Source organism: Plectropomus leopardus, chromosome 9, assembly GCF_026936395.1.
Source record: "Plectropomus leopardus strain MGB_pleo_1.0 chromosome 9, ASM2693639v1, whole genome shotgun sequence".
NCBI classification, from domain to species: domain Eukaryota; kingdom Metazoa; phylum Chordata; class Actinopteri; order Perciformes; family Serranidae; genus Plectropomus; species Plectropomus leopardus.
Window position 1 is genome coordinate 26,408,429 of NC_142184.1, and position 576,716 is coordinate 26,985,144.

Consider the following 576,716-nt stretch of genomic DNA (forward strand, 5'->3'; position numbering starts at 1 on the left):
TTTTTGGGACATGTCATATTTTGACATTTTTCCATACTATAGCCTTGCCTTTTCGGTCATTTTTTCCACATCCTATTTTATGGTGTTTTTGACCATTTTTGAAAGATTCTCTGCTATAGCGTGTTTCGGCACGCTCTTTTATGCTGTTTTAAGGTGTTTCCAGCTGTTTTTGGGACATGTCATATTTTGACATTTTTCCATACTATAGCCTTGCCTTTTCGGTCATTTTTCCACTTCCTATTTTTTGGTGTTTTTGACCATTTTTGAAAGATTCTCTGCTATAGCGTGTTTCTGCACGCTCTTTTATGCTGTTTCAAGGTGTTTTCAGCTGTTTTTGGGACATGACATATTTTGACATTTTTCCATACTATAGCCTTGCCTTTTCGGTCATTTTTTCCACATCCTATTTTACGGTGTTTTTGACCATTTTTGAAAGATTCTCTGCTATAGCGTGTTTCGGCACGCTCTTTTATGCTGTTTTAAGGTGTTTCCAGCTGTTTTTGGGACATGTCATATTTTGACATTTTTCCATACTATAGCCTTGCCTTTTCGGGTCATTTTTCCACATCCTATTTTACGGTGTTTTTGACCATTTTTGAAAGATTCTCTGCTATAGCGTGTTTCGGCACGCTCTTTTATGCTGTTTTAAGGTGTTTCCAGCTGTTTTTGGGACATGTCATATTTTGACATTTTTCCATACTATAGCCTTGCCTTTTCGGTCATTTTTTCCACATCCTATTTTACGGTGTTTTTGACCATTTTTGAATGATTCTCTGCTATAGCGTGTTTCGGCACGCTCTTTTATGCTGTTTTAAGGTGTTTCCAGCTGTTTTTGGGACATGTCATATTTTGACATTTTTCCATACTATAGCCTTGCCTTTTCGGTCATTTTTTCAACATCCCATTTTATGGTGTTTTTGACCATTTTTGAATGATTCTCTGCTATAGTGTGTTTCGGCACGCTCTTTCATGCTGTTTTAAGGTGTTTCCAGCTGTTTTTGGGACATGACATATTTTGACATTTTTCCATACTATAGCCTTGCCTTTTCGGTCATTTTTTCCACATCCTATTTTATGGTGTTTTTGACCATTTTTGAAAGATTCTCTGCTATAGCGTGTTTCCGCACGCTCTTTTATGCTGTTTCAAGGTGTTTTCAGCTGTTTTTGGGACATGTCATATTTTGACATTTTTCCATACTATAGCCTTGCCTTTTCGGTCATTTTTTCCACATCCTATTTTATGGTGTTTTTGACCATTTTTGAAAGATTCTCTGCTATAGCGTGTTTCCGCACGCTCTTTTATGCTGTTTTAAGGTGTTTCCAGCTGTTTTTGGGACATGTCATATTTTGACATTTTTCCATACTATAGCCTTGCCTTTTCGGTCATTTTTTCCACATCCTATTTTACGGTGTTTGTGACCGTTTTTGAAAGATTCTCTGCTATAGCGTGTTTCCGCACGCTCTTTTATGCTGTTTTAAGGTGTTTCCAGCTGTTTTTGGGACATGTCATATTTTGACATTTTTCCATACTATAGCCTTGCCTTTTCGGTCATTTTTTCCACATCCTATTTTACGGTGTTTTTGGCCGTTTTTGAAAGATTCTCTGCTATAGCGTGTTTCGGCACGCTCTTTTATGCTGTTTCAAGGTGTTTTCAGCTGTTTTTGGGACATGTCATATTTTGACATTTTTCCATACTATAGCCTTGCCTTTTCGGTCATTTTTTCCACATCCTATTTTATGGTGTTTTTGACCGTTTTTGAAAGATTCTCTGCTATAGCGTGTTTCCGCACGCTCTTTTATGCTATTTCAAGGTGTTTTCAGCTGTTTTTGGGACATGTCATATTTTGACATTTTTCCATACTATAGCCTTGCCTTTTCGGTCATTTTTTCCACATCCTATTTTATGGTGTTTTTGACCGTTTTTGAAAGATTCTCTGCTATAGCGTGTTTCCGCACGCTCTTTTATGCTATTTCAAGGTGTTTTCAGCTGTTTTTGGGACATGACATATTTTGACATTTTTCCATACTATAGCCTTGCCTTTTCGGTCATTTTTTCCACATCCTATTTTATGGTGTTTTTGACCATTTTTGAAAGATTCTCTGCTATAGCGTGTTTCGGCACGCTCTTTTATGCTGTTTTGAGGTGTTTTCAGCTGTTTTTGGGAGAAGTTATTTTTTGACATTTTTCCATACTATAGCCTTGCCTTTTCAGTCATTTTTACAACATCCTATTTTATGGTGTTTTGACTGTTTTTGAAAGTTTCTTTGCTATAGCGTGTTTCGCACGCTCTTTTATGCTGTTTTAAGGTGTTTCCAGCTGTTTTTGGGACATGACATATTTTGACATTTTTCCATACTATAGCCTTGCCTTTTCGGTCATTTTTTCCACATCCTATTTTACGGTGTTTTTGACCGTTTTTGAAAGATTCTCTGCTATAGCGTGTTTCGGCACGCTCTTTTATGCTGTTTTAAGGTGTTTCTAGCTGTTTTTGGGACATGACATATTTTGACATTTTTCCATACTATAGCCTTGCCTTTTCGGTCATTTTTTCCACATCCTATTTTATGGTGTTTTTGGCCGTTTTTGAAAGATTCTCTGCTATAGCGTGTTTCGGCACGCTCTTTTATGCTGTTTCAAGTTGTTTTCAGCTGTTTTTGGGACATGACATATTTTGACATTTTTCCATACTATAGCCTTGCCTTTTCGGTCATTTTTTCCACATCCTATTTTATGGTGTTTTTGACCATTTTTGAAAGATTCTCTGCTATAGCGTGTTTCGGCACACTCTTTTATGCTGTTTTAAGGTGTTTCCAGCTGTTTTTGGGACATGTCATATTTTGACATTTTTCCATACTATAGCCTTGCCTTTTCGGTCATTTTTTCCACATCCTATTTTACGGTGTTTTTGACCGTTTTTGAAAGATTCTCTGCTATAGCGTGTTTCGGCACGCTCTTTTATGCTGTTTTAAGGTGTTTCCAGCTGTTTTTGGGACATGTCATATTTTGACATTTTTCCATACTATAGCCTTGCCTTTTCGGTCATTTTTTCCACATCCTATTTTACGGTGTTTTTGGCCGTTTTTGAAAGATTCTCTGCTATAGCGTGTTTCGGCATGCTCTTTTATGCTGTTTTGAGGTGTTTTCAGCTGTTTTTGGGACATGACATATTTTGACATTTTTCCATACTATAGCCTTGCCTTTTCGGTCATTTTTTCAACATCCTATTTTATGGTGTTTTTGACCATTTTTGAAAGATTCTCTGCTATAGCGTGTTTCGGCACACTCTTTTATGCTGTTTTAAGGTGTTTCCAGCTGTTTTTGGGACATGACATATTTTGACATTTTTCCATACTATAGCCTTGCCTTTTCGGTCATTTTTTCCACATCCTATTTTACGGTGTTTTTAACCGTTTTTGAAAGATTCTCTGCTATAGCGTGTTTCGGCACGCTCTTTTATGCTGTTTTGAGGTGTTTCCAGCTGTTTTTGGGACATGACATATTTTGACATTTTTCCATACTATAGCCTTGCCTTTTCGGTCATTTTTTCCACATCCTATTTTATGGTGTTTTTGACCATTTTTGAAAGATTCTCTGCTATAGCGTGTTTCGGCACACTCTTTTATGCTGTTTTAAGGTGTTTCCAGCTGTTTTTGGGACATGTCATATTTTGACATTTTTCCATACTATAGCCTTGCCTTTTCGGTCATTTTTTCAATATGCATTATTATGGTTTTTTGGGGTCTTTTTGCAACATTCTATGCTATGGCTTGTCTTTTAACCCTATTTTAAGTTGTTTTGAGTTTTTTTTCAGCTATCTTTTGGACATGTTACATTTTGACATTTTTAGCCATTCTCAGAAGGATGAAAAGGCGAAGACCCAGGGATGGTAGACAAAGGTTAAAACTGCTCGAGGCAGGCTTCATTCAAAGATAAAAATGTCAAAAGCATATATCAAAAGCAACAGTTACCTCACTCCCTTTTACTGGAGTTACATGCATCCTCTTACACAGATTCCAAGCAAGACAGGGCAAAAGCTCAAAAATCGTATACAGTGATCTGTTCCTCTTTATCTGGAAGTCCTTCCTGTCATCACTCTTTACACTCTCAGTCTCTCCTCATTGGCTGACCTTGGAATGGTTTCTTCGAGTCGAAACTTCCTCCTTCTGCTTGGGGTGTCATGTTTGGTAGAGGCTTCCTCCTGATGCTGCTGGCGAGTTTCCAACCCTCTGCATGTAATTTCCTATCAATGGTTGCTTAAACAGCTTCTGCTGGTGATTCATGAACATGATAAACATGCTCATGAGTCAGGGTGTGGCATTTTGCATGTTCATGAAGGGGTTCATCTCCCTCGGGGGGAATGAGCAGCTTGGTTTCGTTTTGATAAATTTTAGACTAGACTATGGCATTTTGATAAGTTTATGGACCTTATGCTATACTATAGCGTTTTTATCGATTTTCGAAACATACACCTGTAGTATATTATGTGGTCCAAAATACCTTAAAAAAGTCATACCATAGTATCTTGTCCAAAATTGCATGAAAAAGTCATACTACAGTGTGTCATGAAAAATAGCTTTAAAAAGTCATCCTATAGTGTCATCAAAAATAGCATAAAAAAGTCATACTATAATATTTTGTCCAAAATAGCATAAAGGTCATACTATACTTATTGCTTAAAAAATGTAAACTTTCCACCCAGCCATCCATCCATCCATTTTCTACCGCTTATCCGGAGTCAGGTCGCGGGGGCAGCTGCCTAAGCAGGGAAGCCCAGACTTCCCTCTCCTCGGCCACTTCGTCCAGCTCTTCCCAGGGGATCCCGAGGCGTTCCCAGCAGCGGCTCTACTCCATGCTCCTCCCGGATGAGCAAGCTTCTCACCCTATCTCTAAGGGAGAGACAAGCCACCCTACGGAGGAAGCTCATTTCGGCCGCTTGTACCTGCCATCTTGTTCTTTTGGTCACTACCCAAAGCTCATGACCAGAGGTGAGGGAAGGAACGAAGACTGACCGGTAAATCGAGAGCTTTGCCTTTCGGCTCAGCTCCCTCCTCATCATGCATTACTGCAGACTCTGCACCGATCCGCCTGTCGATCTCCAGCTCCATCCTTCCCTCACTTGTGAACAAGACCCAGAGGTACTTAAACTCCTCCATTTGGGGCAGGATCTCATCCCCGATCTGGAAAGGGCACGCCACCCTTTTCCAGCTGAGAACCATGGCCTCGGATTTGGAGGTGGTGATTCTTATCCCAGCCGCTTCACACTCAGCTGCGAACTGATCTAGTGTGAGCTGGAGGTCACAGCCTGATGAAGCCAACAGGACCACATCATCTGTAAAAAGCAGGGACCACAATCCTGAGGTCACCAAACCGGACCCCCCTCAACTCCCTGGCTGCGCCTAGAAATTCTCTCCATAAAAGTTATGAACAGAATCTGTGACAAAGGGCAGCCCTGGCGGAGTCCAACTCTCACCAGAAACGAGTCCGACTTATTGCCGGCAATGTAGACTAAGCTCTGGCACCAGTCGTACAGGGAATGGACGGCCCGTATCAGGGGGTCCGATACCCCATATTCCCGGAGAACCCCCCACAGGACTCCCCGAGGGACACGGTAGAATGCCTTCTCCAAGTCCACAAAGCACATGGACTGGTTGGGCAAACTCCCATGCATCCTCAAGGATCCTGCCAATGGTCCAGAGCTGGTCCACAGTTCCACGACCAGGGCGAAAACCGCATTGCTCCTCCTGAATCCGAGGTTTGACTGTTCTGAACCCTCCTCTCTAGTACCCCTGAATAGACCTTACCAGGGAGGCTGAGGAGTATGATCCCCCTATAGTTGGAACACACCCTCCGGTCCCCCTTCTTAAAAAGCCAGTTCAGAGGCACTGCCCCCAATGTCCACGCAATGTTACAGAGTCGTGTCAATCATGACAGCCCCACAACATCCAGTGCCCTAAAGAACTCCGGGCGGACCTCATCCACCCTCAGGGCCCTGCCACCGTGGAGCTTTTTGACAACCTCAGCAACCTCAGCCCCGGTGATGGAAGAGCCATCCCTGAGTCCCCAGGCCCTGCTTCCTCACCAGAAGTCATGTCAGTGGGATTGAGGAGGTCTTCGAAGTATTCCTTCCACTGATCCACAACGTCCTGAGTCAAAGTCAGCAGCGCCCCGTCCCCACCATACACAGTGTCGACAGAGCACTGCTTCCCCCTACTGAGACGCCCAATGGTGGTCAAGAACCTCTTCGAAGCCGTCCGGAAGTCGTTCTCCATGGCCTCACCGAACTCCTCCCACACCTGGGTTTTCGCCGCGGCGACCGCCATAGCTGCACTCCGCTTGGCCTGCCGGTACCTGTCTGCTGCCTCTGGAGTCCCACAGGCCAAGAAGGCCCGATAGGACTCCTTCTTCAGTTTGATGGCATCCCTCACCAGCGGTGTCCACCAACAGGTTCGGGTGTTGCCGCCCCGACAGGCACCGACCACCTTATGGCCACAGTACCAGTCGGCCACCTCAGCAACGGAGGCACGGAACATGGCCCACTCAGACTCAATGTCCTCCACCTCCCCCAGGACATGGTCGAAGCTCTCCCAGAGGTGGGAGTTGAAGCTCCTTCTGACAGGTCATACTGCCAGACATTCCCAGCAGACCCTCACAATGCGTTTGGGTCTGCCAGGTCTGACTGGCGTCCTCCCCCACCATCGGAGCCAACTCACCACCAGGTGGTGATCGGTTGACAGCTCCGCCCCTCTCTTCACCCAAGTGTCCAAGACATGCGGCCGCAAGTCCGACGATACGACTACAAAGTCGATCATCGAACTGTGGCCTAGGGTGTCCTGATGCCAAGTGCGCATATGGACACCCTTATGCTTGTACATGGTGTTTGTTATGGACAATCTGTGGCAAGCACAGAAGTCCAATAACAAAACACCACTCGGGTTCAGATCAAGGGGGCCATTCCTCCTGATCATGCCCCTCCAGGTCTCACTGTCGTTGCCAACGTGAGTGTTGAAGTCCCCCAGCAGAACGAGGGAGTCCCCAGAAGGAGCACTCTCCAGCACCCCCTCTAAGGACTCCACAAAGGGTGGATACTCTGAACTGCTGTTTGGACCGTAGGCACAAACAACAGTCAGGATCTGTCCCCCACCCGAAGGCGGAGCGAGGCTACCCTCCCGTTCACCAGGGTAAACTTCAACATGCAGGCACTGAGCTGGGTGGGCAATAAGGATTTCCATCCCTGCCCGGCGCCTCTCACCAGTGGCAACTCTAGAGCGGAAGAGAGTCCAACCCCTCTCGAGAAGACTGGTTCTGGAGCCCATGATATGTGTTGAGGTGAGGCCGACTATATCTAGTCAGAAATTCTCAACCTCGCGCACCAGCTCAGGCTCCTTCCCCACCAGAGAGGTGACATTCCACATCCCCATAGCTAGCTTCTGCAGCCGAGGATCGGACCGCCAAGGTCCCCCCATTCGGCTGCCGCCCAACTCACACGGCACCCGACCCTTTTGGCCCCTCCTATGGGTGGTGAGCCCACGGGAAGGAGATCCCACGTCATATCTTCAGGCTGTGCCCAGCCAGGCCCCATGGGTAAAGGCCCAGCCACCAGGCGTTGCCATCAAGTCCCACCACAAGGCCTGGGAACCGGAGGGGACCGGTGACCCGCGTCTGGGCGAGGGAAACTTTGAACCATTTTTTGTTTTCATCAGAAGGGGTCCGGTGAGCTACACTTTGTCTGGTCCCTCCCCTAGGACCTGTTTGCCATGGGTGACCCTACCAGGGGCGTAAAGCCCCCGACAACTGAGCTCCTAGGATCACTGGGACACACAAACCCCTCCACCACGATAAGGTGGTAGCTCAGGGAGGGGTAAACTTTAGTATGCCGTCCAAAAAAAGTCATACTATAATAGGTCGTCCAAAATAGCATAAAAAAAGGTCATACTTTTCAGTCAACATGGAAAAAGGGATGGACTTTGAGCTGGATGGTTATGAACTGAAGTGCAGTCATAGACAAAATACGGGTGTGCAGATATGAATACTGACCTAATTAAATTCTAATATGCACAAACTTACAGATTCATTTATTTATTAGGGCTGGGGCGACACATCGACAGAATTGACGTAATCAATTACATAATTACGCCAATTCACGTAAAATGCGTCGATGCTTTGCACCGTTACACACAGCGTGCGCCATGAGAGCATGAGCAGGGCCGATCGTGTTGTTTTTGTCCTGGCGCTCATGTCTCAAGTTAGAGTGTGCACACTGCCTGCCTGAGCAGCACCTATCAGGCGGTCTCCACTCTGTGTAAGCTGCAACACATCTAGAGAAACTGTGGCTAGCCATTTTTTTTAGGCGTGATGCTCGCATTTGTCAGCAGGAATCGAATGCTGACAAACTAAATGATTATATTGACTCTATACCACTTTATACTGCAGTTTCTCCAATCTCATTATACACTGTATAATGACAATAAAGAGCATTCTATTCTATTCTATTAAAGTCTCTCTCTGACACAGAGATGAGGAAATACAAAGATGTTTGTTTTACCTCAACTTCCTTGCTTCCCTTTCAAAACAAAAGCTATCTGTCTGTGTCTCTGTGGACAGAATGCCAACAGTTGCTGATACAGTCACACCTAAGGGCAATTTAGAGTCACCAATCAACCTGACCGGCATGTCTTTGGACTGTGGGAGGAAGCCGGAGACCCCTGGGAACCCACGCAGACACAGGGAGAAAATGCAAACTCTGCACAGAAGGGCCCCTGCCCATGGACCAAACCCCACTCCAACTGGGTTTTGAACCAGGGACCCTCTTGCTGTGAGGCAACAGTGCTAACCACGACGCCACCGTGCTGCCCTATAATCATTGATGTTAAAGAAAAATTATAGTGTTACTCAAACTGCACGAATTTTACTGTAAGATGTTGGACTTCTCGATTTGAGGTTTCTTACTGCAACAAAGAGTAACTGTTTTGTTACTCCTCCTAAAAGTGACTTTAATTTTACATTGTTTTATCTATTTTGCTGTTGGATTGCTAAATGTAGATTGCACTTCATGCCTTTTACTTGAGTGGAACAAGCTCTTGCATTAATTTTATTTTGGAGAGACTTTACATCAGACTGTAAAACAGATTACCAGTAAGACTGGTTATTTTTGGTAAATTTGTTGTTATATTAATTGAGTAATAAAAACTAATAGTTAGATCAATGAAAGAAATAATCGATAGATAAATCGATTAATTGAAAAAATAATCTTAATTGATAAAAAAAATAATTGTTAGGTGCAACCCTATTATTAATACAATATATGGGCCTATTTCTAAAAATCACCTGAACCAGCAGAATTACATCCCATTGTGCCACCCTAATTGATTATATATCCACCAGTGACATGGAAAACAAAACAGTAAGTCAATTATTAATCAACAATATCAGTGACCACCTGCCAGTTCTTAAAGTCTATAATAGCAATTACACGTATAATAAATCAAAGAAGCAAACAGAATACAGACATGTGAGGTCAGAGGAATCCATCAATGCACTGAAAACTTACTAGCACAGAATTGGAAAATGACATACCTTGAAAAAGGCCTGAACTGTGCTCATGAAACAGTCTTAAGAATATTCAGGTTGTTATGTGATAAAAAAAAAAAAACCATTGCCCATTTAAAGAGTATAGCAGAAAACTAAAATAAACTAATTGTCAGTGGATCACAAAGGGATTGAAAAATGCCTGCAAAAAGAAAAAAAAACACTTTGCAGAGTTTTCATAAGACATAAATAAATATGAAAAATAGAAAAATGAGTTAACTCAAATGATAAGGAAAAATAAGAAAGGATATTATAAATAATTACTAGATGATAAAAAAAACAATATTAAAGGAATATGGAATACACTAAAATGTATTATAAAAAATACCTCTAGAAAAATAAGTATTTTATTGATAAAGATAATGAAAATTATAATATGGATGTTGTGGCTAATAGCATCAATCAGTTTTTTAATATTGGACCTGACTTGGCAGGAAAACTCCCTAATCCTGGGACATCAGAGGAAACTCCAGGAAAGTTTTTTGAGAGAAATCCCAACTCAGTATTTCGTAAAGCAGCAACTGAGTAAGAGATATTGGATATTGTCAAAAAATGGAAAAACAAAAAGTCTACTGACTTTAATAATGTTGATATGACATTACTGTCATAAAAAGTAATTGAAGGGATTTTGAAAGCATTAACATACATCTGTAATTTTTTTCATTCCAAACAAAATGTAAATAGTTATACCTAAAAAAAAGTTAAAAAGTTATACCTTTGTAAAAAAAATACAGAAAACAAACACCTTTTCACAGTGGTGAACTTGCAAATAAAAATAAATCTTGTGAAAAACAAATCTTTTAAGACTTTAAGGTTACAAAAAAATGGCAGTGTTATATAATAAAAATCTGAAAATACAATTCGCTCAATAAAATGAACAAAAATACAAGTAAATACATATACAAAAACAACACAAATATATGGTATAAAAAATAGTACAGTATAATAAAAATAGAACTGAACAGCATTACAGCATAATCAAAATAATAAAAAGCATTGTATATAAACATTTGTATAAAATTAAATTGGATTTTGCCAAGTTTTTAGTGAAGCAATTTGATTGCAAAAAAATGTCTACCGTGCAGTTGCAATGCCTGTTAAGGGGTTAAACATGTCATCATTTACCTTGGTTTCCCATAGGGTGGCAGGAGATTTATCATGGTCTTGTGCTCTACTGTATCTTGTGACATCTACAAAGTGAAGATACCACACAAGACAGTAAGACAGATATAAGAAGACAATAAGAAGGTAATCATTAGACATATAATGTAATGACTGACTGATCTGTCCTCTCTCTCTCTGTGCTTTTGTCTTAACCTCTCCTTTCTGTCCATGCTTGTCTCAATCTCTCCTCTCAAATTCAAATCAGCTCTATTGGCATGAATGTTTGTCACATCGTTGCCAAGGCAAAATCACAGATTAAATAATTACATACATTAAAGAAATATATTTTAAACACATATTACATACATACTGTTTTAGTTACATGGAAACATTTCGTTTTTAGTCAATCTCTCCCCTCTCTCTGTGCTTGTCTTCATATCTCCTATCTCTTTCTGTTTTCATCTCTCCTCTCTCTGCTGGTTTTCATATCCTCTGTGTGCGTTTGTCTGAATTTCTTCTCCCTCTGTGCTTTTGTCTTTATCTCTCCTCTCTGTGTTTGTTTTCATATCTCCTATCTCTCTCTCCATTTTGGCATCTAAAAATTGACTTTGCAAGCCTTGGGTTCAGCAAATCTTGCTGTCACATCTTTCTTTTTTTTGTTATGTTACTAAGAGCGAGCGGCGTGGGCTGTTGACAAGGAAGTGTGCGCAGCCTGTTAAAGCTGAATAGCCTAGTATTCACGGCTTCAGCTACTCTCACATGGATCAAACAGTCGTAGCATGTAAATACACATAACTTTATGTCTGCGGTAAGGGCACAGGTGTTTGTGAAATTAAATGTTTCTTAAAAACCTAATTATTTAGATAAAGAGGGCTGAGTCGGCTACACTCAGTCAAATTTAATCACTGTGAATTAAATCTACTCAGCCTTTCAGTGGCAAGATAACAGCTGCAATTCCTTTGTGGCAAGTTGAAAATTACATTTTATGCATTGCACTGGCCCCTTTAAAGGTAATTACACAGATAAAAAAGAAATGACTGGAGTGATAACAATTAAATACAACCTCCAAGAATAGAAACTAGACATTTTTAAGCCAAAACAAGATAACGGCTGCAATCACTTTTTGGCAAGTTAAAATTGCATTTTATTTGTTGCATTCGTATTTCAAAGGAATTTGCACAGATAAAGGGGACTGGGTAAGTTACAATCTGTCAAATAAAATCACTATGAATGAAATCAAGTCATTTTGAGGCAGAAACACCCTTTCAGTGGCAAAAAAAGGAGCTGTAATCATTTTTTGGCAAGTAAGAAATTACATTTCATGCATTGCATTGGCCCTTTAAATGTATTTACACAGGTAAAAAAGAACAGGGTGAGCTATAATCTGTCAAATATATCACTATGACTGAAATCGAGTCATTTTAAGACAGTAATAACCTTTCAGTGACAAGATAAGAGCTGCAATCACTTTTTGGCAAGTTTTATGTGTTGTATTGGCTCTTCAAAGATATTTCAACAGGAAAAAGGAGGTTAAAAAAAATAAATAAAAATATTTTTACATTACCCGTCACAAATGTAAACGAGATTTTAGACATATTAAACACATACAAAGAATGGGAACAACAATACTGTTTATAATTGCGTAAATGTCATGCCTGATCAAACTATAACACTGAACACTGAGCTTTAACAGGCTGAATCACTTTCTGGCAGACGATCACTTTTTAGCACGACACTGGCTTTGCTTTGAAAAGGTAGATACCTTTAGCAGGTTTGTTGAAAACTCCAGTTTTTCCTCGTTTTTCTGTGAACCGCTCTCGTAGCTTCGCTTTGAGGTTTATCTCGATTAGCCTCTCTGTCTCTCTGTCGGAGTGTGTTTACATGAATTGAATCTCAGCGCGCTGGAATCATTTCCGCATAAGCGCTGCGCAGTATGGTGATGCGCATTATGGAATAGTCCATGCAGTGCCAACAGAAGGGGGGGGTTGGGGGGGGGGGTGGACAAACTCCGACAAGACATAAATCATTGATGGATTAGGCATTCCGATGCTATTTTGGGGAAGGGATTTTTTTGAAAAGCATTATGCATGAGCAAAAAAAAAAAAGAAAAAAAGGGAAGGCATTTTATTGGGCCCCAATGGGCTTTGTGTGGGGCCCGGGGACACAAATATTTTCTGTTCTGGGGTGAATTTAAAACAACCATTGGAGGGTGTTAGTAAAGAAATAAGCAAATTATAAGTATGGTTTCATTGAAACAAATTATCATTAAACTTAAACTTAACAAAAGTGATTATTTGGAAACGGTAAAATTAAGTCGTCCAAAATAGCATAAAAAAGTCATACTATAGTATGTCGTCCAAAATAGCTTTAAAAAGTCATACAATAGTATGTTCACCAAAATAGCTTTAAAGAGTTATAGTATAGTATGACATCCAAAATAGGATAAAGAAGTCATACTGTAGTGTATCATCAAAAATGGCACAAAAAGTCACACTATAATATCTCATCCAAAACTGCCGTTTATGAGGCTTATCAAGGTTATGAACATATTCAGGTTACTGTGTTAAGATGAGTACAGAGAAACTGGGTTATTCATATTCCACGTATACACCACAGTGTCTGTCAGAGTTCTCCATCTTGCAAATTTAGGTTTCTCATAAACAGAATATGCTCAACACATAAATGGAATACTCCAAAAACCCCATCATTAACAGGTTATTCATGTCCATGTAAACACACAGGTCGCCTCTATTGTTATGAAGCCCTGAGTTCATAGCTTCGTGAGCAACCACCAACAGGTTTTTGTAGACATAGTGAGATGCAGGTGGAGATGATACAGACAGGCTTTGATGTGGAAATCAGAGTGCTTTGAGAAGCTACAAACACATGAAATATATTAAACTGTCATGTTAGGACATGTTTGAAGTGAGATCTGTCAAAATATAAGTGGAACAGAGATAAATGGCTAATTGCCAAGAGAAAGACAAAGACGATCAGGGCTGAAATCAGGGATCAAGGATATACAGAAATGCTTTCAACTGCAGCCTGAGACTTTTGTGTTCCTTGGTTCAAGTAATGAATGCTATCAAAAGCCAGAGGAACGAAGTCAAAACAAATAATAAAGCAATAACATATTTCGAATGCCTTTCCAGCAAAAAATATATTGAATGTCTAAATAATTCCTGGCTGAAAAGTGCAACAGTAATGAAAAACAGTAGCTAAAGAACTCAATGCTGAGTGCAGAGTTTTTTCGCTGTGGTTGGAGCTGCAGTGTTGTAATCAGTATGTGGGTCAACATCCTGGTTACAGTCCAGGATCACATTCCACTGCTGTAATAGTCAGCTGTGATTAGGGGTGGGGGTGAACCTGCAGAGTGCTTCTATGTGTACACCTGCCCATCAGCCTCTGTGTGTTAATGTGTGTGCATACTGACCTTTTAATTCTATATCATTCAGTGACTTTGTGATGAGCATACACATCTGGAAACAGCAAAATGAAATGAATAAATGGTAGCAAAATCTGTCCATGAAAGAGCCAAAATCCAATTCCAACTTCAGATTTCTGGAAATTATAATCTCCCAGGACCCAAAGTGGGACTGCAACGCAACATCCATCTTAAACTAAATATACCACTACATTGTTGTATGCCTCCACTGGTCAACCCATTCACTGTGACACGCATCATTTAATAACGTTTAAATAAATGTAGGCTCGTGTGTTACAGAAACGGCTGTTCCTCAGACAAACTGATGAAGTGGTCCTTTCACTCTTCTACGTCCAAATTTGGCAGAACAACCGCAGATTGCTCGTTAGCTGTCTATATTGCTATTTTTCCACCATGCTGCCATGTTTCACCACTTACAGAGAATGAGGAATAACGTGACAGTAATATAGACTGTCAGCGTCTGTCAGCGTGTCCGCTGTTTTGGTGTCTATTTATTTAGAAAGAACAATGGCCAATAGGGAAACAGCTGCATCAGATCTCAGTCACACTGATCAATGGTACCAACTCTATTACTCAGTTACTCACTTACTTACAGAAAATCCCATGTACCCCCCCAAAAAATAGAGTAAGCCATTCTGCCAGGGAAGGAACATCAATCAGAATGACCTACTGCCCTTGTGACTATAGACTATATATATAGACTATGTACTACCTCTATTAATGTAGTAAAAAGTAGAATAGCTCATTCTGTCAGGTAGGAAATGTCTTCAGAATGAAATGTGAATCTATAAATGTAGTTGAAAAATAGAGTAGGTCTTTCTGTCAGGTAGGGAATATGACCATCTACTTCTATAAATGTAGTTAAAAATAGCATAGGTCATTCTGAAAGGCATGGTTTATCCATCAGAATGACCTACTACTCTCATTCTGCTAGTTAGGAAATGTCATCACAGTGACCCAATAATTCTATAAAAGCAGTTAAAGAGTGTAGTTGATCTGTCTTGCAGATGAGAAATATCTATCAGAATGACCTACTACCTCTATAATTGTAATGAAAAGCAGACTACATCATTTTGTCAGATAAGAAATATCTATCAGAATGACCCTAAAATGTTTCCAGACATAGTAAATCTGTCCTGACATACGTCACAATACGTATGAGCACACTTTTGGGTGAACGTCTGCAGTTTGTTTGACCCATTCAGCCTATGCTAACTATCTCACTCTTTTTAGTAGGGTAGTTAAAAAATGCTGCTATGTTTCATACAGCCACTAAGAGGTTGCTTTGGTGTTTCCAAGTCCAACGGCAACAGCCTTTTACTAAACCAGGTTGAATGGGCATAACCACCATGACATCACCCACTGGTTCGTGGCTCCCATTTTAAGACTCGAGTCTGGTATTGTGGTAGTCACCATCTTGGACTTTTGGAGCCATAAGTGACTAAATTCACACATCGCATATGTAAAATACATTCATTACAATACAAACAAGATATATTGTATACTGTAAATACCTCAGTTTTTACACATAAAATCACCTCTGTGACTTTGATTAATTTGTATGGTGAGATTCATGCAGGTTGATATAGTCAGGTAAAGAAATTAGTGTCTGAGTATGCGTACGTGTCCACCATTCTTCCTGTGTGCGTGTGTGTTTATGTGAGAGCCCACCTGTCTTGTGTGTGTATCAGGTGTGTATCAAATTCAGCCTTGGCTAAGGGTGCTGGTTTTAAGTTTTTGTGGATGTGGGTTAGAGGATTACCTGCATGACCTTGTTCTGATTCTTATCACCTGCATCAGTTATCCAACACCCTACGTAATCTCTGCCAGTGACAGGATGAAAGATGCACCGTCTGATGCTCTGTAGCACATTATCTGCATACCACAGCAACACCCAGGGGCTCTGTTGGAGGAAACATAAAAAAAACTTTTTAAGAGTCTACAAATTGAAGGGTGCCCTTCAATTTACTCTCTTGCTCTTGTTTTCATAATATTGGTCATTACTCCTGATTACCCAGATTGAAAAAAAGCTCAACAACATTAACAACAACATTAGCAACTTTTTTTAGCAACTCTTTTTTAAAAGAAAAAAGATTTGGAAGTGCACAGCTCTGTCTGAACTCCTTTCCTGGCTGTGATAAAACTATATAGGAAAATTGTGAAATTTTGATTCACAATTATCATACTATAGATTCAACGCTTATCATCTGCATAGAAAGGTCATGGGGAGTTAGTAGAGGGTGAATTGTGGGGCAGGCTACAGTGTGGGACGAAGGCGGTCAAAGGGAGAAAGCAAAGCAAGAGGGGCACAAGAGCTACATCGGCTAAATTAAATTGACAGGGAGAGTATATCACGAGAGTACAAGACATGGAAGGGGGAACAAAGAAACTGTCACCTAAATCACCAGGCTTTTAAATAATGAGCCGAGAGGCAAATGGAGAAAATGAAGAGTGGAGAGTTTTCACTTCGCCCGTCAGTTAATCTGTCCTCACATGGAAAATGCAGCCTCTTCCGTCATTCAGTCCCTCCACAGCTCCAGGCCTTTCACTCCAACATCATCCTCTTTCTGTCGATCAGTTACCCTCTTTCTCTTTCTTTTCTCGCCCATTCATCCAAGGGGCCTCCTTCCACCTCTGACCAACGTCCACTGGGATGTGATAGAGGGCAGGTTCAGACGGGCTGTCTCACCTTCAGGCCTCTGTCCAAATACTTACATGTTATATGAGAGTTGTTGTCACCTCATTAAGGTTTTGCACTTGTGTCACAAATCAACTACATCTGGCACCACCATTGGAGCCAAAAGGAGGATTTGCTTTGCGCAAAGAAATAAATAAAAAAAGAAAGAAAGCTGTGTGAGCAAAACCATCAATTTTGTGTAAGTGAGCTACAATTATACAAAATGTTTTAGGCTTTTTCTTACAGTATGCCTCTCTGTAACACCTTTCATAGCCTTCAACTAACTGCTTAAAAAAAGCTCCATCAAAGAAAAGAAGCACAGGTCCAGCTTAAATTTAAGGATGATGACAAAAGGAGGACATTCTTTGCAGTATACCCAGGAAAGATGATTGTACTTACTTTTTAAGACAGAACAAGCAACCCTGTTTAGACCTGGCATCAACATGTATCTCGGGCGATCTGATATTATAGTGCTGAATACAGAATAATATACAGCCACCAAGACGCATTTCCACTCCAAACACTTAAACCATTTGCTGAGGTGGTCTTGGATGTAATTGACCACATATGTTTTGTAGTTTAAATACTAACACCGTCCTGATAGGACTTGGTGGTTGTTTTGGTGACTGTTTTCTGATGCTCTGTAACTTACTCATTTCATTTAAAGTAGGACCAAGTGTTAGTCCCCCCCCACATCCCTGACCTGCTCCACCCGTACAATCCTTCCCATAACCTCCTCTCTTCCGATGCCAGCTTTCTCTCCACACCTCTCAGGACCAAGCACCAGACCTGGGGGTACAGAGCCTTCTGCAACGCTGTCCCCACCCTCTGGAATTCACTCCCCAAACCCCTCAGATACGGCACTCACCTCAACACTTTCAAATCCCACCTTTTGAAAGCTGCTTTTAATGTTTGATAAGTCCACTGCAAAGCTGCAATATGTGATGACTTGGGATGACAACATGTTGGCATTTTCCCCCACACATCCAAAAAAAACCTCCATTCACACAAACACACACGCAGGCATATGAGGTACTTGCACTAGGTAACTCACAAAACTGTATAGAGCAATACAAACACACACGAAACAGTGAAAAACACTCACACAGCTGTGTTATTCAGCTGTTTGCCCCATAGCTTCTCAGAGAGCATGTCCTTTAGAAACTGACCTCACAGAGCTGTAATGCACTTTAGGGTAATAACTGTCACCTCTGTTAGGGCTGTGAATGGATAAATGACCTGGTAAGAGGAGTGCCATTACGTTTTCATAGAGGTATGAACATACCTATCTAGAGAGGGAGAGAGAGAAAAGTTCTTCTCTTTGACTACTGAAACATAATTTTTCTTCATCTCAATTTTTCTTCCATGCCACAAATCTTGCTGTTACACATGACATCAGTTAATGGTTGCCACACACCTGGCAATTCATAAATCATACCCTTCATGGTTGCAAAATTATTTTCTCAAGCATTAGCATTTTAAATACATTTTCATTGCCATGTTTTCTGTTTTAGCTACTGTAGGTGGCAGAATGCAATTTTTTTCATTATTATTCGCTTATTCATCAGATTATTGGGTTATTTTTCAGTTCAGTTTGTTTGTCAGCAGGATTAAAGAAAAATCACCGGGGCAATTTTTTATGTAACTTGGTGGAAGAGTGTAGCATTAGCCGAGGAGCAACCCATAAAATTTTGGAGTGGATCAGACAGGCAGATATACAATTATTCTTTACTTTCATCATCATGGCTTGGACATTTGGTCTTGGCAGTATTCTGTCCTTCTAGTTAGCTCATTAATTTGGAATACTAAGACCAGGGTAATTACATAAACAGCTTATGTGTCGTATGATTGAATGATCTGTGTTGAATGATCATATGTCTTGCATATTAAGTTGTATTATGGTGCAAATGCCAAAGCCACCCCCCTACTCTGATAAATGTAGTACAGTTCATTTTCAAAACAGTGTGTTTATTCTATGAGGTCCTTGAAAACTTTTGGAATTGCTTCTCCACGGATGGGGGGTTAAATAGCGGGGCCACTTTGGAAAATTTTGTTCCCCAGGCCCAAAATCTGTATGGCTGGCCTGGTTTTAAGTGTGGATGGTTACCTATCCGCAGGTGCCTACTTTAGACTAAATTAGCTATATTGCCTTACATGTTTAACTAGAAAATGCATATGCTTGTGGAAAATGCGTGTGGATGTTTAAATCTGAAAGGAACTCAAAACCATGTCTTAAATGCAGAAATATACTAACTGCCAGAAACATCTGAAAAACTGGCAGAAATGAAAGCTGAACTGCTTTAAAATGATGGCACTATGAGTTGAACTGGAAGAGTGCCAAAAGAAGAAGCTGATTTTAACTGAAAAGGTTAAAAGAGGAAATGTTTGCTACTAAGCATAAAACGTAGGAAAAATTGAGAGGCATAAATTTCCTTAATGAGCGTATTGTATTGACATTTGGTTTCTGTAACTGAAAGTATGCAGAAGTAGTAGTCAATCAAAAAAAGTACAGAAGAAGTACTACTAATAGTATAAGTAGCAGTAGTAGTAGTTGTAGTAGAAGCAGTGGAAGTAGAAGAAGTGGCAGTGGCCTACTTCTTTTACTAAAATGAGTAGTAATAGTAGCAGAAGTAGTAGTAGTCATAGCAGTCGCAGGAGCAGAATTAGTTGTTGTAGTGCTAGTACTAGGAGTAATAGTACTAATAGTAACTGTAGTAGAAATAGTTGTAGTCGTACTACTGTTAGTAGTAGCAGCAATAGTAGAAGAAGTAGTTGTAGTAGTACTACTACTAGTAGTAGTAGCGATGGCAATAGAAGTTGTTGTAGAAGAACTACTCGTACTAGTAGTTTACAAGTAGCAGTGGTAGTAGTAGAAGTAGTAATTGTAGTAGAAGTAAAAGTACTAATAGCAGTTGTGGTAGCAATGATATTACAGAAACAGTCAGGAGCTGATGGAGAATAAAGAAACGAATAACAACAGTAGGACTGCTGAAAGCATCCACACTGATAAAGCTATTATTAGCATTCTACTACTTCTACAATTAGTACCCTTATTTAGTGCTACTATAGAGTCATATACAATTTAAAAATTCTTATATAGAGAAGACAAGTAGCAGAGCAGGCAGGTCCTGTGGATATAAATGTGCTGTACACAGCGTTCATGTTTGTAAGCTGTAAATCTCTCAACAGCTCGCTTAACTGACAGAGGAAGGAAAGGTGTGATGGATGGAGCAAGGACCAGGAGAGAAGAAGATGGGAGGATACGGTTGTGTGTCCCATAAACACCAGCTGGGGAAAAAAAAACGCTGACTTGGGGGCAAAATGGTAAAGCAGAGTATTTTGTTTATGATAGGAGAACAGGATCAGGAATGCAATTTGTAAATGCACAGTGTTGACAGAAAAATGTAACTTGCTGCAGAAACACGCAGGTCGTATCGGATGACACATTGCATGGTCAGTGTTTGGAAGGGTTAATGGTTCAGGGTCTTGAGGATGTTATTGTGGTTCCATATTTGATCCAAACTATTTAAATCATTTTAGAAAAACATTTTACCCAAAATATTTATGTAGGGAAAAATCTGCGAGAGTGAACAAAGGAAAGAAAACATTAGGAATGAGTCAGAAGCATCTGCAATAAAAATATATTTGAGGAATCTGTTTGTGTTTCTATTTTGATGAATATAACGAGCTGGAAGAGTCTACAGCAGATGTTTTAAAACTCTGAGGAGGTACAGGACAGTTAAGAAGACATGAGGCAAAGATACTGTGTGAGGTTAGAGGGACAGGTCCATGCAGATGTTTTAGAGCAATGAGAAGTTAGTTATCGTTGTTTGGCCTGTTGATTTGGCCCCTCATCAACAATCGTGGCTAATGGACACAATTTATTTCCATTCCTTTTTTCCCCTTATGTCCTCCTTTTTGGAGTCATAATTCCATCCTTATCTGAACATGAGAAACATATTTTTAGATTGACTGTGACTTCCATTTTTACAGTATGTCATTATCTCTGCTGTTCATCGTGAACAAATTTCAGAAATCCACAAAAAATGACCAAAAAAACATAGCCCTTATAATTGAATCAAAGTGCTCCAGTCTTAGTTGTTCATACAGCCATGGGAAAATCATAAACAAGAACTGCAAATAGCTAATTTGCCTGAATTCACAAACAAATATAGGTTAAAAAAGAGAGAGAAAGAGCAAAGGAGCTATTGGGGAGCGCAGGTGTCAAATTGTTACGTTTAAGCTACGTTTTCAAAAATAAACCACCGTTATTCAAAACAGACAAAAGAAACAATATCGAACTCAAGAGCCTGAAATTCCAGCGGAATCATAAAAAATTATTCTTAATTGAACTTCAATCTAAAATTACAACACAAGAGACAAATTACATGACTGTTGAACACAAACTCACAACCTCCACTTAAGTAGCCTTGTCTCCTAGACATTTTTATATAAATAATGTGAAAACAGCAAATACATTTTGAGGAAAACTTAATGCTGACCAAAGTATGTTTTCTACTAACATGAAGAGGAAATGCTGCTCATTAATGTACCTGGCAGGTTGCAAAAATGTTAATACTGAACATAACAGCAAACTGTTCACTGAGATCGTATTTCAGTCGTTTAAAAATAAGCAATCTAGCAACACCATATCTACTCATAGAGACAATCAATCATTTATTTGTCACATGGAATTATACAGGGCACAACTCCAGTGAAATGTGATTTTAACCTATGCACTGTAATTTAGTCTTTTTTGGCATCTTCTTACATTGTTAGCTGCTGCTTTATAATTGTCCATGGATGGTTCTGGTAATTCATCCACACATCCTAACTTCAACAAGACAGCTGTATGATCCCTTCTCCCGATCGTGGGCAGGGCAACACTGCATCTGCCTCTAAATGCCATGTTGAAGTTATCCACAGCAGAACTGGGAAAGCACCTCATTTTCTCATTGTCATACCAATCAGTATTCATCATAAAGCACATGCCTCCCCTCCTTCTCTCGCCAAGTCCTCAGCTCTATCAGATCAGCAAATGGAAAAAGAGTCACCTGGTTGAATGGTCCAGGATTTGACCAAGGTTTGTAAATCAAAGCATTTGATAGTTTCTGATATCCAGTTTATTATTCAATGCCTGTACAATAGCTAACAAGATGCTATTAAGCTGGTGCCAGCTGATGGTTTTCCTCCATGTTTACTAATACTTGCATTTGAAAACCCTGAGCCTGGCTCATTAGCAGCTAACTAGCTAGTAGTCGATCGAGGGAGAGTTTACAGAGTGGTGAGTTGATTTCCATATCCAAGTGGATCATTGCCACATGCCACCATCGTCCAAAGCAAACTACACATAGCACCACCAACAGTTAAAATAAGAGCCTGGTAGATCCACCATCCTCCCAAACATCGATTTCTAAAGCCTAAGCAGAAAATGTAGGTTTTCCATTACCAGAAAGAAATGTTGTCTTTGAACATAAAATTCAGGCAGTGATATAAATGTTCAGATGAGGCTTCACGCTCTAGTTTAAATATTTGTAAATGTTTAGAACTTGTCATTTTGCGTTTTTTTTTAAAATCTGCAACAATCACATGTACCCTTTAAAAGCAGATGAATATAAACACACCCTCTAACTTAAAAACCACAAAGACAGAACTACAAAGACAAGCTGGAGCAGCTGATTGAAACACAACATCATGTCATGTGAAACAAGCATCTGTCTGAGATTATATTAAACAAGCTGCAGGAGAGGCTGCTTCAGGGGCTATTATCCCTCTTTATGTGTACTTTTTGTCTCTCTCTTTTTCCCTTTCAAACACACACACACAAACTGGATACATTAATAAACACAGACAAACTGGAGGATTTCACTTGCAGGACCTAGAGTCTGTGCAGCAGCTGAGGACAGATTTCGCTCTGGGCCTGATGACGGTTCAAAGGTACGGGCCAGTGCTCCAGAAGAATGCGACAGCAATAGAAAAAAAAGTAATCTCTGTAATAATATCATCATCCCTAAATGCCCCTCTGTACACCAGGCTTGTTTAACTTTATAACTCTGGACTGTTTTAGGAGAAAATATTTTTTGTGGGGCTTGTTTCCATCAAGTCTTTCTTATAAAGATATTCCAGGGACAACTGTACTATTATAACTGTAATACTCAATATTTTCAGGTTATTATAAATGAGCCTCGCCATTTTGAACTTGCTCTTCTTACTGTTGGCTGCTTATAGTTATATGTAAAAAAATACTATCCCTGGAATCTAAATATTAAACCCCCCACACCTAGCTCAGTAAAAGATTGAGAAGGGTCTAGCTGCAGAGCTCCAGACTCAGGCCCACCTCCTTTATCGGACCATTTCCAGTGCCAAGGTTGGAGTGGAAAATCTGCAATTGTGTACATCCACAAGAGACAATCATTAGGACACAATAGCATGTGTGCCATTAGTTGGAGCTTATAATAAGCCTATTTGTACAGTGGCATGGATGTGAAACAATGGATTAAATCAGGCTCTTTTCACTGACTGTTTGTATGTTATGCGACGTAATCATGACGCAGTGATTAATGCATAACCCGTAATTTTTGATAGGCTGCAATCACGTGACAAAGGCACTGACAGGAGTAAGGACGCAGGTTGGGGTGGTGAATGTGTCACAAATCCACATATTTTTCCTCTGAACATTCCCATGGAGACGCATGTTCCAAACCATAATAATTTTGAGTCTGTTTTCAGGTATGTCCTCACAGTATTTTTTTTCCAGAACCTTTGTTTGCCTAAACTGAATTCTGGAACTTTACGTTAACTCAGTAAAATAACGTCAGGGAAATAATGTCAGTGGGGTGCTATTTTATAAAGTATCATAGGAACCATTGTGAGGATACATTAATTTAACATTGTGAAATACAATACAGTGGTATGTACATGTTATTTATTGATAAGGAATTGCAACAAACATGATTTTCCACCATAGGTTCTAGCGATGAAGATGGGTCCCTAAAGGTGGGCCCGAGCCTGGAGCTCTGCAGCACGATCCTATTGAAAAGACCCCATGCTGATTATTTTATTAAGAAAAGTACTTCTGAGGAAGAAGGCACAGGTAAGCAGATGTGCCACCAGGATTTAAAATCACAATCACAGATTTACCCTGCAACTGTAGGTGAGACAACCATTTAAACGGGACAAATGGGACATTGAAAGGGACAAAGAAACTTGAGCAGACTGATAATTCTCCATTCTACTTCCTAATAGTGTGATACTGCATTAATCTGTCCTGTACCAACATTTATTTCTCAGTGGAGCTGACAGCCTGAGTGGAGCTGCCAAGTGGAACCAGTGAGGAGAAATGAGAGACCATCCATCCGTCCATCCATCCATCCATCCATCCATCCATCCATCCATCTGCGACACAAATGAGCATCAAACACAACCACATGTTCTCTGGAAGGATTTTTTATAGACAGTTTAGTCCCATTTCCGTGCATCACATTCATTCAGAAACATGCTGCAGCTGCTGTTATCTGCAAAATAATTGATTTTAGATACAAACATGGAAAGTTACACACACACACACACACACACACACACACACACACACACACACACACACACACACACACACACACACACACACACACACACACACACACACACACACACACACACACGCCCCATTCCAAAGGCTGAACCCTCAGGTGTTTGGCAAAGAGAAATCTGTTCTAATATCTTCATGCTGACTCAGAGCGATGGGAGGTGCACAGGAGAAAAATAAACACATTCAAAAGACTCAAAAGAAGGCTCAGCACTCTCAAAACATGACTAAAAACATTAGAGTTACTCTGCAGTGACAACTTTTACAGTGTATGAGGATGTTCTGCTCGTGGACGGGCAATCTCACTCTGCCTACTTTGCTCCACAGTCATGTATGTCATCCATGCTGTAAGCTTAGGGGCTGAAAAATGAAGCCAATTTAGGAAGTGCTAATAACTGCAGATCCTTCAATGACCACTTGAGGGTGTCTCTAACAGCAAGTCAGTCCCTATATACTCTTATCTTACTCATCTACTCATCTATATCTATACTCAATCTTTAAAAAAAAAAAAAAGGGGGGGGGGCATATTTACAGCCCGGTACAAAAATTTGTTTTGCTCTCTATAGCTAATTTCAACAATCATGACAACTGCACATGGGGGTTTCAATATAACATTGCACTGTTTTAATGTTATTAAGGCTTAAAGTTACACATAATTGAGGGCGTTTGCTTTGAGTGACAGGCTGTCTGCCGATAGTGTCCTCAGGCTCTCAGTCAGATTCATCCCTCGCTCTTCAACAGCTCCACCCTCTTGTTCAAATATGCTCAACTCTGGCTCCAAAACTCCAATATACCTTTTGCCAAAATGCTGAACTTAAAGCTTCAAAACTGGAGTCCATAAACTAACTGGTGATGTATAAATGCTAGCATAAATATTTATGGTTTCAAACCGTTTTCATCCCAGTTCACTACATGTTGCCGCTTTTTCAGTGGACTTTTGCATCTATTATACACTCTAGGTATCCTTCTGCATCTGCTGTTTACACTCAAGGAAGGCGCTGCCTTGGTGTCAACAAATGCATATGGTAGGATGACAACGCATGTGGTCATGTTTCGACAACAGGGGCACATTGTAACCAATGCGGGCAGTCAACAAACATGGATGGATGGTTGGGTTTAGGTAACAAGGGCATAAATAGGTAGGTTAAGGGGAAGAGGCAGCCTTGTGCTCCTTATATTTCATCATCACCAGCAGCATTTAAACCTGACGCCATCCTGTTGTGTTTCATGCATATGGGACAGGTCCCGTCCTGCCGCTTTCACAAGTGATACCACCAGTGCACATATCAGTTGGCTGCAGCAGGAGCCATCCAGCCATCCACCGGCGTATAACAACAACGCAATCACTTCTGTCAAGCCACGTTCTCACCTGTCGCCCTCTCCTCGTGCCAGTGTGTTGCTGGCAGCTTGATTATACATATAATATGCTACTGGCCTATCTCATGGAATTTGTTTTCTAGGAGTAGGCCAGTTGATACACACTTGCTCTTTCATTCACACACACACACAGACACACACAGCTCTCTTTATCCCTACTCAGCACCTCAATCAGTAAAACCAATTAACTCAGAGATCTGTCTATACCCCCAAACTATGCTATCCATCATGTCACCAGTCTGGTCTTTCTTTACTACACGTCAAAAGCACACATAGGTGTCGTCAACATCAGTGAGTGCTTTCCTTGCTCCTGGGTCAAGGCCATTAGCTCGGACCACCCTGCTGACTGGACTACCATTCAAGCTTTCACTGACACAAAATCCAGCAAAGGCCACAACACAGAAACACACAAGCACATGTCATTACTGTCTTTTTTAAAGGCCACTAGCATGGCTAAAAAATATTTAAATAAAATCTAACTGGCAACACCGACACAGATGACAGTCATGTGCTTACATTAGAGAGGGGTTTCAACAGGAAATCTATTTAACTGTGAATGTGAAGTGTTCCCGGATTGCACTGTCAATGGCAAAACCCAAGGTGTTTGTGTGCAGGTAAGGATACAAGCCCCAGGATACCTAGACATCATTACACCACCAAAAACAAGAAGAAGAAGCGAAACAGAGAGAGAGTTGTAATAATAGCACAAAGAAAAAATACGTAACTCCCAATTCTACTTTCTGAACCCTGGTACTTAGAGTTGAGGATACAGTAGGTTAAATATTCAGTTTGGAGTGGTTTGGCTTTATCACAAGTCAGCAACTTTAGCAGGTGTGTGTGTGTGTGTGTGTGTGTGTGTGTGTATGCGTGCGTGCGTGCGTGCGCTTAAATTTGTAATAAATCAATATTTGTGTTTATGCACTACATGCTATATTACATCGACATACCTGTCTGTGCAGTACCTTGTTAACATGTCTGTGCCTGTGTGTGTGTGTGTGTGTGTGTGTATGAATTTTAAGTGCCTTTGCCATGTGCTGTCAGTATATTCGTACCAACTTAGTGTGTCCATGCTCAGCAGTGTGTTTGTGTGTGTGTCCTTAGTTTTTCTCCTGACTCAGCTGTTTGAGCAATCCAGAGATCAAAGTGCGGAGAGTTAGACGAACACTGCAGTGAAGTTTCAACAGCTGATGAATAAACATGAGGAGGGACATTTATGCAACGCACACGTACACACATTCCTTTTAAGAACAGCGGACAATATATAAACACTGCTGCTGCATGTGTGCCTCCCGCTGAATCTTAACACAGGTACAGTAAGACACACATAAAAGCACACATGCACCATACAGCCTTAATATACATTAAGTTAGCACACAGTTTTTTGATAAAAAGTTGAACAAATAAAGACCAGTGTGTGTGCGTGCGTGCGTGTGTGCGTGTGTGTGCGTTTCATTAAGTTGTGTTTGTCTTTGTGCAAAAAAGGGGGGCAGGGTAATCCTACATTTATGAAACACATGCACACAATATCCTCACACACCCTCATTGCCTGAAACCCTCCAACTGAATATATCAACATACACTAGGCAAAATGTAGATACACAAACACACACACACACACACACACACACACACACAAAGCCGCCAAATGCACAAGCACCTATGAAAGCGCATAAGAGAGCAAACACATATTCATACACTCCTCTTTCTCTCTCTCTCTCCACAGTCCACTGATGGATAAAGTTTTACGGACTTCAGAAGCTAATAGCAGGTTAATCTCCAGACAGACCAAACAATAGACATGTTATGCTACAGGAGAGTAAGAGTAAGAAGAAAAAGTTGAGAAAAATAAAAGCCATAAAGACACAAGCAAACTGATTTCCTTAAAACCTGAAATTTGAAACTCTGCATTTTTAAAATAAAGCAAAGGTGACTAACATCTAGTGTTGTATTGGTTAAGTTCTGCACAATTTTGGCCAAAATGACAATCACAATTATTTTTGATCAATATTGAGATCACAGTTATTTGTCACGATTATTTATTGTTTTTAGGAGCAAAATTTTTTTTAATGTGCTTTCACATTTAAATAAACAGTGAGCTGCTTTTACTTCCATGTTGTGTCACATCCCTGTTGATTAACAAATTGTGTTTTTTCAGGTTGTTTAACAAGTTAGTTGTGTTGCTTTGTGGCACAGACATGCCTCCCACGCATTGGTTGCAACAACAGATAATGACAGCTGATGATGAAAAAAATTTAGCTTTACCCGCTTGCAGTCGCAACATTCAGGAAGGTTTTTCATAGGATGCAGCTGCAGGGTGAACACAGTTGGTGAACTCACTTTGCTATGCAGCTATGTTTTTTTTTTCATGAGTAGAGCACAACTTATCATTATTGGCATTAATTTATCAACATACAGAAACATTTTTGTTCAGGATTCCTTGAATTTGTATATTATGAGGGATGCACGATATAGGATTTTTTGTTAATATCCAATATGCTGAACAAGCATTGCCTTCAAATCTGTCCTTGGGATGGCAGCCACGATTGATAACTTTTATGTATAGAATTTCAGGTCACTACTGAGATCCATTAACACCTATGGTTTATTATTTAGATTTACATTTACACTTTTTTGTGCAATAAATGTGCTTAAATTGTGACATTAAAAAGACACTGTGTTAATGGCACCACATACATGTTCACTGTCTTAAATCAGCAGTGTGTGTCTGGATTTTAAAGGACTGCTCAAAGCATTGACCTAGCATAAAATCTGGATTACTGGCATCACTGTACACTTAATTTAGACAGAAGTCATAAAAAACATTTTAAATAGGCAGCTGCATAGTCGGCAACACTGCAGAAAACACATCACTTATATTTACTTTATTTTTTACTTTATATTTTACTTCTAATATTCATTGCATAGTTAAACACAAAACTATGTACCTGATGTACTCACAATGGCACACACATACACACACGCCATATGAATCACTGAGCAGTGTAATGGCAGGTGTGTCCAGGGCAGCATCCCTATTGGTTTGACTAATGAAAGAGCATCCCATCTCTTATCAATGAATTATGTATCACACGTATTACAAAACGCTCCACTGCATAGATTATTAATACAAACACACACACACTCTGCATATAAGTAGACACAGACACACAGACATGCTGACACAAACATAAAAAAATGCTGAAATTAACAAAAATAACTCTGAAGGTAAAAAGAAAACATGCACAAACACCAAAAATGTGCCTTATAAAGGTTTTGATATTAAATACTTGCAGCTTGCTTGTGTTGCATCTATTCAGCCAGGATAGTTGCTTTTTGTGTGATTTAGCTAAAAAGCAATAAAAGACACATTAGAGTGTAACAGGCTGTATATTTTGGATTGAAAGTTGTGCATCAAAATGAAAGATAATATGTCTGCAACAACATTTTTACTTTGAAGACACTGACTTTCAAAGCATCTATCATGATGGATGAGATGACTAAAAAGCTATATTTAACTGAATCTAAGAGTATGAACACACAGTCCTAGGTGTCAGATATATGCACTGTACAGTACTGTATAAAGATTTTTTATTATTACTAATAGTAGCCTAATCATTGTTCTTAGTCCCAATATTAATGAATTATTCAGTACATGGTTGAAGGAAGCAAGGGGTTTAGTTTTCTCTTATGTCATATAAGGCCTGAAGATGAGTGTTTTGAGTCTGACCTGTGGTGAGTCCCAGCATGCTGTACAAATGTCCATTGGGCAGGAGGTTAATGGTGAGGCTGTTAACTGCTGACAGAACAGGAGTTCAATCAGAGCAGAGAGAAAATACCAGAAATCATTTGTGTGAAAAGAGAGGATGTTTTAAGCACTCACATTTTACAGCAGGAGGCCCTCCCGCTTTGAACATCAGATTGAGGTTTTAAGATAAAATCAGACAGATAGCCTAAACTGCATGTCAGTATGCTGGTAATGTTAAAGGCACTTGTAAGGAGGGAAAAAAGCAGCCCATTTATGGAGTTTGTCTTCAATACCAGCCAAAATTAGGCAAGATGTAACGACAGTAAAATACTGTAGCCAAATACTAAAAAAGGCAAGCTCGGCAGCAGGGCTAAGCTATCTGTAGATGTCGATGTTTTGGAAGCATTTATTTTTGTTGGCTATCTTTCCAGTGTGGAATTCGTAACAACGAGTTTTGGCTCAGTGTAGCACAGATGCATAAGACAGTCACAATGGGCCACAGTGCATGCTCTTATGACGGGCCCAACACAAGCTATCATGCACGTGCTGTCTTGTCACATGATCAAACAGAGACTCAACATTGGACAAAGTCAATTAACCAAGCAATCTTCATTGCATATCTGATGAAAATATCAATGAAAATATTAAAGTAAAGTAAGAAATGAATCATTAATCTGACTCTACAGGTACCCCCACTTCATGGGCCTCACTGCAACAGCACTGCCTGCATTTGTATTTACATCCCAGATACAGCTCTTTCATTTTAATGCAGATATACCATTATTTTTTATAGCATGGCACATTTGAATATTTTTATTGCAGTTTTCCACCATTTTATAATTATATTTCTTGATTATTGCAATAGTTAAGTTTGTTTTTATTTCTTTAGTCTCTTATGCACCAAAACATCAAAGTAAGGTAAAACCTTGGCAATAAAATAGATTCTGATCAATTGAGACAGTAGAATCTATGTTAGGTAACAGATAAGTGAAAACTGTTGCTGCTTTGCAGAGGAGAGCAAAGGGAGATAACGCCAGACTAGCAGATAATATTTAATCTGCAGGACTTCCTTTAACTGTCTATGAGATGAAAAGAAAAACTGTTTGAAGCATCAGTGATGTGCATCATGTATGACAGTTAAAATTCTACAATAAAGTGCAGCTTCATCTGCACATCTGCACTGAAGTATTTTTACGAGTGTTTGGGGACAAGTTTATTAGCCTTCAGTAGTTTTAGCAGATGGCCAATGTGGGTTGAGTTTAAGAAAAGGCAGCAAACGTATGTTGAGACACTATTGATATAAAAAGACTGAGCAAAGAAAATGCATAGGCTAACTAAGTTATGTACATGAAGTGAATGCTTTCACTTTGTGATCATCCAAAAGGTCCAAATGAGTGCTGTAGGGAATATTATGGGTGAACACTTTCAACGGATAATAACAAGAATTTAAGGGAATTCAGGGGAAATAATGTGGAGAAGTTCAAATATACAGGTTATCTACTCAGGCCTTCATCTGGGTGTTCGTGATTTTGTGTGCTTTTCGTACACTTTTTCACCGAAATTTGCCAAAACATCTAGTATAGCGTTTTATAAAGGCATATTGCACAAGTTCACTATAAAGAAGTACGATTTTTGTATTCATATTGTGCAAAATTTCCAAAATTCCAAAGTTTAACTTCCCTTGAAAATGTTCCGACCCTCTGCAACCCCAGTCACAACAGTGGGAAACTATAGTGTTAAAACAAGGCCAGGTGTTTCTATGTGTTTACACTTTTTGGAGAAAGTGAAGGTTTTTAAGTACTGGCATAACATCTGACCGCAACATCAAAGGGTCGAAGTCGACTGACTTTGAGATCAGAAAGTTTATTAACATTTGAGAGATGGTGAAGCTGAAAAACGCTTATTCTAGTCATTATTCTCTACACTTTTCAGGCGCATAGATTTTGATATTTTAACTTGGCAGGGTCAGGTTAGACTTCACCACAGATGAGTTTGCAGTGAACTGAGGTTAAAACAGCATGTTTGAGTGATTTTGAAAAGGTGACGATTTTATAATAGAGAAGGTTACGAGTGGAAAAACAACTGTCAGAAAGCACAATGATACATGATTTAAAGATCTTTAAAGATGTCTTTTATATCTGTAAAGTTTGTGCAGTCCTTTCACTGCTCTGGGAGTCTCAATAACTCCAGAAGTCCTGAAAAACACTCACGGCTGTTATTCTGAATTCTTGTCATTCCTGAGTCCTGACGTTGACGTTTTGGAGATGACAGCAGAATCGTGGCAGAAGTGTTTGGGAGCATAATACAGTGAATGGACTTACTGACAGCTGGACAGAGAAGCTGCAACACAACAGAAAAATGAATGACAGTATAAGGACAACTATACTTTTAGTGACATCAGATAAAATGCCAAGTGGAATTTATTACATTAAAGAAAGATTTGGTAAATTTGTTGTTTTACAGCATCTATTCTAAAATATTTTGTCCCTTAAATGTTGATTCGTGTAGAGGTTTTTTTTTATTACATCCCCAATTTCATACCCAACAAATCTAATATCAGTGAAGTTGGATTAAAGATTGTATTGATTCCAGCTCATTCATTCCTTTATTTAGGCTTATTGTATTCTGGTTACAATTCTTGAAACAGTGTTTACTTTACCTTTTCTCTCTAAAAGATTATCATACAAGTTTTGTTTTTTTTTTAAATCTGCATCATCGGTTGAGCATCAAGGCAAAGTGCCACATCTAGTGAGAAAAAGTTCAAGTTCAAGTTGCTTTATTGTCATAATAGGCAATAAAATAATGAAATTCAGGTAGCACTTCCTGAGGCATAAAAATGTTTAAAAGAAATAAAAACAATATAAGACTAACAAAAACATTAATTGTCACATTTTATGACTTTTAGTGTCAAGCTACAAAAAAACAGCATCCTGCAATTCTTATAATGTATTAGAGTCTTTCATTAGATCCTCTCTGCCTGATAAATGCCAATGTCTTTCAAACTCCACCCCCTCAATTTGTAACATAAGCCTGCTATTATGAATTTGAAGTCCTCAAGCCAAGATAATTATTGCAGACATAATTGTTTTTCCAAACAGTTCAGTGCAGAGCCACAGGCAAGTAAAGCGATCCTTACGTGCACATTCAGCGGAGGGACCCTTTAATTCTAAGGATAACTCATGAACTCATCTTGCAAATATAGGCAAATGGAGGTGACATAATACTGCACATAAACAAACGTAGCTCACAAATTTTCTAAACCAACAGGTCATTTACACTTGCATTATCATCTAGTAATCACAACAACACCAGTAAGGTCAACAGATATCACTGTTTCACTTGTCTTTCTTTCAGTGCAAGTTGTTCTCCGGATAAGAGTGCCATGCCAAAAGCCTAAACAGTAACCTGGAGCCAAGAAATCCCCTCTCTACATTATCCTGTATGGCAACGGTACAAAAGTGGCTTAGGACGCAGCATGGGAATAGCGAGATAGATAAACGTGACAAAAGAAAGATGGAGGCAAGCCAAACGGATGGAGGAGGAGAGATTAAAGAGGTTTGTGTGTGTGACAGAGTTCAGATGGCTCCCACAGCTAAAGAAGAGCAGAGGGGAAATATTTCCATGAACTGTGGACTTAAGATAGTAAAGTAGATAGTACAGTACAGGCATTACTATGCCAAACATACAGAATTCTATTGCAAATTCAATGGAAAACTATAATGCTTAATCGATAAGCTTTCCAACATGCCTTAAGAACTAAGGTTACACAAGCAATCACCACTCTCCATTCAAGGTATTTTATCTTTTATAAGCCAGTTTAACATTTAAATTTAATGCAATTGTCAACCAAATTTGGAGAAAACCTGCATATTTTCATCTGCTTCTGTTATGCAAATATTAGAAGTTTATCAGGGTAAAACAAAAAGTGATTGAAATATTCATTTTTGTTTTGTGTATGAAATTGAGGAACATTTCTGTTTCCTTATTGTGCTACACATCTGCAGTGTTGTATTCAAGACCATCTAAGCTGAGATCAAGTTGTGGCCAAGACCAGAGTGTATCGAGGCCACAACAAGACAAAGACTTTGAGGTGTGGGGACCAAGTCATGACCAAGACCAGTGCAATGACACACTTGTGATAAAATGTGAAACTTGCAAAGCATATTCTCCCTAAAGTGATCTGAAAGATCCACATTTTCATGAAAAAACACCCACAGAAAACAAATATCTATTTTTGTTTGAGACCAAGAATATGCAAAAATGCAATTGAGTCCAAAACAATACCAGGACCTTCAAAAAGCAATCTTGAGCAAGACTTATCGATGCACCATCGATTCTACCTTAGCATGAAACCATTTTTGTATCGTTACACTCGGGCTTTTTTAAGCACAAATCGAAAAACGCACATAAAAATAAGTGGATGATGACAGCGCGATTGAGTCCTAACAATCTCATCCTCTGAAAAAATGATTGAACATGAAAACAAAAGTACTCAGAAGACATATTTTTTTTTCCCCAATGTTTACCCATCAACATGTAGCTATCTCACGTTTCTACTGAACCTGAAGCAAACACAAACCAGACCCCAAAGCCTTTAAAGCATCCTCATAACCACCAACACACTCCACCTCCCTCACTACAGAGACAATGGTTCCACCTGCGAAAGACAACAAACCAGTCTCGTCTCCCAACCGGCTGCGTTGTAAAACCACAGACAAACCAGCAGTTCAGTTGTGAATCGTCAGCATTTAACAAAGCACTGACCTAAAGTTAACCCAAAAATAAGAAAGATAGCAGGAGAGAAAGTGAGAGAAGGACAGAAAGGAATGGATGAGAGAGAAAGAATGAGAATTAAAAAAGTGAAAGGTCACACCACACGTAGCACTGACGTAACAGAACGTCCCGGCCTTCCCTGAGCGGGGCCCTCGCTGTTCAAACAACCTTTAACAGTCAGAGGGCGAATCAAAGGGGAGATGGTAAAATGCTGCTTCCCCCTGTTAAGACCTGTGTTCACAGGCTTGTGAATGAACCCTGTGTACACACACAAATGCTGCATCGTGGTAAAAAAAACAAACAAAGGCAGGAAGAGAGTTCAGAGGATGGGGGCGAGAGGGAAACATAACGGGGAACGAATCGTGTGAAGTCAGACAGTTAAAAAATCATTTTGTGTACCGCCTCTTTTCGAAACCACACGCTCATGAACATGTAAATAATAACCCAGACTATTATTTGCTTGAATCACTGAACTCAACAGGCTTATATTTGGGACAGATGTCTATGGGACAGGCTTTTATTTCCTTTTACACAAAACTGTTGCCCAGCAAAGATGGAAGTATGATCAAATTACTTATTTAACCATTTGAAACCTAGGCAAAAGGGCTTCTTTAAAAAAAAAAAAATGGGAAGAAGGTAATGAGCGACAAAAGAAATGACCCAGAAGTTAGCAAGAATTCTATTAAAAATACAAAAAATTACCTGAAATTTGCCCTCAAAAAATGGAGAAAGTAAAATAAAAAATATGAAGCTGGAAATTACCCAAAAAAGTTTAAAAATTCTAATAATTTTGTAATATAATTCTAAATATATGATTATGAATACAGTTCACTGGACTTTTTTTTTTTTTTTTTAAACAGACTTCTTTTGCTTTTCTCTCGTTTACTATACCGATAATACATCTTCTTTGGTGCTGACAGTTTCAGTAAAAATTAACTCAATGATTAAATTGTAGATAATATTACCAAGCTATCATTGTAAGCTGTGTTTATATTGACAAAAGTTCAAACATTCATGCATATTGTACGCATGATCTAAGCAGCTAACTTACATTATCTCCAGAGGTTAGCCAACAACCGGCATTTTATACATCCAAAGAACGTCTATAAAAATAAACTGCATGGTAACCAGGCCAGGCCTCTAACAGAGGCGGGCCTTTATTTGTCAAAATGTGCAGCCAGGCCGGGCAAGTGGACTGGGCATAAAGGGACTGGGCGTCTAATTGGAACTAAGCTTATATTTGAAGTTTTTGCCCAAAGACAGAACATTTTCCATTTGTGTGTTTTATGAGCTTCCCTCTAGCACCATCCACAGGCCAAAATATCTGTGATAATCATGGAACCCTTGACATTTGCTGAGTACATTCATGCTGTCTTGGGAATGAAGCCTTCACTCACTGATGTCTGCTTGCAGGACAATGTAACCTAAACTCTCTCTCTCTTCTTATATTGTATTCAGCTCTTTTCTGTCCTCCTCTGTTGTGCTGTTCAGCTTTTCTCCGTCTTTCTTTGCAGCCGGCTGGAGAGGGGAAGCACCAGAACAAACCAACTCCAAAAGACTCTTTGTCCCCCAGCATCAGAAAACACGCTTGCACTCTTTCCTCCCTTTGTCTGTCTACCTCCTACATACACCCAGCATGAGCATGAGTCTTTCCCCTGTCTTCAGCTCTCAACAATGCTCCATCTCTGTGCCCCCGGCCCACACAGCAGAATACCACAACGGGGCGCCGTGAACTTCTCCCTCTATCTGGCACACTCATTGTCTCGAACACCCAGTCGCCGCTGTCTCACTCCTCTTTTCTTTATCAGTCGCTTTCTCATCGACGGTCTCTCTTGCAATCTCCATCCTTCACTCCCTCCGTCTCTCAAAAGTGGTGACCTCACCCCACACCCACATTACAGTGACTTCATCGGGCAGCAGCTGCAGTCAAGGCCGCAGAGCAAAGTGTTGGTGGAGGGGACAATTAACACCGCCGCCGTGTCTGGGACGCCAGGGTGAGACTGCTAAAAGGAAACTTCTGGAAGATATCAACCACCTCCGTTTCTCATATCGAGGCACTTACTTTTTTAAATCTGCATCTGTGAATTTCATTTGTCGCCAGTATCAAGTATCAAGTGTTGTCTGGGAAATGAGAGTAGGGGTACTGTTCAAGGCCGCGATCGAGTCTCAACAAGGCCACCAACTTCACATTTCGTGCTTTCAACAAGAAAAGTAGGACAGGGTTTGTTTGTAAAAAACAAACCTCTGAGATCTAAGCTACAGTTTGCATGGGAGGTCCGTTTGCTGAGTGGCAGACAATTCAAGTCTGTAATGTTGACCCCAGAATTTGTGGGTAGTCCATGACTGAAAAAAAAAATCCAGAAATGTGGGAAAGAGCTGCCCAGAGCCACATGGATAACAAATAAGCCAAACAAGTGTCTGGTGAGGAGACGTAAATATCTGTCAGGCAACAGAGTCAGGTATTTTTTTCAAGAGTTGAGCTCCACGACAAGAAATCCAGAAGTGAGGGAACAAGACGTGAACAGTCGGATCTTGTCTATAAATGTTAACTTGGCTGCGGGGTTACAGTAGGTTATTTTTTCGGGCAGCCCCGTGAGGAAGGTGGTCAAGAGTCTCAATTAAAGGCTCCAGATCAGATTTCGAGTGGTTTGGGTGTTTTACAGCTCTGCAGTGGGTCTCTGTGGTTACAAAGCTTCAGATGTCACATTTTAAAGTTTGACTGTTAAAGTTACATTTCAGCACTTTATTTTTAACACTTTAAGCTCTGGGTGTCTAGTTTTTGTTTTTTCTTTACTTCACTTTTTTCGTAAGAGTTATGATATGGCCACTAAGAGGGTCTCACTATACAAAACAAAGCTACTCATTTTAACCCTTTAAAACCTGGCTCGACATCAGTCTTCTTGTGCTGCATTCCTTTGCCTTTAACAAGCATTTAAACCTTTGAAACATGAGCAAATAAAAAAATACACTGGAGAAAAAGCTATCAGCAACTAGACCCAAATTGTCCTGGAAAATTTGAAAAAAAAAATTGAGATGTGACAAGAAAATGACCTGAAAATTAGCTTTAAAAACAAGGAGGATAATCATAAAAAATAATAATAACTAGGGAAAAATATCAAGGAAAGTTTATTTACAAGTAATATAATTATGTATTAAAATTAGGATATAGAAAAAAAATCTCTAAAATTATAAGGGTTTTTTTATTCTATTCAGTTTTATCACTTTTTCAGGTTGTTTCCTGGTCTTGTTCTTTTATTTCTTTTTTTATAATTTTAGGTAATTTTCTTGTAAATTTTTACTTATTCCTTGCACATTTTTGTGTCATGTCTTTCTATGGTTACTCATCACCATTTTTCCATGTTTTTGTGAGATATTATGCCAATTTGCTCAGGTTTCATAGGGTTAATTTGCAATATGTGTGCATCCAGTGTGATTTATCCTTGTACATTACATATACATTACATATTTTCTTGAAGATTTCTAAAACAGCCATATACATAACCTAAAGCTAGTACAATAAAAGGTCAAATTATTTCAGGAATAAATGTTCAGAGAGTCGAGCTGTTAGAACAGGCAGAGACTGCCATCTGCTGGACATTGTACTAATTACATTGTACTGTATAAGAAAATAACACTTTGCCAGCCTGCTTCATTATATTCACTCCAAACATGACTCATTTTCATCAGGCATTCAGTTTAAGTATTGGTTTTGGCAGATAAGTGAGGAGTAGTAACTAGGGTTTTCAGTCCTTGTAAGGGGAAAATAAATAAATGCGATGGTTATAGTTTGGGACACTTTTTATAAGTAGCACTGAGTAACCACACATGTCAAATATGTGTATTAATACAGGTTTGTAAGATTTGTTTTATTGCATGCTTTGGTTTGGAAAGTTTTTTACAAACTTGGATATATTGTGACATACAGTGTGTTTTTGTTGTTAAAACAGCAGAGGTGTGTCCAAGATTGTCAACTGCTGTTATGTTAAACTGGTTTATACTTTTTTTAAGAATGTTCATCAGCAGCAGAACTCCTTCAGCAAAGTTTCATCACAGTTTGCCTGCATGAGTATGTGTTTGTTTGTGTGTGAGTGTGTGTGTGTGTGTGTGTGTGTGTGTGTGTGTGTGTGTGTGTCAGAGATGCTGGTGCAGCCACAGCGCTGTGTTGAGGAAGCAGTCGGCCTGTGTGTCCACTCTGGACAGAGAATGTCCGTCTTCTGGAAACCACAATAATCTAGATGGGCAAACAGAATGATGGGCAGAGCTAAAAATCTGTCGTAATTATCAGTATTATTAGTCTTTATGAGGGTGTGAATAAAATAACCAGGGAGCTGGCACTGAGTTAAAACCTCTGTTGCAGGCTGTTTTGTTTAGGTTTGTTTATTGGGTGTACTGGGTACCTGACAGGTGAAGCTCTGCTCTTCAGTGCTTTATAGAGCTCCAGACCCTGGTGAGGAGACACTCGCCTGTCTCTGCCCCCCAGCATCAGTAACACTGGAGCTTTGATCTGCAAACACACACAGGTAGACACACTGGCATGAAACCAACTCTGTGTTAGCCCAAGATAAGATTTAGACAGATAATGGCTGGATTTCCAAGTAATTTGCTATGAATTTTCTTGGTCCATTCTGAGTAAATACATCAGTTCTGCAATTAGGTCAAAATGTCCACTTAAACAAAATAAATACAGAAATCGGATGGACAGATTGCCATAGAATGCTAAAACCATTTTTTTTTTATGCATCGCCATCGGCCTTTCCTCTTTTACGATCTGCAAGGCAAACTATATTTTTTAAAAAATCATTACTGATAAGCTTTGAGACAAGCAAACCCATCGCTCTAACTGGGGTGTCTATAGGTATAGCCGCTTAAATTTAATGCTTTTTAAGGGCCTTTTCAAGATCATTTTTAACCATATTTACGCTGATTTTTGGTCAAATCATCTTTTTATTATTCAAGCACTGCAGGTAAGTATCAGGGTAAGACGTATATGTTGTCCTGTACAGGTAGGTTCTTATGTATGAATATGGTTATTAGAGTGATTTAGGTTCATCTACATTTTGCCAAGAGAAACTGTAAGTGCAAATATAAAGTAAAAAGACAGTATTAGGTTCAGCATTAGATCGGGAATGTGGACTTTCACGCAGAAGAGTTTGACTCATTTTGATATTAAGAAGTTAAAAGATGGATAGAAGTCTATGTGGGTTGTTTTCACATTCAGATTAAAGTTCTGTATTTAAAAGTGTGTGTGTGTGTGTGTGTGTGTGTGTGTGTGTGTGTGTGTGTGTGTGTGTGTGTGTCTGACCTGAGCAGCATGTGTGATGGGTGACCTCTCTAACATAGCAGCCAGGGCCTCAGCAGTGGGTATCTGGTCATAGGAGTACTGCAGTCCCACACTGGTGTAACGCCTGCAGACACAGAGACGACAGGAACAGTCATTTGGTTTGAATGTGATTCAGTGAGGGTAAAACTTATATGCGGATGAGCTGTTTGTGTTCATGTGTGTGTCTCACCAGTCTACTATGTCACTGGTGCCCAGTAAAGTAGCAGCGTTGATGACAGGGTTCCTGGCCGCACACGCTTTGTAGAACTCTGGGTACTGACCAACCAGATGACAAGACAGGAAACCCCCGTGAGAACCACCAAACACAGCCAACCTTTCGGGGTCAAGGGTGCTGTCCCTCTGCAGTGCCGTAAGCACGGCTGTCTGGGTAAGGACAAATTATTTTTAGCTCCAGAGTAATACTGAGCTCTTAAAAAGTATGCCAACCTCACTCTACCCAGGACTCTGTGTCAGCAGATACCTGCACATCTTTTACATCCTGGCTTCCTATCTGACCGATAAGGGACAAAATGCTGTCCTGCCCGAACCCAGTGGAACCACGGTAATTTACTGGATAGAGAGACACAAAGAGAGAGAAAGAAGGAAGACAGTTAAATCAAAAGACGAATGGGAAAGCCGTTGATCATGTGAACTTGGGATTTACTGCCTTAGTTTTCTTACTGGGCTTCACCAAAGAAACTAAACCAATCTGCTTCTTCAGAGTTTTTTTTTTTAAACAGCTTTTATATACCCTGACACAAAAAAGACACAGATCACTTTTACAAAAAACCCTGTTCTCTTGTGACGTTTGAAGAATGCAAACGAGCCTTCATTTCGATTAAAGCGGTGGTTCAGCATTTTTTGATTTGTTTGTTTGTGCATGTTGCATGTGTTGTGCATGACAGAAGTGATGGCATGTCACCCATGAGCACAGCAAAGCCAAGTTCAGTCAGTCCAGCTGTGGTGCAGTTCCACTCTGCTGGGAACTGAGAGTGGGGGCCACCTGGGGGAGCAAACAAATAAACACAGCAAAACCATTATGGTAAGTAAAGCCATGTCTTACCATGGAGACAAAAACAGCAACCACACAGATAAGTAAACACAGACCATGGATGAAGACAACCAGAGGCATCTTGGTTTCTTGGAGAGGACGAGACGGTTTAACCAGAACAGCCCCGAAGTCTAACCCAGCTGATGAGAGGAAGACACGGACAACAAGAAAGACAGAGAGAGGGAGAGAAAGAAAGAGAGCTTGACATCACAGCAAGATTCAAATTAACAGAGTGATGGATCTTCCTCATTTCTGACCCACTGTCAGTGTGTTCATTGATGTGTGTGTGTCTCATGCTCACAGTAGTGTGTGTTGTCCTCCTCTGGCGGAGGTGTAACATCTAGAACTGTCCAGTGAGAGTCGAAGGTCATGATGGGCTGCTGCAGGGTTCGCCAGGTTACAGCCTCACCTGCTGATGGGAGGAAACCCACTCTCTGCACACACACACACACACACACACACACACACAGACAAACACAAACACATGTGGTCCATAAAACAAAGAAATTACATGGGTTTTTTGACTAATCCTGTTTAACAGTGCCGTACACTGCATTTTTACATAATGCTCATTGTTGTATCTTTTATGCCTCTCTGTGTGTGTGTGTGTGTGTGTGTGTGTGTGTGTGTGTGTGTGTGTGTGTGTGCTAACCAGCGTGGGAGGTGTGTTAGGGCTGGAGCAGCAGACAACCATCAGGTCTTTCTGGACTGTCAGCAGCTTCCAGCTGCCATAAACTTTGGAAAGATCAGAGAGACCTGCAGAGGTGAGAAGGCAACAACAAAGACAGGAATTAAGAGAGAGAGAGAAAAGAAAAGTGATTGACGGAAAGGCAGAACACAGAAGAGACAAACAAATGCTAAGATGAAGCTCTGCTAAACAATTTAAAAGGGATTTTGAAATGATGTCCCCATATTCAATTGTGCAGCTGTTGATTATTTTGTGTTCAGTACTTGTGTATTAAAATGATGCATTTGAAATAAATTATATATATGTAATATTATATAATATGTTATATGTAATTAATATGTAATTATATATATATGTTATATAAATAATTTTACTTTGAATAGTTAAATTATCTTAATTATAAATGCACATTGCTGGCAACTTTCAGCCCTTGCAATATGTTTTTTTTCTCCTGAGGACTTTCTGAAATATAAGTACCAACAAAATAAATTAAATTTAAATTTTGTTAAATTTTAGTTAAATTTTGTGATGAAATGTGGGAATCTATAAATTGTGTTTCACTTGAATTTTGTGTCATCCTTTGTGCTCAGTGCATGCTCCTATGGCATTTCTGTAACTTCTGACTTTTATTTTGAAATTCCCAGACAGGATGTTGATGGAAAGACTGCACCTGTAGGTCTTGTCGTACCTTCCTGTTTTCTCTTGTGCTCCTGATGATGAAGATGAGAAGGTGAAGGAGGAGGGAGGGAAGGGGGATCAGGAAGAGAGGGAGGGTGAGAGTCAGAAGGAGGGGAAGGAACTGGAAGTGAAAGAGAGGGAGAAGGGGGAGGTGGAGGAAGAGGGGAGAGGGGAGTTGGAGGAAGAGGAGATAACAGAGGTGAAAGAGTAACAGCAGGAGGAGGGGGAGTAAGAGGAGGACAAGAGGGAAAAGCAGGAGATATAGGCGGATGGGGAGGCCAACAGGGGGAAGGAGGAGGAGGAAGCAGAGGGGAGAGGGGGGGATGAAGGAAAGGAGATGGAGGAGGAGGGAAAGGGAAAGGGAGAGATGGAGACGAGGACAGAGGAGAGAGAGAAGGCGGCGGAGAGGATGGACTCTTACTATCAGAGAGGGAGGTGACTTTGTTTGATCTTCTGTCGACCATATAGAGATCCTGAGAGAGAATAAATGAGTCGTGTTTAAACATAATCGTGATGAGCACAAAATGATACAATTTCGAAAATGCAGGAAAACAGTGTACTGTAAGCGTTCTTTATTTAATTGAATAATTCAACATTTTTGTGAAATACACTTAGCTAAAATTTAGACGAGAAGATCTATACCATTCCCATGTGTGTGTATTGACTGTGAGGCTCGAGCCAGAGCTGGAATAAACTAGAATCACTGCCACACGGTTATATGCCTCCACGCACCAGTCAAGTTGCACAGTTTACATCCACGTCTGTGAAAACATGAACGCTTCACACACATCTTCCCCCAGCAGATCAGCAACAGTTTTGAGATTACAGTCTCCATTTCAGTATCTGACCAAATATCTCCCTTTTTGTTCCTGAGATAAGACGTTGAGTAATGGCCAAAAAAGGGCAAACTCCAACTCTTTTACTATAATGAGTATTTTTAGTCTCAATTACTTTTTTTAACTTCTGTACTTTGAGAATATAATTTTTTATCTTTCTGGATGAACGTATTTCCCTTTTAATTGAGTATTTTCTAAAATGTGGTGTGGCCTCTTTTACTTAGTTAAGGGATCTGATCTGATCTGTTTTAAAGAACATTATTTTGCAACAATTGACCTTTGACTTTAGCGTTATATCCAGTGAGACATTTGTGTGAAATCTGAGCATTTGAATTCTTAAATGATGGCCAAAAGTGGATATTATTGCAGAATTTGAGAAAACTCCCTCAAGCCCGTCTTTAGATATTGCTTTCACAAAACTAAGACATGTGCAAGGTCACAGTGACCTTGACCTTTGACCACCAAATTTTAATCAGCTCATTGCTGAGTCTAAGAAGTGAATGTTTGTGTGAAATTTGAAGAAATTCCCTCAGGGCATTCTCGAGAGATCACATTCACAGGAATGTGGATGCCTAAAAAGAAAGTGCTAGCCTGGCTCTGCCTAAATGTAACAAAATCCACCTAACAGAAAACTTACTGGTAAAGGCAAGTTGTGATTTTTACATTTTGGCTAGTGTGCTTACTACACACATGAGATAAGACACTTAATAGGTGGTTATTACCTTCCAGTTTCTGCGGGCGCTGCTGAACACCACTCTCTGACTGTCTGCAGACCAGCAGCAGGATGGCAGAGCCTCATACACACCTGCAAACTCACCTGAAACAGACAGACATGGACAGAACTGATGTTGTAATTTTATTTTTTAAAATAATCCTGTATCAGATCTTTTATTCTTACATTTTACTCAGACTTGTTGCACCTGCCAATTTCAGCGTAAGCAAGAGTTACCAGCTTTATAAACAAACATGGACATTCAGTGCTAAACTGGACATTAAAAAGCCAAATAAGGATTGTATTTATAGTTGTGAATAATGAGCAAGTTGCTCTGGACAAAGATAATTATATAAATTTAGCCTAATATATTGTACAGATGTTGACTTTCTGATGCCAACCAGCAGTATATTCAAGTCAATTAATGCAGATGACATAACAAAAAGGTGCCAGTTTGGAGGTGTCTGGATTGAAGTGCAAAGTTTTAATCATCATCTGTATTGATGATAACTCTGAGATTAGTGTTCTTCCATAAAAAAAAAAAAAAACATGGAGAAAAATATCCAAAAACTATGCACAAAAGTTTTATTTCTGGACATTGGACAATCAATCAAATCCTCTTTCACCTTGTCCAAGACAAACTGTAGAGAAAATAGATGTTAGATGTTCCCCCAGACCTATGTTCCCTAAGATTAGTACCTCCGCCAATGAGGTAATGTTTTAGCCCCCGTAATAACACGGGCAACCTTAACCCCTAACCCAGTTTTGGAAGTGCCAGCTTTGATACTGAGGACTGAGGGAACAAAGGGCAGACCCCGAAAAATACTCTATTAAACTAAAGAGATCTGCAGGCTTGCTGCTCTTTGAGGCCGTACTTGGGCAAAGCGTTTCTTTGAGCGAAATTCTAGTGTCAGCACGCTAACGTGCTCACAATGAAAATGTTAGCATGTTCATGTTTAGCAAGTATTCACCATATTCACTAATTTAACATGTACACAAGCTGACATTAGCACGAAACATAAAGGTTAGCTGAGGCTGATGGGAATGCCATTAGTCTTGCAGGTAATTGAACATAAACCAACTAATTAGCAAATCAATTTTTTTTGACCTGTTGATGGCACAAGATGAAAAGTCAGAAGATAACCAAAGTAACCACAATTCATCCTGAGGGGGGCAAACACGTGTGTGCCAAATTTCACAGCAATCCAACCAATAGTTGCCAAGACTTTTTACTCAAAACCATAAAGGTTAACCTCATAGACACCAGTGACACCAGATGAAAAGTCAGTGGATTACCAAAGTCATTAGGATTAAACCTCTGGTGATAATGAATAAAAAAGCAGACCTTACCATCTCTAGAGCCACATCACTACTGTAACAGTATGTAACTTACCACTCTGTGGTCTGTTGACAACATCCAGCAGTGTCGATGTATTCCTGCTCTTCAGGTCCAACTGTGGGGGATTAACAGTCACTTTATTAAAAGAAATACAAAATACAACCATTTAAAGTTGTGTGTCCCTCACCAAAGCCAAAATAAAAAACAGTTCCCTCCCCAGTGCTTTTTTTTTTTTAAATGCCTTTCCTGTTTTGTACTACCCCTTTTCCCCCTCATAAATAGCTAACAGTCCCTAACCACTGAGGGAGGCGTCAGCGGCTACAGGAGCGTGCGCAGAATGCCTTGGCCAGTTTACGTGTTTTTTAAGAAGTCCACTTTTAGTCAGACTGACACAATAATTTCACTTTTTCAAAACATCTTGTAAATGTACTGACTGTACAGAAGGAAAACACAGATACACCTGCAAAAAGACGCACGCACGCGCACACATACACACACACACACACACACAGTGTACCTGCTGCAGACTGAGGCACTGGTTGTGAGGACCGAACACTCGACCCTGCAGGTAGATCAGTGTGGACCCGTCTGGGCTCAGCCTGGGACAGGACACCGACAGGTTGTCCCCAGACAAACACTCTGTTTTGAAGTGATAAGGATGGACAGGCGTCAGATAGGCAGAGCAGAGAGAGTGTGTGAGTGTGATTTATTAACAGTCAAAGACAAAGTGCTCACCACAGTTTCCATCCAGGTCGAGCTTGAATAACGATGATCTGAAACAGGATTTTACGGGAAAGAGAAACAAAAAGAAACTGCAGACGGTTATTTCCACTGTTTGGTTTGAACCTGTACAAATTAACTGTATTTTTACATGACTCACTAAACTAAAGGTTTCATTTTTTTCTGCTTTGTTGCTGCTGTTTTTTCATTTTCCTTTTCGGTTTTGATTCAGCACATGCACAAAGAAATTCCTCCCTGCCACCAACGTACCATAACAACAATTAATCACTTTTATGACGTGAAAAAAATCATAATTAGTGCTTTCATTATGTGTTTAAAAATAAGGTTTTGTTTAAAAACAGATCAATAATGATCAAATTACACTTCAACCCCCAAATGATCATTTGGTTATCAAAACAATGTTTTCTTCACTAATTCAATATAACACGGGGGAGTAATTAATAAACAAATGGTAATTTGGGAAGTAAAGTATCCTTCAAAGGAGTCGGTTAAGAGGGAGAATTAGAAGAAATAACAGTTTCTTCTTTTTTTTTTTATTTTTATTTTTTTTACACTTACCCAAATGAAAACTTGTAATTTTCAAATATATAAATAACATTCACTTGACATTAGTTTCGTCTATTTCAGTGCTGAAGAAAAGGCTAAAACTGAAAAGAAACAAAACTCTCTGACCTGCGGTTGGAGCAGAACTTCAGTCCGAGTCTGAATGGTTCATGGTACCAACCAACGAAAAACACTGATTGACTCCCAGGAGCCCATAAAGCCTGGAGAACAGCGTGTGCGTGCACACAAACACACGCACACACACACACACACACACACACACACACACACACAGACAGATGTGTTTAAAATAGTAATAAAAGAAAAAAAACATTCAGAAGCCAAGAGGACATCCTTCTGTTGGTATCATTGGGACACTTAACTCCACACAATTACACTCCAAAATCACAAACACCCTGTAGTGTCAGATGAAGTATCTGAAAGTTTCTCTGTCTGTCCTCACCTGTCCCGGTGAGACGTCAGGCGGGACGTCCTGCAGCATGCTGACGGAGCCGCTCTGCAGATTCACCACACAAATCACTGGAACGCTCTTATTGGTCAGAGCCTCGCCCCAGTCTTCGCAGTACACACTCCTGTCCTGTTTGGGCACAAAACACACACAAGCAAAACATCATATACATCAGCACTTTTCAATGACATTAATGTCATTTTTCAAAAGAATTGATTGTACAATTGGATTAACGTTCTGCTTGTTAATCATCTTAATGCACCTCGATCATGTGTGCATATTATACCTTTCTGCATGCAGATTCCCCCTCGTGTGTTCCTATTGATGCATTCTTCATCTTCTCAGCAACATAGAGCAGTTTGTTCTCACACTCTGACCACGACAGACAGCCAAATTGGGCTGGAGACACACAAACACACACTGTTTAATCTTTGCATATATAACCTGGCTCAGTGATGATTAGCTATTTCTTTCTTGTTTGGGGAAACGAAATGTGTGGAAACACAAAAACGTCATCTCACCGTCGTCGTAAACTCTGCCGTGTTTGTTGAGAGCAGTCAGGTTGAGACATTTCCTGAGGCCATGGTGGTCCCAAATCTGAACAGCAACAAGCATAAACAACAACAGTCTGTCAAAATGTTCTTACGTTGATCTCAGAGGAAACTGTGTCCTGTTTTTCTCTCACCTCGAGGAGCTGGTGGCCACTTGTTTCCCTGACAACAGCCCTCTGGCCTCGAACGGGAGAGAGTTCACTCAGTAACCTGGAGAGCAGATTTCGCTTCAGTTAAAGAAATTAAATGCTTCACTGCACTCTTAACAGCTGGTTCTGTTGCATCTGTAACCACACACACTGTGGTCTCGTGCTGATACATCACTGCAGCAATGTGAGAAGTTCAAGCAAAACAAAGACATGATTTTTTAGCTGTTGTTACATTGTTTTAAATCCCACCATAGCCAGCAGATTTAAAATAAATGGTGAGAAGTATCTGCATATCCTAAACTGCTCGGATTAAATATTCAGGCTACAAAAACACAGTGATTTATTTGAATGCAAAGTTGTAATGAAAAAAAAAATTAAAAATTGCAAGAAATTAGTAAAACTTACAAGAAAAATACCTGACAATACTTTTTTTTAAAGAAAGAAAAGTTAACCAAAAAAAAGTTTTAAAAAGACGTTTTTATCTTTTTTGTGACATAATTTTAAATATAGTTTCCTTGATATTTTTCCCATGTTCTTTTGATCATATCATATGATTCCCCCGCCCAGCTAAATTTTTAGATAATTGCCTTGTCACTCTTTACTTACTTTTTTGCTGTTTGCGGGATATTTCTTGTCATGTTGCTCATTCGTTTTTGTTTTCCTTAAGAAATCTAACTAATGTTCTCAGGTTTAAGTGTCAGTGAAAGGTGTCTGAATGAAGCACAGAAAAACTGATGTAATTCCAGCTATTAAAGGGTTAAAGCGAGGGTCATTCAGGGAAAATTCTCACAGTATTTTTCGTCTGTGTGTGTGTGTGTGTGTGTGTGTGTGTGTGTGTGTGTGTGTACTCACTCTCCAGACACAGGTACACAGGGCCCTGGTGGGAGGACAGTCCTGATGTTCTTGCGGTCGTTGCTGTCGGTGATCAGAGTCCACTGCTGCGAGTAGCGAAGTCTGGAGCCGCGGACGAGGTCGCTCTGACTCCACTCTGGACATAAACACGGTGACACGTTTCACAAATTGAATCAAATTATTTAAATCCTTACCTGAGTGTTACAAGCATGCAGACTGCAGAAATTGCATGCAGAAATTCCAGTAACATTTACTGATTAAAATGTAATATTACATTTACTTCATTTTATTAGGAATGGGAATCAATCCAAAAAAAAAAGAAAAAAAATTGGGAATCAAGAAATAATAAGCAGAATTGATAATGATATTTGTATCAAAAAAAACAATAAACACACATAAAAACCATCCTTAATTTACTGTTACTCTGATCTTTGATTGTGTTTATTGTTCAGCTTTAAAATATCTTGCCTTATAACTTTACGGCAACTTGAGGTTGCATAAAGAAAATCTTATATGTCATGACATTATGTAATGTTTTATGTTATTTATGTTGTGTCAAGGCCTTTTGAACAGCTGTTGTGTTTGAATCAGAGGTAACCGGTAGTGCAATAACAACGACATGAGTGTCCTTTTACCGAACCTACAATCTGTACATTATCCAATAAACAACAGACAGGTTGAATGGTTTTTGTCCAGGGGAACAGATGGATTCACTCTGTTAACCTTTTTAAACCCTTGAGACGAGATCACTGTTGTCAGTAGCAGAGCATTTGAACGGCAGGTTGTCACGAAATCAAAGGAAATACTTGAGGTCATAGTCTTTCACATGGGGTTTTTTATTCCTGCTGGAGGGATGGATTCTATAAACTATTATAGCTTATAGAGAGCAAGATATCCAAACTACTGACCAGACTGTCATACATTTTGATCTGGTAATGCATCATCCCCACAGAAGGATTTCAAGCGTGCCCGACAAAAAAACAAAAAACAAGTGATTTTTTAAAAATGAATGCAATGTACAAGGTCTGCTGCTTTACCGTGGTTTGTGAAATCATCAGCAACAATTATTGCTTTCTGCTACACAGGTGCACAAATGTGTGTGTGTGTGTTTGTGTGTGTGTGTGTGTGTTTTCTTGACAAAAATGACATGTAAATTTTTATAAACTCCCTGAACAGGTTCAAAAGCAACATCTACTTGGAAAAAATAGTGTCAGTGCTACAGAGGCAGCAATTACTGATTTTGAATTAACATATTGTAATATTGAAATAACATATTGTTACCTGCAGGGGTTGACAGATTATCAGCCTGGCCAATTATCGGGGCCTGGAAGGAACTTTTACTTTGTAAAACTTCAGAGAGCCATTTTAACTTTAACTTTTTATTTAAATTTTCACTTAAAAAAAGTTGTTAGCTGTTAATATCTAATAGACTATCAATAAGTACTTCCATATAACCCCACTTTAAAAATCTGAACTATACCTTAATTATTCTGAATGTCTTCAACACTGACAAACTGTATATAATGTTGAAAGTCTCCGTTTTGATTAAACATCAACCAACGCTATTTAAACAAAGTTTGGCACTGAAAATTGTCATATTCCAAATTCTAAATATTGGCGGAAAGATTTTGATTGCAATTTTAAATGCATATCGGTATTGGTTATCGTCTCAATAATAACAGATATCAGTAGTGACCCTGAAAAACCAATATCAGTACATGTAAATTAGATATATGTATTTTATGAATTAATGTTTGTAAAATGTGTAAATTTATTTATTTAGTGAACTGCTTTTGGCAGGAACATATTTTTGTTCATGTTTTGGCAACAATGTGACGAACATTCATGCCAATAAAGCTGACTTGAACTGAAATTTGGGAGACAGAGAGAGAGCCAGCAGCTCACCTGTAGTGACGGTGTATATCCGGACCTCCGGCTGCTGCTCCTCACTCACGCGGGCAGAAACAGGCGCGGGGACGCAGCTGACCTCTGCGTAAACCCCGGTCACCTGTCCGGAGTCCATCTGCGTCCACTGCCGACCCACAGACCCACAAACCCACAGACACACAGACCCACAGACCCACAGAAACACAGAAACACAGCTCACGTCAACTCACCAACCTGCCACACTTACAACGTCAGGAGCTCAGACAAGTTACATGCAAACTCACGCACAGCGTTTTACCGTCCGCAGCTGCTCAGACGCTTAAACAAGTCGCGAGGCTCCCGGTTCCTGCGGCTCCGTTCATAAATTTATCCACAAAACTCTGTCAATGGTTTCTCGCCTCCCTGAGACCTGAATCAACATTTCACAGCGATGATTTTCACCCCGGCAGCGCCTCCATGTTGAATTCATGAATGGACGATACCACTTGGGCTCAGTTTGGAGGGGTGTAATAGAGAAAAAAGACCGCACAGAGGCAGCAGAAGATCACAAAAACAGTCCGTTTCGATCGTAATGATTTTAGTTTCAAACATTTTTATTTCTACTAATTAATATTAGTAATGCTAACACTCAATTATAATATCATCAAAGTGTTTGAGTATTTAACTACCATCAATTCAGCTATTTAATGTACGTCGCCAGCGCTCATTCTTTTCTTTATTTATTTTATTTTATTTTATTTTATTTATTTATTTATTTATTTATTTATTTATTTATTTATTTATTTATTTATTTATTTTACAATTCTATAAGTCTGTTATTTCTTCTGTGGGTTAATCCACATATAAGAGAGTTTTGGTTCTAAACATTTTTTTAACAAATTATGGCAAAGCAGAATCCGCAAACTGTGACTGGGGAAAAAAGTGTGTTCAATATGTGTTCAAGGGATTATTTTCTCTGAAAATAAATATGACGGTCCCATTTTTATCTTTCCTTGTCTGCCTGAAAAACTGTAAACATCATGGCCTCATAGTATCCTTTCACCTAGATTTAACATTTTAGATGTTTATTACTCACAACCGTTTTCGAATTTTTCAAACTTAAACTGCTTTGTTACAAAATCTTTGCCACAAAAATTTTGAAAATGTGGAAGACTGAAAAACAGTTCGATATTGCTCCCATGAACATATGATTTCATAGCAACCAAGTCAAATAAATATACTGTGTGTGCATTATCTAGTGTGCAGACTCTTTTTTCACCACTTTCACTTGTTCTTCTGTCCAGCACCCAGCATTTATCATCTGGAAGTGTGTGTTTTGTAAACCCTATTAAAGGCAAAGTGGAAAATACTATAGTTTGCCACATCTGTGCCTTAGGCTAACCCTTTCTTAATGTTAATATAGTGGTAAAATCTCATCACTTTCTTAAATAACAATCTAAGTAAGATCACAATGTGTACATATAACACTTATTTTAACCCGTAATTATCTGTTGTTCTTGCCAGGGAAGACAGAAATTACATCTCCTTTCAGAAGTGTTTGAAATTACAAAGAACACCAAGAACATGCTTAAATAGTCTTTATTTCATTTGATCCATCTTCTGTCCATGTGCAGTAACACCAGAGCCACTGATGAGACAGTTTGGTGAAGCTGTTATTTGAGAGGCCTGTTGTTGCTTTTCACCCAGGGTGTCAAACCTGATTCAGCAATTCAAAGCTGATGACTTTTACACCAGGTATAGAAATTCCCAGGCAACTTTAAAGTCTGTTTTTAAATTTAATATAATTCAAAACACTTGACCACAATTACAAACACCATCGAACTTCTGATCAGCAGCTCTGGTCAGTGGCCTGTTTGTATTTACAGCTCAAGAGAAGGAAAATCATTCAAATGCAATGATTCAAGTACTCTTTACCATAAATCCCTATGTACACTCTGCGATGCATGCACATGGATAAACTGCATGAACCACCAACCTGCATTAAAAATATACATGAAAAAAAAACTAGAAATTCTTTCTTGTCATCCCATTATTGTTTCTGTAAACAGTTCTTAGCATTTTTAAGTTTCTTAAAAATCACACAGTACTGCTCTTTTAATAAATTAGTAGGTGAAATACATTATCCACCAGAAATGGTTAAAACGCATTTTTCCTCTAATAAAGAATATTAATACAAAGATGACAATCACTGATTTTTTTTTAATTAGGCATCTTCATGTTTATGTGTCTTTATGTGTTTTATTTCATGATGTTAAATAAAATGTCATTTAAAACACACTCTCACACAAACACCACACACATTTTCTCTTAGGGTTGCATTGTTTGTGAAGTCAGTTTCTGGTTTGGCAGCTGAAGACAGACGACGACTGAGGAATAACGAGGAATATTTAGTCCACAGTAGAGCGGAGGATGAATATTTCCATGGCTCTTTTTGCTTTGTGTCACAGAAGTTGATGGTTGGACATTACACTTCAGAGATTAACCAGGACTGATTATATCCAAGAAAAGCAGCTTTATGTGGAAAGTGAAGTCAATAATTAGGATTAAAAAGACTCGACTGACCTGTCAAGGCACCAGGCAGCAGCTCAAGCTGAGTATCAGAAGTAATACTCATCAGCACCAAAGAGAGTTGCAGTGATTGTAACACAGACGGCTTCCACAGATGTCAAGTGTCCCAAAAAGCTTCAAAATGTTTGAGTCTTACAATGGAACTCAATACTTTTTTTGTATTTTTAATGATAAACTTTATAAAATACACTTTGATATCTTTTACTCTGCTGTGTAATGTAGTTGTTTCATTCCCACGTGAGGTTTAGCATTGTTTTACGGTTGATATCCACTTTGAAGCATCAGAACTTATATTTGGGAAATACTGTGAGCAACTTTTGCAGCTCAGAAAAGCATTTGTCTGTGGCAGCCAGGAATAACTGGCCATCTGTAATCTGGAGTATTAGTTTGCAGGTGAAGAGCACAAGTGAAAAAGCCCTGTAGATTTTGTGTGTCTGACAGCTGAAGTGTTGAAGGCATCATTTTGCATTCATTTCAAAATAGCCAGAGGAGTTCCTCACACGCTCGTCCATTCACTCCATCCTCGTCCTTTTCTCACATGACGTCCGCCCGTTTGTCCCTGACTTTGTTCCTCTGTTTAGTCCTGGCCTTGAAGGCAGCCGAGTTGAAAAGATGCTGTTGAAGAGAGAGATGAAGAGATGAGTGCAACTGTATTTTTTCTCCTCTATCTCTAAATACACTGGATACCTTTCTTTGTATTTTATGGCTGGCACTTGTAACTGGACAAGGATGCATCGTGAATGCAAGACGAGGAAGGAAAATCCTGACACATGCAATCACACACTCCAAAGTCAGCTTGTTCCAGCATGCCGGTTGAGATTCAAGGACAGAAGAGAAGCTGTTACCTTCTCAAATCGAGAGATCTTGTTGCCTTTGACGGTAGCGTCCAGGATGAGGGGAGGGCCGAGGCCAAAGATGTCCCTCAGTAGTGGGTTGAACTGCAAAAAAAAAAAAAAAAACACACTCTAAAATGACCAAACATGGGGTGTGGACATAAATGTACAACTGTGAAAATGCTGATTTTTGTGTTTATTTTATGGCAAGACCTTTACAAGTCAACAAAACTGAAAAATAGAAATGAATGGATCAGTCTAAATGTGAAATATATAAATATATACTTATGACAGCTTTGAAAACTTTTCACCTTTAAAATCTGCTAAAATATGATGAATTTAATTAAATCAACTGAAGCGTAAACTCGTTTTGCTTATCAAGGACCTAAATGATCATTTCCTTTCTAAGGTGTCATTAACTGTAACGTTTTGGCGCATAAAGTTGCCCTTTTGCTAAAAATCGTATTTAGAGCACATTACCTTACAAATCTCATTTTGAGGTGGTGCGATTCAGCCACACACACGTGTCATTGTGTTTGTGTGTCACCAGCATCACACACCACACAAAACTACATTTTCTTTGCTCACAGCCTGCTGCTGAAACTGGCTCTGGAGACAAATATAGCGTTCTTACTCAACTTATGGGGTTTGTGTAATGGTGTCCATGCTAGATGTAATCACAGTCATTGCCTTAAGATATAATATGTATGCAGATAATTCGGCTTTCAGTAAAATCCTCCGGAATAATCAGCACTGAAGAAATCCAAACTGGGAGAAACTGCAATGATGGCCATGCTCCGTCTCATGTTACTGTTGTGATTGGGAGCGCCCCAGCGGCAGAAAATTACACACAGTTAAAAACTAAAACTAGTATCCCTCTATCGAAGTAAACCCCAAAAATGTCAAACAACAGCAATCATGTGACGCTGCAGTGCTGACCAGTTGTAAGTGATGGAAAATGAGCGGACGGTGAAGATTCACACTTTTGGAGAACACTGCTGGCTTCAGTGTGTTTTCTGACCTGTAGATGGTGGCTGACTCCAGACTCCAGGATCTCTTTGAAGGCATCGTAGATTCTTCTCCTCATCCAGCTGTCGATATAAACGCTCTCCACTCCAAACCTGATCCTCTCCTCGCTGAAGTCGTCGTTCTGCAGGGAAAAGAGAGAGGTCAGTACAATGTCAAAGTCAGAGCACATGTGCACAACTCAAAAATGAGAAAAAAAAAAAAAACATAGTTCAAGAACCGATTTAGTCACACAAATAAAATTGAATTTGAAATATCATAGTTGCAGCTATAAAACATACCTCTATGTAATGCAGCACCTCTCTGAAGATGGAGCGCTGTTTCCGCCTGTCGTTCTTGGCTCGATGCTTGTTGCCATCTGTGGCTAAACTCTTCAGACATTCACACAGACTTTCGCTGTCTTCCACCTCAAATTCCTACACACACACACGAGATATAACTGTAGCACATAAACACATTGAACCCCCCCGAAAAACCCCTCAAGGCCAAGATATGGGTATAATGGTAAAGTGAGTTTCAGCAGTAAACATGCACCTGCTCCCAAAGGTACAAAATTGTCCGTGTGTGTTTACCTCGTCTATGTCCCGTCCCAGCTCCACCAGCAGGGCGATGGTCTCTCCCACTGCTATCCTGTAGTTGACGTCACTGCTCTGCAGACACGCCTGTAGTTTCGGGAGGTGGCTACAAGGAAGACAACAGAGGGAGAGAGTCACTGTTACTCACCACTGATGACTCTTTACTTACTGCAACATACTTTTTAAATGTCACATCCATGAAGCTTAAAAGAACTAAACTGTTGGATTATCATGAAGAATATATTATTTATTATTTATTTCACTCACAGGTCAAGCAGCACAGTCAGTTTAGATGCAGGACAGAGGGTGACCAGAAGAGACCAGGCCTGCAGTGCGGCGCTGTGAAGGCCTGGACTGCCGGGTTTTGGTGTGGGCAGCGTTCCCTCTCTGTTGGGGTAGGAAGACTTGAACACGCTCTCCAGAAGGGCCAATGACTTGATCAAGTCCTGAGGGGGGGTTCAGGCGTGATGTTGAGGAGAAAAGAGAGAAAATGTTTTGAGCGATGGGAAACACTGTTGATGAATAACAGCACAATCATTAGTAAACGCAACTAATCTTAAGCTGCTGCAGACACATGCAACAGATACTAGACCCACATAACATTTGATAAGATGCTTTTGTTGCTTGTTATATTGTGGTTTATATATTAATAACAATTGGCAAACTGAAAACACCGCCCCCCACCCCCAAACAATTATCAGCATCATGATGGACTCAAAGCAAATTGTTCTTACCTCTCCCTCTTCAGCGGTAGAGACATAACAGCACATCCCCAAAGCTCTGGCACACTGATGGAGACACACGCAGTCCAAGTCAAATAACAGTTAAGACATTTAATTAAACAGAGTGAACCGGAGATCCCCCTGATGCAAACTTGAGGTTTGCTAACATCAAAACATGTATGACTATTGTAATAGAGTTGCTGCCATGATCCTAAAACCTTAATATTCTGATCTTGTCCTGGGCTGTTAATGAAAATAATCTGGGAAATTATAGCATATGTCACTCAGACTTGTTGAATTATATTTGTTGCTCCTGAGTTTCCATCTCTGACAGTCCAAATGGCTGCTGTTAATGTCAAACTGTGGAAGCGGTCCTCAAGAGTCCCCTAAATGCCGATGTGTGTTGTGTTTTTTTGTCTTCAGTTAGTTTCCAAAATTGACACAGTGAGCACAAAATAGTGTTTGATGAGGGCCGTATGACACAAAGCTACAGCCTTGACAGGCCTGGAGATCCTCATTAAGTGGACAGTCCATCTAACACTGAATTTCTGAGTTTTGACTCACTAAACTTATTGCACAACAACGGAGGTGAAAATGAGGTCGGCTGGGTGGAAGAAATCCATTATGAAGAAGTTGAACTCAGGGAACCGTTGGCTGAACCAGATGTTTTTGGATTTGTTGTTGTTACATTGTTGCCCTTTAAACTGCATTCTACATGACTTATTCTTGTCACCAGTATTTACACGTGCATGCATTCATTTTCTGCTCTTTTTTTGGGAGTTGCTGTAAATGACAGACAAGTCCATGTCCAAAGTTCTGCACAGTATCAAAAAAGGTTTATGTGATTACTCACACTCTGGCGGGCTGCTATACTGGCGCTGTTGTCCATCAGAATTGCAGTGAGGATGGGGCGAAGCATCTTGAAACCCTCCTCTGCCTCATCTCCACCACCCAGTTGGATGCACAGCAGGGTGAAGACCGTGGCCGCCGCTGCCTGCTCTTCCACGCTGCCTGGAGAGGAGGAACAGTTTTGATGTGGTTAATTGCAGTTGTTATTGACTGCGTTTCTTTGCCAACTTGAGAAACTGAAGATGAATGTTTTCTGCACTAGCAGGTCTGATATGTCTTATCTTGCCCTTTTTAAGGCTCCTTTCCAGGCAGTCGCTGATGGTGAGGCGTCTCTCTGTCAGAAAGTCGTACAGCACTCTGGAGGAGAAGGCCAGTCGTAATGACTCCAGACCTGCTAGACGTGTCTTGGTGCTGAGAGATGCACAAATAGAGCCAAGGAGATAGAGATAACCAAGGTTGGTGTCAACTGGAAGATCTTTTATTAACTTTTACATGTCTTTTTGTGTATTTCTGACTTGTCCTCACCTCTTATCCATCAGGTTGTCTATGCACTGCTTGAGTTTGTCTTCTGTTTCCTCCTGGGCAGTCTGCTCATCCACCTGCTCCCCTCCTGTGTTTGGCCAGTCAACATGTACATGATTTTGTTAACTGTATGCAACGCTAATGCTTCAGTTTAGGTTAAATTTGACAGTCACCCCACAAAAAGGGTGCTAACTGGAATTAAAATGCATATAAACTGTTTGCTGCATTAATTTCCTTTGGTGTATGTAAGCAGTTGTTTTTTTTAACTTTATTAAAAATAGACACAATTTTAAAAAGCGTTGTGTATAATCTGCGTTTTTGCACAAACCTGTGCCATCTTCCAGCACAGAGGTGCTTTCACTGACACTGCTGCAGTGACTGAGAACATCAGATGTCAGCTCATCATCGCTGGCACCCGACTCACCCTTCACCCCATTTCTCATCCCTAGAGAAAAAATACAGACAGATTGGGAAATAGTGAGGAAAGGGAATAATGAATGAAGGAAAGAGTGAGGATAAGAAGATAGAGGTGGTTGTATTATATTTAGATGATGAAGGACGAGAAAAAATATTAACTCCGCAATTTCAAAACTCAAACTTGGAGTCTTGGTCAATGCAAAAGCTCAGATTTTTTGGTTCACTCAACGGAGCAAATGTGGATGAATCATCGCTGAAAACAAACAAGTATGAGTGCAGGATGTTTTCACTCTGGGTGAAAAGCGACTTGCAATCAGCTGATCTGGACAATGCTGAGCATCTCTATCTCATCTCTCATGACAGGCATGAAGAGGACAGCCAGCTTATAACCAGAAGTTGTTAAGTTAGGGACAGAATACAAAAAAAGCTTGTAGAAATGGGAAATGATGAGCAGCACTATGGGGATATATATATATATATATATATATATATATATATATATATATATATATATATATATATATATATATATATATATATATATATATTAAAGTTTCCAAAGAAGAAGCCACAATGTTGATGGGCATTTTCTCCCTTTATTGTCCAAAATGTTGCCTAGCTTGCTTTGTACTGTCTTTTCCTCAGACTACGGCATGAGGGAGTGGACCAAATAGCAGAAACTCGTAATAATACTTTTGCAAAAACAGAATTAAGTTTCACGTTCACTGCAACTGGCGTTCTGCTTCTCCCTCTGTGCCCAGAGTATGCTCTGCGCTCCAAGAGTGAATATCCAAACTGTATATTCAGAAAACTCTTTTTTAACAGTTCTCTATAAAAAGGTTTAAAAAAAGAGCCTCGAAAATGGTAAATAATAAAAGGACGCATCCCAAAATTAACCAGAATTTAGCTGCAGGATATTTTCCAGCAGTGACTAATAGCAGGTTTAAGCAAGCTGACTGTAGGCTTACTCTGCTCAGCTGTCTTTCTTTGTCAGTAACTGTACACCAGTACAGCCCGCATGCTAACACACTCAGGCCTCTCAAGGATGAACAGCAAACACAAATCTGTCATCCACAAACCTCAACTTACAGTCTTCTTCTATAAGGCATCAAACCACCTCCTGTCAATTTTACAACTACCCTGCAACAGGCCACTGTCATGTTTTATCATCACTCTCGCCCACACACGCGAGCTGATGTTCCCTTTGTTAATAAGCAGGACACGATAACAGGAAATGGCAGATATCAAAGGGAGTTTCCATTTTTCCATTTGGCAATTCTCCATCATCTTATATGATTTTATTGGTACAAGGCATTTATTAATGTTTTCTACTGTTCCATCACAGCTCTGCCCTGTCTTTATGAAGAGTGTGTTAGTTTGTTACACAGAGTCTGAACACAACAGGGGGTAAGAGCCAGGCAGGCTAAGCTAAGCTAACCCTCAGGTTCCTGCTGGCTCAGGACTTTCTACTGTTGCTGGGATTACTGGAGACCAGAGTGGCCATTCATTTATTCATTCATTCTTTCGGTGTGTACGATCCAGAATGCTCAGACTGTGTGTGTGTGTGTGTGTGTGTGTGTGTGTGTGTGTGTGTGTGTGTGTGTGTGTTCAGGTCAACCAGGACAGCCGAGGTAAGCTAGAGGTCACACTCACTGTTGCAACAATGCAACTTGAAAGTTGTAGTGGGAAGTTACTGAACACAAATGAGAGACACAAAAAGATTCAGAGAATTATCTTTAGTCCAGCTCAATATATGCAGGGGTCCCTGCCCCGTCTCTCCTTCAGCGAAGGGGTCCTTGCCCTGAAAAACTTTACAGACCCCTGGACTAGACTATCATTTAAGGGCTTGGAAAACGCCATTGCCTAACAAATCGTAACAATAGCAGTATAATTAGTGGAACCTGTTTGGGCACTGTAGTTTTAACACGTCTAACTGCTGGCTGCTTATGAAATATTTTACAGTTGAGCTGACAGGATAATAGCTGGATATCTGCTCAATGCCAAAACTGTACTGTAACACAATGATACAATAGCTGAATGTTGAGTTTCTATTAATAGTTACCTTTTCACTCACATCAGTATATTACACAGTCTGTTGTAAAACTGGGTGTGTAAGAGCCTATAGATCTGACCAAGCAACACAACGTAACGCCTGCCTGACTTGGAAATCATAAAAGATTTTTTTCTGCTGTTCTTTTACTGGTTGATAACCTTGTGAAAAAAAATCCAGTTTTTCATTGTTACAAGAAAAACCTGGCTGCAGCACTCAAGCCTTGACAACCGTGCTTTCCTTATGCAATATTCAGATTTCTTTGGAAAACAGCCGGCAGCCTCTCTCATTCACAAAGCTATCGTTCACCACTGAGATAACACCCCTGCCTGCGAGCCTGTATCAGTCAGCAATTTCCCAGTCATCATCCATGAACCCCAGGCCACTGAACCTGTTACTCCCTCAAAGCCACACACACACACATCGTGTTACATATGCACACACAGCTACACACCTTCCCACGCCGACCTGCCCACACACATTTCAGTTATGGTAAGTGTGGGCTCCCTGCTACGACTCACGTGTTGTCTCCACTTGGCTACTTTATGCTTACATAGCAATCAGTCAAACAGCTCCAGCAGTCAGAGAGAGTATCTGATGGTGGACAAACCAGAAGTCTAAGCGAAACAGGGTGGGAGCTTGTTTAAGTTACTGGACCATAGCCTTGTAGTACAAACTTAAACATAAAAACCTAAATATACTTGTGTTCTCTCTACAAGCTGTTGCCTCTCTACAACTTCACAAATGTAACATTAGATTCTGTCATAATTGCTGTGCGTTTCACATTTTAACAGGTATTAATAAACACATGGCAGCAGTTAGACATGTGGGTCGGGTAAGCCACAAAGAGTAATGATGACACAATTACAAATTAAACCAATTCCTCAGTATACCATGCAGCCAAGATTAGTACACAGGGTCGAGAAGAGAGACTCCAGGGAGCAATGACTGCCTGAATTCCATATTTTTCTGGGGCTAGCGCAGGTAAGAGAAAGAGGTTGAATGGTTGGAGAGATTTCAACCAAATTATTGCCCATTGGGGGCACACTCAGGTGTAGGCAAGGTTGGCAGTGATGAAGCAAGACTGGATGTTAGCAGCCAGTTGTAGGTGAACAGCTTGTGTGTATGAGAGGGTCAGATGTGGATAAACCTCCCTTACAGTCCTGTGCTGTTCATCTTTTCAACGGCCATCACACTCAGCATGATGGTGAGGTGTTTGCTCATGGTGTGACATGCATCATGACTGAAGACAACAAAGTGATTTTAATGCCCCTGTGCAGCAAAACTACAAAAGCTGCTGTGTTAAAGTCAACCAGCAGTCAGCCTGGGCAGGTAATATTTGTGAGGGAGGGAGAAGTTACATTTTTTCAGAGCTGCTGGGAAAAAAAACGCAGTGAGTATAGCATGAGAGAGGCTGGTGGGCTGCAGTGAGGTCCAAGAGCTTCTGGACAAGCCTCCAAAGCTGGGGTCAGGGGTCAAGGGTCAGAAGAGTTACCTTTCAGCGAGGCTTTAGACGACAGCTGCAGCTGAAGAACCTCCTGACGAAGAGAGCCTGGAGATGACGTGTGGACGGAGGGATGAATGGATGGATGAAATAAAGGGGGTGTAGATTGGAGAAGGAATGATGGGCGGGATTGTGAATGAATGAAAAAATGCAGTAATGACCATGATGGAGAAGAAAACATCAGAGGTGAGCTCTATTTTTCCATTCATGAAACTCTGCATTGTAAAATATTGACGCATGATTAACAGAACTGCATAACTAATAAGTTAGTATATTTTTAATAGGGATGTCCAGATCGGATCGGAAGGATCGGCATCAGGTTCAATCACCCATTTTTTAATTGATCGGGATCAGTTATTTTGAGCATGCACCCCTCCAAAATCTTTGTTTAAGTTCGCTGTCACAAAGGTTTCCTAAACAGAGAGCACAATTTACAGCCAATACTCAGGTTTATTGTAATGCTGCTACTACTATATGTATAAACTGTTTTTCTTTCATGATCAACTTAAGCTGCTACATCACTCTAGGTGGAATTGAAGTTTCGGTTTTCATTTTTAGTTAACTAGTTTAACTAAAATGCTGTAATACGTGGAATTGTGACCAAGTTTTATTTGTTGTGACTGGTAGAATTTGTGGAATTATATTACTCATTTATAGTGTTCTGTACTTTTATTACAATGCTACACTAAGTGGATTTCAGAGCAATTTCTAAAGACATTTTAGTTTGTGTACTTAGTTATTTTATTTTGTTATTTAAATGCTGCACCAAGTGGAATTGTAATGAACTGTATCATATAAAAATATTTTTTGTTTGTTTACTTATTTATTTTGTAAAAATTAACCTTAAGGAGTGGTTTAGATGCAAAAATGTTGTCTTGTATTGCATTGCAGAGCAACTAAACTGTCAAGAATACGTACTGGATTGATTTTAAGAACTTTAAAGTACAGAGTTTGCACTGTGCAGTTGTATTACCGAGCTAAATACAAGTCTTGGTTTTGGACTCCGTATCGGCAGATACTCAATACTATATGATATGTGATCAGGGAGGAAAAAAAACTTGATCGGGACATCCCTAGTTCAGCACAATCTATATCTATAAAAATGAAGTGTGTGTGTGTGAGTGCGCGTGTGCGTTTAGGAGCTGGCACGTGTGTTCTTTCCGGGCGACGTCACTCCATGAAACGTGAGGGGGCTGAAACGCCCTTGCTGGCACATGCATGGTCCGCACCACTACTGTATAATCATAAAAACGTGTAGCTGTGATGCAGGAACTTCACAGCACCCAAAGATCGTGTGTAAATGCACTGAAAAACCATGTTGCACTTGTTGCACGGGACATTCCTCTTCACAGTTTTTTCCACCTACCTGTTTTAAATAGCATGTATGTCATTCCGGCTAAAAATAACGTGGTTAACCTTAGCACTATATCTGCAGCTTTAGCAAATCAGGGTCCTCCTGAGCACTAGCAGGTGTCATAAAATGAATCACACTTTTTTGGACAATTCTTCAATGATTTACACTAATTTATATACTCATTAAAGTGAGTGGCCTCGGCATACATGTCAGACTCATGCAGACTGCACTACTAAGCTGCAGCACTATTTATAAGCCACATGGCTGTACATGGCAAGCTGGAAATCCATATACAAGTCAAGTAGCTGAAGTTAAAGGAGCAACAAGCTGACTCATAGTTTTATCATAAAAGCCATATGGCAAACTACTACCGCTACTGATCTTTTTCAATTGGAAAGGTGTGGCGATCGTGATTTACAGCGTCTATCACTTTCATAACTACCATATTCAGTCATTTACACTCCTGCTGGTTATTTGCCAGACGCTGAATGTTGCGTGAGCACGGCCGCTATTGCTGCACTTACCCGGCTTGCCGGAGCCACGTTTCCCCTTTTTACTCCGTGGCATTTCGAGTGTCGCTTTGATCCACAGTTCACAACACAGCTAGCTGTTGTTTGCTAGCTAAAGTTAGCCTGCTTTCAGTCAAACTGTCAACTCCGCTCCTCACAGATTTGACAGTTGATGTGGAGGAGGCAGCAGCAGACAGCTGGAGAGTCTCCGCGGTTTTTCCTGACAGCTGGGTAAAAAGCTCCCAAAATTACACCTCCTCTCGCACTTTTGTTGACACTTTGGCTAACGTTGGCTAGCGTCGTTTCCGAGGAGCCACCGCCAACACGCTCAGCAACTCTCTGCTTTCTTCACTTGTGGAATAAATAGTTGTCCGTCGGCGAAAAAGTCACTTTGCTCAGCTGTTTTGACAATGTATTATCTGTGATTGTCCCCCGGTAATCTGTATCTAATACCAGGTTGAGATGGTAAGTATTTTCCAAAGTGTTTGGGACGGAGTTTTGAGCACGCTGCTGTCGCCAAGTCCACCATCTTCCTCTCAGTAACAGTACTGAACGACCCGGCAGCCGGGGTTGCCAGGTTAGTGGTGTTAGCATCCCCCGTTTCCGGTTTAGAAAATCAACCGCAGACATGCTGCATGAAGCCCGTTATGATTTTTTTTTCTCATTCAAAGGGAATGTCAGATTTGGGTGAAAAAAAAGTGAACGAAAAATCAATATAGTATAAACACATTTAGATTAGTGTTGAAATATTTAAAGAAACAGCGAATTATTAAAGAAACATTATTTTCTTTTTTTTTCTTTTTTACTATTCCATAAATCACAATACTGACATTAAAGGTAGAATTTTGAGCATTTCTTAAAAGAACCTTCAGACATTGCTCTATCTCTTTTGATCACAGAGATGTTAAGAGGAATATATTGTATAAACATTTCTGCAGTCATGTTTTCACAGCAGTGTTCAATTGACAAAAAAAATGAGTCAATAATGGGAAAATGGAAATGTCTTTAATAAAGAGACAATATTTTCTAATCAAAGAAACAGTGTTATTAAAAAATGTTTACTTTAAAATTCAGAAAAATATTAAAACCCACAGTGACTCAATAAGTGCAACCCATCAATCAGTAGTATTACTTTTACATTAAGTATGTTATTATTTTTGACAAAACAATACATTCAGAGCTCAGCAGAAAGTACAAAGAAAATTAAATTGTATTTCATTAGTTGCAAGACACAACACACATATGACAATTATCATATTTTCAAGTTAGGTTACCATTTTACCACATGTGTTAACTTCTCTTTCAGGTTCATCAGAATTATGATATTATAAACAGTTTGGTCAGGCTATATCTGATGTGGAGATGAAGTTTTTGACTATATCAACAGAGCAAACTAGAACTGCCTTAAAAACAAAAAATCTTGGAGAAAACTTGCTAATTAACACAAATGGCATGTTTGTGTTATTACCATATTTCAGATAGGGTTTTGTGGTGGAAAGATTAGCTGTGCCCCATTTGACCTCCTATGATCAAGCTGTTTACAACATGACTAGAAATTTAGCTCAGCGGCATTGAAAGACCTTGAAAAAAGCAAATGTAGTTATTTGACATCAGAATAACCATTTGGAATCTATTTGTTTTGGTCAAGCTGTGACAAAGTAAATCATGTAATTTTTCATTAGCAAAGCAATGCTCAAAAAAAAGTTAATTCAATCTGTGTTTAAAGGATCCACATAGCCTCGCTGTTTCTGTTCTTACTGAAAGTGCAGTAGGTTGATTAAGTTTAATCTGCTATCTATTTATATATATAAAAAAAATAACAGTATGTGGTCTACTAACCATATTAACAGAGCATCTAAGCCAGTACCATAATACATACATTCTCTGACACGATTCTCATACATACTCAACAATACTGCTTGTAATTGTAATTCCTGCACACCTATCCATAGGAGAAGCCTTGTTACTGAACACTTTTTCTCTTAAAAACACTCAGGCAGCATATTAAGTGTTTGAAAAGTCTTTGTATTACATGTGAGGTACTGTTGTCATCAAACCACCTCTCAGTTTAAACTGTATATTGTGTCGCTGCTTTGCAAATACAAACTTGAATGCATTTAATGCACTTCACAGGAAATGTGCTTGATCATATTAGACCAGCACACATATTTTAGTGCATAACAGTTTAATGCTTTTTATTATTTTTCTCTCAGAGAACTCACCAACGAAGATTTTCGGTCTTGCATTAGTGTTGTCTTACTGGAGGTAAACAGAGGGGGGCAGCACTGGTGAATAGGGACAGAGTGGGGGAATGCTTCCAGTGTGAGTGCATGTACTGTGTATGTGTGCATGTCCTGTGTGTGTACTGTATGTGTGTGTCCCTCCTATCCAGAGTAGTAGTTGGTGGGGACAAAGGGCATCTTGCTGACAGTAGCGGGCACTGCTTTTTTCCTGACCTCGACCTGGATGGCTGTACCGTTCTTTGCAAATGCCGAATCCACGTAACCCATGGCAATGTTCTTTTTGAGGCAGGGAGATGGGCAGCCGCTGGTGACCTCACCTAAATAAAACAGTTAAGATTAAGTCATACCTTGGAAACCACCGTCTGATGCCCTTTCTGGCTTCATCTTTAGAGACAAAAAACAGATAGCGAGCCAGAATAAAAATATTTGGTTTTGACAAAATTTTAAATTGGTGCCAATCTGTGGTTAAGATTTACTTCCTGAGCAGTGCACAGACTTGCTAATCTTTTCATCTTTGGCTGCTTACACATTACACTCAGTCATTCATTAATTCACTCAACCACTACATTCTGGCACCGGCAGTACACTTGGAACTTAAGGATTTCTTTTTTTTTCAGTTTTATTATAGATAACAATTTGGCCTCTGCATGCAAAATGACGTGAACATTACAAAAAATAGAATTGATAGAACTGATATTCATCACACTGACATGATATGTATGCCAGAATATGAATGATGTCAAGCTAAATGGAACATTTCAAATTAAGTTTGATATGGTAAAGCCACAATGTTTATGATTTAAAAACATCTGACTTTGTTGACCTCCAGTGGTTGTACCATACAGACATAGAAATGCATGTAAAAACTCTACACGCCGTGGCCTTAACCCTTTGAAACCTGGGCAAATTGGCTTGATTCCTTTCAAAAACATGGTATTAAGGCAATGAGAAACCCACAAAGACATGACCCAGAAATGAGCAAGAAATTTGTAAAACGTACAAGAAAACTACTAGAAATTTAGCACAAAACAAAAAATGAAGAAAGTTAAAAACAGAATGGCCTGAAAAAATCTTAAAATTATAATAATTATTTAAACTAATTTTTAGTAAATAATTGTGATAATTATGAATATATATTTCTCTGTACATTTTTCTGTGGCTTTTTTTTTACAAATATTTTCCTACATCTACTATTCAATTAGTTCATTCATTAATTTGCAGGACATTTCTTACCAAGTTGCTCTTTGCCTTTTTCCCCATGTTTTTAAAAGAAATCTTACCAATTTGTTTCGGGTAAACATGTAAATACTTGTGGAAGGCGTCTGAATGCAGCACAAGAAAAGTGATATCCATCCAGGTTTCAAAGGGTTAACATTAACTCCTCTGTGTGTTAGCGGTGATGCTTTCTGACCTATGACTTTTCCATCAGGGCTGAGTATGGGTGTGTGTTGTCTGACGGGGGGGCCCGTGGACACCAGACCAACTCTCTTCCTGGCTGTCTTGGCCTTGATTTGAGGTACAATGATGTCAGCGCCGGGGAAATCCTTGGTCTGACGCCGACGCTTTCCTGGCGTGCGAGAAGACAAATAAATGGAGTTAACACACAGGCTGCACTAGCTGTCTAAATGCTGTGTGCTAGATGCTTCTTTGTGATCACCAGCTAGTTGCTAATTGCGTCTGTCTGCTGTTTGGTGATGAGCACATAGTGTAATGTTGATTTTTAGAGCTTATTCACTGAAGCTGCTTGCTGAGGCTTAAACTCGCTAAGCTGAAGCTCTGGTTAAGGGGGTGTCCAGCTTCGGTGATAATTCTCTGTAGGTTCATCACAAGGTGAGACGCCTTTCATGTTACACACTGTCAACTGATACATTGTTATAATTTAAAAACAAAAACAAACATGAATTATCGCTTCTTTAATACATGTTCATAATCATTTCAGAATTTCAAACATTTTTTTAATTTTTACAAAAACGTGAGTAAAAACAACAATTGGCCGTTTTACCGTGAGCTATGTGCCAGACTATTTCTTGGCTGGTCTCCGCTGATTGCCTAGCAACTGGTCCCAGACAAAAACAGTCTGGCAGACAGCTCCTCAAAAGTAGCGAATTGTCTTTTCTGTAACGTGTTCATTGGTGAACTCTGTCAGTGCTGGTGGACAGATTTTGTTCCCTATGAACAGAGCCAGGCTAGCTGTTTCCCCTGCTTCCAGTATTTATGCTAAGCTAAGCTAATCGACTGCGATCAACAGGTTTTTAAATCAGCCGTTCCAACATAGCCTTCTTCAAAAACAACATGGTTAGCAAAAAAACAAATTTAAATGTTTTGTAACACACACTAAAATCTTACCTATGGTCCAGACTAGAGTGCCCTCCACAGGTGTGGTGGTCTCATCAATGTCGTTGCCATAGAGACAAAGCCCCGCCTCCAGCCGCAGACTGTCTCTGGCGCCCAGACCAGCCAGTTTCACTTCACTGTTAGCCAGCAGCTTCTCCGTCAGCTCCACCACTCTGGACTGAGGGACGGAGATCTGGGACACAGAGACACAGATTGTAGACCTGGGTCTCCATCCAAGGAGTTTTACAGAATTACGAACTGGTAACAACATTTTAAATCAACAATACTGAAATAAAAATACAAGTCTACTGCTGTGGCAAAGTATTTTTTCAATAAAGATATATTAGTATTGATCCAATAATGAATACAAGTAATGACATGGTGTACGATCATTTTGTTTTTAGATGTTTGCAGAAGTCTAGATGTTTGTGGAATAAAAACAAAGGAAGTCGAGTAAGCCTCTGCAGCACTGAAGGAAAGACGAGATTATGTGAAAGGAAATGTTGGATAAAGAAAAACAAGCTCCCACATTCCCTCTGTGAGACAGAGAAAGACCCGCCCACATCCGTCCTGATATCTGCAGAGGACCAGCAGAGTGAGCCAACGGAGAGAAACAGAACAAAAAAAGAGAAAAACCGTGGAGTAAACCATTAACGACTAAACAGAATTTAACCAAAACTGAACACAGCACTGTGAAAAGAAGTCTGTGTGCATCAAATGCTGAAAGAAACTATCCTTAGTTTCAGTTTGCGTTTTCACAAAAATAGAGGGATTCCTCTTCTGTTAACATTGGCACACAGGAGAGGGTGTAGGTCTGGTGGTCTGACAGGTGGTCTGTTGGTCCAGGCTCAAATTACTAAAAAGTCAATTCATTTATATAATTTAACTAATAGAAATAAAATGATATAATATATATATTTTTGTTTGTTTGTTTGTTTGTTTGTTTCAATATCAGCCCGTTATGTAGTCATGTTGATAAACAAGCATACATCCATGATTAGCTTCCAGTTAAACAGTGATGGCGAGATAGTCAGCAGAGTTAGAGTGAATTGTATAAAACACTAAAATCGTGACTCCAAACGGGAACTGTTAGGAAGAGAAGTCAAGATCAGGCAGAGAATATTTCAAGCAGCCGTGTTGAAACTGAAGTGGACTGCAATAAACCGAGCGCGAGCGCTTGTGGTTACTTAAGCAGCTCCAGTGAAGTCTCCAAAGCACCTGACGAGAGGATGTCTCTCGCTGTGTATGAGTTGTGTGGGAAATTTTAAGTGCCAATTTCTAGCAAAGAGAGCAAGACAGAGAGAGCTTCTGACCTCCACCCCGTCCTCTCCAGTGTATCCACAGCGGGTGACCCTGCAGCCAGGAATACCAAACACTGTGGCCAATGTGGAGGTCATGAAGGTCAGCTTACTGAGGTCCTCCTTCAACCCTACCTGGAGCACCTGAGACATGGATGGACCTGGCAACACAAAACACATCTGATTTGCCTAAACCAAGACATGGAAAGTCCAACACGAGTATGTCAAATAGTAAATGAAATAAGGATTTAATGATGATGAAACAAAAACTGGAACAAGAGATAAATTAGAGAGACATATGGGAGGAAATAGAGGTAAGAACAATGAAAGGAATGAAGTAAGAAAAACAGTTTTACCTTGCAAAGCAATCAGCGCTTCATCGAGGAACTCCAGATCCACATCAAAACCTGCAGCTTTGAACTCTGCCAGTCTGGCCTATAAGCAAAACAAACACGTCAGTCTACCATACTCCCAACCCATCCATCTACACACACTCTCTGTCTGCATTTACCTTCATATGAGCCGAGTCCTTGTCAGCGCAGCCAGCGTTGGAGACGACGTAGAGGTAGCCCTGGTCTGTCTTTGTCACAATGAGGTCATCAATAATCCCTCCTTTCTCAGTGGTGAAGAGGGACAGTGTACCCTGAGGAGTGAGGGAGGGGAGGAGAGAAGATGAGTGGGTGAACATGTTTAGAATAAGTGGTTCTCAGATGATCTGATCACAGGGCTCATTATTTCTTGTAGTTTTGTTATCACCTTCTGCTCTCTGAAGCATTCTGTGCCACAAAAGGACGCTGTTTACTCATTTCTTCTTGTAGCAGAGAACCCGACAACCTTTCAATGCCTTTTTGCATCCGTTTTATCCAAAATCAGTTGAAACCATGCTACTCTTTTACAAAAAAAAAAAGATTTTTTTTTGTGTTTGAAAATTTGAAATGATTCAAAAGTGGACAACTCTTAATACAGGTGTGAATGTATCTCAGATCCTCTGAGGATGAATCAGGATATAAAATATAATTTGGCACACTGAACTACAGTGCGTTGATGTTCTTAATGGGTACGTTGGTGTCTACCCCAATTTCGAATTATGTCCCATTTCAGAGGCTTTGGCGGTGGTGACTTTTGAGAACAGTCTATAAAGGAGTCACAAAGGACAAAACAGAGCTGCAGTCAGACAGAGGTCACATTCCTCAGCTTTGTTTGGGGGTTAAAGTGAAACAGGCCTTTCTGATCCGTTATAATGTTTTATCTTGAAATGTGGACTTAGATGGACTTGGTCACTAAATGCCACAAACCATTGTTTTTTTATTTTAACACAAGTATATTCAGTTTTATTTGAACTATGATCACCTGATTGCAGTTCCTCTCCACTCAAATGCGCATTTTTTAAAGACTTTAAGCGTTTTATTTTGGTGTTCAGGCAGTTGTAATCATTTTTTAAAGATTTTTTTCCATCTAATGTTTATCATTTCAAATAATGTCCCTATGTCAAATGTTGACTAAGACATAACATCATAAGTGCAACATTCTGAGGAGTTTGAGGCTGAGAGGTGACAGATCACAGATGGTTTTTAATCAAACGTTCTCACAGTGTTACATGAGAACAAGGGAAGAACATTTTCAGAGCAATATTCAGAGCATGTTATTGAGGACTGAGAACACAGACCATTTTTTATGAAAATGTAATGTAATTTGATATGTTAACAATTAAAAAAAACATTTTTGATATTTTTTTATGTTTATAGAGAACATTACCCGAACTTTAAGAAAAACATTCTGGAAAGTAAAAGACAACTTTACGTAAACATTGTATTGGTTGCATTGTACCATTCTCTGAGTGTTTTAAGAATCAATACTTGCTGGCTGGGTTAACTGTTTCTGTTTCACTGTCACTGGTTTTGTCTTTTCTTTGTTTCAAGAAGCAGCAGGCAGCTGCTTCCAGGTTTGAAATATAGCTTCAAAGAGCCACTGCATGATTCGACACATCTCTACTCAAATCCACTATCTCTTTTTTGGTTTTTGATCAGCAAATGTTGAGGACAGTAATTTTGGTATTTTTTTTGGTACCACTTCAGACCACTGATTAGTCAGAGAGCAGCACAGGACATCCCGCATAAGCAGGACGTTTTTTTAAACACCACACTACTGCAACAAACACAATTTTTTTTTTCCCACTCAACCCAGTTTTTTAAAAATGGCAGCCTGCAATTCTACACTATATGCTAAGCTGTACAATTCACAAAGTGCAGACGTACACGGAGGCCGTGCTATCTGCAGTGGAAAAAGAGAAAATGTCCTAGAGAAAAGGACCTGGTATCAAAACTGAACTGAGCTGAGTAGAGCCAAACCAAACAGTGGAAATGAAATATTAGCAGCTAGAAACACTTCCCCATATCAACTTAAAGGTGATAATACATCTATTCAAGTAGACAAAAACATTGGTCATTAAAGATTCGATATGCAACATCTCACCTGGTTGTCTTTGAGTTCTGCAATATCTGCAACTACTAGAGACTCCATGAACTTCACCCTGTCTTTGCCGTGGACTTTGGTCTGACAGAAAAAGCAAAAGGATTTATCAAAACAAAGCATTTTTTTGTGGATTGTGTTGTGGATGAAAAAGTGCTTTATTTTACCATAATGTGCATCTGTGAGCGTGGTATGTGAGCTCGTGTATCTGTTTACCTGTGTTTAGGAGTGTGCTGTATTTGTATATGTGCGCGTCCATTTACACTGCTCTCACCTGCAGCATGTGGCTGACATCGAAGATGGAGCAGTGCTCTCTGGTGTGCATGTGTGAGGCGATGTGACTGTCTTTGTACTGGACGGGCATACTCCAGCCTGCAAACTCCACCATCTTCCCCCCATGCTCCCTGTGGAAGTCAAACAGCGGAGTCTTCTTCAAGGCAGCCTGCGGGAGATAAAACACTGTACTGAGTGTACAAATATTAGAAACACAGGGAATACAGTGAGTAAATTCTGATATATATATTAATTATAATTCTATATGCTTAAAACTGTGTATCTTAAATGTGCTAGAGTTGGGATTTTCAAATATAATGTTTTAATATTGCATGTCCATGATGTTTGTACAAGTGTTTCTAAGGTCTTTTTATTATTTTAGTATTTAATTTTTATGACTTTAAAATTTGCTATTATATTCATTGTTTTCATTTTTTATTTTTATACTTTTATTTTGTCGCACTTTGAGATCGGTTTAAAATGTGAAGAGCATTGCAAATAAAAATCTATTATCATTATTATTATTATAAGGTATTTTTCAATGTAAAATCAACAATCCAACCTGAAAAAATAAGGTAACATTTTTCATTATTTTAAAGATGATGCATATACAGTTCTAGTCAAATGGCAGAATGACAGTGACTTCCTGCGCTCCTGTGATCTGTTGTTTCTGCCCTCCGATCTGACCTATGAACCTGCTGCTGAGGGGGGCTTATCAGTGCAGTGGCAGAAGTGCATTATGGGGCAGAGTGTGTGTCTGCGCTTTACATAACACTCAATTGTTTTTTTGTTTTTTTTACAAAACTGTTCAAGTTCAAAGTCAGCTATTAATTAGAATGAACAAAGGAGTGGTGGCTGTAATAGACACACTCACACGTAATGAACCACCACAGATTGCAGGACGTCACATGGTGGGGACTTTACTCTTTTTGCCCTTCTGCTTTATGCAACACTCAAAGATAAACCTTAGCTGACATATTGTGTTTGACTGATAATTTAGGATTCTTTGTTCATTCATGTTAAAAGCTGGCTTTGGACTTTTCTGTTTATAAAAGTTTACAAAAATATGAACGTTATCTAAGCAGCAGAAAAATGCAAAAACTCTTCTCTCTGCATCATGCTACTGATGTCCGCTTTATCATTTAATTCATAAGCTCTGTTGCAGACAAATCAGTGAAAGCCAAGGAAGGAAATGCATGAGTAAATTGCTGAATGAATGAAGCTGGGTAAGGTCACACTTCAAAGCTTTCCATTGAGCAGAGATAGCGCTGACAGAACTGTAGTCAGTCACTCGTGGTTTTAATAAAATCATGTTGTGCAGCTCAGTGAAGTGAAGCAGGCAGAGGACAGTCTGCTGGGACAGATGTACATTATGTCTGCATGAGCTGACGGCTCCTGTGACACACTTTGATGTTATTATAATATGCAATAAAAAGAGCCAGCCACTGAGGATTTTTTGGGGTGGCGTTCAAATGTGATGGCCAAAAAGAAGCGCCTTAAACACCCTCTGTATAATAAAACTTGACTTTTTACAACCTATATTTCAATTATGATCAAGTAAATTTAATAATCTGACATAAAGGATTCGTTTTATTTATTTCAAACCTACCACTTAGGACAGTGGCAACGTTATATGTCTAAAATCTTTATTTAAAGTGAATGTTCTAGAAGTATAACCCTTTGAAACCTGGACTGACATCACTTTCCGTGTGCTGCATTTAGACGCCTTTCACAGGTTGGCTAGAAATGTCCCAAAAATTGCAAGAAATTAGTAGATTTAGATTATATATATATTTATAGATAGATAGATAGATAGATATAGCTATATAGATATATAAGATAGAGAAAACTTTCCTGAAAATTCCATTTCTAATTATCATAATTATATTTTTAAAATCATATTATAGTATAATTAAAATGTTTAAGCAGCTTTAAGCAGTGGTTAATTTTCCACAGATTTTTAGGTGACTTTCTCGTACTTCCTCTTAATAATTTTTTTTGCAAATTTCTGGGTGATTTTTTTCCGTAAATTGCTCATTGCCTTCTCATGTTTTTGAATGAAATTAGGCGAATTTGTCCCGGTTTCAAAGTCATATCTTACACTGGAGAGCCACGGACATCGTAAAATAATCAGCATTACTATAATATTGTACTGAAAACATAAGACATGGAAACTTGGAGTAATATTTAAAAAATGATCAAACACTATGTATCACAAATACAATGGCTTCCACGGAATACTAGTTTATTTCATTATCTTTCAGTCAGAAAACTGTGATTAAGCTGCTTTCACTGGCGCACATGCTGTGTTGCTAAGTTTACCGTGCAGACACTCTTCACGGTGCACTCACCTCTGCAGTTGAAGCTCGTCTCCTCCCCGCACATCCCGCTCCAGCGACCCGCAGCAAACCGTCCCTGGAAGCCCGCAGTCCGGTGCCCGAAACCCGGACACCAACCAGCAAACTGGCCCACATCATGCTGCCTGAGTCCCCACTGAAATCTCACACACACTCACACACACACACTCCTGACGGGTAACACTTCCGCTGCGTTACTAAACTCTTTGGACTCCACACTCAGGAATTTCTGCTCTTCTGGCAAAAACACATGAAGCGACAGCAATTGAGGAAGGAGCAAAGACTTCTGGGATATGTAGTTGATGAGTCTATTTGCGCTGTGGGAGTTCACAGTTTGGTAACTCCTGCTTTATCGTGTTAAACAACCGACATAGTAAAGAAATAATAGTCTTGGAGCCACAGTATAAAGCAGACTGACTGACAACAGATCTAACTAGTGAGCTACACACACAAAGAGCTTTAGTAGTAGGCCTGTTAGTGTAGTATTTGTTCAGGAAGCATATTGCTACCACAGCAGAAAAAAGTCACAATCTTATATCAAGACGTTTCTGGTTATAACAAGATGTACACATCTTGTGTACATGTTATGAAAACAAACTTTTCTTGTAATAAGAATATATATATTAGGGTTCTAAAAAGAAACATGTCTTGTTCTAACATAAAAATGTTCCCCTTTCTGATAAGAAACTTATCTTGTTCTGACAAGATAGAGTTGTTTTTTGTTGTTGTTTTTCTGGTAAGGCAGCAATATGTTTACATATATTTTTTCTGGAAGCTGAACTTAAATTATTTTTTTGAAACTTGTTGCATTGTGTGTTGGTTTGGTGCAGCTTGTGTAACAGATGGTCATGTGGTTTATTATGGTAAATCTTGGTCAACTTCAGCCAAAAAATCCATCAGGTTTGTACAGCGGTCCAAAGTTAACCTGGGCTTGTGCATATAGAAGAACTTAAAGGAGCAGTGTGTAGGATTAAAGGGGGGTGGGGGGGGTCTACTGACAGAAATCGAATATGATATTCACAAAAATGTTTTCATTAGTGTTTAACAAGACATGGCCTAAAGATAAGTGACAAAGTTACAATAAAATTATCTGAAAATAAGCACCAAAAAAGAAAGAAAGAATATTGCCTAAAAAAGTGCTGACAATAAATTTTAAAAATGAATATGTATTTATTGTATCATATTTCCTCTGTAACATAATATTAAATATAAACATATTGTTATCTGGACATTTTTCCCAATTTTTTGGATGATTTTGTAATAATTGCTCCCATTTTTGGAATATTTTTTGTCACCTTTTACTGATTTGTTTTGACATTTCTTTTCATGTTGGTCATTGCTTTTTTTCCCCCATGAAAACGGATGTCCGTCCAGGTTTCAAAGGGTTAGCGAGTTGTTTTTTATAGTCATATAAAGTGCCCCCCTGACTGTATACCCAATGATATTTGTCCATGGGAGTATTTGTGTGTGTGTTTATCCCTATGTACCCCATCATGCCCTCCACCCAGATCATTGAGTCATCCTTTGGCCTGAGAAACTAATAATACCCCCATGTCTCTGCGGCTATTTTAGGCCTTGAGGGCCTGCAGGGTTGGGTGTGTGCGTGAGCATGTTTGGAGGGGGTAACAGGGCTGCTCTCTCTCCGCATGTCTCTAGCTCGCTCTGCCTCTCTCACAGGGCAGTTAGGGTGGGCTAAATCGGAGTATGGACACACACAAACATACTTATTTGAAGGGGGTGGTTCTGAGGCGTCCTGCAGTTCCTCAGTGACACACATATGCTCATGTGGCAAAACCTGGAGGTTCACTTTTTATTTCATACGTCAAGGATTTCACTGGAGACATTTATTTGTTATTGGGAGTTTTGCTGGAGATCAGTTGGATTACTTTAGACACTGTGTGGTTCCTGGATATCCTGTGTGGATCTTAAATTTGTCTCATCGCTGCTCCTTTGGGACACGTTTTGGTAATTGGGTGTCTGAGTGTGAGGAGACCGGGTCAACAAGAAGAACAGCAGATTGACAAGAACAAACAGGCAGACAAACATAAAGCGCAACACAGCTTGTGTTTGTGGTGACTGACGGTACGTTGGAAAAGAGGAGCGGTTTTCTTTTAGAACTATTTGATCCAGTAAAACAGATGTGGTTTGGCTACACAGTGCATTGAGTACAGTTAGATAGCCTGTCTATCAGGTAGTCAGGCAGTTAATCATCCATTTAGTCGTTAGATAGGAGTCTATCCTGTCCTTTGGTCCTTGAGTCAAATTCCAGCAACATTGTGCCTTTGATCAGCAGTCAACTCTATTATTAGCTCTGATAAATCAGCTATTGTCATTACCTGTTTGTCTTCAAGTGGAAATCAAGTTGATCTGTTTTCTCTCACATGATAGACCCTGACATGCCAACCTACTGCTCTGTTTTTACATTAACTACAGAATGTCTTCTAATACTTTCCCTCCTTTCTTTTCAACTTTCAGAACCAACCCATCATATCCACAGCTCTGCCAATTACCAACATGATTTTTGGGATTTAAACTGAAGAAAAACAGATTCAACTAGAACAAATAATTCTATTTATTAATGTAAGGTGACTCTTCTGAAGCAAGAGATAAGTATTTAGACATAATGTGCTTTTTACAGATCTGACTGTGCACTATCAACACACCACAAAAAGCTGCCAGCTCTTAAAGAATTTACTCAATCTCTCTCTTTACTTTTTTTTGGTCTTATCCAAAATGTATTTTGTGTACCTTACATTCCAATTACAAACTAGCCAATCATAGTCAAAAGCTAGAGCCCAATTCCCTCATATACCATCTCAGTGGATCAGCAGAGTTTCAAAAGCCGCAAAGTTCTTTGTAGAAGTTGCCTTTCGTGACCTTTGGAAGTTAATACAGTGGAAAGCTACATGGCACGGCTTTAAAGATTAATCAGCTTCCAGATATATTCACTGAGATATATTCACATCGTCTGTCCATCGCTCAAGAGGAGACGAGATGTCGAGGCCTCCGTCCTCCCAGACCACCCCTCAGTCCTACAGGGTCAGCGACAGGGATCTCACCGAGATCGAGCTACACTCTGTGGACTCTATCAACGATCTCCACAGAACACACCCTGAACACAGCCACAAAGGTACACACACATACACACACCCAATGCAACCAAACACCCTCTGGACACAGCCAAAAGGTATACAAACTAACCCCGAACACATTCACAAAGCTGCACAGACACCCTCCAACACACACACACACACACACACGCACACGCACACGCACACGCACACGCACACACACACACACACACACACACACACACACACACACACTATACCCCAAACCCAGCCATAATTTTATAGACACACACCCCAAATACATAAATACATTGACACATGCCACTAACACAGCCACAAAGGTACATCCCCCACAAAACAAAAACAAAAACATCACTATGAAGGTACACACACACACATACCCCATACACAGCCATAAATATATAAACACACATGCCAGACATGTAAATACACATTAACACAAGCACAAAGGTACCCACTCACTAACCTCAATCACAGTCATAAATGTATTAACACACACTCTGGTCAAGTAAATACTAACAGCCATAATACTAACACACAAGGTATATATATATATGTATATATGTATATATATATATATATATACATACACACACACACACACACACACACACACACACACAAAATCAAAAGTACACCAGCCCACCCAAAAAAAAAAAACCTACAAAGGGGCGCACAAAAAACATACATACCTACATACCCCAAAGACAGCCAGCACAAGCACACACCTCAGACATGTAATGTCAGTCATTCACAGGCCCACCCACAGCTACACACACAGGTATACACACACACACGCACACGCGCACACACACACACACACTGACACTAACTGACTCCCCTGTGTGTGGTTTCAGGGCTGAGGCCTCCTCGTCCTGCTTACTCGCCCTCCTCCAATGGGAATCTTTACTCAAGTGACATGACAGCTGTCAATCAAAGAGGCCGTCCAGTCAGCAGTAAATGGCAGAGTCGTCTACAGGACATGTTGACGCCCAGTTCATCACGAGCCTATGCCATGGGCTGTGCTATCATCACGCTGCTTCTGCTAACAGTGTTACTCATCTTCTACTTTTTGGGTGAGATCTTATTTGTTTATTTTTATTTGATTATTCCACTAATATTTCTTCAATATTTTCTATTTTTCCAGATCTATGAATTACACTTCATTTCAATTTACTTGCAGTCTCTCAGCTAAATGTCTATGTCAAGCGTGTCATGTAATCTCTAGAATATTACAAAAATATGTTTGTGAATCAAGGAAGATTTTGCTAAAATCAACGACAAACTGACAGTTTGCCTTCGTGTCTGTTGCTCCTCCAGTCCAGCAGGGCGGCGCAGTCCGGATGCTGACTGAAGCCGTGAGGGAGAAAGAGGAGGCAGCCATAGAGCTGTCTCTGCTGATCCAAGAACTGCAGGCTCTGAGACACAATCTGACAGCCATGAGAGGAGGGACATAATATGCAGAACACCCAACATGTTTACACAAGCACACTGGACATGAGATACTTTAAAGTAAAACTGTGTTTTACACTGGATTTTTCCTTGAAGAGGAAACACATGTTAAAATGTTTTCATATGTTGTCTGTGTCTCAAGAATAAATGTAACTGTTGAACTATGTGGTTAAGAAGCAGTAGGTTGCTCTGTCTCCTGCTCTGGTTACTGTGTGAAAAGAACTTTTGAATGAGCTTAATTATTCTTTTTTTTGTGATGACACTGCCATTAAAGCACTATGGCTGGTTGGATTAAATGAATGAATGAATATCTCTCTCTCTCAATTTTAAAAACAAATTTTCAGGTTCACTTTTCCCAATTTGGGGCATCTTTTTACCAAGTTGTTCCTTGCCTTTAAAGCTGTGTTTTCATAGGAAATTGAACATTTTGCTTGAGTTTTAAAGGTTTTAAAGCATGTGAAAGACATCTGAACAAAGCCCAAGAAAACCCTCGATCTACTTTTCACAGGGTAAACAAAGTGTTGATTCGCTATCATTGCTCAAAATAATAAGTGACTATAAATTGCACACTATTTTTTAAAAATCTACCAGCTGTTTGTGCTGTCAGTCACTTTGTCTGGGTGGGTGTCAGTGTCATCTATCTCATAAAGTAACATGAAACATAGAACATTAAATGTGACAACATGACTTGAACATGACTTCAACCACCAATTTTAGCATATGTTACTAAATATACAATTATCAGTTACTTAACAGTTCATAAACTGTACAGAATTATTTCATTTTTTTGTTTGCTGATACAGCTTCTAAAAGGAGCAGATGCATTTTCAGCAGATTTCATATCTGCAAGCCCATTCATTACACTTTGATATTTATGCTTTGACACTGTGCACTGCAGTTAAAACAAGATCCTAATATCCAGTCACAAAACATTCAGAATTAATTAAACAAAACATAAATGAGTTGATGGCTGAGAATGTCTAAGAATGTCTAAGTAATAAATACATTTAAAAGTAGTTAAACTCTGAAGGATTTGCATTTAGAGGGGAAATTAAATCTTTCTTGAAAATATGCAAAACAAATATGATTATTGTGTTTATTTCCTTTAAATTATTTTGACATCACTGCTTTCTTTACTTGACAGTAGAGTTTGTGTTACTTGCTCTTCTCTTTGGTTTCCTCCTCCTTCTTCTTCTGTTGACACTCCTGGCCGGTCCAGCCCGGGTAACACTGACACATGAAGTGGTTGTGGAAAGGTTTGCCACTGGAGAAGGGATTGCTGTCATTGGGGTCAGAGGTCATAGCTGGACCTGAGGAGAACGTGTGACTGGAGCTGGGGTGTCGCCTGACACAGCGTCCTTTGCTGTGGCAAAGTTGGAGGCTGCAGGTCTTCGTGTCCGACCTCAGCGACTGCACAAAGGGACCCAACACAGTGTGGACGTAGTCTCTGAGAAGGATGCACTGATGCTGGGGAGTGGGAGAAGGGGAGAGGGTTACACACAAACAAATACACACACAAATAACTTTCTCACAAACATTACACACCTTGGACTTGGCGAATTTCAGCTCTCCCCACAGCACCACTCCAGCAGCTCCCAGTGCTGCACTCTCCCCCAGTGTGTGCACCAGGTCTGTCTGCACACACACAGATACTCACTATTGGTGTGTGTTTGTGTGGGTGTATATGCGTTTATAAGATGCAACAAATCATACCTTATTGAGAAAAGTGAGAGTGTGTGTGAATGCTAGCCTGGCGTAGGGAAGGACCGGTGTGGCCTGATTGGTATTGTTGCCATGGCGCCAAACTGATGCCACCCTCAAAGCCTCCAGCAGTCTGTGTCTGAGTGAAGAACAATCATCAGCATCTCCTTTAACAGGGACATGTTATGTTTTTTTACTTATTTTCTGTCATATATATATATATATATATATATATATATATATATATATATATATATATATATATATATATATATACATAATGCTTTAATGTTGGATGCTGCAAAATCCTCAGGATTCAGACCATTCTGCATACTCTGTTTCCAACATTTTTTGTCTACTTTCTTCTCATTGTTATTTACTCCAGGAACGCTACTGCCAATTGTTTACATGACATACACTGCTACATGTAGCTACATGCTAACGTGGGGAAACATGTTGGTTGCTGGTGTTAATTTTTACCTACAATTTTGGATCATATTCCTGCTAGAACATGTCTGGTGGCAGAGATCTCTCTTTAGAAGCTTTTATAGGTGATTTTTCATTGTAGAAAGCACCACAATACTCTGTCAGGGCCCTGACACACCAAGCCAATGATTGGCTCTAGTTTTGCTGGCGCTAGTCAGCTATTGTTGCCTGTTATTTATTTTATTTTTTTTTTTTTTTGCCAATTAAGCATGAAATTCTTTGTGGTGTGTTCAGGTGCAACTTTCTTACCAAAGACACAGGCAACTTGAGGTGACTCAACAGTTGGCCTTTGTCGCGACTAGTTCTTTGATGTTGGTTTGGTGTGTCTGGGCCTTTACAATCATTCCCTTGGCTACAATGACAGTGCAGAGACGACGAGATAGATGACCCAGAATCGTTGTCCCATCAGAGCAGACTGGGCTTTTTCAGGACTAAAGCAGACAGGCGCTAAAATGAAGCATCTTACACAGACGATGAATACAGGTGTTTCCAGCAAAGACACTTTGAAGAAAATTAAGTGTTTTTTGACCAACAAAGCATGTAAATATGTTCTAGTAGAAACCCTAAATACAAGAATTAACCTGAAAATGAGCATAATGGGTCCCCTCTAATCTCTTTTAAAAGCATTTAGCTTAACTGTAGATACATAATAGACAAATAACAGTCATTCTTATAGAGGTGTAATAGGCTGTGTTAATAGTTTGACGTGTGTGAACATTTATTGAGGTCTCTCAGTTCTCCGTACCTGACCATCAGAGCTGCATCTGTGGATCCTGCCAGCCTTTGTGGCAGGTAGATGCTGGGATAGACAGCAGTGGACTGACGCCAGAGCCAGGACAGTCGGTCATTCTGGTTTTTGGTCCCCTTGTGGCAGCGTCCTGTGTAGCTTTTATCTTATCGCACACGTGGAACAAGAAAAGACACAAGTCATTTTTTTGGCATCAGTTATAAAAGATGTCTTAAAAGAGATCACCATATGCAGACATAACAGAGGTCACAAGCCATCAACCAAACTGCTCAACACACAGCTAGTGCTTGTCCTACCTGTTGTCCTCTTCTGCTTATTTAAGCAGGCTGGAAAACCATAAAACCCCCACAGCCCCTTGGGGCGATCTCTGACCATCGACCGCAGTGTCTCCTCCATGAACTTCCGAGCGCACTCCTCAAACTTTTGCCTCGCCAATGACGCCATGGCCCTCTCTGACAAATCCGGTCTCTCCTGTCGCACCAGCAGCTTGGACTGCCTTTGGTACTCCCTCTTGGTTCCAAAGTTGCTCTCCCACAACGGCTGCCACTCCTCCCAGTCAATAACGGCTAAACCGGTGAAGTTTGGCTGCAGCAAGCTTGAAATCTGCGTCGACGCAAGAGAAAGGTGAGCTAAGAGGTCGCTGAGCTGCGGTATCCCTCCGTTGACCTTTGTGCCGCCTCGGGAGAGGTATGGATATTTCCCCAGTCGGTCATGGTAGAAGATTGTCATTTTCTGTCAAATTAAAACATTTAGAAATTACAACCAAGCTCTGCAGCTCTACGATTATTTTTAGCCTCTTAGCTTGTTGTTTTGGTTTTATGGTTTATTTCAGTTTTTGCACTGTCACTACGGTTTGATCCTGGAAAATGTTTTTTCCTGAAAATACACATCGAACTTTTCCCATTTCCCAGAAAATACAATGACGGGGAAACAGGAAAGAGTAGTTACATCCTATGTGTGAACCAAAATGGCTGATTCATACAAAATGTACGTGTTGCTCCAGAAATGTAAATCTGTACGTCATCCTGCGTGGATGCAATTCTCGGAGTCAGCAGGGATGTAAAACTCAGCAGTAACTTCCTGGTGGCCCATCAGATTCAGCTACTGTGAGCTCTACCATCTAAATTAGGAGCAGATGTTCTTTTAAGTAGTTTGTGGAGCCAAACCAAAGATAAAAGGAGAGTGAATGATGACATATTAGTGGACACAGACTTAATACTTAAGTCATATCACATTTATAAGATTGATAACTTACTTACAGCATTACTCTGTGCATCTGTCTGTTAAGTTCTTCTAAATTTTGACAAAAAATAATGATCATTTTTCCCAAAATATGCTGTCAGTTCATTTCAAAAGCATTGGCCACTTCATACACATGAAATTATTAATTTTTTTTAATCGATGTTAGAATGAATATATTAAATATATTCTCATTCTTTATGCGGATCCAATGAAGCATCACATCCCACTGGTGACATTGTACTTCACCCACGGAAAACAGTCACCTGTCCCTGGAAGCGCTGCTGTCGGTTCTCCACGATATCAAAGCTGCCCAGGTCCAGGTGGATGCTGAAGCGTCTGTGACACTGTTCGGTGGGCATGTTCCACACCACAACAAAGGGCCGCTCCTGCAGGACCGGACCTGCTGCAGCCACAGCGGGCAGCGGGGCGTCAGGGAGGACAGATCCATGGGAGGAGGTTGGTGACAGAGAGGTGCAGGGGAGGGGAGAGAGGAAGAGGAGGAGGAGGAGTAGAAATGGGAGAGGGAGGAGAGACAGCACCATGGCTGCTCACCCACTGACGAGTCCTTCCTGACAGGAGAGAGAAATGGGCCGTGAGATTTATTGATGAGGAGCTTTTCTACATTGGGATAGACTTCTAAATGAATGCATTTACAAGAGTTAAATTAACAGTTAATAGCTTATTGACCATTTTAAGCTTCTATTTTAGGACTAAAAAACCCTATAGATCAGCATAGAACAAGACAAGAGAAATATGTTGAGAAATGTATTTATTTCCAGATTTTTTCATTCATGATTTTTTCATTCAGATTTTTTCATTCATGAAAAAATCACAAGAACTTAAAGGACTTTAAGAAGGCTTTAGTTCTCCAGCAGTTCAACAAGGCACATTTAAACCTCAACTTCAACATTACAGCGTGTCACATGATTTCACAGTAACAGATTAAGACAGCTGCTCAAGGAGCAAAAATAATGTCACTGGGTTGGGTTGTTTGAAAGAAACCAAAATATGTTTTTTTTTTCCTAAATTATCTTCCCTTGGCTTTCACAGTCGACCTCTACATTCAAACAATCCTTGTCACAATCCACCCTCATTCAAAAGATTCCCTCAAAACAAAAGAGTTCATTTCTGTCGTCCCCTCCCCTCGTTGAAAAAGTCAGACTGCATATATTGCTCATTTCAAAATAGTTACTGCTGGCACAAGACACAAAGTTAATCCATTTTTCTGTCTTTGTGACCTGGAGGCTGCAAGTTTCAACATCACACTTGTATAAAATGCCCTTCAGACTGGCTGTCACAGAATCACTGCATACATGAACACCTTATACTGAGATTTAAGGTGACCACAGAGAAACTTCCCCCTGCAGCAGATGAATATGAACATGAGTATGAATAACAGTTTTCTGGTGTCAAACTCTGCACATATGCACCATTCTGCACAGAAGGACTGCAACAGTATGAGATTTTCATGGTACGATAACCGTCTCAGAAACGTGTTCTTACAGTTATGATTATGATTATTAGCAGTTACAATGACATTTAGATAAATTACCAGAGGGTTTTATTGGTTGTACAAATGCTTTAGTATAACTGAAACTTTTTTTTTAAATGGAAGTTTGTGTAAAAAGTCTCCTTACTGCTAATAAATTAAATAAAATGAGTTTTTTACATCTGGTTACTTTATTTTTTTGATATTGTGGATAAGAAAATGAGAAAATGTACATGGTATGAGACCTGTCAGTGTTCATACCAAGCTATACCTTGAGGCTGGTATACTGCTGCAAAGCTACTGCACACTCAAACGTCCAAATGAAGTAACAATAAGCAAAACACCTTTCTGAACTGTGAGGGACAATTTACAATTTGCTAAAGTATTTAATAAAAGGTTAATCTCTTTTAAGAACCCTGTTTTGATTTTTTCATAGTGTTGGTCACCATTTCTATTTGACCCACTGCTTCATTGCAGGAATACACTGGGCCCACTGCACGACCAGTGCACATTAATGTGCAGTTTTGTGCAACAAATTGAAATCAGTTGTTTTAAAGTGAAAGTGAAGGTCAGCACCTCCATCGTCTTTACTTTAAAAAATGTGATTAAAATTAAAGTTATTTAAATCTTGTGCTTTTTGAAAATGTGTGTTTGCTTCTGTGTTTGTCTTGATTGTTTTTATCCCATCAAACAGACTGAGTGTGTCTAAAGGTGTAACAGCAGTGAAAGAATGAGTAAGTGTAGGAGTGTTTTCTGTATTTCTTTGGTTTATGAAAACATTTCAGCTTGTCTAAAGCTTTTTACACTCTGTGTTTTACCACTGCTCATTTTCTGTGTGTCTGACAGACCGATGATGGTGTGTGTGCTTCATAGGTTTTGTATGTGTGTTTCTGTCTTTTAATATTTTTAAAAACATAAAAGTATGTGCATGAGGTCTCAGGTGTTTCTGACTGTGTGTTCTTCAAATGTCTTTGTGCATCCAATAGATGGAAACTCCTCTGGCGTCTCTGTACGGCGTTTCAGTCAGAGTCTGAACTACAAGCTGCCCTGCTGACTGAGGAGGAGGAGCAGGAGGGATGGAGGAAGGTGGTGGTGGAGGAGGGATGTAGGGAGGAGGAGGTGGAGGAGGGATGTAGGCAGGAGGAGATGGTTGAGGAGGAGGGATGGAGGGAGGAGGAGGTGGAGGAGGGATGTAGGCAGGAGGAGATGGTTGAGGAGGAGGGATGGAGGGAGGAGGTGGTGGAGGAGGGATGTAGGGAGGAGGAGGTGGAGGAGGGATGTAGGCAGGAGGAGGTGGTTGAGGAGGAGGGATGGAGGGAGGAGGTGGGATGTAGGGAGGAGGAGGTGGAGGTAAACTAGAAGCTGGAGGTGACCCTACAACACCAGCACCTCCTGGTGGTACTTGAGCATCCATCTTTGTTTGTTTCTGTGTGTTTGTCTCTTTGCTCGGCATTCTGGAGAACCTCAACAGCATCTCCATGGGAACAAACGCCGTCATGGCGCCTGCGTTCTGCACCGGCGTCGACAGCACGTAGCCAAGGTGGGCGTAGAAGTGCTGCTTATCATGAGTTGTCAGGCACAGGCGCTTGAACCCTCTGCTTTTAGCGTAGCGCTCAGTCTCCTCCATGAGAGTCCGGCCGTAGCCCTTCCCTCGCTCCGCCTTGGACACCACCACCGACTCAACGAAAAGGCTGCTGCTGTGACCTACGACCCGGGACAACCTGGCGTGGCCGAGCAACCGCTCTGTCGCTTTGTGGCCCTGCAGGAGAACCAGGCAGACGGGGAACTCTGGACAGGACTTCTGGAGGGAGTGAACTCGTGCAGCCTGGCTCCTCTGCCACTCAGAGTTGATCAGGTCTGCGCAGGGAGCCATGAGGTCCGGACGCCGGTGGATCGGAACCGCACGGATCTTCTCTGGTAGTTCAGAGTCAGCCTGCAGCTTCTCTTTAACTCCATCCAGCGTTGAGATCTCACACACTTTCCTAACACATTGTGTCTGACAGTCTGATGTTGAAACGGGGCGCAGGTTCAGCTCACCTCCGCTCTTTGGGTTGGAATTCGTTGACGTTAATGGTTCAGACCTGTGGTGATCAGGGTTTAACTAAAGTCAGTCGTCATTCAACGCCTGCGGCTAAGTGTAAAAAACATAAATGTTAGAAAATGCTCTGAACATGCAGTTCCTCAGTTCTGCGGTTAGTCTGATCACATCACGGTCTGTGTTACACTACAGGTAGTCGGAGCCAGGAAGAGGTCTGACTGATCAAATATGCAGTCAAACATGACGTCGTTATCTTACAGATGGACTAAACTCTCATAATCTCGAAGGCAGCACACGTGGAGCATCAGATGTGTAGCGTCCTGACAGCTCCTTAGCTTACAGGAGGATAAAACTAGAGTGTTGATCTCACTCTAATCTCTGTCTCTGCGCTCGGTTTCCACTGCGAGCTACTCTGTGCTCCTGCCTCTGTAACAGACTGTCACAGTGTTAGGAAGTGTGTTCCTCGCTCATGGGCACTTATATGATGGATACAGAGGAGGTGGTCAGAGTTAAAAAGTGAGTCATTCATCGCCGTGCAGGTCTGGTGCGACTACAAAGCGACCATCAGTAATAAAACGGCATCTCTAACCTTCAGGTCACCATGTAATAGAGTTCTAAAGTCGGCTTGCAGCTATTTATTCATTTCATTGTTCATCATTTTAATGGTTATTTTCTCCAGTTATGGCTTGGAATGTAAAATTTCAAAAATTGTACCAAATCTCAATTTTTAAACTGCTTGTTCTGTCAGAAAAACAGTTAAAGGTCCAGTGTGTAGGATTTAGCGCCATCCAGTGGTGAGGAAATTTCTACAATGTAGGAGAACAATAGCGTGGTGAAGGGATGACGGATTTTTGTGGGCAGGAAGTAAGCAGCACTGGTTCCCTCGTCAAAAATTTTTTGAATGGGATTCACAATTATCACCAAAAATCAGCTCTGTGACGTTTGTGATACTTACATGTTTTGTTCAGCATGATAACCTCCACAGATGAACACCACTTTAGTGTTTAATGAACCATAAATGAAGTCACCAGAAGTAAAAAGCTATTGTAAGGCTATAAATGAACGACATCGTGGTCACACGACGTTAACATCACCACCACGAATCATTCAACTTCACTGTAAAAACGTGTTAAAACAGTAAACAGTAACAGTAAAATCTATAAGCTGGAGCGTGACTGTTGCTGTAAAGCTGTAAAGCTATAAAGGCGGGCGAGTAGGTTTAATGAGCGTCTGTATCCGGAGTAATGACGTCTAATGTCCCCGACAAACACTGGAGTCCCATTTAGCCACTTTTTTAGCAACGTCCTTTCTTAAGATGCCTTAAAAGTTCAAAATTTGTGTTTGTACGGACATATTTTATGTTGCAGAGAAAAATGTCGAAATATCTCAAGCCTATGTAAACCACAGACCTTATTTAAGGCATTTTCATGAAAACACATTCAAAAAACCCATAGACTTTAAGACGAGGGAACCGGAAGTGCTAAATGGCTAACGGACTTACGCATTTTAGGACTCACTACTTCACCACTCCATGTTGACCATCCACGATGGCCAACGCAACATGTGAAAATGCATCATGGGAGAGAACCTGCTCCCTATGAAGATATAAAAGAAAAAAACTTATTCTAAGGTAACAAAACAACTATTTTTATTTTCAGGTGATTATACACTGATCAAAAATCTTTCATGAATATTATATACCATTTCTGCCAATAGATGCCCCTAAATCCTACAAACTGGACCTTTAAGAACCCAAAGATATTCTGTGTATCTTAGATGACTGAGAAAACCAGCAAATATTAACTTGGGAAAACTGAGCACCACACAGTGGTGATCACAGATATGATGTGCAGAGTTTGTTTGTAGCTTTTAATCAGCCCACATGTAGAACAAACCAGGCATCCACCCTTTACTTCACACTGTTTTAGATGCCTTTCACAAGTATTTAGACCTTTTAAACCTGACTTAGGTGTTGATTTCCTTAAAAAACATGACAAAAAAATAAAATGAGCAACTTGGTGAGAAATATTCAACAAATTAAAAGAAAAAAAAGTAGATTTAGAAAATTATTTTTGAAAAAGTTAGCGGAAATGTAATCTGTAATAAAATAGTAATTCTCATAAATAGATTACATATAACTACATTTTTAAATTATGTCACAGAATTATATTTCTAAGCACCTTTTCCATGTCTTGTTTGGCTCTTTCTTACTTAAACTTCCTTTTTCTTATTCTTTTGTTCATACCCTTTTTTTCTTTTACAATTTTCAGATAATTTTCGTGGATTTTTTTTTTTTTTACCACTTTACTACTGGAAGTTTTTATCCATTTCTTTTTTCATGGCTTATTGCTTTCTTCCCATGTTTTTGAACAAATCAAGCCATTTTGGACAGGTCTCAAAGAGTTAACATAAATCCTAATTTTACACGTATGTTAGTTGTAAGAATGTTGTTTGACTGATTTCTGCTGCAGATCTTTTTGTGCATTTACTCTTTCAGCGCTGTCATCCTGCTGTCTCATCAGTCTAAATGGGGAAGTCTAATCTAACACATCTCACCACAGCTTTTTGAGAATGCAATGAAGATATAAAGTATTCTGGTTTCTGTTGCATTTTTTCTTTTTTTGCAACTTATTCCGCCTACTCTGTGCTCTATTAATACTCATTTTCTTGATTTAAGTGCATAAAAATGTTCATGAGAAGCGTAAACTCTGATGGATTCATACTGTTCCCTCATAATATATTATGTTACTACATTATGATGTCAAAAATTGGCATTTTAAAGCACAAATTGAGCCATTAGGTTAAGAGGTTACAGCTGTGTTGTGACGGTTAATGTTACCATCGTCACTAAGGCATCAATAACTCTGTTCACGTGTCTAATTCGTGCATTATTTTTTCTGGAGTTATAACCCTGAAAATACGGTTAAAGATGCAGAAGCACAAAGCTGAGTTCACGTTAAAGCTCTCAAGACACTGAGGCGTTTCTCTATTTCCACTCAGTCCGTTGATGCAAATCATCAATGTTTTCAAAATTGCTGCAGTCCAAATAGTCTGGTATTAAGTTCAGTATTGCAGAAATAAAAAACACACAATAAAAAAAAACCACCATCAAGTAAAAAACATGAACTCACCAAAAGAGAAAGCCAAAACGCCTGACTGTTAAACTATGGACTTGTTCCTGCGTGCTCAACGCAATTTCACACTCTCACAACATGCACAAAAAAAAAGGGATGTTAGAAAGATGCAACAGGAAACATGCAGTTGACTGATAATCACAAAGGGGATAACGATGGGGCAAAACGCCTGCTGTGATAAAAACATTTTGACCTTCCACTGTACTTAAGGGCTCATGAGCAAGGCACTGACTCCCTCGCCTTCTCTGCAGCAAAACCTATTTTCCCTAAAAGACATAAGAAAGTGTTTTTATAATGTTATTTATCTAAATATTCCAAATGTAATGTGTTTTCTGTTTTTGTCATTCCCCTTCAGGTAGCCTTGTGTTGGGATAGCATTTAACTCTACGGTCACATTTGGCAAGATCATAGAGGACAATCTAGTATTTCAATGAAACTTCGTATTTTTAGGCTTCACTGGTTTCAAATAAAAAGTAGAATTAAAATAATATATAGTCACAACTGTGAATTGCAATGTGACATTAATTTATTTTTTTTATTAAATCCTCAGTTTAAAAATGGTAATTCACGTGTATGTAATTGAGTTGCTCCATTCCAAATATTACAGTATTATATGTATACTTTGGAATTAATAATACACCAACAGCTCATGCGACCGTATTTGGAAATAGGTAACAACCAATGTATAATGTGGAGACAACATCTTGTTAGATTATCTATGATCTCAGATATTTCAAATGTCATTTTATTATACATATCAGAAAAGCCCCGCGGAACAGCAGGGCATCAAAAAATTAAATCTAACTCTTGTTATTCCTCTCCACGGAAATCTTTAGTAAAAGGCGAAAGATTTATACGATCTGAAGAGAAACAAGAATGTATGTTATAATATTGACTGATACCGGAACACACTCGCCGTCTTAGCTTCCTCTGTTAGGTTTCATAAATCAAATTTTTAAGCACAAATCAAGTCAGTTATGTCAGACAAAAAAAAGTGTTAACATTGTATGGATAATCGCAGCGCAACGTTTTGAGTGAAATATAAGCAGAAATAGTTACGCGTATACAGTAACTGCTGTAAGCACGCTATGCATCATGGGAAGTCAGCAACCGTTGCCGCGCCTCTACTTTCTAAAACATGTCTTATTCTGCTTTTTATTTGTTTGTTTGTTTTAATACTATTTCTTGTCGATACATATACTAATCGGGTGGTGTTTGTACCAAAGCATGGACGTGAAGTGTTTAAATCGTAATATTAACGGTGCATTTTCCAGTTGCACCCTAAAACTGCACGCAGGCGCATTAAACACTCCAAAGATTACATGTATCAAGAGAGCAATCTCCTTCACTTCCGCCTTTGCGACAATACATAATACATAATACAGCCATGATTTCAGCTTAGAGTGTTTAATTGACACATAAGAATATTTTTTTCCTTGGAACTTTGTGTGTTTTCAGTTCGACGCAGTGACAAAAATATTCTAAAATAATTACATTTTATTCGGTTTAGAAAATAGTTTTGTAGGCTACCCTTTTCTTCAGACGGGAGATATTTTTTTATGTATTCTCTTGCTCAAGTAAATCTTTGTTACCTCCCTCTAACAAACAGTGGGCAGTAACGTTAAAATAGAGGCATATGGTACAGCTAAAGTAAAATACCAAATTCCCCAACTACATCAACTACCCCAAGGTTAAATAACTTGTAGCTTCACCCAACAGGAAACAGCCCTGTGTTTGTGTGCCCTAAAATAAAAACGAGTTCTAAAAGCCTGGCAACATTTTTGTACAGGAAATAATGAGCAAAACCTCTCACTTGAGACATATAACGACTTGGCATTGTTAGGGGCCAAACCACTGTATTATGGACACACTTTATAAACCACTAGCCCTCCTCCCTTCTTGGCATCCGCTTCCATGTAAGGTAAGACTACAAACTGACAGCTGGAAGTCCACAGACTGACTGTGGAAGTGAGTCCAGCATGCTAGCTAACTCACTAGCTTACTTTCAGCTTCAGAAGTGCATGCAGCGCAGTGACATTTGCAAGGTTTTAGGAGGAGCCACAAGTTTACTGTTCATTAGCGAACAAAATGATACATTCTTGTTTCTCACCACACTATAACGTTACCTACATCTTTGGTCTCGCGGCTCGTCGCCGGTACTCGTCCTCGTCCGAATGCGCATGTGTTTGATTTGCAGCTGGTCTGCGGTCGGTTTTCGTTCTTGCGAGTCGGCACAACCGCGAATGATCGTCAATGCTAGCTGCTCCAAGATCAGTTTCCAGCAGTCGTGAATGCTGTCTCTTCTGCAACAGGAGGAAATGTTTCTGATCCTCTCACTGATCTAAGCAGTCATGACTGCCACCCCGCGGATGGGAGTGGTATCACATAATATGAGAATATGAGGCTACAAACCTGTTAACTGGTACTGTGGAATAAATTTGAACTGTCCTGCAGAATATAATACAATATATTACATTGCGGTATGTTATATTTACACAATATTTGAATTAAAGGACTTATGTTGACGCTGAAACATAACTTGGTATTTAACTGGAAATGACCCACCTGTGTAGCTTCTTTAAAACAATAATCTACAGTAACTGCTGCCTGAGCTGCTCATCTAGAAGTTGCAAAACCTGCAAAATCTTGAATTTCCTACCTAGAGAAAGTCTGAAAAATGAGAAAGATATACGCAAACAAAAGAACGCCGCATTAAAAAAAACAGTGTAGATGTCTTCAATAGATGTCCATAAACACAGTGAAACACAATTAACAGGATATTTGATTTATTACATCACAAACTGTTGCATTTCAATCATCATTGGGTTCAGTCATCATCTCTGACAGTTAATACAGAATGTTTTGTGCTTAACTATTTCTGTTTACCTCAAGGTCTGATGCATTTCAAGCAGAGGTGTCTATTCAAGTCACGTAACTTGGACCCGAGGCAGCCTCCAGTCACAAATTTAATTATTTTAGACTCAAATTGACAAAATTAAAATATTCTTGAAACTCAACTTGGATTTAAGACCAGTAACTTGTGACTTCACATGGTCTTGAGCCTTTTGGCCGGACAATACTTGATACCTTTCTCTAAACCCAAAGATTAAAAAGTATGTTGCAGTGTCATATGCAACATCAAAGTGCCCTATTTACTATTCACAACAGTCACATTATTCAGCATGACAGGACAAAAACATACAAAGTTCATTCTGTTGTGATACTTTTTAGTAGCGCTATATGCTGACAGCACGTCAGCAGTACGTTTCTATGATAAAGTTCAGTTGCACTTGTTTTAACGAAGTTGTTAAATAAATATAAAATTGCATTGCATTTGGTGAAGAGTGCATTATGACTTGTTTACGACTCAAAAATCAAAGTTTAGGACTTGAGCACAAAGATTTGAGATTTACTTGTGACTGATTAAAACACTAACTTGGTCCCACCTCTGGTTTCTAGTAGTTATTTGTGTTTGCATAAACAGTTGAAGGATGCATGAGAAATTTCTTTTTTTTTCTAATAAAGTGAAATCTTAACCTTAAGGCTTTTATACTGCAAGGTTATGCATTTGTTATTTTTGTCCATCCTGAGCATGTGTGTAGTAGTACTACATGGTACATGGCTGAATCAGCCAAATAATAGTTAAACCACATTCTGCACTTGTTATCAGAGTTTGAGTAGAAATTCAGAAAGGAGGCAAGATTTTTAACAAAATGTTTGCTTTATTTTTATTTTTTTTTCAATTTTTTTATCCAGGACAACTCATTCGAGAATAATCAATGAGAAATAAGCACTAATGTTTTTCTTAGAACTTTTTTTTGTTTTTACATTTTGTCAGAGATGGATGATGAATTTTTATCAGAATTGGTCAAAGTAAAACAAACAAAAAAAATGAATATATAATAACAATACATTAATAATTAATTCAATACAATGAAGTGTGGCGTCGATGATAGAATAACAATGGCCCAGAAAACGTAGGGTTTTTATTGTTTTCACTGCTTCTTCTGTGGTACTGCAATAATCACCAGCACTAACTCAACTCAATCAACAACAGTAGAGGAAGAAATGGAGCGCGCTCACAAAGTTCTGCACCCCGGCCTCCCAAAGAGGAAACACTTTTTTTTATTTAAATAATATTTTATCAAAGCTTCTGTTTTTTTTATCTTCATAAAACGTTTCTAAAACTTATGTCTTCCTTAAACTTTTCTCTCTTTTTTTTGCATTTTTGATTAATTTTTCCTTTTCAGAGATTTTAAAATTTTTTGTCTCCATTTTACCACAATGTGTCCGTTTTGCAGGTGTGGTTGCCTATGTGTTTTTGAGTGTATGTATCTGTACCCCTGTGTGTGTATTTGCATGTCCATGTGCCCTTTGCTGAGGCTTGGTGGAACAACAATGAGTTGTTTAGGTGCTCATGTGAATGCAAAGCCTGCACATATGGAGCATGATGATGTGTTTTAAAACGTGTATGGAGTCTGTGCGTGTATTCTATGTCCTTACACTGCGGACACTCAGGTCATTGCAGAAAGGACATTCATACTGAGAGGGTGAAGCTGGCTCAAGCAACGGGATGTGTGGCCTTTAGTTTTCTCTGTGTGTGTGTGTGTGTGTGTTTGTCTGTGAGCTTATCAAGGAGTGTGGTGAAGTATTATGTGCACGAGGATGAGCAGACTAAGTGAAGTGGGTGTCTCTCAGTGCCTGCATGTGTGTCAATGTAAGTGTGTGAGTGTGTTCATACTGTGTAGGCATTCATGTATTGTTTTGCAGGTGAGCCAAGTACAATTTCTCATGTGTTTGCACACTCTGTGTAAAGCTTGTTATGAGTCTGTATAGCCACTGCATGATGTGAGAGGGGAAACATGTCTGCTTGTGTGTGTGTGTGTGTGTGTGTGTGTGTGTGTGTGTGTGTGTGTGTGTGTGTGTGTGTGGTAGTAGTAGTAGTAGTAGAAGGCACGGAGGGTGGTGTGGGAGGCTCAGTCTCTCAGGTCCATGCTGGAGCCGAACAGGGCCACCAGCTGCTCCTCATAGTGGGCGATGTTCCTCTTCATGATCTCCTTACAAGAGCCAAGGAGCCGCTCAAATGCCTGCACGTCTATTACTGCACGGAGGGAGACAGACAGAGAGAGAGGGAGACAGAGAGAGATGTTAGGTGTGTCCGTGGAGTTTTTCCCAATCCTCACAGAGCATGCACTGACAAAACACTACAAAATAAATCTAAATAAACCATGAGTGTTTCTCAGTTTGGCCGGTCGTAATCGGGACGCTTGCTGGGGACCTGCTAATTTGTGCTCACCTTTTTCTCTGGTAAATGAGTATACACTATATGAGGGTATTTGTGTGCGGTGTTACCGTAACATGATGTTTTTTCGCCATGTTTTACCAGTGCAGACTGACCTCTGGAGGCACACGATGTACACTACATGCAACACGTCCTCAATACAGCGTACGTTTGTACTTTTGACAGTGTCGAAAATCATCATCCTGATTTCTAAAAACCCTGGTAGACCCCAAGTCTACTTAAAATCCAGACATTCTGGAGGCTTTTACTGGAAGCTGAATTATCCGCAGAGGTCTCTTTCTCTCTACAACACACAAACCATTGATTTAAAGTGGAAAAAAAACGCTAAATAAAGCGGTTTCATGTTAAAAAATAGTGTTTTTCTGATGCTGTTTGGCTTGTTGTGAAGGCAGATGCTAATTACAGTGACTGACACGAAAAACACAATTCTAGAGTCAGTGTTTGGTTTGTCCGTTCATGGCCACAGTAGAAACACTGGAGATGAAACGAAGCAGACTCTACTGCTGAGGACCTGCTATAAAAGCAGCTCATTCTAAGGTAACTATTACACAACAGTTCTTATTTTCAGGTCACTTTACACAAAGTAATAAATGCTTATTATATAATATTCCATTCTTGCAAAGATATCCCCCTAAATACTACAAACTGGACCTTTTTCTGTCCTTACAGGGCCCCACAGGACCCTTGAAGTCCTGCTCGTCCTTTACAGTCGTGACAGAACAGGGTGAATGATACGAGTACAACAGACAGCATATGTTGCTGCAGTTCTGCTGAGTGACATTTTTCTCTGCTTCAAAGCCGAGCAGCTGTTCGAAACAGGCTGTTGCACTGTTAGTACAGTAAACAGAGAGTACACCGAACACCATGACAGACAGGTGAGCGAGTGGTACTGACAGTGTGTGCGTGGTTAATATGGAACAGGAATAAAATATTGGAGCACAAAGATTGAGAGACACAAACTACATCTGCGATGATAAAGTAACCTGTGTGAATGTACAATACAAACAAACAAAAAAAAGCGATGCAATTAGCATTAACAACAGAGTGGAGAGAAAAACATGACATCCTGTTTAAAAATCCTGCGGTCATTCTCAAATGTGAAGAGCTGCTCATTTACTGTAGAGCCTGAATTAGTGCACCCACTTTAAAGTGGAAATAATAGTGGAACTAAAAAAAAAAAAAAATACAAGGTGATGACAGATGAGATGATGAGCTGAGCGCTAATCGAGATTTAATCTAAACTCAAAAGCCTCTTGATATCTGATGACAGACTGCTTGTTATAATGTAATTAGTGGGAAATGAATACCACAGACACTGCTCTAAGGTCGAGTGAACTGATTTACCTGTAACCTATTAACAATTTTAAATTTTAGCTTCATAAAAAACTCAAACTGTGCAAACTGGGGTCAAAGCCACACATAAAAGAGAAACTTGTGTCAGAACTATATGATTACAATCACAAAGATGTTCACATGGGTGCTTTAGATGCAGGGTCCCCAATGTGGGTGGAAATCAATTGTCAAACAAAAGCTGCTTTATGCACACCTCTGACTTCATTATCGTTTTTCTTGTGAGCAGCGTTAGCATTGATGCTGACAAAGGCCTTAAACGAGTGTGTCGGAGTGTATTTCGTCTTACCCACACACTTGACATTGCCCACTGCGTAGGCTGAGGCGGCCCGGGGCTTGTTAGTGACCAAGGCCAGCTCCCCAAAGTACTGACCCCTGCTACAGCGCGTTATCTCCACCTCCGCATTGTCTGCATGGTCCGCCTTCGTCTGCAGGGAGGATAGGAGAGGATGAAAGGTTAGGAACCACTGAGCGCCTTTTTTTCTTTCCCCCCAGCGAGAAGCACTCAGCGGCAAAGCAGGCAATTGTGATTCCCGCTGTTGCTAGGCGAGACCAGGAAGCACTTTTGTACTCTGGTGGTCTTTACTGGGGAGCGTGGGCTGTCATTGTCAGAATGTTTGGCACGGAAACTACCTGGTAGGAGAATTTCATCAGCTTTTTCCTGAACCAATAAACGTTTTTGAAATATTTATCAGTCTCAGAGTATCTGAATCTTTTCTTCTTTTCACATATGTGACCTGGCCTTTTTTAACCACATAATTACAGCTAAACCCGTCCTGCTAGAAATATGTAGAGCAGAATAAGAGGGAAAATGTATTCACCTACATGGTCTCTTTGGGATGCACAGTGAAATACATTTACCCTCACAGTAAAATCCTTGAAGGGGACCGTATTTGCATTTTCAGCTTCATCCTTTCTAATAGAACATTTTTATATGCAAGTTTCAAAAACACTGTTCCCCTCATACTGTCTGTGCTGTATTCACTCTGTCTGAAAAACTCTGTTTTAGCATCGGATTTTTTGAGCCCTCTTCCCAAAAAATCCCAATCTGCTCTAAACAGTCAGCGTTTCCAAGTCTTCTGCATCTTTGAAATCTGTTCACTATCACCGCTGACTGTAATGGAGAATAGCGGCACTTTCTACCATAAAGAAAAATCAACAAAATAACCTTCTAAACCAAACCAAAATCTTCTAAAAACCTACAGATCACAGCAGGAGTACAGTCCTAATCAGGAAGAAATTAACAACATCAGCAAGCAAGTTTACATGTTTCCCTGGCATCAGCATGTAGCTACATGTAGCAGTTTACTTGCAGCGGGGTAATGGCTCTAAGTTTCTAAACCAAACTTTTCACAACTGGGCCTGTTCCTACAGGAATATCTTCTGAAATTAGGGAGAAATTAACAATGTCAGCATCCACGATTATATTTTCCTGACATTAGCACATAGCTACATGTAGAAGTGTAGGCTATGTAATGTAAACACTTGTGTGCCTGGAGCAGATGACTATATAAAGATATCTGTCACGAGCTGACATCAGCTAGTCATGAGAGTAGAGAAAAAACATTGGAAACAGAGCATTCAGAACAGTCTACAGCCTGAGGTTTATGCTCACAGCGATTACTTTTACATATGTTTACCTCATTATTTGAAACTTTGAACATGTTTGATATGAACATCCGACTTTGTAACATTAAATATATGTGACAGAAAATTATAATGATTCATAAGACACTACAGGTCTCCTTGAAATTCAAATGCAGTGTGGTAAAACAGATTTTAGGAGGGTGAGGAGGAGTATCTTACTTTACTCTTCATCATGATCTTGACCTCCCCAGATTCTACGATATAGAAGCAGTCAGCCTTGTCTCCCTGAGGAGAAAGAGAACAGACAACTGATAAATACGTTTAAAAGTTGTTATGTACTGTATTTGTACGTTGAAATTAACATTTCATAGATAAGATATATTCATGTCTTACCTGTGTTATGATGCGCTCACCCTCGGGGAACTGCTTGGCTCCTAATACATCCACTATCTTCATCCTCTCTGTTGCCTAAACAGAAAAAGAGGGGAGAGGAACAGGAGGTTGAGAGAAGAGAAATAATGGGAGATACTGTGGGAGCGGAGAGAATTGTTTCAATGGCTACGCAGGCCGATTACAGGCAAGTAAATGTCCTTTACATCAGACTTCCCTCTTTCAGTCCTTTCATCATCTCTACCATGCTCTTGTTTGTCTAAATCATTCAACCAACCTCCGGGTTATGTACATTTTAAGCTTGGTGGTGTAAGGAAAGGATGGGTGACTGTTGAGTAAAAACAGTGCTGTGGGGGAGTGTTTAAGAAGTGGCATGTAGGTTTAAGAAAGTACAGTTTTAGATAACATCTAAAAAATATAGAGAACCCAGTAATGAGTCTAAAAACGAGGAAATCTGTGAGCATTTTATCACTTCCGGTTCCCTCATCTCAAAGTCATTTGGTTTGGGTTAACACGAGCTGAAGAGACTTTTACGTTTTGTTTTATGACATAAAATACATAAGTAAATACCCCACTATGAATTTTGAAGCTTTTATGTGTCTGAAAAAACGTAGTTACTAACAAGAGGCTAAGTGAGACTATAGAACGTCATCACACCGAACCGAGCTGAACACGGTTTTACAGCATCGTAGCGGCAGTGATGTGACCAAGGTGTAGTTCGTTTTAGCCTAATGTTAGCTTTTAAATTCTAGCAATTGCATTTAGGCTTCAAAAATCCAGAGAGTGGTGTTCATTTGTGGAGATTACCTTGCTGAACAAAACATTTAAGTATCATAAATGTTTGATTACCACAGAGCTTATTTTCTACAGGGATTCAAAAGCCAATGGAAAAATCCCATAGGCCTTTTGAAGAGGCAACCAGGGTGACGTTAGCTTCTCGGTTTGTCTACAAAAGGAACATCATTCCTGGGGAATTCTATATACACAGTTTGTAAGTGAAGATTTGTCATCTCCATCATAAACAGGCTAGCGTTTTGATGTTAGCTGTACAGCTAGCTTCAGACATAATGCTGTTGCATCGACTTCGTAGTGGAACTAGAGCAGGGCAATCACAATATTTTTTATCAAAGACCTCGAAAATGATATTGCAATAATACTGTTGGGTTTAGTGGTGCATTCACGAAATATTTACACAGTGAGATTTCTGATAAATAATCATCAGTAACGTGGATATAATAACAACTTGGGTAAGGGCAAAAAACAGAACAGCTAGAACAATTCGTTAAGTTAAGAAAATTATCTCGACTGTAATGAAGCCTTTAAAACCAGAAAAAGACAAAACCAGGGAGGAGGAGCCAGTGAGAGGATTCTCAACCTGTAACCACTAAACTCACCTCCAATGATTTGAGTAAGGGCACCGACTCAATGAAAGATTCATACATCCTCCTCTTCTTTGCATTGTTCTTCACAATGAGTCTACGAAACGTGGCACGGTCCTGGGAAATACAAACACGGGTAAACAAACAACCTAAAGGCAGATTGTCTCAGATGGTATGGTATGATGACTGCTGCTGCTCCTGTGCTGGACCACAGGGAGGAGCTGCAGCAGCATGAATCGTCAGAGCAGCGCTCAGCTCCATTCATAGATAACAGGACTCCATTCTTAACATGTCTGAGCATCACAGCTCTATGTACTCTAACAGAAACTGTACCTAATCTGCTCACAAGACAGTCCTACAGAGACAATTAGAGGGAAAAACTGTTAGAAACTGAGCTGTGCAAGGCGACAGGCAATTAGGCAACTGTCTCCAGAGCAATTTACCTTGAGGTATTTTGCTTACAGTATTTCCTACATCTTTATCAGTTAGAGTATCCACCCCATCAAAATCTACAAACACTGTGTGTTAGACTATTTTTCTGGTCTTACCAGTCCCCATAGTGCCCCCTCCTGAGTGGCGACTATGGTGGCAGCGCGTGGCGTGTTGTACATGAGTGCCAGCTCCCCGAAGCTGCCCTTATTGTTATACTGACCCACCGTTGTTCCCGATACCATAATGTCATACACCCCTCTGGAGAGAGACACAGAAGAGAGGGAGAGAGAGTTAGAGAAAATGACAAAAAATAAAAAAACAGCAAACAAGGAAAGAAAGAAAACTACAGAAATCCAAAAGGAAACACAAAAAATAAATCAGGGTGACTTTGATTTATTTAATTGAGCTATAAGAGGTGAACAGCAATTTGTTTATTGACGTTCTGACTGGTTTAAATAGACATCTAATTACAGATTATCTGAAGCCTTGGGGCAGGACCCTGTGTTAGTTTGGCACACTGGGTGACCCAGTCATTAGCTGTGCTTGTGTGTGTGTGTGTCTAATTGTATTGATATTTCTATCACAGAAGATGTTTTCATACATTTGCAAGTGCTGAACTGTGATAATACGCAAAGGTGAGAGAAATTCAGAAAATCTGTGAACATTGTTGTATATTATCTGCATGTACAGCATCAAAACATGTTTGCCATGGTTGTATATGTTTCTGATAGACAGTAATACTCCAGCAGAGCAGCACTGTCTCCCCCCCCATCCCTCTCTCTCTCTCTCTGTATGAGGATTAAACCTGGGGAAGGTAATTTGCAGCGTTGTTGCTCGGCAGGATTAACCAGTCATTTTGTAAGATAGCCTGTCCTCCCATTGGCTGCGTAGCGGGGCTTAAACCCTTGTCGCTGGTGTATTAGTATTAACTCAGTTTGACTGGATTACCATGAGGATGGGGACGATGATCACTTGTGTCGTCGCCTACCTGAGTACAGTTAGGGCAAGATGACCTAAACACTGTTTAAAGTACTGTGCTGCTAGTAAGTGTGAAAAATGGTAGCACTGATAAATACAAGATTTAAACAATAAATCTTTTTGGGTTTAGGAGAGATGTGGAAGACAAAGTCAAGATTCTTTTAAAACAGACAACTCATCCCCGACAAAGTTTAGTTTATTATATTCAATACATTCTGAAATGTACCACGGTCTCTGAAAGAAAAACAATCCAGCCAATCAGATCTGAGAACCACAATGATCCTTTCCCATTATATATTCATTCCTTTCCCCTCACGGCGTCTGAGTGACTTCCTGTTACTTCCTCTCTTCAAGGCTTCATAACAGAATTGTTTCTTCTCACCAGATAGTAGCCGACAGGCCAGCTCGATGCTAGGAGGGTACAGTTATACTTTCAGTCTCCTTGTATTCCTCATAAAGTCGTCAAGATGCACCATTTTTGAGTTGTCTGACACTCCAAGCCTGTTTACATTAACGGCTAACATGTTTCGCTAAGAGGAATGCAGAGGAAATGTATACATATGGTTGAATTACGAAACACTTTTTTTAAACAATGTGTTTCTCTGTACTGTTTTCTTTCCTGCTTTTCTTTTCTGTTTCTGTTTATCCCTCCATCTCCGTGTGTGTCCATGCTCACACCCCACCCTGCTGGTGACATTAGTTACAACCTATGCCTTTTACAGGCCCGGGAAAATCCCAGGATAGTGTATGACCAGGCAAGCGTGCTGCTTTTAAAGGTCATCGCAGATCTCTTGAACAGGGAACCCGCTGTTAGAAAGCATGTATGCAGATTGAATGATAGCGCACAACAAGTGGAACTAAACCACTGTGCTGAACTGATATGTGTTACGCCAAGAATGTGTAGAGGCCATACTGGGATAAACAATAACCAGGCACCAGCCAAACATTGGTCATTGTCTCTTTGGTAGCAGAGGTTAATTTTTTTTCTATGTTAAGTAATCACTTGAGCTGGTAAAGTAATGCAAATGAATGTAGCTGGTGGACAAAGAAATGTAAATTCCTCTCCATGCAGAGAAGTCTCAGGGATTATTGTGGAAGTTTGTCAAAGTTGCCTCCATTATTTAAATATAATATATTCAACTTTTAAACCTCTGTTTTACACAAAAAGGACCTGAGATATTGTTGTAATTTACAGAACCGCCTGCAGGTTGATGCATAATTTGAGTTTTCAGACCATAAGGTATTATTCATTACATTCAGTAATGATAAGAATAAGACAAGATACTTATTTCAATGGTACTGTAACTTTTAAAGAAAATTCGCCAACTTTTATGTGGCTGTCCAATGAGTGTTTATGGTAACTGTAGTCAATGAAAGCAAAAAATTCCTCAGCACGTGCTATATTGACAAAAGAAAGCAGAGTTATCCTGCTCATGGAGCCAGGCACGCAGTGGCTACATGTACCAAAATGCACAGGGCAGGCTCTCTCGGGGTCAGCGTCAGCAACCACATCCAACAAAAACCGCCCACCCTGGAATTCATTGCAGCAGAATGATTCAGTTTTTGTTGGCATCGGAGGGCAAATTGAGCAAAGGCACCACCAGTCAGTGTTTTCTCTCGGCAGTTCAGGTTCTGAAGGATCCCTGCCGGCCATATCCTCCTCCACGGATAATGCCGCCGCAGCCTCTCTCTGCTGCATCAGATTGATCGGACACTATGGCTTTAATAAACTTAGCTGAATATCCAAGTCAGAAAAATCACTGTGAAAATGTATCCTTGTCTTTAACATCCTCATATTTTGGCATGCCATTACGCTGTTGGGAATGCAGCTAGTTTGGAATGGAAGTGAAGAAAATAAAAGAAATCTGTTTTTGAGTGTCCCTGAGTTGAAGCTTAAATAGCCTGTAGCTCTTCCTTGCCTCCATCTACATCACTTTACCGTCAAATGACGAGCCTGGATGCAGGAAGAACAATCGATTTTGTACCTGCAAACTGTTGATATAGCTTGGACTGAGGAATTTATTGCTTCTATTTACTGATACTAAATTTATCATCAACACTAATTGCACATCCACATAAAAGGTGGTGAATTTTCCCTTTAACACTGTATTCCAGCCTGGGCAAAAAAACAGTCCTATAAAGGCCTGTGTGTATGCAGTCACAGTTTACATTAGCAATATGGCAGGAAAATTACATACAGCCTGCAACGGTGACATACATACCATAAACAGTGCAATGTAAACACAAGCACAACTGTTAAGATGAGCAAAATGGCTGCACTGCTGTAAAAGATTTTTAGAGGACCACGCCATAATTCTACTGTTATTTATTGCATTAAAAACAAAGTCTTGTAATCAAAACTGCCTTTTAGAGACATACTTTAAAAAATTATTTACACTGTTAGATTTGATGATACAACATTTTTTGAGTCTGTAAACTGATGGTGTTGTGTTTGTTTAAGGTGTGTCTAATATTTTAACTCCTCTCCAGCTTTGCTTTTGTCAGTTTTTTCGTAGCAACTGTTTAGCCTCTCTTTCTTCCAAACTTGCAAAAACAAACAGACAGAATAATCAAATTGTGTCAGCTTTCATGACCCAATACAAGTATCAGCCTCCTACCTCTCTATGACGTAAAAGTTGTCTCCATCGTCTCCCTGGTCGATGACGTGCTCCTGGGGCTGAACCCGTAACTCAAACATGGCGTCCAGCACCTCAGAGAACTGCTCCTGGTTGGAGGACAACAGGGACGGATGTCAGACCCAACAATGGAAACGTGTAAGTGGAGCTCAATCAGCAGCTCAAAATGGCATCTAGCGCCTGTGAGCGCTGCTCCCACATGAGAAGAAAGTTAATTATCCCAGTAGGGAAACTGTGGGAGAAAGTAAATGAGAGGCAGAAGAATGGACATTTTCTTCATATCGTGACACTTTCTGAATGTTTAACAAGGGTATGCAATTTCAGGAAAAAATGTTGTCTCTGGGGTTTGAGTCCCTCACAATGTCACAGATGTATCACGGTAGATGCCAGGTGCTACATGGTTCACAAGAGAAATTGAAAAAGTTTTTTTTTAAAAATCACATGAATTTCAGCCAAAACGAACACGGATAAAACAAGTATAGCAACAACACACAGGTATGATTTTTAAAATTGCGTTTCAGAAAAAAGGCAAGACAATCATCTCATTCCTAGATATAGGAAGGTTTAAGTTGAGTAGTTTTACGATGCCAACAAAAATAAAGCACATTACAGGGACATCATCACATGGGCTTCTATGAATTTAAGTTTCTAGGCAATAAGATAAGCAAATGAGAAGGGATGGTACTGGTTCGTGATACATTGTACACGTGCAAATATGAACATGTTCAGAAGCACTTGTTTCCTCTCTTATTCGCTTCTAAGCGAGCTTCTAAGTGTGGTTGCTGAGGAGAGTAAAGTGATGTTATACATCAAATGACCAGACGAGAAAGCGCCTGTAAATTTTAAGTAAATCCAATGCAACAGTTCTTCTATTAATATAACTCTTATGAAACGTATAATGTTTCCTTGCTGTTGCAGCTGTAGTTCATGATTATGTTGTAATAGATTACATTATTTTATTTTTTGTTTTAAATATTTTTGCTCCATCATATGTAGATGAAGTGACAAATTACTGGAAGCACAGTCTGTGTAATGTAGCCCATTAAACCGCTGCCTCAAAGGAACACTCAAAGCATGTAGTATATAATGAAGGGTAGGGCTGGGCAATTAACCTAAAAATAACCCTAACCAACCTCATGACTCTAATTTCCGAACTTAATTTTGTCGATGGCTGCATTCCTTCACATTAGCTTGAAACCTACTCCATAATATATTGGAAAGTGCAACAATGAGATCCTGTATGCATGAAAACACAACCCATCAGAGTTAGACTGGTTGTTCTTTTTTTAAATGTCAAGTTGACATTGTCAGATCTAGCTGTTTTTAGCTGATGGAATAATGCGTGTCCAGTCTAACTCTGACAGCAAAGACAACCTCAACACAGGAGAAAATGCAGACGTGCAGTTGCAGATGAGAACAAAAGGTATAGAAACAGATGTCTCTCATGACTTCAGTATGCATGATACAAGACAAAATAAAGCTAAATACTGTAAAAAAAAGAAAAGCAGAGTAGTGCAGTGCACTAAGCGCTCAAGTGTGTGTCTGTGTATGTGGTGAGTGTGCGGGAGAGAGCAGGGAACCAAGAATGCTAATCGGTTTAGCAGTAAACCATGAATATAACAGTGAAAGTTCAGTATGAGCTACAGGTTGTTGCAAAAATAAATGCCGCAGCCCTCTAAGAACTAAGCAGAATTCATGAGTTTTGTTTACCAGCAGCTCATAGTGACAGGGTTAACTCCAAAGACCAGTCTGGAGGATGAAGCAAGTTCTGTCAGGCTAAAAGCAGTTTATTTCCATTTTCATTAAATACACCTAAACATGCAACTGAAGGAATGATATCACAGACGCTTTAATGAGTCATTTAAATATGATACTTCATTGTTTTCATAGTCACACGAAATGGAAAATAAAGACTATTTCAGTTAGATTTTCCTGATTGAGCAAACATATACTTCAAAGTGTTCATAAATGTTACTGTCATTATGTAGGATTTTCTGTTTATTCCTCATAACAAATAATTAATAAGAGCTCCACTGTGATAACAGAGAATATTGTGTATTTACTGTAGGGTTGCTATACTCCTTTGTATTCCATTAACTTGTACAGGTGTTTTCATTTTCCTGTCTACTGAGTAAAGGTTATTAAAGGTCATGTGACTTCAGTTTTTGGGTCTACATACAGGTGTCTAATTAAAGGCTGAAAGCTAAATGGAAAAGCATAATAAATGCAGATGCTTTCATACACGGCACTAGGAGTTACTGACGCTGTAAGTTAGTAATGTGTCAGTGTGTGTCACTTCCAGTGTATGTAACTTTTACCTGATCTAGTGTTTTGAAGAGTAGGATGTCTCGGCAGGCCTCCTGGAGTCTGCAGCGCTGTTCATCTGTTTTTGGGTGAACCACTCTGGGCTCCGAGTCTTCGTCGTCCTCGTCTGGATTGAACGCCTCCGCACACACTGGAGGGAAGACATGTAAGTCCACTTTACACACTGCATTAATATGCCGTGAGTGATTACATTGTAATGAGACTGAGCAAACAATCCAGGTGAGAAAGTAATGTATAGACATGTTCAGAAACTCATAAGCCACAGTAACAACTAAGTTTAAATGTGATAAGCTTCAAACAAAAACTTGACAAGCGGGAATTAAAAAAAAAAAACAAAAACAGATAACAACAAACTGGCAGCTTGCAGGAAATTCAAGTGGTGACAAACTTGTCAAAAATCCACTTTAACTATACTTGTGGATAGGGAACAAGTCCTGCAAAATGTTTAGTGTTGATCTTGAAGGACAGACTGACATTAATTTCCTGTGCTATCATAACAAATCATAACTGGTATAGCTGAAGTTTGGCAGTTTGTTTTTTTTTCTCGAACCTGCACATTAGGCACACATGGCTGTGGGATCAGTAATGACTTCAGAACGAACATTAGCTACCAGTTTACAATCTATTTTTGTCATCACAAACTAGTTTGTAAATAATCGCTGATTTTATCATTTTATCTTCTTACTAAATTGCTATAAATGCTGAGCATTTTAGCAGAGGTGCAAAGTAATTTATGCATATTTTAATTCTACATTGATCACAATACAATGCTCGAAGACTCCACACGACAGATATTCATCATAGTAACAAAACAGCTTGGAGTTTTGAGTTGGGCAATGGATGAATGCATTAGCTCTCTGCAAGTGGCTGGATAAATCTTTGTTTCTTATTTTGAAGTGATTTTTGTCATTTTATTTTGCCAATTTAAATTTTGCTTCTGAAGAACACCTGAGAGCCCCGTTCAGCAGGTAGCTGAAGGCAGAGAGAGACAGCAGGAATAAACAGTGTGTAAAATCAGCATATTTTCAAATCTAACTGTGAATTAAGGGTTTAGTTTGACCAAACCAGAGCTGGTGACTATTGGAACAGTGGAAGGACTAACTAGACGGTTTTAGTGAGTTTTTATTTCTCTCTGTTTGTTTGCATGAAGTGTGTTTTAAGATAAGTTAGCAAGGCAATTAAGATAGTGTTATCCCATTTTTTGGCAGAAAGTAGTGTGTGTACGCATTTTTTTAAAACACTATAGACCACTTTCCCTTTGCCAGAAGACCAGAGCTAGTCCGCTTTGTTATTTTTCTTACTGGTGTGTCACGTTTACTGTCACAGACAGCCCTGAAAACAGGTTAGTTAACAACAGAAAGCAGCATGGAGGCCAGTGAAAGTATCTTTTTTTTCCATTTCTCTTACTTATTCAGTCTCTCTCTTAGACTCTTGAGTAATTTGAAGTGATGTTCAACTTCTTTTTAGGCAGAGTGGGCAGAATTTTTGGCAGCCCATCATTGTATCTCGCAGAAAAAGGGGCTAAAAGTAGTTCATACACCTGGATGTTGTATTGCCATCAGTGCCTATCGGAGCTGATCAGAGCAGGAGCCGATAAATACCTGTGACTGCTGCAGAGTCTTTTGACCTGGGGGTGAACACTGATTGCTACCTTTACCATTAAGTAAAAAACAGATGTTAGCAGTTGCTTGTTTTTTTTATGCACTGGGAAAAGGGCTTTAGATCTGTAAAAGCAAGAAACTTGAATTCAGATGGTGCAAAGTTGTATTTTTCTATTTCTGTCAGTGTTTTTGATATTTTGCGGGGCTTTTTTTAATTTATTGAACTAAAAACAAGAGCTTGTGGAACATAGAAAACTTGCTGCTCATCAGCCAATTGATAGAGAGGAATGCACACACACCTGCACAAACAAAATCGCCTGTTGTTAGGCTGATTGTGGCATGTTAAAAAATCTTAACACATTGCCAAACCCTACTAGTGAAGAAAAACAAATGTTACAGTTAATTTTTATCTGGACACAATCTAGACATAAGAATGTATTTTAATGTTTACACACTAACAAATAAATACACACAAGATGAGCAAAGAAAACCACAAAGATGTTTTAACAGACACTGTACTGAATAAAACTGAAATGCGCGCGCGCGCGCGCACACACACACACACACACACACACACACACACACACACACACACACACACACACACACACACACTCTCTCTCTCTCTCTCTCACACATACACACTGAAGAGTACAGGGAAAGGTAAGCTGTTACACAAGCACACACACATGCAGAGAGGAGGATATTGTATAACACAAAATGAGGCGACAGCCTGCAGGAGAAGGGAAGAGAGGACATCATTACTGCAGGACACAGAAGGAGCCCAGAAGTGAGGAAATGACACATGCACAGCGACATGTTTTACCACACTGGATGACAAACACTGACAAGGTCATTTTCAAATTGTCACTATGTATCTGTGTTTCCTCCAACTCTGATACTCACTCCACTTCTCACATGACATTTACCTCAAAACACATAGAAGTCTGCAGGAGTGTTTGTGCAGTCACAAGTGCTAATGTCTTATCTCTTAGCGTTCATACCAGTCATGTTTGGAGCAGTGTGACCACTGGAGTGTCGGCGTGTTAACTCCCTTAGTTCAGCTTAATCGGGCAGGTAAATATAATGAACCAAATAAAAAGCAGTTAAAATGTGAGCCTCGGTGCTCTGCTGACTAGAATGTGATGTAGCTAATTACGCGTGGGAACATAATCTGAGCCAGCAACAAGATACGATCCCAAAACACATGGGTTTTATGAGTACGAAGACACAGATGTTAGTATAAATAATCTGCTCTGTTTGTTCTTCATGAAAGTCATAAAAAATAAGATATGGCAGAGAGTGCAGGCAGGCTCATCATGGTTAGATGAAGGAATCAAATGCGTTTTGTTTCCCCAAAGCTGCCAAAGCCTCCATCTATCCCTGGCAAGATGACAGGATACCAAAACACCGGCCAATAAACACGCTACTTGTGAGTCTATGTGTGTTTTGTTTACAAGTTCACTTGTCACAGGGCAGTGTGATCGAATCTAATGCAAATATGTATTTAATTCATCATGTCCAACCTGTTTTCGGGCCAAAATAAATAAATTGTAGATGTGATTGTGGCCTTATGTTTCTTATGTGAGAAAAACAAGATTCCTAAGCTTGCTGCTTCTCTGTGTACCTTCAGATGATTGTAAAACAGATTCCTTTTCTTCATCTAGGGAATAATTCATTAGTCCTGTGTTACCTTCTTAAGTTGTATCACATTTTACTTCTTAGTACAGTCTCCTCAACATAGTGAAACCACCATCCAGTGTAATGTTGACAACACCTTAAGCTGAATTGATTCCAACTCCTGGTCAGTATCTCAACTGCGCCACTGGGTCACAGCATTACAAGAGCAGGAATATACTAATGTTTTAAGACACCATAAACATGTGAATTTAAATGTTTTTCAGTAGCTATTCGTAGTTGTTATTACCACCTGTTTTATTGGAAGCAATCATGTCCCCTTAACATTTCTTATGTAAAATTTAGTGACTGCTTTTCAACATTTCTTAAAATGCTTATAGAGAGGTGCAAACATATTTTATTAACTGTAACCAAAAATGTGTTTGTGCTGGGATGAAAATTATTCTGTGAATACACGTACCTATACAGTGAATGACTGCCAAAGTAACCAAGTAAAGAATATTACTGATTGTATTTTTGATCACTGTAAAATAAATAACTTTAATATTGAATTTATGTGGTATTAGAGGCAATATTTCTATATTGAAATCTATAGTTCAGCAAGCTGATTAACTGATCGTTTTCTTAATAGAAAATGTAATCTCTAAAACCTAAGAAGTACTTTGGAAGATCCAAATATATTTACTGTGTTTGTTGGTTTTAAAAGTTACTGAATATTTGGCTGAATGTTTGTTCCCTCTGCCTCCATTACAAGACAGAAACAACTGGACGAATTAATTCAAAACACTGAAGCTCAGTATTAAGTACTAACCCACTGTAAAGAGCCCTAAAAATCTCAAACAAGTCAGCGCTGATCAAATGTCAAGATTCTGTTACTGCATAGCTGGTTCCGGAAACATACGTTACTGAACTGTTGCTGTAAAATCAGAACAAGTTGTGTGTAGACCCCAGAAAGACTAGCTGCTGCAAAAGCTAATAAGGTTCTTAAGAACTGCTGGGTGTAGTTAACAGGAACAACAAAGCACAATTTTGACACACCCCGTGATGCTGGCTGTGGTCAGAAGTGAAACAGGTTTGATACAATCAAACCGAGAGGGCAATGAAAACTGCCTCTCAGCCGGATGTAAAATCGCTCGTTAAGAAAGAACCGCTTTAAACTGCTGATTAATTTATTCTACCTACAGTTGGTGGTTGTAGCATATCATTTATTGTATTGAACGGAGTCTACAATATTTGACCACTTAATTTGAACTTGTTGAATAAACACTTCTTGGACAACGTCAGCACAAATTAAAAGGGAACTTCCCTTTAGGATGATCGACAGAACTTATTATCTTGGATTTCATAGGGCCTCGCTGTAAAATTTTGCACATTTTACCAGTTATTTAAAAAAACTAACACCAAACTGCATGCGTCCAGGACAGCATGGGAAATCCCACAAAGCATTTGTCTCTCTTTTCTCAAAAAAAAACAACATTGTAATGATAAAAGGATAGTTTTTTCTTTTAAGCTTTAAAGCTACAGTTGGTAACTTTTATGAATGTGACATTTTTTGTCAGATTAGCTGAAATTGACACTACATACACAGCATCCTATGTGAAAGATAGTCTGTAAAAAACAATGTCCATGCCTGTCTTCCTGTTGCCTCTAATGGCATTTGGTAATGAAAATCTACAGAAGCTGTCAAGGAGTCTCCAATGGAGCTGTCAAAAATGTCAATCACTGTTTATGAACTGTGGTCAAACTGTCAAATTAGGCAGCACTGATCAAATATTAGCTTTAGCGTACTGTTTAGATGTAAAATGAGAAAGTTTGTGGCATGGCAGCCATGTTGAAAACAGTCAACCTTAGTAGCAAGCACCACCCACTGGCAAGACCAACATTCTCATTTAACAGCTCAGTCGTACACTAAAATAATCTGAAAATATGCTGATTAAATATAAATAAATATTCTGTTACTGCATTGCCAATTTCTTGTGTCAAATGTTTTCAGACTACTTTAGTGCATGGTTTAGCTGTCAAATGAAGTGGCTTGGTACTTTGGTTGACTGTTTTCAATATGGCTGCCGGGTCACAAATTTTCTCATCAAAATTTCTCACTAAACAGTACACTAAAATATGTTTATGACAACATTTAAGGCACAAATGGGCAATGCAGTGACAGAATATTGATTCATATTCGATCAGCACTACTCAGTTTGACAGTTTGACCATAGCTTACCAGCAGTGATTGACATGACGGACAGCTGTGTAAGTGACTCCTCTGCTCTAAATGGTTGGTTTAGTTCATGTGCAGCAATGTCATTAGATGCAGTTGTTCAATTCATTGTTTGCATAGAGTGACAGATTCAACAAATATGACAAAAGTATTTTAATAAAAGTTATCCACGATAGATTTGGTGAATCTACCTCCCTTGGGAGAGATTAAATGTGTCTCACTGAGAAAACACGACACACAAACACAAACACACGCACACACACACACACACACACACACACACACACACAACACCTGCCGAATAAAACTACTTTGTACAACTAAAAAGGGACCTTTGTAGTAACATCTCTTGGAAACATGAGAAGCATCACACTAACACTTCACTTACACTTTGTTGTTGTATTCACACAATTTTTCCTCAGGGCTCCAAAAGGATCATTACCTCTTAGTACATTACCACTACAAACGTCTACCCATTGTACCACACTACACTTCTGCCAACAGAGAAACGTTGTTCATTACATTATAAAGACAAGGAACTCAATACAGCTGGATGTTACATCTACAAAATAGTAACAAGCCCAACAACAAATTAACACCACATACTCTACAATAAACCTTTATGATGCTATGGTACAGACAGCAGGTTGAACAATGACAGTAGGACAGCAGTAAAGATAAACATCAGCAGACACACCCAGAGCCTAATCAAAGTGCAGTGCGCTGTGACGGCTGACGACATTCAATTACTCATGTGTACACACTAGACGGGCATGACAGAGCGTGAGAAAACAAGAGCACTGTACACACAAGACCACAGACACCAACACACAAACAGACTCAGCACAGACACACAAAACCCAAAACACACCACAGTGATGCTTCTTAATGCTGTGTTTTAGATTCACAACATACGCAAATGCACTCATCATCAAAACAATGACAGAGACATACAAATCAGTAAGTCTACCACTCGAAGGTGGCTCACACAAGAACGCAGATGCTGAGCCACTTGGGCAGTGATGTATGCAATGTCGTCCCTGGTGTGGATTACACTTAAGGGACATGACGTCAAACATATGCATATACACAGACATGCTGGTGAGGTGAACACACACTCATCTTACCTGACACTCTCCGGTTGAATCTGCTGGGTGGTGGAGCTGTGGAGGGAGAGAGAGAGAGAGAGAACAGAGGGAGAGGTGAAATTAACATCATTGTTTTTACATAATGACATTTAATACGATTTTGTGATTGCTTTGAAATCCTCATTACCATTATCTGCTCTGAACAGAAGGTGTTCACAACAATAATTGAAGCAAAAGAAGATTTTGTAAAGGGAAGAGGGACAAAAAGGCAGACAGTGAGTCAGAGTGACAGCCAGCATTGGAGAGAGAAAGATACAGACAGTCAGACAGATAAAGGCGACAAGAGGTGAAGAGATAAAAAGTAGGACACGCTCAAAGATACAGGCAGACGTGAAGAAGAACAGAGAGAGACAGAGCGTAACCAGGAAGGAAAATATGAGCTGAGACATGAACTGAGAAAGGGAAAAAAGAAAGTATTTTCCGTGTTGCAAAGTTAATATTTTCTTCGTACACATGAATGCCGTTGTGAGCAGTGGCTACAGCCTCCAGCATTGTCATCACAGACATACAAACACACACACACACACACACATGCAACTCATAAAACAAAGCATGATCAAACTCAGCAGCAATAATCAAATACTGATTGCCTGAAGCTGGGCAATATGTGAGTGGATTAACAAATAACTTAATAAGAGCCCTCATAGCTACGTGTTAAAGGATGAAAGGGTAATGACGGTTATGTTGGTATCGAATCTGTTACATTGTGGCTTCATTACACCATGTCCTATAGGCTCTCATTAAATATAATCAATTAGTCTGTCTGAACTACCAACACATTTCTTCGCTGAAATACTGAAGTGGACTACCTTTATTTTAATGCTGGTGACAACTAATGCCAGTGTCAGTGTTAGTTACAAATGGTCAGTGAGGTTTGTTTACGTTTTGACATGACAAGCAGACTTATCTGTGGCAATGTAGCCAGGCTCAAGCTGTTGCCATGCACTGTTTTGATGCACAGATGCTGCTGGGACACTGTTAATGTTCCTGAGCCACCAGCATTGCACATCTGATGTCTCTCTGATTTAAAATTCAACATTCAAGGACTTACAACAGCAGGCACCTGCCCAGCTGAGGTGTTTCTTTAAGCAAAACAGAGAACCGCGAATGTTTTTGAGTAGCTGACCCCAATCTCTGCTCCCCTGTAGATTTATGGACGATAAATATGTTTGCATGCTCTTTCAGACCTTGCATCTAGGTCACACCCTATAATTGAAAAATTAAATGTTTTATCCCACAGATAATCAATTACACGTTTTAGCTTGTGAATGCATTATGTCAATGAATGTGTTCACATAAGTGGTCACATAGTATTTGAGATACTAACCTACTTAAGTGTTGGCCCATGAGAACACCACGTGGCTCTTACATTAGACCAGGAGCTCATACACTGTTTATGAGACATCCAAATATGGTGAAAGACTGATATTAGCCAGGAAAGAATAGCATATATCCTAAATTTATTATCCTGTTTCCAGATATGGGTCTATGGAAATCTACAGAATATACCACGACAGAGGGATCAGGATATTAAGCTAATTAACAGCTTAACCCAAATCTATCCCTAACAATAATACCACCAAGTATTAAGTTAAAAATACCAGCACTCAATTGCAAATAAATGCATACTAATGTATGCATTTGCATAATTTAGGTCTGTGGGTAACCAGTCCTATGGTGTCAGAAAGTCTACTTCCATCCATTTTCTGCTGCTTATCCAGGCTTATACAGAGCAACCACTTCCTGCCCTACTTTGTTTTTCAGGCTTTGCCAAACTGAGCCCCATGAGTACAGGCCAAGATACCAGCATCTTGCTCAGGGGCTGGGAAACCCTGGGGTGAGCTGACCCTTTCCCATCTTGGCCGATTCACAAGGGTAGTTTGCTTGAAACACACCAAGAGTGCTTTTAACATTTCAGCAATTATTTTAAATAGTGGCGCTCTCATTCTGTAATAAAACACCCGTGCATCATTTTGACAGATGATGATACAGAACCTGGTTTTACCAAATGATTGTGACAATGTCATACCAAAGAGGATAAACATCCTGTGCAAGGTTGATGCTTCCTGGAAACGTCTTAAATGCAGCTGTAATCAAGTTTAATTGCTGGTCATGATTTCAGCGCTGTGCAGTTGACACTAGACAGTATTTATCAGAGAAGAGGCAGCCTGGAAGGACACCAGTGGATGAACATGCTTCAGGGCTAATAAAGTGGCAAGTCAAGAGTGAACAAGAACTGTGTGCAAGAGGGAGAAATAAAAAGGGCTATTTATAGATGCGTTACCACCAAACACTTTTGGTAAAGTACCCTTAGTACCGATATGTAACCCATCAGACATGAACCTAAACTCTTCATCTGTTTAGCATTTCTTAAATGTAAGTGGAGTTGTTACTGGATAGTGAAAGCCATATCACTGCTCCATCCATTTCACGTTCGATGCAGAGGAGAGGCTGCATCTCGCCAGATGTCCACAGAACAGGGTTACTTGCTGACATTTCCAGAACAAAAAACAAGCTGGACTGTTTAGAGTCTGTTGAGTCTGACATGGTTTGATTCAGTGCGGCCAAAAGTTCCAAACAGAAAAGGCCCGCAAGAGTGACTATTCTCTCTTGACCAATTCAATGTTTCGCAGTGTTTCTAGCTCCACCTTTTGGTATCAGTGGCTAGGCACCTCCACAGAGAGGTGACGAATAAAAAAACTTAATGGAACGGTTCTACTGGTACCATCTAAAACTTTTGACACTAAAAACTCAAAAATAACATTACTCATCAATTATGTAACAAACTGAATTGAACCAAACCAAACCAAACCGGACTGCTTGATGGAAACAAGGCTTTTGTGTGTGTCTGTACATATGCACACACAGTTCGTATGGTTGCACAGTCAACATGTTTGAATTCTGTTATGTATTATAGCCTTGAGAAGCACTTGTGTGTCGCTATAGGAGCATCCTGACCTTGTGAATGTGTGTACTCGGGTGTTAATTTACACACAAAGTGAGTGAGGTCAGGGTCCTAAACACCTGCTTTCTAACGCTGGGCTGTTACTTGCCGGCATGGACATAGATCACTGCTGCACACACATACATACATACACACAAACACACACAGTGTGTGTCCATTGCTACCTTATTACCATCCTGTCAGAGCCCATTAGATCTAGACTGTGAAGATGGGAGCCTGGGGGAAACTCACACATACACACCACTTTCCCCCGGTCACCTGGGGAGATGGACAGAGTTTAACACTCTACTCTCCGTGGAAATCCCTCTTACAGTATCACTCAACGCAGATCTGGGAACAGGATGGTCACAGCTACTGCTGCACTGACATCTGCAGCATCCACAAGGGATATCGTTACAAAAAAGCTTCTTTTTAAGGAATTGCCTTAAAACAGTATAGTTATTGGGCATCCGGTGGCTCATTGGATAAAGTAGTGTATGAAGGCAGTGTCCTTGTTCGAATCCAGCTCACGGCCCTTTGCTGCATGTCATCCCCTCTCCCTCCCCCTTTCACACCATCAGTCCTATGTCCTATCTGCCAAAAAAATCTTTAAAAAAGCAGTCTAGTTACTGGTTCTAAGGAATTACACACAGAAAAATGCATGAAGAGTGATTTCTGCATTTCAACTCTTATTTGTACGCATGTGTTAACTCTCACATATATACCACACATTCAGACTCTTTTGGCAGCTGCTTTACGTGAACTCTCACTCTGCCTGCCCACATATTAGCCTTGTTTTAACACAGGGTCAGAATCTTCAACTGTCAAATGAGTAACAACCAAAAACGTGCCAACTTAACTTGTCCTTGGCAGATAACGATTTCCCTGCAGGCCAAGGTACATTTTGCCCATTAACCAATCAAAACAAAGCAAAACCTTGGCATCATCAAGCAAGTTTCTACACATAGCAGTGGCATGTAATCTCTCACTTTCTGAGAATACTGGATAGTATTAGCTGAAACAGGAAGAGGATCTATTCAAATTCTGTCAGCACTGGGTACCGGTAATGCACAATGAGTTACGGTTGATGAAAATGATATAAAGACAATATCTGGGAAAAAGGCAAATGTCTTATTGATACAATACACAGTTCAAATTATTCTGAAAAACAGCATTGTTTCCATGATTAAACATTACCCGTTTGTTCAAATAATGTGCTTGTATCTAATGGCCATTTATGTACTGATATCCATTTAATCTTCCAGGCACATTTTAGAAGATTGCTGATGTCCAGTAAGCATTAGTTAGTTGCTGAATCAGGAAAATGTTGTAAGCAGTATGTTAAGAATGACAATTTATGCATTCCATAGAATCTTACAGATACAGAATATATACCTAAATTGTAAAAATACACAGGTTCAAAGTAAAAGTGGTGCCTTTCCCTGCTTGACTCTTTTCACTAGTTGGAACATAACATTGCTAAAGGGCACTAATAACTCAATGGTTCTTTTGAAGAAATGAAAAGTTGTGGGTCTTCCCCGTCCTGCGGCTCAGATGTCACATCTCCATGTGATGAGTTGCATCACGAAATAAAGTTGCTCCATTGTTTGAGCAAGAAATCTAAAAATTAACGTGTACTTAACTCTATACATAAAAAAAGTATAGGACACAACTAAAATTACACCACAAATATCAAGGAAGAAATTTTGATTTATCAGCCGTACACTAACACTAACAAGCCTTAATCCAAAAAGTACAAAAAGTACTGTTTACGTGTTAGTTTCTCCTTTTCTTGACTGTGTCTACTTACAAAAGCTCTGGTCTCTTTCTAGAAATTTTCATTCAGAACAGTCCATTCATCTGCATCATGTCGGTAACTATGCATCGGTAGGTCTTGTCTCAGGGCCGAACTTATAGACCTTTACTTTTCACAACACAATTGATTTTTAAGGATAGTAACAAACTCCAAACCAAGTCTGGTTGCCTGCCAACAAGACTGGCAGACAAACCTACAAGCCACAGCCAAAACAGAGTAGGAAATGAGTCAATTCTTTGACCTGCAAGTCTATGTCTCTTTTTATCTCTTGCTTCTACCTAAACCTCTTCCAAGTGCATCCAGGGTATAGCCCACACTGTGGCAATGCAACCAGAGTCCCCCCTGGCTATTCCTATCACTATGCAACTTTTCTCAAAATATGCCAAAATATTGTTGCCGGTTTCACAGCAAAGACCATAAAATACATGCATGATTTGGATAACATCACAAGTCACTAAAACAAAAACTTAACAAATATTTATTACTTATTTTCCATCAGCATGATTCTTCTTATGCATATAGAGCTTTTTCTTTCCATTAAGGTGTCAATTTCCGCCTTCTTTCTGCAAGAGAAATACAGCGAAAGTAGTAGTAATACATGACTTCAACATTATTCTGGGTTACTCCAGCACCCCCCCTCTCTGTCATTTATTGTATACCTCGCCCCCTCAGCTGTCTCAAAGGAACAGACCTTCCTCCCCCGTGTTGCTCCCAGAGCTTAATGACTCCTCTCCCTCCCTCCATCTTCTCTTTTGCATCTCAGTCTGGTTTCTTACTTTATCTCCTTAACCTGAAGACATAGACCGGTCCTTTGGAGTTGGTTGTCGAGGATTGTAACAAGAGGACAGAGACTTTTGTTGTTCACTTTCTGTGCATAGCCTAAAACAATATCTGTTTCAATGTCTTAGCCACTTTATTACCAAGATGAAAGTCTAAGCATAAATTAAATAGCCTCAGGTTTACAGCTGGTGCACCGTAAGGCCTAGCCAAAAACACTTGGCAACTAGCATTGTTTACACTGCAAGTCTTATACTGAATTATCTTGGGTGACTGCTTTTTGTTTACTTATGTGAGGATGTAGGTAAATGCCAAAATGAATGAATAACAATATCAAAGCAGGGACTAGAGCAACAAGTAGAGATACACCTCTGCTTTTATTTTTTAATGTCCAATGATGGTTCATCTTTGACTGAACTGAGGCTTTTTCCCAAATACCAATCAAAATCAGCTATTTTTATACAGCTTTCCTCCCATGTGTCATCTTGTACTCTATGCTCATGCCAGCGCAACCAAGCTGTGTGGTGCCAAAAATATTAAATGCCGGACCATTATGTCACATTATATTTGCATGTCTTCACTGAAAGACAAATGGGAATCAGCCAGAGCCTCCACAACCAGATTACAGCTCTTGACCAGACTCTGATTGTTGATCTCCAAGTCCCTAATATCCCTGGCACAAGTGAAAAGAAAAATAATCGTACAGAAAGAAAAGATAATGACAGAAAAATGAAAACTCCTCAAATGTCTTGTGTTTGACTTGATACGAGTTCGGAACGAAAAAACAATCTGATCATCTGTCTTCATAAGCAGAATAACATGCGTATTACTCTGGGGTCCTCAAGAGGAGACTGTATTATCCCATTGCGGAAAAGTGCTTTTAGCCAGTCAGCCTGGTCTGTCAGAGGCTCAAGAGAGTGGAATGTAATTCCAATTCACATCAGAGAACTTAACACTTTCAGATCTTTGAGTAACCAGTTAAAACAATGGATGATTGATACCTACACTTGTCAGCACTAAACTCTTTTTGATGCTGTTATCTATATGTCCTGCTTGCTTTGCAATGTCATTCTAGTATGTCACTACCGCCAATGGTGCTTTTAAATTGCTATACTCAATTCCAGTCTTTGAATTCCCCTTTTTTTCTCTTTGGTTTGTTTGTTTATTTATTCTGTTTCTTGGTTTGTTTGTTTGTTTTTTCCCTTCTCTTGTGGTTGTGTTTAAAGAAGTTTTTTAAACTGTATGCCCTTATTTTCTTTGTTCTTTTGCTTTGTTGCTTTCTGGAAGCTTTGTGTGACACCTCAGCCAAGGGATTACGTATGAAAAATAGCCTCCTGGCTAATTCTGGCATTTTTATACCTTGTGTATTTATCAATTTGCGCTGTCCCTTTTTAAATAAACTAAAACTAAGCCCAAACCTAAACATGGATATGGCTAATTCTGGCATGGGAAAATGAATGAGTCGTGTTCATTTACAGCATTATCATTTAACATCACTAAACCCTCCACCCATTAGTTATGAGTTACTGTATCTATTCCCTGGTGTCTATTCCCCATTACTCCCATTCAAACCTAAACCTCTTCCTTTTCCCTGCTGTAAATTTACAGTGTGCATTCTTTCACATGGACAAATTAAACGTTTCTTTTATTTTCAATTTGTCTCTCTTTTTCCTGTGTAAAGTTCATCCACCCTCCTCCCATGACCTTAAGCTTTCCATTCCAACATCTTTCAGTTTCTGCTTTTCTTCCCTTGAGTTGCATCCCTTCTGACACGAGAATGAAAACATCTGGTGAGTACTGGTGGATGCTTGTGGTTGGGGTAAAATGTTGATACTGCATAATATTGATATATTTCGAATGGGAGCAATACACAGACATCAAGTCTTTATTTTTTAAATATAGAAATCATTAATATTAAGAACAAACCACTGCTGGTAGACTACTAGAATAATAAAATAAATTTCTTTTTTCAATTTAAGAAACATTTTTCTGCAATAGAAATGACAGAGATGAAAATGAACAGAGTGAAAACGTTGTCTTATTAGATAAAACAGATGTTTTATCCAAAAAAGTTTCCCTTTCATGACAAATTTTGCAATTGAAAAAAGGTAATAAATTGCCATATTGCGTAATTCATTATATTACAATGCTCAGCACATCACTAAGCACATCACAAATCACAATAATATTCTATCCTGGCTTAAGCATTGTGATCATATCATATTGTAAAGGCCTCTGGTGATTCCCACCCTTCGTGGATGTAATAAGCAAACACTGGAGCAATGATAAAAATCACAGTTTAAGAAGACTGGCCATTTAGCCTGGTAAAACCATCCTGATCATGTGAGCTCAACATTATGTTTCTCTCTCATTGCCTCATCTCTCAAAGAAAATGGGGGCCTGATGAAAAGCTGCATGCTGTTCAGTGTGATTAATTAAGTCACAGAACTGAAAATTGATTTGTCACACATCAATGATATTAGCTGAAAACAATGACTTCCTAAAAGGTATAAACATACATTTATCACTTTTATATCTTGGTTAGAAGTAAGTAGAGTATTCACAATGTGTAAAATGAAACATAACGTCAGCAGGGTCCTTTAAAGAGGTTCATTCTTAGTATTCCCACATGTGATGTTAACATGATTTCTGTGTATGATCATTTCAGTGACCTCATTTTATCCCTCTCCCAATTCTACTGTCTTGTTCATTGAACAAAATCCCCCCTCCAAAACTCTATTATCTGCAACATAACCACCCGCCAGGAGAACACATTCCGAACTGCTCAAAATGATTTGTTATGATCCGAGTCAACTTCATGAACAGGGTCAAATCACTGCAGGAACCACAACACAGAGGCACAAAGACCAACAAAAATGCATACACACACAAGATTGAAGATCTATACATAGATCCAAACAAAGCAGGGAGCACTGATTTGTTGTTTTGTGCGTGAAAAGGTGCAAATCCCAGTATGATTCTAGTCAATATTTTGCTGCGTGTACATCTTTGTATCGCTGTTATTGTTTGTTAGACTCTTTATATTGTTATGTGCTCTACATTACAGTCGAAGTATAAAGCAGTTGTTGGGCTATATTTGCTTTGGTTCCAAATTTTTCCCCGTTTAGACTCAAGGTTCAGGTTACAGTTCTCAACAGGCTGCAGCTCTGAAACTCTACCTAAGCACATATACAAGTAGTGTATCACCTGAACACATTCACTCCTTGTTTGTGTGGAAATTTTCAAAAAATCTAGAGAATAGGAAAAAAACTGGTAAGCAGTTTCCCTTGCACAAGATGTTTTTTGGGAGCATTTTGAACCAAAAGCAGAACTACACCAGCTTGATCAGCACGTGTTTGGTCTCAGTGTTTTGGACCATTTGAAAATGAATCATGTATTGTTTCCATCAATCACATAAAATACAGTTTTGTCTGGCAGCAGCAGGTGGACATAATAAAAAAAAAAATGTGTGTGTGCACATGCTTTTGTGTGTTTTGATGTGTGGGTGCGTGAGCCTGAGTGTGCAATGTGTGAAGTGCTCTCCCTACAGTCATGTGGCTTGGGGTGGGGGGTTGGGGGCTGGTGGTGGTGATGATGGTGGCTGTATCAAGTGTACGGCTGAAGTTGCCTTGGCAACCACTAACACAAAGAAGATCTCATTGCCATAACAACGCAACCCCCTTCAGCCTCCCTCCTCCTCCCCCTTCTCGGCTGCCATCCAGCCCCTTCTCTACCCAGCTTGTAACAAGTGGCAGATCATCCCCCCTCACGTTCTCTTTCTATCTACACACCCACTCACTGCCATAACAGCATTAACAGATGGAGAGAGGGGGACAGAGGGGAGAGACAAAAGACAGACCAAAAGGGGTGAGGCGTGTAATATAAAAAAGGAAATAGAAATAGTGAGAAAAAAAGAGGACATGATGGCAAATATTATTATGATAGCAATAAGCTACAGTTTTGTCTGTTATATACAGATGGACAGAGAGACAACTAGCTAGAGATTTGTTTGTATGTATACAGAAAGAGGCGTAGAAATAGTCAGAAACCTGACAAGAGGATGACTACTGCATGCGATAACAGGTGATTCAGAAAAAATGTAGAGAAACAAACACAAATTAATAGAGAGAGAGAAAAAGAGAGATAAAGTCTCCTGGGTGAATAGGTGAATATGGGGGGAAAAAAAAGGGAGCAATTCATTCGTCCCTGACTGGCGTTTTCCATTGATTTCTCTTATAGCCGTTCTCTGTATGCTAGTGTCTGTCTGTTCAGCCCGTCAATACATCAGCCAGTTAGCTGGAGGGGAGACCAAAGCATGAATGTTGTCACTGCGCCTCAGACACTCCGTATTTCAATATCTTACATTTTGCTACTTTCGCTTTAACAAAATGGCTACAGAGTGGTTACACTGGCAAGCTGGATGAGATGGAGGGGGAAAAAACAGACAGAGACACAGATCCGGCGAAACATTTAGTATGGATTAAATGAACCCTAACCTAAACTGCGGAAGCAGCGGCTGGCTTTCAAGTGGGTGAGTTAAAGGCAAATAGGACACATAAACTAAGTTTGGACAGGTCTGTTATTTGTCCGCCCACCTGTTGCTGCTCACACCTCCTGGTTTCCCTTTTACCACTCTGCTTCCTGGAATAGAAACAGTGAAACGCAGGAAAATATTTGGCTTTCAAAAGGACAAGTCTGTCCATTACATTAGCCACTTTGGCAGAGAGTCAACCACCATTTGGAGCCTTTAATCTATTCAACAGAATGACTTTGGCAGAGTAAAATAGTGACAGGGGTTGGATCTTGTTTGGGGATGGGTGTGCTGCTGGCGCTTTTTCAGCCCTTCACTGAAAATAGTCATGTGGACTATGAATGGTGCTTGACTATTCATTTGTTACATTATATGCATAAGATTAAGCTGTCTGACTTCCCAATTCTTAAATTTGAATACGCACACCCTTGGATGAATAATTCATTTTAGATTGCAAATATCATTCACACAAGCCTGTGTAGAGTGGAGGCGCTCTTCTATCACTTCAGAAGTCGAATCTGTGACATTTCTGAAACCTAAATGGCCAATCTTTGTCCACTTTGAGCATCGGGGGATGCTGACAAGTTCTCATTTATTGTCCTTTCATCTTTCACTGATTCTCAGCAGGCCTGCCACCTGAAAGTCAAAGCTTCAGTCGGAGACCCTTCAGCCGACTGTGATTTCTTAGCCGACTTATTTCGTCGAAGTTCTTAAGTTTTTGGTTTTTTGTCAGTCAGTGTGCAGTGACATCTCAGTCCAAAGATTTAGCTGCAGAGTGCAGAGTGAGCACTCCTCACTTTTTATACTGATTTGCAGTAAAGGCAGCTGCAGACTCAGACCCAAACCCCGAACTCTAAAACTTTATATGGGAAAAAGGAACAAATAAGTCATACATAGTGATTAGCTAACTGTGATTCAATTGACAAAATTCTGAGTCAGGTGCAGCCCTAACTCTAAGAAAGTCCAGGGCACTGTGGCAACATTTCCCTACGGAGCCATTTAAAAGGCTTGTGCTTACTAATAAGCCATAATGGGAAAATATAATACCAATTCATAATTTTATGCCTGTGGTTTTATTTTTTTATTCATTTGGCTGGACAGAATGAATTTGTGTTTCATAGCAAATTACAACATAGAGGATGCCTTTTGGAATAGCTTAATGTTAGATACTGAAATGTCCATTTAAAAGGTTGACAAACAATCAATTTCATACACATCCTTTTTGTAATCAATCACTAAGTTTCAGTGATATGGCCAAAATATACGCTATTTGTTTTTTATATTATGGTAAGGGTATATGTCACGTCATGATACATTAATTGCTCTGTCAATTCAATTCAGAAATAGTTTTGAATAACTGAATCGTATTTTACCACATTTTATTAAGGTCCCTGCTAGGGGTGGGGGAATGCCTCATATGGATGTAAACTCTGTGCTCACTGCAGGCAGAGCAGGCAGGAGAATCAGGCCCCTCTCTGAAGTGTCAGGAGAGTGATGTGGCCCTCTGCAGCATCACAGAGAGGAGCTGCTTTGCAGAAAGACTCAGATAATGGAATCAACTGCAAAAAAACGATGGGACTTTTTTTTGGAAAAGTGTGTCCATTTTTTTAACTATATTATTTACAATGTTTATTTTTTCACTTTCTGATTCCAAACACTTGGGAGAAAGGTTTTCTACAACAAAAAAAGCTTGTACATAATAAAACCTCCATAATTTCATTCACACTTTGCTTTCATAACATGTTACTGGCAAAACAGACTGGAGGAGATCCTGAAATTACACATCCTATATTTTGAATCGGGAATCGATTTCGAATCGGAAATCGCTTTGAATCGAGAATCTAATCATGACCCCATGAAACGAAATGGAATCGGATCATGAGATACTGAAAGATTCACACCCCTAGTCCCTGCAAACAATAATTTCATTACAATTTCTGTATTCAAAACCTCTCTCTCCTCCTCCATGTCTGCAAAAATCACGTTACCTTGTGAGGCTGGATTTGCAAGATCATGAGATCACAAGACCACGCGAGAATTACAATATCACACAAGAATCCAGACCCTGCTGTTCAGCCTGCCCTGATTAGCTACCCTGGGAAAAACAATATTGCCCAATCTTTACTGGTGGACACATTTTTACATTTTTATGCATAGTATATGCTGTCATATCACCCAACCCTATCAATAACCACTGTAGTGATTTTTCCTGAAAAAGTTGCTGGTTTTAGTTTTACAAATGAAAAGCTTTTACTTTTACGGCTGCTGTGAGATGAAGAGTGTAATTTTAAGACATTACTTTCATTTTAAAAACTAAATGATTTTAAAGTTATATTAACACACAAGTACACTTATTGCTCTTCCATCCTCCATCGATTCCCCTTTCACTCCCCTCATCAACAGTATCTCCCCATTTTCCCCCACATTTCCTCCTCAACAACAGCTCCTGCCATCTGTTCCTCCTCTACTATCCTCCCACTCTGTCGCTTCATCTCCCTTCCTCTCTGCTCCCTCCTTATGTCACCCCCTCCTCCTTCTCCTGCTCCTCTCAAGGCCTGATTGATAACAGCAGGGTCAGATGTGGAGCAGGGAGCTTCCCTCACGTGTAGCCTCTCCTCCAGAGCCTCAGACATCACTGTCAGCCTCTGCTGGCAGGCATTCACACAAACTATACGCACATGCACACATACACACACAGCGGCTTAATCTTGCACTTGGGCAATCAGTAAGGCAGGCAGAGCCAAACACATCCATACAGTAAAAGATAGATGTGCAAACTCATAGACACACACAGAGGAGGTGGAGGACACGCACAACAATAGTTTGATAGCAGACTCAGTAAAGCACATCATCAGCTCCAGTCTCCTACTGCACACCCACGTATGCATAGAAATCCCTCCAGAATCTTGCCTTCAAAATGCACACGTGCAACTCCTTCATAGAGAGGAGAGAGGATTCTGTGGCAGTGTTTCCTCGACTATGTTGACAGTGGCTGAATGTGAACTAAATGTGATAAACAAGAAGATAATTAACAATTGCTAGCAATCTGATCAATACCGTACCATCTATGAACCTGGAGTCACTCTTTATCATCATGATCTGTTATCAATATATCTTTTATCATTCCAAGTCTGTCGCCTCATTTTTTCCCTCCACCCTCTTTAATCTGCCAAGACCCATGCAGAGGGGAACAAACATAAATCCTAGCCCTGCAAGTCCACCTCCCCAGAGAGGATATATGTAATCTGGCTCTATATGTCAATGCGTGCTGAAGTGCTGACCTAAGCAGCACTAACTCCAGGCTCTACAGCTTTCCCTACAATATCAGGCTAATGTGGAAATCTAATCACATAATGTTCTCACTGTATAAATTATATACATTTGCACACAATTGCAAAATTACACATGCAGGCTATGAACTTGCAGTATACATTGAGAGACACATAACAAAAAGCAGAGGCTCAAAGTAGGTACACAAAACACACACACACACACACACACACACACACACACACACACACACACACACACACACACACACACAATACAACTAAAATCTATTATTGCTTTCGTTAAAGGAGGACTGTCCATCCCAAAACAGATTTTACATGCATTTCTATGACTGAAATTGGGTGTGGGCTATATGAACAAAATAATTATTACATTATTGAACTGCAAGGTAGATTTGACTAAAATACATCTTTAGAAATGAAAATGTAGGTGTAGCAGCCCACAACTGAATGAATGAATGTATGAATAATTAGTTCAGGTATCATTCAAAATTTTTCCTCTATGCAAAAAAACTGACAGTGTCTCAAAACTAAAAATGTTTTCTTTGTCAAAGCTTACAATAAATGCATCACGTGGCTTGGAAAATCACCCTGAAAGATCAATTCCTGCAGCAGACAGTAGATAATGAACGTGGTGAAATCTTTTGTGTCAATCTAGGTAAAATATGCAGTGCAATGCAGGTATCAGGTCTGCTGACGTATCATGTCTGCTGGCTGTTGTGCGTCATACCACAGTCAAATTATTGGTGACAAACAACATGTCAATTATTGCCTCCAGCAAATTGGGGCCTTATGAAACGGATGAACCACACACTGCAAGTACTGAATATTAAAACTGGATTTTGGATCATATCCATAGAAATATGTTTTCCTGTGGAATTGTCCTTTATTATAATCACAGGGAATCAGTGTGTGTCATCAGTGCTGGATGTTTCATGCTGGCGGCTGTTTGTCTCATATGAGAGTCAGCTACAGTAGGAAAACAGATGACATATTAGAGTAGACGGTTAAGAAATGCTTCATGGTAAAGTGGGTGGCAGCAGAAAGGAGGTTAAAGAGAGCGAACGTCTGATATTTTTCTTAAAAGTTCAAATCCTAAAACAAATAGGGAACCTTATGACAACTACCTCTGAGACAACTTGGAGTAAGGCAACAGGTGGGTGGAGCTCCGAGACCTAACCTCCTGTGGTTATACTAAGTAGTTTTTTGACAACCTTGTGTCAACAACTGTTCACAGCCACATTAACAAGGACTAATTTTTAAACTATAGCAGGTTTACGCCCTGGGTTGTTTTGTTAGCTGGGGGTAAGGTTTACATTAGCCAGCATATGTCGGCATTTTGCCGTTATCACGTTTAGTTATCCGGGAAACTAAAATATCACACAATATGCCCACAAGGAAATATGCCAAATAAATAAATTCATTAATAGCATATTAAATAGCCCAATACTGTGTGACCCATGGAACATGTTGCCAAGATGACATAAATATAAACTTATATTATGCAGACCAGATTTGGGGATTTTTATAACTGACATTTTATCCACTGCAACCATATGAGGTGGAAATTCTGGAATATTAACAGCCATATTGACTGTTGAAAACAAAAAAAAGCTCTTGTAACTCTGGAGGCCTGCATAAGAAGAAGACCCCCATTTAAAACATAAATCAACACTATTTTGGCATTTGACAGATTTTAAGAAACAATGTTTTGGGAGCACAGAAGCATAAATAAGGAGAAATCACACTGAAAAGCAGGTGTATGTGATGACAGGTGTAGTACAGACTGGATAAAAGTAGAGGTTGACTCTACTATACGTAGAATATTGGTGAAAAAAATCATTTTAACGTGTCTCTGGGCAGGATTTAGTGGACTGCATGGCCTTGAGACAGAGACACAACTGTGAAGCTAGAGGCTTTTGACAAGTGCTGATATTTTACAACTACAAACGTGTGTCCAAGAGAAACTTGTGACAACACATCACAGTATGTCTCCCATAGTGACACCTTTCCATTTTATGGATGGCCAACAGGATGAACTGGTAGTGTCATGCAGCAGAGCAGATTTACATGTTATTAAGTTATACCTTACACTCTCTCTCCTGTACGATCACTTAAATTAACAGGAGTGGAGATCTCTCACTCCCTCGCTGTGACACACACATGCAGACACTTGCGGCTGAACCTGCAGGCAGAAGCCTGATATATGGAGCAAAAACATGATGGTTAAATTAGCAAGCTCGCTGTACAAAGCTACACTTTCTCAGCTCTGTGATTTATGTTTGTGAGAACGTGTTAGAATTTATTACACAGAAGTTGTAAACAGACGGAGATACGAGGTTACAAGATATCAACAACAGTGGAGAAATTGGGGTTTCCTCTGTGACAGACGTGCAGCACGAGTCCATTAGATTACTCAAATAATAGCTTGTCTTTCTAATGGAGCACTTTTTTGTTAATTTATTCACAAAAACACATTTTTCTCATAGTCCCTATTTTTATGTTTCTCTTGCAGTAAACCCCTTCCTCATATGACCCTTCCCTCTTATTCTTATGTCTGTACTTGTTTGCTGTGACAACTGAACATCTTTCTTCATTCTTTCTCTTCATCCTTGCCAAGAAAGCAGTTACTCTTATCAACTTTCACAGCCTATACCTTCCTCCTCCCATGTCATCAAGCTTCCACCATTATTCTCACGCTCTGCGCTCTGTGCTTCAGTCTGTTTCCCACCATGCAACTCCCTTCTCACTCTCTTTACCTTTCCCATTATCTAATGCTGTCCTTTTCCCTCCCACAAAACTCTCTTATTCTCTCTCCCTCCCCTTGCCCCACATCTGACTCCCTCCCTTTCCCAGTATCTCTGCTCTCTCTCTCTCCCCCTCCCACTGCACTCTCCACAAAACTTAAGCCCTTAAAAGGAAGTGGCCCTGTCCTGCTCATACTGTAGCTGCATTGGTGTTAACTCTTTCCCAGCAGCACAGGGTTAACTGATGCAACTGAAGTTAACCCCTTTATGCCTGACGTAGCCTGATAAACTTTGCCATATTTATAAGGCCCAGAGGCCCCCACCAACATCACTCATTGTAAAATTATGAACCACTCCAAAATGAACTTGCAGTACTTATTCATTTGCTCTGAATACCCAGTCACAAAAAACATTTAAATTTTTTAATTACTTCTTTATAAATATTTGGCTTTGATAGTCAGCTCACGAGTTCCTATGCTGAAGTAGCTGCCAACAGTTTTGTGGGTAAGATAACCAAAACAGTAAGCTGAAAGCTACATCAAACTGTTAATTTTGGTGTTGACCCTCTGTGGCATCTGCATTACTAGCAACCCTTGTACATAACAGGCAGTATTTTAAGTTAAAAGTATTACTTATTGAAATTAAATATAAGTAGGAATGAATAAATAACAGTGCGACTCAGAATTATGTCAGTCAAATCAGATTTGGCCGTTCAATACGAATATCCAGCAATTTGTTATTACTCCATATAAAGTTTTTAAGTTTGAACGGGTCCAGCAGGATGTTCAGTGTGACAGCGGCATTTATGTAACAAGTGGCAGATGGGATATGCGCAACATTTTTTGCTGACACTAGACATCACACAAAAGCCAGAGCCTTTGTCATATTAAGTTGCTGTGAGCCTTAAATTCACAACTTTTAAGCAGAAGAGAGAAGATAATGTTATCTCAGAGCCCAAGGTGCAGAGTCTCTTCTCTTCTGTGCTGCTGCATCATGCATGCAGCTGCTTAAAACAAAGAGTTGTGTGAGAGTCAGGAGCACTCACTCCGCAGCAAAAATCTGGTGACCAAAACATCCCCATGAAGCACACTGCACAGCAAACTGATTAGCAATAAAAAACAAAGAAAAAAGAACTGCTCTACTTGAAGCATTCTCAGTGAACTGAAAGGTCTCCGACTGATGATTCAACTCTCTATCTTTCAACGGGCAGCCCTTATAAATAAAACAATAAATAGCAGTAAAATTACATTAAAATCATGTTTGATTACTGCACTGTGGAAAAACTTGCAGTGAACACTCAAGCAAATTAAGCGAGAGTCCTGCAGATGCAGGCTAAGCATGCAACCTAGGTTTGTTTTGAAAACCCATTCATACTAATGATACCTTGTCCTCATCTACGATGACACAGACACTTAAACAAGCATTTCTTGTCTCTATCTTAAATGTTAATGCACATTTGATAGGGATTTCATATGTTTACATATGGTGTTGGCTGTGTTATCATTTTAATGTTTATGCAAACAAAAGTGCTGATAATTGTATTCGTGGTTTTCAATATAAAGCTTGGTGAAATTATTTATTTGTGTGTATCAGTACTTTTTGGACATTTTAACAGCACCATGATAATACTGTGATAATTTTGGTCGCTGTGATCATGATATGACATTTTCATGCCATTTTATCTTTAAATTTGATTACTCCCTTTGTGAATAACGTAATCTGATTAAGGTGTTTACATGAGAAATCAAAGTTATCACAGTACTCAAACACAAATTTACCGTTTTATGCTTTGGCAGCAGCAGTACTGACAGTGCACATATGCATATGCCATTTAGCAGGGGCTTTTTTAAAGTATCTTAGAGCACCACGATAAAGTGCTTATTTAGTGTACATGGAAATCCCTCCATGACCCTGATAGTGTTAATACTATGCTATGCAAGTTACACAGGCCAGCAGCAGTTACAGTGCAAGAAGAAGAAAATTTCAGCTTTACAAATAGCACAAATGTGATATTTTTCAATTACCGGACACATCAATCAAATAAGATGGTACATAGAGATAATCTATGCTGCATGGAAGTGAGACTAAACAGCTTTTAATGTCAACTTAATTCACTAGCCGTTACTTAGCCCCTTATTTCTGACCTGCCCGTTCCACTTCCCTACAGTACGTGCTGCTTTGAGAGTTAACAAGTGGTCACAGCTCATTAACGAGTGCAGATCTTACTGCCAATTCGAGTATTTCAAGACTACAGTATTTATTCTTCTGACAGCAGCAACAGAATTTCACGTTTTGTGAGATGAAATAAATAAAACATAAAATAATCATTTACAAATCACTAACCTTTAATTATGTCTTGTGTAAATGAGGAGAAGAATTATAGAAGAGACCAACATAAAAAAAACTAACTGTAGATTGTTTATGGCTTGCTTTTCCTGATCTACTTTTCTGTGGGGGGGGGGGTGCACAGTAAACAGCTTCTTTCTTTCAGCGTAATGTGAACTTGTGCCAGAGTACAATAAAACTCACATTGTAAATATGAAGATATGAAATGAAATATCTGAAAATACCTTAAATCTAAGCAGTAAGAGTCTAGTATGTGTGCACTCTTGAGTTTCCATCTTCGCCCTGTTCACAAAGTCCACCATGTTATCAGTGATAGCCTGTATGATTATGAACCTGCAGAACCTGGGGAACGTTACCCATCGCCTGTAGAATGTGACGTTGCAGAATGTAGGTGAAAGGAATCCTTTTTCTGACCTTATCTGTCAGTGAGTTTAAGATCCTAGCTGCCACAGGTTTTCTGCAACATTTACAGTCGCGGACAAACAACAAATAATTTATAGCCTCCAAACCCAGGAGCTTTTTCCATTAAAACATATTGCCTCTTTTGCCATAAGGAGAACCCACAAGAGATGGCCCTGTGATTATTTTGGGGTCCTGACACAGTTTAAGAGATGAGACCCTGGAGACACTACATGGACCAGTACTGTCCCAGTAGCCTGGTAAATCCTGTGTGTGGCAAAGGCAAGCTGAAAGACATTAATAATTACAATGACTCAGGCCCCAACATCTTGGTCTGAAGCATCAATTCTCCACATGACAAGCACAGCAATATGTTTTCATGTCCCCGGGATGATGCTCAGTTTATTCATTTTGGTTCCCAGGGTGAAAAAAGTTCACAAACATGCGAGCCAGATACATAATGGCATAACACACAAGCGCAGAACAATATCTGGCCTCAAGAAGTCCTGTGTGGTGGTAAAACATCAAACTGTAGAATAACATTAGCAGCCAGCCTGCGGGTAGGAGAGTGCAACACTTTCTCATCAAACCACTGGGGTGTAACGTAAACAGGGCCAATCTGGTCTTCCATTACGTGACCATTTACAGCCACAAAAGAACTCTAAACGTCCACATTCTCAAGCCTATGTTTAGAGTTAGGTCATTAAATGCAGTACCATTTGACTTGGAGCTTGTGAATACTGTTTATTGTGCCATGGAAACTGACAATGTATACTTGTATGCTTACATTAAATGTGACTATCACTGCAGCCATAAAGAGACTAGACAATAACATTTGAGCAGGTACTTGAGTGTGGTGAACTGGTCAATCTGTGTGTGTGTGTGTGTGTGTGTGTGTGTGTGTGTGTGTGTGTGTGTGTGTGTGTGTGTGTGTGTGAGGCATTAATAAGGTTTTAAGTAACGAAGGCTAGTACATGAAGTAAGGCAGGTTATACAGAAAAAAAGTGACGACTTGTGCTCTTCCTGTTTTCATCCTTCTCTCTTAAAATCAACTTTATTGCTCACTGACGGACAGTAAACAGTGCAGATGCCCTTTAAGAAGATAAATAATAAGAGGGTTATACAAACACACATTATCAGAATTGCAATACAAAGACAGCAGTATGAAAGTCTGTCATATGAAGGCTATGCAAATATACTGATACAGATGCTTGTTGAAGAGAGGAGGGCTGTGAACTACCAGTGACCTCCCAATTTTCTTTATCTGAATCACGATTCAGCGAGGCTGCTGCCTATCACTGTCATTTCCAGCAGCAAATGGCTGAGAGCAGTGCCAAGGCCAGTGGTTTCTATGGTGACCATGACAGTGCCAATTTAGGGCACGCTGTTAGACCCACAGTCTACGCAGTATTTAATGCCCCTCAAATGAATCTTTTTTTTTTTTTTTTTTTTAAGGTAATGTTATTTGGCCTCGTCACTGCTTGTAAACAGTGAAAGCAGCAGGTGGGTTTTGGAATCTGTCAGGAAAAGAGTTTTCTCTGCTATGTCCAGTCCGAACACAGCTGACATTATACAATGTTAAATGTTAGAATGTGGAATCTGTCATTGCCCCCAACAAGGAGGTTATGTTTACAATCATGTTTGCGTACTGGCAGGATATCTCAAAAGCTTACAAATTTCGGTAACATCAATCCATCCATTTTCTATAAATGCTTATTTTCTTAAGGGTTGCAGGGATCTGGAGCCGATACCATCTGAAATTGGGCAAGAGGCAGGGTACACCCTGGACAGGTCACCAGACAATCACAAAGCTTACATATAAGCCCTTTTACACAGAGACCACCCTACAGGGCTGCTGAAAAGTGCCTTCTTCACGCCATTTTGCATTTTTACACAGAACCAAACAATACCGGCTCCAATGTGTGATTTTAGACAGCAAACCAGTATCCCAGAAACAAAGACGGCATGACGATTAACATAGCGTCTGCCTCTAGTGTGACATATGACATATTCATCTGCAGCACTTTCTAAACAATAACAATAATATATCATGGCAATAACAATAATTTACCATCTCTGTTATACAGTGGCTGATCTCATCCTCTGCTCAGAGGGTAAGGACCTTCCAGATCTCATTGTTTTACTTATTTGCGGACATTATGGCCGCTGTTGTTCTTCTTTGAGAGAGCCACCAACTGCTGCTAACTGCTTTTTAAATCCCTTGGTGGGTTGCACACATAACACATCAAACGTCACACCCGTCACGCCCATGATCCCGTCCTGCCAGCTGTCCTGTTAACAAGGACACAGTTTTGGTGCCATTACTACCTCCACTGCAGGCTTAAAGGCCAAAACTCTGTCCTCCCTGTACAGAGAAAGACAACCACTCATGCTCACGTTCATATCTACAGGTGATTTGAAGTCACCAGTTAAAATAACCTGCATGTCTTTGAACTGTGGGAGGAAGCTGGAGAACACAGGAAGAAACACAAATGCAAACTCCAGCCTGAACTGCCCAAGCCAGCGAAAAACCAGAACCCTCCTGCTGTGAGGCGTCAGTGCTAACCACTACATCACCGTGGTGCAAAACCTATGTACAGATTAAAGTTCAAGATTTTAGAGTCCACAGAATGATATAACTATATGATAATGATTTTAAAAAAGGCAGACTGGTAGCTTTTCCCCACGGTGGTCAGCTACCGCAACACATACACTCATTCTGTGGCAAACCATGTGTAGTGTTATATGAAAGCAACAAAGAAATTACAGCTACGGTGCAGAATTTATAATTTATATCCCATTTTCACAAGTGCACTCGACTGTTCAGTTGACGAGTCAGCGACATGCTGGTCTTTGTCTGTTCAGCTGTCTGTTCCAACAGCCAGTTTGGCAGAAAACCAACCATCAACCCTTTCATAAAACTTGTACTAGCTGGAGGCTAAGAAACTCCTATGTTCACCTGTGACTGTGTTGAGTGAACAAATGTTGATCTACTGGCCTTGTCTAAGGTTACTCTAAACAGGTTAGGTCAAACAACACAATAATCAGCATTCCCCATAAAGGAAATTATGTAACACATTGCAGCATATTGCAATCTTCTTTTAATGGAATCCATTTTTCAAAATGAGTCCCTATACTTCCAAGACAAACATCTGCACACATGTAGACACATCTAAAAACATCTTTTTAATGAGTTTTTACTACATGCCACACCTGAACTAGGCCATTATTACTTTTACGCAATTCATTTTTCCACCCTGACCCATACTCCAAAAAGCTGTGATCCAGTCTGGTTCCTAGAAAGCTCTAAACTCAATTTAAATTGATCAATCACATTACTCTACACACAGAAATTTAATGCATGGTCATGTTTTGCTGTGATGACACCTGAGGGACATGGATAACCTCAGTATGCTGGGGTGACTGGGTGTCTGTTTAATTCTCAGTGCCTGCAGATTTGACAAGTCTCCAACCAAACTATCCACCTGAGGCCTGTCTCTCACATGTCTGTCTGCATGTCTCTCTTTCAAGTTAACAGGTGGGTTTCAAAGCCAGCTGAAATGATTCCAAGAATCAAAAGCTACTTTTCACAGTTTACAAGACAACCACATTTTTAGGGAATACCTCTGAACAATGTCTAGATCCTGCCTGCCAAGGTGTCTGAAAGGTTAGACAAAGCCAGCAGTCACAGTCAAAAGTTAACTGCATTTGGCTGGTATATCATGTTGGCTCTAACCCACTGGTTTCTCTCATTCAGTCTCTTCTCATTCATGTTTACCCTCTCTTTCTACACTCCCCGTTAATTCTCTCTTTCTTACTGTGCCAAAGACGGCTCTGCTAACCCGCCCTTATAACCCCTTCTCTTCTCTAAGCCATCTTGTCTAATGAGATTGGGCCTGCAGAGCGAGGGAGACAGGGGGATAGAGAAACCGACAGCGTGGGTGTAGCAGAAATAGGATGAGAGAGTGATGCCTGACACGGGTGTAATGGTACACAAAAGTCATGGTTCAGTTTATACTTATGTTTAGGTGTCAAGGTTTAATGCTACTTCTGTACACCTGGGGAAATAAATAGGCCATTCTTTTCATTTATTTTGAACAGACAGTAGAGAAAGTGTCAAAGACAGAGACAGTCCTCTTGTTGGGGACTGAGGTAACATTTTGGTCACTGGCAACTTTGATTAACTATTTTCATTCCAAAAATAAGGCCCATTTAAAATACCTCTGTGTTACACTGTATTAAACATTTTCCCAAAAGGCAAAAGGCCACAATAGACTATAAAGCTGAAAAGCTTCTCTTACGCTATGAAACTAAAAATACCCAAATTTACAGAATATGAAAAAAAAAATTGTGCATTTGGATAAGTGTTTCAAATAGTACCACTGTGGCTATATTTAAATATTCAAAGCAACCAAACATTTATCATTGCAGTGATCCTGGGTGACACTAGTAAGTAAAGAAAAGTAAAAAAAAGCAACCAGGTATGTGCAAGACTGTGACAGATTGCACGCTGTCGTTTTGTCACTTCGACCATGATTAAGACCCATGCAATAAACCTCACAATGGAGGAAAAATTGAACGTGTTAGTGTGACCTGTTTTCACAAGCTTTTCTTGTGCAAGTGTAGGGTAGAAAATGATAAAAAGAAATGCTAGGTAACCCACTAGTCCCCAAAGCTCGGTCAATTCTCTCTTATCTCACATTGCTCGGTTGGGAAACTCTGACAAACAAAAACTGTGGGTGGTAAGTGTATCTAACCAGCCAATGTTTCATTTAAAAAGATCCTGTGGCCTGATAAAGTAGGATATAGAGCTGATTAAGTTTTGAATCCAATCACTGACTTTATTTACATGGCCTGCGATGATTGATCTTATTCTAAATAAGCCTATTTGTAAGCTGTGTGGTTTTCTTATTGGACTATTCCATATTCAGGCTCATGAACAAAGCCTGATAATTGAGGCCACCATCTCCACATTACAACATCTCAGCTTCCCTCCATAATTTAGTGTCAAACCTTATGTTGCCATCATTCCACTATGGCTTATCTTTTGAGCAAATTATGCAAAAAAACACAGCTCAAAGATCCTTTTTTTAAAAAAACAGACAATAGATAAGTAGATTTAAATGGGAGCTGGTGCTCAAAGATGGCTGCCCGAAGGAAAGACACAGTACTTGGAAAATGGCTCCAGAGGAAGCATGTTTGTAGAGAATTAAATAGTGGCAAAGAGTGCTTGTAAATGACAAAACAATGGAAGATATATAGAGGGATGTGTTTTCGCAAGGGAACATCTTTGACATGCAATGTAAAACAGTTATATTGCCGGATCTGACAAAATGCTGTAAATCATAGCACAGAAATTGACTCTGAATGTTTTACTTACTCGTCCCAACTGTATTAACACTAGAATATTGTTGAGGCTTGTGGAGTTGAAAACGCTACTGAAATTACTTTTATTGCAAAAGATGCCAAACAGAATAGCTTAGAGGAAACAGCATCTGTTTGCTTCTCAGGAAGGATTCTCTTGAAGTCCCGGTTACAGCCCTCTGAGAGTGGAGTCAGTCACACAAAATTGATCGCTGGAGGACTGATTCCCCACATCCTCATGCTGTAATTTGACCACTCTCTGTCCAGCTCATCCTCCCCCCTCAGACTTATTCTTTGTCATGTTTCTTGTGTTTCTTTCTCTCCACATCTCCCTCCCTAACTTTGTTCCTATCCCATGCCCTTCTCTCTTCTTCCCCTCTGTACTCCCACTTCCCTCCCAAGAGAAACATCAATACATGGGCATAGTTCCAGTGCCAGTGTTGAAGTATTATATCAGCTCAAGGTTAGCTTTACAGACGATAGCACTGTGGATTTAGCATATTTGCAGCTATTATCTTCTATATGTAGGCATATTCACTTCTAGCTGTAAATACTGTTTTTGTTCAACTTGTCAATTAGTCAATGGGCTCTTATTCAGATTAAAAATGTTTACATCTTCTTCTTCTTCAAAAGAACATCTCCAACTGAGACCCTTCCTGCTCCCTCCTATCTCCCTAATCCCCCATCCAGTAATGTCCCTCTGTTTTTCCACTCCCTCCTCTCCCTCGCTCTGTACAGGGAGAAACAAGGGTCACTCTGGGTCCATGGCTATTGAATGTTTCTCTTTAAACAGCACCAACTTGTACAAGGCTTTGATGGAAAACTCTTTGCTGCATCTTGTTTAACAACGGACCTCAAAGTTGCAGATCTCCATCTGAATGTCGTATTGGAAAAGCATATTTTCTTTATAATACAGGATTCTCCTCAAATAATTGGCACTTCGGATTCTCACATTTAGTAATTTTTTACTTGTAAAGGAACTAAACACATTAAGAAATGCGGATGTGATTGTCTCCATGAGTGGGACATTGCTTTCATCTGTCCATGTTGTTGTCATTATGCAATGCAGTCTGCGGTGAGAGGTGAGTTTGTAACAGCTTGTAAATTCACAATAACAACATAAAGTGTGAAAGTAAGCGTAACACATCCTCTCTAATCTAGATGACCTAGAGTAAGAGGTTCTAAATGTTATGGTATAAGTTAATTTACTAGATGGAAGAGGGTAATTAAATGCACATAACATGGGTGCAAGGCATACAGAAAAAAAGCATAAACAAAGAAAAGCAATGTCTGCACAGTGTCATAAAAGTCTTATAAAGACCACATTTCTATCCCACTTGGATCTGTGCCATGTCAGATGATTGTGGTCAATTACTGAAACTATTTTGAGGCAGTAGTCAGACAACATCATAACCTACAGGGACGGTGTGTTGGAACAAAGAGAGTGTGTGAACTCCAAACAGGAGCAGTGGAGGAGGATGTGAAGCCACTGGCTAAAGGCCTGCCAACCCCCCTCTATTTCCTCATTTTTCTGCAGTGCCACTAAAGATAGCTTGAGGGCAGAGAATGAGGAAGTACCAAAGTTCAAATAATGTCTATCAGTTAATGAAAGCTAGCCAGATTGTACCACAGCCTGCTCTGCCACTGCCTCATCTGTCTTTTCTCCTTTTTCATAATTGGTCATTTTTTTTGTTGTTGTTGGTCTATTTCAATTAGTTCTTTCCCTGGTTCAGATGTCGGTATGTTTTGTCTCTTTTATTCCTCTGTGCTCTTGCAAAGGAAGACTAGTTTTCCACTATGGTATTCTAATAGGATCTAAATAATAAACAAATAAATGCGCTGCTCTGTTTATGTCCCACTGTCAACCACAAAGTGTCCTAGTGGATGCCAAGACACGTTGCCTTACATGAAGATTAGATAAAGATGGCTAAAGGCTGACACAGACTTTCATTGCCACATTTGCGCATGATTTAAAAGTGTGTCTTTGTGACTTGAACAGAGGCCTAAGAATTGACACATACATTTCCTGTTATGTTGCACTGTTTCAAGTTGTTTTGCTTTATCTTGGTATCTCAGCTGTATAATACAGTGTGTCTTTCACCATCACTGTCAATGTTTCCAAACATGCTCCTTATTTCTGACATAGACACAGAAAGGGATACAAAGGTAAGTGATCCAAAGGACATAAACATGTAGATGTAGAAAAATGGGAAAAAAAAGACAAGTAGTGGGGTTGTACAAATAGGTACATGAAGATGTACAGAGACATGGCGACACAGATTCAAAGAAAAAGACTCCAAACGATGAAAAAAGACAAAGAAGGATGACAGCGGGCAGGTAGGCAGGAAGGTAGACAAACCAACAGACTGGCATTCAAAGGAATGATTGATGCAAAAACATAGAGACAAAAAAGAAAAACAAACATTCCTGCAATTTGATTAACAGAGGGGAAAAAATCTAAAGAAAAAAGACATGAGCACAGAGCAAGACAGAGAGCAAGTTTAACAGACATCCAGTTAGTGAAGAGAAAAGAACATGACATGAAGACATGAAAGGACAAGTCAATGAGACAGACAGGTACTGTATTAAAAAACAGTCAGAAAGACAGACTGAGTAGCATGAGCCGTCTGAGGGCTTTTCCACTTAGCGCTGTCAGTCAGCCAGTCCAGCAGGTCTCTATAGGGATGCTAGGCTGAATTAGATTTGCCTGCGGGCTAAAAGCACACTGGACACATACTGCAGCCTGCTAATCAGGTCACCTGTTGCACAACACTGCACGGAGACCAGCTATACACACACACACACACACACACACACACACACACACACACACACACACACACACACACACACACATATACAGACACACTAAGGTGCAGGGGCATTTGTGAACGCAAGCACTCACTCTCCCTTTTAATCACTCATACAACCATGAAAACACACACACACACACACACACACACACACACACACACACACACACACACACACAGAGTCTCTGCAGGCTAATGAATACGGACATCTCAGCTCTGCTTATTGCACTACTTATCAACGCCTATAGGGGCTCAGTATAATGTCACCACACACTAATGAAAGGAAAATGTCACAAAACAAACTTGAATAAAAAAAACAAACAAACAAAAAACGACAAATGTGTCAATTACAGCAGAACAGGATACAATGAGAACAGATCAGAAAAGGGAAAGTAGCACATACTAAAGAAAAATTTAGACCTTTCCCTGCCCTTCCTATAGTGTGTATGCTATGACAGTCAGGAGTTACTCAGTATCTAATAAAAAGACTGATCAATACGATTTGGTGAAAAACGGAGGGGGGGGGCAGGAGAAAGGAAGAGGACTTAGAAACAAAGGCAGAAAAGTAGGGGGTAAAGGGAGAGGAAGTCAGGGTGTCAGAAACAAAGTTAGGAATGAGGAGGAGGTGACAGAACGAGGGATGTGACAGAAAGAGGTCAGGGAGGCAGAATTTCACCATGTTGTGTGTGATCATGCCCCTAACTACATTAACTCCAGGCTCAACAACAACCAAACATGCAGGAAACATCTATATGCTCCACAGACAAACACATTGCGGTCGACATACACCAACATTAAGCCTGAGTGTATGTATTATAATTTCAGCTTTAATGGGTTAAATGAATTTACTTAGAAAACAAATTGGTTTTTTTTCCCCTAAAAGAATAAGATCAAATGAATAAGAGCAACTGGCAGCACACAATCTCTTACCAGAAGAATGCTAAACCTGAAAACCACTGCCGCATAACTTAAGGTGTAAAACCCTATTCCATACTGAATTTCAGATCATGTAAGCCCTAAAATCTAGCTGACAAAATTTCAGACACATTTAAGCTTCTTCAGGAGTTCCAGACATGGCCACTTTCAAAGTTATTGGTATCGTTTGTATTTACAAAGCAATTGGCCTTATGTCATATAATTTCAGACCATCAGTTCAAAATGAAAAGTAGTCATCTGGGATAATTTGCATTTACTGGTGCAAGAGGACTGCTGCTGTGAAAATGAAACACTTCACCCGCTTCTGTTGATGTTATGAGTCTTCCCAAGACTTCTGCTTTCAAAACACCAGCACTCATATTATCAACAAAACGCACCTAGGTAGGATTTTGGAAATACTGACTTATGCTTTTCAGGAAAAAGACACTCCCCCCAAACAGATTACAACATCTTGGAGGGAAATCTTCCAATTTTCCTTGATAAAGCTAGCTGAAATTTCCTAGTCATCTGTGGTAAACAATGCCCTGTCCAAGACGAATAAGAGCCAAGCTGAAAGTCTGTTATGTATCCAGGTGACTTGTCATCTAACTACAAAGCTACGTTATATTCTTTTGAGAGTTAGCATGTGCTGATAGATTCCAGCCTCTCTCCTTGCTCAATCACTTTTTCATATAGCATCTGCTTTATCCTGGCTGTCTTTCTTATAAAAACACATTTAATTTATTTCTATCATCATCCCTGGGACTCATCTGTCCCTCCATCCATCTTTTAATAAAAAGCCTCACTTATTTCAGTCACAGATGCATCAATTCATCACTTCTGTTTCTCTTGGTGAACACGTACTGCCAGACTGACACTAGACAGGCCAGGCCACTAGACAGAAGGGGAAAAACATGCACATATTAGGAAAATCTCCTTTGTATATGCTTTATTGCATTAAATATGTACTTCCTTTCATCTGCAACTGCCCTTTGTAACTCAAGTGAATACTGAGTAAAATGGAAATCACACATTTCACCTGGATTAACCAGGTAAGTGTATTTAAAGGCAACAACAGATGACTCTGATCCAGAAAACTCTGTTTTAATGCAGCTCCATTTATTCTGAAAGTTCCAAATTCGTTTTGAAGGGCCAATATTTTAACACTAGGGTTTTTCTGTACCATATATATGGTTTTAATAACGCGTCTATAATGGTGTTTACAACAAAATGTGGGTTTGACTTTCCACTGCTTTTCTGAGGGCCTCTTTTTGTCCCTCCGACAAACAATCAGATTTGCTAATAAGCAGAAGTAACCACCTACTACTTACTGATATTCATGAGTAAAACGTTCTGATTGGCTAATACAGAAAGCACAAGGCGGTCTGGGATCCAATTTTGATGAAAGTATAGGTAAACATGGCTACTGTATTGGTAAGATCTTACCAGTTTGAGCCTGAAATTTTTTTTTTGCTGGTGTTGTGTCAAAGTCTGTAGATATGCGTCTCCCGTATTAGACAGCATTAGACAGCCCCTGGCTTTCCAAATTGTGACGTACCTTTTCTGGCATTCCTGGCTTACATTTGAGTCTCAGATTTAAGGAAAGTGCACAGACATTTCCCCCTTCAGTGGAGGAATGTAAAATCACCTCTCTAGTGATAAATTTGATCAAACAAAAGCCAGTAAGGTTACGGTCAGACATTTTAGGGGACATAAACATAAGAAAACACATTTTTCAGTGGAAGGGGACTTTAAACTCAACTTTTCAGCAAGTAGAAAAGCTCTGGATTAAAGGCTTATTTCAAACTAAAGTTCAACCTGAATACAGAAAGGTTTACTTAAAAATCTTTGGCTCAACATCACTTGATATGATGGAGGTACAACAGTTTGTGTCCAAAACAATATCTCCTTTTGTTAAGCGGCTTAGACCTGTGTAGTGATCCTGTGGTGGATTAAGGCAACAAGAGTTGAAAAAATAAAGCATGTAAAATAGGACATCATGCTTTAGGAGTTTACAGTACTGTCCATGGGAGTACATTACCAGCTATTTATCTCATTTACATTTTAGGCGTTTAGCTGACACACTCATACACAGCGATTTCCTGCAGCACAAATGAAAGGTTAAGGGCACACTGGTGAATCATTGTAGCTGTAAATAGCTTAAAAAGGGAATAAAAAGACTGTCAGGATTTTTTTTACATACAACAAACACACCAGTTACAGATCATGTTCATGCAACACAACTAGCATTTAACCTTGAAGCTCTTTAGAATTTTTTTAATAAATCGTTTTATTCATGGGTCCAATAAAACTACTCCTCCCGTACAGAGAGCTGTTCCATGCCGTCACAGCTCAATATAGTATTTCACAACGACCGTATTTCTTAATCAAGCGGTCAAAACCCAAAATGAGTCATTGGCCTACTTCTGGTGGGTCACCACCTGATCTTAATGTATGTTTACTTCGTATCTAATTGTTAAGTTGGCTTTAAATGTGGCTGTATTTACTCAATTTTGTGAAATTGTTGGAACTTGAAAATGACAAGTGAAATTGTCTTGTTCTGTCTAAGTGTTAGAGTCGTTATTAGTGAGTCAGATTTACCTTGATCATGACAAAGAGGATTTAGCCAATGACGAAGTTTGGAGATCTGCAAGGTTTTTTTTTAACATGTTTAAGAATATGCGAATATGACCTACTTTTTTTCTGTCCTTATAAAGTCATTATCAATATAATTATTATTAGTTTGCAACCCGCAGAATACAGATATATAGCACAATAAACTTGATTTACTGATGTTGCTAAAACTTAGAAAGACTGATTTAATTAAACTTGTCATATTTAAGTTTCAACAACTTCATAAAATTAAGTAAATATAACTAAATCTTAAGTAATCTTAACAATTAGATATAGAGTCAACATAAATTAACACCAATAGTTACATTTACTTTTTTTTTCTTAAGGTAAGTGTTTTTAGAGTTCTTTTACAAAAATTCCCTTGTTTTTACAGTTTACTGCGACTGTCTTATACCCCTTTCCCACCAAAATTGGCGCCTGAACGTCGGTTTTTCAAACACAGGTAAACCCGCTCAATATGAGCGATTTCCTGTATTCCCATTGCCAGTGAACACACCGCTCCTACACACGAGTCTGCCTTCTTGGGGGGTGTTTGCTTGTTGTGCCTGTCACAGACAGGCCGGAGAACAGCTTGGGAGGAGATGGACGGTAATTTGTGGTGGCACATCATTGCATCTCTCCAATTGCGGAGCTGAAATAGCCACATTTATTGATGCCAATGGGAGCCAGAGGCGATAGATACCTTTGTCTACAGCAGATTCATTCGACCCGGTTGTTAATGCTGATCATATGCATTGTCATTGCATTAAAAAGCCATTTGTTAGCATGTGTTACTGGGGTTTTTTGTAGTGGGAATGAGGCTATATTGTCTGTAGATTGCTCAGGGCTGCAAGGGTTGTAACTAACACAATCAGGTTGGGTATGCGTCACCTTTGGAAATACAGAAGAGTTTCCATCCCTCTTTTGCATCCCGAATTTAAAAAGTTATTTTGGTGTTTTTGTCACAAGACCTGTTTTGGAGCATGTGCTGTTGAACCAGTAGCACTATAGTACTCTATATACCTATGGGCTACAGAAGTGGTCAGGGAAAGCACATGATGTTTTTCATTATACAGGCCTGTGTTGTTCCCTTCAGAAATTAGTGTCCCCAGGGGGTAGTATACACAAGCCTGGGTGGATAATCTACTGTCATGGATGTCATGTGTGTAACCCACAGCATCCAAAAGCTTCTCCCTTGAGCATGACGACGTCAGCTCCCTGTCCATTTATTGCCACCTTGGATGAGGTGTGGAAAATGCTTAACAACTGATTGCTAATCAAAATGTACAAGAAAGAATTTCTTCATGGCGTCACCAGGCTGGAATTTGAACGGGCGTGAAATCAAGTCCTAACACATCTGCTCGCCTTCACACACACACACACACACACGCACTCACAGATGCAACATGTGCGTGCACATACACACTGCTGCCTCAGCTGAGGTCACAGCTGTTTGACAGCAGCCAAACCCCACTTGTGTGAGCATAGAAACAGGACCTGTAATCCCCCTTTTACCCTGAGCCAGCTTGTACCAATCTCCAAGGTTGGTCAATAATGCTTTCAGCAGAGATGAACATTTTCATATGGGGCACGACAAATATAGTTATCCTATAAATGCAACTGAGTAAAACTAGAACCAAAGTTTAAACCAAAAAATATACCACCCAAATTGCAGTAAACAAGTCTGATAAATTCTTTTGTTTTTTATCCAGCAACTACACTCCGCCAGTGCTTTAGTAACTGCCAATGATACTGGCAGGAGAGAAACTGTGCGATCCATTATCAAACTTGAGAAGCATTTAGTTTTACACACACATGGTGCATTGAGAAACTCTGTCTCTAGCTTAAAAAATGCTTTAACATCTGAGAATTTTAAAAGATACACCTACGATACATTCACAGATCATCCCAGCTGATCATCACAATGGATGAACTCATTGAGAAAACAGAACCCCCATTCACAAGGTAACAGCCCCGGGCTCCGCAGCACACTGATGTGATCTAGGCCACGCTGCTCTGAGCAGCACAGAGGAGAGCTGAGCTAGGGAGTAGCTTACATCTTCTGCCAGTCTGACAAACACAGGGGAGTGATGCGAAAGAGGCATGGCATAGCTTCTGCTGAAGATAGCATGTGTGCTACCTTGATAGTTAAAGCTACAAAGCAAAGGTTATACAGTTCATGAACTCGTTTTGTCATTTCTTCATATACATTTATTTATTTCATAAACTTTCAGTCCAACTCTTCTTTAAATGTGAAGTTGTACACATGGGTCTTTTCCAATTTTCTGTGTGAATTGAACTTTTAGAGCAACTCCTTTTAAATGCTACAAGTATCAATTTACATTGAAATTTTAAAGTAGCTATAGAGTGCCCCAGAAATTATGTTTTTCTGTAGACCAACCGGGAAGCTATTGTGCCCTGGTTACCTAGTCAAAAAGCCCATGGCATTTTTCCATGGATTTTAGATCATTGCAGAAAATAAGCTCTGATACTTTAACATTTTGTTCAGTAAAATAATCTTCACAAATACCATTTTCAGGATTTTTGAAGCCTAAATGCAGTAGCCAGAAGTAAAAAATGTATGTTAGGTTCTAAGTGGAATACACTACTGTCAAGCACCACTATGACAAGGCTGTAAAGTTGTGATCGGCGCAATTCGGCTTGGTGATGCTCTGAAGTCATTTAGTAACTTGTTAGCAACTGCCTTTTTTTAAGACACATAAAAGCTTCAAAGTTCACAAGCGGGGTATTTACTGATGCATTTTTATGTTATTTTAAGTCTCTTACTAGTGTTAACCACCGATCATATTTCAGGCTTCTAAATCAAAAAAAAAAAAAAAATTCAAAAAAAACACCGACTTTGTGAATAGGGAAATGGAGTTGCTGGTATGGTAATGAATTTCCAGGTTTTAGGAATACTCTAAAATAGGATGTTGGCCTACAGTCCCTGAATTTAAAAAAATATATTTCTTTTTTGTTTTTCTTCTTTACTATAGCTTACAATGTATCTGTAGGTTGGCTTTTGTTATTTTTAAGCACTTGATAAAATGTAATACAAGCGTCATTCGTAAAGGTCTATGCAGTCAAGGCTTGAGAGTCTGCAGATTTAAAGTTTAATATTTGAACACTTTCTAAAAAGATTTGACTGAAAAGCTGGTATATTTAATAAAGGACACCTTTAAAGGCCTTGAAACTTTACGGTTCAATTCAAAATATGTTGAGTGCTATTTTAGATCCTGACAGCCAGATAGATAATGAGCATGGAGAGGACCTAGATTAGATGAGTGGCAGATGAGGGCTCTAGCTGAACTGTCTGCTCAATGGGATTTTCTTGGTGCAAGTATGTGTATGCAAATGTGGCAGGTCTAAGACACTTGAGAAATCTGTCTCAAAAGGAGGAGATGAGATAGATTCTGACTAAATTGGTGACACTTACATTACCTTTCATTCTGTCACGTTCCACTCACTCAGACATGTTCGACGAAACAGCTGACAATCATGACAAAAAGACAACAACTTACGCTCAAAGTCAGAATCATCATCTTCATCATCATCTCCATTGGACTCTGTTTGCATCGGCTCCCCATCAAACATCACTCCTTTCCCCGTCTTGCCTCCGGCGCCGGACCCATCCTGGCTTCTGGTGTCCCGCAAACGGGTGAAGTACTGTACTGCAAAATCCACCAGGTCTGTCGGCCTTTGTCGCAGCACCTCCACAGTGTAGCCTTGCAGCAGTTCTGTCAACCCCACCGGGATCTCAATACTCATGGCTGTGTGTAGCTCGGTGGTGGCGTTTGCTATCTATCTACAGAAGGAGTGAAAATGAGTCAGAATTTGTTGTGCTACAGAGTCATACTTGTGTTTCAGTACTGGGTTGTGATGTGGATATGGGTTGCACTGTTGCTGATTTCAACAGCTAACTTTGACTTTTACTATGCCAGTACACTATGTGCCCTGTGTGGCCTGTGAATGTTAAGTGGCTGATGACAGCTCTACATGGCAACAGGAATGTACTGGGACAGCCTGGGTAACTGAATAAATAACCATGAGGTTTGTCAGCTGAACAGATACTACACTGCAATTTAGAAACTGGTGTAATGACGTACATGAAGTGCTGCTGTGACATTGTCAGTGCACGGCCACTTTATCAGGGTTGAACCCAGGAACACACAGTTCCCACAGCTGCACCCAACAGATATGAGCCGAACATTTACCCCTGAGAGAATAGATAACCAGTGACATTTGCAGGGTTTGAGTAACATTACTTCTTTGCATCGTCAGAAACTGAACTGTCAACTTGGGTGGGTGGCCGGCTGAAACTAGCTAGCAGAGCAGCTAATTAGCTAACACTCATGACAACTGGTTTACTGCCCTTTTCGATGCACAGATAGACTTAACTACCAGAACCCATCTAACTTAACTAACAAATGAATGACTGCAGCAAAGGCAGAGGAGCTAAAATTCAAGCGCAGTCTCACTTTCAACCCATGAAGCATTAGCTATCTTGCTAGCTAGTGTACCACCTTCAAGGGAGCCTTTACCGTTAGCCTACGCTGAAGTATGGCGCACTGGCTGTAGGAGCTAAGCCACAGATAAGTGGCTGGCTGGATAAACGCTGCTGTGCAAGCACAGCAAGTTGTACAGAACCGGTAAGCCGTTTGGTAAGCTAACTTACCAACTGTGTGTGACTTACGTGAGAATCTGTCTCCCCGGCTAAACTAGCCAGTCCCCTCCTTCTCAGTGTCTTCCTTGTTCTCTCTTATTTCGTCTCTTCTTTTTAGCCAGTCTCTTTGCCAGTGTAGCGACCGTATCCCTCCACAGAAGACACTTGTCCGACGGTAAAGCCAACTATTTGCCGTTGGCGACGCCTAGCTAACGTTTAGGGGGCTATTTTAGCTTGCCAGCCAGCTGAACACCGATGCTGGCTAAGTTGAGAGGAGAAAGCACTCGACTTCACCGCTGCAGCCTCTTACGACGTCCACGCACTTGGTGAGGGTGGGACTTGCTGAAGCAGCAGGGAGAGCGCTGGCTAGCTGGCAGGCTAACTGGCTGCTAACTACTTGTTAGCAACTGCCTGCTTTCGTTTGGCAACTGCCTAGCGACCCCACTCTCCTCAAGACTAAAGTACTGCTACAGCCGGGCGACAGATCCTAAGCTCGGCGTTTACAGCGTTGCGCCACTCGGACGTTATAAGTACAAAACCGACGTATCAACGACAAACCTTTTAACGTTATTCTCGTAATATTTCGGTTAAAGACACCAGGAGACGGTTGCAAAAGATGACTGAACACACGTTTCCTCCCTCCCGGCGAGGCACTCTTCAGTCCTACACGCACGAATGAGCCGTTGCCGCTAGCAAGCGTGAGTAGGCGTGGTTATCGAGAAAGCAGAAAGCGTTTGACATTGATTGACAGAAACCATGACCAATCAGAGTACAAGTTTGGAATACCCACGCCAATTGGATGTAGTCATTTAAAAAGAGGCGGGATCAGAGGCTGAACCATATTTCACAGTCAGAACAGGACCACACCCACAGAGGTGGCCTTGACAATTTTGAAGAAAAATATTAAGTAAAAAAAAAAATATATATAAAGGCTCGAGCAAATTCCAGCCAACATGTCAGCATCTGTAAAGGCTGTGTTTTACTGTGTGGTCTAACGTGTTCAAAATACCTGCATGTAAGTCAAAATCAGCTTTGATGGGCAGGCAAGTAAGTAGTAAAAATGATAATAATAATAATAATAATAATTGTTATTATTATTATTATAGTTGGAGTGAGATGATAAGATGATGTGCTGCAAACAGTGGGATGACTCCTTGAAAATCTATTCGTGATGTGATAGGGAAAAAGAAAACATTCCAAACAGGTATCTCAAATAAAGACGCTCAACTTTGTTGCAGTTTAACCCTTTGAAATCTGGAGCGACATCACTTTCTTTGTGCTGCTTTCAGATGCCTTTCACAAGTAATTAAACCTTTGAAGAAATGTTTCACAAATAGAACGACATTAGTAAATGAAAAAAAATTAAAATAAGTTAAGAACAAAAATGTCTGGGGAAAAAAGAGGAAAACAATGTTTCTAAATATCATACTTACATATATAACATTATGTAACAAAATTATTATAAATTTTAAGCACCTTTTCCAGCGTCATTTTTATTTTGTTGTTTGTTTGTTTTTATTTTATTAATTTTTCTTCCAATTTTCAGTTAATTCCTTGTACTTTTTTCAAAATTCCCACTATGTTGGGGTCATTTCTTCTTTCATTGCTCATTGCATTCTTCCTATGTTTTTGACAGAAATCAAGCCAATTTGCTCAGGTCTCAAAGGGTTAACCTGAGGAACAGGTATTGATTCAATAAATGTGGTTTGACTGAATAACATTCATAACACACATCCTTTCACAATGATACAGTGGCAAATCTGCAACAGAATGCTTTTCTTGAAAAGCCTAAATCCTCTCTGGTATTACATATAAGAAGACCTCAGAGATTTTCTCATGTCCCAGTTCCCTTACTTGCTCCCATCCCTCACTCATTCTCTAACCCGCCATCCGACCATCATCCTTTCCTTCTTTCCAGACTATCAAGGCTCTTTGCAGGTCTGTTCAGATAAGACAGCACACTCTGTTTTATCCCCCGAATGCAAATATCAAATCCTAATGTAACCCTCCAAAATTGCATTTCATCGGAGTAAATCAACCAGTCCTGTTTTGCTTTCTATTTTTGTACACACAGGCTCAGTGCATTACTACTGATGTTTCCTGTTTCCACCTTCCTGCTCTTGTTTACTTTGTTTGAATCAGTTTTCCCCTGCAGAGGTGAGACAGTTGAAGTGGGGCATTGTCACCGAGAGGGGTGATCTACCTATTCTGAGAAGTCTTTAAGCATCACCACAGTCCATGTAGCATCTCCTCTTTTCCATTTCCATTTCTTAGCTGTCACAGAGGTAAAGCCGTTGCCATGGTCACAGCGAGCCCGGATTTAATTCCTCGAACCGGTTTCTGATTGGCTTAGGTCTTTGTTTTCAACAAACACAGAGGAAAAACAGACCTTCAGGCTCCCTCTGCTGGGAGAATAAACATTGCAAATAACATATTCTTAAAAGTTTACATGTTTGAAAAATGTTTACACAGAGTTTGCAACCAATTCCAAACTGACTTTTCAAAATAAAGCACATCACCAGTATGACATTTCTCAGTCTCTCAGGGCAGATGATGAAGGTTGATTACACTGCCGAGATCAATTAGCTTGTGGACCATAATGTTCTCCCTTAATCACCGCTGGATGTGCTCTATGGCAATTGGCCTGCCTAAAGACTCCTGCCTGTACATGTCCCATGGGAGCACATTTTCTGTAGAAAGATTTCCCACTGGACCCACAGGAGCATGAAAAAAGTGGCAGCACAACCTATACTGAACATGACAGATGAATATTCACACATACAGTCATGGTCTTGGCTTTCCTAGAAGTGCCATCCGTTGGGAGTTGTTTCTAATGTGGTTCCAGCAAACTCCAAAAATGTCTCAAGGAGAGCTGTTAGCCTACATTTTCAGAGAGAGAGAGAGAGAGAAAGGCAGGGAGGAGAGAGAAAATGGGGCAGAGAAAAAAGAAAAGGAGAGTGAAAAAGATAGAGTGCAGTGTATCAGAATGTGTGTGTGTGTGTGTGTGTTTTAGTATCAATCCTCTCTCCACAAATCCATCTTGGACTGCTGACGTAAAGCCAGTTTTCTCTGTGGTTGTTATCAGGTAGTGACACAAGGATGAATGAAGGGGAGGAGGATGAGAGAAAAGAGATTTACTAAGAGGAAACTGTGATGAAGTACCAGTATGCTTGCACTGATACAGGTCTCCTAGCTTAGAAAACTTGTTGTACTTCACTCGTCACTGTTCAATGTATACAGCCAAATAAAGCAGAAATAGCTAAAAAATGATTATCTTAAATGTTACAACTGTCTAATTTCTGGAGATTATAACTGAAGATTGTGAGAAAAAGTAAAATTTCAGCCTAACATAATCAGATGTACAGAGCATTGTTCTAAAGGAATGATGTCAAGTAGGCCTATAGTCAGGTTTTAATTCACTAGTACGCAATCATACTGCATTCAAGTGAGAAAAAAATCTGCCCTATTTTTTTCTGAATTAATGAGATTATCTTGTATGTTCCGAAAAACAGGAGCAGACTTTTTAAAAATGAAAACCTTTCTCAGAATTGTGATATAACAATCTCGTTGATTCAGAAAAAACAAGTGTGCGCCCTTCCATACACTTGGACCTCAGTATTTATATAACTGTAAGATCAGGGTGGATTGAAATGTATGGTCGAGTTCCAAAACCAAATAAAATACACAAGATTAATCTCTGTATTTAAATCTTCAAACAAATCCTTGGTTCATTCATGCCTTGTGTGCATATGCACGGATCTGGAAACAGTACATTCATACAACCGAGGCTGTCTGCAATGAGTTTTGTGATGCAATGCCGCCACCTCCTGGATGATGTGTGCTTTTTAATCTCCCAAAAAAAGAAAGTCAACTGCTGGTAGTATTAGCGCCATCTGGATAAAGTTATCCTGCATTGTCCTAGAGTTTTGCACATGAAACACCACAGAGACCAGGTCAACAGGCATACTGACCTGTGTTACGCCTAACCTCACTCTGCTGCATGCATTAAAGCATGAAAACAAACTATTTAGACTTTTTTTTATCTGCAGTTGGAGGTGAATCATTGAGTAGCTGGTCTGCATTAGTTCCAAAAGTATGTCAGTGATCAGGCAATATATTGTATTATATCAATATTGTGATGTGTGGGAATTTGGAAATCTAAAATGTCTTTTCCTGTTTTCAGAGGCTACATTACAGTACAGTGATGTAATTTCCTAAACTCACCAGACTGTTCTAGCTGTTCTGTTATTTGCCTTTAATTAGTCATTATATCCTCATTTCTGATGATTACTTATCAAAAATCTTATGGTGTAAATATTTTGTAAAAAGCATCAACAGTCAACAACACAGTTGCACTTTTGATAATTTAGCTATTTGATCAAAAAATAATGTGATATTTAATTGTCATATGTTGCCCAGGCCCACAAGTGATAACTGTTTGCTCTAACTTTAAACCTTTTTTTTATGACAGCTTCATAAAGGTCCCTTCCAGATATGTTTAACATCATTATAATAAATATTGCTCCGGTTTAAATGATGATTTATATCTGATATGTTCTCTTCACAAAACAATTCAGCTGTTTTGTTAAAGGTACACTATGTGGGAATTGTCGGCTACAGTTTCACCATTGAAAGTGAAAGCCAGCCGCTTACTACATTTTCATTTTGCTTCCTATTGGATGCATGCACTTATACTCTAGCACCTGGTTGCTACATTCTTAGAAAGTCCTGACCTCACTTGCACTCTACCCAGGCACGTACTGAGCACGGCAAAAAAAAAAAAAAGAAGAAGAAAAAGAGAAAAATATAGGCAGAGTTAAAATTGAGAGGGGTTGTCATTTGTATGAGTCTATGCATTGTTTATTGTTGTTTTTTCTTCCAGAAATTCCAGCATAATTTACCTTTGAAATATTTGAAAGGGCATCTACACCTTCTCCATCATAAACACCAGAATATACAGTATAAATATAAGTGGAATTGCTGTTGTGTTTCCTACTTTCCTGCAAAGTCCATTGTCAGTGTACATGTGTCACTCTTGTGGCTTCAAGTTTCCACATCACACTTTTTCAAGTCCAATATTGGACATGGATTGGTTTCCAAAAATTGGGAATTTTTAATGATCAAACAGAAAGGTTTCCCTTTCAGCAGAGAAAATAATCCCTCTATTGTCAAACTCTGCCATGCGTCACTCTGTACAGTGAGCTCAAACATTCAACTGTAGGAACAAGAAGAGAAACATATGTTTGAGTTAAGGGTAATTTTAAGATAATTGCTCTAAGCAATTATCTTAAAATTACCCTTAACTCAAACATATGACAGAACCACAAAAGTTCCTCACACAGGCTGCTTTTTTCTGTCTTACAAAATTTACAGTGCAGTGTTTACTGTCCAAATATAGCTTAATAATTAACCGGATTTGGAAGCTTGATGAAAACATTTACCTTCGCATTGAATCCAGAGAAGCTGTGAAAGTATTCCAGTCAGGCTGCACGGTTAAACAGTCATATAGTTTATTCTGTAAGAGAGTATGGACATTATGAACATTCTAGTAACAAGTAGTTCAGTGAATCAGAAGTACTTTGATTATTACATTTTATATACAATATTTGGTCACACTTGAATTTAACTGTCTAGTGCTGATACTCAACTCACGATGAAGTGACTACAACACATCAGTGAAACATTTCTAACATATTGATTTGAGTTAAAGTTTGGGAGTAAATTGTCTTTAGGGGAGTAGAGAACGAAAGTTAAGTATAAGCACCGGGCTATTCAAATAAAGTGTCATCCAGTATTTAGTAAAACAAATAACACGTTACTTTACAAGGAAGACTCAAGAATGTGACACTTCAACTTAAAGTTGTGCTCCATCATGTGCTGCCTGTAAAAACAAGCTCCAATTGACTTGATACTTTACGTCAGGGGTTCGATTAACATGGTTTGTTTCTACATACTTCATGTCTCGATTGGCTGACCATCGCTTTTTAAAAAAACAACAATTTACACTCCATCTTCCTAGTTTTTACAGCTGAGTTTTCTGCTACAGCTGATTGAAAATCCATAGGTGACAATGCATTTAGAAATGTTTCAGACACTTAAGATATAGATCTCCATGGCCAGAAGTGTTTGTTTGATGTTTGTGGACCAATGATGAAATCAGTTGATGCAGGACGACAGAAAAGGAAAAAACACATTTGCTTATGTTGTTATCATGTGATGGACAGGACTTCCTGTTTTCAGTTGAATACATTTCAAATGTTGTAAAGTCATTACAGCAACCCATGAAGGGCAAAATCTTTACTGATGTATTGCGTTTTGTCATAATGCCGGCGTCTCTAGGGATACTAAAACAAAACAGGTGTTAAAAGGAGCTGGAGGGTATTTAGGAGCTGTGTCTCAGCCCACACTTAAAGATTCAGAAACTTTTTTTTGACCCAAATCTGCTTCGACCACTGATGTAAATAGAAAGAGACAGACAGACAGGAGGAAGACAAGCAGACGGACACAATTACTGAAACAGAAACAGATGTGACAACCAGAAAACCACAATAACAGAGAAACTGGTCTGCAGCTCTGTACACTCCATCTATATCAAAACACACACACTCATTGACTCACACACACACGCAAAAACACACTCAGATGCACAATCATCATAGTAATAAGGCACAAACAACACTAGACCACAATCCAAAAATAGACGTACGGTACATATTCCCCTAAAAATCTCCGAAATTGTGTGGAATGCTTATTTTTCCCGGAAAATCTGATACCTGCAATTTATTCCAACATGTTTTGACCAAATTGTCTTTGATCTGAGATGTAACAGAAGGTTTGTGAATACAGAGAGCTACACTCATGTCCATTTTATTGAAAATTGTTTTTTTTTTTCGAAGAGGAGATACCTCAAAGTGAAAGTTAAGTTCCTGAAAAGCAATTTTGGGGAAATTACTATTAAGATTTCCCCATACCTGTAGCAATAAAACCCTGTTGCTAAGATTTTGTTACAAAACCAAAAACATTTGAATGTCAGATGGCTTAAACGGTTATAGTTTTGTGACAAACTGCACAAAGACAAGATGTTTTTTTCTTTCATCATTACAATGCCGACCTCAACACGTAGTAGTAAAATACTCTCTATGCAAAATCATATCAGAAACATGGTCATACATTTTGGGATTGCTGACTGTACATACATATACATTTACGTGTATATATACTGTATATACCTTGAACCAGTTTCCATCTCAAAAAGTATTATGGAGCTTCATATAGCTGAGCATCGACAGTAAAAAAATGACATGATATGTTATATGTGACTGGTTTATGGTATAAAAAGTGCCTTGTCATGATGTGTAATCAATATATAATAAGTAGCCTATACATAAAATTAATTCCTATAAATACTCTAGATAAATATAATCAAATTGCGGTCCTGATTTCTGTATTTCCCTCAAGTGTTGTTAGCAGTGCTATGCTATTATACAGTGTATTACAATTATGTTCAGTATTTAAGCAGTCTGGCCACTAAACCTAAATCAAAACCAGCAAGATCTGAGTGACGGTTTTGTTCCAAAATGCAATACAAGCCGTTTGAAAATAGCATTTTCAGAGATACATTTTTATAGATTAGTGTGCAACTTTAGTTCTCAGGCAAGTAAATTATTCAGTTATTAAAGGTCCGGTGTGTAGGCCTTAGGAGCATCTATTAGCAGAAATGGTATATATGTTTTTTTTTTAACATTTTTAATTAGTGTATAATCACCTATTAATTAGATCTGTTGTGTTTTTGTTACCTTAGAGCCGTTTATATCTACATACAGAGCAGGTTCTCTCCTGCGGAGTCTGCCATGCTGTTTCTACAGTAGCCCTAAATGGACAAACCAAACACTAGCTCTATATAGGGCCATTTGCATTTTCCCGTTTTTGCATTTTTGCAACAGCCACTGTAGTTCTCCTTCTTAAATTGCACTTCTGCAACTTTACCACTAGATGCCACTAAATCCTGCACACTGGACCTTTAAGATAGAACTTTTTTCATGCTTTTACAGCATTTTGAAAAAGACCTCTTCAGTTCTTGCTGCTAACTCCATTCATGCAAACTCTGCACTTGAATCTCATACAGTTACAGAAAGACTGGCCTGTGCCCTTTAGTCTTTCATAATATATTACAGCCTTTTTTTCTTAGAAACAGTCATTAAGTCGATAAAAAAATTAAATAAAAATAAAACAATGGCCCCATTCACATACCAGCAGGCTTGTTGGACTTTGCTTTGTCAGAAAAGCCGCAGGCCAATTAGATTCAGTGGTTTACTGCATTTGCTATTTTCTCTCTCTTACATAGAACTTCTGTTCTAAATAAAAAAAGACATTAACAGTCGAGTGGATTATTACATATTAACAGAGCAATACATCTGTACATGGCTATTTGTCAGTATGGCAAACCTGCATACAATTCATGCCTGTGTACATGCCAGTACAAAAGGATATTGGTATTGGGGGGGGTGATAGGATTGTGTCAGAGGTTAAACACCTTTAACATGTGTTATCCTGTCATTTTGGGAGTGAAATGGAGTGAAAATTTCACTCACAGAGCTTCATCCACCACTTTTTAATCAAGACAAGTGATATGTGGAAGTAAAAACACACTAACTACCTTGGGAAAAAAAAATATTGGTCTTATATTCCCCGAAACATTCTGTGCAAAAATGAAGAGTGTGTTGTCAGTACAGTAGAGCAGCTTGATTTGAATTCAGTGTGTGTGCAGCTCTTATTATTCACTGCAAGCCGATGACGCTAATTGTTTGCTCTCTTATCTCGACGCTCACACAAAAGGGAATCCTCAGAGCACCAAAATGGACAACCAGCTCTGAAAGCGTGGCAACGTCTGCTTTACATCCAGCATCATTAAGAAATACACATTTTTTACTGGGCGATTTCGCTCAAAAGAAAAAAAGAAGCCTGCTGCCATGGTTACTGACAGCTTCTCTCTTTTCTCCTCTCTCTTCTCCTCTCACTCCAACTCCATCCCTCTCCGCCCCCATAGCTAACGACAGCGGTAATATGCACTCATGTAGTCTGACAGGTAGATCTTTTTAAATTTACTGTTACACAGGATCCCGTGAGTCTGAATCCATTGTGCAGCGGGGGTGCTATTATGGATTGAATACAACTGGGACTGTGCAGCCTTTTGTGTGCAATGTGCCTGCTGCAGCCCAATCAGGAGTAGATTGTGTTTGAAGTGCTTGTGATATGAGGATGAGGTTAAGGGTCTGACTCCCACTGGGACTGATGAATACATTACACTATCAATCTCTGTGTGCACCCATGGCAGTGAAACCTGACATTTAGCCTGGAAAAATGTCTTCTGACGCCTGAGGAAATTGAAGAAAGGATGCACTTGCATCCTTTCTTTTTGTTTACTTTTCTTTCTATACTCTTATGTATTTTTAGCATCTTGTGATTTATTGTTTGATGCATTTTAGCATATCTGTACAGCACTTAGAATTTTGCAGAAAATATTTAATATAAACTCATCTTGCCTTACTTTTCCTACTGATTGCAAGTCTATTTTTTCAGTGCAACTCAGTGATTTCATCCCCAAATCAGGGAACAGTTTGTAAACATCAGAGACAACAGAGATTAAAAAAAATTAGCAAAACAGATCAAAGTTGAGACGGCAGGGCAAGTGAGCAATTTCAGGTCACACTCTCGCATACAGACTCAGAAATGTCAGGTTTTTGTGTCCCTGAAGCCATTTAGTGGGTTTGATACAGCAGTACACTGAGCAGAGACAGTGGCAGGTTAAGCAAAGTGTCTCGTGTTAAATGAGTGGCAGCTCTCTGGCTAAAAAAAGAAGAAAAAAAAAACAGCTGCAAAAATCCCAAATGTCATGTAACCCGTGCTGTTCTGATAATTGACCACTGGGGACAGTGTGGGTGGCTGACAGGACAAGATGTTTGAGTTAGAACAAGGGGCTCTGTGATGACAGAACAAAGAGCGCTGGTCACCACAGCAACAAAAAAATAAAGGGAGGTGGTGAAACCCGGTGACACGGGGTGAGGCAGGGAGAGACAGAGAGAGGAAACAGAAAGTTGGAGAGAGAAAGTGACAGAGCGGGCATGAAGCCAGAAACTCATCTCGTTCTATGAGTCTTGTAGTGATCACCGTGGTTACAACACATGTAAAATGGAATAAAAAATTTCTACCTTGCCCGCCTGCCTGCTGCTGTGGTTACACGTGAGTAACGGTCACCGTGGATACTGCACAGCACCTCCCCTACACTCTCTGCATGAGTCCTTTTGAACTCTAAGTGATAAAGAAAAAAACTCCTAAAAAGCCAGAGTTATGCAGTCGAGTCTCTTTTGTATTTTCTACAGGACATGCTGCCTGAACTCCCACATACTGTTTGATCCCTTTGCATGTTTGATTTTGGTGATGAACAACTTTAAAACTTTTGACTCGTGCTGTTAAAACATTCTCATGCTCAATGAAAAGGTGGGAAGTAATACCTGCTAATTACAGTCTACATGACGATATAAAACAATGAGCTCAGTGTGCATTTGTCTAGCTTATAATTAACGGCTACCAAAAATATATGCTACTGTGACATTATTGCTAGGGGATTTTTGAAAGCCTATTTGAAGCCAGGGCTGACTCCATGCACTGCAACACTTTGAGAAGTGACAGGTTCCACAATGCCAGAGATAAAATTCTGTTAGAGAAGTACTAAAAAAACAATATATGTATATATATATGCATAATCTAATAGTCCGATTTAAATATACTGAATCTACAAATACTGAAATTATACTATAAAGTATCCATAATGTGTTAAGATTTTCATTTAAGGTAAATTTCCCTAAAGTTGCTAAAAATCCATTAAAATTGGATGACTTTTAATTTGGAATATGTGTATGTACTAGATTGCTGTGGTGTTTAGGTGCAATTTTCAATACTGTTTTTTGAGGCCAGAAGTTTAATTCTCAGTAATATCACTTCCTGTCCCTCCACATCTGGAATCTATTGACTAAGCTATTGTTCTGAGGGGTTGGATTCCCGCTGTGGCCATCCATGCAAGAAATGCACGCTTCCACATCACTTCAAGGTGGACTGGATAAAAGTGTCCACCAACTGACAGATGCTGTGTGGACAAGGATCAACTCTTTTGTCCACAGTAACAGAGCGATGGTTGCCTTTCATTTTCCAGCTGGGCTCTAGTCTGCAGTTTGAGCTAACCCAAACAGTGAAATCAACTGTGACCTTAAAGGTCAAAGGTCACATAGAGGGCTGACCTTTTGATCTTTGCCCTCTAATTCCCACCTGCAGAGAGTCATAGCAGCATCACCTGGTTAATCTACACCATCTTTGTATCCCTATAATCTTGACTTGGCTCACTAAAAGTGGTGCTTTATATAAAGTAATTGTATCTGTAGAGTGACCCGGGGATGATGTTCTTCTGTAGGCCAGCCTGGAAGCTAACGTCACCCTGTTTACCTCGTCAAAAAGCCTATGGGATTTTTCCATTGGATTTTGGATCGTTGCAGAAAATAAGCTCTCTGGTACTTGATATGATACTTATACACGTTTTGTACAGCAAGATTATCTTCACTAATGAGTACCACTTTCAGGATCTTTGAAGCCTAAATTTAATCGCCAGAAGTAAAAAGCTAATGTTAGGCTAAAATGAACTGCACTATGGTCGTGTTGCCACTGCTACAGGGCTGTAAAAACCATGTTTGGCACGGCACAGGGCGTCTCGGCATGATGACGTTCTGTAGTCTCATTTTGCATTTTCTTCATTTTTGTGTATTAACTGACAAATTTTATGTTGTAAAACAAAATGTGAAAGTCTTAAGCTTGTGTTAACCACAGACCTTATTTTAAGGCCTCTAACCAAAAATCAATTCAAAAAACCCATTGACTTTGAGACGAGGGAGCTGAAGGTGCTGAAACGCTAATTCATTAATGGGGTTCTCTATTGACCACTCAGTCAGTAAATGGATTTCATGGTAAAGTAATTGTTTGGCTGTAATAACAAACAAAAAAGTATCACTTTTTAGGAGGTAAAAAATACTTGATTGCTGGGATCAATCACACAATTCACTTAATTTGTCAAAAAAAAAAAAAAAAAAAACATGAAAAATGAGTATAATTATTATGACTAGATTTAAATGTTGACTTAAGGCCACAGGATTTGGATGGATTGCACCAATCTTCATATGTAATGTATCATGTACTCTATGGGCCAAAGAAAAGGGACATGCAGAGGAAGTCTGGAGAAGAGAGGATCTGTTATATATACACACAGTCACGTGTGCTTACATTATATGTTTCTGACTGTCTTTACAAGGGTAAAAAGTGGTATTTCAGGTAATTTGTAAAGCAGTGCAATAGAGGAGGAGGCAGAGAGAGTTTGTGGATGCTTTCTAAGATGACAGATACTCCTGAGCCACCAAGTCTGAACCAGGAATGGGAACTGCTTCCAAGAAAGCACTAAAAAAAACCTCTAGCTGAAAAGCTGTATTGTTTTCACTGATTTTGTCTAACACACATCTGCTGACACTGTGAAGACAGTGAAGCAGTGTGAGGACCTGGCTACTGAGCTCTAGGGATGCTATGACCTATCTGGGAAAGGTGGATGAGCTAAAAGCAAATGTGCTGGTGCAGATGAACAATGTATGACATTACGGTTGTAATTACTCCTTAAAAATATCTGGCTTGTGTGTATAGATATCGAGGAAACTTCATTATTATTGCACTTGAATCCCCAGCATGCTATATCTTAAACTTGAGCTGCACCTCAGGAAAAAGATGATGAAATTGCAACCATATAAACCTACCGCCCACAATATGTGAAACACATCCCTGATCATATGTTGAGCAGGAAAACTGACCACTGCTTCTTAATATCTACAATAAAAAGTGGTTTATGACCCCATCATCCAATTAAAATCAGTGTAACTTGCCAAGAGGATAAAGTCAGTTAACTTGTTAAACTGAGAAAATAATGTCAGTCTATAAACCCAAACTTATTTCCCAGACCCAGAGAGTGTAGTAGTAGTTTTGTTATGCCTGACAGACTGCTGGAAGGTGAGCAGGCCTCTTGAGACGAGGTTGGCAGTCGCCTTGGAGTGTTGACCCGGTTTTCACAATTCTAGGATTGCGGTTGGGGCGACGTCATAGCGGGGAGGTGTTCTGTGATCCAGCCGGTCACCTCCTTCAGCACGGACTCGGCCACCTCTGGGAGGTCGTGGTGCAGGGCGTGGTAGCCTCCCTCGTAGACCTGAACAGGAGCGGAGAGCGAGAGTCAGTGAGATGAAATGTGAGTAACAAGGAAGCTGTTAAACACATTTCTTTGAAATCTAAAAACCTGCAAATAAAATGTCCAGCCTCTTTAACCCTTTGAAACCTAAGCAAATTGGCTTGATTTCTTTCAAAAACATGGGAAGAAGGCAATTAGCAACCTAGGAAGAGAAAGTAGAGTACATTTTAGAAAGTAAAATGTACAAAAAATATATATAAAAATAAGCAAAATAAAAGCATACAAACAAAAAACAAACAAACATGAAAACACAGTTAAAAAAACCCAACAACAATAACAACATCAAGGGAATGACCTGGAAAAATGCACTTAAAAATTAGAATTCTAATAATTCTGTAAAATATTTTAAAATTTATAATTAACATAATTATACATAGAGGGTTTATATTTTTCCCTGGCTTTTAAAAAAAATAAAAATAAAAATCTTAATGTACAATTTTTTTCTAAACATTTGCGGAACACCTCTTGCCAAGTTGCTAACTGCCTTTTTTCCATGTTTTCAAAAGAGATCACCAATTTGCTGAGGGTTCAAAGATTTAAACACTTATGAAAGGTGTCTGAATGCAGCACAAGAAAAGTGATATCGATCCAGGTTTCAAAGGGTTAAACAATCTGCAGTCCAGACTGTAAAGAGTCGCAGTTCAGATAAATTCATCTAGTTTACCTTTGCCTACAGTAAAATGCTACAAAAGAAGTGAAATAGATGTTTTTTCTGTGATAAACAAATCTTCATTTGGTGAATATTTCTTTGATAAGACATGTGATAAACAGTCTCTGTCCTCACGAAAACCACCTGATTCAAAAGAAAAGAATAACATCCACAAAGATAAGAACTGACAGGAACCCTCTTTCTGTCTCTTCTCTCTTTTCACTTCTCTCACCTCAAATTTCAGTATTATCTGTCATCCCACGTGATTAACCAAAAAAAACTGTGAACCTCCTCCTTCACAAATACACGACCTTCAACCACACAACAGATGATTTAAACTACCTCACAACACTGCTTCTTTTAGGCACTGACCTGCCCATAACCAGCATATAATGAACTGGCTTTCAGGTATCAACCGCAACAGCAAGCATTTTTACATTGCTTGAAGTTGCACTTTTTGTATCAGTCAGCTACAAAAAAATCTTGTTTTGCTAACTGTATCAAACAATACAGTGTGTTTTTTTTTAGATGTCCGAGGGCAGTTTGGTACATCGCCCCTTATGCTTTGGTATTGTATGCAGCAAGCAAAAGATCATTTCAAATAAAGATAAAAAGGAAACAAAACACAAAAAGAAAAATCTCATCTCAATCATTTCTTCTGAAAAGCCCATACCAACCTTAATTTTCTTGTCTGAGCTGGGAGCGTTCTCGTGCATCATTTTAGAGCCTCTGATGTCACAGAGCCTGTCAGCGTCGCCGTGCAGGAGCAGGAAGGGCCAGCTTATGGACGAGATCTCCTTCTCGATGCGAGCTGCTGCTCCCATCAGCTGCATGCCGAACGACACCCGCATGCCACCGTGGAAATTCAGCTCATCATTATCATATGCCTCCACCTGACGAAGGAAAGGGAAAGAGTTAAACGGCATGAGTAGACAATGTTTATCATGCATCGCTTTGATGCAGCACTCATTTAACTCTCGGTGTAATTATAGAAACTAAATTTTGGCACAACATATTTTGTTGTACATTTAGTGAGCAGTAATGTATGGTAATGTATGGCCTGGATATTTGTATTAAACATCTATATTTAATAAACACCATACATTATGTAGTTTAATCCAAATATGGAAGAAAGTCAGGAGAATAAGTGCCTGCATGGGAGAAAAGTGGGCCATGAAAATGATAAGACTCCTGGGGAAACCATTCAAGTATGCAAATTGGAGTAAGGATGATAAATGAATGGATAGGGAGCTTTTATGGAAAGAAAAATAAAAGTCAGAGGAAGGGAGAGACATATAAATTATATATGACACTTAAACATTCGTATAAATCACAGTGGAACAGCAGACGACACACCCTGTTTTTCTTACATTAAATATGAATACTTTCAAGGTCTGTACTTGCTCTCACATAAGTCACACACCCATTGCTATTTATCCTACATAAACACAGCTGAAGGCCCACTCTAACAGAAGCAGCTTCTCTCGGGCCACATGCTCTGCTGCTTTGAATAACGAATGACTGTAAGCTGAGCTGTGACACAACACACGAGCGGCAGCTCAGAGGACTCAGCGACACTCAGAAACACTGTCTTGAAGGTGAAAGTTTCCCTTTGAAACTGAGATAACATTGTGTCACAAAAAGGAATAAATTACATAACAAAAATCATTAGACTTGTTTGCTGGACTGACAGTACACACTTTATCTCGCTGTGAAAAAGGTAAAGTGATAGTAAATATACAGAGAGTGGGCTTTGAGGTTTCTTATAAAAATCTTAATGATAAGCCATATGGCGTGATATCAGACAGAATTGCCAACTTGTTACTTTCCGCTTCCATCTTCAAAATCAGTCATCTCAAAACTCAGTGGAGTGGGAGGATTCAGAGGTCTGGACCAAGGCAACATATTTTCTTGTTTGTATGTAATGTGTGTTAACCATATTTACATACATACATACATATATACACACACACACACACACACACACACACACAAACATATATATATATAACACATACACAGTAGTTAGTAGTTTTGATTTGACCAGGAATCTTTGTGGCTGTTAACTATCTCATGAGAAAACTTCAGTTGTTGTCAATTTGTGTCTTTTCTGTTATTTTTTGACTCTGTGTAGACATTAAGTGTCTCCATGTGGTTGTTTTGTGTCTCTTGTAGTATTTTGTGTGTCTTTGAGGTCATTTTGTGGTTGTTTTGCCCTTTTTATAGTAAATTCATGCATCTGTCTGCAGTCATTTTAAGTCCCTTGCTGGTCGGTACCTGTTAAGTTGAGTGACATTTTGCAGGTTAAAGCCTCCTGACACTAGACCCCCTCCATCCATGATAATTTCCAGAAAGAAACATGCTGTCTTAACTCAGGGTCTATTTTTATGGAGGAGTGCAGAGGACTGATAGAGAGCTTCGTCACATGGTGCAATGACAGATAATGTCCTTTGCTGTACAGACTGTGAAGCCTCTTGAGGCAAATTCTTGATGTGTGTTATAGGAGAGTTGTAACTATGACAGTTGTTGCAGAGACGCTACGTATTGTGAAACATGGATGCTTCACACACATCTTCAACCTGGCAGCACTGAAGATCTGTGCAATTAGCACAGTGTTTTTGTTATAAAATGTCATCACTTCATCATTTTATCATATCAGACATTTGTGTGACATTCTGTCATAATTAGCAAATAAATTTATGAGTTATGGCCAAAAACGTGTTTTGTGAGGTCACAATGACCTTGACCTCTGAGCTTTGAAAACCAAAATGTAATCAGGTCATTCTTGTATTTTTACATTTGTACTAAATCTGAAGAAATTTCCTCAAGACATTCCTGAGATATCGCATTCAAGAAAACATTATGCCTTCGGCTGTGAATGCTGCTGATGCGGAGGCATGAGAATCTTTTAAGTTCTCTTTTCTTTCAATGATTCATGTAGGTTTACTTCCTCCAACAGACTGTGGGAAGCAGAAGTAGGAGGATGTGGGATTCTATTGTTACCAAACACTGTTTCTGAAAGGCCATCTTTGGTGTGTCAATACCTACAAAAACCACTCAACACGTCCACAGGCGCAAATTCGTGCAAATAGAGGTGTGCAGACGTGACTGCATGTGTGTTTTTGTCTCTCCTGTGTTTTATTCAAAATACACAAACACACAACTAAACACAACAAGCACCAAACAATTTTGTGTCCTTGTCCTGTAGGTGACACAGTACGTGCACCTGTTTTTGTAATTACAAATAACACAATGCAAGTAACCCAAAATACTACACACACTTGGCTAGATAAGACGGACTACTTGCCGTTTGGAAAGGATTCAAAGCACGTATTGTGGGTGGGCTTTCCTCCTGGGACTCCTTGAGACATTGTAAGTTCTATTTTCTGCAACATCCATACCTGATATTTCAATCTCAGATAACAACACGGCTCTCCCACCCACAGACACACATCAGCATGTGTCTCTCACCTGCTTCTTGTCCCGTGACACCCATTTGGACTCGATGGAGCCGAGGCTGAGACTGGGCAACACTTGGTTCAGGACCTTCGCCATAAAAACCTGCAAACAATGACAAAAACAAATCACGCCAAGCGTTTCAGTTTATTTTCACACATCAACACCTCCATGATGAGCGTTTCCATCTCTTATTTTTTTTCTCGCCATCTAATGAGTGTTAGAATACGTACTGTATAATTCACTTGTTTGCTTGTATTTCTACTGTATGTTTACAGAATCTTTGTGCAGGATAAAAGGGGAAGTTCACTCCAAAATAAAATAAAAAAAACACATTTATTTCTTTTACCTGTAGTGCTATTTATTAGTCTAGACTGTTTAGGTGTCAGTCTTAGAGTGTTGCAGATACTGGTTATAAAGATGTCTGCCTTCTCATAAATATAATGGAATTAGATAGCACACGGCTTGTGGTGCTCAAAGTGCCAAAAAATCCTTTTTATAAACTCCCGAAATCATGAGCTGGTTACTGAAGATAATCCACAGACCTACTTTTGAGCAATTCCATATCAAAACTATTTTCTGCAATTTTGATTTGGGGGTTAACTGTCCCCTTTAAAAACACATGCTTCATCTTGTTAAAACATGCCCATAATTAGAAAAACAAGTCTCTTCCATGCATTCTTGTCTGTGTTTGGCCTTGACAATTGGACAGACTTGTGTGTGTGTTTCAGTAGGTGACAACTACTGCTGCTCAAGTGGCACTAACACTGATTGTTGCCCTTGAAACACACAAAATACGAGGTGTCAGTATTATAGTGGTCACCCACAGCAGGGCTGAGTGGAGTAAGATAAATGACTCCTGGGTTATCCGAGTACTTGACTGAATATGGAGTCTCAATTATGAAAGAAAGACGAGAGGAAAAGAGAGAGTAAAAAGTGATGTGGAGAGAATGACTGGATGAAAAATGATGCTGTACCTTGAATGGTGTGGCTGACTCTGGGTTCATCTGGACCATCGGAGCTATCAGAACCACTCCAGCAAAATCATTGGGCCTCTCACAGGCTGTCAGGATAGAGATTGCACCCCCCTGAGAAAGAAAAAGCACAATATGTATGGTAAATTTATATATAGTATGTATTTATTTAATAATATAAGATTTAATAATATATTATTAAAAATATTATTATTACTTAATAATATATTAAAAGTTTTCCATTGTTTAAAGTTGTGCTTTAATCAATTCAAGAGGCCTGAGTCAGAGGTGACGTGCAGACGAACTAGGTGTTTTTTTCACTAACAGAGAGCACATACTGTATATAGACAGAAGACATGGTTCCAACTATGAGGCAGCTCTCCAAAACACATCACATCATAAATTCACATAAACAAACATTTTATGATCGTAAATTTTATGATCACACTTCATTCAAAGTCAGCAGAAACAAATTAAAACTCACAAAAACTGTCTTTATCTTTCCACTGTTCCATGTACCAACCACCAACTCTGTTTTGGTTGAAAATAAACCCTAAATTCACCCAGATAGATGCAAAAATACAATGGCTCTTTACATGCTAAAATTACATTTTCTGAAAAGAGTCTTGTGATTTTGGCGATTGCAATTTTGAGGCTCTTTCTGGTTAAAATAAAAAGGATTTTACTCTTGAAAAATAAGTCTGTCTCTGTAAGGATCCTTTCAATAAATTGTCAGAGAGAATAATAATCTGAGCCTGTCGGTGGCAAAAACAAGCACTTTCAGTGGATGTAGAGTGACGTCGGGAACTTTCCCAGAGTGGTTACATTGCAGCCTGTTTTGCAGCTTCAGTCTGCAGCGGTTTCGCTCAATACTTGACCAATGTCCACAACAGCTGTTCCCATTAAACACAAAACATCAGAAAAAAAGATCCAGATTGAAAAATACCAAACTCCCCCTTTAAAGTTAGGAATCGCAGGCAGCCTTTCAGTTAATTAGCTCATAAAACAAAGTACACATTATTGCATGATGGGAATTAATCTGAAACAGAGCAGCTTGAAATGAGGGCAATGGTAGAACGGAGAACATGGTTGAATGAGGGTAAGATGATATGAGCTCCGTCTTCAGCCTGTAACAGAAGACAAGGAGTGTCTTTTGTGCAAAGTAGGTGAGAGGTTGTGATGCGAGGAGCAGTGGGAAAACTCCTCAGAGGTCAAGACGAACATAAAACAATCTGTCTTTTGTTCAGACGGGCGTGAATTTCCACTCAGCTCTTTTGTTGCTGTCGCTCTACACAGACTGGGGAAGAGATGCGACTGTGAACTCACAGCCCGCGGGGCACAGCGTGCACTGTGTAGCTGCAGTGAACAGCAGCGCAAGGCCACACCTTGGCACTGATGCTGACATTTGGGATTGTGATTTAAATCCTGTGATGTAAGGCCATGATAATTAGCAGCTCTGTGGCGGCCAAGACTCAAATCAATTCGCCATGGTTCATTTTGTCGTGGGCTCTCTTCTCGTATGCAACAAGTGTCTGTGTGGGTGCAAACAGCCACACACACATGCATGAGCACAGTGATTCTGCATGGGTGAATCTGTCTCTCTCTCTCTCTCTCTCTCTCTCTGGAGACTAATTGGCTTCAATTTTGTTTATGTGAGTGTTCTTTGTCACTTGTGTGAATATTCATCAGGCTGGGGCCAATGACAGGCTCACTTCACGAAAAGAGGCACTAAAAGACAAAACATTTCCCACCAGAAAATCTCACTTTCTAAAGCACACTCACTTGCTGCATATGCCCACACAAACACACACAGTAAGAGAAAGAGGCTGGTTAGCTCAATCTCTTGTTTCTCCTTTACACACACATTCCAACACACACTCACAAACAAACTCACATTGAAATATCCACGTGTGAACACTAGGAAACAAACACACACTATGACTGCACAATATATAATTTTTTATCATCATCGGGATAATCATGAAAGACTGCGATATTGCCCTTTGAATACAGTGACAATGTATTGCACGTATATTACAGTCTGGCTCTACACACTATTTTCGCTGTAGTTAACTCTTTGGCCAATCAGACAGAGCCCTCACTGTTAGGCACCTTCTGATTGGTCAGAATATGCACACATATGAGTGATGTTTATTAGACTAGTGCTGCACTGTTGGAGCAGGAAAGTGTAACAAGATGAGTGCAGATGAAAGTTTGAATGCCAGAGAAGAACTGGTGCCTAAAAGAATAACACATCGTCTGTCTGGCAGTATTTTGGATACAGGAGAGACGATGTGGCACAAGCATGTGTACTTTACAAGTCTGAGTCAAGAACTGGGCCAACTTTAATAATCATTTATTTATTGCGAGTAATAACGTTATCGTAATTTTAGACGTTATTGCGTGTTGTATATTTTTCTCATATCCTGCAGCCGTAACACACATTCAATGAAATGTTTCCTATTCAAACAGCAAAATTTCTCCTGGATGATTTACGCTGCCCAAACAGGCTGATCGGTTCAACACATCTGATTATGGTTGATTATAATGAGATGACTTGATACAATGTGGTACAAAAGCCACACACTGTACATTTAGTCTAGTGGGCTTCAGTGATAGAGAAAAAGATAAGTGTAAATAGGGAAGAGACAGAGACAGAGACAGAGAGACTACAGATTGGGACAGAGAAGCTCTTTAAGAAGCCAATTTGAGGTCTAACGACACGTTCTCTCTCTGAACTCTGGTTGAGAGGATGAATACTTGTATTGTATGTCTGTCTGCTGACAGTGGGTGGACTTGAACTGTCAAAAATTCCCTGAGGAGCTAATATACTGACATTATGTGGACTACACAGCTCGAATTCTGACATTGCACTGTTACAAAATCATCAGTTTCATCATAACCGTCAGAAAAAATGAAAAAATTTAACAGCTCTAGGTAACTTTTTGTTAAACAGCAGTTATGTTCAATAAAAAGTCCAATAATTTGGAATCATCGCTCTCCGATTAAACAAGATCAAACTATTCAGTATAAAGTAAACATTGATAGACAGGACAAATTGGGAGAGTGATGAGATTACACAAATACGGTTTAGCATAACAAGAAACTGATGGAGTAATATACACAGAGAGAGATGGAGGGCTGACAAATTGAGTGAATACACTGAAGGCCCTAAACAGTGACAAAGCATTACATAAAACTCTGGCTCTAAGGAAGTGGGACAAATGAGCCTCGGCCAGAAACACTAATGGAAAAGGAGAGAAATGAGGAAGAGTGAGGAGCCAGAGCTGAAGGCATTTGTCAGCATTCCCATGGGCTGATACAAAGACGATAAACACTGCTCCAATTCTTGAATTACTGCTTAAACAAATAAGATGCAGAGGAAACTGGGAATTAGTCAATGTGGTGTATCAGACACAGAAGCTACAAACTTGGAACTGCTATTTATTTTTTCAGTTTGAATCATTTCACATTTCTTATTCTCATGACCATGTTTAGATGTTTTGTGAGAGCTGTGATTCTTGTCTGGGCAATGATAAACCAATTCTTACATCAGCTTGCAGTGCTTTCAATGTTCCACTGTAATTATTGACTTATTTTAAACAGAAAATGGCTGCAGAAGTATGTTTTAATGAGAGTTTACAGTCATGCTATCACCTTTCTACTTAGACACAACCAGTGGTGCCTCAAAAGATGGGCCACTCTGATACAAGTAATCATTCATGAGTCTCCCCTAAACCTGAGAGGACTTGTTCCCAGTAAATGTTTTGTTCCTTACAATCAATGTACTCCTTCAAAATAAAGTTGTTTCTTTGTCCCCTTAAGCAAAAGGACAACCCAAAAAAGAACAATCAATGGCCTAACACATACAGATACGTAACGCATTAAAACAGGATCATTTTGGAACTCAGAATGTTAACTGCACCAGTATTAGTCATATATTTAGTAATATTAAAGGTAAAATAAGAAACCAAAGGATAAGTGCTGCTTTCAGACACCTTTGGCAAGTATTTAAGCCTTGAAGCCTGATCACCTGTCGTGTAAAAGACACCTCTGATGATCTTTCTATAATTAACCTTAAGTTGCATCTAATTTATCTAACTCTTGCAAGCTTTCTTCAAGTTGGAGTAGACACTTCAGTCAAGGAACACTGGAGATGAGCAAAGTCAGCTGCGAAGGAGGGCTTATTGCAGTCTTTGACAGAACAACAACAAACTCAAGCCAATCCTGGGATTAGACTAAAAATTACTTTCGAAACACTCATTTTCATACTCTTATGGAGATTCTGGGGTCACTCCCCCTTCTCTTGGGGACCCAGGAATCTCCTCCCTCTCATGCTCCTATCTTCTGGCTCTGATTTTAATAGTGTCAGCCTTCGCTTGGGTTCTAGGTACTTTTCCACACCCCAGACTTATCTCTCTCGTGACACCATTATTTCTGTATTTTTAAAAATAATGCAACACACAGGTTACAAACTGCTTATTCATACTCGTTAAATGTTCACCCTGTTTCAAACTACAGCATAATAGACCACTCAATAGATAAACACAAAATCTATATTTAACTTACTTATGTGAAAATCATATTCAGCTACCTTAAAAGAATGTTTGCGTGTCGTTGAACTTTTCACCTCTCCTCTTTTCCTCACACAGGAAGGTGCAGCTAGTCAAGGCCTCATGCCAAAAAGTTACTCTGACCTTGAATCTCCTCATTATACCTAGTCATTATCTTGGTTTTTGCACTCTTCAGTCATTTTTAATTGTTTTATTTTTAAGCTGCTCCTTTCATTCTTTTCATTCATTCAGTCATTTTCTTTTAACTCCTTTATGATTTCTCGCTAATTTTTGGGTAATTTCTTCTGTCACTGTTCACTGCATTCTTCACATGTCCTTGAAATTAATCCATTTTCATCAGGTTTCAAACTTTTAAACTGCATAAAAGAATTCCTGATGTTTAGCAAGTATAGACTGTGTCCGAAGTCACTTCCTATGTACTATATAATAGAATATATTTATTGCTTGGCTTTAATGAGTGTTACTTTCATGTATCCACTACATGGTGCCCTCAAAAAGTCCACAATGGAATGAATGAAGTTGCATCAATGGGTTGTAAACTACTAACTGCTGTGAATATTGCAGTGCAGTCGTTTGGTAATTTGTAGAATCAGTATAAGAAACTTAAATGTTTTGACCTGTTGATGGCAGCAATATGTGTACAGAATTTTGAGCCAGTCCATTAGGTAGATGTGAGATATTTCACCATATTTGTGAAAATTTTAACCTGCTAGTGGTTCAAGATAAAAATGTATATAATCACCACAGTCGTTAGGATTAATCCTCTGGGTACAATGACTGTCTGTACAGAATTTACACTAATCCATCAAATAGTTCACTCTGGACCAAAGTGGTGGGTCAACAGACAGATGGACGGACAGACCAACATTAGTCATGCCCCTTGCCTGGCTAAAAATAACAAAATACTAAAGACACCCATTTAAATCTTCACTTACTGTATGTTTCCCTGGGACAGGATGTATTTGTTTCAGTTCTCATTAGGAACCTAACTTAACAGCTAATAAATCAAAGCTCAAGATTAAACTTTTTTTGATAAAAAGAACAGCTACTGGTGGTGGTGCAGGTGATGTTTGAAGAGTGTTGGACATCTTTCGTCACTAAATCTACTCTGCTGCTGGGCTCTGCTCACTGCTCCACAGTCTCCTCAGGATGTTATCATTAGAGCAGCTTCTCTGCACACACTGTAGAATCCACAGGGTGTTTGTTTGTGCTAGTCTTGTAGTTTTTGCGTCATGCTGGCTCTGTTAAACAAAGATTCATACAAGCAGAGAAACGGAGGAAAGCGCTACGAGAAACAGGATGAGGAGTCACAACACAGGGGAGCTGGGAAAATGAAGCCTGTAAAAACACAGCAATGCAACGTTTGATTTGGGTTGGGTTTCCCAAACCTTTAGGTCTGGGTTTCATTTGTTTCCAAGAAAATGAGATGAAAAGGGGAAAAAAAGGGCTCTGAGAGAGGAAGTACGAGGAGGAGAAAATGAAGTAGGATTAAAGGAGGACAAACAAACAAAATGAGAAAACGAAATTAAAGCACAACAACTGACGGGATGTGGAGGAGAGAGAAGACAGGAAATGAAGCAGGTGACAACAGGACAGGTGGACCGGCTTAGACGACAGCACAAAACAAACCATCTGATGAAATGACACAGATGGAGGGATGGAATGAGCAGAGAGAAAAGAGAGAGGAGGAGATGAGAAAAAGCTGAGGGAAGAAGGAAGAGATGAGGAGGAAGGTGCTGTGACTTTGGTCAGCTCAGCCTTAATATTTCCAGGCTCTGGTGTCTAAACAGACTCTCAGCTTCCATCTGGTATTCAACAGTTTAATTTACACAAAACCATTTGAGTCTGTGCTCCTGGAACCTTAAACTGTTTTGAACACAGCATCAGTCTTCATATAAATACAGTGCTGCTGCTGCACACTAAAGCACGAACAGTAAAAGGTTTGCAAAAACAGACTCACAAATTTAATGTGAGTGTCTTGGATGGAAGACAGTTTGATGTAAAACACTCAGACTAAAGGCTCCATCGAAGAAAACCATATTTGGGTGGTAAAAAGATATTCAACATTGGTTTGGAGACTGGAAAAATATATTTCTATCATGAAAGGAGATGCTGTGAAAGTGAACGGTCCCATATGCACACAAATCATTAAACAATCCATTAGGCACCCACGCTTTTCTCACTTTCTAATAATCCATTAATTGATGAAATCTAATGGATTTCTCGCTTTCTACAGCCCATCAGGGCTGGAAATAGAAGTGTTAGCAAGTCATTATTAAACGGTTCTGACAGATTATTTTTATGCAGGAGTAGTTCTGTGATAAGTACAATTTCACATCTTCTTCCACTTTGAACATTTTTTGTGGGGATTTAAGAAAACAGGAATATCCTTCTTTCGTGTGATTGCAAGATCATGAGTTTCTGAGCCAACAAGCTGTTATGAGACTGATCTCTTCTGATCAAAGTCCTATGTTTGTTAGGTTAGGTTCAGGAAAAGTATGAATGTTGGGCATCATAACATGACGTGATGTTACCTGACTTAAAAAAAAACTCAACCTTGACTTTTGATTTCACACAATTCAGAACCCCAGTGTCCTGGGTCAAAGTTCTGTGTTTGTTTGACCTGTCTGCCATTATGACTACTTGACCTGACTACTTTGCTCCTGTCATATGATGGACTGAGCGCATACTGTAAGTCACATGATTACAGCCTCCTTGCTCACAATTACACAAATTACATACAAATTAAAGTGCATTACTAACTAAGAAGGGTTGCCTTGAAGTTAAAATGTCAATGTCTGAAACATACACAGGACTCTTAAAGGTCCAGTGTGTAGGATTTAGATTTCCCTTTAAACACTTTTCCTGGAAACTTTTCCAATAAACTTATTTATTTTCAAACAATGTAGATGTAATTTTTCCTCAAAGCTCGTCATGTCTGCTGTAAAATCCCTTTTGTTTTTGTAAAATCCAACAAGCCCACTGAATCACTGCTGCGCAGCGAGATAACAAGGCTCTGAGCGTCTCATGGAAGAATAGTTCTGTAATGAATTTGCATTTATCCTCTGTGTTCACTGCTTAAAAAGAGTCTACCAGCTGTGAGCAAAAATACAAGAAAAATAATAAAATTGTGTATGTGTTTTGGCCTGAAATGTTTCAGATTTAGGAAGATGGTGCGGACTGCACTCTGTTTAAAGATCCCCGAGCATCATGTTCTGTGAGAGTTAAATTGGCATCTTTCTTATACAACATGAGATACTGCTCTCCAGATAAAACTGCATGCATAAAAGCATTCATGTGAATACAGAATCTGAGCAGCTTGTTCATCTGAAACACAAGCAAGTTAATGGGAGTACGATCTGACTGGACCTACAAACACTGAGAGCAATCATTTATTATATAACTCATCAATACCGTTTGTGTTGTGTTAACTGTACTGAGAGTTAGTGGGTCACTGAGCACAACAGTGAGAGGCTATGGCGCTGAATGCAGCTCTGTGAAAGACTGAATAAACTGATCAGTTAAAAATAGTGCCCTGGCCAGCCTTGATGCTTTTTGTGTCCAAGTGTTATGTAATTTTTCTCAATGAGAATTCTGGCTTGGCTCTGTGTCTGTCGATTTCAGAAAGACACATTTTAAAGTCTTCAAAGGCTGTCTGATGCAGTCTGCATTAAATTAAACACACTTTTAATTCCCCAGATTTAACTTAGTTGATAGGATGCTCAAATATAAAAAAAAAAAATAATCGAATATGTTCACTGTACAAAACAGTATACAGCACACTACATATACCTACATTTTACTGTATGTCAGTAGAGTCAGGAGGCAATTAGCTTAGCTTAGAATAAAGACTGGAAACAAGGGGAACCAGTTAACCCGGCTCTGTTCAAAGTCCAAAATCAAGGGTTTCTCACACATTCATTTATTTGTGGCGGCCCGGCATGATCAAAACATCTGCCATCACAAATATATTTTCTACTTTTGGAGCTGGACTGTTCATTAGAGGCCCTGTTGAAAATATACACCTTTGGGTTTTTTTATTACACCAAACTGTCGGAGCACAGAGTGCAATCTGAGCACAGATGGAGCAGTAGAACGTCAGGTGTATTGAAAGTGGAACTTTACTGTGCATTCTGCTGGGTCTAAAAGCTTGCATTCACTCGCAGCAGCTGCTCCTTTCATCCATCGCTCTGATCAGCTCTGAATGGACTGAAGAATCAGTTATCCAACCCCACCAGTCACAAACTGCTGTTGAGGTTAAAAAGAACTCATGGAGATCTCTGCCTGTGCCACTTTCACTGATTCAAAAAAACCCTCAGAATTTGGAGAGGGGACACAGGATGATAGAAAGGGACACACATTTTAAAAAAAAAGGCTTGACATTTTGGGAAATACTGACTTTTAGTGGAGAGTTAAATGAAACAATTAATATCACTCTCATGCATTGAATGTACAGCTACAGCCAGCAACCTGTTAGCTTAGCTTAGCACAAAGACTATATAAAGGGGGGAATATCTGGCAGGTAACAAACTACCTAACAGTGCCTATAAAGCTCTCTAATTAATTTGTGCTTTAGAGGTGCTGGGAAGTTATTTTTTGTTCAATGGACAGAGCCCAGCTAACTGTTTCCAGTCCTTATGCTGAGCTAAGCTAACCAGCTGCAGCTTCATATCAAACAGATATAAGAGTGATCTTGTGTCACTCAAGATAGATGTTCCCAAAATACGAGACCAAATTAAATAATCATCCATTCACTGAAGAATAATTCTAGGTTATTCCCACTGAAGACAACCTTTGTACGTAGAAAATATAAGGACAAATACTGCTGCAAATCCCTTAGTTTATACTTGTGAAAGCCTGAATTTGCAGATAAAGGTGATCGCGCGGTCACCGTCACAGAAGGTCAGGAGAACATCACAGTACAGTAAATAAAATATTACCTAGATTCCTGGACTGGCAAACTGTCTCTTCTCCGTCAACAAAAACACCCACATTGCCCTTCAGCAGGTCACTGAACCTGTAACTGCTCTGTTGGAGGTTTACATAGACCAGCAACAGCTGCTGTAGGTTGTGTGAATCTGTGTCACTGTGTAAAAGGTACCCTTACTGAAAAGGATCAACTACGCAAACCCTGAACCAGAATCTGTTCATCATACAGAAATTATGTATCTGGTGGTAATAGCAAGCCAAACCATATAAGATATCATCAATAAAGCAGGGTGTCAAAGTATTTATGGCATTATAGTGTTCCTAATTGCATGTGCCAGAAATAATGAAACACCCTGATTCTGTTGTTATTCTGCTGTCACATTTCATGCAGAACACCATGCACTCTGGTTTCTTATGGCTGCCTTTTTTGGGACATAAAACCACTTCATACTGAGAGAAGAGCGTGCGCCATTTCTTTCATTTGAATGTCACGTTCTTGCAGGAAACCTCTCAACACTGATCTCAGTATTTCTTTTCCGTGCTTGAACCAGGCTTGCCCTTCAATTTCATGCAGCTGTCTCTCTGTATCGAGCACACTGTACCGGGAGCTCCGAAACAATATTATGTAATTTCACACCAAACAAAACATAGAAACAAACCCAGACGATGGCAAGAGTGTTAATTTCCTCTGAGCTATTATTTGAAAAAAAAAAAAGAAATAATGTGATTAAAATAAAAATACAACCCAAAGACTGGCCCACAGTTCAATCTCTTATTAACAGCAAAACACTGCATGGAAAGTGTCCTACCATGGAGTGACCCACGATGAAGACAGGGAGATCTGGGTGGCTGGACTTCATCAGGTCAACATGCTGAAGGGAGTCTCTGATGTAAATCTGGAAATCTTTGATGTTCATCCTTTCTCCTTCACTCTGACCATGGCCAACTGTGAGGAGAAAAAAAATGAAAAAGAAGAGGAGACTGGTGTGAAGAAACTGATACTGATACAAGACATTTTATTGGACCTTTTTAATACCTCAAAAAGAAGAAAAAGATTTGTTATGAACACTTTCTTCAGGGGGTAAAGTGAGAATCACAGACACTTACTTAGCAGGCTACTGGGAAAAGTGGAAAATGTCTTACTTAAAATTGCATCTTGGCATAGGCATGGATATTTTTTATTGTACCAAAAAGCAGCATGAAGTCAAGAGCACTTACTCACGCAGCAAAGTCTGGGGACCAAAACATCCCCACAAGCACACTGTCAAGCTTGACTGCTCGACTTGAATCAATTTCAGTCGATCTTGTCTCTCAAGCTGATGATTTAAATCTCCAACTTTCAAAGGGCAGCCCTACTATTAACAGAACCTAATCAAAACCTATCCTACCTAACTTTATTTGCCTGAGCTTAACCTACGCACCTTTATAAGGTACAAGGTAGATTTTTTGGTCATTTTTTAAATGTAGTTTACGTGAAGTATGTAACTTTACGTTAAATACATAATGTGACAATGCCATTCATGGGGCCCTAATTCGTTAAATATCATACAAGCTGCTTAATGAGGATACGCTGCATTAGTTGCTACCCACATTCTGTTACACCATATAAGTCTTTATCACCACCTGACATGTGGACCCCATGGTCACACCTCAATGCTTCTAGGAGACATGATGACAGCTGTTGCTCTGGCTCTGTAAGATGATTGCTGCAGAAAGCTCAATGTCAACATACACACACACACACACACACACACACACACACACACACACACACACACACACACACACACACACACACACACAACCCATATATGTAAACACACATACATATTCATAATTCTTCCTTCTTCTCCATCTGTGAAATCTGTCAGATTTAGTTCATGTATTACCAAACAAATCTGAAAAACAAGGGTGCTTTTGCAAAAGCCTCCATGTCATATTTCAGCATCTTTGGGCAAAAACTGAGTATTCAAACGGTTTGAAATTTTTTGTGGAACCACTGACCAACCAACCAATCGACAGAGTGAGCTAAAGAGCTGCTGGTATCAGCTAGAAACATTCACATCACGACTGTTGTTTGCATGTTGCAGCTCTTCCAGTCATACAGCAGTAGATCCGTATTCTGCAGTGGTTACATGTCTCTGTGTGTCTGATGTGTGCTCATGTGTGAACATCTGTGTGTGTGTTCCAGTCGTAACAAAAGCTGTGGATTCAGCAGAGTGTGAGGTCATTGATCTGACGTGGGAGGGGACATAGTGTGCATCGATCTGAAGTTTGCAGTGCTCCATCACGTATTGCTGCCGTGACTGGACATTGATTTCCACGCTGCGATAATTGCGTCCGTATTGACGAGGAGAAAAACACAAAGCGTCAAGACATCCTTGTATATATGGAGCACATACACAGCATTTATAAATACACAAACGCACGTAAGATTACAGAGCGAGAGCAGGAAGGTGTGAGTTGCACATGTTGTGAATGTTTAGGGGCTCTCTGGTGTTATTGGTTCAATGGTTGCCATGGCAACCCGCCTCACCTCTCACCCACTGCTGCAGAAAGCTCGATGTGAAGACACACACTTAATCTATACATGCAAACACACATACATATTCAGATTTATTTCCTCTTCTCCATCCGTCACTCAAATTTCTCTCTCCTCTTTGTCTCCTCTTGTCTGTTTCTCATCCTCTCCCTCCTCTTCAACTCCTGCACCCCCTCCATTTTCTCTTGACTTCACTTTTCATTCATCTTTTCTCCGCACTCAACCTGTGTCTTCTTTTTACTTCTTTATATATCTTATTCTTCTTCCTCTTCCTGTTCTCTTCTGCAACTCTTTTTCTGTCCTGAGTCCTGCTCTTTCCTGTCCCTTTCTTCTTGCTCTCATCCTCATCCAGGGGTTTATGCCAATGCCCTTATTTGATCATTCCTCGCTCCTTGCTTGACTAAGAAGTCGTCTCAGTCTGCCATCATAAAGGCCCTTCCAAAGCCCTTATTTCTGCTCTGAGGAGTAAAGAAATATCTCTGAGGAGGCATAATTGAGGGCACATGCAACACAATCACCAGAAAAATGTTGGCATTGTATGTTTCTGCAAACCACTGATTCATTGCATTTTTAAGTTATTATTTTGCAGGTATGCTGAAACTTTAAATTTGAACAACTCTGTCACTGACATGTAGTTAGGTTCAAGCAAGTAAAGTAAGATAGGTTGGGTTGAGGAAAAGAAACATGGTGACAACATATCTTGAAAATCTCAGAGTTCACTTGGTTTCACATGGGACACAAACACCTGTCTTCTATAGGAAAGCCCTATGTTTATTTGACCAATCCACCACCCCAATCTGTCTCCTTATGCAGACTTTCATGTTTCATAATACTTCCTTCTTTGCTCCCGTCAACAGATTGGTCACATGATCTCAGCCTTCCCACTTGCGTAGGTTATACATGAATGACTAATCTTTATGTGGATTATATATGAATTCTGGAGTATTACCCTTTCTAACTTTATGTACAAACAGTATATAAGAACAGCCTGACTAATGATCATTTTCATTATCCATGAGTGTTTGATTGTTTTTTGATTAACTGATTAGTTGATTCATTGATTTGGTCTCTGAAATATCACCAGGTTTTAATTTTAGCCTAAGGCGACATCGTCAATAATTATATAAAACAGAAATATGACCCCTATTTAGCACTTGCAAGCAGTAGGTAAACATTGACTAACACACTATAATGTGGTTGTTTGAAGATATAAGTGTTTATTAATATATTTGTCAGCAACTACATTAACAACTCCTTTTGGCACTCGTAAGTAGAGTCTGATGTATAAACAGATAAGGAATAATAATATAGTAAAACTAAAAATGATATAAAATATAAGAAAAATATATAAAAAACATTCAGATTCATTCTATGTATTGTGATGCTACAGGATGCTGACAAACATTGTTTTTCATGAATGTGAATTTCATGATGTGTTGAGTGCTTGGTGTATATAGTGGTAGAAATGATGGCTGTTTTATGGGGTGTGAAATCATTTTTTTCAAATAATCTCAAATCAAACAAAAAACAAATATATTTTCCTGATAATGGCATTTGGGAGAAGTTACTCTAATCCAGTCGGAGTTGTAGGAAAAAACAATCTTTGCACAGACTGATGAAATCAGAAACATTGCAAGCACGGATCTCATTAAATGTTGAAATTCCATTATTTTCCTATAATGTAATGAGAGGATGAACACAATTTGAGCATCAACAAACAGCATTAGAGTGGTCCTGTTTACTGTTATCTGTGCCTATTATAAACAATCCATTATCAATATTTCACTACTGCTTGAAAGTCAGTGCTTGTGTAGTATAAGTGTTTTTTTACATATCAAGCTACAACCTTTGTGTCATCATTCTACAAAAGCCAAAATGTTTCATGTGTGTCCACTTGGATGTACTGCCAAATTCTGAGACAGCTTAAAGAAGTTAAGTGAATTTCTTAAAGAGGAAATTCAATTCACAGTCAAATGCTTGGGTAGACATTCCTGCAGTCATTGTGCCAATAACACCCAACCTCAAAACTTGCAACATTTGTGGCATTGTATTATGTGACAAAACAACAAATTTTCCCAGAATTTGGCAGTACATCCAGCCACTCTGGTGAGCCAGCCCAGGACCTCCACATCCAGCTTCGTCACCTCAATAATTAATTGTGACCAGCCACTGAGGCGATTTATGACACTTTTTTTCTTTTCAAGTCTTTGATTGTTTAAGCAGTATGTTGCCTCAGCTGTTTGAGTGGCTGGTCTCAGATGATCTTGAGGTGAAGACACTGGATGTGAAGGTCCTGGGGTGGTGGGAGTTTACATGTGGTGTGCAGCTGTGAGGTTGAATATAGTGCCAAATTAAGACTAACAACACTGGAGATGCCTTATGGTAATAAAATGAACATTCAGTTTATGGACAGCAGCTTTGGTGGAACCTCCTGTGGTCAGCATGCTGATGGCACGCCCTCTCAAAACTTGTGACATCTGCAGCATTGTATTGATTGTGTGATAAAACTGCACATTTTAAAATAACCTTTTCATGTGAGTAGCCCAAAGCACAGTATCTTGGAAAAGGAGAAGCACTCACTAACACTGATTTTAACAATTTTGAGAAAAAATGAGAGAAACAAGTCTTTTGTGTGCAAAAGAAGTCTATGATCTTTATCTTAAACCTGTGAAAAGTGGGAGCAAAAACGAAAGTGTTGCTTGTATATCGTTGTTCAGTGTAGCTGAAGTGTGTGACAGATGGAACAAGCCTCCAGACTGCGCAGACTGTGAATGGAAAAGACCTAAAAGTCCTATAATTAGAAAGAAACAAATGAAAGAGAGAATAAAGTATGACAGAGGAAGAACAAGAGAAAGATCTCAACTGCTGAACTCATCAGGGGTGGCCCGAGGCGTGTGTGTGTGTGTGTGTGTGTGTGTGTGTGTGTGTGTGTGTGATAGATGGAAAACTAGTGTCTACAGGGACTTGTTCCAGTTCAGTATTTTCCATTTAACAGTGTGACATTTTATCGCGAGCCACTGAGCAAACTGCTCCTGTGTGAGCTGCCACAGTCATCCTCATCGTTCACATCTCTGCCAGCTCTTTATTGAAATGTCTACCTCTGTAAATATTTTCACATCTACAGCTGGGACTTTATTTCTCTGTCTCTCTCTGCTGTTTGTCTGTCGATGAGTTTACTGAACACACATACTGCTGTTATTGCAGCGAGGCTGTACTGCACAGTCACATGAGTTCACACATTCCTGCTGTACCTAAGAGCAGTACAACCAAACAGTCTTGCCTGAGAGCACCTTGGTGGGGGGGTTTATAAGAAGAGTTAATATTGCTTTTGAGATGTTATCACCTGATTACCATCAAACCAAAACTTTTATGCACTTTTCTGTTTTCTAAACCTTCTTTTTTTTAGCCAATTTCACATTTTCTATTGAAGTGAACATACGTAGCCTTGTCTTACTGAACCACTTGAATGTGCTGAATATTATCTATCCAAAGTTGTGCAGATATTTCAATCAAAACCAAAAATGCCAAACTCATGATGATGGTGTGCGAGAGATTCATTCTCTGAGGATCATGAACATCACAGCAGTCCAGCCAGTGGAGATATTTAAGTCTGGGTCATAGTGACCGAAACAGCCATGCTGCTAGTGTAGCTAAAAATCAACCTTATGACGGCAAAAAATCCATCACAAAATCATCAACAACTGTCACAATGCATATTGGCTGTCTGCTAATCATACTTTTGTTGTTTTTGAAATCATATTAATTGCTACAACTTTCTGCTTCTTAGGCTGCATTCACACCAAATCAGGTGTTGCAGAAATTTGCCACAGGGTTGTGAGGCTGTGTGGGAGTGCAAAATAATTGGCCCATATGTGGGGGAGTGGAGGGTGGAGAACAACTATAGAAAGCCAATCTCAGCGACTGAGTATTTGTCTTTGGTAAGCTTGTTTATGTTGGCTTAAAACATGTGTTGAATTCCTTTTGATTATTATCACTGTAGCAGTGTTCGTCTTTATTGTAAAGTACACAGGAACTGTTAAAATATACTTTGCGGGCATCTTACGTACTGATCACCGGTTACGTTAACGGTCACTGCAACATGCCGTCAGAATGCTTTTCTCCAAAAGTTGATTCCATCTCAACTTTCTGCCGCAGGCCACTCCGGTATCAACTTGCCCTGCAGCTTCACCATCACAGCCTAGATACACTTCCCACATTCAAATAACTGGTAAGACTGGTATTTTCACTGCAACGCCTGACATGGTGTGAATGCAACCCTACGGGTACTATGGCAACTTCAGCCTTCAGAGGAAGGCGGATCTCTCTATTACTTGCTTCACCTGAGCTTTTATTGACTGTTTTCTTAATGTGTTAAAGGTTATTGGGGTGTTTTTCTTAACATAACCTTGAACAAGGTGCTAAATGGTGACTTGCTTAAGGTCATTCACTCTGGCCATGAGAACCAGCTAAACATCTAAGCTGAACTTAACTGTATGACTGGTCCATGTATCAGCTCAGAACCAGTTCTCCAAGTGCTGAAGTGTTAGCGTGAGAGTTTCACTGAAACCTGAACAGAGCCAGAAGTTTCATTCACACTTCAGATCAACACTTGTGAAATTTTCCTCGACAGTGCATTAAAAGCGCACCACCTACACACTTACACACACAGAGGCACTGTGGCAGAACAATAGACCAATGTACCACCGAGCCTAATTAATTTTCTCTAACAGGCTTCCTTCACTCAACAATTAGCGAGGCCTGTTACTGCAGAGAGGGGGAAGATGGGCTTTCTTTGAAGCTTTGCACGAGCTATTCTGTGTTTGAACTCCGCTGAACACGAGGGCAGCCATGAGAGTAGGTGTATTCATGTAATGTAATGTGCTTGTTACTCACCGTGATCATGTGCAAATACCATCAGGGACAATTCCTTCAGTCTCTGCGCAATCTCTTCATACGGTCCAGAATGCTCCCCGGCCCCATGGACAATTAACACAAGAGCCCTAAGAAGAGGAGAGGATAGAGTTAATTTACTTGTCCTCCTTTTATCTCCTATTTTAATCTCTCACGAGCAGAGACAAACAAACAGCAAATGTTTACATTTTTCTTCATGGGAGTGCCATCCTTCCTTTATTTATCAAACTGTAGATCTGCCTTGTACAGGCAGGGAGATCTTGATTTCTCTCCTTCAGTACAGGACTTTATTGACTGAAAGGGGAGGAGGGCAGTGAGATGAAGGAGATGATGAGATGGAGATTAACCCTTTGAAATCTGAGCAAATTGAGTGAGCGTGTCATGATTTCTGGAAAGAGACATTGCTGTTGAGTTTATCAGACTTATTTTTTGTGGCTCGGAGCACCATAAGCCAGGTGCCATCTAGTTACATTACACTGAGAGAAGACAGACATCTCTGAGGCATGTCTAAGTGCAAATTATTGAGGTTGAATTCTGACTGTGTATATACTATTTACTGCTCTCTTTTTGCCTTACACTAATTATGAAAGTCTTTTAATATTTCTAAAATGCAAATGTGTGTTCAAATAACCATGACATCCAAGCAGCCCCAGGCTAGTGGGACAGTTAAGTCTTTGTCTACCTTTCCTTTGAGGCAACTCAACAGGCTCACTACACACAAAGCAATTAGCAACTTGTCAAACATGCCCCAAAGCCAAAGCCAGCACGAAATGTCAAAAACATGCTCTTTTCGCAAAATGGACTCATTATGTAAAAGCTAACAGGATAATCTGTTGTTCATTTCACCTATTAATGCATTTCAGTCAAGGCTGAGAGGTGATGACAGAGAGAAGATATCATGTAAAGAATATTCTTTTCAAGACTTTAAGTTTACTCAGAAAGAAAGACCTTTTGGTTATTGACGCTCCGGCTGTGAGAGAAGGTTTTCTGAGGTTGTGTTTCTTCTATCAGTGCATATTAAGCAGCGCAGCAGCACTGAAACGCTGCAGTGTTCTCTCTCTAAGCAGCAGCAGTGCTGAGAAGCCTGCGAGAGCTTCAATCAGCGGCAGACAATTAGCCCAAATGTATTCAGCGACAGAGAAAAAGGGAAGGGAGTGAAACAGGGAGAAAGTGAGCGAGAGCATGAGGCGGGTAAAAGAGTGGAATAAGAGTAGCTGTTCATCAGGCTTCATTAGCAAAATCACTCTGATTCCACTTGCTGCTCCTTCCCTTCTTTTAGAAAAGCCATTGCCTCGGGCTGAGACTTCCTCTGCACTTTCTGGCTCAGAGCGAGTGTGTGTATACATGCATGTGTGTGTGCTTTGGTGAGCATGTGTGTGAATGAGGGGCTTTGTATGGGCACAATGTTCTGTAACACACATGCTGAGGGGCAGCGGGGATTAATGGGGCTAATCTGGGTTCATTGTAAAGACGACTGTACAGTGAACAACACACTGCACACTCCACTGAAAACCTCAGCTGTAATGTGACATTTTTAATTTGCTCTTTCTTTTTCCACCATGCTCTCCATCCATCAATCTTTAAAAACCCTCTTTGGTCTGCCTTAATCTTTCTTTCTTCTTCCGTCTAACTTTTTTTCTCCATCTTTGCTTCTTCTTCGTCAATTTCAGTTTTAAGTACGCCTGAGTTGCCAGGAAAAAAATCAAATAAAAGCAATATGTCTGGTGACAGCTAACAGTGGGAGATGTAAAGTCTGCTTTTTCTTGAAGGATTTAATTACCCAGAATCTTAACAGATGTCTGCATTCATTCAGACCCAGGCATCTGCAGACAAGTGACAATATTCAGGCATCATCAGTGTGTCGTTCAGCCGTGCAGAGCAGATCACTGTTTCCACTTTGCTAAAAGTGGTCTGGCAAAACTCAAGAGGCATTCACTAGGGACAAGTGTTATTTCAAAAGGCTGTGACATTTTGGTATTGTACTTCTTTACTTAGACATCAACCTGAATCCTCTCTTCACCTGGGTGGACAAATGCACCACAAGGCTCTCAGTTGCCCAGTTGTGTAAAAATACTTATCAACATGACAGCAACAAAATGTGTTTCTGGATGCATTTTAGGCTAGAAATTGGCCACACTGTTGCAGGATTGTGCTTTACTTTGTATATTGGATACCTAAGGTACTTTAAATAAATGCTCAGGCAAATTACCAGCAGCATTCAACTGATTGAGATTAGGTTTTAGTGATTTAGGGGACCTCTGACTGCTTTTAACACTAAGTTCAACACATCGTCAAATCTAAACAAAAGAATAGGTTGCTTGCCAATGACTTCTAAAACGATATACGACTGTTGGGGAGTCTCTGCAACAGCCACAGTTAAACATGTGGTTAACATTGTGAAGCCAGCATAGTTTTTATCACCTAAACCAAAATGAAATGGTAAGGTTTAGGTAACAAAAATGCTTAGTTGAGTTTCCAAAAAAAAAAAAAAGATCATGGCTTGGGTTAAAATAAGTACATTTGTTTCGTTGACTTTTGGTTTCACACAGGACACACACTTGTCCTTGTCTCTTGGGTGAAAATCCTGTGTTTGTTTGACCCGGCCATCTACCCTGACCTTCGTCCCTACCGAGACTGTGTCTCTCCCTACACTACATTACCCGAGTTCCTCCTTCGCTCCCGTTACAATTACTGCGGCCACTCGAGCTTTCGGCCCACCAATTAACTTCTGGGTTGTTATTTTGGGTAAGGGCAGGCTACTAAGTCAAGTTGATTTTATTTTTGGAGCATAGTTAAAAACTGCAGTTGACCAAAGAGCTGACTGGGAACAAAATACCATAACAGATGAAGCAAACAACAATATGAACAGGAGAAAACAACAAACAAACAAACGTTGGACTGAAATGCCTCTTATTATTAGGAGTTCCTCTGAACTCAGAGATTTAGGAGAAACTTTAAGGCTTTGGATGTTTTGTGAATACAGCCCCGAGTATTGTGAAGCTAATGCTAACTTCCATTTAAAGGTGGGGTAGGAAGGACCGATCATGATTAAGCAGGGGTAGGACTTTTTGGGGAAACATTTAAAGATGATATTTCAACTAACACAAAGTGTCTTTGCCTTTGATTGTACAGCGATGTTATATATTTAGACAAATAACGATTATTTCAAATATCGATAAATCTCTAATTTGTAACCCGCCTCACACAATGATATTCAGATGTTGTTGCCTTGAAACCTGAAAGTGGGAGCGGCTTCACATTAGCACTAAACTTTAAATCTAACTGTGTATTATCACCTGCCTGATTATTCTCTGATTAGAAATGTTTTGATTCTTTTGTGTGTAGCTTAAGTACGTTAATCTCCCAGTAACAAGAAAGGAGCTTTTAGTTCTCTCTCTTTATCTCTCTTCACCCTCTCTGTCTTGCCCTGTCATGTCTCATGGGAACTGGAGACCGACTTGTCTCCCACACCAGTTTTAGTTGCTGGACCAACATGGCTTATAACCAGCTTTATTAAAACACTCAGAGAGAGTGAGAGAGAGAGTTTAGTCCTCCCCCTGGCTCGACTCAGAGCTACTCCAAACAACCACAGGCCCAAAACAAAGCCAAGACCCTAATCCCCTTAATGCGATGCTGACTGGCTGCTCCAAGATTATTTAGGAACTCACAAACCGTCCAACTCAAACCCTTCTCCACCCTTTAACCATAATTTTAACACCAAAAAGCAAAAATCTTAGGCATTTTAGGCATCTGATGCTCACAGAGGCTGACAGTTACAAGAAGGAATGACAAAATCATGCCGGGTTTCTACGAATGCCGTGTTATGAAATTCTGTGACTTTTCCATAATTTTCCACAATATAGAGCATGTACTCAAAATATCTTAACATCTTGTTCTAATGTAATTTGTTGATCTATTTTCTATAAGAAAAAAACAATCTGGTTCTCACCACAGTTCACTAATGAGAAATTATAACCACCATTCAGAGCAGTAAACAAGGAGAGCTGTGAAAGTTCATTCCGCTGCAAGGAGACACACTAAATGTCCTGTCTTTAATCACAAGACTTACAAGAAACCAATAATGAGGAGTTTCATTATTTAAAAGAAAAATAGTATGGAAGCTAAATAGTGGGAAATGTGTCTGACATCAGTTAAAGTCTCCCTAACGTGTAGCTGAGTATACTACAATTAAATTAACAGACGTAATGGTACTCTGGTGACTCATAGCAGCAGATAACCACTCATTCAGGGAGTAAATTACACTCAAGGTACAGTTATTATGTTTATATCATTTCATTTACTTGGTGATAGGGAGCAATGAGGCAAAGACTTGGGAGAGAGATGGGAAATGTCTTCTATTTCTCTGGGCTAGCCAACACAGGGGACAGTCACTCATTATAGCTACACTATTGTGCTTACATTCTTTATTTTACTTACAACTCTTCACCATCATATAAAACCTGTACATTTCAGCTCTGCTGGTACCTCTGACACAATGCCAAAGAGCACAAATTTAGTAATCTGGATCATGAAATGTCTCCTGAGCGTTGACTGAAGTGAACGCAGCATTAGAATGTGTTAGCATGTGCAGGCTAAAATAATAAGCCTTTTTCAGCAAAACTATTTTGCCATGTGTCTACAGGTAAATAACAGGTGTAAACAAAATGAGTGAAAGCTGAATTTCATTTAGATACTTTAGTTTCAGGATCCCAGTAGTGTGCTCTGGCTCACGGTCACACTGCCATGACTTACTTGAATAGAAAGGAGCAATCATTTTTCTGAGTATGTCAACTCAAAATGCAGGAAAAAGGGTTATACCACCCTGACTATCCTGTTGCTTTGCACCTGATTGTGCAAGACCAAGTTTAATCAGGCAGAATAAGTTCACAGACATATCTGAGATTAAAATGTTGAGTGTGACATGTCTCTGGGGCGACAGTCCAACATCATGTTAATGTGTTGAATTTGCTTTTGCTGGTGTGCTCTTATGTAAACATACTGTGGTGTTAAATTAACGCTGAATGTTTTGGCGTCTGTGTGTCCAGACTGGACAGGAGCCAGAGGACGAGACGTAACGACCGAACACTGGCATGTTAATACGATTAATAGACTTAGACTGCTCAGAACCTAATGGTGTGTGTGTGTGTGTATGTGTGTGTATGTGTGTGTGTGTGTGTGTGTGTGTCCCTTTACTCTAATCTTGTGTGTACCACAGTGTGAATGTTAGAAAGAGAACCACAAATTGCTGAGCTTTCTTTGAAGAGCTGCCCAAAGGAAATGATGTACAGCGTGTGTGTGTGCGTGTGTGTCTGTGTGTGTGTGTGTGTGTGTGTGTGTGAGACCACATCAGTGCTGTTAAATGCAGACTCTGTAAATGTACAGTTTTAGGGGTGTGTATTGAAATTTAGAGGCAAAGATTAAAGGAAAAGAGAAAGACGAGAGGATCAGAGAGAAAAAGAGAAGATATATGTGAGACAGGGAGGAAACAGGACATCATCAGCTTTTGAAAAGCCAAACTTAGAACGTTTTTGGGACAGTAAAGCTAAAATAAAGAAACCACATGACCAGCCTGCCAAATTATACACTAATTCCCAGGTAAAGTATAGTGACTGTATATATTTAATTATAGGTCAGGTCACACCAATATATAAAATGGCCAATTTTTAGAAGCAGCGGTTCAACATAAAGCCCTGAAAGTAGTAGCTTCACTGTAACTGTATTCTGCTCAGTTCAAAAGTTTTAATAGTTTTTCTGACATTGTAAGCCATGGTTTACCAGGTGACAGTGACATTTAATGCAGCTGAAGCAAAAGCAAAATGGATATGACAGAGAAGAACAACGAGACAAGTGGAAAATGAGAAGGGATGAAGTGTGACAAACCGGTACAGAAAAGAAAGTGTGCGTGTGTGTGTGCGTGTGTGTGTGTGCATGCACGCATGTGCTGCACAGAAAAAAACACAACAGAGAGAGAGACGGAGAAACTGCTGTGTGATGGTTAGAAATGAAGGCAGACAGACAGCAGGAGATTTTACGCCAGTGATACAAGAGGTAAACCAGAGAGGCCACCATGATATTAAATATATTCCACTGCACAGCTAAAGACTTCTCTCTTTTTATCAGCCTAACTCTCTTCTCGCACAGTGCAGATGGTGGAGCTAAGGGGCAAAAAAAAGACCTATAAGCTCAACAGTTACTGTCTGTTTCCAGTAATAATTACATGTAATCACCTACTTGCTGTGGAAGGTTCAAACTGTGTTGTGGGGATTTGTATGAATCTGACTGATGCTGCAAACAAACGACTTCAATTTAAACGTACATGTTGTCATATGGATAGATGGACAAATACACCCAAACTGTGTACCTGCAGAGATGGAGCAGAATTAAAAAAAGTTTTTGAATGGTGTTTTTATGAATTGGTTTGTCTCCTGTGTTTATGATTGAATAACTTTCTTTCTATGTTCCTTTAACCCCCCCCCCCATGTTTCATGATTGATGATTATCTTTCTTCTTATGTAATTGTATTATTCTTTGATGTATCTTATCACAAGTTGCTGTTTCAAAGTTCCCCTTTCCCAATGATCAAATTGCATTTTATATATAAGAAATGATAAAAGATATATAATGAATACATCTGTATGGCAGCAGAACCTAATCTTATTTATGGAAATCATAGTAGTTGTGTGGAATGCTTTGATAACTAGTTATATATTCGCACAATTAATGTTTCATCTTACTTTAATGGTAAATCCTGTGATGTTACCGTTGCAGTAATTTTAATTCACTGTAACGGTCTAAATGAAATCATGAAGTCACTGTGAATGTGAGCAACAGTGGAAAGAAAACTGAAAAATTGACTTCTTCTCTGTATCTTTTTCAAATTAATTTACACTAAATGATCACAGCTGGCACTTTTGATCACCAACGCTGAATTTTATGGGAATACAAGTGGCCCTAATATTTCATACACTGCATTACTCAGCCAAAATTTGCCCCCGAGCACAAACATGAAGAGAATCATTATAGAGCTTTTATCTTTGTGAAGTATCCTCCGCTGACGAGCGTAACATTGGCAGCGAGCAGCAGGAAAATGAAATGTTCTGAAAGCAGAAACGCAGACAGGGAAGGAAACTCATCCAGACACCATCAGCGAAAACTTCGATTACAGATTGACCTATTTATACAATATGTGTGTGTGTGTTTGTGTTTATGACAGACTGTGGTATGCAAAGATGTTTGTTATGTGAAAATACAGGTGTGCAGTGCACGTATGTTGGTCCCCATGTGGAGTCAAAGCCCCTGTTGGACGTCTATTGCAGATTTGTCAAATATTGTAGATGCCCCTCCCCTTCACCTTTCACCTACTTCCTGGTTCTAGTGAAAGGGCTTTTCAGGCGCTCATGACCTTTGACCACATGTCATTCACATCCCAACGAGAAACATTTCAAATAAAGATCTGCATATTTTTGGAGGTTTTATTGCTGTATCTTTCAGACTTTTCAATCATCTTTTTGTCATGTGATTCATAAACAATATACAGCATGTTGCTGGCATGAAAAGCCAGTTCCCTGCCTGCAGTTTTATGCTCATTTATCTATTTAAGGCTTCATTTTGTTTCACAATCGACTAAGAAAATTTAAAAACATGAGAGAAACTATAGAAAATAAAGTTGTGCTGTACAGATTAGCCGCTTGACAGTAATACCCAGCTACTATCCAAAAAAATAATAATATCACCACAGAAAAACACAATCTCCGATAAATAACTTCTCAATTTAAGCACAAGCTAAACAAAACAACTTTGAACAGTTTGGCTGTGAAAGAGAACCATCAATGATCTTAACTGTACAAAAAGTGAGTGTAGCAACAAAAATCAATATCAGGAATGTTATGCTGATGTTCTTTCCATTCAGCCGTTTAAGCTATGTTCACAAACTGCTCTTTGTTGATATGAATACTGTCCTTGAAACACATTTACAACCTTTCACAACCAGTCCATATTCAATCCAAAAACTGTTTCTTCATGACTGCTGCCAAAGAACAACATGTGATGTGTTTTTTAAGCCATCACCTGCATTGACCTGCTGTTACTGCAGCGTTTTCTCATTCAGCCATCCACATGTTGGTCCAGCAGCATCACATTCATTGGTTCCCAAATTAATCAGACAATTTTCCTATTAAACTGCAAACATGCTTTCTGAAACAAATGAGTTCGCTGGCTGATGGTCAACAAACAAAATAACTATCTCCTAATCTGTACACATTTTTTGCTCACAATCAGTTCATCAAACTTCACTAAGGTGTCTCCACCTCCGCCTCTTGACACAAAGGACGCATGTTGCACGGGTCTGCTTAATTTCCGCTTCTTTGCTAAACAAACACTCCATGTGATTACCTCTCTGGCTGGCCTTTTATTGGTCCAGATAGCTGAGTTAATAAAAGTAGGCATGGCCCTCTCAAACTGCTGCGTGTCACCATGGTTACAGCACATGACATCTCAACTTTAATGTTTCTGACGATGCATTGAATAGTCAATACATGGGTTAAGCAGTTTTTTCAAGCATTTATTCCCAACTTCTAGCATCTTAGCTGTAAGGACGTGCTGCCTTTCTTTGTTTAAAATGATAGAAAACTGAAAATCTTTGGGTTTTGATCAAGCACTAAAAAGACATCACTTTGGACTTTAGGAAACTGTTATTTTTTGCTTTTTCTGGCATTTAGTGATGAAAAGATTAATCAGTGAAAATAGGAAATAATCATCTGATAAACAGATGAAAAATTAAATAATTGGTTTGTTTTTGAGTAAACCAGAAGACTAATTGCCAACAGTAGCATATTATCAGAAGTCTCTATATAATCACACTTTCCCACAGTCATGCATAAATTCAACTCCAAATCATGCAACACTATGAAGCATTTTGCAATGAAGTCTTAGAGACTTTTGGCTGCTGTTTGAACAAAGTGTCAAACAGCAAATCTGTTGTCGGGAAATTCCTTTCATCGTCAAAGCTTATCACTGCACCAGCTGCTGCTGTGGCTGATATCAAAATATTCTTGTCTAACACACAAAAACGATAAATGTTCTTGCTGTTTTCAGGAATAATCCACAAACCGAAAACCATCCATCCTTCCATAAAGTATACCATTTTCGAGTTGTATGACAAAACATTTATTTTAAAAGCAGCCAAAGTGAATGCATACAACTTTTAATTCCTTTTCCCCATTCATGCCGATGGCTATAGTCACTTTTTAACTTAAATACTTCTAAATGCTCTTAGCTGCTGGCTAAGCTGCATCGACAGAGATTTCCTGAATGTGTTTCTGACACACTGTGTCACGTTGTGTTAAATTACTAATCTGACTGCTGCAGCGAGTGGGTTGCTGTGAGTCTGGAGGCTGCATCCATCCAGTCAGACCACAGAGAGCTCCTTCACTGTGAAACATCAGCGTGCAGGGGCAGCTTGTGTTAAAACAGGAGGTGTGTGCATCAGAGTATTTCTTTCATGGTTAAGTGTAGGCTGCACGACAGACAACAGGCTGGAGTGTTTTGTGACACTTGCTCAGCAGTTTTACTCAATGATGACATCCTGTGTGTAACTGCATTAAGGGATTCAGATGCCGGCATGTCCCGGAGATGCTGATTTCACTCACAACTACCAATGATTATACTGAGATAAACACACACACAGCAGCATATTAAGACCAGTAAATCAGTATGTGGGTGCACTGAGGGTGGTCTTCTAAATGGCTTCTGTTTTGTCAGCTTGTAAAATGCGCCGTAAAACGACCTGACACAGCTCCCAGGAGCTGCTAGCTCAGCTAAAATAATTTAATAAGTCTGGTCTTCAGCGAAGAATTTAAGTGTTCTGTGAAAGTTTAAATGCGGCCTTGAGAGCTTTTTCACAGCAGTATGTGTACAATTTTTGAGGAATTGAAAAAACTTTTCTTTTTTTGAATGAAACTGTCAAATTTGAGTAAAATGCACACAAATCAGACACAAAATATCCGCTACTATCAGCTACTAACACCTGTCGATGGGTATACACATCGTGATGCACTAGGGCTGCACAGTAATCGAATATTAATCACAATTTTGGCTTTCGACAGTTACATGAACATGATCAGCTGTGACACGTGTTTAAAATGCGTGCTTCGATCATAGAAAGCTCTGCTGCATGTCAGACCAAGCACTTCCTAAACTAACACCCAGCCTCCACTTTTGATGAGCTGTCATGCCGCTACACAAGCACCCTGCAGCTGCAGCCTGTGAAAAATTACCCTGAATGTTGCAACTGTAGACGGGCAAAATAAAATTCTTTCATCATCAACCATCATCATTTGTTGTTTGGAAGAGTTTTGGATTTAGGAGAGAGCAAATAATCCGCAAAAAAAACAGCATGAAACTTGTGTCTGTGCCAGAAAGTAACAGAACTAACCTGTTAAGCCAGCTAAAAAACAGGTGGAAACGCAGACTGCTTCACTTGATTCCACAAAGAATCCTGATGGAGCCATGACCAAGAACCAAAACTAATTTGGTGGAAAAGTGGTAGAAGAGTCACACTGCTAACTCAGCCTCACTGAATCCCTGTCCTTGTCTAGCATCAACTCAAACATCTATGACAGTGATGCTGCAGCGTGTCACAGTACTGTGACAGCTGTATATAAATAATAATATTTTTTTTTAAAAATAGTTACGTATCAATAGATCCAAGATTTTTTAATTATCAGAATGTCACACAAAGTGAAAGTGAAAGCAGTGCTCTGTTCATTTAAACGTGAACATGCCATAAAAAAATGTTAAGTCCCTAAAAACAATGAATAATCTTGATGAATAACTGTGATCTCAATTTTGATCTAAATAATTGTGATTACCATTTTGGCCGTAATCATACAGCGCTATGATATACAGCATTTCACTGAGTCTTACAGGTCTCTTTGTACCATGATTGCATGCCTTTTTAGCGTGGTCACTGGCTGGCCTCCAGTGAGAAAGCTCTTATGTAAGCCATCCAAAGCCTCGGCTCTAAAACAGTTACAACGCAGAGAGATCTGCAGCTATTTTAAGCCTGCAGTGACTCTGATTTTTACTTCCAAAGGACATGATTTGCAGGAGAAAAATAAAGCTGTTATGGTAAGCCAATCAAATTTGTTATTTGGTTTATTGATGCTTTTGGCTGGAAATGTTTTCAGAGTTGGTTAATCATTTCCAAGATTCCTGACAAGCTTGAAATCTAAGAGTAGGCAGTAGATTTCTGTTCATGTGGTAGTGTAGGCATCATGGATGTATTTTAGAGTAGGCATGGGTCTGGGAAAGGTCTTCTGAGTGACCACAGTACGGCCACAGTACACTGAGGAATTGTGGGCAATTGTGAGGTCATATATTTGTCCCACTGCCTGAACACAATCATGCACATTTACATTTTAACGAGAGCTTCCAGAGCGCATCAGGCAACAACCCAACCACAAATACATCGTCCCGAGGAGTAATATTCAAAGATATCCGCACACAGGTATACAAACACCCACATGTACAAATACAGATAAATCATGGATGGCAGCAAGGTAAACACACATGCATATACGCATGCTAATTGTAAACTATGAGCTGCGTTTTATGAAGCAATGATGCAGCAGAGGCACAGACACAAGTGTCAGAGTTAATGAGTCACTGCTCTACTGAGATGTGCAAGCCTCGCCTGTGTATGTGAGTGTGTGAGAGAGAGACAGAGAGATCAGTTATGTCTTGACTCCAGATGTTTTGTAGGCATTTCTGTCACATCCATTTCCTCCTGTGCTCTCACACTGCAAGCAAATGTGTGGTTTGTGAGTGAGCTTAAACATGACATCTGTGTCCTGTTTCATGCACCGCTGCAGCCGAGAATGCACAGTGAGGGGGCCCTTTAAGAGCAGGCTATATATCACTACCGTGTCCTTTTTAAAAAAACTGGTTTCATAAATCATCTATTTGTTTTGTTTGATATCTTTTTGGCTAAGAGACTACATTGTCATTTACACTTTTTCACTCACCAGAATGCCTGATGAGTCAGGATCTCATGACTTTTGCTAAATAAACTTTGATGCTGTTCATCAGGGCGGAGAGAAAGACTTCAAAAGACACTGGTATGAAGAGGTGACAGGTGTAACCATGTCATGCCCAAAACTTCCTCATGCGTGAAAACCACAGCCTGTCCTCATTTATTTCCTTTGTGTTTTTCTAAAACCCAGCCAAACGTGTGTTGATGTGTCAATGATTTCATGGATCTAAGTGAGCCACAAAGTCCAACAAAGCTAGTTCTTTTTTAACAGATGCCTCCAAAAGTTGATTAATATTTCACAGTGACAACTTGTACTGTGGATCTCCACCCACGGTAAATGTTTGATTTATTAACAGAATGTGTTAACTTTTTTTTAGGTGGTTAGACCAGTAACTGCTCCTGGGTCTTTTTTTAGAAAACGGGGTCATGGCCCAGTATGAGTCACTGGTGCATCTGGTAGTCAGTGGCCTCTATGAGGAGATTAACATAATTATAATGTTTTTAACGAGCTTGGGTCAGCTTGGGTTTTCTCTTTATGATGTCATTTTGTTTTCTCATTTTGACCTGGGGATGTTTTATGTTGCATATGGTTAAGAAGTAAACTGGATGCTTAAATAAGGGGCCAGACTGATCTTCAATATGACTTAGAATAAGGATGTGGGGATGATGTATTATTATCATCATGGGCTCGGACAGCTTTTGACATTTGTATTAATTACTGTTGAGTTACTGCTCAGCCAAGGAGGCTACTTTTCAGCCAGTATTACTGCTCGCAATGTTCAAGATCAAGGTTAATGTCATGTGTAAGAAAAAAATAATGATAATGAAATGCCTGTGCTCATTTGCACTCTCTGCCTCTACACAAGGGTCATACATCCCCAGACAAGAACAAAAAATAAACATGACCCACAACATTCGGCTAACCTATAAGTAACAATGTGCAGTGTATATGGGTGCGTCAATGGTTCAGCAATCTAACTGCCAAAAACAAGAGAATGCTGCTGAGAGGACAGGTGTGCGATTTGATGCTCCGGTCAGGTTTCTTCAGTGGAAGGAGCAAGAACAGAGCATAAATAGAATGGCAGGTGTTCTTAATGATGTTTTGGACTTTTCTTTTGCAATGAGATGTCATGATGTTGTGGTAGGTCTGTGCCTGAAGTGCATTTACATAAACATGAATAATCCATTTAGGATCAGGGTTTGGGAATATTCTGTTTATGTATTTGAGCATGTAAACAGCATATTCCATTTATAAGAAAGCACTCTAGGGTGTATACATGGAACATGAATGACCTGATTTCTCTGTGCTCGAGTACACACCATATCCAAAATATGATCACAGCCAGGATAAGCCCCATAAACAGGTTATTCGTGTCCATGTAACCATAGTCCATGATTTTTTTCCTGCTGTCCGCAGTCCTGAGCAGTCCATTTGACAAACCATCCAGTAAAACAGCCTGTTATGCAACCCATACAAAGATAAAAATAATGAGTAACTGCTTAAAACAACACATTTTGTGGTGCTGATTTTTACTGACAGACTATGGAAGATGAGGAGTGCTGATTGGAGAGGAGTGTGACCAGTCACAGAGCTGATATGACTCCTGGCTGGCTGTTTGAAAACTCAAACATTAGCACTGAGAAGGCAGAGTTAGAGACCACAACTCACTACATAACTGTGCACTTTTGTTACAACTGGACACACACACTAAAGATTAACAGGCAGGACCTCATAAGGAAGTTAAAGCCCTCATGTGACTCCAGGACTGAAAGCAACCATGTGAACTGAGTCTCAATTGTCTTTAAAACACTTAAAATAAACCAAGTCGTATGTCACTCCATCTCACACATACAGCTCACTGCACACACACAGCCTACAGAGGGGACGATACAGAACAGCAGAGACACACTTGCCGCTAGTTTTCCCGCTGCGTGTTTCACTGACCTTGGCGGGCCGGCGGGCTCCCAGTAGCGGCAGAACAGGTGCAGTCCGTCGGCGTTCACGATGTGCTTCAGGTCGGTGTAGGGGACTCCCTGCGGGCTCCGCCGCGGAGCAGCTCCCGGCTCGGGCATGGAGGGGTCTGCAAGAGAGACACGGAGCAGCGATAACACATCGCTGCCGTAGAGGTAGCTGAAAACGGCGACAAGCAGGCAGGTGGCGGCGGTCAAAGCGTTCATTGTTTGAACCCGCTCTTTATTTATTTTTAGTGCGTGTTTTAGGCACGCGTCGGAGATGACACGGTTTGTGGGTTAGGCTTTGCCGGATGTAAGCCCGAGCTGCACTACACACACACGCACGCACACACGCGCGCGCGCACACACACACACACATAGTGAGGCAATGTTGTTAGTGCGTTCGCAACGACAGGCGTTACGTCACGAGACCATATGCTCTGCTCTCAACCTCTCTCTCTCTCCCTCTTTCTCTCTCTGTCATTCAAATTATCTTTATCAACTTCACCATTCTTATAATAACGACACTTAAAAGTGCATTGTTGCCAAATGTTGTCGCCTATGATGCTTACAATAAGAAAAGAACAACAGTTTGCACATTAGATGTCAACATCCACCATGCAACACTACAACCGCATTACGACACTGTAAGAAAAGACATGATAAAACTAAAGAATAAAATATTATGACGATACATTAACATAACATTGCCTAACTTATGATAAGACAAGATTCAACAACTTAGCGTATGCTATTTAGAAACAATAAAAGAGATTAAAAAAAGATAAACCACTAGCCCAAGAGAAGATTTCATTTGAACGAGATCTTTAAAAATTTTATATATATATATATATATATATATATATATATATATATATATATATATATATATATATATATATTTCTTTCATTTTCACGAGCTATTTCTTTATAAAAAAAAATATTCTCCCACACCTGTGCACGAACACCTGTCCGCTGCATACCACCACTGGCTGACTAACTAACAATACGATATCACCACATTTGAATTGAAAATAAACAAATATTTCTCTACCTCTGTCAGACATCGCAAAGCTGCACAGACACACACAATCTCTGTGAAATCTTCTTTTCCCCCTGAAGCTCCTTCTCCAGTCTCTCTCTCTCTACAACTGCACATGAGGTTTGCCTGCCTGGCATCAGGTCCGTCTGGGTATATAGCTGCATCATGTTAATGGCATGTGCAGCATTACAATGAGGAGAACAGTGTGTGTACCGCCCGGAGCTAAAAATAGCCTGTGGTGTGAAGCTATTTTCTAAGGTGATCGGGTGTCGTCTTTCAGGTTTAGTCACCTGCCAACCTGACCTTCAATATTTAAGAGGTTATAGCCAGTGGCAATTAGTCAATACAGACAGCAATTGATAAAATAAGTGGCTGCCTGTTGGTAAGCTTTAAGTCATGTGCCTTGCTTGAAAGTGCGAACACAATTTAGTAACAAAACACATGAATAACAGCGAAAAGTGTGTCCGTCGCGCATGTGGAAATGATAGATATCACTTAACTTCTATATGTGAGTGCCTCAGAATTGGAAACTGCTCTCTTGACGTGTGCGCAAAACCTCCCTTTTGTTTTCATCTCTGCTGCAATCATCATGCACATGGGGAAGACTACAGAACTGGGCAGTAGGAAGATTATTGCCTGCATGCTTCCAGAAACCCATTGCAATGCAAGGGTCTCTTATGAAGCTGACATTGTAGCCTTGTGAAGAATCGATTCCTGTGGTTGGACTGCTCATACCCATGTCAGTGCGCCTGTAGTAGTGGAATACGCGCGTTGACATCAATATTTTGGTGTGCGGATTTGATGTGAAAAAGATGAATGGGGGAAGAGAAGATGCGGTAGCCTGTGTGCGAACATCACTACAAAACTACAAGTTGCACTGATTTCATACCAAAAGCGACAGGAATATTACGCTGATGCTGGAGATTAGACGCACTTGAGACAAAACGGAGTGCCCAAGACGCACCGTGAGTGCAGAAACATCACAAGAATATTACAGAGATCAAACCGACCTGTGCAGGAGCGTCTGCAGTGAAGTTTCAGCTTCTTCTCGGACTCTCTAATATCCCTTTCTCTCTCTTCACATGTATGTCTCTCTCTCTTTCTCCGATGCTCTGCTCGCGCCACCCGCCAAGACAAGAATGCAGTCAGCGACGTTTGGGTTGAAACTAAATAAGTATCCCCCCCCCCACACACACACACTAGCATACACATTTTCCCCAGAGGCGGAGATCCAGCTCCTCTTTCGCCCCCTCTGTATAGCCTCATTTAATGTAAAGAATTTACAGAATTTAATTTAAAGGTATTGTAGCCCACACACCAGAGCCACTGATACTTATGTATTAATAGTATCATGTGGGGATCGGTCACTCTCTCTGTCCTTATTTAATGTGATGACAGATTACATTACTCTAACCTAAAGGACATGATGTTGTTATCTTGACCCATCTTTTATGATCCAGTCCTTCTGACAGGTCATTGCAGGACATTATTCATCCTCACAAACCACCTCTAAAAAAATGATTAATATGACTGCTTTTTGTGATCTGCCACCTCTATTCATGTTTGGTTAGGTTTAGGTTAAAGCAGCACTCATTGATTTTTTTTTTTTTTTGGCCACTTGGGGACAGAAGAAAAAGCTGTAAACACCACACTGACATTATATGACCTTATGGTGAATGTGTTATAATTATCTTTACACACAGCCAAGGACGGGAATAAGACAAGTATTGCAGGCTAATAAACACAGAGGTACTAGCCCTCTTTCCCCTCTTCATGCCTTCTTGGCATTTTTACATAGAACTACTTTACGTAGTAACTATTTGCACTTCAAGTTTGTGGTATTATCATGTTCACTGCCCAACCTTTGATGAATGGGTGAAACAAACACAGGACTTTAACCCAGGAGACCACTGCTCTGGTCCCACGTGTAAAATGTTTTTTTAGAGCACACAGATACACAAAATGCTTTTGGTGATAAACAGTTAATGTAAACACATTCATTGTTTGTTCACAAAATAATCCACAGGGCACCTTTAAGTGGGTGTGGTGACCTTGTTAGCAAACAGTTGCCTTTTTACAAATTACACAAAGACAGAACAATTTTAGCATTCATGTGCTTCTGGAGAACTGACAAATCCAGTATTTACCCCTTTGGCTCTGTTTTGCCCTCTGGTTCATCAGAGCTTCTACACTCAGTCACATCTGTTAATGAGGTTCATGAGAGAGTGGACCAAAACAGTAATGAACCCACAGTCTCTAAAATGCACCTTATACTGCAGAGTTGGTGATTCATTTCTGTTGATTTGTCACAAAGAACAACCACTTCACATTACATAGTCATTTGATGCACTATGCTTATAAAAATATTGATAAATGCGGCTTAATGTAAGGTTAAGGAAGGTGCTGTCCTGGTAGCAGACCTGACCAGAAAAGCTACTCTATGTCAATGTCACACTGAACAATGAGGGGAAATGGCAGTTCAGTCTAATTACTGTGGTAGATGAGACAATAACGGTTTAAGAGCATCTTCACAGCAGATGAAATTCTTGTTTTTGGTGACCTCTAGTGGTTTAACTTCTCATCTTAAGTAAAAGTGTACTACTGAAAATGGTCAGTTCACCATCACTTTTGGTTGTTGATACATTTGCAACACTCAATTTTTGCCCCAAGAGAACTTTGAAATATTGCTTTTGTGCATCAATATTTTTCACATGGCCACAAGAGGTCCTTGTCAGGAAAAAGTACATTTAGGTGTTTGAGCAATCAGCATGCTGTCTTTGGGGAACAGATTTTAATTTTCTTGTTTTTCATGGAGCAAAGTCCATTTGTGTTCCAAGGACAATAAAAGGCAAGTCATTATGGGAAATTCTTCTTTGTTTCATTTTGACTAAATATGATTCAGTGTTCCTGTTCCAAAAAACAATGACTCATTATACCTTGTTTTAGTTAACAGTTGAATGCTGTGGCTGCATATCTTTGTGGTGGAAATGAGTGTCTTCCCACCTCTGTGACTGCTCACAGGCATTTCCTTTCTCAAAAAATTACACAAAAAACAAACATGAAAGTGACTAACTGAAATGACTCATATTTTGACTTTTAACTGGGACAAATGTATCTGTATCTTTATATATGTTGTTACATAAGTGAAACAGGGTTAAGAACAGGTGAAAAAATGATGTACTGTAAGCTACAACATGGGAACATGTGTTGTGGTTATGGGTTTGATTTCTACTTACTGCTACATTCTCTGTGCTTGAGCAACTATAATAAACATGCAACATCTGGCAGAAGAACACCTCCTCACAGTATAAACAAATTCACTGAACACATCTGTGGATAAACAAGGTTTAGACAGGAGTCTGAGTGTGAATAAAACAGTCTCAGTGAGACAAGAAAGGAGAACACCCTGCATCCACATTTCAGGCATCAGTTTCATCAGTCGTCTTTTCAGAAGTATTTAGAGATTTCCTGACGTTGCGTCACCAAATCAAAATTTCTTTCTTGAAAAATTCAAATCAAAACTTTCTGTTTTTGGACAGGAAATAAACAGTCCCATTTCATGAGAAGCTTTTGGCTAAGTGCAATATTTATTTTTCAAGTAAGTGCATGTACATTGGCAGATTTGTTTTAGATTTTCATTAATGAACCATGCATGCAGGCATTTATTTTGTATTTGTTCTAATTAAAGGCAATCTAATGACTTCATTTTTAAAAATGGCAAGCAAAGTTTTCCAAAAACACATCGCAGAATAATGTAAATCCATATTAATATGCTTTAACTACACATACCTTTGATTTATTTGCACTGTTTTTGTCTTCAGGTATTGTGTTTTCTTACAATGTGTGTGTCTCTGCAGGTTTGAGTGTCTGTGTTTGTGACAGACAGGAATCCCCTCACTAGATAAAATCCTCATAAAGACAGAGTGTCTGGGACTTCTTCATATTATCCTCCACCGTTTCTCTCAGGACTCAAAAATGTGTCGCTATGATCACCTGTGAAACAGAAGTACAGGGGAGATCAAAACAGAGAAGAAGAACCAGAGTGAAGGAGAGAGGAAGCAAGTGGGACGAAGGGGGAAGATTTTCCAAACATGTTCCAGATTTTTCTTTCCTTGCTCTCCAGTGGCATGAAAGTCTCAGTAGAGGTTAATGAGGAAGAACAGAAGAGGACTGTGAACATGTTGCCTGAAACATTCGCTCAGCATGCTGCAATCTCAGAAAAAATGGTTTTGAGTCGAGCTATTTTCAATCTGATGTCTTCACTTTGCACCGTGTGGACTCGTGCATTTTCTGCATTATGTTAAATTGTATGTATTATTTTTCTGATGGGCGTCCAGCTGAATGCAAGGCTCTTATGGCTGTCTGACACAATGAAATGCTTCTGTGAGTGGAGATACACTACAGGCTGATGGATTTCCAAGGCAACCTCTTGCTTCTCTTATGGTAAATCCTTTCCATACGAAATATATTCATACAGTAAAGACTGCATATATGAATACTTATGCATCCATGTATTCATTAATTTGCACATGCCTGCATGCATGTTGCTGGGTCCTTTTTCTTTCCACACCTCCCTTGACCAACCTCACGCTTCTCTTACATCCACTTGCTTACATCCTCTGTATTTTTGTATCCGTTTGTGTGTGTGCCAGTGATTGTATTTACGTGTGTGAGCACTCTATCTCTTCCATGAAAAGCCTCTGCTCCTGTGCACTGTATTTCATGGATCACTGCCACGTCTTTGTTCTTTGTTAGATTTCTCCTATGGGAGCGCAAACATAAAGTCACGCACCCAACTAAACACTAAAACAGAACAGGCAGGAACAAAAGCACACCAACGATATGCAGACATCCATGAAAGCACAGGTATATGTAAGGAGATTAAAACACACACATACACAATGTCCATGTGTTAAAATGATGCATATAAGAAATACAAAATGATGTTTTCTGGTATTTCTGTTTAGAAAGTCTATAAAAAAGACATAGGGGTTTTGCATTAAAACATATTAAAATGTTTGTAATTTTGTATTTTACTGTAATACCTTAAATAACATTTCCAACCACCATCTCATTGTGTGCAATCAGTCTGCAGTCCAGGTCACACTGCATAGTAATGATCAATGAACCGATCCGGAAACATTTTAATCACTGTCCATTAACGTATTGAGAGCTTCATATGTCATTCCCACACAGTCCAGGCTGCTGAGCGAACCAAGCCATTATTACAGTCTCTTCAGGGATGAGGTGGGTTCATTAAAATGTGATATTTACTTTTTTTTATATATATATAATAAGATTTAATCAATTCCCCTTGTGTACCACAGTCTCACCTGCTTATATGTGCACTGCGGGCTGCTATTGTAGGAACGTTACATTTGTTGTTATCAAAAAGCCGATACTTTAGCAAGCTAACTAAAGTCAGCTAACTCTTGCCACCTGTCTGTCCAACAGCAAACAGGCCAACTCTGCATCGCCATCATCCCCATCCTCTCCTTCAGTGCTCTGCTGCCAAAGTGAAAGCTCACCCCAGATTCACTCCTGTTTTCATACAAGCTTTGACTGTTTCTAGTGCTGTGTCCGTGATTTTTGCAGCTTCCTTTTGGATGTGTGTTCTTGCTACCTGGTTGCTACCTTTTTATAAAGTCCCTCACCTCACCTGCATGCTGATTTTGGCAGGGGGCTACAAGCCCATCCTGCATTGTACACCCTTTAAAACATCTTTCAGCTCCTTGTTTTGGTATTACTGCAACCTTTGCTTTTACTGTTTCAAGTCACTAATGCTCTTATTTCTGCAGCAGGCAGCTGTTTTCATTTGAAGAGCAATAAAAAACAACTGAACACTGCCTGTCCAGCAGCAAACGGCAGACAGGAAAGTAGTTAGTTAGAACTAACCAGATAGTGTAGCGTTTAGAAGCTGAAAAGCCATGAGTTGGTAGAGACCACAAACAGCTAAAAAGAGAGCGAACATTGGACTGTAACTCTTGCAAACTTCAAATGAATGATAATGCCAGTCTGTGTCCACCCGATATGTATACAAGCAAACATTTGCTAACACATTAACCATATCACCTTTAGAGGATGATAATATGTCAGTGTTGTGTGTCCCTCTTGTTGCACTGTCCCCATGAGGCCAAAAGCCCCTTTAATGTTTTTTATTTTAGGGAGAGAAGTAAACTTTGAGCTCCACAGCAGTAAGAAACAACAAATCACTGAGTTAAAAATTCTGCGCCATTAATGGCCAGTTAAAGGTCAGGCTTTTTATAACTCACTTAAGACACTCACCACATTTACTACTTTTACTACTTTTGTTCCTACAACAGAAACGGGATTGTAACAGGTCATGATGCTCGTGGGTACTGCTGTATTTTGTGCATTCCAAACTAATGCGTTAAGTAACGCTGAGGTCATCCCTTAAAGTAAACATGCAACCTGTCTTTGCATGCTTCATCACTCTATTTTGTGATTTATGATGATGTGTCTGTTTGAGTGCATGTGTGTGTGCTCACACAGTACTTTACCTTATCTTGGCTGTGCATTCTGGCAGACTGTAAGTGCAAAACGGCGTCATGGACAGTAGAGAAGAGACAGGACTTTGTCACTTTGTCGTTAAAGAAACCTCCAGTCTGCAGGTTATCCACAACAACAGCTAGTAAGAGAGAGAGAAAAACCGAGTTAATAATAGACCCACAGGCAGAGTCATGAATGAAAAGTTTTGGGAAGGTAGAAGGAGACAGTGAGCATGTCAGTGTAAGAGAGATAAAATTGAGCAAAATGAAAAGTGAGAGAGAGATAGAGAGAGACAGAGGTGAGTTGTTCCTTGTTTTAACTGAACCTCGTTGTGATTCCTGGCTACATAAATATTCTTTGCAGTCCCTTTACAAGCCTTAACACACTTAATGACTATTTTCCTCATCACAGGCTATAAACTTAGCGCAGGCTTATTAGAGCTGCTGATGCTCTGAAACAAATTAGACGGCTCCTCACACTGTGGTTGTAAGATCTTTTTCCCACTTTTTTCCCCCCATCCAGCAAGTCAGACCTACATTTGTGAACTAAAAACAAACATAGCGAATGGATGTTTTAATACAGTGAAAACACAAGCATCCCCAACAGATTTCACAAGTTTTTTTTTAGTTTTCCCGAGGATTCATTATAATCTTCTCATGACCCAGTATTGCACATCATAACAGACATAGCAAATTTGGAAGTGTTTGCTGAGCCACTTCCTTCACAAAAAATGTTACAATAACATGAGCAAACAGCTAAAATAACATCTGGTGTTGTTGAATGAATTTAAATTGTGTGAGCGGGTCTTGAACATGAAAGTAAAAATACATCCATGTGTGAGTTAAAGCATGTGGGACAAATTGTGCTGGGATTTTGGTATTTTTTTGATAAACTGACCAATGTCTATGATGAAGGATCTACTATTTTTTATCATCGAAAGGGATATGGAGCTTTAAGAGAATCAACGCACAGATTAAAGAAAATATATTTTCTTTGTATCACTGATACATACAGAAAGCAGATCTGTCATACTAACAGCTGTCGACAGTAGTGGAGCTGCTCTAGTGCTGGTCTCTACTTATTATTTTCTAGTGATGTTGAGGGACTTACTTTGGCAGCCTGCGAGAACCACCTCTATACCAATTTCCCCATAGTCTCTCCGGATCTGAAAGAGACACAAAAGCACAGAGCAAACATCAAACCGGGGATCATTTCATTAGCTCGACAATTCAATTTACAGTAATGTGATGCCCGAGGAGCTAAATGTTAAGGGGTGGGGGTGAGGGGGTGTGAATGGAGAAAAGTTCTAGTTGAAGAGATAAGAAAAGCAGAGTTACAAGAGTTGGCTAAACAGAAAGAAATATGAGGGCAAACATAAAAGGATCAGTATATGCCTTATTCTCCTCGTGCCACCTGATTGACTTTCTTTGTGATTTCCTTATCAAATGTCTGCTAAGACACTATATCTTGCCGAATCAGGTAACACAAAGGTGACTGAGCCTATAGCTCAATGATGAAAGTTTGGCAGTATTTATATATTTGCAGTATTTTGAAAAGGGTGTCCAGGGTGACAATTGTGTGGAAAAAAAAGCCGTATTAGTTACTGCTAATGCAAACAGAGCATGTCTTTCTGCTGTAGCTCCACATTAAAAGCATTCAACTGGCAAAACACAAGATTGAGTTATAGTATAAAGTGTTTTTCAGTGAGCTTAGCACTACCACTATCAAAAATGCGACTACAAAACCGTCATATTTGACAGTGGATCAGTTTGAAATATTGCACTGAGTAATGGAACAACAAGGAGGAGCCACATGAGCTGTTAGATGAAGAGCTGCAGGCAACAGGCTGCACACCTCCAGCTAAGCGTGGTAACCAACTCCTTTCCCTGTGCCCTGCTGCCCGCAGACTCATGATGTCTGCAGCATAAAATCAGATCATAGTTGCTAAAAAAATGATGGGAAATGGCTGAGTATTGCCTGACGTTTCTATTAAAATGGCAATAGCTGTTTTTCTGCCCTCTGTGACCTGTAGTATTGAACCACATTTTCTGTTGTCACAGGTGTTGCCACATCAACCAGGCCGGAAATCTTTGAGACTGACACTTCAGTTCTTCATGGTAACCTGTTCATTTGGTCGAAATATTAGATACGCAAATGTAGATTTGCAGAACAGTTAATTAAAATAATGCATGAAAAAAAGCATATATATTATTATTATTATTATTATTATTTCTGTTTATTTGATGTGGACATCACAACTACATTGGACAATACAAGATGTGTTGTGTGAGAGTTTTAGCACGTGCTAATTCGCAACACTTGTCCACAGGAGGAGGCTTTTAAAAGTAGTAGTAGTAGTAGTAGTAAAATATACAAGTTACTTAAACCTTGGTTGAGTCTGTGTATGTTATATGTGTGTGTGCATGTGTAAATGTGACAACTATATTCGTACACTGCGTATCGCCTTGACTCCCACAGTATCCAGGAAGTTGACAGGGCTGAGGTCGAGGACGATGGCTCTGGGCAGTGAGGGGTCGGGCACAAAATCCACCTCGATGATGGCCATGTCCTTCTGCTCCTCGCTCTCTGGCTCCCCCTTCTGTACAGGAGGAGACATGATACAGTGCAAAAGTATTCATGAGAGGTTCATCAAAGCAAAATGTTGTGCATTTGATGATAAATCACCATAAAAGGCAATTGTATCATGAGGAACCTAAATGAACATCAAGGTTTGGGGTCAAGAAGTTTGAATACTTATTTCTCTATTTAACAAAAAAAGTATTTGTATAAAAAGACAGTTCTTCTTGCTATATGTCAAGATTTAAGCAGCTATTTGGTAAGATGCAGAAAAAAAGGGGGAACAAATCATTGCTTTATTTGAATTGAGTGTCATGTCTATAGCCATGCTCACCATGTCCACTGTGTTTTTCTTGGCAGCTTTCTTGGCATTTTTCTTTTCATGTCTCTTTCTTTTGTCCTCTAGTTTCTTCTTTGCTGACAGGATCTTGATAATGTCAATGCCAGACTAAAAGGAAAAGCAAAAGAAAGTCACACATGGGGATAGTGGAGTTTACATACATTTTCAAATCTTGCTACCAGCAAGGTATTCACTATGACTGCAATGCATAACATTCTTACTATTATATTTTTTATCTAAAGCCAAAAACACCCTATACTTTATATTGCACCAACGCCTCAGAACAACAGCATTTAGTTCAGTTGGGATAAAAGGATGTCCTGTACTTACTCTGCAACAAATAACATTAAAGCTCATTAAAATAAACTATGTAAATGCATCCTGTAATGGGGATTGTTTTAATATTTTATCTTCCCAAGAGACCTCAACCAACTTTCTGGCTGTGTTTATATAAAAGTTGTTTTTACTACTTAAAAAAAAAAGAAGAAGAAGTTTAATCAGTAGTCAAGAAGAGGACTGTCTATTGCATTTCCTTTTCACGTGCACATTTCCATCAATTATTCTGAAAACATTCTGGAAAAAAGAAAGTACAACAGACAACCTCCTGTAAGAGCGAAACATGGAAAATGTTATTAAGCCATTAATAACATGAAGCCCATTACCATTCATAGGAAGACAAATGTTTATCTATCTCAGCCAGTTAAGCCTATACAACTAATTAATTCCTCTGAACTGAACAATCATAAACCAGCAGAGCAAGTCTTGCTTGTGTATTCAACTTTCAACTACATGAAACACAAACACAGGGCATGGCAGAAAACTAAAGTAACTTAAAGTAAAGTCTTACTTGCTCAGAAAGCTTGGTGTTTTTGTTTGTACATATTAAATGAACCATGACAGTTGGTTTACTTGCATTCAACCACTACAAAACACAAATGAAGAAAACTTGCTCGGACTCCAAGTTGTCATGACCCATTTACCTTTGTTGAAGCAAGACACAAATGTTCACCCAAAGTACGTAACTTAAGCCAAAGAATAAAAATCATTTTCTTTTTTACAGTACTGTTCAGCATGGAAACTTGGTTAGGTTAATTCTGTGTATTTTTAGTTTCAAAGTGTTTAATTATTAAAAGGATGTAATCCACAGTGAAATTTCCTCCACAATATGCAAATACATCATTACGTATAGCTCTAAAAAAAAAAAAAAAATTAGTCTGTCTTACAGCAAACTTGATGCAACCTAAGAGAGACTCATATAAACATTAATTCAATTTTTGCAAACATTTTTGCACATAAGAGGGGGTTTGGACATTGTTCCCCATCACTCACATCGAAATCACCTCAGAAAGTGATCTTTTAATGGCCAATGGAGGAATGAGTACAGCAAATAAGGCCTGTTTTGTGTTTCACCTGTTCGTATGGGCAGGGCACCTGACTGTTGATTCATGACAGACTTGATAAACTGTGAACCTATACTCAATGGCAAGCAAAAACCAGTTTTCATGTTGGCATAGGCAAATACCACGAGCATCAGTCAGCTGATATTCTCATTTTCTAATTGGCTGCCACAAGCAGACATGCAGTAGAAATAAACCAGTCTTCACATAAAGTAGTTTCTGTACCTTGTTTGCAGAAAACACTATTTGCAATGAGTTAACGACTTATGGGCAACCAGGAAATGGATATCACAAGAAAAACGTCACGTAATCAGTCATAAAAAGCCAATCACATTTTCATTGGTTGTTTTTGTGATTTTTGTTCCATTTTTAAAATGTCTGCCTGGCAACTGCAAAGTGGATCAGAATTCAGTGACAGCCATTCAAGCCTTACTGCTTCCCTAATACAAAACTGACAGCAATTAGCATCTAAAAAAGGTTTGTTGGACATTTGAACACATCCAGACAATGTAATAGTATGACAGGAAAGATTATTTTGCCTAAACAATGCATGATTTACCTGTGAACATTTTTCTTGTTATGTGACATAACTAGTTCATGCACTTGCAACATTAGAATCCCCTTACACAGGTGCACTCTATCAGCTTAGTTGCTGCCAGTAAGAGCAGTAAGTGATCCCAAATTTCACCTGCACATTTCATCTGCACACCACAGTGAACGGTGGAGTAAACTCACTAATCAAATTCCAAAAATGACCAGAATTCCTCTGGTGGCAATTTCTGACCTGTGCTCCCTTTGCCCGTCCACAACAGCTCTATGAAAGCTTATTTGTGCATCAAAGATTAGAAAGAAAAGGGCGACCCTGTGGCTTTGACATGCTGACATTTTAATGAATGAGACGTTCCATTATCTCCCTGCCTTATTCAGTCTCTGCTTCTCACCCTCCCTCCATCTTTTGTCATCTTTTTTCTACCTTCCTTCAATCTGTCTTCCTGTGTGCCCTAAAGAGACATGACAGAAGAGGAGGAGGAAGAAGGGGTGGGGGGGTGTTTAAACAAAAGTTTAACGGAAGAACGGAGAGGAGAAAATGGTGGGATGACATTTTCAACAATGTCTGTCACGGTCGTGATGTGTGAATTGGTGAAATGTCGGGTCGCTTATTAGTCTGTCAGAAATAATGTTTGTATGAGAGGAGTTAATTGCACGGAAATTGTGACAAGGGGGATTGTTGCTGGTGATGGTTTCTTTCCTCTGTGTTTGTGTGTGTGTGTGTGTGTGTGTGTGTAGCTGTGGTGTGTCTGCTCATATAAATCTGGGCTTGTGTGTCCATCATGGTGTGTTTGTATATGTGATACTGTTTTTTAGTGGGCGTCCACATTAATCTGTGAATACATATTAATGTTTCCGTGTTTGTTTGTGTTCTGGTGCCTACACTATGTTTATGAGGACACATTTTATTTTTAGAGCTTAAGTGTGTGAGGACATTTTGCCAGTCCTTTAAAGAGTTGTTCCTGGTTTAATGGATAGGATAATGTTAACAGTAAAGTATATGTGTGTGTGTGTGTGTGTGTGTGTGTGTGTGTGTGTGTGTGTGTGTGTGTGTGTGTCCTCACCTTCTCTCCAAGGGTTTCTTGGTACATCTCAGCATTGGCGAAGTAGAGGGTGGCAGAGGAGCGGAAGATCAAAATCCCTGGCACCTGCCTCACCTGAAATCAATCGATCAGTTCATGAGTTAATCGATTACCCTGTGAAACCTGGATTAACATCACTTTTTGTGTGCTGCGTTCAGATGCCTTTCACAAACTATTTGACCAATTTAAAACCTGAGCAAACTGTTTTGATTTTAAAATACTGACCACAAAAGACAATGACCAATTTGGCCAAAAACGTTCCACAAATTGCAAGAAATTAGTAAAAAGGTGATAAAAAAATTACTTAAAAATTAATTTTAAAAAAGAGGGGAGAATTATTAGGAAAAAAATACAAAAAAATATATAAACAGGAAACCAGGAAATATATATATATATACATACATACATACATAGACACACAAACATACATATACACATTTATATAGATATATACATATAAAAACACACACACACACACACACACACACACATATACACACACACACACACACACACACACCTATACATAGATATATATATATATAATATAGATAGACAGACAGATAGACATAATTGCTTTTTAAATTTTCAGCACTTTTTAGGTCATTTACTTGTTTTGTTTTTTTTGTTGCCTTATTTTCAGGTAATTTTCTTGTAACTATTTTACTAATTTCTTGCTAATGTTGGGCCATATACTTGTTGCCCTCTTCCCATGTTTTTAAAGGACATCAGACCAATATGCCCAGATTTTAGAAGGTTTAACAGTCTTTTTGTGAGCATGCTAACAATGTCAGTGCTAACATGCTAATTTTAAGCAGGTATAATTTCTGATATGTTCACCAGCTTGCTGTGGTGTGTTAGCATGCTACATTTGCTTTTTAGCCCTAAACCTACCATACAGCTGATGCTGATGGGAATGTTTTGCAGTTGGTTACAAACCAAAGTTTTGACAGATTTATTTAAGACATTTTAATACCAATTAAAGCCTCATTTTTAGATTAATTAATTCATAAATGTTAGGACTTTTTAAAGATCCGTGGGCATTCTGTATATAAAATAAATACAAAACAAAAACATAATATATCAATATAATGTGTCATACCTGATTGTAGTCCTCCAGTGGCCTGTAAATATCTGTGTCCGGGACCTGCCCTAATATGGAGTATTTAGGTCTGGAATACACACAAAACAAAAAATTTTAGGAAAAATATGAAAAATACTTTGTGTCTAGGTATGGTCTGCAAAGAAAGGATTGCATGAATTTGTTTGCTGTGATATATGTATAATTGTGTATAATGTGTGTGTGTGAGAGTGTATTCCTACAGCTGTGTCCTGAAGATAACAGTGAGCATAGAGAAACCAATGGAAGCAGCCAGTCCCAGGTCAGGGTTAAACAGTACAGTGAAGATGAAGGTGGCCACCCAGATCACCTGGAGATAGAGAAATAGAAAGAGAGTGATGATGAGTAAGAATGGGTGCAAAAGCCAAACAAGTCTAGCGACCATTAAATGTAGCAAAACATTAACGATATCCTTGTCTACTTTTAATACACTCACCATGTCTACTTTGTTGCTCCTCCACAGTGCAGGGATATCCATGAATTGCTTCATCATGCCATGGAGGTTGACATAAATGATGGCGGCCAGCACTGCCTGCAAAGTCATTCAGATGCCGTACAGTTTATATGGAGTGCTTCGGTTGAACCCCACCCCCCCACAACAAAAACACACACACACACACACACACACACACACACACACACACACACACACACACACACACACACACACACACACACACACACACACACACACACACACACTACCTTCGGCAAATCTTCAAAAAGAGTTCCAATCCAGAGTGTGATGACAAGGATGACTATTGCTGAAAGAGCCCCAGCGACCTGCAGTGAAGAGACACAGGGCAGATAGTGGCATGATGAATGGAAATCAGGGGAGAGAGATCAGAGGAAGAGAGTTTAAGAAGAAGAAGAAAAGATGAATGATGTAGTGGTTATTAGAGTGAATTGGTACATGATTATGAGAGGAGTCAAGGCATCATCAGTTAAAACCTCTTCTCTCCTCTCCTCAGTAATGGGCCTTTGCTGATTAATGTGTTGTCAGAGTAAATCGGTTTAGCCTCTTAGCAAATCTGTGTTTGCGTAGGTGGACTTCAACAATGTGAGCAAAGATCGATTCCCTAAGTGTTTTTTAATGATGCCACTTATCAGAGTAACGTTAATTATGACCTTTTTTCACTCCGTTTAACCTTTGAGTTAGCCCAGTTTTGTAGCTACAGGCAGGGCGAAGAGTTGGAATGAAAATACTGATCTGAAAAATGATCTCATGAAACATCCTTGTCAAGTCTAAAAAATGCCAGGCATATAAACCAATAAGCATTTTTTCTAAATGTTGTTTAAATGATTTTTAGCTGTGTGCAATAAACACGGGAAAAGCAACAAATACAAAATAAACTAAATAAAGAAAACCCAGCTTTTGAAAGTGCATCAGGTGCAGGATGAATACTAGGTAATGGCCTAATAGCGCACTACAGTATGTTGAAAATAAAAGCAGCTTAGCGTATGAGCTGAATTTGCTTTAATGTCAGGTGTGTTGACAATGACTTTGTAATATGTGTTGATTTTGATATTTAGGGAAAGTACTGCCAGCCTGTAATAGTACTACAAAAGATACAAAATCAGAATTAACATGCATACATAGGGTCTGTTACGACGAGCTAAAATCCAGTGTAGTATAACAGTTTTTTTAGGAAGTGATGGTTTTTTAATGTTGTGCCTTTATGTTTTTTATTTTTTTCTGTGGTGATTTATGTAACATAAACAAGCTCTTCCCCTGAAAAGACATTTTTATATATAGTGATCACCTTGGTTAAAACTGGGGAGGCAGTTTTTTGGTATCATTCATCAAAAGTCCCATAATAAACTTTCAGCATATTGTAATTCAAGTGGACAGACAAAAGTAGAGTTCTGCATCTCCTCTTGTCCCTGTTTTCAAGCTTTAGAAAATCTAACCAATGACAGGAGACTTGGGCCAACCACGGGTAATTTCAAAAAGAGGGCGTTCCTATTTGCTGTTCTATAAATGCCCATCGGTGAAAGCCTGATTCAATGGTGGAAAGTCCTGCAGAGAAAGGTGCTTTGCCAGCACTGGTCTACTGCAAAGCAACCAAAAAAAGGAAAACAGACTTATCAGATACAGAGTTAAAAAGAGACTCTGTCAAACAAACAAAATAAAACATATGTGTTGATTTCCGTACTAAAAGCTTTCCGTACTAAAAGCTTTCTGTCAAGAGAGATATGAGTACTCTTACAATGTATTACTCTAGACCAGAATAATGTCCACTCATACCAACCTGAGTCTTCCCGCCTGTGCTCTCCTGAACCATTGTACGAGACATGGAGCAGCTGATGGCAAAACACTGGAAAATCCCTCCAATGGAGTTACTCAGACCCAGGGCAATTAATTCCTAATCCAGGAAAAAAACACTATTTAATTCAAGATGTCAAGAAAAGAGCAGTCCATCCTTGATTCCAGCCACCACCTCCCTACCTGGTTGCTGTCCACCTTGTATCCATATTTCAGGGCAAAGATTCGTCCTAGTGAGATGGCAATGCCATAGCCAACCACGGCCAGAGCAAAGGCATCCCCAATCACCTGACCAAACAGAGAGGCTGCTGGGAAAACAGGAGGCTGGAGACTAGTAGACATGGACAAAGAGGAAAACATCGTCCTTTTACAAATACTTCAACTTTCATATGTGCAAAGACACATTTCTGTGCGATTGTAGGTGTTTTTCTCACCCTGAGGGAATCAGTCCGACCACATCCACTCCATATTTGTCTTCCAAGTTAACTTGCCAAGACACCAATGTTGCAATAATAACCTGGAGAAACAGATAATAAGAGATGTATTTGTGGGTGTTAAGTGTAATAGTGTGCGTGTTTAACTTTATGAGGAACAAACTGTCCATAAAGTATATTAAATGTATTCCTAATACTCACACCAAGCAGCTCCACAGGTATGGGAACAGGCAGTTTTTTACTCAAGTATGCATTAAGCTCCTTAGTGAGGATGAGTCCAACTATAGCTACAATGCTGACCACAAGAGTTCCAACATTTGTCTGTGGGATGAGAGAGCATATCTCCAACACAGTCTGAAAAGAAAGACATAATATAATTATATTTATTATCTTAAATGCTTATATAAGGAAGCATGAAAGAAACTAATAGAACCAACACACAACTCATTTATACAAGAATATACAATGCTCAATTTCTTGTCCATTAGTGAGGAGACAGTCAGCTCTACTGGCTTTTAATCATGAGGTGGAAGCAAAAGTCTCAACCTTGGCTTTTATGTTGTGGAGATAAAAGCATGCACATAAGATAGATTGAGATATTTTGCAGCACAAGATGCTTGACAAAGTTTTAGAGTTAACAATTGGCGTTCTCTCATGTGAAGAAATTAGAGGGTTATTTGTTTGGAAATAATTAGGAATTTCAGCATTACTGACTGAAATTTTTAAAGTTTTTAAGTAGAAGTAAGCAGGTGATAATGACTGTGTTCGTTCTTACATATATCAACGAAAAGGGTCCATTGTATCTCACAGGACTGATGCCAAAGGTGTATTTGAGCTGGGACACGATGACATGGATGGCAGCTCCTGTGGTGTAACCTCGGACCAGCGGCTCAGACAGGTAGGTCACAACGAAACCAAACTGGACTAGACCGAGCACAATCTACATATGTATAACACAGAATTAAAAACACATGAACCTTCACATTGACAAGGACATACAAGAACAATGTAGCCATGCTCTCATAGCTTCAAAAGAATATCTGGAGTATTTGTATGAGTGGGTATCTATTTTTTCATATCTATACTGTATATGTCAGTATCAGTATATCCCGGCGCCACCAACTCGTGAGTTCACTGTGTTCTGCAGGCTTTGTTGCCATTTTCAGTCTACTAAATACACAACACACACGTTTCTCTCTTTAACCGAAACTAAGACTTCTGCGTCACACAACCTGTTGTTTTTTTTTTTCCAGCCCACATGTTAGCAGGTTAGAGCAGCCACATTGCCAGCGTGAGCAGCGCTGCTCAGCTGCAGCTCATCTAACACAGTCTTGTCATTTTTTTCCACAGAAAAAATAGAAAGTGACAAGGACTTCTGATAATTACATTGATTCTGTATCACCTTTTACTACAGTTTCAATGTCTAAATCTGTCACACTCATGATTTCCTGTTTCTGTTTCAAGTGAAAGCCCTCTGACAACGGCTCTGTCAACAAAATCCCTTCAGCTGTTGACACAAGGCATTTTACTGTGAAACTTTTGCAGGACTTTGGTGTTGACAAAGCAGGAGCTTGCATAGCTTCATAAATGAGTGGAGTATCTGCTTTGGAAATACAGTAGTTACAACAGCAGGCAGCTCTGCAGCTGTGCCGCAACAACAAAGGCTGCCAATGTGCACGCAAACTGCTCATGCATGCAGTGTGGCCCGGGCGTAACCTCCAGTGAAAGTGATGCGCACTGCATACATCCTCAATACCTCCTTAAAAATAAATAAATAAATATAAATAATTAAATAAATAAATCAAATTAAAAATTAAATTATAATAAAATAAAATAAAATAATATTTGACTTCCAGATCACATAATCCAGCAACTCTCGATTACCTGAAATAATCCCGACATGAAGGTGACAGCTGCAGCGACTCGGACCCTCTCTGCATCCCGGGAGATGACATCAACTATACTGGAGTTGGTCACATTGTCCCACATCATGAAGTTGGAGTCAGGTGCTACTCGCTCTATCACCCCGCCTATCATCACACTCATCACAGCATATGTTCCTGAATAAGCGAGACATACATATGTTTTTGTTGGCCATATAACAACATATTGGATATATTTTGTCCTTCCACCCATTCCCCTCAGCTTCTTGCAATGGCTGATGGGGTCCTACGTGAATACATTATTTTCTGCCAAAGTGAAAATATTTATAACCATTTTGGAATTAGTTTACATTATTGTTTTGTCAATGCTCCTTTCACAAGTTCTTTTTAGGCGATCCTGGTTCCAGGACTAAGCATGCCCTTTATTTTCCCATAGATAATGTTAGATTAATCACTCTTAGAGCACTTGTATGGCTTAAACTGGCATGCAACTTTTTTTTATTGATTAATCATCAACAAATAAAATAAGCATCTGTGTTAGAACATAACTGCTTCTTTAATGAAAAAGAAACAAAGCTACAAGTCTGTGTAGATAAAAACTTTAAGAAGGAACAACAAAGAAACATCAAATCACCATCTTAAAATCCAGCTCTGTTAGCAGCACGTGGAAGCTTAAGATTTCCATGTTGATAAAACTGAAAACAAATTTGCATCTTAAATTTCTTTACTTCTGGATACTGGGTATTTTTTAAAATAAATTCATAGAAGATGATTATTCAGTACAGTGCTGTGTTGCTTACAAATTCAAAGTGTTTTAAATATGCTACCACTCTCATTACCATTTTGACTGGTTTCTTCTCTATGGCTCTAGCAGCAGAGGCTCAGGGGTATGTAGTATTTCGACCAATCTGCCACACAAAACTAATGAAAAAACACAACTGCTCAGTTATGTTCAAATAATAAAAACTGGTGGCCACAGCATGAGCGTATAGATCGTTGTACGGTAATGCAAAACAGGGAAAACACTTTACAACCCTGCAGCTCCTCGTCAGGTTTTTAGCTCATGGTGACAGAGCAATGCCTCTGTTAATCAAATCTGATAAGACCAAACTCCCACAGTCTTTACAGATCGGATTAGCTGCGCTGTTTTTGAATGGAAAGGTTGTTTTGTTTTTTACTATAGAGAAATATTTAAGGTTTGAGAACAGTTTTCAAATGCCTAAAAAACAAGCACGTCAAAGGTCTTGAACTGATCACAAAATGACTTCCCCTTTAGGAAACAATATAAGGAAGTGTAGCTTCCTTAAAGCCCTGAGCTCCAACTAAAGGTCTTATACTTAATGTCTATACTTAAAAACCTGAACCTTGCTGATTAGAAAGAAATGTGAGTAATCCTGCTATATCACTTGTTCTTCCTTAAATTATTATTACCAGGACTTCACAGTGGATCAACCCACCAGATGTGCAGATACAGAAATGTTGAAGTACAAACCGACTGAGATGTGCTTGGACGTGCCGAAGATGAAGTAGATAAGGACTGGGTAGAAGGAGGAGTAAAGGCCAAAGACTGGAGGAACCGATGCTAACAGGGCATATGCCATACCTGCAGAAAGAGCAGAGAAGAAGTATGATTTTCTACAAAGCAGTAATAACTAGAAAACAGCTATAACAAGGAAGATATCGATTAGTATGGTAATGCACAACAAGCAGACTGACATTTCAAATAAACTTATTATAATATCTCTTCTACCTATCCGCCCTTCACTGCATCTCTACTGAACTGATCTCCTGAACCTCCATCCTCACCCTGCGGCAACTGCATGATCCCAACACTGATCCCAGAGATCAGGTCACCCAGGGCATTTTCTCTGATGGAGTAACGAGGCAGCCACGATATAACAGGAACGCTACCCAGCAGGCAGCTCTTCAACCTGGGACCAGAACACCTGAGTTTGTGAGAGAGACAGACAAAGAAAAAGAAGAGTAAGGGGGGGTGGTATCAGCTTACATGTCACGTCTGAACTCCATTTGGCTGATGTGTCCTTTTGACCCTAATTTTGACACATCCGATGTTAACTTACTGTATCTCATATCTAACTACCAAAAAGTTAATAAATTATATTTCATCCTCACTGTCTTTCAACCGTTTGTTTACATGTTTCCTCCTGTAATCATTAAATGCCTCACAAAACAGTATTCTGACATTTGGAAAGACATGACTTGCTGCTTTTGGTCTCACTGGTGGTTCTGACTCTATTTGAGCAGCTCTGTTTTTATCTCTCTACATATTTTAACATTTTTTGAATTTATAAGAAGTGCTTACTTACTTACTTGCCAAGTTACGGCATGTATCTTTAAGTGTGATTATTTTGGGTCATAGAGAAATACAATTTTATTGTTACAAGATGCACTTTTAGGGTCATTTCCAGGTATTTTGTATCTGCAGTGTATCCTCATTTAATTGCATGTTTATCTATCTCCCTGGCCAGAGACGTTTTGACATTCAACCCCGTACTGCTTTTGCAGGAGGGTAATAACAAGTAGATTAAGCTGGACTTACTGCTCACATTGCTGGCTGTAAAATGATGAGTGAAAATTGTTCTTACTCTTTTCATTTGTTTTCTGTCATGAAAGTTCAAGGATTCAATTTTATTTGTTGAGAAATGTGGTATATGAAGATGAGTTTATTGTAATTTAGTGTAATTGCGACATGCTTTTATACAAAACAAAAACATACGGGAGAGAAAATGTCTGAATCTGTCAAGCAGCAATAAGGTACATGGTGGCCCAAAGGCTACTTTCTAATTCAAAATGAAAACTAGTGGATTCACACTGGGATTTTTTTGAATGGAAATAAATTACCAGAATTCATCAAAATAGAGCTTGTTAATTAAAATACCACAAAAAGCGCCAGGGACAGTCTGTCCGACCGCCTGACAGAGGTCCGAGAAATACTCTGCGTACGTCTGACCTGTGCGGGGCTGCTGCAACTGGATTTGCCCCGTGGCAAAGAAGAGTTAGGACAGTAGACGTTGGGCAATTAATTTATTATATATACTGACAAATATATCAGTGTCTATAAAATACTTTTGCAAAACAGGCCCCTGGGCAAAGCAAGTTGAGATTTAGAGAGAGATTAGTTGTGATGCACAGCAGATAAGATGTGCGGAAATTTACCTCAATGACTTTTTGACCTTCTCAGACAGAGATGGTTTTGAGTAAGACTTTTCGGCAATCTCATCCACCGCTCCTTCGTCCAGGATCTCCCTTTGCACGCTGTAGCCCGTACGTCTCCTCTCTGCCATGGCTGAAACTAGCTGAAACATAAACAAAACAATAACATCTTTCTTTCCAAATGCCGGGTTTGTTTTGGCAGAAAATCTGTTTTTCAATCATTAATGCACAAAAAGCTCCAGATATGTTTTCTATGTTTCTAACGAAAAGGACACGAAAACTACAAAATAAAATGCATCCCATATTATCACATCCGTAACATGTTAATCTAAGTATCATTTTGGTGCAGTGACAGCTGGGAAAAAAATCCAATTTGTTAGTTTTATCTTCATTCAAGTCTTGTTCAAGATCCTTTTGTAACCTTTTGAAATGTTTGATATTAATTACCTTGTGCGTTATAGCTGTATCAGAAAAAAATGTTTCTTCTACAAAAGCCCAGAACCTGCTGATGCCCTGAGATGAACCATGCAAGAGTTTTCAGAGGAGTGTTGCACTGTTATGTCTTTTATGCTAATGTCTTTTATCCGTTTTTCCAGTTCAAAGGAAACAGATCAAACTCCAAATGTGTTTCTGGTCAGTGCTGTAATGAAAATCTTCCACCTGACATTAAAAAAAGGCTTCTTCAATCAAAAGACGGCACATCCCCTTTTATGAAGAATTAATCCTCCCTGTGTGTGGTGGTCCCCAGGCTTCAAATTGAATCTGCTGTAGAGTTTTCCATCAGATCAAAGTGGCTCCAAGTGGTACCAAACGACAAGTTGTGATTGCTTTTTGTTGCCGACAACAGATGAAGGAAAGGTTTTATTTTAAAATCCACGACAGAGAGGATTCTCTGGCCAAATAAATAAAGAGATAAACCGTTGCAGATATTATTTTCCTCTTCCTTCTCTGTCTCCTGACCTGTCTGAGGTCGAGACAGTCTGTCAGTGTCGTGGCTCTGCTGCTTTGCCTTGAGACCTTGAAGATACGTAGATCTAATCTAAATTGGACAATGTTTTGAAAGGGGAGGGCAAAGTTCCGAGCTGTATGGTCAGCTGTTGTGAAGAGTGGTAGAAAATAGAGATGTCAATTCATGTATGATCATTTATAGAGTTATAGAGTAGAGTTAGTTGTAGTTAGAATCATGGCTTTTTTAATTTATTGTGTCAATCACCTTTTGTCAATAAAGAAATTTGTTTGAATTTGACTAAGAGGTATATACAGCATATTAAACATACCAAAGAAAACTAAACAAATGAGATTTTAGATGAGTATAGACAGAATTGCAAAACATACAATAATATCTTCACTTCACACTAGACGTTCTTTGGTACGTCTTAGATGCTGTCTTATGTGTGTTTTGGCTTATCTTGTGTCTGTGTGTGATAAGATCAGTCAGCCATTTCAGCTCAGTCAGGGTTGTTGTTGTTAATTTATGATTGCACCACAGGAGAGTGAATGGGATGGCTTGTTTAATCACTGGAAGAACAGGTACTGTTTAACTAAGCAGGGCAACAATTTGCTTTCTTCTGTTTTATAGGTAACAGGCACTGATCTTTTCATTGCTTAGTCACAACTTAGTTCCATGTTTCTTTCCTCCCTGTGAATCAGAGCACTCACGCGGTCAAATCCCTCAAACTTAAACCCGATGACACATCTCCATGGATTTCCTTTTGTGTGCTGGGACTGTAATCCACACACTGAGGAACTGGGTGAGTACAAAAAAAGATGCTTTCTTATTCATCATCATCATTATTTAAATTTAAACCTTGCATTGTGTTTCTCTCAGTGGCCTGATGGATAAGACCTTATGCCTACGCCAGGTGTTCTCATTTTGAGTCTAACTTATGACAGTGAGCAGAGTGGCGCAGCGGAAGCGTGCTGGGCCCATAACCCAGAGGTCGATGGATCGAAACCATCCTCTGCTAACAGAGTTTTACATAGAGAAAGTTCTTCCAGTGCATTCTGTGTGACCCACGCTCCTTAAACACTGCCTGTTCAAAGAGGGATCAATACCCTGTTAGGCTGCCACTCTGTTCGGTATAAAACATATGAAAGATAAGGCACAACACACAAAAGGTACCTAGAATGGGGAAATGGAGTTGTCTTGTTTATAAGCCGGTTTTAGCGTCAATTTAGTGTCTGTTTACAAGGGACTGCCAGCGAGATGGGAAGAGAGATGGGATGGGTGTGACATTTGTTGTGTGTGACATTTTGTTGTGTGCAACTCACCGCCAGGAGATTTAAAAAGCGCCAAACACCAGTTAGCAGTAATTTAAAGAAGAAAATCAGCAGCCAAAAATGTCCGCAATTTGGGAAAACAAAAAGGTTCAGGAGCTCCTTACCCTCCAAAAGCCACCATGTTTTAGTGATGGTAAATGATTGTTATTGCCACCTTATGCCATTGTTTTTGCTTATAAATCGCTTCCGACAGATATGTTATATGTCACACCAGATGCCTACGTTGTTGTGTTACATGTCACACCTATCATCTTTTGCTTCCAGGATGCCAGTAAGCTATCTAAAATCTTACACTGCAGTGGCATGATGCCACTGTTATTTGTATTATCTAGGTCTATTATCTAGGTCTCTCTGAATTTGTCAACACAACGGTGTAATTCAACCAAACTTAATAATCGGAAAGAAATCACTAAGAGAGTTCGGGTAAGTCTGGCTCTCTTTAGTGATCGGAAGATATTGGTTTTTCAGGGCCGATACCGATAATTAGTAGTTAATGAGACCAATAACTGTTAATTAGAACCAATATGCATTTACAATAAAGATGAAAATCTTTCTTTCAATATCTAAAATTTGGAATATAACAAACTCCAACACAAAACTTTGTTTAAATGCCTTTTGTAAATGTTTAATCAAAACTGAAACTTTCAGCATCATTATTATTATTTTGTTTTTGTTTTGGAAATCATACACTGACATGAGCAAATAAACCAAATATGAATATGAATATATATACAGAAACTTCAAGTGAAAAAATTGTAAAAAATGACTGAAATGCAATACAGTCACTCTCCACTCCTACGAATTTGGGAAATTAGCCACTTATTAGATGTGTCGGAAAAACAGCATAAGTTCAGGACATGGCTGAAAAACTGGTACCAGTGTGCGAGTCATTAATGTGGTCCCCTCAGGGATGTACTGAAGTATCATCTTTGAGCTTAAATGAGATGACTAAAGATTTCTTCAGAAACTATTTTATAGTTCTAGTTTTCCCCTGTTCTTCTTTTCTCTATCCTGTCAGAGATTTACTGTGTCTCTCCCTCCTATTTGTTTCTCTTTCTGTCTTTGTTTTCTCTACGTTATTGAAGCAGTAGCATCATGGGCCATTTTTATCTTAATTTTCCCATATGTGTTAATGCTTAATAAGTGGAACTCACTGTTTGACAATAGAACTGGTCATAATGTTAACTGGCAAAGCCCCAGTGGCCTAATCGATAAGGCACTGGCCACCTAAGCCAGGGATTGTACATTCAAGTCTCATAGAGAGTGATTAACAGCAGAGTGGCGCAGCGGAAGCGTGCTGGGCCCATAACCCAGAGGTCGATGGATCGAAACCATCCTCTGCTAATTGTGTTTAAGATCCTGTAGGAACTATTACTTTCAGGTCATGTCACTAGGTTAGCCAGGTTAGCCAGGTTAGCCAGGTTAGCTATGCAGAATAGGTAAACACAGTGATCTAAACCAGTTAAGAGTGAGACTGTAAGACTGAACATAGCCTAAAGACAGCTTGCTTGTTGTGGTCTTGTTTTTGATACATATTACTTATCTATTTAGTGCTGGAAATGCATCACTCAAAACTCAGTCACTTAGTCACATGAATTAGGGATATAAGCCCACTAATGTACATGTCAGGAAAACAGCATTATTTCAGGGCAAGGTTTTACACCTTTTAACAGCGACTAGGGCTGTGTGATATGACAAAGTATATTGTCTGATGATAAAAAAACGTCCATTGCTTCATTTCATGCTATATCTATATCTTTTACGTCATCTGATAATGCTTTTTGTCGATTTGCGTGGCTGAGGGGGCGTCTACACAATGCATGGCACCAAAACAAACAAACATGTTGGAGCTGGAACGCTATACTCAACATGCGGACTCAGCACAAGTCACTGACTATTACTACTACTACTACTAAAACTTAAATAATTTCCCATTCATTTTTTCATGTACTTTTTTCATCTATAGCTTATTCATTTATACATTTATTTTGTTTATTTATTTAACAAGTTAAGTCTTGTGGAGCCAGGAAGAGTAATTCCTCTTCGACTGCCAAGTTGGATTAAAGTCTGTTATCCTATGGTGTGTCCTGTGTTTAAATGTAATTTAATTTTTTTTAACTCACCTGCACTAGTCTAACTTAGTTACACTGAGGATGTAGATCAACGTAGGGCAGTTAGTCTGGGGCGCCAGGCCCCCAAATTACTAAATCCGTCCCTGATGAGAACGAAAGCAGCAGAGCTGTAGTAGTCTGAAGAAGTCACTTTCCACTGCTGAATATTTCAGTGTTCACTCGCTGTGAGGAGACACTCTGCTGTTTGTCTGCCTTTGTCACTGCGCTGCTCTGTCACATTGCTGCGATCTATCGATCAGCTGTGTGATCAGCAAAATGTGTTGTGCCAACACATTTTTGCCAGTGGTTGAAAATAATAAAATTAATCTCTTGGGCGAAGTGCGGCCCGCACTCTATCATCCAACTGCACACACACCTGGCACATAGTCTGTATTCAGACAAGTTTCATAAAAACAAAACAATAGCCTAACAATTTCGAGCATTTTCAGGATTAACTCTTTAACCTGCTCCTGCATGTTTGATGTTCAGTATAACACAAAGGACCTGATGGTTAGGACTGTGAACCATAGACATGCATGCAATATAATGGCAGGGGAAACACTGCATTGGGTACTTTATTTTTGTAAAAGGAGTTCAGTTAATCAATTTGTATTTTAGTAGTTTACAGTAGTTTAGAAGAGATTTCAAAATATTGGGATATAGCCTAAAGATATTGTGATATTATTTTAAAGCCACATGGCCCTGCTCTAAGCCTGAGTATCAAAGGTATCAATATCTGGGGTTCTCCTAACATCCAAGTTCTTACAGTTTTGTTTGGCTACAAGCTTACTTGGTTCCCCATGCTCACTAAATTAATTTAGGCTTGGCAAGGATAGTGCCAACAACAGACTCAAGATAATAAATATAAGAGACCTCCAGCTGACAAACACACACATGACCACTAAATTATACATAAAATATACATTAATAAAGGTCTTCTATCCAGCTTAATTTCTCTGGTACACTTCCTTGTATAACTCAAGTATCAATAGTGTACCGCTTTTGTGGTTCAGTTACATGTCTCCCCTGTGTGACCAAATTGGTTCGGTTAGGTATTAGTTTTAAATGACTCTTGAGTTGAGTTTTTTTGCTATGAATTTTACTTTAAAGTTTTTCAGTTAGTCTTGGGCCCAAAAAATATCTAATAACATATAATCCTCTACAGTGACATTTTTTTTCTTTGCTTTGGTTCTTACCGCCCCTCTTCAAACAGCACAACATCCAGATGTCAGTCTCCAGACAAGATGAGGACCGCCATAAGAAGACAGGACAATTCAGACAGCAGACGAAGCAGCTCCACATGGTTAACAGAACAATTCCCCCTTTACAGAAAAAAACAACAGATTTTTGATTCCCTGTGCTTTATATTTACATAAACTGTCATTTAAAGTAATTATCACAAATATTTCTGCGATAAATTATCTGTTTTATAATAATCTCATTTTGAAAACAACACAAATTTTCGCCTTTTACATTTTTTTCAGCATGTAAGACACTGGCTTAAACTTCAGACACACAAATTCCCTCGTTAGCTAACACAACATGTTGGACTTAGCTTAAGTTAGCACGTTAGCTTGTAGGGGTGAGCGGCTTAACAACCCATTGCAAACAACCATATTTGCAACACATCACACTAAAAAATTCTACGCACTAACGCTATTCACTTTGCCAAATGGATAACAAAGATAAAACACAACTCCACTGCACTACGATGAAATGTGTATGCTAACCATGCAACTTTCGGTAGCTAACGTTAACTCACCAGGATTAGCCACTTGTTAATTGCACAGAAAGGCCAGAGGGAGTTCCTCCTGTTGATATAACTTCTCTTTCGACGGTCACTTTAACTCAGCAGTTAATTAGTTTTCTCTGCCCGGGAAATACTGACAGCTCCATGCAGTTACACTTGTTGTAAAGCTTAATTTACATGAGAAACCTCATTTTTCTACACCAAATTTAGCTTCTGTCTCACACCTGGCCCGGTTACGGTGGACACTGTGGTTGGACGCCGTCGCCGTTTGTGCCTGCGTGGCGTTCAGGGGGCATCCGTAGTTTAGGGTACAAAAATTAACAAGCTAATCATCAGAACCACAAATAATATGTTTAGAGAAAGAAAGTATATAATAACGCGTAACATCAAAGGCTTATATGAGCAGAGTGGCGCAGCGGAAGCGTGCTGGGCCCATAACCCAGAGGTCGATGGATCGAAACCATCCTCTGCTAAGGTTTTCGTACTTCGGGGTAATTTCTCCGACTGCTTTTGAACTAGCCTCGGGCTGTGACCGAATAGTCTTCATTGCTTAGGAAGGTCTCTAAATGAGTGAACCAAGTGTCTCTATGGTCAGCAGTTCAAGCACTCTACTCAAGCCGGTCACTTTATGTTAAAATTACTTTTTTGTTGTTGTTGCTAGAAGTCATTTTAGTTAAAGAGATAGTATCACATAGCTTAAACAAAAACTAAACGAACATTGGGTTTGGAACCAAACACTCTGGATTTATTAATTTAAAATCAAACAGACAGAATTTTTTGGGCATTATATTTAGGAAAAGATCCCGTTTTGCAATCAAGGAACACAGTATTTCACACACACTCACACTCAATTTGTTTTGATTTTTTTGTTATTTATTGCTGACCCCACTGTTTATTGTTTTTATCAATGTATTGTAATGTATTGTATTACTTGTCATTTATTGTATTACCTCTGGTGAGGTATTTTTTAAGCCTGTCTGGGTTTATCACCCCTCTGGCACCTTTTTTCTTCTGTTTTCTTTTGACCTCTTTTCTGTTCCTGTTTTCAGTGGTGCGAATAAATAAAATGAAATGAAATTAAAAGACCATACCTTCTTTTCACAAGTTGTTTGTTAGAAGCATCAAAATAAGTAATGCAATGTCTGTAACTAATCTGAATAAGAAAGGTTTAAAAAATACATGTAAAATAGTCCCTTTATATGTGTACTTCATGTACAGATCTGACACTTTACTATGTAATGGACGTACATTTTCTTATTTCACAGAAACTTTTCAACACAACATCCAACATGTTTTTTTCCTTCTAGCTTTTGTTTTTAATTTGTAAATATAGATATTTTTTAATTTAAGATGGGCACTTGTTTTCAGTATTTTCTGAAGTCACAAAAAAAAGCCTCTTAACCTCTAAAGTTCTTCATAGTACTTTTTCTGTGTGTTTTAACTAGGGGGAGGCAGCTTCCTGCCAGTGAAACAAAACTTCTATTAAAAAGGACAGATTATAAGCAGTGGACAGGCAGTGGACTTTTATGAACTTTGAACGTCGCGTTCGTACAATGACACAGACGGCTGGCATCATATAACCATCTATTATTTATGATTGTGTCTTATCAGTGAGAGAGAGGAATCAATTATGAATCTTTAATATTCATTTAATTAGTCTCCAAATCCCTCTTATCAGTAATGACTCTGTTGCAATATTGAATTTCTAGAACATACAGTACCCAATACATTTTTAAAAGATTTATTGTGCATTAAATTATCCTTTCTTTTTTCTTCTTTTTTTCAACATTTACTTAACCCTATTGTTTCCTTGATATCTAAATCTGTCAAACATTTCCGACATAGATGAGAGCACGGTTATGTTTGAGCCTGCTGAGGGAACAATACTGAGGAAAGAAGGAAAACATATAGCGCATTGAAATACATGAATAAAAGAAACAGAGGAAACAGAAAAGACATTTAAAATTGAAACTGAAATTACAAGTTTGCAGTAAAACTAAAATTTTGCATTAAAACATTTTCAATTCCCACTTCCTATTATTGTAAGAAAATAACTCACAACAAATCACAGTGGTTGATCAGCCTTCATAAATATGCTTGAAACTACACTGTCCATCCCAACAAATGACACAAATGGAGAACTGTTTGATTTGTTGAAGTTATTGTTTGGTTTGTATTATATTACAGGTCATACACATAAACCTTTTAACATAAATACGTTTTCCCCTTTTGTTTCCCTTTTGTTAAAGTTATTCCCCACTGACAGTATCACTATTATAAATTGCTGCTCCATTATGTTGCACTATGTGTTGCACTGTGTGACAAACCACAGACCCCATATTGTTATGGCTAGATCATTTAATCAGATTTCCTCAAATGGATTAACTGGAACTTTGAGATCGCCTATGGAATGTAAAATAAAGTTATGTGTTACAGTTTGAACAAAATTTGGCTGCACACCATGACCTTGTAAGGACTGACCCGCTGGTGACCCAGCTGGTGTTTTATCATGGATTGTAACTGAAAGAGATAAGGTGTTGCTGATTCATACTGATGAAATTTCCCCAATAAATCCACTGCAAATTTTTCTGTCATTGTCACTGTCTGCCTCTATGACCTAAAGTAAACCAACATTGGCACCGTCTCATCATCCAGAACACAGTTCACTACAGAATAGGAAAGTGGGAGACTGACACACCTATGAAAACAAAGTTAACTCCCATCTTTGGTATGTAGCTACAGGTGCGTGGATATATTTTGTTGTGTGTTTTGCTATGTTGTAACTGTAAGAAGCTGTTGCTCTGGAGACTAAGCAAAACATAAAGTGTTTCAGATTCAAAGTTATTGTATATTTACAAAGTTATTACACAACACAGATTTATCTGTATTACTATAGTGGGAGAGGGGGTGAATTAATTTGGAAATATTTGTCTTGTATTATCCTGTGCTTGCTTACAGAGATACGGTTGTTTACATTTCCCCTCCTGTTTGAGCAACTATATAGTCATCAGTGTATTTCAAATACTTCATGACAAAGAGGTCAATGGAAATTGAGAAATAGTAACATTTATTGTCTAGAAATGGTTGAGAAGTGTACACATATACATATTGTGAAAGGTGTTAATGGCTCTTTTTCAAAATAAAGAAGAAGTTTGGTTTTTTTTTTATGTTGTTTCTGTCATCTTTAAGCCCTGAAACTATGACCCCAGGATTTTTCTTTCCGTCTCCATTACAGTCAGATGACTTCACTGTCCTGTAGCACATTCAAAAGCAGCAGTCATGTAGGTTCAACATTCACTTGCATCTGGATTGATTTCCTTAGAAGAAACAGAAACAAACAAACATTATTATACAACATCTCAACATGCTTTTCAACAGGATATCAGATAAAAGCATCAGTGGAGGAACGTATTGATTTTGCACAGCACTCCTATGACCCTGTTGAACTAATGACAGACCATTTAAAAGGAGCATCAAACTCGATAAGGCAGAGCCAGAGATACTGTCTTTTTATTCCACAGTTTTTGCTCCCTTGATAAAACCATGTGCTCACATTACCCACAATGCAAGTCAGTTCGGTCAGGGATTCATGTGTGTTATTCTACTAGCTGCAAGCCTCAAGCAGAGATATGCCACAGTTGTCTGGTGAGATCATGCCTTTTTAACTCCACACCTCCAAATGTGTGTCATTTTCAAACATGTAGTCTTCAGCTCCAACCGACAGCGACTTAACTGACATCCCCTGAGGATATTTAGATTTTGGGCAGCTCCCTTAGGAGCAACAATAGGCTTTACACACCTTTGTTTTTCTTATGCATTAGTATTCTCCAACACCTAAGAATACTTTGGTGAGTAAAATTGGTGGAGTTCTCCTTGGCCTCCAGAAACACCAGAAAACTCTTTGACCAGTTCAGCAAAACAGATGCATTAAAAATATTCTACAGACCATCTTGTAGGAAATACATCTCCATTGCTAAATCTGATTTTGGGTTTTTTTTTTCAGTATGTCTATACATGAACTTGGAAGTGAGACCATGTGTACCTCCAGAGGTTTGGGCAGGATGCTGAGGCAGCGCTGGACAGCATGATGGACTGAAGGGAAAAGACATGAGCTGGGCAGGCAGTCTGGTACGCAACCGTGAGTCTGGAGCTGGGATAAAACTCTCTCTGTTGACATACAGACAGCATTAGGAAAGCACACTTTATGTTTTCATTTTAAAGTTTAAAGTATTTTTTAAAAGCACGCTGCACAATAAGCAATTCTACAATTCAGAGAAATATTAACAAAAGACCAGGGTAGCTACATTTGGCTGTGTTTGTGTGTGTGTGTGTGTGTGTGTGTGTGTGTGTGTGAATGTGAGTGAGTGAATGTGTGAGAAAGAAATAGAATTTTAACTTAAGAAGATAAGTGAGTATAAAACATGAAGCTGACCTGGACACGCCGCCAGAAACACAGAGACACCTTGGACCTCTAAGTCTTCTACAACCTGGTCAATACACACACACACACACACACACACACACACACACATACGTCATGAAAACATCGTCTTAACATATAGTCATATTTAAGCACGTGTTACTCTGTGCGGCTGATGAATAAATTTTCTTTTATCATTAAGGTCAAAGAGGAGGATGAGATAACAAATTCTTATCAGTACAACTTGTAACTTATCTTTTAGTCAAAGGATATGAATGAGGTGTGTGTGCAACCAGGAGGGTGTGCCTCAAATTTTCGTTATCTAACATGCAATTACTAAACATGTAGTCTCGCCTTAATTAATAATTTCTAGTGAATGTCTTTGATCAGCAGGAAGAAGAACAGCCAACCACTACAGCAGTTTTACTGATTAGAAAAAAGTGCAGAATTGGCAGGTTCAAAGCTGGCAGCAGAGGATTGATATCCAAACCAACCTACGCTGATGTCCCCATCTTAACAGATCAAATTATGCTGCAACATTCAGCAAAGGCTAAAATTAATTTACAACTAGCGTGCTGCATTGCTTTTTTCAGGCTCTGTGCTATACACATAAAAGCAGATTACAGTATATTTAATATTACTAAAGAATATGCACATTTCTAATACAGAACTTTAAATCTTTAGAATCTGCACATGCACTAGAGCCAGTATACAAAGCAATAACCTATTACTTAAAATAAATAAACATCTGCTTTGCTACTTTCTGGTGTCAGGTAATGGAGGCTTCTTCATTTTTTGCCCTAAACATGAATGCATAAAAAAATCTGAAAAAGTAGGCTTCATAAAAATAGAACTACTTGTGGATATTAAGTAATGTTTTTATCTAAATTCAACATACATTTTACTCTTTTTTCCCAGTAAAAAGGACTTCCATAGTATGTTTTCAATGTTGCATGAGCTATTGTGTGTGTTAAAAACAAAGAGTCAGTGTGAGTAGTGAGTGACAGACATCTTAGACAAAGAAAAGAGCACCACCTACAGAAACTCAAAGTTAATTCCAGGTAAAGATGCCACAGCGCCACACACACTGTTTGACTCACAGATGGTCTTTGGGCAGTTTATTGCAGAACTGCCAACACAAGTGTCATGCAGCAAAGTAATAAAAGAAAATCAATCATTTATTAGAAAATGAAACTGAAGCTGAGTTTAAACATTGCACTCTAGTCAGGTTTCTTTCCTCACCTTGCAAAGTGCTGGCACGGCCACAGAGTCCATAAAGGTGACCGAGCTGAGATCCAGAAGCAACCAGTGAGTGTGTGTTGACGTCTGGGCTGAGGAGGAGGAGGAAGAGGAGGTGTGGACTCCAGCTGGGTTCTCCTTCTGATCACGACTCACTGTCTGGATGTGGTGAGGAAAAGTTACATGTGGAAAATCGGTTCGTAACGTTTTCGTTGCTGTGTAACCCGTGGTGTATTGGAGAATTTCTTCAAATATAATTATGCAGTTTTTAAAATTCCAACCAGAGGGATCAAAGACGAGCGCGCACACACTCCAGCTGCATACACACATCTCTTATACTGCCTCGAGCTGGTGCTGGTACTGAATCTTGTGAAGTAATGTCCACATATTGATGGTTTTCATGAGGTGGGAATGCTTCCGCCTACATGTGGAGAAGATGAGCTGTGGGACCGATGCTCATCTGGATTCATTCATTCTCCTAATTACAATTATGACCCCATCACTCAATCTAGAACACTTTCACTCAACATCTGGTCTTATTTTACTGATGCTAATGCTCCCCTCTTCTTTCTCTTTTTTTCCTGCCATATTCATTCTGCTTTGTGTGTGTGTGTGTGTGTGTGTGTGTGTGTGTGTGTGTGTGTGTGTGTGTTGCCACCTGTCTGATCTGTGTGAAGACCACTTCAGAATTGGCGAAGTAAATAGGACTGGAATAGGAGAGTATAGTCACCCCGGGGATTTGCTTTGCCTGTTTAAAAAAAACAACAACAACAAAACACACACACACACACACACACACACACACACACACACACACACACACACACACACACATTAAACATTGTGTAATACCTTTGGTCAGAATTTTCAACACCAATCTTGTGGCTTATTGTAACTGACATTAGACTGGCAAATGTGTGAGCTTGCAGTTCATGGTGGATCAAGAAAAAAGCTAGGGCAAAAAAAACTACATTTATAGTTATCATAATTCCATATTTAAAATGATCTTACAGAATTATATATTTTAAGCGCATTTTGCTGAAACTGTTTTGCTCGTTTGTTTGCATTATTAGTATTATTATTTTAATTCTAAGGTAATTTTCTTGTTTCATTCTTCATAGCTGTCCTCCTATGTTTTTGAGAGAAATCAAGCGTATTTGCTCCAGTTTCAAAGTGTTGAATCTTAACAGATGTACCATTTACAGTTTCTTTCTTATTTTTGTGGCTATATTTTATAACAATATTTTTAGTGTAACAGTAATTATTACAGTATTTTATTAAACAATTTCATCAGATTCTGAAACGAAAACATTATCAGAGGTCTCAAGATGGGATGCTATTTTGAAGGGACACTTTCCCTTTGCCTGTGGTTGTATTTCCTTTGTCTTGGATGGAACCTAAAGGCCATATTATTTGTTCATTATCTATTTATGTTTTCATTTTTACAGGGACAGTGCACATTAAAAACATTGCTGTAAATGTGCTGTGTTAACCAAAAGCAAACTTTCAACTGTTGTCCCTGGGCCAAGTGTTAAGATAACCACTAAAATAGAAAGACGGGCATGCAAACAATTAAAAGCATGAATGAAAACATGCATGTGAAAATATGACAGTTACATGACAGGACATAAGAAATAAACCAACAGACACAGTATGTACAACAAGATAACCGCTTATCTGTAACTGCTTATCCTTTTCAGGGTCATGGGGGGGGGCACTGATACAGGCTGAGAGGCAGGGTACACCCTGGACACGCTTTTATTCACACCTATGGGCAGTTTTTAAGATCTTTTTTTATCATATTTATTTGGACATAATGATCATAAGAGAATTAGAGGCAAATATATAGTTGAAAAACAGTATTTTCATTGGTCCTGTCTGTATAAATATGCTCTTGGTTCCAGATGTCTGTGTCAATGTGTTTTATTGTTTCAATAAGTACTTTTTCCCCCAACTTTTCTTCGAACAATGACCTGGATGCAGTAAGACCTTCACTCTGGAGACAATAAATTAGGCCAAACTCCATCCATGCAAAAAAAAAAAGTCTCTGAGATGTTGCCCAATACTTCATTCAGATTTATTACAGCTATTTAAAGGTAAATGTTAAGAGTTAATTATCTAAATGCAATGTGTGTATTCTTGAGACTTATAAAACACTTTCAAAGTAGATTTTTAAAAAATAGGTAATTAATAATCAGCTTTTTAACTATGTTTTTCAGTAAAGTTAAGAATGTATATGCTTTTTCTTTTTCAGGAAAGTTAAGAATGTATATGCCTTTTGATTGGCACAAACCCTAAAATGACTCACTGCATTTGGCAAACAAAAAAGGTTTAAATGTTTGGCCCAGCTTGACAAACATCTAGTTCAGAGACACAACAGATCTTCTATTTAACTATTGTGGCTCAGAGAAGGATCCAAAAAAAGAAAAAAGAATATGTACAGAGTGAATTCATGAAGGGGAACTTGTACAAAGACAGCCACTGCACACACCATCACTAATGCATGATAGATACTTGACAAAGTACACAGAGGAGAGCGGTGCAGCAGCCAGCAGTGTAACAGATTGAGGAGAGAATCAAGTAGAGCGAACAGAGAACGAGAAGTTGACAGAAATCCACTGATGCTCAGAGCGCAGACAGATTGCCTTTGGTGACAGTTTGGTGTTTTGATGTGTGACAGATGGTGGTTTCAGCCAGGGACATATTTTTAGTGTGTTTTGGCTGTGTGACAGTCGCATAGTCAGAGTGCTTCATTAACTTTATAAAAGACTGACCTTCACTGAAGGATTTTGAGTGTTTTTTGGTGTAATTTAACACATTGGGGACACCTTCATTTAATGATCTGCTACATAAATACTTCTATAACTAATTACCAAAAATGTTTTAGCATCAAATTTAACATAAACATTTTTTTTTAAAGACTGACATTCATTCAGACTGATGTTGATGTATATCCTGCTCATTTTTAGCCATCAAATGCTTGATGTGTTGGTGTATATTTGCATCACAGATGCTGTGATCCAGTAGAAATACAGGGTGTGTTTCATTTGCAAGTATAAGACAGGTTTTAGGCTTTAAAATTGGCCTGCTGCTATGAAATATTGCATTATTAAATTCATACAGTGAAACATCACTTTGTTGTTAAATTAGACAGACAGACTTTCCTCAATGTCAAAATTGTCTGCCCCTAATTGTACTATTATTAATTTCCATATTTAAATATTATTATGGAAGTAATATAAAGTTGTATAATAATGGTATATCAGTGGAAACAGGGTAAAAAGTGAAAAGGGTGCAGACTACACGCAGTGGGGCATCAGTTTGCAAAACGTTTTCATGTAGGGCAGCAATATAGCACTGCATCATGTTTTCTTTACTGGAAGGACACTCTAAGGGATACTTTAGCACATATTCTCTACTTGAGGGATGCCCCGATGGGCACTTTCTCACATTTTCTCCACAACTCAACTAGAAGGGCACTGTAGAGGACACTTAATAAAATGTGAAATATCTAGATCAACTTCTGTGAAACTGAATGCTGACTTCATTTGGTACAAAACAGGTTTGGTAAAATGTTTTTGTGACTCAGCTGAGTAGAAACAGTAAAGGTTCATAGTGATATAGGAGAAAAAAATCGAACCAACAGACTGGTTTTATCCAAGAATTTATTTTTGTTTTTGTGTTGACTATGGTGTTTATTTTAAGGACCATATATATAACAAATGGATTCAAGTAGGAAAGTGGGTGTTTTGGATTTGTGACAAAGATGAAGTCTTAACAACTCACTATGAAATAAAAGGTTTAACAAAGTCAGAAGGAATACTGCGACATTTTGAAAAAGGCAATTCTTGGCTTTTTTTCCCCCAAGAGTTTGAGGATCTACACCAGTCTTCTGTACTTTAAATATGAGCTGTAAATATACAGTACGTACAAGAAAAAGTGCTTTGAGCTGCAGTTCCTCTGGTGACCACTAGATGCTGGCTCCAACAAAACACCAAGTCTGTTTAGGTCAGTAAAAATGGCACCAGAGCTACAGAGTCAATCATTATTTTGGAGAAAAAGCGATTTCACCTCTTGGGTAGATGTGTTTTGTTTGCTGTTTTTAAAATGTATCCTTTCCTGATGAAAAGGTTAGTCTACAAAAGGGATGGATTCCTCAGTTGACAGGTGTCAGTCAGCTCAGCTATATCTACTTTCTAGCACACTGCCCAAATATGGATTTCCATGCTTTAATAACTAACAAAGATCACAACAAGCAGTAAACTCCAATGTCTGTAGATGATTGTATCATTTGCTCTATGAATATGACATAATGTACCCTTCTGTGGCAGCACTGGGGGTCCATCACTTTGAAAAAGTGATTGGGATGAACTCCAAATAAAGTTTTGGGAGGAACAAGGAAAGACAGAGATTAGTACTGATAAAACTTATTGAGCCCTATGGAGTTATTAATTGTAATCAATTGAGTGAGAAAAAATAGCTGCTGGCAGGTGTAATGTCATGCATCTTCTGAATGCTAGGAAGAGTTTTAAAAGCATTTCAAAAGCTGTAAGACCATGTTCCTCACCCAAAGCATAACACAGAACAGGGAAATAACAGCATGTGACAATACAGAGAAGACATTCAAAGCACTGTGTTTTCATGTTTCATGTCCTTTTCTAATTACCCATGGGCTTAACTTTACTTAACTTATCTTGAACAACATAGAAACTTTAATCAAACAGTTTTTTTTTCAAACTATGTGTTTTTTTTTAAAAGCTTATTGTCGTGGGACCTGTGAGACAGATTGAGCTTACCTCAGTGTAGAGTCCCACGTCCCTGTAACAGTCTGTACCAGGAATACGACCTAAAACAACAGTGGAAGAGCTGGAGGACGAGGACAAGATGAAAGACAGGAGAGAAACGGGAATATTAATGAGAGAGTGCGTCTGACTGGGAGACGAGAGGGGAGGGAAGGAATACAAAACTTTTAAGATGTATGTGAAAATTATGAAATGAGTCAAATGAATAAATGAGTGAAGACAAGATTCATATCACAATGATAAAATGTCAAAAACACACTTCCTCCTATGTTATTGTGATATTTAAGGAGATTTAGGGGTAAATATTGGCAGATAAGCTATGTAATATAATAAGTATGGTTTCTTTAATATATTTTCACCTGAAAATAAGAGTCACTGTGTTTTTGTTACCTTAGAATGAGTTCTTTATATCTACGTAGAGAGTGGGTCAATGGAGTCCACCATGTTGCACTGCCATTTTTCTACAGGAGCCCAGAGTGGTCAAACCAAAAACTGGCTGTACATGTGGCATTTGTGTTATTGCATTGGCCACTGTAGTTAGCAATCAATTCGTAAAAACACTGGGTTTGTTACATTCAATGTTAAACTGTTTCACTGGTTTAAATTACTGGGTCTGTTTGTTAAGGAGAGACCTCTGCGGATAATTCAGCTCCTGGTAAAAAACCTCATGAACGTCCGGATCAGAAAAAAAGGTGCGCACACATTAAGTTAAGTTTAATTGATGTAAACTCCTCCATGCAGTGCCTGTAAAATGATATTTACTGACTGTTGTGTCCTGTAGATTAGTGTGAGCAGAGAAAAGATGACAGCCACAGCCAGACCAAGATCCAGGTTAAAGACCAGCGTGGAAATCAGCGACGCGACCCACACAAGCTGAAGGAGAGGAAAGTGAAGAGAGAACCAGGATCAGAGCGGGATCAGTACTGCTTGTAATCATACTTCTATGCTATGAGCTTGAATAATGATATGTGTGTGTATGTGTGTCTGTGTATGTTTGTAGGTATGGATGTTTATGTAGCCCACCAGGTCTAGTCTGTCAGATTTCCAGAGCACACACACATCTTTGAACTGAGCCAGTATCCCTTGCAGGTTCACCACGATGATCACTGCCAACACCGCCTGGAACACACAGCAAGGCATTACTGAACTCTGCCTGAGATGAGTGAGTCATCCTGACAGTGAGTCTTATCCAGATGGAGCATGACTTGACATTTCTTAAAACATCTTCACTGATATGCTCTATTATTCTATCATTATTCTGTGATGGTTTATGGGAAGCCATGCTGGCTGGAGAAAACTATCAAAACAAACTTTTTGTGCACTTGCTTAGTAACATATATGATATGTGTTATCTCATATGCACTTTACCTTTGGCAGCTGCTCAAAGAGGTGACCAATCTTCAACAGGATGGTTAGAATCACCAGAGCTGATACCAAACCAGCCATCTAAGATATGAAATTAAAACACAACAGTAAACCAAACTCGAAATGAAAAGGAATTAGACAAAGAGTTATACAACGTATAACTCTCTATAAAACTCTCTATAAACTCTCTATAAAAAGAGATGCTCCCCCATTTTTAACACAAAAGACAAAGGTGGGTGTGGTTTTTATGCCTCCACATGGGTGATAGCTGAGGTTGGATGCATTATGTTTTTTGGTTGTCCATCCAGCACATTCTCGTGAAAGTGATATATCAAGAAGACCCTGAGTGAATTTCTTTTAATTTGACACAAACATTCCCTTGGACTCTACAAAGAGCTGATTAGTTTTTGGTGGTCATATGTCAAAGGTCAAGGTCCCTGTGGCCTTGTTTGTCTCGTTCTTTTCAACACAATACCTCAAGAAACTTTGAGGGGTTTTTTTTTTCAAATTTGACACAAATGTTCATTTGGACTCAAGGATGAACTGATTCAATTTTGGTGATCAAAGGTCAAGGTCACGGTAACCTTGCATGCATCTCATGCTTGTGAAAGCAATATCTCAAGATTACCTTTGGGAAATGTCTTCAGATTTGACACAAACATTCACTTGGACTCAACTATGAGCTAATTAGAATTATGTGTTCAAAGGTCAAGGTCACTGTGAATGGAATCTGCCTCATTTTCACAAATGCAATATCTGAAGATGGCCTCAAGGGAGTTTTCTCAAATTTGGCACAAATGTCCACTTGGACTCAAGAGTGAACTGAGGGTTAAAGGTCAAAGGTCAAGGTCATGGTGACCTCACAAAACACGATTTTGGCCATAACTAAGGTGTCAGGGTGGGCACCTTTTGGTGCCCACCCTGACACTGTACTGTCATATGGTTTTCTGTGCTGACGGGGTTAAGATGTGTCTGAAGCATCCACGTTTTAAAAGACATCAGTGTGAACTAGACTGATGTGCAGAGGCATACAACTGTGTGGCAGTAACTCTAGTTATGTCTTTTGGAATAGAATTACCTGTGATTTGACTCCAATGCTGTCCTGGACCATACTGCGAGAAAAGGAGCAGCTCACCGCGAAGCACTGAAAGATTCCTCCGATGGTGTTGCACAGACCCAGAGCCAGCAGGTCCTGAGGTAGAGACAGCAATTTGAGAAGTACGCACATTTGAGAGTCTGCAGCACATCTCAGGGATACTGCTGGAGAGAACTCCCTACTGGTTCTGTCCAGACCCTGAATTAATATCTTGTGCTGGGATAATCCTTCAAAAAAAACATTGTTTCATGGTTTGAGGGTTGTCCTTTAAGGTATAATGAGAAGTTTACAGATCTGATGGTGCACTGGTGAATTTGTTGCTCATTACACTAAAGGCCAGGGAGTATGTGCATGATGTTAGCTGTATTTGGATTAAAGAAGCTTTAGTGAGGAGAGTCAGACCTGCTTCAAACCATGAGGCTTTGCATCAGTCAAAATCACTGCTGGGCACCAAGTAATGCTCCTGCTTCACGTTATTTCTGAACTGTGTGTCTTCCTGCATGTCTTCCTTTGCAGAAATCTGCAGACACCACTTTAATCTGTATTGGTAATCAATAAGAACTGAGATAACCTCAATAGAGCTCACTTTTTAATTCCCTTGAGCTTCAGTGCCCTTTAGCTAATAAGACATGAGTAAGCTGGATACTTGGAGTATGGATTCAAGATAGGAGTCCGGTGAAAGGACAAATCTGCAAAACACTTTAAGTTTGCTGCCTTACAATTTTGGCTGCAGATCAAGCCACTTTTTAAAAATGATCTGCACAGCCCTTTGAGGCATGCTTTGTGAATCAACTTTAACTTGAATTTTGACATCTATTATATATTACACTAGCAACACTGTAAGCTAACAGTTTATTGTCCTGAAAAGTTAACTGTAATTTCACCAGGGCCTCGGGAGTGTCTTACAACATCAGCACACAATATTACTTCTTAATATTAAAAAAGGTACAAGACCAATTCTTCTTGTGTGGAAAAAAACCCCTAAACTTTAAAAAGTTTCTCTCCATTTCTCTACACATGATCGGAATTGGCCATCAAGTGATTTCTTTGTGATTATGCATGACTATGTAGCCTGTTATTTTTTGTGTGTGTGTTTGTTTTGCAATTTTCTAAAATGCAGACCTACAAAAAAAATCTTAAATATGTAAGAGTTACAACTGGCAAGAGTATACCTGACTGGAGTCCACACGGTAGCCGTGTTTGTGGGCGAACACTGAGCCCATGGCTGAGAGGAAACTGAAGCCGACCAGAGCTACAGACAGTGCTGGAATGAACAGCTCTCTGGCCTGAGAGAGAGACGGGAGGACCGGGAAAGACAGGCTAGAGAAGAGGAGGAGGAAGAGGAGGGGGAGGAAAAGAGATGGCTGCTTGATCAACTGTATGACTAATTCATTCTTCACAGAAAAAAGACATACACAGTAGTATAAAGAATTATGATCACCAGTTTAAGATGAGTCACCTCATGAATTGCAATGATTCTCTTAAAGTGATCGAGGATAACACAATAATAACCCACAATGAAGCTAACCGGCTTATTTTGTATGATGACAACAGAAGTATGAAGAGTGGGAGGCTAGAAGAAGGTCACAGTATCAGAAAGGCGAAAAGAAAAGCATCATAGAGTTTTAAATTATATTATAGTAGAGGTATATTAACTAACAGATATATTTGTTATAGCATATTGGTAAAGATATATTGCTTGAAGTCCTCTACAAAGAGAAAAATCAACACAAGTCTTAAAAAATATAACAAATTGAAGGACAAGGAAAAACATGACACAGTTCTACTGACCCACTGGGTATGTGTCCCACCACCTGGACTGTGTGCTGTCCAACCAGATCCATCTGCACTGACAGGATGGTGCCCAGGACAATCTGTGGGAGAGAAACAATGGACGTGACATTTTCTGCACAAAATGTCCCGTTTGGAAAACAACAATATACAGTATTCTACATCTAAATGTCAAATCAATCAGTCTGTTAACACACATGCACACTGAGGTATACCAGCACACACAGTGTTACGATGAGATACTGTCAGTCCACTGATACAGTTTACCAAACCTTAACGTTAAATGAGAGTCATCAAATTTCAACATGATAAAAGTTTTTTTGACTGTTATTTTTTTTTAACTTACCTAAATATTTTTAGTTTTCATTGTGACATTACATTTACGTTTTAGGGTTTTAGTTACAACAGTATGCTGTGAATATTAATAAGTTGCACCGACTAAAATCAATGTTAAGCTTAAACATAGGTTTTAAGAAACATTTAAATAAAACAAAGCACCATCAGAAGACAGAATGATGACTTATTAGCGGCCAGGTGCAGAAATGTATTGTATGTGGGGATTTGTGGTTTTGGTGATAAAAACTGATTTTTTATATAACTGTGAGTCATTCATCAGTTCATCACTGTGGCATGTGTCCATCTGGGCATGACTCTACTGAGAGAGCGTGTGTGTGAGGGACTCTGTGTGTGTGTGTGTGTGTGTGTGTGTGTGTGTGTGTGTGTGTGTGTGTGTGTGTGTGTGTGTGTGTGTGTGTCTATCCCTCACCAGTATAAGTTCCCACGGTATGGCGACAGGCAGCTTGTTCTTAAAGCGCTCATTCAGCATCTTGCCTGTGATGAGTATCGTCATGGAAACCGCTGAGACTGACAGCACTCCTGGTACAGCACTGGTCACTCCAAGCAGAACATCCTTTAACGTCTGGAAGCAGACACACACACACACAGGGTAAAATCCCGGTTAGAAATCCTTGATTGTTCATTGTTCAGGACGTTTTTACTGAGACCTGAATTATTCGCAGAGGTGTCCTCTCAAACAAATAGATCAGGTAATTAAAACCGGTAAAAACACTAAATAAAGCAGTTCTGGGTAAAATTATCTATATTTTTTTGGATACTGCTCTTCACAGAGGTGCTGGTGACTACGGTATTTTTTGCAAAAATGCATCGATGTGACGAAAACACAACAATTCTTAGTTTCAGGTATTATATTCAATTTCTGGCAATATATCCTTCTAAATCCTACACACTGGACCTTTATAAAACAAACATATGACAAAAGCTAACTCATCTATCAAATGTTTGAATGATTGTTTAAATAATTTTTTTGCTTTTTATTATCCCTTAATGTTTTTTTTAAATTTTTTTGTTCTGCAAAGCACTTTGAATTGCCCTGTTGTATGAAATGAGCAATATAAATAAAGCTGCCTCGCCTTAAACAAAATAACTACTACTTTGCAGATACTGATTTCTACGTGGATATTTCTTTTTATCATTATTTTTTAGGAGGAGACCTATCACCTGAGACAGCGAGATTTTCTTGGGGGTAAACTGCTCCAGTGCATACTGGTAGTTACGGTCCAGCAAAGCCGGAGGAAAACCAGCACCTGCAAGCAGCTGATAAGCAGCCAAACTCAGCCTACACCTTGAAATCTTGCCTATGTAGAGGTGACAGGGTGCATCCTTGGAGGAGGTTGAAGCCAACCTTGAATTTGCCCTCTGTAGTGCCAAAAATAAAAACAACACTATCACTCACTCACAGCAGCAGCGCCTGGAGCAGTCAGAAGCATTTTTCCTGCCAAGACAACACTGTGCCAAGATGATTAAATTATTCAGGTTCTCTGAGGTTAAGGTGAGGTGTAGAGACACGGTTAGGGTCTGCCAGGACCGGTGCAGGAGGTAGGATATGACCTCCAGTCGGACGCCACAACACAAGTCATCATTATGGTCAACCTCTGGCCTGCAATGTGCATGTAGCTTGTAGGACCATGATCCAGCTTTATGGGCAAACTAATGAATTAACTCTATGAAACATGAGCAAATTGGCTTGATTTCTTTCGAAAATATTGTAAGAAGGCAATGAGTAACAAAAGAGGAAATGATGCAGACAGTAACAAGAAATTAATAATAATAAATGTATGTATTACCTGAAAATTAGTTAAAAAACCCCAAACCAAAGCAATGAATAAATAAATAAAACAAAACAAAACACCCCCCCATGAGAATGAAACATAAAGAAAAATAAAGTAATACACACACACATAACAAGACTCAGAGAAAGTGCTCAGAAATTTCTAATAATTATGTAACATAAATTTATATATGTAATACTCTAATAATAATAAAAAATGTTTTTCCCCCTATTTTTTCTTTTTTCATCCCTAGACATTTTTCCCATAGCTATTTGAAAAGAAAAATCATCTTCCAAGTCTAACAATTTCTCGCAATTTTTGTAACCATTTTACTAAGTTGCTTATTGCCTTTTTTCCCATGGTTTTGAAAGAAATTGCACCAATTTGCCCAAGGTTCAAAGGTTTAAATACTTTTGAAAGGTGTCCTAAAGCAGCAAAAGAAAGGTGATGTCGCTCCAGGTTTCAAAGGGTTAAACACAAATGAAAAAAACCCACAGAGACCAGCTAAGGGAGGACATCAGAGGTCAGGGATCAGTCGTATAACAGCATTACAGGACCTCGCACGGCTTCAAAGTCTCGCCTCAAGCTACGTCAACTGTGCTGAGCTTGCCAACATCAGTGAGTGAGTGTGTGTTTGTGTGTGTGTGTGTGTGTGTGTGTGCGTGTGCGCGCGTGTGTGTGTGTGTGTGTGTGTTTTAACTGACCCAAGCTGAAGCCAGCAGTCCTGTATATCTCTGTGCAGATATTCCAGTCATCAGTGGCAGCTGCAGGACAATCACATGCAGACCTGCTGCTGTGGTGTAGCCTCTGATTACAGGATCAGAAAGCCAGCGACACACACCGCCTCCACGCAGCAGGTACACCAGGAGCTGAGGGAACACACACACATACACACAGACAGACATACACACAGCATTAGTTTTGACTTTATATCTCCTCCATCATCTCAATAAATTGCTGAATATCTGCGTAAAATGCTTCCTCTGTGATTTAAGAGAATTACACAACATTTTTACTGCTTTAAAAGTTCGGGGGAGATATTTCCTGTAATATCTGATTTGACCTGTAATGAAAAGTGGGTTTCAGAGAATACAGCAGGTTGTGTATATGAAACAAAAGATAAAATGACAAAAACAATTTGATATTTTGGTTGATGTCTGCAGGGAAATTCTCTTTTCTCCTGCTCATCTCCTTAATGGGCCAGAGATCAGGGGTCAGTGTAAGCCTATTTGTCCACGTATTGTCTAATGTGTGTGTGTGTGTGTGTGTGTGTGTGTGTGTGTGTGTGTGTGTGTTTACCTGTATGAGGCCACAGAGGAAGGTGACTTGTACAGCCACGTTCACTTTGGCCGCTTCCACATCAATCTGACTCCCTTCAACACTGTTGCTAAGCAACTCCACGTTGGCTGTCACAGACCCGATCATGATGGCCAGGACGGCAAAAGTACCTGTCACACATAAGCAGACACACAAACCTTAACTCCCTTAGCACTAGAGTGTTAGGTTTAAGAGTATTGAGTAATCACATGAACTTTTACAGTGAGTACTTCAGAAGATTTTAACTTTGGTTTAACTGTTACAGTAAAAAGGGGACAAATGATAGAACTAAAGAGAGACAGAGGTTTTGTGCCATATTAGTGCACCAGGCAGTTTTGAGAAAGAGAATGCCTTTCCAGAAAATAAAAGTTGACAGTCACCAATGGAGAGGTGTCTGGAGGTGCCGAAGATGAAGTAGATGATCAGAGGATAGAGAGAGGTATAGAGACCAAAGGCTGGAGGAACTCCCACCAACATGGCGTTGGCCATACCTGGTAAAGAAGAACAGAACAGTTTTGAGCAGCTAGTGTAGGAGGAAAACCAAGAACCAATAAAAACTTGAATGTTAAGAAAGCCTCTTTATCAATGGGTTTTTCAGGGTCTCTACACTCATGAAACATTTTCTTCCAACCAAGCGTCACAGAAACTGCCACATAAAGGACGTGGTAAGAGGAGGGAGATACAGATTATATGCCATCATTTTGAGATAATTCACTTGAGAAAACTCTTTTTTTTCCCAATACAAAGTTATTGTTTTCAGATAGCAAGTCATTATTTCAAGATACTAAGTATTTTGAGAAAACATATAACAACTATACTTATTCATTATTTTGAATTACTGAGACAGAATTTTGAGAAAACTAGTTTTTTGCAAACCTTTCTCTTCTTACATATATACATTACATTACATATATATATGTATATATGTATATATAAGTATATAATTAAGACAGTCATAAAAATCCTTGTCACCTTTTACTATTTTTTGCAGAACATTTGCAGGACATTTCTTGCCAATTTGCCTCTTATGTTTTTTGTCCCATGTTTTTGAAAGAAATATAAGCAGTTTTCTCAAGTTTTAGAGGTTTGCGTGCTTGTAAAATGCATCTGAATGCAGCACAAGAAAAGTGATGTGGATCCAGGTGTTAAAGGACTAAATAAAACTATCACTCGGAGAGTTGCTAATTATCATCATTATCATCTTTGCAGCTGAAGTTGTAACCTGAATAATGTATTTATCCAGAAGTAGACCTTAATTTATGACTGCATTCTCACCTTGGACCCTCTAACCCGCAGTTAAATTTTAAGTTAAAGTTGGTGTGGAGTTGTTTAAAACCTGTTAAGAAGAAAAACTACCACCTCACCTCATACAAAAGTTTAATAAAGACACTATGGAACCTGTAAGATGTGATTATAATCTTTTGCAGCATCCTCACCCTGTGGCAGCTGCATGATGCCGACACTGACTCCAGACACCAGGTCTCCAATGGCGTTTTCTCTGATGGAGTAGCAAGGCAGCCATGACAGGACAGGAAAAAAGCCCAGCAGGAAGCTCTTCAACCTGGGACCAGAACACCTGGGGAAAAAAAAAAACCACACACACACACACACACACACACACACACACACACACACACACACACACACACACACAAACACAGTAATAGAGCTTTAGATAAAGGGCCTTGATTATCTGTTAGACATAAAAAAAAAACTATCTGAAGGCCCACATTGGTACACAAAAAGGCCAAAAACTTAACCTGCCCATTGACTTACCAACATTGTGCCTTCACTCTCTCCAGAAATGAAAGGGACTTCTTTTCTACCCGCTGTCCGAGGACATCCAGCTGGACCTCGTCCAGGGCAATAGCAAGATAAGGCTGCCTGTAGTGAGGAAGGTCATTTCGCTCAACGCTGTCCATCTGAAATCAGTGTTAAAGGTTACTGGCAGTAAAGTCAAGTTTCACTTTGTTCGATAAAACCATATTGGGTGTTAAATGTGTCTCATGCACTTGTCTTTATGAATATAATGTGTGTATGAAGTTACATGACAAAGAAGAGTAGTAGTAACTGTGTAGATCACCAAAACAAACCGGAGCAGTGAGAGCGGCTGACCTGATCTGTTTCAGTGCGAAGCCACATGAGTACATGGAGTTCACGTGCGTCAGTGTGCATGTATGAGGATCACATACACATACACACACACACACACACACACACACACACACACACACACACACACACACACACACACACACACACACACACACACACACACACACACACACACACACACACACACACACACACACACCTCCACTAACTCTCACACGTGAGTCGGGGAAAGTTGAGAACAGCCTTGAACTCTGCACATTACAGCCAGTTTACAGCCCCTTTTCTCCTCCCCTTCACCCCATTCAGTACGTCTGAATGCCTCTATTATCACCGCTCAGCTTTCAGAGACTCATGGTCTGTGTGTGTGTGAGTGTGTGTGAAAGAGTGAGCGAGAGAGAAAGAGAGCAAATGAGAAAGAGAAATATTTGCTCAGTTTTAATCGACTTTAATATACTCTACTTTGCACATTGGGTGACTTCTGAAAGCCATTCAAACTGAGAAAATGTCACATTAATTGAAAGACTGACATGAGGGAGATTAAGTATGAGAGGAATATTTAGGTGAAACAAGCCAAAGAGAATGAAAAGAGAAGGAAAATAATAATAGTTGGTTTTAATGTTCTTATAATCTCAACACAATAAGAACCTGGAGTAGATTTTTTTCTTATTAAAAATCTTACTTTAAGATTATACAATAGGAAAAGTCAGGGCTGCAGATCCTCAGGTCATTAAAAACAAAGTATGACCTCAGCAGAAACTTTCAAAATAGAGAAGCCAAACAACTGTCCACAGGTTTAATCAAGTCAGCAACTTCAGGTTATACAGAGGGGACATTTATCTATTATAAGGAAATAGGTTCAAACCCAAAATTCAGTAGGGGAGACTGGGGATAGTTCTAACACCTTCAATATCTTCAACCAGGCACAAATTACGAATTACCTAAATTCACTTTGCACATGCTCAGTTTAATCGTAACTCTTCATGTGAGGAATTAGCACCCTATGGCAGACACAGTGAAGTTCATGAAAAAAAAAAATTTCAGGTCAGCAAGTACTTTCTTTTACTGTATTTTTGAAATTGCATTGCCAGCTTTGTAGTTTAAGAGATGACATTTATACCATTTAATAGCAGACATGTGTCCCTAGTTTGTATCATACTTTGAACCCACCAGCTTAAAATAGCCCTGAGATACACACTGAAATTTTAAAAAATGTTACAAACAACCCCAGTCTCCCCTATTTCAGAAGATTATGCACACTGATCTAAGATTACAGCAAAAAAAGAATCTATCACTCAATATCACTCTTGTCACTTCAGTAATGTATCTGTCTCAAAAGCAGCGTGAGGTTTCTGATGCGTTCAGCTCGACAGCGAGGAGACTGGTGCAGAGGCAGCTCGAAGAAAGAGAAGGTGAAGCTTCGAGAGAAGCTGAGGTTGGTGACGGGACGCAGAGGCGGGAGACGGGGAGGACGAGGCACCCGACGCTGGGGCAACAACCTCCGCCTTGCCCGCATCCCTCTACCCCCTCTGGCTGCAGAGAAAGAGAGGGATGGACATGGAAATGTTGAAGTGAAAGAAAACTGAACAAAAAACTATCAAAAAGGTCAGAACCGAAATTCATGAAGAGTTAGTGGAGCTGCCAAAATGAAATTCTGAACTTAAAACCTGGAGTGAGATCACTTTCCTTGCGCTGCATTCAGACCCATTTTCACAAGTATTTTAACCTTTGAAACCCTGAGCAAATTCGTGTGATTTCTCATAAACATAAGAAAAAGGCAATGAGAAACTTTGCAATACATTTTCAACAGACGATGATTAGATTTAGAAAAATTTTTTGAAAAAGCTAAGGAAAAAGATCCGGGGAGAAATGAAAAAAGTTCGGGTAAAACTATATTTATAATTATCATAACTAAATATTGAATTGTTGCAAAATTATTATCATTTTCAAGCACTTTTTTTCCAGGTAATTTTCATGTTTTTTTATTTATTTTATTTTATTTTTTATTTCTTACTAATTTTTGGGTCATTTCTTTTTTCACTGCTCATTGCCTTCTTTCCACATTTTTGGAAGGAAATCACACCTAATGGAACTTAAAAGCCCACGGGCAACAAGTTTTTCCACTTGCCTGATTGGACCTTGTCTCGTGACTAAGTGCTCCTGTAGATTGTGCTTAATAAACACTTTTCTCACTCTTCTGAAAACTTACACATAATCTTTTTTTAGTATATGGGTTTTGGAGACGTCACATAATAAAACTCTTTCATGTTATAATGTCTGAAAAGGACAGGTCTGAATCATAATCTTACTGGACAGGGTCCTGGTACTGTACATGCAGACTCACTGGAAATACTTATGGGGACACCAAATGAAGTGAAGCCATCGTTAATGTTATTGGTTCCACCTGTTTTTTCCCAGAGTCCAAACGTCTGCTGTGAAAAAGGTCTAGCTTTGCTAACAAATCACAGCCGAACAGAGGTGGGGCCAATTCTTTGTTTTGCAAGTCACACGTAAGTCTCAAGTCCAATCAAGTCCCAAGTCGAGACAGGCAAGATGCTTCAATCGGTTCCTGCTTGCTTTCTGTGGTGGTAAAGGTAAATTTATTAAGAAGGTAGAGGGTAGATTTATTAGTTACTTTTTAAGCAGAACTTTTGACTTTCTCTCGGACAAGGAGAAATGCAATTGCAAATAACTGTTTCTCCACAATTCCCGCTGCTGATTTTGACAAAGAATCATTCGTAAGTTAAAAAAAATAGTTGGCAATCTGTGAGTGTTGAATAGCCTATCTGGGGTCACCTCTACCTTCAGAACTGACAGTAGCCTATGTCAATGAAAAAAAACATTAATAAGAATATTTGGCCCCAATCCATGTTTTGTTTGTTTGGCAGCATTTTATATTTTAGCTTTGGTTACATGGTTGGACATACCCGCAGCATCCTGGGGGACTGCACCAGGTGGAGATGGAGCCTCTGAGCTGAGACTTGAACTTGAAACTTCCTCGTCTTCATTCGGTCTCCCACGATAAGGAGTGGATGGTGTCGGCTGAGGAGCGGGAGGAGGAGGCGGTGGAAGTGGAGGGGGCCGTGGAGGGGGAGGAGGGGGTATTGAGGTAAAGGAGGATTCGGAGAGAACCAGGCCTCCCCAAGGCGTCATGGTGGTGTCTGAGAGGAGGATGGAAGACGGCCCTGGATGAGGGTGAGAGGAGGAGGAGGAGATTTGCTGCTGGCTGCGCTTTCGGTTATTAGCCTGATGGGGGCGCTGGAGAACCGAGGAGGAGACAGGCGGCTTGGCTGTTATAGGAAAGGGGAGATAAACGGAAAAAATAAAAATGTACAAGGTTGTGTAGCTAGTACATTACCTGTTAAAAAGGCTCTATGCGAGCATTTATTAAATTGTCTGCACAAGGACATCAACATGAAGGTGGGTGAGTCAGTGACTCACAGCCAACAATGCTACCTCGATAAACAGAGCTAAACAGTGAGGGTAACTGCTGGTAAACACTCCTCCATCGATCCCCGCCCCCTGCCCAACAGTGAAACTCTGCCAAATAATGTAATTTACATCATTTGGCAGAGTTGCTGCCTACCGCGTGGAAAAAGGGTATACAGTTGATCAAGAAAGTTACCGCTCCCTTTAACTCTTTTTCTCAAACTCCAACCAAAATCAGATAAAATGGCAAAACAAGGCAGTGCTGACCAAACATAAATCAGGATCATGTTACTGCACTGCTTATTTATCTCCTCAAATGTTTCCAAAAGCATATTAAAGTTCTCCGTTTAGCTGAATTAGTGAGAGTTTGTGGGTGCCACACTGCTTCCTGCACAGGGAAAATGGGAGGCAGAAAAAACGGGGATAAAACAGTCTAACTAAAACTAAACTAAACAGCGCTTGCACTAATTTCAAAAGTATTTTCTTCTTTCTACTGCAGAGGCAGCCTCGTTTTATGTGAGGGCACTCTTTCTATCGGTGAAATACATCTTTAACTATCTGAGGGGTGTTGAAGTTTGTGCTAATATTTTGCAATTAGGAGTGCTTCTCTAATGCAGTTCCACTTATAGTTAAAGCTGATGTGGCATGTTTACATTTTCATATATTTTACAAAAACAGCAGTATCAGCTTTGGGAAATATGATGAAATAATAACATTTATTAATGTCCAATAAACAGATCCTTAAACCTGAAGAGTAATATAGTGGCCTGGAGCTCTTTCTGAAATTCAGCTGACAGCCTGCTGTAGCAGAGTTATTTGTTTTGAAAGACTGTTGGATAGAAAATCACCTTTTATGAAGTGATGCAATGTGTAGATATTTCAGGCCAACAACAAGAGAAGAATAAACTGCTATTATATTAAACATTTAAGGCTGTTTCCCCTCTAGGCAGTGGTGTAGATTCATGGATTCCCATACAAAATCATTTTGCAGCAGTTGTTTCTTTTAATTGATGTGCATTTAACTTCATTGTCTGAAGGATCACAGAGTTTGTACTTATTTGTTCAATTCCAAGCATTGCACGGGCATTAAGCAATAAATAATTACTAAGAACAAGGAAATAATCTGGATATCAGATCTCATAATAATATGAAAACCATTAGTTAATGGCCTGCTGTGCAATAGGGATAATCAATACTTTCTATTCTCACTTGTTTAGGGAATCTGGTTTATGTAACATTAATGCAGTTTGTGTAATATTTGACAATTTTGTGCTGGAGTGACTCAAAAGTTTTATCAAAAAAACCCCACATTTTGCACTTTGTTTTTCAGTATGACCCTATCTTGTTTACAAAATCATCAGGTATTTTTTATTGTAAAATAATGTGTCTCCAAAATCCGTTTGTGCATACTTCATCCTCCTGCAGCACAATAGCCTCTGTAAGTGGAGAAGTGAGTGGGTCACCTGTTGTTTTACTTCCAGATGAACCAATAAGAGGGAGCCGTTCCTGTGACATCACCAGTCTGCGAGCCTGAACAGAAATACAATGGATATTTTAAGATTGGCATGGTCACACTAGTGCACGAGAATAAATCTCTTACAGGGCTCTGGGTCACACTTATAGAGATATGTTTACAGTTCACAGTGCGCCCCTTTCATCACACACACAGTAAAGTGTGTCACCAGCTCACATTGTCACTGATGACTTGATAGCGTGGTGACATTACCATGTAGATACTTGTGCCTATAGGTCCAGCTCAAACAAAAGAACTGCCTAAAAATCACAAAATAGCAAATGAAGTTGTCAGCACTCACAATTATGTATGAAATTCTTGTACAGCCTCACAGGGCTGCTAGCATCGCTGAAGTTAGTCTCATTACTTTATTCTCCACTCTAATAAAAAAGAAATGATTTTTCAAAAATCCTCTAGGAATCTCTTCTTTCCTGACCCATGACCTAACCACACACCAAAACTTGTTGAACTCTAATAAGAAATACCTTGATAACAAAGATAAAGGAATGAAAACATAACCCAGCCAAGGTAACAATTCATCTTTGATGCGTGGCGTAGGTTTCATTTCATTATTGGGGGAACACACATGAAATCGTAGGTTAGGGCCAAACATTCTGAGCATCACACACTTCATTTCCTGCATTGTGGTAGTTTCTTTGCACCTATTTGTGCCTTTTTCTGCATCAGTTTATGGTGTTTATGTATTTACCTTTGTAAAAACAAGAGATCTATCTCCTCCACTATTCCCATGTTTTTGTTGAAGGCACAAATGTCCCCTAGATCTATGATATAGAACATCTCGACAACGTGTTTCTGAAAAGTTAACATTTCAGAGTTGCAGATGAGGGTTAAGTTAAAAGACAGGAAATAAATAAGAGGAATGGCACATAGCAGAGGCAGTGATGGAAAGCTGTGTGTAAGAGTGTGCGTATGTACCTCTTCGATGTCACTCCTGTACTTTGACAGCAGAGCACTTACTCCTCGGTCTCCTGGGTCGAGTCTCACAGACACGCACACAGACAGAGACAGACATACACACAAGGATTGTCATAAGCATGCAGGGACAATCTTCCTACCAGCCCTTCATCACCACAGACGTTAATGATCTCTCAAGCTGGCTTCCATAAGTCACTTCCTCTCTCCCCACATGTTGTCTGAAGACTGAAGATGACTAATTCAGATCAAATCCTTTTTTGTTTCCTCCCTTAAAACGTAAAATTTATCCGACACACATCCTGTTCTTTCTCTCTCATCTTACACTCCCTCATTCATCAGTCAGTCCTCTCCTACATTTTCCTGCCACGTCTCTGCTCATCCCTCTTTCTCGTCTGTAAGAAACATCAGCAGTGATGCAGCAGGTGCCCTCTCCACTTCTATCCGTCCTCGCACCCATTTTCCCTCCTCACCGACCTTTACCTTGTCAGCACTGGTGCTTTCACTCTCCCTCCTCTCTTTTCTCTCACCCTTTCTTCCCCTTGTAAGTGATAGCGTTGCTTACACAGGCACTTTGGCACTTGCTTTCTCTCCTTCCTTCCCCTTTTCTTTCTGAACGAGGATGAAAGGTGACAGGGAAAATGAACATGGGAGCTTACATCTCCTCTTTTTCCATCTTTTCTCCTCCACTCTCTCCTTCTCACCCTCACTGTTCATTTTCAGGGAGACATTAACTTTCCTTCTCTCTCTCTTCCTCCTTCTTTCTCTCCGTTGTGAGTGGCAGCTGGTGAGATGAGAGATGGACAAAAGGCAATGTGAGACGAGGCTTAAATATTAAAATATTCATGGGTACCTGCAGTCGGCCCCTTTGTGGGCTCTGTCCCCCACCTAGCCCTTCACACACACACACACACACACACACACACACACACACACACACACACACACACACACACACACACACACACACACACACACACACAGAGGAAAGCAGGTACAAACGTCATCTGATATCTACATTTGAATTTCAGGCAGGTTATTGTGAATCAACACACACTTGCGCACACACACTTTGATCTACAGTGAATGACATTTAACATGGAGCAGGTGAACATGCTGCTCGCTGTCTCACGCTTCATCTGACACACAGCGACATTTGCATACCAGGCAGGCACACACACCAAATATGCAAATAATTCTGCACACAGTCCCATATCAACCTCCCACTTAAGCTGAATTAGCATTTTATATCACACATTCATCCTCAATTGTGCTAAATGAGCATTTCAGAAAACACACATACACACAACATAATCACAGCATGAGTGGGCACTGTTATATACAGACCCTCACCTTGGACCAACCACACACTCCATGTTCACACTTTTGACTTACTCGCGTATAAAAATTGAGTCTTTATGATCCCAAAATAAATACTATTTCTTTGTCACACAAAGCACTGCATGCATAGTCGCTCACACACAACTGTTTTGGCATTTATTATTATATTCTTTTTGATATGGATAATCTAAACTTATCTATTTCTGACATGATAAATGTTGTGTCATTGTTAGAGGTAAATATATTGAATGTAGCAAATGAAAAAAACAGCAAGTCCTTGTTCATTTGATTTTTGAATGATTTCAAAATATTCTTTTCATCACTGAAGCAAATACAGTCTAATAAAATAGCAAGAAATATTGGTGGAGAAATATCTTGTTTCTTGTTAAATTTATGTTTTGTTTCTTACCTAAGCCAAATGATTTAGAAACTGCAGTGTTACTCCTACTTTTTAAAAAATTCCCCATATTTGTTCTTATACATTTATCGTGATAATGGTTACACTGTATCATATTAAACAGTCGTGTGTACTCTGTTCAAGTGCTTGTACTTTTTCAAATTTTAAATGAACAAAACAAATCCTTCTCAAACATACTTTTCTACTGTGTGTGGTAACGAACAGTTTTTTGTTTTTGGTTTTAAGTCTGTCAGATGTGTTATGGGATGTGCAATTCACTAAATCTGTCTGGATTTAAGTGTCTTGCTCAAGGACACCTCAGAAGTGGTGATGAGGCAGGGGTAATATTTTAACCATAAACTAGAAAAAGCCATAAATCTCACCAATATTTTGGAGACATTTGGTAAAGGCAGTCTTTGGTTTGGCCTTGCTCTTACCGATAATTGAGTCCCGAGGCTGTCTTCAAGTACGCAGCTTTATTTGCTGGCTAGTTGAGATGTAATATGCTGTATTAAAAATAACTCCAGTCATTTCTGCCATCTTTTTTGCAGTGCTGCGTTACTCCCTGAAGAAGGCCACAGATGGTCCAAACACATCAGAGACGGTTTTAATGTTCTTTTGAAATAACCATGAAGATTTTAATTTTTCCTCAATGAGCACCAAATGCTTTTGGTGCTTTGTTACAAGCAAAGATGTCACCCACGTTTTTTTTAAAGATTATTTTGTAGGTTTTTGCCATTATTTAATAGGACAGGTTTTAACGTGTAAGGGATGCAAAGAGCCGCAGGTGGGAATCAAACCTGCTGCAAGGACAGAGCCATTGTACATGGTCTGTCTGCTCTTTCAGATGAGCTACTGGACGCCCCAGATTTTCGTTTTTTGGCTGTTTTTCAGTCCAGCAGAAAATGATTGCAGGCTTTAGTTTCAGAAGTCATGAGAGGAAACTGTCTCATATTTCTTCACATATAAGATATTTTGGTGATTTTACTGCTGAAACTACCTCCAGTTTCAGCAAGAGAATTTATGTTTTATTTTGCTTTTTATTATATTTTGATTGAGCCAAATAAGCAATAAATGCCTAAAATAATTGCAATTTACCCTAAGAATAATCAGAAGGATGGAGAATAAATAAACTTTATTAAAAATGTAATTTAAATATTACCAAAGTATAACTGATTTGATATCAATTCCTGCAGCTGTAATCAAGGAATTTTACAGATTGTTCATAAGTAAATGTGTCCACTGAGAAAGTGATTGTTTGGACCACTACTCCACTTTTCCTTGCAAAGTCACTTTAACTCTGTGATTCACATCCTCTTTCTTTCTTCCTGCAGCCCGCATCTCTGCATCCATCTCAGTATTTTGGACTCGTAGTAGCTGGAAGCCCTGACCGCAGACCAGCACCCATCCCGTCTTTTCTCTCTTGCTCTCAGTGGAAGCATTGACACCCGTCTCTGTGTTTACTTCGCTCTCTGTCTCACCCACGCTGTCAGTCTCTGTTTGATTTCTACTTTCACCAGCTGTCTCTCCTCCCCTCTCATCACTGGTTTGATAAACTGGGTCGCCTGTCTCGCTCATGGCCTCATCAGGTCCTCCACCCTCGGCTTCATCAGCTGTTTGCTTTTCCTTTTTGAACTGTGCTGCTGTCTTACATACTGTTTTTAATCCTGTTTGACTCTCTTTCCCTCCTGAAATTACTATCTCCTGTTCAGACTCAAGCCTCATTTTCCTTTTTTCAACTCCCTCCTCCTCCTCCATCATCTGCCCGCCCCACACAGCGAGTCCTGCAGCATCTGCAACATGGGAGCACAGCGCCCCCGTGTGGCTGATACCTGTACTGCCTACCCTCCACAGGCAAACCCTCTGATCTGCAGAAGTGGAGACCACCAGGCCGGGGCTCAGGAGCTTAAGGGCGGTCAGAGGGGCAGCATGAGCGAGTGGGATGTGGGACTGGGAATGAAGATGGAGATGAAGCTGGTTTGATGGTTGGAACTGGGTTTGTGGAGAAATGTGGGGCTCAGAAATCTGAGAAAAGCCTCTGCTGCCCCCAATCGTTCCGTCCTCTGGGTACTGCACCCTTATCATGGACACTGTCAGCTGCCCATCATCCCCTCCGCTAGCAACAGTTACCAGGCAACCGCCCTCTTGTTGTTCCAGTTTCTCTTCCCAAACAGCCAATGAGTTGACGCCGCTCTGGTGGGCGTGAATGTCAAGGCAGAGGATTGGTGGAGGTGAAGCGCTGCTCGAAGTGTCGGACGATAAGGAAGAGTTATCAGTCAGATCCCACACTGCAATTCTGCCATCTGTTGCAGCACTGAACAGCAACTTATACCTGAGAGAGAGAGAGACGTAAATACAAACATGTACGTGAAATCTGCTTTCTTTAGATTTTCCTTTAAAAAACAAAAAAAAAAGTTATTTTGAAAATTGGACCTAAATTTACCCAGAGCAAAGCAAGACAACCACAAGCTGGTGTTATATGGACAATATTCTTCAGTCTGATATTGGAGATTCCAACTGAACTGTTAACACTGATGTAAAATAAAGTAATTTGATAAAATCTGCATTTACAGAGCATTTGCTGAGAATATAACTTTCTTGACTTGTGCAAAGTGGATCTGCCTGCTGTGAAGCATCTAATCTGCCAGAAATATAATTCACTCAATATAGAAAATACAGAAGAGAAGACGTGATTCTGCCTGTTTATACAATTTAGTAGTCTTGAGTCACGGAAGTGTACGCAAAGTGATTCTCTAAAAAGTCCCCTAAAAAAAAATTCATATGAAGAATATTGACAGACATTACAATTTATGGATGGTCCGTAAAGCAGGTTCAGGAAATAAAAAACTTAACTTTAATTAACTCACCTGTTGCCCTTTTCATCCTCCAGGCTGCAGGCTGCAACACTGAGCACACAGCGCTGGTGGTAAAACGTCTCCCACAACAGGTCAATCTGATGTTTAGTTTCACAGACTGAGAACAATCTGGAAAGGACAGTAGTGGAGTTGAGAAGACAGAAAGAAAAGGAGAGAGCTGAATCAATTTAAGTGACAGAACAAGAGCAAACAGCATCTCAAAGGAGACAATGGAGCATACAGAGAGTTAATATCTTCGGCCACATTAAAGCTACATTTTGCCAAGTAACAAAATATTTCAACACATTTTCTCTCACATTCAGTTAAAATCACAATCACTACCTCTTTACTAGAGAAAGTACTAATTTGAGAGCATTGAAACTGTTGGAAGACATTCTGATTTTATATTGAAAATCTTCTCCTCAGCTAATGAGAGAGAACTTTTCATTTTGCCTGCGATGGACACCAACCTGAGAGCTCCGTCGCTGCAGGCCAGAGCCAGAAGAACACAGTCTGTCTTCTCATCCACCGCCACTACAGACATGTATCTGAAAACACACACACAACTGGTAAGACTGGATAAGACGGAGATTCAAAGGAGCAGGAGTCAATTTAGCTTTAACTGAAATTAGTTGCTGATTTTCTTCAGCGCTCAGCACATTTTTCCAGTAAAAAGTTCGAAAACACTTGGAGAATGTCTACTTTTCTTGATGAAGACGGGCATGAAATAAAGGAAGGAGAGAATAGGCACTCAAGGTAGAAAGAAACGGGTAGTCATAAAGAAAAGTTCATCTTTTAAGGGATGAAGTTCCCTTTACACAGTACATGCAGATCAATCATCAACTTGCCTCGTTTCTGGGTCCACCTTCACCGTCTTGTGTCGGTTCCGCCTCCTCTCCCACTGTTCGTCCAATCGGTGACCGGCCACCTGGATCACCTGGCAGGAGGGAAGCAGTCTCTGCATGTCCCAGCTGACCAACAGTCGGTAACACTGCATCTGAGCTCGCCCTCCAGCTGACAGCAGCAAGGCAGAGAGAGACTGTGTCTGGTTTTCGCTCGCTCCCTCTGGCCGTGTCACCGCTGTCACCGTCCGAACACTTGAGATGTGGTCGGTAATGACTGACAGAACTTTGATGCTGCCAGAGTTGGGATTTATTGCCAGGACTGTTAAGCTGGTGTCCTCTCCTCCCGTCACCACAATCTCCCAGTGCTCCTCCTTCTCCTTTACATCATCTTTGAACCTATCGCTTCCCCCAGTTTCAGTCAAATCTCCAGTACTGTTTGTTTGAATCTCATTCTTAACTCCCCTTATCATCCCCAGCCTACATACACATCCAATCCCCCTCCCATGGACGCCCTCTCTCAGGCTCCATCCTCCACTCTGTCCCGCATTACCAGCCCAGCTCTGTGCTTCTCCAGGGGGCTGCGAAGCCAGGACAGCCCCCTGTTTAATGAAGACCAGAGCTCCATATCCGGGCCAAACCCCTTTGTGGGACGGCCAGAGACTCCATGAGCGATGCCCCCCACCACAAGGCACCGCTAACAGCCTCTCCTGCCTCACTGGGTCCCAAACCACAAAGTGGACAGCATGAAAGCCAACGATGGCAAACCTGGCTTCTCGTCCCTTGTTCTCTGTCTTTTGTCCTCTAAAGCTGCCCTCCTGCTTTCCTTTCAGCTTTTCTACAAAATCCTTTGTCTTATAGTGGTTCTCACATTCCTCTCTGAGCTCTTCCTCCTCCTCCTCCTCCTCAGCAGAAATGTCATGCTCAAGAATCAAAACCCTCTCCAGCCACTCCATCCCCTTACAGGCCCGCTGGACTCTGAGAACCTCCAGCTGAAGCCCGCCTTTGTTCTCTGCACTCTTTTCTTCGAGTTTTCCTGGTGGTGTTGGATGCACTCTGAAGACCCTCACACAGCCGTCCCTGCCAGTGCTGTAGAGCAGTCCCTGGTATTCAAACACTGAAGTTACACCTTGTTTTCCATGCACACCAAACAGGCAGCTCAGTGGCTGCAGGATTTGGTTTCCAGCTTCTTTTATTTTTCTCTCCTCCCTCATTTTATCTTCTCTGTCTCCACTGCTTCCCATTTCCTCAGTCCATTCATCTGTCAGCGAGCTTTCATCCGCCCTTTTGTCATCTCCCATTTTTTGATTTCCTCTTTCCTGAAACAACAGCAGGGAGCCTCTCCTGTCCCCGCACACCCACAGCGACTCCTGTGACATGGAGTTGAGGCGCACTGCAGCTGTCAGCCAGCGTTTGGCACAGGGGGGAAGGAGGAAAGGAGGCAGGGGATTCACACTGAGAGCAAAGGAAGAGTCTTCATCTAATTCTACCTCCAAATACCAGCGATAGACAAGTCCTTCAGCGTCCGATGCTAGCAAACACGAGCCTTCCTCTGCCTCTTGCCAAATGAGACTATGAATCTTCCCTGATCCACCTGTGAGAAGAATCCCACTCTGAGGATGAGAGATGGGGAAGACCTGTATGGATCCGCTGAGGTTTCCCACAGCACACAAATTCACTTTTGCTGTTGAGTCTTTCACGCTGACAGTTGTTGTTTCCATCACACAGTAAGACTGAAACTCAGGAGTCCCCTGCCAAACCATCTCCCACTGCCCATCGCTGTACTGGTACACTGTTCCGTGGTCAGTGCAAACCACAAACTTACTCTGACTCCAGCTTGAATTTCCACACGCTTCTCCTGCTAGACAAACCACTTTAGGTAAGCCTTGACCAGGAAATTTCAGGTCAGTGAGCTTCTCTGTCACAGTTTCCTCATTTCTCTCCTCGCTCTCCTCCACCCTCCACAACCTCACCCCTCCGTCTGCCCCTCCTGTAGCCACCCATCTCTCTTCATCTCCTGTTCCCTCACTGACTGCGAGCGCACGAACCCCGCCTGCTCTGTGTCCCTTCAACGTCCGAACCACCTTGCCACCTCCAGCCCAGTCCCACACCAAACAGGCTCCGTCTTCCCCAGCACTGAACACTTTCCCCGGGGAGAGACACACCGAGAATACCCTCGCCTGATGTCCATATAGGACCCTTAAACAAGCCGGGTTCAGGTCCCCACATCCGCCTCTGGGGCCCCCTAAAGCGCCAACACCCCAGACTCTCACACTGCGGTCATCAGAAGCTGAAGCCAGCCATCCTTTCTCCTGGAGGTAAGAGATGCTGAAGATGACCCCACTGTGGCCAAGCAGACGTCTCTCGACTGGAGCTTTGTGTGTAGAATCGTCTCTTTTGTCTCCTTCAGGCTTCCAGAGAACCAACTGATTGAAAACAGTCCCTCCTACTACGACGGTATCTGTCCAGGATTCATGCACAAGAAGGAGGGCAGAGTACAGCAGACACCCCTCCAGACAGGAGCGCTGAACCAGGGCGTTTCCTGTAGTGACGTCCAGGAGGAGAGCACTGTTGTGGGCTACAGCCACACAGAGCAGTGAGTGTTTATCTCCAGAGAGCCAGCGGGCATCCAGGGCCCAGTCCTGCAGCTCCATGAGGGGGCCCAGAATCTCCAAGCGCAGACACTCCTCATCCTGGAGATCCGCATGGAGCCTCACCAGCCTCACAGCCTTGCCTCCAAACACTGCGAGATCACAGAAGTAGGGCTGCCAGGTGGAGCTCAGTTCTGTTGACGGACAAGAGGAGATTTTGTGAATTTATGAGAGTGAATAAACTGAAAGACAACATCTTTGAAAAAAAAAAAACTGTAAGTAAGTGCAAACTCTCTTAACCAGCACTGGAAAGTTTAACTAGCCATCACAGCCAAAGATAATATCCCCTGAAATTTTTGTAAATACCAACCAAAGTAAGAGTTATTTGTCCATCTGTTTTCACTCACATCGGCTAGTCATGTTTTCATACATCCCGACAGAAGTGAAGAAATGAAACAACCTCCCTGAACACAACAGAAAAAATCAACACGTAGAAGGGAAAACCAACATCTTTCTGTGCTAACCACCTTTCTCCTTCCCAAATGTTCCCGTGGCAGAGCTCTCTGCTGCGGCAGCCGTCAGACTTCTGGGTCTTATCCCGTGGATTCTGTGGTTTTGGAGCACACTCAGGGAGGCACAGGCTTTAGGGCGAGGTTTGATACTGTACACCATCAAGACTGGACCCTCACCTGTCATTAAAAGGTAACAAAAGATTTTGATATATTGTGTGATTCTTCACTGTGTTCAGTCTTATTTCAAAGTGAGCACGAAAATAAGTGACAGACTCTTCATTATAAAACACATGACACAAATGACTGCATTTAAACTTTTTACCCATGCATTTGTACTAAAACCTCTACAGACATGCATAAAAATAATAAAGCATATAGTCAGGAAATTCTGCGATTTTTGGTTTGTCTTTGCAGATTCTTATTTGTGCATCAGAATAAATATAAACTCAACACTAAAACCCAACCCCGCTTCTTACCTGTCAGCAGACATGCATCCTGGAGGAACTCCGCAGCCGTGACTGGAGCCGCCAGAGCTGCTGTCTCCATCGCTTAATGATTGATAAACTTGCATTGAGGACACATTATCAACGATGCCTGGAAGATTTAAAGTGACAACATACTTTTGTTACACATTGAAGAGTCAAAAAAGACGGAAACCAGGCAGCGTCATTGTCAGCATTTTATATATGAAGATGTTTATAAAGTCCACATTGTCAACATTAGCCTTTTAGTTAGCAAAACAAGCTAACTAACTCGAGCACTTCTCGACTAATTTTGTGTTACTAAAAGTTTATTTTCCAGGTAAATACAAATAACGCTGCGTGATTTACTTACATACAGCCTCTAAAGCAACATAAATGTGTTTCAATTCAGCATTAAAACATCTTTATTTGTGTCCACGGTCCGCTTGAATCCAGTACATGTGTTTCTGCTCTCGTTTCCGTGCCGCGTTTTAACCAATCAGATTACACTGCTGGCTTTCTGGACGCTGATTGGGTAGAAACAGATTAGTCACGTTCCTATTGGAGGAAACGACACATGTGACCGACTGCCATTGACTTCTGCTGCCCTCATGAAAAATAAGACGTTTAGCACCACCCGTGTTAGGCCTGTTTAAAAAATTATGTATTACTACTTTATTCTGTGTCTCTAAGTTATTTTTTTAAACTTTTGTCAACATTAATTTGGATAATAATAAACAAATTAATTTGATAAATATATTTTCTATTCACTACGGCAGCAGATACAATTGTGCAGTTTCTGTCTTTCTTTCTTATACTTTCAGTTATTGTAGATAATCATGGGAATATCATATGAGGTAGCTCAATGCACCAATGTCAACGCCATATTTATGTCAACAATAGGCCTAAACATAGTAATTTCTATTAATATGCGCAGTGATACAGACTAAACTAATTCGTTATTCCGAGTGTGCATGAACGCATCAGGAGGCAGTGGAGGCAGCGCCTGGCTGTTAGCGGTCCAGCTAACTTCGCCGCTAACTATGCCTGGAAAATGTAAATTCCAGGACTCCTGGCTCTCAAAGGGCATTTACAAGGACTGGCTGGTAAAGGATCTGCAGGACATCCACTTCGCCCGATGTAAGGCCTGTTGTAAATCAATCAAACTTCAGACCATGGGCGAGGCTGCTCTCACCAGCCACGCAGGGGGAGCTGGCCACAAAGCGGCGGTCCGCAAGCTAGTGGAAGGTAGCTTAGCCTCAATTATACCACGAGTCAACTGTTCAGCAAGCATGCAAAGAGATGCGTTTGAATGTGAGTGATACTAACCAATCAGCCGTCACCGTTGAGCTGGTTTTGGGTTGAGATGCTGCAGTTTTCTGTTGGTATGTGTTTATTTGGCTGTAACGACAGTCTAGACGTGTGAGTGCTGAAACATCTGGATCAGGTCATCAGCCACAGTTTCTATCTCTTGTCGTCTATTTTTTTTTTTTTTTTTGTTGTAACCTGTCATAATCTCGCATGATTTTCATGAACGGCCTCATAAATTCATACATTTCTATTCTGTACAACAAGAGCCTTAAAAACACAGCAGTCAACACTTCTCTGCAGAGAAGATGAAAAGCAGCTGTCCTTGAACATCTGCAGCCTGCTGAACTGTCACTGAGCGCCGGCTCCTCAACAACAGAGCAACAGACTCATCAGCAGCTCTGATGAAGCCGAGCACTGTACTTACTGTGATAAAACAACAACAACAACAACAACAACAACAACAGCAGCAACAACAACAACAGCAACAACAATAATAATAAGTGTAGCTGTGATGTAATTAAAGTATATGTATATGTAATCACATTCAGTATATATAATTAGGTAAATGTAATTAGGGCCCTTTGAAACCTGGATTGACATCACTTTTTCTTGTGCTGCATCCAAATACCTTTCATAAGTATTTAACACTTCCAACCCAAAGCAGTTTGATTTGACTTCTTCCTCGAAAAGATGGGAAAAAGGCAATAAGCAATTAAGCAAAACATGCTCCACAAATTACAAGATTTTGTAGATATAGAAAATAGTTTTTAAAAAGGCTCCAGAAAAAAAGGGGTATTACTAATTATCATAATTATATATTTAAAAAATCTTTGAGCCTTTGAGAAATTTGATGGGATACATGTTCGGTCGGGCTAACATGTTTACATGTATTTTTAAAAGCCCAGTTTAGTACGACTGACACAATAATTCAACTTTTTTTTTAACATCATATAAACATACTGGCTGGCTTTATATGAGGCTATTTGCATTTTCTTTTTTTATTTTGCATTCTCACATTCGCTACTCAGGTGACATGCTTGACACATGGGAGAAATTTTAATTATGCAACTTCACCACTAGATGCTACTAAATGCTACACACCGGACCTTTAAAAACCATTGACATAGGTGAAATTCCCAATTCTGGGTAAACCTATTAAATAACTCATTCTTTGCATTTTTACAGCTGATGACAAAGATAATCTATGTTTCACTGCATTTAATAACATGCTGCTGAGAAACAGCTCAGTATCAAGCTCAGTGTTTTCAAATTTAAAGAGCGAGTTCATTCTTACTACTAAACCACATTTTCTCACAGCTCGACCATCGCATCTTACTATGAAATCTTAATAAACACACCGTTTATAAGATGCTCTAGTGTTAAGAGAGTCTAAAGACTGCCAGCTGTTTGTTTGGTTTCTGAACCAAAAAACCCTTTTTATTTTCTGGAACTAACAACCTTGTTGCCCTTCTTCTTGTTCCTACTCTGAAAAGTGCTTTGGGGTGTTTCATGTTCATTTGTGAAGTAAATCCAGAGTTTTCCAGCCTTTACAAACAGTAGTTTAGGTGTTCTTTGTGTAATTTCTTGACCATGCACAGAAGATGTTGAGTTTTTTCTTTATTTTGCCCTCTAGTGTGAGATCAAAATCAGCTAGAAAACAATAATAAAGAGATTCAGGGATTTAGTAACTCTGCTCATGGACACTTCAGTGAGGTAAATAAGTGTTTGCCAGGAGAGTTGAAACTTTCTTATTTTAACATCCTGCTGCACTAAAGGATGATCAGTTTGTTAATTGGTCAAACGTATGAGGCATCCAGCCTGGAGACTGCTGAATATTACCTGAATTTCATGTTTAGATGGTAAAGTGTTGGAAATTGTCATTACAGAACTCAGCTTAAAACGATATTATTGACAGTAAATTTGAGTCTGACATTGCTGTAAAGATTTACATCCCAAAATAGACTGATTTCTGTTTATTGGCCATCACGTCTCAATACTTTCACTCTGAACAGTTTAAGTGCCGTTGAGTTAACATCGGTAAGTCAGGAGTTCATTTTCCACTCCATGCAGAACGATGCATGCATACATGATGGTGTGAGGTGCTTTGGACACGTGTGTTTGTCTTTTTCGTGTTTGAGTGAAGGCGATGTACCTGCGTGCACCAGAGGGAGGCGCTCTCTGCCCATTTTCCTGAAACACATTCACCTGCAGTCCCTCCCTGACTGTCTGTCCTCTCTTCTCATTAGCAGGTAATTTGATGCTGATAAATGCTGCTGGACAGATAAACGGCAGTGTGAATCAGGTAAATATGCTAAAGAGATTATTTTACATTTACTTTAGAGGCAGAATTCAATTAAAGAACAACATTTAAATGCCAAATGTTTCACCAGCGTGAAGCAATCACTTAAAACTCACTTTGTTCTCTGCATCTGAGGCCGAGGACAGCAAGGAGCAAGTGGCCATCTGCCTCCAGCGTGACGCCTTGGACAGAGTGTCGGCCAGCGACTGGTCCGATCTGCATCACAGCCCCACTTCAAACTCCACCTCCCACAATGCAGAGCTACAGGATGTGGCATTTCCTGCCGCCTACTTCTCAGCACCAGGTATCCACAAGCTGCTGCAGGATTTGTTGCCTAGAGACACTTGTTCAGTGAACTTTATGTCTGAAAATATTGGTGACCTTTAAATAAACATGTTGGCGTATGATATTTCAGTATTAACCTGATTTAAACGTTACTCTTCATTAGGAAACTGTCATATGAACAGCACTGAATGATTACCTTGATCTTCATGCAGTCGTGGTTTATGTTTCCATGTCTGAGGAGCTTCAGTTAATATGTTCCTCAAAATTCTCAGTCCTGTGTGACCTTTTTCTTAACTCTGACCTCTCAGGCACCTCCCGACTCATCAGCCAGCGCCTCCACTCGACAGACGGCGAGGTGGAGGAAGCGCACGACTCTGTGGAGCTGTCGAGACTGGAGAACCAGCAGAAAACAGAAGCACTGGAGCAACAGCAGCAGATGAAAATCCTGGAGTGGGAGAACAGGATGAAGGTGCTGGCGTGGGAGCAGGAGCTGGTGAAGGAGAAGAGGAGAGCGACCCGGCAGAAGGAGAAGGCGTTCAGGATGAAGAAGGCATACTACAAAGCCAAGCTAAAGAGGATGGGCGAGGACGTGCCGCCGTCTTCCTCCAGCAGCTGCGATGAAGAGGAAAAAACATCTGATCCGACAGGATGAACTTTTTTTTTACTGTTGTGTTTTTATTCGCGCTCGTTTCATTGTATTCTTTGATCTATATGCCATGAAACTGTTACTATTTTTATAAATTGTTTTGTATTTTAATGCAGGAGAAGGATTCAGAGTTGCTTTAAATCAGCTGTTCTCACAGTGAGCCAAAATGACTCTTCCTGTTTTTGAGTGAGACTTCTTTTGAGGTTTCATAACCTGTACAATTTAGCAATCCTACTGGTTGGTTCTAGTGGGACATACAGTAACGATATGCTGCAAAGTTCAGTTGCAAAGTTTAAAAGCATCAGTGAAATTAGTTGGGTTGCGGACTCCTCAAAAGTACAAAGAAGCTGTTTTTTAAAGCTTGTGACATTATTACATGTGGTCGAGCCATCAAACAATCCCTCTGCAACGCGACGACCACCTTCTCTGTCCAAATACGCCTCCTCAGAGATATTCAGAGTAAACTAAACTACAGCTGAGTACAAAATTTCATTAAGAGTACCCGAAGTGGTATTAACAGAAAAGTACATGGAAATGAAACACGAATACTTCTGCAAACCTTGCATAGGAGCTTTAAACTGTGTGAAAGGGTTGAGATCAAAATCACAGCAATCATATTTTATATGTCAGTCATCACAATGTGTCTTCAGTATTCAACGTTTTGAGACGTTTGTTGATGTTTAAGTTTGATAGTGTCTGTGAAGGTCATGGCCTTTTCTAGGGGGTACGGCATTTTAAAGAATGTATTGAGATTACATCTAATCACTGCAGATGTAGAACTGAAATGACTCTGAAACGGACAATCTGTTATCACACTTGCTTTGCTTCTTTCGCATGTTACTAACATGAGTGCTTCTGTCTTTGCTTTGTAAATAAATTTGCATTTGGTACAAAGTTTGAGTCAACTCCGGGCAGGTGATAATTCAGAGAAAAACCTGAATAAATGATTTGAGAAACGCTCACCACATGACCATGAGAGGAGTATGTGGACCGTGCTGTGAAGGACTCTGCTGATTTTAGGATCAGGCAGCAGGGATTTGCTCCCATTCAGCCACAAGAGCATTAACTGGCATGTGGGTATAGTTATGCACTGCAGCTCCCTCTGAGCATTAGAGGTGCTGGTAGGCATATTTTTTAAACTTTGCATAGTTGCCCCCAGTTTCCAGTCATTACACTGAGCTAACTGCCTTGACACACTGATATAATCTTTTTTGCAAAGAAGTGAATAAGCAAAATATCCCTTCAACCATCTGTATGTCTTAAAGCGAACATTTCTTTTGTATATTAGGAGTATAAACATAGAGCTGATGATGTTCCAGCAGCATTTAGAACTATTAGAACAAGACCGTCCATCCCACTGTCCTGGACTCCCATCACCCCCTAACACCCCCTAACGTTGCCAGGATAATTGTCACATGAAATGTTCCTATTGTCCCATTCCTACTCATGTTTTTTCAAGAACTGGTGATGTTCTGTCTCAGCCGGATGCTTCTGTTTTTGCTGGAAATCGAGGTGGCAGCTGAACATCTCCGACGCCTCTGAAAGTGACAGAATACTTTGAGAGTCAAAACAAGTCAGGGAGAGAGCCTTCCAGGAAAACGTGTCCCTCTGTCAGGATGTTTCCTCTGCTCGGCTTTTCTCACCTGAAAATGTCTGTTCTCACGTATATGAAACAGTGCACACACACGCACACACACACACACACACACACACACACACAGAATAAACGAACAGTCATGTAGGAATAAGTCTTTTTTTTAATGTCCAACATTTCTCTTGTTTCCGCGGTAACAGGGGAACAGCTGTTTCCATGCCGCCATCCCCTTGCCGACGGCGGGATAGAAGGCATCCCATAATGAACACACAAGCTAACAAAGACAATCTCCCATCCCTCCTCCTCTTTCTCCTCTCCACGACTATTTCTCACTCTGTTTCTTTTCTTCCGTCACTTCCCCACTTTGTTTCTTTTTTCAGAACACATCACAACGTTTTAGTCTCAACTCCGTCTGTCTTTCTGTCTCCCCTCACTTATGCAGCTCAGATTGGTCTAAACCAGATTAACTTGAAGCTAGAAGATATTTCACTTCCGTACATTTCGCTTAATGATTTGATTTTGTGCACGCGAAGCTTCTGTCTTCGATCTATAACAGTGAAGAGGGAGGAAAAAGGTTTGATTTGGGAAATATCTGCAGCACTATTTACACCCAGTATTCAACTTTGACTTTAGATATGTTTAGATATGTAGACACTGTCTGGGGAGGATAAATGCAGGATAGGATTCAAATTCAAGTTTGTTTTTTCCATTTTTCCACATTTTAACCTCCATGATCGGAAATGGAAACCAAATGAAATTCTTTAAAGTGTCCTGCATCACACTGTAAACAGACATTTTTATCTTGACATTCCTCTCTCTTCTTGTCCTCTATTTGTTACAGTGAGAGACTCAGATTATAAGAAACAGAGACATGTGGACAAAAAAGAAATCACATCTTTACCTTGTACAAAACGGAAACATAAATACAGTGTCAATAAATAAATTATCATTAAATAAAATAAATCTCATGTCTGTACAAGTTAAAGGTACTGTCAGGTGAAGATAAACGGATCTGTGATGAAAAATGTAAAAGAAAACAGAGCAGCTGAATGAAACAAGTGAAGAGGAAAGTCACATATTTTAGGCGTACTACCCCTTCAACAGACTAGTGAGTAGTGTTCCCCTGTAGGAGCATTTTTGGCAATAATACTTGACAAATAGGTTCACGTGTCACATCCCACAGACACGAGGATAACAGAGCAGTGGTAAGAAATATCCTTTTTTTGAGATGTGTGTGTTTATTTCCACTATCTGCATTTCTTTCTTCTTCTTCTTCTCGGTGATGACTAACGTCCACGCCCTCCTCCCCGCAGTTACATTTTGCACAGTCACGGTTTCTGACCCAATTTGTTCCAACCTTGTCCTGTTTTGTACTTCATGATTTGCTCTCTTGCTCATTATGCTCTATCTTAGCCTTTTTTTTCTCTTTTAAATCCTCTCGCTGTGCTGCTGTTATTACAAGTATTGTTTGACTGTCACAGTGCTCTCTGCTTGAGGACACACAGACAACACGTTTTGCCTTCAGTTTTTATGAGCAACTGCATTTTTTTTTCATTACAAAAAAACACAGCTACAGTATGTTAGCCAGAATCCTTAATCCCTCTGAAGGCTGCTGCTGTGTGTGTTGTTACCTTCAGGCCTGAACTCGGCGCTCGCTCCAACAGCTGTGAGAGAGGAGCAGCAGCTGATGGAAAGACCTGCATCTCAAAAACCACTTAGAGGCTTTTAGCGCTGACACGACTGACATCTCCTCTCCTCAGCAGACTGCTACGGTGCTGCAGGAGCTCCGCCGCATCTTGCAGGAGGTCTCATCCTTATACAGCGGTCTAAACAACGAGAGCAAATGTGTTCTGGTGTGAGTCTCTTTTATCAATGACCGATCTGGTTGGATGTTTGAGCCTGTTTTTCAGGACATTTCTCACATATAAAGGATGTTCTGATGTAATTTCCCAGCAACTGTGTTCAACCAAGGAAAAATTCTCATTTGGGATTCATGTGCTGCAGACATGAGCCAATATATTGTGGGAGATACCAGTCTGGATATGTACTGCAGGTCTATAAACGAATCTCTGAGCACACAGACAGAGACATGACTCATAACGCCTTCCCTCTGATCCGCTCTCCTACATGCCAAACCAAAATCTACTTGCTTATTCAGTATGCAGCCAAATAAAATACCAACCAAAGTGGGCCGTGTTGTTGCGCAGATCTAGGGCCTCATTAAGCCTTTGAAACCTGGAGTGACTTTTCACTTTTCATGTGCTGCTTTCAGACACCTTTCACAAGTGTTTAAACCTTTGAACCCTGAGTAAAATGGTGTGATTTACTTAAAAAACATGGGAAAATGGCAACTTGGTAGGAAAATGTTCCACATACTGCTAGAAATTAGATTTGGAAAAATATTCTTAAAAATGATAGGGGAAAATGTCAAGGGGATTAAAAAGAAAAGCTGCAGAAATATTTGTAATGATCATAATCACATTATTAAATTAATAATTATTACAATTTTTTAAGCACCTTTTCCTAGTCTTGTTTGCCTTTTTTTTAAATTTTGTTTTGTTTTTACTAATTTTCAGGTAATTTTATTATATATTTTACGTATTTCTTGCTATTTTCGGCTCATTTCTTCGTTCACTGCTCATTGCCCTCTTCCCATGTTCTTAACAAACCAAATTGCTCAGGTCTCAAAGGGTTGATAAAAAAATCAATTTAGGCTTGTTTCCATTGCACAAGCATAAAAAAAAAAACTAACAAAAAAAAAACACAAAAGAAAACTGAATAACACCCAGAGTCATTTTCGTCACATAAAACTGGAGAACAACGGTGCACGGTACTGATTTTGTCCCTTTGGCTTGGATTTGCACAGAACTTCTGCATGAGAAGCTTTAATAAATGCGTCTCCTGGATGCTGCCAGAGAGATTCGGCTGCTCCCGTGGCGTATCTTGAGGCAGGCTGAGTTGTGATGCATCAAAGAGCAAAATACCTTGAGGGGCTTTATATGGTTGTTACATGATACAGCCTCACACGGAGGAGCACACAGTTATCCACCTTCACGCGCCAGATCTCCGAAATATCAATCGACTGATATGGTCTGGTTCAGACAGCACCAGGCACAAAGATACACAGACTGATGACGAGGTCACATTCATATACAGTGGATCACAAAACAGCACAATCTCCTCAAAAAGATGATACTTTAGCGACTGAGCTTTGATAGTTGAACCACCAACTCTGAACCTACATGTGGTTTTAGCTTAACGTTGGCCATCTCTCTCTTCACAATCATCTTCCATCAAATCTCTTCTCTTAGAATAATCCCTCCCTCTATTTACAATCACTTCTCGCTTCTTTGATATTTTCCCTTCGACCGCGCGCTGCGGTTTCGATAATCTCATCAGATACTATTGCCGGACCCCCTGTCGCTATACACAGAGTTGATGAACGTGAGGAAAAGTTTTTGAGGAAAAATGTTTTCATGGGGAAATTTGGGGATTTTTTTTTCTTTGTAGGGGAATCGTCTCCCTCAGCAACGGACAAGACTGCACTCGCACCAACCTCACTCACAACCTCACACGGACACAATCATTAAAAAAACGAAAACAAAAAAAAACATCACAAGAGATTTCTTCTTCATCTCCAATGAAAAAGATACAAAATGTATAAAAATGTTATTTACAGTCTTTTTTTCTGATGTTGTCTGGATTGAGTTGACTTTTGCGTTTGACCTCTGAGGAGTATGTTTGTCTTTAACAGTTTTTAGGTAGTAGAGGTGGTTGACTCATTGTCCACAGAAACGTCACAGATCACTGTAGGCGATGGGACTTGAAAAACCTAATTTATACAGTACAAACCGCCCACGAGTGTCCTCCTTTATCCTCATGGACGCTCTGTCCTTTTTCTTTCCAACTCCTCTGTTCCAACTTTGTGTCCAGTCCTCTAATGTCCCAGGGTGCCCCGGTGGGCCAGGGCCATCCATGACCTTTGAACTTGTCCCTGATGGTTAAAGCACTGTCACAATGCATAAAGGGATATGGAGGCTGTCATCAAGACTGTCCTTCACTTCTGTTGGCTCTGAGGTGAAGGAAAAGAAAATGAGTCATCAATACAGCAACTTCTCTGCTGGTTATCATTTCACTTCCACATAATGATGATAATATACAGTAAATACAGGAGCAAAATGGAAATGAGCTGTTAGAGGAGAGAGGAGGCAGACAGAACAACGCAGACACAAGGGAGAGGAAGATAAAGGGGCTGAAAAGTAGGAAGTGGAACAGAGGGAGCTAAGTAAAGTTGAGATAAAACGATGGTAAAGACAGGAAGGAACAATAAGAGAGGTGAAGAGAAGAGTTGAAGAGTGGACAGGATCCCTGTGGAGCTGCTGAGGAAGGAAAACTCTGTCAGGCGAGAGAAACGGAAGGAGAGGCGAGAAAGCAAAAGTCTAAAAGTGTGAGGATAAAGGACAATGAGGAGTTAAAGGAATAGTTTGGATTTTTTCAAGTGGGGTTGTATGAGGTACTTATCCATAGTCAGTGTACTACAGACAGTGTGCGGTGGTCACTGGGATGTCTGTTTAAAGAAACACACAAGAATACTGACACGGAAGACAAGTAATGTACTGCTGTGGATTGCAGCAGCAGCGAGACATATTACAACCACCTAAAAGAGTTAATATTGGTCTAAGTCTATCTTATTTTTTAGGATATTTCAAAAGCTTTACCTTGCTGTCGGACAGCCCCTTCTGACTGGGTAACTGAAGCCGTCATCTATGCTCTCTTTAACCCTTTGAAACCTGGAGAGACATCACTTTTCTTGTGCTACTTTCAAACGGCTTTCACAAGTATTTTAAACCTTTAAACCCTGAGCACATGGGGGAAACAAGCAATGTGCAACTTGGTAAGAAAATTTCAACAAGTAGCAAGAAATTAGTGGATTTAGAATTTTTTTTAAGCTAGGGACAAAATGTGTAGTGAAAAAAAAAGCTGGTAAAAAAACTGTATTTGTAAAATCAAAATTACATATTTGAAATTCTATTACAGAATTATATATTTTTTTAAGTGCTTTTGTTGTTTGCTTATATTTTAACATTAATATTTTTTCTTTTTTCTTGCGTTATAAATAAAACTAATTTACAGGAAATTGTCTTGTACTTTTTACCAATTTCTTGCTATTTTTTTGTGTCATTTCTTCTTTCTTTGCTTATTACCTTCTTCCCATGTTTTTAAAGAAATCAAGCCAATTTGCTCAGGTTTCAAAGGGTCAAATCCACCAGACACCTTTGATGAAAACATTGATTTTACCTTCCAGAACAGGAGTTGACTACTACTACTGCCTCAATTAGTTAGATTGTTGTGTTACTGTGTGACTTTGTAGTTGTAAGGGTTAATTCAGATTCACCAAAGTCACACAATAACACAAACTAACTAACCGATCAAGCCAGTGGTAGACTCTATAGCAGAGGTAGATCCACAAATCCGATGTTCTACAATGTAGCGTTACAGTTTTTGTCAATGGTATGTGGTGGCTTTGAAGACAGCATTGATAACGGCTGCACTTCTCTGCTGGAAAGGGCTGTCTGATGGCAAAGCAGAAGTGAAAATATTCGAAGTACAGTACACTTAAACTGATAATGATTTTTTTAGGTGACTAAACCAGGTTTTTCTACTGCCCACAGCAGCACATTACTTAGCTTCTATGTCTGTACTCCAGCCTGCTTCTCCAAACTGGAGGAACGCTGACTGCCATCTACTTTTTGTAATACAATGACTATAAATAAATACCTCATACAGCTGAAAAATCCAAACTATCTCTTTGAAGACAAAGCAGAAGATAGTAAAAATAGAAAGTGGACAATAGGAGAGGGTTAGTAGAGGCAGATTTATTAATCCCAAAGGACTTACTCGGAGTCAGGGGAGACTTCGGATATGCTGTGGGAGGTGGCTGACTGGGGCGGGGAGGGGGAGGGCCCATGCGCAGAGCCATTAGGCCCAGGGTTAGAGGCAGCAGGAGGAGTGAGGGTGGAGGAGTTGAAGGATGCCAGGATGGAGGACAGAATATCCAGGTGTTCACTGGACGGCTGTCGACCCAGAGGGTTTGGATTTGAACCTGCAGTGGGGTACCTACATGGAGGTGCGGAGTCCAGTCGTGATCTGACGTGAGCTGGGAGCTGGTCTTGCGGGGGCTCCTCAGAGATCGGGGGAGGAGGGGAGGAGGAAGGAGGCTGGTCAGGGTGTGAGGGCTGGCGGGGAGGCAGAGTGCGGAGCCACTCCCTGCACGGCTGAGCTTGAGCTCCACTTCCATTGGTCTCCAGCTGCTCCCTCGACCTACTGCTCATCAGCGCCCCCCCTAGGTGCTCCCGGGAGGAGGCCTGCCGCCGAGTTAGCGAGTTCAGGTGCGACCTCGATCCGCTGAGGTATCCCTCCATTCCCGCTCCGACCGCTCCCCCATTTCCGCTCAAATCCTCCCTTGAGGCATGGATGGTGCCTCCGTGGTGGTTGTCCAGTCTGTCCCTGGATCCTGTCAAGTTCTCCCTGGAAGATGAGACTCGCTGGTGATCCAGCCCGAGGCCCCCCAGCCCTGCTCCCTGCCCCAGCCCCAGCTCTCTCCTCCTGGGTAACAAATCCAGGTTGTCCCTGGAACCTCGGGAGTCCAGTCGGTCCCTTGACCCCCCTACGGTCTGCCTCCCTAGTGGGTCCCTGGACAGCTGCCTCCTGGACAGCGAGTCCAGGTGTTCCCTGGAGGAGTAGCGGGAGGCTGGTTGGGAGAGAGAGCCTGAACCTCCGCCTGCACCAGCCGTGGCAGAGTACATGCGACCGTATGAAGCTGCTGGAACACCGCGGTGGCCCAGAGTCGAGGTTCGGTACCAGTTGAGCTCACTGGGGACCCGGCCCATGGTGGAAAGACCCTGAAGTGCAGGGGGACAGCCGAGGCGATTCTTCAGGATACCTGGAAGAAGAAAACAAGAATGCGAGACACCATTTATAAAATGTTTGTTTTTTTATTTTTAGGGATGCTATTTTACATACTTTGTATATTCATAGATGTATATATTTATTATAATGTTAGAGAAGCCACATTAAACACTGTTTTTTTTATATTTATACCTTACATACAGTTTTTATTGCTTTATCCGTATGATTTGTGTTCCTTTGGTAATTTATTTGAGCTTTTGTGCTTAGTTTTTTTAGATGTGTATGGACTATGTAGATGTCTTCTGACATGTTTGATTATGAAAGTAACTTCCTGTAAGGATCAATAAAGTATCTATCTATCTATCCATCCATCCATCAGACAAAGAGACAGGAGAGCAGAGGTTGACAGCGCGGTGAAGATGAGGGTGAAAAAGCAGGAGGTAGAAGAAGTGTGATGAGGAAAGAAGGGGGTTGGAAAAGGACGTCACAGGAGGAAGTGTTTGTGATGGTGAGTGTACATGCGTTGTGGCTATTAATAGGTTCACTGAAATGTCACCCATGCTTCCAGGCAACATGAGTGATTTTAAACTTTGCCTGAATGTCTTACTGACTCACTCAGTGTGTCTTTGCATGTGTGCTGCATCTCTGTGTGTAACTGTGCATATGCCAATTTCATATGTATGTATTCTGAGTACACACACTGTCCTGCACATACAAAAATGTCACCCAAGCTTTTAGGGCCAGATTTAGACCTTAACTGAAGCTTCAAGCTTTAAAGTGTCGTTTAAAGTTTTTTCTGTATGCACAGGGGCATTCTGCTGATTCTGCACTTTAGTGAGTTGTGGGAGGTAAAAAGAAACTTCTGCATGATACCAACATGATGGTGTGTTGACATCACAGACATTACAGACTCTGTCTTAAGACAAACATATTGTCCTTTGCACATCCTGACATCACTAAAAGTATGGTTACTAATAAAACCAACAAGAAAACTCATCATGTGATCTGGCACTGCTACGTTACATGGAGGTGGTACTGAAATAATTAGGATGTATCTCAGTTATTGAGCTGTGTTTTAATTGATGCCTCGCTGATTCAGCTCACACATCTCCTCCATCTTCCTCTTGGCAAAATGCCCCACTGGGGCTTCATCAGTCAGACAGGATGTTCAGAGATTTTTTTGTTAAACAATATGATGAATAATATATTTAATATGCAGGCACATACACTAATATCCACATCTGCATGCCAATAAACCAACTGCACTTGACTTTTTCAAAGATGTAAATGTAACAATTATATGATGTGTTGTTGTAAGTAGATATTTATAGCAACAAGAATTAAAAGTGAGAAAGAAAAGCATAAACATAATTTATCACAGGCACAAGTCTGTTAATTAATGGCAAGTACATAGTGGTATATTTATCATCTAACTTTTTGATATATTCGATATCCATGTGCCACTGTCTTAACTAACATTAAATATTTTGAGCAATTTTTTTTATGCATTAGACATACAGTAAGGACAAACCAAAGAATAGGATGTTAAAAGTGAATCTAAAATGTCAGTATGCCCTTAGATTGTATATACTTGTGTTCTTCTTACCCTTGCGGTGCCGGTGTGGCTGTGTGAGGCCGTTCTCGTCCCCACTGGTCAGCGCAGCATCGGGCTGGTTGTTGTTGGCAGCGTCCTTACTGTAATCTGCCCCCAGGGGGCGCTCTGAGCCCCACTTCTGAAGGCTGTGAGTCTCACACTCCTCCAAGGCTGGCCAGTAGGACATAAGATCATTGCCATCCAGATCTGTAACACACAAAGAGAACAAACACTTTGTCATGAAAACTGTTGTTCCAAAAAGTGACACCTTTATATACATTCACGTTTCCACTTCAAGTCATGACTTCATTGACGAGTGACTGTAATAATACAAAAAGCTTATTAAGTAGTTATTAAGAAATGACTATTGAAAGACTATGGGAATATGGAGGAAAACACTTATATTGCTGTCACCACAGAAAATATCTCTATGTTCTTATGCCTCATATTCTTTTTTTTAATATTTTTAATTTCAAGCATTGCACCTCATTTTGTTATCGCAGTGCGTCCCAGTGAACACAAAACAGATGTCTGTATCAGATAGCAGGTGTCTGCAGAAAAATAGCATATTTTCTGTATGAAATAACAGCCAGGACTAATTAAAAGTGGCATATTGGTAGAGAATGTATCAGATTACTGCAAATGAGTAGTTTTCTTTGTATATACTGAAGTCAACCATAAAAGTCCAAAAACAGTGAAAGAAATTTTATTGAAGCCCATTATGTCATCTTATTGCTTGTTGTGTTGAATAGATCCAAAGATATTCCATTTACAATTCTGTTTTTGCAAAATAAATTATTCCAATATCAAAATGATTGCAGAACCACCTTTGTTCATTGAGAAATTGAATAATCATTATCTATTCTGGCTATAAAATACATATTACTTTAAAATAACAACAATAAGAAAAGGTTGAAACTATCCATTTATTGGATCTTTCTTTTCAGCTGTCCACTTAACACTTACTCAGTTATGCACTCAGTCCTCTCACACTGTCCAGTCTGCGGCTCTACTGAATCGATGAAGACTTTAATGCTTTGTTACAATGAATAGGCCGCCATCTTCACACAGTGACCTTTCAGTAAAAAAGCCCACATCCCTCAGCACTGCTCTGGCCCTGCACTTTGACTGCACTGATGAATTGATTGGACTGTACTGGCCATCTGGTTCCTGTCCTCCTCTGTTCAGCTGACAGCTTTGCTCCATGTTTTACCCCGAATAGAGTTCATGTGATCCAGATGGCTTATTAGGCTAAGAATTGATTACTTATGTGGATTTATAGATTTGCCTGTCTGGCCTTTTCTCACAGTGAAACATTTCACAGAGCACTCTATATGCATGACATTTATATCACATACTTTGAAGTGCAGAAACTCATATTTTATGCATGATATCTTTTCATGTGTATCAAAACAAAAAAGGTATTGATTCGTGGCGAGTGGCACTGACATTCTCTTGTTGTGTGTGTTTGTGCCTACACATGTTGTATGTTTCTACATATCTGAGATAAAAGATTGGACTTATTTCTAAAGCAGGGACATAAATTACTCGACTCTGCTGGCTGGCAGGAGTCTGACTGTGTTCACTCCCTACAAGGGAAGGGCATGAGTACTTGAGGTTTTGATTTAGACGTCAGTATTCACATAAAGTAAAGAGCAATCACATTTTTTTGCTTTGTAAAAATAACCGTGAAAATATAATACATATAAATGTTCTGACTCTGCTCTATTAAAAGTTCACGTCTCGGACAGGATGCAGTGTGATGTAAGTGTTGTCAATGATAGATGAAGAGAAAGCTCTACACAGGTGCACATAACGTTGAGTGTTTTCAGTCAGATATGACGCAATCCAACAGAGAGAATGGTGGCACTGTGGTCATCTAGATAACGTATGACCTGCTTTTGCCTTTTCTCTGCTGCAGGGGGATGTTTGGAAGTATTTCGACAAAAATGTTTGGTACAGGCAATTTAACGTTAAGCTTGTGCATCATAACTAATTTCCACAGTCTCTTCAGAAAGGTAGGCTAATGCTAACTCATACCCACATCTTCACTTGAGAGTTCATTTCAGACCCTATACTTGAGTTAATTTTTACTTAAGTACTCTTTAGTAATGTATTGCAGGTTGCAGATGTGTTTGCTCATGGTGGAAGTTTTTTGGGTCTCTGTAAATTAAAAGAGTATGGTTTAGATTTGCTTTATATGAAAAGTGTGCTGAGATAATTTTCTGATTTGGTGCTGTACAAATAAAGTGACTTGATGATTTGGAATGCCCATCCTTACTTCATACTTGTGTGGGTTTCCTCCCGCTGATCAAAGACACACAGGTCAGGTCTGGCGAGTCTTAATTGCCTGAAGGTGTGAATGTGTAAATGAATGCTTGTCCAGATGTGTTACCCTTTGATAGACTGTGAGATGGGAATCTCTCTAGCTTTCATGATTCTGCAAAGGTTAGCCAGGTACAGATGATGAACGAATGTGGGCCTAAATTAAATAAAAGGAGCACTCCTCTATCTCCAAAACAATCACCAGTTTGCTAATAAACTCAATCAATAAATCGAGTGTCTTTTAGCAAGAGACTTAAAACTTTATTGTGTTTTTAACTGTGACAAGAAATTATTTAAAAAGCAAAAGAAAAAGGTTGATATAAATAATTTGATCATCCCTAAAGTGCTGGTCTACCTTTGGTGCCATTGTGGGTGGGCTCTGTAAGCAGACGCTCGCCATGATTGGAGCGTTTGAATCGCCGCTGGATGCGTCCACGGAGTCGAACATTGTCCTCGCTCTCAGAGGAAGGAATGGAGAGACTGCGCTCTTCTTCCATGGAGAGGTCAGAGTCCGAGTCTGAATCCTCACCTGGGAGAAGAGAGGAAGAGGAAGCAAAGAGAGGGAAAGACAGAAAAAAAGAGACAGAGAGGAAACAAGTGAGAGGAGGAAAGGAGAAAAGGAAAGACCGTTTGACAGGTTCAGTGTTTCCCCTAGAATTTTTTCATGCCTGCTGGTACACACTGAAAAAACCCTGTGCAGAGGCGGTGCCTGGGATGACTTAGTGGCGCGGTCTGCTTCAGTGACATGGCACAGGGGATAAGCAATGTAATTATTTGTGTATGAAGTTTTGTTCACTGTATATTAAAAACTTAAAACAAAGTGAACACAACAAGGAGAGGATGTCTGAACAGGCTCTATATATTTACAAAATAGAAGTACTTCGTACATCATGAGCAAAGTATGCATAATTCACTGCTGCACTTAATATTTGTAGGCTTTGAGAAAAATTTCACTACACTATCATTTTCCTTTCCCAGCATTATTTTTGGTCCCTGGCTTAGCTGAGAAAAAAAAGTGAATATATTGGGACGCCTGTTACACAGTTTTGTTCTTCTTGGATGGTGGTACTATAGTCATTTAGATAACGTATGACCTGCTTTGCCTTTTCTGTGCTGCAGTTATTTAAACTGCAATCCCCTATTCTGGCAATAAGAGTAAAACCAACAACACTGTCCACATGGGCATACATCCATAAATAACAGCTCGCTGTAGTTGATTTAGTAGAGCCAAGTGAGCTGCACAGGGTGTTTTATTTTGAAATTTGACAGGATTTGCTGCCGCTGTGTTAGTGACTTCCTGCATGATTTGCTTTGCAGCTTGAAGCAGCGCACCTCTTCCTTGCAGCAGCTTCAGTCTATGATTGCTGCGCTTAAACAGTGGCTTTACCGTTCTGAGCGCAGCAACCAACGCAAAATGACTCAATTTACTATCAGAGTTTCATCCATGCACTTTGGAAAGTCTAGAGAAGCCTCACAATTATTTTATCTTATCCACAGGCAAAGCGCTAACCGGGAGGCAGTCTCGGGATGGCAAAGGCATGACCCGCCCTCCTCTGTGTCTGATTGGCTCACCTAATATTCTAACTTAACCAGTTGTTAACCATTCCTGCTTCAGCCATCTGATCGTAGTCAGTGAGCACAGGGGAGATTTGTTAACATCCAGGGCCGAAATGACTTCAGGGTTAACCCACTTGACTTAAACCAACAGCTGGAAAGCAACATACAGGAGCTCCACTTGGTCTTGAATAGCAGCAGCAGCATTTATCGACTTATTACACCACGCATTTACTGCTAACCTGACTTTGTTACTGCTAGGCAAAGACCTATTTCTCTGCTTTGATTTGTATGCTCCGATGCATTCACTGACACTTCACCTGGCTTTTGCTCAACCACTCACACCATATGACCATACGCCCAGACATACACACACTGCCGTGTCTCCTAATGGAGCAACAACCACTCTTATAACACAATCTAACAAACAAAGGCATAGAGTACCAGCCAGTCAGAGGCAGAGTTGGGTGGGTCATGACTTCTACCTCCTAAGGGAAAAAAATAAAGTGTACTTTGCCATCCGATGCAAACTTTGCACACATTTATGCCTGATGGGGGTTTCGTTGGCAGTGCGCCACGCCTGTAACACTGTAGGGGAAATACTGCTTGTTGTTATTCTCCATTGAGATGAGAGCTTAATAGTTAATGAAATCTAAATTGAGACAAAGACAGTGATGAGAAAGAAAAGAAAACAAGAGAAAAAAAGGGCGAAGAAACAGAGAACGTCTCACTGCTGCTCGTAAAAAATGTGTGATTGTGTGGTCATGTTTGTGCGTTTACCTCCATCTCTATGGAACATGGCTACATCCAGGTCTGTCGCTCCCGTGTGGACGATGTTTTGCTCCAGAGTTTGACGAGCCAAAAGATTTTCTCTAACAAGGCAAGAGGAGAGAAGTGAGGACACACTTACGCACACACACAAACAGCGCACATGTAGTCATGCAGGCTGATACAGATCAAAAAAAGAAAACATCCACACACACATACAGTACACACACACACATACCTAGTATATACTGTACATAAACACACATAAAGGCAGACAATCACTGAGCCTTAAAGACACCAATAGCCACATTCAGAGTACATTAGTGTTGCTCTACATACACTACAGTACAGTGTTCCATCCAATCTTCTTCATCTTTACCCCACTGACCCACAAAGTGCACGACAGGGTTTTTGTTAGCGAGGGAATTTCCTCCCAGAGGCAACTTTATCCCAAATCAAAGAGTCAAAGAGATTTAATCAAAGCTGACAAATTCTTAGTGTCTGAATGATAATTTATCATTTGTACTTTATATTGTGTTTGTATTGTACAGTATTTACACATTTGCTCTCCAACTACAGGAAGTCTCTACCAGCCATGGTGTGGATGTTTTCCACCCAAATGTATCCTTAGTTTGTTGGTAAAAGTTGTGTTTGCGAATGTGTGTGTACGATGTGTGTCTGTGTGAATATCTGTGTGTTTATATACCTGGCAGAGCTGACAGAAGAGATGGTGGAGGTTCCCAGAGTAATGCGGTGCAGCCCGCTCTGCTCCAACAGAGATGCATTGTGATAGGGGTTCTGAGCCTGAACACACACACAAGTAGACACAGAAGAAGGTTCAGAGAGTTATATCTACTGTTATTTATTTAAAATTTAATCATGTCACATCTGTGTCTCTTCTATAACAGAGTTGGTAAAGGTTATTTTCTTTACCTCAACTCATATGACATCTCTTTCAGGTCTGGAATTAGTAGTTCTTATCTGAACTTTCTCAATTTCTTCTACAAATTTAACTGATAAGGACAATATGGGACAATGCACAATAAGCAATATTTCAATTTCCACTTCAATGTAAATGTGCCAGAGTTAGTTAGCTGGTGAGTTAATTTTCATCTGCAGGCACAACAGTTCGACACAATATGATATGATTACACTGAATGGTACAAAACATTGCTCTTTATCTTTTTTTACTGAGAAAAAAAAATGAATTTAGTCTCTCATGATGCTTTGTTAACATGAATCAGCTGTAGTTACACCACATACTGCATTGTATCAAGAGTTGAAATCCCACCCTCATTATGGGCTGCCTTGTACTCCTCTTGCCTCTATTCCATAGTTTTTCTTTGCATAAAGATTTTTTTTATACATAGGTTATATGATAGTGTATTTAGCACATTTAGCACTATAATATGTGCTTAAAATGTAGGAATCTTGTCAAGACATCTTTTTTTTAGGCTGGCATTCAAAAACACCACACAAGATATTTTACTACAGCTTCTTGAGACTCGTGGGAGCTATTATAGTGACTGCAAAAAAAAAAAAAATAGGAAGGAGACTTAGCTATTGGAGCAGAAACTACTCTTGAAATGGGGCACAATATCAGCTTTCTATACAGTATTAAGCCACTGTAGTCATGAATAATGTATCACATAGTATGAGTCATATAGGCAAAAGGATGCTAACGGTGGTCATTTGTGTCTAATAATAGTTTGGAAAGGTGCAGTTATTTTGCCCCAGATGGCTCAGCGATGGATAGGAAGAGCTTTAGAGGAAATGGGGGTTAAAAGGGTGGAATGAGCTATGTATCAACTTTACACAGCTTCACACACACACAGGCACACATCTACACACACAAATGGATGCATGTAACACACGTCTCTTGCATACACACACGTTCAGTTTACATATGAAGTTCACTGGGTAGAGGATGGGATTAGAAGTGGATATTGGACTGTGGACATGCATACACACCTTCACACACTCACAGACACACACACACACACACTGGCAGTAGCACAGAGGAGATGTAATGAGAGACTTAAAAGACAGGCTAAAGAAAGCAGGGGTTAGAGTGCAGTGAGCTATGTACTAAAAAAAAACACATATGAGACAGAAAGAGTGAAGAAAAGATGGGAGGGCAGGATATGATGACACACACACACTCTCTCTTTCTCTCTCTCTCTAATAGGCACTGCACACTGCTTTTGTAGAAGTGGGCTAAAGAGCGGACAGGGCTCCACTGGCCGCTAAATTGTTTTATCTGGGTCAGCGACAAACCCTGAAGGCTGAAGGAGAGGAGAGAGGGAGGACAGGAAAGACGGATGGATGGACAGAGGGAAGGAGGAATGGAGGGCAGGGGGGCCTTTGTGCTGGTCTAGTAATGGACACAGTGAGAATGTGTGTCTAAAAATGAGAATACTGTAGAGAGAGAGAATAAACATGGTAAATGGCTTTGGGATCATGCAGCGAGATGATTTACAGCTTCACATCAGGGTTTCAGATTCACCCTACGAGATGTTCAGTAATGACCTTCACAATATAATATTATAGCTTGTGTAAATTATACTTAAAAAATCTTTACTTGCACAGTGTGCTTTGTAAATGACTACAAAGCAATGAAAGTTCAGACCAAAATACCAGACGGCATAAAAACGTATCAGGTTCGGCAGACAAGAAGCAGCAGTCGGAGGCTGTACGTGTGTGTAACTCACAGTGTTCTGTGGTGGTCTCGGTGGGTCTTCTCCAGGGCTCTTCTTACCCAAACAGGCTACGCTCCAAGCCTCTTTAACCTCTGAGTTGAACACAGTGAAGACCAGCATCACCGACAGGCCCTGGGAGAGAGAGCGGTAGACAGACCCAGTTTACAAGATCTACAAGATCCTTGCACGTTTAACAGCGCCTTTTTCTGTATCTTATTCTTCTATTCAAGCAATACAAAAACAATCATTACTTGGCTGCTAATTTTGACATACCGTATGTAAAAATGTAAATGCTGTACTGTAATAAATTGAATAAAGGTTGAATCAGTGATAGAGTAAACCAATATTTATTTATGGAAACATAAAATGTGTTCATACCTGCACGAGGCAGAGGACATTGAATATGTAGTAGAAAGCCAGGATGCTGTTGTTCACAGCCATCAGACCACACAGCCAAGTGGAGGTGGCTACTAGCAGCAGCAGGAAGGAATTGCGAATGGTAGCGCTGGAGAGAGATACACAGAAGGTTAGTGGGGGGAGGAAAAGGTCACATTTGGATTCCTCTGAATGAATCAGTACACACTCTGGCAACTGTACTGGACGTCTGCAGTTCTTTGGAAATAAACATCAACGTATTCCATCTCTACACACAAAATAATGACAAAGTTTAGCTTTGAGCGGGACCAGAGTGTATTAATAAGAACACTAATTACCCTGCACGTTAGTTATCCAGTACTTCAGTGAATGTGATATATGGAAACAAATCTACTTGTACCTCGTTACACTGTATACTTATACTTCTGATATGGTAACAATGTGGTCATTATATATTTATGCATTATTTGCATATAGCCAATTCTTAATTGATGCCCATGATGATGGTAATGAAGAAATTTAGAGACAAACAACACAAAAGAGGCAAGTGTGACAGAAGTTAGAACTAGTAGGAAAAGGCAATAGTAGAGAGATCACAGCGGTAATGCTGAGACAAGCGTGTGGGAGCGAGGAAGAGAGAGAAACCTCAAAGCTTCGGTGATTTCCTTGTGCCGTTTATGCACTTAAGTTTTGATCAAATAACAAGGCCTGACATGATCATTGTCTATCAAATCAACATTGACAGAATGAGACAAATTGAAATACAGCCACAAACCATCTTGCCGAGCAACACTCCGCATGGTTTTGTGATGCTATTATGACAGCTAGGTTATTTTTACAAACTGCTCAAAACTAACATGTAAGTGACTTAAGTGTATAGTTTTATAAACTATAACTCTGGATGCGACCCCTCATAGCAATGTTATAAATTACCCACAAATTCTACGTCTGCATCTGTTCAAAGGACAAATTCTTAAAACATATGAGACAACATACTTAAATTAGCAAATCCTTCTGTTAAAAAGGAAATATTCTGGTGTCTCTCAACCAGTTAGTCACCATATGGGTTTATAAGATACCATCTGAAGCCTGAAATGAAGCAAAACTTGATTCTTTTCCCCAAAAAATGACAAGTACGGTGATAAAAGACTGTAAGTATATATAAGATGATGGGAAATAGCCTACAAATGTACATTTTAAAAAAGAGGAGTCAATTAATCATGGTGGGAGGTACTCACATGACAGGGAGCTTCTTGGTCTCCTTCTGAGAGGGATTGCAGGACATCTTGGCTACAATCATGAAGATCCCTCCATTCATCTGGATAGAAAGAGATCAATACAAACAGTCAGGCAATGCTTTTAATGCATTTCATCTAATCCAATACTGTCCTTAGCAATGTCTGGGATGACAATAAACACGTGAAACAAATCAATGTGGATAAAATAGTAAAGTACGAGGGCAAAATTGTACATTTGTTGAAGTCAAAGCCATTTGCATCTATGAATTGCTCCGCATTTCTGTCTTGACTCCTTTGCTCAAACAGTGCAGGAAAAGAGAGTTATTGAATGAAACAGGGGAAATAGCTAAATAAAAATGTTAGTGCAGAAAAAGAAGGGGCACAACAGAAGACCATACAGAAAAAAAAAAAAAGGAGAGAGCATGGCCACATGAACGACGATATGATTCAGCTCATTTTGGGAGGGCACCCAGCCAACTCAAACTCAAGTTTATATTAGGATGATATCAAGTTTAGTAAGAAGAGTTATCTGCATTAACTACAGCATATATATATATATATATATCAGACAGACGGAGATGGTTACCAGTATCACGATGGCTATAGGACCAGCAAAGCTCCAGATGAGTTTGTCATAGATGGAGATCCAACAAAAGTCTGGGTTCCCATAACCCTCAGGGTCCAAGCCCACCGCTAGGCCTGCAGTGAAGAGACGGACAGTCAGATCAGACAGGAAGAGAGAGGCCGTGCAGGATGTAACAGCATGTAGTTATCTGAATGACTGTGGCAGGAGACATTCCTGTCACTGGCTTCATTTTGTCAGCTCTGGAGGTTGCCACTTGATCAGAACACATCTCATTAATGTGAAGTATTAATCTTTTTTATTCATTAGTAATTTTATAAATATTGATTCCAGGTGACAAGCATGTTTTTTAAAGTTAACAGCTCATTGTAGACAGAAGATGTGAATATATGATTACAATATTGTGCCTTTAGAAATGTGAATACATTCATTTTCAGTACATTGACTTATCAGCACTGATTTGAACTTATCACTAATGCTTCTGATAAAATACTATCTAACATTAATATTTGTCAATTGCTCTATTATTATTTTATAGTAATATGCACCTGATTCTTTCAATTTGTCACTGAGCTAATTAAACATGTGTCTGAAAAGAAACTAGCGCTAACTAAAGATAAAATCAGTAACATTTTTGGATTTGTTTGAAAATAATTATTACTGAACATCGCTGAATGCACGTAAATTCGCACAACATCAACTTTTAGGTTTCTGTTTTATCATGTGTTTGTTTATCCATTATTTGTGCACAGCCTCCTCTCCATGACCATGATGGAGCCAGACAAGGGCACAGGGAGCTTTGTGACGTAGACCCTGAAGTCTTTTTTTGTGTGTCCTTGTTTGGATAACTGCTAAGGTTCTGACAGTCGTGGATATAAAGAAATTTTAAATTAAACTGCAAAAGCAAGACAGACAGGAAGAGCCGAAATGAAGACAGACAGACAGATTAAACACCTCTGAGCCGGAGGAAAGAGACGTGCAGCCAGTGTGTGCGTGCGTGTGCGTGTGTGTGTGTGTGTGTGTTTGTGTGTTTGCGTGTTTGCGTGGGTGTGTGTGTGTGTGGTGGGAGACACATCCACTCTTGAGGCAAGGTGAGACAGCGGTCGGAGTGTGTGTCAGAGTGTGTGTGTGTGTGTGTGTTTGGGTGTATGTCTGAGAGAGACGCTGCAACAGATAGACGAGAGTTGACAGCATGTATGAGTCTGGATGTGTGTGTAAGAAGGAGGACGACAGAAGAATGCAGACAGATATTACTTTCTTACCATATGTGTCAAGGAAGAAATTGCTTGTGCCTGTGTGTGTGTGTGTGTGTGTGTGTGTGTGTGTGTGTGTGTGTGCACGCATTACTATCTCTATATTAAAATGTCACTGAAACCTGCTTAATACAAGTGTCAATAGGACACCTTATCTACACAGCCAGACTCATTGTGAATGTGTGTGTGATGTGCGTCTGTGCACATAATAAGAGTGTGTTGTCATGAATGTATAAATGTGGCAGGAACATGTTTGTCTGTCTGTGTGTACATGGATGCACAGGCACATTTCCAATAAATATCACAGATCTTATGTGTTTGCATGTGTGTGAATGTGTGTGTTACCTGTGATAATGGCTGGCACGCCCCAGCCGATGGCGTAGTAGAACCTCATGGCACCAAAGTTGATGTTGCGTTGCTCTGTCTGCATGCGGTAGATATGAAGGCCCTCCACGAACATCCACGCAAACGTGGACATGAAGAAGTAATGCAGAAGGATGGCGACGACTGTACACAGAAACTGGAGGTGGAGAGAAAGAGAGAGAGAGAGAGAGAGAGAGAGAGAATGATTAAAGAAAGAAGAAAAAAGTGACGCAAGGGAGAAAGCAGACGGAGAGAGAAAAGAAGACAAGCAGGGATGAAACCAGAAAAGAAGAGAAGGAAAAAATGTGATTTAAGATGGTGAGAAATAAAAAATATAATCCCTCGTATTGATCTTGTGACAGTTGCAGAGCAGACGTCTTGGCAAGCGACCAGCAAGTCCTTATTACAACACAGCAGGTGTCAGCAATGAAGTAACAAGCATTCTTGATTTAATTACCAAACCACCTAATGAACAGAGTTAATGGCAGCATGTTACAGTATGTCTCCAGGAAATGTGCAAAATAACTGATATGAATTTAAATGACTGTCTTTAATGTGCTGGATTATAGCAATAACACCCAAGAGTGTGTTTTTGACTACGATTATGGATACGACAGTAAACTACATCAGTTGAGGGAAGTACGTACAGCAAAGAATTCCCCTGCAGGTAATGTGGTCTTCATAGCACTTTAAGTGTGAAAGCGCTCATGTAACACAATATATTAACAACAATAAAAACAGCATGAAAAAAAGTAAAGGTAATTCTGGCTTGTTGTACTGTTTTTTTAAGGGAGAAATTAGATCAGATAAAGTATATTTACCACAAATATTCAAATAATTAATTTTATATTTTAAGGTAATGAAGTGCTCTACACAGCATTTCTGTATTCTTAATTAATATTAAGCCTCGTAACATACATGCTAGAGAGATGTTCATAAATGCCAGCTTTGTCTATGGTTGATTTACTTCTCTTTATCTTTATTGATAGCACTGATAAACATGCAGGGCCCTAAGACCTGTAGCACTGTTGTTCTGTCTAAATTGCATGGTACAAGTACGGTTAGGGCGTGTCGGCAGATCGGAGAAACAAGCGGTTTTCTGCTCAAAGTAAAAAGTGAGAGCAGTAATGTCACTGCAGAAAATATTGTGGGACAAGCGAGCAAAACTACTACTACTAAGTGTAGTTATCAACCTGACAGAGGACACAGAACTAAACTTTTAGGATCTGAAATGATCAAAGAAGTTACACCGCTACTCGTGCGTAATTGTGCACAGCGCCAATCTTAATGGGGAGTTAAACAGCGGCTCTGCTCTGCGCTTTGTTCACATTTTAGAGAATTTAATGAATATTTCCCTTATTGATAATGTATTAACCTGCAACCCACTGATGCGTCCCTCTGTGTTTAACAAGTTGACTGTACACGTGTTATTAACCCACCTATGTCAGTATCTTGCTATCAGAATAATACACTGTTCAAACAGCAGGAAAATATACCGCCATCTGACTTTAGACCAGATTTTTGTCGGTGAATGGCACAATCACTTTGTGCTTCCTCTAAATAGTAACATGTCAAAAATTTGCCTGACCACTAATCATTTTCAGGCCTACATGGCCATGGGCGCACAGGTGGGTGCATGTACATTTGCTCCTTATGCAATGTGGGCGTTGGCAATAAAAAAGACAACTGCATTAGTCTGAAACTAGCACTGACATTTAAGCTGTGCTGTGCTTTTTTTTTGTGCCTAGTGTAAGGTAAGGTGGGTAAAACATTTGTCCTTCTTGCCATAAATGTGATGGTGCACATTTGCTGAGAGGATGTCATATCAGAGCAGCGATGGTGTAATCTGCTATAGCATAAATATCTGACGTCAGTACAATACCATGGTTAAGATTGCATATTATCAGGAATGAATCTTAGTACTTTTTGTCAGGGCAGGAGATAAACTTCTAAATCCCTTTTGTCAGCTAAGTGCTGCTGTTTGGTTTGGCAGTAATGCTGAACTCCTCTATGAATAATGCAGAATATTAGCATTTAAGCTTTCTGAGAAATTATCCTCAGGCTGCATTCAAGCATGTCTGAAGTGGTTTATTTGAACTCTGAAGCCTTCGGTCTATTTTGTTTGTTTAACCAGATGAGAAAGACGCCATTCAAACTCAAGTGGCTCTGAATTATAGCACCTACACATCCGAAAGAGCAAGTCAAAGTCTTTTAAGATAACTGTGGTGCTGTTTGTCAAGAGTAAAAACAAAATCTAAAGTTTGTGAATTAAAATAGATGGCTGCTGGCAACTGACAGCAACCTTTCAAAGGCATGCTTTGAATACCAAGAATAACAAGATGAAGAGTGAGAACAAACAGTCTGGTGTGATTTTTCATGTGTTGTTAACTAACATAAACACCAGACAAGGAGGATTAAAGCTTAAAAGACTCAAGCTGTCCATCCTGGTTTGGCTTGAGCTGCAATGACTGAAATCAGATTTGCTTTGACTCTCCCTCCCTTGTCAAAATCTTTGAGGTTTGACAAAATACTCTGTCTGATGAACAAGCCTCTTGTGAGTCTATGTAAGCTTTATAAACTTTGGTTCTCTGAGATTTGTACTGCAGCCTGCCAACAGGATACACACCTAAATATTCATAATGTTCACCAAAATAGTCATATTGGTGTATCTTAACATTCTAATAAGATGTGAGGACCGAAACAAATTACATATAGAAAAGTATCCAAAACCTTTCAACTTCAGTTTGTGCCAAAAAACCCCAAAACAACAACAACTTAAAAAAAACCCCAACAAACTATACCATCACGAGGCTGTTTTGCAGTTGTAAATTACTGTGAATGAGAGCAATTAAACATTGAAAATGTAAAAGTAAACATGCCTCTTTTGCTCAACCTACAGGGACTCTTAAGAAACAGGAGAAATACATCACTGAGGAAGTACTACAGCTGAGCGCTCTACATCTCTTAAGTTAAAGAAAGCAGACGTACGTCCCAGATTTTAAGGTAAAAAGAAGCTCAGTGCAAATTCCTAACGACAAAGCTCGAGACGACACAGAAATAGCAGCAGCTTTGGCAGAAATACAGCCAGACAATGAATTTCACACTCCCACACGCACTCCCACGTACGCACGCACGCACGCACGCACACGCACATGCACACGCACACACACACACACACACACACACACACACACAAATCCAAACACTGCAAGTTACATACTAAAAGATATACAGAGTAAAATACGCACATACATATACAAACAGGTGTACACACAAAGCTGCGAGCACTAATGTGCTCTTCCAAGCATGCTGTACATGAATTAGGGAACATATTGTTCAGCTAGAGGTAACTAGTCGCACTGTAAGAGCCATAGAGTCAACTGCGTGGGGGATACAGCTTAATTAATTGGATTTCATGCTGAGTGAGCACATATTTGTAGTACCCTCTCTACAAGACTTGCTGCTCTTTAAACACACATGAACACATTTGTGATGTAACAGAACAGAAAGAAAAAATCAAGAGAGAAAAGAGATGAGAAAACAAGAGCAGAGGAAGACGAAAGGTAGAAAGTGTTGAGCATGACAGGAAGATGACTTAGACAAAAAAAACCAGCAAGAAAACAATAGAGGCACAAAGTTATCAGAACAGAGCGATTCAGAGGATGAAGTACAAGAAAGAAAAAAAGGCAGATTGTTGATTGCTGATTGTTGATGATATATTATGTTCTACAGTATCAGGCAGAGCACAATTTGGAGTTAAGTCCAACTTAAAATCAGGCCAAAAGCAGGGCCATAATCACCTATTTATCATTGGAGGGGACCACAATCTACACCTCCCTCAACCTTTCCCTACCCTGAAAGGGGGTCTGGGGGGAACAGTAGACATTTCTAGCCAAACTGGCCATTTTAGAGCATTTTCAAACCAACATCTTAAGGTTTTCATCACCAATACTGCTATTCCAGCAAATCAGCTTTGGATCTTGAACTGGTTCAAATCAGGTACAATCTAGCAAACCAGCCCGTGTTTCCACCAGTTTCGGATCGGAACCACTGCGATCATGGATGTGTCATCAGTGGAGGGTGTTGCATAATGCAAAACTTAAGTAAACAGTAGTGGCAAGATGACAGATTACACTAATTATAAGCAAATTTTTGTTCCATTTTAAAGATATTTTTAAATTAAAAAAAGCACTGTCCAATTGTTAATGAGAAAACTGCTATTTTCCCCCCAATGATTTCTAATTAAATGTCTCTATTGTTGCCTTCTCCATCCGTCTCCTTCCAATCTGTAGAATATGAAACGCCCACTAATGTCGTCACAGTTCACCATTCAGATCAAGAAAATAAGTGCAATTATTTGGTTACAGCTGGGAACCAACTTCTTAGGTTCTGGACCAATTTTTCTTTGTTCAAAATGCTCTGAACACTTCAAAATTATAAACAAAAACGGAACTCGCTCCATGTAGGTGAAAAAGGGATATCGAAGCTCTTTAAAGGAACCTGTATATGACTGAGAGCTGCACAGGAGCAGCACACACATAAAGACTTTTTTACAACATGCTAGCAGCTTATAGAAGCTATAACAGTCTACAGTGATAAAGTCCCTCCTTCAATATATATTATAACTACTGCCTTAGCCAAAGGTAAATGTTTGCTCATTCACAAAGCTGCGGTCAAGGAAGCTGAAGACATTACAGAACATGTGAGGCTACAGAAAGACAAACACCCCCCCCACCACACACACACACACACACTATCTACCTGTTGTTCTGTCTGATTGACCCCGAGCAGAAACACCAGCTCGGACAAAAACATGGCTGCCGCTGTGTTTGAATGGATGCTCCTGGTGTTGGACTTGAGGCCTCGAAGGCAGGAGAGCACCAGGACAGTGAGGAGGAGGGCCAGCATGGAGACGCACAGAGAGGAGTATGTGACCAGGGCCAGCGTCTCCAGATCCCCCTCCAACTGCTGCTCAGAGAGATACAAGAGGGAAGAGAGAGAAGAGAAGACAGACGGTATTACTGAATTTAAAACATCTCCGTGGGAGCAGATGAAGAGTGAGGGCAGAGGAAAGGGCTAGAAGTAGCAGAGAGAGAATACGTGAGGAATGAGTTGGGAAATGCAAGGTGAGTCAGACAAAGGAAGGCGTGAGATAACATGGTGAAGTAAAACAAAGAGATGAAAACAAATAATTTTAATTTTTTTAAATGTTGCTAATTCAGTCTGGGTTACTGTCTGCCTTCATCTGTCTGCCTTCACTTAGTGTGACAATATTTATATTAGAGATGTTAAATAAATTGCAAAGCAGGTAACAAACTAAAGAGATTAAAGCGGCAGCAGACAGCAAGTTATTTTCAGATAAAAAAAAAAGAAAAACATTATCTACTAACTGTAGATAAAATATTAAATAGTTCCAAAAGGATTAAAGGAGGCAAAGGATCTCTGTATTCAAACTATTCAAAATACAAGTTATTCAATAAGCCTTTATTATAAACAAGTCTCAAAGAATTTGAAAGAGAAAATAAAATAAAGATGACAAGAAAAAAAGAAACTATCTAGATGAATCAAACATCATAGCAAGCAAACTAGCAGACCTTTCTACATCTGTCAGGAAAAAGTTTGAAAATGCTTCATCACTGCCTGAACTGCACACAAAGAAAGCATTCATTCCCAGTAAACATTACAAACACCTTCAGAACTTTATTTGGACAAATTGGGCACATCTCCAGTAAATGAATGGAAATGTGGCGCTCCTCTCCTCATTTTTCTGGACTTACGATGATGATGAAGAAACACCTTAAAGTGCTCAATTCAGTGTTACAGCCAGTTGGAGAAATGCACAACTTTGAATTCACCGAAAGAGGTTTCTGATTCCATAAGTTTCCCGTATCATACGTAGAGATATATCATTACTTAGTATGCTGGGGTGTGATGGACAGGGGGGGTTTGCATTAAAGCGTGAAAAGCTTCTACAGCTGTAACAAGGCTTCCTTCATCTTCCAGAGTGTCAGACAGGATTTAATTCTCTAGGATTTCAAACTTTTATACCCACCAAATCCAGCAATTACCAGCTGAGATGTTCAAATGAAGAAAAAGGAAGGAAAACCTGAACGTGTGTCTACACAGCAGGATCACAGACAGTAACTCTACAATGAATCCACTACATGCCTCAATATTATAGAGAGGCGTGTGAATGAAATTATAAAAATACGTGGATCATGTTGAATATCTTTGAGTAGTTCTCTATAGATCACTTACCTCTCTCTGTGAACTGTCCATCAGCACGCCAAAGGTGCCGAGTCTCTGGCACTGACAGCGGACATGAGAGGTGTTCCTGTACACCACCATACAGTCCCGCACTGTCCAACAACCTCCTGTCTCATACCTGCAGAGACAGAGACAGAGGGACAGAGAGAGAGAGAGAGTTATTAATTAAAGGTCAAATTTCAAAATATGTGCAGACACAAAGACATGAAAAAACTGAATGTATCCTTTGTGCAAAAATATGTTTGGCTGATGTGTGTCTATTATGCTTCCAATCAATTACAAGGACTTTAAAAAACAAGGGTCCACTGTCGCTGCTTTTGTTTGAGTCTTCAAGTTCTCTCTTGTTAGTGAGCATATAATTGTGCGTTACATAGATGTGCAGCTGCATATATGGCTCTATAGTGCTCAAGAGAATAACCAACAACTGAAGCCTGAATCATTTATCATCCCCCGGAACAAGAACTGTCAGAAGTACGCAATGCTGTCACTCAATGTTTGCACAAAAAACCAAAGTATGCCAGTGAAAGAAACAAAAACAGCCTTCAGGGATTCATGTTTGAGCAGCAGGAAACCTTTGTCCTGTCGCTTTATTGGAGAAATACCTGTCGATGCTGCCGCCCAATCCACTGGCCTTTTATCTCCATTCAGAGTGGACAAACTACACCAACAATCTATGACGAGTTAACAATGTAAATTTAGCTAGCTGGCATGTTTTTATGTGCAGCCTATTATGCTCGCTTTTCTCTAGCTTTTCTCTTTTCGCTTTTCTCTCTATGCTTTCAATTGCTAACAATATAATTTTTGTTACAGTGTAGTGTGCTGGAAGTGACAACAGCTCCCGAAAAGTGAGCATAATAGTTACCAAATTGCTGATCGATAAATATGTGGTTATGATGCAGCTACAACATGATGGGGACTTTTTTTCCTTTCTCCTACTGTTAGGTACACTATTGCTCTGTGTTGTGCCCAACAACGTCCTGAAGCTGCTTTAAAACTGTAAACCACGACCTCTGATGATTTATTGCTTTATTATCTATACCGGTTGTGAAAACTTGCTGACTTTCGGTTGTATCAACAGTAAATAAATACAGTATGAAGCACCATATGCTACAATAATGCACCTGACAATACCCAGCCCTAATGCACAGTATGTGTGTAGGAATGTGTGAACAAGTGTAATCTGTACTCACTGACTGCTGTGGTTCCACTGCACACACAGTGGCTTGCTGCGATTGGCTGTCTCCAGCAGCTTGAACTCGAGCAGGATGGGCTGGTCCAAGTGTCCGCCCACAAACGTCTGGTTGTTGTAGACAGAGACACTGACCACTGGGGAGTTCATTACCGGGTGTCGAGGAAGCCTGAGGGAGACAGAGTGAGTTACTGCACATCTACTAGATAAGACAGAGCAGAGTGATGATGATGTCCTGTTTAGGATGGTTTAAAAAAAAGGAAAGACAAGGTGAGGGGAGAGGAAAAGGACTTAAATGGCTGTTTAATGACAACTACTGAAAACTGGACGGTTTGTTACTTTTGCTATTAAACTCAAAGGTGAGGAAACGTAGAGCTGAGGGGGAGAGGGATGGGAGGAGAGGGAGAGAGAAATGAGATACCGTGAGAGAAAGAGAGAGAAGAAACGAGTCAGGGGATGGAAACATCAACTTGGCATTCTCCCTGTTTTTTTTTACACTTTATAGACAAAATGATTTATGGCATTTATTACGATTTATTTATTTATTTGTTTTTTAAATAAAATGCCATAAAGTTGTTGGTCATCATTAAAGATGAAGAAATTTAGTGCAGAATGTGTTTCTAATCACGTGTTGCTCCTGTTATATAAAAGCAATTTTGGTGTACTGTTTGTCACTGAATAAAAGACACATGGGTAATCCGGATTTCTAGATCCAGCATGCTTAGCGGGTTCAGAGGTGCTGTAATCAGATTTTTATTGTTCTGAGTGTGATTGATTCCCACCTCACTCCTCGTCGGTCTGTGTGATACTTGGGGGGGAGCGCGCCGCCCAGACTGCGATAAATCAGCAGGATGACGATGGTGATGGGCGGCTCTGGCATTGAAACAGTGCGTCTGGCTGCAGTGTATTCTCCTGTCTGATTGACTGAGACACCGACAGGGGCGGTAGCAGCGCTTTTCGGGGATGAGGCTAAAATGGAAAAGTCTGTGTGAGTATACAGTCTTAGTTTCAACAGCTTACAGTATAAAGCCTTTAGTTCTGCTTGAGCTTTTGTGCTTACGCTCTTTCTCTGTCCGCTCCTTCTCCTTCCAGTTGTGATGTTGCTGCTGTCGTTGTGGCACCAGGGCAGCAGGGGGCAGTATCACATGAGTATAGGGATCCCACAGAGCCTGGCCCCGAAACAAGGTGTTGTGGTAACGTGGAAAACGCCGCCGCACATGGGTCTGGTTCTCCACGCGGTCCAGGTTCATGACTGACAAACAAACAGGCAGCGAAAAACTAACATGAACGACATTTTTGGACACCGTATGTGCAGTAGGTGTTTGTTAATAGGCAGTACATACACAGGAAAATGTCTTTGACCAAGTAATTATGAAACCTTGCTATAATTACCTGACACGCTGAAATAACAGTAAGATTATATCTCACACCACAGGCAGCATTTGGGGGGGTGGGGTGTATTGAGCACTAAAGACCTGCCCCCTATTTAAAGATAGCCCAAGTTTCATTATATTTTCTCAGAGAGGGGTAATGTTATTGGTCCATGTTGTACGATAAATAACTATTTATTTCTGCACTGGACAGCACAGTTGAGCACTTAATCATTTTAACAAAGATAAAGCATGTGTTATCTTGGTAGCATTCAATAACGCACTGCATTGTAAACCACGCGTCTTAGCTATTTAAGAAGCTGGTCGAAGCATCATGGGAACTGTGGTTGTTTACGGGTAACCTGTTTTTTATTTTTGTTAAAATGATAGAGTTCAGTTTTTATAAGCCACTTCTTTAGTAGATTTATCTTTAACAAATAAGATCTACAGCAAATCTCACTATGCTGTAATGTATCTCATTTCAGGTACACACATTCCAGCACAGGGCAAACGCCCAAATAAATATAATTTGCTACTTTGCCTTTATCAGGGTGTTTTACTTACAAAACTAATTTAATTAAATGCCTACAAAATATGCTTTAAAACAAGTTAAAAAAAGAAAAAAAAGTGCAGACTTGTACAGTAAAACACACACTACTACATACAGTTACTACACATCGCATATTCACGTTTAATTTCTTTGCTAAATACAGGATCAGCAAGTTAAAAGTGATTTTTACACTTCTCCTGCCATCTGAGAATAGTGTGAGCAACTGTGATAGGAACTTTAATTCCTCTGGAACAATAGCACCTTTACCCTGTTTTATACAGTGAAGCAGATTTCTTGGTGTTTGACCTTATGGCACACAAGAAAATTGCTGCACACAGGCCGAAATTACCCAGTGAATCATACCTCCGACGTTCTGTTTATTGTTGTATTTTCAATTTGGTATCATAATAGATACTTGTGAGTTTTTAAGTCTATTATGACCTACTGGTATTTTGGAAAGTGTCTGTTCAGTGATTATACAGTGTAATACAAAAGTGATGAAATGTTCCCCACTTTCATGAAGAAACAGTTTCCGCCGGTCGTCAGTGAGCAAACTGTTACCTCGGTCCCCAGCACAAAATTTAAGTTCAATAAATGATTTTTGTGAAACCTACAGCATGTTTGAAACTTACTAAAACAAAGGTTGATGAAAAATTTGACCATAACCACACTAGCTATTGTTTTTATTGGTTCAAAACTACACAAGTTATAAAGTGTCCTCTCAGCTCTCTGATAGGCTAAATCATGACAACGATGTAAAACTTGATTTACATACAATTAAAGCTTGGCAATATATCGATATGATATTGATATTCTAATGTGAGACTTGACAATGTCTCAAAGTGATGTAATCTTTTGAAATAACCATACTATTATGACTGCTCTTTTATTTGCCTTTATCCACTAAGTCAAGTCATTATATCCACATTACTGATGATTATTTATCGAAAATCTTATTGTGTAAATCTTGTAGTGAAAACACCAGTAGCCAACATCTTCACAAGATCAGTATGGAGGTATTTGGTCAAAAATATTGTGATATTTGATTTTCTCAATATTGCTCATCCATACATTCTATCTAAGGGGAAACCTGAACTGCCTGTGCCAATAAAGCAATTTATTTACTGTAGATTTAGGAGAGCTATAGGAGCCCACTACCCATGGTGCCTGATGTAAGAACAGAGCCAATACCAGATCCATAAACACACACACACACACACACACACACAAAATCACAAAGGAGCAGAGGAAGTGTCGTATTATGGGAAATGAGGTGGCGAACAGGAAGTACATAGTCAATGTGGAGTGTTCAATAATGAGTGAACACTTGACCAAGCAAGCAGAAGTGGACCAGCACTCAATACAGAGAGAGAAAAGAGATCATTCAATATAACAGACATCCGTGTGTGCGTGCGTCTTCATGCCTGCCTGTTGAGAGGAGTGTCTGTTTTTCTAATTTTAAGAGTCTATAATGACAATTTTTATGGAGAAATGGTTAATTGGTGAAATAAAATTGAAAATTTGGCATTTTAATGACCAAACACAGCAATAAACCAAAATACTTAACAGGAACTCATATATTGGGAGCTAACAGATGGGTGTGTGTCATGTCTATCCATATCTTTTCCCATATAATTCATTCTATCCCCTGTGGCTGAGAGCATTAACTGTCTGTGTTTGTGTGTGTAGGAGTGTGAAATTTAGCGTTGGCTGTATTTCTTGTTCCCTCTGCTTTCACCGCTGCTGCTAATTGTTTGCTGTTCGCCAGGGGATCTGCATCAGGCTGTCAGTTTAAGATTATCTAACAGCATTTTGGATAAAATCCAGAGGGGTAACATATACAGTGAAGTAAGAGAGAGATGAGAGTCACACAGAAAATGAATAAAAGCAGGCAACTCAATGTTGTCCAAGCCTACTTTGTATTTTCTTCAGGTCTGGGATTAACTGTATCGCCAAACTACACTGGGAGAAGCTGGCGAGCCAAGATTTACTAGATGGCAACTTTGATGAGTTTCATGAGTTTGGGGTGTATGATATTTGACAGGAATTCAATCTGTGTGTGTAGCTAAGAGCATTAACTGAGTGTGAAATTCATTGTCTGGCCTCGTCGCTGCCAGAGCTGCTGCTGTTGCTATTTCAACACCTATTGTGAGATTAAATACTTTTTTGTTGTTGTGGCACAAATTATTGAACAGTATTTTCTACACTGCTTATGTGACAGCAGAATGTGGAGAACGAGCAAAACATACAAGCGACAGGATGCCAGAAAATACATGACACAGGAACCTGGCCAAACCTGCGGATGTGCGGTACATGTAAGGGAGTGTGTGTGTGTGTCTGTATGCTTGTCTGTGAGAGCTATCTGACCCACTTTTAATTCACAGTAAGTTTGAAAAAATAAACATTTTCGCAAGGTTCTGGTCTAATAAATTCCAGCATATCAGTGTATGTGTGTGTGTTTGTACTTGTGTGAGTTTGTTTGTGTCTGTTGCTCTATGTGTGTGAGCGTGTGTGTGTTTGGCATCTGTAAATCTACTGTAAATGATGTATGCTGGCCAGTGCTACAGGGCTTTAGGGTTTTTATGTGTGTGCTGGAAGCATTAGCTGCTCTGTGTGTGTGTGTGTGTGTGTGTGTGTGTGTAGGAGTGTGAAATTCATCTCTCTGTGCCGCTGCCAGCGTTCTGGCTGTGCCATCATCATTTGCATTAGCGCTGTTCATCTCCCGCTTTACAATGAGTCATTCTAGCTGATTTCACAGCAGTGATTTACAGTATTATGAGAAAAGCGCAGCTAATCGTTTGTAAAGATTTTATTACCGTCTTGGTCTGTCTTATTGACTAGTGATTTGCTTTTTTATTATGTCTCTGTGAGTGTGTGTGTAGTCATTCTGGACTCACCTATGTTTGGAGCAACCAGTGCCACAGGGTTGAGGTAGGTGAGCTTCATGTTCTGGGCCAGATTCTGGGCATATTGCTCCAGCAGCTCTGTCAGCTCAGCTGGACCGCCGCCCGGGATGTGGTTCTGACTCTGAGCGAGAGCCCGCCAAAGCCCAGAGGTACCAGGACCCAACAGCACACTACAGCCCCGCACAATATTCTGCAAACAGCAAAAGATGACAAGTCGTAAAAAGAAAGACAAGAAATAGAGGGAGGAAGTAGAGATCTGCTTTCCAGCAGATGCTTTAAGTAACACGAGTCAACATCTGGGATCAGGAGAGGGAAAGAGATATTTTTCTGTGCTGACACCAGATAAAATCCTCAATGTCTCTGAGAACGCAACAGTAAATCCTCATAGAGCGTGTTAAGAAAAAAGAGAGAAAAAAATAAGTTGAGTTTGTTACTGATTCTGGTCCAGCAGATAAGGAAACAGATGTAAGTCCTGACCCCAATTATAGAACATTTAACCACAGTGATGTCTCCATTTTTACACATTGCCTCCATTTCAATGCTTTCATGGAAAATTTGTGTCACGATTGAAACCTGTTAAAGATAATCTAGACTGCACAGCCTTGCAAAATGTTCAGAACAAAGAGTAATATCAGAGATCAAGAAAGAGAGAGAGAAGGAGAGAGAAAAAGCGAGAGAGACAGATAGAGATAGAGAGAGAGTGAGATAGAGAGTGAGAGAGAGAGAGAGAGAGAGAGAGAGAGAGAGAGGGAGAGAGAGAAGGACGAAAGTGTTCAATATGATTCCTTGCAGTCTGACTGCACCAGAACCAATAAAGCACTGCAGTCTCACATAATGCTCTGGGGAGAAAGAAATGCACAAGAAAACCTTCAGACAAACAAGGAAAACAATAAACAGTGCAGTATAGGAAGAAGGTGGTGAATTGCAGAGGGAGAGGAAAGTCAAAAACACAGGTTGTGGATAAATAAGCAGCAAGGAGAAAAAAGGAAAGTGAGAGAAGAAGCAATAGAAAAAGGCTCACGCTTGGCTCAGAGATGCAGGAAAACAGAGAGAAGGATGGACAAGGAGTCAGGTGTGATGAGGTGGAAAGTGTGAGCGAGGAGGAGTGATTGTCGGAGGCAGGAGACAGAACATGAGACAAAATGGATGATCATAAGAGACAGATGCTTAAAGGTAGATTACACAGGATTGTCAGTTACTGTTTGTAAACAAGCTCACCAGCAAAAGTGGAAGTAAAAGCCAAACCCCGGATTCACTCTGGTTTCGCCTCAGTATAATTATGCTTTTTTGGTGCTGTGCCTCTTGGATGCCTGCTGCTTACAGTCTGGCACCTGGCTGCTACCTTTTATAAAGTCCAGACCTCACCTAAGCGCCATGTGGGTACACACCCATAAAAATTCCAAGGACAGAAAATAAGAGGAAAATAGAAAAACACAGGCAGAGGGCAGAGTCTCTGCAGAAGAATAAGCAATCACTGTATGAGTCTATACATTTTTTTTTTGAAAATCCTGCATAGTACATCTTTAAAGATTGTGTGCTGATCTGTCACCACTGCTTAGAATATATACTGTCTCTGCGTTCTTTAGAGGCGCATTAAACATAAGATGTAATGGTGGATCCAATCAGGCTGCACACAGCAGGAACTCATCCGGTCTGTATTTATCTCTTGGAAAAGAAGAAGGGGGAAAAACATTGGAGGATAACAAAAGGACAGAGACGTGAAGAGTTTTAAAGAGGCAGCAGATGACAGGATTACAGGCTGAGAAGGAGGCACAGGGTGCACAAAGGCTGAATGAGAGGAAACGTGGATGACAGTTTGGAACATAATGCTAGCCTAATCTGTTAAACAAACATTAGATGTGCCACTCAAACAGCAACACATTGTCATATCCAAACCATTTAGAATAAATTATTTTATTTTAGAAATGGATCTGTTATTGGCCAAAAGAGTTATTGCTTTTTCAGGGAAAAAGGTTGGAAAGCCAAGTACAGGTAAATTTAGATTTCTGAATTAACTACAACTCTGCCCCTAAAAAATTACATAAGCTATCAGGGGAACATCTGGGGCTCCTTCATATGTACAGATTTTTGTTTTTCTTTGTTTATCTGTGTATGGATTTGTCAGTACATGTATACATGTTCTAGTGAGTTTGCATGTGTATGTCCTTGTTGTTGCCAATATCAGTAAAGACACTGATTGAAAAAGTATATTTTGTTTTTTATTCTTTTATGTTTTTAAAATTAACTCAGTTCCCCTCTCTTTTCACCCTTCATTTATGCTAAAGAGATCCTACTATGAGAAACAATTGCATTACCAGCCTGTTAGGACCATTGTCCAATACACGGGGGCCATAATGAATGCCAGATGTTTTAATTAATACTACAGAATGTTTAATATCTGCTTTTCGCTCCCTCATTTTAAAAACATGTTTCTGCTGTGTACTTGATGAGACATGAGTCGTGTCTGGAGGTGCAGCAGTCTCCAGGTGGATCTGATCACAGCTTAAACATGAAAGATTTCTTCCTCCATTCATCACTACATTCCTGATGCAAAAACTCGTTTTCCCTTTGCCTTCCTTTGTTTCTCCTGCAGCCACAGGGCTCTGTCACCACCGCTGGGTTACTATAGTAACTGTGTTCGACATTACTGTACCTGTTCGTCGTCTGGCCTAATAGCTGCTGTTTAAAGTGAGGTGTCAAGTATTACCAGATATATATATATATATATATATATATATATATATATTTTGTTTTAATGGGGAGAAAAAATGGGCTGTCTGCAGCTCCACTTCAGTGGTGCTGGGGTAAACCAGAGCCGCCTCATTAACTTGACATGACGAGGTATAGGCGGCATGACTGCTTTAGAGCCAGAGGTTACAAGCGAGGCGAGCTCATGCTTTGTTCCGGAAATCGTAAAATGACAATAAAGACCATAACAGTACCACTGAGACAACATATAGCTGCATTATGTTGCTGTAAACCAGCAAACCAAATGTTAATCCCTAATGGTTTTATATCTGATTTACTGTCAGGTGAAGTGGTAGAGTGAAATGTCAGGCAGGAAAAGGTTTTCATTTCACTCACTATGGGATGTCATTAATGCTACTGCTGTGTTGCTATAGCGACTGTCCTTGTTAGCCAAAGATTACGTATTGATTACATGAAACAATGTGCTGTTTAAGGTGTGAAGCTACGATTGTGGAGCATTTGAGCAAAATGTTCATTTAAGGACTGTTATGAATGAGTTTTTTATCACAAGGACTAATTTACACTTTGTTATTAAATATATTTTATTTAATGAGTCAGACCCTGACAGATGGTGTTTGTAGGAGGAGGGTGTAAAGAAACACTTACACTGAACAGCATCCTTCCTCTTTTGTTGATAGTGTTATAACTGGAGCCACAGCGTGTATCTAGGATTCGGTGTGTGCAACAGGTGTGTTTTAAATCAGATAAACTTGAGTACTTTTATTTTATCGTTTTCCTCAGAGGAAAAGATACACCCTTTTCCTTTTAATCCACTAAATTAACAACACAGAAGATGAAAGGTGATGCCTATACCCCATGCCTTAAATCAGAAAAGTTCTTTCTCCCTACACATGAGGGACAGAGGGAAGCTGGCTGGGCCTAATAATAAAGGAACAATATAAATGAAATTCTGTTCAAAAGCTCAACTCTATCTTCAAATATGTTTTTATATAATTACTTTGAGACATAATCTTTGGTTCAAACTATGGGATGCTACCACAGCCACTCAGTTTCTATAGCAACTCATTCATAGCTGTATAACAATGACAGTATGAATGATTCCAGCACTGCAGGGTGTGGCAATTTCTGCTAGTTATTAGGTGGCGTAATCCTCCCTTTTGTCATAAATAATGAAATGCTTCCCTGTGTCAACTGTCGAAAAATGTGTGAACAAAGAGCTTTTTAACTGCCCACCGTGGCCCCTATTGAGTTAATCACCTCCCAGCTATAAACTCATCAGCTAAAGATAAATTAATTGAAATGTCATAAAGTGAGAGATTACCATTCAACACTGGGGAAATTCCATATTTTATACCTCTTCTTCTAATACTATTACTGTTATTACTACCACTACTGTTACTGCTAATAAACAATACAAATCTGTTTATTGTAGCAAATGTGACACTGTGCATTTGAATGACAGGGAAAGATGTTCAACAATTCGATTTAACCAAGATTTGATATAAAAAATTTTCTCCAAGAAAGAAAAAATACACACTATCTTCAGCTTGTTAATTTCACATCACCGTTTCCATAGTGATATACAACTTGTCAATTACTGACACACGGTCCAGTAAATAGAAACAGTAGTTTATCAGGTAAAACAGGACTTTATGTTACATCTTCAGCCACCTACTTGTGATATATGCACAACTCATTTCCTGTCAGCCAAATTTGATGTATAAGCAAAATATTTATATCAAAATGATATGGAGATCTCTGCTAGCTCCTTTATGTCAAAACGCCAACATGTTAAAATGATCCTGTGTCAGCTCCTCAGCTGAAGCTGTCGTATCAGGTAAAATGAGAGTCTGCCAGTTAATATGGAGAGATGACACGTAGCAATATTTCATGAGCTTCTGTCACTGCATCGCCATAGCAACATTACCTCCCATTTCAGAGAAAAGCCATCTCGTTGTACTATCTTGTCACTTGGTCTGTACCTCATAAAGGTGTGCTGTATCAATCATATTCACTGTTTTAAATAACAGCAGCTATTTTATGTCTTCTGGTAGATTTTTGAGCTGAGGTTGCCAGTAGCAAAAAATATAGTGTAAAACTAGTCCTTAAAGTCCTTAAAATAACTTAAATGTCATATTAATCATTAAAATATCAATTTGTGAAGGTAGAATATCGCTGCTGTCGGGTTCAAACCTCCTATCTCCAAAATCGCTATTTTTTAAGAATAATAAAAAAACCCCACTGTTTTTAAAGGATCCAGTGGAGATAGAAGATTTAGTCACAACCTTTTCAATATACATTTTATTGACTGAGAAATGGTAAAACCCACTGGTAGAAGTAGAGGGGGACCAATAAAATTATTTTATGAAAAAAAAAAGATGTAGCCCAAAAGTTTCTCCCCATCAACTACTATTACCAAAATGTTGATCAGTTTGTTGATCCCACTTGTCTTGGTTAATAATGACAATTAAGTCAGTTCAAAACAGAGCTGCAGAGTGACAGCAAGGAGTTTCATAACATGTTTGGATTTTCACACGTTAAAAATTAACAGCGCAAACTGATTATTGGCTTCACACTTCAGTATCTGGCCTATCTTTCAAACAACCTTTCACAGGTTGCACATTTGCTGTATTTTGAACACAATTCAATTTATCTCTCACCAATGTTAAAATATTAAAAGTGAGCATTTTAAATGATCAAAAACATCAATACAACTACACATCAGACTATTTCCAACCATTTAATCACACTCTTACAAGTAGTGTCTATTATACGGTAAAATCATTTCCCCATGAATTTCTGTGTCCGGCTGTGCTAAGAATGCTGCTGTCCAATCTTTTCCCAAAGTTGTATCTTCAATAAGAAGAGCAAGGTGTATTTTAGCAGCCAACAGCCATTGTTAATATACCTGTGTATGCACCACTGTACCTCAGCAAGAAACTCCTAAGAAGTACACAAATGTATGAATATCAGACTAAAGCACACAGAGCGAGTGTTTGGTAAACTGAAAAGGAGTGAAAAGGATAATTCAATCATGTGTTCTTCTTCTTACCTCATTAAAATGTGCGTCCTGAGTAGCGGTAAGTCCAAAGCCGCTCTGTTGAGTCTCGAATGTCAGGAGGCGGGACAGCAACCGCTCAGCGATCTGCAGGTCATTGCCGTAGAGTCGGGCGGTTGCCTCAGTGACGTCGCGGAGCTGGTGTGCAAGTTTCTTCTCCATAATGGTGTTCAGTTCTGTCTCATTACGCTCCAAGGACTCAAGCTAAACACACAGACACCAACAAAACATGAAAAAGTTTGTTACCCCCCCCCTTTTTTTTTACAAGCATTTAAAAATTACAGAGATTTAATATGACAACATTGTTATGTACAGCAACACTACTGCCTGTCAACAAAGAGGTATTTATTGAAGCCTCACTTCATTTAAAGCTGCTTACATGTATAAAAGACCTACTTTTAAGTATTTAATTGGAATTATTTTCTACCCAACCTTGTAGATTTTTTTAAGCAGGAGGACTATTACAAGTCTCCTGAGTCCAAAACCTTTACCACCTCTGTTCCAGATCTTACATGAATGATGCCTTCAGCCACAAAAATAGAATAGCCCTTTACTTCCCATGCCATCCCCATTTGTTAGTTAATATTGTTGTGTTAGTGAAAGTACTCTACATACAGCAGCATTGAGCTCCACAAATGGAGGTGAGGTGCAGTTGTAAAGGTCTGGCTCCAGCCATCCTCTCTCTACATCACAGTGTCTGATGGCCGCACCTGCAAGGACGAGAAACAGGACATCTTTTCACAAGGATACGGCATAAGTGAGTCCGCTGAAGTAAAAAAAACAGACATTAGGTTGTATGTAATACAGCAGTTGCGTTAAGAATTTCTTTTTGTCTGTAATTTTGATGGACAGGGTCGTAAAAATTCTGCCATGCTCGTTTTCATTATTTAATGATAAGAGTATGTACTTAATAGCATTTTATTTTCATTCATCCATTTTCTTCTTCTGAATAGTTAATATGAAGAATAAGCGTATGGACTATGCATTTATGCAGGCATGGAGAGGAAATATTGAGATGGAGAGTCTGTGAGGTCACTGTTTGGGTCAACGTGACATGAAGCATTGCACAATGATATATAGTGATTTAATTGCCCGATGTGTTGGCTAAAGCCAGCTAAACAACAAGGTCATGTACCTGAGATCAAAGAGAGGACTCCACAATGGCTAATTCATATGCACACACCAGCTACTGGGCAGGGGTGTGAATTACTTTAAGTTACAGTCAATCGCAAATATATCAAAAATATATGGTTAAATGTTACCTCTGTATACATAGCTATGTGTTTGAATGCAATTATGTTAGTGTGTAGTGTGTATGGGTGCGCACGAACCGACAGAGCCTTTGGGGCAAGGCACCGCAGCAGGCAGATTGAACTTGGTCCGAGGCCACCAGATCCCCTGAGTGATGGTTTTTGGACAACCATCATAAATGACTGCAGAGAGAAAGAACATTACTTAAAATCATCCTTATCAGTTCCATGAACTTTTCAATTAAAAACATAACAAAAACTAATGATATGAGAATGTTTTTCTTTTCACTAGCAGAGAAGAAAATAAAATTGGATGTGAGAGAATAAAATACCAGCTACAAATTAAAGGAAGTAATTACAAGAGGGACACTGGAAAGTGGCAAAGCTGCACAGAAGAAAAAAAAACAGACACAAAAACAGGAATAACTGGAAGATGTTAAACAGAAGATGAATACAATCAAAAGGTTTTTGTTATTTTTTGGCTTGGACACAAGATTGACAAACAAGGAGATTTTGAAAGAAAGAATAAAAGAATAAACTGGAATCCTATAATTACACAGTTCTGATTAAATATATTGGAAGCTCAGTTGTGCCTCATTATTTTCATTCATGTCGGTTTTCTCCGTGAATAATTTACTCAGTCTGAATACCAGTTTTTAATCCATTTTGAAAATTATACATTGTCTTTATATTGCAACAGACAGTTTTCTGTACCACTTCCCAAGAGACAATCATGCTAAAGAAAAAAGAAAGTAAGAAATTATTTAGGCTATTGTTGGAGAACAACACTGGCAAACTTTAATATAAAATCCTAGTTTGCAAACCAATCTTCTAAAGCAGACAATTTTTCTTCTTTTGTCAGTGAACCACAAAGGAGCTGCAAGACTGTGAGACATTTTTAACCATCAAAATAAAGTATTTGGGGAAAAATGTTTCTGTCAATAATGTTCTTTTGACATGATGTGCTTCCTGCTAATCAACTCACTGTTACAAGAACACAATGCAGCAGCAAGGTGCTCCTTTTATATCTCCCTCTTTTTTCATAACCACCTGCATGTGTGTCAGATGTTATACTCAGGCCATGGACAGAACTGTTAGGTAAACCATTTTTAACACACGCATTCTCACCTTCACAGCCTGAATTCGTGACCTCAGCGAAGGGGCTGTCACATATGTTGCACTGGCGACCAATCACGCCAGGCCTACACTGACACTGGCCTGTCTCTGGATCACATGACCGCGAGAAGGAACCCACCGGGTAGCAATCACATGGCAGGCAGGTGTCAGAGCTCCGCAGACGGTAGTGAAACTCCTGAATACACACACACACACGGAGGGTTTGCATAATTAGACACACAGATCAAACTCAGTTACACTAATGCAAAATGCCAAGGTGCCAAGAATAGTGTCAGCAGTTACATCACCACATGCTTTAGGGCAAGACTTATACAATGACACAAAAGGAGAGCTGGCTGTAACAGAGACATGAACACAAAAGCAACAATCCGTGCATAATGTGTTAATGAGCAGAGGTAAAAGAAAGCAGTTAATTATTTAGTTTGCTAAATAAAGCTTTGGAAAAAGACTGAGAGTGCTCCCATAGAGGATGACGGTGCAGCTGTTTCATTTTCTGAAGTCCCCCTTGATTTTAAATGTGTTTATTAAAACGATGTTTGACCACTACTGTGCAGAATGACGCAGACTGTTTTCACATATATCTGCTGAAGGTGAAATGTTTCTCTGTGCTCACCTTTTATCTCAATTAAGGCACCTACAAGCATGATTCGATTAGACATCACAACTAGTTTGGAATTTAATCGTGGTTCAATATGCAGATTACAAAAGTGTCATATGTAAACTTGAAGCATCCAGAACATAAATTACTCTAAATGGACTTATCTATTAAGTGGGAGGCATGTTGTGTTTAGGAGTTAAAGTTTTCAACTAAAAAATACTTACATTTTGGCAGATTGTGGATTTTGTAATGAGGGAGAAGGACTAGATGTTATTTTAATTGTTTAGCTTTGACTAGTTAATTTAAAGTATTTGTGTAAAAACCTTATCAGGCCCAAATTATTACTGTAAGCACACTGAGTATTTTGTATGTCTTTCAACAAGTCTAGAGGGGCTCTTTAATGAAAATGTGTAATTACTAAACAAACTACCTCAAGCTGTAGCTGCTTTATGTTGCCTTTTACAAGGTGAATTTCAGAAGTAATCTGCTGATGCTTTATGATCCAAAACATGAACAGGGCACTCTGCTGCTTCCAGAGTTTAATCTTATTTCAATAAAGGCATATATGATAATATTTATAAAAGATAACAAATAGAAATGGGCAACAATGATAGATGTGTGCATGTCACTATTCATTTAATCATGATCTATTGATCAATGCATATTAAAAAAAATAATGTGGGCATGAAAAGGAAAAAAGAAAGCTTATATTTCAAGCTTCAATTTTTCAGAAAATGAGGACTAAGGAGCAAAAGGTCGCAGAACAACATGTGGTTAAGTACTTTGTTCATGGCAATATCAGAGATTAAAGATTAAGGTCAAGAGATCGGATTAAGGATGGGATAAAACACTGTTAAACATGGTGGCTACACATAAGCATATCAATATACACAATCACAGGTTCACACAAGGCAGAAATATAAATATGTAGGGATAATCATCGTATTATGGTTGGTGTAGTTATGTCTGGCTTAGCCTGTCAACCAGCCATCAGAGTGTGAGATGATTACTATGTCTGGACTCAACCAAAGCCTAAGTGAGCTACAGAGTGACACTGCTTAAGTCCTGTTAAGCAGGTCTGAAACTATTCAATAGAGCTTTGAACAGCTAACAGTTCTGGAATATGACAAATAATAATGATAACATCTTTATTTATATAGCATAGAAAAACAATTTAAAAAACAGCAACGTACAAGTTAAACTAGTAAAACCCAATAAAACGAAATGAAAACTAGAATCAGGTGAAATCAGGAAAGTTTTGAGTTTAGATTTACCAGAAGCAACTGACTCAGCCTGCCTTATTTTCTTGGGCAGAGTGTTCAGAGCCTTTGGGGCTTTTATCTCAAAAGCTCTGCCCCCCTAGTTTTCTGCCGCGAGTCTGGAATAGATAGATGGCCACTGCCCGAGGATATCAAAAGTACCAGCAGGTAAAGTAAAAGCCTACACAAATGAGTGCTTCCACACAGGTGCACTGCGTGAAGGAAATCCATCTATTTACATCTAATCATGCTCTGTGGCTTGTATAAAAAGGCTGAGCAGACTCAATTGATTCTGTTTGTTTTTCTTATCTGAGATTTGGACCCACATGTTGAACAGTGCTCTCCACCACCATCATCAAAACATAAATAAGGAAATGTATTTTGGAAAAATGCTGACTTGTAGAGTCAGTTCTATTCTGGAGGTGCGTAGTGACACCCTGATGAGACACTTACTGTTGCTGTTTTATTCAATTTGTCATTCGTCTATATACTGTGGAGTCAAACCTTTTAGTGCCTTGTAGGTTTTTAAAAGTCTTTAAATCCATTTTGAAACATACTGGAAGCCAATAATAAATAAATAAATAAATAACTAAATGTATAAACATATATATCTCATGACCCTCCCCGGAGCTATAAATATTTTTCCTTGAGCCTGGTTGTGACAAATCGTGTGGTTTTGGAGATTTTTTATGGAAAACATGCCTTTTAAACCTATGCAGGTTTGGGGTTCCGAAGGTATTTAAAAGTAAATACAAAATATGACCCTTTAAAGTTGAATGTCCCTCCCTTGAGCCAAATCAAAACACAGCAGACGTGTACACAACACCAGGATCCCAACACCTGACAGCATCAGTGTCAGGTGAAAGAGAAACTTGTGCGCCTCTCACACGTTTGAGTTCTGGTGCTGCAAAATCACAAATCACAACAAAACACGTGATAAAGAGGAGTTAGCAAAATTAGCATTCTTGCCAATTCTTGCCAATTGCCAATTCAGCATTCTTCTCAAGTTGCCGTGTGTGTGTGTGTGTATGTGTGTTTCCTGGTTACCTTGCAGTGACAGTGTCCGCTGGTCTTGTTGCAGTCCGGATCGAAGCCTTTATTGGTGTCACAGTGACATGGTCCACAGGTTGGAGATCCCCACCAACCCCGTGGACACTGGTGATCAATCCTACACACACACACACACACACACACACACACACACACACACACACACACACACACACACACACACACACACACACACACACACACACACACACACACAGACACATACATAAACAGTTAAACAGAAGTAGGTAGAATCAGTGTGGAAAAAGACAGTAACAGTGTGTCGAAAACTTTCTTGATCTTCAAAGGAACAATCTTTCCCTCTGACTAACTAATGACAAGCTAATGAGTCGAAACAAAGAGATGAAAGACAGACACAGTCAGGGAGAGAGAGGGAGAGACGGAAAAAGCAAAGACAGGGATCAAACAGAGAAAATATTGATAGTGAAAAGTGCAGGAGAAACTAGAGAGAAAAGATATCTGGGAGAAAAGACACAACTTAAAAGAACAGCAAACACTTCAGCATAAGCTGAATCGCAGATAGTAACCATTATTAAACAAAACATGTTGAATGACATTTAAGCAAAAACACCTTTAGCTTTTCATTTAAAGACCAGCGTTCTCTAAAGCTGCTGAACTTCAAACACACCTCAAACTGTGTCACTCTGGTTCATGGTTCACGTCACTCGGCTCTTTCATTCTCTTCGCTCACATCTCGTTTAATGTGCACTGCTTCTGTTCTCAGTGTCTAATGGATCACTGAGGAGACAAACGCTTTTCACAGTCAATGCAGATTCTTCTGTGTGTGTCTTTATTGCTCCTTATGGGGCGTTTAGGAGAGGTAATTTCAGATAGCAGCGATCTTAAAAGAATATTAGGATTGACTCCATTTCTCCAGAGATCTTTGTTGCATTTCCACACAGAATCTCTTTTCCAAATGAAGCGTCTCTCCCTGCTGTGTATTTTTGGCTGCTGAAAGGGCTCAAACGGCAGGACAAACACATCCAGAGACGTTTGTCCAATTATAACTGGGGAAGGAGGAGCATAGAAACAGAGGCTGGGTCAAATCATGATGCTGCGCTGGCTGTGCTCTGATAGTCTTTCTAAATTTAGAGATTAGTTCAAACAGTTCTCATTTCACTCATTTTTAAGGACCTAGTTACCTGAACATGGGCTGCAGCTAATGATTACTTTTGAAATGTTAAATATGTCTTTTGATTATTTTGATTAATTACTGAGTTAATTACAATAACAAAATCATCAGAGCAAAAGACAATGTCTTCAAAGCGCACTGTAAAGGGAGTAAAAATGAATTTCTCTCAAAGAAAGAAGCTCTAAGGTTCCTTAAGAAAAATAATTTCAAGTGTGCAAGGTGTCTGTATTTACAACTTCAGTCACCTCTTCGATGTCTGCCCAGTTCATGCTACAGGGGGAGGCAACTGGTTGAAGAATCACAAGATCACACAAGAATCATGAGAACATGCAAGTGTCCAGCCCTGATTTTGTACATACTAGTATTGTTGTTGTTTTGAGTACTACAACGCAGCTACTATCTAATACACTGCCTGTCCTGAATCGCTCCGACGGTAAAAATGGTATTACCAAATCACTGCTAGTGAACAAATTTCTAGAGTTGCATGCTACATATTGGCATATCGGCCAACCCTTATTAATATTTTCAACTTTCTGTTGATTAATATGATTTAGTATGATTTAAACATGAGTTAGTAGGAAGTTGATTCATCGAACTTAAATTTGGTTCTTTCATTCAAGATAAAAGAAGAAAAATTACAGCAGCGGGGATGAAAAGAGAGAGAGAGAGAGAGAGAGAGAGAGAGAGAGAGAGAGAGAGAGGGTGGCACATCAGGGGAAATTAAGACAGAGAGCAGACATATATTTCATCAGCAGCCGACAATGTGTGTCTTTCTGAGAAACACACACCGACTTGATCAAAGACGAGATACACACATACACACACACACAGAACGCACAGAAGATCATGAGATAAAGTTAAAGCTGTGTGGATTTCACAGGCAGGAAGGAGAGGATCATGGGGTGAGGTCAGGGTCACGTTTGGTTCACACAGTGTACGCACACACAGATAACCTCGGTGTGTGTGTGTGTTATTAAGTTAAATCTACACTCATTCCACAGTGGATTACATGCAAGGCTGGAGATGTGGGACAACAAGGCAGGACTAATGCTACCAAAACACCACACACACACACACACACACACACACACACACACACACACACACACACACACACACACACACACTCACACACACACACACACACACACACAGAAACAGAGCTTAACTGGGCTACAGGCAGCATTTTGAGCATGTTGGCATCTCACAGGTAAACCAGAGTTCAATGATGAGTCACTTGTGTGTGTGTGTGTGTGTGTGTGTGTGTGTGTGTGTGTGTGTGTGTGTGTGTGAATGTACCTGTGTTGGCAGTACTGCCCATAGTGGTTGTCTCCACAGTCACAGATGTATCCATGGGAAGAGCTGGGCTTCCTGTGGCACTGAGCCTCGTTTTCACATGGATTCAGATGGCAGGCATCAGTGCAGCCTCTCCCATAGTAACCTGAGAGAGAGAGAGAGGATTCATTTCACAGCCACTGACATCATACAAGTCAAAAACAAACACCACTTACAAAATATGGTCATATAGAACTCATTTTCTTTACCAGTTACATGAATTGCTACATGGGTTATATTCACTGGAAAATACAGTTACAGTCTCAAAATTCATGTAATATCCCTGTAACTGTATGCAGTCAGAGGGAGGAAGTAACCAAATCAAATACATTTTTAAAAGTCTGTACAAACGATACCCCCATAGTCATGATGAAGCAAACTCCGAGCTTGAGTTTTCCATCTTTGTCTTTTACCACTGGAAATAATATCCAAATATTTCTTTTGGGTTTTTATTTAAATGAAAATAATTAGACACAGAGAACATGACAAAGGCACAGGCAGTCACAATGTCCGTGAAGAACTTCCCTTGCATGTAAAATCATGAAATGAGAACACAACACAACAACTACTGAAATCTAAATATGCAGAACGCGGCTCTATGTCCCATCCACATACCAGAAATAATAAGTCAGTTCACAAGTGCACATCACAATCACATCAAACAGCGATTATTGTAAATGTCACTCTCCCGACTAACTCCAGCTGGGCCAACCACTGGAAAACAAGCCACGACTGTGCATCACAATGCTGTCATTCCCTCAAACTCAAAGCAACGCTGCCTCGGAGAGAAAATTACCCCCACTGCTCAAGAAAAAGAAAAAAAGAACAGATTTCAATGCAGCCATACATAACACAAACAAATCTGTGCATTCAAAAAATATTACAGTGCACAAAACGAGGCATTTCTGCTGCAATTTATATAATGTAAAAAAAACTTAAACTGCAGTCTTAGTATATTTTGGATAACACCAAGCAACACTCCAGCAACATGCATCAGGCTAGTGACGCATGTTGCTGGAGCCAAAGAAAAACTCATGTGAAAAACGTGAAGTCATCAGAGAAAAAGTTTAAACACCTCTCAACCATAATAGCACAGAAATTTGCCTCAGTAAAAGCAAAGACAGAACACTTCAACGAGCCACTTCAACACAACAACGTACAACACATAAATTCCCACAGTGCACTTCAGTGTGCGCCAGTGCAGCACGGTGAACGCAGCCGTCACACACTTCAATGCCATCCCCAGACACTCCACACAAACACACCAGCCTCTTATATGGTAATACGGGCCAACACATAAAACCCTCTTTAATCTAATGAGTAAAGCAGAGTGCTTCACACATACTTTGGGGTGTATTTAGCACAAATAAAGAAGGCCTCTCACCCAGGCTGGCTTTTAATTTAAAAAGAACATAATTGTTGTATTTAGTCTTTCATGTACCTGTATTAATAGTTGGATTAAAATATTATGTGACTTAGCCATGCCATAAGACTCCACTTTCATGTTGGGATTGAAATACAGCAATAAATCCAATATAATCACATTAACGTTGGTGCTAAAGGAATGAGGTTTATATAAATTATTTACCAACGCTGAATCCTTATTATACAGCTGATCTCCGGATTGAAGGTATTTGTCTCATCAAATGTGTTAAAACATACCAGAAAATGCATTAACAATTATTAACAGCAGATTTACAGGCGTTTACACTTTCACTGATTTTGACCTCATTTGGACATGACAAACTAAGACCTTACTACTGATACATATCAATATTTAGGAGCCGGTTCCCTAAAATAGGAGAAAGGCATTATCTCATGAAATCTCTTTGATTTTGAAATTGCTTAAAAAAAAAACATTCATAAAGTAAAACCAAAAGCTTGAGACTACAACAACGCCCCTGTCCTTTTTTGGAGTAACCATACTCTTATATATTTTTAAAAATCAGTGAATCAATATTAATATCACATTAATCATTCCAAAGAAAAAACAAAACATGTCTGGAGGATCTTCTCTTCAGTATACTGATGTAGACATCATGCATCAGACATTTTATCAATGTGATTCTCAACAGACCGTTTCAAACTTGTCAACATAAGCATAAGAGCCCCGATACATGCCACAGTTTTTTGCACCCTGCAAATAGTTGTTTTCAGTGTAGACGTGCAGAGGGCACACTCAAAAGAAAGACTGACGCCATCACAGCACGCAAGCCTTCTCAAAAGCCTGTTTTTCATGGTACGATGGCTGTAGCACGTAGATAAACAAAGTTCAAGTTTGACGAGAAGTTGATCGTTTTAGTGCAGGGCTTCCCAGAGCTTTAGAACTGTCCTACAGACAACATTTCAGGCCTAATAAATACTCAAAAAAGAAACCTTTGGTAGAAGATCACACTTCACTGGTAAGTGAGCTATGATACGGTGCTGGTTATGGTCGCTTAGCAAACACAGATGCAAACTCCCTCTGGGTCCTTGAACGTTTACACAGAGTAGCACCCAGTACCCGACCTCCCATTCCCAGGCGGTTTAAGTCCTAGCATGGTCCCTTTGTATTTCCTGTTGTAATGTTTTGCAGTTTGCGGCTCAAGCTGCTGCCTCGCTGTGCAATACAAGTGAAATAGTCTCCAACATTTTCAATGATTACATCTGTATTAATATAACACACATTCATCAATCCATTATCCAGGATGCTCCCAAACAATATAATGATATTGTTTGTAAAGGTTTATACTACAGTATGTACATGTAATCCAAATAAATCACCTTTACCAATAAAATAACACTGAATTTACCACATAATGACTAACGACTCATGAACTCCTTTATAATAACCCATTTGGGAATCCCAGAATAATATACCTGCATAGAAATTACAATTTTACAGTAATTTTAAGATATTTAAATAATTTGAAATATATTTTGATCTCATCCTAAATGCATCATTACATATCAATAATTCTATTTATTGTTTTGATTGTACCACTCTTTACAAAAAAAAGTCATGTTATGAGTCACATGATTTATTTTTTAGACTATCCAAAATACATTCCTTCCAAGCTCTGAAAAGCATCTCAACTGCTCCAAGATAAAATACAGTAATATCTTTTATCAATACTAACCATCGAGTGAAAAACAGAAAACCATGTAATCTTTGTAACAAGATATTACATTTTGCCTAGAGCACCACACTGATCACCTCCAAAAAAAATCTCTGCCTCACATTTAATCACCTCCCCTCGTTCAGGGGCAAGTTCTGCTTTCAGGTCGCCTTTTTAATTTAACAGCATTGAATAAAAAGACGTCTCTATAGATTGAAGTGTGACTGAAGTGTGTGTACAGCTTGTTGGGGTCTGCATTCCTCCCTCTGGAGCTGGCAAAACATGTGTGAGGTCCGCTTTCACGTGTTCGTCTATAGAAACCGCTCCGCCTTTCAAACCTGTGGCCTTGGCTGCAGCTTTAGACACACAAAAGATTTTCAATGACTCCTATTCTTGGAATATCTCTCTTTTTCTCCAGCTTATAATGTTCTTTGTGAAAACACAAACCCACACATACTGTAATAAGCAGAATAAAAACACACAATAAAAATAGACACTGGCCTTGCTTTTTTTCCCCTCTTCAATCCTCCACACAGTTTTTCAATTTATCTTACTTTCTCCTCGCGCTTGAAAAAATTTCAGGAATTATACAAACAAAAGAATGAAGACTGTCACAGCTGTTGTTCAGTTTCCAATTATTCGTTTCTTTTCACATACAAACACACACACACACACACACACACGCACACACACACACACACACACACACACACACACACACACACACAGGTATGATTATAGGATCTCATACACACACAAGCATTGGCTGCATTCTGTCTCTTATTTGTTCTCTCACGATCCCCCACTCTCCGTCTCTAACTCTGCTGGTCTCCACTTCTGTCGCTTTGTCTCAGACACACACATTCAATCATCTTCTATCTGCCCTATACATCTTTACACTTTCACCATGGCAACTGACAGAGAGAGGCGAGGACAGCCTTGGCTGTTTTGAGATGCTTATAATGACACTGGCCTTGTCACAACAATATGGGAGAAAAAGAGAGAGAGACAGAGAGAGATGGTACATAGCACTGTAAATCATGTGTGAATGTACGTTTTTGCCTTTCACAGTCAGGGTCCAGCAGCTTCTTTGAAAAGTTGTGCCTCTCAAGCTGCACACACACCCAGTGTGACTCACAGCTTTAGATGCTTTATTGTACACAACATCAGCTTGACATCTCCGCAAGACCACAATCAGGGAGAGAAACATGAGTCATGTGTTCGCTGAAACATCCATTCATCCTCTGTGTATCCAACTGTCTTCTCTCTGACAGTGGGAAGATTGTGGATGTCAGAAATAGCTCATAAAATCGTGCTGGTGAGAAAACAGAATAATAGCAGTGAATACTGAGTCCAATGACTATCTGTTCTGTGAAAGTGGTCGCTCACAGTGATGACCCACACGAAGCTAACATTTATCCATGCCGTCTTGAATGGCACAAAGAGGCATTTTTTTGTCAACCCTCACTATATAAATACGAATATAAATCTGTTTTGACAATTGTATAGTTAAGATTGGTTCAGACACAAAAAGACTTGATTAGGTTTAAGGGAAGATTGTGGTTTAGGTTAAAAACCACATTGGTAAGGGCATGCGGCCCGACAGCGAGCAGGTGAGGTCGGGACTTTATAAAAATATAGCAACCAGACTGTCAGCAGCCCGCATCCAAGAGGACACTATGGAAATTTCTTATCATACTTATTATACTACCCTATATAAACATAAGGATAACCCAGAATAACAGAAAGAAAAGACAGGAAAATACATGAATGAATTAACAAATAAAATACACTAAATTATAACCTTCTATTATTTTACACTATACACTTACATAGTGCCGCCAGTTAGCTTAGTTAGCCTGCAATAATTTTGGCTTTTCCATCCATCATTCTATTTTCTGTGTCCGTTATCCTCTAACGGGTCGTAGGGAGGACTGGAGCCGAACCCAGATGACATTGGGCAAGAGGAGGGGTACACCCTGGAGAGGTTGCCAGACTTTCTCAGGGCTCTTAGCAACAGGTGCTCACACTCACACTTACACCTACAGGCGATTTAAAGTCACTAATTAACCAAACCAGCATGCATTTGAATTGTGGGAGGAAGCTGGCGAGAACCCACACTGACACAGGGACAACATGCAAACTCCACACAGTAACACGGGCCAGTCGGCTTAAACCCAGAGCCTTCTCACTGCACCACTGTGCCACCCTGCTGCCTATTCCATTACAATATATGTAATGTTCCTACATTGCAGCTTGCAGTGAATGGAGGAGAGGCCAAGTTTGAATGTCGTGTTTGCAAGCAGTAAATTCCAGCATCGTGTATCTTTAAGACCTTTGGAGACCTTTGACGCCGTGGTTAAAGTTACAAATATGTGGTTAAGGTTAGGGTGTGACAATCCAACATTAGTTGTTAGGTTGAAGCCAGGAATGAACAGTGGTCTCCTGTGTTAAAACATGAATCCATCATGACCTCCTCCTCACACAAACACTACCTTACTTCCTGCTCTGCTCCCATCTTAACTGCTATGGCTGCTAGAGGTTTTTTTTAAATTGAATGTAAACGTACTTTATGTCAAATTGGACAGTTGATGCTGTTGTTCTTCTTCGGAGGACAGTTAGTTTCTATATTTACAGTATTTTTGTTAAACTTGGTTAATACCATCACTATATATGTATGCTGGCTTACTGAAATAAAAGATTTATATTTTTTGTTTAAATCTTCATGGTCAGGTTTGACTGTAAAACTTTGTACCTCAAACATGTATACAAAATTCTCTTATTAAATCTTGTCCAAGTGAGCGTGAACAGGTTCAAGAGGCCTAAAATTTTAAAAACTTTCTCAACCCCAAGATGACCAGTGAGTTTTAAAAAAAGGAGCTTTATGTGAGTCTGTGTAAGTAAAACAAGGTGCAGTAAAATTTTCTTCATCTGCAACATACAACAGTGCCAAATCCCTGTACATTTTGAGTTTCAACATCAAACCTGATCAATAAATGACATTCCTAAGTGAGGAGTCATTTGTCATAGAGAACAACTTTGCCCTGATTCAGCATCTTGAGGATGTGGCATCTATTGTAGGATGGTAAACAGGAAATACAGTTTGAAACTCATAAATCTCTCACTCTCTCTCCCAGAGGGTCCGCGCTTAATATACTGCAGCTGCACCCCACACCGAAGACTAACAACCTCATATAATGTACTTTTCTGACAAACTCCATCTAAAGAAATGTGTATTAGTTCATTTCAGTCTCTATTTTAATGTCCTGAGAACATTGATGAATGACTCATTATTACAGTAAAATCTGTTCTGAGACTTCCGGCTCTCAAACCATGAACATATGTTTTCTACCTGTGATCCAGTTGGTTTTTAAACAGCTCAGGGAACTCAAGCAGACATAAATCAACATGGCTGTAATTTATCTCATTAAATTGAAATTTTCACCACAATGATATAGCCTGTAGCAACCGGCAGCAACTGTCACGTAAATACACAATACACACACATACACAGGCTTACATACTGTAAACGTATGCAGAGACACACGAGGGCAGATGTTTCTCTGCCTTGTCATGCAGGAGCAGGAGTATTGCTCGAATCAAAGGAGCTGAAAAGCAGTTGCGTTAGAGAGCCGTTGGACTAGTTTCAGCACCAGTCCAAAACACACACACACACACACACACACACACACACACACACACACACACACACACACAAACACACTTTAAAGGGAATTATTCAGAGAGCACCTCTCTCTCCCTTATCTCTGTCTCTGCTTTATTAAACTTTGATTTGGTTTGTCTCGAAGCGGCATTCATTGTTTAACAATTTTCATTTTTAATGCTCATTGTGCTGATGAAAGATAATGATAATGAGAGAGAGAGAGTGTGTTTACAGTAAATAAGTGCATGCACATGAAGTTTGTGCATATGCAGTGTGTGTGTGTGTGTGTGTGTGTGTTTGTGCGTGTGTGTGTGTGTGTGAGAGAGAGAGACTGAGTCCACGTGTGAAGGCATCAGTGTGAGTTTGTGTAGTCTCTCTGCGTGTGTGCTCCGTGCTAATAAGTCAAGGTGTTAGCATTAGCTTGCGGGCTGGTGCAGGATGTTACAGGGATAGCAGTGCCTTGCTGCTTCCTCTCCCATGCTGTCAGGCCTGAGGCTCTCTCACTTTCACAAACTAGACCCTCCACGAAACACAATCTCTCACTCATTATTCTTTCACTCCCTCCACCTCTGCTTTAATCTCATGCTCTCATTTCCAAACTTCTCTTTCTTGTAAAACTTCCCTTTGAATTCTCTTCTACCCTCTGGAGGTAAAAACTAGGGTAGCAGCCTGTAGCAGCAGGACGTATGAAGTTTGCTTAGTTTGGTCACAGAGGTGTGACAGAATCAACTTTAGTGCTGAGGTAGTCTTACCCTCCATATGCAGACAGTCGAAGCTGAAATGCACAGCAATAAAAAACACCATTGTTTACAGCTCTGCTTACTAAGCATGGTCACTTCGACTTGCAGTGCTGTTTGCAGCTGAAAAACTGAACCATGTACTGTTTTGCTCTTCTGTATTTTGTGGCAGCAATGTTGCTGGCCAGTCACAGCTTACAATTAAACACAATGGCATATTTTGTTTGCAATTGGCATACCGTGTTTCTTTTTTATTTAAGTGTAATTCAGTGATGCAGAATGTTGTATATTTTAAATTGTCTTTGTTTTTCAGCCCAACATTTCTGGACAAGCTGTGAGAAACAACCCTCATTCAAGTCCTGAGTCTACATGGACAAAACTAAATTACCAAGAAGTGTAAGACTTTGTCTTAATTCTCTTCTTTAATGCTTTATGCTAATTACATTGACACTTTCTTTGACCCCAACAGGTTGTGGTAAAATAACTTTGTACCAAACATGATTTGTACGTGTCTTTGGAGGCTAACACTGGAACAGAAAAAAATGCACAAAGACTACAATGAAAGAGAACAGTTTAAAGTTACAATGCCGACCTGTAATGTTAGCATTTGTTTGTAATTATAGGGGACTATTAGCTCCACTGCTTTCTTTTATTTGTAAGACAGATATATCATGACACAGCCTGTTACCCACTGCAGGGCCCAGTGACAGGTCAAAGTCCCAGTAAACATGAATACTGGGCTTTCACACTGATTATCCAAATGTTGGCACATTTTGCTGTGTATGGATAAATACAGATGCAGCATTAGATCATATATCAAATATTTTTGCACATACTGACCAGGTGGCTACCTCTGGGGCTGAAAAATGAAGCCAACTAAGGGGTGCTAAAAACTACAGTTCTTTGAACAGCCACTGCGGCTGGCTTGGGGAGCCAGTAAATCCCTATAGACCAGCATTTTAAAATGTGCAACTCTATAGCAGAAATAAATATGTTTATAACCCTTGCTCCTCCACAGTTCCAACCTCTGGTCCAAATTTGGTAAAAAGATGGTGATGACCAAAGTGCGAAACTTGAAGCTTAAAAACTGCGGTCCACAAACCGATAGGTGACGCAAAGCTGGCTGCCTTTTTTCTTTGTAGTTTTTTTTTCACTTTGTGTTGTGCTCCTAGTTTTTTTAGTTTTTTAAATGCTGGGTTTAGAGACTCATTTCTGCTTATATGATTTCTTCCTTGTGTTTTGTAAATTTGTAAAAAATTGCCCTTGTGTGCCCTTCTGGCCTTGGCCCTTTGATGCATGTCATCCCCTCTCTCTTCCCCCTTTCACACTTAAACTGTCCTGTCAGAATAAAGGCAAAAACCCAAAAATAATCTTTAAAAAAAAAAAAAAAGAAAAAAAGAATTGCCCTTGTAAAGCACTTTGCAACCTACCTCTGTGAAAAGTACTGTGCAAATATATTTTACACATTTACTTACATCCATTATTTTTTATACAGTCTATGATAATGACCTGCCCAGACGGTAACAGGAAATCTACAGCTGCATCTAAGAAAAGATGCGTGTTGAGATACAGAGAAGGAAGATGATGAATGTCAGGAAAGAGAGTATTAATACCTTGAAACTAGTATGAGAAAGTGGACTGGCTACTTTATCTCTCTCTCTCTGCTGGTTTTGTTTTTCATGTGGTACTTTCTCTCTTAATTTTGCTCCAATCTCTAGTTTCCTCTCCCCTTTAATCATAAATATAAATAACCTCTTTTCATCGTCTCTGCATAGTTGATCTAGTCTGTTTAAGCAATACCCATAGAACTGGACTGCAGCTGTTGCATCAGCAGCAGGTAATAAAGCTTCAAATAAATACCAAATCTCACTCTGCATCTTCTCCTTCCATTTTATCTCACTTCTATGATCTGCATGTCTCTGTGTGCATATATGCCAGTCGTGTGTGGTTCTACTCCCAGTCGTGTCACCAGTGTTTTCAGGCTGTTTGATTTGACTTTCTCGTGCCCTCTTTCTTCTCTTTTTTTCCCTCTTGCCTCAAACTTTTGGTGTTTATATTACACTATTTCTGTCGCCCGCCTCTTTCTCTTCATTAATCATTAACATGTTCAGTTTCTCTGTTCCTCCTTTGCCTCTTTTACATTTTTCTATAGTTCTCTTTCTCCTCCCTTTTTATCAACATCCCTCTATAGATTATATGTTTTCCCTCCTCTCTTACTTCAGTTCTCCACTCCTCTCATTCTCTTTTAATCAAGTTTCTCTCCTCCACATGAATTCTGCCTCATTATATCCACCTGACTAAGGAGATTTTGGAAGGTAGCCTGCAGTCAGTCTCTTTCTCTCGGTCTCAGGTGGATGAGAACTCATTATGCAATCCCAAATATCTGTTTAACCCAGTTAGAGCATTGGCAGACACCTACGCAGAAATGGCCACTTTATAATTATTCTTTTTTTTCTCTCTCTCTAAGTCAGCTGGCTCCTTTCACCTTCTCCTCTCACACATCTTTGCTTTCACAGCCAATGCCCAGAATGTGCAAAATATTAAGACCATTTCCCTGGCACAGAAGTTCGCTTGCATTCAATTTAACTTGCATTACTTACGTGGAAAATCGTTTTTGGCTGTGTCACTTGGCAAGTTCATTTAATGCATTCATTGGCAAAGTCACAACACGAGATACAAGAGTTTAGCAGACATGCCAATAGTTTCAAGCCTTAAAATGTGTAATTAACATAAATACCCTTTTGTGTTGTCACTTAATCAACTATTTTTATATAAATCAATAAATTATTTGATTAAATAAAATAGTGGAAAATGATGTTTTTGTGTGTGCCGCTATTTTTTATCATAAAATCAGTACAGGAACATTGTTGTGCCAAACTTAAAGCTGGAGTCTGTGATTCTGGAGAAAGTCCTTCAGAGGATGCGGTAATATCTCAGTTGTTATTTGTGTTCAGTACTATTATGGCGTAGCTCTGTTACTCGTGGGAGTGGATGTGGAAACGGGAGAGTAGCCGGCATAGTGTTGTGTGGCTGGGTCCAAGCCACTTTGTCTGTCTCCCATTTACAGAGCCTGGGCTCTGCATGATAACCAGATTTTTACTTCAGCACACACACAGACAGACGACTGGTGGACTGTGAGGAGATATTCACTGAATTTAACAAAAACTATATTAGATTGGGATCGCAGACTACATCTGATATTGCCTCATTAAAAATATTGATTTGGTTTAACAACTTCTTTCTCTGTTTGTGCTTCTTTTTAGAAACACTCACACAGATATTACACACAGGCTCTTACAGTCAAGTCACAGCCACAGCATCATTATCCAGAGAGTGCCATATCACTAATGGGAAGTTAGACGAGAGCTGACACGTCTAAATTTACTCTTGCACAGTTGCTCTTGCTGCTGCAAAGCAGCATCCCTCCTACTCTGTTACATCTATTATTACACCTTCCAGTTCCATAAATGAGAAAATCAACAATCAATGTTTTCTGAACAGAAAGTCAATCTGTCAAACTGGCTGGACACTGGAGAGCCTCATAATCGCATGTCAATTCACGACTAGAAGCAAATATGTTGTGCTTCTTTTCTCAAAGGCAGCATCTTCAATCATTTATACCAAACCAGCATCATCTCTGTTCACTCACCAGGTTCACAGACACAGGTGTGCCGCTCCCACTGGTCGGAACAGCGGCTGTGGCCGGGGCAAGGAGACGAGACGCAAGGGTTGCCAACATTACAGCCGATCTCTACTTTGATGGCTTTCGACGGGCGTGGCAGGGCAGGAGCATCAGGCCGTACACCTAAACGAACCCCCTGTAGGAAGAGAGAGGGAAAGGTCTAAGTTATAGGGAGTTAAAAAAGAGAAAAGGCAGCTTCATTCATTTACTGACATCAGTCAATCCCATTTTTCTTTCGCACATTTCCATCTTTTACGTGCCAGTATGTCCAGCTTCCCTCCATCCATCAATAAACATTAAAAATCCAGTTCATCCATTCTCACCTGTATGCATCCTTTTATCCCGTTTTGAACCTCTCCGGAGCCCAGCACTCCTCCCACATGCAGATGTTTCACCTTCAAACCATGAATCTCATTTCCCACTATCACTGTTCCCTAATGGGGAGAAAAGAGGGAGAGAGGTAAGGGGACCGCTGGAGACAGGAACGGCAAAGATTATTATTATTAATAGCTGTATGCAAACTGACTACCCAGAAAAATAAACACAAGGAGCACATATGAATACAATTATCTGACAACGAAGAAGAACTCTAAGTTATTTGATAAGAAAATATCGAATGAGGAATGGAAAAATGAGTCAGAATGAAGAAAAGAAACTGTCAGCCTCAAAGGTCTGTGTGAAAATGTATACAATGACAAATTCATATTTTATTAGGTTATAGCATGACATGTATAGGGAGCTAAAATGAATCATTTAAACTGAACAAAGATGAAAATTACTTCTCAGAAAGTATTACTGATTTTTTTTCTTTTTCCTGATCACCAACTGGAAGCCATGATTCTTCTATATTTTCATTTGCCACTTTATGACTCATTACTAAGGTTATAATGACGCTCATGTCAGTGGAGGGGGGGAGCAGGGAACTGCAGCGTGAGTGATTGGCTTTATTAAATAAAAGAAACCAATAACATACAGTCACTGTGGAGAAGGTCAATACACAACTGATAACACTGACAGTGTTGTGAAGCAATCTTGACAGGCAACAACTATGAAAAGAAAATCAATGAGCCCCATTTATCACCGTTAGCAGCAGAGGAAGATACTAAACTGGAGGGTGAAATCTGGCTGATAATAGCTATGCACACGCCAAAAAACTTTCAAAGGTAATTACTGTTTCATTGGCAGCTACGATGTTTAATAATTTAACATCTAAAAATGTTGTCTGCACCGTTTACTCAGTATATTACTTGATGCACTTTGAAGAATAGCCCGGTGAACCACAATAAAATGATGAAAGATATCATTTGCAGGCAGATAATTTAAGAATTACAGCAACATGAAAGCAAAGCAAAACATGCCGTTTTGCTTGTAGAGTTTGTTTACTTTTCTATGTGCGTGCTACTGTCACATATGTACACACCTCATATAAATGTATGCACACCAAACAGGCGTGAACTCATACAATGTGACATATTAATAAACTACAGATTAGGGAAACTAGCATTATCAGTCCACATTTTAGAGTGTGCTGCTATCCAGGGTTAGGAAATCTGTGTGTGTTTTGAACATTTGTGAGGGCATTGTGAGTGGTATGGTACATGTCTTAAGGGAAAGAGGATAGAAGGATATGGGACGAGTCGATCAGTAACTGTAAAATGGAGAAAATGAAAAAGTTTGTATTTTTGGAAGTAATTTTGGCAAATATTGGTCTTGGACTCTTGAGACAAGTCAGTTGTGGAAATTAGCTGCAATAAAGTCACTGGTTTAAGAGCAACTTCTCTTGTTTCAAGATTGAGATGATCTGCCTTAAGGGCTGTCCATACCAACAATGATAACTATTATAATAATTACAACACTATAACAAAAACTACAAATATAGCTTTAGAAATCTCCTAAATCAAGTGGATGCTGGTGTCCACACTACTACTATAACGACAAAAACAATGACAAACAATGTCACTGCGATCACTTTCAGAGCAATTTGATGAATGATAGAGACACTAACATCCAAAATCCATCCGTGTTTATAAGCTGTCATATTCAACATGGCAGATATTACATTATGAACAAAAAACAACCCGAGCTTTGTAAGGACTGCAAACACAGCTTGAGTGTGCAGTATGAACCTGGCCCCGCTGCTTACCGAATGTTATCATTCATCAGCAGGGATGTTCAAGTCATTATAATTATAGTTAGCGTTCTTAGTGTTGACGGCCCATCTTATCATATCTGTAACTATGCTGAGAAATGATGTCATGCCATGTGGGGAATCTTGCTTTGACACAACTATGATTTTAAGATGTCTGTGTGTGTGTGAACATATTTTATATTGGAGGATTTCCTGCTTTCATTCATATAAAATGCTTTACAATTCTAATTAGAGGTCTATACTCTCTACTAACAGCCAAATGAAATTAAATGAAAGAATCAGTGCTGAAAAAAAATGCCTATTTTCAAGGGAACACGGTCCATTAAGGTTGTGAATCTGTAATGGGTGTTGTGGAAAAAGGAATACCAGAAAATTAATTGTTAAAGGAAATTAAGTATTTTTGATTAAGTAAAGCAGATATTATGTAGTCCTTGTTATTCATTTAAATATGTGCTTGCGGGGTAATTCTAATGACTGCATTTGCATTATATTAATACTTTTTAAAGACTTGAACTTGCTGCCCTAAAATATTTTATCCACAGTTATTGCTGTAACACTCAGTCTGTCCTAAAAACCTTCCCTTCAAGGTTTGTATCGTGTCTATTACCTGATAGAGTCCAAAGTCGAGCCGTAGTGTGGCAACATAGCGCGTCTCACGGCCACTGCGAACATCTCGCAGCTCCAGTTGGAGGTCGTGCCACCGGCCGTCTGCCACCTGCACCTGATCCAACCGCAAACGCACAGGTCTGGTCGAACCCCGGGTCACTGAGAACACCAGCTGACCATTTATCACCTGAGAGGGGTCGAGGAACACAAGCAGACACAGACACACACACACACACACACACAAATAGGCAAACACCAGAAAAAAAGGAAAAGATTAGAGAGGACAAGAGGGAGTGTGAAGACACATGAGTCACTGAAAAACAGTGAAAGAATACAATAACCAGCTTGCCTGGAAAGAGGAGAGTGAGAGGTGACTGTGAGAGGTGTGTGTGTGTGTGTGTGTGTGTGTGTGTGTGTGTGTGTGTGCGCGCGTGTGCATGTATGTGTGTGTGTGAGTGTGAGAGAGAGAGAGTGAAATGGAATTCCAACATCTTGACTGCTAATACAATACTGTCTTTGTATGGAGAAATATAAATGCAACTGCACATCATTTCAAGGCTAATAGCAGCATTGTGACATTTTTGACTTATATAGAAGATGATAATGTTGTATTAAAGACACTTATTGGAACCACAATAGCTATGAGACACAAGTATAATTCCCATAATGAACATGACCACTGCCAATACACTTAGCCCACGCTTCATTTTACATCCTGTACCGCCTGTTGGGGCTTGGCTTAAAATGTGCGGCATCCATTTTAATCACAATATCAAATTGTTTGTGGCACAAAAGTGGAAGATGATTCTGCCATGTATATTTTAGCGGAAATGAATGAGTTTCTGGCAGTGGTAAAAGCCAGGTAAAAGGGGAAAACAACATGATTTTGTTAATCCTCTTCAGCAGAGCCAAAAAGAAAAACCACCCGCCTGAGAGGGAGAGCAAGGCCCTGGCAACAATCTCCTCTGCAACGGGAATGAACAGGTTTATGGGGAACATTGTTTTGCTTTATGAAACTTCACTGAGCTTAGTGTGACTGTCACAACAAGGGAACTGTCACTACAATTTAAATGTTTTATTAATGTTCAAATATGTTCTAGCACAGAGATTAACAGAAACACAACACTACACGACAAAACAGTATAGTCAGTGTACGTGTGTGTCTGTGTGTGTGTGTGTGTGTGTGTGTGTGTGTGTGTGTGTGTGTGTGTGTGTGTGTGTGTGTGTCCATACCTGAAACAGCAGGCTGGTGTATTGGCCAGCCTGAGCATGCAGCAGCGTTCCCTCTCGCGCTCTGGTCCTGAAAACGAGGCCGAGGTACCACGGCGTGGAGATGGTCACATCGTTTTTTAGGTCCCACCAAAGGGCGCTGTTACCCAGGAAGCGATGGGGGTGTGGCATCACTGAGGTGGAGAGTGAGTTAAAGACAGTGAATAAAAAGCACCACAGTGTCCAGAGTAAAAGATCAACAAGTTTTGGTTATGTAAAAAAAAAAAAAAAGAAAGTTGAATATTTTGACCAAGCAAAAAAAACCTTTAGACACACTCGTGGCCTCGGGCTTAAGCTTAACCATGAGTCACAATGTCTTTAGTTCACGTCCGGCTAGGGACCTTTCTTGCGTGTCATCCCCAATCTTTCCCTCCCCTCATTTCTTATTGTCTCTCTAATGAAGGTCAGTATATGTTTAATCAGGAACACTTTCTTAATGCTTCATTTATTCACAGTTCTGTCTCCCTATCCCACTCTCACCACTTCCTCCAATCAGCTGATTATGGGCATTTCGCTCTCCTTGTTAACCGATAAGACTTTGCCATGATCTGCCAATCATGTTCCTATTGTCATCTTTTAATCTATTCTCCTCTCTTCTGTTAACTGGCATTTTAGGCATAACCCGGTACTAGCTCATCAAAAGCTCACAGGCAGATCCTCAGCTGTCTCAAATTTATTCTCATTACCACCACCATCACTATTCTACATCTTCACCACCCTCCTTAAATATATGACATCACGATGGGGTCTTATCACCAAAGACTTCACATTTTTCATTTTTATGTACAGATGTAAATATTCTTTTCACTCAGAATGAGTCTCTCCCCGGTGAACTGTTGACTATGAAATAAAGGAATTAAATGCCCAAAAAAGTTGAAAAGGAATAAAAAAAAAAATTAAAACAGCAATTGTTCTCAATTTACTATTCTATTCAGAGATCACATAAATACGACTTCACTTCAACCTACAAGGGCCGATGCCACACACTTTCCTCCAAGGGTTAACTGTGTACACTCTCTATTAAGACATGTCAATAAATAGAAATGAGTATAACTCTTTATGATACTATTAGTCTCGCTGTGTTGGGCTGCAGTAAATATTCGGAAGTAAAGGGAATCATCCGTTTCACCTCGTTCCTTTAGCCAGTACCTTCAAAGGTCGACACCCACTTACCCATTTATCCACCTATCCATAAACCTGCATTTCACTTGTAGCATTATTTTACTCATGGACTCTATAAGCCTACAGCTGTGACAACTCAGCACAAAATGAGGAATAAATAATAAATGAAGACTGAGGCATACAGAGCACTTCCTAATCGAAACTACTTAAGTACTAAAGTGTGAAGCAGCCCATTAAAACAGGTTTGACTTATGTAATTCAAACAAAGTGTAAATAACAAAGAGCTGTGAAAAGTTTAAAGGTATTACCTGATTTTAAGATTAGTAAATTATTTACAAGTTAATGTGGCATTATTTTAATTACTACTAACAAATTAAGGCCACTGAGGGTCAGAATGGTTTGGCTGTTTTTTGTTTTTTTTTTTAAACCAGGACCATCATAACCACTGGCATCAGAACAAACCTGCCAATCATCATAGCCATGGCTCCCCTTGTTATTGATAATTATACCAAAAAGGCAAAATAAATGTGACACTTTTGAGGGTTGTCGCTGGTTAAAAGTGAAACACATGTGACCCTATGATGAAAATAAACCCATAAAGCCTCTCACCATGGCTGCAGTCCTTCCCTCCGTACCCGAGGGGACAGTCACAGGAGAAAGTCTCCCAGCTCACCCTGCAGGTTCCTCCATTCTGACAGGGGTTGGACTTACAGAAGGGAAGCTTGGCACTGCAGCCTGTCAGAGGAAACAGAGACGATTACATCATACATTAAGTGCTCAAAATGTATCACCATGAGTTGTGTCTCAGCGAATGAAAGATGATGCAGCAGTCAGCTGATGAATCATGATGTTTATGAGCCACATTTTAAGTCCCTATAAAAGGATTATCATTTACTTGGAAGTGAACTTTTCCAATTGTAGTCAGTACTTGATTCAAATGGCCTCTACAAAAGCAGTCAATTTTTTTTTGGTTTGCATTTTCAATTTTTAAATATTAATGTAAAGTTAAATATCATATCAAATGAGTTCATGAGCGCATAACAATTAACAAAGATGGGATACTGAATCTTATTCCGTTTTGACCTTCTAATTATAACTTTTGTTAATCTTACAGTGAAACAACACAATTAAACCACTGTGTTGACTAGTCTGAAGATATGCTTTAATTTATCACAATGATTTGTATCACTTTATTTAAAAAAAGAGGACATTTATGGACAATTGTGGGTTAGCAGTGCTGACCGGGGAGCGTTCCATTGTTAGCGATAAACCCAGCCAAGTCCAGCGGCTTGTTGTCAATGTGCAGCTCCTTCATGCAGCCGATAAACTCTCTGGTGCCAAATGGGAAGTTGTCTGGTACGTTGGGAACTCCGCCCAGAAACAATGGACCGGTCAAGTCCAGAGACCTGAAGAGGAGGGAATAAAGAGGAGGCAGAGTAAATAAGGTGGAGAGGAAAGGAGAATAAGGAAGGAATGGAGGATTATCCTCAAGAATGGATGGGAGGAGTGAAGGGAGGGAGGGTAAGAAAGGAAAAACATGACGAGAGGGTATGAGAGAGGCAAAGGGATTAAACAAACACAGAGATTAAATGTGTCATCAGAGGTAAATGTCAAAAGGAACAAAAATCTGAGGATCACAGTTGATGTTGAGGAAAAATGAGATGACAATGATGCTGTTGAGGGTAAAAGTGGAAACAGCAGGGGACGAGAGAAATTGAAAAGATGAGGGGAAAAAGGGAGAGGCAGTGAACAAACATATGCTTAAATATGAGTTACAGCAAATATCAGGAGAAAAGAGGTGAAGGTGGATGACAAGGCAGGGGTAAAAAGAAGACACGAGACAGCAAAGAAGGGAGAAAAGAGGTGGATGTTTGGGGACGTCAACAAATAGCAAAGTCACACGCATAAAAGGAGGCAAAAAACAGTGATGACAAAAGGGAGATGTGGAGACAGCCGGGGAGACAGATGAACAAACAAGAGATTAAGTGTGAGTTACAGCAAATATCAAGAGAGAGCCAGCGTTAAGGCGGATGACAAGACAGATGGAAGACGGGTGGAGGGAAAGACACAGGGGTAATGTGAGAAGGACGATGTAGAGGACAGCAAATAACAGTTATGAGATCGCATGAGTGAAAAAAAACGAAGCCACAGAAACAGTTGTGTTGTCATTTTGAGGGCATTATCTTTTTTCCTCTATGTGAGTTGGGTTTTTTCTTTTAAGCCCTCGTTGGAGACAGATGTCACGTGCCAAGCCAATAAACTCCAGTGGAATATGAATTAAAGGAACCCGGAGAGACAAAAGGCGCCAGAGTTGAACAAACAAGAGATCAAGTGCAAGTTACAGCAAATATCAATAGAGAGCGTCATTAAAAGAGGATGTCGAGACAAAGTAGGAGGAGGGGAGAGCTGTTAATGGAGAAGGAACAGAGGAAGAGTGCTGAAGCGTTGGGCTTTGGCCTTCCTCTTTGATCTGTCTTCTCTTCTCTCAGCTTCACTTAGCGCTGACAGAACACAGCCGACGTGATTACAGCTTACAGAGGCAAGGCCAGACATCAACACTATGACAGGCTGCTTTTTGACTGTGCATGTGTGAATATGTGTGTTTGTGCACTTGTTGGCAGACATGTAGACATTTAGTTTGGTAGACACACTACACAAGTAGAATGGACAACAAAACTTTGACAAGGTCAAACTGAACAGACACTTAAAAGCAACATAGTGGATTTAAAACAGTCAATTTGAATGTTTTGGTCGTTCATAAAAGAATATGTGGGAGGGAGATGAGACACAAGCAGGAATGAAAAAGGATGAGCATTAACACCAGGCAGGATGAGCCGACAAGTAACCATCAAAGAGACACACACAGACATGAAGGGGCATGAATTAGTCATAACTTATGAAGGTCTCAGGTCTCCATAGGTTTCCTCTACAGTCACCTCATCACCCTGATCTGACATTCTCCAGAAATCCTTTCCAACAGCAACAGTATCAGTCAAAGTTTTGAAAGAATTGAGCAGATTAGACTGCTTAAATCGGCATTAAATGGTGCGTTACACCTACTTTTCATTTTAAAACTGTGATCAGCTTACAAGCCTGTTTAAACCTCGCTGACGCTGTGATATTCTGACTCTGTGAAGTTGATGAATCAAAACAATTTTTTAGGGAGAATGGCCCAATAAGCGAACATATAGACACCAAAATGTGCTCCATGTTAGAAATGAATTTATTATACAGGATAACAAGCAGTGGCCATTAGACTTGTCTTATGAGGGGCCAGAGGCAGAAAACAAATTAAAATGGTGAATGGGAAAAAGAGATAATCTTGAGATCAATATGATGACTTGTTGGGAAACATTCCTTTCAAGACAGAGGATATAAATAATACAACACGCATAGTTATGGAAATGTATGACTGAGTGCATACGAATGTTCCTCTACAAAGAAATTGCACCATTTAAGGTGCAATCTAAGTTGTATGCTTTCTAAAATGCAATAAATGTCTATTTATAAACTATAATGGCCTGTGATCAACAGCCTACCTACTATCAGCTGCTAGCTGTCCAGTGTGCTGCCACAGACACTGACCCGCTATATTGGTTTTCTACTTGGTTAAAACGGCCTTTGAATATCTGTTAATCTTCCGATCAGTCACAGATGATCATGTTTAATGAAAATTGTCTTTGCAAAGAAGCTGGCACATCCTGTGCAAACACCACCCACAGCTCAGGGTCAATGACTATTTGGAGTCTTGCAGTTGCTGCAATGAAGGTAAGAGAGATCTGTGCAACAAATTTACTTTGCATTATTTAGATGAATACATTTGTTCACTAAGACTTTTTGAGTCAGTCCTATTTCATCAGTGTCAAATGGAAAGGATTCTCATGATTATTATGAGTATTTATGAATACAAAACAATAATGTGATTTGACAATTCTGTCTTAAACTAATAACCAATATTACCTGCTTTGACCATAAAAGTTAAAAGTGGTAGGCAGCATTTTACATTTAAAGTCGTGTATTCTGGTAGTATTATAAGTTATATCATGACAATGTCGATGATTTTTTAATCAACAGGTAATCAGACCAATGCACCATTATCAAAAGGATTGGTATGTTCATTTAATCTACATGCAGAAGATCCTGTAGTTTTTTTAAAGATGTTGTAAGTAGTTTTGTTTGTAGAGCCTGGCTCACTTTTGCGCGTATTCCTGGGTCTACAGGATGCATATGCTGCAACTCATATCTAAGGCTTGACATTTCCAAATATGTGGGCTACGGCACTCTGACTGTAATTGTTGAAGGATTATTTTAGCAATTTTTCAGATGTGTGGAGCATTCAAGTCACCAAATTTAAAGAAAACACAGGTATAAACACAGAAAGAAAAGATTCCACAGCTGAAGAAAAGATTGACTCACTTCTTGTTGCTGGTCTGTTTGCCCTGCGCAGCACAGCTGTAATTTCCGAGCTGTGTACCAAAGCGAAGTGACAAAGCTGTATCACAGTCATCAACGCTCACCACAGCGATCTTTTCATCTGACGGACCCTGGGCCTCACCACTCATGCTACGCTTGGGCTGAACACACAAATACATACAAAAGATTTAAAACAGAGCCCTAAAAAACAGAAACCAAGAAACATCACAACAGCAGACAACATGCAAGAAAAACAACAGCGTTTACTAAATCTAGAGTTTATATACTGCAGTCATACACTACAAAATAACAGTTCCAACACATCAGACTATATCTAATATCCACACTGCTACTGCACATCATGTTAAAAAGGAAAGGGGAAAATTTGAGTTAGTAAGACAAGAAATAACAGACACTGAAAATGGGAAGGAAAAAAAATGGAGTAAAAGAAGTTAGACAACACACTCACTCTTCACTTACTGTCTGCTGGTGAAAGAAAGAAAGACAGAAAGAAAGGAAAACAACAGAAAGAAGGAAGTGTATGTGCAGCCTGACACACACTCATACTCACATAGCGTGTAGCTGGCTGAGGAAAATGAAAGAAGATGGAAAAAATTAAAGGAGACGTGTGTGAATGAAATGATGACAGGCAAACGCCCACAGGACAGTTTGCACACACAAACACTTCATCTCAATTCAAAGAGCTTTGTCGGCATGTAGGCTGAGGAACTATTCTGCTGACACATCAGAAGTACAGTACAAATAATCACAAATGTAAAACCTTAAAGCACAGCTGACATCATAAACACATAATGTAAGATCACAAATCCAAATGGTCAATGAAACAAAAACTTAATCAAAATGTAAACGCACCTTGTTGTAGTAGTGGATGTGAACAGTGTGCCAGTTGCCGTCGCTCACACCGCCGGGCAGGAAGGGACTCACCTGAGTGGACGATTCACCTGCAGGCAGACGGATGAAATTTGTGTCAAACCATAAGCATGTACTCAGCGTCTCTACAAGCATCACACTTAAAGTTAATGCTTTTAAAAAACTTTTCAAGATATTTCTTAACCAATATAATACAGATTTTTGGACAAATCTTTCTCTAAGTATTGCAGGTAAGTATAAGAGCAAGTATTATTTATGTGGTTTTGTGCAGAGGTAGGCTTTCTGTAAGTTGTTAGTTGGACTTTCACATATAGTTGGACATGCCCAGAAAACCTCCAACATGGAGGCGTCCAGGAGGCATTCTAATCAGATGTCTGAACCACCTCAACTGGCCCCTTTTCACATGAAGAAGTAGCAGCTCCACAGCTCCTCACCATATCTGAGCCCAGCCACCTTACGGAGGAAACTCATTTTGAGCGCTTGTATCCACTATCTCATTCTTTCAGTCACCACCCAAAGCTCAAGAGCAGCGGTAAAGGTTGGCATGTTGTTAAATCTAGAGCTTTGCCTTCCAGCTTAGCTCCTTTTTTACCACGACAGTCTGGCACAGCACCCACAACAATGCTGATGCCACACCAAACTGCCTTTCCACCTCACGCCCCATTTTACCCTCACTCATGAAGACGACCCCAAGATACTGGAACTCCTTCGCTTTGGGCGGTCATACAATCTAATTTAGTCTCATCTAACATAATGAACCCAAAACTTGTGTGAAATAATAAAGGTAGTGGTTCTCAATGTGTGCATTGTGGACTTAAACTAAATGATCTCACATCACAGTGAGGGACAGTGGGATCTTCACACCAAATTTAACCCTGTCTGCAGTTTACCGCTTGTCTCATTCTAATCCTACACCTAAAAAGTCCCATACAGAAATGACACACAACATTTGAGAACAAAACCTCATTGTTTTTAACCCGTGGGAATATATGGTCCTTATAAACATAAATACTTGAACATAGAAGCACAATCACACATACAGTATATAGTACCTGTGGAATATTTGAGCACCACTTGTCCTTCTTGGATCTCCAAGGCGATGAAGTCGTGTTTCTCATTAAAGCGTCCATTATAGAAGAGAAGACCGCTGTTCTCCAAGGTGGCAAAACTAGAAAATGTACACACACACAGATAACCCATCCATAATAAGATTATTAATGGACACAGTGTAAGAAATGTAAGTATTATTATGTTTCTACAACATTTTTTTTACATGTTTGTATCCAGAAAAAAAAGTTATATCTTAAGGCACATTCATACATTTCAGTTGAGAATTCTGGCTGGGTTAATTGATTTGATCAAAACAAAAGCTACCCCTGAAAGCCCCTTCATGTGTTCACGATGGAAGAACAAAAGGTGTTCAAACTGTACCACAGACTTAAAGCATACTGTTGCTGGCTTCCATTCCCTCCAGCAGCTCAGAGTCATATAATAGTTGATTTCCAAATCAAGGTCAGAGGGACACGCTGAGGCCAAGACTGCTATGTTAACACACTGTGATCAAAAGACGTGTTTGTTTTTTGATACTACAGCACACATGACAAATCTTCCCTCTTGGCAACAAGATGCAGAAGATTCCCACTGCAAAAAATGTCCAATTAAAAAAAAAAGATTTTATTTCGTCTTAAAGTGTTTTGTAGATAAATATCTTTGTGAAGATATTTAGAAAAGAAAATTATTTCCCTTCACTCTGACTTATGATTTGCATTTTATATCATTGGCTTAAACATCCACCAGAGAGTGAGACTGTAATAATAGATGCATTAATGAAATACAGGAGTGTGAAGAAATGTACTCTGGAGAAGAGCATGCATCACCATTTCCCTCATCTCAACTTTATATCTCTCTTTTCTGAGATTGTTGTCTTTGTCTAAAATAAATGCGGGTTATTCGATAGTGTACGTGTGTCTTGTTTTCGTGGCTCTGCTGTAATTCCAAACGCACTCTGGCATCCTATCTTGTAGTATGCAGATGTAATCTCTTCAAGCCACCAGAAATGGTTGAAAAATAATGTTACCTGAGCTTTGCCAGAGTAAATAGAGACTGTAAGTGGTGTCAGTGAAGCGAAGATGCAAAAAGGATGAAGGCATAAATAATAGGCAAAGAAGCATGCTTATTGTTTGTGAAATTCAATACTTGAGAGGCCAAAGAACTGCATTTAAAAAACAAAAAAGATTTACCATAAGATGACCATTTCTCTTCAAAGCAATAAACCTCATGAGGCCGTGCATTCAAATTTCTAGTAGCTTAGCAGCTACTGAGAACTTCAAAACACAGCTGCAGCTTCCTTATAACCAAAGTCTCCCCGACATGATTTGCATACATTACAATTTTGCAGTCAGGACATATCTATACTGTCACAGCCCCATACAGCAGGGCCATGTCACCCGTCAAACTTTCTCAGGCAGAGTTACAACTACAAAAACTTCTGAAGCAGCTTATGGTTGAAAGATGAAAAATGCAGATTTTTTGCAGAGGAAAAATAAAATACTGTGGGGGGAAAGTGAGTGACATGAATAATGATTAAGTCCTGTTTGGCCCTGATGTGAAAATCAGGCCAAGGAGTGAAGCTGGCAGCAAACGAGAAGCTAAATAAAACACTGACATCTTGGAAGGGCAGCTCGCAGTCAGTATATCTACCGTTGAGTTGAACACTGTTGAATTAGTCACCATCAGATGACTAATAGGAATAATATCAAGGGTTTCTCTGTCTTAAAAGGCAAAATGTACTAACTTTGTGTCCCAGAGCAGAGTGTCTCAATTTTGTATGTCCCTCAGAATAATTTGTCATAGCCTACTGACTGACTAATAAACTACCTTTTCTCTACAGTCTTAATTAGTGCAAGAACATTATAAAAGAAATGTATTGGAGATATAATAGACAAGTATTAACATTTTAAAGACTGTAAGCATTATAGATTTGTTAAATTAGAACATAAGCTATGAATCATTGTAGATTTAAAATCAAAATGTTTTTCCTCTACCCCTACGTAAATGTGCAAATCCTAGGATAGCAAAGGAATGACCTGCCCTACTCTCCCTGTGAGAGGCTAGTACTTGCTGCCTTCATTGGTTGATTGGCTAGGTTTATGCAAGAGGAGAGGGATTTGTTAAAGTAAAAATGTCAGGGAGCAAATTAGAGGCAGAGTAAAACTGCTATTCTAAGATTCGCAAATTCCCTACCCCATCAGTGCTCAGGTGAGGTTGGTGTTATAAAAAGGTAGCGACCAGCTGCCAGACTGTGAGCAGCAGGCATCTAAGACACACAGCACCAAAAAATATATTTTCATATAATAAGGCAACGTGCCAAACAAGAGTGATCAGGAGGTGGCTTTTACTCTCATATTCACTGGCCAGTGTGTTTACAAATGGTAACCAACAATCATGCATAGTATACCACTAAAAATTAAAAATAAATAGTACCACAGACCCACAGACCTTGAAAATCATTGCCCTAGAGGAAGGTACTGAAATTGTAGTTCATCCTGTAGCCGACACTTGAAGCTCCTAGGCATGAATGTGTTTGACTGAATGTGAAGCAGGGCAGAGCTAAAAAAAAGACCATACAGTACTTGTTCAAAAACACCCTAGCTATTCTCAAGGACACGTTGATTATGGATGAGAGAACATAAGAACATTACTCAATTTTCTCACAGTTTGGGGTTGTTAACTACCCTGCCAATATTACCAACACTGGAGACTTCCAGGGGCAAAACTCTACCATGACATTTCTGAAATGCTCATAAACCAAACTTCTCATCCAAATAGTCTCATCCCAACTCATTCCTTGAATTATCATCACGGCCTAACTGGTATTCACAAATCAATGAAACACTGAAATCCCTGTACTGCCTTTGCGCACCAGCAATGCAAAGGACATCATTTGGCAATAATACCTCCATGTCTCATAGAAACCACTTCTTAGCAGCCACATCAGCCTAGCAACAACCCCATGGGCAATGTCACCTTAGCAACCATCATCAGATGACATCATCCATGGTAACCATCCCATAGCCCCGCCTGACCACTCTTAAGGACCACTAAGGACCACTCTTAAGATCTCCCACAGACGACCACTCGTCTGTCAGAAGGTGAATGAGCAGCAAGGAGACAATGATGGTGGGCGAGCAAGACAAAGACAAAGGACCTCAAGTAAGGAGACGATTGCTGACTTCTTATATATACTTATTATAGATTGTTATATACTGTTACATCTGTGATCAAACAAATAAGCTTAGAGGCTGCAGCCAAGTAGTGCACCAACAACAGTTTAGCAGACATGCAAAACTGTCTGGTATTGAAGTTATCTAAGTTAAGTTTTTTAATTCATAACTTACGTTTAAATGTTTTGAGAAACTTAAAGCCCTGGCAAAAGGTCTGAGAGTGCCAAATTGTACAAATCTACTAATTCATTTATTTTTCTGAAAAGAAAATCTGTTTTAAATTAGGCATTTAAACTTACATCAACTCTGTGTCTGCTAACTCTGACTAAAAGCCTATTTTGGTCTAATTTTGTAATAGGAAAATTACTTATCTTTAAAACTAGTAGAGTTCTGACCCCTTCACAGAGAGAGCATAAGGTCACTAGATATACAGCCCTTGCCTTTAGAGCCTTTGCTGAACCATAACAGACTGGTGGAGGAGAATACTGGGGCGATAAGATGTAAGATAAGAAGAGAGAGTGGAGCGAGAGAACGCAAAGGAGATGTTACTGAAACCAGTAAATTGACAGATGAAAGAGGAGAGAGAGGAGAAACAGCACTTCTCATCAGAGAGGCAAGTGGAGGCAGCAGTGAAACCATGAATAATGGGATCAATCTCAGAGACAGAGATGAAATAAATAGATTAAAGCAAAAAGGAGAGAGACTTCGTAAGAGGAAGAGAACTTAGAATCAAAGAGGAGTGGTTATGAATGTCTGTCTGAGTGCAACTGAATGATGAGTGATGGAAACCGAGAGTCAGGAAGGAATATAGCACAGATCAAACCAAAAATGAAATTTGAAATGTCAAACATACATATATAAGAAGAAGAGCTAAGACAAAGACAAGATAAAACTTCCAATTCACTCAATCTACTCACGTTAGCGAGATGGACAGGTGAAATCTCTGTCTGAGGCCCCGGAACATGGCGAAGGACTTTGGTGGGAAGGACCGGGCAGTGACGGTGCAGTATGGACGCTCGTAGCCACCTGCAGGACACTCGCAGCGGAAACCACCACCTGAAAGCTCTCGACAGGTCCCTCCATTACGACACACACCCGGCACACACCTGCCCTGCCGCCTGTCGAACTCACACCGGTCACCTGGGGGTTAAAAATGAAAAGAAATTGTTTTATCCTCTGTTGAACCTCAGTGTGAACTCCAACAACAGTGTAACAAAAATCATGACACCGGAAAGCACAACATCTAAGAATGTGTTATCAGTGTCTCAGTGGGAGTTCAACAAACTACTCTAGGGGCAGCAAAATACATTTTAGCTACCTAAAAATGAAGTTTCTTCCATCTCTAACACTGACTTCTCAGAAAACACTGCTACTGACAAACTAAAACATCAAACACCTTGCATTAATCTACATGTCCAAAAACCCTGATCTCTCCTTTGTGGCTGAGTTGAATGTTATAGACAAAGTTAATCAAGCTTTGAAACTGTCCACTAAACCAACCAACGCAGTCTCTGAATACGCCTGAGTAACTGCTCGGGCCACCATAAGTTAATTTACCTTAAGAAATGTTGTTACCTTGAACAGATAATGAGTTAATGTTAGCCTGACAGTTGAGTTGAAGTGTTGAATTAGTGTGATAATTGACTAAAAAGAGTTAAAAGAGAGCTGTTCTGTTTTACCTCTCAAAGAGCATTATTAAATAGGCAATGCATACATATCTACATGGAAACAGCAGAGAATATGGGCATTTTGAAATGTAAATCACACATTCAGTAACGCAATCAGCTATTCGCCGGACCTCAGATACGCTCAGCAGAGGTTGTTGTGTCACTCAAGAGCCTTCTGCAGGTTTTGACGAAGGACACTTATCATAAGGGTCTTGAAATTGCCCCAGTCTCAAAGATGTGGTTCTTTTTCCTTGTCAACAGAGTGCTGCTGGTTTTCTTTCAGGCTGTGAACTGCATTCACCAGACGTTTAAGATGTAAATTAGTGTTTGATTAAACGGTAAAAGCAGCAGGGTGCTGATTCCTGAGGAGCAGGAGTAAGAGCAACTGTTGTAGAGGCCTACCCTTTAACATCCCTCAAAATAATACATAATATAAACTACAGCAAAATTAGAGTTGACAGCAATGACATACTTAGTGTACAGTATTTGAAAGTGTATTGAAAAATGGGAAAAAAAAGATTTATCTTCTGACTGTGATTCTGTTTCTTTAGAAGTGTGTGGAAAACAAAAACACAACACAAACAAATCTGCAGACGAGAATAAACACAGATTTGGCTGCCAGTCAAACAGGCGCCAGTCTGAAGTGTCTCGAGAGGCAGAAACACCCACACAACACACAGAAATACACACATGTATAGACACAATCACCCACATAAAAAAAGGTATGTAGGAGTAGATGTTCACTCTTTCTTTTTGGTTTTCACCTTTCCTTGAGCACATTTGGACACACACATTGTTTGACATTTAGCAGCTGCACACAAAAACACCCACACCCACTGCCCTCCATATAAACAGAGCAGACAGGGTTTGAAACTAGCCTTAAGACAAATGGCTCCTTGAGGACTCATTGTAGAACGTGCTGACGGCACACACACACAAACACACACGAAGATAACAAATAAACAAACAAAAACGTGTGCACATTAATAATAGATGCAATACATTTTTCTTTTTTCAAACAAAGACACACAAGCACACATTCAATCTCTCTCATATTTCCCCTCTTCTCTCCATCTCTTTCTCTCTCTCTCACACACACACACACACACACACACACACACACACACACACACACACACACACACACACAGACCATTGCCCCTGCCCTCAAGGCTGTTGGGTTTTATCATGTAGATGTCTCTGTTGGCACTTGTTTGTGCTGCTTTTAGACGCCAAAGTACCCACTGGCAGGGTCCTCACATCTTCACGCACACACACACACACACACACACACACACACACACACACACACACACACACACACACACACAATCGTAAACAACCACACACACAGATGACGTACAGTACTACTGTTGTAAGTCAATAGAAGCCTTCACCTTTCCTCATGGTGGTTTGGACACAAATATTATCTGACGTACACAAGACATGGACACACAGACAATCTCGCACACACAGCCACATACACACACACACCTGAGGGCAAGTCATGTACACACACATACATGTACAAGTCACACACACACACACACACACACACACACACACACACACACACACACACACACACACACACACACACACACACACACACACACACACACACAGACTGAGGGAAAAGCTCCCACTCTGATCCTGACTATCTGTGACACATACAACACAAACCGAAGCCCACGGTGTGACGCATTCAGTGGTGAAACATTTAGAGCTTATATAAGAATCAAAGGTATAGACGGCTTGAATTGCAATCCGTCAATCCTCCTCTATGTGAGGGATACAAACTGCCAAAACATTAAGTGCTCAGCTTTGAAGATAGCGAGCAAAGGGAGCTTTTATTTTACACCAGATTCAGCACTCACAAGTGGGTCCCTGCGCACTCTAAATCTGTTCTTGCTGATTGCTTGGTTCTTTCATTTTATGCGCTTGATTTTTTTCAAACTTCAGTACTTTTCTAAACTTTAAATCCCTGCTTGTCTCCTTTCCTTTTACTGATAACTGATTCATTGAAAGCACCTCCCTTGATCTACTCCCAATTTCTACAGTAATGTACTCATTTTTTGTCTGCTTTCATCTAAAATTTTTATCTCCATCAGTGACTTGCTCACTCTATAACAAGGGGTGTAACAGTGCATAACATTTAGGATTTGGTATGTACCTTTGGTACCTTTTGGTTTTGGGGTCATGGTTTGGTACATTTTTAGTACAGCAGGGTAAACAAAAAATTGCATTTTTTTCATTTATTTTGAAAAATGTAAACTGTCAATGGTGGCTCAATGGCCATAATTCTTACTGTAAAAATTAAGTTAACCAAATACTGGCATTTTGTTGGTAAGACAAAATAACAACAAAAGAAATTGTCAAAACTGTAATGCTCCATCATAAGACTCTCATCTATGGATAATTACCGACACTGCAGCTTGCCCTAAATGTGGGTAGAAAATGCAAACATGACTGCACACTGTAGCAACACAAGGCAATTTGACCGTATGTTGCCTATGTATTCTCTACGATGTGCGTCACAGAATCCGATACACTAGTTTGGCTGCATATAAACAGCAATAATCGCTCCATAGCATAAGTTAGTTTGAAATGATCTGCATTCGCAGTGGGAGGCTGCCTGAACACTGTGGGGAGAGAGACCTGCCTTTCAGTCTCTATTAGGCTCCTTCTGCTAACTGATACATTTGGGTGACGCCGTCATAAATGGAATGTATGAAGCGTTTACACCAAGCGGCAATCTCTGGGGCTGAATAACGAAGTCAACACTGAAGTGCCAAAAACTGCAGATTCTCTAATGGCCAGCAAGTCAGTCCCTAAAGACCCCCATGTTGAAATGCCCAACTTAACAGCGGAAATGAACATGCTTACAGCCTTTACAAAAAAACTGTTTTGGTTGCTATAGCTACTTTGTCCCTTTAGGACAACTGTACAGAGGGTGAATTTTTATACAAATCACCTGTTTACATTTCATTAATCCATCCAATATGGTCACTTATGTCTCCAAAAAAACAAGGTTTAGGCTTCAAAACAGGAGTCCATGAACCAACGAGTGACATCACGGTAGCTACATCCGTTATTTTTACAGTCTGTGGTTTCCAGATATATCCAAAGTCACCTGGCTGATCTCTGCACACTTCTGGACACAAATGAATTGAGCTTGACCAACCCAGCTAAACAAGCTAAGCTGTCAAGCATGCCGCTGAAACAGCTGACAGACAGCAACAAGTGTACTGCCAAAACTTTCCAGGGAAAAATCCTGCTCCAGAATAAGTACTCGTAGAGCAGCTGGTTATTAACAGAATATCTGTTTGAGTCACAGGGTGTAGCGAATATATACCACATTTCTAACCGCATGTCTGGTAAAAACATTTACTGTTATAACAGTTTATTCATTTTTCCATCCTAGTCCTCATCATTCCATTTCGCCACTCTCTCTCTCTGCTCATGCCACCAGGCATCCGATATCTGCCAGTTATTGGCTGACAAACACACTCTCACACCACTAAATCACCCTGAGGACACACAGCGAGACACCCGGTCACACACCCTGCTCAGATAACAATAGCCCAAGGACACAGAAATTATCACATCTGTCTCTGTTTGTTCATCTTTCTTTCATCCTCTCTCTCCTCTCACATTAAACATATACATCCATGTCAGTGCACACAACAGGAAAACACACACCCATACACACAGCACAATTTCCCTGCCTTTGTTTGTTGTGCCTACTCATCCATGCAGACCCTCTTATTAATATTAAAATAAATCAATAGACATTAATGCTCATGAATTATGTGGGTGGGGAGACTTAAACAAACACACACACACACACACACACACACACACACACACACACACACACACACACACACACACACACACACACACATACACACACCTACAAATGCAGATGCTGGTTCATTATGCACACTCAGATGCGCACAGGTCGACAGACTGGCAGGAAATAAATTGACGAGGGAAGACAGACAGATAAAAAAAAACACACACCTATGCATGAACACATACAGTATCAAAAAAACCCTCAAAAAAACAACACCACACACACACTGAGAGAAGCAGAGCAGATGTGATCTCAGACTGACTCAACGAACGAACGTCTTTTTTTGGTGCCTTTTGCCCAGACGGTGTGCAGACGTCCACTTCACTGAGGCACTTAGCTGATCAGCAGTGATAGGAAACACAAACACACACACCCACACACACACACACACACACACACACACACACACACAGTCTCTTCTAGTGTGTACTTTCTCATTCTGCTCAGCGTTCAGACTCACATGGACACAAAGGTCAAGCGATTACTAAACAAACGGTGAGTCGGTGTCAGATAGCAAGATTGCACTTTAAAATTCCTCTCACATACACACACAAGCACTTTCTATACACATACACAGATGGTTTTTAATGAACTTACCAGAATGGAGACGGCACACCCAGACACACAAGATGCAGTTTAATGCATCCACACAGTCTAACAAAGAAGTGCACACACAAGTACACAAACACTGGAGTTCATGCACACATCCGACTGATGATCCGTAAGAGGTAAGTTATTCAAATTGCACTGAATCTGACTGCAATTTTGAGGTACTTGCATTTACTTTTGAAAATCTCACCTGAGGTCTGAAAGTGGTCCTCTCATTGTTTTTTTACAGCGGTATAAAACAAAGAGCAGTAACCGCTCACATTTGAGAGGCTGCAAACAGGGAATACATTATATTTTTGTTTGATAAATAATCTAATAATTGATTATTTTTTACCATAATATATATATATATATATATATATATATATATATATATATATATATATATATATATTGTAGGTTCACTTTTAGTGCTTTCACAAAATACTGACATTTAGTGACATTTTTCATAAACAGTCATTAGTAATGTGGATATAATGACTCCATGGGTAGGCATAAGGCAAATAATAGAACAGCAAGAACAGTCTGGTAAGTTCAAAACATTACACCACTTTACTGTAATGCAGCCTGAAAAACAACAAAAAAAACAAACAAACAGGAAAACAAAACTTATGATATGAAAAAACAGAACTAGCCCTATATCACAATGCTGATATAATATGAAATACATTACTCAGCTCTAATCCAACAGGCTATGAGAACAGTATGCTGCTCATGTGATGATCAGTGATAACAATAGGTTAATAAGACAATTGTGAATAATAAGTGGTTTCTAATATTTAAGCGCTAGCGGTGGACTGATCGACCCGCAGCCTGCAGTTTACGCAGGCTGACCTTTGAGCTGGGCTGCTCAATAGGGATGTAACAATTACCTCAACTCACGATTCCATACTGGGTTCACAACATGATTTTCTCACAACTTTTTTTTAAATACAAAATGAGATTACAGAAAAATGATGACAGAAAAATATTCTGTTAATTTTTTCAAACTAAAATTATACAAAATACTGCATTGGTCGGGCGGGGCTGATTGAGTCTCATAACAGGCTGGGTTGGGGTGGGTTTTAAAGAACATTTTGCAATTAATATTTCTGTTTTCAATCAAATGTAGCCTGCTAGGCTTTTATACGTTATGGGATAATTATAAACATAAATTTTCAGTGTCAACAGATCCACAAAGACAAGTCCACTTACATAGACATAATCCAAAATACACACCAGAAAATCCACTAAAGACTTAAAAACAACCTTGAAGTCTGAAAACTTCTGACTGTTTCTGCTTGTACTTTACTGTTTAAAGCAGAGCGCTACTTCCACCCCCTCTTCATCTTTCTTCCTCCCCTCCCTCCATCCTCCTCCTCTAGCTTCTTGTTCCTTCCTTCCTTTTCTTTTTTCCCTCCACCTTACATCTCTCTATATAAATTGCTCTACGCTTTACTGTTCTTTTCCCTTTCCTCTCTTTCCATATCTTGCCATTTCTTTTTTTTCCCTTCCTCTCTTCCTCATCTATGCTTGGCTTAATGCATTCACACCACCCCTTCATTCACGCGGATGTTTTATTCATCAAAGCCAGTATTCTTCAACCACCCCCCGGCATCTTAGTTCGCTCCGCCCAACCGCCTATCCTATCACCCCCCTCCTCCACCCCAACACATGGTACTTCCCTAGAGGCCAATACACTCCCAGTTGCTTCCCTCTTCTCCTTCCTCTTGTCTTGCCCCTCTAGGTCTTGCTCCCTTTTTCTGGAGCGTGTACACCCACACAAGCAAAGGCACCTTCAAGGGCCCTGCTAATTTTGAGCTATATGTAGTCATGTAATGAGTCAGATATATCCTTATCTAGTGCAGCAGAAATCTGTTTTTCTCATTTTCACATTAATAAATGTTGTGCTTTGACACTCTATCATCAATTCATTTGACACAATCCAAGTCATATCCTATGAGAGCTTTTCCATGTGTTCTAAATATTCAGTCTGCGGTACATGTTTCTCAGGAAAACCCTCTGGAGCATACAAAGCGTAAATTAAATAAGAGAACGTCATAGTCCCGCCCACATTGTCTGACTGACGGGTGACACCAAAGCTTAGCATTACGCAGCGAGACAAATGAAATGAGTGTCTTTACTATTTCGAAAGTTAAAAAGGCAAATCATGATAAGTTAGCCTGTGTTCCAAACTTCTTTTGAGAGTAAAGCATATTAAACTACAGTATAGCATGTTGCGCACCAGGGATGGGAAATGAGAACTGGTATGCCTCTGAGTTTATCAATCCCTTTGATTGAAGCCAAATGATGTTAAACTCATGCATCTAAGCTCCAGTAAACTCTCAACAAAAAGGAGTCATGGCACAGAGGAAGAACAGTCCAAAGCTTTATTTTTCAAAGAAAGGAAGAGTGATGCTTGTAATGTCTGTAAAATGATCATTTATAGTAAGTGTGGAAACACCAGCAGTGTGCTTAAACATCGCCCTACACAACATGAGCTAATGCTGTGTTTTGACATGCCATACATGAGAGCCACTGCTTACCAATCAAGCAGCAAGTACATTACCCACGTTAAGTATCCAGTTATAATATTAGCGCCGTGCTGCTGGGCTTAAAAGATTTTGTCTTTCACTAAATACAGACTCAGAGAACTGTTGAGTTGATGTTGAAACTTGTGTAGGCCTATTTTTTTTACCACACAAAAATTGATAAAGGGAACTGCTAAAGAATGGGTCCAAAAAGCAGAACCGATAATGGCATCGGCATCAGTACAACCTTATCAATTCCCATCCCTACAACATGCTGCTTAATTATACGGAGGGTTTAGTTAAAATATACAAATTAAAATTGAATTCAGTGTTTCCAATATAATTGTAAGGGGGAAAAAATGTTAAACCCATATATCCATTCCAGTTTTTGCCCTTTAGTGAGGCCATGAACAAGGCAAGTGTCTGTGGTTAGTTCACTAGCTATAAACAAAGAAGAACAGATGAGTGTCTGTTTTCTCATCTGCCTAAGTCATTTGAGCAGGTGAAGTGAAGATAACGCAGGTGAAAGTTACATACATCTGTGATTTTGTGTTTCGAGCTGAGCTAGACCAGAGAATATTTGGTTAAAACAGACTGGTGACGCTGTTTTGCCCTTATTGTTTTCAGGGTTGGAAATGAGAACTAGCCAAATACTGTTAAACATGCAAGTGGCTGCTAAATTTCCTTTACTTACCAGCCAAAAAGCAATGTTAATCTACTGAGTGGCTGGTAGATTTTCAAATCTGACAGCCACAGTCATAGGTGAACAAAAAAGTAAATTTCCCACCTTGATTCTCAGTGAAGTTTGCTGGAAGTGACGTAATGTGGCCCCGGTGCGTTTTATGTGAACAGAGCACTGCAGCGGACTGTTTTGAAAATAGCCTTTTAAATGCTGCATTGCCTGTCAGCAAGCAGTCATATGGTAACTTAGGGAGCAATTTGGCCTTGTGTGCTCTGAGTAATTTGGCATGCAATTAAATCATAGTTTTGTCTTTATGAAAACTCAACGTCTGGTGTTTTTTGTCGCAGTTTTGGAGATAATGTTAAAGGATATAATTGTAATAACATGCAAAACAGCTTTAAAATAGACAGATGTATACGTATATTTAAATAAGTGCTATCTGAAGAGTGGTTCATGTGGATTTCAAAAAGTAACTGATATATCTTTGGAAAAGTAGCTGATGAATATTTAAAAAAAACTTTCAAGTTTTTACAAGGCTCTATGTGGAAAAAAATGAGCATAACACCATTAATGAAATTTTGTTAGTTCTTTACTTTTTAACTTTTTTTATCTACTTATAATTCCTCCTTCATACAGTCTCACTTTTATTCCTTTACTGACTTAACACCTCCTTTCTTCTTCCTTTAGGCATCTTTGTTTTATTATCTTCTTGCCGGTTTGAACTCCTTCACAGTTCTAGCATTTCTTTCATTTCTTCTTTGCTTTTTTCCTCTATCCACTCCTCTCCCACTGCTGCCCTTTTATATTACTCCACTTTTAGTTATTTCCTCTTTCTAGAGCTCTCTTTACTAGAACTCACTTTAAGTAATCGTCTTCTGTTTTGGCCTTTTATTTATTTCAATCTATCTTCAGCATATTCTTGTAGTCATTTCCCTCACTCTTCCCTATCTTCTCTCTGCTCCTCTCCCTGTTTCCTTTCTATATCCCTGTTTCTGTTTCATTTTCGCTGTATTTCCCTTCCATACAAGTCTCTATCTGCTTCAAAGCCTCTCTATGCTTTTTTCAATCTCCTGGCTCTTGTTCCTTCTGCGCTCTCCTCCACATTTCTTGATGTGCTTTTCCCCCCATTTCCACTTTCATCCGCCTCTACTTCCCTCACAATCCTCTTTTGCCTCTTTTTTGGCCTTTTCCAAAATATCGGATCCTGGATACTGATAAGAATTCACCTCCCATGTTTATTTTCAATTCAGTTTAGCTTTTTCTGTTCACCCTACAGCCTTTGCCTTTTAATTCTTTTGGAAGTCAGCCTGCACTCTTCTCTCTCTAACTGGGTGTGAACATGAAGCATTCACAACATATGTTCTTCTACGCAAAAATTGGTTATTGTTATTACGCCGCATTTTTCGTTGTCTAACTGCTTTCTAAATGTTTTAACGTAGAAACTGCTACATTGAAAAGGAGTTACTGCCCTTGATTGTATTCAACCTTTTCATTACATTCATACTTTTCAAAATATTTAATGTTTTAATGTTTTTTGGGCATTCTTTCCCTGTTCAAATGAATAATGTGCCCCCAGTCCTAAAATTCAGAATTGAGTTAGCATTTCCCAATTTCCACCATCGAGGAAGGAGCAGTAACACATAAGTATCTGAGAGCCCTGGGGGTCAAGCTAGCTTAGTTAGCTAACTTGACGGGCGAGTGTTTTTAATTTTAAAAAAAAAAGAAAAGAAAAAAGAATTTACTAAATAATTCACTACCACAGTGCTAAATCCAACTCAAATTGAATTAGTAATAAGCAATGATGATTAATCTAATATCATGTTTTTAAACTTACTACTGGAGCAACTAGTGTCATACAGGTCATGTTTATTTTACTGCCGAGCCGAGACGACTGATGTCGGCAACATGGCAGAGGTCAAATTTAATATGGGGGGGTCAGGACCTGCTGTTTCATAATGTTGAAATGAAGAACTATTTATATTGAACCTTTTTTCACTACAAAAACCAAAACACAGAGTCAGCTGGCTGGTGTGAGATCACCGAGAAGCTAAAAGTGTCTGCTAAATGACCATCACTAAAAACAAGCTAGGCAAAAGTTACTTGCTGCTGGTTATATTGTATGCAATTCCCAGTAAATATCACAATATAAAGCGTTTGTTTTCTGATGTGAAAAGTAACGTTACACATGTAGGAGGATAGCAAGTATGCTACTCACTCATCTTTTAAGTGTTTATGTCTCCAGTCTGACATTGAGTGCTCAGCTAATATTAAGTCGTTTCTTTACGTTACCTAATGGAAGTCCATATTTAAGGTATTCAGTGTAGACACAGAGCTCCAGTGTTACGCAGTGCTATTAAAGTAAGACACTTACTTTCTTTTGGGACACGGTGTCATTATAACTCAGGATTGACTAATGAGTCAAATGGGACACCTGATAAAAGTTGGTAAACCGGTCCGGTCCGGTCCGGCGGCTGGATGTCACGCCGTTTTGAAAATTTTCACACCGGCTTAACCCTAAATGTAACTTTGGAGACCATGCATATACATAAGTATCCACTGTGGCGGAAACATCACAAACAGCCAGAATAAGGGCAAAATACAAGAACAGTGTGATAACAGGCACAAGATTCATTTTCATTTCTTCACCTGACACACATATCTCCCATAAACACTCCGGAGAGGCCCGAGGTACTTGTACAATTTTTCTTCACCTCCCTCCCCTCATGCTCTCTAACTTATCTCCTAAAAACTAATTTAAGACTCTTCTCTCCATCCTCTCACACTGTTTCATGCATTTATCCCACTCAACTCAGCAAGCGTGTCCCCTGCAGCACATTTTTACATATAACATGCACATTTTCCAAATTATGTCTATTATGTATTTAGCTTTCTGTTTCCTCTATTTTCTCCTCCTACACAACCTGTGCTCATTCCAAACCTCATCCCAAAAACTGAGCAGTCTCACTGCTCTCGCTGTTTGCACCACCTTCTTTTTTATTTTTAAAACTGTCCACGGTCATTTATTCTCCGTGCATGCTTGCTCACTCGCACACGAACATAAATTACCACACAAACGCACACACATGCACACACACACACACACACAGCCACCACTTCACTATTTTTTAATTTCCCTGAAGTAATTTAGTCTACCTCTCTTTTACTTACACACACACATACATGCAAAAAAACCTCATCTTCTGTTACCCTTTCATCAACTAATTTGGTCTCACTCTTGCACACAACACACACTCATTCGATTAATGACCTGTAAAATTAATGTCACTGAGACTTCTGAATCCTGCCTATACTATTATCTCTCTTCTCTCCTTCCACTCTCCCCAACCAGCCTGGTTTTACCCACTAAACTCAGCCGTCACGTCCTCTCCAAGTGTCACTCTGTCCTCAAACTGTCTCTTCAAATGTCTTTTTTCGCCTGACTCGATCTCTTTCATGATATATCTTCACATAACATACCATGGCGTTTTTTACACTTTGAAAAGCGATCTTTATTCCACCTTTCAGGGCCTCACTCATCTGTTTTCCCTTAGATGCTGTCGCTGTCTTATCTCCCAGGAGCTTGTCACTGACATCCGCCCGCTCTGAATTTCTCAATCCTCACATTGTGTCTTATCATTTCCAAACTAATTGAGCTTTCATTTGTCTTTCATTATATTTTTTTCTCTGCAAATGTGCTCACTTTAAATTGCTCCATTCTTCACACAGCATATTGTTAGAGTCTTATTATTTGCTGCTGTGTGGTGATTAATTCTACAATGACTGGCTGAGTAAAAGCTATGTATATAATACATGCTATCAATGGAGGGCTGATTACTTAATTCCACTAATTAGTCCTTAAACCTTAATGACTTGTGTTTAACTTTTGGTTAATTGGATTTGTCTTAAAACAAACCCAAAATAAAAAAATGAAATGTAAGTCCTGTTACTTCTGTCTTGCAAAAAATTATTTGTCCAACAGTGAATATTAAGCTACAAAACATCAATTTTCTTGGCTTCACACGGGATTTATAAGTTGCTAAGTAGATAATTAGCTCAGATCAGCTTAATAATTAGCTCTGATTTCATGGCTCAGTTTTGCCATTGGGCATATGTTTAGTAAGCTGAACATTTTTTCTGCTTTATCACAGACTGCCCAAGTGTGCACCACTGGGAGAGTAATTGACAATTTCAAAGACTGTTCTGTAACACCCTCTTTTCACCCAAATTAGCACGTATATGCAGGTTTTAAATACAGGAAAACTCGATAGAAGAAGAGAATGGCTTAATACGTGTTCCGTTCCTCATCATGACCTCACAGGAAAAAAGAAAGATTCATGAAGGCCTCTGAAAATGTAATGACTGCTTTCTTTTTTTATCTGTAACTTATTCAGTCTGTCTTTCAAACCCAGTGCTCACTTTTTAGGAACAATGTTCGAGTCCCAGGGTTTCCCACACATTCATTTATTTGTGGCGGCCAGCCACAATTAAAACATCTGCCATATTGCTTTTGCATTTTTGGAGCTGGACACTTCCTTAGGTGTGCTATTGGAATATATACACCATTCGGTTATTGACTGCACCACACTGATGGAGCAAAGAACATAGTCTGGACAAAGAGGTAGCAGAAGATCGCCAGGCGCAATGAAAGCGAAACCAGATCGACAGAGCAATGATCCAACCCGCGACCAAGGAGGGTCGAAATTGGAGTACAACACATGCGACCGTCAACTTTTATACCGCAGTATACCTTGAAACTGGTACATCACTGCAACCCTAGTTGTGTCATCTAAAAAAAGGATTTATTTTGGAACTTTTAGCTCACTCACAACTCTCTTGTGGAAGCTAACGCCACGCTCCCTCCGTTAAAGTCAGTTTTTCATTCTCCTCTATACTTTCCAACTTCTCTTGCCAAACGTAATTTAGTTCCCTTTTTCTCTGCATTCATCAACCACCTCACACTTTCCGCCCATCCTCCATACTAATTGTCCCCAAGTTTTTTAATTCCCTCTCAGTCTTTTCTTAACCAAACTAATTTAATCTCACAACCTGCACTTCAATCTCACCTCAACCTACTACATTTCTGCCCTCTCTTCTTCTCAGTTACTACTACTCATTTTTTTTTCCTGTTTCTAATTTTCAAATCTTCACTGTTTTCAAAGGGCCAAAAAATGCTTACGCACAGGCATCATAAGCCTGACATCGTCTTAGCTACCTCAAGCTAATTGGCTCAGTATGTGTGATCTGTTTTCCTCCCTATCTGCTGGATTAAATTTCTCAGTGTAACATGCATGTCTGCTTTATCACATCCAAAACTAATCTCACCTCTGCCTACCGCATTTCTTCTCCATCTCTCTCTCTTTCTGTTTTTCATCTTCCTTCGGTGTACAATACAGATCGCTTCACACAACCAAGCGATTTAATTTCTACCTGTGTCCTCTCTCCTCAGCGATCAACATTTTATCTTTCCACAAACTAATTTAGTCTGCATCCATGCTTCTCTCTCTCTGTCTCCCATCTCCTCTTTGCATCTCTCGGCTCTCCAAGGCGCTTCCCTCGTATTTTATCTTCCAATAATCTGCATAATGTGCTTCTCTCTCTATCAGTCCTGAGTCTGTGTTCTCTCTGTTTGTGAAAACGATCTTCTCTTTCTGTCAACTGTTATCTCTGTCTTTAAGGTTGGCTGTCCACTGGGAAGTTCTCTTTGTACTACTGAGGTCTTTTTCTTGTTTTCAGGGTTAATGACTGTTGCACATTCCCGTCAGCGATGCAGCAAGCTCTGCATGTTTCTATGAGAAGTGAGCGCTTGAGGTTAGAAATATTTAAATTCTTATAAATAAAAGAGTGCAGACTGCAGAGCTTCAGTTTAGCATTGTAGCTGCAGGAGGTGGGACTACAACTTCCCTCCTACATTTAATTACCTCTAAAGTAAGGCACCCTGGAAATAGAGGGGGTAATTTCCAGAGAAGCAGAAGCTAATTATCCGATACTTAATAAAAAATGTTACCTTTTATTACTGGTCCTAAAACTATGCCTGCATTCATGACAAATTCAAGTTAAAGAGGCCTAGTTAATAATTTAACATCATGACTTTCATGGATTTTTTTTTTACATTTAACATGAGTAAGAAAAGCACAGGTGTAAATGTGACAATATGCATAAATTACAAGTAGTTGCATCACTTTCAGAGTTCTAGGATAACACACACTTGAATAAATTGGATGAGTTGAAAATGCTATCAGTAACACATGCTTTTTCTCATATGACACCTGAAAATGCTGTGGAAATGACACAAAAAGGCATTAAGCAGCACTGAATAATCTGCCTATGATTCACTGATAGCACGTGAGTGAACTTAAACGCTTTTCACACTAGAATGAAGCAAAACTTTAACTATAACGCTGGATTGTAACACACCAGAGTTTATGTACAGTACACCAGTTTCATTTAAGCCTTGGTCTAACTCTAGCTTTTAAGTGCTCAGCTGAAAAGTACATGACCCCTCTGCTGATTTAGTGTTTCACACTATTTTCTTAGCAGTACATCTCTGCAGCTGGCACCGCCGAGGCTGTGTTAATGTTCTTTCACAGCAGGTTCACTGTCTCCTGGGTGCAAAGCTGTTGTAACCCTCAAGTCGAACCTTTTTTATCCTGAGGTTAAATGTGTGGTTTACAGGAGGGTGAGCCTGAGGTTACGTGTATTGTGAAATCCTTGTGTCTTTGCCTTTGTCTTAGTGGTGGAGAAGGTAAAGAGACTCTTTCATCCTTAAAAAGTCTGGTGTTACGAATGAAGCATTCACCTGATGCTGTTGTACACTGTCTTAAATCAGAGGGCCCCATATCAGGGCCCCAAAGCTCTGGAACGACACGCCTGAGAGATATAAAGCTGGTTGAGTGAGTATCATCTTTAAAATCTCCCTTTAATGTGTTTTTTTTCCAGGGTTCCCACATATTTTCTTGGACAAAACTTTCCCTGACTTTTCAAGGGCCCACGATCATTCACAACATATACCATTACAGAACCATATTTTATTTTTTTCACTGGATGTTAATAATTGTATGAAAATTAAACAACCATTTCCAATCACTTTTAGTTGATTATGTTCATATTCACTTTAAATATTTCACACTATGGGCACAGTCATTACCCTCGAGTAAACAACAGCTTTACAAGCACTAGTATCAGTCTGACACTGGCTTTCAAGATTACTTATGGAAGATTACTACCGAAGATTACTGTAAAAATTTATTCAATTATACACAACCAAATTTGTGAGTTTTCCATGGCCATGGAAACCCTGTATTTCAGCCCTTATCCTGATTTTAATAAATGTTTTTTACTTCATTTTATCTATCTTATGTATTTTACATACTTTATTTTTTTCAGTTTTTCATCTTTTTAATTTTTGTTTCTTCTTAAGATTTAAGTCTTCTATATACCAAGGTCTTCCATTTGCTTTAATTACTGTGTATAGTAGAAAGCTGTGAAAAGCATATATACTGTATAAAGCCATTTGTAACTTGGTTTTTGAAAAGTGCTCTACAATTTATGATTAATATAAGTTTTGCAGTGCAGTTTTCTAGTTCACTATTGTTTTGATTTCCCTCTTAGTCAGGGGTGACTGATGGACTTCCTGTTCACATTTTATGATTTAAAGTGATAAAACTATTTTTACATAAACACTTGGCTTGAGTAGCCCACAGAAACACTGAAGCAATTGCTCACAAATCACACCTGACACAGGGCTAGTGAAAGCTACTGTTCTAGCTTAAAAAGTATTTCTCAGGCAGTGGAAAAATAAAGTTTCCAGTCTTGGTCAAAACCCGGGGCTTAGCTCCTGCCTGTGAGAGGAATCCATAGAGTTTCGGGGAGAAGCAATTCAAAGCTACAAAGATCGAATAAGGGGATGGATGAAGGCAGGTGCCATGAAAAAACTGAAAAAAAATAAAATAAATAAATAAAAATGAATGCAGTAGAAAGCAAACTTGGTTGGGAGATGTCTGGAGATTTCTATGTGTTGCAGAATCAATTCGTCCCTGTTTATTTGTCCTCCTCCTCCTCCTCCTCCCACTAGCCCTGGGCGTTGACAAGACACCGCAACACCCGACGCCTACGCAGGAAAAGCTCAACACCGACTTACCCAGAACCCATCTGATTTCCCTCGCTCTATCCCTCAACTCTCATCCTCCATCCCTCTCCCTCATTGCTCTCAGATGTCTCTCGCCCCATTTTCCCCCCTGCAGCCCTCCTTCCATGTTATTCTCTCTGAATTCATCCGTCTCTCTCGTCTCTCATACTGCTGTCATACCCGCCTCTTCTCTGTCCTTTCCTTCATCTCTCATGCTCTGCTGTTTGCACTCCTGTTCCATCTTTAACTCTATTTTTTCTCTGTCCCTCCAAGTCTCACAGTTATTCTGTCCACCTTTTTGTCCCTTATGTTTAATGATCTAATTTCCCTATTTTTCATCCTTTCTGTTATCTTTGTCGTCGTCCTTAGGCCCTTATACACCTTGTGTGAACAGCGATCTTGCAGGTTCACTGCATGTCACACTATGCGAGATGGGTCCAATAAAATCTTCGTTGCAATTTTTGTCAGACTGTGTGACATCTATTTCGAGGTCTGTCGGAGCGGTATGATTTAGACAGAAATAAGTGCAAGCACAGACACATCATTTGTCATCCAAGCTTTAGCCATCGCACTGGCACCATTTTTTTTTTGTTGTTTTTCAACCTAAAAAGTGTAACTTTAACAATGTTCCGGCAGCCAATGTATTCTGAGTCATTTCATGTCATACTCTGATTGGTCAGTTAGACGTGGGTCGAAGCAGCAGCCACATTGTGAGAATTTGGTCCTAAATTTCAGACACTGTCAGAATTCTGATGGAAACTTTAAACCAGCCATTGGTAGATGTGTCTGTGTGGTCTACAGCCAATGTTTTGGATCAATGACCAAAGATTTTAAAACCTTTTTCTCTCTTGATTATCAGCTTTTCACTGATATTTCCCAGAATCTAAAAGAGGGAATAAGGAAATTTTGCCACAGGTTAATAAGCTTGTGACAAGACCGGTGATACAGATAACAGACATTTTAAAAGAAACGATATTGGTAAATGATGCTCAGTGTCTGTATAGCCCTGTATGAAGTTACTGTTAACCCAAGCTAAACACTTGTTATTGTGCAGCTTCACATTAAAGCATTTAAATGGTGACACACAAGTTGGCCTTCACAGGGAATGCCATGTCTTTGTCAGTGACATTAGCACTAGTGCTACTGATCATCAAAAATTCATCTACAAAACAAGACAACAGTCATTTTTGGCAATTTCTGCCAGCGGATAAGTTTGAAATACCGCAAAGAGTAATGGAACAGTCAGGAGCACCCAGTAAAAACTGTCAAAAACTGTCAACTAGACTTTCAATGATTTGATAATATTACAATATTTAAGTCACAACGCAATATTATTGCAATTTAAACATTTTGCGATATGCTGAGTATTGCAACAACATATATTGTGAGATATTGCGATTTATTACCTTTTTACAACTGCAAATCTTGTCCCACAGGAAAACTTTGTCAATGTCTTTTTTATCTAATCAGATAAAGTTTTCAGTCTGTTCCTCTTGCTTCAGTGATTTCTAATGCAGCAAAAAGTTTCTAGTGAACTGACTAAAAAAAGCAAGTTATTTTATAATTCTAGTTGGCGACAAAAAGTTTAATTTGTATTTGTTATATTTATAATTTTATATACAAATATCAATACTTGGTGTTGGTGTATTGATACAATATTGCCATACTACATATCGTGATACTGTGCTGTATCGTTTATTCGCACACTCCTACCAAACAGGCACTTTGGCTTTTTGCTGTGACACCAAATCATCTGTCATCTTTACTCCCACTATGTGATGAGTGAAATCTGACTCCTGCCACTCTGTGCTGCGACTCGGCTGCTTCTGCACGGAGGAGACACTTTCAGTTTGTCATTGTAGCGCTGGATGTTCAACGAAGTATTGATTAAAAAAACTGGTTAAGTAATGTAATCGGTTTGTAATCTGTGTACGCCAAAACACCAGTAACACTGACTACTGTGGCAAGCCTATCTAAAAGTAATTCCCTCTTCCCCTTCACATTCCCTCTCTCCATACTTTTCATCTGTCTCTCCATTTCTCAAACTTTCCTGACTCACTCTATTTCTATTTCACGTTCTTTCCATCATACACTATTTTCCGTTCTTTTCTCTCCCTCCCACTCGCTCTATCTTTTTTTACCTCCACTTCTGGTTTGCTCATTTCCTCTCTACCTCTTTTTATCTCTCTTTCTGTCTGTCTCAGTGGGAGTTTGGAAAACACTCTGTCTCTCTCATGAAAGAAAAGTGTTGCTTCACTCCCCCAGCTCTTTTTTTGATACGAAATAAAAGGCAATGTGAAATATCCCCCAGACACACTCACACACACACACTGACATTCATAGCATCTATCCTCTCCTACAACCTACTCAATTGCTCGAAGACTGGAGCAATGTAGCAGTTTGAAGGGGCAGGGAAAGGGTAGAGCGAGAGAGAAAGAGAGAACAAATTAGTCTGGAGTATTGGGAAAGGTACGAAAGAATGAAATGTGTTTGTGAGAAAGGGAACAAATTAGTTTGGTGACAATAAAAAAGAGTGAGAGGACTTTGGTGGCAGTGGTGGTGTGTGTGCGTGTGTGTGTGTGTGTGTGTGTGTGTGTGTGTGTGTGAGTAAAAGAGTAAGTAACAGGTAGAGAGCTGAGGCAGAGGAAGCTCTCCCAGGAGGCAGAGTGTGTGTTTTCATGTTGTTCAGCTCAACATGACAACAGAGTGAAAACAGCGCGGATCAAAGAAGAAGTCGATATGGGACATGAACAAAGAGACGCAGTCAGTTTTAGTTTACTAGGGTTCAGTTAAAAAGTACACCAAAACACAACAAACAAACAAATACTTCAGACTAAATCCTATCTATTAAATCAGTGACTGAAGGTGAATAAAACACCCGGCAATATACAGCAAATCTATCAAATATAAACCTAAATGAAATTATGCCTCTTTTCTTGCATAATGCGCAAGTGCATTTTTCAAAGATATTTTTAGGGCTTTTTATTGCCTTTATGATATAGCAGCTGGAGAGTGACAGGAAAGGGAGAGAGGGAAGGGATGCCATGCGGCGAAGGGCCACAGGCAGGCCCCCAGGAAGTGCTTTGAAGGCCCAAAAATACTTTTTTCTTTTAAACTTACATTGTGCAAGTCTAGAGTCAATTTGTAAATCATTGGATCATTTTCATTAAAATTGCCCATTTCAAATTGGGAGTTGATCCATTAGGTCAGATAAAATTGCAAAAGAGCCATTTTATCCCCATTCAAGTTTGCGGAGGGCTAAGCTGAAAGTTAGCCACCTGGCCAGCAGGAGTGAGCCACTCAGCTTGCAAAAGTCTGCAGTGCACTTGCTATATGGGTGAAACTGAAGGTCCAGGTAATTCTAAATCTGGAGTGTTGACCATTTTTAGCTGAACAACTTTTATAGCAATGAACAGGGCGTCATCTTGTATCCTGTATCCAGTTGTTTTTATTAAAGAGGCAGCTTATATGGGGTTCACAGCCTACCAGGGGAGCTAGAGGTCGCTCCATTTGCAATCAATGTAAAAAAACCTCAATTAAAGGTTTTAAAGTTTAAAAAAAACACCAAATATATTTGAATTTGGCCATAAAACTGTATGAAAGTATACATTTTCCATTAAATAGTGACAGTGTGGCCATTCAGAAATGTATCCTGGATGTGATAATTGTACTCATTAAGAGTTAGATAACAATTTAGTGTTAGAAGAATCACATGCAGCGTTTGACATTGACAAGTATGAAAAGTTGTTTTTCCAACTTGGAAGTCGCTCAAAGACAAAATATTAAAAGTCTAAACAGAAAATAAACAAACAGGACCAGATGACAGTATCCAGAGTTCTTTAGGATATGGAGATAATTCAAGGGCAAAGTCATATAAATTATATGCAGTTTGAAAAAGCTAAATAGAGGAAAATCAAAATACATCAGAATATTAAAACTGACAGATGTTTTAGCGACATATATTTTAGCATTTTTTTGTTGAATTTTAACACTGTAAATGAGTAGTCTAAAAGTAGTTGTGGATCCTTCTGCCAAAGGACGCGTTAACTGGTAAGTTCTCACACACTGATTGGACTCTTAGCTTCGGTTTCATTGCAGCAGGTGCACAGGAAAGGTCAGTCATTAAACCAACAACATGTAGACAGCAATTTTTAAGGTGGCTATCTAGTGATCAAGATCAAGAACATTTCCAGTTAGATGTGGAAAATTTGTATTCATTTTTGGAGCATTTGCAATGACCAAACTGCTGGAGGTATTTCCAAAGATGCTTAATTTAGTGTTAAAAGTTTGATTCAAATTTGTCTCTTCCTTCTGTCATAAAAGATCATTTTGGTTGTTTTAATTTCCCCACTGAAACACATGTAGGTATACACACTAGTACTACAGCATATAATCAGCGTGTTTATCCCACCGCCACTACCACAAACAAATAAAAAAAACACAAGACTCATTCCACACCAGCTCGAATACATGCTCACTCCTCACTCACCGGTGTAGTCTTCACGGCAGATACAGGTGTAGCCTCCCTCTCTGCGGGCGCACACCCCTCCGTTCTGGCAGGGGTTGGAGTAACACAGGTTGATCTCCGTCTCACAGTAATCGCCTGTGAAGCCAACTGGGCAGCGGCAGCGTAGGCCTGCGATAGGGTGGATGGGCCGGAACAAGATGGACGGCGAGGAGATGAAGGGGGCGGAGCTGTTGAAGCGCAGCACTGAGATGCACTTCATGTAGTTCTGGCACGGCTCACGCAGACACACATTGTCGTCAAACGGGAGAACCTGGAGTGATGGGAGAGGAAAGATGTTGTACGTCATTGTGAAGAATGTTATTGTTGTGTTAACAAGTGAGCAGTAGTTTTCTGTTGTAGCTGCTCCAGATGGTGTCCTCATTCAATCTTAGTTTTCGCTGCTCAGCATGCTTTCTCATCAAGGGCTTTTTTTCATCCAAACTTCTGCCTAGCTGAGATATGCTATAAGCTTTTTCTTACAGCACAAATTCTGACTGGTAAAAGCAGTAAAACAATGTGCAACTGCTAATTATTAGTGTTAGCTGCTCTCCATTTGCCACTTCCAGTAAGTCATGCAAACAATATTAAAAAAAATATTAAGAATCTTTACTTAAGTAACAGTAAGTACCAATACAACAATGTAGATATTCTATAATATTACAAGTAAAATTGCTTTATTCAAAAATAGCCAACTGGTTCATATAAAGTACATATTATTAGTTAAATGAACCTCAAGTAAAAGTGTTTTGCAAAAAAATGGCCCATATGACTGATACATAATCATAGATAGGGCCTAACATTTTTTTGATATTATAAATACCAATTCATCGGTGCATAGTTTACATGTCATTTTTTACAAGTCACATAGTTTTTGTTGATATACAAATAGTTCAATAGAGTTTATTTCATAAATGTATCCATTTTCTAATGTACATTCTTAATCCGATATGGAACTAGTAACTGCAGCTGTCAGATAAATACATAAATAAAAATATAGATTTCCTTGTGACATGGAAGTAGAAATACTCAGAGGTTATGTACTTATTTGGCAGGGAGAAAACATTAGTAATGCCGGGGCACTAAAAATGCAGCACCTAACTTGACTGCAGCCTTGATTAATGTTATTTATAACACCTGTGCTTTTCCTGCACTAACATGTCAAAATGTCTTCCATGAAACAAGTCCATTGTGCAGCTGACACAATCATACTGAAAAAGAGAGGTTTAGAGGCATGTTTATGGAAAGAAAAAGTTAAATGTATGTAAATGCATGCTTTATTATTTAGAGACATGCAAGAAAATGTTGTTTCGTTCAACAACATTCAACAACAGCAAGATATCCCACGAGGCTACTGTAGGCTAATTATCCACACGCACTAACAAAAGGAAAAAGCTAACCATAACAAATTCATTAATTAACCTGTTTAGCTTATAATATGGACGGAGCTGTTTCACTATTCAAGCGAGAAACTCCGAGACACTGAGGATACTACAGGAGAAAGATATGTAATCTAACTTACTCTCAATAAACAAACACAATGCTAACGTGTCTGCAATTAGTTTATCGGTCAATGTTAGCTGTTGACATGCCAATGTTTTGCACGTTAGCATGCTAGCGTTATCATTTTCACCTTCACCTTAACGTTAGTTATGCTAACTGAGTTACCATGCTTATGCTAAATATCGTTGTAACCTGGCGGAAAATGGGTAGTCTTGTTCCCCCCCAAAAATCCCGTTTTTAAATTTCATTGACTTAAAATCTCTTTACATATCGTCCTCTTGTGGTGAAGCCGCCATAGTTCAGACGAAAGAAGCTTCGGGTTGATTAAAATGTTGACACGCTCGCAGCAGCGACCGGGCGTGGTGTTTTTGCCCAGCGTCACGTCTGTCAGGCTACAGAGCCTGCAGGTAGAGGCTGCTCTACATATTCTGATTAGTGGATAGATTTTGGCAACCAAATGAGATCCATGTAATATTAGTGTTGAAATGTTTTACTATCTTTACGAGAAAAAAAAAATTAACTAATCATCAATTATGTATAATTCTATGCAAAATATAGTATATGTGTGTGCAACAATTACAAATCCATCTTTCCACAATCTCCTCAGGTGAGAAACTTCTCAGGTCTCAGTCATTATGAGCGCCTCCTTGGATACTGGATAAAAATGGTTTGCTCTAAGAAATGCTTTACAGTCCCATCATAATGAGACTTAATGCTATTGGTCTTGTTTAATTTTTTTTTACCCTTATTAATTTGCACTTGCGTCACCCCCTAAAACACTTTCCAGTGGACTGTATTTACTGCTAAGGTCACTGAGTCAGATAGGTATTCACAAGATTGTGTCTTCCTAGACAGTAAGAGGATATAGATCCAGTTTTGTGTGTATCAATGTTTGCGTTTGTGTGTGTGTGTGTGTGTGTGTGTGTGTGTGTGTGTGTGTGTGTGTGTGTGTGTGTGTGTGACAGTGCCTGTTAAAAAAAGGTCACACACAGTCAGCCTTAAACTATGTATCTCTCAACACTGCTGTGCTCTCTCTAGGCCCTTCATAAATCTTTCCTCCTTTACGTTTCACTTGCTCTCTTCTATCGAAACATCTCTCATGTGCGTGTTCAGATATGCTCCGTAAGCTTGTATGTAACTGATGTGCATGCTGTGTCCAGGTGTGTGTGATTTCATGCATGAGAACATTTCGTGGTCATATCAGCGTATTGCTGGATAAAGCCATATGGCTGCGCTGGCACGGCATCTGTATTGTGTTATCATCAGTCCACATGCAATATGCTCAAGTGACTGTCTTGCCATGCATGTGTGTTTGCACAGTTTGTCTTAATATTTTGCATATCTTATTACATGTAAAACATATTTCCAGCTGCTGTCTGTGACCATATTTTTTCATAGAAAGTTAATTTAGAACATTTTTACTATCATGTGTCCGTGTGCATGTTTCTCGGAGTAGATACACACATTCTCACATGCGTATTTGTGTTTGTAAATGTGAGCTGACCTCCATCTGTGTCAGTGACGTCAGCCTCGGTCTGTTCAGGTACAGCTGTTCCTCCAGGGTCTCGGAGGGGAAGAACAGTCCGCCAGGCAACGCCGCAGAGAAACTGACATTCAGGATCCCTCCTGGCGCGGCGTCCAGGTCTGGCTGGATGTTAAAGATAAAAACGTCCTCGACGGGCACCGAGAGCACAGCCGACACGCCCTCCAGGAAGTTACTCAGCAGCGGTGACAGGAAGTGCTCCTGGGACATGTTCTGGAGGCGGACGGTGACGCTGCTGCCCAGCATGTCCTCGGTTATGATGAGGACACGGAGAATGCACTGTGCCGAAATGCTGTGGACGCCATCTGAAGAGTTAAAGAAAAGAACAGAGGAAAAAAGGTTAGGCGACTGAATAGATGATTCATGAGGTGTTTCGGGGATGGACAAAGGCTTAGGAAGTGACGGAGAGGGAGATAACCAAAGATAAAAATACAGAGAAGGTTGGCAGACATGGTGTGAACAGGTGACGGTGTAAAACGTGGAAAATAAATGAAGGAGACACGAGGGAGAAGGTTCAAGGGCGACAAGGATAAAGAGCGGAAAGACAGAGGTAAAGAGACAGCGATAAATGAGGGGAAGACACAGAGGAAGGATTATAAAGTGACGAGAAAAGGTGAGGAGGTCACAACAATGTCATGAGATATGCAGCTTGGGCAGGACTCTTTCTCACTGCATATGTTATCATACGTTGTAAACACATTCAAGTTTGCACATTAAAACACAAAGGAAAAACAGTTCCGGTCTTCTTTTCAAAACTGCTTTGTGAACATGACATTTCACAGCAAAAGCTGCCTTTAAGTCTAACAGATAAGAGATAAGATTAGCTTTTATTGTCTCTTAAAAGGAATCCCTTTGCCACTGAAGTACAGAAACTCATACAGGAGGCTATTAAAAGTCAAAACACTGCCAAAGGCCACCTCAAGAGAACATCCACACATACACAAGCACATTTTCAATCAAACTTGTAGTTGCAGCTGTCAAAGGTAACGTACAGTAATTCAGAGTCATTCAAACTGAGTGAAAGAGAGAGAGAGAGATTTGTAGGTGATTGAAACTGCCAGTATGCTGATGTTTAAATAATGTGATGGGAAAATAAATTTGCCCTGGTCAGACTGGGTTCTTTGCACAAATTATGTGATCATTTATTGGCTGTGAGGGAAGTTTCCAATGTTGTGTTTTAATTTAACCTCCCTACAATCTGTTTAAGTTTCCTAAATATAATTTTAGTTGTATTGCCACCATGCATATATAGTATGTACAGTCTGTAACAGCTGTCTTACATGTTCACGTCAAACAGGTTAAAAAGGCCATAAAACGGTTAGACTGGAAAATCAAGTGAACTGTCACAATATTCATGTCCACAACCAATCCTTTTTACTAAAACATATTTTTTCTATACTGCCGAAAAGGTTTCGGGAGAAACAAAATTGTCTTTACTGGCAAAGTTTTTCCCTTCCCATTGGAAGAAGGTCTGATGTTCTCATACTAAACCATAGATAGCACAAACTGATGTGTAGGGACCAGGTTGGTGTGGATGGTTACCTCTACAAAACACACACTGTCAGCCATATATTCACACACTGATGGCCGAGGTAAAGCTCCATACAAGGTGCCAGCTACTACCCAGCTTAAACATTCACACACTCACAATTTGAGGTTCAAAAGCTTGGCCAAGGATACTTGGACATGAAGACTGAAAGAGCCGGGGATCAAATCACTGATCTGCCTCCTGAGCCAGGGCTGCTTGTATTTTTTTTTTTTTTACCACTAATACCTTTATTTAGTGCTTTTGTGGTTTTAGTTAAAATATGATAAGTCAAGGTTTCCAATCCAGTCACGTCTTACTCTTCAAAATCTGAGAGAATTGGCTTATTGTCTTTTAAAATCATGGGAAGAAGGCGATCAGCAACTTAGGAAGTGACCCTAAAATTTGAAATTAGTAAAAAGTACAAGAAAATAACTTGAAAATTAGCACAAAAATAACATTTTAAAAAGTAAGTTAAAAATATAAAATAAAAATATAAAATATAACGACTTGGAAAAAATGCATAATTGTGTAGCATAATTCCAGATAAAAAAATTAGACAATATAAGTTTTATAATGATAAATACAGTTTTCTGGCTATTTCTCCTTAGCTTTTTAAAGGGAGACTTTCCAAATCGACTTATTTCTGCCAATTTGCTGGACACCTCTTATCAAGTTGTTCATTGCCTTATTTTCCCATGCCATTGAAAGAAATCAATCCCATTAGCTCATGGTTCAAAGGGTTACAACACTGCTACATCCACAGACGCACATTCACAGATGTCAAATAGTTTGGTGGTTAGTTTGATGGCTAAAGGCAACTTTAAAAAACTCATAACTTGCTAAAATCATTGCAAAAATGACTTTAATGCGATGCAAAACTGCCTCTGTTTTCTGCTCGCCCCTCTCTTACACACCTGTTTGGAAGTAGCTAACAAACAAACAAGCTCACAGAACATGATGGTTTTGTATGCGATTGTGACCTAAATCTGGAAACAAATCCTCAATAGATTTTCACTTTCACTTGAATGTGGCATAGACTAAATGTGACTTCATTAAGCCATACCCCTCTGTGACATAGCTTGATTGTATCTGTATATTTATTCATCATCTGCACACAGCTAATTATCCAGTGGACCTTTATGACAGGCAATAGATAGGAGATTCATGATATGAGACGGCAGGGTAATTTTCTAAAAATCCATCTCACCGTTGTTAGCAAAGATAATGCAATTATTTAATCATATGTTACAGTATGAAAGACAAAACTGATCCTCTGAAAACTGCATTTGTTTGTGAACGGGAAGTTGGTTTCAAGCCTTATGCATGTGACTGAACAAGCCACAGAGGGGGGGGGGGATATCACTGAGCAGCCTCATGTAGAAAATATCATCTCCCCCGTCTCCTCACATCCTGCTTTGGTTACAGATTCAACACAGCGCTCCTTTTCTCTGAAACCCGTCTCTACTACAAAATGAGTTCATATGAATCGCAGCAGGTCACGAATCCTACTAACAGAACAATATCTGTTTCAACAACAGACACGTTTCATCCACGTTGGATGCAAACACATTCCAGTGCTATAAAGCAATTTGGAGCGACAAGCTGCTTAATAAGCTATAAAATAATACAAGTGCATGCGAGCACACCGGCACGAGGAGGCAATTTCGTGCAGCGGCACTGGGGCAATGTGAGGGTGAAACAGGCTGAACGTTAAGACCACAAGAATGAAGCGAGAATGCAATACATGTCTTGATGCAAACAGGGCATAGCAAGTGGTGGACAGAAGGAATGAATGAGAGAAAGGAACAAAAAGAAAGGAAAGGGCATGGCAGCGATGGATGGGCAGTAAGGGGTGGAAGAGACAGGGAAGATGTTGACACAGGGAGGCAACGGAGGGTGAAGGAGAGTGTAGGAGCTTTATTAAAACCTGGAAACGCAGAGCAGATGAGGGAGGAGGACAGGAGAAGAGGAATGAGAGGAAATGAGAGTCTTTAGCCAGGGATTAATAAAACATACAGAAAGAGCACTTTAATTACAGTGACTGGCAATCAATAATAATTTACTATTTTATATTTCTGTGAATAATTGATTATTGATATTCATTTATCCCTCATGGCTAATACTGTAGTAAAACATAATTTGAAAGGGTTAGTGAACTGGATAAATGGTCAACTTAAAGGTGTTTGACCAAAGCGACCATTATTAACAAGCTAATTCCTCTATGTGTCACTCATTTGCTGCTGACACAAAGTGTTAAACATTCAGAAAGGAAGAAGGGAAGGAAACAAAAAAGGAATGAAAGGAAAGGGAGACAAAATAAGCATAAAACATTTAGAATTATTGTTAAATGCTTTTTTTTAAAAGTTAGATCTTTATTTCAAAACATGCCAAATAAAAAGAAAGAAAAGAAACACCAGAATGCCCATCATAAGAAAATATCAAAAAAAGGAAAAAAAAACTAAGACATGGTTAAAGAGACAGAGATGGAGAGAAATGAGGGAGAGAGAGTGTTGGAGGGATGGGGGTTGGGTCGGGTGGCAGCTGGTTTGATTACCGGATTATGAGGAGCCTCACTCCCCACTGACCTCTAACACACACACACGTGCACACATGCATGCACACACACACACTTAAATCCAGAGCCCTTAGTAATAAATGAACAGACAAGAGGGAGGAGTGGCATTATGAAGGGACAGAGGAGGAAAAACTCCCACAGAAAATCATCTGGGGACATTTTAATGGAAAAAAATATCATAGAAATAGATGGATGATAACCTGAAAGGTAAACACAATGTAGCATATCTGACATTGAAATTATTAGGTGGAGTAATTAAATGTCACCTCGTCTTCTGGGGGCTAAAAGCCAGCTTTATCAGCCTTCTGGATCACGACGCAAAGACGCAGCAGTAATTGACACTGATCTCCCATTGTCATTGAAATGAGACAGGGATCTATGAAAAGACCCGGGATAATCTGCTGGAGTAGAACCCAATCTTACACACACTCACACACACACACACACACTCACTAATACACATATTCATTCTACTTCTGTACACATTACAGAAAATACACCCATCATACTAACTCCAACACTTTTCCTATTAACCTTAAATCTGAATAGCATTAAAGGAGCAGTTTGACATTTTTGGGCGTTTGCTTATTTGCTTTCTTTTGGAGAGATAGATGCAAAGATTGATATTAGTCTCATGTCTGCATGGCATGTGAAGCTAGAGGCAGGAGGTGATGCATAAAGACTGGAAACAGGGAAACAATTAGTTTGACTTTTTATAAAGCTTAAAAAAAATCCTTATTTGCACCTCTAAAGCTTACGAGTTAACATTTTCAATAAGTTATGAGGGCCCTGACACACCAAGCCAAAAGTCAGTGTTGGGCTGTCAGTGAGCTAGTTTGTGCGGTGAGTCCTGCACTGTTCCCTTTTTTTGGCCAATTCAGCATGTTGAATTGAGAAAAAAAAGCATGAGTGAGGAAAGCAAACAAACAGCTAAATTCAAGATGGCATGAGACCGAAACAAATGGTTTAAAATCAAGTGTCAGTTTGTCTCTGTCGTTCTTCGTACGAAAAGTCGTGCGAGTCGTTCTTTGTACGAAAAAATTAAATGTTAAAATGACAGAAAGTAACACGGACGTCATGCCATGTAAAACATTTTCACCACTGAAAGATGGACAGCACAACAGCTCCCTGAGAGTGAAGCAAAAACATCTGGATCCCCCCCTGGTGGCTGGCTGCAGTATAGGTCATAAATCCTGTCTATGTAAGCGAATGGGACCATGGGCCAAAATAAAAGCTGAAACTACATTCCAAATAAGTGTTAAACCCAGATGGTTTCTGTCATTTTGGTAGTACTTATCCCCCTGATACATGTTTAAGTGTTGATTTTTCAGATAAGTTTAGTCATAAGTAGCTATTTGATGCTATAAAAAAAGATTGACGTCCTGATTGACAGTTGCATGTGCCAATCAGTGTGCTGGTGATTAATGGTGCTGCTCACAGATGCTCGGACAGGTGTGAGGGCTGTAACTCAAAACTGCGCTGACTGTTACTGAGCAGAGTCTGGCTCCAAATGATGTCATCAGCGCATGATGACAGCACTCGTATCAATGATATTTTGGCGTTATTTCTGAAGTGTAGACACATCACCCATCTTTAGATACAGTTTTTGTCTTTTAGGCAAAGTTACGCTAACCGTCTCCCCGGCTGTAGCTAAATAATTAGCATAAAGACTGTTTCATTGCTATCCTGTTGCAAGGTCAACAGCTTTGGTCACTGTTCACTTCAGCAACCGCGTTAAAATGTCTGTTTCTATGGCATTTAAATAAAGAGTCCTTTAAGAAATACAAAGGGACCCATTCAGAAAGTTTATGTTGCCAGGTTTGAAACACGAGAGTGGCATCAATCTTCTCATCTAACTCTCAGCAAGAAAGCAGAATGAGCATATTTCCCAAAATATCTTAAAAATGCCTGTGAGGACCAAACTGAATGTCCTCTATTTTTCAAAAACATCCTGCTAACAAAGACAAATAGAAAATCTCTCTCTCACACACACAGTACAGTGTTTAGGCTTACTTCATGTAAAATAGCATTTGTCATGTTATTACTGGAGTCCTCCTCTAACGTGTTACTACTCAACATATGCTGTGATAGAACAAACATTTTATTTCAAAAGGATGATAAACCACGTACACCTCACTTTTTAACAACTGCTTAAAGATGGTTCTGTTATTCTCCTCTTTGCCTCCAGCCAATCCATCTGCACCAAGGTTATCTGTTCTTTTGTTGACACACGTTTGTCTGTGCAATTGCCATGTTAGAGTTGTGCAGACTGTGTGCTTAACTGTTTTCTGATAAGAAAAACTAGAAAAATAAAAATGAAAAAAAACAATTTCCTCTGCCAGGAACACTGAAAATTTCCCCAGTGAGTCACCTGCTCCCAGGAATCCCCCTTGGTGGTCCACAGGGGACGACTTCGACAAGTCAACAAAACATGTAGCACGCTGACATAGAAAAATGGTACTCCTAAATATCAGTGCCTGTTTGTCCTGACAGTTTTTAACTACACCATGTATTTTATCAGCCTTCAGGGGTGTTTTTGCTCCAAGCAGCCATTAAATTTTGTCAGTAAAGCTGGCACTCACACACACACACACACACAAACATGCACAATAAAATATCTTCATTTGGCTTCCCTTGGTGTCCAACTAATTTGGCGAACCTGCATCAGCACAGAGCTCTTCACTCCCCCTCTACACGAGGCCAACTGGAGGTTTGAAATAGAAAAGAAAAACAATCATTCCAGCTAAATGGCCAATTCGCCAATTACATCCACCAAACTCTGTCCACCTCCCGTCAGCGCAGGTCAATGACTCATCCACTTCCCTCTTAGGCACATGCCCTGACATGCAAATTACAGTTCTGCTGGAAACATAAAAGTCATAATCAATAAGTCTGCAGAAACATAAAGTCCAGTGTCCAAAATTTCTGCAAGGTAGGTTTCAGCATTACAGCATGGGAATCTCTCAAACACTGAGCCCAATTATAATGTTTCCTGCTGTGTTAAAAAGTTCATATTTTTCTAAAAGAAGTAGGGATTTCTTACCTTACCCAAAGTTTGACTGTGTAGCACAACTTAAAAGGCAACAACGCCCATTTTCAAAATTCAAATATGTTTTTCTTATGGCTTATGCCAGTCCAAACACATTAGTAAACATGAGCAACTCTCTTCCAAATCCATAAGCTAGAGTGCTTAAACTCAAATTTGTGATGTCATAGGGTATAAAGTCTGGAGCTGCTCCACTGACAGTAAACGGTGGAAGATGTTCCAGATGACACTCAGAGCAGTCAGGGGAAAGTCCTGAGTATATGGGGACATTTTCTGTTTCAGAACGGAGGGCACCACGATAGAATAAAGCTCATTTGGTTATTTAAAAAAAAAAAAACAATTCTGTGGGTCCACAAAGTCAGGCTCCCTTCCACTGTCTGTCGAGAGTTTATGGCATCACAAGTTTGAGCCTTGCCTCTTTGGCTTTTGGCTTAGAGAGAGAGGATGCCATATTCACAAACATTGATTAAACAAGGGAAACAACATAGGAATTCTTAATTCAGGTAAAAAAAAAAACATTACTTTACTTGGATACAAGAAGAAACATCATTTTGAAATGTATCTTTTGTAAATTTTGGATCAAATTCCCGCCTGTTACTAAAAACCATCCATTTGGCCGTCTTCCATCCAAAGAATCTAATTTTCAACAAAAAGTCAGACAAGATAATCAAACTGGAAAGAGGGGGGCAGAGAGCTGTATGACATGCAACAAAAGTACCAAGGCTGAAATCAAACAAAGAATGTTGCAGAAATGTGGCATGTGCTTTAACCCCTCGGCTACCAAGGCACTCTGAGACAATACTTTAGACAAAAAGGTCAGATAAATACCTGATATATGATTGTTATTGTAATTATTATTGACTCTTTTTTTTTTTTAAAGATCTGTATTCTTTTCTTTCTTTTGAGGGGTAAATTTCAGGTAATATTGTAACCCATAGATTTTTTCTGTGTTTTTGAAAGAAATCCACCAGTTAGCCTAGGTTTCAAAGCATAAAAACACATTTGAAGTCTACTGATCTAAAATTTCTAAATATTTCAGACGTAAGGTTAAAAAAGGCAAATACTGAAGCTCAATTAGGAAAGAGAAGCCAGCATGTATGAGGACATAAATGACCTACTCTTCTTCATATTCCCGCCAAAGCTCTTGGGATTCATATCTGTAAAAAGGGCGGCTGTATCATTTTAGATAGAAAGCCTTCATCTCCAGAACTAAACCCAGAGGCATCCGCTCTGTCTCAGAGGAATATGAAGACATGGAGCGGTCGTGAATTGCTTTTGACTCCTGGTGAGAGGTGAGTAAGGGTGATCTTGTCCATAACTTCCCAATAAGCCAGGAAGTCATAACTAATGCATTGCCCTTTCTCCGTGGCACTCTACTTTAGTGTTCATGGAAACAATGAAACATTAATAACCTCCAAACTCAAAACACCACAAATGGAAGGTTATTTTGGCGTCTTTAGCACCACGGGAAAAACAAAGCAATTTGTACATAACAACTCGGAGACGCTTTTGGGCTTCGAGCCAACAATTTTCCCCTTTGTGTGTCCGCACTTCAAAGAGGGAGGAGAGCTTGGGGCTGGCGTGTATAAGGCCGCTAAGAATAAACACACTGATCTGGAATCACCAGCGAGGTACCATGGATGCGTGAACATCAATATGCCGTGAAAGAGAGGCTGGCCTCCGATCAGTGCTCCAGCTCTAAGATGCTTTGTGGGTACATGGTCCCCAGCGTTTCAAAGGGTTGACGGAGTTCAGTGCTATCTCTCTGCGCCAGGTAGCCTGACTAATAGCACACTCAAAGCTTCTTGAATGTCAGAGCATCCCGAGCTCGCTTCCTGGAAATCCAGACGGAAATAGTCTGCAAAGTAGCGTACAATAAGCCCACAGCTGGAGCTGAAAACAGCCCCAGAAATATTTTTTGAAAAGCTGCAATAGAGGGCAGGAGGATGGGTCACAAGGCAGAGCTCTGGCATTTTCCTTTGAGGAAGAAAGCAAGAAAGTCACAGAGCGAAGCAGCCAAAGGGTTGCAGATACTGCACAGGTGGTTTGTGAAGGAAAAGTCACTGATTCAAAAATGATGTAAGAAAAAGCTCTGCTGCAAAACTTTACTTTATCTGAAAACCTCACACAACTCACTGCTGCTTTGAAATTAAAGGATAACTGTTAAAAGAAACACATTTTTGTTGTTACATAGCTACAGTTTTTAGTGTTTAAGACAATATATGTCTACGAAGGTGCTTGGAGACACATCAGCTACACACATGGCTACTGAAAGACACACAAACTGTGTCCCAGTTCCTGTGGTAATTTATCATTTATTATTTTTTACCGCCAAATGTCAAAAAAATCCCTGTCTTTTCGCTTTCGGTAAAACCAGATATAATGGCTTCAAATGTTTCATGACTACCCTGCACTCGGGATTTTATATAAGTTCAAATCAAATGAGACTTTGGGCAACTCGCTCATCACACCGGTCATATAAAACAACACTTCACTGTCTGTGGTTTGTAACAGAGTAATAATATGGAGGAAAAAGGGAAGAGGTATGTGTTGATATCAGTGGGCAAAGCCTTTTTTATTTCTTAAAATTTGTGGTTGAGGTCTAATTCATTTATCTCTCCCTCATCCTCCTCCTGATATTATGGCGAAGGAGGTGTGTGTGGAGCCAACAGCCTGCGATACTAGCGTATTGTGCTAATCTCTGAGCCCGCCCACTTTTTGGAAGTCCAATCAAATGTTCTTGCAATTGTAAAATTCTCAAATATTCAGTTTCACTGAGAAAATATGTCACACAACAGTGCTAAAGTCTTTAACTTCCATTTAATGTGCTGTTGATGTAACCTGTGTGGGGGAGGAAACAGAGTAGCCGCACACATAGAAGATTAAAACACACTGCAGATGATGGTGAGACATTTTAATGAGGATGAAAGAAATAATGAAATCTTTAAACATTAAGCTTTCTCTTTGTCATGTGGTCTTTTGTTGCAGACTGACATTTGTTGGTGCCCTCATTATTTTCTAATGATACCAAAATGGTAAAGTACATTCCTTGTTTACTGAGAGCACACTGCGACAATCATGGTGCAGTGGCACACACCGGAACCTAAGGGGAGAGATGGTCTGTCATATTTACTAGAAAACATGCTACAGATGCAGACTAAAATAAAATGATTTGGTTGAGATATGCTTCTTTTATTCACCACATATCAGATTTGAGAACTCAGAGGACGTGCGGCCTGTTCTTTAGTCCATTCACTTACAGAACTGAAATATCTCCTGCATTCAAATTGCTCCCACTGTGGGAAGAAACCTTGAATATCCGCCGAGCAAATTTTGCATGAATCAATCAGGGTTCATATATCTCACCAATAGGCATTTGTGTCCAGTTAAAATGTGCTGTGAATGGGGATCGTGGGGCATAAGTTCTCAGAGAATAGCCATTTTTCTTTTATTATTCATTCTGTGTAGCTCAGTCTGTAAAGGCTAACACTGGCGAGGTTAGAGGTCCAAATCCCGACATGGTTCAGTCATTCACACACGGTCTTGACACTGCCATGGTTAAGAGTCTGACTCAAACTGTGTGCACTCTTGGTGCTTTAAGGAGTTGGGATTAAAAGAAAAAAAGCCCAAAAGGGGAGATATATTACAACTAGCATGCAAAAACCCCAAAACAGTAAAATTGGATTTAGACTGGACAAAAGCCGTATGCTGCTGCTCTGAAACACACTAAACACCGTCACGGTGCCTTCAGCCCATTAGTTCTCAGTCCATGTATCCACAATCACATGGTTTTAAATCCCATTTCACACCGTGTTGTCACATCCCTTTGTTTGGCCTTTTCCTGCCGCTCCTCTGTGTCCTCGAAAAGTCCTAATAAAATACATAAGCAGGTTGAATTTTTCCAAACTGTGTGTGACAAAAAATGTGAGGATTTTTGTGTGTTTTCTGTTGTGTAAGTCACCCGCGGGTCAGGAAAATAGGCAGGTACACTAGCCGCTGAACAAATGCTGGCCTTTTTAAACACATATAAACCGTTTGAGGTTGTTAAAGGAGCACACAAAGGACCATCACCTGAAAATAAAGACTGCAACTCCCGGAGAGAGAGTGAAAATATGAACAGCCAAAACGGTACTTCACACAACTGAGTGAATAAATGGATAGCTGCAGAGAGAGGCAGGCCATACATTAAAGCCTGTGAAATAACACAAGCGTTAACAATATTGTGTACGCGTCATTACAAAGCGCACGCATACACACACACACACACACACACACACACACACACACACACACACACACACACACACACACACACACACACACACACACACACACAGTCCAGTCACTGGCTTGACAGCTGATTTCTGCGCTCTGTTTGTTTTTTAAAGCCTTTCTACCCCTGAGGTCTGGGCACTCATTATACTCAGTGCAAAGTAGAACAGAGCAACACACACACACACACATACACACACACACGCTCACACACAGCTGCCTCAGCGACATAATGGTTTAAACCACCCTTTTACAACAGAAGCACTAATCCTTAACGTTAAACCAGATACACTTAACTTGCACACACACTGAACACAAAAAGCCCTCTTGCATGCAAATACTCTCACTTCTAGCCCATATCACATTTAAACACACTCTCATGACTATTGTATGGATAAATAACAAATCCACACTCTGACCTCTCTGACATGCAGACGTGGCATCTGTTTGCAGCTGTTTGCAGCAGCAGCCATCGTCCTCCATCTTGCATGTTTTTTGTTTGTGCTGCTGCAGTTAGTCTTTTCTCTCAATGCACAACCACAGAGACACTACATGTGTGTTGGGGAAAAAAAAGTACAACGCACTATCTGCAGATGTTGTTTTTGTGTTAAATAATTTGGTATTTTGGAGCACAACATTGCAGGCTGGATACTCTGTTGTAAATCCTTGCAGCCACTCCAGCACCTGAGGCAGGGTGTGTATGTAGCAGCTTTCAGCGCTCCTATCACTGTGAGGGCCCTCCGTCGCCTGCAAAGATCCAAAATTTGAATTTTCCAAACAATTGCCCCTGTGGGGCAGTGTAACAGTGCATCAGTAATGGTCTGCTCAGCACGGTACGTGCAGCAAAAAGGACTCCTGTGATGCTAACTTATGTATGCCAATCACTCAGACACACCTAGAGAGAACGCGCACGACTGAATGATGTTTGAATTACAATTATTAGTGCTCACAGCTCAGAGAAATGGAAAATTGTGGAAGCCATGTTCAAAAAGGCAAAGCTCTAACAGAAACTGAGAAATAAATCTTTCTACCCTGTGATTGTTTTTTTATGTGGAAAAATTTTGCCACTAATGCATAGTGAGTGTATTATCTACGTGTTGACAATACTGATGTTCTGTTTGTTGCAATGCAACTGCCCACCTTCAGCGGCAGCAATGAGTACAAGTGGCACCTGCTCTCCATCGTTAAAGAGTTAATGAGACACGAAAAACATACAGTTCTTCTAGCCACACCCCCACCCTGTATATCATACTACATGGAAAAAAAAAAAGTAAACCTACAACACACATGGAAAATGTTGCAGGTGTGGGTCACACGCCAGTTATCATCAGGGCACATTAGATGAGTAACCCTTTAATTATACAGAGCTGTTCTGACTTAGACCAGATGCTCTCACCACCTACAGATCAAGATGTCTCCTGTGTCAGCGTTGCATCTATTATTACCAAATACCGAACCAGAGATCCAAAGCAGACACAAGTTTGGTTTTCGTCAAAAAGAGATGGATGAAAACAAACCTATAGAAGAGCATGTTAAGGGATGTGTCCATATCAGTAATCTTAAGACACCACCATTTCCACATTAGAGGATAGAAGACAAGAAAGGAAACCCAATGTGAAAGGTACCAAAGACAGTCAGGCTCGAGGATGATTGGACCTGATCCAAAATGTGGCCGACCTGAGCATGCCCAAAGAGACACTGAGCATCAGCGCTGGCAGCAGCACTTACAGTAACTGCCAATTAACAGCGGCAGCAGCAGTTGAAAAGAGCAACGAGACGTTTCATTTTTCCTGCATTACATAGTTCACACTCGGGAAAAAAAGGTGTTTATGGTGACTGTGCACCACATAATCAAAGCTGATATGAGTCACATGTTGTGGTGCATTGCCTCTTTAAAATGCAATCTAACAGACTCCAACAGACTCATCCAGTCCAGCCGTGACATCTCGCAGGCCGGATCACTGTCCGACCGCTCTCTCTGTGATGATGTCGTTTGTTTACAGCAATCATGTTAATGTCGTGAAGCTAATGTGCTAATGATTTATTGATGAAACGTTGCTAAACATAGCATGGAACTTCCAGTCGATCTTTCCTCATTTTCCCTGTACTGCGTCTCTCAGTCCTCCCTGGTGGCTGATTTGGACTGAACCCATTTTCATTTTGCCTCATACCAGCGCAAACACATCATTAAAATGCTATTTATGAACACTTATATTTCCATTTCCATTATGCATTTGGCTGTTTGATGTCTGAAAGGTTGGGAGACCTGGACTTGGGTAATAAACACTGTTTGTATTGTGATGTATTTGAAGTTCTGATGTGTTTTGTTTCTCTTTAAATGGCTGTAGAGCAGTTGTTATAGCATACTAAAAATAAGTTTTGCTTGCAGATAAAAGTTTTTCTGGGTCTTGATCAAAATATATTTAAAGATTTTTTTCTTAAAAAAAAATCAGAAATCAAAAATACATATTTTTCCTCTATTACCTGTGGGTCTATTTATCAGTCTTGATTGTTTTGGTATGAGTTCCCGTGTGTTGGACATATTGGTCACAGGGATTTCAGCCTTCTCTCCAATATAATGGAACTAGATGGCACTCAGCTTGTTGTGCTCAAAGAGCTAAAAAATACATTTGAAAAACAACAGCGATGTCTCTTTTCTTTCCAAACTGCACCTGCCAACCGTATCAGTGTGCAGAAGTAAACTGTTTAGTGCCACGAGTAGGTTCATGCTACTTTCTGCACAGTAATTAGTTTGATGGCTGTAGTTTGATAAAGAAAATAGTTTGTCCATGAAACTGCTCACAACAAGGTCTGTGGATTAATTAAAGTAACTGTTTTATGATTTCTGGAAAGAGACATTGTCGTTAAGTTTTTCAAGTGTATTTTTTGGTGCTTTGAGCACTACAAGCTGAGTGCCATCTGGCTCCATTATATTCAAGAGACAGCAGACACTCTGCTAACCACACCAAAACGATGTAGAATAATAAATAGCACTACAGGTAAGAGATAAAACATGTTTTTTTTATTTTAGGGTGAACTATCCTTTTAATGCCTTATTGCATAAAAGTATGCTGCAGAAGTAGTTTGTCTCTGCATTTGTTAAAACTTTACTCTGTGCTAGGTACTTTTGAAATCTCGTCCAGCCATGTGTGTTTCAGACTGTTAATGAGAAACAGAATGTAATGGATAAATGTCAGCCTTCCTAATTAAAGACACGGGCAAAATACGAAAACATCCTGCAAGGTGCCGGAGCGTAGCAAAGGCAGACTGAGGGGGAAAAAGGATGCAGTCATTTGCTCCGCATCTGTGATGTTTAACAAATCACCACTTCTTTATCACAAACACTCATTATACTATTCCTGCAGATTTAAAGGTACTCTATAATGAAAGTCTGGAACTTTCTGCTGCCAAGAGTTTGAACATTTGAACTTTTCCTGAGCTGAATGCATTACGCAGGCTGAATATTCTATCAGAGCAGATATTCAGCCTGCATAACACAACTAAGTGAAATATACTGCGAGGCAAGTTTTATGACTTTCTCTGTCAGGCTGCAGAAGAGCCGCATGGAGAACTTTGTGCTGCCTTCCTGGGTAACTGGGGAGTCTTAAGTTAGAAAATGGTTTTGATTATTTAAATAAACGCATGGTTCTGTTTTGTCAGTCTGTAAAGAAAAACAGAGGCTGTACAAATGAAAAACTTAATCCACAGCAGTTTGTTGCCTCAAAAATCACTGTAACAGAAGCTGCTCTCCATAAGATCACATATATAATAAGATTCACTATTTGTATAATGAGTAATTAATGTTTGAAACTTTTAAGTTGACACTTACACTCAAAAAGAATTAGGTGACAAAAAAGGTGTGAGAAGCAGATTCAGGAGCAGAGGGTTCCCAGACCAACTGCAAAACTCTCAGCAGGGAACATGAATTTGTTATGCTCTCAACCCCCTGAAAACTTCTGTCAAAATATTCACTCATGGCAGCCCAGCATGCCTGAATTTTCACTGTCACAGCATTCCCCTATGCATAATGTTGCCTTATTTATCACCATTTCCCAGCAGTCATCCTGCCACTCAAACCACATTGTTAGCCGGGAGAAGAGACGTATCAAATGGACTGTATTTGTACAGGTCAGCTCCCAGACGGGGATGTGCACCGCTGTGTGAATGCAAAGTAAGTTGGCATTTACAGTAAAAGATACCTGAGTGCAAAAGTAACAAACCCTGAATGAATGAGAACTGGAAAGCAAAGATCTTATCTGTATAATCCACTGTCTGATTCTGTGAGTCTCAGAGAAAAATACATCGACAACACATTTATATATTTGCATGAAATAACAGAAGCCATTTACGTAAACTCTGGGGACTGTACACAAAAAGCTTTAAACAGACACTGGCTCTCTGTCAAGAGTCAATGGTTATACTCCAGAAAACATAATCACATGTGAACCCCTTGTTAATCGATATCTGCTATTAAAACACAGTTAACTTAAGCTTACAAAATATGAAAGAGAGGTAACTAATAATCAACTCCAAAAGATGTAGCAGGATCGAGGCCCAATCTTAATTTCTTTTTTTTTTCAACTATGTTTAAAAAATGACTAATAAACCTTGTACCTTGTAATTACTGGGCAAAACCTGTTGAGGTCACAGGTTTGGTCCCAGCGTCTGTGTCATAGTTACAGGACACTATCTATCCAGTAGAGACACATGCCATCTGTGTCCCTCCGAGGAGTGAGAAAACTGTGTCAATCTCGTCACCTTTCTGCCCGTTCTGAACCATTTAGCTCCTGACGGCTGGTAGATGCATTGCGCTCCTGACAGGTTGAAGATGTAGAGCGTACATCTAATGGATTCTAATGGGCTGGTAAAAGTTTCTTTACAATTGTGGTTGACCAGTATGTGCAGTATACTGGATGTAGGTCATCACAATTGGTAAGTGAGCTGCGGTAAGTGCTGTGTGCTCGTAATACTGTGGGTTTGAGCCTGTCTCGTACAGTTTTTCATGCTGTGTTTATTTATCCTGTTTTTCTAATCCCTCAACCACAAAATGACCATTTGTTTATCAATTACTTACACTGTGTTATGTTAACGTCATGACGTAAACTTTGTGTTTCGAGGATGCCTCCACAGTGAATGAGAAGAAGTGAAGAATCCCCAAAAAACAGAAAATTCTTGAAAAATTGAAGTAAAGGGGGATCGTGGGGGGGTGGTATTCCTTTAAAGTCAATATGTATGGTCTGGCAACACACATCCATGTGGCATTGAACAGTTTGATGAGGAATTAAGGGGTCAGGTTATGATGAAGAAAAACTAATTTGCATAATATGTTGCTGAACCACTCTGGAAAGCAAAATGTTTGTAACTGTGGGGGACCTCACTCCACCCACAGAGTGAACAGTCAGTCAACACTGAGAGACGAGCAAGATGCGGTTATTAATAATGTGGAAAACGGCTCACATTTTCAGACAGACATACTAAGGCATTCATAGCGTTGCCCTCTAGGAGTGTAAATCAAATCGCTACTTTAAGCTTTTAGGAGAAGCTGCCAGCCCTTTCTTTGCTTTTGCCCAGAAAAGATAAAAACAACATATACATAATTGGAAATAATTAAAACTGATTCAGGGCTGTTTGACCTCAAAATGTGGATCAACAACAAGATCGTTTCACTTAAGTGTTAAATCAATAATAAATGTCCAGGCTTATAGACAAAACAACTGTCTTTTGTAGGTCACTTTTTCCCCATATATACAACATGCTAATGATATTAGCATAAGCCTATGGCTTTTTACATTGCACGATTTAGCTTAGCGGCTAACGGACTTTTCCTCTACTCATAAGCAGTTTAGTATTATATGTGCTTTGTCTTACTCACCGCTGGTTTTATGTCCCTGCACCTCCCGGCAGAACAGCACGGGTGACTTTCATGCGACCTGCACGTTTTTCAGTCAACATTGTTGAAACAGAGCAGCTAGCCTAATGTTAACAAGAAGTCCGTGAAGTGGCCCGGCAGGTACTCCTGTTTCCTCAGTACAACTTCTGGTTACATATCACGTGTGCTATCCGTTGATTCGCAGTTTCTCCGAAAACAAAACATTTCCACACTGCTGATTTATCCCCCAGTAAACAGCGTTATCCTCATCTTCTTTCTCTGGGCTGCTCGCCATCATCTGCCGGACGCTGTGTGATGGTGACACAGACTTTCACAATAAGGGTGCGCCTGAAGGAGGATCATATGGATCCATGTTTCGTGATCGTCACTCATTTAATAGATATATTGATGCAGATCGATTGATCATTACCTATCCATTATGGCGTTGCACGCTTGAAAAGTTGTGTAAAGAATGAAAAGAGAGAGCTGGAGAGGAGTTCAAATCACACTTACTTTCTCATCTCCACACAGTGTCAACGTCAGACGGTCAGTCATGATGATATATATCGTCAGCAAGCACGGATTAACCACTGAGCCTCCAAACCCTACCAACTGGAGCATCCAGCATTTGCTTCTACTTTAAATAAATAAATAAACACACAAAAGTCTGATAAATGCTTAAAATTATGATAGTATCTGTGTTGAAATATGAACAAATTCACGCAGTTACTTCATTAGATAATAACAAAAGTTTTATGATTGCTTTGTTGTTGTGCCTGTGATGATGACGATGAGTCATGTGATCATGAGAATTGGAAAGCGCCAAAACCGAACAAAGCCTCATTCATTCTGCTCATAGCAGGAAATGGATTTAAACAGGCGGACCGCGGGAGCAGCAAAGTTGAAGGCGAAGAGAAGAGAAAAGAGAGAGAAGGACAACAGGGAGCTTAAAACGCGGAAAAATATTTCCTCAATTTCGGCATTTTTTTCACACTCGCCAGAATGAGGCGGCCAGAAGGATGTATTTTTTGAGCCTGATACTAAAGTGGAGGACCAGCCGGACACTGAAGCGGATGGCGGAGACCAGTTGGCAGGTAGGCAAGGAGTTTAACAACCCCGCAATTTATCCTTTTCTTATCCATTTTAGTCTTGACAGTTTTAACCCACTATTAAAACCATCAAGGCCAGGCGCCACCCCCCTAAAAATTAAAATCAATTTTATTTCAGGCCTATGTGTGGCGCCAGATCACAACGAAGTCATCTAAGGTCACTTTTCATACAGAATAGGTCCAGACCGTGTTTTTTATTGAGTAAACTAATGATGGGCTAATACCATGCGCTCCCTCTCTCATCCAGCTGCTCTCTGCTGCTCTCCTTTAACCAGGGGCAGATTCAGTGATTTGGGGGCCTGGTGCACCAGCCCAACTTTCTTGCTTTGATTTCACCCATTCTCCAGGTGGGAATGATGGTGGGCTGTTTGCAGCTGTAGAGGGAGTTATGCTGTTTTCTACACCCTCAATGTAACTAATATAGACTAGTGAAGTTGATGAAGAGTTGAAAGAAAATTTATTTTAAATTACATTTAAACACAGGACACACCACAGGATGACAGGCTTTGATCCAACTTGGCAGTCAGAGTGGAAATACTCTACCTGGCTCTACAAGACTGAACTTGGTAAATTAATTAATTACTTAATTGATTTCTGCAAATACGTTGCGTAAATCCTGTATGACGTGATTTCTACAGGTGTTGTCATTCAGGTTGTGATCACAGGCTGCAGCCTATGATCACAATTTTTGTGTGTAAGTCCTGTATAAAGTACAGGTGTTTCCAACAGATTGTAGCCTGTAAAACCTGTAATAGTAACATCACAGTACAGCACACAGTGTGTGTGTGTGTGTGTGTGTGTGTGTGTGTGTGTGTGTGTGTGTATGTGTGTGTGTAGTGGACAGGTGGGGGGGCCTCTAAATTTCTAATCTGTGCCTGATTGTCAGACACTCATTTTACCAGTGGCTGTAACAAAGAAAAGAATCAACATGAAATAAAATGAATCTGTGAAACTACTAAGATCCATGATGATACTGTAGGGCCATTGTAGGTGAAATACAGAGCCGATATTCTCAAGACTAAAATGGTAAATTCAGCATATTATAAGGGGCCACAAAGTTCATGTCCAAAAAGAGGAAGTTGTGATAGATGAATTAGGTCAAGCACAGGACTTTCACCCAGAACACCGAGGTTTGTGTCCCGTGTGAAACAACGTTGGCTAATTATTTCCAGACTTAGTTGACCTATTATTTTCTGGTTTTAGGATGTATAAAGCTGCTGAATGCACACAATTTTTTTTTTTTTGTGAATTTACTACTTTAACCTCAGAGAAAATCCGAGTTTTCTTTCTTGTAAATTGATGATTTTTTACTGTAAATATTATCAGCCTTCCCCAGCTTCATTTTTAACCTACACTGGCCCTAATAAGCCATTTTATCAGAAGTGTATGTTTTGTAAGCTAAATCATATATTTATTACAGTAAACAATATATAGCCTATAGAGTACTGAGCATTATGTACTGGCCTGTAAAATGTATGAATTAATTTGTATAATTCCACAATTAACTTGTGTCATTACCATAAAACACTGAAATTATCCCTCTTTGTCTCTCTCTAAAACGGTGGCAGGCTTTCAGACCTCTGACTGGTAAAATCAATACAAAGCAATAGAGGGATGGGTGGTAAACACACACACACAAACACACACACACACACACACACACACACACACACATACACTGCTTTTCAAAGGGCTATTATATAAAAACCACTTTGTTTTGGTGGTGAAACTAAGCCTGCAGGGCTTCATGGGGGTTCAGGGGGCAAACCATGTTTTCATCACAACATGACATTGAAACTGGTTCATGACATTTAACGTCTGTGATCAGTTCTCTGGTTCTTTTCCTGCATCTTTGTTTTGAACTGTATAATTCTCTTTCTTCACTGTAGACAACAAATCCAATATATAAGAAATGCAATAGATGCAAGAAAAACAGAAAAAAGGGTTTCTAAGTGTGACATCAACAATAGCAACAAAACACAAGAGTTAAACACACACTGTACTCTCAGCTCATTTTACCTCTATGCTTGCAATGTTGGGTAAAAACACATTATTATCTAAAATGCGAATAATTCAGAGCATTATGCTCCTGGGTGTTAACCTTTCTCAGCTGACCCACATGTAAATGCATTAGCTGCCTTACACACACACACACACACACACACACACACACACACACACACACACACACACACACACACACACACACACAGCATCAGCTCACCCATCCACGATGCATGTGTAGGGTTCTCGTTAACATCAGTGCAATGACCTACTATATGGACTGTAAGTGTATTCATGGTGCACTGACCTAAGTCATAGTTAGCATAAAGTTGCCTCAATAGTTGCAGTGTATGTTAAAGTGTGTAAATGTATTGGAGATGTGTCTTTATTCTCAACATAATCTTAATTCCCAGTACCCCAGCACACACAGGGGACATTAAACTCAAATCAGTATATGGAAAAGATTTCCGTTTGGCTCATCAGATGTATTAACTTGTTTGCTCACTCTTCTCTTCCAACACGTTCTCACTCCCAACATGTCAAATACAGCAGCTTGGTCAGTGCCATTTCAAACCATGATGCCTTAAGTAGTTCTCTGGCATCAGTTTTGGATGTCCTCTTTCCGGTCTTTACATGCATTGTGTCTTTTCAAAATAAACTTCTGTGCTCACAGGACACCTAGGTTTCAGCACAAAAATTACTTGGTAAGGTTTAAAAAGAGATCATGCTTTGAGTGAAAATTACATTAACTTTTACATGGGTCACACACAGCCGTATCCTGGGTGAAAGCCTTGTGTTTGTCTGACTCATCCATTCACCCAGACCACCTCAATACGTGGACTTTCTCGCTCTTTATATAAAATAAGTTACCCTGATCGTCAAAAATTGACATGTATGGGTTTACACTAGAGTTAGTTGAAAACCTGCTGTGTTTCATCCAGATGCTTAAGTGCACCTTGTGGGTCAGTAGTTGACCCCGAGGGCTGTCGACCAAGCTGTTGTTTACATGAAACATGGTGTTTGGGGGTCCTTCACCAGAAAGCTTTGTGCATCAAAAATTTAATGCCCTGCTTTCTGATTTTTATGCATCAATTTGTGCCTTTTCTGCATCAATTCATGGTGTAAATGTAATTAATTTTGTCAAAATAAAAGTCCTCTAGTAGTTTTATGTTTTTATGATGGGGGTCAAGAGCACGTACTAAATATCTACACCTACGATGTTGTCTGTTCGCTAACGCATGCATACAAGTGCTGGCATGTGACAAATTTACAAATGATAAATTATTCAAATTTTTGAGTACGTGCTCACAGTGACAAAACCACAACATCTGCAGTTCTATTGAGCTCTTAAGCCTCTTTTAGTTTATTATTTTATTTCTACAGAATATTCACTTTTTGGTTCAGCGCCAGTGCTCTCATCAAGCTCTTTTCCAGGAGCAAGAGACAGTTGTTTCCAACAAAAAAAAATAAAAGGCTCAACATAATAAACCTACTGTATACTACCTGCTTAGCAACAAACAGCAGAAAGTAAGACAAAGTGGAACATTTAGCAGATATTGGTTTAAGGAGTTAGTGGAGACCAAGCCAGAGCTTAAGAAGAGTAAATTGACTGTCATCCATCAGGTAGACACAAACATTACTCCAAATTATATTGGTCTGTATCCTGGATGTGTAATTAGGCAACTGTTGGTGTGGTTATTAGCTTATTATAGAGTTGTTCTTGTCCCACGGGGCCCAAAAATGTAATTCATGCATCTCTTATTAAACATAAAACTAATCATAATCAGAAACATTGCTACACAGGTGGGCCTTATCAGGATAATGACCAATTAAAAGTATTTGTCATGTATGAAAGGGGTCTGTCGTTTGGCACTTTGATCTTGTATGCAAGTTTTCAAAGCTACACAAGAAAGCAGAGATCTCTCTGAGAAACATGTAGCGGGCTCATAGATGTTGGTAATTTATTGGACTGAAACAGAAAAATTAAGACAAACATTTTGACAATGAGTGTGTTTTTCTTTCAAACTGCTTTAGTTTTCACTGCCAATTGACCTTTTTCACAGCACACATTTTGACAAGTCGTAAAAGCACAGGTGTTACTAATAACATTAACGATGGCTCTGCTCTGCGCAAGTGTCCCAGTAAGTTATGACAGTGTGACAGTGAGCCAGCATGCACAGTACCGGGGCCCTGACAGTGAAGCAGCTAATTGTAACTCAGCCATTGTTAATTTCATTATTTACACCGGTGCTTTTCCTACTGTAACGTGCCAAAATGTCTGCTGCTAAAAAAAGGGCCGACTGCACAAAATCTTTTGAACGTGTTGGCACACAGAGTCTTTGTTTCAACCTTCATCTACCAAGGGAAGTCCAGCTAGGCACGTGTTTCCTTTTCCTCATTCAAACTGCTACACACACTCACAACTGGGATTTTGCCAGTTTACAACCACAGTGTGTGCAGCTGGCCACAAGAGCAGCTGGGGGTTGCTTTGCTCAAGGGCACCTTCAGCTGATGCTGTTAGGGATGCCAAGCTAAAATGTTTTTTTTTTTTTTCATTACTTGCCTCAACCAACTGACCCTAAAGCTGGTTTCATGTGTGTAAATGTCAATTTGTGTGTCTGTGTGCTGCTGGCAACTAGCATGGATGCAGCGTTTAATCTCTGTGCACCATAAATATGGGAATTATCCTGAGAATCAACAGTCATAGAGAGAGTGGGAAAAAGATAGAGAGACGGAGAGGAAGAGAGAACGTCAGAGAGGAAAGTATGAGAGACCGAGGAAGTAAGAAAGCAAGACATGCAGCAGAGTAGTCCCAGCTCTCTCTGGCATGCATAGATATAATTCATTGAAGAGGCATGAATACACTCTCAAGTGCAATGCTTTGAGCCACCTGAGAGTACACACACACACACACACACACACACACACACACGAAACAAACACACGTGGGCACTGCTACTATGCGCAACACAAATCATGCACAAGCACGTACACACAGAAAAATCTTTCTGCGACAAGGAAACACCGCTCAAACGTGCACATACATAAAAATCGGGCATAAACACACAAAAACACAACCCACTGAGGCACTTTAGTCGACGAATAGACACACACACAAGGAGAGGAAATAAGGAGAAGCAGCAAAGAGGAGAGGAGGAAGGAGGAGCAGAGTTGAAAGGAATATGCCATGGAAAAGATGCAGCCCATGAGAGTTATGCAGGGATTACAGGGAAGTATCCGGGGAGAGAGAAGAGTCGGAGGACAGAAGGATGGATTACTGAGTACAGAAGGGGTTGAAAGGGAGAGAGTGAGAAAAGAAGTAGAGAAGAGAGATATAGCAGGTGAGTAAATAAATAATATGCAAGGTAAAGACTGAGGAGGTGGGAGAGAAAGTAAATGAGAAACAAACTAAATGATAAGGAAGAAGGGAATGGGGGAAAAAGGGATGACGAAAGAGAGGAGAGAGAAACACCAGGAATACAAATGGTTGAGAAGAAATCTTTCACTCATCCATCCATCCATTGGAGGATGGGTAGAATAAAAGAGTGGAAGGAAGTGATGGGCAGAGGAGGGGACGGGTAGTCTCAGATAACACGCAGCACACAATGAAAGTGACAGCTTTGCTCCGAGCATGACTCTGGCTGACTGTTGTTTCATTATAATCTCATAACTGTCAAATCCTGGAGCAATGGAGAGAGAGAGAGAGAGAGAGAAAGAGAGAGAGAAAGAGTGTAAAATATTTCCACAGTGAGAGAGAAACGAGAGAGGAAGGGAAACGAGAAGCGAGAAAATTGGAAATGAATCTACACATCTGGTTGAACTGAGCTGGATGCACATTGGAAAAGGCAGAGGGAGACAAAGGCAGGCACATAAATACTTATATGTACTTTATGGTGTGTGCACGCACACACACACACACACACATTATATTTGCCTGATTGCTTACTCATTCACTTAGTCACTGCTTTACTTGTAAAGCATTGGTTCAACCACTAATCAAACACTACCTCATTCACTTATTTATGGTACTCATTCCCTTTCGCTTTTTTTCACTCACTCACTCACTCGCTCATTTCATCACTCTTGAACTTTACTCCATTGCTAATTCATTCAGTCACTCATTCAGTTAGTCATGCACTCCCTAACTTTACTTCTTTTTTTTAAATTTAACCTTTATTTAAACAGGTAATCTCACTGAGACATGGGGTCTCATTCTCAAGAGAGACCTGTTTCAGATCCCATACAATGTAACAACAATTAGTTGCAGACAGACAGATTTATCAATACAATACATAAAGCATTTAGGTGACAGTGCCAAATGAAAGCAGGTTAAAAATACTAAAAATGGGAAGAAGTTTCCAAAGATGCTTTTTTTCCAGTACCCTTAACATAAGTTTAAAATTCCATAGTGGGATCAAGCTGGACAGCTTCAGATCCTGCTGTAGAGTGTTGAACAGTGAGGGGGGAGAGTAAGAAAATGCATTTTTGCCAACTCTGCACATATGAGGGAACACTGAAGGTAATAAAGGCCTGGGAGCACAGGCTACGACTGTACTGTTTGTGCGACATGCAGGAGGATTAATATGTTGGCAGCAGTCCAAGGACGGATTTGTAAATGAAGCATTTCCAATGCAAAAGTCTGCATATGGATAATGATGACCAGTTGACCACTTGACATGACACAGACTTGTTTACTTGTTCACTCATTTATTGAAGTGCCTTGATCTTTCATTAACCCATTCACCCACTTGCTCACTTACTCACCTTTTTGCCCGTTCACACGCCTCATTTTCCCCACACCCTCACTTGTTCACTATGCCAGTCATTTGATCACTCGTGTACTTTGTTTACTTTGTAATGTTTTAATTCACTCATTTGCTTGCTCACTCACTCCTTCACTTGCTCACTTACTTTCTCCTTCATTCACTCACTTCTCACTAATTCACTGACTCGCTTCTTCACTCTATCAGCCATTTGATAACTCCTGCAATCTCTCATGTGATATTTAATTCGAACATTTAAGCTCACTTATTTACTCACTCGCTCATTTGTTTACTCATTCATTTGTTCAAGTAACTTTCTCCCTCATTCACCCACTCACCCATTTACTAATGCAGTCATTTACTTAGCCTCATTCTATTTTATTCACTCACTCATGCCTGTGTTTACCCACACTCACTCACTCACTCACTCACTGTCTCCATTATTTACTGACTTTTCAAACACTTGTTCACAAACTCACTTCCTTGATCATTGACTCACTCCCTTCAATCAGTGTCAAACTCACTCATTCATTCACAACCTTCACAAAGTTAATCGCTTGATCACTCACTCCCTCATTCACTTTACTCACTAACAGACTGAATATGTATGAGCGTGCACCGTCACCAGTGAGGCTTGTATAAAAGCAGTGTAAATAGGGAAGCAGGTCACACACACTCTCGAGCCAGAATACACACAGAGCACTAACCAGGCCGTCAAAGCAACAGCGTTGCTCTCGTTTCTTTTCCTCATTTGCTTTCTAAGGCTTTGAACACTGACAGCAAAGAGGCTTGTAACGCTTTTCAGAGCCCTTTATCTTGAAGCCAAAGCCTAGAAATGCAAACAAATAAACAACAAAATACACCTAAAAACAGAACAATCAACTTCATTAAAAACAATTAAGTTACTATTTCTCAAGAAAAAATTCCATTGGAATTTTCACAAAATATAAGATTATATTCTATATTCTATTCTATTTAATCTGTAGCAGAGTCAAGAAATACTTTAAAGCATTTTTTTTCTAAGCACTTGATGTGGTCAACATATAATGGGTGGTCAACATAATGGATGGTCAACAAGCATGACAGTTGCTATTTTCCTGGAAAATCAAAGTATGTGTCTCTGCACCCTAATAGCCAATAGGTTTACAGTGATAATGGACCTCTCACTGTTCATTAGGAAATAAATCACATCACGAGTATTGATAACATTTTTGGGAATTCTCAACATCAAGTGACAGTAATGAGCTCTACCAGTTGGACTTGTTTGGTTCCTTGTTTTCATACAAAATAGATTTTATTTCATTTTACAGAATTGCTATGGCAACTCGGACTGAGCTTACCCAAGACCACATGTCAATCAAATAGTGTGGGTGGTACTGTGATACCAACCACTGCTCACAGCCACACAGCCTTGTTTTCACCAGCAAAATTGTCATTGCCAAGCCCAAAATAAAAAACTGCTTAACATGAGCATGTCTGATACACTGGCAACATGCTGATTGGTGTGAAAATTTGATATGAAAAACCTCCTAATAATAATTATTGTCAGTTATCTCACATTGATAGAAGTGCCTTCAGATATTTATCTCTTCTCACACTTGTTTTTTTCCTCCATGATCTCTACTGATGATCTCTATTTTCTCACGCAAAAACCACACTCAGCAGCACTAGTACTTTTTCTCCTCATCCTTTTCTCCAACATTTCTCACCTCTCCCACACTTTGAAACTCTGCTAAGCCGACTGGCATCAATCACCTAAATGTTTACCTCCCATGCTCCCGGGTAAATCTAACTTGAGCAACAGCTCTGTCACTGTCTATATTTCTCTCACAAACACATGCACACACAATGTCTCCCTAGAGCCTTCTCCTTCAGGGACTCAGGTACATGCAGCAGATGTTTCAGACACAGGTAACAAATCAAATTTTCTTGCTTCCTCTCCCTCCCACTCATTCAGTCAGCTTCCTTTCACAACGACTTGCACACAATCAGTCGTATATGTTTCAAAAAGCCCATTTAACTCCTCATTTCTTCATGCACGCAAGAAAAAAAGGCAAAAGCAAAAAGCAGAAGCAAAGCCCAGAGCTCAGCCAAATGCCATCCAGTGTCATCACACCCCTTTCTCACTCAGACCTGTAGAGTCTGAGTCCTTATCTTCACAGGATTCGTCACAGTGAGAAAAAAGCTACAGGGGAATCCAAACAGACTACACACCCTCCCCCCACCACCACACACTCTCTTACCTGTGACAGTGATCAGCATGGCAGCCACCAGCGGCCTGTTGTTATCCAGTTTTCGGCTCAGTCGGATCTCTCCGCTGGTGTGATTCAGGAGCAGCAGGTGAAGCTCGTTCCCTCGGTCGATGGTGTAATACAGCCTGTCTGACACATCAGGATCATGGGCGGGGACTCTACCAATCACCCCGCTGGGGAAACTGTTGGACCGATTGGACACGAAGTTGTTGAAAATGATTTGGAAGTCCTGCAGAGTGGGCCGGTTGTCATTCTGGTCCACCAATCGGATGCGGACAGTGGCACGACTGACTAGAGGTGCTGAGGTGGCCTGGACTACAATGACATACTCATTGCGGGCCTCATAGTCAAGATCAATGAGTGAAGTCAGCTCCCCTGAGAAGATGTCCATCTGGAAGATCTCCGGGATGTTGCCCTCCACGATTTGGTACATGATCTGAGCATTGGCGCCTTCGTCTGGGTCAACAGCTGTAATCTGGGCCACCACAGAGCCCACTGCACTGTTTTCCTTCACTAGAACCTCAAAGTCATCAGCAGGGAAGACAGGGGCATTGTCGTTCACATCTAAAACTGTCACCTGAATGTGGACGGGGGTTCGCTGAGGGGGCACGCCACGATCTACAGCATAAGCCGTAAGCTCATAGAATGGCACGCTCTCGCGGTCCAAACGGCGAACACTTCGGACAATACCAGATGTAGGTTCAATGGTAAAGTCTCCATCCCCATCCTCGCCTTTTTGGAAGGTGTACTGAACACGACCGTTGGCATGTGCATCGCGGTCAGTGGCTGAGATTTGGAGGACGCTGGTGAAGGGTGGGGCATCTTCGCTCACTGTTCCCTGATATCTGGGGCTGAGGAACTGAGGGGCATTGTCGTTCACATCATTCACATTAACCTCAACATATGTAGTGTCTGATTTCTGTGGGATGCCATTATCTTTAGCCGTTATAGCCAAAGTGTAAGTCATCTGGTCTTCATAGTCAAGCTCTGCCTGGAGTGTTATGGCACCAGTGGCGGTGTCGATGCGGAATTGTGGGATATTGTCTTCGAGAAAGTACGTGATTCTAGCATTTTCCCCAACATCATCATCTGTGGCGCTGATAACAACTACTGTGCTTCCAGGTGGTCTGTCCTCGTTCACACTAACAGAGTAATGGGCACTCTGGAATACAGGCCGATGCGTGTTAGCATCTGTGATGTTGATGTGCACCTGACAGGTGTCGTGGAGTGTGCGATCTGAGGCAGTGACTGTTAGAACGTAGCGTCGCTCCTGTTTGTAGTCCAACGGGAGAGCTAATGAGAGAAGCCCAGCCCCTCCTGCTGTGCTGATGGCAAAACGGTTTCTGGTGTTTCCTCCTGTGATCTGATAGGTCACCGCACTGTTGACATCACGGTCCACAGCCGTGACAGTCACTACACTGGTGCCAACTGCCGCATCCTCATTCAGGCGAGCATAGTACTCCTTTTGGAGGAATTCAGGGCGGTTGTCATTAACATCCATCACTGTAATTGTAACACTCGCTGTAGCAGAAAGAGGCGGCATGCCGTAATCCCGGGCCTCCACGCCAAAGAAATAGTGCTCCACAGATTCTCGGTCGAGAATGGAGCTCACAGTGACCCAGCCTGTTGCAGAATTGATAATAAACGGTGTGTCAGAGCTGGTGCCAGTTAACCTGTACTCCAGACGGGCATTATCACCAGAGTCTGTATCAATGGCCTGAATGTGGAGGATGGAACTACCCACTGGGGCACTCTCAAGCACAGACGCCTGGAATGGTGTGGAGACAAAGATTGGTGGGTTGTCGTTGACATCCGTCACCTGTACGCTGACAATACCGGTGTTGTTTGAGAGAGGTGGCCGGCCGTTGTCCTGTGCACGAACACGGAGCGTGTACTCCCGCTCGGACTCAAAGTCTAGCGGTGCTACAACATGGATCTCCCCTGTGACACTGTCGATGGAAAACTGTCCACGGCTGTTACCACTGATGATATTATAGTGAACAGCAGCATTACTGTCCTTGTCCAGATCTGAGGCACTCACACGGAGGATCTCAGAGTGAGGCCGTACATCCTCCTTCACTGCCACCACATAGCGCTTTTCACTGAACTGTGGCACATTGTCATTTTCATCCAGAACAGTGATGAAAACTTTAACATTGGCGGAACGTGGCCCCGGTTCCTTCCCCTGGTCGCTGGCCTCCACCTGCAGAGTGTAGTGCTCATTGGTTTCCCGGTCAACTGCTCCACGGGTTGTAATGAGGCCAGAGCGTGGGTCAATCTCAAAGGCAGCTCGAGCCATTGCGGCCGTGTCGCCGACAAAGCGGTAACGGATGTTGGCATTAGATGGGGAGTCCAAGTCTGTGGCTCGCAGCTGTAAGATGGGATACCCCTCCTCTACATTCTCCCTGATCGTCTCCCTGTATTCTGTCTGCTCAAATATAGGAGAATGATCATTGCGGTCTGCCACAGTAATGGCCACCATTGTGGTGCCTGAGAGGCGAGAGGAGCCATAATCGGTCGCCGTGACCCGGAAGTAATGCAAGTCCATGTGCTCTCTGTCTAGAATCTGAGTGGTGGTGATGAGACCTGTGTCCGGGTGGATGTGGAAGTAGTCAGATGATCGACTATTCATCAGCGGGGCCATACTATAGCTCACTCTGCCTGCATCTCCTGCATCTGGGTCTGAGGCGGACATGATAATGACTGAGGTGCCGGGTGGCTGGTTCTCTGCTACTTGCACTTGGAAGTTATACTGGGAGAAATGGGGGTGTCTGTTGGCTGCACGCCGAGAGCGAGACCACGGCATCAAAATCTTCCTCCCCCTCTCTCCCTGTGAGATTTCATCATCTGCTACTATTATCAGTCGTTCCAGGCTCCTCTCTCCCCTTGAACTGTGCCTCTCCTCCTCCCCTTCCACCTCCATCTCCTCCCCCTCTCCAACCTCTCTGCTTTCATCTGCCTGGCTCTCTTTTTTCCATCTTTCGTTATCAGGCTGTGTGATGGTGGTGGTGCTACTGCCCCTATCCTGACCCTTCCCTGCCTCTGCCTCTCTCTCCCCTGCCTGCCTTGCCTTTGTTATTCCCTTTTCCCTTTCCTCCTCCTCTTGCTCTTCTCCCCCTGGTCCTCTCCCTCCCATCAGCCGCGCCTCTCTTGCGCCCTCCCCCACCTGTAATTTTCCTCCCCCAACGGCAGAAAAAGCAGCAGAGCCCTCTCCCTCCCTCTCTGCATCCCTTTCTCCCTCAGCCCCCATCTGCTGCCTATCTGACTGTCTGACACCTTCGGGCTCTAATGGCACTTGCTTACCGGATTTTAATTGCATATGTGCGCGGTCCCCCTTCTCGGTGGCTGAACAGTCGGTGGAAATGCTCTCAGCGCACCCTGCCTCTCTCAGCGCGGTCTCCCACACGTCTTGTTGCTCTGTCTGACCATGCCATGGCGATTTTTCTATTTCAGATTCATGACTATGACCATTTTTCTCTTTGTTTTGATCCTCTTGGTTGTTGTTATTATTACTGTTGCTGTTGAATCTGCTCCATAAGAGCACGCGCTGGGAGTCTGGGGGAGCTGTCCGTCGTGCTGAAATCACGTCCTTCACTGAGAGTAAGTGAAGCGAGCGAGCAAAGTCATCCTGCCACGTGGTCAGGTTAATCACTGGGAAAAACGAGACGTGTTTTTCTGTCCTGTCATCAGGCTGAGTGAGAAGACGCCGTGTGATTGCTGTTGCAGAGCGAGACGCGGCTGACACAACGGGAAACTTCGCAGGCGAGAAAAAGCCTGAGTCACCGGCTGTCTCTGAAGTTACTTTTTTAGCACATAGACGGTTAGATAGTTCAATCTCTGCATAATCGCCTGTTTGTGTTTGAGGGGGCGAATTGAGCACCAGGCCAAGATTCTTTGCAAATTTGGGAATTGCGCTTTTGCTGGATAGAAAACGTTGGCAGGGCGTCTCTTTGATGCTGCTGGGGGGAAGTTGGATGGGGAGATTCCTCTGAGCTATGACTCCCCCCGGGACCATAAACTCAGCTAAATATCCACCCCCCATTTCGATTCTGTCCAAACAACCGAAGCAACCACCGGGAGCCTCCCTGCTTTCTCTCCGGGTTTGACTGCTCTGCCCTCTGGTTGCTGGTGCTGATTTCCCCTGCGGAAGCTCATTACATAGGAGCGTCAGAATCGGAAAAGCCAAACCATTATCCGCATAATTAGATAAATTAATGTATTTGTTGCCTCGGTTCACCCCTCGTGTTCGCCCTTCATTTTCCTCTCTCCTCCCATCCCTCTCTCTATCTATAATTCTCCCACAACCATCTAAGAGCGCACAGGTACTGGGGTTAATCACTGCAGGGGCGCTACATCTATATGCTTCCTCCTCATCTCCCCCACTCCTCGCCCCCCTCTCCTTACATCTAATGCACACACTCAAACAGCTATCATCACCCCTCTCTCTGTTGGGATCGATAACATTGTGCCTTCCCAAATGAGAACAATTACCAGCCCTCCTGTGCACGCTGGCTGAGCCCCCATCATCACCATCATCCCAGGCCTTGTTATTGTTGCTCCAGCAAAGTGGTCTCGGCTGAATTTTATCTGTGTGGCCGGTTGAAAAATGACAAATGTAGTCCAATTTTGATCCCTGGAGACAGTCTGAATTGTTGTTGAAACTGGGGTGAAATTTAAAGGGGTTTGAAGCTTCACTGTGTGCTGAACTGTATCCAGAAAGAGGGGGGATGCAACATGAGCAACCGGTTGGCAAGGAGCCAAGTGAGGGGTTTTTGACCGGGGAGAGGGCTTGTTTGTCAGGTATCTGGGAGCACCATGTAGCAAAGCGCCTCCTCACCTCACGAGCCCTCTCCCACACCTCTCCCCCTCTCCTTTCTCCACTTCCGGGTGCCCCGCACAGGCCAGAGGCGCGCACAAAGGCTCCAGCGGCGCCACGTTTGGCGAGGTGTGGCCTCGACGCCGGCCACCGTTGCGCGCACGCTCTAGTCCTTTGTACTGCCCGTTTTTTGCCGTTTTGAACCGGCGAGGAGGTGAAAGCAGGTGAAGCGGGAGTAGAAACAACGCCCTTCCTCCTCGTCCCCACTCTCCCCACTCCCTCTCCTGCGCCATCAGAGCTCGACCTGCTCCCAATACCTGGGTGGAGAGGAGGAGGAGGAGGAGGTGATGGTGGGCCGTCTCCACTCCCCCAAAACGTCCCGACTCCTTTCAGTCTCTCCTTCCGTGTCCCCCTCGTCCCATATCTTCCCAGCGTCCCCCCTGCGCGCCGCACTCTGGAGCATCCTTCAGTCTGTATCCGCTCTACGGTCCACCTGCTTGGGCGTAGATTCCAGCTGCCCCTCGGCGACTCCCCTGCTTCCTGGCGCTGCTGCTGCTGTTGCTGCTGGCTCACTTTACCGGCGTCTCGGTGAAAGAGGCCCGGCGTCCATCGGTTGGAAGCCCCTCCTGTATTCACCGTCCCCGGGGTGAGGGCGAACAAAGGGCCGAGGAGAAGCAGGTGGAGTGCCAGAGACGAGAGCAGGAGCGGGGTGAAGCCCGGTAGCGGTGCAGCCATTTAGTCTCTTCCTTTCTCTGTCTCTCTCCTCCTTTCTCCCTCTTCCACCTCTGCCTATTCTCTCTCTCTGTCTCTCTCGAGTGCGTCTCCTCCTTCTCCTCGTTACTTCTCTCTTTCCCCTCGTTCCGGCTAGGTGACCACTTCCAGGACCGCCGGCACCGCCCGACACCTTCCCCCAGGCTCCCCCGTCTCTCCGTCGGCCTGGAGAGTTGGCATCTACCCGCTGTGGTCCGTGGAGCTGGAGGTCTGAGCGTTAGGAGCGGCGCGGCAGCAGCATCTCTCCTCCCGTTCATTCACATCCAACATGGCTTACACACTCACACTGACTGACTGGCTGGCTGGCTCACACACTATCCTCCCGAGTGTGTGTGTGTGAGAGTGTATGTATGTGTGTGCGCGCGCTCTCTAGCAGTGGCGGCACAGCCCGGTGGTACAGGCTACTATCCATCCATCCACACGCACACAATCACACTCTCCTCCTCTCTCCTTTTCCACCCCTCCCCCTATTGCTTGCGTCTCTCTCTCTCTCTCTCTCTCTCTCTCTCTCTCTCTCTCTCATAATGGTTGGCTCCGGTGCGCAGGGCTGTTACACAGCACCCGCGGCGGCAGCCATATCCACAACTGGAATAGGATGGGGGGAATAGCCTGTATTTTACACAATCACACCGTCATCCCCGTATCATCTGAAGAATTATCATCGCCTCAAATAGCCCTTCAGGTTTGTCACCCTTTACAGGGTTTATACAGACAATCCAAAAAAGCTGCTGATTCTTAGAAATGAGATTCTGGCAGTTAAAAATGAAATAATGCGACTTTGGAATAGGTTTAGAATGAGTTGGCAAAAAAAGGAATTTCTAAAAACTTTACCAAAAGGAAAAAAAAACAGAACAGGACATTACATTGTAACAAAGCACGTGTCTGTTATGATGATAGACGATAATATATATGATATTTCTGATATTACATAAATGAGCTTCAGTTTCACAACAGGGTTAGATTTTGTGGTATCATTTTTATTGAACTGCACGGTGTATTCCAGACCAGTGATGTAAGCTGTATCGTCAGGTTAGCTCTAGTAAAAGTGACGTCATCTCCCGTATGATCACCGATGAGTAACACACACACACACACACACACACACACACACACACAGAGAGAGAGAGAGAGAGAGAGAGAGAGAAATTCCAATCCAGAAATTTTATTGTGAAAAATGTTTTCCCGTGAAAGGATATTCTATATTATGCCTTATAATAGTCCCACAGGGATTCATATATCTGCTGTTGTAGTGGTAGCCAAATTTATTACAGGATTAGTGTTATTCATTTCTGTGGTAAAGGCACATGCGCGCAATCCAGCAATCATCCCAATTTAACACTAATTTGTGCATGGCTAAATGGGCAGATCCATTTCCTGATACTTGTTGGAAAAAAAAATCACATTATGCAAATCTGTAGGGCTACAAATTTCCTCCAACATTCACAAACCATCTTCCCATTCAATACCAATTTATAATGCCGGCTGGGTGGTGTATAGTTTTTCTAATGACACGGCTGAAATTGAATGTGATTTCTTCCCGTGACTGATGGGAGGAGATACACAAGGCGTGTCAGTCGGGGACGCCGTGCATCAGCGCCCAGAGCAGCTAAGGAGCGGCCAAATCTGAGCCCCGGCGCTGCGTGACCGAGCATGCGCGTGCACATACGCGTGCGTCCTCACATCCCTCCTGTGTTCTTGACTTTCCTGTCTGCTGTGTGTCTGTTAGTGTGTGTGTGTGTGTGTGTGTGTGTGTGTGTGTGTGTGTGTGTGTGTGTTTTCTTTCTTTTTTTTAAATTTCACTTCAGTGGATAGATCTAAAATTTGGTCCAGTGAACCCCAAGCCTTTAAATTAGGCTCAGGCTTAAAGGGACAGTTCATCCCCAAACTCGAAAATACAGTTTTGTCGTCTCTCACCTTCAGTGCAGTTTATATGTCTAGATTGTTTTGGTGTGAGTTGCAGAGTGTCTGACATATAAGATATGGAATTAGATTGCACTTGGCTTGTGGTACTCAAATTGCCAAAAAAATACCTTTGAAAAATTCAACAGCAATGGTGGTCAATGTATTGTGTAAATGTATTTAATATTGTTAACAAAAGTCATCCATACTTTAAATTTATTTAATGGAGAAATCAAATGCACATGGTCTAAAGATATTTACCTCTTAAACCTGTAAATAGATGCACACTTCCCTCTGCACAGTGATACTTTTGGTGGATGTATTTCAGCAGCATACAACCACCCAAAAATTCAAATGAAGGTCAGCAAAGTTCAGAGAACATATTTGCCTTTGAATCAGTAAAAATCACATTTGAAAGTTATTTACGGCAGGTACTGAGTTGGGGTGTAACCAACATTTTCTAATCAAAACAAATTAAAATGAAATGCTGTGAATGACAGTTCTTAATACAGTGGTAAAACAGTGTGTTAATGTAAGCGTGTGTCCCAGTCTGTTTGGATCGCTGCCTCTGTTTTTCAGAGCTGGTGGGAACTTGGAGCACAGCCACAGCAATATGGTGCTCCAAAGCGCATATCTTCTTTTCCAAATAAGATTTGAATACACAAAAGAAAAATGCTCTCCCTCCCTCTCCTCTCTGGGAGTCAGCAGCCTCCCTCCAGCATCGTGCTCTGTCACCAGGATTTGCTGCCGTTTTTCTATCGTTGCACCGACACCCTCACACGCCTCAGTCAGTCAGTGTGATTACTGTGGAATGTAGGTTATTGTGGCGCAGGCTGGCGGCGTTAACAGGATTTGGAACGGGTGTGTGTCGGGGGAGCATGAGGACGTCTAGACAAGTTGTGACTAGGCAGCGTGTGAAACACTGTGACAGGTATTGCTCAGTTTACCCATTAAGTAATGATACTTCAGATGTAATGATACCTCTTTCAACTAAGGAGTTAAAGCTTTCTTGTTCTTAGCGCCCTATCAGAGAGGTCCGAGGTCACAGTGATCCCTGAAGCTGTCAGAGATTCAATGGCTTACACTTCATTGGGTTGTAAAACTTGAATTCCTCCAGTTGAGTCAAAGTATTTCTTCTACTGCTCTGCCCCCAAAATCTGTAAAATTTAAGTTATTTTGTTACAATGCTCCTCACTGGAAAGTCAACACTCTTGGGCTATTACTGTTTCAATTTCACTAACTACGGCACAATTACCAGTAATTAAATCTTGTTCTACTCAAATTGTGAGAATGAAGTTCAGCCAGGCAAAAACTGCAGTATACTTAACGTGTCCCAGCTGAAATGAGGAAAAAAATTAAGTGTTTACTTTCTCCAATGGGAAATTTTGTTTTAACTTTGATTTTATCTTCTAAAGAAAAGGCAAAGAATGAGCATTTGCTGAATGAAGAGGGGATGTAATGTTCATGCAACAAATGGTACAAGAACCTAACCCAAACACTAAACACAGCACACACGGCCGAGGGGAATTTAAAGGAGGCAGAAGGGATTACACAGCATATTTCACATGGATGATAGTCCCACTCCACATTACAGAATATGAAAACTAGTTTAAGCCTTGTTTGCCCTTGAAAGTGTTTGAGATATTAATAGCCTTGGGTCTATCAGGGCAAGCAAAATCCAGACAGCAGTGAATCCACCCGGGAACATTGCCATCATGAAGTAATTCTTATTCTTATTTTGGAAGATGGACGCTTAATTATACAGAATGGGAACTCTAATAATATGAGAATGAAGAGTTTCTGTATTCATTTTAACTTATTGAGATATACTGATTAAAACTGTCCCTGCCAAAGTTCATGAATCTCATTTGCAATTTTGAAGAAAAGTGGTTGTTCTAGAGAATCAGTATGGGCTGATACATTATTAATTGCTAGTCAAAACCCCAATTCTCTTTATTTGGGTCTCTACAGGCAATTAATAATGTATTAGCCATAAATTAATGTGGCAAAGCCACCTTTAATCCATGGAAATACACAGCACATACAATGAACATACAAGCCCAGTAAATGCAAATACACAAATCAATCTACAGCCAAGGAGGCAAAACTCCAGCCATGACTGCAAAGTGCTATCAGCCCTCAATGTACTTATTCAGACCTGACATTTGGAAAGATTAGCGGCAGATTACATCACAGACCTTAAACCCTTAAAGAATCCACAAATCACCCTTGAAAATGCTTGAATTACAAATAATTATGCTTGTCAAATCAAATCAAAATATGACACAAATCGAGTGGGGGCTGATCCCTGTTCGTCTGTGTTGCTCTCATTAAGTAAACAAAATGATTCAGCATGCCTGCTTAGATAAGCACATGAATAAATACAGTATTAGAAATCTTATTTTTTTTTACTTAATAACAACAAGCTAATAGGATTTTCACATCCAGGATTTAAGTATTTCATGTCCACCTTTATTTTTATTCTGAGCGGCTGGTCAAATTAATTAGGTAGAGTACGAAGTCTAATAGACAAAGTGTTGAGTGACAGCGATGAGGGAGTGCTGTGCCACTTAAAGCTATTTATAATGGATCAGAGGGGCTGGACGGACTATAAACACTAAACGAAACTGACTGACAGACAGTTACTACAGCACCCTGTGGGGCTCTGACATCAGAGGGAGAAGAGAGAGAGAGGATGGTGGGAGGAGAGTGGGAGAGGACGAGAGAGACTGGGAAACTAGGGTGAGTGATGAGTGATGAGAAAGAGGAGACGGGAAGCTGGGGGCTGTTAGCTGCTGTAATACATGAAACTTTGAAAAATTGCAGTGTGAATTTTTCTGGCTGCAATGGAGGTTTGATTCTGAGTATGTCTGAGAAATGTGGACATGTTCACACATCACATGAAGTTGGATGTTAAAATTCATGAAAATAAAGAAAACCCAAAGTTACAGAGTGAAATATGAATGAACAGGAAATTGAACAATAAAAGCCGCCCTCTGTTTCCATCTTCTCAAAGTCAATGGGTTTTTTGAATGTGTTTTTAGTCAGAAGCCCTAAATAAGGTCTGTGGTTAACAAACGTTGAAGAGAATTTCAAGTTTTGTTCTACGACATAAAATATGTCAGTAAATACCCTACTCATAAACTGTGAAACTTTTATGTGTCTTTAAAAAGGCAACTTCTAACAAGTGGCTACGTGAGACGACAGAACACCGCTGGCGACGCAGCTTTATTGTAGTTCATTTATCGCCTAATGTTCATTTTTTAATTCTGGTGATTACATTTAGGCTTCTATAATCTTGAAAGTGTTGTTCATTTGTGTAGATTATCTTGTCGAACAAGAAGTGTAAATATCATGAATGTTTATCACAGAGCTTATTTTCTGCAATGATCCAAAATCCAATGGAAAAATCCCATAGGCTTTCTGACGAGGAAACCAGGGCAAAGCTAACCTCCGGGCTGGCCTGCAGAAATTCATCTTCCCTGGGGCCCTCTATTGAAAATTTCTGCAAGCTACAAGGTTATGTTACATTTGTACATTTCATATATATCATGTCAACATTTCTAAAGTGGTGTAGTTCGGATTACATGTATATGGGCTGAGTTTCTCATTAGCAGGAGTCAGGGATGGTGGATGCTGATAGCGTAATGTCTGGGCAAGGCGTCTGCCAAGCAGCAAAGAGCAGCAGACCACTGTTTGAGATCAACACACAACAAAAGCAAACCTAAACCCTCATCATGTGGTTTTTGTGCCTAAACGTAACCACATGTTACGCACAACATAAAATTCAAAACTGAAGCATAAAGTATCCACTACATACAAAATGTACAAATTTGAAATATGCAACGTACAAAACAAACCTATCAGTGGTTTGCAGAAATGAAAAATCTTGCGATTGAATTTGACACAATATATGATAAAAAGTGCTAAATATAACAGCAAATTTTTAAAAAAAGTATAAATATTATTCCTCTGCTCACTGAGCACACGACTGTGCGCAAATGCTTGCTGAGAGCAAAGCTGCAGGAGGAAATACTTTGGCCCACACTCTCTTATGATTGGTTTGCTCACTGTATTTGTTTCATGCATTACGAAAAAAAATGTCATAACCTTTCGCATGCTCAGTCCTGCAGTGTTAGAACTAACATTACTGGAAATGTCACCAGGTTCTGATGAGGGAAATGTGCTGGATCACTTCTATCCAGAACGTCAACTCTCGCGCCTGTTCACACACAACTCAAACAAATAACATTCACTTTTAAAAGGGCAAAAGGAGAGAAGAAAAGACTAAAGGCCAGACAAGGTAAAAGACAAAAGACTTAGATGGAGGTGAAGAGAGGAGGGAAAAAGACAAAGTTAATTACAGCGAGTGAAGAGGCATTGAGCTTAACTGCAAGTGTCCGAAACTAATGCTTTAATAACAAACACTGATATCAACTAACAGTCAATCCATCGACTAACAGTCCATCAACGGCAGCCGACGCGTCAGCAACCCACAAGCCATCTCATTCTGGTCTGTGTAATTACATTAGGCTACTTAATCATCTGATTCCCAGCTATCAAACTCCCATTTACAGATTGAAACCTTGACAGGTGTATATATAGACCAGACCACATCTAACCACAAGCCTTGATAAGTGAGGCAGACTTTGAAGGTTAAGGTCTATTCAGCAGCACCACTGCCCTCTTAAAGTGAGAGAGACGGAGGCTGAGGCAATTTCATCCAGTCCTTTGCAAAATGGAAAAAGTAAAAAACCATCCTCAAAGAACTGTAGAGCTGTTTTGTATCACCAACTTGCAATGTTCACAATCCAATTATTATAGGATAGCTTTAAGGAATTTGTGAATTCCCAGCAGACCATGCATATACTCTTCAATGCTTGTAAACACTTTTGCCTGACCTCAGCCCGCTATGTGTTTCTCTATTTCAGTTAGCTGTTTCCTTTATTCCCCACAATGTTTTTCAGTGGGTATAGCGCTGATTTCCCTTATAGCTGAACTGTAGCTATAGGAGAGGAGAGTGATGGCTGAGGGGTGTTTACTTTTCATTTCATTTCTGGTCGATTTTATCTACATGTCAGTGGAGAAAAGTGTTCTATCTGCCTCTCCCGCAAATAATAACCTGTATGATTTTTACATGGCAGTGCAAAGTGGTGGCACCGACTCTAAAACCTGATGTTCAAATTGATCTTTCAGGTAGCTGAAAACACTCTGCCATCAGTGTCCATTGTAGCCTCCACTTGAATTTTCCCTATGACATGTCCTGCTGTATATTTGGTCTAATCTGCCAGATAAAAAAAAAATACACCACCAAATAATACAGGGTACATCAAAGTACCTGCTTTTTATGGTGTCAGGTGAGTTGGCCCTTCAGGATCATGGACAGTTACCTGCTGCAGAGACCTTTCAAAGCTCATTTCATTCAGTGGGATGAAGAAAAAAGATCCAGTTACTCATTAGAATAAGAACATTTCTTGAACTCTATATCAAAATATATGGTATATAGTAAATATACATTGTCTCGTATGGATGAGAGTTGTAAATTATGACTTAGTATCTCAAAATAATGACTTAGGAATCTCAAAAAAATGTCTTGCCTATCTAAAACCAATGACAAACTTTCTGAATAAAATGTCTGACTTATCACAAAATAATGACTCGAAACGGTGAGATTTCTCAAAATAATTACTTACTTATCTTGAAAAAATGGGTACTTTTCTCAAAACAGTGACTTAGTATCTTAGGTCTTTATCATAAAGACCTAGTCTCAAAATAATTGGTTGATTGATTTCTCAGATTGACTTAATGCCTCAAAATAATGAGAGGCCTCCTTCAAATAATGACTCAGTATCTGAAGATAATGAGTTAGTAACTCCAAACAATGAGAAGCTTTCTAAAAAAGAGTGAATTATTATTTCAAAATAAGGTCTTGTTGTTGTTTCCCATTATTTTGAGATATTAAATTAATATTTTTTGAGAAGTTTTTCATTTAAGATACTTACTCATTGTTTACAGATAAAGAATGCATTATTTATAGATATCACACTGCCCGTTTTTTTTTTTATACAAATATATCCGTTTTTTGCGAAGTGGGAGAATATGGTTTCTGAATTTTGCGAACCCTCAGTTGATGTTATCTTTTCTTTTAAATTGGTGGCATATTCTTTCTCTGTTCAAAAATAAAATAAAAACAAAACCATATCAGCTTATGGCAGGAGTTTACTGGCTGCACCTAAAAAAATGAACTCTTCAGACCCAAATTAATTTCATGATTCAGTGTGCAGCCTGTAATACCATCCGCCGTGGAATCAGAAATGAGCAGACCTAATTCAAATGAAAAAATCTTATTCCCAGTTTAGGTAATGTGGGTCAGGAACAGCTGGATCCTGCTGCTGATCCACTCTGCTGCCGTCTGCTCTGCAATCCATTAATAGCTGCGTTTATGCACACATGAACAGAATCTAATATTGTTCTCTAAACATTAAAATAATACTGCTTCCATGCAGCTTCGTCTGACTGTTCTGACAGGCTTGAAATGACCAGATGTTTTGCTAACTCCTCTGGCCTGCTGACTGCATCTGAAATAAAGGCTTCTGATAGAAACTATTACATGGTAAATGAAGCATATCAATGGTTTTTAAATCACATTGGTGCAAGTTTCTTGGTGCTTAAGCTGATGAAAATTATGAGTCCTGTTGACCAGATCATATTAAAGGAGTTATAATAGATGTGCCAGTGTGAGACTTAATGTAACCCTACATTCACATTAAATCACATGAGGTGGAGAACAGGATTTCATCTGCATTTTAAAAACTGCTCAGCTTGGGGGAGCGCTACAACATTTATACAATTTCCTGTGTGTCATGCAGAATATCTGTAATGCTGTGAATTGGATTTTCACAAGCCCTCTGGGAATTATTCAGTTCATTGCTCATCTGTGATGTTTCCTGGCATTTTACAGCAGAAAAAAATTACAATGTTTGTTTGCATGTTGGATTTTGTGGAATGATCTCACCGCTGTTTTCTTACATTTCTAAAACTGTAAACATCAGCCCATTGAAGGCTTTGCTTTTTTGTTTCTCATTCATGTGTCGGCTGTAAAAGCTGATATCCCATGTTTTAGCTACAATTACAGTTTAGAAGTAAGGTGATGGCATCTGTTCTGTTGCTAGTGGGATTTTAAGATTTATCAGGATGACACCTTTACTGTCGCTCTGTTACTATGATGGCTACACTTTTGTTTTACACCTATTTAGTGTGGAGCTCATATAGGCAGTATTGGTAAGGCCAAAATGGAACCTGATGTAGTGGATCTGTTTTTGAGCCTGCAGCAGCCGTGTGTGTGTGTGTGTGTGTGTCTGTGTCTGTGTCTGTGTCTGTGTGTCTGTGCGTGCGCTCGCGCGTGCATGCGTGCGCGAGCACTTGGTCAGTCGGCTGGCCTCTGTGTGCTGAGGGATCAATAACCGGCTGACTCCTCGCGGGAAGTCTCCTAGCTGCCTCGAGCCTCCAGGCAGGGGCCCGCGTGCTTTCTGTCGGTGTGGGTTTCCATGGGAACAGTCTGTAAAAGTGTGTGTGTGTGTGTGTGTGTGTGTGTGTGTGTGTGTGTGTGTGTGTGTGTGTGTGTGTGTGTGTGTGTGTGTGGTTGAGGGGGTACACTGAGATTGGTGGATTACCGCTGTTGTGTGTGTGTGAGGGGAAAAGAGAGAAGAAAAGGTGAACACAGAGGTTGAGGGAGACGACGAAACGGGAAAGCGAAAATGAGAGGGAGCATGAGTGCAGTAAATACATGCACGCACATACACACACTTAGGCCTATGCATACACAAAGAGAGAGACAGAAAAACGACATTTAAAAAAGACAGTAAAACAGATAAGGTCGTCTTGCGTCCTCATTGCTTTCCCCCTCCAGCATTACAGTCCCCTCTAATTGCCTGCCGCCCTCGGCCCTTTGCCTCTTTGTTGATTCACGCCACAGGGGGGGGTATGGAGGGGAGAGTGGATGTAGAGGGCCACAGGCTGTCTGTAAGCGCTACCCCCTCCTAACCCCCCAAAAAAAACCCAGAGAGATTCTGAGCGGCAGGCCAGCAGGTGGCCATTGGCCTGCTGCTCATCTGTCCGGTTTGAAAGTGATGCTGCAGTGATGCATATTCAATACGGGTCGAGGGTGACGGAGGTGGGACAGGGCGTGTGTCTGCATGTGTGTGTGTGTGTGTGTGTAAGAGAGAGAGAGGCAGACTCATCCTGCCATTCAGACAGTCAGTCAATGACAGAGGAGCCACTTGCTGGAAAGCCCCCTCTCTCCCCCCACACTCTCTCTCACACACACTCACACACACATACACACACACAAACAGAGGATGGCATATGGCGGCAGCTGCCCGGCGCGTGTCGTGATTTTTTTTCTTTTTTTTAAGAAGCAGCGTGGTGCGCGCACAAATAATGAGCCTCGCCTCTCTGTGGGGACGAGCCTCGCACTATGAAAAGATGAAAGAATTATGGGAAGGAAGGAGATGAAAACCTCCTGTAGAGCTGCTTCTTCTCCTGTGATCCATAACTGTTGATTTAACAGTTGGCTACTCATTTCATCATTAAAGTCTCCGTCCTCAGCTCCTCTTCTCTTGCTCTCTGTCTTGTTCACATTCAATTTAAATTTGCTCCCTTTAGGTCATTTAATTCCTCTTCAGTTTGAACAGATTCAGGTGCTTAACCTGCAAGAGGAGACCTAAGGATGCTAAACTCAGCGTCATTACACTCGTTTTAGATGGTTACCTTTTCAAATAAATGTCATGTCCACTAACGACTTGCTGAGTGTATCAACATTTTAAAAACTCATTTTCAGACTGATTGCCAACAGGACTCCCTAAAACACAGGATGTAGTAATGTACTATTCAGTGAGCTCTTTGACCGCCAGCCATCTCAGCCCATGTTCATACTTAACATGATGACCTGTGTGAGCATTTGTAAAAATGCACAACAAAAATTCTGAATTATTTCAGTCTGATGAAGATTAGAAGTCAGTGTGAATGGCAAAGTAGGGGATAGTCTTATTTCTTAAGCCTGGAAAACTGGACAAACTAGACCAAATAATACAACAACAGTGTTGGGAATGTTACTTTTCAAAATAACTGCTGCTTCAGCATGAAAAAATTCACTTTTCATCTCGGAAAACGTACTTTGACAAAGCAATCTTGACTCAGGGCTCACTCACTAGATTTTTGTAGCTTTCAGCCAAAGTAGTGTTGTAGTTCTCAGTATCAGTCATAGTCTCGAGACCACTTTTAGAGGGTCCCGGTCTCACCTCAGAATCAAATGCATTTTGCCTCAGTCTTTTCTCGGTCTCTGACATCACAATTCTGTTGGTTAAATTGTTTAGCTTCTCAGTGCTTGCTTGTATTTGTTCATAGAAATCAGAGGGAAATTGTACATAACTCTCATATCTATCTATCTATCTATCTATCTATCTATCTATCTATCTCTACACACACACACACACACACACATATATATATACACAGAATATATGTGTTGTGTTGTTTTTGCATATGTCAAAAGAGAACAATCTGGATAGTACAGTACAGTACAAACACACAGTTTTTAAAGTCACATGCATCGAAATTCATAGATCAGGTCAAATTTAAAACTGCAATAATCATGTTAAGAGCAAGAAATAATTCACTTAAGGGCAACATTCAAAAAACTGACAGGGAGGGGGTTTATAATTTAAGAGGAGAATTTCATTTTTTTTTTTTTAAATTTTTGAGAGTTTGTACAAGACTATGTATTTCAATGTACGGGATGGACTTGTGGAATGGGTTGGGTGATGGGTTGAAACAAAGCATGAACATAAATCTGTTTTAAAAAATTTACATTGTATTATGTACATTGTATTTACATTATGGGTCATTCAAACGGACTCACTGAGCAAATAATTTTATGATGAACAGGACTCACGTGAAGGCATCACAACAAGGCTGCACTAAGAGGTTCACTCATCGGCTAACTAAGTGAGCTTTTGCCTTCGTCCTCTGTTCCCTTATTCCAACACCATGGCCCCGTGAGTAGCCTAGAAACTAATGATAAGTAAAATACCTTTAAAATGTAGCTAGCCATGTACAAGTTGCTGGCTTCCTCCGTAACTTGCCGTAAATATAAATGCGAGCATTGTCAACCGTGTTCGCGTGTCAGTGGCATTTCTCTTGATACGTTAGCAACCGCTAGCCAGCTGCTAACTAGCGTATGTTTTTGTATGATATAGCGTTTATGCTAATTTTATATACCGCATTTTGTATTGTGCCAGGACTAATTGTACTTCATGTGTCAATTTTAGTGCACTCTGTTTTATTTTTAAAGCAAACGTGCTAAAGTGTATCCCACCAGCTAATTTGCTTAAGTCGTGGTTATGACAGAACTGATTAATGTTCGTTATTAGCTAATGCTAACATGCAATAACACAACAGAAAGACTACGAAAACGGGCACAATGCAAATGCAGACCTTCAAAAATGTGTTGTTTTTGTTTGGCTTTGCAATTTAAAGGTTAAAAATTGGACATACAAGTTGAAAAAATCAGATAAAGTGTTGTTAATTTATGAAACGCCCAAATATTTTTTAAGGATGCTCCAAACTGACCTGTAGCCTATTCGTGTGCACTGACCAGTGGTAATATTGTTATAATATTAAGTTGTAAATGCAGTACAACACATATAAAATCAGGGCTGCACAATGATATTGGAATGTCATCAGTATTGGCAGATATCGGCTATGAAATGAAATATTGGAATCGGCCAACATGTTGATTTCTGCCAATATCACAAATCAATATTTTCCTCTTTATTGACAAAGTGAACATGTCTGAAACATCAACCCTAAGTTGAAGTATTTTTCTTATTTTGCACAATGAATGAATATTACATACACAGAAAAGCATTGTATTTTATGTCTTCATCTGCTGGTGTGCCATCACAAGAGGAGTAAGCATTATATGATTTGATTCCACTACAGACTTGATGACCATTAAAATTAGGTGGGGAAAAAAAGGTTATACTAATTTGGGTATCAGTTATCTGGCAAAAGCAAAAAAAATAATATTGTGCATCCTTAAATAAAATGTTGATTTGTACTCTGTTTGTGTGGACACATAAGGTTATAATCTTAATTTTTGGACTTGTGTTTTAACAGGTGTTGACACTGACCACTCCAGTGGGATGCCCATGTTGCTCCATCTCTGCTCAGTGTGTAAGTAATGCTCTACACTGAATTTTGATGAGGTATCAAAGCATTTTGTTGTTTGTTTTGAGTTCTTCGTCCTTCTTTCCTCTCATCAAAATTAATTGGATGCAGGTTATATTTGTGCTGCAGCTTTTCATTTTCTATTTCTGTTTGTGTGTTGTGCCTTGTGTCTATTATTGCTCTCTGTGTACACTCAGGCAAGCACTGTTACATCTAGTGTACACTGTATATACACGAATATCACATCTAGAAGTTAGTATATGACCAAACCATAGGTGATTAAAAAATGATAATAGGCTTCTCTCCCACCCACAGCCTCTCTGTTTCTGTATTTCCTTTATTTCTGTATTTTCGTCTTTCATTTCAACCCCTTTTTTTATCCCCTCACATTCTCTCTGTAAGGTCTTTTCACCAACCTCTTACTCTCTTTTTTTCATACATGCTTTCTTTGTTCCCATCCTCCTATTCTGCCTCTCTCTCTCTCTCTATCACCCCCCCTTTATTACCTCTGGCGTCCAATTGCCCGGCATTGTAGAAGCTACAACCAAAAATGATGTCATTAATTATTTGGGTAGAGATTATGTGATTAAGCTTTTGTGTGTGTGCGTGCGCATGCACACCCTTGCATGTGTGCATGTGAATGCCTTGGTGAGTGTGTATACATGTATTTGTGATGGTGTGCTGTATCTGGTGGCCACGTTATTAGATTCAGATGAGAGCGGTGAGCCTGCATGCATGGGCAATTTGTTCGTTAAATTGTTGACCCACTGCTATTTCGCTGATACAAAGCAAACAAACACGAGAACAACAAACAGTCAAACAAACAAACAAATAATGTCCCCCATCTGAATCTCTCCTGCTGCAAAGACAATGAGTAAATAAAACAGATGAAAAGTGAAATAAATCATGCTGGCATCCAAAAGATCAAACATGAGCAGGATGCTGAATCACACACACACACTCTTAGAGTTTTTCTGTTGCACACTCTGTTTTATTCAGGTCACAGAGTTTTGTTTATGAAAAGACTGATGAGGGAGAACGACGAAGGGGGAGTAGCAAGAGAACAGACGAGAGGTGAAATGTTAGAAAAGAGATAAAGAAAATTAGGTGACAGAGACAGGTGACGAAATCAACACAGAGAGAAATTTGGGGTGTGAAGTTCAGCACTGTTGCACATATTGGACCAAATAAACAAATGTATTTCCGGACAGTGTCAGTAAGTGCCAGATTGTGATTCATCATAATGTGTGTGTTGTGAGGGGAGGGGACTGGAGAGGAGGGCAGAACGGTTTATAGGCCAGCTGTGTGTAGTCTTTTAGTCAGTCAGTGACCTAAATCACTGAATAAAAAGAGAGGGAGAGAATGAGAGCAAGAATGAGAGGAGTGTGTGTGTGAAGAAGAGGAGGGGGTTGTAGATACAAGGATGTGGAGGGGAGATAAACTAAGTAGGAGTGTGTAAGTAAAAGACAGAGAGAGGAAGAGGAAGAAAAAAGATGAGAGACAAAGGTTGAGGAAAGAGGATGTTGACAGAAAGAAGGAAGGAAGGAAAAGTTGGGGGTGAGCGCAAACAGAGAAGCCTGAGAGTGATGACATGTATTAGGCTGAAATTATGCAGCACAGACATAAATATCTTGGCTTGTTATTCGTTCTGTGCCTGCTTTACATTTCCAGAGCAGAAAAAAAAACTTCCAAACCACCACGCTGGCTCACTACACAAATGCACAACCGCTCCCTGCAGCCACAGCTTTCTTTCTCTCTGACTGTTTACTAAACATAGCATCGCACCACTACATGCATAACGGAAGAACAAATATCCAAAGCATGCCAAGCTGTAAATTCGACACATCGAGAGGGATAATTAGCTACATTAGGATAGTAAAGTGTCCTTGACACAAAGTGCCACATTAAGAATTTATCACTATGTTGCAACTTGCAAGTAATTCGTCTTTTTTAATAATTAAGTGGCCAAAATTGTGTTAGGGCTCATTGTGCTTGGAGATTTGAACCAGTACACAACATATACAGCTCAAAAAAGAGAGTGAATCTGTTATCTTTCCCCATGTTGTAAATATTATCATGGTTAAATAATTACATTTGTGATTCAGAGCACACTAAAAGGGATCAGAAACAAGGGCAGAATCCATTAGCATCACTTTCAGGCTTCACATCTGCTTGCTCCCCCGCCAACTTAGGACCACAGCACTGCCGGGGCTTTGGCACCACTGTGCCACACCGATAATTCAGGCACAGCTTGAGATTTTACTATGATGTTGAAAACATAAGATGTCAGATATTTTGATTGGCATACCAACACTTTCCTCCTTTAGGCTTGAAAGATGTCTGTGAATAGTTTGCGGTTTGATTGTGCTCAGAGAACACAGGCTGTGGTCAGCGTGCATTCATGTTGGTTAAAGTGTCAAAGTATGAGTTGTCCAAAGAGAGTTGAAATGAAAAACATTAGATTTTTTTTTCAACCTTCTGATCCCTTTAGTGTCTTTGTTTAAAGCATCAAAGACTGACATTGTTTAAGGGTTTCTGTGAATTGTTTCGTTGTGGTTTAGTCGATTTTGGCAATGGTAAGCAAGTGATTCTACTGACATAGAGTTGTCTGGTACTTTTCGATAGTACTATAATTGTTCTGTAATTTTACTTAAAGAATGGTTTAAAATAAACATACCAAAACATTTTCTTTTTTTTTCAGAATTTTTATACAAACAAAACAGAAAAAAGCTACGTCACATGAGGCAACACTTGAGTTTATAAAAAATGACTTAAAACAGTAAGACTAAAATTATATCAAAATGGACAATTTAAGGTTCCTGAGAACACTCATTTTAAGTGTTACATGTTTCTGTATTTACAGCTTAACTCTTGGTTCAACTTTCAGGTATAAATTTGTCCTTATCTTCCTTATCTCAGCCGGCCACAAAAATAACCTCCGCTGGCCGAGCAGCTTAAGTCTTTTGGGCCACATAGTATCGCATGACCAACCCCAAAATTGAAATTCCATGGTTTGGCCACTATGTAAAATTGGCTTTAAAGCCCAGTATGCTTGCTATATTGTAAGATCACGAGATGACACAAGAGATCAGCAAGAATGCAGCCCTGATTTGATACATAGCCCAAATGTGCATATTTCTTTCTTTGAATGGCGAAGGCATGACCTGCTCTACTCTGCCTCTGATTGGCTTACCCTGACAATGAATAAGGCGGGTCATGCCTTTGCCATCCTTGAAAAAGATTTAGTGCCCTAAATAACTTCTGCAGTAGACGCGGCTTTGCCAAATCTCTACCGGTGGCACACTTCTGCTGTCGCATGCTGTATATCGTCATACCGGACAACCCTATTCAAAGAAAGTCATAAAGAAACAGCTAGTTTTTAATCATGCTTTTGGAATGGTTTCGTCTAATGCAGTGTTTTCTCTGAGGTTGCTTCACAATCTGGGCACCTGCCAGGTGTGAATGTGTTGAACTATACAGAAATAACAAAGCGCTGCTAAAAAAAGGAGCATGCATGATCAGCAAAAACTTTTCCTGCATATCTAGAGTGCTCAAAAGTTTGCAGTTCAAGCCTGATAATCCTTGGCTTTCTTGCAAAGGTTTTCCTTCAGAGGGATTTTCCTCGTTGGGGTAACCTGCCAACTCGTCCAGTGGTTGATGTAGATTTCTCAGCTTGATGAACCTCATGTTGTGTCATTTTCTTCTCCTATAGGGAAATATGTTAACGTATGAGAGACATTACAGTGTAGTGCTTTTAATGCAGATTCAGGGCTCACACACAGCCACTATCATAATCCAACCCACTTCTGCTGCGCTTCGCCACATTTCCAGCTGAGTAGTCAAACTTGGTCTAAATGTTTGGGCATGGTGTTGGTGATACAGAGAGCACCTGGCTGAAAAAGCAGTGAAAAATCTGGATCATTTTTTTTCCCATCCAGTTTCTGCTATCGGTGTGGAAAACCTGTTGGAAGAGCTTGTGAAGCGTGTAACACTTAAGATCTCATGTTATTAAGTCTGCATGGTTTGATTTTCAAATACGCACTGCTGTGGTTCGAGATAAGACTAGTGTCATGAGAGTGTTTTAAAATTCATGTAATTATATGGAAATGTGTTAATTGAAGTCCTTAGCATTCACAAGACATTGACCAACAAAAACTGGTCATGTAATTCAAATGAGACAGAACTGCTGTTTGAAACCTATCCAGAAGGGCGACAGGTCAAGAGATGCAGACTGACCCAATTGGATGAATTTCAATAATTGTTTAGTAAGAGGAGCTAGTTGAGGTCATGACCAGTTTGTATAATGCATTGTTTGGAAAAAGTCCAAAACAGCATGTTAACACAGATGGATTTTTAACCACTCAAACCAAATCAAATCTGAATCATGCATTGATTAAATGGGGTTATTCATATGATTACATAAATGGTAGAAAAGTTAGATTGTTATAACAGAGCATCTTTAAAACTAATGAAGGCAATAGAAGTTAATGCTTTCAGCTGGGTGGCATCTTTCCTCATGTAGCAGTGGCCTATGTTGCCTAATGACTGGTGGACAGTAAATAAAGGATTTGTTTTAGTCTAAAATGTAAAGATATTTAACTACAACTACTACACAGATGACATTTAACTGTTTGGATGGCGTGAGTATCAACGCAAACATGAATAAATGACAATGTTACTTATTTTTGTCATGCATTAAGCATAGATCAGAAGAATATCTTAAATCACAAATTTGTATGTGGAAAAAAATCTTGTATGGCCTTTTCAACAAATACGTGCAGTAGCTCTGTTCTTTACATGCATAGTTTTTAATGGAGCTGTATCTTGAGCCAGGATTGTCTATAAAAAACGGTCAAACTGGAGGTGGTTGAGCTGGTGGTTGGCAGTTAATCCAGTTAATTTTAGAAACAACTTTTAAAAAATATATTTTTTGGGCTTTTTGTCTATTTTTAATAGGATAGGTTTAGTGTGAAAGGAGGAGTCAAGTTAATTGTATTTGTATAGCCCATATAGTATTTAATTTTATAGGCCCATAGCTGTGGTTCCTGATTACACAATATGAACAAAACGTGTTAAAAAAATAAGAAAAAATATCAGTGGGAATATTATCTAATACAAATCCAGCGCTAATGTTGTAAATCCAATCCAGTAGTCCGAGGAATTACCCTCAGATTGGATGATTTTACAGTGCAAATTTGCATCCAGTGCCAACTTTTTGGTGCCAGTGCTGAAGGTGCTTTTCATCATGAAGCAGAAAAAGAGTATGCAGGACAGAATGGTGGCTTGATATGCAGGGTGTTTGACTTTTATGTGCAGGTTTAATTTTTAATTTTTTAAATTTTATTTTTAGCATAACAGTGATCTTTCCATACTATTCTCTATAGTTTGATCCTGTAATTTATTTACAATTGTGCATTGTTGGCATCCTGCCTGCTGAACGGTCTAATAAATCTAATATGAGAAGTCCAATGATACCTCAAGACAGAGGGCGAGAGTGTTTGGAAGGCACATGACATTTTCCATGAAACTGTTTCCAATCTACAACACTGTGAGTATGTGGCAGGCATCATCTCCCACTGAGCCAGCAGGACATGCAGGAACCCAGATTGGTTGTAAATTAGTTACACATGGTTACGGGGACGGACCTCCATGTTGGACAGAGCTACAGCACCCGACAAGGAAATCTTTACTGCAATTATGCTTATGACAGTGACACAGTTTGATATTCTGCACAGCTCTGCATATATAAGGAACATCTTCAGAGGCATAATGGCCTTAATACAACGACAGCACATCTACATAACAAAGTATGTGCACATACTTTCCTTATAGAGGAGATGTGGTTCACAAATCTGGATGAATGACTGAGCATACGCTGGGAATTGACAAAAAAAAAGCAGCTGGGACAATTCTTCTTTGTGTGAATGAAAGCTGCTATAAATAAACCTGATCTGGTTCCCCTGATTACTATTGATATGTCCCTTGTGTCAAAATCTGGTTTCTCTTATGTTGTTTTTGTATTTTATATCCCCTCCTCCTCACTTTACAACAAAGAAGTGAGATGTTTTCTATTCCTTTTTCAATTCATTTTATTTCCTGACACATAGTCCCCAAAAGCCAGCCTCCGTTCATGATCGAAAAAAGGAGCAGTGTACAAAAGGTTTTGTTTATACTTGTTATATTTGTTGCATTTCACAGCAAATCTCTCTCCATCTATTTCTCCTGCACACCACTTTTGGATCAGTGCATCATTTCCCCCTGGATTTCATTCAACATTTCTTAACATCCCTCCTACTGCAGCACACACCGTGATAAGCAAAGAGAGACACTCAGCATATCAGGCAACCAAACTAGTAATCAACCTCTAAACCAAATCTGTAATCTGACTCTAAGTGCCACTCATCACTGGATCCCATTCAACTTCGACCTGTTTCAGTCTGGACTTGAGTCAAGCTGCATTCGTATTCAGATCAGCATAGCTTTGTGTAGCTCTGGCTCTGGTTCCTCCATCACCCAGTCTGTCTGTTTGGCATCAGGCGAGTCGATCTGCCGCCAGAGCTCAGATGGAAATCGCACCAAATTGGATCAATATTGAATCCAGGAGGGAGAGCTGTGTCTTATTACAACACAGTATTGGAAAGTTATGCTCCTGATTACCTGCAGTAGGATCACAGTAATGCTCAGAGAAAAGAGGTAACCCCACTTTAACAAAGTCATTTTGCTCACATGCTTAGACGAGAAGCAATAGGTAGCAATCACACTGTATTGGATCAGTGTTTAATCCAGCTGGATGACTGTCTTTTAACTGGACAGCAATAGGAAGTCCCTCATTTTGTGTAATAGGATTACTGGATTACTGGTTACAAAAAAAAATAATATGATACATTTTCTAAAGAAGACTTATAGCAATGCTAACAGCCTCATGAGGCTGTTAGCAGACACAGCAGACAAAAATTAAAAACGGTCTTGCTACCTTAATCAAGAAGGTTTATCCTTTGCACAATTTTTTGCCAATTTAGGACATCTGACACTGGTCACTCCAAAATACCTCACGCGATCCAGCTAATGTGATGGATTCATTTATTTTAGACTCTCCAGTTAGCTATTCTCTCAAATGTCTGCAGTGTTCAAATAATTTGCCATTGGTTCATTAAGTGAAGTGATGCATGAAAGTTCACCACAATTATGTGTGAAAGCTCAGCATGGATTTACTCGTCCTTCTCTGAGAAATCACAGCGATTGGAGCAATTCCATTTTTAAGGGGGCCTATCAACCTTTTCTTTATTTTCTGTATATATATGTATATATAAATATATAATGTACAGTGTTGGTTGTTCATATTAAACATGACCAAGGTTAACATATGTAAAAGTAATTCTTGTGGGATAAAAACCAAAAACCGCATTTAAACAAAGAGTTTGTTATATTCCAAATTCTAAAAGCAGCAGTATTTTCATTTTTATTGTAAATGCATATTGGTTCCAAATATTGGATATTGGTCTCATTTAGTACTAATAATCAGTATCAGCATGGAAACCTACTCCAGACTGTTCTGAATACTTAGTCTCCAATTGTTTTTCCTACTTGAGAGATAAGCTCCTGACAGCTTGTGACAGATTTCTTCATATAGTATTTTTCTCCAGGCATTTTACTGCAAACGTTTACAAATACCTACGCTGCTACATGTACCTACATGCTGACATCAGGTCAACATGTAATCCCAGTTGCAGCTGTAATTAATTTTCCCCCCAATTTTGTCCGGTTGTGAAGATTTTGATTAAGAAGCTCTTAATAGTGATTTTTCACAGTAAAAAATGCAGCAATAGTCTGTTACAGTTATTACCCTGCTTCAGTGATGTTGCAGAGATGCTGAGAATGCAGATATGAAAGACCTGCAAACGCTTACCAATCAGAGCAAACTGGGCTTTTTGAAAGGATGGGGGGCTTAAATAAGACAGGCACTTAAACAGAGCATCTTAGAAGGTGTTTCAGCACAAACAATGTGAGGAAAATAAACTGTTTTTCAAATATTAAAGCATGTAAGCATGTTCTGGTAAAAAGCCAAATACAAGTAGGAATCTTAAAAAGACACAAAAGGCATATAGTAGATGTAAATAGTAGATGTGAGATTGAGTTAATAGATTTACATGTTACATGTTCACCGCACCCTCTGACTTGGCTCAACATTAATCAGTCTAAGCTGTACTTTGTCAACCATGGCTGTACGTCGCTCCAGCAATAGGAATGCAGTAGAGGTATGCAGCAGTATTTCACTATACTCCTGCTTGTGTTCAGTAGAAAGTTAGATATCAGTGAAAGAGACATTCATAGAGGCTGCTTCAGATAAAAATCTAGCTGCTCTGGGTATTGCGTCAGTTCAGATATAGTGGGATTTGTGACACTAGGAAGTTTCATTGCACCTATCACTTTTATTTCAATCCTTTGTGTCCAGAAACAGAGGGTGATGTCTTTAGCTGTTTTGACAGAGACACCATATCTAAAAGATGTGATGTTATAGTCTTTGTTTCACAGATCTGATAGGACTTACAGTTGTCTCGGAGCCAGAGGAACTGAGTGGGATGTCTCTTTTACTCAGCAGCCAATGACAGGCTGCCATTCAACAAAGTGTTAGAACGCTCTGTTAGTCCCAAGTGGGCTTTTCTGCTGTGGTTAAAACCCAAACTGATAATAGGCAACCTATTATACCTATTATAGTAGACAATTTACATATTTCAATCACTCCTCTGACAGTCTAATTGAAGCCAACACCAGAGCTCTTTTATGGTGAAAATCAAGGGATATAGAAGGAATAGACTTAAATTTTAACATAATCACAGAATCAGTGAACACGGCAAGGCCTTGAGACGTGCATTAGAGCAGAACTGAAGAGAGTACTCAGCAGAACAGAGGGAGCATCTCATCTTGTATTCTTTATAGGTTTCTCTAGACTGCAAGGCATTCCAGTGCATTTACATTCCACATTTACATTTTAGCCCCATTACACCGCAGAGCCACTTATCATAAGTGCATCAGCAGGAGTTTGGGGAGGATCCAAAGATTATGGCGTTATCGTAAAATCCTTTGAGAAAGATGATTGGGGCTCGGATGTAGAAATGAACTCTCCTGAAAATGTGGATGGGAACTGGCTTCATTTATTCCTCATTCACCCCCTTTTATCACATGAATTGTGGGAGTAAAAAGGTGCTAACCACCTCTGGAATACAGTAATACATCTCACTTTGATTGGTTGTGTCCTTTGTGCAAGAATGAATCTCTTCCACCTCCAACATTCACCATTCAGTCTGTCTGCTGTCAGCCATCGTTGAGCCAGTGTTGAGTGTCTGTGGCCACCAGCCTGCTGGATTTTCTGAGATGTCCAGCACAGTTGGCAGCCATTCAGCCGGTCGAGCATGTTGAATCAGCAGTGGAGGCAGTCAGTGAGAGATAACTGTATGACTGGCTGGTCAGTTTACAAATCACAGATTTCATTTATTGATTGCTGTTTCTCTTTTACAGTTTGAGATTGCCCCCTCTTTCCTTTCTTTCCTTGGCTGATAACACAAGTTGAAAATAAAGCAAATCAGACATATTTTCACTTTGCATTCCATACATAACATGATTGTTTAAACAGATTAACAGTGGTGTTTAAGAGTCAGGGTAGTCGGACTTGTGTTTTCCTCTCACACAAGCGCACACCGTGTGTGCATGTTGGGCATCAGCTGCAGTCTTTGCCTTGTGTTTTAGGAAAGCGATTTGAGGCAGTGTGAGGAGCTGCAAAGCATTTGATCATCTGACCTTTGTTGCTGCTGGGTCTTTTAGACTGGCTAGCTGTGTCAGGAAAACAATAACAATGTGGATAGTGGGTTCAGAAATCAATAAATGACAGATTTCTCTTCTCTGACTGAAGTAGATCCTGGAAAGATGTACCAGCTACTGGGTGTTTACAATGAGCAGTGTTACTGCTACAAAACAACACATTACTGTAATCACATTACATTTGTCTGAAGTGCAGCGATGCAAGATGTTATTGTTCTAAATTCAGTAATCCTGTGGCACTTTGAGAGACTCTTTCCTAAGCTGGTGTCACACCGCTGTGTGTTAACCGCCCTGACAATCACCTACTTGTAAGAGTCTTCCCCCCAAAAGTAAAGCTTTTTTAAAAGTGGTTGCTGCCGCTGTGGTCTATGCCTCGATGCCAGGCAAGTGAACACTGGCAGAAGTGCAAGCTAGCATTTAGCTGCGTACTGTAGAAATATTGGGAATCGCTGAAATTACCAAATATTACTAAATATTTGGACAGTTTAATAGTCATCTGAAATTGGTTGAAATGTTGTCCCAGCATGTCTTCTGGTTGTCCTTTTACATTGATAGAACTGTAACTCTACATATTTAGACACCAACATTATCAGCTCCCTCATCTTGTCTTCATTTTTGCTTCTCTGATGCCTGCTAACTGATCAGCCAGGCAGTCGGCACATGGGCGGCAACAGCATCATACCCCTACCGCTGTGTTGAAAATCGCTGTCCTTCCTCAACCCTCCTCTTTTTAAAAATAACTGGAGTCGACGAGTTACCACACAGTGTGAAAGTTATGAGGTATAACCACTGCTTTAGTGATAAACACATCAATAAGCTGGACTAGTCTGCTATAAAGAAATGGTTTTGTGAGCGATTGACTTGATGTATGTTTTGAGCATTTTGCCGGTTATATGCACTTCACATGCTATTTTAACATGTTTTTACTCCTTTAAGTCTATCTTCATCTAATTATGATGGGGAGGCCACCCTCTTGTGTGATTTTATTTAGGCCTGTCAGTGTATTACATTGAGGCAGTTATTGTACTATGCAGTATTAGGAAGGTCAACTTCTTGTTAATATTGATATAGTTTAATTTTTGGGCACTTACAGCCTCTTTATTCTCTTCAGCCTTGTTTTGAGCTGATATGTGGGCCTATTGACGGTTAAGTTTTTTGAACTTGCTATTGTGTGACAATGCATTGCAGGTGATGTTGCAGAGTAGCACAAAGGTAATGTAACAAGTAGTGCAATGAAGTACTTTCTACAGTGTCTGATTAATTAAAGTAATGCATTACTCTTTTTAAAAGTAACAAGTAATGTATCTTACATTACTTTTTTGAAATATGACCCCAGCATTGACAATTAGTGACAAACCAATAAATTATCAAGTATTTAATGTATTTGATAATAAACTTTACCTTAAGTCATACAGATCAAAGTGAATACTGAAATGATCTTAGTGCTGATCTTTCTATATGGGCCACATACATGTAACTGGCTCTCAGCTGTCCTATAAATAACTGCAGAAACTGGGTGGATGTACAGAATATGTGTGTGTGTTGTCCTCCCACAGTAAAGTGATGTGTGACTTATTGTTCATTATGAACAGATGAATATGTGCTTACAGTTGGATTCACACTGAAGCCTTCTCTGTCCTGAGGTGTAAATGGATGTGTATGAACTGTGGCAGGTGTAATCACACCCCTTCACCCCAGTGCTGAAGAGGAAATTATGTTGTGGTTAATATTCCTAAAATGAGCTGGACTGTAATAAAAGCTAATAAAAAAAAAGGTCATATGAGCGTGTGTGTGTGTGTGTGTGTGTGTGTGTGTGTGTGTGTGTGTGTGTGTGTTTTTGACATTTTGAATGATGTATAGTGCACACATGAACAAGTGGTCATTCCTGCTTTTAGCATTAACTGTCAATTAGTTAACAACAGCGAATATTTTTGACATGTTACACATGTTGGTCTAATGGTTAATTTTGCGACTCTTTGGTTTACTTTACTGTGCACCACTCAGGTCTGGTAGGAGGAACTAGTGAAGCTGCTCAGTTTAAGATAAACAGCTCATATTTGAGCTGGACAACAGCTTTAGTATTACTGTATTGTATTGTTTAATTTGTTATTAGTATTAGGTCTGTTGGTGCCATTCTCATGGCTTGTGATGCTCACATAATTAACAATGCTAAAGGGGTTTTACAGCTCAAAATGAAGTGGCTTATTATCCACCAGGGCGACCTGGGGATGCCAGGGAGACCAGAGGTTGGGCAAAATGTTCCTGCAGCAACCCATTCTGGCACTGGGACAGCGTTACTAGTTGATCACTGAAGTTATTGAGCAATAAAGAAACCACTAGAGACCAAAGGCTGCGCAGTGGGCATGTCTCCACATGATAACTCAGCTGTCTCTGAGCAAAGCCAAAAACAGCCGGCCAGAAAATAAACCAAATGTAAAACAATACAAAAAATTTAAATTTTGTCACCTCTCTGAAATGCTGTGCTAAAGTTCAGGCAATGGAGAGTTGTACTAAAAGGAAAGGCCTTTTGTATTTAAGATCGATTGATCGATTTGAGTTATTTCGAAAGGTCACAAAACAGAAATTCTCTAATTCCCGCTCAAATATGAATATTATTATTAATTTATAATAAATATATAAACTGTACTGAGTTCTGCCTTTCTGCTGCTTTCAATGTGCTGCTGACAAACATCAACTGGTTTGTTGAATAAAAATAATGAAACGATTTTCTTCGCAGCAGTCCTTTAATATATTTTATTAATTTATCTTTATTAATTAATCTGTAATTAATTTGAAAATTTAGCCGGACACAAAAGGCACTAATGAAAAAAAGGGAATGATAGTTTTAATTTAAAGTGCAGTTTTTTACTGAGAAATACCTAGAAAAATCCCAGAGGGCAAAATCACTGTCTTTTGCAATGTGTTTGTCATGCAAGTTGACATCGCAATGATAATAAAAATACAGCAACAACAAAAACCCAATATGTTTTTCAGTCCCATTGAAGGTGTTGCCTTGTAACTGAATAGGCATTAGAGAAAGCTAGTGTGTAAGAGCAGACAGGACTTATTCAAGTCAGGTTTAAAAAGAACTTGACAGTCCAGTTGTCAGACAGCATTTGCCGTGGCCTTGTCTTCATCCTGCTGTGACAGGGTTGGCCACCGCTGTTCTAGAGTGATTCAACTACAACTAATCAGACATGCTTGATATTTGAATTGTATTGCTCAGGCCAATGATATTTCGGCATTGTACAGCATGTGTCCTGCTACCTGCTGTTGCCGAGTTACATCTGCCACAGTGTTTATTGTATCAAGTAACCTTAGTGAAATACAAACCAAAGAAAGTGAGTTTAGTCTTTAGTTTTGCTTTCTTATACATTTTTGTCTTTCTTTTTTATTTTTTTTTATATTTTTTACTTTTTTTAAGCAAAATACCCATCCGTCTTTTCATCTAGCACACCCTTGACTCACTGTATGCATCAGATGAGGGTGGAAGTGGAGAGAGTTTACATGCCTGTACCAGAAAAGATTTTAACAAAATTTAACAACCGTATCTTAAAACATGTTGCACTGCACTTGTTTTGCTTGAAACAGGACTTCATTGGCTTCATTCATGGTTTGACACACTTTCGTGTGTGTTTGGCGGCCCATCATGATTTAAACTTCTGCTGCCTTTTTTTTTTTTTTTTTTTGGAGCTGGACCGTCATTTAGACAGCTATTACAATAAATAAACTGTTCTGTCATTCATTGCACCATTCTCTCGGAGCACATAGCACACTCTGGGCACAGACAGAGCAACAGACTGTCAGACACAGCTAAAATGAAACATAACCGTCGACTGCGCTGGGTTTAAAAGTCTGCCATATACCATACAACTCAACTCCAAAAACTCTCATGAAGAGTTCCATCTATGCTGGGTTAACGGATCTGCAAAAATGTCTAAATTTGGAGAGGGACACCCATCCCCAACCTTGTCAGCTACCCTAACACATAGATTCTAATTCTGTCACTGCTTCATTAGTAGGTGTGTGTTTGCCTGTGTGTAAACTTGGTGAGAACTGTACTATATCCCACCCTACTATTCACACAGACACTTACACACACATAAGCCCAAACTATGGAGAGCTTTCAGCTCAATGGGGGTTCATTACACACTCACACGCACTCCTCGACTCCCTGCTGCTCCTTCCCAATCGCTAATTCTGGATTTGCACTTTGATAGTAGTGTGTGCATGTGTATGTGATGGAAAAAGAGTTGGAGAAAATGAGTGTATTAGCATATGTGCGTGCCAGCTTGCATGTTTAAAATGATTGTGTGTGTGTGTGTGTGTGTGTGTGTGTGTGCGCGCGCGCGTGTGCGTGCGTGCATGCGTGTGCTGGCAGGGGGCTAGGATGTGCATTTTGTGCATTTTTAGAGATACAGCATAATAAGGACTTGAATAGATAGATAGATGATGGGTCTGGACACTGACAGATTTTGAAGAATCTCAGTGAACCCAAGAAAAATTAGGCTAAATGCAGTTTTATAACTTAGGGGGACATTCACTTTTGGGTTAAATGCTATTTTAAAGTCAATGCAGCAAGTTATATCAACGCAAAAGCTTTTAAAAAAAATGGAAATAAATGTTGGTAGCTGCTAAAAAATGTATTGGTGCCTCAAACTTTACATCCATCAGCCTTGCCTTAGATTTTGATTACCTGTATATCTCTAAATCCTTTCAACTTTAATGTTTCGATATATCGGGCTTCCCCAAAGAGGCACTCTGTGAAAAGAAGACAGGTCTGTGGTTGTATTCAGGAGCTTCTGCATCTGAATATGTGCGTTAAGCTGAGCTGAATTAAACAAGTAGAGATATTAAGAACATTAGTTGTTGTCCTGAATGCTAAACACTAAGATTCAGACAGTTTATTTCACTGCATTAATCTGCTTCCTTCCTGCTCTGACTAAAGGAGTTGTTAAGAGCTGCACAATATTCCAGCCTGAGCAGCACAGGAAAAGACATTGTCTTACTGTGGAAACTAGTCATTAAATCACATCTTGCATGTAGGTGCTCACCACACAGACTGTATTAGCACTGATAGTAGAGATGTGCACAACATCTGTGTCAGCATCTGAGTGTGTGCACAGCATTTCATTTGAATAATATTTGGGCTGCCAGAGCTGTGTATCTGTTATTCTTCTATAGCAAAACGACTAGATTAAAACCTAGTATTTGGCTGGATCGTGTACTGTGGTTCCCAACCTTTTTCCTTCAGGGACTTCTTCACTATCATTGAGTAAACTGACGACATATTTTAAGGATATTTCATAACAAATTTGTCACAATAAAGGAAGAGAACAACTGATAAATTGTACATTAACCCAAATGCCTACTGCAGAAAGATTGTGTTAGATTAGCAATTATAGATGGAGCTCATTATTTCCTGTGAATATTGCATCAGAGATTAGTTTTCCTGATACTGGTTGAAACTTTTTATATTAGTCTTTATACCTTCAGTCATAAATCCTTCTTTTTTGAGAAATTCCTTTTGCTTGGCCATCTTTTCTACAACAGGATGAGGCTGTTTAGCAGACAGTGAAGGATCTGTGATTATTAGTGTGTTCTAAACTTAGAAAAAATACAATTGCACTGAATTATGTTCACAGAAATTAGTGAAATGCTGAGAAACGCCAACTGTTCATTTTATTTTATATATTCTTGAAAGTTTTTTTAACAGGCCTCACAACCTTATGGGAAGCTTTGGTGACTCAGTGGTGTTGGGACCCCAGAATGGGAACCAAAGGTGTCTGAAACGTGTTGTTGTGGTCCAACCCAAAATTCATGTAGCCTAATTACATGTTAAAATGGAGAACAGTCCACTTAGACACTGTCACACAGGTGAGGGGACATGCTTTCTCTTGAGCTGTCCCTCTGATCAATTGACACCTCCTCCCTCTTCAGCTCCAGTCCAGCTATAAGAGCCGAGCTCCACTGATACTGATAGTTTGTGAATCATTCTATCGCTTCAGATTACCAAACAGAGAATTCTGTCTCTGTGGCGCCACCCGGTCCAACATTGTAGCACATAATTTTCACTTTAGTTTCAATCAATGTCTGATTTCTTCCCTTCGTAACGGCAGCACCACCTGTTGTGACACATTTGACATTGCAGTAAACATACATAGATGAGGAAATGGGTATGGTTGTGTAATCTATCAGTGTCCTAATGATGCTGAGATTTCCATCTCTCTGGCTATAACAGAACAAAAGCTCCTCCACCCTTCGTAGCCATAGATTACTTAATGCCACTGAAATCCAACAGCAGAGATAAGTGAAGCTTACTGGGAGAATGGGGAGGCAGGTCATCCCAGTGACACTCTGCTATGATGAAAAGGTCAAAGGTTCAATCTCTACAATACTGAATGTTGTGTTGGTCAGCTGTCAAAATATCTGTCAGCAGAACACTGCTTGCCCATGCTGCTTAATCTAACAATACATACACAGAGCGGGTTGGTCTGTTTGTTTTTATTTGTTAAAAAGAAAGCTTCATTGGACCAGATCCTCATCTGCTGAATTAGGGACTGAGATGGATAAAGGACAGCATGTGTTTGTGCGTACGTGTGGCTGCATGCACTCTCGGGGGGTACGCATATGTGTGTTTTCCCTAAGTACCCTTGCATGCACACACTGACATACTGAAAGAGGCCTGGATACAGAGAAGAGATATAGAGGCTGAGAGAGGCATTAAGCGGAGATGGAGAGAGAGAGAAGGCAGAGAGATTGGGTCATAGACAGGCCGAGTCTGGGTGACAGCTGTTGCATCGGGAGTTTATCAGATTAAATCTGACCATCTCCGCTGTGGGAGGGAGGGACCCAGTTAACTGATGCCCCACAGAAACACACAGGCACAAGCACGCACGCGCACGCACACACACACACACACACACACACACACACACACACACAGACACACACACAGACACACACACAGACACCCCTCAGCGGACACATTTTAGACTTTTTGAGTTGCTTTGGCCAAATTATTTAAAAAAAACAACACCTCATATCATACATAGACTGAATACAATGTAGATGAGTTTTTTTTCAGTCAGATCCATCCCTTTGTTCCTTCAAAGCTCCACCCTCTTATCCAAATATGGTCACTTCTGGTTCTAAAAAAAACCCAAAAAAAAACAAGACAGCGGCAGCCAAAATAATGAACTTAAGGTTTCAGAATGGCAATCCACAAACCGATGGGTCACATTACAATATATATGTCCATTATTTCAATATGGTCTGGAATTGGGTGCTTTTTTTCAAATAGTTAATATTGCAGGCTGAAATTTCAGTGTATCTCAAGCAGCCACTCACTGATGTGTTCCTTATTGGTTCTGATGGCTGGCACAGTAGCAAATCTTTATCTTGCCAAACATTTCCTCTTGAGGATGACGGCTACGGATGAAATCAGACAGGTTATAGCGTGGCTGTCTCCCAAAATCCAGTTAACAGCTGTGGAGAGGATAGCTGCCTAAAAAACATAATTAGCTGTAAAAACGCTGATATATTTATTTTCTTTCATAAGGTTCATTTTCAGTTAGATTCAGATATTAAAATAGCAGTCTGAGAAGTTGAATTTGGGTCAATGTTCTGTTACTGTTGGTGCTAAAATTGGTTTTGTGATGGATTTCTTCCTGTATTTGTTAAACATCAGTACAAAGTGGCATCTAGAAAGCACTACCTCTTTGATTTTGAGGATCACATCTTTTGAACTCCATTGTAGCTGCAGGAATAACATTTTCTATACTCAAGTGACATCACGTTTTCTGTGTAAAGCACCAAACAACAAAAAAGGCTCAGGATTTTTTAAAGGGTTTTTTGTCCCCTTTTCCCCTCATTTACTCTATAATGAATGGATGACAGGCTATTTCTTTGCCTTTTGATGTCTATAAAAGAACAAAAAATTACAGGATAATTTCTCCCAAGGGCAGAGCATCACTGCCTCTCCTCTACCCAGCCCCCATCTTCACCACGAGCCATAGCCTTGGGCAAGCAACCGCAGTTCATAGCAATTAGGTATACCCAGAATCCTAATTTATATGATTTAATTTAATTCAGTTCTCAATTTATTCAATTATTGTATAACACTGGCCCTGTTTCTACTACCCACCGTCCCCTCCTCCATCCCTGTCATGACCAAACCCCCAGCAATCTCCTGCTCGTCACTTACACCGCTGCTGCACTTGACAGGCGCATTTGCAACTGTTTTGGAAATTAATTGAAGGGGCACGGTTCAAAAAATACTCCACATGTTGAATGTAGCAGAATGCTGAGTCTCTGCTGTTGAGAGATTATTCCACACTAGCAGCCACAGTGATATCAGCAGCTTGCCTTGAGTCTCACTCTCATCCTTGTACTAAATCAATTAAAGTGCTGCGCTGTTTCCGCTGAATCCCCCACATGTGCTTGTTCACAGAAATATAAGAAATGGCTGTTAGAACATGATGGAAGTATGTGTGTTATGCAGTCCTTTCCAATGCATCAGTACACCAAATAACTCTTTATTACCACTCTGAAATACATAGAAATGAAGGGGAAACTACATTGTACACCACTACTACTACTACTTCTACAGCACATTGCTTTTCTAGTTCAGATTTCTTAGGTGACGTATTCTAACCACACATAAAGATGCAGCATCATGGGCTACGTTCACACAGCAGGTAAATCAGATTTTGTTTTTCTTATCAGATTTTGATGATCTGATCAGATTTGTATTGTCACCATTCTATCTGTTACTTTGGTGGTAACGTAGGCGTTTGTAACTTCATAGCTCTGCTGTTGACGCAGCTGTCCACCCGATAGTGTGAAAAATTGAGGTCAATCATTTTGCCCTCCAAACAATAGAGCTGTCAAGCCGCGATGCAAAACTCCTCGGACACACCAGACAAATTCCTCCGTAACGCTCTGGCAGCATGGATTCTGTTCAGCAGAACATTGGTTTGATGTCATCATTGTTTGATGTGTTGTGAGTGACCTAAAAGACACTTTGAAATCCTGTTTGAGCAGCTAGAGCATCTGGACAGAGACACATCTGTAGAAAGTCAGTTGGAATCATATTTCAAACGAACTCCAAATGTATTGTTAAACTTTAATTAATAGCCCAGGCTATTACTTGCTTAAACCACTGAACTCATCAGGGTTATTTTTGGGACAGGCGTTCAGTTGGGACGGGCTTTTAATTCCTTCCTCAAAAATTGTTGCTTAGTAAAGATGGAAATACAATCAATTGTTTATTTGACCTCTTTTTTTTTGCATCTCTCTTGTTTACTCTGCCCGTATTACTTCTGCTATGGTGCTCATGGTTTTAGGACAATGAACTAAATGACTAAATTGTAGAAGTCTTACCAAGCTCATGATTTGTGTAGCTTATCCATATAAACAAAATATTTGTATGCATTATCTAAGCAGCTAACTACCGTGAGTGGTAACCTGAAACCTTCAGAGCACATACACTGACATACACTGAGAACGGACTTTTCTGAGTAGGACATGGATTTAATCTTTATAATTTTTTACAAGATGAGTTAACTTTTGTGCGGAAAAACATATTAGACAAAAAGTACATTCAAAGTAGAATGTTTTTATATGATAGAATAACTATATAGCTGTTTTTCATATTTTTCAACCGATCCCATGAGTCAGTCTCACACAAACCACCCTGAAGCCACAGAAAAGTCACAAGTGCATTCATCTGTGGCTGAAAATAATTTAAACCCCAATTAGCATGGCTCAAGATGTAAATCAAGAGTATTACAAGCCATAGGCTGCATTTATTATTTAAAGTGAGAAGGGCCGGTGAGATCAGCAGTGCTTCATCACCTGCCTGACTGCTCCAACCTTCCTAGCATCCTCCTCTTTTCTCTGTGAGCTTTCCTGCTGAGTCAATGAGCACCTCGTTGGCTTGTTGAGGATAGAAACAGCTCAAAATAGAGCGCCTTAGCTGCCACGCTGCCAAGATATGAGCAGCATGTGATCTTGAGTAGCGTGTTAAATCTGTTGACATAAATGTGTCTGAAGCCTCGCTGAAGCGGACATCACACCTGACTGTGTCTCTCCTGGCATGGAGAGAGGGGATAAATCTGCTGCCTGTTGATTGAGATCGGAAGATATGAATTTTTCACAGCCCTCCGTACTGTACTGTCATAAGTTCTTTTATCTTTCTGTGGTTCACAGAAGCACACAATATTATACATATATACTCATGTACGTAAACACAGTCAAACTTAATGAAATAGCTTACACGTGGCTCTGCTGAAAAGGCACACACTTTCTCCTTCACAGATGTAATTCACATCTGGTTTTAACATGGTATCTGTACATCTTTTCTGATGAGGCAGAAACAGTTTTAAACTCCACCTCTTCCTGCTATATTAAGAAAATCTACAGGCCAATCAAACACAATATCGCCTGATCTGGGATGCACCATGTTTGCTGATAGATCTATATAATGATACCAGGTATAAATGCAAAGGGCCATTATGAGATGTCATTAAATGTCATAGAATTATGATATGTTGATCATAGTGGTGTAAATCACAAGTACAATGACATTATGGTATTATATTTATTCTTTGGATAGCAATACAGTATTGGCTGATGTCACACATAATTAATCATTTAATCGATATATTGATCCAGATCAGTGTATTATTGCACCCCTATTGAATACCTTTTGAAGCAGGAACCTCCTCCTTCACACCTCTGTGGCTTCTTCTCCTTATAGATGTTGGCTGAGGCCCATGGTAGTCATCATATTTAGGGCCTTTTGTTATTCCAAAACTGGTGTAAAAAACACAATTTAATTCAGCAAAAGGTCCTGTATATGCAACCCAGTATCACGCCAAAGCGTGTTGGTACATGAGATTCACAACATCAATATAGCAGCCATAAAGTATTTGCCATGTAAAGATATAGTGGAGCAATGGCATCCTAAGCAGAGAATAAAGTCACTCCCTCTGTGTGTGTTGTAATCTGAGCTTCTGTGTTCGACTGTTCAGCCTCACATGCATGTTAGTGCATGTGAGTGTATATCCCACTGACCAGCTAATTGCTCACGGTCTTCATTGTGCTCAGCGATTACAGCTGATATTAGGACAGCATTGTTGCCAAAGTGTAACGCCAACCCCTGACATTAACAACATTAGCTCTGTCAGCGCTGTTTCCTGTCGTTGTTGTTAGCACTGTATGCACTGTTAGCACTGTTAGCTGCTGGAAGCTAGTGTAATAACCTCCATGTTGAGAGCTGTGTGCAGACAATTTCTAAATAAGACTCTGAATCATATGCTCTAATTTAAATATACAGCTCATTTTTAAATGTTAAAAACTGATGACCTAAGCATAAACCTGTGCTACATTTAAATTATCCAGGAGACTCAGAGTTTTCGTTTCAAGGAACAATGACGATATAATTAAAGGACATTTTTAAAACTGGTAAAAAATACCTTATAGTCTTTCCTTGCTTCACAACTATTTACATAAAGCAGCACCTGTCAACATTTGTCTGTTTTAATTTCATAGTAGCAGATTACATGTACAAGCGTGCATCTTCCCCTCCCCTCGCTCTCTCTCCCTCTTATGTTCCCTGTATCCTCGCTCTTCTCTCCGTTCCCTGAAGCTCTCCCTCCGTCTCTCCCTTCTCTCTCTCACTCTCTCTCTCTGTCTCTCAAAACTATTTTATGTTGCTTCTCTTCCTTCTCTTCCCTGCTCATCCCCTTCCTTTTTAATCTTCTTTCTGGTCTTCCACCCAGTTACCCTACGTCTTATGCTCTCTCACCCATCTCCTCCTTTTATCTGCTTCTTTCCTGCTAACTCTTCTTTTCCACTCCCTCATGCACACTTTCTTTTCTCATTTCCATGTTTCCTCTCCATTTCTTGCTGTTATTTAATTCCTCTCTGCTGTCGCCCTCAGTCCATTTCCACCTCATGCATTCACTCCATCTTACCTTCTGTTATCCCTCTTTCTCTCACTCTATCAAGCCTTCTTTCTCTCTCTCTCTTTATTCTCAGGGGCGTCCCTGACCCCATTCATTCATGTCTCTTCAAGACAGTGGATCCACTCAGCGATTACTCTACATGCTCCGCTCTCTCGAACATCCCATCCCTGTGTTTATCAACCACTTTCACGTCCAACCCCCCCACCCCCCTCCTGTTTTATCCTCTCTCCCTTTCTCTCGCTCTCCTCCCTCTTTTGTCTCGCTCCAACCTATCGCCCGAGGGGAGTGATTGACAAGCAAGCGGGGGTCTTGTAAAGGGGAGTCTCTGATTGGTGGTGAGGGAGATGAAAAGGATAAAGCCTCCTGGACCTGCCCTGACTGTACTGCAAAAAAAGATTCATTGTAATTTATCTTGGTCTCAGTCTGAAGGTGCATTCACGTCGAGCATGTTTGAAGTCTCTGAAGTGAGCAGTGTGTACTGCTGTAGTTTACTGTGTTTCTCCAAGTGAAAACAATGCCATTCAAAACTGAGAGTGTAACTACTGTTACTATTTATATAAAAAAGTGTAGAAGTAAGTGACCCAAATAGGTCAACAGAAACACATTGAAAAAACAGGGAAGCCCTTCAAAAGTGCAAATTAAGCTTGAAACACCTTGCAGTCTGAAAGACCTTCCCAATTTAATGTCACACTCTTTGCACTGAACAGCCTCCCTTTTTTGTTATGCCTCTGCACGGCAATAGCCGTGGCTGGAGTCATTATGTGTTTGAGTTGCCTGTCTGTCCGTCCATACAGATGTCTGTCCTATTCTTGAGATCCTGATATTTTAAGAAGGCCTTGAGGGAATTCCTTTAAAATTGGCACAAATGTCCACTTGGAACTATATGTCATAATGATATATGACAATATGATATCTCAAGAATGCCTTGAGCTGTTTTTTTCCCCCTAATTGGCACAAATGTCCATTTGGACTCAAGGATGAACTGATTAGATTTTGGTGGCCCAAGGTCAAGGTCAGTGTGACCTTGTGTCTGCCCCAATCTTGTGAACATCACATCTCAAGAATGCCTTGAGGGAATTTCCTCAAATTTGGCACGAATGTTCACTTGGACTCAGTGATGACCTGACTCAATTTTGATGGCGGGTACGAAAATTTCTAACTTTCATACAATACCTCAGAAAAAAAATATTTTCAATTCCATATTTGATGTGGGAAAAATTGACATTAAGGGCATACAAGTTAAAATTTCTATGAAAATGTAAATGTAAAAAGCCTATAATATGGTAAAGATGACTTTTCTCGGTTTGCAGCAGAGAACAGCAGAATGACTGTAGTAAATATTGAAATGTTAAAAAAGAGCAAGGAAGCGAAGCTTGTGTCAGTGTATTTGTAATGCGCAAAATAAGAATTGAAGCCGGTTTGAATATTCTAGTTAATGTATGTCTATGAATTGATATATTTGACAATAATAGCAGAAACTGTCATGAACTTGGCTGTATTACAAATGTACCTTTCTTATAACAGTTTTCTATCCATAATACACCTCAATGTGAATATGTCATTTAGTTGTGAAGTATTTCCAATTTGGAGCAAACTACAACCATGCTTGTAAGAAGAGTCATTTTTTACTCCTTCAAGACAGCTGTGTTACAGTTAATTAGCACTGATGATATAACAAAGGATAGGAAACAACCCTAAAACTAAAACGTTTATGGGAATGAAGAGACAGATGTTGACATCTGGCAGACAGAAGTTCCTCACAACACAGCTGAACACAACAAAATGGGATCAGGAACCGCTGACGTTCATGTTCAGCTTCCTCTTCATATGTCGTTAAATTCTATAAGAAGACTGTTGTTTATCACACTTAGATTATAAGAGTGTTACCAGGCTTATAAAATGATAATTATTACATTATTTTAGAATTTTTGAGATCACATAAAATTAGAGGAGTGAGCCAGTGTGTTCTTATAAATATTTTCAATGATCTTTAACCATTATAACATATTTAAACCTTTTAAACTGCATTTAAAAGATCATCTGACCACACTGACTGAAAGAAAAATCAAATTATGCAACTGATTAAAAGACTGCTGTACATCTCCTTCTAGCTTCGTTTTTTTGCAGTGTGTCTGGCTGGGTTGACGACTTGGTTGAAGTTGATTGAAATCCTGTCCAAGCATCACCACCATGTGGTTAACTTGGTGTACTGCAATGAGATTACATCATTGCTCTGCATGCCTTACAGTCAGTTAGATTCCAGCTGTGTTTAATGTCAGGTGTTGTGAGCACTGTGGGAGTTTTCAAAATCAGAGATGACGGACACATGACAAAAGCAGAGTGCACATGCCAACACGAAGAATGCATGTACATAATGCACACAAACACATCATTTAGAATATACTGTGTGCATGAAAAGGCATTTGTGCTGTGCAAACATACTTAATTTGTAAATAAGAAAAAAGACAGAGGCAAAAACATTTAGAGGATTTGCAGTGCAGCCATGTTTGATAATGCAAAATTCAATCTGAGGAAACCTCTGAGTGAATATAAGTCATGTAAATATGCAGAAACACTGAGTGAACATCTCCGGAAACAGCTGCGTCGTTGCTCTTGTTAAGCACACAACAGACCCAGGAGCAGATGATTCCCCAAATGAGAAAATCTAACAGTGACCTCTTTATCACCTGACTCATGCATCTGCGCACACACACACACACACACACACACACACACACACACACACACACACATGCTCACAACACCCCTGAACATACTCCCTTTGAGACTTAAACCCACCTGTCTCCAACAGCATCTGTGTTTGTGTGTGTTTGTGTGTGTTTGTGCGTATTGATAGAATAACATCATAGAGGAAGCAAAGAAATGGGTGCATGCAGGATATAAACACGGGGGTCAGAAAATGACAGGCCCAGGAGTGTAATTTTCTTTTGACAGTTTTATTTATTCAGTCATCAGATGTCATGAAGTATCAGGAGGATTTAGCATATGGCAACACTGTTGATAGATTTACAAGTTGCACGTGGTATTTTACCTGCCCCATGCAGTCGGGCAATTGTTGAGTCTTGCATCTATTGACAAGAGTCTGACTGATGATCTCCTTATCAGTGAAAGATGACATTGTTGGAGAATGAGCTGAAGCTTAGTATTTTTTCTGAATATAGTAATAAAAACACATTTTAAAAGGCTGTTTGTCGTAATTTTGTACATATCTCTTCTTTGTAATTTATTTTGTTGATGCTTTATTTTATGAAAAAGGAGAATTAGTTGAATGAATGTCAAAATGCCTGTGAATTTTCAAGTAATGTGTGTGTGTGTGTGTGTGTGTGTGTGTGTGTGTGTGTGCGTGCGTGCGTGCGTGCGTGTGTGCGTGTGTGAATATGTGTGTCTTAATTTATGAACTACATCTCCTATAACACAGACAGATACAGCTGACTGCAGCTCATTACTGCAGGTCAGGACAGGTTGTTGGAAAGAGGAAACACATTATTAAACTGCTCTGTGGGCTTGCCACATTTATTGGCCATCATTTAGAGCTATAAATGTCAGGAGTTAACACGTTTATTTTAAATCAAATCCAACAGTTCACTTGTTATTTTGTCTCGATGCATATTTTTTTCTGAGATGTTGTACTATTTAAAGTTAGTTGGTATCTCGATGTGTTCGTGTTGGCAGAAAGTGTGGTGACTGTGCGGGCTTGGTTGCCTCTCACTCTCCTGACTTTTCTGGAACAAATGTTGGAAAAGAAATTTACAACCAGAACAGGAGGAGGATATGTTTGTATATGTGTCTGTAGAAACTTCATAAATCAAGTGAAGAATTTTTCCCTCCTTTTCAAAGAGACAAAAGTTTTGTCTGCAAACATGCTGATAACAGGAAGACACTGAATATAAACACATGCAGGAAGTTACAAACTACTGTATTGCAATTTCAGAGACAGGAACTTTAATACTTAATTGAATATGTGAAGTGTCATGGCTTTTAAACAAGGCAATACAGGTTATTATTTCGGAAGTGTTAGTTTCTGGAACATCGAGCCTATGTTTTTCTGCTGACACAGTGGTTACGCTACGAATTTTACCCAAATTAAGACACACACACATATGCATGCACACACTCACACACACACACACAAAAATGACACTTAACTGATACTCTTCTCTGTCATGCTCATTCATAATTATTTCAGGAAAGACACCAATACAACATAATCATCTTCACTATTATTTAAAGTTGCTTGTAATGATTGTTTTCAATGGATAATTAAAATTGTAATTCCTTCATTGTTATGTTGTGCTAATTGGGAATCAGCTGTGCGGCAGGATTACTGTATAGACATGAACCAATAACGCTCAGTTACCATCTTCTCTCCATGAAATTTAGAGGTGTCAGTAATTGCCTGCATGGTCATCTGTCTCGGCTTTATGCTGATTGCTGCTAGTGACCTTAACCATGATGAACTTCTCCACTAATAACATTACTGTAAAAGCAATCAACTGATTAGTCTGTGCTGCTCAGCCAATTAAAGCAGAACCAATTATTCCTGTTATTACTTTATCATATAAATATTATGATCCGGCTGTTGATTCAGTCCAACACCTTGCAAGATTTGATTTAGTGCAGAAAAGGTTCGAGGGTAAGAGGAACAGCTGTGTGATATAGAGTTAGACAGATATATTGATTTGCAGATATGCAGGACTGATGTAGGTCGTCTTGCCTTAAAGGAATGCTTCACCCACAAAATAGTTATTTTTGCGGAGGATCTAAAAAAAGGCTAACATTCTTAATGAATTGAAGTATGTTTAACAGCAGCAAAGCTTTATCAAGAAGTCTGTTTTCAAACTCTCACACAACTCTTGCATTATACATCCAAATCTAATTTATCCAGTCGTATACTCAGTGCTTCCCACACAACTGCATTTTCACTAAAACGTTACTTTAGATAATACCTCTACCTACGACTAGCTCACCCCGAGCGTGCCCGATCACATGCGTGCATGTGAGCTCCACCTGAGCTCCCAGGTAAAAAAAAAATGAATATATTAGTGTATAAGAAATACAATTTAAGTGTTCCAAAGCTATTGCAAGTACACCTGTATGTCTTATGCTGAACTTTAAGTATATTTAAAGTATACTTTTCAAAAGTTACTTCAGAGATGTAGATGTCATGTCTAAATGTCCTTTTGTTTAACTTGAATGCACTAATTCTGCAACACTTAAAGTGGTTTACTTTATTTGAAGTGTTTTGTAAATTGTATGATAGTGCACTGTTAAAAGTACAACTGTACTAAATTGAAAATAGTAATAGTGGTAGTTAAGTGTACTTATGGAAAGTATATTTATTTTCAAGTCCCCGTAACAGACCACTAGTATGCTTTATTAAAGTTTAATTTCACTTCACTGTAAGTGCACTTTAATTGAATTTCATTTTTTGCTATTTCTCGTATTTTGACGTATTTTGTACTTTAAAAAGTATATTAGAGTGCAGAAACTTAAAGTGGTAATTTGTGTACTTTTGAAAAGTGCACTTTTTCAAGTCCTTTGTCATACACTATAAGTATACCTTTTTTTATACATTGAAATTTAAATGCATGAATGTTCCCAAGTGTACTACTCAGCCACTCATGAGACTGTTTCTACTGATGTGAGTCACAATGTTTACAACTATATACAACTATATAAATGAAACATGGATTATACTACACAAATTGTATGAGAGTTTTATAAATGGATGATATATGCAGATTTGCTGTTGTTAAACATGTTCCCTGATTGCTTCAATTCATGAAGAATGTTCGCCCAAGTTTTCTTGACAAATTTAACTTAACATTGATGTATAGATCTTCATTTTGCAAGTATTCTTTTACGTAGCTGCTACAACTTATCATTTTATATCATTTTAGAGTTGTGATTTTTCTGAGGGACTTAAAAAGTGGCAAGAGAGTAAATTTTATATGTATTTATATGAATAGAATATGTTTAGTGATGTCAAAAAGATGCATATTGAATAGCAGCAGTGACCTTAAAAAACAGAGGTTCATTGGTCCAACCCTGATATGTGTGAATATGTGCAACTTGTCTTCCATATAATGGGCACAGAGCATTAGCTGGGAGCAATGAGCGAATGTTTCTTTGTTTCTCTCTCATTGACTGAATGCAAAGAGAGAAATACGATGGATCAAGCTTGGTGGGAAAAAATATTGCGAAATTAGGAAGACAGCCAGAAAATCATAGAGAAACTACAAAAAAAGGAACAAAAATGCAAATGTAATGGGTAGGAAGACTTACATAAGAGAGAACAAATACGAGAGGAAAAAGCAGTCAGAGTATGGACGGCTTCATAAATACCATATATAGAATGTTTCATAAACTCATAATCACAAATTTGCATCTGTATGTAATTGCATCTACAATCTTTAGGGATTTCCAATTTGAATGCAGCAGAACCAACTGTTTTATACAGGAAAGCAGAGTTGCATTACAATATGTATAATAACAGTACACAGGTCTGTGCATTTGACAACAGAGATACAGGAAGAGATGAAGAAAAAAGCAGCAGGGAGTTTCAACTGTCCAGTATACATGTGCATTAAAAAGTCATCAGAGGTCCTCATTTCTAAAAAAAAAAAAAATCATAACAGTTTCTGACTTTATCCTGGAGTACACTGCAGCATAACCATGTCATAAGAGCAGATAAAATCACCACACTCCACAAGATTTATTTATATAAATAATTTTAGCCTGCAGTAAATCTGAGCAGAAAATGTCATGTAGCCCACTGATGTTGGAGCTAAACTCTGATTTTCAAGAAGGCGAATGTTTGCGTGTTATCAGCTATTGATCGGTGACTTCCTTTTATTAATGAGGTTTAGACGAGGAAAGAGATTATCAGCAGAAAGGAGAGGAAGCTAGCAAGTTAGGACTCCAGGCAATAGGGAGGGATGGAAACAGAAAATGGGCAAAGACAAATGGTACATCACATTAAAAGGGTTGTAACAATCTACAGTGATGGATCATTGTTAAAAGCATATATTGTATATCCATGCAGTGTGTGGGTTATTGTTGGATCTATGTGGCCTAAGGGTGGTTTTCTGTAGTGGAGCATAAGGGGATTTATGTATAGAATAACGGTATCAGTATGTACATCTCTCAGAGACACACACACACAGCCGGAGAGTCTGTCATGGTTATTTTAATTCTGCAGACAAGAAAGACACAGAAACTGTAGGTGCACAGATGTGTGTAGGAGCGAGTTTGACAGTATTATATGCATCCAGATAGACAAGTATACTTAAGAGTCAGAGGCATATGTAGACATTTTTCAGGCTCAGAGAGGATGTGACGTGAGGTTGAGCTGTCAGTGTTGTTACACTGAATTTACTTTGTTTCATTTCAGAATTTAAAGGAATAAATCATTCCCCAATGACCATTTGTATATCAGTTACTCACTCTGTGATAAATTGAATTTGGAAGGAAAACTTTGTTTTTGACAAGCTGGATAAGTCATCCAAAAATGACAAAAATCCTTATGATCCTCATATGATCCTCATTTATCCAGTTGTATGCCCAGTGCTTCCCAAACACGTGCATTTTCTCTTAAACCTTATTATTAAAAACACTTCAAGAAATCAACTTGTTTTAGGATTCTTTGCTCACCATGGGGGTATGTGAGAAAAACATTTTTTCTTAACAAATTCAATGAACCAGGATTTGAGTACTTGATATATAAACGATAGTTTTGTGGGTGAGGTATTCATGTCTATTTTTTACTATTGAAAACAAGGTCGTGTTTGATGAGTAATGATTTCTTTTTCTGAAAGCATTATTTTTCTCCAGTTTTCTCCAAGCATTTGGGGTCATCTTGTAGCTGTTTGGTTTCTGAAAAGTTTTTAAATCACAATTTTCATGATGCCCATGAAAAAAATGGAAAGAACTTGAAAACCAGAGGTGCTAAAATTAGTACAGGCAAGCTTAAGCTCTGAATGTGAGCATATAATACAGTGCAGGATAAAGAGATATAAGGGCTCACAGCGAGGAGGTGGGAGTTACGGTGGCAAAGAGGAGGAAGAAAAGTATAAGAGATAAGAGAAGAAGGTCAGAGATGTTAAGGCCTGAGGGATAAAAACATGGCAGCAAGAGAAACACATCAATGGCTAACATAAACATACTGTATCTGTGATATACAGTACATCTGTTTACAGATACGATGAGACAATAAACAGTGTAAGGTATGAAAAATCACCTACTTTAATACTGTGGTAATTACAGCTGTGGTTAACAAGACAGTCACTGTAAATAAATCTGCATATTGTTAACATCCCATTCCCTATTCTATAGAAAGTAAAATTTAAAAAAAAAAGTCGATTACAAAAATCCAGGGACAAGCAACATTTGCAGAGGGTCAAACGACATTTCATGCAGTGAGAAGTGAGTAAGATATTTGATACTTGTGCACACTAACTGTTATTGTTTCAACATGAGATATTCACTTTAAAAAAACAACATCAACTTACAAAATAATGTGGAGCATTAAGTTAAAACAAGCTATGGCACATTTTAAGAGACAGTAGGTAACTGAAATGGCAACACAATTCACATTTCAAGGATCAATTTAAGATCATTACCAAAATTTATAAATAACATTTTTGGCATAAAACTCTTCATATATATTATTTTCATGCCACTTCATGCATCCCCTAATGTTATGGTACGATGCCCTAAACGCTGCTGTTTTTGTCAATAACTTATGAACACCGGTTATATCTGGTACATTTGGTTTGATACTGAACATCTGTGATTTGTCAAGCAGGGTAACTGTGATCGAAGGGCTCTGAATAATCATATAAACAGCAATTAAGACTTGTATGCAGAATATATATTCTGTACAGATTTATTTTTTAACTAACAATAAATATACGTGTGGCATTGATAAATACAAGGTGGCTAACATACATGAAATAGGAGCTCTGACAGCTTAAAAACATTTTTTTTTAAGTTTTTTTTTTTTTTCAGGCAGTGACCAAGACACTTGTATGTTTCAAAGAGGAGATTATTAATGTAATATCTGACAATATCTGGGGGGTCTTAATACAATTTAAATATGTGTCTCGACAACTGATGGAATTTTGGCACCAAATGGGGGAAAAGTTTTTGTTAAAAGGGCATATAAATGTCACCTATGGTCGCATGAGTAGAGCAGACATGGAAATTACAAAGTAGGACTTCAACAGAAAAAAAACCCCATCTTTGCTAACTGAGACAGTGAGTATATTTACATGCACAAATAGTCTGTTTTTTCCCCGTACTCCGAAAGAGACAATATTCCTACAAAGCTGTTTACATGACTTATTAAAAACAATGTTCCACAACTGTTCCCGCTTACATGCAGGTGTGAATACTAACTTGTCGTTTATCATGTCAAAACACAGAAAAGTGGATCGGCTGGAGCCACCGTTTTTTTTTGCCTCTTTGCATCTAAATAGGATTTTCTAGAAATGGTACACCAGAGGCAGACGTGTTTGACTGTGCACATACAGCCTTCCTCTTTCATTATTTCAACCACCCTTTTGAAAAGGTTGGCGTTGCGATATTTGCACATATACAAAAAACTGTTGTTATTCAAGTCTTTCATAATGCTCAATAGTAGGTGTGTTTCTTCTTAAGACCAAAAATGCGGGCTTTAGTTTTGGGCATGCATCTCTGCCAAAGCCTTGCAAACTGTTGGTCAGTTAGTTTGTGTACAACATATCCATGACAACGCACAGAGCTGACCGTAAACAGTCAAGAGGCCATGTGTTGCACAACTGAGGAAGAAACTCTGATTGAGACACATATTCCAAATGCACTGTCTACATGCCCAAATAATGCTATTAAAACATGATTAATACCTACATATCCCACGTCTTATTCCGAAAATGCTCAATTCGAAATAAAGCCTAATTTGGAATCTCTGAACGGAATATGCTGTTTACATGACCCTCATTAAATTCATAATATTATCATATTCAGAACAGCAGTGGAATATTAGAGTGCATGTAAATGTAGTCACTGTAGATTTGGATTTTTTTAGAGTGTTTTTTTTTATGAAAGGGTAAATTTAGATTTAGTTACAAATCCACACTAAAGAAATACTCTGACATTTTGGGCAATATTAGCTCGTTTCTTACCACTTTCACATATGTACAGTAAATATGAGCAGCCCAAATTCACAAGCACCCTGACAACATGATGTTGTACTTCAGTTGTTTTGTTTCCTGTGTAAAACAACTGAAATGTAAAAGAAAAAATTCAGCGTTTTTAAGGGATCATGTGTCAGACTCTTCTCAACTGGGACCAATAACTTTTTAACCCTAGTCACAAAATAGTCCAACACATCATGTTTTTACACTTTGACCAAATTAAAAGACATAACATATGAATTGCTGATTGTTACCTTTGGACAGAGTCAGGCCAGCTGTTTCCCCCTGCTTCCAGTCTTTATGCTAAGCTAGCTTCAAATTTACTGTACAGACATCAAAGTGGTATCAATCTTCGTTTTTAACTCTCAGTAAAAGACAAATTAGAGGACTTCGAAAAAGTCAAACTATTTCTCGAAAAACTGCTTTAACTTCTCAGGAAAATTAATCTGCCCAGATCAAGTTTGACTCGGTGTGCAGACTTCAAAGTTTACGGACATGTACGTAGTACATGACTGATGGGTAATGACATCCTTTGAATATTTTTTCAGTTACATAATGTCCGGCTACAGTAATCACTGACAATTGGCTACTTACGGAGTATCTCATTATTAACTGTAAAAGCCACAGATGTGCCTTGCCAAAAACAGGGAAAGGTAACTGAGCGTCTTAACACATTATCATCACTAAATGAAGTCTGTGAGTGGAGCTACAATTAAACTACATAGGTGATAATGTGAGATGGTTAGGGAGGTAGGGCCAACAGTGATCACAGGATAAGTAAATTGTGTCGAGGCTATAGTTGCCTGATGGGGGGAAGGTTCAGGGTGTCCAGAGCGCTGTGGTAGAGTTCTCTCAACGCTCTCAACAGATGCAGACGACAAAACATCTGGTTGAAGAGATGAGGCAGCGGCTCCTGGGAAGAGAGAAAGACAAAAGAAAGAGGAAGTGTGGGGAGGAGAAACAGAAAAAGAAAAAAAAAAGTTGATGTTGGCACAAAGGGAGATTTAGAGATTAAGAAAGAACAACAAATAAAAATATTAAATATGCTAATCTTGTACTGAACTGGTCAACCTTTGTTTTTGTGCAACAGTCGAAGGGCTGTACCAATTTAAAAAAAAAGTTTTTATTTGAACCTTCTATTGAGGTTTTTGAATAAAGCTTCAATGGTCTGTTGTTACATTTTATGATGTCATCACCCTAAAAAAATTCTCAAACAATATCCTCAATTTGGAAAAAAAGGTGATTCATCAGATTAAATTAGTCTTCTCTCTTTTATTTATTTATTTTTTTAATAAATCAACTATAAGATGGCTGCTACAGCAAAAACATTACCATTTCCCATTTAGTGCATCTATTCTTTTTGGACAGAGGCAAAAACCACCTCAAGAGCAATGTACATAAAAACAGAAAGGGGGAGAGTAGGTGGAAGGTGGACTATCGCACACAAGGTTTCTGTAAGTTGTTTAAAACTTACTCAGTACGCTGCTTTGTGACCCATTGCCCAAACCCGTGATTTATTCTAGTAAGATTACCCAAACCTGCCCCAACTGTGGATTGTGTGTTGGCCCGTGCATTACCTCTACACGGCCACCACTGGAATTTAATTTCACAAAAGTATAATACTAACAATATTACTGTTGCTTAATATTTATCTGTAGTTGTGCAGAAATTCAGGGCTAAAACAGAATGAATAGATATGCAAAGGCACAAAGCAAAAAGCTGCGTAGTATTTGAATGTTGATTTAGACTGAATGTCAACAATATGAATGACGCTTTGAAATATTTGGTACAGCCCCACACAGATGTCACATTATGTCAGTGATAAAAAGTCACCAGATGGTGTAATGAACTATAACACACTAATCTCAGGAAGGGAACACACACATAAATGAGCCTATATATACACACATTCATCCATAAAAACAAACACTCACTGTCAAAGATAACCTCTCATGTGCTCATAATTAATTTTCAGTGAATGAACAAATACATTTATACATATACTCCACAGACACAAGATCTACATGAATATGAATATATACAGTAAAAACATCCTCACCCCCAGCACATGGACTCTGTTGTAGTATGAGCTGAAATCTTTACTGAGAGACACAAGGAATTTACAGATCTGAGGAACGCAGACATGTACATGAGTTAGTTAAACATCTTAACAGCCAAGTTTGACATCTTTGATAAATTAATCTCAATCCTCTGACCTGTTCAGTCTTAATACTGACTCTGGCTCCTCCCCCTTCACAGTCTAACGCTTGTCCTGATTGGTCCAGCAGCTCGGAGAACGGAATGAGGTAATTGAACAGGAGGAGCCACTCGCCCTGCCAGTCAAAACACAGAGACAGCAGAATAAGATAAACACAAAAATGGTGAAGTAAGGACTTCTCAAGTACACCGTTTATAGTCTAACATCTATTTTAATGGAAGGAAGGGAAAATAAAAACAAAGTAAATGTAAAGAAAGAAAAGAAGTGAAAAGGAACATTTGATAAAAACATTGTACCTCTTCTTTCAAAGCTGAGAAGTCTAGCTGGGAACCTTCAGGGATTTCTGGATACAGACCTGCAGACAAACAGTCAGAAGAAAAAAAACATGAACAATACAATATGATTCATAAAACATCCAGTTATATAAATCTGTTGTATTCTTAAAATAAATAAAATACTCTCTTTCCTGCACTGTACACTGTACTAACCTGAAATGTATCTTGCTTTATGTCTTTTGTTAACGGTGATTATACACGACAAGTTATCTGTATTGATTTTTAAAATGTGCTTATTGGGACACTTCTAAGTGAGAGCAATTAAATCCAGCTATACTCATCAGTGCATATCATCACTCTCCTGCTGAACTTTTATGACTCTGGCATTTGCTGTCACAGCTTCTTTTAAACTGAATTATAGATTTTCTTTTTTTTTTATTAGGTTTGCCTTTGTCTTCCATCTTGAGGTTAAGGAAATACTGCCAGGCCACAGCGGTGTGAGTTATTTGTTGTTTGTAATGTTGTTGATCAGAGAAATGAAACATGACTCTCTTGCAGAACACAGCTCTCACCCTTCTCCACTCCTCTCTCGTAGCTGTCGAACAGAGTGTGCAGCCTGGCACAGTTATACATGACAAACACTCCTCCTCTTGGCCCTTTGGTGGACACGCCCCCTTCCCTCTGGACATCCAGTGTCACCTAAACAGAGACCCGTCAATCATTCTGACTCGACTAATTACATCAAAGAGTCATCAATTTCTGCCACAGGTTTGTCAAGTCCATCACCACCCCCTGCATGACACATTCAAGGGCAAACACACAGCTGTACCGATGACTCACAGGACTGGTGTGGACTGTTGACAGCAGCTCAAATCTGACTGTGGCAGAGGTCATGACCCTGATGATGTCATCCCACGTCTGACCTACAAGGGGATGAGGAAGATGAGACAGTATATCACTCCAGCTGACTCACTTTATCTATAGTTACTGGTAATTAGTATCAGTCAGATCAATTGTATACATAAGGAGCATAGAGTTAAAAAATAAGCATGCCCAACAATACACACACCTTCGACTTGATCTCCATACTTCATCTCTGAGGCCTCCTTCATCTGACCTCTTCTTAGCCTGGATGAGAGGAGGAAGAAAGAAACTATAGGAGCCTCATTTACACAGACAGCTGGGCTAAAAATATATGGTGATAACACAGTGAGGAAGAAAAGTCCCATAAACGCCCACAAGTGTTCTTTTAATTTAGTTTAATTAGAATTGCAATTCTACAGAGCAGACAAGATTCGAGTGAGAGTGTCTTTTGTGATAATAAACATCTGTCTAGTGGAGAGCTGGGCAGGGCATATGGAGGCGGAGAAGAGAAGGGAATGGGAAACTAGAATGGGAAGACAAGTGCAGACAGAGGGAGTATAGAGAAACTTAAGACAAAAAGGCAAAGCAAAGACAAGACAGGACAAGAGAAAACACAAGAGACATTAATAACCAAGAAAGTGATGTGTCTTACTGCAGATATTGTGCAGCAGTGAGGTGAGAACCAGGAGTCTTCACGGGCCCACATACCAGATGTCTCTGCAGACACAGAGAGCAGAGCAGGTAAAAATAGGAACACAATGCAATACATGATGGTGTGTGTGTTTGTGTGTGTGGGTACCTGTGTGTGTGTTGCTCCACTGGCTCTCCACAGCACTGCTATCTGCTGTTGGCGGAACTCATCTTGACAGGAAGTCACATGTAAAGCTGTTGCCATGGCTACCTATGAAAGAGGCAGCAAGGACAAATGAATTGGTGCTCTGTTTGTAATTTTTTGTGAGAAAAAAGGAAACCATCTGTGTGTGTGTGTGTGTGTGTGTGTGTGTGTGTGTGTGTGTGTGTGTGTGTGTGTGTGTGTGTGTCTGTCTTACTGTGCAGTCAGCAGTGGCTAGGTCCAGTTGTGCCAGATGGGAAACACTGTCTCTGTGTACTGAAACAGATACCACAACAATAACTGACCAGTAAATATACAGTAACAACCATCTGTTATTCCGCTAATGATTTCTCTTTAAGGTGTAAACACATGCAAAAGTTTCTTTGTGTGACATTCAGGACATTAATACAGCAGAAATATACTATTTGCTATATAAAGATATGATAAAGTAATGGTGCCTTGCCCAGAGAATGAAGTCATGCAACCTCTGTGTTTGTCATAATCTGAGCTTCTCTGTTCTTTGTTCTGTTAAGCCGATCCAGCTGTGCACGTCAGTGTATGTTTGTATTGCCTCTGCTTTGCACTGCGCTCATAGGGCGGTTACTGCATATATCAGAAGTGTAGCACGAACCAGGAACAGGAAGGAAGTTTTGTGCTCTTGGCCTGTGACCTCTTAAAAAAAGTCTTGGCCAGTTGCCTGGCAGGTCTCGGTTATCTCACCGGCCTGTAGTAGTAGTTTTGTTGTCGCTGTTTTTTTTCTTTCTTTGACTAACCAGTATTTTTTCTCTGTAAAGACATGTTGCTTTTGAGTTTTCAAATCTGCTTATAGTCTCACCTGTGCAGGTACCGAGGCTGGGGTCGTATCCCAGCAGCCCTTCCTCCTGGAACGCTCGTTTCAGGTTGATCCTGAGCGCTCCCTCGTTCTCCCCCTCCTCCACCTTCCTCCCTCCTCCTCCACTGGTCCTCCTGCCTCTCTCTGTTTCCCTCTCTTTGTACGGGGAGTTCTCCAGCGCCTCCTGGATCTTCTCCTCCCGCTCCTCATTGGTCCAGTTGGCTGGGGCTGTCGGCCAGTCTATGCCCAGAGCTCGGAGAAAGGTGACAATGTCGCTGTCTTCAGGGAGCGTGGGGCAATAGGACACTGCAAATCTGAGACAGGTAAGGAGATTGGTACTGATCATGGGAGCAATTCAAATATGCTGCTACAATTAACAATTATTTTATTATCAATTAATCCACCAATGACTTTTTTCAATGTCTTTTTTAAATAAACTGTCATTTTGTCTTTAATATACCAGGAAATATGTAAAAATGCCCTTTAAAGCTGATATCTACAAGCAGTTTATTTTGTCCAAGCAACAGAGACCTACAGATATTCAATTTAGAATGACATAAGAAAGCAAAAGCAGCAAATCCACGCATTTTACAAACAAAACCAGCCAATGTTTCATAATTTTCTTGATAAATGGCTTAAACAATAACAAGTTTAGGCAACTGATCCTTATTCGTTGTGATAAAGTAAAAGAAACCACAGGGAAATTTGTTATTAAGGATGATGGTAACCTGGATGTGCAAAATTTAGACATAACCATCACACTCACCCTTGTCTCCTCAACAGCGCCCCCATGTGGTCAGCCAACAGAACAGTCCTCAGCTGGCCCAGAGTCAGTGTATCAGGAGTGGGTGTGTTGGGTTTGGGGTGCAGCGCAGGGCAGTTTAGCACCACACAGCCTTGCCTCTGTCTTGAAGGCTTCAAGTACTCTGTGGCTCCATCTGCCAGGACAGCCCTGAAGGCTGCGGCTCGATCCACCCTCACCCTCAACCCCTCACCCATGACCTCCCCACCAGCCACAGGGAGAACCCCACTGCCGCGGAGGGACAGCACTCTGGACATCACTGCTGGAGGGACCTGGGCAGATGAAGAGGGCAAATACAGATTCATACATGCTTGCATGAACAAGAGAATATGTGAGTACTCTAAGTCTCAAAATCTCCTTTAAAAAGGTAACACTGTGAGATTGGCATTTTGAGATCATTTTCTACTAGTATGTCATTCAATACTTCTGAATTAGAAATACAGTAAACACCATGTTTGTTTTGTGATTTTTTAAAGTTTTTTTTATTTTTTTTATGTGGCTGCACAATTAATTGAAATATTATCCAAATCACAATATAGCCAGGAGCTGCAATTTTTTATCAATTTAAAATGTGTCATAACCATCATTATAAATTTAGCATTGTGATGTCACTGAGATGCCCTACGCTATTCAGTTTAATTTTATTTTATTTATAAAGCCCTCTTTCAGGATGGAGAGACATGCAAAAGACATTTTTCCTGTTGAAAAAACAGATAAAAACCAGTCTATGTTGGTAGATGGCTTTGGTTGCTTTTAGCTGGTCAAAGATGGTCTTAGATGTTCCTGACCCAGTTGTTGCTGGTCTTTGATAGTTTAGTTGGGTGCCTGTCAATGCACAGATTCATCTTAATGCATATCCCATGACAGCAGACTTAACTAATATATACCCTTTGCTTTTCATACTTCCCTCTCGTGACACTGTTATGTCTCCATACTAAAGGACATTTGTTTGGTTTCAGTTTTACAGGAACTTCAACTGATGCACCAACTAGAGTGATCACCACAAGCTGTTATGACCAACTTTATTTGTGTTTTTGCATCTATTTTTGTTCTGTACAGCACCTTATATTTAACAACTTTTAGATGTGCGTGCTACTAAAACTTTATCCTATATGACAAGCTAAACCATCAAAGATTATGCTAAAAAATACATTGGTCAAACAAGCTGGTCAATCTTAACCATCTTAAGCTGTTTTTTTTAAGCAGGAATGTGCACAAATCAGATTTCAGGAAGGGAACATTGTTTGGTACACACCCTAGCAAAAATGTACATGTTATCATTTTTATACATTTTTTCCATTTAAATAAAATGCAAAATTACCATTTCTATTAAAATCACAAATTGCAATATCTGCAAAAAAATATTTGCAATATCATAATTAAAGTGCAGCCTTTTTTTATGTAGTTCTTGGTAAACATGCCTGAAAGTCTTTGCACATGCATTCATGCCGCTTATCTTACAAAACTGCATATTGGTGGGAAAACATCAGATGTTGGTATCTGCTTAAAAAAACCACATCAGTGCATCTGTGCAATCATAATACATGCTTAGGATGCAAAAGTATGAGCATCCTCTGATGCATGAACCCACCTATTGGTAGCTACAACGTGCCAGAGATGTGGGTTCAAAGATACATTTGTAAAAATCCATCTTAATAATGTCATATTTCAACGATAGACTAATATGAACAAGTTGTGCACGAGGCCTTGTTTCAGTTGCAGCACAGCTAGCTTCATCTCTGGCTTGCAGCTGCGCGTGTCTGTCTGACCCATCTGCACCTCATGGGTTAATAATTACTGCCGCAGGCTGTTAATGTCTGGTCGATCGTAATGGGGCAAAGTCAGCAGCCACTGATCAATCCGGAGGCGGTTAGCAATCGGTATAATTTATTTGTATTTTTGATTGTGGGTTTCATTCAGCGTGCAGCTTGTTTTTCAGGCAGGCAGTGAGACTCAGCTGAGCGTTATAAAGCAGATAGTTCCGGTCCCCAGTTCCTATTGGTCGAGTCACGTCCGAAAACGTTGAAAACATCTGCCTTTTAAATTTTGTTGCGCTAAACAAAATCACTCGCGCCACAGCCAACACCTGTCGGAGAACTATATTGTTCAGTGGAGGAATAAAATGTTAAAGAAGTTTCACGTGTTAACCAGCTGTGTTTAATCAGCGCTGTTGCTGCCGCTTCACGAGACAGTGCAGCGGTGAATCCTGCTTGATAAACGGCGTGTCGGTGTTAGCTAACGTTAACAGAAAACTATATGACATAAAACGCTGTTAAGGAAGTAACAAACCCGCTAAAATACTAGTAACCCCAACAGGTATCATTCAAACCAACCTGTCCATCCGCATACAGCGTGTTAAGCATCGTTGTCGGCGATAAGAAGTCCCTGTTACGCAGGTTTTTAGCGCTGCTCTCCTTGAACCAAAGCTTCTCCGGTTCGGGGAAGATCCTGTCGCCGTTCTCCCGGCTGGACTCGGGGACATGTTCGCGCTTCCCCCGCAGTGCGGAGCTCAGCGCCCGGACGGTCGGGGTGATCCGGAGGGGCGAGGACTCCTCGATGTTCTCCATGACCACCACAACACAAACAGGTGAGCTTGCTACCAGGCTATCAACACACCCACACCCTGCTCATATCCTCCGGTCAAACACTGTCTCACTGATCGGTGCTAAAGCTAAGCTTCAACACTGCCGAAATACATGCCAGTTTCCAGCCGTGCGGTTGATCACTGATCGATGTCAGATATTGGCTGTAGAGGAGGACTGCATTGGCTGTTTTTTTTCTCTGCGGAACTAGAGAAGTGCAATCCGTGTTTCTTCCGAGGTGAATTTCCGTGTTGGACCAGTAGACTGTGCCTAATAGCGACATCAAGTTTATGACAGAGTAACTGCAGTCTTAACTGCACTGTAAAGCCAAAAGTATGAGGACATAGACGTGTCTCTAAGGGGCTGTGCTTGATTTATCAGAGAAGGAGGCTGGCTGAGGTGTGACTGACAGGTTTGTTTATATTATAGTCCTCCCTGGATCTCCAAATATTTTTTCTTGACCCTTCCCAAGTGACTGGGGGGGAAATGCATAACCCTCCCTCCAACATCAATAACCTTATTTCACAGTTTCTGACCATGATAAATTGTGTGATTTTGGTGACTTAAAAAAAAAAGCATGCCTTTCCAACTAAGTTGCAGGTTTAGGGGCTTTGAGTTTATTTACAACAAGTACAAAGCAGGACCATTTAAAGTTAAGATAAGAGAAGGCAGGAAGCTGAACGTTTCATCAGGACTACATGACCACTGCTGAGAGACATATAGACAAGCCAACTGAGCAAGAGAGCCAAAGGACCCGACCCACCTGGACTCAGCCTGTTTTACCTCCTCCCCTGTGTCGGAGATAATGAGCAATTAAATGCAGAACAAACATTAAAAAACAGCTTCTTTCTCAAAGCTGTCACCTTGGTGCAACCCCCTCCCTCCTCCTCCCCCATGATGACTGAAAAGAGCAGAAAAAGCAGCAACACAACACATATTACACACACATCCACTTTGTACTGTGTTTTTAGTGCTGTGTTCTTAATTCACTTGTATTCTGTGTTTTTTTTCTTGTGCTGCTCTTAAACATTCGCCAAGCTGACTTTAATGGTTTTTGGTGATTTTAACATTCATGGTCACTAAACAACTGCCTTGTAGGTCTACCCTGGTAGTTGCATTTCTATGGTTGTGGTGACAGATGTTGCTCTTTGTGATCATTGCTGTGTTTTCATGAGATGACTTTTATACAACAGTGCATCACTGAAAACACCACTGAATTATTCATTCAGGTTTTCTCTTCCACTCCTCCCTCCGCTTCAGTTTTCAGTCAATGATTTTGACAGTAATTGCAGTTCTAAAATTACAAATATTATTGATGCCATTGTGTAGTTTAGGGTAAGACCAAAAAAAATTGTTTGTTTATTGTTTATTGTTTGTTGTATGTGGTCTGAATGGCTCAGGTAGGCTACATAAGCATTTCTTTGTGGATTGTACTTGTATGATCATGGATGTGACAAATAAGCTTGAAACTAGTGAGTACAATCAGTTTATTCTTGGCAAAACATTTTAATGACGTGTAGAATAAAGAGATTTTGATGAAATGACACTATTTTAAGCTTAGATTAGGTTATGTCAGTGATAGTCAACTCATGGCCCTTGCTCAGATAGAGTGCCCAGTGGCCCCCCAACAATTTACTAATTTACAATAAAAATAAAGTGATTCACATTTGGAATTGCTTTTGTACTTTTAGTATACATAAGGTGCTAGAGTGCAAGGAACAGCATCAAAATAGATCTTGTTTATCAAAAAAATGTACCAGTGGAGAACCCCCCCCAATCCCCTGACAGAGGTCATGGAAATCATGGAAATGTCCTGAAATCTAAAAAAAAAAAAAAAAAAAACCTCTAAAAATCCTAGAAATGTGCTAAAATCAAAATTTAAAAAAAATCCTAAAACCGTGGAAACATTATAAAATCCTAGAAACGTCCTAAAATTTTAGAAACATCCTAAAAACCTAGAAACATGCTAAAATCCGAGAAGTGTCCTAAAATCCGAGAAATGTTCTAAAATCCTAGCAACGTCCTAAATCATAGAAATGTCCTACAATCTGAAAAACATCCTCTAAATCCTAGAGACATGTATGGGGCTGCTGCGACTGGCCCCTGGCCTCCTTTCATTTTGCAAAAGTGTTCCCCATGCAATCAACTAGAGTATGCCTGGATTGTCTTTTTACTGACAGAAGTGTTCGTCCCACACAATGTGTTAAAGGACATTTGAAAATCCAACAAAAAATTCTTTTTTCATAGTGTCTGTCTAATAACTTATTCAATTTTTATATATTTTTTAGAGAAAACATGAATATTTACCCTCCCAAGTGCTTGGAAAATTATTTGGCATGCCTCTCCCTTTTTGCACCGCCCCCTCCCCTCTCATTAATAACGAACAGTCCCTTATGTTGTTAGGAAGAATACTTGAATTAACTCGCCGACGAGAATGTCACGTTTAGCTGTTCTAAATAAAGTTAAGGGGGAAAAAAAAATCTTTTGAGCCCGGCTTCTTCCGGCGCAAAAATGTGACGTAAAGGGCGCAAATATACAAGGGAGGTGTTTATAACAAGTTGAGACGCTTCAGCAAAAAGAGAAGATGCACAACTGGCAGGAAAACGAGATCAAGGAACTTCTGACGATCCGGGGATCGGACGCGATCCGCAGCCAGATCACGGGGACGGTGAAGGACTCGGTGGTGTACAGCAGGGTGACCAAACTGCTGGCGGAGCGGGGGGTGTACAGGTCACACATGCAGGTGATCAGCAAACTGAAGGCGCTGAAGAAGCAGTACAGCAAGTACCACCAGCAGAAGATCCGCAGCGGCAGCGATCGCGTCAACTGGCCGTTTTACGACCTCTGCCACCGGGTGTTCGGGTACGTCCCCGTGGTGAACCCGGTGAAACGGCAGCGGAGCCCCACACCTCCACGCACAATCACACCGCCGCTTCCCTCTCCGCCGCCGCCGCCGATCATCAGCGACGAGCATCATGAGGTTGTAGTCGGGCTCTGGGACGATGTTGACGACAAGGAGCTTGACAGGCATCTGGGTCCACTGGAGGCGGAGGAGGAGGAGGAGGAGCAATACAGCCCACCAGAGCAGCTACAGCCCATCACCACCAGTAAGCACATCTGTTTCCATTGTTATTGTGTCACCTGGATGACCTGCAGGGTGCTGGTGCACTGAGGTCCCACGAAACAACATAGGCCGGGGCTGGATCCCTGATTAAACCTATTTTATGTGACAAAAGTTATATGTATCCAGATGCACAAATCAAATACTGACCTTCAAAGAACTGCAGCTAGTTACAAGATTGACATATTTATTTATAGCTAGATAGTGATATATCTTGCATTTAGCTTATTGTTACCTACACATGCATATTCCGTTTTGCATACGACAGGGACGATATATTATTCCATAAAAGATATTTCAAGCAGTGAGATTATTGTTGTGTTATACCAACTTAGTCAAACCAACGATCATAGCCAAACCCCTTCTAGGAGTCCAGCAGCTTCAGGGACACCTTTCCAAACTAACCGTCATCATGCATTTTTATTTACTGTGTCAACCATCTCCACACTGTACAATGTAATGTTTTTGTTGCTGAGACTGGAGTCCATCAACTTGCAAAGGCACACTAGCATCTGTGTCGAGCCCTGTGAACTGTACTGCTGTTGCTTAAACGTGGGGAAAACGGACACATCAGGACACACCAAAGTGTCCAAAACTACCTTTTTAACTTTGTGTCCTTGAGAGACTGGGGTAAAATGTATGACCCTCCTTTACTCATAAATAACCATATTTCACAGTTTCTGGCTTTGATAAAAGGTCTGCTTTTGGAGATTTTTTAAGAAAATATGCCTTTAAAAAACCCACTTGTGCATTTTAGGGTTCTGACGGTATTTAAAACAAATACAAAGCACAATTTATCATGTTTGTTTTTCTTAAATTCTCCTGAGAGTCATGACAATTTGTGTTTTCTAAGAGAAGCAGCAGCAGTGTTTTTCATGAGTTTGATCATGTAAATCTGCAAGTGCTTCCATATTTTGACACAGCAGTGTGCAGTTAGTCTTAAATATGTTTAGTAGGTTTAACCATAAAACAACCCCCAACTTCATAAAACAATTTCCCCGATGCTATTTTTGTCCTTCTAAGGTGGAATTGAAGTGTCTGTTTTTACCAAATTTTAATCAGTGTTCACCGTGGTCAAGCTGGTGGATTGCAGCATGTCAGCTTGCTCATATTTGACTAATATTCTCCATCTTCGCTGTTATAGACCATCAAAGCGAACGTCCATGGAGCCGACGCAGAAACCAGTCAGGTGGGTCAACATGAAAATAGTGTTTACTTAGATCACATAATAACATTTCTCTCATGAATTAAAAGATTCCTTTTTTTTTATTTCAGTTTTTTTTTTAAATTACCCTTAATTATCATCTTGTCATTTAAAACTGCAAACATGCAAATGTGTGCACTGCAGGTTTAAGTGCTTATTACAGTATTGTGCAGATATTATTTCCATGCTCTGTTCTGACAGTCTCAAAGGCTATTTTATTACGGATGTTTTTCTCTACTCCAACACACTGAATTTAAAAAGAAAAAATCTCTTAAGTGTAGTGAAGCACAGAGAGCAATAAAAATCTGTTGTTGTGCTGGTACTGACTGGCTGTCTCTTTTTGTTTTCTAGAGTACACAATGCCGCCAAAGAGAAAGAAAAGGACAGTGATGGACCAAGTCTCTTCACTGGTGTCAGCAACAGTCACCCAGCTCAGAGAGATGGACGCTGCCATGCAGGCGCAGGAGGACGCCCGGCTTCAGAGGTTGATGGACCATGAGAAGGAAATGCAGAACAATTTAATGAGTCAGCTGGTCGCCATGCATGAAAGAATGAACCGAGAAAACCACGAGAGACACCTTGAACTCGTGGACAGAATACTGTCGAGGTTCCCTTCACCTTCAGCACCTTCGGGTCACTGACTGACACTTTACGTAAGAGCGACGGCATACAATGAGGTTATTCAGGCGAAGTTAACACCTCTGTCTCTCTCCTTCACCAGCTGACTTGTGCCTAAACCCTCATTCCTTTATTTTTATTTTTCAATGATGTAGGAAAAAATAACAGATATTCTTGCCTTTAACCTCGACTCTGCTCACCTGTGTCTAATACAAATCCAGGTAAAAAACAGGACATGGTCACACTGCAGGCCTTCATCCTTTTGTTTTGATCGAGTTCTCATATAACTTTATTTTTATCTTTTTGGTCAAACCTCGAACAACAGACAATGATGCTGAAATTAGTGCAAATGCACAATGATAGAACACCAATTTGAAGGGAACAATGAAGCAGCATCATGGTTAATGACTCTAGAGCCGTCAATAATCCTCCAAAAATAACTTGATAACTTGCAGATGAAGTACTCATACTGTGTTACATTGAATTCATGAAGAGAGCCTCTCAGACGCCTCCACAGTGAATGAAGGATCCAGAAAGCGAGAGAATTGTTGGGGAATTGGAGTAAAAGGGGGTAAAAGTGTTTTGAATAGTAAAGTTTTAGTGAAAATGCATGTGTTTGGTAAGTCCTGAGCATGCGACTGGATAAATAAAATTCGATTACACTGCACGAGGTGGGTGAGACTTTGTAAACAGACGTTTTAATATTGTTTTGCCATAATTAAATACGGCCCCTTTTACTTCAGTTCATTATGACTTTTTGCCATTTTTGATTATTTGTTCACTGTGGAGGCAGAACGTTTTATCCATGAATACAACGTAATACAAGGAGAATAACTGATGCACAAATGATCATTTTGTGGGTGAAGTATTCTTTTCAACCGCATATTTTAAATTTATTTGTACCATGCCACATACAGTCATAAAACATTTATACTCCAAATAATGAGTATATTTACATTGGCTAACTAGACTTTGAAGTGGTGGATTTATACTGTATATGTATAATCATGTAGAGCCCATCAAAACATACACAAAATTCAAAAGATGTATTATTGTTACATACTTGCATCTCATGACTTAAAACACGCTTAGAAATCTCTGAACAAGTGTATGAAATCATAGGATTATCAACACCTGCAGTGTGAATTCAGCCTTCAGTTTACACGAAGATCACAAATGACCACAAAACGTAATATGGTCTGACGTATGTATGGATGTACTGTACTTCTTTCACCACCTCACCTGAGCATGATGGTGTGAACCAAACTCCTCAGCAAAACAAAAACACAGGCAGCTTTGGTGTTTTGTTGTACGAAACTCTTTATTGAGCATTTGTTTTCAGTTGGTATAATTATGCTGTTAGAGCTTTTCTAATGTGTGACTTCAGTAAATGATAACGGTCAATGGTAAAACTGTTGAAATATGGTGTTCGGAGAAAGTGCTCCTGTGTCAAACACGGATGTAAATATCATGTTTCAGTTCAGTCACTCCAGCAGTGCTCCCCAGAGGGAGAGGAAACCAGAGTTAAGCTATTACTATACGCACCACTGCAACGCTGTAGAAGAGAAGTCTGCACTCAGTGGTTCATGAATGGCAGTCTATTTGTAGCACAGGTAATAAATAATGTATTGTGATGGATATTGTGAGAGAAATGAACACAATAGCTGATAGTTTGAAATTCTGAGAATAGGGGCTCAAGTCACTGTTCTGGATGTCATTCTTGTCTGACACGAAATTCCCGGTTGCGTTTACTGCTGTCAGCAATCCGGGAGAAAACGTGTCATTGAAGAAAAACACCGTCTGTGTCAGGCACACTAAAGATTCAGTCCTTACACTGCAGTAAATCCCTGTTCAAAACGGACACACAGCATTAAACATACTCGTGTTAGCTTTCGCTTTCCTTTTATTATTTGAGAGAAACAAAACTGTAACTCCACCTTGAATGGACCATCTGAACCAGAAGGTTAGAGTTTAAGTGGCTCAGTCAACTGGCATGTGCATTTTTATTGTAGATACTTTTATACTGTTATATATTGTTACCAGTGTTTTAAGTTTGTTTTTTCCTTTTAAAGAAAAATAAAGTTTTCAACTGAAAGGATCTCAATGCATTTTTTAAACATTGGCGGACATTGAAAATGCAGAGTAATCTGGTATACCTAATGATTTGTGATGCTTAAGTATCATCTTATTGATGGAGAAATGCTCGATGTTCGCCGGTCTGCTCAGGATGTCCTGTGCATTGTGGGATGGAAACGGACCCCATAACCAGCTGTAGCTCAGAATCACAGCTGCATTATGGGTTCCGTTACAATCCCACCCACCAAAACGAGCCTCAGGTCTGCTCAGGTCAGCACTGCTAAAAGAAAAAAAAAAGGGTCATTAACAGGGATTAAAGTGAATTTACATTTTACAAAGGTAGCATTTCATGTATGAATCATTAACCTCACAGCTACTTTTTAGGATGAAAGAATCAAAACGAACTAAACAAATGGGGAAAAAAAGGATACATTTGCGAAAGCTTTCTGCACCTGAAATACAGGCAGGCACTAAAGCTTTGACAAGTTTTCCCCAAAACTGTCCGTTAGATATTAGCACGGGGAAGGTTGACTTATCACTAACAGTATCACACTTATAAATAGCTCTTTGTTTTTTTTGTTTTTTAAGGTGTACCTTCTTGAAAAACCTGTTGTGTATCATCTGTTGGGAGACAGAGAAAAAAATGCAAGCAAGAATGGACATGAGAGGTCAGACAAGGAAGAGCTGATAGAACGATAAAAGGAAGGAGAGAGCTGAAAAAAAACTAAGGAAGACATTATAGGACTCTTCCTGTGGAGCTAAAGTAAGCCTTTAGACCCCGTTTTAAAGCTACATTCATTTCTTGTGTCCTCAAAAGTTTCAGAAACGCTGAAAAATGAGAACTAAACCTTGAAAAAAAAGAGGCAGTTGGTGAAAACAGAGGACTCAGATAAACTTTCAGTTTGTCACCTATACTTCAACTGTTGACAAGGAAGCCTGAGCACTCTTTTCAACAATGACACAGTGATGGCACAATTACAAGCAGTTGAACAAGCAGTAAAAAAAGGATTTTATGAGAAGAATGTGAGAACAAAGTTTAACAAGTCAAATCATGGGGGAGGGAGAGGTAGAATGAGGACTTGGCACTTAAAGCCAAGAGAGTGAAAGCTATGTGACAGTACAAAAAGACACAGCGATATAAATCATTCACATGATTAGAAAGTTTGGAAAAAAGCGTCTTAAAGCTCACCAACATCTCAGAGACCCGTGTCCTCCTCCGCTGTCCCGTCTGCCAACAGTTTTGAGAGACTAAACTTCCTCTTTAAATACTCGAGAGATTCATTTCACTTTCACTTCTCCTATCAGACAAAACTCCTCCTTTCCTTCCTTTATCCACTCCCTCCTTGTCTCCTCTCCAGCTGGAGAGACACAACTACTATCTTGTCTTTTTCTAAAGGCTTATTTTTGTAAGGTGGCTTACTTTTTCATATAATTTTAAGCAGTCAGTTATCTATAAAGTTGTTTTTTTCTTGTTTTAAATTGGTTTTAGGTTCCTTATGTAACCTATAATAATTACATATTACTCAATGCAAAGTTTCAAAGACTTTGTGTATTATATATATATATATATATATATATATATATATATATATATATATATATATTCAGATAGGTATCTACATAAATTGACCCGTTTGTCTTTGTGGTTTATCGTATTTGCTCCTCGAATGATTTACTCAACGTAGTCTTTGCCAATTGTTACATGCCTGCTCTAGCTCACTAAGATTTAAATCTATTGACATTTAATAAAGGGCCAGCTCACCCAAATTTCAAAAACATATTTTGTTACCTGTAGTGGTTAGCCATGTAAGTAGTTTTGTTTTATCTATTAATTTTTCTAAAAAATTCAACAGTAGTGTTTCTTTCCAGAAACAACCCCCACTGAGTTTTCACTGGAAATACTTCAATATTTACCGAATGCAAACTATTGATAGTATGTTCAGTGAAATATACAGTCTAATGAGGGCACTGTTTCTGGGGAAATGTCGGTGTTAAAATGATTCTTCGTGTTTTTGTTTTATTTTTCAGAACTGTGAAGCACCACAAACAAAAGTTGATATTTTAAAATCTGGACAGGTAAAACCAAATAAAATCATCTGTGCTGCTTGATACTACTGGCAGTAAGTGAGAAATGTATTTATTATTATCTTAATTTTGGCAAGCCAGCCTGTGTAATGTTTTTTAAATGTTTTTTTTCAAAATGGCTCAGTTCAGAACATTTCTGAAATTATATTACATACATAACTTCAATGTTAAAGCTGTTAAATGCTGAGCTAATTTTTACTATTTTACATACTGCTGGGTAATTTAATCTATAACATTCATCTTATCTCATACATCTTTTATTAGTCAATTATATTTTGTTTGTGTGCCTCAAAATTGTATTTAAGGACAGTTCTTAAGTTAATGTACGTAGTTACTTTCCACCACCTATAATTGTAGTAGTACTGACATTCATACATAGTAGTACACAGTAGTGACAGCAGTAAGAGTCGAGGTAGCAACAGCAGGTCAAAAGTCATCAGTTTGGTTTTGAAATGGGCTTAATTTGGTTTCAAGGTGAGATTCGGTTTATTAGGACCCACTTAACATTGAAATATAATAAATGGAATGAATTGTAGACATTTCAAATCAATATAAACATTTCACTGGTGGTACTATCCCATGAATTATTGTTTAGTTTCCCATGAAAAAGAGCTTCTAGTTGTCTAATTGAGGCCTGTAAACTGACTCTTTACTTGTGCGTGTGTGCGTGTGTGTGTTAATTAGCATTTGACATGATGGATGATGTGAGACAGGTGTGAGCAGCAGAGTGTGAAGGAGGAGTCCCTTCAGTCCGTCTGGGTTTCAGCCTGGAAAGTCCGGTAGATTTGGCGCAGTACCTGATCCTCCCTGGAGAGCTGGTAAGGTCGGTGGAGAGGAGGTGGCTGTTTGTTCTCTGATGGAAGAAATGCTTTGTCCTTGAATGTACTTCAGCCTTTTGCAGTTGAGAAGAAATGCAGTTTGTTATCTTTTTAGATACACAGATTGGCAAAAATGTCCACGCTGCAGGATTTTACCCATGATAAGAGGATGAATTTAGTTTTCTTGTCAACCTTAGCTTCTCAAGAATTTCATTTCCTAAGTCTCACTTTACAGTTTTGTAATAACTGTTAATAGAGGGTTGCCCTATGATGCATTTATTGACTATTTCCAAACGATTTGTTACAGTTTGTTTTACAGCACCCCCAGTTTACCACTCTTTTCTCCAAAATGAACTCGTATATTGGTGTGTCAAAAATTTTCCATTAAAAAAGGTATAACATGCTATTTAAAAAAAAAAAATTGGACAAAACATTGTAAAAACATTAATAGTATAGTATGTTGACAAATGTGACTATTTGTCCATAGAGTGCAAAAAAAGTGAATTCCCTCACAGTCCAATTAATTTTCTTTGAAAAATAATTAAAATAGTCATAGTATGTTGTCCAAAAATCATAAAAAGGTTTGTTGTATTGTATTGTCCAACAATCATTAAAAACCTCACAGTATATTATGTCATCAAAACATCAAAAAAATGTTGGTAGTATAGTATGTCTTCCAAAAATCATGAAAATCAAAGAATATTGTGTTGTCCAAAAATCATAAAAACTTCTAAGTATGCTGAGTTGTCCAAATGCATGTTGTGAAAAAATCATGAAAAACATCATAGAATATAATATTGTACAAAAAGACATTAAATACCTGTATGAAATCATACAAAAGCATACAAAAATTAATAGTAAAATATTTTGTGGAAAAAATGTGAAACATGTCATTGTATTGTATTTTGTACAACAATTATCAAAATCTTCGCAGTATAGTATTATTATAGTATTCAAAAATCATGGAAAACGTCATGTGTTGTCCAAAAAATATTTAAAAAATGTCATAGTATTGCATGTCGTTCAAAAATCATGAAAATCTTGAAAAATTTCCAAAAATAAAATAATCATAGCTCAGTATGTCCCAGAATAATTATAAAAGACGTTATAATATAGTGTGTTATCTTTAAAAAACGTCATAGTATATGTTGTCCAAAAATCTCAAAAAATGTCATAGTATAGTATTTTTTCCAAAGTCATGAAAAATGTCAGAAAATCCTAAGAAATGTCACAGTATAGTATGTCATCCAAAATCATTAAAAAATGTCACAGTATTGTATGTCCTCCAAAAATCATAAAATATGTCCAGATATCATGATAAAACGTATTATATGTTGCCCAAAAATCACAAAAAATGTAACAGTTGAGTTTGTAGTCCAAAAATGTCAAAAAGCATCACAGCATAGCATGGCATCCAAAAATATCATAGTATATTATGTTGTCAAAAGATCTTTAAAAAGTCATGCCATCGTTTGTCGTCCAAAAATCTTGAAAAGTGTCCAAGAAGCATTGAAGATGTCATAGTATAATATAGTATAAAAAACTAACCAAGTCGCCTTGGTATAGTATGTCTTCAAAAATATGACCAAAATATTATGGTATATAGTATGTCGTCAAAAATTTGACCAAAACATTGTTGTATACTACAGTATGGTGGAAAAATATCAAAATATGACATGTCCAAAAGCATCATAATATAGCATGTTCAAAAAACAACTGAAAACTTTATACTATAGTATGCCGAAAAATGTTGAAATCTGACTTGTCCAAAACACAGCTAAAAAACCACATAGTATAGCAGGTCCAGACATGTCATAGTATAGAATGTTGATAGTACAGAATGAAGAAGATGTCATATAACAGTATGGCGAAAAATGTCAAAACATGACATATCCAAAAAAACAGCTGACAACTGCATAAAATATGCATACTCCACTATGAGGATTTGGTCAGATTTCTGACGACCTAATATACTGTAATGTTTTGGTCAGATTTTTGACGACAAAGTATACTACGACGTTTTGGACAGATTTTTGATGAAATACTGTACAATGACCTTTTGGTTAGATTTCTGACAACGTACTATACCACAATGTTTTTGAGAATTTTTGACGAGATACTATACTATGTCCTTTGGGTCAGTTTTTTGATGACGTACCGTACTATGACATTTTGGTCACATTTTTCACAACATAATATACTATAACGTTTTGGTCAGATTTTTGACAACATATTATACTATGACGTTTTGATCAGGTTTCTGATGACATACTATACTGTGACATTTTCGGCAGGTAGTATGCGGTCCAAACACTGATCAAAATGCCATAGTATAGTATGTGGTTTAAAAAGTGATCAAAACCTTAATGTACAGTTTGTGACGTGCATCGATGTGCTATTTTATGTGGTTTTCAGCTGTTTTTTTGGCATTTTCCCCATACTATAGTATACATTATTATGCTGTTTTGGGGCGTTTATGCAACATTCTATGCTATGGCGTGTTTTGGAAAGCTATTTTCAACTGTCTTGAAGTGTTTTCAGCTGTTTTTGGGACATGTCTTATTTTGACATTTTTGCCTTACTATAGCCTTGCCTTTTCAGTCATTTTTTCAACATGCGTTATTATGCTGTTCTGGGGCGTTTATGCAACATTTTATGCTATGGCTTGTTTTGGCAAGGTATTTCATGCTGTTTTGATGTGTTTTCAGCTGTTTTTGGGACATGTCATATGTTGACATTTTTGCCTTACTATAGCCTTGCCTTTTTGGTCATTTTTTCAACATGCATTTTTATGCTGTTCTGGGACGTTTATGCAACATTTTATGCTATGGCTTGTTTTGGCAAGGTATTTCATGCTGTTTTGATGTGTTTTCAGCTGTTTTTGGGACATGTCATATGTTGACATTTTTGCCTTACTATAGCCTTGCCTTTTTGGTCATTTTTTCAACATGCATTTTTATGCTGTTCTGGGACGTTTATGCAACATTCTATGCTATGGCTTGTTTTGGCAAGGTATTTTATGCTGTTTTGATGTGTTTTCAGCTGTTTTTGGGAGATGTCTTATTTTGACATTTTTGCCTTACTATAGCCTTGCCTTTTCAGTCATTTTTTCAACTTGCATTATTATGCTGTTTTGGGGTGTTTATGCAACATTCTATGCAATAGCGTGTTCTGGCATGCTATTTTCAACTGTTTTGATGTGTTTTCAGCTGCTTTTTGGACATGTCTTATTTTGACATTTTTGCCTTACTATAGCCTTGCCTTTTCTGTCATTTTTTCAACATGCATTATTATGCTGTTTTGGGGCGTTTATGCAACATTTTATGCGATGGCTTGTTTTGGCAAGGCATTTTATGCTGTTTTGAAGTGTTTTCAGCTGTTTTTGGGACATGTCTTATTTTGACATTTTTGCCTTACTATAGCCTTGCCTTTTCGGTCATTTTTTCAACTTGCATTATTATGCTGTTTTGGGGCGTTTATGCAACATTCTATGCAATAGCATGTCTTGGCATGCTATTTTCAACTGTTTTGAAGTGTTTTCAGCTGTTTTTGGGACATGTCTTATTTTGACATTTTTGCCTTGCCTTTTCGGTCATTTTTTCAACATGCGTTATTATGCTGTTCTGGGACGTTTATGCAACATTTTATGCTATGGCGTGTTTTGGCAAGGTATTTCATGCTGTTTTGATGTGTTTTCAGCTGTTTTTGGGACCTGTCATATTTTGACATTTTTGCCTTACTATAGCCTTGCCTTTTCGGTCATTTTTTCAACATGCATTTTTATGCTGTTCTGGGACGTTTATGCAACATTTTATGCTATGGCTTGTTTTGGCAAGGTATTTTATGCTGTTTTGATGTGTTTTCAGCTGTTTTTGGGACATGTCTTATTTTGACATTTTTGCCTTACTATAGCCTTGCCTTTTCAGTCATTTTTTCAACTTGCATTATTATGCTGTTTTGGGGTGTTATGCAACATTCTATGCAATAGCGTGTTTTGGCATGCTATTTTCAACTGTTTTGAAGTGTTTTCAGCTGCTTTTTGGACATGTCTTATTTTGACATTTTTGCCTTACTATAGCCTTGCCTTTTCTGTCATTTTTTCAACATGCATTATTATGCTGTTTTGGGGCGTTTATGCAACATTTTATGCGATGGCTTGTTTTGGCAAGGCATTTTATGCTGTTTTGAAGTGTTTTCAGCTGTTTTTGGGACATGTCTTATTTTGACATTTTTGCCTTACTATAGCCTTGCCTTTTCGGTCATTTTTTCAACTTGCATTATTATGCTGTTTTGGGGCGTTTATGCAACATTCTATGCAATAGCATGTCTTGGCATGCTATTTTCAACTGTTTTGAAGTGTTTTCAGCTGCTTTTTGGACATGTCTTATTTTGACATTTTTGCCTTACTATAGCCTTGCCTTTTCTGTCATTTTTTCAACATGCGTTATTATGCTGTTCTGGGACGTTTATGCAACATTTTATGCTATGGCGTGTTTTGGCAAGGTATTTCATGCTGTTTTGATGTGTTTTCAGCTGTTTTTGGGACATGTCATATTTTGACATTTTTGCCTTACTATAGCCTTGCCTTTTCGGTCATTTTTTCAACATGCATTTTTATGCTGTTCTGGGACGTTTATGCAACATTTTATGCTATGGCTTGTTTTGGCAAGGTATTTCATGCTGTTTTGATGTGTTTTCAGCTGTTTTTGGGACATGTCATATGTTGACATTTTTGCCTTACTATAGCCTTGCCTTTTCAGTCATTTTTTCAACTTGCATTATTATGCTGTTTTGGGGCGTTTATGCAACATTCTATGCTATGGCTTGTTTTGGCAAGGTATTTCATGCTATTTTGATGTGTTTTCAGCTGTTTTTGGGACATGTCATATTTTGACATTTTTGCCTTACTATAGCCTTGCCTTTTCGGTCATTTTTTCAACATGCGTTATTATGTTGTTTTGGGGCGTTTATGCAGCATTCTATGCTATGGTGTGTTTTGGCATGCTATTTTCAACTGTTTTGAAGTGTTTTCAGCTGTTTTTGGGATATGTCTTATTTTGACATTTTTGCCTTACTATAGCCTTGCCTTTTCGGTCATTTTTTCAACATGCATTATTATGCTGTTTTGGGGCGTTTATGCAACCTTCTATGCAATAGTATGTTTTGGCATGCTATTTTCAACTGTTTTGATGTGTTTTCAGCTGCTTTTTGGACATGTCATATTTTGACATTTTTGCCTTACTATAGCCTTGCCTTTTCGGTCATTTTTTCAACATGCATTATTATGCTGTTTTGGGGCGTTTATGCAACATTTTATGCTATGGCTTGTTTTGGCAAGGCATTTTATGCTGTTTTGAAGTGTTTTCAGCTGTTTTTGGGACATGTCATATTTTGACATTTTTGCCTTACTATAGCCTTGCCTTTTCGGTCATTTTTTCAACATGCATTATTATGCTGTTTTGGGGCGTTTATGCAACATTTTATGCTATGGCTTGTTTTGGCAAGGTATTTCATGCTGTTTTGATGTGTTTTCAGCTGTTTTTGGGACCTGTCATATTTTGACGTTTTTGCCTTACTATAGCCTTGCCTTTTCGGTCATTTTTTCAACATGCATTATTATGCTGTTTTGGGGCGTTTATGCAACATTCTATGTAATAGCGTGTTTTGGCATGCTATTTTCAACTGTTTTGAAGTGTTTTCAGGTGTTTTTGGGACATGTCATATTTTGACATTTTTGCCTTACTATAGCCTTGCCTTTTCGGTCATTTTTTCAACATGCATTATTATGCTGTTTTGGGGCGTTTATGCAACCTTCTATGCAATAGTATGTTTTGGCATGCTATTTTCAACTGTTTTGATGTGTTTTCAGCTGCTTTTTGGACATGTCATATTTTGACATTTTTGCCTTACCTTTTCGGTCATTTTTTCAACATGCATTATTATGCTGTTTTGCGGCGTTTATGCAACATTTTATGCTATGGCTTGTTTTGGCAAGGCATTTTATGCTGTTTTGAAGTGTTTTCAGCTGTTTTTGGGACATGTCTTATTTTGACATTTTTGCCTTACTATAGCCTTGCCTTTTCGGTCATTTTTTCAACATGCATTATTATGCTGTTTTGGGGCGTTTATGCAACATTTTATGCTATGGCTTGTTTTGGCAAGGCATTTTATGCTGTTTTGAAGTGTTTTCAGCTGTTTTTGGGACATGTCATATTTTGACATTTTTGCCTTACTATAGCCCTGCCTTTTCGGTCATTTTTTCAACATGCATTATTATGCTGTTTTGGGGCGTTTATGCAACATTCTATGTAATAGCGTGTTTTGGCATGCTATTTTCAACTGTTTTGAAGTGTTTTCAGCTGTTTTTGGGACATGTCTTATTTTGACATTTTTGCCTTACTATAGCCTTGCCTTTTCGGTCATTTTTTCAACATGCGTTATTATGCTGTTCTGGGGCGTTTATGCAACATTTTATGCTATGGCTTGTTTTGGCAAGGTATTTCATGCTGTTTTGATGTGTTTTCAGCTGTTTTTGGGACATGTCATATTTTGACATTTTTGCCTTACTATAGCCTTGCCTTTTCGGTCATTTTTTCAACATGCATTATTATGTTGTTTTGGGGCGTTTATGCAACATTCTATGCTATGGCGTGTTTTGGCATGCTATTTTCAACTGTTTTGAAGTGTTTTCAGCTGTTTTTGGGACATGTCATATTTTGACATTTTTGCCTTACTATAGCCTTGCCTTTTCGGTCATTTTTTCAACATGCATTATTATGCTGTTTTGGGGCATTTATGCAACATTCTACGTAATAGCGTGTTTTGGCATGCTATTTTCAACTGTTTTGAAGTGTTTTCAGCTGTTTTTGGGACATGTCTTATTTTGACATTTTTGCCTTACTATAGCCTTGCCTTTTCGGTCATTTTTTCAACATGCATTATTATGCTGTTTTGCGGCGTTTATGCAACATTTTATGCTATGGCTTGTTTTGGCAAGGCATTTTATGCTGTTTTGATGTGTTTTCAGCTGTTTTTGGGACATGTCATATTTTGACATTTTTGCCTTACTATAGCCTTGCCTTTTCGGTCATTTTTTCAACATGCATTATTATGCTGTTTTGGGGCGTTTATGCAACATTCTATGCTATGGCGTGTTTTGGCATGCTATTTTCAACTGTTTTGAAGTGTTTTCAGCTGTTTTTGGGACATGTCTTATTTTGACATTTTTGCCTTACTATAGCCTTGCCTTTTCGGTCATTTTTTCAACATGCATTATTATGCTGTTTTGGGGCGTTTATGCAACATTCTATGCTATGGCGTGTTTTGGCATGCTATTTTCAACTGTTTTGAAGTGTTTTCAGGTGTTTTTGGGACATGTCATATTTTGACATTTTTGCCTTACTATAGCCTTGCCTTTTCGGTCATTTTTTCAACATGCATTATTATGCTGTTTTGGGGCGTTTATGCAACATTCTATGTAATAGCGTGTTTTGGCATACTATTTTCAACTGTTTTGAAGTGTTTTCAGCTGCTTTTTGGACATGTCATATTTTGACATTTTTGCCTTACTATAGCCTTGCCTTTTCGGTCATTTTTTCAACATGCATTATTATGCTGTTTTGGGGCGTTTATGCAACATTCTATGTAATAGCGTGTTTTGGCATGCTATTTTCAACTGTTTTGAAGTGTTTTCAGCTGTTTTTGGGACATGTCTTATTTTGACATTTTTGCCTTACTATAGCCTTGCCTTTTCGGTCATTTTTTCAACATGCATTATTATGCTGTTTTGCGGCGTTTATGCAACATTTTATGCTATGGCTTGTTTTGGCAAGGCATTTTATGCTGTTTTGATGTGTTTTCAGGTGTTTTTGGGACATGTCATATTTTGACATTTTTGCCTTACTATAGCCTTGCCTTTTCGGTCATTTTTTCAACATGCATTATTATGCTGTTCTGGGACGTTTATGCAACATTCTATGCTATGGCGTGTTTTGGCATGCTATTTTCAACTGTTTTGAAGTGTTTTCAGCTGTTTTTGGGACATGTCATATTTTGACATTTTTGCCTTACTATAGCCTTGCCTTTTCGGTCATTTTTTCAACATGCATTATTATGCTGTTTTGCGGCGTTTATGCAACATTTTATGCTATGGCTTGTTTTGGCAAGGCATTTTATGCTGTTTTGATGTGTTTTCAGGTGTTTTTGGGACATGTCATATTTTGACATTTTTGCCTTACTATAGCCTTGCCTTTTCGGTCATTTTTTCAACATGCATTATTATGCTGTTTTGCGGCGTTTATGCAACATTTTATGCTATGGCTTGTTTTGGCAAGGCATTTTATGCTGTTTTGATGTGTTTTCAGGTGTTTTTGGGACATGTCATATTTTGACATTTTTGCCTTACTATAGCCTTGCCTTTTCGGTCATTTTTTCAACATGCATTATTATGCTGTTTTGGGGCGTTTATGCAACATTCTATGTAATGGCGTGTTTTGGCATGCTATTTTCAACTGTTTTGAAGTGTTTTCAGCTGTTTTTGGGACATGTCATATTTTGACATTTTTGCCTTACTATAGCCTTGCCTTTTCGGTCATTTTTTCAACATGCATTATTATGCTGTTTTGGGGCGTTTATGCAACATTCTATGCTATGGCGTGTTTTGGCATGCTATTTTCAACTGTTTTGAAGTGTTTTCAGCTGTTTTTGGGACATGTCATATTTTGACATTTTTGCCTTACTATAGCCTTGCCTTTTCGGTCATTTTTTCAACATGCATTATTATGCTGTTTTAGGGCGTTTATGCAACATTCTATGTAATAGCGTGTTTTGGCATGCTATTTTCAACTGTTTTGAAGTGTTTTCAGCTGTTTTTGGGACATGTCTTATTTTGACATTTTTGCCTTACTATAGCCTTGCCTTTTCGGTCATTTTTTCAACATGCATTATTATGCTGTTTTGCGGCGTTTATGCAACATTTTATGCTATGGCTTGTTTTAGCAAGGCATTTTATGCTGTTTTGATGTGTTTTCAGGTGTTTTTGGGACATGTCATATTTTGACATTTTTGCCTTACTATAGCCTTGCCTTTTCGGTCATTTTTTCAACATGCATTATTATGCTGTTTTGGGGCGTTTATGCAACATTCTATGCTATGGCGTGTTTTGGCATGCTATTTTCAACTGTTTTGAAGTGTTTTCAGCTGTTTTTGGGACATGTCATATTTTGACATTTTTGCCTTACTATAGCCTTGCCTTTTCGGTCATTTTTTCAACATGCATTATTATGCTGTTTTGGGGCGTTTATGCAACATTCTATGCTATGGCGTGTTTTGGCATGCTATTTTCAACTGTTTTGAAGTGTTTTCAGCTGTTTTGGGACATGTCTTATTTTGACATTTTTGCCTTACTATAGCCTTGCCTTTTCGGTCATTTTTTCAACATGCATTATTATGCTGTTTTGGGGCGTTTATGCAACATTCTATGTAATAGCGTGTTTTGGCATACTATTTTCAACTGTTTTGAAGTGTTTTCAGCTGTTTTTGGGACATGTCATATTTTGACATTTTTGCCTTTACTATAGCCTTGCCTTTTCGGTCATTTTTTCAACATGCATTATTATGCTGTTTTGGGGCGTTTATGCAACATTCTATGCTATGGCGTGTTTTGGCATGCTATTTTCAACTGTTTTGAAGTGTTTTCAGCTGTTTTTGGGACATGTCATATTTTGACATTTTTGCCTTACTATAGCCTTGCCTTTTCGGTCATTTTTCAACATGCATTATTATGCTGTTTTAGGCGTTTATGCAACATTCTATGCTATGGCGTGTTTTGGCATACTATTTTCAACTGTTTTGAAGTGTTTTCAGCTGTTTTTGGGACATGTCATATTTTGACATTTTGCCTTACTATAGCCTTGCCTTTTCGGTCATTTTTTCAACATGCATTATTATGCTGTTTTGGGGCGTTTATGCAACATTCTATGCTATGGCGTGTTTTGGCATGCTATTTTCAACTGTTTTGAAGTGTTTTCAGCTGTTTTTGGGACATGTCATATTTTGACATTTTTGCCTTACTATAGCCTTGCCTTTTCGGTCATTTTTTCAACATGCATTATTATGCTGTTTTAGGGCGTTATGCAACATTCTATGTAATAGCGTGTTTTGGCATGCTATTTTCAACTGTTTTGAAGTGTTTTCAGCTGTTTTTGGGACATGTCTTATTTTGACATTTTTGCCTTACTATAGCCTTGCCTTTTCGGTCATTTTTTCAACATGCATTATTATGCTGTTTTGCGGCGTTTATGCAACATTTTATGCTATGGCTTGTTTTGGCAAGGCATTTTATGCTGTTTTGATGTGTTTTCAGGTGTTTTTGGGACATGTCTTATTTTGACATTTTTGCCTTACTATAGCCTTGCCTTTTCGGTCATTTTTTCAACATGCATTATTATGCTGTTTTGGGGCGTTTATGCAACATTCTATGCTATGGCGTGTTTTGGCATGCTATTTTCAACTGTTTTGAAGTGTTTTCAGCTGTTTTTGGGACATGTCATATTTTGACATTTTTGCCTTACTATAGCCTTGCCTTTTCGGTCATTTTTTCAACATGCATTATTATGCTGTTTTGGGGCGTTTATGCAACATTCTATGCTATGGCGTGTTTTGGCATGCTATTTTCAACTGTTTTGAAGTGTTTTCAGCTGTTTTTGGGACATGTCATATTTTGACATTTTTGCCTTACTATAGCCTTGCCTTTTCGGTCATTTTTTCAACATGCATTATTATGCTGTTTTGGGGCGTTTATGCAACATTCTATGTAATAGCGTGTTTTGGCATGCTATTTTCAACTGTTTTGAAGTGTTTTCAGGTGTTTTTGGGACATGTCATATTTTGACATTTTTGCCTTACTATAGCCTTGCCTTTTCGGTCATTTTTTCAACATGCATTATTATGCTGTTTTGGGGCGTTTATGCAACATTCTATGCTATGGCGTGTTTTGGCATGCTATTTTCAACTGTTTTGAAGTGTTTTCAGGTGTTTTTGGGACATGTCATATTTTGACATTTTTGCCTTACTATAGCCTTGCCTTTTCGGTCATTTTTTCAACATGCATTATTATGCTGTTTTGGGGCGTTTATGCAACATTCTATGCTATGGCGTGTTTTGGCATACTATTTTCAACTGTTTTGAAGTGTTTTCAGCTGCTTTTTGGACATGTCATATTTTGACATTTTTGCCTTACTATAGCCTTGCCTTTTCGGTCATTTTTTCAACATGCATTATTATGCTGTTTTGGGGCGTTTATGCAACATTCTATGTAATAGCGTGTTTTGGCATGCTATTTTCAACTGTTTTGAAGTGTTTTCAGCTGTTTTTGGGACATGTCTTATTTTGACATTTTTGCCTTACTATAGCCTTGCCTTTTCGGTCATTTTTTCAACATGCATTATTATGCTGTTTTGGGGCGTTTATGCAACATTTTATGCTATGGCGTGTTTTGGCAAGGCATTTTCAACTGTTTTGAAGTGTTTTCAGCTGTTTTTGGGACATGTCATATTTTGACATTTTTGCCTTTACTATAGCCTTGCCTTTTCGGTCATTTTTTCAACATGCATTATTATGCTGTTTTGGGGCGTTTATGCAACATTCTATGCTATGGCGTGTTTTGGCATGCTATTTTCAACTGTTTTGAAGTGTTTTCAGCTGTTTTTGGGACATGTCATATTTTGACATTTTTGCCTTACTATAGCCTTGCCTTTTCGGTCATTTTTTCAACATGCATTATTATGCTGTTTTGGGGCGTTTATGCAACATTCTATGTAATAGCGTGTTTTGGCATGCTATTTTCAACTGTTTTGAAGTGTTTTCAGCTGTTTTTGGGACATGTCTTATTTTGACATTTTTGCCTTACTATAGCCTTGCCTTTTCGGTCATTTTTTCAACATGCATTATTATGCTGTTTTGGGGCGTTTATGCAACATTTTATGCTATGGCTTGTTTTGGCAAGGCATTTTATGCTGTTTTGAAGTGTTTTCAGCTGTTTTTGGGACATGTCATATTTTGACATTTTTGCCTTACTATAGCCCTGCCTTTTCGGTCATTTTTCAACATGCATTATTATGCTGTTTTGGGGCGTTTATGCAACATTCTATGCTATAGTATGTTTTGGCATGCTATTTTCAACTGTTTTGAAGTGTTTTCAGCTGTTTTTGGGACATGTCATATTTTGACATTTTTGCCTTACTATAGCCTTGCCTTTTCGGTCATTTTTCAACATGCATTATTATGCTGTTCTGGGGTGTTTATGCAACATTCTATGCTATGGCGTGTTTTGGCATGCTATTTTCAACTGTTTTGAAGTGTTTTCAGCTGTTTTTGGGACATGTCATATTTTGACATTTTTGCCTTACTATAGCCTTGCCTTTTCGGTCATTTTTTCAACATGCATTATTATGCTGTTTTGGGGGCGTTTATGCAACATTCTATGCAATAGCATGTTTTGGCATGCTATTTTCAACTGTTTTGAAGTGTTTTCAGCTGTTTTTGGGACATGTCTTATTTTGACATTTTTGCCTTACTATAGCCTTGCCTTTTCGGTCATTTTTTCAACATGCATTATTATGCTGTTCTGGGGCGTTTATGCAACATTCTATGCTATGGCGTGTTTTGGCATGCTATTTTCAACTGTTTTGAAGTGTTTTCAGCTGTTTTTGGGACATGTCTTATTTTGACATTTTTGCCTTACTATAGCCTTGCCTTTTCGGTCATTTTTTCAACATGCGTTATTATGCTGTTCTGGGGCGTTTATGCAACATTTTATGCTATGGCGTGTTTTGGCAAGGTATTTTCTGCTGTTTTGATGTGTTTTCAGCTGTTTTTGGGACATGTCATATTTTGACATTTTTGCCTTACTATAGCCTTGCCTTTTCGGTCATTTTTTCAACATGCATTATTATGTTGTTTTGGGGTGTTTTTGCAACATTCTATGCAATAGCGTGTTTTGGCATAATATTTTCAACTGTTTTGAAGTGTTTTCAGCTGTTTTTGGGACATGTCATATTTTGACATTTTTGCCTTACTATAGCCTTGCCTTTTCGGTCATTTTTTCAACATGCATTATTATGCTGTTTTGGGGCGTTTATGCAACATTCTATGCAATAGCATGTTTTGGCATGCTATTTTCAACTGTTTTGAAGTGTTTTCAGCTGTTTTTGGGACATGTCTTATTTTGACATTTTTGCCTTGCCTTTTCGGTCATTTTTTCAACATGCGTTATTATGCTGTTCTGGGACGTTTATGCAACATTTTATGCTATGGCGTGTTTTGGCAAGGTATTTCATGCTGTTTTGATGTGTTTTCAGCTGTTTTTGGGACATGTCTTATTTTGACATTTTTGCCTTACTATAGCCTTGCCTTTTCGGTCATTTTTTCAACATGCATTGTTATGTTGTTTTGGGCGCTTATGCAACAGTCTATTCTATGGCGTGTTTTGGCATGCTATTTTCAACTGTTTTGAAGTGTTTTCAGCTGTTTTTGGGACATGTCTTATTTTGACATTTTTGCCTTACTATAGCCTTGCCTTTTCGGTCATTTTTTCAACATGCATTATTATGCTGTTCTGGGGCGTTTATGCAACATTCCATGCAATAGCGTGTTTTGGCATGCTATTTTCAACTGTTTTGAAGTGTTTTCAGCTGTTTTTGGGACATGTCTTATTTTGACATTTTTACCTTACTATAGCCTTGCCTTTTCGGTCATTTTTTCAACATGCATTATTATGCTGTTTGGGGGCGTTTATGCAACATTCTATGTGATAGCGTGTTCTGGCATGCTCTTTTCAACTGTTTTGAAGTGTTTTCAGCTGTTTTTGGGACATGTCTTATTTTGACATTTTTGCCTTACTATAGCCTTGCCTTTTCGGTCATTTTTTCAACATACATTATTATGCTGTTTTGGGGTGTTTATGCAACATTCTATGCAATAGCGTGTTTTGGCATGCTATTTTCAACTGTTTTGAAGTGTTTTCAGCTGTTTTTGGGACATGTCTTATTTTGACATTTTTGCCTTACTATAGCCTTGCCTTTTCGGTCATTTTTTCAACATGCATTATTATGCTGTTTTGGGGCGTTTATGCAACATTCTATGCTATGGCGTGTTTTGGCATGCTATTTTCAACTGTTTTGAAGTGTTTTCAGGTGTTTTTGGGACATGTCATATTTTGACATTTTTGCCTTACTATAGCCTTGCCTTTTCGGTCATTTTTTCAACATGCATTATTATGCTGTTTTGCGGCGTTTATGCAACATTTTATGCTATGGCTTGTTTTGGCAAGGCATTTTATGCTGTTTGATGTGTTTTCAGGTGTTTTTGGGACCTGTCATATTTTGACATTTTTGCCTTACTATAGCCTTGCCTTTTCGGTCATTTTTTCAACATACATTATTATGCTGTTTGGGGGCGTTTATGCAACATTCTATGCAATAGCGTGTTTTGGCATGCTCTTTTCAACTGTTTTGAAGTGTTTTCAGCTGTTTTTGGGACATGTCTTATTTTGACATTTTTGCCTTACTATAGCCTTGCCTTTTCGGTCATTTTTTCAACATGCATTATTATGCTGTTTTGCGGCGTTTATGCAACATTTTATGCTATGGCTTGTTTTGGCAAGGCATTTTATGCTGTTTGATGTGTTTTCAGGTGTTTTTGGGACATGTCATATTTTGACATTTTTGCCTTACTATAGCCTTGCCTTTTCGGTCATTTTTTCAACATGCATTATTATGCTGTTTTGCGGCGTTTATGCAACATTTTATGCTATGGCTTGTTTTGGCAAGGCATTTTATGCTGTTTGATGTGTTTTCAGGTGTTTTTGGGACATGTCATATTTTGACATTTTTGCCTTACTATAGCCTTGCCTTTTCGGTCATTTTTTCAACATGCATTATTATGCTGTTTTGGGGCGTTTATGCTACATTCTATGTAATAGCGTGTTTTGGCATGCTATTTTCAACTGTTTTGAAGTGTTTTCAGCTGTTTTTGGGACCTGTCATATTTTGACATTTTTGCCTTACCTTAGCCTTGCCTTTTCGGTCATTTTTTCAACATGCATTATTATGCTGTTTTGGGGCGTTTATGCAACATTCTATGCTATGGCGTGTTTTGGCATGCTATTTTCAACTGTTTTGAAGTGTTTTCAGCTGTTTTTGGGACATGTCATATTTTGACATTTTTGCCTTACTATAGCCTTGCCTTTTCGGTCATTTTTTCAACATGCATTATTATGCTGTTTTGGGGCGTTTATGCAACATTCTATGCTATGGCGTGTTTTGGCATGCTATTTTCAACTGTTTTGAAGTGTTTTCAGCTGTTTTTGGGACATGTCATATTTTGACATTTTTGCCTTACTATAGCCTTGCCTTTTCGGTCATTTTTCAACATGCATTATTATGCTGTTTTGGGGCGTTTATGCAACATTCTATGCTATGGCGTGTTTTGGCATGCTATTTTCAACTGTTTTGAAGTGTTTTCAGGTGTTTTTGGGACATGTCATATTTTGACATTTTTGCCTTACTATAGCCTTGCCTTTTCGGTCATTTTTTCAACATGCATTATTATACTGTTTTGGGGCGTTTATGCTACATTCTATGTAATAGCGTGTTTTGGCATGCTATTTTCAACTGTTTTGAAGTGTTTTCAGCTGTTTTTGGGACATGTCTTATTTTGACATTTTTGCCTTACTATAGCCTTGCCTTTTCGGTCATTTTTTCAACATGCATTATTATGCTGTTAGGGGCGTTTATGCAACATTCTATGCAATAGCGTGTTTTGGCATGCTATTTTCAACTGTTTTGAAGTGTTTTCAGCTGTTTTTGGGACATGTCATATTTTGACATTTTTGCCTTACTATAACCTTGCCTTTTCGGTCATTTTTTCAACATGCATTATTATGCTGTTTTGGGGCGTTTATGCAACATTCTATGTAATAGCGTGTTTTGGCATGCTATTTTCAACTGTTTTGAAGTGTTTTCAGCTGTTTTTGGGACATGTCATATTTTGACATTTTTGCCTTACTATAGCCTTGCCTTTTCGGTCATTTTTTCAACATGCATTATTATGCTGTTTTGGGGCGTTTATGCAACATTCTATGTAATAGCGTGTTTTGGCAAGGCATTTTATGCTGTTTTGAAGTGTTTTCAGCTGTTTTTGGGACATGTCATATTTTGACATTTTTGCCTTACTATAGCCTTGCCTTTTCGGTCATTTTTTCAACATGCATTATTATGCTGTTTTGGGGCGTTTATGCAACATTCTATGCTATGGCGTGTTTTGGCATGCTATTTTCAACTGTTTTGAAGTGTTTTCAGCTGTTTTTGGGACATGTCATATTTTGACATTTTTGCCTTACTATAGCCTTGCCTTTTCGGTCATTTTTTCAACATGCATTATTATGCTGTTTTGGGGCGTTTATGCAACATTCTATGTAATAGCGTGTTTTGGCATGCTCTTTTCAACTGTTTTGAAGTGTTTTCAGCTGTTTTTGGGACATGTCTTATTTTGACATTTTTGCCTTACTATAGCCTTGCCTTTTCGGTCATTTTTTCAACATGCATTATTATGCTGTTTTGGGGCGTTTATGCAACATTCTATGTAATAGCGTGTTTTGGCAAGGCATTTTATGCTGTTTTGATGTGTTTTCAGGTGTTTTTGGGACATGTCATATTTTGACATTTTTGCCTTACTATAGCCTTGCCTTTTCGGTCATTTTTTCAACATGCATTATTATGCTGTTTTGGGGCGTTTATGCAACATTCTATGCTATGGCGTGTTTTGGCATGCTATTTTCAACTGTTTTGAAGTGTTTTCAGCTGTTTTTGGGACATGTCTTATTTTGACATTTTTGCCTTACTATAGCCTTGCCTTTTCGGTCATTTTTTCAACATGCATTATTATGCTGTTTTGGGGCGTTTATGCAACATTGTATGCTATGGCTTGTTTTGGCAAGGCATTTTATGCTGTTTTATGTGTTTTCAGGTGTTTTTGGGACATGTCATATTTTGACATTTTTGCCTTACTATAGCCTTGCCTTTTCGGTCATTTTTTCAACATGCATTATTATGCTGTTTTGGGGCGTTTATGCAACATTCTATGCTATGGCGTGTTTTGGCATGCTATTTTCAACTGTTTTGAAGTGTTTTCAGCTGTTTTTGGGACATGTCATATTTTGACATTTTTGCCTTACTATAGCCTTGCCTTTTCGGTCATTTTTTCAACATGCATTATTATGCTGTTTTGGGGCGTTTATGCAACATTCTATGCTATGGCGTGTTTTGGCATGCTATTTTCAACTGTTTTGAAGTGTTTTCAGCTGTTTTTGGGACATGTCTTATTTTGACATTTTTGCCTTACTATAGCCTTGCCTTTTCGGTCATTTTTTCAACATGCATTATTATGCTGTTCTGAGGCGTTTATGTAACATTTTATGCTATGGCTTGTTTTTGCAAGGTATTTTATGCTGTTTTGATGTGTTTTCAGCGGTTTTTGGGACATGTCATATTTTGACATTTTTGCCTTACTATAGCCTTGCCTTTTCGGTCATTTTTTCAACATGCATTATTATGCTGTTTTTTGCTGTTTTTGCAACATTCTATGCAATAGCGTCTTTTGGCATGCTATTTTCAACTGTTTTGAAGTGTTTTCAGCTGTTTTTGGGACATGTCTTATTTTGACATTTTTGCCTTACTATAGCCTTGCCTTTTCGGTCATTTTTTCAACATGCATTATTATGCTGTTTTGGGGCGTTTATGCAACATTCTATGCTATGGCGTGTTTTGGCATGCTATTTTCAACTGTTTTGAAGTGTTTTCAGGTGTTTTTGGGACATGTCATATTTTGACATTTTTGCCTTTCTATAGCCTTGCCTTTTCGGTCATTTCTACAACATGCATTATTATGCTGTTTTGGGGTGTTTATGCAACATTCTATGCTATGGCGTGTTTTGGCATGCTATTTTCAACTGTTTTGAAGTGTTTTCAGCTGTTTTTGGGACATGTCATATTTTGACATTTTTGCCTTACTATAGCCTTGCCTTTTCGGTCATTTTTTCAACATGCATTATTATGCTGTTTTGGGGCGTTTATGCAACATTCTATGCTATGGCGTGTTTTGGCATGCTATTTTCAACTGTTTTGAAGTGTTTTCAGCTGTTTTTGGGACATGTCATATTTTGACATTTTTGCCTTACTATAGCCTTGCCTTTTCGGTCATTTTTTCAACATGCATTATTATGCTGTTTTGGGGCGTTTATGCAACATTCTATGTAATAGCGTGTTTTGGCATGCTCTTTTCAACTGTTTTGAAGTGTTTTCAGCTGTTTTTGGGACATGTCTTATTTTGACATTTTGCCTTACTATAGCCTTGCCTTTTCGGTCATTTTTTCAACATGCATTATTATGCTGTTTTGGGGCGCTTATGCAACATTCTATGCTATAGCGTGTTTTGGCATGATATTTTCAACTGTTTTGATGTGTTTTCAGCTGTTTTTGGGACATGTCATATTTTGACATTTTTACCTTACTATAGCCTTGCCTTTTCGGTCATTTTTCAACATGCATTATTATGCTGTTTTGGGCGTTTATGCAACATTCTATGCTATGGCGTGTTTTGGCATGCTATTTTCAACTGTTTTGAAGTGTTTTCAGCTGTTTTTGGGACATGTCATATTTTGACATTTTTGCCTTACTATAGCCTTGCCTTTTCGGTCATTTTTCAACATGCATTATTATGTTGTTTTGGGGCGTTTATGCAACATTCTATGTCATGGCGTGTTTTGGCATGCTATTTTCAACTGTTTTGAAGTGTTTTCAGCTGTTTTTGGGACATGTCTTATTTTGACATTTTTGCCTTACTATAGCCTTGCCTTTTCGGTCATTTTTTCAACATGCGTTATTATGCTGTTTTGGGGCTTATGCAACATTCTATGTAATAGCGTGTTTTGGCATGCTATTTTCAACTGTTTTGAAGTGTTTTCAGCTGTTTTTGGGACATGTCATATTTTGACATTTTTGCCTTACTATAGCCTTGCCTTTTCGGTCATTTTTCAACATGCATTATTATGCTGTTTTGGGGCGTTTATGCAACATTCTATGCTATGGCGTGTTTTGGCATGCTATTTTCAACTGTTTTGAAGTGTTTTCAGCTGTTTTTGGGACATGTCATATTTTGACATTTTTGCCTTACTATAGCCTTGCCTTTTCGGTCATTTTTTCAACATGCATTATTATGCTGTTTTGGGGCGTTTATGCAACATTCTATGCTATGGCGTGTTTTGGCATGCTATTTTCAACTGTTTTGAAGTGTTTTCAGCTGTTTTTGGGACATGTCATATTTTGACATTTTTGCCTTACTATAGCCTTGCCTTTTCGGTCATTTTTCAACATGCATTATTATGCTGTTTTGGGCGCTTATGCAACATTTTATGCTATGGCTTGTTTTGGCAAGGCATTTTCAACTGTTTTGATGTGTTTTCAGCTGTTTTTGGGACATGTCATATTTTGACATTTTTGCCTTACTATAGCCTTGACTTTTCGGTCATTTTTTCAACATGCATTATTATGCTGTTTTGGGCGTTTATGCAACATTCTATGCTATGGCTTGTTTTGGCATGCTATTTTCAACTGTTTTGAAGTGTTTTCAGCTGTTTTTGGGACATGTCATATTTTGACATTTTTGCCTTACTATAGCCTTGCCTTTTCGGTCATTTTTTCAACATGCATTATTATGCTGTTTTGGGGCGTTTATGCAACATTCTATGCTATGGCGTGTTTTGGCATGCTATTTTCAACTGTTTTGAAGTGTTTTCAGCTGTTTTTGGGACATGTCATATTTTGACATTTTTGCCTTACTATAGCCTTGCCTTTTCGGTCATTTTTTCAACATGCATTATTATGCTGTTTTGGGGCGTTTATGCAACCTTCTATGCAATAGTATGTTTTGGCATGCTATTTTCAACTGTTTTGAAGTGTTTTCAGCTGTTTTTGGGACATGTCTTATTTTGACATTTTTGCCTTACTATAGCCTTGCCTTTTCGGTCATTTTTTCAACATGCATTATTATGCTGTTTTGGGGCGTTTATGCAACATTCTATGCTATGGCGTGTTTTGGCATGCTATTTTCAACTGTTTTGAAGTGTTTTCAGCTGTTTTGGGACATGTCATATTTTGACATTTTTGCCTTACTATAGCCTTGCCTTTTCGGTCATTTTTCAACATGCATTATTATGCTGTTTTGAAGCGTTATGCAACATTCTATGCTATGGCGTGTTTTGGCATGCTATTTTCAACTGTTTTGAAGTGTTTTCAGCTGTTTTTGGGACATGTCATATTTTGACATTTTTGCCTTACTATAGCCTTGCCTTTTCGGTCATTTTTCAACATGCATTATTATGCTGTTTTGGGGCGTTTATGCAACATTCTATGTAATAGCGTGTTTTGGCATGCTATTTTCAACTGTTTTGAAGTGTTTTCAGCTGTTTTTGGGACATGTCTTATTTTGACATTTTTGCCTTACTATAGCCTTGCCTTTTCGGTCATTTTTTCAACATGCATTATTATGCTGTTTTAGGCGTTATGCAACATTCTATGTTATAGCGTGTTTTGGCATGCTATTTTCAACTGTTTTGAAGTGTTTTCAGCTGTTTTTGGGACATGTCATATTTTGACATTTTTGCCTTACTATAGCCTTGCCTTTTCGGTCATTTTTCAACATGCATTATTATGCTGTTTTAGGCGTTATGCAACATTCTATGCTATGGCGTGTTTTGGCATGCTATTTTCAACTGTTTTGAAGTGTTTTCAGCTGTTTTTGGGACATGTCTTATTTTGACATTTTGCCTTACTATAGCCTTGCCTTTTCGGTCATTTTTTCAACATGCATTATTATGCTGTTTTAGGCGTTATGCAACATTCTATGCTATGGCGTGTTTTGGCATACTATTTTCAACTGTTTTGAAGTGTTTTCAGCTGTTTTTGGGACATGTCATATTTTGACATTTTGCCTTACTATAGCCTTGCCTTTTCGGTCATTTTTTCAACATGCATTATTATGCTGTTTTGGGGCGTTTATGCAACATTCTATGCTATGGCGTGTTTTGGCATGCTATTTTCAACTGTTTTGAAGTGTTTTCAGCTGTTTTTGGGACATGTCTTATTTTGACATTTTGCCTTTACTATAGCCTTTGCCTTTTCGGTCATTTTTTCAACATGCATTATTATGTTGTTTTGGGGCGTTATGCAACATTCTATGCTATGGCGTGTTTTGGCATGCTATTTTCAACTGTTTTGAAGTGTTGTCAGCTGTTTTTGGGACATGTCATATTTTGACATTTTTGCCTTACTATAGCCTTGCCTTTTCGGTCATTTTTTCAACATGCATTATTATGCTGTTTTGGGGCTTATGCAACATTCTATGTAATAGCGTGTTTTGGCATGCTATTTTCAACTGTTTTGAAGTGTTTTCAGCTGTTTTTGGGACATGTCATATTTTGACATTTTTGCCTTTACTATAGCCTTTGCCTTTTCGGTCATTTTTTCAACATGCATTATTATGCTGTTTTGGGGCGTTATGCAACATTCTATGCTATGGCTTGTTTTGTCATTCTATTTTCAACTGTTTTGAAGTGTTTTCAGCTGTTTTTGGGACATGTCATATTTTGACATTTTTGCCTTACTATAGCCTTGCCTTTTCGGTCATTTTTTCAACATGCATTATTATGCTGTTTTAGGCGTTTATGCAACATTCTATGCTATGGCGTGTTTTGGCATGCTATTTTCAACTGTTTTGAAGTGTTTTCAGCTGTTTTTGGGACATGTCTTATTTTGACATTTTTGCCTTACTATAGCCTTGCCTTTTCGGTCATTTTTCAACATGCATTATTATGCTGTTTTGGGGCGTTATGCAACATTCTATGTTATAGCGTGTTTTGGCATGCTATTTTCAACTGTTTTGAAGTGTTTTCAGCTGTTTTTGGGACATGTCATATTTTGACATTTTTGCCTTACTATAGCCTTGCCTTTTCGGTCATTTCTTCAACATGCATTATTATGCTGTTTTGGGGTGTTTATGCAACATTCTATGCTATGGCGTGTTTTGGCATGCTATTTTCAACTGTTTTGAAGTGTTTTCAGGTGTTTTTGGGACATGTCATATTTTGACATTTTTGCCTTACTATAGCCTTGCCTTTTCGGTCATTTTTCAACATGCATTATTATGCTGTTTTGGGGCGTTATGCAACATTCTATGCTATGGCGTGTTTTGGCATGCTATTTTCAACTGTTTTGAAGTGTTTTCAGCTGTTTTTGGGACCTGTCATATTTTGACATTTTTGCCTTACTATAGCCTTGCCTTTTCGGTCATTTTTTCAACATGCATTATTATGCTGTTTTGGGGCGTTTATGCAACATTCTATGTAATAGCGTGTTTTGGCATACTATTTTCAACTGTTTTGAAGTGTTTTCAGCTGCTTTTGGGACATGTCCTATTTTGACATTTTGCCTTACTATAGCCTTGCCTTTTTGGTTATTTTTTCAACATGCATTATTATGCTGTTTTGGGGCGTTTATGCAGCATTCCATGCAATAGCGTGTTTTGGCATGCTATTTTCAACTGTTTTGAAGTGTTTTCAGCTGCTTTTTGGACATGTCATATTTTGACATTTTTGCCTTACTATAGCCTTGCCTTTTCGGTCATTATTTCAACATGCATTATTATGCTGTTTTGGGGCGTTTATGCAACATTCTATGCTATGGCGTGTTTTGGCATGCTATTTTCAACTGTTTTGAAGTGTTTTCAGCTGTTTTTGGGACATGTCTTATTTTGACATTTTTGCCTTACTATAGCCTTGCCTTTTCGGTCATTTTTTCAACATGCATTATTATGCTGTTTTGGGGCGTTTATGCAACATTCTATGCTATGGCTTGTTTTGGCAAGGCATTTTATGCTGTTTTGATGTGTTTTCAGGTGTTTTTGGGACATGTCATATTTTGACATTTTTGCCTTACTATAGCCTTGCCTTTTCGGTCATTTTTTCAACATGCATTATTATGCTGTTTTGGGGCGTTTATGCAACATTCTATGCTATGGCGTGTTTTGGCATGCTATTTTCAACTGTTTTGAAGTGTTTTCAGCTGTTTTTGGGACATGTCATATTTTGACATTTTTGCCTTACTATAGCCTTGCCTTTTCGGTCATTTTTTCAACATGCATTATTATGCTGTTTTGGGGCGTTTATGCAACATTCTATGCTATGGCGTGTTTTGGCATGCTATTTTCAACTGTTTTGAAGTGTTTTCAGCTGTTTTTGGGACATGTCATATTTTGACATTTTTGCCTTACTATAGCCTTGCCTTTTCGGTCATTTTTTCAACATGCATTATTATGCTGTTTTGGGGCGTTTATGCAACATTCTATGCTATGGCGTGTTTTGGCATGCTATTTTCAACTGTTTTGAAGTGTTTTCAGCTGTTTTTGGGACATGTCATATTTTGACATTTTTGCCTTACTATAGCCTTGCCTTTTCGGTCATTTTTTCAACATGCATTATTATGCTGTTTTGTGGCGTTTATGCAACATTCTATGTAATAGCGTGTTTTGGCATGCTATTTTCAACTGTTTTGAAGTGTTTTCAGCTGTTTTTGGGACATGTCTTATTTTGACATTTTTGCCTTACTATAGCCTTGCCTTTTCGGTCATTTTTTCAACATGCATTATTATGCTGTTTTGGGGCGTTTATGCAACATTCTATGCTATGGCGTGTTTTGGCATGCTATTTTCAACTGTTTTGAAGTGTTTTCAGCTGTTTTGGGACATGTCTTATTTTGACATTTTTGCCTTACTATAGCCTTGCCTTTTCGGTCATTTTTTCAACATGCATTATTATGCTGTTTTGGGGCGTTTATGCAACATTCTATGCTATGGCGTGTTTTGGCATGCTATTTTCAACTGTTTTGAAGTGTTTTCAGCTGTTTTTGGGACATGTCTTATTTTGACATTTTTGCCTTACTATAGCCTTGCCTTTTCGGTCATTTTTTCAACATGCATTATTATGCTGTTTTTTGCTGTTTTTGCAACATTCTATGCAATAGCGTGTTTTGGCATGCTATTTTCAACTGTTTTGAAGTGTTTTCAGCTGTTTTTGGGACATGTCATATTTTGACATTTTGCCTTACTATAGCCTTGCCTTTTCGGTCATTTTTTCAACATGCATTATTATGCTGTTTTGGGGCGTTATGCAACATTCTATGCTATGGCGTGTTTTGGCATGCTATTTTCAACTGTTTTGAAGTGTTTTCAGCTGTTTTTGGGACATGTCTTATTTTGACATTTTTGCCTTACTATAGCCTTGCCTTTTCGGTCACTTTTTCAACATGCATTATTATGCTGTTTTGGGGCGTTTATGCAACATTTTATGCTATGGCTTGTTTTGGCAAGGCATTTTATGCTGTTTTGATGTGTTTTCAGGTGTTTTTGGGACATGTCATATTTTGACATTTTTGCCTTACTATAGCCTTGCCTTTTCGGTCATTTTTTCAACATGCATTATTATGCTGTTTTTGCGTTTATGCAACATTCTATGCTATGGCGTGTTTTGGCATGCTATTTTCAACTGTTTTGAAGTGTTTTCAGCTGCTTTTTGGACATGTCATATTTTGACATTTTTGCCTTTCTATAGCCTTGCCTTTTCGGTCATTTCTACAACATGCATTATTATGCTGTTCTGGGGCGTTATGCAACATTCTATGCTATGGCGTGTTTTGGCATGCTATTTTCAACTGTTTTGAAGTGTTTTCAGCTGTTTTTGGGACATGTCTTATTTTGACATTTTTGCCTTACTATAGCCTTGCCTTTTCGGTCATTTTTTCAACATGCATTATTATGCTGTTTTGGGCTTATGCAACATTCTATGCTATGGCGTGTTTTGGCATGCTATTTTCAACTGTTTTGAAGTGTTTTCAGCTGCTTTTGGACATGTCATATTTTGACATTTTTGCCTTACTATAGCCTTGCCTTTTCGGTCATTTTTTCAACATGCATTATTATGCTGTTTTGGGGCGTTTATGCAACATTCTATGCAATAGCGTCTTTTGGCATACTATTTTCAACTGTTTTGAAGTGTTTTCAGCTGCTTTTTGGACATGTCTTATTTTGACATTTTGCCTTACTATAGCCTTGCCTTTTTCGGTCATTTTTTCAACATGCATTATTATGCTGTTTTGGGCGTTTATGCAACATTCTATGCTATAGCGTGTTTTGGCATGCTATTTTCAACTGTTTTGAAGTGTTTTCAGCTGTTTTTGGGACATGTCATATTTTGACATTTTGCCTTTACTATAGCCTTGCCTTTTCGGTCATTTTTTCAACATGCATTATTATGCTGTTTTGGGGCGTTTATGCAACATTCTATGCTATGGCGTGTTTTGGCATGCTATTTTCAACTGTTTTGAAGTGTTTTCAGCTGCTTTTTGGACATGTCATATTTTGACTTTTTTGCCTTACAATAGCCTTGCCTTTTCAGTCATTTTTTCAACATGCATTATTATGCTGTTTTGGCGTTATGCAACATTCTATGCTATGGCGTGTTTTGGCATGCTATTTTCAACTGTTTTGAAGTGTTTTCAGCTGTTTTGGGACATGTCATATTTTGACATTTTTGCCTTACTATAGCCTTGCCTTTTCGGTCATTTTTTCAACATGCATTATTATGCTGTTTTGGGGCTTATGCAACATTCTATACTATGGCGTGTTTTGGCATGCTATTTTTCAACTGTTTTGAAGTGTTTTCAGCTGTTTTTGGGACATGTCATATTTTGACATTTTTGCCTTACTATAGCCTTGCCTTTTCGGTCATTTTTCAACATGCATTATTATGCTGTTTTGGGCGTTTATGCAACATTCTATGTAACAGCGTGTTTTGGCATGCTATTTTCAACTGTTTTCAAGTGTTTTCAGCTGTTTTTGGGATATGTCCTATTTTGACATTTTTGCCTCACTATAGCCTTGCCTTTTTGGTCATTTTTCAACATGCATTATTATGCTGTTTTGGGGCGTTTATGCAACATTCTATGCTATGGCGTGTTTTGGCATGCTATTTTCAACTGTTTTGAAGTGTTTTCAGCTGTTTTTGGGACATGTCTTATTTTGACATTTTTGCCTTACTATAGCCTTGCCTTTTCGGTCACTTTTTCAACATGCATTATTATGCTGTTTTGGGCGTTTATGCAACATTCTATGCTATGGCGTGTTTTGGCATGCTATTTTCAACTGTTTTGAAGTGTTTTCAGCTGTTTTTGGGACATGTCATATTTTGACATTTTTGCCTTTACTATAGCCTTGCCTTTTCGGTCATTTTTTCAACATGCATTATTATGCTGTTTTAGGCGTTATGCAACATTCTATGCTATGGCGTGTTTTGGCATGTTCTTTTCAACTGTTTTGAAGTGTTTTCAGCTGTTTTTGGGACATGTCATATTTTGACATTTTTGCCTTACTATAGCCTTGCCTTTTCGGTCATTTTTCAACATGCATTATTATGCTGTTTTGGGCGTTTATGCAACATTCTATGCTATGGCGTGTTTTGGCATGCTATTTTCAACTGTTTTGAAGTGTTTTCAGCTGTTTTTGGGACATGTCATATTTTGACATTTTTGCCTTACTATAGCCCTGCCTTTTCGGTCATTTTTTCAACATGCATTATTATGCTGTTTTGGGGCGTTTATGCAACATTCTATGCAATAGCGTGTTTTGGCATGCTATTTTCAACTGTTTTGAAGTGTTTTCAGCTGTTTTTGGGACATGTCATATTTTGACATTTTTGCCTTACTATAGCCTTGCCTTTTGGGTCATTTTTTCAACTTGCAGTATTATGCTGTTTTGGGCGTTTATGCAACATTCTATGCTATGGCGTGTTTTGGCATGCTATTTTCAACTGTTTTGAAGTGTTTTCAGCTGTTTTTGGACATGTCATATTTTGACATTTTTGCCTTACTATAGCCTTGCCTTTTCAGTCATTTTTTCAACATGCATTATTATGCTGTTTTGGGGCGTTATGCAACATTCTATGCTATGGCGTGTTTTGGCATGCTATTTTTCAACTGTTTTGAAGTGTTTTCAGCTGTTTTTGGGACATGTCATATTTTGACATTTTTGCCTTACTATAGCCTTGCCTTTTCGGTCATTTTTTCAACATGCATTATTATGCTGTTTTGGGGCGTTTATGCAACATTCTATGCAATAGCGTGTTTTGGCATGCTATTTTCAACTGTTTTGAAGTGTTTTCAGCTGCTTTTTGGACATGTCATATTTTGACATTTTTGCCTTACTATAGCCTTGCCTTTTCGGTCATTTTTTCAACATGCATTATTATGCTGTTTTGGGGCGTTTATGCAACATTCTATGTAATAGCGTGTTTTGGCATGCTATTTTCAACTGTTTTGAAGTGTTTTCAGCTGTTTTTGGGACATGTCTTATTTTGACATTTTTGCCTTACTATAGCCTTGCCTTTTCGGTCATTTTTCAACATGCATTATTATGCTGTTTTGGGCGTTTATGCAACATTCTATGTAATAGCGTGTTTTGGCATGCTATTTTCAACTGTTTTGAAGTGTTTTCAGCTGTTTTTGGGACATGTCTTATTTTGACATTTTTGCCTTACTATAGCCTTGCCTTTTCGGTCATTTTTTCAACATGCATTATTATGCTGTTTTGGGCGCTTATGCAACATTCTATGCGATGGCGTCTTTTGGCATACTCTTTTCAACTGTTTTGAAGTGTTTTCAGCTGTTTTTGGGACATGTCATATTTTGACATTTTTGCCTTACTATAGCCTTGCCTTTTCGGTCATTTTTTCAACATGCATTATTATGCTGTTTTGGGGCGTTTATGCAACATTCTATGCAATAGCGTGTTTTGGCATAATATTTTCAACTGTTTTGAAGTGTTTTCAGCTGTTTTTGGGACATGTCATATTTTGACATTTTTGCCTTACTATAGCCTTGCCTTTTCGGTCATTTTTTCAACATGCATTATTATGCTGTTTTGGGGCGTTTATGCAACATTCTATGCTATGGCGTGTTTTGGCATGCTATTTTCAACTGTTTTGAAGTGTTTTCAGCTGCTTTTTGGACATGTCATATTTTGACATTTTTGCCTTACAATTGCCTTGCCTTTTCCGTCATTTTTCAACATGCATTATTATGCTGTTTTAGGCGTTTATGCAACATTCTATGCTATGGCGTGTTTTGGCATGCTATTTTCAACTGTTTTGAAGTGTTTTCAGCTGTTTTTGGGACATGTCATATTTTGACATTTTGCCTTACTATAGCCTTGCCTTTTCGGTCATTTTTTCAACATGCATTATTATGCTGTTTTTGGGGCGTTTATGCAACATTCTATGCTATGGCGTGTTTTGGCATACTATTTTCAACTGTTTTGAAGTGTTTTCAGCTGCTTTTTGGACATGTCATATTTTGACATTTTTGCCTTACTATAGCCTTGCCTTTTCGGTCATTTTTTCAACATGCATTATTATGCTGTTTTGGGGCGTTTATGCAACATTCTATGCAATAGCATGTTTTGGCATGCTATTTTCAACTGTTTTGAAGTGTTTTCAGCTGTTTTTGGGACATGTCTTATTTTGACATTTTTGCCTTACTATAGCCTTGCCTTTTCGGTCATTTTTTCAACATGCATTATTATGCTGTTTTGGGGCGTTTATGCAACATTCTATGTAATAGCGTGTTTTGGCATGCTATTTTCAACTGTTTTGAAGTGTTTTCAGCTGTTTTTGGGACATGTCTTAGTTTGACATATTTGCCTTTACTATAGCCTTGCCTTTTCGGTCATTTTTCAACATGCATTATTATGCTGTTTTGGGGCGTTATGCAACATTCTATGCAATAGCGTCTTTTGGCATACTATTTTCAACTGTTTTGAAGTGTTTTCAGCTGCTTTTTGGACATGTCATATTTTGACATTTTTGCCTTACTATAGCCTTGCCTTTTCGGTCATTTTTTCAACATGCATTATTATGCTGTTTTGGGGCGTTTATGCAACATTCTATGTAATAGCGTGTTTTGGCATGCTATTTTCAACTGTTTTGAAGTGTTTTCAGGTGTTTTTGGGACATGTCTTATTTTGACATTTTTGCCTTACTATAGCCTTGCCTTTTCGGTCATTTTTTCAACATGCATTATTATGCTGTTTTGGGCGTTATGCAACATTCTATGCAATAGCGTGTTTTGGCATAATATTTTCAACTGTTTTGAAGTGTTTTCAGCTGTTTTTGGGACATGTCATATTTTGACATTTTTGCCTTACTATAGCCTTGCCTTTTCGGTCATTTTTTCAACATGCATTATTATGCTGTTTTGGGGCGTTTATGCAACATTCTATGCTATGGCGTGTTTTGGCATGCTCTTTTCAACTGTTTTGAAGTGTTTTCAGCTGCTTTTTGGACATGTCATATTTTGACATTTTTTCCTTACAATAGCCTTGCCTTTTCAGTCATTTTTTCAACATGCATTATTATGCTGTTTTGGGGCGTTTATGCAACATTCTATGCTATGGCGTGTTTTGGCATGCTATTTTCAACTGTTTTGAAGTGTTTTCAGCTGTTTTTGGGACATGTCATATTTTGACATTTTTGCCTTACTATAGCCTTGCCTTTTCGGTCATTTTTTCAACATGCATTATTATGCTGTTTTGGGGCGTTTATGCAACATTCTATGCTATGGCGTGTTTTGGCATACTATTTTCAACTGTTTTGAAGTGTTTTCAGCTGCTTTTTGGACATGTCATATTTTGACATTTTTGCCTTACTATAGCCTTGCCTTTTCGGTCACTTTTTCAACATGCATTATTATGCTGTTTTGGGGCGTTTATGCAACATTCTATGTAATAGCGTGTTTTGGCATGCTATTTTCAACTGTTTTGAAGTGTTTTCAGCTGTTTTTGGGACATGTCATATTTTGACATTTTTGCCTTACTATAGCCTTGCCTTTTCGGTCATTTTTTCAACATGCATTATTATGCTGTTTTGGGGCGTTTATGCAACATTCTATGCTATGGCGTGTTTTGGCATGCTATTTTCAACTGTTTTGAAGTGTTTTCAGCTGTTTTTGGGACATGTCTTATTTTGACATTTTTGCCTTACTATAGCCTTGCCTTTTCGGTCATTTTTTCAACATGCATTATTGTGCTGTTTTGCGGCGTTTATGCAACATTTTATGCTATGGCTTGTTTTGGCAAGGCATTTTATGCTGTTTTGATGTGTTTTCAGGTGTTTTTGGGACATGTCATATTTTGACATTTTTGCCTTACTATAGCCTTGCCTTTTCGGTCATTTTTTCAACATGCATTATTATGGTGTTTTTGGGCGTTATGCAACATTCTATGTAATAGCGTGTTTTGGCATGCTATTTTCAACTGTTTTGAAGTGTTGTCAGCTGTTTTTGGGACATGTCATATTTTGACATTTTTGCCTTACTATAGCCTTGCCTTTTCGGTCATTTTTTCAACATGCATTATTATGCTGTTTTGGGGCGTTTATGCAACATTCTATGCTATGGCGTGTTTTGGCATGCTATTTTCAACTGTTTTGAAGTGTTTTCAGCTGTTTTTGGGACATGTCATATTTTGACATTTTTGCCTTACTATAGCCTTGCCTTTTCGGTCATTTTTTCAACATGCATTATTATGCTGTTTTGGGGTGTTATGCAACATTCTATGCAATAGCGTGTTTTGGCATGCTATTTTCAACTGTTTTGAAGTGTTTTCAGCTGTTTTTGGGACATGTCATATTTTGACATTTTTGCCTTACTATAGCCTTGCCTTTTCGGTCATTTTTTCAACATGCATTATTATGCTGTTTTGGGGCGTTTATGCAACATTCTATGCTATGGCGTGTTTTGGCATGCTATTTTCAACTGTTTTGAAGTGTTTTCAGCTGTTTTTGGGACATGTCATATTTTGACATTTTTGCCTTACTATAGCCCTGCCTTTTCGGTCATTTTTTCAACATGCATTATTATGCTGTTTTTGGGCGTTTATGCAACATTCTATGCTATGGCGTGTTTTGGCATGCTATTTTCAACTGTTTTGAAGTGTTTTCAGCTGTTTTTGGGACATGTCATATTTTGACATTTTTGCCTTACTATAGCCCTGCCTTTTCGGTCATTTTTTCAACATGCATTATTATGCTGTTTTGGGGCGTTTATGCAACATTCTATGCAATAGCGTGTTTTGGCATGCTATTTTCAACTGTTTTGAAGTGTTTTCAGCTGTTTTTGGGACATGTCATATTTTGACATTTTTGCCTTACTATAGCCTTGCCTTTTCGGTCATTTTTTCAACATGCATTATTATGCTGTTTTGGGGCGTTTATGCAACATTCTATGCTATGGCGTGTTTTGGCATGCTCTTTTCAACTGTTTTGAAGTGTTTTCAGCTGCTTTTTGGACATGTCATATTTTGACATTTTTGCCTTACAATTGCCTTGCCTTTTCAGTCATTTTTTCAACATGCATTATTATGCTGTTGTGGGGCGTTTATGCAACATTCTATGCTATGGCGTGTTTTGGCATGCTATTTTCAACTGTTTTGAAGTGTTTTCAGCTGTTTTTGGGACATGTCATATTTTGACATTTTTGCCTTACTATAGCCTTGCCTTTTCGGTCATTTTTCAACATGCATTATTATACTGTTTTGGGGCGTTTATGCAACATTCTATGCTATGGCGTGTTTTGGCATGCTATTTTCAACTGTTTTGAAGTGTTTTCAGCTGCTTTTTGGACATGTCATATTTTGACATTTTTGCCTTACTATAGCCTTGCCTTTTCGGTCATTTTTTCAACATGCATTATTATGCTGTTTTGGGCGTTTTTGCAACATTCTATGTAATAGCGTGTTTTGGCATGCTATTTTCAACTGTTTTGAAGTGTTTTCAGCTGTTTTTGGGACATGTCTTATTTTGACATTTTTGCCTTACTATAGCCTTGCCTTTTCGGTCATTTTTTCAACATGCATTATTATGCTGTTTTGGGGCGTTTATGCAACATTCTATGTAATAGCGTGTTTTGGCATGCTATTTTCAACTGTTTTGAAGTGTTTTCAGCTGTTTTTGGGACATGTCTTATTTTGACATTTTTGCCTTACTATAGCCTTGCCTTTTCGGTCATTTTTTCAACATGCATTATTATGCTGTTTTGGGGCGTTTATGCAACATTCTATGCTATGGCGTGTTTTGGCATACTATTTTCAACTGTTTTGAAGTGTTTTCAGCTGTTTTTGGGACATGTCATATTTTGACATTTTTGCCTTACTATAGCCTTGCCTTTTCGGTCATTTTTTCAACATGCATTATTATGCTGTTTTGGGGCGTTTATGCAACATTCTATGCAATAGCGTGTTTTGGCATACTATTTTCAACTGTTTTGAAGTGTTTTCAGCTGTTTTTGGGACATGTCATATTTTGACATTTTTACCTTACTATAGCCTTGCCTTTTCGGTCATTTTTCAACATGCATTATTATGCTGTTTTTGGCGTTATGCAACATTCTATGCTATGGCGTGTTTTGGCATGCTCTTTTCAACTGTTTTGAAGTGTTTTCAGCTGCTTTTTGGACATGTCATATTTTGACATTTTTGCCTTACTATAGCCTTGCCTTTTCGGTCATTTTTTCAACATGCATTATTATGCTGTTTTGGGGCGTTTATGCAACATTCTATGCTATGGCGTGTTTTGGCATGCTATTTTCAACTGTTTTGAAGTGTTTTCAGCTGTTTTTGGGACCTGTCATATTTTGACATTTTTGCCTTACTATAGCCTTGCCTTTTCGGTCATTTTTTCAACATGCATTATTATGCTGTTTTAGGCGTTATGCAACATTCTATGCTATGGCGTGTTTTGGCATACTATTTTCAACTGTTTTGAAGTGTTTTCAGCTGCTTTTTGGACATGTCATATTTTGACATTTTTGCCTTACTATAGCCTTGCCTTTTCGGTCACTTTTTCAACATGCATTATTATGCTGTTTTGGGGCGTTTATGCAACATTCTATGTAATAGCGTGTTTTGGCATGCTATTTTCAACTGTTTTGAAGTGTTTTCAGCTGTTTTTGGGACATGTCTTATTTTGACATTTTTGCCTTACTATAGCCTTGCCTTTTCGGTCATTTTTTCAACATGCATTATTATGCTGTTTTAGGCGTTTATGCAACATTCTATGTAATAGCGTGTTTTGGCATGCTATTTTCAACTGTTTTGAAGTGTTTTCAGCTGTTTTTGGGACATGTCTTATTTTGACATTTTTGCCTTACTATAGCCTTGCCTTTTCGGTCATTTTTTCAACATGCATTATTATGCTGTTTTGGGGCGTTTATGCAACATTCTATGCTATGGCGTGTTTTGGCATACTATTTTCAACTGTTTTGAAGTGTTTTCAGCTGCTTTTTGGACATGTCATATTTTGACATTTTTGCCTTACTATAGCCTTGCCTTTTCGGTCACTTTTTCAACATGCATTATTATGCTGTTTTGGGGCGTTTATGCAACATTCTATGTAATAGCGTGTTTTGGCATGCTATTTTCAACTGTTTTGAAGTGTTTTCAGCTGTTTTTGGGACATGTCTTATTTTGACATTTTTGCCTTACTATAGCCTTGCCTTTTTGGTCATTTTTTCAACATACATTATTATGCTGTTTGGGGGCGTTTATGCAACATTCTATGCAATAGCGTGTTTTGGCATACTATTTTCAACTGTTTTGAAGTGTTTTCAGCTGTTTTTGGGACATGTCTTATTTTGACATTTTTGCCTCACTATAGCCTTGCCTTTTCGGTCATTTTTTCAACATGCGTTATTATGCTGTTTTGGGGCGTTTATGCAACATTCTATGCAATAGCGTGTTTTGGCATGCTATTTTCAACTGTTTTGAAGTGTTTTCAGCTGCTTTTTGGACATGTCATATTTTGACATTTTTGCCTTACTATAACCTTTCTCTTTCAGTCATTTTTTCAACATGCATTATTATGCTGTTCTGGGGCGTTTATGCTATGGCTTGTTTTGGCAAGGTATTTTATGCTGTTTTGATGTGTTTTCAGCGGTTTTTGGGACATGTCGTATTTTGACATTTTTGCCTTACTATAGCCTTGCCTTTTCGGTCATTTTTTCAACATGCATTATTATGCTGTTTTTTGCTGTTTATGCAACATTCTATGGCGTGTTTTGGCATGCTATTTTCAACTGTTTTGAAGTGTTTTCAGCTGTTTTTGGGACATGTCGTATTTTGACATTTTTGCCTTACTATAGCCTTGCCTTTTCGGTCATTTTTACAACATGCATTATTGTGCTTTTATGGGGCGTTTATGCAACATTTTATGCTATGGCTTGTTTTGGCAAGGTATTTTATGCTGTTTTGATGTGTTTTCAGGTATTTTTGGGACATGTCTTATTTTGACATTTTTGCCTTACTATAGCCTTGCCTTTTCGGTCATTTTTTCAACATGCATTATTATGCTGTTTTTTGCCGTGTGTGCAACATTCTATGCAATAGCGTGTTTTGGCATGCTATTTTCAGCTGTTTTGAAGTGTTTTCAGCTGTTTTTGGGACATGTCTTATTTTGACATTTTTGCCTTACTATAGCCTTGCTCTTTCGGTCATTTTTTCAACATGCATTATTATGCCGTTCTGGGGCGTTTATGCAACATTTTATGCTATGGCGTGTTTTGGCATGCTATTTTCAACTGTTTTGAAGTGTTTTCAGCTGTTTTTGGGACATGTCATATTTTGACATTTTTGCCTTACTATAGCCTTGCCTTTTCGGTCATTTTTTCAACATACATTATTATGCTGTTTTTTGCTGTTTTTGCAACATTCTATGCAATAGCGTGTTTTGGCATGCTATTTTCAACTGTTTTGAAGTGTTTTCAGCTGTTTTTGGGACATGTCATATTTTGACATTTTTGCCTTACTATAGCCTTGCCTTTTCGGTCATTTTTTCAACATGCATTATTATGCTGTTTTTTGCCGTGTCTGCAACATTCTATGCAATAGCGTGTTTTGGCATGCTATTTTCAACTGTTTTGAAGTGTTTTCAGCTGTTTTTGGGACATGTCTTATTTTGACATTTTTGCCTTACTATAGCCTTGCCTTTTCGGTCATTTTTTCAACATGCATTATTATGCTGTTTTGCGCCGTTTTTGCATCATACTATGCTATGGCGTGTTTTGGCATGCTATTTTCAACTGTTTTGAAGTGTAATATTTTGACAATTTTTCCTTACTATAGCCTAACCCTTATGGTCATTTTTTCAACATGCACTATTGTGGTGTTCTTGGCAGTTCTTACAACATTCAATGCATACCGTGTCCTAGCACGCTATTTTATGCTTTTTTGGGGGGTGTTTTCAGCTGTTTTTGGGACATGTCATTTTTTGACATGATTGAAAAGGCACGGTTATAGTTTTGTGAAAAATGTCAAAATATGACATGTCCCCAAAACAGCTGAAACTGGCCCAAAGTAGCATAAAATAGAGTGCCAAGACTTGTCATATCATAGAATGTTGTAACAATGGCCAAAAACACCATAATACTGGATGCTGAAAAAATTACAGAAAAGGCTGGGCTATAGTATGGTTATCCATCAATTCATCCATTTTCTACTGCTTATCCTGGGTCGGGTCGCGGGGGTAGCAGCCCAAGCAGGGAAGTCCAGACTTTCCTCTCCCTCGCCACTTTGTCCAGCTCTTCCCAGGGGACCCGGAAAGGCATTCCAAGGCCAGCTAGGAAACGTTGTTTCTCCAGCGTGTCCTTGGTCTTCCTCGGGGTCTTCTACTGGTTGGACGTGCCCTAAACACCTCACCAGGGAGGTGTCCGTGAGGCATCCCAATTAGATGCCCGAGCCACTTTATCTGGCTCTTCTCAATGTGGAGGAGCAGTGGCTCTACTCCGAGCTCCTCCCGGATGACCGAGCTTCTCACCCTATCTCTAAGGGAGACCCCAGCCACCCTATGGAGGAAGTTCTTTTCGGCCGCTTGTACCCGCGATCTTGTTCTTTTGGTCACTGCCCAAAGCTTCCCTTCCCTAGGTAAGGGAAGGAACGAAGATCGACCGGTAAATCCAGAGCTTTGCCTTTCGGCTCAGCTCCCTCCTCACCATGCATTACTGCAGACGCTGCACCGATCTGCCTGTCAATCTCCCGCTCCATCCTTCCCTCACTCGTGGACAAGACCCAGAGGTACTTAAACTCCTCCACTTGGGGCAGGATCTCTTCCCCAATTTGGAGAGGGCACTCCACCCTTTTCCGGCATAACCATGGCCTCGGATTTGGAGGTGGTGATTCTCATCCCGGCCGCTTCACACTCAGCTGTAAACCGATCCAGTGAGAGCTGAAGGTCATGGCCTGATGAAGCCAACAGGCCCACATCATCTGCAAAAAGCAGCGACCCAAACCGGACCCCCTTAACACCCTGGCTGCGCCTAGAAATTCTATTCATAAAAGTTATGAACAGAATCAGTGACAAAGAGCAGCCCTGGCGGAGTCCAACGCTCACTGGAAATGAGTCCAACCTACTGCCGGCAATGCAGACCAAGCTCCGGCTCTGGTCATACAGGGAACGGGCGGCCCTTATCAGGGGGTCTGATACCCCATACCCCTGGAGAACCCCCAACAGGACTCCCCAAGGGACATGGTCGAATGCTTTCTCCAAGTCCACAAAGCACATGGACTGGTTGGGCAAACTCCCATGCTCTCTCAAGGATCCTGCCGAGGGTCCAGAGCTGGTCCACAGTTCCACAACCAGGACAAAAACTGCATTGCTCCTACTGGATCCGACTATCTGTTGGACCCTCCTCTCCAGTACCCCTGAAAAGACCTTACCAGGGAGGCTGAGGAGTGTGATCCCCCTATAGCTGGAACACACCCTCTGGTCCCCCTTCTTAAAAAGAGGGACCACCACCCCGGTCTGCCAGTCCAGAGGCACTGCCCCCGATGTCCACACAATGTTGCAGAGTCGTGTCAACCATGACTGCCCCACAACATCCAGGGCCTTCAGGAACTCTGAGCAGATCTCATTCACCCCTGGGGCCCTGCCACCTAGGAGCTTTTTGAGCACCTTTGCAACCTCAACCCCAGAGATGCGAGAGCCCACCCCTGAGTCTCCAAGCCCTGCTTCCTCACTGGAAGACATGGCGGTGGGATTGAGAAGGTCTTCGAAGTATTCTTTCCACCAATCCACAACGTCCCGAGTCAAGGTCAGCAGTGCATTGTGCTCACCATACACTGTGTTGACAGAGCACTGCTTCCCCCTCCTGAGATGCCAGATGTCAGTCCAGAACCTCTTCGAAGCCATCTGAAAGTCGTTCTCCATGGCCTCACCAAACTCCTCCCATGCCCGGGTTTTTGCCTCGGCAACCGCCATAGCTGAACTCCGCTTGGCCTGCCAGTACTTGTCTGCCTCCTCCGGAGTCCCACAGGCCAAGAAGGCCCAATAGAACTCCTTCTTTAACTTGATGGCATCCCTCACCGCTGGTGCCCACCAACGGGTTTGGGTGTTGCCACTATGACAGGCACCAACCACCTTATGGCCACAGCACTGATCGGCAGCCTCAACAACGGAGGCACGGAGCATGGCCCACTTGGACTCAACGTCCCCCACCTCCCCCGGTGCATGGTCGAAGATCTCCCGGAGGTGGGAATTGAAGCTCCATCTGACAGGAGACTCTGCCAGACGTTCCCAGCAGACCCTCACAATGCATTTGGGTCTACCGGGTCTGACTGGCGTCCTCCCCCACCATCAAAGCCAACTCACCACCACCAGCCTGTGCACGTAGGTTTTTTTTGGCTGGTTTTGCAACATTCTATGCTATATAGAATGTTGCAAAACCAGCCAAAAACACCATAACAATGCATGTTGAAAAAAATGACCCAAAAGGCCATTCGATGCTATGGCGTATCTTGGCAAGCTATTTTATGCTGTTTTGAGGTGTTTTCAGCTGTTTTTCAGACATGACATATTTTGGCATTTTTGCCTTACTATAGTATTGCATTTTCAGTCATTTCTTCGACATGCCAAATTATAGTGTGCTTGACCATTTTTGCAACTTTCTATGCTATTACGTGCACAGGCTGGCTATTCTAGGCAGTTTCCAGCATTTTTTGCCATAAATTTGACATTGTTTGCCATACTATGTTTCGGTCGATTTTCAACATGCTATATTATGGTGTTTTTAGCCGTTTTTTCAATATTCTATGCAATGGCGTGTCTCAGCACACTATTTTCGGTGGGTTTTCAGCTTTTTTTCAAGACATGCCATATTTTGAAATTTTTTGGCATACTATAGTATGGCATTTTTGATCATTTTTTCAACATGCTATATTATGGTTATTCTGCTTTCGCTTTACTGGACAGCTTAGCAGATAGCCAAAATCTTATCCATAAAATACCCAGGAACCCAGGAAAGACCCAGGAAACTGGAGTTGAGTTGAGGGCTTTAGTATGGATATTTCCCTATTGTTAAACTGTGAAAACATGAAATATTATAATTTTGGCTCATAAACATAAACATTGCAAATAACACAATATCGCATAAAGCTGTTGCATAAGAAAATAAACAAACTCAAATATGAGCCATTAAGGCCCAGTTATCATCCAAGAGAATTTTAGCATTGTTCATCAAATATAGATGCTAATTGCAGTTAGAAGCTTTTACAATTCTACACAACCGAACAGAAAACACATAAATAGCCTTTCCAAATGTGCGCTGCAGTATGAAGCTCCATGATACACACAAATATACCTGCAGACTTTGATCTTCAGAGGATAAAAGGTTGATGAAATAGTTATCAAGGGAGGAGACTTTAACATGGTTATTAAGGCGAAAGTTATACATAGGAAAGGGAAACATAAATCAGAAAAAAAACTGCAACAGTGTGAAAGAAGGCAGAGATAGAATTAGGACTAGTTGACATTTGTCGAACTCTGAATCCAAAAGAAAAAAGATATACTTTCTGCTCTGAGGCACACAGAATACACTAAAGATTAGATTACTTTTTTATTTTCAAAAATGACATAACAAGGGTAAAGCAGTGTGAAATTGAGGCAGTAAGTCTGGCAGACCACGCTCCAGTAACATTAACAATAGCTATAGAAACAGAAAGAAGAAAACATATGGAGATTAAATAATTCCTTTCTTTAAGAAGAGGTTTTCAGGGAGAAAATTCGACAAGCTATAAAAAACTACCTCTGGAACAATGAAAATGGAGACATTACACCTGTTGTATTATGGGAGGCAGCAAAAGCAACAGTTCGTGGAGAGATTATATCACATGCAAGATGGAAAAAGAACAGTTAAAAAGAAACTATTGCAATAAAAAGAGATAGAACAACTACAGAGTGGGCATGAGAATACAGGAGATGAAAATATAAGGGAATTAAAACAAATGCAAAATAAACTAAATGGACTACTGACAAATTAAATTTAAAAAACTCCTTTATGAGACAAAAATATTATGATAACAGCCCAAAGGCATTAAAATTTCTGGCATTCAAGCTAAAGAGAAAAAAGGAGTAAGCTGTAAAAAAAAAAAACTATAACTACTGTACGGAAAAGTCAAACATTTCAGAATGTTTTTTAAAATATTCTCAAAATCTTTATGAGGAAATTGAGGACAATAGAAGAGGAAGTAAACAATATCTGAAATCACTAAATCTACCTCAAGTGGTGGATGAGCAGAATTCACAACTAATACAACCTGTGATAGTCCAAGAAATCTTATCAGCTATACAAAAAAGTAAAAAAGGATAAAAGTCCAGGAAGTAACGGAAACACAAATGAGTTCTACAAAACCTTTAACGAAATATTAAGCCCAATTTTGGTTAAATAATTTATTTATTTTGGAAAAAGGAAGATGGCCTCCCACATGGAACACTTCTATTATTAGTGTGATACCAAAGGAAGCTAAGGACCGCACAAGAGTGTAGTTCACACAGGACAGTCTCCCTTTCAGATGTGGATCAGAAATTATTTACAGCAGTTATGGCAGATAGATTATTAAGAATAACCCCACATAAATTCAGATCAAACTGGTTTTGTACATGGCAGACTACTGTCAGATTATGTGCGACGCACTTTGGATTTTGCTGCGTGGTCTACCAAATTCAAAGAGCAGATGCTAATGTTGACCCTGGACGCTGAAAAAGCTTTCGACTGACGGCCATAGCGCTTTATACTTAAAACATGCGAGGCGTTTGAGTTACAAGACAAGGTGATCCTCTCTCACCCCAAATATTTGCACTGTGCATGAAACCCCTAGCCGAAAGTATTAGACAAAACAAGAATATAACAGAGAATAAGGAGGGGAGGAACATAAATTAGTGCTTTATGCAGATGACGTAATGGCAACTGTTACTAATGTCAACAAATCTCTAGAATTTCTAATTACAGAAATAAAAAAAATATAGTTTATTTTCAGGTTATAAGTTAAATACTCATAAAACAGAAGCAATGACAATAGGAGATCAACTGGAAAAGGAATTCAAGAGAAACTATAACTTTAAATGGGAATGCAATAAACTAAAATACTGGGGGATTTGGATTCCTAAAAACCTGGAGGAGTTTTTTGAAATTAATTATATAAAATTAATCAAACAGGTTATGGATGAAATGAATAGATGGAAACTGTTAAATCTATCCATATTTGAAAAAAACTAAATCCATAAAAATGACTACACTACCAAGATTTTAATTTTTTTCCAATTACCAATATATATATACGTTTTTTTAAGGAATTTGATAACAATCATATTCTGTGAAAATAATAAAGTAATAATGAAGATTAACAATTATTGTGTCACCAATACAGTTAAACATGGAGGAGGATTATCGAGGTAAAGAAAATAAGAGAAAATGAAATGATTTATTTGAGGGAAATTTTCAGAGATCCACAATTTGAACCAAATGTAATAGATAACGTTTTTAATAGATGGACTGAAAAGGGACTGGTAAGATTCTGGCAAATGTGTAAGGAAAATTAGATTAAATCATTTGAAAATATCTCTAAACACTATAAAATATCAAGCAATAGTTTTTTATAAATATTGTCAAATATAATATGAAATATTACAAGGAAAACAGGGAGAAACTATCAATATCATAAATGAAAAAAGAGTTAGAAATACAAATAACAGATGAAGAATGGAAACAGATGTTTGTTGAAATTCACAAAACTACCAATTCCTTATTTTGGAGAGAATTAGCTTGGAAAATAAAAGAGATACTTCTTGATACTTCTTCTTGTTTAATGTTTCTTGGGTGAATGGGACTGAGTAGTATGTATTGTGCTGCAAACCTGAAATTGTATAGTAACTATGTTGTTGCCTGATGCATCAGAGGAATGTTATATTTTATTTTAACCATAGAATTGGATTTGGTTGTTGCTGGGTTTTTTTTTTTGCATTAACTGTCTTATGTACTGTCATGTAATATACTTTTAAAAACAAAGAAATTAACTCCCAAAATGTATCAAAATATAAAAGAATGAGTTCTCAGTGCTCAGTGAATTGTGGAGGAATTATGCAAAGTATTAAATAGATATTGGTTGGAAGTGTTTAGGTTGATGGAAGAAATCTAAAAACAAAACTCTTTATTTAAAAGCAGAACACATCATTCTAGGGAAACCTCCGTCTACTTTCAACCAAGATGAAAAATCTCTCTTCAGAATCATTGAAACAGATAACTAAAAAGTGGAAAAGACCCAAAACGCCAGACTCATTAATATGGAAAAATATGATTCAAGAAGTAAAATTTCTTGAAAAAGTGACTCACATTCTTTTCTCCCCCTCATAATACTTTATCCAGGATTGATTACTTTTTTGTTACAAATGCAGTTGTCTCTTCCACAGTATCATGTACTATAGGCAGTATACATATCTCAGACCACGCACCTGTTATTTTGGTCACCTTCCCATTTGCAAAAAAAAATAGGACACCTAGGTGGAGGCTTAACTCTAGTTTGCTCTTGGATGTTGATTTTAATAAAGCTCTGTGTGACCAAATCAATTTATATAAGGAAACAAATTTACCATCCACACCATCTGCTGGAGTGGCTTGGGAAGCCCTTAAAGCGTTTATAAGAGGTCATATTATTCAGTATGCCTCCTTTAAAAAAAAGGCCAGTATGACCAAATATTTGGAGCTTGAAGAGCAGATTCAGACAGCAGAGAGAACTTTCAAACAGGATATGTCCTCATCTAATCTCATGGTCCTTACTGCCTGAAGTATGAATTCAATTCCATATTGACCCAGAGAACAGAGTTTGCCCTCTTTAGAGCAAGGCATAAACATTTTGAGGAAGGGGATAAGGCAGGTAGGATGTTATCTAGGTACATCAGACAGCAGGAAAATGCAAGTATTATACTAGGCGTCACAGATGAGAGCGGCACTCTACAGACTAGTTCCACCTCAATTAATGAGATATTCAGAAACTACTATAAAAAATTATACAAATCAGAACTGCAGGCAGATACTCAGGAGATTTCTTCATTTCTGAGTAGTCTGACAATCCCCTCCCTGTCTGAAGAGCAGCGGGAGTTGTTAGATAGGCCCATTACGATAGAAGAACTGAAAGAGACCATTAAAAATCTGCGGAGTGGGCGTGCGCCAGGATTGGACGGCTACACGGCCGAGTTTTATAAGATCTACGCGGGATGAAATCGCCCCAGTACTGCTAAGTATGTATGAGGAAGCAATGGAGAAAGGCACCTTGCCACCTTCTCTGAACGAGGCTCTAATTACCTTGATTCTAAAAAAGGGTAAACCGGCTTCTGATTGTAAAAATTATAGACCCATTTCTCTTCTGGGACAAGACCGGAAGATCTTTTCAAAAATTTTGGCTAATCGAATTGATAAAATTATGACAAGTTTGATTCATCCCGATCAAGTCGGTTTTATTCGTTCAAGAAGTTTTGCAGACAACATCAGACGCCTTCTCAACATTATGTGGTTCTCTCGGGGTGAGAGTGGTCCTATGGCAACAATTTCTTTGGACGCGGAGAAGGCGTTTGATAGAGTGGAGTGGCCCTATTTATTTCTTACTCTTGAACAATATGGATTTAGCCAAAAATGTATTAGATGGATTCAGCTTCTATATGCCAATCCCAAAGCATCAGTTCTGACCAATGGTATCATTTCCCCATACTTTAAACTTGGTAGAGGCACTGCACAGGGAGATCCCTTGTCCCCCATCCTTTTTGCTCTGGCACTTGAACCTCTGGCCATTGCCATCCGTAATGCTGGAAATTTTCCAGGGATACAAATTGGAGAGACAGCTCATAAAATAATGCTGTATGCGGATGATATTTTGATTTTTGTCTCGCAGCCTGAAAAGTCACTACCGGCCCTTTTTGATATTATGGAATCATTCTCAAGACTCTCTGGCTATAAGGTTAACTGGGCAAAATCTGAAGCTCTTCCTTTGACAACTTACTGCCCTAAAACATTGTTTCAGGTGGACAAGTTACAGTGGCCTAAAAAGGGAATTACCTATTTAGGTATAACATTCCCCCCCCTTATTAAAGATTTGGTTAGTGTTAATATAGTCCCTCTCTTGGATAGGTTTAAGAATGATATAGAAAGATGGAACCCCCTATTCTTATCTCTGTGGGGGAAGGCTAATGTTCTCAAGATGAATTGTGCACCTAAATTTAACTATCTTATACAAGCCCTCCCGGTTAAGATCCCACTTAAATATTTCAAACAATTTGACAGACTATGTAATCAGTTTTTGTGGAGCAACAAACGTCCTAGACTTGGCCTGAAAAAATTGCAAAGGCCAGTGGATCAGGGCGGATTGGGTATTCCAAATTTATTGCTTTATCATTACGCTTTCAGTATGAGACACCTACCACTGGACCCTACCCCGAGCTGCACCACCGTGGTTCCAAATAGAGAACTATATCTGTGACAGTCTTCCTCTGATATATTTTACCACTGCTCAACTACCAGAGACTGTTAGTGATCATCCCATATTTCTCCATCTAAGATGGATTTGGAAGAGGTTGTCTTCTATTTTCAAATTTAATTTTTATCTTAACCCATCTTCCAGCATCTGGCTAAATCCGAGACTCCTTATCGGTAAAAAAACATTTTTCTGGAAATTGTGGGCAGAAAAAGGCATCCTGGCACTAAAAGATATGTATGAGGGGTCTACAGTGAAAAGTTTTGCAAAGCTCAAAGAGCAATACAACCTTCCACATAACAATTTCTGGAAGTATCTTCAAATCAGACATTTATTATTGACAATTTTAGGGCCCAACCCCACTCTGTTATTAGAGTTTGACCTCCTTAAAGTAATAGTTACCATCTCTGAGCTGGTCATGAAGCGTCAAAATACTACTCAATATTACTGGCACAGCAAGGACCAGCCTCTAATCTTAAGAAGTCCTGGGAGGTCGACTTGAAGCAAAATTTTAATGATACAGAATGGAAAATAATCCTGCGCAATTCAAAAAAGATGTCACGGGAACTCAGAACTAGACTAGTACAATTTAAAATAATTAACAGAGTATACTGGACACCATCAAGACTGTACCGAGTTAAACTTAGAGATAGTCCAACTTGCTGGAGATGTGAGAATGATCATGGTACACTCATCCATTTTTTGTGGGAATGTCCCAAGGTGCAGACTTTGTGGGGTGCTATACATGAAAATATAAAGCAGATTACAGGTCAAGATATACCTTACACACCTAGTTCTGTGTTCTGGGGACCAATCTCGCTTAAGCACCCTCCCTGCACCTCTAGCCGAATGGATACACACAGCAATTATGTTGGGTAGGAAGATAATTGTTAAAGAATGGAAATCAGCTGATCTTCCTCCGTACATGTATGGTTTTCACAGCTTGGAACGGTGGCAGCACTGGAGAAACTGTCCTTAGGGATTAACAACCAGGTGGATAGGTATGAATTGAAATGGAACAAGTACCTTGGCTACATCTCATGATCAGGCAGTAGCCCCTTTTTTGTAGTAATTCATTTGTATCTTGATACACACTGAATATGCTATATTCTGCTTTAGCCCCTGCATTCTCTATGCTGCTGATATTTTGATCTCTCATTTATTTTTCTGTTAACTTAATTTAATTTAATTAACTTTATTTATATTAACTATCTGTATGTGTGCATGTATATATATGTATATGTCTATGTATTGATGTATATTATATGTGTGTGTATGTGCATGTATGTACATATATGTATGTATATGTATGTATGTGTGTATATGTATATATGTATGTATGTGTGTATGTATATATATATATATATATATTTATTGTTTTTGTTTTGTTTTTTTTTTTGTGTATCCTTGCAGTTTCTTTATGGTTGTTTTGTTGGTTTAATGTTATAATTGTTTAAAAAGCCAATAAAGTTTTGGTCAAAAAAAAAAAAAAAAAAAAAAAAGTGACTCACAAAATAAGGAATATGGAAAATGTGAGTCTTTTCAATACCTTTTTAATTAATTTATTTATTTAGCATATATGTTGCTTATGTATGTCTTTGTATGTATATTTTGATTGGGAAATGTATTTGTTGGATATTGCAAACTGAAAAGCTGTATGGAAATTGTTTACAAAAAAAATAAAGTATAAGAAAAAAAAGTTATAGAAGTTTTAGAAGCCCGATGGTTTTTAGTATTTTTTTTTACATCATCTTTCCTATGAAAAATCAAAAACTGAGAGGTCCCCAGAAAACTCATGATATGCTTACATATGATGCAGGACTTGATAGCTTAAATACCCAGAAGTATGCAAAGTACCTCAAATGGTCTCCATATCAACAAACTACAAAATGAACACTTTTGATGCTAAGGTATATTTTGCTTTTGTTGTTTTACTTAGGTGAAGCATTGGAGTACTTCCACCACTGATAATCAGCACCAATTTTTTTTTTTTTTTTTTTACTTTCCAAGGAACTAGAGGTTTATGGGGCCTAAAAATAGTGTTACTAGTAATTTAATGGGAACCATGTACGATTTGTTTTTTCTGAACCAATTCTGCCTTTGATTTTTGTCTGCTAGTTTGTCTGGAAATTAAGTCAATTCTTTATTGTTTTTATATAATTTTAATATTCAATCAATGTCTCGTGTAATAACATAAAATGTATGGTGGTCATATTTTAAAAACTGCACTATAGCAAGATTTTCTCTCCTGGTTTCCTACATCAGATAAACAGAAACTGGATCTCTTGGCTGTTGGTGACTGTTTCTCATTAGAGACAACAGGCTGCAGCAAGTCTTTCTTAGCTACACTTCTCCTCTGCAGGTAACATGAGAATCCAGCCAATGGTTAAGTTATTAAATTGTCTCTGCATTCTGTAGATTTTTTTTTAATCTGAAAAAGTCAATCTTGCTTTAATGTCTAAAAGATATGTATTGGATCTTAAAAACAATCCTAATGTTTTCCAGATTAATGTAAAATGACACATACTGACAATAGCAGCTTGTGAAAAAAAAGTACGCTTTATTATTGGACGACTTTTTTTGCCTTAACATGGACACACCAGACATTTTATTTTAATCACAACATGAAAGGCATTGGAGGACTCAATCACACGTGCACTGATTGATAAAGGCTTAGTTCCCCTCCTTCACACACAAACACAGACAATGCATAGATGACACTGGCAGGAAGACTAATGGATCCTTGGAAGAGTACAGTGCGTGTGTGAGAGCTTACCTTTAAATACTACTTTGTATGAAACTTAGGCAGGTGTGTGTATGTGTGGAGTATGAATGTAAGAGGGCCTGGCAAGTAGTGTTTTTGCATAATGTGTCTGTTGGAAGGAATCTCCGTATGCTGGCTGAATGGCTGGCTTCCTCTCAAAACAGACGCTTCTCATAACTGTGGGCAAAAAGAAGAGCTGGTCAGCGTGGGAAAGATCACACCTTTCCACAATGCTCTCTGAGGTTTCCTGTTAAGACAGACTGGATGGGCTAAACAGGAAGTTTAACTCAAAGTCTGTGTGTTGACATGAAGCTGAAATAACCAACAAAGTAGTAAATTTGTGCTGGAGAAACACCAGTTTGTGTGTGTGTACCTGTGCAGGCTGTGGACTCCACCCTCCACCTGAGCAGAATTTGTTCTCCTTTCAAATTTCAGATCTCCAGAGTACATCATGGCTCTGCCAGGGGGGGAGAAATGCAACATACAGCCACGGGGTTAAGAATACATCATGCAACACAAACCCTGGGTACCAAGTACCAAGCCTAAAGAAAGGTCTCACTTCCACTCTGATTATTATGGTTTTCTGTTTTAGTGATTTGTGCACAAAAACATCTGTGTTAATCATTTTTACAATACAGTAGGGTGGACACAGTTTTTCAGAAGCACTCAGTCAGGATGTGTGAATGAAATCATAAGACTTCCAATGTGGGGACTAGATTTCTACCCGCATTACGGTGACTTTTATCGAATTATGTAGTATGATTTTTTAATAATTTTAATGAGTTTGCCATGACTTTTAGGGCATACTACGCTGTATATCATAGAGACAGAGCACAATGCATCACACCCTGAACACTGTTGATGTCAGACTATACTATGACCTGTTGTCATGACTGATGTTTTCTCTTTTGGGGACATACAAAACTGTGATGTTTTTCTTTCCCCAGGCTGTGAGACTCCTCAACTCCTCCTTCAACGCCAAAAGATGGAGCAGGATTTAGGATCACCTAAAATTTCATTTCCTCTTAAACTACATTTAAGAAAAATGACAATAAAGTTACCTTGTACCTTTTGCATGATTTGATGGCATACAACTGTCTACTTAGACGTTACAATACTAGGAAGCTGTAGATGCTAATAATATTTTCAGCATTGGTTTTCTAAGTTCTGATGCCTGAGTGCCATTTAAAGGCCATGTGGGAAAAGTGCACATATAGAGAAATTATCTTTTCCATTTCACTTCCAAGTTAAACTGCCAAAATTGTCCACTAAAATCGCCCATGAAGAAAAATCCCCCTTTGTTTTACTATTCTGTGCGCATGTACGTCCATCCCATGAGAATTCCCTAAGAGACAATTTTACACAATCAACAGTCTGCCTGTGTGTTATTACCGGAGCTGTGTGAGACTCTTCGCTCCGATGTCCTGGCAGGAGTGCTGAATGCCAGCCAGCAGGTATGGAACAAACTTGTGGATGGAGCCTTTGTCCTGCACCGCTCCAGAAACACCCTGAGCAACTTTAATCTTGTCACACTCACTGTGAGGGGAGAGGACGGAAATAAAGACATGAGTGGTATGATGGTAACAGTTGCACAGAGAGAGTGCACTCTTGTGAGGTTTCCTGTCTCTCACCTTAAAGCAAAGGATCTTGTCTACAGCCTGTGTACTGCCACTGTGTGGCTAATGATTCATAACAGGGTGATTAAATTAAAGGAATTCATCTTCTGAATACTCTCCTTTTGAGAATGTTGTGATATTTACTTTCAAACCAAAATGAAGATTCGACATGAGCATTATTCAATAAAATGTCTGCAACTCTGTGTGACTGCAAAAGTTTTGGAAACCACTGAGAATCACATGAGGAAGAAGTGTTGACATTTGGGAAAAACTTTTGTGGTGAGACGAGGCTACACCGTGTAGAATGCAAAAGTGCACTTTCATATTTCTCTCTTTTGGGGTAAGAGTGAGTACAGCAGACAGTCACTCTTGCTGTTACCCAACTATGAGCTCTAATTAGTTTGAATGATGCAGTCCATTAAACCAGTGTTAGTGTTTCTGTACCTGAAGTACCGGGTCTGGGAGCCCAGGTTTTTGTCCATGGCATCCAGGGAGCCCATCCCGCGGTATTTTTTCAACCTGATGCCGTCAGAGAAGAAATATTCCCCTGGAGCTTCACTGGTGGCAGCCAGCAGAGAGCCCATCATCACTGGACAGAGTTTAGTGAGTGGAAGTTAGATTAGAAGACTGGAAATGAATAAAAAAAACGACTTAAACGCTTAAATGGAGTAAAAGTCTGGAAACAGCTGGTCTTTTTGCTATTTTTGAGTGTAAATCTGGTTTCACACGGAGGGCAGTAAACAACATAATCCAAATCTGAAAATCTACTGTTCAAATTATAATCCTCTCTGTAACATGTATTACATAAACTGTGACAGATGACTATTACAAAAAATAATAAACAAATAGATCTTGTAATCAAATCTAAAATAAAATGGTTTAATTTCACTCGAGTGCATATCTCATCTGTCATCTAAATATTTCAGTTTTAAACTCTGAAACACCCATCTATCCATACCTGTGGATGCTCCCAGAGCCAGGGCTTTGGCGATGTGCCCGACAGTCTGGATGCCGCCATCAGCGATGACCGGCACGCCAAAACGTCTGGCATACTCTGATACTTTATAGACAGCTGTGGCTTGTGGTCTGCCGCACGCTAGCACTGAGGAGAGGAAGAAGAGAGATGGTGGACGAATTAATGACGTGAGAAAATGTGTACAGCTGTTGGATTTACTCATTTTAGCTACATGTTTCAAGTCTCATGATGGCTGGTAGGTTAAGAGGTCGGTATGTAGTACAGGACAAACCAGCGGCGAAAACACAACTGAAGCTCACATACTACTAACTCACTTCACCGTGAAAAGCATTGCAGACTTGCATAGGGAGTTGGAATAAAATTTAGTTTTTTGTGTCTTTACCAGCCAATCATTCTTTGATGTCATCATCGTAAGTTTACAGGAACATACTTCACCCTACAGACGAGCTTTAGAACCAGAAGCCATCAGCTGTCTGATCATTTGATTATCAAAGACTTCCTAATGGAGCTCAGAGAGTTCAACTGAGTTGACAAGCATGCATGGTGGAAAATCCCAGTGATGTTTAAAAAAAAAAAAAAAAGCTCACACTGTGAATGAGTAGACAGTCTGGGAACATGACTTTTTCTATTGTCATGTTAGTTTAAGAAAAGTGAGAATGAGGAAGTTAAACTTGTCGCATCAGCAAACAAATCCCACGCACACACCGCTGAGACTACAAACCGGTCACATACTAAATCCTGCCTCTATTCAACTGAAGAGCACTAATTAATTCTTTTTAACATCTTTAAGATTTCAACCACTAATCTTACTACCATCAAGTAAGGGACTCAAATATGCTAACAAAGAGAAAAATCCCGATTCCTTTTTTTTAACCAGTAGAGCTGTTTTACTTCCTGTGAACTCGGGGCTGCATGGTACTTTCCAAAATATTTGTCCTAATTATCCTGCTATATATTGATGGCCATGATCTGAGAATAAATATTGCCAAGCGCTCTTTGTACAAGTTACAAGGACGCTTGTGGTTTAATACTAATTCTGTATTTTCCAGATAATATACGACACACTATGTGCATTACAATTATCCTGTGCAACTATCAATCATGGAAACACAGTTTCTGTGTATGTGAAAGGTATATCTAGTGTGTACATACAGATACTATATTTTATTTTCATTTTATTTTCAATTTTATATCATTTTTATTTGTCATATTCTTATCCTTAATCTTCACTCAAATCATTTTTTTCCTCTTTTCTATTGCTGCTGACATCTGAGCTGCTGTAACGTGACTTTCTATTAATTAATTAAGTCTTATCTCATAGGTCCCAAAGTTTGTAAGGCAGCAAGCAACATACAACAGAGGTGCAGCTGGTGTATCTTTTCACAGAGTAACCAGGCAAACTCACATGGTCGGCAAACATGAGTAGGCCACTTAAATTTATGACAGGAATGAATTACAATCAACGTTACGTATTAAAGGAGCATTACAGTGTTACAGAATGTGAATACTTTGAAAAGCTACTACTGCAAAAATGCTCACCATAAACAAAATCAAAAATGTTTGGCTTGATTGAATTAAAATCTTAAGGATTTTAACTTTATACTGAACTACAGCTATTAAAGGGACTTCACCCTGGCCTCTAAATGATAATTTAAAACATTGTAGATGACAGTGTTGTGACTTTCTTTCATTATGTTTATGTGTTATGATATACAGTGCGTGTTTTTAATAATCTGTGAAACCCGTGTGTTGAAGCTACAATACATGACTGTGTTTTTTACTGCTCTGTACATATAGTCTTAGAAAACTTGATGTAAAAATGAAAAGACACACAACACAGAAACAGCTCATCCTTTTTCAGACCCAATGCTGCTCAGACTACACACAGCAGGTGATGTGGCCTCTTATAGAGCCATGCTACAATATAAAAGTATTTTGCTTTGGGTGCAGAAATCACAGTTGGCATCTTTGGCAGACTATGACGGTATTATGCGGACTACTAAAAAATGGGTCATGAAAATCAGAATATGACACAAATGGCTAAACAAAGATACATTTATCAAGGCCGCCTTGTCCTTGATAATAATGATTAATTATAACGCAAAGGTGTCAGCTGAAATATAACCTGCCTGATCCCAGTCAAACCTCAGCAGGTTCACCACCTCTGCTACACAAAGACACCTAGAGGCCGCCAGCTGCATTTCTGAGCCACTCGCTCCAATGCCACGTGTTAGGGATGGTGTTAGAAATGAATGAGAGCTGTGGTCTGCAACTGATACAATGATGGGAGGAGCCAATGAATCACAATCCTGTCACAGGAGCAGCACACAAGGTGTGGCCTTAAAGGGATAGATTAGATCATTTGAAGTTGGGCTGTATGAGGTACTTTTCCATAGATGTATTAAATATAGTAGATGTCAGACGGCATGCCCCTAATTTGGAGAAGCAACGTACTGCTGTGGACAGTGGAAGCAGTAAAACACATTTTAGCCACCTAAAAACGCCGTTATCTGTTTTAAGTGTGCGCTATTTAGAATATTTAAGTACCTTATCTTGCCATCTGACAGCAATTTCAGATGGGGATCTGAAGCTGTTACACAACTCTCCTTAAAGCCAGATTCGATTGAGAAAAACAGTGATTTTATACTGCTGAAAACAAGAGCTGATGGTCTACTGCAGCCTCTATCAGTGACTTTGAGTTATTGTGTTCGAATTCAACAAAGCCCAAAACAAACTAACTGATAAAGTCAGCGTTAGACCAGAAGTCCCTGAGTGTTTTTGTCAAAGGAGTCTGGGCATAGATGGGGCGCTGAAGCCGTCCCTGTCAGAATGATCTGTCAGACGGCAATTGGAGGTGACAGTGGGGAAAGAGGTTAAAATATTCACAACGTAGCTGCACTTTAACTCTTATAGTATTTTTTAAGTGGCTAAAATGTGTTTATTGTGCTGCCCCCATACTATCTACCTTACCTCATACAACCCCACATCAAAAATATCCGAACTATCCCTTTAAACTAACCACCATCTGACCATTGTATCCACAAGCAATCCATGGACACAAATAGACGTGGTCTTAATCTAATGACATCATCAACACCAGAGACCAGCGGGTCAGTAAAGTGAGTGGAAGAGGAGCAACATTCACTCAGGATGATTGACAGATTAGTGAGGACACAGGGACAAGCAAAACCCCAAAACCTCAAACACCCAAGGCCAGCTCTCAAAAACAAAAAACCTACGACAACTATCTCTGCTACTTTTACTGATGCAAAGCTGTTAACCAATCAATGCAGCAGGCTGTGAGGGGGGCAGGCACACTGTGAAAGTGGAGCCAATAGGAGCCCAGTACAGGCTAAGGTGGGCAGGAAAACTTACTGGAGTATCCCGTAACAGTGGTTGGGGTTTTGGGGCTGTGGAGCTTTATTGCTGGTGGTACAGTGGGGGGAGCTGGACATAGACACACACTCACACGAAGACACACCATAAAAACACCAGGGTGGGAAGTAGGAGGGGATTTAAGAGGAGGAGGCAGGTGAGAAGAAAATAAGATGAAGATGACAGACAAAAGTAAAGAAAACCATAAGCAAAAGAAAATGAACAAGAACAAATGCTGCTAGTCATTTAAGAGGAATCTTGGGACAAGACAAAAAGACAAAAAAGAGACAACAAGAAGCAAAGAGACAAACAATATCTACTGTGTACCTTTTAACTATGCCAGACAAATCACAGCTTTGTGAATCCTTAAATTTTAAAATCCAAACTTAGTTATGAAATGTCAGACTATACACTGAACTCCGACCAATCACAGCTCATGTTCTTTAACAATCTGCATGACTTGCAAAGGTAATCAAGCAGGCGGCGCCAGAGAGACTCGTTCTGACATGCTTGTTTTACCACCTGAGCCTCCTGAAAAGGTTTAGATGTGCAATCAATTTTCAGATCATGTCAATTATATTTATATAGCCCAGTATCACGTTTCCATTTTGCCTCAGGGGGCTTTACTATCTGATCAGCATACAACACCTTTCTAACCTTTGAGCCTCACAGCAGATGAGTAAAAAACTCCCTCAAAAACCATTTAACGGGGGAAAAGCAGAAGAAACCACAGAAAGAGCAACTGAGGAAGAATCCCTCTCCCTGGACAGACAGAGGTGCAACAGATGTGTGTACAGAATAGACCAATGCATTAAATTACAATATTGATGATCCATATGACAGTGATATACAGGATGTGAACATCATGAAAAAAACTAAACCAGGAGGATGTCAAACAGTTTCCAGACCATGCAAACTCCTCTCCACTATGGTCTTCCACTAAGACACACTACACAGGCTAAAACCACTAACTGATGAAGTAAACAATCATTTTCATGCCATCACTGAGCTGACATCATGTTATCAAGGAAACTGGACACTCAGCATCCCATTTTCAACTGCCAAACCAAAGCCATTAAAAAAACTGACAACCTGCACATAATATCACTGAAATTGTCCTTTTCCTCTTTGATTGGCAAATTTCACCACATTTGAGGTAACAGAAATGCTGATGTTGCTTTATGGATGAAAGCAGTTAGTGAGGCTGTTGGTGATGCAGTGTTTTCTAGTCAGTCACTCACCTTCCTGTGTGATGCAGATGGAGCCACTGCCCATCCCCACCCTCAGCCCGTCCACTCCTGCATCTATCAGGTTCTTAGCCTGAGCTGCAGTCACCACTACAGCAGAGAGGGGGAGACAGAGGGAAGTCAGAGCTGAACTGTGACAATTGTCTCTCACCAACTATGTTTACATGCACAAAATATTCAGGCTTTTGCCCTTATTCTGAAAAAGACAATATTCTCACTAAGCTATTTACATAGCTAATGAAAATGAATATTTCATAAGATTCCAGTTTACATGCAGCTGCGCAAACCCCATTAACATGTCCTTCATTGTGTCAAAATATGGAAAAGTAGAACAGGTGGAGCTGCTGGTCATTTTAATTCTTTACATCAAAATATATTTTTTTTCCACAGTTTCCCCACTGGTGAGGGACTTCTTGGACCATGCAAGCTCAGTCTCCACTTTCACTCCTTCAACCACTGCCTTGAAAAGGTTGTCGCTGCAATATTTATGCATATTCAAAAACTTACTGATAACCAACTCTTTTATATTCTTTTAAAGCAGGTATGTTTCTTCTGCCATCCAGAAATGAGGGCTTTTCTTTTGGGCATGCATCTCTATCACAGCATGGCAAACTGTTGGTGAGTCTGTTTGTGTACAATTTATCCATGGCAATGCACGGAGCCCCCCCGTTTGTCACAAACTGCAGAATAACGCATATTAGCTACATGCCCAAATAACGCTCCTAAAACCTGTATAACACTGGCATATCCCACGTCTTAATCGAAAAATGCTCAATTTGGAAAACGGCCTAATTTTGAATATTTAAACTGAATATGCTGTTTACATGACCTGCATCAAATTCTGAACATTGTCATATTTTAAATAATAAGGGAAATACTGGTGTGAATGTAACCATAGACAGTGTGTGCATTTCTAACTACGCAACGTGATCACTGAGGATGGGTCACTGGGATCAATGGAAAAACCTTTCTGGCTATTAGGCAAAGAAAGGTGTGGTTACCGTTGCCTCCGATGACCTGTAGATCTGGATACTTTTCTTTGATATATTTGATCATGTTGATCTGGAAGATTGAGTTGCCCTGAGACGAGTCCTGGAAGGACACAAAGACACATGGCATTGTTATTTACAGAGCATCATTACTCTGAGTTTGTACACTTCACAGCTTTCAGACAACCTATAACCTCAAATGTACTGAATCCAGAGCAAATCATCTTCACACCATCAAATCTGCTCTCACTGTTGTGAGATCAGGGATTTTCATTTCATCAAAAACCCTCATTAACACACTCAATGGTAGCGAATTCAACAGCGTACAGTATGCTTCAGAAATGTTGATATCTACTCTGCTGTGCACCACAATGCTGCTAAATTAAGTAAACCCAGTAAACCCATTACATATCTGTGAAAGAGCTGAGTTCCAGTCTGTTCTCCACCAACGGTCCCGCTTTGTCAGTGATAAAAGCTCCCTAATCCGCACCACAAAGTCGGAAACTGTTCCCAATAGAGAATTGCAAGCCAGTTGAGCCCAGCCTGCCCTGTCTGGTTTCCATCTCTAAAACTCATCCTGCTCACCAGTACAATTACATCCACACCGCTCTGCACCAACAGGTCCAATCGGTACTTGTCGTCGTTGTGGGTGCCGATGGCAGCGCCACATAGCAGCTGTTTGCGCGAGTCTTTGGAGGCCAGAGGGAAGTCTCTGTTCTTCTTCAAGTCTGTGCGGGCGATGATGGACACCAGGGAGCCCTCTTCATTCACTATCGGCAGCTTTCCTGCAGGAGGAATTCAGGAGGTTAAACGTGTTCATACATTCACACCTGGATGCAAGTTAAACTCTGCTATGTCATACTTTTAACTACAATGATAAAAAATCCTGCTCGTAAAGAATAAAAATGTAACATCCTTCTGACCTTTCTTACTCCTCTGGAGGATTTCATTAGCTTCCTTCAGTGTCACTCCAGCAGGGGCGACCACGAGATCCTCTCGCTTCGTCATCACCTGTCAAGACAGGGACACACACAGAACATGAATAAAAGGACGTATCGGAGCTTGGTGCAGATGTTTCAGGAAATGTAGAAACTTTTCTGTAGGTTTTAGCTGTTTAGTAATTTAATGTTATATTTACAATCATTTTTGTCCATAAAGTTTATTACTCAGTCAATTAGAAAATAATCCTACATCAGTCTCAAAAATTCAGTATGGGTGGGGCTCTGTTTTACACAAAAATATCAAAGTGCTTCATAAAATTTCAATTAATCAGTTCCAAAAACTTGCATCCAGCACCACAGTGTTTTAAGTCAGGCATGTCCAGCCTCCACCCACCTCGCTCAGTGGCAGGTTGTGGTCCTCCTCTTTCAGGAAGTCAATGTCTCTGGAAGAGATAATGCCCACCAGCTTGCCGCCCATTTTGCCGTTGTCAGTGATGGGGATTCCACAAAAGCCGTGGCGAGCCTTGGCCTGGAAGACGTCCCGAACACGCTCGTTGGGGCTCATCACCACTGGGTCTGTGATGAAGCCCTGCTCATAACGCTGGAGGTGGGAGGGAAGGAAGGTGGTGAGGAAAAGGACGGGTGTGGAAGAATACAGGAGGCAGGAGCAGAATGGTGTAAAACAAAAAGAAATACAAACGGGAGTTGCATTTGAAAGCCAGTATGGAAAAGAAAGAGAGGGTGAAAGGGATTAAATAAGGAGGGTTGGATGAAGAATATTTGAGCATTCAACTGCCTACAATCTAGAGCAGAGGAGCAAGGGATGCAGGGACATGACACACTTCTACATCATTCAAACTGAGAGCAGCAAATAAAAATAAAGAAAGACAAAGAGAAGCTGATGTGAGATGGCAGAAAAAAGATGCACATCAAATTAATAAAGACAAAAATAAAGAAAAATGATCATGTAAGAATATGATGAGCAGATGAGGAAAATGACTAGCTACATGCACACCAGTATTCCCCTTTTATTCCAAATATGACAACATTCTGACTTTGGTACCGTCATATAAACAGCATATTCTGTTTAAATATTCCAAATCAGGCTGTTTTCCGAGTTTAGCATTTTCAGATTAAGACATGTAGGATATGCCTGTACTTTTCGGGTTCTGGGAGCATTATTTACACATGTATACAGCCAATTCAGAATATTAATCTCAACTGGGTTTTTTTTTTTTTTTTAACGGCAGTTTGCAACACACAGCCACTTGTTTGTTTACGGTCAGTGTTGTGAGTTTTCATATATATGTTATAAATAAACATAATTACCAACAGTTTGCAAGGTTGTGGGGTAGAGATGCATGCAAAGACAATCCAACAGTTCTAAGCAAAACAAGAAGTCCAGCAAGTCTGCCACTGGTAAAAAAAAAATCCTATTTTGATGTAAAGACGCAACATGACAATTGGCTCCAGCTGTTCTACTTTTCCATATTTTGACGTGATAAATGATACATTAGGGAGCGTTAATGGGAGTATGCACGGCTTCATGTAAATGGGAATATTAGTGGAGTACTCATTTTCATCAGACATGTTAACAGCTTAGTAGGAATATAGTCCTTTTTGGAATAAGAGCTAAAACCGGACTGTTTTGTGCATGTAAAAGTACTCAATGAAAGACCAGAAGGGGATGACGGAGTGTAAAGAGAAAATATCATCATCACTACCTTGACTTTGCGAACTTCATTGGCCTGGAATTCTGGAGTGCAGTTGTGGTGGATGAAGCCGATGCCACCTGTTAGCTGGGAGGAGACAACACATCAGGTGTGTGTAAGCAATCAACACAGTGTGCCAATGTGATAGCAGGACAAATTAACGCTTTAATACCCATGGTAAACCATGTGTTTATGTGTCATACTTACTGCCATAGCTATTGCCATGCTGGCCTCTGAGACGGTGTCCATGGGAGAGGAGACGAAGGGAGTTTTCATGGTGATTTTTTTGGTAAGCGCTGAGGTCAGATCCTGGACAAAAGACATCAGGAGGATATTTGGTACACTGAGAAACATATAAACATTATGATACTCAGGCTCTGTTCACGTGTATGTCGAGATATTTGGTAACAGATATTTTCCTATATGTTTTTGCCTCCAGTCTAAACATAGTTTTAAGTCACTATAATAAAGATTATTGAAAAGTCTTCTTGGGTGAAGACTTTTCAAAACTCTGGTAACTTTGTATCCATGTGGACAATGACTTCATCCTTTTAAAAAAAGCAAGGAATCCCTATATGTGAGTTTGTGTCTAGTGTGTCACTGGCAAATTTCAAGGGCCAGTCATCCAAATTACTTCACACTTGGCGAGTGTATTGCTGGGGACCCAAGGAGGTACAGTGTCTAATTTGGTAATTTTACATGTAACACAATCAAGATAAATAAACTCTGAATAAACAGGCTCTCTGAATCCATGCAGTGGAGTGCAGAGCATGCCTCTTTTGGGCTGTGTGTAATTCATCGTGGTTCTGACCACGTGTAGCAGCGATCTTGGTGTATATATAATTATATGTACCCTGTCATGACTGAATGCGACGCAAGTGAGCGTCAGCGACAAAAAGCGGTTTGATTGCATTGGTTTCTATTGGAATGTACAACCTAGACTCAAGTGACGTAACGCTGACGTTTTGAGCTGAACTTCGGTCTGATGCCCTGTTTGCACTGCAATGGATAAAGAACGGCTGATTAATGAAGTTGAAATGAGGAGTTATGGACAAAACACCTCTTCATTTAACTACAAAAACCTAAATGAGGGGGCAGCTGGCTGGAGGGAGATAAATAAGTGCTTGGGCAGTATCACGGTATTACTGTATACCAGATTATTTAGAAAACTCAAAGGTATGTTTTTCAATCCAGTCATAAATAAGGTGCTCCTCTTTTCATTAAAGTCATTGTATGTAGATGTAACAGAAGTTCATATGTTACGGATTTAATGTGGACTCGGAGAGGACAGAAATGGACACTTGCTTGATGTTGGGATACAATGTAAAATTCATATGACGCACACATTTTCCATAAACAGATTGAAAAAACTGTGTGCAGTTCATCTGCCACACAACAATGGCAGAGGAGATGCACAGCCAGAACAATGTCAGAAATGTTTTTTGGCAAGAAAATATTAGACTAGACAAATGAGCCCCGCAAAATTATTTTGAAGTATTCCAAAAGTAATCCAGAGTATTTACAATACATTACTTTGTTTGAGTACTCTAATAGAGCATGTTACAAATAACATTCTAGGGAAGGTAGTCAGTTGGGTAAAGCTTTATCACGTGATGAATCTCGTCTACTTGTGCAACTGTTTCACTACGTTTTACAATTTACTATTCCCTAAATCTTATAGTGGCAGCTTTCAGCTACACTTACAAAGTCCTGCTTTAGAAGTTAAAGTACCAGGGTTGACTATTAATCCCAGGAGGCCATAATTTACTGCTCTGGTTTGTGGGGCACTATGAGCCAAATTCAGAGAATATTTGTGCTGGGAAGCACACAGACGATAATCCTCCCTCTCTCCTCATCTGCTCCCATCCTGAGCATCATCCCACGTTCAGATTAGTTTAATACCGCAACAGCAACGTTAATCAGATTTTATGTGTTGGTAAATATTTGTCCTTCATCACAACTCACCACTTGTTCTGCTGTGAAGTCGATGTAGCCTGGCAGAATCAGGAAGTCGCTGAGGGAGAGACGAGAGACAAGGTTAGAGCAGATCCATCCGAACATTTTTGAACCCACCTAAGCCAATAAAACATGAGCACATTACAGATTTCATTCATAATCCGGAAAATCACATTTCAAAACTTATAACTAAAACATAAGGGTAACACTAAACATTACTTATTTGACATAAAGGTACAGTAAATAAATCTAGGATTTTTTTTTAATGTGATAACTGAACATGTACCTAAAGAATAACACGTGCAACAGGTATTCAAGGAAAAAGTAATGTAGCTTAATCTACTCCAAAGACCACATAGCATTTCTCGGGAATCCTCATAATGGGTCCGGTTACGGGTGTAAGTGTGAAACGTTTTTGCATTAGGGAACTTCTTAAATGCAATGCTTAAATGCAAGGTATGTGGATCATGTGGCGTATGAGTGGCAGTGAGGCAAGTGTGACGATGAAACCAAAAAGAGATGTGGCCATGTGTTCAAGGATGTGGAAAGAGTGACTGTCAGCCATTACTTCTTTACTTTGATACATTACCAATAGCATTTAAATGAATCAATAACATCAGGGGGTTGGCAGGTCAAAGGGTCACTAGTACACGTTTGCTTTAATACTACTGTATTTGATATTGATATCAAACATCTTTGCTTAACAAAAAGAAATGAGTAACCTGCGTTTCCCAACATCTCCTATCATATCATTTCAATTCTTTTAAATACTTTTTGGATATTGGTAAGAATAAGTATGTAAATTTTAAGCCTATCATGATAAAGGGTTGGCAGATACAGCAGTATTTCACTGCAATGATATGACAGACTAGTGCCACAAGTGTAGATTATTTTCCCCATCAATAAATCCTTCAATATTTCTGTGTTCTTTACACTTTGACGAATTTGTAGATATAAATAAATGTTTTTATGTATCGATGATATATTTTTGTGTGTACGAACCCTGTATAAGAGGCATAGATGGCATAGATATAATCTAGGATTTCGGACATGAATAGGTGCCTGCATCCAGTCAATTCACGACACTACTATTTGCTCTTTGTTGTTTAGGACTACCAAGCAGATGCTATCAGAATATCCAGTGTCCGGACAGCATAACAACACATGACTGCGTAAGCTAGGACCTAAATTTGGGACCAGTGTGTATACAGAAGGAATGTGATCCCCATTTCATTTCCAAGAGGCTGCAGTTCAGTCTACACAAGTGTTTTCCCTTTTTTAAGACACATATTTTATTTGTCAGCAATCTTTTTTATGGCTGGCAATGTGTAATCTAAAAGGTGAAAACAATAAACTTTCCATAAGAATAGAGTAACAAACAAACTTCACGGATTAACAAAATCCAAATGTGTGTTTTGTGTATTTGTGTGCTGCCAACTGTGCTGCCAATTACCTGTTATATGCAAGTCTGGGGGCACAACAAACGTTGTCTTTATATCAAAGTAGACAGTTAAATAACCATGCAACTTCTATTTATATTAATATGCCACAACATCAGAGCAGATCGTCTGACTCCAGTTTCATTTTACAAACTGCATACATTGGGTTAATAATTTACCAAGAACTAGAAATTTAAGGCACCTTTTCATTCTCTGGTGACTACTAGTGTGAATGAGTGATTAGTTTGGACAATTAAAGGGACAATCCACAATGTTAAGTTTAGTTTACTTGCCACAAAAAAATTAACTAACTTAACCTGTAAAAACGTTGCATAGAGATTTCTTTAGCTCTGGAGGTAAAGGTAACCCTGTAAGTCATGATGAAAAGTAGCATTGGTTGCATTATGGGAAATGTAGCATGCAGTGTTTTGGGAGTAGGATTCATTTTACGGACTATACCTTTAAAAGGGGAAGAAAATTTTTCATTTAGGCAAATAATAGATCGACCAATCAATAATTAAACTGCCACTGTTGTCCCCAAAAAGGATGACTGACTTTTGCACCAGCAGATTAAGTTGCTGTTCCGGTGAGTTCAACAGTGACATGTGAAGCGGAGGGAGCTGGTTAACTGTTAGCAGTTAGCTAATGTCACATTACAACACTGGACGGTAGTACAGCAGCTGTTGGGTGAGTGTGTTGTCGTGCCTGGCCTGTGAGTCCGGGACAGAGGACTGTGAGTGATCATGTCTTTACTTGTATGTGAGTCCGTCTCCTCCGTTGAACAGCTGCTGTCCTGACAGCCCATCCTCGGGAACGTAACCGGTCTGCCCGCTGATCAGGTAGTCCGCCATGACGTCCAAATGTACCCTCACAGGTCCTTTAATGTTTAGCTAGTAATAAAGTAAGTTAATAAGCTGCTATGGCGACGAGCGAGTACAAAAACAGACAACACACGCAGGCCCCGGAACAGAGACCGAGAACTTTCTTCCGTCGCCCTGTGTGTTGCTCTTCCTCTCGGTCACTTCACGGTCTAAGCGTTGTCCTGCTCCACGTGCCTCTAAGCACCCGAGAAGAGTCCCGTCGTCTGAGTGTCAGTTACTGGCAAGAAACTGCACAGAAAATGTCAACATGAACGCTTGTGTGTCCTCTCTCAGGCCTTTCTGCCCGCCGGGGTTCAGCGTTCATGTTCTTTCTACACTTCCCTCAGACACGTGCGTTATTCCCATCTGACAACGTTTCCGACGCCGACGTCACTTCCGGTCGACCCGCCCCCTCATTTCTATGTTTTTAAAAATCATTAACAGAAAATAACTTTCATTGTGTCCCAGTTATTGAAAATAAAGAAATAAGTATTTTCAAGTAATATGTAAAGAGTCAACTATTAACATCAGCATTAACACAATGACTTCTTGTTATAATTAATATGATATGGCAAAAACTTTAAATATATTATATTTTAAAGGCTTAATTCAAAAGAGCACCTGTTAAAAACATATTTAAGGCTACTGAGTGATCTCTAGTTTTGATATTGTATAGGGACTGTACCTTATCAGAGCAGAGGGGTGTGAATATATGTATAAAATAACGTATGTTTTTGGATTACAAATGTTAATGTTTTAGTGAATCTGGCAAAGGTTGAGTTAATTTTAACAACTTTATATTCCTACATTGTTTATTCTAGGATTTTACATCAGTTTCAATTTATTAGTTAACATTATTTTGTTTTAATAATAATTGAATTAGCAAAAGTAACTCTTAAATAAAGCTTTTGTAGTACATAGTGGCATAGAAGGTACAAAGTTTCCCTTTGAAATGTAATGGAGTAGAAGTACAAAAATGGCATTATATGGAATAATTTTAAGTACAAGTAGCTTAAACTGGACTTACTTTTCACCACCGTTACAAACTAACAGGTGCATCATTGAGGCCATCACTGTGGTGTCAACATGACCCTATTTTAATAGTTTGCAGCTAAAAATATACTGCAGCTCCAAAATTTATATAATACTGTGCTCTTGGCTGTTTTTTTTGGAAACTATTTAATGTATTTCTCAGAGATCAGAAGTTCAAAATGTGCCCCACATCATCTGGTCACATCCTAACATTGCTTCCAAACATACTATAGCTGTTTTAGAACAGCAAGTGCCTCCCTGTCCTGCTTTGGAACAAACACTTGGGGGTGCACTCCTCCTCACGCTCCACCTTACTGTGTCTACGTAAAACTGGGTCACACACATAAGGTCTGGCACAGTGGTGGCGCAGTTAATAATGTCTTGGCAATTACACATAACTATATTAGGCTGCAGCAGACACCCTGGTCCCAGGCTGTGAGATTCAATAGGTGCCAATCTGATAAGGGCAGAGGTGACCTGGGTTTCAGCAACACGTGTCACAGTACCTGTTGAGAAAAATAATGATTATTTTAAAAAAAACAAACATTTGCCCTTTCACTACATCACAGATGCAGTGTGAGGGCAAACATAGATCTGAAGTCCAAATAAAACCAATTAAATGGTACTTTGAGTGCTTACAATAGAGGGCTAGGGCCTCATTACAGAAAAATATCCCGACTGCTTGTCTTCTCTTAACTTACATATAAAAGAAAAATTATGTCCCTCTAATACAATAGGAATCCTTCAGCTCATGGCGGTGTCTACCTAAGACCCATCTTATCCTCAGAAATCCTTACTACTATGTAAACTGTCAATTCTTCTATTGGCCCTCGCCCTGTCACGCCTGTATCTATATTTAGAAAGTAAGTGAGACTGCCTATATGCATCTTTGATCAGAATGTTCTTATAGGCTCCTCAATATGGACAAGCCATGGCAGCTCTCATGGACAAAAAAAGATGGGCTTCAGTTTAAGCTACTAATAGTCAGGGGCACTAATTGTTTCAGTGGGGGAGAGGGAGTTTTAGAATGAATTATTATTTCAAATGAATCGGAATAATTTATTTTCAAATAAATGATTTGAAATACTAGAGGGCGTTAATCTTTAATTTCATGATGTAGATAAGTCCAAATTTGTCAACTCTGAATGTCAGCATTCGCTTTGCGAGGTTCAGGGCTGATTTAAAACATTTGTAACTCATGAAATGCAGAATTTCTTTTTTTTAATATAGATTTGGTCAAAAATGTAAATATTAACACCAGCGCTGATGTGTTTCATCACCATATAGTCATATCATTTAGTTTAGAGCTCAAAACACATTTTAAGTGTGTAGTGCCTCTTCAATAAACACATTTTCACCTAATCAGTATATAACCACAATAGAGACTATGTTTGAAACAGTGGTTTAGTGTAGCATGGGTCCTCCTAAGAGTGTGGCCCCATACCATCGTTATACTGCTGCAGTGATTAAGGTAATTAAAGCATCAAATCATTTAAATGAAGCTCATTATGACCAATATGTCTGCCACTGTCTACAAAAATAAGGCTGTATTTGTGCATCTCAGCAGCTTTTTTTTCTCTCCAAAAGTTAGTTTATTATGCAAAAAATAAGGTCACTAGGTTGTTTTGTTGTTTGAAGATGCTATTTAAAAAAAAACTAAACTAAAAATGACGCAGAATTTTTCTAATAATTCTTCAGGATCATTAATTAACCCTCCCTCAATGCGTGGTGGTGAGTTTATCGGCAGAGACTCTGCTCTCTGCCTGTTTTTTCTACCTTTGTTCTGTAGTCAGGACGTTAACGGGCCAAACAAGAGTGAATCTGGAGTTGGCTTTATTTTTACTTTTGCTGGCGAGTGTTTTTACAAACAGTAACTGACAATCCCGAATAGTATACCTTTAAAGGAGTAAGAAATCTTTCCCTGCATTTCCCTGAATGGTTAATTCACATTTTGTCTTGTACTATGGTAAAAACCAGCGCGTAAGACAAAGACCTAATTACATTTTTGGAACATTTTGTTTTTACTTGACTCCTACTGATTTAAACTTAGGTAAAATTCAGTCTAAAGAGATAAATCCTGTTTGTGTATGTGCATGTGCGTCTGTAATGAACACACGAGAGACAGGGTCCGGTTTTAAAAACTCTCTCAGTAACTCTATTTCTGTATTAATGTACAACCGTTGAAAATTACAACAATTTTTTTTGTATTTTTGTGTTTTTTTCCCCCCATTTTTTTTTAAACGATCTAACTATCAACAGCCATTTTCCAGAAGAAAAGTGAACAATGTGAGCAGGAAGAGAAGAGAAAATAAAGAGCAAAATAAAGATGTGAGGGGATGAGTGTAAAGAAAGAAAAGAGAGCACAAGATGGTGGAAAGGAAACAAATGAACTGTTAACGTTTATTTTCTGCAGCGGAGTGTTTGAGCATGAGTGTGTCGATGTGTGCATGGTATGTACATGCAAATGCTTTGTTGATGTCGGTGGGTGCTGTAGTGTGCGTAAATGGCTGAGATTACACTTGTTGCCTCAGAATTACTTCATTATCTGATCAGTGGAGGAGAGATGTTAAGATTTTTATGGAGAAGGTCTGGCTCACACCAATTTGGATCTATACTAGCTGAACACAAAAAAAGCAACATCAGTATGAGAATTTTAAGACACAAGAATGAAACTCAGTAGTTTTACGTTGACCATAATGACTAGCAGCGATGTGCTGGCTTTAGTGGCTGCAGTAGGTCAAGTTAGCAACTATCACAAACTAACAAAGGGGAAAGGTGTGTTTATTGTGAAACACTGGCAACAAAATCTAGAAAAGCTGTCATTTAAACACACATTCATCTTATTCTTTAGTACTTTGTTTACACGAACATGCATCATACGTAGGAAAATACTGTATTTTGTTTATTTCAAGGAGTATATAGAACTGTGAAATCACCATTTTTCCACAGTAAACACACCGTACACACATTAATGGCAGAATTTATATATAAAAAAGTACCTTTTCAATGAAAGGTCTCCGTAATTTGCCATTGAGAATTCTTCAACTGGTCTGTGAAGCTGCACCTGTCCTGGTTGGTAATAAAGCTTGTTCAAAACAAAGCCAGGGAAGTGACATGGACGTTTCATCCAGAGGTAAGAGTAGAGTTCACTAGCAGGCCGCATCTTCCATTAAACTTTCCGCAACTACTTCATCATCTCTGCTGTTATTAATTTCTTATCCATCTATGTCAGTCAACATTTTGCAGCTTGGAGAAGGTATATGAAAAATCAACTTTGCACGTGATCACATCGATCCAGTGAGTACTACAGGTACGACTGTCTACAAGGGTCCCCTAGTCATTACGGTCTATGTCAAACCACCTTATAACAGTGCCACAATCAGCACAGTCACCTTAAAGAAACTGTATCTCATCTCTTGCATCTTTCTTGTATAATTAAAAGAAGCTTCTCCATCATTTGACCTTTTGTCTCTGATGATTATGCCAATATCACAGGAATAATGCTGAAGAATAACAGTGCTACCCACCGAATCCAGACACATGACAGGACCTGAAAATGTGACCTGATCAGATCTGGAAAGCTGCGACAAGTGTAACCACGGTGAATGTGATGCTCTGAGCCAAAAACATTTAAATGAGGTGAGGATGAAAAGAAGAGGAAGGGGAGATACAATCGTGCCATTCTCTGACCCTGCAGCATTATGGGAGTGAGAGGAAGGAGACACAGAAAGAAAGAAGCGAATGAGCGAGCAAAGAGAAGCAAAAGGTGGGGTCAGTATGACTGCACCGAGGCATGTTCATGGAAGAAAGCAAAAGTGGGAGGCAAGGAAAGAAGTAAGGAGGGAGGGAGATGCTGGTGCTTTGCAGTCGCGATGGAGCTTCAGGTGTCATGGAAATCCTTCAGCAGCGTGCGTCGCCTCTGCTCAGCAATGTGCATCTGATTCTCCAGATCCTGTAAAAATAAACAGAAAAACAAAACAAAACAGGAAGGTATTACTGTTAAAGGCACTTCCACAAGAAAACATGGACCAAACGAAAAAGAGATTTGATCCCTCAGTGCTTTTTTTTTTTTTATCAATTCATCACTTATTAAAGAAACAAATTAAGAGTCTATAGTCAGGTACACAGCACTTCTTAGAGCTAAATGTTAATCTCAGCATGCTTAAATGCTCACAATAGCAATGTTAAAATACTGATATTTTGCTGGGATGTTTACTAAGTTGAACATCTTGGTTTAGTGTGTCAGCTTGCCAAAATGTCTATTAGCTCTAAAAAAAAAAAAAGTGCAGCTAAGGCTGATAGGAACATCAGTTTTGCAGATATTAATTTGTATTCCAAAGCACTTGACAAACTGAAGTGCACTCAGTAGAGCACAGATCGCTGCCAAGCAGTCGCCACAGACAACTGCAACAGCACGCTGTGCAGCTGCGCCTGATGGAATTCTCCCTGGAAGACTCCCTTACAGTAAAGTTAGTGATAGAATAACAAAAATGTTATTTTTCTCATCGCCAATTGCATTGACAGGATCAGGTAGGATTCAGGCAGCAAGATAGCAGTTAAATGCATTTATGATAATGAACTCAGATAGACAAGAAGAGAAGACCATCCTGACATTGATAAACTAATGCTGTTGAGTTATATCAAAATGTACAAAGTACTGAAAAAAAAGTGCAGTTGGAGTCATGAAATGTAACAGCTAACTAACTAATGGTGTAAACTTTAAACAAATACAAAGATGAGAATAACCAACATAAACCACTGTGTTGTAAACAGACATATTATTAACAACAACAAAAAGAGACTTGATATTTGTGTAACATGAAACAGCTAATTTAATGCCACCTACAAGCTACTCAGTCCAGCACTGGGCATTATGGGAAAGCAGGCATCACTACATGATTAAAAAGTGAGCGTCCTGCATTGGGAGCGCCTAGGCCTCGTGCTGGGCTATGTCTTTCTTTCGAGCCAGAGCAGGGAGCTTATCTGGTCAGGCTTGCTCAGGCTCAGTATTTATGTGACGATCTTAGACGCACCAGATTTGGACTTCAACTCACACGGGTCAGGGATGTTCGAATGTAATTTGTTGGGCCGTTGAGAGCTCTAATCAGCAGCACATGCCATATTAAGTTAGTTTTATGCTGGCGACACAGCCCAGCTAACGGTGTTTGTGCATACAGCTATTCAGCTGCTGGTGAGGAGAGGGTCTGTGTGCCTACAGCGGTGCTGTGTGTAGTTATGTGTCAATGAGGAGGCGAAGACAGCACTGTTGGTATTGATGCTGTTGCAATTATGCATTGCATACAATACTGATACAGACACACTCACATACGTCCATGACCAAAATTCACGATCCCCTGCAGACTTACATCTGAGAAGATAATTAAATCTTCGGCCTAACGATGGTGCTAGACGAACAGTCAGAGGATCACTAAAAATTTTACAGATTATTATCAAATATCACAACAATCAATTTAATAGCTCTTACCCCTCTATCACTGGCGCTGAGCTCCCCCTCGCCTCCTACCACTCCCCTCTCATAGGTGTCAGCCCGCTCCACCTTCCATGACAGGTTTTCTATTTCTGCTTCCAGCTGGGCCTGCTGGTACTCAAACTGCAGAGGGCAGACAAAAAAGTGTGTTAGTTAGTATCTTTTATATAGTTACTACATTATTTTACAATGTGTGTTCTGAGGTAAAGGACAGAAGGAGTTCATTGCTCACCAGTTTCTTGCGTGGGCCAGACTCCATGTAATAGGCGTAAGGGTATGTATACTGCAGTGTGTAGCGACACTGGAAACATAAAGACAAGACACAAAATTAGGAAAATGTTAACTTAATGCCAAACTATCAAAATTAACAAAGGCACCATGGGAAACATGATCTTCCACTGATTCTATCTTTTGCTGGCACAGATCCACCAGAGACTAAACAAGTAATATTAAACCTTAGAGGAAATCATGACAGATGAAAAATACAGGACAGATTTTCTTTTCTTTTCTTTTCTTTTAATCCTGATAAACAAATGTTTTCACTCCAGGGATCCAAATTCCTTCCAAGAGCACTGATGAATGGTGACATTTTGTAACACTTTGTTATGAGTGTGAAAACGTTAGCAAGGTCAAGCTCACTGCTCACTTCTTTTCCACTCTTGACAGATGTTTTTGAAATACATTTAAATAAATTTGTCAAGTAACTTATTTAATAATTCAAGTGTATGCACTGTTTTCTGAATAAATCCCACAACAACAAAAAAAAAAAACCATGATTTGATATTTTTTGTGTTCCATGCACCTGTCCTTGTGTCCATCTCACTCTCACATCCTCTTCCTCACATCCAGACATCCAGAACACACATTAAGTTGCAGTTCAGTGTTAAGAGTACCTTGGCCAGTAGCTTTGCAGCGTTATGCAGGTACTGCCAGTCAATCCAGGTTCCCAGGTTGTTCATCACTCTCTCCTGGATCTTCTCCTGGATCCTCTGGTATGTCTGAGCCTCCAACTGCAGAGACTTGTTGTGATTCTCCCACTGGTGGGGTAAAGATCACAATAAATAAAAAGAATGAAATACGGATCAAATGTAACTGCTGTAGCTCTAGAGGTATGCTGGACTGAAATTTGTTAACAAGCCTAAAACAGTGTACAGTGATATTTCTGTCCCAAGAATGGCTTTTCTGACAAATATTGTTGCATTATTATTATCATTATTATTATTATTTTAATGATAATTAGTAATGAATTAGTTTGTATACCTGGCTGCAACCAGGATGGATGTTTGATTGGAAATGTCCTTGAAAACTTTTCAAAATCTTTAATGTGTCCAACAAGTAAAACAATAACAAAAAAAAAACTTCACATCCCAAAAAAAGATTTCATGACCAGCCTCTGGCTTAGGGTCGATACAATGCCAAAAGAAAAAGATAGAAATGATTTGTACTTGTAAATCCAGAAAGAGGATATAGAAAGTCAGAAAACTTTTAACCCTTTATTTTTAAGCTTTTTTCCTCTTGATATTTTTTTATTTTATGTTTTTGAAGCAAAATTTAAATGAAGATTAAAAAAAACAAAAAACACAAACTCACCCTCTCAAAGTAGAAGAGGTATTTCTTGAGGGCCTCTCTGGCCTGAGCCTGCTGGCTCTGGTTGACTATATCAGGGTTTTCTTTGTAGCGACTGCACTCATAGTATTCACTGCCGTGAGTCTTCCAGTCACCAAGACACATCCAGCAGAAGTCTTTCAGGAGACAGAAAATACATTTTTATGTATAAAAATGTATGTTATGTATACACACGTATTACACAATAAGAGATACCTGTAGGGTCAGCTGTGTTTATTTAACTAAAGCCAGTCTAAACTGGCTAATCTTGGCTGTGGTTATTATATTTTTTGTTTCTGCAGATGACTTAACACTGTTAACCACATCCCTTATCTATATGAAACAATATAATTGATAAAGAAGAAGCTGCAAAGTTACAGGACAAACTGGTGTTACAGTGGACACAAAATGAGAAACTACTTCACACACCACATGCTCCTTTAAGAATATCAGGCATCACCACTTGCCAAAAGGTGTAATAAAGAAGGTAAACAAAAACTTTTACTCTAACCCAGCATCTACTTTTACTTAGAAGTTCTTGAACAATTACTCCATCTTGTCTCATAATTATGGCTGATGGCCACTTTTTGTGGGACACATCATGCCACTAGGTGGATGCAGAGGGCCTCCCAAAACAGTGAGTTCATGCTCCGATGGATCCTACTGAAGGTGTGAAACTGTGGAACATAATACTTACCGTGTTTGCACTTGGAGCATTGCTGAAACAAACAAAGACATAGGAGGAAGTCAAATAAGTGAACCAGAAGCCCAACAAAACAAATATGCAAGTCAGGTAAATGTTTTCACACAGAACCATTTAGTGCTTGGTTTGACCCAACTGCTTTATCATACATATGGCTTAGAAAGTCTTTGAAAAAATAAGCACACAACAAATAACATATCTGATCTTAAGTGATTTAAGCAAGTGCCAAACTATTTAAGTTGAAGACCTCAGCTCTACGAATTTGTATTTTTAGCATTTCCTGTGTTCTGGGAGAGATTTTCATCTCTGACTCACCATGTGATTGCACCCTCCATTTTTCTCAATGCAGATATTGCACTTAGGACACTAGAAGAGAAATACACACACACACACACACATATGATCAAACAGGGGTAACTGACTAGTTACACAATGTATTACTGATAAAAAGAGATATGTGTACTTTAGCTGTTTCAAACTGCGAATCTGTGTCAGTCCTGATCATCTGTGTCCAAATTGGCAAAACTACAGTATGTGTGCAATTATGTTGACAAACCAATGCATGTGTATGTGAATGACTGTATGCATGTTTGTGTTTACATATAGCTCCATCATACATCTTTAGTGTGTGCACTGATATAGTTAGCTGTCTCCGAATCATCTGCACATTTGGTCAGCCATTTCCGGATTGTTGCACAGTCTGTGGGTGCGTGGTACATCTGACGGCATTTAAAACTGCAACGGAAGAAGAGGGACACAAAGTACAGAAGTCAAGACAAATTCTAGAGTGATTCTGACATAAAGAACATGATTAGTTTCTATATTTCAGACACAAACACAAATCATATGAAATAAGATATATATAAAGTATGTATGAGGGTGTCATAGAAACCTGTAACGGTTCATATAAAAACTAAACCCCAAGGACACACAAAATAAAATCACAAAAATATTTTATATTAGAGTTTTAAAATTTCAAAAAAAGGACGGTATAAAACAACAGACTCCGCCAAAACCTAACTGTAACTATAAAACTAATTATTACTGTAGTTTTTGTGAAACTGTTAAGAGTGTGGATGAAATCAGTGAGCTCTTTGTGTGTGTGTGTGTGTGTGTGTGTGTGTGTGTGTGTGTGTATCCTACCAGAAGACTTCACTGCAACGGCTACACTGCACCCTGCGTGCCCGGGGCTCCTGCACCTTGATGACAATGGGACAGTCTGCACCTGGACACAACTGCAACTGGAAGTGACTCTGCAGGACAGAAGTTTAGTAGAACAAAAAGAATGAACAGATGCCCGCATAGTGGTAATGATCATGATGATTATCAGTTCCTGGATGAAACATGCTTAAAGTTGCCCTGGATGAGTTTTAGTAGTGAGGTGAGTTTATTAAGGGACAATTAAAACCCAATATGTGGATTATCCATAGTACCAGGGAGATTGATTCTGGAAAGAGGTGTGTTAAAATGTAATTTTTCCAAAATTATTAACACCACAATTTTAGGCAGAAATCTCACAACCTGGATGAATAAAAGTCATTTGTTTTGTAATTTAGGGTGAATTATCATTTAAGAAAACACAATTGTTTAATTTGATATATCAGAATTTGCTAAAATTTATCAAGATATACACCCAACTGGTGAGACAGACTGTGAACAGTGATAAAACTGCGAAAAGGAGGATTTAGGTTTAATGTTGTTTGAAGGAAATTCTAAGATTCACTTTACTGAGTTTTTCTCTCCTTTTCACTTCCTTTCCACATGCCTCTGACGTCTCATTTGCTGTACATTTAGACCTCGATGAAGCATCTGAGCAAACAGGTTCAGCAAACACAGACGGACATACACACCTCAACGTAGTCTCTGAAGAGGTAGCGTCTGTATTTGTCCTTCAGCTCCTCTCCAGGCAGCAGTGGCAGGACAAAGTCTTCTGGCACCTGAAGGGAACAGTCCTGAGCCATACATGAGATACCTGAACAAACACATAAATTCATTATGAAGAATGCTGAATCACTTAGAAAGACTACATGTACATCAGAGATGGACTGATTGTGAAATTCTGGGCCGATAGTTATGTTTTTGTTGCTGTTGTTATTTATTCCACCTTTTGTGCAGGGAAGCAAAGAAATCATCATTATAAAAAAATAGCTGTTTTAAAGTCATTGAGACCTTCATTACACCACCTTTAAATGAGCACAAATACAATCATAAAAAATCATGAAACAAACTCTAATATAATCTCCTGTCACATGACAGACATCTTAAAAAAACTGCTTCAAAAGCCTAATATTATGTATGATACATTATAATTTTCTCTCTAATATCTATTGTAAATTGATGTGAAAACCAGGGCTGCCCCCGAAAAGTTGAATATTCTAAATCATCAGTTAGAGACCCCTTAGTTAACTAAGATTGCTTCAAGTCAAGCAGTTGTTTTGTCTTGTTTTTTTATTCATCAGTGTGCTGTGCAATTTACTTCTGGGGGCGTTTTAGTCCCCAGATTTTGAAGCGGAGTGAGTGCTCTTGAATTTCACACCACTCTTTGGTACAAGCTTCTGCATAGCGACAGAGGCAGAGACACTATAAGGCTCTGAGACAACATTATCTTCTCTCTTCTGCTGAGAAGATGTGAATTTACACCTAAAAATGGTTGGAAATCAAAGCGCTATAATTTACCTTTGCAGAAGACTCATTTTTACTGAATAAAGCTTGAATGCATCATAATGTAACTCATTGCAATCTCTGGCTACCAGCTGCGAACAGCTAATTTTAACTAGCTCTCTTCAAGCTGATTTCAACACAGATCTGTTGTTCACAATGTAGCATTGTCTACGAAAAAAAGGGTGCATCCTCTGACAAGTCAATGATGAGTTTACTGCATTTATCTTAAAAACTTCCACAGTAAGATCTCTGTTCATTCCAAGCGTGTTTTCTATTGTCCCCGGGACAATGGGACGCTGTTAGTCTCAAGCCCATCTTTTAAACAAAAAAAACATCCACTCCTACCAGTGAATGTCATTTTATCTGCTGATAGACTGATGGCAGTCAAAAAGGTCACTATCAGCTAATACTGATGTTCAGACAATAAATGGGTGCATCCCTAATGTACACACACTGCCCTTCAAAGGCTGCAACTGCTGTTTATGTATTTTATATACCAATAAATAGCACCCATCATTTTATTTGGTCTGTGACTAACAAAGTTCCCCCAGTTGGGTTTGGTTTAAGCAGGCTGGTTTCTAGTGTTACAGTGACCCAGAAACTAGATCAGAGTCTCTTTCATCATTGACGCGTCCTTCATAGAGACAGAAACACTTATCGGGCTCAGAAGGACTCGGATATGCGGAGCGACTTTATCTGAGAGACCAGTCGAAAGTAGCGCTGGGACACACAAATATGATCACACATACACAATCTCATACAAAAGCACTTGTGCTCCCACGCACTCACAACTTGAGGACAGGGAGTCTGGTAAACTGTATGCACTTTACCACACGTACAGTATACTGTACAAACTGATCCGTGTACACACCCACACTTCCATCTGCTCTCCTGCTGACATAAGCACACTTTCCCTCTCAAATACACACACACACACACACACACACACACACACACACACACACACACACACACACACACACACACACACACACACACACACTTGTAATCATAGGTAGGAGGATGCCAGCCAGGTACATTTTACACCAGATCGGAGTCATCAAAGACTCATATTACACATTCCTTATCTTCAAAGCCACTAGTCACTCTTCGATTTTACATACACACACACACACGCGCGTAAATAAACATAGACCTGTGCACAAACATCCAGCTAGGATCTAAAGTGTTTTCTGTCATTAAAAACAGCATCATTTAGTGACTGATACAGCACACCTTGTTAAACTTAACGTACAAACCCTGCTGGCCTGGCAAGAAAGCATACACTGAAATAAAGCTTCCAAAAGGATCAGAGGCCAAAGCTGTGATGAAACTCTGAGCGGACAAACCCACACCAGCCCATAAATACAGGAACAGACATACACATACATAAACAGACACTTGGGAGCTTACGGCAAACAAAGTGACTGACTCACCCACTCTAATACCAGCTTTGATGACTACGCGCACATGTGCACACAAACACACAAACACACACACAGACACACAGACACACACACACAAACACAAACACAAACACACACACACACACACACACACACACACACAAACACAAACACACACAAACACACACACAAACACAAACACACACACACACACACACACTCACTGCTCACCCACTCCCATGCCATCTTTGACCAGGACAGTGCAGTGCTGCTCCCAGCATGCTTTGCAGAAGGAGTGCTGGCAGGGCAGCGCCAGCAGGGAGTCTCTCCGTACAACCTGTAGACAAACACCACACTGGAGGGACTGAGGGGCCTGAAACACACAAACACAGAAATCATGAACAAACTGTCAAAAACAAACCAACAGCTAGTAAGAGGGCTTCTTACAAAAATATGTTTGACATGCTGAAAAAGAATCAAACAGCTAAAACCAGATTTGTTTGATATAACTGATCACACAACTGCTCTGAATTTCACTGTAAGCCTGAGTACAAAAAAGTGCCACAAGTGTTGCCACAGATTAATCCACCTTTTTTATACTATTAAATCATCAGATTGCTTAGTATGAAAACTATAAAAAATAATGCTATATTGCCATCTCATGTTACCATGGTGATGTATTAAAAATAACTGCTTTTTTTGTCTGCCTACAATGACATTCGTCAATTCTAATTATAAGAAACTGAGTCCAGCAGCAAAGTGTCCTGTTTTAGGCGTTGTAGTGTTGATGTAATGTTTCGGACATTTTTGTTGTAAACGACTTTAAAGGTAGGGTTCTGTGTTTTTCCACTTAATCCCTATGTTTTCATTACTGATTGACTAACAGGAACAATTTTTGAAATTTGTTCAGTATCAAGTAAGACCACTGCCATTCGGGCTACGTTCACACCGTCAATTTACATCCACTAAAAGTGTTTCTTTTAGCCACTGACAGGCTCAGATTGTTATTATCAGTGTCTGACATCGTATGGAAAGGATCAGTACAGAGGTCCAGCTTTTTGTTTAAGCCTTAGATCCTTTTTGTTTAACCAGAAACCACCCTTAAATCTCAGTCACCAAACCAACCAGACTCCATTTAAATAAACATTAATTTTGATCATCGGAAAATACACTTCATTCAAGGTAAACAAAAACAAAGTACTTACAAAAGCCATCTTGGTCTTTCTGTTGTTTGTACAATTTGCAACTATGGCTTGGCTAAAACAAACTCTTAATTCATCCAGTTAGATGTGAAAATATGCTTCTTCTATATACATGCTGAAATTACTGTTTATTTGGAGTCTGGTGGGATTTCAGATTGCAATTTCAGGGCAGTTTCTGATTAGATACAAAAAATCTTACTCTCAAGCAAAAATTTGTGTATCCGTGAGGATCATTTCCATAATGCTGTCAGACACTTAAAGTAACAACATGACCCTGTCAGTGACAAAAACAAACACTTTTAGTCAATGAAATTAACAAGTAAACATGCCCCGAGTGGTTACATTGCAGCCTGTTTTGCAGCTGCCAGCTGCTGTACACATGCTGTACACTTGCTGAATACTGGACACATTTCTAAATTTGTGGTTCCCATTAGTCACTTTGAAAACAAACATGGGAAAATATGGTCTAGGTTGAAAAATATCGAAGTTACCCTTTAAGCGGCTAATCAATTGCTAAGATTGCCATCTATTTTTTTTTGTCAATCAGTGAATCAATCAGCTGAGTTTCTTTTACAACTAGGGGATTATCTTATGCATTATTGTAACCAGATATTTTCAAGTTACTTTGCTGTGAAAGTAGGTGTAGTGATGAATCAGTGGCTTCAGTTACCCACAGTGTACGATGTTGTCAAGAGTTGTATGTCTTTATAATGGCTTTTACACAGTGTTTGTCAAAGCATGTGTAAGGCCTAAAAGCATTAATTCAAGGAAGTGGCCATACAAAGGCGGAATGAATGCTGCAAGAACCACACTGGTAACCAATAAACTGTTTTATGTTAATTCTTAGCTGGGCCGCGAGGTATGAACGATATAAAAAAAATCTGAATAAAAACGTAAAAACAAAGCATATGGCTTGTTACTCACAGTGACTGATCTGCAGGTGCTGCTGGGCTGGACCAAAGCGTCTGACAACAGCAGAGACGAGTTGGACTTATATCTGTGGGAAACATCGAGAGAGACAAGGTCAGATGAATTAGAGGAAGAGAGAAAAAAATGAAGGCGAAATCATTGACAGTGATGAATAAAGGGGAAAAGGAGAGGCTGAAAAAGCAGAGAAGGTGATGAAAAACAAAAACTGCCGGAATGAAAATAAAAAAAGGCTGTGGTGGGGAAGCAGCAGAAGAAACAAACCTGTCCAGTATTTGTGAAACCTGCCAGTGAAGATGCACCAGGATCAGTTTTGCTACTGCTGGTAACACCTGAGAGAAAAGGAGACAGAAAAGAGACAGATAGCTGAAATTGTGCTTCATTGACAAAGGAGTGACCTGGCTGCTTTGAACGTCTGCTAATCTATAAATGATGCACAGCTCTCACATTCTCAGTTCGCCCGTTTGTCATAGATGTTACTCTGACTTCCTTCATGAGAGGAAGATGCTTCATGATTCTGACCTTGCTGTTAACACTGATAACACCAGGTTTCATTTTTCCTTCTTAACAAGAACTTGTTTACATACAACCATGACAAAATGTATCAATGATAATATGTATAACTGAGTAAAAACCTAAAATGCCTGTTTGTTAAAAACAGCTTCTCAAATATAAAGATTTGCTTTACTTTGGTTTAATGCTGTTGTAAATTTAATACCTTTTGCTTTTTAAGTAACTGGCAAGACAAAATAAGCTGTTTAAAGACAACACTTTGGACCACGATCATATCACGATCATATAGATTATATATCATATAGATTACAAAATTCTGCAATCAATGAAACAAATAGTGGGTATAGCTTTGTCTATAATAAATATTGTATTTCATACAAGACACAGTTTCAAAACAAAACAGACTCCATTAACACCTCTTTTTCTCGCTGAATTATCAGCCTTGAGAACTGACATGTAGTTCCCGTGCTAATGACATGATGTATTCTGTTATTGCACAGTGAATATTAGATGAAGTGGGTAGATAACACCATAAGGAAGATGTCATCTAGCACTAAAGGCCAGACATCTAGGACTCACATTAGTAAGCGACTCAAATCCAGTAAACTGACTCTCTTCTTTTACCTACTGCCATCGAGAAACACACAACTCATCCCCTGGGAGCTGCTCAGTGCCGCTGACAGAGGACTGTTGTTGTGCTGTGCAGCTCTAAGGTGTGATTATGAATAATTGTGTACAAGTGTGAAGTAAGGTGCTACTGCAAGCAGACTCAGCAAAGTTGCCCTCATAAATACGGTAAATAGGATCTTACTCTTTTACAAAAAGGTCTAACTCTGTGGGGATCCTTTCTATAATGCTGTCAGACGCTTACCTGATGCGGTCAGTGGCAAAAACAAGCAGTTTTTTTTTTTTTAGCTGTGTGCTTGCTCAATAATGAACAAATGTCCAAATTTGTAGTTCCCTTTAGTCACTACTCACAGGTTTCAACTACTAGTAGTCAACTACTCACAAGTAGGACAAGAACAGGTGTTACTGACAACTTTAATGATGGCTCTGCTTTGTTTATATGTCCCATGACAGTCAATGAGTTGACATGCACAACAATAAAGCACCCTGAAATTAGACCAGCTAAATGGAATTCAGCCATCATTCATTTTAATATTTACACCTGTGCTTTTCCTACTGTAACAATTCAACATGTCTTCTGTGAAAAGGGCATACTTTAGGTATGAAAGGTCATGTTCGACATGATATATTTAACCTCACAGTTACTCAGCCTCCTTCAGTCTTGCTATAATAATGCCTTAATGTAAATGTGTGCACTCAGAACAAAGCAAACTCTCAGACTGAGATTACAATTTGCCTGTTGTGAGAGTATACTCACTGTAACAGTCTCATTATTTTGATAAAAACATCACTTCACCAACCCATTCCATACTTTTTCATATTGCATTGAACCGCGCCAATCAAAGTAACAGGGCTTCGCTTGGCACCATTTTTACCATGCAAAAATTACATCAACACAGTCCTTGATTCCCTTTCATACAATGAAAAGCGAAAAGCTTTTTTTTTTGCTTCGACCTGCTTTGCTTACAGTCATATAGTGTGCTGTGACCTGTAAGGACAAAGTTTGAAAGCAAGGTCTATCTAAAAGGTTATGAACTAAATGTGACAGACCCTTCTAATTTATCAGATTTTAAAAGACACATTTTATCATTGTTAATGCCAAGTGCTAACTTTAGACCCTGCTTTTGCGAATACTATGATTAGAACATTTTATCTTCTTCTCAGGATTATGACAGAGCAGCATCACACAACCAAGCCCGCGACAGAGCTCACCTTTAGTGCAGCAGCCACAGTGTTAACCTCCTCTGTGAGCACCCTCTGACTCTCTTTGTACGTCAGACAGGTGAACAGGTACTCCTCTGGGTCAAAGGAGTCAGCGCCCTGTTGCTCCACATCACTGGCCACACCCTCGTAGTAGCCTGCAATGTCGCCCTGATCTTCCTCTTCTCCTCCATCGTCTTCATCTTCCTCTTCTTCAGAGTTCACCCCGAAGTCTTCCTCGTTGCTGTCCGACGCCTGGCTGTTCATGTCCACAGACATCCAGTCGATTGAATCAAACACCCGGACAGGTAGACGGTCTGCCTACCTGTCGGATCCAAGTGGTATTGGTTGAAATGGCTCGTTTGAAGCTCCACCACCCTGTTTCTCCCCAGCAGCCCTCTCCACCTGCTTGTGTCACTGATCAGAGACACACTGCCTTCCCGTCCGTCTGAGGCGCGTAGAGAGCGCGCTCAGCAGCAGCGGAAGAAGCAGAAGAAGTCACACTCCCCGTCACTCATTTGGAAAACTGGTTACAGGGTGATCTGAGGAGTAAGAAAGACTAAAGAGAGGGAGAGCAATGAATAAATAGATAAACAAGAAATGGAGAAGGAGAGAGAAATAAAACAATAAAGGAAAAAGTGGGGGGAAAAGAAAAAAAACATACATAGTGTAAGTGATACAAGTTGTTGATTATTCCTGCTAATATTATGCTATTATTTTTTATGAATTGCATTAAAAATGTCTTTCCCACATTCAGTCCATATTTTCTGCTAAATCTTTTTCTTTTATAAGGAAACATGTTGGTCAGTACATGCCAGTTGTGAAGTGCACTTGTTTTAAGAAAAATATACCTAGCATGGGCTGTAACAAACAATTATTTTAATCATGAATTAATATGTCTATTATTTTTATAGATTTATCATTTAAATGTATTATTACTGACACGCATCCAAAGAGTATTTTTTCTCTCCGGCCTCCACATCCTCTCTATTGACTTCATTAGTGTCAGATTGTGATTTTTGTGCAATTTCCCTCAAAATAAGTTCACCACTAGCCAGTACAATTTTTATATTAAAATTGTAAAAGAAAGAAAAAGAAGAAAAAAGTTTGCCTTTTCTTGGAAATTCCCTTGCAAACCCTATGCATACAACCAAGTCTATTTCCCCCACAAATTACTTTAAACCATTAACAGGCATGATACGTATATTGACATTGTGTTAAAAAAAATTCTTTCCATTAAAATAATGTTCAAAATTTACAGACCCTTTGCAGTCCTTCTACCACATATAAAAAAGAAATACAGCAAATCATCACATATGAGAAAATGGAACAAATGACTGATTAATTTTCTGTCCATTGATTAGTTCTTTAGCTGACAAAGTGAATATGTATTTACAAAATAGTACTGCACTATTTCAGTGATATTAATGATGGAATAAATCCCAACACTTCTCATCCACTTATCCTTAATGTTGCTGAGAGCAAAGGTTCATCAACTTCAACTTCCACTTACTCAAAAGTTGTGCATTGGTTAAGGGAATCTCCAAATAATCATACAGTCTAAAAATGTTGCTAAGAGGAAAAAGGAACAGCCACAGGCTCGCTCACTGACAGGAAGCCCAGCAATCTGCGTTATCACTACTGGGAAGGTTAAGGCTGTGGACGAGGACTCTTTGTACACACATGACTGTATCCAACACATAAAATATCTCAAGAAGACTGCAGTATGTCTACCAACTAACTAATAACTTACATATTTCCTCTGAATAATTCTGATCCCACTTGAATTTTAAATTCTGCTGTTTTTCTAATGTCCAGGTCCATCCACTAATCTTCATCAAATAAAAGTTATTCAGAAAATACTGAAGTGTACTTTTTACTGATCATTTTCATCATCAGGGGAGGTGAAGACTGTAAACCACACAAAATACTCAAAATGCCGATGCTCTGTGACAAACTGCAGAAAATGAATGTGCAAATACATACAAAATTCTACAAAATGAACTCAGAAGAACTGATTACATGACTTCTTCTATGGGCCATGTCCACCGTCCATCACTACAATGTGTTTTCTTAGTTTTGGAGTTCTTGTTATCTTGTATACATTCATTTCTTGCATTTCTTGCATACACAAAATTCACATTCTCTTCAGTTGAGAATGATTTGACTGAAAGGTTGTTCAGTAGCTGCTGAATTAACCAAATTTGTTCATGGGCATATAAATGAATGTGTTATCTTAATGACTAAACACATGCAGAAAAGTAGAGTTGGTGGTTCACAAACTTTGAGAGTTTTTGATGACATATCACCTCATTATTTTGGTCCTAATTTCTTAAAGCACATTTTGATCTCACTCCATCTATTTGATTTCAAAGAGAAGGTAACGTTTATATAACAGTGCAGTAAGTCATTACTCTTACTTATGGCCAAGCCAACCCACTCCCTATAAAGTTCAATCAACTCCTTTAAACTGAACCTCGGAACAAAAGCAGGATGACTATCAAACACTTAGTAGTGTTAATATTGGACTTATTTAAAAAGCTACATCACAAGGTAGTCACTTGAGCCTGGAGTGTCTCTAATTTTCAACAAATAATGTAAGTCTACTGATAATGACACACTTTGACAGTGGTGCTCAGAAACCTACGTGGAGGTTGTCAACAATTTCTTCCTGTTTTGCCCTTAGATTACACTCCCTTTCAGGAAAAAAACTAAATTGATTGTGCAATAGATTCTGTTGTAATTTTGCAACAGAAATTATTCATTTTTTTCTCTTCTTAAAATTATTTATTTTCATAATATATTTTGCATTAGGTCTACCTAAGCAGCCAGCCAGTTGTTGCTAAACTTCTGGCTGTGCCTGTTCCATCTGCCTTTTCTTCTTAACCACTGACCTTTTATAACATATGATGTCATATCAGAAACAGCTTTGTTGGCCCAGTATGTGTACACATGCATAATTCTATTATGGTTTTTAGTTGCTCTCAATGTACTTTCCCACAATTCCAAGAACAATTTACAGGAAGATAGAAAAATATATACACCATAAACAAAGTTGGAATGTTCTACAGTGAAAAAAACTCCCGAGTTTTGTTTATTTACTAGAAAATGTTGCCTGCTAACAAACTGTTAATTGCCTTTTGAGGCTCGAAGACAAGTTAGCTATGATCTAAAGACCATGGGATGCGACTGGATTAGATCCAGGATGCGTTCCAGCCTGAACAGTCGATTAGATCACAACTACACATTACTTATCACCATTTGACTCTGCGCTCTTCTATGCTTTAATCAACTAAAATTCTTCTTAATTCCTGCCAAATGATACACTTTTTTTCTGTAAGTGCATCCCTTTCTGTGGCGCTACTTCTGTTCCCCCATGTGTGCATCTACTTTGAACCAGCTTTTACTCATATATTCTAAATATATTCTACTACACTTTGGATCTGATAAACACATTTGGGATGCAAGGCATGGGTTAAGGCTTAAAACATGGGCAACAGGATTAGCTGAAGATGCTTGAGCCTTGGGGGTGAGAAAAACAAAATGCAACTGTGGTTAATTTGGTGACAGACTGGAAAGTAAGCTTGGACACATAACAGAACAACAAAGCCAGTCTAAATTGCTATTAAATAACTGCAAGCACACAAACAGCAAAGCAGTGATCGAACTGAGATGACAGCATACGAAAGGCAAACATACCTCTGTGTATCTTTCGTCTAAAAATGTAATAAATTTGAGGATCGTTTTCTAGATCCCTATAATGTGAGGCTTTTTTTTTTTTACAGTGTTCTATTACTATGACTTACCAAAGACTTTGAGAATTTCAGTTCAAAACTTATCACAGCAATGAGTATCACCATTGCAGGTGGTCATGGGATTTTTCATATTAAGGCCAGATTGTGTTTTATTTCCTTTTTTCAACTGCAAATTAAGAAAAAACTTTGTCAACTTCAGTTTTTTCTAAAGCAATTGATTGTATTATTCTAGTAGGCAACTGAAAGTTTAACTGGGGCAGCTTTGGCTCAGAGGTAGAGTGGATCATTCACCACTTGGAAGGTTGGCGGTTCGGTCCTTTGGCTCCCCCTGTCAACATGTCGAAGTATCTTTGGGCAAGATACTGAACCCCAAATTTCTCCCAATGGTTGTTTCATCGGTGTGTGATAGGTTACTGAGTAGCAGGTGGCGCATTGTATAATAGCCTCTACATGTAGTGTAAAAAAAACACTTAGAGTGGTCAGAAGACTAGAAAAGTGCTATATTTGCGAAATCTATTTAATTTGTAGATGCAACATTATTAATATATATAATAAAATATCATTATTTGGCATTTGTGTATCGATATTTCCACGTATAATTATTGTGATACTAAACCACCCCCTGCCCCATTCAACAGCTATAGAAAGTACATTTGCTGTGATGTTACATTGGGAAGGTCATATCCAGAAGAATACTGTGGAACTTTTTTCGACGATATTTACCAATTCCATGACTTTTCCAGGCCTGAAAAATGTAAATGCGAAATTCCATGACTTCTCCAGGTTTTCCATGAACGTGGGAACACCGTTTTTACAAAAACGTGCCCTCATACCTTGTAACATGGGTTAAAGGAAGCCAGAACTTTGAATAGGAAGTATACTGAAGATGATACTAACTTTGACACTACATTGGCCCTGACTAGGCTTATTTCTACATGTTATTTGTATCAATTATGACAGAGACATCGTATCAAACCCGTTTGCTGGCATCAGGGAGCAAATGTGACTTCGCAAATATCCACTTGGATTAAAAACAAAAAACAAGGTTAGACAGGGAAAGCCTGCCAGCCGGCCCCGGTGCCAGCCCAGCGACAGACGACTGCTCGCATTCCGGCCGGTCCAGGCTAAAAATAGGCAGCCAACTGGGTGACACACATCTCGCTAGGCTAATGTATCACAGCGACTCAGCACAGGTTTGATAACACGTCTTGGGGGATGGGAATTAAGTGGTTCTGGAAGAGATTAAGCAACGTAAAAACGGCTTGGCTGTTGCTGGACATCGGCATTTCGCTCCGACTTTGGTGCAGAAATGAAAAACAGCAGTGAAGTCAACGACTAGCCAATTTACCGTTAGCCGGATTAGCTGCTTGGCTAGCGTGCTTCCAGTTATTTTCAACAGCGAAGTAACGGCATGCCAAAACCCACGAGTTTCACGAGTTAAATTGTTGGGTACTTTCAGGGCAGACGAGAAAAAGCTTTTAAGAAAAAGTAAATTTTGTTCGCCAACTACAATTTACAACATAAGAGCTAGCTAGTTAGCCACCCTCTTGTCGTTATATCCCGCTGTGCCGCCGTCTCTTACCCACTCTAGTCCGGGGATTGAGATGTAAACAAGGCCCTCCGGAGCTTGGGAGTAAACACATACATTCATAAAACTGTCGCATTAATTTCCACTGGTTAAAGTTGGGGGGATTTACCTCTCAGAGAAGCGTCGGCTCTGCCTTCGTTGACAACCAACAGTGGTTTTTGTGTGGGGAAATCCACTGAGCGATTTACACTGTTCGCCTGGCTGGTAGGCGGAAGATAGACGGTTACAGAGGTACTTATCAATGACGTCACTTCCGCGTTTCTCATGCCAGCCTCCTCTCTCACATTGGACATGATGCAGCTTCAGATTGTGCATTAGTGCTGTCCATTAATACTTCATTACTTACAAGAATAGAGTTACATCTTTTAACTTCTTACAAATAGACATTCATGTATCACGGGGGTTTTAGAGGTTAATTTAATATGAATTTAACCTTACAGCAAGCAGGATTTATTTTTCATCAAGTTGCAGGTTAGTTTTTTTTAGGACTTTGTGATATGTTTTATTTCCCAGTTTGCATACAACTACATAACAAAACCAAGAGGAAAGGTGTCTGCAAACTGTCTCATTCCCCAAGGCTGTTGTCCCATGCTACACACATCCTAGTCCCCTATTGGTCTGTGCTTTTTTAAGCTCTATGTGATAGTATTTTTTGTAACCCTTTGAAAACTAAGAAAATTGGCTTGGTCTACTTAAAAAAAACATGGAACTAAAGCAATGAGCAACAAAAGTGACCCAAATTTTCTTTAAAAAAAAAGGAAGGTCTAAAAGATTAGTTAAAAACAAACAAACAAAAAACTCTAAGTCTAAGCTAAAAACAATTGCTTTAACATTTTTAAAAATTGAAATAATTTTGTGACATAATATAAATATGTAATTATGATACTTAAAAATATAGTTTTTAGCAGGCTTTATTTCTTTTTCCCTAGACATTTTTCCTTGAGAATTTTCTAAATCTACTGTCTTCTTTCAGTTTGAAGAACTTTTCTTGCCAAGTTGCTAATTGCCTTTTCCCCGTGTTTTTGAAAGAAATCAAATCAATGGGTTCAGGGTTCAAAGATTTAAATACTTGTGAAAGGCCACTGAAAGCAACACAAGAAAAGGGATGTACCTCCAGGTTTTAAGGTGTAACGTAAGGTGTTACACAGAATAATTTGGCCTGGAGCAGGTAGTCCGTGGCATGGTTGAACTATGAGGAGTGTTCAGACTCTCTGGTAAACATCACACCACATCAGCATGACTTCATTCAGGGAATGTTTACATATTAATACACAAATCCTCATCATTAATCAATCAATTACATTACTATGTTACATATTTAAATCACATCTCAGAACCATCATCTCACATATTGGTTATTCACGTAACATATACATTATTACCTCACGTGTGTGAGTGTAAATTTCTTACAGCAATTTAATTCTTATAGTAATGTAAACATGTATCTGAATATTGTGAAGTTTATACATTATCATATCAAAGATGCACATGTCCAATGCTACTCATTTCTTCCCTTGCCTTTACGTGGCACAGTTTGGACTAAAACTGCTGTTGCTCTACAGATGGATGGAAACACTGCACTCAAGTGTTTTTGCTCTGAAGGTATAGGGCCAGTGTCTTTATAAACAATGCATTACCCTCTGCTGTGCATCGCAGCAGTTTCTGAGAGGAGCAGAGGGTCAGGCCCCTGGGGTTAATGCACTGGTAATTGGTCTTGATTTGCTGAGGAGGATGATACATCAGACTCTAATGCAGCTGACGTTTTGTGTTTACGCACACAAGATGTCATTCACAACAATTTAGTCATTACTGATGCAAAATTACACACATATTACTTCAGAATATTCAGAAATCAAACATGTTAAGTCATAAATGCTTCAAAATGTCCAAAACATTACCAATGAAAGAATGTATTTATATAAAAAAAAAGTCTACAACATTCATTTTGGGTTGTTTCACTTTTTACTGCCATTTCAACATTTCTTATAAAAATACTTTCCATACAAAAACTGTTTATCGTTTTAAATACAGCGATCATCTGCGGTGCACAAACACGTATAGAGACACAAGGTGTGAAACGGTGACAAAAGTGTGAAAGAGTTGAGTTAGAGGCTGAATGTGAGGGCTGATACAGAATACAGCAGGAACAAGAACACGTCTAGAGATGTAGCAGCCTAAGAAGGAAGCAGAGAAAAGGAGGAAGTACAGTATGTGTGAGAAATTTACACTGAGTGTGTGAACTAAGAAATCATTTAACAGTGGTCCACATGTGCTTCTGTCCATCTCTGTCAGATAAGCGGATCCTATAACCCAACAACAGCTAAATCTACCCAAAAGTGCACAGTAGCAGAGTTACAAAACATGGCTGTGTGTGATAGCTCCTGAAAATGCTACAACTTGGAGATACAAAGATTTTTACATTACAACAACAGTACAAGTTCCTGTTTTCATAGTGCTGGGATACATAGTGTGTACAGTCCAGCCAGTCACAATGCCTGCAGTCCAGGTTGTCATCATGTGGTGGCAAGGTTGGGGAAATGTGCTTGTATGGAATGAGATGAAATGAAACAGTAGCTGGGAGTTGAGCCACAACAAACCATAGGAAGTATGTTTATTGGCCTGTATTGTTCTTAGTGTTGTCGGTACACAGGGTATTGTGTTTTCTTGACACAAAAGCCATCAATTCAAGTTGGCATAAGCTTCAAATGCTCTTTTGTGTGCTGAAATGAAAGGGAAATCATGCCCAGCAGGAACAAACCAGCACTGTGCTGATGGAGTTTTGAAGCAAACACTCTGAATACTTGAAAGGAGGCTGAGCGTATCATATCAGTGCATCTTTATGCCACGTTGAATACACATCTGAAATTGTAAGGACACTCCTCTGTTCTCACATTCATGTTGAGTTTCTTCTCTCCAAAGCAACCTGGTAACGCTTTTCCGCACATGTATCAACTTGCTGGATTTGATATTCAACACCTTGTGCTTTTTTCCCCCCTCCTGACATGTACTGTATTTCTACTTAGCTCTCATATTAAAAGCAAACAATACAGGACATGAGCTTATGGGAGTATGCACAATGATCATGGAGACAGAGTAGGTTTAATGCATGTAATATCACCGCTGGGAGAAACCGATTGATCTGCAGATCAGTTCACTGCAAATATTCCTCTTGTTCTTCCTCCTGTCTTTCCTCTCCTTGGCCAAACTTGCAAACATTGATTCCAAATCTGTCTCATCTGAGACACACTTTATGCTGCTCAAGGTGTGTAAACATCACCCAAAGTAAATAGCAGGAGCATGTCAAATTGTTTTTTGAGAACAGAGTGTAATCAGCTGTGATTTGGGATCTCTTGAATCACACTTTCTCAAAAGGGAACATATGTTTCTCTTGTCCTCTCTTTTCTCGTTTGGTAGTCGTCTTTTTCTTCAGTCCGCTGATGTTCCCTTCGTCCTCTTCTGCTTGTCTGTTCTGGGGCCAGGACATGGCCAGAGTCTCAGCTGCTGTCTTAGCTGAAGGACTTCCACCCTCAACCACCTCCTCATCTGATGAAAATCCGCCAGTCTCTCCCTCGTGAGCAAGGCTCCCCACTCCCTGGTTCTTCTTTCCGTAGCGCTGTTTAAGTCTTTCTCTGATCAGGATCCCCTTCACCAGCAGAGTCCAGTTTGAGAGTGCCCTCTTTTCTTTTTTCTGGGAAGTTGAAAAGAGGAAAAGTTGATGTGTTTGGATGTTGAGCAGGTTTTAAATAACTTAAAATTAAACTGATTCTTAAAGAAATATTTAACCACAGAAAAGATATATGTAGATGATGTATATTCTTATCAAACTGGGCTGTCTATGCAGTAGAAAGATGCAAATACTTTTGAAATTGGTGCTACATAACCAGAGAAAACAGAAAAAGGATGGTGGTATTCACACGTGTTAAAGGTAGAAAACCCTTCAACTGCCAGAAAGCACTGCGCTGCACCTGACCAACAGATGCTCTCACTGGTGCAATGGTGAAAGCAAGCTTTTCCGTTTTGACACAGAAAGCAATATGGCGGCCAGCTGGTAACAAACGACCTTGAATTACAGTTAAATGGTTAGCTAAAATATGTTTCTGAAAACATTTAGGGTAGAAACAGCCAATTCAGTAAAATAATCTTGCTTCATATTTCATCAGCACTGCTTAGTGTTTACAGCTTGATCAGAGTTTGGTCTAAGTTTGGGGGGTCTCTCTCTCTCTCTCTCTCTCTCTCTCTCACTCACACACACACTCACACACACACACACACACACACACACACACACACACACACACACACACACACACACACAGACACACACACACACACACACACACACACCTCTTTCTCCTTCTGTTTCTGGAGCTCTTGTTCTTCCACCCAGGCCGCTCTGAGAATCTCCTCATGCTCCTCACACACAATGTAACCATCAGTCCTGAAAGACACACACACATAAAGAAAATATATTTTTTCCTCAATATTTAACATTTGCAGACTTTGGGTGTTTGACTGATTGTTTTAAATATTCATTTCATAAAATGAAAACACTTGCAACAGTTTTACTCTAGAACATAAAGAAAGAATGAGAAAGTGGAATTCTCCTAAGCATGCAATAGCAGTAAAAAAAAAAAAAGATCTCATGCAACTATGTGTATCATTGCAAACAAATAAAATGAAAAGTTGCTCACTGAGAGCAATACAGCTAGACTTAGAAAGCAACTGATCTAAGCTTACTATGTGAAAATAAATAGAAAAAAAGTAATGTGGAGAGATATTTGTTTTTACACAAACGCTTGGCATTAACATGTTATCTAAGATTATAGGCCGAGTCTTTTCTTTTCATTTTTGAAATGAAATTATGATGTAGATATAATGAAGTGATGTAGCAACTATAAAAGTCCCAAGCAATAAAATAACAATGAATTTAGATACAGTGCAATGCAGTTGTTAAACCCTGAGATTAAGATGGGACTAAAATCTCAAACATGCTCCAGGACAGACCACATCCCCGACTTCCTTGTCACGTCCTGGTACAGCAGGACGTTTCTCATTGTTGTCTTACACAGCGTGTGAGTATCCTCCATGGAAGTCAAAGCCTGTGACCGCAGGGGCGGCGTCCAGGTTCAGTTTCCTGGCCACGCGGTTGAGGTTGGGCAGCCTGAGGTGAACACAGCCCACTGGTAACATGCAGGGCTTAAACAGGTAGACATTTCCGTAGTCGTTACGGGGAACCTGAAGGGAACAGACATCGTCTACCTAAGAAACAATACTCCACACATTTGATGTCACATTGTCTTTTTGGTTGTTTATTAAATGTATGGTCATATCTATCTGCTGTATAATAATATTTGTTGCTACAGTGACCTTATTACCCCACAGTTATCGTTCTAGTCCACAGACACTGTTACCTTCCCATCCACAGCTAAAGGCGGCTGGTACTCTTCAGTCTGCCACTCTCCAAACAGCGCCAGGTCATTTTCATCCTTCTGCTCGGACACCATCCTGGCTTTACGGGAACGATTAGAGAAGCCCTTCACCATCTGAAAGAGAGTGAGACAGTGGTATGATTATACACATTGTCTCATTGTATACTAGTTCAATCATCCGCACATGGTGCCGATAGTTACCTCATTTAAAATAATACTTACATATATTATCTATTTATTTTTATCAGATGCCACAAGCATGTATTATAGCTATATTTTCCAACATCTTGGTGACATCTCAGACACTGAACTGCCCACTCCATCAATACTGCACTCAACTTCGCCACACCACACAGGGTTGTAGCTGCTGCTGTGGCAGGCCAGTCACACGTTGCATTAAACTGAAGAGCGACTGTGGTGACTAACTACAAGCAAAACTGTACAAGACTTTTCTTGCTCTGGATTAAAAAAAGGAGCGAAGGCAAGTATGACAGTATTGGCTGGAGTTGTTTGGAAACTATTTGTAAGCGGTTATCCTGTTCAGGGTCATTGGGGGACTGGAGCCTATCCCAGCTGATATTGAGCCAGAGGTGGGTTACACCCTGGACAGGTCACCCGACTATCACAGGGTCCCAGGTTAGACCACTAAACATCAACTAAAAGCACAGAACCACTTTTGTGTACAATGACTGTGGTCCTTGTTTGTACATGTTCACATACAGCACTGTGTCACCAAATGTCACTGTCAAAACACAAAACTGTTTCTACAATTTCAGCTGGAAATCACTGTATGTTGAAATCATTTTCAAGGTTACTGACAAGAAACCAGCTTTGCAACATCACAGATGTAATGTTTTTTAATGTGTTTAAAATGCTTTTCTTCATAAACAAGTCATCCATTTAAGTTTTAGATCCTGAGGCATACTCCCTGTAACATGCTGTACAGTACATCTCAGTAGCATCAGTCTAAAACGTCAATGACTTTTGTCCATACAGCAGAAAAACAAGTGTGCCTCCTCTTAAAACTTAATAACATGCTACATACTAAGTTAAACCCTTGCTCTTTTGACCTCTCGATGCTATTGTTTGGCTATAAAGTAAATGCATGATTTGATTTTGTGTTTTTTTCACAGCACAAATCTACCAGACCTCATCCACTTCAATGTTAGGAGGGAATCTTTAATACAAAAGTACACAGTGACCAAATATTCATTTTGAGGTTAACTGCTCCTGAAGTTGTTCCTCTTATTTGCTCACATCAGTCACGAATCGTGCAAATAAAGACTACTGGAATTTTTTTGGCAAGAGTGGGGTAAAGCTAGAGAGGAACTGAAATAAAACAGAATCAAACTGAAGGGAAGTTATGGATGGGCAAGAAAAAAAAGACAAAGAACAAACAAGAAGAAACAACTTGACAATAGTTTTCTCTCTCACCTTATATGGCTCCTCTCCTAGTCTGACAGTCCGTGCCTCTTTCAGCCAGGTGTCTCTGGAGTGGAGGGTGTGCACACAATCCCTACAGAAAAAGACAATTTACACATGATATGATTCATCAGAAATCCTCTGTTTTCTGAAATTCCACTTGAGGATTTGATATTTAGTTCAAGGCTTGAGCCCAACACAGACTCAGTGTCTTTTTGTGTATCTGTAAGTATGAACAGTGTTTAACAAACATCAACAGTCAATACAGACATAATTTACTGCAAGCACACCAACTTACACACCACAGCTTTAACAGATTAACCAATCAAACAGCACCACCATGTGGACACTGATGCTCATATTCACCATCACCTCAGACATGCAGGTTCATCATTAGCTGCGTCCCCAATTCAGCTGATCATTCAACCCACCCGGTCAATGAAGGTGTGTCCGTCACACCAAAACTCATGCAGCATAAAGGTGCTCATTCTCAACTTCCAAAGTAAAATAGTTTCAAGTTTATGACCGGGACTGAAGTATGAAATCCCATTGCTATCATTTTAATGGGAAAAAAACAATCACGTAAGCCATTATAATGGCACATTTTCTCAAAATAATGACTTATTGTTTTAAAATAATGAGAAACGATAGCAAAAAAAAAATACTTCACATGAAAAATGAACATCTGTATATGAATTTCTCACTGCATGTTACATTGAATTTGCGAAGAAAAGTTTTTCTTGCTTAATACCCTAGTTTACAGTGCAAGTGGTGACACTGTAGCTGACGTCTTGATGGTCAGTTTATTCATAAACATTCTGTCATTCACAAAAAACATAAAGTAGTTTATTCCTGTTTTTTTGGAGGCATTTGCCACTACTGACTGGTGTACAAATGTCTCATGGGATCGTGAGGGCTGCAGAGTTTACATCAGTTTTGTCTTCTGAATTCAAACCAAAGTAATGGACTTGGATTTAGTAAATAGACTTGCACTTGTGTTGCGCTTTTCCAGTCATTCAAAAGCACTTTCACACTACTTGTCACATTCACCCTTTTGCATGTACATTCATTCACAGGTAGCTGCACCACCTGCTACTCAGTTTTTACACATTCATACACAATAACACACCTGTGGAAGAGCCATCAGGATTAATTTGAAAGTGCCCAACGACACTTTGACTGCAGACTGTAAAAGCAAAGGATCGATTCACCAATCTTCCGATTAGTGGACAACCTGCCCTACCTCCTAAGCCACAGCCGCCCAACAGGCTGCACTGCATTCCTGTTTCACCACTGACCTGGAGTACACTGGCTCTCCCCTGCAGTATCCAAGCACAGTGGCTGTTGAAGGGTAGATGGCTTCGTATTTCAGCAGGTGTCTCTTTAAGGCGTACAGCGGGTGGTTCTTATACTCCCCTATGGAGATCGGCAGGGGTTTGCTCAGCAGCTTGTTCTGGAGCTGGGTAGCCAACACGGGGAGAAGATATCTCATATCAACAAGAACTAAGCAGTATTAAACCAGCTGTGAGAAAAAGAAGATGAAGGTTGTATGTGTACAAAATAAATAAATGCATCTGTCTGGTTTGAATGTCTACGTGTCTCTCTGTCTCACCTCCTTGTCCTCCTTTCTGTCCCTCTCATCATCGGGTCCCAGGAACGGCTCAAGTGTTTCCTCCCACCAATCTTCATCCACCCGCCTCTTCCTGGATGATGTCAACCAGGTGGGATCATACTTCCTTCCCAGGTCCTTCACAAAGCCATCCCCATCCACCGACACCACATACGTCACCGGTGCCGTTGCATTCTGGGAGCAGAGATGAGGCATCCCGACACCGTGCTCCACGTCAACGCAAACCCAGGATGAAGTTTTGTCCAGATACACCTCCAACCACTCATCTGCTCCGGGCCCTTCCTTCTTTTTCCCACTCCTCTTTGTTCTGTTGCTCATCACTCCCTCTTCCTCATCATCTTCTTCAAACTCTTTGCTCTCCCCATCTTTCACCTGTTTTTTCCCTCCACCGCTCCCTCTCTTCTGAGCTGCAGTGTTCTTGCTGTTGGTCTCTTTGGCTTTGCTTTTTCCTTTCCCCTTCTTCCCCTTTGTGGATTTACTGCCTCCTTCTGAATCGTCACTTTCCTCCTCACTGGGCCCCTGAAATTCCTCTTCATCACTAAGCCCCTCCTCCTCCATTTCTCCTTCGCTGTCACTTTCTTCCTTGTAGCTGATTTTCGAGGCGATGCTCCGACGCTTTGAGTTCTTTGGCCTCTGCCCTCCTGACGTTATAGGCTTTTCCTCCTCATCCTCCTCCTTTATTTCTTTAATCTTTGCTTTTTTTCCTCCTCGGTCTGCCTTCATCTTCCCCTCTCCAGCTGGTCTCTTGGTGCCAGGGGAGACCTTCGGCTTAGGGGAGATGTTCTTGGAGGTCTCCTGGTTAGTGTTGCTCTTTCCTGAGGCACCAGTAGATGCTCTAGCCCCCTTGCCCTGAAGAGAATAAAGAGATATTAAGTTTAAGTGCATGAGAAAAATAACAGAAGACTCTAAAAAATCATACCAGGTAATATTGTGTAATCACTCTGCAATGATAGACAAATGCAAAGGCAAAAGTATGTGTAGATTCTTAAGAATAACAGACATGTTTTCGTCCTTCCGCTGATCTGTCTTTGCTAACTGACTTTTAAAAAGAAAACTATGCAGAAGTTTAACAGACAAAACGTCTGTAGAGTACACACAACTGATTCCTTGGCAAATGGTACCAGAGGGGTATGAGGAAAGATTGTGGAGCACCTCACTTAATTTAAAAGAATAAAAGGAAAAGTCATCGAGCAAGCATACATTCTAGTTAATGAATAAATGGTTAAAACGTCAACGCTTCTGCAAGGTTTCTCCAAGGGATGGTGGTATAAACACAAACTTGACCAAACCCACTTAAACATTGAAAGTTTCAACTGTATTAAAAAAATTGTAAAAAAAAAACATACTATTTTAAGTATTTAACATTGTTAAAGAACATTAATATAAATCAATGAAATTATATAGTTTTTACACAGACAGCAGGCAAAATCACAAAGGGATTGCGCGGATTTTGCGGACGCTAAACCTGTTCATATAAGACAGGGAGAAACCATGTAATTCTCAAAGCACCTGCAAATAGAGAAATTGACCCCAAGCAATATAATATAATATATAATATCACATTAATCATGACTTTTAGTTGTTGGCAATAATGCCAATAACTTAGGCACAAAGGCTGAGGACAGAATTCTCTGTACATTATGAAGCCAATGATTAAGTGCGGCAGCTGCAGTTACATTAGTATCCTCTTAAGGGCTCAATAACCGATGTACCTTGGCTGATGGGGGTTTGAGGGGAATCGGCTGCAATGAAAGAACCAATCGGCAGAAGAGCTGCAGAGACCTCAGAACCAACAGGAACAGCTGCAGGAAAAACAAAAGACAGGAAAACAATAATTTCTCATATGAATTTTACCTTTGTATGTTGACTCAAAGGCTGAATTTCACTTCAGTAATTGAACTAGTCTGTGCCAAAGTACAAACATGAGTCATCTCCTGGTGGTTTTTGGCAGACAGGCTGGCGAGCCGTCTCTCAAGCAGAGCACGGGGGTCCGGACGCTCCTCACAGGGAAGACTGGGGTTGAGAGTGAACGTTGCTCTAAACCTGAGCGAGAAAGTTGATGTTAATGGCGCTGGACTTGAAGTCACACTGTTTCACACATTCTTACTACAAAGTAGCTTTAGGCACCAGCACAAACAATATTTCTCATTAAACAAGAACACACCATTTGAGGAGTCCGGAGAGGTAGTTTTGGTCAATGCGTTCCTTGGCAACCATGCCGTAGTGGGAGGGCAGCAGCGACAGAGTGATGGCCAGCAGGTCGGGTTCACTGCACAGACGGCTGCGGAACATCCCACTGGCTATCAGGCACATCAGATGGACCTAAGACACCAATCAGAGGTTTGCAATGACAAAAATCCTTCTTTAGTGATTTCAAATCAGACATACAATTTAGAAACAGCAATAAGAACATGTGGGAACAATCTGTGTGTGTTCACCTTGTGTGTGTCTATCAGCACATCCTTTTTGTATCGGTTCATCATGCGCCTCAGATACGAGTCAAACTCCGCCTGCCTTTTTTGCCTGGCCAATAAGAAATTAGGATTATTAGAGTCAAATAGACATTTCTCCAAAATGTGCACTCACACACATATCTAAAATAACCATATACAAACTTGCACCCTTTGGCTGTTGGAAATGCATGATACACTGTATGATTGTAATTAGACTTGATGATTTGCAACGGCTCTCCTAAATATCCCACAAAGATGCAGTGTGTACACAGGTTAGAGCAAAACTTAAAACTCTTCAGCTTGTGTTAACCACAGACCTTAGTTAAGGCTTCTAACCAAAAACCCATTCAAAAAAGCTATTGGTTGTTACCAAGGGAACCAGAGGTGCTAAAATGCTATGTTATTTCAGGGTTTTAGGACTCATCACTGTGGGAGTCTATTGACCAATTCAGGACTTAAAGGAGCAGTGTGTAGGCTTTAGTGGCATCTAGTGGTAACATTGCAGACTGCAACAACCTGAATATCCTTCCCCTCGCCTCTCCCTTACCTAACATGTAAGAGAAGCTACGGTGGCCTTCAGGTGCTCCCACACCACCAAATTCAAGTTGCTAGTTCAACGTAAAAACGCTGAAGCTCTGAAGCTAGTATTTGGTTTGTCCTTTCTGGGCTACTGTAGAAACAAAGCAGGCTCCATGGAAGAGAATCCACTCCATATATAGATATTAACACTTAATATAAGGTAACAAAAACCCAACCCACCATTTAAAAGATGATTAAGAATATTATATTCCATTTCTATAATAATCTGTTTCACTCAGAGTAAGTCCACAAACAAAATGCAAAAACTGGTCATGAAAATAAAACATTCTCAGGGCACTCATGAAGAAAAGGAATATCAGGAGCCTCGCTAAATACAGGCTTATAAAATAACTTACTCTGCCTGAAGAATGTTTCCTTTTCAAGACCAAAAATGTTTGCTACCATTTTATGGAACTGTATTTAAGATGAGATGAATTTCACTACAAATAGTTGAGTCATAAACAAAACACTAATATTTCTGAAACAGATCACAGTTTTAAAACAAAACTTTATTAAACTGTTTTTACACAACTACACAGAGATCCACTTACCTTTTCCTGACTTCTGGAGTCTCAATCTCTATCTCAACCGGCTGAGAGGGCAGGACTGGTTCTGGTGGTTCAACTGGACCCAGCGGCTCAGAAAGCTCTAATAAACACAGATGCACTCAAATGATTTTTTTCAATTCTGTCTCACAATTTCATCCCAACATGCTGTAACCGTGGTGAAAATAACATTTACCTTTCTCACCTTTGTATATAAAATTAAAGAGTTGGAAATGTATCATGTCATACTACAAGCTGACACTGTTTTCTGCTGATCCCTCACTTACCTTCCACTTCCTCCCAATCATCCTCATCTTCCTCACTGTCGTCCTCATCCTCTTCCTCTTCCTCTTTCTCTGTTTTCTTGACGTTCACCGTAACCACATGAGGTGGTGAGGTCACCATATCAAAGTCTTCTTCACTGTCAGCCCCCTCCTCTTTCACTGGCGACTGGAAGTATTTACTGGTTTTGACAGCAGTTGTGGATGTGGTGGAAGTGGCGTTTTCTGCTGCTCGTTTTGTGGAGGATCGTGATTTCGGTTTGACCTTCCTCTCGAGCTTCTCCTCTTCCTCTGTGGTGCCATTACCTGAAAAGACAGAAATAAATAAGTAGGTTTAAAGCTACAGAAGTTGAGCACTGATTAAGAATAGTTAAAAGAGTTTAGTTTTCAGTCTTCTACTTCCCTCTTTTTCTTACCTCATACAGTTAAAATCTTTGTACTGCGAAACACATGTATGGTCACCCTAAATAAACAAAATCACCATCAGAGACTATCTTGCTTCTATCAGCCACTGCACTGCATTTTATATTACAAACCACAGGGTGATATTCAGAAGGAAATTTGTATCACAAACAGTAAAGTGGTGTTGTGTTCTGCCCACAGCTTCTGGTGAGAAGCCACAGGAAAAGATCATTTTCCACAAGATTAAAAGCTAAATATGAGTAAACAGTACACTGGTGGTGGTGGTGGTGTATGGGGTCCTGCTCACAGCAGGAAGCAGACAGGGTTATGGGAATTATAGTCGCAGTTGATGAATCCTTTGTCATAAAACATGAAAGGCATAAAAAGGCATCGACCGCAAGCTAACAAATCATCTCAAACATTTGTTTATAGTAAATAAAGCTTGACATGAATAACTAACTACAAAGAGAACATTTGAGATAATGCTGCTGCTGCAATTAATATCTGTTCTCTAAATAAAGTATGGCAATGCCTAAATGTTGATTTAACACTGTGACAAGAGCAGACAGATACAGATACTTCAGTTGACAGGCAAAAATCAAAATGACAGAGGCAGACAAGAGAATTTAGATACACTATGTGACATGCAGTTACTGAGAATCATAAATTACTCAAGATGTGTTTAAAAGATGCAAAAGGTATGCGCTCTGTATTAGGGGTGTAAATCACAAGTTTCATCAAATTGCAATATTTCCGTGATTATTTGAAATATTTGCTGATACCACAAAGTCTGCCAGGATTTTGATTCCATTAAATTCAGGGGCCTGCAATCGATATGGGATGATATTAATAAATATCATATAATGTCATTTCCTTGGCTGATTACTATTGTGTGCTTGGCATTATGTTGCTAACACTGTTTGAATGGAAGGAGGTTTGCTTGGTCATAAATGGGGGAAAAAAGATGTGTCATGGGAATTTCAAAATAAAAGTGTATCTTAAAGTTGATGATATGTATCAATATTTTCACTTTGCATCTATAATACTGGATAGTTGGTCATTGAGTTGATGTATCAATCCAAAATGATGTATCTCTACACCCCCTCTGTATATGGTGCATGATTTACACATAAACAAGAATAAAGGCCAGGAATGGTCCCATTCTTACAAAAATACGTTTCATGTTTTGATGAAGCGGGGCACAGATGTGTATGTGGGCCAGCAGATCCACTCCAGTAACCATCCATATCACCAGCACATGCACCTGCACCTGCAGCTGCACTCTGAGTGCTTTAAAGTGCCTTTCTGATGGCAACAACAATAAAATAGCCAAATGTATGAACACAAGTCAAAAACACTGGAACTGCATGCTTTTTTAACCATTGACAACCCTCAAAAATTGACAGCACTTACAAATACTGAGGCTAAAGTCATTGTTTCTAAATACACTGACGCATCAATGTCTAAGGCTGGACAGTCATTTAATATCATCAATCAACTTTCAGTGGAATCATACTGTGAGGAAATGTGCATGCATCTTATCATTTCACAAAATTCACAATTCACAAAATCTTGTCCAAACAAAAAAAAATCTCAGAAGTAACTGAGGTTAAAAACCATCAAAATTAAATACTTACGTTTGGGTTTTTTTACACATGCAAAGGGTTCTATCTGATGTATAACAAGTTACAACATACTTTAATTACTTATTCATTTATTGCAACTGTTTAATATGGTACATGTGTTTTATGTATATATTTCCCATATCACACTGTATGATATTGGAAACGTATCTGAGTTTGTTGCAGCTGATGGCACAGTCGCTGATTGATCTGTATCACTAAACCTACATTACCAACAACTATTTCATGCATGCATATCTCTAGCTCGCAATGACAATCAGATGTCATTTATAACCTCACGGTCATATAAAACGGTGCATTTAGCAGAACACTTGTGTGTTCTTTACTCAGAGAAAACCCTTTTTTCAGAAGCTGAGGGTTACATAGACCCACAGATCCGTCTTCGGTTGGATTGAGCAAACTGACCCCACTTACTCCACAATCACAGAGATAAACAAGTCAGCAACCTAAATTTGGTTTTCACAATTATTTTTGGCTCAAAACTTCATTTTTTGGACCCAACATCCTTAGCAGCAAACAGTGAGGATACAAATGTCCCTGTATATAACGGGACAGATGGTTGTGATGCATTATTCCTAACTTTTAATACCTGCATCTTTCTCCTTTGCTCTCAGTTTTGCACCGCTGCTCTTCGCCTTCAGCCCCTGCTTCAGTTTCTTTGTATCGGCCCCAGTCTGCGCACACTCTCTCCGCTTTGCCATGCTCACTTTTCTCAGACTTTTCCTCAGAAAAATCACTCTCTTCTAAATTTTAATGTCTTCTGTCAAAACTAGACCGGCTGAAGTCCCTCGGCTCTCCACATGGCGTTGTACAGGGGTTATCCAACATTTCACGCTGCAGCTTTCATAACACAAGAAACTGAACCCCGGCTGATTTTGGAGGCAGGACTCTGACGTCACGTCCGCTCCTTCTTCTTCTTCGGAGCTGCAAACAGTAGCACGCGCACCAAGAGACCCAACACATGTTTTTCTTGTTAACACGCCGAAACCGCAATTCTCTACCTTCTAGGCTGACACAAATATTTATTCATATCTCCGCTGCTATCTTAACTTAGGGTTAATGTAAAAAATTGTTAACTCATGCAATACAACCTTTTGGACAGTGAGGGGCGATGTTGTGTTTTATGTGAGACCCTTCTTTGCAGTAAAACATTAATAAATTCATGAGGAAACATAAAGAAACACTCACCATACTAGGTGGCAACAATAGGCAAACATAATGAGTTAAACTGTAGAAAATCCAGTCTCTAGATCCACAGTATTAAAGTCAGCTGGCCTTAGAGGGTCATACTAGATTTTTAAAAAATAAAAATAAAAAAACAAAAAACATAATATGAGCTTTACATAAAACCACCAGTTAAGCTCATTCACAGAGCTCAAGGTCAGAACCACACTGGCATGACAGGTTTATTCTAAAAAAGGGACAGAATAAAATGTATGAAGACTTCAACACCAGTTATGTAACTATGTATATTTACTACAACTGTACACTTTTGAGGTACTTGTACTACTTTACTTGAGCAGGCCTATCTCTCTTTCAGAGGCAAAATTGTACTTGTATTGTGAGCTAAATATTGTATTTGAAAGATTTAATTTCTAGTATTTTCACCAAATCAGATTAGTAAAGGAAAATATAAATGAACTTATATATGATGTATCACAGCAAGAGACCCCCACGTTCCTCCAACAGTAAACCAAACCCACAGTCCATGTGAGTTAAGTTTATCGATGTAGGTCCAGAGCGTATCCTGTAAACAATAACTGATACATGATATATTATTATAGACTGCATTACCCAAAAGTTTATAAAGTAATTGGGGGAAAAAAACCCTACCTTTGCCAGCTGCAACATTAAAGTGATAAAATCATGACTGTATCAACAATCATAATCCAATAATATACCATAGATTATTCTGTTATGAGCCATTCTACATTATGACTACTTTTACTCTGATTGGCCCACTTTAAGTGCATTTTGATGCTAAATATATTATACTTTTACTTTTATTTGTTACACAATATTTTTTCACTGTAGTATAAGCTACTTAAGATCTGAGTACTTCTTCCTCCACTGTTCAGTACTAATAAACTCTGCTAGTTTATAAATCTGATTTGTGTCACTTTATCTTGTAATCTGATTTCTGCTTGTTTGTTTTTTTTCCCCCACAGTCTCCATCTTTCAAGAAGATGGAGTTGAAATAAAGCAATTATCAGACAAATAAGGAAAGAAAATCCTTCATGGATTGTTGTGCAATTTTTTTGTGCATTATGATAGTAAATAGATTCTACAGTGTGCCAAAAAAAAGACATGCTATTTAAGACAGCTATTTGGCAAAATCGCAGGGCTTAGTAACCAGGTCTGAAAATAAGTAGCCACGAGCAGAAGAGTTACTTCAAGCATCCACCTTTTACAATTTCAGGTATTTTGAAGCAGATGTGACAGATTTATATCTCTTTCTATTTATGTTCTTCTTGAAGTTAATGTGTTGTGGGTAAAAGTGCAGTGTTTTACTTTGTATGGGTTAACAAAATTCTGTTTTGTTTCCATAATAGTTTTCCTTGGAAAATGTTTCCTCCGACACTGTGACAAGTCTGCTCACTAATGTGATTTTCTGCTATCATGTAGGTATTATGAATATATTGTGTTATTTTTTTATGGAACTGGAACATCACAGTGTCTCAGTCTCACCTCTTCAACGTAAACAGTCACGTCTTATTTGCATGGATTTCCTCACAAGTAAGTCAGGTTTCATCCGCTGACTCCAGACATGAGAATGTGGCTACCCTCGTCTCTCTCTGCGTGCCAACCATTTCCTGGGAGTTTCACTGCCTTCCACCCAGTGCATGCTGGGATGCTCTCCTCATCCCACTGGGACCCTGAATAAGAATTAAGTGGGTAAAAGTCCATGACTGAATGAATTCTCTATCTCGTTATTTTTGCGACGAGCTTGTGTGACTCCCCTGCTATGAGTTCTGCCTCTCTGTTTGGAATCAGTTCGGTTCATTTCAGTTCAATTTAATTTTCATTCTGCTCTGTTGTGATCCGTATCGATCACGTTGGGATTCTGCAGCAGATGTGTGTGTTTCACTTCAGAGAGCCGTCTGTCAGCTGATACAGTTAGACAGCTTCAGACTGACTCGCTGCAGTAGAGGCCTGATGGGACCGGGGAAATATTTCTGTCCTGAGTGTGTGTAAAGCCTGCACCATACATATGCATACCTACTGCATGCATACGCATAAATGACTGAATGTTTATGTGTGCAGTGCATGCGCCTCCATATTTCTGTGTGACAGGTTTTCGCTTCACGGTCTCCTGGATGTGTGCATGCATTTATTGCCTCCTGTGAGCATGTAGGCTCTTGAGAGTGTGCTTATCTGTGTGTGTGTGTGTGTGTGTGTGTGTGTGTGTGATGTGATGTGATAGGGCTCGAGTCCATGGTCCAGTGTGCGGTTCTCCCAGCGCAATGCATGGCTTCCATCCCTATATGAACCATCAGTACAGTCAGATAGGAATAAAAAGCCATACAGCGCACTGGGCATTGGGAAGACTGGATTTTAAGAGCAAGGACACACACACACACACACACACACACACACACACACACAGAGGCAAATGACAGATGGAAAACATTCAAAACGCCCCCCCCGGACCTGCAGAACTGCATAACAGCAGGTGAAGGACATCGCCACCCAGAGAATAAGACAGAGATCTGATAGAAAACAACATTGGTTCTTTAGTAGTGGGTATACTGGGAATACGACATCATACTGGGCCACAGACTGATCAACAGACTGACCAGAAGACAGACTGTGTGTGAGTCAGAGGGAGAGTGAAGCTTGAGTGAAGCCTCATCAAGGATGCCCTCCGCTGTTGAGGTGTGGCAACAGGTGTGACATCCGCTCTTTTTCCCCTCAGTGTTGTCTCCTTGGCAGCTGGATTTCCAACTGTGCAGCTCTTGGCTCATGAAGATCAGACAGAAGTAACACATGATGTACAAGATTTTGTCCTAAAAATATTAAGAATCATGACTTGTTATCCTTCACACACCTCTATGTTTTAGTGGTGCAGCCACATAAAGTCCCTTTTTGGACACCAGGTCTGTCTTTTTTGATTCCCATATATTGATTCTTTATATTAAACTCAATATTCATTTCCTCAACCACGGGCATATCATTTTCTCTCGCCACAGTTTTTCCAAAGCCACAGATAACACCCTTTTTAGCATAGTAAAACAAGTCTTCTAATCTATAATGCACATACCTGCTTCCCTTATGGATTTCTAACCCTTGAAAAGAAAGAAACATAAACACTTCTGAGCCTAATAGAGAAAAACAGCGATATACAAAAATGTGACAAAGAGTGTCCAAAAATGCATTCATTCATGTTTGATTTGAATTTCAGATATAGTTTTCTCCTTGGCAACAAGTAGCTGAAATTATCAGAAATGCAGTTCAAATCTACCTCATCTACAAACTGATTTTGGTCCATTTTTATTATTTTGGAACATGATGTGTTCAGCACATATTGTAAACTTTGTGTCATGTGGTTGTTGTTTTTTTTTTAAATATAAAATAGATTCGACATGATTTTCTTCTTGTGCATTACAACAAAAGTGCTTGAATGTCTTCACGCAGCTGTAACTTTTCTTTCTCTGTGAAAAGATCAAACCTGTGCCACAAAGATTTAAACATTAAATTAGACAGTTACGGTATCAGTGTGAATCCAACTGTTAGAATTTAATAATAATAAAAATAAAGAAAACTCCCTTGAAATAATTTGCTCTTTGAGAGGAGGGGTCAGTTCCTCCACCAATGAGCTTTGTGGCACCTGTTGTCCTCTTGGGTAGCAACCATATGCTGTGAACTCAACCAGATTAAAACATTTTTATCAAACTAATTATCAAACCGGTTTAATTAAAATCTGTCATAGAGAGCAACAATTCCTCACAGAACAATAAACTTGTTTTACTTTAATCAAGATTCACATGTTTGCAGTGGGCAGCCTCCTCATTCTGCCACACATTGTCCCCTTTTTTCTAGAATATTCTTGAATCATTTACTAAGAAAGTAGAATTTAAGACTGGTTAAAGACTCAGTAAGAGGGACTTGTGCAATAAGAGGGTTTTGTGGAATGTATTTGTTATATTAATGTTAAATTGATGCCTCTCTTCCTCCTGAATTACATCCAGTTGTATCCTACATTTATCTCGGGCCTCATAAGCTCCAGGGCTGACTTTAAAAAGGATTGAGTATTTGGCAAGTGACAGCATTAAAACTAGAATAAACCCCTGTTCAAAATAAAATCCCCACAAGTCTGGAGTAGGTATGTTATTATTGTTTTCTACAGAAATAAAGCCTCAGAAACCATTCCTGTCGCGCCTTAAGAGGCTTCACAACTTCAAGGAGCGGATATGAAATAAATCCAATTACCGAGCTGTCAGTCAAGACGCTAATTAGTACGACTCCGGCAGACTAAGTGGCATCAAAGCTGGAAACTGAAAATAGAGGCGACGAGAGAGACAGTGGGGGAAAAAAAATCACACAATTTCGTCGCTGAAAACACAACTATACCGCAAAAAAACTCACACAACCTCTAGACGAGCTGCTGCTATTTCTGGATCGCCACAGATGAGCAACAGCAGCTCGTGGGAAAAAAAAAAGAAGAAGAAACGAGCATCCATGCATCCGAGCCGGGACACCGCGGGTCCTCCTACGCCTCTGTACCCCTCTCCCTGCGTCCTGCGGCCGGGCTGCTGAGCTCCGCCGGGTGATCCGAGCAAACAGTCAAACAGGTGGACTCCAGATCGCTTCTGCACGAGGCCTGAACAATTGTCCAGAATAGTAGCTGCTCAGTCCAAAGAGAAGGGGGTCGGTGATGCTGCTGCCGCTGCCACCGGTGGATATGTGGAGTTTGATCGCGCCTTTACGCATCTGTGCGTATTTCCATTCAGCGGCAGAGGCAAACAGACAGAGCGAGAGGAAGAGAGGGAGAGAGAGTGAGGGAGGGAGGGAGGGAGGTGTGGTGGAAAAGGATAGGAGGAGGTGGAGGAGGGGGGGTGAGGTAACAAAGGCCCCTGAGTGAGGAGGAGCCAACGAAAAAGAGGGATGAGGAAAAAAAAAAAGCAAGGAGGGGGCATCATCATACCTGAACAGGAGACCTCCCTCTGCCTCTGTGTGCGCGCGTGTGTGTGTGTGTGTGTGTGTGTGTGTGTGTGGAGACAGACAGAGGGGTGTAAGGGAGGGGAGGCTTATGTCGCCTCAGTGACGCGCAGTGTTAATAAAAGCCGGGCAGAGGGGCTGAATAAGGCTCTTTTCTGTCTCATTCAAATACCGCCAGAAAGCACTTTCATTCTGCTGATAAAGTATAGAGAGAGTGTGTGTACGGTGGCATGGTGGAGCGAGGGAATGTGTGAGTGTGTGTGTGCGTGTCCATCTGCATCTCCATGTGTTTGCCCTCTCTCTCTCTCTCTCTCCCCCCCTCTCTCTCTGTCTCTTTCACTGGCATTTACACTGTGAGCAGCCAGACAAACAGACGGCTGGGTGCACAGCCTGACCGACTGGCCGATAAACACCAGCCCCAAAGTCAGACAAGAAAGTAGAGGTAGTAAAGAAAAGAAGAAAAAAGCATGTAATTTAAGGTAAAAGATAGGGGAGAGGCAGGTGAACAAGTCTGAAAGGAGAGACAGAGCAGCAAAAAGATGGAGAATAACAGTCATTGGCACCCTCTTTTCAGAGACAGATGAGGACAAACAAAAGGGATGCAGCCCAAAATGTCTACAAGACAGAGACACAGGACAAGGGATGAAGAGGGAAACAAAAATAAAAGAGAGAATAAGAGAGAGATTTTGGGAGAAACACTTCACAGGGATTAAGTGGAAATACTTGCTCTCGATCGCCCCTTCTTCCTCCACCTCCTCCTCCTCCTCTGCTTCCTCCTCCTCCTGTTCTCAGGGGCTCGGCTGGAGTTGCATTCCAACGCGTCGCTCTCAATCCCTGTTACTCCAGGCAACACAGTTCCTTGATCTGGTCCCACGTCATGCCGGGCAGAGGAGGAGGAGGAGGAGGAGGGAGGCAGCAGGAGGAGGTGAAGGTGGGAGCCTCAGGGGGGGACAAGTGGAAGACAGGATTGATGGTAAAATGAAGAAGGAGGAGAGGGCGGAGGTGGTGAAGGAGGAAAGAAAGGGGAAGGTGGTAGAAGGACAGGGAGGAAATGTAAGGGGAGAGGTGAGAGGAGGCGAAGGAGGTGACAGAGGACACAAGTGGGTGAAAAGATGTGGGAAGAAGAGAATGAAAGAAAAGGCCAAGGAGCGAGTGAGAGGGAGGAGAGGATGGAGGGGTGAGAAAAAGGAGGAGCGAATACATGTGGGAGGAAGAAATAGGAGGAGAGGCAGAAGACAGACAGAAAATGAAGCATCCTTGGAGGTCGTAACACCCCCAACTGCTCCCCCTAAGTCCTCAGTTGAAATTATAATAAAATTAAAAAGTGAAATCACTGTTAAGGATCATTTGCTTCTCTCGAGGCCATTAAAGTCAGATGGGTTTGTTCTGAACTGCCTGGTTTAATCAAGTTCAATAAACTAGAGTTAAATAGAGTGAAGGAGAAAGACGGATATGATAATAAAGACCAGGAGGTGACACAGCACACACGGCTGTCGCATTCGGAAAAAGTTGTGGCGTTTCTTTTAAAATGCTTGCGACACCAGACAGGTGGGATGCCGGCCAATAAAACACCTCAGAATGTGTCAGTGATACAAGGCAGGTCACAAAAGCTTTCCTTTGGCAGAGAACTGAAGACATTTGTCATCTAATGTTCATGAAAAATGTGGTGGAGCGCATTTGTACTGTGTATTGTATTTATCAAAGCAGGAGTTTACGTTACCCAAGCTGTCTGAAAGCCAGCAATATAATGTCATATATGTTATTTAGTCATTGGTTATTAAAGATTGTTGTGGCCACTTGAGGGCAGCAGAAACAAGCTGTGAACACAACACATACTTTTTATCACTTGTTAAGTTGATATGGTGAATTTGTTAGCAAAGAGTTGCCTGTTTACACATTCAGCATGTAAAGAGCAACATTATCATTCATTAGGACACATTTTTGGGCCCTTTCACGTGTCTCTTATTTGTTCAGCGCTTCTGGAATCTGTAGTTTGATCCAAAACAAACTTACAGGTGTGAAACCTCCCTTTGGACCAAACAGCTGAACCTTGGTTTGACAAAAATTGGTGGTCTCAAACTGATCAGCAGTTCTGGTGTGAAAACATTCTTAGCATTATTTGGACTTTCAGACCAAATACAGTAGGTTTTAGCAGGTTACCGTTAAGAGATAAGAATTGTAGCCAGTACCAGACCTAACACTGTCAGCGCCCCCAGGCCAGCTTCACGCTGTGGCTTAAATAACGGCACACTAGCAATAAGTATGCAGGAGAGTTTTTGGAAATATTTCAATGCAGGGTTTCCAACACATTCATGTATATGTGGCAGCCTACCACAATAACAACATCTGTCACCACTACTGATTTTCTGTTTTTGTAGGTGGATTGTTCATCAGGAGTGGTGTTGGACTATAGCCTATCACTCAGTTATTCATTGTGTGCCTTCTCTGGGGAGAGACAGAGCAGCAGAAGGCCAGGTGCAGTGAAAGTAAAACTTAACCATTCATTGCACTCTGTCTAAAAGTTTGCTTTTACTTCCTCTGAAGCAGCTGCTTCTCTCATCCATCCATCAGATCTGATCAGCTTTGATCGACAGATCAATAATCCACCACGCAGCTAAATCCACAAAGTGCAGCTAAGGACAAAATAGCTCATGAAAACTCATGCCGGCGCTGCATTCACAGACTTGCAAAAACATACGAATGAAGAAAGGGGACACAGAATGACACAAAGGGACGTACACATAAATACACACAGTCTCTGTGTGAAAGTTTGTGGCTTTAGCGTAGCACTTGAAGAGAGCGTGGATGCGAATGACATACCACTTGCTTAAAACCAATGTCTCAAACAACAAGGTAAGGACATAGCTAAAGTTTTTATTGACACTATACTGATATGGCACACTGATAAACAAGACAATTTAAAAATGGCACTTCAGATCAAAAAGGTTGCTGACCCTGAACTATTAGTAATGACATAACCTGCAGAGATGGATAGCCGGATAAAAACCTGCAGACTGAAGAATCATAATGTAAGCCACACAAATGACAGAGACTTATCTCTCAGAAACCTAACTGCAAGCAGATGTTGTTGTTTAAATGTGGGCCAATATGATGACACAAATATTAGCAGCACTGTGGCAGCTTTACCATTCAATCTGAACAACACTCTAAAAGCATCTTAAATGAACTGCATGGGGAAAAGAACACAATTTGTTCTGAGATATGTTAAACAATGGACAGCTTTCAACAGGAGAAACAGCTACATGTTAAAAACGCCTCGAGGATGAAAACAACCCTGATCCGGTCGTCGAGCTGGACAGTAACAGCTCTTGGCTCTCGAGCATGTACAAACAGAAACAGGATGTTTTCACAAAGTAAACATGCGGCTGTGTCAGACTGTCCATCTCTGGCGAGATACTGTGCACAAAAATACAAACATCCACCTTAATGACTTATTAAGGGCAGAGTAGATACAGCACTCGTGGCTGTTGTGTGCTTCTGGTAAAAATTGTAATGTGGTGAACCATCTATCTGATGCTCCAAGTGCAGCAAACAGGATTATTGCAAATAGTATGTATTGATCCACATGTGAGAAGAGTGGGAGAGATGAGAAGGGATTATATGAGAGGAGGTTAAAGGTCATTTCATCTGGGTTTTGAAGTCCAATACTGATACCTATATTTTTCACTGACTTTAAAGTGTGTCATGTTGATGCAGAAAAAATAATTACAAGTATTCAGATTTTGTTATATTTCTTTAGACTAATACAATATAATAAAATAATAATTATGACAGGAATAATATGAGTAATAAACCCTGTGGTCTCACTGACACACGACGGTCAAAGAATCTGTGTAGAGTACAGAGAGGAAAAAGAAGATTGCGGGAAAGAAAAAGAGAAAATACAGAGAGTAAATCCTCAGAAAAAGATGATGAGAGTTTGCAAAAAAAAAGGGGGGAAGCAGGTGTGTGAAGAGAGGATCAGATGAGAGTTTCCTCATGTTGACGACAGCCACTCAGATCCAAATGTCAAATGATGTTACTACCCAGATCTTATTTCATACGTCAAACACAGCCAGGGGTCTGTACGTCTGAGGACATAATGAACTTATCCATTAACTGTAAATTAAAGGGAATATATATATATATATATAATATTACAGTGTTTTTCAGTGCTTTTTTAAGACATCTGGGCACGCTCCTGCAGGTGTTTACATTGCATGAACTGCTACATGTGGTTACATGCTAACGTCAGAGAAACATGTACTGGTTATTGTCGATTTTGTTCATTTCTCTCTGATTTCAAATTCTATTCACGCTGGAACATGTCCGGTTAAGTTTAAAAGCTTTCATGGGTGATTTTTCACAGCAAAGTGCCACTATACGCCATTACATTTAGTTCCCGGCTTCAATGACGTTATAGAGATGCAGAGAGTGTAGTTGGGGAAGTTTTGTAACTACTAACCTATTAGAGCAGACTGGAATTTTTCAGGGAGGCGGGCTTAAAGAGACATGGTAAAATGGATCGTTTTAGACAGGGTGAAAAAAGGTGTTCCAGCAAGAAATAAAGTGTATTTTGTACATTAAAACATGTAAAATGATAAAGTACAAACCCATATATACAAGAATCAACATAAAAATGAGCATAACAGGTCCCCTTTAAACCTTAACTCAACTCCAAAACTGATGTTGTTTTAAACCAATAAATACCAAGGCTATTACTAAATTAAATATACAATGACTACTGACACATTCAGTGCTGAATTGCTGAACTAACTATAACAGATTTGATTTAAAATACTGAAGATGCTCTGCAGTTTCTCAGTTGCTGTTACAAGCAGAAATATGCATCCATACCACAACAGTCCACACCACTGAAAGGCTGAAAACAGATTCCATTTCATTCACATCTTAAACGCCACTTTACAGCAATAATGGACTCACTGGAGTGCCTTTTGCCTGGGCTCATCACAACAAATAGCCAGATTGCCCTTCAGACATCAAGTGCAAACAGGAGAGTGTCGCAGAGATAAGATATCAGTCACTTTAACAGCCCATCCTGAGTATTTATAATATCAAACATGCATTTGCGGTGTTTTGCTACTCTTATCACCAGCTGATCACAGCAGCACTACTGAATTTGAAGGATTGGGGTCAGGTAGGTGTTTTTGGATAATAATTTGAGGAGAATTTTATGTTTAACGAAACAACAGCAGCTTATTTGGGGAAAAAACACAAAGAGGGAAGTTAGCATGAGTGATGAAAGCAAACATTGATCAACAGAGGAAGAAAAGACTCTGAAGAAGAGACACAATAAAATAGTCCGAGCATGTTGTAAGCCCTGTAAGGATGTACTTAAAGCAGCACTATAAGTTAAATGCTAACATTTGCATGCTACCATGCTCACAGTAACAATGCAAACATATTGATGACAATGTTGATATATACTGTTTTTCATTTTCATGATCTGAGTTTAGCAAGCCAGTATGTTTACATTTGCTAATTGCATTAAACACAAAGTATAGCTGAGGCTGATGGGAATGTCATTAGTTTTGCAGTTATCTTGCATATGGGCGGCATGGACATGTTCCTACCAATATATGAGGAGGACAGAATCGTCCCAGTGCATTTCATTTTTGATATAGATCGGTCCAGTATTAACCCTGATCAGAAGTGTTTTCAGTTTTTGTATTTCACCTCAAATGGAGTATCATAAGTTTATTTTTGCCCTACTGCATTTTTCTTCTATTAAAGTCATTTTATAATTTGAATTGTCAACTAATGCCTAAATTTTATGTTCACATAGAGAACTTTCTGGCATAAGTTTGTGCATAAAACTTAAAATGAAAATGAAGTGTTTAACGCTAAACATTTCCCGGGGGAGGAGCCCCAGACCCTTAATATGTGTCCCCACCAATGTTAAAATGAAACCTACACCTTTGTACCAAACCAATCGCTAACACTCCATAAGGACAGATTTGTAACAGAAAACTGAGGCCGTGATGATAGTGGTATCAGATCAGAGAACACGTGTTACGTTCTACAGCACAAGGACAAACAATTAATTTCAACATTTATTTTGAAGGACTTGTCTAGGAACCAAGGAAATCTGTACAAAACTTTGGGGCAATCCATCAAGTCGATGTTGAGACGTTTCCCAGTAAGGGTGAAAACTTTGACTTTCTGGTGCCACCAGAGGAAAAGTCAGGGGATCACCAAAGTTATTGCGCCTAATCCTCTAGGGACCATAAATGTCTGCACCAAACTTCATGGTAATCCATCTCATAGTTGTTGGGATATTTCAGCCTGGACCAAAGTGGAGGACTGACATTGCCATCCCCATGCCTATAAGTTGGCAAATATAAAAGATCTTGTGGGGTGCCACTGTAAGACAAGAAATCTGAAGGATCAAATGTGTATGGTATAAAGCACGGCTTGTTATTTTTCTCATTTTGTTCGTTTTTTTTGTTTTGAGTTTATAAATCCATTTGACTGAACGCGACTTATTAGTTGGCACACGTGCATCAGCAACTGCTGTTAAAAAGGCCATAATGTGCAGAAGGCTGCTCTGTACTCAGTGAATATGGATGTGATGCACCAGGCAGCGGTGAAGCAGAACCAAGATTTTACAGCTGTAATCAAACATGTAGTAGTCAGTCTGGAAATGATGGGAATTTTAATTTCTCAGCATCTGCAAAGTAAAATACTCCAGGGTAAGATGAAACACGATGTACTGTGAGATTTTTCTCTTCAAGTAATCTTACTAAGTGACCCTCAGAGATGGAGAGGGAGGTCAGTTCACCTTATTAGAAAGATCTATTTACTTGCTGTTATCATACAGGTGGGGTCCTATAAAGGCTGCATGTTTACATATACATTTACCTCCAATGTCACAATGGTCATTAGTGGAAGACCAGAATGATATCGCAAAGAGGAAATGCACAGAAGGGTAAAAAAAAAAGAAAAAAAGAAAGGATGTGTCTTTTGATCATTGCTTTGGGCGTTTGATCCTTTGAAATAAAGAACAAGAAGAATTAGGTTTTCATATTTCCTACAAACTCTGGCTGCCTTTGCCTGGCTGTGGCTCACTCTGTGATTACACACAAAACATTAGTGGGGTAAGAGAAGGTGAGCGGGGAGAAGTGAGAAAAGATTGAAATAGGCAAGAGAAAGAAACACAGCAGAAAATGAATAGTACGAGGCAGAATTGAACACAACAGAGGAGAATAGTTTGCAATAGAAAAATCCGAAATATGAATAGGCCCTTGATGATATTCCCACTCTATCTGCCTGTCAGTGGGACTTCATTGATATTCAGGGGAGAGCTCCCCTCCTAGCAGCACATATCAAAAGGCAGTGTTATGATCAATAAATATGCCATGGGAATCAAAGCTTTTTTCTTTGATAGCATTGGTCATTTGCCCAGAAACTGTTTGGAAGTGGGAGCCAGCTTTGAAGGCAGTCTGGTATGAGTCACTGGTTACATTTACAAGAGAGCAGAAAATCAGATTTTTAACCTTTTGAGGGTCAGCTGAGCCGCTGATCCTCTTGACGTTGTCTCAACAACGCTGGAGGATGAGAGGCCGGGGCGGCTTGTCCCCGCTCAGACAGCCTTGAAAAGAACAGCTATAAAAAAGAAAGTTGGGATTGATTGTAAAAAATGTCTATAAACGGCTTGAACTCTTTCGACGTTTTGATTGATAATACTGCAGTAATAACAGATTGTGTGACAGTCCTGAGTTAACCTGTGGGTTTAGGACTGATTGAATGTTTGGAGCTGCACGAAACTGGCGTATATAAAATCTCAGAGGAAAGACTGAGCCGTGAAAACATTTCCTGGATCAGTGCTGTGTCACGCTCAGGTAAAAAACATATTTTGGCAAAAATTACATATTTTGAAAAATCAAATAATACAGTTTTATCAGGTTCTGCGTGATAATGCAGTTGTACCAGAGGGTGTTTTTGTAGAGTATTTAGAGAAGATCTGGTATCCCCATTTGAGAGTTGACAGCAAAATAGCATTTAACTGTTATCTGTTGTCAAAAACTCCATCTGCCGAGGAACACTGTGTGATATGAAATCTCTAACCAAACTAAAAATGGGAATACACACAAATGGATTTTCAAAGTGTACTGAAATGGCTTCCTCGTAGGATAGTTCAACACCTGAGCTCTGATTGACTTGTTTTTTGACATATACAATTCATAGTTAATATCCTAAAAGATACAAAACAAAAAAATGAGCAATGTCGTACAGGTCCTCCAGAGGGATCCTGAGGAATTTCCCTTTGATCCAATTTGCAGTGTTGGGGAATAGTTAATTACATGTAGTTAATTGCTAGTTTAACTACAATTAGGAGTAGTTGAATGTCAGATTGACTTTTTTTAATAGCTAAAGGTAGCACAATACAATCTGACAAGTTGTTAGTATTCTTTTCGCTGTCTCCATTTTCTGGACGATTCATGATGACCCTAAATAAACTGCATTACCCAGGTGGCACTGGAGGCACAAAGCAGGGTACCCAGGTGGCACTACATGAAGTTCTTGCATGCCTGCTGTTTTCTTTCAGTTGCCAGTCTAAGTAATGTTACATAACAATAATGTTGACCTGGCTCCAAAAAGGATCCACTAAGAAAACATGAACAGTCAGAAGGTGACACAAGCTGAGCTTCAAAAGTCAAATCCTACATTATCAAATGCAGTCCAGGAGCAGCGAGCTAACAGTAGTGCCCCTCCCAGCAGCAAGGAGGCTGTTGATGTAAGGTTGGCATCAGCAAAACCACCTGCGGCTACTGCCATCACCAGTGATTAGAGGAGCGGTTCTTTTTAGTCAATTCTCCTGAGTGTTGTTCACCTGCCACTAAGGGCCCTGACACCTCGACCTGAAGTCGACAGCTGAACATTGAATCAGCGTTGGAGGGGGCGGAGCCTGATATTGAATGAAATCACTCTGATTGGCAGTTCAGCTCAGGGCATGAGAAGGAAAATGGAGGGGAGGAAAGCAAACAAATGGCTAAAGTAAAGCGGGATTGAGATCGAAATAAAGTTGTTATATAAGATTACGTTTTTAGCCAAGGAGCTCTTTAGCAGAAACGCTTTGTAATTGTTTGTGTTATTGTTTGCTATTGCATGGGTAGTTATCATTTGTTCATTGAACACCTAGTTGTGTAGTTAATGTGTTAACTGGCTAACTAGCGTCGACGAGTCATTTTTTTGGTTCCATTAATGAATAAAGACCACTGTCAACTACTAAGTGTGTCATCACAAACCAAGCCACATCATGACTCTTTTGATTCACCTTCTAGCCCCACTGTTGCAGCTGGTAATAAACGGGATCTTTCAGTTGTTCTGCTCTCTTATCCTGTCTCTAAGGGTGACCCCACTTATGGGTGAAGCTCATTTGGGTAGTACGTAACGATCTCTCAAAGCCAAATAAAGTGGGTGCTGAACAGAAGCAGCACTTTTGATTAATTTTGAGATTATATAATTCTATATCTAACTCAGCTTTGTGATACTATCTTGAATAGTTGCTTTCTTATTTTGTCTTCTTGGAAACCATTTTCCCACCTCCACCTTTACCTCACAGATGAGTTTTTGTTGCAAATAAGAAAAACGAAGCATCAAAATTGCAATTACTTGTTGTTTTTTTTTTAACAAACACACCGCTGAGTCACATTAAAGGCCCGCTGATGTCCATTTCTGAAGAGGCGATCAGTCCCAACAGCCGCCCGGCTGCTCATCACACTTCTATTAGCACTGGAGCCAAATGCTGCTGCAATTACTATCACTGTCATGGCAGACACAAGTGGCACAATCCTGGTGATTAGAGTCAGGCTTTGGCACACACACACACACACAGACACACACACATACACACACACTCACACACACACACAAAATTGGTAGTTGTAACTTGGCTAAGTGGATGCTCCAGTGCTGTGCTACACTCAGCCACCTGCTGCTGTCTCCGCACCTTCGCTTCAGGCAGGAACATACCAGTGCCTGAGACATTAGACATTAGTCATTAATTGAGCTTAATTGTCTGATTGTTTAATTGTCTGAGACCAACCTAATGATTATGCCAAACTCAAGTGCACTAAACACCTGGCTGCAATAAACTTGAAGCCATGAGTTTCTTAAGCTAAGGGTGGGCCTGGAAATGGGTCAAGGGCTCCCCTCGGCTGGGTCCAGGTGTGATGAGAACGGGTAACTTTTAATGAGCCCGGGACAACGCTGAACTCCAATCCATGGTTTAAAACTTTATAAATTCAGAGCGAATGGAAAGTTACTGTGTTTATCACTATCTTTAAAAAACACTCAAGTTGTTGATGGATATTTCAGCAAAGTGATGTAATTTAAAACTATTTATGGGGAATTTATGGTTACAATTAGATTTCACATTAAGGAATAAAGCCAAACACCGTTATTGTCCTCACACTTATGGCAATACAAACGTGTGTGTGTTTGCGCCTGGAGCAAAACTCCAATTACCTCAACTATGACATTCTTGTTTGGCAGGACAGTGACAGTTGGCTAAAATCTCCAGGTTTTATTGGGTAAGTGTGTGCGCATACATGTACACTCACACATATGTTCCATTGTTTCAGTGGGCCAGTTAGTGGAGCAGCTATTGACGGTCAGATCGAATGGAGGGCCGTGCGGATGGAGGGATGGAGCGTGGGGCGATAAGAGGGATGCATGTGGCAGGGCGGTGGGGGTTTTGAGGGTTATTGGGTGGACGACTGCCCACCCTTTGTGCTTCAAATCCGGGGGAATCTGCTGGCCATTGTGGCTCTCTGCTTGTTCACCAGCCAGAGAGCTGAGAGAGGGGATTTCAGCTCTGCAGAGCCGATGACGAGAACGTTTTTTTTTTTTTTCAAAATTGTCCTCACTCAGTTTCGCTCTTGCTCTTTTATCCTCTCTGTCTTTTCTCGCTGTCTCTCCGCTTTGTTCTGGATGCAGTGCACAGTCAGCCCCGGTTAGCTATAGTATAGTAATCTGTGAGTGACTGGGGTTTGTGATCCAGTTCTGGTGTCTGGTTTAGGTTTCAGACGTAGCACCTGTGTCTACTGAGAAACGTGCTGCAGTTTATTCATTAAGGCAGTCTACTGATACATTTTGTCTGGATTAACAAGCGAGGCAGAAATAGCTTGGATTCATTTAGACGAGTCTATTTTTGTTGAGTCAGATTCCACGCTTATCCTGTTATTACCTGCGCAGCACTGTTTCCCCCAAAATCGTGAGCGTGGAGAAGCCTCTGAAATAGCATGTAGACTGTCACACATCAGACAAGTCTCTGCCGAAACCAACACTAATGAGATTCTTTCAGGTGGGTTGGCAGTGTCTCTAGGTAGTGTGACGCACCAGTGCCAGCGGTAGAGAAAACTGCTTTGCAAATATATTTAATACGACACAATCAGATTTAAATCTGCTGCCAGCTGAGGATAAATGAAACAAGAGATTCTGCAGCTTATAGTGATGTTCGGTTTATGAAGAAAACAAGGTTTTATTGTGTTGTGCCTCCTGTAAGTGCTACTGAATGTACTTTTACTTGTTTCTGCTGTAGCAAAAAATTATGGGCGGTCATATATATATTAATAATACAGGGAACTGCATCACCAATCTCTGGTGGCCACTTAAATATAGTAGTAAATGTGTTACTTATGAGAATGTGCTTAGTAAAAGGGGTATCTTTTTGGTCTGTATTTTTTGCTTTCCTTTTAAATTTTGATTTTAATGTAACCCTCTGTGGTACACATTATAATGCCAGTTGGTATGTATATCATTAAATAGACTTTTTAAAAAAGTGTAAATTATTTTCAAAAACTATTGTTTTGGGGGATACAGTTTTGAGTATATTAACTACACAGTACCATACTGATAAGAAATTTAAAAAGGTTATTGTTTAAATATTTAATAGAATAAAAAGAATAGAGTTTCATACAATAAAATATTCAAATATTCAAAGTTCTTTAAGTTTGAAATGTATGCCATTTGAAATTGAAACATTAAAATTTAACACCAAAGCCCCCCAAAAACATGACCTCCAGAGCGTCATGTAAAAATATTA

The 576,716-nt window shown here is 39.6% G+C and overlaps 19 protein-coding genes, 2 long non-coding RNA genes and 4 other non-coding genes across 39 annotated transcripts; 7 read left to right on the forward strand and 18 right to left on the reverse strand.

The window, feature by feature from the left end:
• Positions 1–38,130: 38,130 nt before the first annotated feature.
• On the reverse strand, positions 38,131–50,606 carry apeh2 (acylaminoacyl-peptide hydrolase 2). Of its 3 annotated transcripts, XM_088082405.1 has the most exons (23): positions 50,398–50,606; positions 50,128–50,254; positions 48,223–48,358; positions 47,356–47,431; positions 47,192–47,267; positions 46,957–47,069; positions 46,665–46,799; positions 46,331–46,422; positions 45,653–45,690; positions 45,435–45,556; positions 44,972–45,032; positions 43,589–43,683; positions 42,452–42,503; positions 42,041–42,151; positions 41,317–41,420; positions 40,966–41,098; positions 40,721–40,804; positions 40,536–40,616; positions 40,095–40,183; positions 39,804–39,997; positions 39,596–39,698; positions 38,691–38,797; positions 38,131–38,524 (listed from the first exon to the last, which is right to left on the reverse strand). In XM_088082405.1, the coding sequence occupies exons 2-23, from the start codon at positions 50,243–50,245 to the stop codon at positions 38,425–38,427; spliced, it is 2,220 nt and encodes a 739-aa protein (XP_087938531.1). In that variant the 5' UTR covers positions 50,246–50,254; positions 50,398–50,606; the 3' UTR covers positions 38,131–38,424. The 3 variants fall into 3 exon arrangements, with proteins under 3 accessions (XP_087938531.1, XP_087938530.1, XP_087938529.1); XM_088082404.1 differs by lacking the exon at positions 42,041–42,151 and having other exon boundaries at positions 50,408–50,604; XM_088082403.1 differs by lacking the exon at positions 42,041–42,151 and having other exon boundaries at positions 50,398–50,604.
• Positions 50,607–51,671: 1,065 nt separating this feature from the next.
• ifrd2 (interferon-related developmental regulator 2) lies at positions 51,672–63,603 on the reverse strand. Of its 2 annotated transcripts, XM_042491977.2 has the most exons (13): positions 63,054–63,603; positions 61,167–61,223; positions 57,533–57,649; positions 57,208–57,292; positions 56,969–57,093; positions 56,687–56,844; positions 55,846–55,899; positions 55,379–55,557; positions 55,109–55,217; positions 54,818–54,952; positions 54,532–54,660; positions 53,523–53,615; positions 51,672–53,292 (listed from the first exon to the last, which is right to left on the reverse strand). In XM_042491977.2, the coding sequence occupies exons 1-13, from the start codon at positions 63,094–63,096 to the stop codon at positions 53,212–53,214; spliced, it is 1,365 nt and encodes a 454-aa protein (XP_042347911.1). In that variant the 5' UTR covers positions 63,097–63,603; the 3' UTR covers positions 51,672–53,211. The 2 variants fall into 2 exon arrangements, with proteins under 2 accessions (XP_042347911.1, XP_042347912.1); XM_042491978.2 differs by lacking the exon at positions 61,167–61,223.
• Positions 63,604–64,021: 418 nt separating this feature from the next.
• Positions 64,022–74,291, reverse strand: amt (aminomethyltransferase). Its single transcript, XM_042491846.2, has 9 exons — positions 74,007–74,291; positions 71,657–71,824; positions 71,386–71,466; positions 69,425–69,556; positions 69,270–69,348; positions 68,929–69,074; positions 67,628–67,808; positions 66,693–66,848; positions 64,022–65,598 (listed from the first exon to the last, which is right to left on the reverse strand). The coding sequence occupies exons 1-9, from the start codon at positions 74,130–74,132 to the stop codon at positions 65,423–65,425; spliced, it is 1,245 nt and encodes a 414-aa protein (XP_042347780.2). The 5' UTR covers positions 74,133–74,291; the 3' UTR covers positions 64,022–65,422.
• A 2,715-nt stretch (positions 74,292–77,006) lies between these two features.
• LOC121947268 (uncharacterized) lies at positions 77,007–78,566 on the forward strand. The gene is made up of 3 exons (XM_042492238.2): positions 77,007–77,142; positions 77,962–78,180; positions 78,425–78,566. The coding sequence occupies exons 1-3, from the start codon at positions 77,007–77,009 to the stop codon at positions 78,559–78,561; spliced, it is 492 nt and encodes a 163-aa protein (XP_042348172.2). The 3' UTR covers positions 78,562–78,566.
• A 1,072-nt stretch (positions 78,567–79,638) lies between these two features.
• Positions 79,639–91,664, reverse strand: hyal3 (hyaluronidase 3). Of its 2 annotated transcripts, none has more exons than XM_042492237.2 (7): positions 91,525–91,664; positions 82,997–83,302; positions 81,788–82,223; positions 81,489–81,636; positions 80,270–80,396; positions 80,102–80,191; positions 79,639–80,023 (listed from the first exon to the last, which is right to left on the reverse strand). In XM_042492237.2, the coding sequence occupies exons 2-7, from the start codon at positions 83,273–83,275 to the stop codon at positions 79,712–79,714; spliced, it is 1,392 nt and encodes a 463-aa protein (XP_042348171.2). In that variant the 5' UTR covers positions 83,276–83,302; positions 91,525–91,664; the 3' UTR covers positions 79,639–79,711. The 2 variants fall into 2 exon arrangements, with proteins under 2 accessions (XP_042348171.2, XP_042348170.2); XM_042492236.2 differs by lacking the exon at positions 91,525–91,664 and adding an exon at positions 89,392–89,491.
• naa80 (N-alpha-acetyltransferase 80, NatH catalytic subunit) lies at positions 83,486–91,648 on the reverse strand. The gene is made up of 2 exons (XM_088082407.1): positions 91,525–91,648; positions 83,486–86,303 (listed from the first exon to the last, which is right to left on the reverse strand). Coding segments are annotated over exons 1-2 (1,122 nt in total). The 5' UTR covers positions 91,527–91,648; the 3' UTR covers positions 83,486–85,183.
• LOC121947606 (U5 spliceosomal RNA) lies at positions 90,159–90,272 on the reverse strand. Its single transcript, XR_006106096.2, has one exon. It is a non-coding gene; the product is annotated as a U5 spliceosomal RNA (small nuclear RNA).
• Positions 91,665–93,096: 1,432 nt separating the features above from the next.
• On the reverse strand, positions 93,097–148,293 carry prkar2aa (protein kinase, cAMP-dependent, regulatory, type II, alpha A). 3 transcript variants are annotated; one of them, XM_088082406.1, is made up of 11 exons: positions 148,155–148,293; positions 146,455–146,738; positions 112,358–112,393; positions 105,767–105,903; positions 103,431–103,537; positions 99,951–100,092; positions 99,418–99,519; positions 98,027–98,101; positions 97,853–97,918; positions 96,336–96,474; positions 93,097–94,495 (listed from the first exon to the last, which is right to left on the reverse strand). In XM_088082406.1, exons 2-11 carry the CDS (start codon positions 146,699–146,701, stop codon positions 94,371–94,373), a joined length of 1,176 nt encoding a protein of 391 aa, XP_087938532.1. In that variant the 5' UTR covers positions 146,702–146,738; positions 148,155–148,293; the 3' UTR covers positions 93,097–94,370. The 3 variants fall into 3 exon arrangements, with proteins under 3 accessions (XP_087938532.1, XP_042348524.1, XP_042348523.1); XM_042492590.2 differs by having other exon boundaries at positions 146,455–146,734; positions 147,627–148,278; XM_042492589.2 differs by having other exon boundaries at positions 147,627–148,278.
• Positions 148,294–153,089: 4,796 nt separating this feature from the next.
• Positions 153,090–199,120, reverse strand: mgll (monoglyceride lipase). 3 transcript variants are annotated; one of them, XM_042491905.2, is made up of 8 exons: positions 198,992–199,120; positions 196,932–197,067; positions 182,938–183,044; positions 176,312–176,448; positions 166,003–166,113; positions 165,041–165,130; positions 162,247–162,462; positions 153,090–160,881 (listed from the first exon to the last, which is right to left on the reverse strand). In XM_042491905.2, the coding sequence occupies exons 2-8, from the start codon at positions 197,057–197,059 to the stop codon at positions 160,753–160,755; spliced, it is 918 nt and encodes a 305-aa protein (XP_042347839.1). In that variant the 5' UTR covers positions 197,060–197,067; positions 198,992–199,120; the 3' UTR covers positions 153,090–160,752. The 3 variants fall into 3 exon arrangements, with proteins under 3 accessions (XP_042347839.1, XP_042347838.1, XP_042347837.1); XM_042491904.2 differs by lacking the exon at positions 198,992–199,120 and adding an exon at positions 197,994–198,144; XM_042491903.2 differs by lacking the exon at positions 198,992–199,120 and having other exon boundaries at positions 196,932–197,301.
• Positions 199,121–201,536: 2,416 nt separating this feature from the next.
• On the reverse strand, positions 201,537–225,007 carry slc26a6.2 (solute carrier family 26 member 6, tandem duplicate 2). Of its 2 annotated transcripts, none has more exons than XM_088082409.1 (20): positions 224,901–225,007; positions 219,317–219,456; positions 217,946–218,085; positions 217,632–217,742; positions 216,141–216,316; positions 215,032–215,196; positions 214,458–214,610; positions 214,257–214,339; positions 214,006–214,153; positions 213,809–213,922; positions 212,262–212,339; positions 211,993–212,088; positions 211,760–211,866; positions 211,539–211,608; positions 210,419–210,511; positions 207,403–207,516; positions 206,944–207,090; positions 205,602–205,656; positions 204,503–204,630; positions 201,537–201,974 (listed from the first exon to the last, which is right to left on the reverse strand). In XM_088082409.1, exons 2-20 carry the CDS (start codon positions 219,442–219,444, stop codon positions 201,951–201,953), a joined length of 2,130 nt encoding a protein of 709 aa, XP_087938535.1. In that variant the 5' UTR covers positions 219,445–219,456; positions 224,901–225,007; the 3' UTR covers positions 201,537–201,950. The 2 variants fall into 2 exon arrangements, with proteins under 2 accessions (XP_087938535.1, XP_042348506.2); XM_042492572.2 differs by lacking the exon at positions 224,901–225,007 and adding an exon at positions 219,761–220,334.
• On the forward strand, positions 221,209–221,280 carry trnam-cau (transfer RNA methionine (anticodon CAU)). The gene has a single exon. It is a non-coding gene; the product is annotated as a tRNA-Met (tRNA).
• Positions 222,866–222,937, forward strand: trnam-cau (transfer RNA methionine (anticodon CAU)). The gene has a single exon. It is a non-coding gene; the product is annotated as a tRNA-Met (tRNA).
• An 848-nt stretch (positions 225,008–225,855) lies between the features above and the next one.
• On the forward strand, positions 225,856–225,927 carry trnam-cau (transfer RNA methionine (anticodon CAU)). The gene has a single exon. It is a non-coding gene; the product is annotated as a tRNA-Met (tRNA).
• Positions 225,928–228,501: 2,574 nt separating this feature from the next.
• On the reverse strand, positions 228,502–245,921 carry slc26a6.1 (solute carrier family 26 member 6, tandem duplicate 1). The gene is made up of 19 exons (XM_042492567.2): positions 245,729–245,921; positions 245,390–245,535; positions 245,050–245,189; positions 243,994–244,104; positions 243,596–243,744; positions 243,001–243,165; positions 240,934–241,086; positions 240,168–240,250; positions 239,549–239,696; positions 238,359–238,472; positions 237,284–237,361; positions 236,939–237,034; positions 236,682–236,788; positions 235,910–235,979; positions 231,772–231,861; positions 231,117–231,272; positions 229,887–229,941; positions 229,497–229,621; positions 228,502–228,771 (listed from the first exon to the last, which is right to left on the reverse strand). Exons 1-19 carry the CDS (start codon positions 245,786–245,788, stop codon positions 228,742–228,744), a joined length of 2,076 nt encoding a protein of 691 aa, XP_042348501.2. The 5' UTR covers positions 245,789–245,921; the 3' UTR covers positions 228,502–228,741.
• A 245-nt stretch (positions 245,922–246,166) lies between these two features.
• Positions 246,167–254,316, reverse strand: LOC121947573 (uncharacterized). The gene is made up of 4 exons (XM_042492682.2): positions 251,604–254,316; positions 250,618–250,684; positions 248,653–249,015; positions 246,167–247,258 (listed from the first exon to the last, which is right to left on the reverse strand). Exons 2-4 carry the CDS (start codon positions 250,667–250,669, stop codon positions 247,041–247,043), a joined length of 633 nt encoding a protein of 210 aa, XP_042348616.2. The 5' UTR covers positions 250,670–250,684; positions 251,604–254,316; the 3' UTR covers positions 246,167–247,040.
• A 140-nt stretch (positions 254,317–254,456) lies between these two features.
• wdr6 (WD repeat domain 6) lies at positions 254,457–262,319 on the reverse strand. 2 transcript variants are annotated; one of them, XM_088082408.1, is made up of 7 exons: positions 261,929–262,319; positions 260,615–260,732; positions 260,154–260,315; positions 257,042–259,820; positions 256,664–256,741; positions 256,206–256,322; positions 254,457–255,670 (listed from the first exon to the last, which is right to left on the reverse strand). In XM_088082408.1, exons 2-7 carry the CDS (start codon positions 260,682–260,684, stop codon positions 254,605–254,607), a joined length of 4,272 nt encoding a protein of 1,423 aa, XP_087938534.1. In that variant the 5' UTR covers positions 260,685–260,732; positions 261,929–262,319; the 3' UTR covers positions 254,457–254,604. The 2 variants fall into 2 exon arrangements, with proteins under 2 accessions (XP_087938534.1, XP_042348500.2); XM_042492566.2 differs by lacking the exon at positions 261,929–262,319 and adding an exon at positions 260,973–261,109.
• On the forward strand, positions 261,574–266,035 carry LOC121947490 (fibrinogen silencer binding protein). Of its 3 annotated transcripts, none has more exons than XM_042492568.2 (4): positions 261,574–261,913; positions 264,157–264,212; positions 264,345–264,513; positions 264,803–266,035. In XM_042492568.2, the coding sequence occupies exons 1-4, from the start codon at positions 261,574–261,576 to the stop codon at positions 265,144–265,146; spliced, it is 909 nt and encodes a 302-aa protein (XP_042348502.2). In that variant the 3' UTR covers positions 265,147–266,035. The 3 variants fall into 3 exon arrangements, with proteins under 3 accessions (XP_042348502.2, XP_042348503.2, XP_042348504.1); XM_042492569.2 differs by having other exon boundaries at positions 261,574–261,847; XM_042492570.2 differs by having other exon boundaries at positions 261,578–261,739.
• An 844-nt stretch (positions 266,036–266,879) lies between these two features.
• On the reverse strand, positions 266,880–396,515 carry celsr3 (cadherin, EGF LAG seven-pass G-type receptor 3). Its single transcript, XM_042492564.2, has 37 exons — positions 390,492–396,515; positions 363,044–363,387; positions 360,022–360,310; positions 338,998–339,220; positions 334,910–335,025; positions 333,840–333,928; positions 333,538–333,552; positions 332,970–333,127; positions 329,796–329,959; positions 329,163–329,288; positions 327,396–327,565; positions 326,164–326,349; positions 323,731–323,841; positions 323,375–323,543; positions 312,191–312,332; positions 309,736–309,856; positions 306,823–307,006; positions 305,776–305,877; positions 305,060–305,154; positions 304,439–304,648; positions 298,669–298,867; positions 294,912–295,103; positions 294,634–294,820; positions 293,853–294,020; positions 292,654–292,780; positions 291,157–291,363; positions 286,378–286,552; positions 284,783–284,895; positions 284,197–284,276; positions 282,962–283,088; positions 282,596–282,715; positions 280,591–280,688; positions 279,897–279,988; positions 277,918–278,091; positions 275,250–275,444; positions 272,633–273,677; positions 266,880–270,806 (listed from the first exon to the last, which is right to left on the reverse strand). Exons 1-37 carry the CDS (start codon positions 396,049–396,051, stop codon positions 270,779–270,781), a joined length of 11,901 nt encoding a protein of 3,966 aa, XP_042348498.2. The 5' UTR covers positions 396,052–396,515; the 3' UTR covers positions 266,880–270,778.
• An 11,435-nt stretch (positions 396,516–407,950) lies between these two features.
• LOC148188759 (uncharacterized) lies at positions 407,951–447,139 on the forward strand. Of its 2 annotated transcripts, XR_015777546.1 has the most exons (8): positions 407,951–408,041; positions 409,165–409,221; positions 443,459–443,505; positions 444,135–444,189; positions 444,288–444,460; positions 445,214–445,297; positions 446,232–446,543; positions 447,004–447,139. It is a non-coding gene; the product is annotated as an uncharacterized LOC148188759 (long non-coding RNA). The 2 variants fall into 2 exon arrangements; XR_015777547.1 differs by lacking the exon at positions 447,004–447,139 and having other exon boundaries at positions 446,218–446,354.
• On the reverse strand, positions 438,198–449,589 carry dalrd3 (DALR anticodon binding domain containing 3). The gene is made up of 13 exons (XM_042492103.2): positions 449,356–449,589; positions 446,987–447,294; positions 446,224–446,534; positions 445,606–445,664; positions 445,356–445,457; positions 445,209–445,273; positions 444,762–444,820; positions 444,533–444,615; positions 444,265–444,391; positions 443,714–443,772; positions 443,416–443,532; positions 443,259–443,327; positions 438,198–442,112 (listed from the first exon to the last, which is right to left on the reverse strand). Exons 1-13 carry the CDS (start codon positions 449,587–449,589, stop codon positions 441,993–441,995), a joined length of 1,713 nt encoding a protein of 570 aa, XP_042348037.1. The 3' UTR covers positions 438,198–441,992.
• Positions 449,481–456,642, forward strand: LOC121964397 (uncharacterized). The gene is made up of 4 exons (XM_088082410.1): positions 449,481–449,609; positions 450,865–452,711; positions 453,870–453,914; positions 454,281–456,642. Exons 2-4 carry the CDS (start codon positions 452,189–452,191, stop codon positions 454,568–454,570), a joined length of 858 nt encoding a protein of 285 aa, XP_087938536.1. The 5' UTR covers positions 449,481–449,609; positions 450,865–452,188; the 3' UTR covers positions 454,571–456,642.
• A 49,419-nt stretch (positions 456,643–506,061) lies between these two features.
• Positions 506,062–521,773, reverse strand: impdh2 (IMP (inosine 5'-monophosphate) dehydrogenase 2). 2 transcript variants are annotated; one of them, XM_042491853.2, is made up of 15 exons: positions 521,290–521,773; positions 519,107–519,155; positions 517,349–517,450; positions 517,154–517,228; positions 515,824–516,030; positions 515,412–515,499; positions 515,074–515,273; positions 514,501–514,591; positions 513,494–513,589; positions 512,253–512,324; positions 508,860–509,003; positions 508,346–508,490; positions 507,678–507,821; positions 506,659–506,742; positions 506,062–506,462 (listed from the first exon to the last, which is right to left on the reverse strand). In XM_042491853.2, exons 1-15 carry the CDS (start codon positions 521,385–521,387, stop codon positions 506,441–506,443), a joined length of 1,617 nt encoding a protein of 538 aa, XP_042347787.1. In that variant the 5' UTR covers positions 521,388–521,773; the 3' UTR covers positions 506,062–506,440. The 2 variants fall into 2 exon arrangements, with proteins under 2 accessions (XP_042347787.1, XP_042347788.1); XM_042491854.2 differs by lacking the exon at positions 512,253–512,324 and having other exon boundaries at positions 521,290–521,772.
• Positions 521,774–524,555: 2,782 nt separating this feature from the next.
• arih2 (ariadne homolog 2 (Drosophila)) lies at positions 524,556–544,368 on the reverse strand. Its single transcript, XM_088082411.1, has 15 exons — positions 544,213–544,368; positions 538,773–539,319; positions 536,685–536,752; positions 536,418–536,490; positions 534,523–534,664; positions 532,075–532,196; positions 531,368–531,477; positions 530,842–530,959; positions 530,540–530,590; positions 530,219–530,240; positions 529,507–529,658; positions 528,810–528,953; positions 528,149–528,217; positions 527,914–528,039; positions 524,556–526,380 (listed from the first exon to the last, which is right to left on the reverse strand). Exons 2-15 carry the CDS (start codon positions 539,037–539,039, stop codon positions 526,309–526,311), a joined length of 1,536 nt encoding a protein of 511 aa, XP_087938537.1. The 5' UTR covers positions 539,040–539,319; positions 544,213–544,368; the 3' UTR covers positions 524,556–526,308.
• A 714-nt stretch (positions 544,369–545,082) lies between these two features.
• On the reverse strand, positions 545,083–561,895 carry xpc (xeroderma pigmentosum, complementation group C). The gene is made up of 14 exons (XM_042491858.2): positions 559,077–561,895; positions 556,449–556,748; positions 556,168–556,264; positions 555,023–555,107; positions 554,749–554,906; positions 554,507–554,627; positions 554,297–554,386; positions 552,567–553,433; positions 552,253–552,413; positions 550,967–551,048; positions 549,515–549,646; positions 549,169–549,338; positions 548,448–548,541; positions 545,083–547,791 (listed from the first exon to the last, which is right to left on the reverse strand). The coding sequence occupies exons 1-14, from the start codon at positions 559,186–559,188 to the stop codon at positions 547,459–547,461; spliced, it is 2,802 nt and encodes a 933-aa protein (XP_042347792.2). The 5' UTR covers positions 559,189–561,895; the 3' UTR covers positions 545,083–547,458.
• A 306-nt stretch (positions 561,896–562,201) lies between these two features.
• LOC148188760 (uncharacterized) lies at positions 562,202–564,670 on the reverse strand. Its single transcript, XR_015777341.1, has 2 exons — positions 564,633–564,670; positions 562,202–564,418 (listed from the first exon to the last, which is right to left on the reverse strand). It is a non-coding gene; the product is annotated as an uncharacterized LOC148188760 (long non-coding RNA).
• Positions 564,671–576,716: the final 12,046 nt, after the last annotated feature.

Excerpts from the sequence above, each read along its gene's own strand:
- wdr6 (XM_088082408.1), bottom strand. The coding sequence starts at position 260,684 with ATGGAGACAGCAGCTCTGGCGGCTCCAGTCACGGCTGCGGAGTTCCTC. Across the intron at positions 260,316-260,614 it reads GGATGCATGTCTGCTGACAG|GTGAGGGTCCAGTCTTGATG; the intron begins GTAAGAAGCGGG and ends TTTTAATGACAG. Across the intron at positions 256,742-257,041 it reads AAGGTGGACCCAGAAACGAG|ATACATGTCTGTAGTGGCGG; the intron begins GCAAGTTGATGA and ends GTGTGTTTTCAG.
- LOC121947573 (XM_042492682.2), bottom strand. The coding sequence starts at position 250,669 with ATGTCACAGGAACGGCTCCCTCTTATTGGTTCATCTGGAAGTAAAACA. Across the intron at positions 249,016-250,617 it reads ATCTGGAAGTAAAACAACAG|CCAAGCCGCCTGTCTCCTCC; the intron begins GTGACCCACTCA and ends TTCCTATAACAG. Across the intron at positions 247,259-248,652 it reads AGTCCCCCAGGATGCTGCGG|CCAGAGGGGGTAGAGGGATG; the intron begins GTATGTCCAACC and ends CTTTCTCTGCAG.
- amt (XM_042491846.2), bottom strand. The coding sequence starts at position 74,132 with ATGATGTGGGCCAGTTTGCTGGTTGGTGTCCGGGTTTCGGGCACCGGA. Across the intron at positions 67,809-68,928 it reads CTGGAGAGGACGGGGTGGAG|ATCTCCGTCCCTCAGTCCAG; the intron begins GTCAGAAGCTCT and ends TCTGTGTCCCAG. Across the intron at positions 65,599-66,692 it reads CCCTGATGGAAAAGTCATAG|GTGAGGTCACCAGCGGCTGC; the intron begins GTCAGAAAGCAT and ends TGTTTTATTTAG.
- arih2 (XM_088082411.1), bottom strand. The coding sequence starts at position 539,039 with ATGTCTGTGGACATGAACAGCCAGGCGTCGGACAGCAACGAGGAAGAC. Across the intron at positions 536,491-536,684 it reads GTTTCACAAATACTGGACAG|ATATAAGTCCAACTCGTCTC; the intron begins GTTTGTTTCTTC and ends TGTTTCCCACAG. Across the intron at positions 528,954-529,506 it reads ACCTCTTCTACTTTGAGAGG|TGGGAGAATCACAACAAGTC; the intron begins GTGAGTTTGTGT and ends TTACCCCACCAG.
- apeh2 (XM_088082405.1), bottom strand. The coding sequence starts at position 50,245 with ATGGACTCCGGACAGGTGACCGGGGTTTACGCAGAGGTCAGCTGCGTC. Across the intron at positions 46,423-46,664 it reads CTGACGTCTCACCGGGACAG|GCTTTATGGGCTCCTGGGAG; the intron begins GTGAGGACAGAC and ends GCTGTTCTCCAG. Across the intron at positions 45,033-45,434 it reads AGTGCCTCAGTCTGCAGCAG|TTGGACCTGAAGAGCAGGAA; the intron begins GTACACTGTGTG and ends AATCCCCCACAG.
- xpc (XM_042491858.2), bottom strand. The coding sequence starts at position 559,188 with ATGGCAAAGCGGAGAGAGTGTGCGCAGACTGGGGCCGATACAAAGAAA. Across the intron at positions 554,907-555,022 it reads TGCTGATAGACACACACAAG|GTCCATCTGATGTGCCTGAT; the intron begins GTGAACACACAC and ends TTGGTGTCTTAG. Across the intron at positions 549,339-549,514 it reads CTTTAGCTGTGGATGGGAAG|GTTCCCCGTAACGACTACGG; the intron begins GTAACAGTGTCT and ends TGTTCCCTTCAG.
- celsr3 (XM_042492564.2), bottom strand. The coding sequence starts at position 396,051 with ATGGCTGCACCGCTACCGGGCTTCACCCCGCTCCTGCTCTCGTCTCTG. Across the intron at positions 327,566-329,162 it reads AGGGAAGGACTGCAGCCATG|TGATGCCACACCCCCATCGC; the intron begins GTGAGAGGCTTT and ends TCTCCACCTCAG. Across the intron at positions 312,333-323,374 it reads CACCTGTGTCTGTGAACCTG|GTTACTATGGGAGAGGCTGC; the intron begins GTGAGTGAACAG and ends TCTCTCTCTCAG.
- impdh2 (XM_042491853.2), bottom strand. The coding sequence starts at position 521,387 with ATGGCGGACTACCTGATCAGCGGGCAGACCGGTTACGTTCCCGAGGAT. Across the intron at positions 517,229-517,348 it reads GCATGGCAATAGCTATGGCA|CTAACAGGTGGCATCGGCTT; the intron begins GTAAGTATGACA and ends GTCTCCTCCCAG. Across the intron at positions 512,325-513,493 it reads CATCTGCATCACACAGGAAG|CTCCCCCCACTGTACCACCA; the intron begins GTGAGTGACTGA and ends GTCTATGTCCAG.
- LOC121947268 (XM_042492238.2), top strand. The coding sequence starts at position 77,007 with ATGTCGAGGCCTCCGTCCTCCCAGACCACCCCTCAGTCCTACAGGGTC. Across the intron at positions 77,143-77,961 it reads CCCTGAACACAGCCACAAAG|GGCTGAGGCCTCCTCGTCCT; the intron begins GTACACACACAT and ends GTGTGGTTTCAG. Across the intron at positions 78,181-78,424 it reads ACTCATCTTCTACTTTTTGG|TCCAGCAGGGCGGCGCAGTC; the intron begins GTGAGATCTTAT and ends TTGCTCCTCCAG.
- slc26a6.1 (XM_042492567.2), bottom strand. The coding sequence starts at position 245,788 with ATGCACACTGACGCACGTGAACTCCATGTACTCATGTGGCTTCGCACT. Across the intron at positions 245,190-245,389 it reads AGAGTGAAGGCACAATGTTG|GTGTTCTGGTCCCAGGTTGA; the intron begins GTAAGTCAATGG and ends TTTTTTCCCCAG. Across the intron at positions 236,789-236,938 it reads AATCTGACAGACTAGACCTG|CTTGTGTGGGTCGCGTCGCT; the intron begins GTGGGCTACATA and ends CCTCTCCTTCAG.
- LOC121947490 (XM_042492568.2), top strand. The coding sequence starts at position 261,574 with ATGAACGCATCAGGAGGCAGTGGAGGCAGCGCCTGGCTGTTAGCGGTC. Across the intron at positions 261,914-264,156 it reads GCAAAGAGATGCGTTTGAAT|CAGGTAATTTGATGCTGATA; the intron begins GTGAGTGATACT and ends TCTTCTCATTAG. Across the intron at positions 264,514-264,802 it reads CGCCTACTTCTCAGCACCAG|GCACCTCCCGACTCATCAGC; the intron begins GTATCCACAAGC and ends CTGACCTCTCAG.
- ifrd2 (XM_042491977.2), bottom strand. The coding sequence starts at position 63,096 with ATGCCACGGAGTAAAAAGGGGAAACGTGGCTCCGGCAAGCCGG. Across the intron at positions 57,293-57,532 it reads TGTGCTGGAAGATGGCACAG|GAGGGGAGCAGGTGGATGAG; the intron begins GTTTGTGCAAAA and ends GGCCAAACACAG. Across the intron at positions 55,900-56,686 it reads GTATAGCAGCCCGCCAGAGT|TGTGCCAGAGCTTTGGGGAT; the intron begins GTGAGTAATCAC and ends TGTCTCCATCAG.
- LOC121964397 (XM_088082410.1), top strand. The coding sequence starts at position 452,189 with ATGCACAACTGGCAGGAAAACGAGATCAAGGAACTTCTGACGATCCGG. Across the intron at positions 452,712-453,869 it reads GCTACAGCCCATCACCACCA|ACCATCAAAGCGAACGTCCA; the intron begins GTAAGCACATCT and ends TCGCTGTTATAG. Across the intron at positions 453,915-454,280 it reads CCGACGCAGAAACCAGTCAG|AGTACACAATGCCGCCAAAG; the intron begins GTGGGTCAACAT and ends TTTGTTTTCTAG.
- prkar2aa (XM_088082406.1), bottom strand. The coding sequence starts at position 146,701 with ATGAGTATTGAGATCCCGGTGGGGTTGACAGAACTGCTGCAAGGCTAC. Across the intron at positions 96,475-97,852 it reads AGATCATGATGAAGAGTAAA|ACGAAGGCGGACCATGCAGA; the intron begins GTAAGATACTCC and ends TCCTCCCTGCAG. Across the intron at positions 94,496-96,335 it reads GGGCAATGTCAAGTGTGTGG|TAATAGACGTGCAGGCATTT; the intron begins GTAAGACGAAAT and ends CCCTCCGTGCAG.
- slc26a6.2 (XM_088082409.1), bottom strand. The coding sequence starts at position 219,444 with ATGGCAGAGAGGAGACGTACGGGCTACAGCGTGCAAAGGGAGATCCTG. Across the intron at positions 214,340-214,457 it reads TACCTGTGGAGCTGCTTGGT|GTTATTATTGCAACATTGGT; the intron begins GTGAGTATTAGG and ends CTGTTTCTCCAG. Across the intron at positions 210,512-211,538 it reads CACTGGAGGACTACAATCAG|GTGAGGCAGGTGCCAGGGAT; the intron begins GTATGACACATT and ends GATTGATTTCAG.
- mgll (XM_042491903.2), bottom strand. The coding sequence starts at position 197,164 with ATGAACGCTTTGACCGCCGCCACCTGCCTGCTTGTCGCCGTTTTCAGC. Across the intron at positions 176,449-182,937 it reads GGTATTTGCACATGATCACG|TTGGCCATGGTCAGAGTGAA; the intron begins GTGAGTAACAAG and ends TTCTCCTCACAG. Across the intron at positions 160,882-162,246 it reads GCTCAGACAAGAAAATTAAG|GTCTACGAGGGAGGCTACCA; the intron begins GTTGGTATGGGC and ends GCTCCTGTTCAG.
- dalrd3 (XM_042492103.2), bottom strand. The coding sequence starts at position 449,589 with ATGGAGAACATCGAGGAGTCCTCGCCCCTCCGGATCACCCCGACCGTC. Across the intron at positions 446,535-446,986 it reads GCGCTGTTGAGGAGACAAGG|ATTTGCAGTGTCCTATTGCC; the intron begins GTGAGTGTGATG and ends TACCTGTCTCAG. Across the intron at positions 442,113-443,258 it reads ACAGAGTCCATGTGCTGGGG|GAGCCGCTGCCTCATCTCTT; the intron begins GTGAGGATGTTT and ends CTCTCTTCCCAG.
- hyal3 (XM_042492237.2), bottom strand. The coding sequence starts at position 83,275 with ATGGTGCTGTCTCTCCTCCCTCTCCCATTTCTACTCCTCCTCCTCCTC. Across the intron at positions 81,637-81,787 it reads TAAGCAGAAGAGGACAACAG|ATAAAAGCTACACAGGACGC; the intron begins GTAGGACAAGCA and ends GTGTGCGATAAG. Across the intron at positions 80,192-80,269 it reads CTCTCACTTTTCTCAATAAG|ACAGACCTGGTGCACACACT; the intron begins GTATGATTTGTT and ends GTGTGTGTGCAG.